Source organism: Doryrhamphus excisus, linkage group LG8, assembly GCF_037039965.1.
Source record: "Doryrhamphus excisus strain RoL-2023G ecotype Guam linkage group LG8, RoL_Dexc_Guam_v1.1, whole genome shotgun sequence".
Classification (NCBI taxonomy): Eukaryota; Metazoa; Chordata; class Actinopteri; order Syngnathiformes; family Syngnathidae; genus Doryrhamphus; species Doryrhamphus excisus.
Window position 1 is genome coordinate 7984480 of NC_136364.1, and position 576716 is coordinate 8561195.

The 576716-nt window shown below is 43.3% G+C and overlaps 27 protein-coding genes, 3 long non-coding RNA genes and 1 other non-coding gene across 66 annotated transcripts; 17 read left to right on the forward strand and 14 right to left on the reverse strand.

The window, feature by feature from the left end:
- The first annotated feature begins 20375 nt into the window (after positions 1–20375).
- LOC131134448 (protocadherin-16-like) lies at positions 20376–119224 on the forward strand. The gene is made up of 21 exons (XM_058079740.2): positions 20376–20565; positions 28512–30322; positions 97504–97692; positions 98218–98449; positions 98556–98792; positions 99017–100045; positions 100502–100689; positions 100775–100871; positions 102750–102907; positions 104065–104911; positions 109340–109579; positions 111007–111132; positions 111544–111753; positions 112048–112914; positions 113065–113178; positions 113252–113463; positions 113790–113941; positions 114053–114183; positions 114750–115036; positions 115263–115404; positions 115543–119224. The coding sequence occupies exons 2-21, from the start codon at positions 28532–28534 to the stop codon at positions 118137–118139; spliced, it is 9846 nt and encodes a 3281-aa protein (XP_057935723.2). The 5' UTR covers positions 20376–20565; positions 28512–28531; the 3' UTR covers positions 118140–119224.
- Positions 119225–143923: 24699 nt separating this feature from the next.
- LOC131134553 (arfaptin-2-like) lies at positions 143924–149574 on the forward strand. 4 transcript variants are annotated; one of them, XM_058079961.2, is made up of 10 exons: positions 143924–144201; positions 144280–144388; positions 144806–144914; positions 145131–145193; positions 145529–145615; positions 145742–145845; positions 145923–146144; positions 146222–146379; positions 146572–146746; positions 148115–149574. In XM_058079961.2, the coding sequence occupies exons 2-10, from the start codon at positions 144290–144292 to the stop codon at positions 148268–148270; spliced, it is 1173 nt and encodes a 390-aa protein (XP_057935944.2). In that variant the 5' UTR covers positions 143924–144201; positions 144280–144289; the 3' UTR covers positions 148271–149574. The 4 variants fall into 4 exon arrangements, with proteins under 4 accessions (XP_057935944.2, XP_078648696.1, XP_057935945.2 ...); XM_078792570.1 differs by lacking the exon at positions 145529–145615; XM_058079962.2 differs by lacking the exon at positions 145131–145193.
- Positions 149575–150877: 1303 nt separating this feature from the next.
- LOC131134588 (uncharacterized) lies at positions 150878–161668 on the forward strand. The gene is made up of 12 exons (XM_058080039.2): positions 150878–150963; positions 152947–153323; positions 154442–154503; positions 154794–154896; positions 156974–157059; positions 157176–157276; positions 157352–157422; positions 157503–157610; positions 157691–157761; positions 158699–158816; positions 158897–159061; positions 159133–161668. Exons 2-12 carry the CDS (start codon positions 152997–152999, stop codon positions 160228–160230), a joined length of 2310 nt encoding a protein of 769 aa, XP_057936022.2. The 5' UTR covers positions 150878–150963; positions 152947–152996; the 3' UTR covers positions 160231–161668.
- Positions 161669–163794: 2126 nt separating this feature from the next.
- Positions 163795–179873, forward strand: LOC131134313 (tripartite motif-containing protein 3-like). Of its 2 annotated transcripts, XM_058079441.2 has the most exons (13): positions 163807–164178; positions 171788–171950; positions 173356–173596; positions 173666–173817; positions 173888–174068; positions 174171–174900; positions 175964–176067; positions 176144–176311; positions 177502–177670; positions 177765–177824; positions 177935–178005; positions 178076–178216; positions 179394–179873. In XM_058079441.2, exons 2-13 carry the CDS (start codon positions 171805–171807, stop codon positions 179544–179546), a joined length of 2316 nt encoding a protein of 771 aa, XP_057935424.2. In that variant the 5' UTR covers positions 163807–164178; positions 171788–171804; the 3' UTR covers positions 179547–179873. The 2 variants fall into 2 exon arrangements, with proteins under 2 accessions (XP_078648834.1, XP_057935424.2); XM_078792708.1 differs by having other exon boundaries at positions 163795–164178; positions 173356–173817.
- A 1029-nt stretch (positions 179874–180902) lies between these two features.
- LOC131134315 (uncharacterized) lies at positions 180903–186956 on the reverse strand. Its single transcript, XM_078792709.1, has 5 exons — positions 186426–186956; positions 183650–183908; positions 183409–183442; positions 183164–183335; positions 180903–182908 (listed from the first exon to the last, which is right to left on the reverse strand). Exons 1-5 carry the CDS (start codon positions 186469–186471, stop codon positions 182550–182552), a joined length of 870 nt encoding a protein of 289 aa, XP_078648835.1. The 5' UTR covers positions 186472–186956; the 3' UTR covers positions 180903–182549.
- Positions 186957–188920: 1964 nt separating this feature from the next.
- Positions 188921–214688, forward strand: axl (AXL receptor tyrosine kinase). The gene is made up of 19 exons (XM_078792710.1): positions 188921–189321; positions 193379–193589; positions 193793–193893; positions 193968–194150; positions 197819–197899; positions 197975–198090; positions 201510–201687; positions 206052–206194; positions 206260–206404; positions 208420–208606; positions 208681–208772; positions 209872–209967; positions 210186–210263; positions 210331–210423; positions 210522–210643; positions 210938–211047; positions 212103–212262; positions 212342–212478; positions 212939–214688. The coding sequence occupies exons 1-19, from the start codon at positions 189222–189224 to the stop codon at positions 213393–213395; spliced, it is 2790 nt and encodes a 929-aa protein (XP_078648836.1). The 5' UTR covers positions 188921–189221; the 3' UTR covers positions 213396–214688.
- Positions 191258–211749, reverse strand: LOC144899643 (uncharacterized). 2 transcript variants are annotated; one of them, XR_013627954.1, is made up of 4 exons: positions 211524–211749; positions 206232–206398; positions 195584–195660; positions 191258–191614 (listed from the first exon to the last, which is right to left on the reverse strand). It is a non-coding gene; the product is annotated as an uncharacterized LOC144899643 (long non-coding RNA). The 2 variants fall into 2 exon arrangements; XR_013627955.1 differs by lacking the exon at positions 211524–211749 and having other exon boundaries at positions 206232–206531.
- On the reverse strand, positions 213787–218738 carry LOC131134314 (galectin-4-like). The gene is made up of 13 exons (XM_078792976.1): positions 218712–218738; positions 218599–218664; positions 218392–218480; positions 217363–217567; positions 217181–217294; positions 216515–216577; positions 216410–216439; positions 216138–216224; positions 216024–216050; positions 215910–215939; positions 215264–215352; positions 214972–215137; positions 213787–214885 (listed from the first exon to the last, which is right to left on the reverse strand). Exons 1-13 carry the CDS (start codon positions 218736–218738, stop codon positions 214739–214741), a joined length of 1140 nt encoding a protein of 379 aa, XP_078649102.1. The 3' UTR covers positions 213787–214738.
- Positions 218739–220037: 1299 nt separating this feature from the next.
- On the reverse strand, positions 220038–286042 carry ryr1b (ryanodine receptor 1b (skeletal)). 10 transcript variants are annotated; one of them, XM_058079402.2, is made up of 109 exons: positions 285724–286042; positions 284623–284696; positions 275954–276076; positions 275781–275882; positions 275608–275628; positions 273237–273311; positions 273095–273173; positions 272901–273013; positions 272729–272828; positions 272556–272652; positions 272282–272356; positions 271494–271650; positions 271258–271422; positions 271064–271185; positions 270758–270944; positions 270536–270671; positions 270368–270463; positions 268923–269041; positions 268736–268869; positions 268425–268666; positions 268154–268346; positions 267875–268091; positions 267695–267799; positions 267372–267475; positions 266900–266983; positions 266668–266827; positions 266449–266596; positions 266163–266368; positions 264483–264657; positions 264174–264382; positions 263756–264102; positions 263549–263684; positions 263321–263481; positions 263042–263204; positions 262889–262975; positions 261349–261575; positions 260741–261185; positions 260095–260634; positions 259813–260013; positions 258994–259105; positions 258775–258918; positions 258417–258690; positions 258220–258337; positions 258021–258153; positions 257781–257875; positions 257149–257284; positions 256895–257078; positions 256717–256828; positions 256519–256639; positions 254672–254841; positions 254241–254461; positions 254087–254177; positions 253888–254028; positions 253646–253809; positions 253236–253314; positions 253059–253148; positions 252820–252960; positions 252652–252729; positions 252499–252574; positions 252294–252417; positions 252110–252225; positions 250651–250718; positions 249986–250107; positions 249690–249739; positions 247936–247996; positions 247721–247847; positions 247540–247648; positions 247376–247457; positions 247084–247214; positions 246698–247018; positions 245931–246171; positions 245582–245669; positions 245393–245485; positions 243395–243565; positions 243257–243316; positions 241848–241982; positions 241655–241767; positions 241493–241589; positions 241315–241421; positions 241189–241240; positions 241057–241119; positions 237521–237620; positions 237354–237433; positions 237164–237240; positions 235874–235947; positions 234161–234178; positions 232314–232394; positions 232156–232244; positions 231956–232084; positions 231771–231875; positions 229899–229928; positions 227863–227892; positions 227703–227784; positions 226330–227639; positions 226165–226250; positions 225923–226097; positions 225766–225852; positions 225407–225661; positions 225184–225314; positions 224612–224654; positions 224373–224506; positions 224251–224311; positions 224030–224176; positions 222856–222990; positions 222629–222785; positions 221577–221641; positions 221399–221499; positions 221270–221321; positions 220038–221187 (listed from the first exon to the last, which is right to left on the reverse strand). In XM_058079402.2, the coding sequence occupies exons 2-109, from the start codon at positions 284668–284670 to the stop codon at positions 221092–221094; spliced, it is 15240 nt and encodes a 5079-aa protein (XP_057935385.2). In that variant the 5' UTR covers positions 284671–284696; positions 285724–286042; the 3' UTR covers positions 220038–221091. The 10 variants fall into 10 exon arrangements, with proteins under 10 accessions (XP_057935385.2, XP_057935384.2, XP_078648839.1 ...); XM_058079401.2 differs by having other exon boundaries at positions 241039–241119; XM_078792713.1 differs by lacking the exon at positions 275608–275628 and having other exon boundaries at positions 241039–241119.
- A 2072-nt stretch (positions 286043–288114) lies between these two features.
- Positions 288115–301183, forward strand: rasgrp4 (RAS guanyl releasing protein 4). Of its 3 annotated transcripts, XR_013627956.1 has the most exons (18): positions 288117–288393; positions 292736–292911; positions 293953–294064; positions 294213–294275; positions 294355–294480; positions 295364–295505; positions 295579–295752; positions 295826–295942; positions 296099–296374; positions 296437–296517; positions 298098–298202; positions 298305–298414; positions 298489–298639; positions 298713–298749; positions 299592–299723; positions 299801–299979; positions 300611–301016; positions 301088–301183. XR_013627956.1 is itself a non-coding variant. In XM_078792719.1 (17 exons), the coding sequence occupies exons 1-17, from the start codon at positions 288377–288379 to the stop codon at positions 300725–300727; spliced, it is 2112 nt and encodes a 703-aa protein (XP_078648845.1). In that variant the 5' UTR covers positions 288115–288376; the 3' UTR covers positions 300728–301183. The 3 variants fall into 3 exon arrangements, 2 of the variants coding, with proteins under 2 accessions (XP_078648845.1, XP_078648844.1); XM_078792719.1 differs by having other exon boundaries at positions 288115–288393; positions 299801–299980; positions 300615–301183; XM_078792718.1 differs by having other exon boundaries at positions 300611–301183.
- A 45-nt stretch (positions 301184–301228) lies between these two features.
- On the reverse strand, positions 301229–312688 carry hnrnpul1 (heterogeneous nuclear ribonucleoprotein U-like 1). Its single transcript, XM_058079986.2, has 16 exons — positions 312609–312688; positions 311821–312145; positions 311110–311364; positions 310816–311026; positions 309653–309726; positions 309428–309567; positions 309069–309168; positions 308873–308985; positions 308445–308708; positions 307388–307510; positions 307197–307325; positions 303721–303889; positions 302878–303129; positions 302265–302413; positions 301925–302173; positions 301229–301845 (listed from the first exon to the last, which is right to left on the reverse strand). The coding sequence occupies exons 2-16, from the start codon at positions 312107–312109 to the stop codon at positions 301729–301731; spliced, it is 2634 nt and encodes an 877-aa protein (XP_057935969.2). The 5' UTR covers positions 312110–312145; positions 312609–312688; the 3' UTR covers positions 301229–301728.
- On the reverse strand, positions 309808–309946 carry LOC131135147 (small nucleolar RNA SNORA50). Its single transcript, XR_009131536.2, has one exon. It is a non-coding gene; the product is annotated as a small nucleolar RNA SNORA50 (small nucleolar RNA).
- Positions 312689–312967: 279 nt separating the features above from the next.
- Positions 312968–314831, reverse strand: opa3 (outer mitochondrial membrane lipid metabolism regulator OPA3). The gene is made up of 2 exons (XM_058080215.2): positions 314616–314831; positions 312968–313764 (listed from the first exon to the last, which is right to left on the reverse strand). The coding sequence occupies exons 1-2, from the start codon at positions 314755–314757 to the stop codon at positions 313436–313438; spliced, it is 471 nt and encodes a 156-aa protein (XP_057936198.2). The 5' UTR covers positions 314758–314831; the 3' UTR covers positions 312968–313435.
- A 356-nt stretch (positions 314832–315187) lies between these two features.
- ppp1r13l (protein phosphatase 1, regulatory subunit 13 like) lies at positions 315188–335006 on the forward strand. 2 transcript variants are annotated; one of them, XM_058080210.2, is made up of 13 exons: positions 315188–315321; positions 326294–326356; positions 326434–326540; positions 327886–328417; positions 329848–329940; positions 330012–330100; positions 330353–330707; positions 330788–331224; positions 331298–331453; positions 331608–331741; positions 331868–332034; positions 332185–332378; positions 333962–335006. In XM_058080210.2, the coding sequence occupies exons 2-13, from the start codon at positions 326320–326322 to the stop codon at positions 333995–333997; spliced, it is 2337 nt and encodes a 778-aa protein (XP_057936193.2). In that variant the 5' UTR covers positions 315188–315321; positions 326294–326319; the 3' UTR covers positions 333998–335006. The 2 variants fall into 2 exon arrangements, with proteins under 2 accessions (XP_057936193.2, XP_057936197.2); XM_058080214.2 differs by having other exon boundaries at positions 331316–331453.
- A 10073-nt stretch (positions 335007–345079) lies between these two features.
- On the forward strand, positions 345080–362501 carry tmem91 (transmembrane protein 91). 2 transcript variants are annotated; one of them, XM_058080070.2, is made up of 5 exons: positions 345080–345370; positions 353069–353202; positions 353467–354714; positions 359176–359322; positions 361263–362501. In XM_058080070.2, exons 3-5 carry the CDS (start codon positions 354289–354291, stop codon positions 361416–361418), a joined length of 729 nt encoding a protein of 242 aa, XP_057936053.1. In that variant the 5' UTR covers positions 345080–345370; positions 353069–353202; positions 353467–354288; the 3' UTR covers positions 361419–362501. The 2 variants fall into 2 exon arrangements, with proteins under 2 accessions (XP_057936053.1, XP_057936052.1); XM_058080069.2 differs by having other exon boundaries at positions 353154–353202.
- A 2443-nt stretch (positions 362502–364944) lies between these two features.
- Positions 364945–367600, reverse strand: exosc5 (exosome component 5). The gene is made up of 7 exons (XM_058080071.2): positions 367451–367600; positions 366890–367080; positions 366242–366355; positions 365582–365703; positions 365365–365505; positions 365188–365277; positions 364945–365108 (listed from the first exon to the last, which is right to left on the reverse strand). Exons 2-7 carry the CDS (start codon positions 366984–366986, stop codon positions 365010–365012), a joined length of 663 nt encoding a protein of 220 aa, XP_057936054.2. The 5' UTR covers positions 366987–367080; positions 367451–367600; the 3' UTR covers positions 364945–365009.
- A 453-nt stretch (positions 367601–368053) lies between these two features.
- Positions 368054–372338, forward strand: bckdha (branched chain keto acid dehydrogenase E1 subunit alpha). Of its 3 annotated transcripts, none has more exons than XM_058080068.2 (8): positions 368054–368327; positions 369186–369362; positions 369433–369519; positions 369588–369696; positions 369764–369925; positions 369996–370202; positions 370268–370409; positions 370861–372338. In XM_058080068.2, the coding sequence occupies exons 1-8, from the start codon at positions 368232–368234 to the stop codon at positions 371201–371203; spliced, it is 1323 nt and encodes a 440-aa protein (XP_057936051.2). In that variant the 5' UTR covers positions 368054–368231; the 3' UTR covers positions 371204–372338. The 3 variants fall into 3 exon arrangements, with proteins under 3 accessions (XP_057936051.2, XP_078648847.1, XP_057936050.2); XM_078792721.1 differs by lacking the exon at positions 368054–368327 and adding an exon at positions 368855–369086; XM_058080067.2 differs by lacking the exon at positions 368054–368327 and adding an exon at positions 369013–369086 and having other exon boundaries at positions 369167–369362.
- Positions 372339–373623: 1285 nt separating this feature from the next.
- Positions 373624–375095, reverse strand: b3gnt2l (UDP-GlcNAc:betaGal beta-1,3-N-acetylglucosaminyltransferase 2, like). The gene has a single exon (XM_078792571.1). It carries the CDS (start codon positions 375035–375037, stop codon positions 373775–373777), a length of 1263 nt encoding a protein of 420 aa, XP_078648697.1. The 5' UTR covers positions 375038–375095; the 3' UTR covers positions 373624–373774.
- Positions 375096–377769: 2674 nt separating this feature from the next.
- Positions 377770–385351, reverse strand: napab (N-ethylmaleimide-sensitive factor attachment protein, alpha b). The gene is made up of 11 exons (XM_058079241.2): positions 385093–385351; positions 384469–384548; positions 384267–384383; positions 384139–384185; positions 383974–384051; positions 383772–383827; positions 383605–383689; positions 383048–383152; positions 382906–382974; positions 380723–380773; positions 377770–378495 (listed from the first exon to the last, which is right to left on the reverse strand). The coding sequence occupies exons 1-11, from the start codon at positions 385188–385190 to the stop codon at positions 378394–378396; spliced, it is 888 nt and encodes a 295-aa protein (XP_057935224.2). The 5' UTR covers positions 385191–385351; the 3' UTR covers positions 377770–378393.
- Positions 385352–386690: 1339 nt separating this feature from the next.
- On the forward strand, positions 386691–399737 carry bicra (BRD4 interacting chromatin remodeling complex associated protein). 6 transcript variants are annotated; one of them, XM_058079229.2, is made up of 15 exons: positions 386691–386809; positions 389150–389195; positions 389274–389319; positions 390086–390151; positions 390537–392627; positions 392799–392978; positions 394737–395342; positions 395434–395626; positions 395700–395797; positions 395883–396017; positions 396091–396137; positions 396215–396363; positions 396445–396539; positions 396617–396722; positions 397167–399737. In XM_058079229.2, the coding sequence occupies exons 2-15, from the start codon at positions 389155–389157 to the stop codon at positions 398846–398848; spliced, it is 5535 nt and encodes a 1844-aa protein (XP_057935212.2). In that variant the 5' UTR covers positions 386691–386809; positions 389150–389154; the 3' UTR covers positions 398849–399737. The 6 variants fall into 6 exon arrangements, with proteins under 6 accessions (XP_057935212.2, XP_078648850.1, XP_057935214.2 ...); XM_078792724.1 differs by having other exon boundaries at positions 392799–392969; XM_078792723.1 differs by lacking the exon at positions 386691–386809 and adding an exon at positions 386820–387277.
- Positions 399738–401048: 1311 nt separating this feature from the next.
- On the forward strand, positions 401049–408085 carry ehd2b (EH-domain containing 2b). 3 transcript variants are annotated; one of them, XM_058079235.2, is made up of 7 exons: positions 401049–401195; positions 401816–402111; positions 402187–402363; positions 402851–402966; positions 404152–404564; positions 404697–404861; positions 406797–408085. In XM_058079235.2, the coding sequence occupies exons 2-7, from the start codon at positions 401891–401893 to the stop codon at positions 407343–407345; spliced, it is 1641 nt and encodes a 546-aa protein (XP_057935218.1). In that variant the 5' UTR covers positions 401049–401195; positions 401816–401890; the 3' UTR covers positions 407346–408085. The 3 variants fall into 3 exon arrangements, with proteins under 3 accessions (XP_057935218.1, XP_057935217.1, XP_057935219.1); XM_058079234.2 differs by having other exon boundaries at positions 401058–401272; XM_058079236.2 differs by having other exon boundaries at positions 401061–401272; positions 402851–402948.
- Positions 408086–411521: 3436 nt separating this feature from the next.
- Positions 411522–413993, reverse strand: nup88 (nucleoporin 88). The gene has a single exon (XM_058079232.2). It carries the CDS (start codon positions 413767–413769, stop codon positions 411625–411627), a length of 2145 nt encoding a protein of 714 aa, XP_057935215.2. The 5' UTR covers positions 413770–413993; the 3' UTR covers positions 411522–411624.
- psmd8 (proteasome 26S subunit, non-ATPase 8) lies at positions 413815–416065 on the forward strand. Its single transcript, XM_058079239.2, has 7 exons — positions 413815–413981; positions 414508–414580; positions 414646–414748; positions 414829–414994; positions 415117–415217; positions 415378–415489; positions 415635–416065. The coding sequence occupies exons 1-7, from the start codon at positions 413877–413879 to the stop codon at positions 415770–415772; spliced, it is 798 nt and encodes a 265-aa protein (XP_057935222.1). The 5' UTR covers positions 413815–413876; the 3' UTR covers positions 415773–416065.
- A 1611-nt stretch (positions 416066–417676) lies between these two features.
- spred3 (sprouty related EVH1 domain containing 3) lies at positions 417677–426349 on the forward strand. 2 transcript variants are annotated; one of them, XM_078792728.1, is made up of 7 exons: positions 417677–417998; positions 418923–419088; positions 419240–419408; positions 419477–419538; positions 421756–421908; positions 422267–422653; positions 422745–426349. In XM_078792728.1, the coding sequence occupies exons 1-7, from the start codon at positions 417988–417990 to the stop codon at positions 423411–423413; spliced, it is 1617 nt and encodes a 538-aa protein (XP_078648854.1). In that variant the 5' UTR covers positions 417677–417987; the 3' UTR covers positions 423414–426349. The 2 variants fall into 2 exon arrangements, with proteins under 2 accessions (XP_078648854.1, XP_057936338.2); XM_058080355.2 differs by having other exon boundaries at positions 422267–426349.
- On the reverse strand, positions 425975–435322 carry dhx34 (DEAH (Asp-Glu-Ala-His) box polypeptide 34). Its single transcript, XM_058080354.2, has 16 exons — positions 434389–435322; positions 433704–434015; positions 433352–433606; positions 433179–433281; positions 431791–432008; positions 431544–431718; positions 431259–431452; positions 430847–430948; positions 430497–430775; positions 430249–430422; positions 430076–430181; positions 429495–429601; positions 429167–429415; positions 428909–429100; positions 428281–428419; positions 425975–426602 (listed from the first exon to the last, which is right to left on the reverse strand). Exons 1-16 carry the CDS (start codon positions 435070–435072, stop codon positions 426454–426456), a joined length of 3438 nt encoding a protein of 1145 aa, XP_057936337.2. The 5' UTR covers positions 435073–435322; the 3' UTR covers positions 425975–426453.
- Positions 435323–436154: 832 nt separating this feature from the next.
- Positions 436155–449696, reverse strand: st14a (ST14 transmembrane serine protease matriptase a). The gene is made up of 19 exons (XM_058079116.2): positions 449303–449696; positions 444954–445113; positions 443825–443955; positions 443671–443741; positions 443424–443590; positions 443310–443345; positions 441719–441953; positions 441298–441440; positions 441106–441209; positions 440345–440457; positions 440122–440258; positions 439936–440040; positions 438961–439068; positions 438771–438887; positions 438551–438676; positions 438294–438477; positions 437174–437445; positions 436962–437098; positions 436155–436864 (listed from the first exon to the last, which is right to left on the reverse strand). The coding sequence occupies exons 1-19, from the start codon at positions 449342–449344 to the stop codon at positions 436706–436708; spliced, it is 2547 nt and encodes an 848-aa protein (XP_057935099.2). The 5' UTR covers positions 449345–449696; the 3' UTR covers positions 436155–436705.
- A 1301-nt stretch (positions 449697–450997) lies between these two features.
- Positions 450998–504462, reverse strand: aplp2 (amyloid beta (A4) precursor-like protein 2). Of its 4 annotated transcripts, XM_058079117.2 has the most exons (18): positions 504142–504462; positions 477213–477386; positions 474048–474177; positions 468302–468414; positions 467060–467295; positions 466746–466939; positions 465866–466033; positions 465430–465563; positions 465236–465310; positions 463901–464059; positions 463648–463776; positions 460910–461009; positions 458679–458852; positions 457079–457114; positions 456629–456711; positions 454907–454984; positions 452906–453061; positions 450998–452262 (listed from the first exon to the last, which is right to left on the reverse strand). In XM_058079117.2, the coding sequence occupies exons 1-18, from the start codon at positions 504211–504213 to the stop codon at positions 452161–452163; spliced, it is 2313 nt and encodes a 770-aa protein (XP_057935100.2). In that variant the 5' UTR covers positions 504214–504462; the 3' UTR covers positions 450998–452160. The 4 variants fall into 4 exon arrangements, with proteins under 4 accessions (XP_057935100.2, XP_057935102.2, XP_057935101.2 ...); XM_058079119.2 differs by lacking the exon at positions 454907–454984; XM_058079118.2 differs by lacking the exon at positions 457079–457114 and having other exon boundaries at positions 504142–504461.
- A 2966-nt stretch (positions 504463–507428) lies between these two features.
- prdm10 (PR domain containing 10) lies at positions 507429–519792 on the forward strand. Of its 5 annotated transcripts, none has more exons than XM_058080664.2 (23): positions 507429–507585; positions 508860–508978; positions 509095–509265; positions 510395–510454; positions 510529–510633; positions 510800–510959; positions 511039–511280; positions 512111–512311; positions 512386–512458; positions 513317–513434; positions 513517–513637; positions 513702–513953; positions 514136–514480; positions 515048–515203; positions 515276–515455; positions 515520–515630; positions 515724–515924; positions 517352–517495; positions 517582–517752; positions 517835–517972; positions 518045–518264; positions 518343–518440; positions 519567–519792. In XM_058080664.2, exons 2-23 carry the CDS (start codon positions 508907–508909, stop codon positions 519750–519752), a joined length of 3525 nt encoding a protein of 1174 aa, XP_057936647.2. In that variant the 5' UTR covers positions 507429–507585; positions 508860–508906; the 3' UTR covers positions 519753–519792. The 5 variants fall into 5 exon arrangements, with proteins under 5 accessions (XP_057936647.2, XP_057936648.2, XP_057936652.2 ...); XM_058080665.2 differs by having other exon boundaries at positions 507433–507585; positions 508857–508978; XM_058080669.2 differs by lacking the exon at positions 507429–507585 and adding an exon at positions 507863–508278 and having other exon boundaries at positions 508857–508978.
- A 56-nt stretch (positions 519793–519848) lies between these two features.
- Positions 519849–526778, forward strand: LOC131134943 (uncharacterized). Its single transcript, XM_078792977.1, has 9 exons — positions 519849–519884; positions 520544–520680; positions 521959–522270; positions 522344–522473; positions 523539–523645; positions 523716–523896; positions 524696–524779; positions 524876–524980; positions 525051–526778. Exons 1-9 carry the CDS (start codon positions 519849–519851, stop codon positions 525345–525347), a joined length of 1389 nt encoding a protein of 462 aa, XP_078649103.1. The 3' UTR covers positions 525348–526778.
- Positions 526779–526975: 197 nt separating this feature from the next.
- Positions 526976–528054, forward strand: LOC144894441 (uncharacterized). The gene is made up of 4 exons (XR_013627930.1): positions 526976–527025; positions 527100–527172; positions 527383–527484; positions 527769–528054. It is a non-coding gene; the product is annotated as an uncharacterized LOC144894441 (long non-coding RNA).
- Positions 528055–538617: 10563 nt separating this feature from the next.
- On the forward strand, positions 538618–563809 carry LOC131134938 (uncharacterized). The gene is made up of 5 exons (XR_013627908.1): positions 538618–538830; positions 539009–539159; positions 539265–539311; positions 549158–549326; positions 563411–563809. It is a non-coding gene; the product is annotated as an uncharacterized LOC131134938 (long non-coding RNA).
- The last annotated feature ends 12907 nt before the right edge of the window (positions 563810–576716 follow it).

A 576716-nucleotide genomic window follows, 5' to 3' on the forward strand; every position in this document is an offset into this window, starting at 1 on the left:
TGAACGAGTTACAGCCCACAGCTGTGCATGCTATAAAAACACATCTGCCTGCGGTGCAGAAGCCGAGTCAAAAACTATTTTAAGGCCACATTCAGGGTGAAAGCTAGGCAAAGCAAATTTATTCATAGGGCACATTTCATTACGACTAAACCCAATACATTACACATAGAGGCAAAGAGAAGCATTGGCTTAAATATAAATACCTATGCAGGATTCAAACAAAAAAGCAAGTGATTCCTCCGAGATAAATCACACTAAAGTGTGCAAATGTTTATATATTGCAATATGATGAATTACTATCTCCCTCGTAAGGTTGAACTCATTAAAAGTTGGAGCGAGAACTGCCCAACCCCGCCGATGTTATGAAGGTTTTAGGCTCAGACACAAATGATGAGGCTGTATTGCCTGCAGACTCACTTGAATGAAATGAAACTTTCTCAAATTGAAGGCTTAAACTTTTTTCTGATGGCGTCCTGTCAGGGTGATGCAACTGTGGGCAAGTTTATGTCCAGGAAGCTGTGCCACTGCAACTTGCTTTTGGAATATTGCTATGATGCCAATAAATTATGCTACGTGGAATCCACAATTAGGTATAAGTCAAGGAGAGTGATAACTGGAATATTCATTGACCAGTCTTTTTGGGACAGTTAAAACATTAATAACATTTATATATCACTTGCTATTAATGATTCATGAGCTACCGCAGGGTTTCTTCTGAAAGAAAACGAGTCACTAGAGATATGAGACACCCGAGGCGATTTGAATCAGGTGATACGCATGTGGAGGACTTGTTTTGGAGACAGGAGACCTCCGGCCTCGAGCAGCCTTGAAGTCAGCATGACATTCAGGTGTATCTTATGTATGTCGGTGCATAATTATATCTAATATTAGTAACAAATCAAAACAAAAGTGCAATAAGAAACAGCTTCTGGTGTCAAAATAAACAGAATCAAACCTTGAAAGTCCTCAGCACTCATTGTCACAAAGACAATAGATGAGGGAGAGATTCATTTTTGAAGTGGAGCAATTTCATCGTTTATGTGACCCAAAATACCAGTGTTACATAAGACATAAGACATAAGACATAAGAAAATAAAAGCCATGGTGCTCAGTATCAACAACTTTGAGTGTAAAGGGTGTAAAAGGAGCAAATGAAGATACACAATGCTGCACTGACGCCTCTAATGTGAATTTAGCTTATGAAATCTGACAAATTCAGGGTCACACCCATGTCCCGTGTTTATTCTTGGCATTCATCGTGTTTGTATAATTTTGCTAGTCAATAAACTGAGGTGAAATTGTTTTATTTTTATGTTTTTATGTTTTATGTCAAAGTTGGAATGAAGCGCAGCTGCGATACCCACCGGCATGCATGGTATCACGGTTTGCGTGCCGTCCATGTCTTCATGCAGGCTTTTCCTGCTGTTTATATACCTATTTAACGCTCTGGCTTCCTGCCTCCCAAAATATCATCCCTCTGTAATATAATGGCGGGTGTGCACAGACCGTCCCAGTTGGGAAAGAGGCGGTGTAGTAGCCCCGATCGACCTGCTGGACCTATAAATAAAACCCCACGGTGAAATGGGAAAACAGGCTCATAGAAATAATAGGCTTTTTCACGTGTATCAGGAAGCTGGCATGTATTTTTAAAAATATATACTTTAGAAAAAAAGCTTTTTCAGTTGGTGACCCCTGGTGGAAAGCATATGGCTGCAGAGGGTGCTGCTAGACCAGGATGTAGGCACTCCCAGGGGGTAAATATCCAAAATGGCAGCAGGAATCTTCTCTGGTGCATCCTCACACATGGTTTGCAAGTTTCTATTCTATTTTGGGCAACAGTAACAAGGTTCTGCTGTATATCAAACTGATGTGTTTAGTGCTTCTATCACAATGTGAGTGGCCCAGCTCGGTCTGGCTGAAGATGCGAGGTGGCTTCCTGAGAGCCATGTGTCGGCCACAGCGCACCACAGGCTCCTCTGTGAGGTCGCCCCGCTTCCGTCGAGCCTAGCTGAGCCTCCCGGGCCCTCGGCACGCACGCGGCGCGGCGCGGCCTGACGCCGGGCGAGCGATCAAACGTCACCCCCACGCCTTCCCAACAGCCAGACGCCGGGGCCTATCAGCAACATCTGGGAGTGGTTGGCTGCAGCTGCGGCTGTGCGGCCACACCCCTTCCACAGTCGGGACTGCGGCCAGATGTGAAGCACATCTCACGTAAAGTGCAGATGTTTCTGCGCCTTCAGAGGAGGCCCTCGCCGCAAGGAGGCGTTCTGACGGCCGATCAAGTTTCTGAGTTGCGCCCAGAATGGGGTTTTCGGGGGGGACTTGAATGCGTCGCTGGCTTGCGGCTTGTCACTATTCAGAGAGATGATTGGAAACACTTCCAGGAAACGTGCAGAAATGTCCTTTTTCTCCACAAGGGACGACTCTCAACCACTGTGACCCAACTCCAACTTGGAATAGTGTTTACACAATTCCTCCAGCAGCAACACAAGTGCAACACATCACAACTCCACCGTGATGGTTGACTTCCAAGTTCCAAATGAATTTAAAACTTTTATTAAGTGTTTTTTAATAACATGCAGCTGTAGTTGACCGTCTCTGCGTGCGCTGTAAAAAGTCACTATTGGTGTGAAATGTCCACTATGCAGCTAGACTATCCCACAAACTTGCGGAAGCCCTTTCCAATGAGTCAGAAGAGCAAGCAGTAAGTAACAGTTTATCAGTGTCCTAACTGTTTTTATTTTGTGTAAGTCATGGAGCAAAAGCGCTTGTCTGTGTAGCATTATAGAGTGTGCATACAAGGAGTGGGGTTGCTAATAGCCTTTTCCTACCACAGTTAGTGGCTCTACCCGAGTTTTTGTACACACTGGCAGTCCCGGAAAACATATTACACATTACCGATGCTGTACATAACCTAACACTAAAATGCTAACGCTACCTTGGACGCCGTGAAGTAACCTCTTTCCTTGAGAAACTTTGGACTGTCCTGTCTCTACTTCTGGATCGGATTCGGGATCCAACACATATGGTTGTATGTTAAAAGTGGACATTTTAAAAAGATAAATTGCAGATAAAGTTGGTGGCACAAACCGGAAGTCTTTATACGTATGCACTCAGCAGTGGCCGAAATCACAGTTTATTATCAGCAACAGTTAGCGGCACAAACCGGAAGTGTTTCTATGCGCTCAGCAGTGTGACCAACCACAGATGAGTGGGCGAGCCTGGAGGCGGGCCGTGGGTGGATTACATTAAAGCAGACCATTTACGCTGGAACCATAAAATCCAAAGAAACACAGCCGAATAGGTGCAGATTCTGGAAGCACCAGAAAGTTTTCTGTGCTCGTTATCATGTGTAGCTGCTCTATAGGAGTCCACAACTCAATACAATAATTTGCATAAAAGGTCAATCCAAAGTGCTGACCCCAAAAGTGTAGCGGTCCTCCCAGAATTCATTTGGTAGCATCACGTGAAGGCTTTGTTGTGTTTCTGCCAGAATCCTCAGCAATGCCACTCCACAGCATGACATAGCGGAGTGTTGCTCTGGAATGGCGTACCCAAAACTCCCATTCATTGTTTTGACTTTCAGTGCTGAGTTTGGAGGGAAAATAACCTTGGGTCCTAAAAAAGTGAAGAATTAAAAAGAAGTAGAAAAGTTAGGTAAACTTATGTATGATTTCTACCGTCGGTCAAAAGTCTGTTCTCCTCCTTCTTCGCCATCAAGCTCACTTTCAAAGGTCAAAGGTTATTTTTCATGAATATAAATTTTTTCATGTATTATTTTGTAATTGTTTTTAACATTTGTGTATATGTAAATGATTATGTTGTCATGAAAGAACATATTTTTTTCCAGTGGTAACAGTATTTCCACTTTATATGACTGTTACAAATTACGACATTTATACGGTAAATCTTGTCTCATAATATGAAAATTCCAAGATACAAAATAATTTTTTTTTAATTTTTCATGTTGTTTTTTATAAAAAAAATGATTTTTGAAAATAATTTAAATAATTTAAAAATATTATAAAATTTTTTTTTTTTTTTAAATATTTATTTTTTAAATGAACTGTATTTGTTTTTTTTTAGACAAAACTGAACAAGGGAAAGGAGTTAGTGAATGAATTAGTAGTCAAAGCTGTCATCTTTATGTGCTTTTTCCGTGTTTGTGAACATCAGACAAATGTCCAGGCTGGCACCTCCAGTACAGAGTGGAGGGACCACGTCTGCTGGATTTGATGTCCATTCCAGACCAGAGATTCCTCCCTGGCAGTTCCCCCCATGGTGGCCGTGACAACCTGTTATTTTTTTCTCTCCGTTGCGGCGCTAAAACAACATCTCTGGCAAATGGCCTCGCCGAGCTCGTGCGACATTGGAAGAGCCGTTTTACGGCCTTGCTGTGACCCCCCCCCCCTCGCCTCCTCCTTCTCCTGGATCATGAATGAGATGGTCTCGGTCTGTGTATCAAAGCCAGGCCTTCTGTTTTTATTGGCTTTCGCTTTCACTTCCTCTACTGTCTCGGCGGGAGGAGTGAACGGAGGTCTTGTGCGCTTTTTTGTTCTTTAGAGCGTTCCTTCTTGCGTCTTCTGAAAACAAAACCTGTGAGGTTGTTCTGACCTGTGGAAAGATGGCACATAGAGTTCTCATTCAGTTCTTCTCTTTTGGTTCTTATTGCTGACTATCTGGTGTTGGGAGTTGAGGCGTGAGGAGGAGAACAGGAGGTCAGTGAAGGCATCGACGAGAAGGGAAACAGGCGAGTTAGGGAGGCTTCAGGCGGGGAGAGTGTAATGCATTATTAAAGCTGTCTTTTCAATTTATGGACTCAAATTATTTCACTTTGAATTATTGGCGGCATGGAGGTCGAGTGGTTAGCGCGCAGACCTCACAGCTAGGAGACCAGGGTTCAATTCCACCCTCGGCCATCTCTGTGTGGAGTTTGCATGTTCTCCCCGTGCATGCGTGGGTTTTCTCCGGGTACTCCGGTTTCCTCCCACATTCCAAAAACATGCTAGGTTAATTGGCGACTCCAAATTGTCCATAGGTATGAATGTGAGTATGAATGGTTGTTTGTCTATATGTGCCCTGTGATTGGCTGGCGACCAGTCCAGGGTGTACCCCGCCTCTCGCCCGAAGACAGCTGGGATAGGCTCCAACACCCCCCGCGACCCTCGTGAGGAAAAAGCGGTAGAAAATGAATGAATGAATGAATTAATTAATTATTGGCAAAAATTCTCAATTTTCATGTATTGTATGGTTTTCTTCCTGTCACTCACTTTCTTATTTCATAAATGGGCCAGTGGGGTAAAAATGGCCCCCATGCCCGCATTTTTGTACGTACATTTTTGAAGCAGAAGCATTTAGTGTGGGTGTAGACTGTTACCGGGTCAAAGAGTCTGAGCCGAGAAAGATGCTGTTAGATCTCATCATTGTCTCACTTCCATGTTCTGTTCTCTTTCAGCTGACCTCACACTCCCAAGCTTTGATCACAGCCGAGCTTTATCTGGGCCGTCAGCCGGACCGTGAGGTACCGTGAGCGATTGTTGAAGGAGGCTCCGATGAGTCACGGAGCGAGACGACTCGGCCCTCGCGCCTTCCAGCGGCAAAGTGTAGAAGCAGGATGTGGTTTGTCACGACATAATTCATCCGGCTATTAGCATCACGTATATTTATGTGTCATTTCTCATGTGGCTATTTTTACTTGAGGCCTTGATGATAGTGTTTGTGCAAAGCCAAGCACATATGGCTTCCTCAGCATCCAATTATGACATGCTTCTGTCGGGCCCGCCCTCCTCCCTTCCTGGGGAGTGGCACGCATTTGTGCAGCCTTGCTCAGGACAAACATGAAGTTTGCATGTGATGTTGCACGCGTGCAGGCCCGCCCCTGGCCAACGTAAAACATATTGCTCCTCCTACCAACTGAAGATGTATTTACAATGGTGTACAGCAGATAGATAGATAGATAGATAGATAGATAGATAAATAGATAGATAGATAGACTTCCTTTATTGTCATTGTACAATAACACAGCAGTGAAATTGCCAACGAAATGTCATTGCCTGGCTCCCGTATAATAATAATAATAATAATAATAATAATAATAATAATGTAGAGAAGACTTCCTTTATTGTCATTGTACAACAACACAGCAGTGAAATTGCCAACAAAATGTCATTGCCTGGCTCCCATATAATAATAATAATAATAATAATAATAATAATAATAATAATAATAATAATAATAATAATAATAATAATAATAATAATAATAATGTAGAGAAGACTTCCTTTATTGTCATTGTACAACAACACAGCAGTGAAATTGCCAATGAAATGTCATTGCCTGGCTCCCGTATAATAATAATAAATAATAATAATAAATAGCAATAATAATAATAATAATAATAATAATAATAATAATAATAATAATAATAATAATAATAATAATAATGTAGAGAATAAATAGATGACATCAAATATGAACAACAATGTACAGCGTAAACAGTAAATTGCACATATAATTTAAAAAGAAGAGAGAGATTCTCAAGTGTCCCAAAATGCAATACATCTTAAAAGTTCCGCAAAGAGTTCCCAAAAATTCCACGAAAACAGCAAATCCGCCGGAAGTGAACCGCGAGGGAACGCTGCACAGTAAAAGTGAGCGTTATTAAGTTGATAAAGGCTGGAACGTGGATCCATCCTTTGCGTTGGACGTGATTAGTTTGCGTACATGTGTTAGCAATGAAGCGAGCGTCGAATAAAGCATCTATCCTGCCTTTACAGCTGCTGCACAGCTCTGCAGCTCATATCGCTCCTCAGGCCATGAGTGAATATCTCTCATGGCTTCTTATGCTGCCAGTTCCTGCTGTGTGTTTTTGGAGTCCCACGAGACAGACGGGGGACAGACAGACATGATGGCGGTAATAATTCAGCCGTGGTGATTTAAAAAAATATCAGCATCAGTCGAAGTCTGGAGGATGAATGAAGAGTGTTTTGTTGGATGGCCACTGCAAGATAACAAGCCTCGCCGCAGCTTCCACATCCTTCACAAGATATATAAATATTTTAATTACGAGCTACAAGCTACTTATAAAAATCTCCTCATATATCTCCACTTTTTTACTGTTTTGATGTGTGGTTCATGTCGGCATTCAAAGGTTGTTTTTTTGTATGTGCGCATCTCTCCCATAAGGAAGCGTTTAACATCCCTCACAATGCAGCCCTGCTTCTTGTTATGTAAACATTTGCCTGGACGGATCATGTGACCCTAACAGCCAAATATGGAACCGTCAAAACAATGCAACGACCACAACATTGTGCATTTTCTTTTAAAGAGCCCACATTATAGTGTCAGCAATTTGGAAGAAATATGAGGTGGCACAATAGTATATTGGATTGAATAGTAGGGCAAGCCCCACGGGGAGCAGTGTGTGTGTAGCTTTAACGCTACTGACTCAGTGTGTGTCTCTTGTGTAACTCTGCACATGTTCAACGTACTAGACGCCATATATCACATGTGCGACACAACACCAGCATAGCGCTAACATGATATAACATCATGCTAGGTTAGCCTGTTCCCATGTCTGCAGCTGACTGACGGGTAGTTGGCAGAGCTCCAGGCTGCATTTTAAGATGTGTAGCGAAGCCTGCTTTTTTTGGAAAAGTCAGCACGTAGTGTAATATCCACTTCCGAGTGGGACAGAAACAAGCTCCAAGTTAACCGCATTGCTTGTTTGTTTTGAAAACAAAATGGTACACTTTGTGTACGAAGACGAGAAGCTCAGTGGATAATTCTAGCTAGCTGCTAGCCAGCTAGCTGCTAGCCAGCTAGCTGCAGGAACACCGACAGGTTTGATCTTCTCCCACATGTGCCGATCACACTTCCACCTTTCTTACCCCTTCCTTATAATTTTTTTTTCATAAATTTACAACTTTATTCTGGTAATATTGTGAGTTTTTTTCTCGTACATTTACAACTTTATCCTCATGATTTTACAAATGTATTCTTGTTATATAATGATTATTTTACTCGTAAATTTACAACTTTGTTCTCGGAAAATATGACTTTATTAATCTAAATTTATGACATTATGTTTTTTGTCATAAATTTATGACTTCACTCACACAAAATTTCATTTTTTTGGGGAATAAATTTACGACTTTATTCTCATAATTTTTTTGTATATTTATTACTTTTTTGTATTTTTGATTTCACTCATAAATTTATGACTCTATTGTTACAAATTTAAAACATTATTCTCTTAATACACATAGCCTACAAAGCCCTCCACAATCTGACCCCCCCATATCTCACAGACCTGCTCCATCCACACAATCCCCCACGTCTCCTTCGCTCCTCAGACTCCATCCTCCTGACACTCCCCTGTAAGACCAAGCTCCGAACCTGGGGTGACAGAGCCTTCTCTATCGCTGCCCCCACCCTCTGGAACTCTTTGCCCCATTCACTCCGTGCTTGCCCTGACCTTCCCACGTTCAAAAAACAACTAAAAACCCACCTCTTTAAATCTGTTTTTAATGTCTAACTTTTTATACCTGACTGCTGTGCCCCGCCCCGCTTTTATTCATGTATTAACTGTGTATAAACGAATGAATGTTGTATTTTAACGTATCTTTTACTCTGTTTACTTGCTTTTATTCAACTCAATTTACAAAAGTGTATTTTGAAAAGCGCTATACAAATAAAATGTATAATAATAATAATAATTGTTATTATTGTTGTTATTAATAACAATAATAATAATTATTATATTATATTATTGTTATTATTATTAATAATAATAATTATGTTATATTATATAATAATAATAATAATAATTATTATTATACATTTTATTTGTATAGCGCTTTTCAAAATACACTTTACAGAAAAATTTAGTTGAATAAAAGCAAGTAAACAGAGTAAAAGATACGTTAAAATACAACAACAACATAATAATAATAATAATAATACAATTATTATTACTATTATTATTACTATAATAATAATAATAATAAATATAATAATAATAATTATTATTATTAATAATAATATATTATTATTATTATATAATAATTATATATTATATAATACTATGCCATTTTCCTTGTAAATATACTGCTTTATTCTCATAAATTAACAACTTTAATCTCATAATATCATTTTCTCTTAACATTCCGATTTTATTTTTGTAAATGTATAACTTTGTTCTCACAATCCCTGATTCTAACTTTGTTCTCAATGTGGCTGTAATACTCGGTAGCAGTGGCCGATATGTTTTGAAGCAATGGTGCAACTATATCCAAAACCAGCATTGTCTCCAGTCTCCTGGACACTTGGACGTAGCCCTTAATTCTTTCTCCATCTGGGCCTCGTTTAGGAAGATGATGGAGTTTGATATTTCGTTTGTCTATGTGTGGCTTATGATTGACTGACGCCATAAATAACGGCATACAGTTTGCCGTGGATGGAAGGGTGTGGGTCGTGTATGTTTCCTGTGGAATCGAGAGAAAACGCTTCACATCTGCCAAAGAAAATCTTCACAGCAAGTCAGTCATGGCAGAGAAAATGAGTTTCCACGGTTATATATTATTTCAGTTTATCCTGCCACTCCATCTGCTTGATACCATGAGCGAGCTACACCCCCCCAACTTCATCCACCCCCACCCCCGCCAAGCTGCCTGTGATGTGCTGACATGCAGATGTGGGAGGACGGCGGAATTCAACCCTCAGGTCGCACTGGACTGGACGCTGTGAGTCAAGTCTTCATTGGCTGGACGTTCTCAAGTGACGCCATTGTTGTGAAAGTGTGCAGAGTAATGGGATTAAAGGCCGCTTTCTCCTGCAGCTTTGTGCTTCCTCACAGAAACATTTGCTTGAACAATTTAATTGTTGCGCCTGGACATTCCAGAGCGTCGCTCTCAATGCCACACATTCCTCCCTTTGGGCCGCATAATGCATTCCTGGGGAGCAAAAGTGATCTCCATCAGAATTAGTCTGTCTTTTTTACAATGTGTGAGGAATTCCATCCTGCGGGAGAGCAACATGTTGGGACGGCGTGATTGATTGTGTATTAATTAGAGGTCATTCAGTGTGGACAGCCTGGGAGATTGTGTGTTTGCTGAGGTGAAGTGTCATTGTTGCTGCTCCAAGACACATTCCTTATGGCGCTTGAATTTTCATTCATTCATTCATTCATTTTCTACCGCTTTTTCCTCACGAGGGTTGCAGGGGGTGCTGGAGCCTATCCCAGCTGTCTTCGGGCGAGAGGCGGGGTACACCCTGGACTGGTCGCCAGCCAATCACAGGGCACATATAGACAAACAACCATTCACACTCACATTCATACCTATGGACAATTTGGAGTGGCCAATTAACCTAGCATGTTTTTGGAATGTGGGAGGAAACCGGAGTACCTGGAGAAAACCCACACATGCACTTGGAATTGAACCCTGGTCTCCTAGCTGTGAGGTCTGCGTGCTAACCACTAGACCGCCGTGCCGCCCGCGCTTGAATTTTTCACAATAAAATTGCTTGGTTGATAGGCAGAGGATTCGTTTTTAGTGACAACTTATAGCTATGTCAAAAGAGCTGCTCGTTTAGACGGCTGGTCATGATTTAGGTTCAAGTTGGACTAAATACTTTTTGACTAATCTAATTACCAACTCTCTACCTACATAAACAATACTTACTGTCAATGACTACTGACTGACTTTACCCCAAATCTAGCAAATTAGTATGATCCTACAGTACTGACCTTTCTCTCATCCTATTACCTTCCAAACTACCAGCAGGTTGACTTTACCTTGTACTTACCAACCTGTCTACCGCCTACAACTGTCCAAGTTTCTTAGCTGCCTATGGACAAAAAAACCTAGCCCCCCTTCAGTAACTTACAGACTAACCAATGTACCGAACAGCCTTCCGATCGACTACGAACTTAATATACTAACTGCCTGGCTAAAAACCAAATAATAGTCTGCTTGCAGACTTATTGATGGTTATCTAACCAACATATTAGATAACCTGCTCATCTACAGTAATTACCTACTGACCGACCGTGGCATGATCACGGTCCGACCAACCCATAAGTGTGCAATTCACTGACCAATGGACAACGAACCAACTAGCCAGCCTGTACTACTACAATGGACTTGTACTACTCACCTGCCAATGGACTTGTACTACTCACCTGCCAATGGACTTGTACTACTCACCTGCCAATGGACTTGTACTACTCACCTGCCAATGGACTTGTACTACTCATCTGCCAATGGACTTGTACTACTCACCTGCCAATGGACTTGTACTACTCACCTGCCAATGGACTTGTACTACTCACCTGCCAATGGACTTGTACTACTCACCTGCCAATGGACTTGTACTACTCACCTGCCAATGGACTTGTACTACTCACCTGCCAATGGACTTGTACTACTCACCTGCCAATGGACTTGTACTACTCACCTGCCAATGGACTTGTACTACTCACCTGCCAATGGACTTGTACTACTCACCTGCCAATGGATTTGTACTACTCACCTGCCAATGGACTTGTACTACTCATCTGCCAATGGACTTGTACTACTCACCCGCCAATGGACTTGTACTACTCACCCGCCAATGGACTTGTACTACTCATCTGCCAATGGACTTGTACTACTCACCTGCCAATGGACTTGTACTACTCACCTGCCAATGGACTTGTACTACTCACCTGCCAATGGACTTGTACTACTCACCTGCCAATGGACTTGTACTACTCACCTGCCAATGGACTTGTACTACTCACCTGCCAATGGACTTGTACTACTCACCTGCCAATGGACCTACATTGCAAATTATCGACAATACCTACTTGACTCAACTGCACGGCCGTCGAGTGGTTAGCACGCAGACCTCACAGCTAGGAGACCAGGGTTCAATTCCACCCTCAGCCACCTCTGTGTGGAGTTTGCATGTTCTCCCCGAGTACTCCGGTTTCCTCCCTCATTCCAAAAACATGCTAGGTTAACTCCAAATTGTCCATAGGTATGAATGTGAGTGTGAATGGTTGTTTGTCTATATGTGCCCTGTGATTGGCTGGCGACCAGTCCAGGGTGTACCCCGCCTCTCGCCCGAAGACAGCTGGGATAGGCTCCAGCACCCCCCGCGACCCTTGTGAGAATAAGCGGTAGAAAATGAATGAATGAATGACCTTCTTGACTCATTAACTAGATACTGAGTGACCTTACCCTCTAGCTACTTAACTTCCCAGCGACTGACCTTGCCCACTGTCCAGCTAACCAAAGCCCATCATGGCACAATATTTTATCAACATCTTTCTCTTTGAGATAGCTTGATCACAGGAAATTCATGTGGGAAGTTATTAGCCATAACATCACTATCATAGAGCAATCAAAGTCGATGTCAAGTTGATTTATGGCAGCAAAGGACATGATTGACTCCTTTTTTTATAAGTTGCTGTCAGACCCCAAAACAGCACGATTTAAACAATGTAGGATTTATGCCTGGGAGTGACAGCGCATCACTTGAAGTCATCTGCCTGGTATGAACTCGCCCTCTGTGTTCGCCCACGAAACACCAGCCCAGCACTTCAAAAGACTCAGTCGAATGAGTGATTTATAGCGGCGATTTCTGGTGTCGGGAAGCAGTAGTGACATGAAACAGGAATGTATAAAAGAGATGCTAAATCATGATTGACCTCCAGTCCGGCTCTCACAGCCAAAACAAGAACCACCTGTTGCCTGGTGATCCGAGGCGGAAACACGTAAACAGTGAGGGTTTATGGAAGTAAGCAACATGCCACCTGTGTAAGATGGACTCCTGTCCGCAGCCTTTAAACCACACCTTAACCTTCCCCGACGCTGAAGCGGATCGTGTTTCTTCAGGAAATGCCGCACAAGTGCCTCTGGTTAGTGTTTGGCCTCACTTAAAGTCTACATTAGACCCCCGCTGGAACACCCCCCACACCCTCGCACTCTATTGTGGTTTGGCCATCAAATATTTTACGCCCGTCCACCTGGAAAGGCGAGCTAATGAGGGACATAAAATTAAGACTTCCAAGCAAAGTTATGATAGTATCTCACGCAGAGCCGGATTATGCAGTTTTACTAATCTTCAGTGTAAAGACAGCTGGACGTAGTTTCACTTCCAAGAGAAAGAAACGGAAATTGGATCCATTTGTTGGGTAAAAATCAACAGCAACATACAATCAAAAGTAATGTTTACTTTATTGATTTATTAACCCTTAAGGCTAAAAGATCCTTCAAATTCACTCACACATTTGACTAATGACAGAAATTGTCAACGTCAATCTGGAATATATGCATGGCGGAACCTTGGTTAGCATCATTAATCCATTGCAGGAGGTCCGACTCTAACCGAAACGTACTGTAGCCAAAGACAGTTTCCCATAATAAATAAATAGAATTCAGTCGTTCCAAAAATGCATTTTAAACTACAAAAGAGTGTTTTGTGTTTCATTTTTCAAATTTGTGGCATAACTGTGTTAGTATAGCAAAGAACTACAGAGTCAACCGCTAATGACATCATATGACTTACACTTGGGGCCGCACAGTGGACAACAGTAGCAAGTGGTTAGCAAGGCACACAGTCAGGAGATTTGGAAAACCTAGGACCGATTCTGTCCGGAGCTTATACCAACTAACTTCAGGGGAGAGGCGGGGTACACCCTGGACTGGTTGCCAGCCAATCACAGGGCACATATAGACAAACAACCATTCACACTCACATTCATACCTATGGACAATTTGGAGTCGCCAATTAACCTAGCATGTTTTTGGAATGCTAACCAACTTGCTAATCCCTCGGGAAATGAAATACCACTAAAAGTTAAAAGTAAAAAACTATTTTGTGCTTGAAATTGTCTTAAATGGGACCTATAGGGGACCTACACATGATAACCCGCACAAAAAGCTTTCTAGATCTTCCAGAATCTACACCTCTTTCTGTAGTATTTCAATGGATTTCCTGCTTCCGACACAAACGCTTTAGGCACGCCTACTCCGCTGCGATTAGTCACACTCCCAAGCGCTCCCGAGGACTTCCATATATGTAGGTCTATGTTTACTGAGTGCAGGCAGTCTGCAGCTCATTTAAGGAAGTTCGGATCGCATTGGCAGTAGAACACGGTGTAAGAACAAAACGATATAAAACCAAGCGTGCAGACCATCCAAAACCTCTTATGGGCTCACTTCCAAATGCACAAACCTCGTGATCTGACATCTTTGGCAGGGTTTAGCACCAGAGTACAACACAGTAACAACAGTCCCCTTTCACACCAACACAGTGCCCCCTGGTTGAAGTGCACATCTTAATATAAAGGGTGGAATTAGTGGTAAGATAATTGAGCCACTTTTGCTTGTGAGGACCAAACATGTCATTTTTTGTGCTAATTTGTTAGAATTTTAAAATCTGTCCTCTATGGTCATTCAAAGGCAGAATGACTTGAGATAAAAATGCAAAGGTGGCAACATGTCCCCATTATGAAAAGCCTCACGTTCTGCTTGCTAGAGTGTAAATATTAGATATGCCAGTGAAGTAATTGTGAATTGCGGTGATTGATAGTACATTATTATTGTTTGGATGGGTGCATATTTGCAGTCTGAACACGTTTATGGCATTAGCGAGAAGAGGGCTTTAAACTCACATTATTACTTTGGAACTACTTTTTTAATGACGCTAATTTGCAAAAATGTCAGCATTGGCGTGGAAAGCGTGGCTGTGGAATGACAGCAGACAGACGTGAGAAGATGAAGAGTGATTACCGTCTGCAGGATATTTCGCCATCCATCTCCCTGTCTGGTAGCGATGCTAATGACAGTTTTTTAATTTCCCCAAATCAGGATAGGATATTTGCAATAAAAGTGACATCTTGATAAGTTGTGGAGAACGAAAACACAAACAGCCCAGCTACTCGGAATCTTTGTCAGCTAATTCTGTTCAATCATGGGCACTATCTTTCAGTCAGCTGAAATGAACAAAAACAACAACGTGATGATGATTTGTTCGTGCAGCCCCCATGTGCTGACTGCTCCACTCTGCATGTCTTCTTCTTCTCTCCTTCTTCTTCTCCTTCTCATCCAAGGCGCAACATGTGAGATCCGGTCACTACATGGCTAACTAGCTATTTGGCTAATTAGTAGAGATTATGTTTTGATAGACGTTTACTTAGTCAATTGATGTTACGTTTTGATCACCATGTCCTACTTGGATCATACTGTAATTAGATGCTATGGTAATCCCTCGTTTATCTCGGTTAATTGGTTCCAAACCTAGACAACCTGTTTACAACCTTCTCATGGTATTAGAGCCCTCCACAGATGAAATAACACCCCTATAGTAGGGATGTGTGATATATTGATATCAAAAATAAGCATATAGTTCCTACGGATACAGACTGGATTTGATGTGGAGGTGTCATGTTTCAAGATGGCGCCGGCCGAGTGCAAGCTAGTTAGCTAGCAGCGCTGTATTTTCTGCTGTGTTTTTAGTGTTTAATAGTGCTTTATTTATTACTTTCTGATAGTTTTGTGTCATACAGACCCCTTAGGCAAGTGTGCAGCCTTTGATGTTCATTTTGTTACAATGTAGCTTGCCTCTTGCTGCATTGTTTACGCTCGAGAGCAGCTGTTAGCTTTGAGCACCGCTTTGCTATGCCAAGCGACTGGAGTTCACTGCAACGATACGGAGAAGGAGAGGCTGCATCGCGGGAGCGACTAGCAAAAAAGACAGTATAAAGGTTGCTGTAGAGACGGTATCAACCGTCAATGTTTAGCTAACAGCACTAATCCGGCTGCAGGGAGACTACTACTACTGCTACTACAGTGAAGAAAATAAGTATTTGAACACCCTGCTATTTTGCTATTTCTCCCACTTAGAAATCATGGAGGGGTCTGAAATTTTCATCGTAGGTGCATGTCCACTGTGAGAGAGATAAACTAAAAAGAAAAATCCAGAAATCACAATGCATGATTTTTTAAGAATTTATTTGTGTGATACAGCTGCAAATAAGTATTTGAACACCTGAGAAAATGAATGTTAATATTTGGTACAGTAGCCTTTGTTTGCTATTACAGAGGTCAAACGTTTCCTGTAGTTTTTCACCAGGTTTGCACACACTGCAGGAGGGATCTTGGCCCACTCCTCCACACAGATCTTCTCTAGATCAGTCAGGTTTCTGGGCTGTCGCTGAGAAACACGGAGTTTGAGCTCCCTCCAAAGATTTTCGATTGGGTTCAGGTCTGGAGACTGGCTGGGCCATGCTAGAACCTTGATATGCTTCTTACGGAGCCACTCCTTGGTTTTCCTGGCTGTGTGCTTCGGGTCGTTGTCGTGTTGGAAGACCCAGCCACGACCCATCTTCAATGCTCTGACAGAGGGAAGGAGGTTGTTCCCCAAAATCTCACAATACACGGCCCCAGTCATCCTCTCTTTAATGCAGTGCACTCGTCCTGTCCCATGTGCAGAAAAACACCCCCAAAGCATGATGCTACCACCCCCATGCTTCACAGTAGGGATGGTGTTCTTCGGATTGTACTCTTCATTCTTCTTCCTCCAAACACGCTTATTGGAATTATGACCAAAAAGTTCTATTTTGGTCTCATCTGACCATAAAACTTTCTCCCATGACTCCTCTGTATCATCCAAATGGTCATATGCAAACTTAAGACGGGCCTTGACATGTGCTGGTTTAAGCAGGGGAACCTTTCGTGCCATGCATGATTTCACATCATGACGTCTTAGTGTATTACCTACAGTAACCTTGGAAACGGTGGTCCCAGCTCTTTTCAGGTCATTGACCAAGTCCTGTCGTGTAGTTCTGGGCTGATTCCTCACCTTTCTTAGAATCATTGAGACCCCACGAGGTGATATCTTGCATGGGGCTCCACTCCGATTGAGATTGACCGTCATGTTTAGCTTCTTCCATTTTCTAATGATAGCTCCAACAGTGGACCTTTTTTCACCAAGCTGCTTGGTAATTGCTCCGTAGCCCTTTCCAGCCTTGTGGAGGTGTACAATTTTGTCTCTGGTGTCTTTGGACAGCTCTTTGGTCTTCGCCATGTTACAAGTTAAAGTCTTACTGATTGTATGGGGTGGACAGGTGTCTTTATGCAGCTAACGACCTCAAACAGGTGCATCTGATTCAGGATGATACATGGAGTGCAGGTGGACTTCTAATGGGCAGACTAACAGGTCTTTCAGGGTCAGAATTCTAGATGATACACAGGTGTTCAAATACTTATTTGCAGCTGTATCACACAAATAAATTGTTAAAAAATCATGCATTGTGATTTCTGGATTTTTCTTTTTAGTTTATCTCTCTCACAGTGGACATGCACCTACGATGAAAATTTCAGACCCCTCCATGATTTCTAAGTGGGAGAAATAGCAAAATAGCAGGGTGTTCAAATACTTATTTTCTTCACTGTACTATTACTGTGAGTGCAGCATGATTACCATTTTTATTTCAGCAGCTATTTTTCTGCAAGGTGATGTACATTATAATAAAACTGATGTCTACATTCACTTTGTGGAAAATATATGGGGATATATACTGTATAATGATATTCAGTCTAAATACATCTGAATATTAGTTTTGGTCCATATCGCCCAGCCCTACCCTATAGCCACCTATAGACTCCTATTACCCTATATACAGTAGTAGACATAATAACAGAAAATAAGACTCACACATGTTAGCATTGGGAGAGTTTTTTTTAACTTTCTGTTCTGTCTCGTACTTCCTGTGGTGGCTATTGTGTCATCAATCAATGTAACATTACTGACACCTAATGACCAGTGTAAAATACTACATCTTTGAATGAGTCTTCTGTATGCTTTATTTTTGTATTTGACTTAATTTTTATGCTTGAAAATCCAAAAAATACATAAAAACTGCATAAATATGCATATTTTTGACTAATATTCAACCATAAAATGTGACAATTTGTGCATTTTTTCAACCTACCAAGGTGCCAATGTTTAGTTCTGCGTACAGTGCAGTAATTTTAGGACTGAATCCTACTTAATCAAGAGAAGTGGCATGAAAGCGTAGGAAATGGTGTACCTTTGTGAAGAGAGTGTGTGAGTGTGTGTGTGTGTGTTTGAGTGTGTGTTGTCACAGTAATCACGACTGGCTGTCAGCACCGGAACACATTGGTGACTTCACACAGCGAGTCCTGAAAAAGAGAACTGGGTCAGATAAGAAAAAAACTGGTTTAGTTGAGTTTAAAGCAAAACTTTGAAGCAAAACTTATTTCCCGTAAAGTTTGAAATTCCAAAAGCAGCAATTCTGTGAGTGATTTGGATGCAAAGTGACGCCTCTGTCCTGATAAAACCTTTGTGAACGTGATGGGGGAGCGCTGCAGTCACGCTCCTGGGAGCTGACACAGGCAGAGGAAAACCTTGTCTCTTTGTGGAGGATGATACCACCTCGGGAGCAACATACTGTGTGTGTGTGTGTGTGTGTGTGTGTGTGTAATAGTTACTTTTGCATCATTTGTTGCGTTGCATGAAGGTGACTGCAAGGTTGAGCATCACAGCCAAACTCTAAATACATCATTTACTGCTTGGATGAACACATCAAGAAGACTTTATCATGTTTTTTTTGGCAGAAATGAAGAAATAAGAAGCATTCAAGAAGGTCATGAAAAGTCAGCCATCTCAGCCGTTGACTACCGTGGTGGCACAGCGGTTGCTTGGAGCGTGTGCCCGAATACAGTGCACCTTACTGGACCACAATAAAGTCCAAATATTAAAAAAACCCAGCATGTCATAACTGTAAATAGATAATGTCATAACATGAGGGAAAATGAATGAAATATTAAAGAAAAACAAATAAAGATGCAATTTTTGGAAATTATGTTGTGGAAAAGGTTCGAATGTCATAGAAATAAAGTCCAAATATTATGGTAATAAAGTCACAATAATGACAAGAGCATTTCTAAGAAGAAACTTGAAATAGTTTTTTAAAAATCTGCAATTTTACAACAATATGTTCTAAATATTGAGACAGAAATTACAAAAAACAGGCAATTTTAAGAGGATGAACCTGTAATATTATGAGGAAATACAATGTCTTAGTAGTTCACTTTTTCTGTATTTATTTAAAACAGAGAATATAACATTTTTATGTTTGTGCAAGATTATGTACATTTTAATAAAACTGATGTCTAAACTCCCTTTGTGGAAAAGATATGGGGATGTATACTATATAACGATATTCAGCTTCAATATATTGGGATATCCAAGAAGAAACTTGAAATAGTTTTTAAAAAATCAGCAATTTTACAACAATAAGTTCTAAATATTAAGACAGAAATGACAAAAAAAAAGGCAATTTTGAGAGAATGAACTTGTAATATTATAATGAAATACAATGTTTTTGTAGCAGAGTTGAAATATTCAAGAAAAAAATATGTCAAATCAATTTGGCAAATCAGGTTGGGGGAAAATGGCAATATTATGGGAATAAAGTCATAATATTACCAAAAGAAATTTAATTCCGAATGAAAGTAGAAATAGTAGGAAAACAAACAGCAAAAATGTGAAGCAAAAGAGCATCATACTAAATAATATATTTTTAAATAAATTAAATAATATATTTTTTCTGATTTAAATGCCAAATCTCACGGCACGGTGGTCTAGTGGTTAGCGCGCAGACCTCACAGGTAGGAGACCAGGGTTCAATTCCACCCTCGGCCATCTCTGTGTGGAGTTTGCATGTTCTCCCCGTGCATGCGTGGGTTTTCTCCGGGTACTCCGGTTTCCTCCCACATTCCAAAAACATGCTAGGTTAATTGGCGACTCCAAATTGTCCATAGGTATGAATGTGAGTGTGAATGGTTGTTTGTCTATATGTGCCCTGTGATTGGCTGGCCACCAGTCCAGGCCTCTCGCCCGAAGACAGCACCCCCCTCGATCCTCGTGAGGAAAAAGCGGTAGAAAATGAATGAATGAATAAATGCCAAATCTGACATGCAGTTTTTACTTGAAATATATAAATATGAATATAAAATATATACGTGTTGCTTTACAAAATATCAATGTTGCGTCCTTTCATTGTTCACTACGTGGCCCCCATCTTAGGGAAAAGGTTTGGACACCTTTGGAACCTGGTCTGGTCATTGTCTATACAGTTACACTTTGCAAAGCAAGGTGGCAGCAGAGTGCAGCCCTGCCAGAAGGAGGAGGAGGAGGAAGGAGGAGGAAGAGAAGGAGGCTGCACTCCGTCACATGTTGAATATATTACATTTTTTGGAAGGGGGGGTAAGTCCTCAGCTTGGCCGGACTCGCTTTGCTTGCAGTCAGCGTGCAGCCGAGCAGCAGCAACAGCAGCAACGCGGTGGATGCACAACACCTCTTGAGGAACTTCTCCCGAGTTTGCAACCCCATCGAGAAAGAAAGTTGACAGCCTCCCTGAGCGGGAGATTGTGTCTCAGCGAGTCCTCCTGCCGAGGATCCATGAAGATGGATGCAACTTTCACTTTGCAAGTCACCGGGAAGCACTGAGAGGACTTTAGTTTCCGGACCTGAGCGAAACCCATGAATGTAAGTCACTTTCTTATCCATCGGTGCACTGCTGAGGGGTGTTCCTAATATTATGGTGACCTTAATTGTCTCCATGTGGTGGAGGTTCCTCCTGAGGAGACGCTCACTAGAGCTCATAGTGGAAAAAAAACTATTCTCCTTGTGTATATTTTTCAACCCGGTGTCTTTATGTGTAACACACAGCAAATGATGACAGACACAAAGTGTGTCATCACACTCCCAAGATGCTTCACTGTCCTTACTGTAAATAAATCAGCAATCCTAGCTGGGCTCCATCATCACACACAAAAAACACTTCTTTCTACACAGCACCTGCTAAGCTTTTATTTGCCCGTTTTTCATGTCATGGAAGCTTTTAAGCTGTCATATGTTCATACGGATAAGGAGTGTCAAGGAGTTCCGCTCCCTGACGCATCCCAGTTGTGTTGAGAACAATTCCTGTCTTCTGGAAGTCACACCAGACCAACAAAATCTCGGTTGTGGAGTGGGCCAGTGGGCCAGCGTGTCATGTTTGTGACATGATGGATTATTTTCAGTCTTTCTGATCATTCATTCATTCATCTGGTCGCCAGCCAACCACAGGGCACATACAGACAAACAACCATTCACACTCACATTCATACCTATGGACAATTTGGAGTCGCCAGTTAACCTAGCATGTTTTTGGAATGTGGGAGGAAACCGGAGTACCCGGAGAAAACCCACGCATGCACGGGGAGAACATGCAAACTCCACACAGAGATGGCCGAGGGTGGGATTGAACCCTGGTCTCCTAGCTGTGAGGTCTGCGCGCTAACCACTCGTTCGCCGTGCAGCCGTCTTTCTGATCATTTCTTTCAGAAAAAAGGTCAGCCGTGGTTCCGGGACCTCCCATAAAGACGTTTCTGTCAAGCACAACATCATTTTTTAGGAGTCTCTTAGTGTTTGATGGTAGATTATTGATTATTTTTAATGTATTTTGAAAATAGTTTTACACAATAGGGGATTTGCATCTCATTTATTTATATGCAAAAATTGCTTAAATGTGCATATTGTTTACTCATTATAGACCAAATTCAACCATGAAAAATATGTAAAATTTGCTTAAATGTGCATATTCTTTTACTACTAATAGGCCAAATTCGACCATTTAAAATAATATGTAAAATGTCTTTAACTGTGTCTATTTTTGACTAATAATAGGCTGTATTCAATCATAAAAAATACATAAAATTTGTTTAAATCTACATATTATTGACTAATAATAGGCTGTATTCAACAATGAAAAAATATGCAAAAAATTGCTTAAATTTGCATATTTTTCAATAATAATAAGCCAAATTCAACCATGAAAAATATGTAAAATGTGCTTAAATTTGCACATTTCTGACTAATAATAGGCTGTATTGAGCCATGAAAAATACACAAAAACATTTTAAATGTGCATATTTATAAGTAATAAAAGGCCATATCAACCATAAGAAAACATTAAATTTGCATATATTTTGACTGATAATAGACTGTATTCATTCATTCATTTTCTACCGCTTATCCTCACAAGGGTTGCGGGGGTGCTGGAGCCTATACCAGCTGTCTTCGGGTGAGAGGTGGGGTACACCCTGGACTGGTCGCCAGCCAATCACAGGGCACATATAGACAAACAACCATTCACACTCACATTTATACCTATGGACAATTTGGAGTCGCCAATTAACCTAGCATGTTTTTGGAATGTGGGAGGAAACCGGAGTACCCGGAGAAAACCCACACATGCACAGGGAGAACATGCAAACTCCACACAGAGATGGACGAGGGTGGAATTGAACCCTGGTCTCCTAGCTATGAGGCCTGTGCGCTAACCACTCGCCCAGCCCAGACTGTATTCAACCATGAAAAAATCTTGCTTAAATGTTGCTTAAATGTGCAGATTTTTGACTAATAATAACACAATATTCAACCATAAAAAGTACACCAAATTTGTTTTTACAGGCATATGTTTTAACGGGTCTTATCCAATCAAAAAAAATAGTCACAATATTTTGACTTAACAATAGGTGATATTCAACTATAAAGAATGTGCTTAAATATGCGTATGCTTTGGCTAATAAATAAAAATACCATATGAACAGCACGAGTGTGACAGCACGTCTCCCAGCATTTGATTGACGTCTCTGGAGAGCGTCCCCCCCCCCCCCCGCCCCAAAAAAAGCCACTTTTGTGTTTCTGCTCCAAGTCAAAAACAACTTATCTGATCAAAAGCAAAGGAAAATAAATCTGTGCATGTTCTTCCTAAGGTCTCACAAATTTGCCGTCATTATCTCATGGCCTCAGGGGCCTAACAGTGCCGGTTAGAGGAAAGATTGTGGGCAAAGTGTAGAAGAATAACGATCCAAGGATTATGTCAGGAAGCCTCAGTGCCTTGCGAGGCGCTCCATCAATCAGGATGAACCAAAGCATCTTCTTTGGACGCCAGCCACTTTGAAATGGTCACCCTGAAACACGGTCCTCCGGACCCAGGAGGCCTGATGTCCGGGGAGTTTGTTTTAATCCAAATATCACATATCGGTTGTGTAAACAGCTCAGCTATTGTTTTCTCATCTTCTTGGTGCTTCATGCATTAGTCATGAGCTAAACATCTCATGAAGATAGCGCCAATTAAAGCAGAAACACAGCGTTGGCACACCGACGCCATGCTGGGCCAGACGGCAGCTGCTACGTTAGATGGAGTTAACCCCACGTTCGCCGTGGTCCTCTCAGCGCCTGGTGTCCGGTTTCAAATGAGAGCGCACGCTGTGACGGGACGGTAAGAAACACAACGGGATTTGTGCATATATTAAGTACAAACACACACCTGCTGTGCTAAAATTATGATAGCGGAGCGCAGGGAGGGTTTCTCAACTGGTGGAATCCCATTTTTCCCCATGGAATACCAACAAAATTAATATTACTTTAAAAACATACATCCACCCGTGTTTTTCAGTTACATAGAAAATCACCATGTGGCAGCAAGACACCAAACGGACGCCACCTTCTTGTTTTGCCATGAGTTATTTCTCTGACTTAAAAATAAGTCATGTTTTTGCATGTTTTGTCATGCTACTAAATGGCATAGATGTTTCCTCATTGTATGAAAATGATTGGAGTTTAATTACAACATTTTTGTCTGGTGAAAATACAACTTTTCCTCTTGATATTTTGCCTTTATTCTCATAAAATGACAGTGTTGTTTACATTAGTGCTGTTTCCCCCCCCCCAATGGTTTTCTTCTTGTGATTATGACTTTATTCCTGTGAATATTTTGACTTTTTTTCTCATAACATTCAAACTTTCTCCACAAGTAATTTTAGTTTTGTTTTTTTAAATAATATTCAGACTTAAAAAAAAATCTATACAAAAAAGCTTCATCTCCCGGGCTGCACGGGGGGTGAGTGGTTAGCATGCAGGCCCCACAGCTAGAAGACCCGAGTTGGATTCCACCCTCGGTCATCTCTGTGTGGAGTTTGCATGTTCTCGCCGTGCATGCGTGGGTTTTCTCCGGGTACTCCGGTTTCCTCCCACATTCCAAAAACATGCTAGGTTAATTGGCGACTCCAAATTGTCCATAGGTATGAATGTGAGTGTGAATGGTTGTTTGTCTATATGGTACGGTGAAAGAGTGAAATATATTTTGGTACGTATGCTGACATGCGGCGATGATGGCAGTGAAATCCACCATGTTTCACACCGCATGGAAATCCTGGGGCAGGCTCGGGTAGCTGGGTTGTGAGGATTTAGAAAGCAGTGAGACAAGGATGCAAAGTCAACATGAGATTGAACGCCACAAAGGGATTGACTCACTCACAGTCAATACTGCACAAGCTGGAGTGCCAAAGCTTGTTATCTTCTTTTTTCCAATGCTGATGGTGGACTGACCTGTAAACATTCACGCAAACGCTAATGGCAGCCTGTGTGAGTCCATGGCTGGGTAACACATTCAGCACACAGATTCCTCCCAAGCTTCGTACACAAAGCTAAGAACCGTCTTTGTGCAATTACCCGAGCATGTCTGCTGGATCCATTAGGCTGCTTGGCGCTGCAGAGGTCCTAAAAGCTGCTTTATTTCACTAGTGGCATTCTGACAAAGACGCTGGTCCTGGAAACGTAGCCTTTGTGCTTTACAGAAAGGTTTGTCAAAAAAAAAAAAATGCCCAGGTTTGACGAATATAAATCAATACCGGAGACTTGAAATTTCAAGTGCTGTCAAAGGTTTCAAGCACCGGCTGTGCTGAGGCTTTAGCCAAGCGTTGTTTTTTGTCGGGTTGAATGATCTGAGTCACGAGTGACTGTTGCAGCCGAGCTAAAACTTAACTCTAGGTCACTTAGGGGATACGTGTGTAAAACTCAAGGCCCAGGGGCCACAGTCTGCCCACTGTATCATTTTATGTGGCCTACAAAAGCCTGAAAATAATGCACGTCAAAAATACTCTAAAATACATATTATTTTGTATAATATCTGTACATTTATGTATTATTATTATTTTAAATTAATATAGTGATATTTTGGGCGGCGCGGCGGACTAGTGGTTAGCGCGCAGACCTCACAGCTAGGAGACCAGGGTTCAATTCCACCCTCAGCCATCTCTGTGTGGAGTTTGCATGTTCTCCCCGTGCATGCGTGGGTTTTCTCCGGGTACTCCGGTTTCCTCCCACATTCCAAAAACATGCTAGGTTAATTGGCCACTCCAAATTGTCCATAGATATGAATGTGAGTGTGAATGGTTGTTTGTCTATATGTGCCCTGTGATTGGCTGGCCACCAGTCCAGGGTGTACCCCGCCTCTGGCCTGACGACAGCTGGGATAGGCTCCAGGACCCCCCGCGACCCTCGTGAGGAAAAAGCGGTAGAAAATGAATGAATGAATAGTGATATTTTGTATTACAATATTTTATATTTTTAATATTGTAAAAATTGTTTATATATATATTTTTTACTTATATATAAATATATCCATATTATATTTAGTAATTTTTTTTATTAAAAATATATATTATATTACTTTATCAAATTGATAAAACTAGTATTATTTATTAGTAACTGTTATTTTTAAAATTAACCTATACATTAGATGTATACTCAAATCTGTACTTGGCACCTTGCCTTTTTCAATGTAAGTTTTGCTGGTAAAACAAATAACAATCAAATGTGTCATAATATTATGAGGCAATTAACCACACCCATGCTCGACTATATTGGGTAGTAGTGAGTGTAGAGTGTGAAGGTGTTACTATAGGGGTGTTATTTAATGTATTGAGAGCTTTAATAAGGTTAATAATGTTTTATATACTCTATGTAAATATGCCATCTATAAATAAGGAATCCTCTTAGCGGAAATTCACCGGAACCAATGAACTGCATGCAAACCAGGGATTGCTGTAAATATCAAATATGCAGTAATACGTATGTTTGTGTATCGTGTGGAGTAGACCTCAAAAGGTCTTCAAACACGGAATCCTTTCACCTCCGTTGAGATTTCTAGATTATCTTTATTAATAGGCCACCAGTGCTGTCACCCCTGGAGCCTAATAATCTGTTCCAGGGTCAAACTGCTGCTGTCTTGGATCTTTTATTAGCTGTATGTATCATAAATAGCATGTCATACAAGCGTAAAGATAAGTGAACCGCTGTTAGATGTGCTTCGGGTATCTCGGCTTTCCAGTCTTAGATGTTAAAGTTCAAACACGTTAATGTAAAAAATGTTGTTCTTCTCAGCAGCCTTTGGTGAGGCTGCTCCTTCTTTAGTGTCAGACAAAAGCCAAAGAAAAAGCAGATCAGAGGAGAGGATCCATTGTGGTGGCACCTCTGTGTGACTTTAAAGGCACGGAACATTTTGGTTTTGCCTCCATTGTGTCAAAACAAGTAAATCTTTTATTTGCTGACATTAAAGTTAGCATCTTTTGTTCTGAAGGCTCTGAAGTTAGCGCTGGAAGGTCCTGCGGACGTCTGGCCAGCTTCCAGCAGACGCTAATTGCAATGGTGCAAAGCCAGAAGACATTAGCTCGCTAGACTGCACGGAGCCCTTCAACTCGCCTGTCATCCGTCACCGCCGAGGATGCGACACGTTGTGCAGCCACACTGTGTCTTAGTGTGTGGGGGGGTTCAAGGGGATGTGTCGCGTTGTTGGATGTGTCAGTGACACCACTAGGTGGAGCCGTGAAGAGCTGGAGCCAGGAAGTGGGCGATGGATCACATTCAACCCACAAAGTGAGGATATTTGTTAAACCAGGAGCAGGGAGACCTTTGGACAAATTAGGGCCCAAAGCAAAAATGTATTTGAAGTCCACCCCCCACATGAAAAAATCACATAGGGCCCCCCCGGGTTGCTGTGGTCACCACATCGTTAGGACCTCACTGACCCATTGAGAGCTATTTTTATATTATTTTACTTGAAACGGAGTACAGTAATCCCTCGTTTATTGAGGTGAATTGCTTCCAGATCCGACTCTGATGAGTCTAATATTGTCATAGTTGGAGTATAAAAAACCTTTTTATGAACTGCTAAATACAATTTTTAAGATTATTATAGCCCCCAGACATGAAATAATACCCATATAGTCACCTTTGCACTCCTACTATCCAGTATCGTAAACATAATAAAAAAAGACATATAAGACATAACCAGGACATAGTACAGACTCACACATATTAGCATCCTTGTCCTTCCTTTTTTACTTTTGGTTTCTGTACGGTACTTCCTGCTGTGGCTATTGTATCATCAATGTAACATTACTGACACCTAGGGACCAGTGTACAATACTACATTTCACCACAACGTCTTTCAATGTGTTTTCTGAATGCCTTATACTTTTGTTTGACTTAGTAGCCGAAATAAACATTTTTATGCTCAAAAATGTTTTATTTAAGCAAATAGAAATATGTATATTTTTGACTAATAATAATTCAGTCATTCATTCATTTTCTACCGCTTTTCCTTACGAGGGTCGCGGGGGTGCTGGAGCCTATCCCAGCCGTCTTCGGGCGAAAGGCGGGGTACACCCTGGACTGGTTACTAATAATAATTCAACCATGAAATGCAGATGATTTGTTAATATATTAAAAAAAAACATGAGAGTGAAGCTGCGAAATTCAAAGCACAAAGCGCACAGGAAACAAATCATAATCATAATCAAATCATAATCATAAGCAGCATACATAATTTTAAGTGGAAAATGACAAATGAACAGAATTTTAAAAAAGAAACCTGCCCTGGTGTGGGATCTAATCCACACAATTTCCCTTCAAAGGCAGCAGCTGTACCATTACACTACCTGTGTAACGGTACAGCTGCTGTGTTGTTAATCATTGCAGCCCCTACTGTGATTTGGTCATGGTCATGCTCGTCTTTGCTTCACTGTGTCAATTTTCTTCCTTTTTGCATCTCTAGTAGCTATGTGGGCCTTTTGCATACCTACTATGTCAATATTAATGACATTTCTATAAATACTTCAACACAAGGATATCTTCCATTAAAACTACTCATATTTGCATATAGGAACTGTGTGTTAGCACACACACATGCACACACGTTCCATGCCATCATGCATCTATCCTAACAGACTAAAAGGGACTCCATTGCTATGGTGAACAGCAAAAATGAGACTTTCTTTTTCATTAGATGGGGTGGTGGCAGCCAAGGAGATGGGAGGTTGTGTGTTACGGCATGTGGTTTTGATGTAAAGAAGGAAGGCTGAGGGTGATGCAGGGGGAACAAGGTGTTGACTTATTAGGTGAAGTAAGAAGTGTAGGAAAAATGTTATGTGTGGGTCTGTGGTCGGGACTTGTGCCGATTCAGCATATGGGAAAGTCCTTTTGTACTGTTTATTATTTTTCTCAAAGTAGCTCACTCATACTACACTGTATTTCAAGGCAGAACTAGTACTTATCATATATATTGTTGATGTTGCTCAGCTTGTCCTCGTGTGTGTCTGCAGGTTTTAGACAAGGAGCAACAATGAAAACAGCCGCCAAGGGTTTTTTGGGGAAGTCTGCAATGGATCCTTTGCGCTGTGACAACTGGTGGATGAGGAAGATGGTGCTCATTTTCTACGTGGTCCTGGAGCTTGTAGCGGTGGTCCAAGGGACCTTGGATCTGCAGCTAGACGAGGAGCAGCCTGCGGGAACCATCATCGGTGACATAAGCGCAGGGCTGCCCCCTGGCATCACAGCATCGCTCTACTTCATCTCCGACCACGAGGGAACCGGAGTGAGCACCGATTTGGACATTGACGAGAGCACGGGGATCATTAAGACCGCCAGAGTACTGGACAGAGAACTGAGGGATAGGTACAACTTCATTGCAGTCACCATGACAGGCGTGACGGTGGAAGTGACCATCAAGGTGAACGACATCAACGATCACGGTCCAATGTTTCCAAAAAGACGCGCTGCTTTCAGAATTCCCGAGCAGACAGCCATTGGTACCCGGTTTCCTCTAGACCCGGCTGTCGATTCAGATGGAGGTCACTTCACCACACAAGGCTACCTCATTAAAGATGGAAACATCGGTCAGGCGTTCACCTTGGAGACCAAAAGAGGAAGCAATGAAGTTCTTTATCTGGATTTGGTGGTCAATGCCGTTCTGGACAGAGAGAAAAGATCCACCTATACGCTGTCCCTGGAAGCCTTCGATGGTGGTTCTCCTCAAAGAACTGATCAAATGATCTTAGATGTTACAGTCCAGGATATAAACGACAACGCTCCTGTATTCAACCAGAGCCGCTATCATGCCATCATATCAGAGAACCTTCAACCAGGAAATAACATCCTTCAGGTGTTTGCCACTGATGCCGACGAAGGAGACAACGGCATGGTGATGTATGAGATCAACCGAAGACAAAGTGACCCTGACCGATATTTTGTCATTGAACCCCACACTGGCGTCATCACCCTAAATAAACCGTTGGATTTTGAGATGCGACGAGTACATGAGCTGGTGGTCCAAGCCCAAGATAACGCGACGCACCCGGAGGTGACCAACGCCTTTGTCACCATCCACGTCAGAGACTATAACGACAACCAACCCACCATGACCATCATCTTTCTCAGCGAGGATGGATCTCCTCAGATATCAGAGGGCGCACAGCCAGGGCAGTACGTGGCCCGGATCTCCGTCACAGACCCAGACTACGGCGAGTACGCCAATGTCAACGTGTCCCTAGAAGGTGGAGATGGAAAATTCGGTCTGACAACCAAGGACAATATCATCTATTTGGTCTGTGTGGACCAGATTCTTGATCGGGAGGAGAGAGACGTATATGAGCTGAGGGTGATGGCAACAGACTCGGGTACGCCTCCCCTGCGGGCCGAATCCTCATTCACCATTCAAGTGACAGACGTCAATGACAACCCCCCGCTGTTCGACCAGCAGGTGTACCGTCAGGTCATTCCAGAAGTGGTGTTTCCGGGGAGTTTTGTGCTCCAGGTGACAGCCAGGGACAAAGACCAGGGCCCCAATGGGGACATTAGCTACAGCATCCTTCGGGATAAAAGTGCTTTCGCCGACTGGTTCAGCATAGACACAATCACGGGGATTATCACCACTTTGTCCCAGCTGGATTACGAAAGGAACCCCAACCCCAGCATAACCGTGTTGGCCTCCGATGGAGGGAAACCACCGCTGTCGTCCACCGCGGTGGTTCACATCGTACTGCAGGATATTAACGACAACGAACCTGTTTTTGACGCCAACTTCTACAATGTCTCTATCAACGAGGACACAGCGCCGGGCACGTGCATCTTGGAGGTAAGGCATTTCTTTAAAGATCGGAAACTTTCCCTGAGCCTTGTTACCGCTGCATGATTTGGCTCGGTTGGGTCTGCTAAGGTACGGAATATGAAATATCTCTCTCAACCTGAGATACCCAAACCTTACTGTACATACTTACAATGTTGGCTCTTGCTGTCATTGTGAGGCGGAATTCACCAAGTGTTGGATTGTTGGCCCACCAATAGGGAATGTTAGCCAATATGAGACCATCGTGAAACCGGTCAGTAGGATTACTACTGCAACAACGTAACATCAGTAGCTTCAAAAATGTACACATTCTGGACAGAGAAGACAGGCTTGAAAGAGGAGTGAAGGAAGCATCTCTGAACACGGGGGGGGCACACTTTCTCCCACATACAATGCTGTCCTTTTATCCTTTCCGAAAATATTCAGTCATTTAGCCTTCAACAAATAAATAAGTCACAGCCGCCTTGGTTTCAGCTGGCCCATGACCACCATTACATCTGAATGGAATTTACGAGGGTGATACCACCTGAACGACCATCTTTGGCAGGCCTTTGCATTCGAATGATGTCCTCTGACACTACAAAAGGGCCAAACCATTCCTTTAGAGCAGGGGTCTCAAACTCGCGGAGATGCTAGTTTGAGGCCCCCACCTTGATACCAAAGTTTAATGTTGAAATGAAAGCTTAAAGCTGTGTGCACACCGGACACAATTAATAGGATTTTGCCCCGCCCATACTGTTACCCTACCCTGTTACCCCGCCATATTTTTCTTTGGATTAGCAATGAAGCTAAAGGCTTATGACGCTGGGCACAAATAAATGCAGGAAATGATTTGGAATAAAAGGGAAAATACACGTCAAGATAAAGCATCTCATCAAACATGTTGTTAAAGTTACGACGCTGCTCCCAGATGGAACTGAGTACGATGCTAACTTGCTAATTGGGTAAAATGATTAAGTTTCATTAATGTTCATGTTAAAGGTTAAAATAACCGTTAATACTGTACATTTGAATCTGAAAAAAATAATTTCTCTACCAACTGTATGTGGTTTCTTATTTGATGTTTTATATTATTTTACTTATTTATTACTGATTGATTTATTGTCTTTATTCTTAATTTGTCTATTTATTTATTTTTATCTTATTTTGTGTATAGAAAAATAAAAATTAAGATATTTGAGAACAGTGGAATGTTTTATCAGATATTTTGGTGTGGAAAACCGGAACCAAAGTACTGAAAAAGTGTAGGGTATAGCAGAAGCAGAAGCATTGAAGATTGTTTTTTTTTATTGATTTTTTTCCCAGTTTTTAATAAATGCGTTTTTTTTTTTTTTTGAAAACCTGATGCGGCCCGGCTTCACCCAGAACCTAGCTCCGGTGGCCCCCAGGTAAATTGAGTTTGAGACCCCTGCTTTAGAGGATAAATAGATCGGAATGAACTGATGAAGCCTGCTTGGACGAGAGGTGAAATGACAACATGAACAGTCCAATACCCTTAGAATACCATGACTTCTCTCACGGCGGTTTAAACCAGACTCAGGTTCCCTATTGGCGGATGAACAATGAATGCGTGGATCAGTCAAGGGATTGTTTGTAAGAACCAGAATGACACCTAAATATGACGTTTTTCTAACAGTAACAGTGACAGTCATTAACAGTTTTTGTCATTAATTGTTGGGGGATTGAAATGAAACAGAAAAGGGCAATCGGACTACTTTGATACCCAGGCAAAATGTTAGCAGATACTTTGTCCAAAAACCGTATGTTATGAAAACTGGGGCATACAAAACCTTGACTGCACTGTACAAAATGGAAACTCATCTGGAGTACCAGATGCAGTCTAAAGTTCTTGATGAATCCACAAAAACCTCAAAAGGGTTCTTTCTAAAGTCCGAGCATGACCCAAAGTAAGAAGTGTCACTTCACTCTCAAAAGGCGCCCTAATTAGGCCCGGTTGAGCGTGAGAAAAAAATGTCCCAAGTTGACACAACGAACTGAGATTCCGGCACATTATAGACCGGTCGGGACTTGAGATTGGTTTTGTTCAAGTGCACGGTTTTCAACCAGTGGGCATGTTTTTTTTTTTTTTCTTTCCCTACAAAATGGGATCCTGCACGGATCAAAGACTTGGACAGCGAGCGCAGTCCAGACGGAGGGCTGAGCAGACGGGCTCTTGGCTGAGGGTTTGGCCTTGGGAGAGGGAGGGCTAGCAGGGAGAGACGAGGGCCTCACCGCGACTCCTGGCTCCGATGCAGAAATAGAAGCTCCGAGGGCTTCTTGTGTGAGGTCCCCCTAATTATAAATCATAGGAACCACCAAGATGAGGGAGATGGGAACAAACTGACATTGATTATAGAAATTGGAGAGCGAAGCAAGGAATAGTTAAAAATGTGTGTTTTGGAGGGAACCCAGCGTGGGATGGAGCTCATGCTGATGAAAATATCTATAAAGCCACATGTAGTTATCTTTCCTCTGCATTTCCTTCAAAGTATCACCGCCTTCCTCTCAGCCGTGCTCTCCAAGTATGTGTCCAAGTATGAGGAGGGTTTCTCTGGACTCTGCCGGGTTCTGCCAGGACGCTGCTTGGCGGCCCGTATGAGAACAGCCTGCTTTGACTCAGGGGTCCTGTTGGAAAGCCAAACTTCTTAGCGAGACATTAAAATGGCCTCTTTTGTCATCTCCGAATGTTGAGAAACATTAATGCGGCGTTTTTGATGAAGCGTTTGAAGAGGTTTGTTGTTTTTCTGGCCTCCGCAGGTCCCCGGCGCCGCGGCTAACGATTATTCTCCGCTTGTGTCATCGTGCCGCTCTCATCAGTTAACAGCAAATTGATCATGTTGTTGTTTTGGCAGGAAAGATGACTAAAAATAAGGCATGAAGCCTGTTAATCGGTTGAATAATTCAATCTGAAAGCAAGGAAAATAGGTCATAGTCAAAACGGGAAATCAAATATGACGTGAAAAACGAGATTTCAAAACCGCGAGATGCATCCACCAGCCATTACTAATTTTAATCTCCGTTATGAGTTCCTATGCTGTGTCCAATGCAGCTCTTTTTGGGATAGGCTGAGGCCAAAAAAAAAATCAGATAAGAGCAATATGGCTGCCACTTCTTGTACGTCAAGTGGACTTCAAGCATTGTGGCAAGTCTTTTCTTCAACACCAGCCATCTTTTCAACAATAAAACGGAGACAAATTCCAATAAAAACCCAAAGGCAGATGCCATTACATGGTGTAATTGTGCGTGAAACTCTTGACAATCTCGATGAAGAATACAAGATGTTGAGCGCAAATAACGAGCCACGCTGCGTGCCAATCTTTTGCAAAGATTGACTGTTGGAGTATTTTGCCATGACTGTCCTTGCAGAGCATCGGTCGTTGCGTTGCTTGCATGGGGGAGTCATCGAAACTTCACTCCACTGCAGCGTTGTCCCGGAGGAAAAGTATGAGGGGGTCGCTAGGCGTTTGAAGGGGAAATGAGTCCTGACAAACTCTGGCATGAGTGACAGAGTTGACACAAGCAAAGGGGGGGCGACCTGAATCCTTATCTGATTTCACCTCCTTTCTCCTTAACCGGGTGCGATTTTTGCCCATATCTGATTCATTCACCCCCCCTCCGTCTCCTCATGTGCATGGTAGAATGGTCCGTTTGTCACAGCGGCAGCCCCCCCCTTCCCCCTCCATAAGCAATACGAGACATCCGCTGATTGCCGCGAGGCCTGTGCAAGCGTCTTCAAGTTGTAATCCATCTGTGAGGGGAGAGCTTCCTGTGTGAACGAGCTCTTGGCGACGTCTGGCAACACATCGGGGATGTTAGCGAAACTATTGCGCCTTGACCGGCGTTTCCTGCGTGCTGCTTCCATCATTAACCGACCACGGCATAATACTTTACTACTTTTTTTTCCATAAAAGTGTGACTCTGAAAGACCACAGGGAGGAATGAGTCATTAATGAATGTGCAGGGAATGATTGACAGACGTCTTTGAGGCGAGAATCCACTTAACATTTCTTTTATGTCGCAGCGCTGCTAGGTGTACTTTTGTTAAGGGTGACCTTTTCTAGTGTGAATGCTGGGGGGGCGTAACGGTACATGCATTCCTAATTGGTTTTTGGTCACAGCTAGTGATGGTGTCAAGGAAAAACTGGCGCTCAAACTCTATCATCATAACATTATTGACATAAACGACAAATATATTTTTATCATTATCCTTTAACACTAACTGCGAGCTCTCTGCGTTTTTTTTAACTCATGAAAGCTGTTTACACAAAAGCTAAGCAGTTGTATTTTTTTCCCGGACTGTACCCCAAATGAACCCTGAACTGAAAATTATGGTATGTATAAATAATAAAAATAAATCTTATTAAAAAAATTATAAAATATATAAATAAATAAATAATGCAATAAGTAAAGGACATATAAAAAAAATATATAAATGAATAAATAAATAAATAAATAATGCAATAAATAAAGGAGAAATAAAAAATAAAAAATATATAAATAAATAAATAAATAATGCAATAAATAAAGGACAAATAAAATAATAAATAATCAAAAATCAATAAAATAATGTGTGTATTAAATAAAATAATTAACACGTGAAAAAAAATAAACCCAGTTAAATATTCATTCATTCATTTTCTACTGCTTTTTCCTCACAAGGGTTGCGGGGTTGCTGGAGCCTATCCCAGCTGTCTTTGGGCGAGAGGCGGGGTACACCCTGGACTGGTGGCCAGCCAATCACAGGGCACATTCATTCATTCATTCATTCATTTTCTACCGCTTTTTCCTCACAAAGGTCGCGGGGGTGCTGGAGCCTATCCCAGCTGTCTTTGGGCGAGAGGCGGGGTACACCCTGGACTGGTGGCCAGCCAATCACAGGGCACATATAGACAAACAACCATTCACACTCACATTCATACCTATGGACAATTTGGAGTCGCCAATTAACCTAGCATGTTTTTGGAATGTGGTAGGAAACCGGAGTACCCGAAGAAAACCCACGCATGCACGGGGAGAACATGCTGTGAGGTCTGCGCGCTAATCACTTGCCGCCGTGCCGCCCGAGTTAAATAAATAAATATTATTGTAATCATTTTTGTAATTATTCTAATTTGGGAATAATTACTGGAGATTTGGTCATTTCTAATGTGTTTAATGCATCTATCCTTCACTATGGGGCGTACCATTACACCCCCTTTAGGGCCGGAATTATTATTATCAACTACGCTGTGGGCCTCCATTGCTTCCAGATGTAGTAACATGAAAACATAAATGTAAAGGATGGGGATTGAACATAGTGAACTGGAGTCATTGCATCCAATACAATTCAAATCTGATCCACAAGTTGTTCATGGCTGTCTAGTTATAGCAGATTTAATAATAATAATAATGGATGGGATTTATATGGTACATTTCAAGATACTGAAAGAGCTTCACCGTGACTGCTATTCACGTCGCAGTCACACATTAGTGGTAATCTACATTTGTAGCTACTGGTGTCCTTGGCTGAAGGAAACATAGCCTGAAGCGTGGTTCCAACTGCCGACCTTCTGGTTTCTGGATGACCTGTTCCGCCATCAGCTGACCAAAGCAAAACAAAACAAAAAGCATTTTGCATGAAAAAGTGATGTCAGTGTGTTCATAATTTGGTGGAAGATCAATCACAGCTTTGGTGGCCGCATCGCTCCCTCCTCCTTCCTGTGCTGTTCGGAAGCTCATGAATTCACTGATGGATGCCTCAACGCAATAAAATGTGCTCAGCAGCCTCCAGCGAGGCAACTTTGACCCAAACACCCCACACTCCATCCAGATGTGCATCAGGCCCGACGCTCGCCTCAGTGCCCCGAAGAGGAAATATTACATTTGCATCACATCCAGTTCCCAGCACTTTTACCATCCCCAGCATGGAGAGCGGCCCCGCAGCGGCGCTGGCTAGTTAACCAAAGGGAGAAAGAAACAAATGCAGAGTCAGCTCGCCTCCAGCGAGACGGATCTCTCAGGAATGTCAGCCGAGCTGGCAGCGAAACAGAAACCTTGTCCGTTTCGCTGCAAGACAAAACGTCTGTTGGGAATTGATTACATGCTTTCTGTACCAAAATACCAATTCTTGACTTGACTGGAGGTTTAACTTATCACCAAAATGCACCCAAAAATCCTTTGCACACTCTGGAAGACCTTTTCTCCTGGAAAAGGCAGCCAAGCCCATCCGTGGAAGGAAATGTTTTAAGAATGTGACTGAGCATCCAGATTTCCCTTTCAGGCACTAAATTATTGCATTTTGCATATTTATCGCGGCGGTTTGGTAGAAAGTGAAAATAAGCACAAAGGTCGTCCGCTGGGGGCAACTGAAACTTTTTCACTTTCAGCTTTTCCTTGTCAGAGGTCACCACAACAAGTCAATCGCATGAATGCCTTAGTTTTTTTTTTTTTTTTTTACACCGGGTGCCCTTCCTGGTGTGGCCCTGCGAATGTAACCCATGCCCCCTGTTATGAAGACAAAAGGGCGTAGCGTTACACCACCGGGGATCGAGCAGCAGCTGAAACATTGATGAGAAATGTTCTGCGGAGGAACAAGACCAAGGATGGATTTCTTATGCAAATCCCACGTGCATCTGCAAGGCAGCCAGGGTTTTTAAATTGTGGATTCATTCCAGAGAGAATGTACATGAAGATGTACTGAAGCAATGCTGGCGTTCCTCGGCTCTCTTTGGAAAGTAGAGCAAGTGAGATTAAACGGCGGGATGAATCATTACACTTGTTGGCTACTCGGTGCGGTAGCCAACTACATATTTGCTTAAAAAGTATTAGCGCTGCCAAAAATAACTTTATTTCATTAATTAAGCCACACTTCTATTGATGGTTGAAGGAGACAAGTGTAGCGTCCCCACTGATGATTTATGAAGCTACTGGATTGAGACTCAGCACCTACAAATCCGAGGCCATGGATGATCTGGACATTCAGTGGATTTCACCCTATGAGTTAGGAGCGAGGTCGGACCATCACGGTGAAGAAAGAGGTGAGCCGGAAGGCAAAGCTCTCAATTTACGTTCCTAACCGCACCGATGGTCATGAGCTTTGGAGATGGATTTACCCAAAGACATATTGTGAGGATTACGGTCATCCCGGAAGGCCTCGGAGTAGAGCTGCTGCTCCTTCACATGGAGAGGAGCCAGTTGAGGTGGCTCAGGCATCCGTACTAGAAATGGCTTCATCTAGGCCAGGGGTCTCAAACACGCGGCCCGCGGGCCAAGTGTGGCCCGCAGGACACTAGTTTGAGGCCCCCGTCTTGATATGAATGTTTAATGTTAGTGCAGCCCGTGCAAGTTTGATATGGATGCTGTATGGTATCATGTACCCAGAAAAAATTATTACGTTTGATTAATGTTCATGTTAAAGGTTAAATAATAGTTATCCTCCCTATCCGTGTGGAAGTGGTAAGTTTTTGGCTATTTAAGTTTAAAGGAAATAACTTGAAGGCTACCGTTTAGGTCGCTAGCTCTCTAGTTTGCGAGTTAGCATGTGTCTCAAGACCCTGCAGTTGCGCAATATGTTGTAAATAAAAATATAAATGTGACTATAGTCGTGTTTTGTCATGTCTACAGGGCTCTAATAATGCTTTGTTCATTTTAATCTGAAAAAAATAATTTGTCTACCCACCAACTATATGTGGTTTCTTACGTTTTTATTATTTGCCGTTTTATTATTATTATTATATTTATTTATTTATTACTGATTGATTGATTTTCTTTATTCTTGATTTGTTTATTTATTTTTCATCTTATTTTGTGTAGAAAAATAAAAAGTAAGATATTTGAGAACAGTGGAATGTTTTATCAGAGCTTTTCTTGTAGAAAATCGGAACCAAAGCGAGTTTTTTAAAAAATTTTGTTTTTAATAAATTTGTTCTTTTTGTTTTTTTTGGAAAACCTGATACGGCCCAGTCTCACCCAGACCCGAGCTCCAGTGGCCCCCAAGTAAATTGAGTTTGAGACCCCTGATCTAGGCCCTGATCTCTGGGCTGCATTTGATTTGTTTACCGAGTAGACACGTGTGGGATCTGGGCACGCCTCTTGGTACCAAATTGAATCTGATTAGTAGCGTTACATCCCTAATGCTTGGAGTTCATTTGGCTCATCAATGACTTGTCAAGGGTCCGGGCAGGCAGTCATGGAGCCACGCTGGCAGTGCAGCGGCGTTTTAACGATGTCAAGTTGTTTCCTGCCCACATCTGGTGAGGAAGGAAGATGGGCTTAAAGAGATCTTATTAATATAGCCTGACCGCCACAGCGTCGGCTGCAGGTGAGGCAGAACTCTCAGCGGAACTCCTGAGTGTCTGCGAGGGAAAGCAAACATGGGAGCTCCTCCAGAGAGAGAGAGAGAGAGTCGACCTCCGGCAGCTGCGACCACGCTCCGAGTCAACAGCTGGATTCAGCTGTCACTCCCTCTCGCTCGGGTGGGATCTCCATCACTTTCCTTCTTGTTTGTGTCTTTGCGCCTTCTTCTCCAGACTTCTTATCTCCGTCGGCTTCCTTTCCCACACGGTCGAGTCTGGGCCGCGATGCCGTCACACCTACTCGTTTCCTCCCTGGCTTCCCTCTGGAGCGGTGACACAAGGACCAGAGCAGGTGAACGCATCACATCTGCGCTCGACCCCCCTCTCTTTGAGGGATGTGAGCACATACTGCCTGGTGGGTCCCGCTCAGAACTGGCCCAGGCGACAAAGAAAGGGGTGTAATTGTTGACTGCAGGCGTGTTCTCATCCATAGACCCGTGAGGAGCACTTTGCTTGACCTTTGTGAATAGAGTCCATTATTGACTTTGCGTTCCTCGTCCGTCAGGACAGCTGAATGAGGCGGAGAGGCTCACTGGGACGAGGGTTGCCAGGCCTTCTGTTCTCACAGCCCCTCCATGCTTTGGCAGTGGCTGGACAAGCTGGGCATCAGGAAGCATCATCTGCTGGTAGTAGCCATTCGGTTCCTGAGCAAATGCGGGCTAAATCATCCATACAAGTCCCAGCTGTCCGTCAGGGGCCACCAGACTGGTGAACAGACGCTGACTGACAGCTTGCCAGGTACAAAGAATCAGTAACCGGGGAAACTTGATCCCACCCCCGAAAGAGCTGCAGGGCATCGCAGTACTTTGTGTTTTGCATTAATTACAAAAGAGCTCCTTCCAAGAAAAGCATGCACTACATACACCCGGGCCCAAAATATCTCCACCGCTGCAATTATCTCCATATCCACATCGCGACTGTTTACAAAGAATGCAACGCTCATGTTTGCCAGCGACCTCAGGCCTTCGTTTTTGTACCCGACAGCCTCGCTGCTGCGTCGCTGGCTGCCAGTGGAATTGTTAGCGAGGCGGAGGAAAGAGCGTTCAGTCGCAGGCCGTGTGGTCACACGATGCTATTTCCACTGCTAATGTGATCCATTTGGGCTGATTAAAGCTGGGAAGGTGGCCAAAGGATGAGCCATCATATTAGAAAAAGGATCGAATTTGATCTGATTTAATGGAAAGCAGCTGTTTTGCGTGCTGGAGACCTCCACCAAGGCTGAACATTACTCTTTTTGACCAACACCTTTGTAGATATCATATATCTTATACAGCGCCCCCTACGGGTTGTGCTCAAATGCTTTGTAAGACGTGATACAAGATACATGTAGCCTTACCATCATTAGACAAATGTTCAATAACTTATGCACAATTACCGTAAGTCGCACTTTTTTTCATAGGTTGGTTGTTCCTGCGACTTATACTCCAGATTGACTTTCATTCATTCATATTCATTCATTCATTCATTTTCTACCGCTTTTTCCTCACGAGGGTCGCGGGGGTGCTGGAGCCTATCCCAGCTGTCTTTGGGCGAGAGGCGGTGTACACCCTGGACTGGTGGCCAGCCAATCACAGGGCACATATAGACAAACAACCATTCACACTCACATTCATACCTATGGACAATTTGGAGTCACCAATTAACCTAGCATGTTTTTGGAATGTGGGAGGAAACCGGAGTACCCGGAGAAAACCCACGCATGCACGGGGAGAACATGCAAACCGAGGGTGGAATTGAACCCTGGTCTCCTAGCTGTGAGGCCTGCGCGCTAACCACTGGAAAATGCGGTATTTATTCATCAATTAGTTCTCTGCAAAGCCATTTTGCTTGATGGCGGCCATGTTTTTCAGACAATCTTGCTCAAACTTTACACATGTGTGCTTGGCAGTCCGCTAAAGGTGTGTACTAAATTTTGTGATAATTGGGCTCAACTCGCTAAAGTTACGGGGGCTGTTTTGTAATAAGTCAATCGGACTTATTACAGGGTGAAACTTTAATAACAGCGCCAACATGTGGTCTATTTGTCAGGAAAATAATAACATAGGAGTGCATGTTTAGGGGCTGCACGGCGGTCGAGTGGTTAGCGCGCAGACCTCACAGCTAGGAGACCAGGGTTCAATTCCACCCTCGGCCATCTCTGTGTGGAGTTTGCATGTTCTCCCTGTGCATGCGTGGGTTTTCTCCGGGTACTCCGGTTTCCTCCCACATTCCAAAAACATGCTAGGTTAATTGGTGACTCCAAATTGTCCATAGGTATGAATGTGAGTGTGAATGGTTGTTTGTCTATATGTGCCCTGTGATTGGCTGGCCACCAGTCCAGGGTGTACCCCGCCTCTCGCCCAAAGACAGCTTGAATAGGCTCCAGCACCCCCCCTTGTGACCCTCGTGAGGAAAAGCGGTGGAAAATGAATGAATGAATGAATGATATTATGACATATTTATGACTTTTTCTTGTAATATTCCAATTTATTATTATTATTGTAAAATTACTGCAGATTTTTTTCATTTTTTCTGTTTTTTGTCATTTTTCTAGTAATTTTTATAATTTTATACTATTCACCCTTTGTTTGCTGTGCTTCAAGAGTCAAAGGGTTAGCTTACACAAACAAATACAACCACGAGAAACCATGATTTCACATTATTCTTAATGACTGTGTATACATTTTGTCTTTGAGAATAATACAAAGGAAAATGTTGTGGACCAAAATCCTGTCTCTGCACCATGAGATTGTTTCCTTTGTGGCCCAAGCCCCGCCTTCCACTATGACTTTGTGGAAAACTGTGTTGATTTCTGTAATTCTACTCATAAATATACCAATAAAAACATTAGAAGATCTTGCAGTCCAACTTTGTGCATCTCTGGCGGAGGTAATTAGCAGTCTTGCTGATGCTTCCAAGGTGGACGGCTTAAGTCTTGTGATCCACAGGCGAGGAGGCCATGACACAAACCACTTGGAGACGGATGGTTTGTGGTGAAGAGATGCTCTACTTTTACATTTTGGTTGGCCGAGTTTGGTTTCAGACAACGAGGCACCCTGGCCTTCTCCAGTCAGATGGGATTCTCCACGGTGGTCCGCTCTCACACTCTTGTTGGCGTGTTTGGAGGTCATTATGATAACCCCCCTTTTTGCCTTGGTGAGAATCCAAGGTTGTCCATCTTGTCATAAGACAACATGGCCTCTTGTTTGGCTAATGACCGCAGGGTTGTGTACTCCATCAATGGTAGCTAATTAGCCGGAGAGTTTATGTTTAGAGCGGTGCTTCTTTTAACCAGCCTGTTAGAAGAACACATTTAGCTTGGCGCTGTAAGCAACCCAGAGGCAGCACGCTGTAATTAGGCCGAGCTTCCATGAAGGCGAGCAACACCCAAGATGTGCTATCAGAGCAGATGTGTGTGTCGTAGCGCTCATGGGCACGGGTTTGGGGTTGGAACACGTTCCAATCAGTGCTCTGGATGCCTCCCGGATTTCCTCGCCATGCCAGCGATGGCAGCGGAAACATTTCCTGAGCAGATGATGCCAAACTGAGGAGATCATTGCACATCGTTGCTCTGCAGGCACATCAGCATCAGATGGCTGTTTCTGCAACTTGGAAAAGAACATTCAAAGTACTGGCCCGATATTTCTCAGGATTTCGATACTATTTCTCCATTTTTTAACACATCTGCAGTCTTTGTTGTTGTTTTGTTTTTGTTTCCTGCACACACCAGAACTTTAACTGGGTTTGTAGCTGTTGGCCCAGTAACAGTCCATGCAACATTGCGTCAGCCCGATACCTCTTCCTCCTTGTAATTCTCACTAAGGTCAATGATTTGGCACCCTCACGAGCGGAACGACTTGAGTACTCTCATGTGCTCGTGGTGCAGAGAGACAAAACAATCTCACACGGTAAGACTCCCCACTTTCCACCGACGTGAACTCTGTTTGCAGATCATTTGGTCTGATGCCCGACGGGGAAGAGAATCATCAACCGTTGCCTGTTTGCACGATGAACACCATGTTGCATTGTTGCCCTGATTAGCTGAGATGTAAAGGTGGAATGGAATGGTGATTAATGTGCCATTTTGCCTCTGGAAGTGCAGGAATAGCACTGTTGCAAATCAGGGTACTACAGGGTTCATTCCATTGGGAAGATTGGGAACCATTACGAAATCAATGGTTAAGCAATGTCTCCCTGCATGAAGAGCCACTTGTAACCTGTCAAGTCAAGTCAAAATCCTTGCTATGAGGCCATTTTTGCCACTCAGAACCTTGAAAAATACACTAACCATAGAACTCAGCATCTTTGCATCAAATCATACTGTAATAATTCTGTGTAAACTTTTGACTGATTTTATACGTCAGATGCATTGGGTTTAAAAATCACAACAAGAAGGCAGCTCCATTTTGTCCTGATGCAAGTGGACTGCAACACATATAGTAATACATACGTTCCACTTGAATCATCTTATATGGTTTGGAACTAGATAAGGTTTTGACTGTTTTTGACTCTTTTCCATAAGTATATTTCAGAATAACAAATTTTAGAGCCGTAATTCCAATACCATGAAACTGTGGGTGTGATTTGCCCAAGGTTATGATCATACCATCAGAATCTCATACCACCCCATGTAGTTTAGTATAAATCAAAACAAAAGGCGTGCTTTTGTATAGCGTAGGTAACAGTGACAGTTGGAATGAGATCAGCATTTATGTGAATTTACTCCTCAACATCACACTTAAAATACTTTGAAAAAACTTTTGATATAAAGTTCATTAAAGAATGACAGATGAGTGTGGACTTTGTGTTTGAAATGATTGAGTGTGGCTTCCTGTTCTTGGCTGCAAAATGGTATCATGACAGCTGAGTGCAGCGTCATCAGCGTCCTTGTACAATCACACCAATCCTGATTGGGCCGTTTCATCATAGCGAGTATAACAAAACCTTTGATTAAAAATAAATATGCTATTTAGGCGAAGCGGAGGAGTTGTACGTGTGGAAAAGTCTCCTGGGTGTGTGGTCTCCATAGCAAATGGATGGAGAACTGAGGAGCGGGTGTCATGATGGCCTTTTAATGTTTACCATGCCGCTCGCTGTCGTATATGTGGAAGCTTCCAGTATGGAATCCCCTAATTACCACCTCCTTAAAATAAAGAACATCCAAAACATGCCAAGCTTGACGGTGTTAAAATAAGAAAATGAGGAACGCGCTGTCTTGTTGATGCATGTATCATCACCGCTAAACCTACATTTTTTATTCATGGCCGCCACCCGCGTTCCCCTTGCTCTTTCTGCTGGCATATTAATGCGCTCCTCATTTTGTCCTTGATGCAAAAGAGAGTGGAATTAGTTTAGCTTCCTTTTCAATGGAAGGCTTTCTTTTTTTGGGGGGGGGGGGGGGTCTCACCCTCCCGCAGCTCAGCCAATGACTTGGAAACAGGCTGCTTTAGTGTGAAGTCACCCCGTGGCCTGCCGCTTCCGCTCTTTAGTCGTCAGGCTAACACACGTACGGCGACAAGGGAGTGGGGGGCATCCATCCATCAGCTCATCACGTGGTCACGTGAATCCACAATCTGGATCAGATCCAGATTAAATTTTGTTCCACTTTACGACTTCTTACCCTATATACACATGCTAAATGTGGTTCTAATGGAACTTTAGGGTTTTGCAGCTCAATTGACCTGGATTGGATCTGGATTCAATTTGGGTCTTGTTTTGAAACAGCTTCTTAGCCAGTGCAAATTTGAAATTAGATTCGAATGTTGTGGTCATTTTCTTATGATATGTGGATATGTGGACTTTTACCCAAATTGAACTGGATCACATCCAGATTCAATTTGTTTTTTTACATAACAGCTTCACAGCCAATTTATTGATTTTAATCAAATAAAGTGGTTTGATCTTTGGTGTATTGCTATTTGCCCAACCTTAACTTGATCAGATCTGGATTAAATTTAGTTTTGTTCCATAACAGTATGAGCAGTGCTGATTTGATTCTAATTAAATGTTGTGATAATTTTCTCAGGACATTTTCTCAGGGATTTTTACCCAAATTGAACGGGTTCAGATCCAGATTCAATTTGGTTCACTACATGACAGCTTCTCAGCCAATTTGAGCAGAGCAACTTTTAATCAAATAAAATGATTTGTTCATGTTATGTTATATGGATTTTTACCCAATGGTAACTAGATCAGATCAGGATTAAATTTGGTTTTCTTCCAAAAAGTATGAGCAGTCCAAATGTAACTTTAATTCAATAAAATGTTTTGTTAATTTTCTTAGGATATCTGGATTTTACCCAAATTGAACTGGATAACATCCAGATGCAATTTGGTTCATGACATAACAGCTTCTCACCCAATTTGAGCAGTGCATATTAGATTTTAATTTTTGATTTGTTTTTCTTATTTTATCTTTGATAATTTTGTGATTGTATATGGATTTTTACCCAACCTTAACTGGATCAGATCTGGATTCAATTTGGTTTTTATTACATTTTATCACAGTGTCCGAGCAAGTTTGATCATTGCAAATGTGATGATAAATAAGGATAAATAAGATGTTTTGATAACTTTGTTATGTTATGTTATGTTGATTTTTACGCAAATTCAACTGGATCAGCTCTGGATTCAGTTCGGATTCAGAAATAGCAATTGGCATTCAAACTGAATATATACTTTTCATCATTTTGACAATTATTTTATGGTATGTACAGTTGATTCTTACCAAAATTAAACTGGTTCTGATCTGAATTAAATTTGGTTTGACATAACACTTGTGTACACAGAATTCCAATGTGGAATGTGGTTCCATTGTAAAGGAAGGTTTAAAATCAATTAGTTGTGGTGCATGGATTTTCATCCACATGAAACTGGATCGGATCTTGATTAAAAGTTAAAAGGAAATGACGGCTTTTAAAATGCACACTGCAGAGTTATTCCATGTAAAGGTAGCAACAACATCTTGGCTGAAGTTCCAACCTGTGAACAGGAAGTTGTACAGCGCGGCAAGGAGGTAAGAAAAAGCCACTCAGAGTCTTTTTGAGAGGCTAATTAAGAGCAGGCGGCAATGGCGCTGATGAAGTAATGAGTAATGAAAGAAATGAGAGCGAGTGAGAAAGGCAGCAGATGCTGAGAGTGAAAAGGAGGCGATGGGTTTCATGCGGTGTGCGTGCAAAAGTGGCGTGCGGACGAGGCTGAAGTGGTGGCTTGTTGCCACGGTGACGGTGGGAAACACGGGAGGGAGGAGAGTCACTTCAAGTGGAAACCCCATCGCTTTTTTGCAGGCTAATCATCAGCCCTAAAGGCTGTTTTTTTCCCCTTTTGGTCGTGGTTGATAATATTTACATAGCATCGTCAACACATTTCCATGCTAGCACGTAGCATCACTTATTTATTTAGCTTGGCGGATGAACACTTTCGAATCGTGGGACTATATTGTGTATCAGGTGGTTTCCACGGTGACGAAACACACATGTGCTCGGCCTCAGTGTCGGACCACAAAGGGGGGGTTGGGGACAGCACATGTCCAAATGAAGCCAGACTAGGATTAGATTCAATCCGCTATCATACCAGAAAACACTTCCCTGTAGAAACAGTGCTGTCCCACAGCAACATCCCCTCCGTTCAAACACATACTCCTGATCAGACAGCAGCAAAAAGAAACACAAATCCCTTCTTTTTGACACAAACAAGACTGTGAGTGCTTGTAGATGGGGTGGGGTGGGGGGGGGGGGCAGGAGTGTCTCTAAAAGTGTCCAATGAGACCAGAATTCCAAAATACATTCTTTAATAAATCATACTCTTTTGTGGTTCAATACTATTTTTTAAGAATGCATCTACAAATATGCAACTTTTATGTATATTTGTCAATAAATCAAGCATTTCCAAAAAATGTGAAAAAATGAAAAATATATACGGAAGACGCTTAATACTAATAATAATATTTTTAATAATATACTGGGCACTAGGTGTCAGTAATGTTACATTGATGAGGCCATAACCACTGCACGAAGTACTGTACAGACATATATATTTAAAATATTTGGAATTTCTCCTTGTGGGACTAATAAAGGCATACCTTATCTTACTTTAACTTAAACTTAACTTAAAGGAACAACAACAAACTCTCCCAATGCTAACATGGCTTATTTTATGTCTACTAAATTGGGTCGTATGAGTTTAAATGTGACTATAGGGGTGTTGTCATGTCTCGAGGGCTCTAAAAATGTTAAGCGTATTTAGAAGGTTGTAAACAGGTTTTGCATGCTCTAATATGTCTTGTTTTCTTTTTTCATGGCTACTATATTGTGTTATAGGAGTGTAAAGGTGGTCATAGGGGTGTTATTTCATGCCGAGAGGCTCTAAAAATGTTTTTTTAAAAAGCATATTTAGAAGGTAGTAAAACAGGTTTTCTATGTTGTGATATGTCTTATTTTCTATTATAATGGCTTCTACGTATATGGGGTTAGAGGTTATTATAGGGGTGTTATTTCATGCCTAGAGGGCTCTAAAAATGTTTTAAAAAAGTGTATATAGAAGGTGGTAAAGAGTTTGTTTCATTTAAATGTTTCATTTATAAATAAGGAATCCTACTTTGCGGAAATTCACTTGTCACAGTCGGGTCTGGAGCTGATTTGAAAAACAGAATTTTGAGTGGTCTGAATACAGTAAATATGGTGTGTGAAGAAGCGGAGTTACATGACAGTGTGTTGATGAGCAAGTGTTGGTAGCAGCAAATGTATTTGTGGCAGTCCAAATGTATCATCGCATACAGTATAAATCAAAAACAGTATATAGTAAGGAGTAAGGAGTAAACAAATTAGAGCAACTTTAGGATATTTTTTTGTATATTTATGATAACAAATTTGGCCCAACGATTGGATGGTGATTAGTTCAGGTTGTACCCCGCCTTTCGGCCAAAGGCAGCTGGGATAGGCTCTGGCATACCCCCGTGATGGATGACAGATTTGAATTTCTCAGGGTTTAATTATGTTTTTTTTTTTTTAAGGTAATCTGGGGAAAAAAGCTATTTTATGCTACTTGACAAGTATACCCATAATGAAACAGCATGGTGTTCCCTCAAGGCACTGAGCCTTCATGATTAATGAAAAGTCAAAGGAGCATTCAGATTGTTCAGATATTTGTCTCAACATGATGAAATCCTAGTAATACATTCTGTGAACCAAAGCACCTGCACATGTCAAAGTCCAGAACCACGCAATGCACTTCCCTCCAGACACTTTGTTGGAGTGGAAAAAGTGGGATGAAAGACTTGTGTGGGGATTAAGGAGGCTTGTAAATAGAATGAAAAATAGGATTTTGCCAGAGAACGGGAAAGATCAAATGTTCTGGCCTTGTGCATGCCAGCGTGATCACTTTCCACAGCGGAAAGTTTGGAGCAAGATGCAGGACTTTCCTGCAGGAGCCGTCTGCATCCGCTGCGGGCCAAAACACACAAAAGTGCAACAAATGTTTTCTTGACGACGCCTCGATAAAGACAGATTGATACGTCGAGACGAGCCAAGAGTTTGCATGACTTAATGGAGTTATTTTAGTTCGTGTGTCGTGCTGGGGTTGACCCGCAGGAAAAGACGTGGACCTTGATAGTCCACAGTGCACAGGGAGTTCACGGCGCTCACGCTGAAATTGTCTCCGCGCCGCCAAATGTAGCAAAGGTGTGGGGGGGGGGAGCCAATGAAGCGTAAGATAAGGAGGCATCCCCTGCAGCGTATAAACGCCTCCTTGGAGGATCCGCCACTTTCACGCTTCATGTTGCTTGCTGGAAGACTGATGACAGCCATCACATTGCATTTCATTAGAAGTACACAACAAGTAATTATTATTAGGCTAGAAAGGCTCTATTGTACTCTATGTTGTCTCATTTTGTAGTATTTTTCACCAATTGTAAATAAGGCTGAGCGCTACCACTATAATGTATTAGAAGCATGGTAGAGACAGTTTAAAAGTGCTTTTAGTAAGCTCTACTGGTAAACACAGCATTTTGTGTGTGTAGCTTTAATGCTAATGAGTAGAGGTGTCCAAGACCCACAAAAAATATGTTGCAATACTCTTCTGCACTGCATGCGTATGCTAGTGACCCCGCCTCCACCCACATAGACAAAGAGACTGTATGACGGACCAAAGGGCTCACTTCATTCATACCATTGTTCTATGGACAACAAACAAGCCAGGGTGCCAATAGCAATGCAATACAATACACTCATACAATACAATACACTCATATGTGACTTTATTCATCTGTATACACCAGTCAATATTTGCACTATGACCCTAAAATTAATATATCTGCAATATGTCTGCTCCTGCATATGCTCCTGTGCAATACTATGTGTATATTTTGGATATCTTGTATATATCTTGTATATATCTTGCTAAATTGTATTTTTACTCTACTTTTATATACTTCTTTTTTTTTAACTTGACTACTGCACTGAAAGGAGAAGCTCTCCAATCTCGTTGTACATCTTGTATCATGACAATAAAGGCCATTCCATTCCATTCCAATGCACAGAGTGAACTCTCGTCTCCTGCAAGGAAAACAGACACGTGAGTGAAGTTGGCTCATTTGTTTGTGCTGTTTTGTGCATGTAAAATGTTTGTACTGCTTTTGTTTTTGAGTTATTACAGTTTATAACATAGGTCAACCAAAGGTCAGCCAGCCCCCCCAACATGCTCCGAATTGAACCAAAGTGGTGTCGTTTTTTGTGCTCATTTTGTGCTGTTTTGTGCAGGTAAAATGAATGTTTGTGCTGCTTTCATTTTTGAGTTATTAACGATTTAAGTTTTGCACAAAACGAGCACAAAAAATTACACTACTTTGGTTCAATTCAGAACATGTTGGGGGGGTGAGTGCCCTTTGGTTGACCTATGTAATAAGCAGTAATAACAGTGTAATAACTCTGTAAGAACTCAACTCAATAATAATAATAGCGCAAACAAACGCAGCAAAAAAAATGAAAAAATACCCGCACAAAACGAGCACAAAAAAATGACACTACTTTGGTTCAATTCAGAACATGTTGGGGGGGTGAGTGACCTTTGGTTGACCTATGTAATAAGCAGTAATAATAGTGTAATAACTCTGTAATAATTCAACTCAATAATAATAATAGCTCAAACAAACGCAGCCAAAAAAATAATTTTACCCGCCCAAAACAAGCAAAAAAAATGACACCACTTTGGTTCAATGTTGGGGGGGCTGGTTATGTAATAGGCCAAAACTTAAATTGTTAATAACTCAAAAACGAAAGCAGCACAAATGTAGCACAAACAAATTAGATTCTTTTGACGGGAATTTTGAGTGAGGTGGGGGGCCAACTTCACTCACATGAGTTAGAGGCAGCAAATTTATGAATATTGTAGGATTAATAAATTAATTTACTATCATCCCAATTTTTTGTGAGATTTTGTGACACCCCCACTAATGAGCTGAGTGTCTCAAAGAAACTCTATCGTATACTTGATTGACATTAACATACAGTAGCGATGTGTGCTGCAGTGCTAACATTACACTTTCCATCAGTCCACTCGCTGATGGAAAATCAAACTCCCATGCTGACTGAGGTGAGTGTGGCTGGAGAATGCACTTTAAGATGTGTAGCAAAGCCTATGTTCTTTTTTGTTTGTTTTTTTACAAACCTGTCTTTCATAAAGTTGTGGATGAAGTTAGCTTAGATTGATGACATATTCCCATTATAATGTAGAAATACAAAAATTTAAGATGTGTAGCAAAGCCTGTCTTTTTTCGAAGCTGTCCGAATGGAAGGCTTTGATTTTGTAGGTATTCATATGATATCGTTCCAATCAAGAGATCTCAAATCTTCCTGTGAAAAAGTCCTAGTGGATACAGTCTCCAGAATAAAAGTATGAAAATAAAAGACTTACCGCCGCATCCAAGACTCACAATGCTCGTCAGTCCTGCCTCAGTCAGTCACTTTTGTTTTTCTAAGCTCTCGTGCCAGCGGGGGGAGAACTCCTGCGGGATTCTTGACTGTCCGCATCCTGGTCTGGTTTGGGCTCGTCTGAAGGGGAAATGAAGAATGATCTCCTCGGGGTCATGGGTCATGGTTATGGTAACAAGCAGGGGGAACTACGTACTTCCAAAATAGGGTCCCGGTGGACGCGTTGAGTAGCGGCGACAACTGCTGTGAAAGATCAGGTCGTAAAGGAAGTAGGTCAGGAGAACTTTCTCAATGAAGGACTTTTACTTTGTTATGCTTCCTATTGTTGCTTGTTTGGAGGTTATGGGGGTGATGAAAGAAACGGGAAAAAATGAACCTCATAAATGAAGATGAAATTGGAATAAATGATATCAGACTCCTTTTTCCATAGAAACAATATTATATACTGTATTTCTTAACCTGGTTCATATGAGCACACGAGCATCTTGTTTTGACTAAAACCAAAGCAATTTTTTTCATACATGAAATAACGTAAATGTAATCATCCCTCGATTTCAGACCCAACGGCGATAAACGAATGTTAAAGAATGTAATATTTTTGTAATTAAAGCATAGAACGCCTGTTTAGCGTTCTATTGAGGCATCCGCTAACCAGCAAGCTAGCCTGAAATTGATATCTTCTAAACTTAAGAAGCGAAAAAAGATCCCACTTCCACACTGAATGGGAGGAGAACTTTTTTCACTGGGTGGTATGGGACATGCCATGGCTGACTCAACACAGGCATAGTTACTGTAATGTCATGTAAGCTAATATCTCCATGTTTTGTGTCAATACTGCCGCCTAGTGACCAGAATACTACAACTTTCTTTGGCCCCATGGTGTTTTGTTTTTCGGGTTAAAAAAAACCTCAATCATACATAACCTGGGGCGTTGTTTGAGTTCTTTGCTCGGTCTGATCAGTATTCTGCATTGTGCAAGCATACCCAGCATCATTGACATTTTTCACTGAGGATGTAATATGGTGAAAAAAAGAAATAAAGACTTTTATGGCGGGAAACCACCACAGTGAAAGCGCTTTTTACAGATGTAGTATCAAGATGTTTATTTAGTGTGAACTGGCGGTGTTGGCACAATCTCTTCTTGTGCGATGCAGCTGTAAAGGTCATTGTTGCTAATAACCCTTATTAAAGCCACCCATTGCCATTCATGCTCACAGGGGGCCAGGGGCCGGGTGGAGACCCCCCCCCATCCAGAGGCCCCGCTCCAACAGTTTAGGAGATTAACTCTGATGACATCACATTGGGATCTGACTGTCAGGACAGTGGAGGTTAGGTTCCAATCCCTGCTCTTCAGATGTGGCATAAGAGAAAGATGGGAGGAAAGGGGGGTGGGGGGCACCAAAAAGCACATCGTGCTATACGCCGCCCTGTCTTTGTTTTCTTGTTTCTCTTTATTGGTAAAACACATAAAAAACAAACAGACCATCCCGTCTTAGTCGGAATTCGATTCAGACTTATTTTTGTAAAAACAGGACTCACCATGATTGGCTTCTTTTTACGCTTGCATGGAAGTAAAGAATGTTAAAAAGTGACTTCAAACATGGCCTTTGCTTGATCATGTTTGAGCCTGAAACAGATTAATTCCATTTTTCATGGCCAAAAATCCAACAACAACAAATTGGAGCTTAAGGAGCCTCCCTAGCATGGCTAGCATTAGCGGCATGACTAGCATGACCATTGGCGTTCCACTGCACCTTTTTTATTTGACCCTTGACCTCTGCCACCTCAATACTATACAGCTAAATAAATAAGGATCCTGCTATGATAAATGTCCATAAAACTAGCTAAGAATAGCTACTACTAGCGTGATGAAAAAGATACTATGTACGTATGTTAAATGGTTCGATCTTGGACTGGTTGTACTATTCTAATGAACTTAAGTAATATATGTCTAGTTAATAAATAGTTAATAGTGATATTGTGTTGAAAAAACACAATATATGTTAAACGGGTTTGCTATCTCAATCTTGGACTGAATGTACTACTTGAGTAAACGGGTAAATGGGTGATAAATGTCCATAAATCTTGGATAAAAACTACGATAAAAACTACTAAACACTACTAGCTAGTATTGTGTTGAAAAAGATACCCCGTGTGTTAAATGGGCTTGACCCTTGATCTATCAGAAAACTGTTGTACAGTCGGCATTCATTAGTAGGCATTCCTTCGGCATATGCAGTAGCAGTTGTAGTATTTATTATTTGTGTTCATATGTATATATGCGCATAAATTGATCTTGGATTGTTGGTGTGTGTTGCTTATATGTCCTCGTCGGAGGACTAATAAAGGCTCATTCTACTCTACTGTATTGTATTCTATCAACTGTTCCCAAATGTTATGTATTTCCGTATAAGTCATATGTACACTAGCAGTCAAAAGTTTGAAACACTTTCTCATGCAATTCAATAAATGTCTCTAAACGTTTGAACGGGAGCGTAAGTGTGCAGGAAGTATAAAAAAACAAATGACAGCCTTTCCTGCTTCTAGAACGCAGAGAACGCTCCTAATTGCAACGTTATTTAAGCTCTCCAGAAGCTCCAGTGCCTCAGTGGCCTTGTTCCCATAAAGCCCGGTGCTCATGTGGTCTCTTTAGAAGAGAGCGGTCTAGACCCCCTTCACGGGGCCATCCCGCTGGATTTTAAAAAAAAAGGAAAAAAATTCTTTATGGGTCGTCGGTGCGTGCGTAGAATGGCTTATGGCCCGCAACATGGCGCCTCAGGAAGTGTTGATGCGGGCTGCTTTCTGATGCTAAAGACCCCCCCCCCCAGCTGACACGGCGACGTGGCCACATTGTACGTGGATTGGCTCAACATGTTGGATTAGCGCCGCCAAACACTCGTGGCTTCCCTCAACGCTCCGCCGTGGACGACAAAAGCCGTGCCATTGCTCTCATGGCTTCTTTTCTTCACGTTCTTCTTGGCTCCGAGGAAGGAAGTTTGCAAGCTGCATGATAATTGCGCTTCTCATTGGCGGGCTGGGCATGCGGATAATTCCATGCGCATTTTGAAGAATTGCATTAGAGGTGAAGTTGTAAAAGAGAAAGGTTTTTAAAGGGAAATGCTTGATTTGCTTACTTTTTGCCTGGTTTTGAACTGTGTCGAGGGAAAACCTTCTGTTGGCTGCACAAAACATGAGAAACAAGACGAGTTCTTTGAGAATAATGAGAAGTACATTTGAATAAAACTCGCATGCAAGGAGACAAAAGGAGACAACCTGAACAGAAGATGTCTAACTCTGCATGCTAAATGATACAATACATCGAAACAGATATGCTAAGGGAGGGGTGAACTCCTCCTCCTGTGAGGCACAGAGACCACGAAGGTCAGACTCGCATGCCTAGACACTGGAGGCAAAGTGAATCAGGTGATGAGTATTTGGAGGATTTGTTTGGAGTCTCAAGCCTCGAGCAGATAATCATTACTGTGTACTAATATTTGCTAAATAAGTATTGAACCAGTCATGATGTGCTATATATATCACTATATTGACACTTACTATGGTACCCATTATGTCACTGTATGGTCATATCACCTCGTACTCACCTCGTAAAAATTGAAAAATTAATAAAATAAAGAAAAAAAAACTTTAATTATATTAGGAAAGCAGGAAGTGAACAAATGTAACAGTTACTGATTGTAAAAGTACCAGATGGAGGGGTAGGATTTAATAAGCTTTGCTACTCCTTTGGACATATGGAACTGTGAACTGATTATGTGATGCATTCAATTGTAATCTGATGCATGTTCAAATGAAATAAAACCATTACCATTACCATTACCATATTAGTCAACTCCACCAGAATAACGAATAACACACAACACTTAAATGCAATAACAAACCAGATTTTACTGACAAAACAGCTTTGTCTCAATTAAGACAAGATAGAATAGGACACAATATGAATCAAATAAAATGGTGAAGCTGCTATCTGGTCAAATTCTAGCATACAAGTTAAAGTACCATTCAGAAGGAATGTGTTCCAGGATCAGACTGTGGTACAAACCTCCATCACAGGGCAGCATATGGATTCATCCTGAGGCTGTACAACTTGCTGTTTGACCAGACTGCTAATAATTACATTGATACCTCCAGATAAGAGATTAATTCTTTCCGGAGGGGCTTTTTTATCTCAGAGTTTTCATATTATGAGACAAGATTTACCCTTTAAATGCCGTAATTCCTTCCTGCCCATCAGTTATATCAAGTATAATTACTGTTACCACTGGAAAGAAATATGTTCTTTAATGACAGCATAATCTTTTTGTGTAAACAAATGTTAAAAACAGTGATAAAAATGAATATGAAAAATAAAAATAACCATTCAAGGTGAGCTTAATGGCAGAGGAGGAAGACAGAAATCATACATAAGCTTACCTTTTCTACTTAAAAAAAATATATTGTCACTTTTTTAGGACCCATGGTTGTTTTCCCTCCAAATTCACAGCATAAAAACTCAAGACAATGAATGAGAGTTTTGGGTACGCTATTCCAGAGCTTGCTGAGGATTCTGGGAAATAACGGAGCTAGCCAATGGGAGGGCACAACAAACACAACAAAGCCTTTACATCAGGGGTCTCAAACTCGATTTACCTGGGGGCCACTGGAGCTAGGGTCTGGGTGAGACTGGGCCACATCAGGTTTTCCAAAAAAAAACAAAAAAAAACGCATTTATTAAAAACAGAAAAATGAATAAACTTTGCTTTGGTTCCGATTTTCTACAATAAAAGCTCTGATAAAACATTTCACTGTTCTCAAATATCTTACTTTTTATTTTTCTACACAAAATAAGATGAAAAATAAATAAACAAATCAAGAATAAAGAAAATCAATCAATCAGTAATAAATAAATAAATATAATAATAATAATAAAACGGCAAATAATAAAAATGTAAGAAACCACATATAGTTGGTGGGTAGACAAATTATTTTTCATTCATTCATTCATTTTCTACCGCTTTTCCTCACGAGGGTCGCGGGGGTGCTGGAGCCTATCCCAGCTGTCTTCGGCGAGAGGCGGGGTACACCCTGGACTGGTCGCCAGCCAATCACAGGGCACATATAGACAAACAACCATTCACACTCACATTCATACCTATGGACAATTTGGAGTCGCCAATTAACCTAGCATGTTTTTGGAATGTGGGAGGAAACCGGAGTACCCGGAGAAAACCCACGCATGCACGGGGAGAACATGCAAACTCCACACAGAGATGGCCGAGGGTGGAATTGAACCCTGGTCTCCTAGCTGTGAGGTCTACGCGCTAACCACTAGACCACCGTGCCACCAGCCTTCAAGTTATTTCCAATTAATTCCATTAACAGTTATTTAACCTTTAACGTGAACATTAATCAAACGTAATAATCTTTTCTAGGTACATGATACCATACAGCATCCATATCAAACTTGCCCGGGCCGCACTAACATTAAACTTTCATATGAAGGCGGCGGCCTCAAATTATTGTCCTGCGGGCCACATTTGGCCCGCGGGCCGCGTGTTTGAGACCCCTGCTTTACATAATGCTACCAAATGAATTCTGGGAAGACCGCTGCACCTTCGGGGCAGCATTTCGTTTTTTGTTTTCATATTTTGAATGTTTTTCAGGAAAATTCTCAATTTTTCATATAATAAGGTTTCCGTAAGTCGAGGTTACTGCTAAAAATGGATTGTAAATTTGACCAAATCCAGGAAGTGCTTGTGTCGCACCTCCATTAAAATATATCAATGCTCTATATGTTTGCTTTCGTGCGTGATAAATGAGGAACTAATGCAAGGTCGTGGATTTGACACAATATGGGCATGTTTTTGTGCACATTGCTTGAATAAAAAAGGGCATATAAAATAAAAACCAAAAGTAGTTCAATAATGCATGTAGGAAAAGATGCGAGACGTTGTTATTGCTGCTGAAAAGCTTTGCTGCACTCCCAGTATGCTCCGTGCGTATGTCCAAACCAGAAGCAGGGTATATTTTCTTCCGTCTTTACTTTTAGGCTCCGCAGAAAAGCATGAAAGGAAGCGTGCTTGGATGCAAACCAGCGCATGTTGGTGTTTCTTTCTCATTTTCCTCTGTCATGGATGTGGCTGAAATACATCCCATCATCATGGTGGAGGAAGAAGAAGGCCGAGGAGGATGAGGGGGTGGGGCGGTGGAGGTCTGAATGGGGAAAGGGAAAAAAAAGGAACAAAAATAGGCTCATGATGGAGCCGGTGTCTCCACAAGGCAGCCCACTAACCTCAGAGGCGCCACACTCCCGGGCTTATCCAGCCCAGTGAAAAGGAGGGGCCGCGCCACAGACCTCGATGGTTGCCAAGCCCACTCGCTTTCCTTCTGTCTGGTTCGTGGGAGGGCCCGGCCGTGTAACAAAGTCCTGCACTGCTCTCTGATTGACAGGGCAGTCGAAAACACACAAACTCCCCCCCGGTCTCTGTGCAGGAGCGGCGACACTCACGCCGCCAGGTGCCAAAACAGGCCGTCAGGGTTCTATCTGGGAATGTTTTGTTAGTTTAGCAAGTTTGCTACCGTCACAGAAGCCTGATGCTCGGCCTGATCGAGCAACGTGATGATTTCAAACGTGGAAACGTGACACTTGCAAAGGTGCTTTGTGGAAATGTGTTGATGTGATCGCCAAGTGTGATCATCAAGTACTAACGTGATGATCGGAACTCTAACATGATGATTTTAGACGGTGGTTAACATTTTGATCGGTGATCAGGAAGATCTGGGTTCGAATCTACACTACGGTGTCTCTGTGTGGAGTTTGCATGTTCTCCCCATGCATTCTCCGAGGACTCCGGTTTCCTCCCACATTCCAAAAATTGGTGACTCTAAATTGTCCATTGTCTATACATATGTGCCCTGCGATTGGCTGGTGAATACCCACGCAACCCTAGTGAGGATAAGCGGCATAGAAAATGGATTCGAAACATGATGATTTTAAACTTGATGATTTTAGAAGTGATCATGATTTTAAACATTCCTTCATTCATTCATTTTCTACCGCTAATCCTCACAAGGGGGTGCTGGAGCCTATCTCAGCTGTCTTCAGGCGAGGGGCGGGTACTGGTGGCCAGCCAATCACAGGGCACTTATAGACAAACAACCATTCACACTCACATTCATACCTATGGACAATTTGGAGTCTCCAATTAACCTAGCATGTTTTTGGAATGTGGGAGGAAACCGGAGTACCCGGCGAAAACCCACGCATGCATGGGGAGAACATGCAAACTCCACACAGAGATGGCAGACAGTGGAATTGAACTAGGGTCTCCTAGCTGTGAGGCCTGTGCGCTAACCACTCATCCGCCGTGCAGCCTGATTTTAAACATAATTGCAAATGTGATGATTTTAAATGCCATGATTGCAAACGGAACAATTTGACGCGTGATAACTGTAGAAACGACATTAAGTGACATTTTGTTTGAACGTCGTATCCGTCGGGAAACACTCATAACGAGCCTCAGCGTTTAAATCCGATTGGCCATCAGCATAAAAGGGGTCAGTGTGAAAAGATACAAACCTTATTTCTAAATGAAGAATATTGCATTCATCACTGATATGTCAACTCCTGCACTTTATCCTCCATCTTTACCTCCACAGGCTATTTCTTCTCTTGAGCCTTTCTTCCTGCTTCTTTGGACTGTGTTGCTATGGGAGAAATAATCAACGATCATGCAGTTGAAATGGTTTTTAAATTGCGTTTAAAATAACAGCGACAGTTGCAGCGCTGCATTCAATAACGCGGTCCATCTAGCAATTGCCGTGCCCCTGAAAATGAAAGAGCAGCTCTAACTGGTTCTCACTAGTGTGTCTGTTTATTATCTGTTTACTAATGCTAGGTGTGAGTGTGCGAAGAAGGACTTTCTATGAGCAGATAAGCGACTGAATCTAAAGATGGAATAATAATATTTAACTGCTGTGAGAAATGACATATGTAATAAATGACTAATTAAAGTGCAGAAAGTCTTAGGGGTGGACCCTCCTCGTGTGTAACCACGTCTGATTTATCAGGAAGCGGAGTGTGTTTGGCGGCTCTTTGCACGCTCATTCATCTGGAGAATATTGCGGAGAGAAAAATATTTTCATAACCGTCTGAAATTGTACATTTTAGCCGGATTAAGGGAAGCGCGCACATATTTCTGGTCCCCTCCGCCGAGTTAAAACAACATCTGGCTGACGTTAGTTGTGTCCTGTGTAATTATTTTCATTTGTCACTTTACAGTCCGAGCGTGTAGCGCTCGTAAAAACGTGTTTTCTTCGCAGGGAGCGTTTCATGTTTACACAAAAGGCCAAAGCCTCTGAGACAAACTGTGTGGAGTCCAATGCAGGTGAAGGCAGCACATATTTTGTCACGGAAGGAACATGAAAATGTCCTCAAAAGCCTGATGATTTATGAGATCTGTATATTAAAAGTTAGCTGTGCCAAAACAATCCAGTCTGTTGCAATATAGATACGGTGTCTTACAAGAGGAGATTAAGTAGGGCAGATTTTTTACTTCGTATATTCCTCACAAATTTTAGCACCCGACAAGCAAATCCAAGCCTCAGAATTATACGGGGAAAAAAAATTTGGCTACTGGTCATGTGACAAAATGCCACAAAACTTATGGACTGTGGCTATTATATGGTTGAGTCGAATCATCACTACATTTGGTACCCAGCTTTTGGGGACTACGACAAGCACAGGAGGATACCCCCCATACCCCAAGACTTAAGTTAATATTGGTGCCTCGCCAGACCATAACTTCAATGTTTTTCAACCAATCTTGCTAAAATTTTACACACAGTTGTCTGACAGTCCCTTAAAGGTTTGTACCAAATTTTATAGTGATCAGGCAAAACACGGCGAATACGCAATAACTTAAAAAAAAAAATTAAGGTGCCCAGAAAATACTTTTTGCTTGATGGCGGCCATGTTTTTCAACCAATCTTGCTCAAATTTTACACACAGTTGTTTGACAGTCTGCTAAAGGTGTGTACCAAATTTCATGATGATCAGTCAAAACACGACCAATACCCAATAACTTACAAACAATTAAGGTGTCCCTGAAAATATTTTTTGCTTAGTGGCGGCTATGTTTTTCAACCAAGCTTGTTAAAAGTTTACACACAGTTGTTTGACAGTCCGCTAAAGGGGTGTACCAAATTTTGTAGTGTTCAGGCAAAACACGACCAATACCCAATAACCTACGAACAATTAAGGTGCCCAGAAAATACTTTTTGCTTGATGGCGGCCATGTTTTTCAACCGATCTTGCTAAAATTTTACGCACAGTTGTTTGATAGTTCGCTAAAGGCTTGTACCAAATTTTATGGTGATGAGGCAAAACACGACAAATACCCAATAACTTAAAAAAAAATTAAGGTGTCCCTGAAAATGTTTTTTACTTAATGGCGGCCATGTTTTTCAACCAATCTTGCTAAAATATTACACACAGTTGTTTGACAGTCCACTAAAGGTTTGTACTAAATTTCATGATGATCAGGCAAAACACGACCAATACCCAATAACCTACAAACAATTAAGGTGTCCCTGAAAATATTTTTTGCTTAATGGCGGCCATGTTTTACAACCAATCTTGCAAAAATTTTACACACAGTTGTTTGACACTCCCTTAATGATTTGTACCAAATTTTATGGTGATAAGGCAAAACACGACGAATACCGAATAACTTAAAAACAATTAAGGTGGCAAGAAAATACTTTTTGCTTCATGGCGGCCATTTTTTTCAACCAATTTTGCTAAAATTTTACACACACGTGTCTGACAGTCTCCTAAAGATGTGTACCAAATTTTATGGTGATCAGGCAAAACACGACCAATACCCAATAACCTACCAACAATTAAGGTGTCCCAGAAAATATTTTTTGCTTAATGGCCGCCATGTTTTTCAACCAATCTTGCTAAAATTTTACACGCAGTTGTGTGACAGTCCCCTTAAGGTGTGTACCAAATTTTATGATGATCAGGCAAAACATGACAAATACCCAATAACCTACGAGCAATTAAGGTGTCCCAGAAAATACTTTTTGCTTAGTGGCGGCCATGTTTTTCAACCAATCTTGCTAAAATTTTACACACAGTTGTTTGACACTCCCCTAAAGGTGTGTGCCAAATTTAATGATGATTTGCTGTAAGACCCTGAAGTTACAGTGGGGGTTCTTGTACAGCATATTAAACTGTGTGTGCTAATCAGACTTATTATGGGGTTTAATAAGAGCGCCTTCATGTGGTGTATTGGTCATAACAATAACAGCACAGGAAACACAGTAGGGGTTCATATTTTGGACACCTTTTCACTCTTTTGTGTGCATCGCTTCAGGAGTACAAGAGTTTTCTGTACATTTCCCTCAAATCTCCTGTTATCCAACACTGCTCTGTTATTCCCCGCCATGTAACACTACTGTTCTTTATTCCATCTGATCCTCGCTAAAGCGTCTTTAGTTTTTTTTTTATTTTTATTCCCAAGTTTGCACCCTGAGACCTTTTCATCTGGTAGCAATCTCCTGTGAGCCGTCTCAGCCGCCACAAGACCAATCCATCAGCCGCTGTCATGTGCCTCACTGCGTCGTGAAAACTTGCAATGTTCTCGTCCAATGCGAGAAATGACTCCGCGTAAACTTAATTTGTGCTTAATTGCTTTTTCGGAAGCAAAGGAGCAGAAGCGCTTGTATTTGGAGACCGGGCGCTGGAGAGGACGCTCAAAACAGCAAGTCGTGGTTGAAATGTGCTGATTGCGTTCATACGCAGCAGGTTGGATGGAATTAATTTCCCTTTTCATGTTGCATGTTTGGAGCTAATGTGGAAAACCAGCACCAGATCGCATCCCTTCCAACGCAAACAAGGAAGCCGGGAAGCAAGGTGGCGTGTGTGGACTAAGTGGACCACATGTGTCCCGTCAAGAAATCACTTTTACCCACGCAGGCTAACTGCTTCCATGCTGCTCGCGGACCAGTGACAGCCATGAAGGTCAATGAAGGACAGAGCGGCCTTCATCCCCCCCCCCACATAAGACAAATCATATCCGCTCCACTTTGAAGAGTAAAACCTGGGATCAAATGTAATATTAACAGAGAAAAAACTGTCCTCAGGAGCACGCAGCATCCGCACTCTCGCCTCCAGCGCTCGGTCCACGCGTTCCCGTGCCAAGGTCGACGGAGGGATTACGAGACGCAGGATGTCTGCCCTGGCAGGAAATGAGAGGTGTCCATGTAAAGCCGCTTTAAATGAAGCCGACCAGAAAAAAGAGTGAATGATGCACCCTGACCTATAATGAGTTGCACATAGAAAGGCGGTGTATAGAGACAGCATACGGAAACCGCAGATGCTGGCAAGACAGCGGTGAGCATGACTGAATGTCCCCTGTGGACGGTTACAGGGTCCAAATGTCTTCTCGACAATGGTAGGAAAGTTTGACCGGGCGGAAAGGAGGTCAGAATCTGCTCGATTGCTCACAATGATATTTTTCACATTTAACACCAATAATGAAATAAATACGTCCGTATATTCATGCATTGGGAGGGCGCCGCTGAGGCCACACGCTCAACAATGAAAGGATACAACTTTGACACTTTGATTGATATATATATAATGTATATAATTATATTGTCTTCCTATTTTTGTTGTTCCTTGATTGATGCTTGTTAATTGAGTTGATGTTTGTTAATTTTCTAAATATTTAAACTCTCTTCTTGAATACTTTTTTTCTGGAAAACTATGACTTTATTCCTATAATAAAAAATTCGAGTGTTGGCCAATATCAGTTTTTGGCAAAAAGGCCAATATCCCCTAAAAATCCCCATCCCTAAAAATAATGTTGTTGTTTTTTTTCATAATATGATGATGTCATTCAGGTTTTCCCATTAGATTCCAACTTTTTTTGTCTTAATATTTACAATTTATTCTTTTAAGATTTGTGTTTTGGTTTCAGTTAAACTATATTTTTAAGAATAAATTGTAATTTTTTGAAAATTAGGTTGGGGAAACAAATCTAATGTTACATTATATTCAGAATAAAATCAAAAAATTATGGGAAAAATGTATAAGTAGAATGTTTAGATACTTTTTTAATATTTAAAAAAATCTATTTTGTGAGAATAAAGTCAAAATTTTCAGATAATATAAAACAAAGAAAGACTGGTGATTTTACAAGAATAGTAAAAATAATGTCTTTTTTGGCATAGATTTGAAATATTATTGAACCAATGTTATTTTTAAACGTTGCAATATTTGGAGATTTAGAGTGTATTAAAAAAGTTGTAATTTTGGAAAATGAGGGGGTGAAAAAATATATAATATTACGGGAATAAAGTCAAAATATTACAAAAAATTAAATTTACAAAGGTAAGTTAAGAATTTGAAAATGTGGAAAATTTAAAAAAAGGTGACCAAAGAGCTAACTTGTTAGCCTATCTGCATGTGTTGCTTTATAATATATCAAAGTTGCATCCTTTCATTTGTCACTGTGGAAAAATTGTGGCCACCCCTGCTCTTGGGAAAAACACTACTAAATCTAAATCATGTATGAAACGTGACTTTTGCATCGTAGAGGAGCTTCCAAAAGTGTAGAGAAGATAAGTAAGTGATGTCAGCGAGGGCGAGCGAGTACAGGTGCTTTGTCCTGCGTTACCATCCTCAGGCCTCCAGCGTGTTCCTGGTGCATCCTGCAGATAAGGACAATAAACCTCGCTGCAGCTTGCTGTTGATTATAAGGAAAGTGATGCTGATAGGCTGGCGCTGTGCGCTTTCATGCCTTCCAAAGATAGCGGAAGTCCTTGTGGGGCATGAATAAGACAGCCAGAGGTTGTCATTTTTCCTTTTTTTTGTGATTCCATGACAGACGTGTATAGTCGCCCCGCAAACCGGATTGATAAAAAATGGCGTTTGGGCTCAGGGGTTCCACTGTCCGGTGAAAAGAGGTAGTGAAAGAAGGCAATGTGGACAAACTCCCCGAGGCTCGGGCCACTGGCACCATAGTCCAATCTTGGAAAAATATTGTTCTGCAGTCTCGCCAGAAGTCGGCACGCTGCTGGACTAACTCAACGTGCAAAAAAAAAACCCAATCACCAAAATGCACAAAAACTCCCAAAGACCGGACTTGCCTGCCTTGGGGACCCTGCAGGATCCCTCAGGAGGTGATAGGGTTCTGCAGACCTTCCCTTCTCGCTTACATCCCTGAGGACTCCGCCGCCGCTTCCGTTTCACCAACAGGCTAAACAAGGGCCGCTGCATGGGGCGCAGGAAGTGGTGGAGCCGAGGAAAATTACACTTTTTTAACTCATAACTTTATATGATATTATTCAACCAGAATAAAGTCCAAACATGAAGACAAAAGGTTGTATGTTTATATAGAGTGGACCTTCTTAGCATATCTACTCGCTGGCGGGACGTTGTTTGGAGCATCTGTTGGATGTACAGTACAGGATGTTGCAGGATGCCAGGATTGGGTTGAATTACGAAGCTTTTCTCACTGCAAGGCAAACAAGAAATGGTCACATGCATGGAAATATATTCCCCTCCGAGCTGTTCATACACCTTCTTCTTCTTCTTCTTCTTCTTCTAATCAAATCCTCAGTGCCTACGAGCCCCGTCTCAAGGGTGTGTACAGATAGAAGGGGGCTCGTGTGATGTGCAATCAGTGTGTGCAGACATAACAGCGCATACTTGGAGGGAAAGATCAGAAGCAGCTGCTCACAGTTCATCCTGTTAAAAAACGCTCCAAGTCACGCTTCAGGCAGACCCTCCCCCGTGTGGACGCCCACCACTCCAACAACCACAGATGTGGTCAAAAATGGTTTTAAAGGCTTCGCTACACATCTTTTTTTTCAAGTCATGTGTCCGAAAAGAATCAGGAGGACGCACTTATGCACTTACACGCTTTTACAAAAGTAGACATCATGCTGAAGACTTCCAATTTTCTGGTTTCATTCAAAAATATATTATTTAATAAAGCATAGCTGTGGCCTCACAGCTAGGAGACCCGAGTTCAATTCCACCCTCGGCCATCTCCGGGTACCGGGTACTCCGGTTTCCTCCCACATTCCAAAAACATGCTAGGTTAATTGGCGACTCCAAATTGTCCATAGGTATGTGAGTGTGAATGGTTGTTTGTCTATATGTGCCCTGTGATTGGCTGGCCACCAGTCCGGTGTGTACCTCGCCTCTCACCCAAAGACAGCTGGGATAGGCTCCAACACCCCCGTGAGTAGAAAACGAACAAATGAATGAAAAGGCCTGAGAATGTGTCTTCTGAAAGCCTTAGCCATTCAAAGAGGGTATGTAGTATTCTACACCGGTCACTAGGTGTCAGTAATGTTACATTGATGAGACAATAGTAGTACAGTACAGAACAGGAAGTATAAAAATAGCAGCAACTAGGAGCCCTCCTGATGCTAACATGTATGAGTCTGGATTGTGTCTTATTTATGTTTGATTTTATCTTGTTATGTCTACTATATTGGGTAATGTGAGTGACTATGGGGGTGTTATTTCTTGTCTGGAGAGCTCTAATAATGTTAACGCGTTCAATCCCAGCTTTTTTCAAAAGGTAGCGGCCATTTTAGACCATTTTGACTGACATTTCATGGCACACAGAATATTATGTTGGCTATGTAAACATGCAACAAATGTTTCTATCATTTGTTCTTCACTAATCAGCATTAGAACATAGGTAAGTTTCAGGAAAATACCAGTTCCCGACTACAAAAGGGAAAAAAAAAGATACATTTGAAGCAGAACTTTCACTTTGACAGAAAAATGTTGTGCTTTTGTGACTATCGAAACAACCATACCAACATAAACAACACAAAAAGTGTGTTTTTTTTTTACATCAAAATAAGCATTTATTTCCAAATAAACACCATCAACCTTCTCCTGATGGAGCAATGCATCACCAGAAGCGAATTAGCAGGCCTAATTTGTCGCTGACAAAGGACGGGGACGTCCCACATTCCTGGCCGAGGCGCTGGTGACTCCACAGCGAGCCAACGCCAAGAATGCCACTCCGTGAATGACAACTTGTTTGGTTCGGAGGTGAAGGTCCGCTCATTCCCACGTTACCCATGCGGGGCGGCCCGCTGGCTTCCTTCCGCCGCCCAGTGGCCGACGTTTCGGGTTTTTTTTTTTTCTCAGCTGACTTTGGTGTCGGTGGGAGGATATCCGTGCGTCGTCGCCAGCCGCTCGTCATCTGTCGAGCGCGTTAATCTGTAGACGACAGTTGTGAAAATACGTCAGGCCTTTTGAGGCCTCTGCCGTAATCCTGCAGTTGTTCCTCCTGATTGAAAACAAATCCATCCCTCATCACCGTCGCTCATAGAAGAATCATCCAAGCACTGGAAGTTGATCTTTTTTGGAGCTTGGGGACAGGGGTGAGGGGGTCGGCCTGAGTCAAAGGAAACGAAAGCTTTGCTTCCCTTGAAAGTGGCGTCCAGGAATCTTAATGTTTCTCCATATGGATACGAGAGGAAAACCAACAGTGACACCGAAAGTCTTCTTCCTCTGCTGCTCCTTGCGCTTTCATCTCGCTGCGATCTGCTTCCTGCATTAGTCCGAGGAGGCCTGTGGCTTTCTGCTCTCCAGGGGGAAATGCAAAGCGAGAAGGGAGAGAACGGTCCACAGAGGGACTGAATAGAACCTGGAAAACGGTCAGCATGTGGCGCTTGAATGTGGATTTTATTTGCTAATAGCAGAGTCTACTGTTGGAATCAGTGGGAAGAACGTTCTAATGGGAAGTCTGGGTCCCAATATCAGTGATTGTTGCACGTGCCTTTGTGCTTCATGAACGTACGTCTCTTTAAAGGAAACCAAAGGGTTTTCAAACAGGATCAGTGAAACCTGAGGAGCGCTCACCGACACTTTGACAAATGTCCGAGTTTTTTTTCCTCTTGTAGTCGATCAAAGTCCTGGAAGGACAGCACGGACAATGAATCCACCTGACGGGATGCCAGATTAGCAGCAAGCAGGAAGTAGGGAGCGAAGGGGCTCCGAGCTCCCTTGCATTCTCACTTGTCTTGATTTACTATTTTAATTATCAATTCAACTCCGGTTTCCTCCCACATTCCAAAAACATGCTAGGTTAATTGGCGACTACAAATTGTCCATAGGTATGAATGTGAGTGTGAATGGTTGTTTGTCTATATGTGCCCTGTGATTGGCTGGCCACCAGTCCAGGGTGTACCCGCCTCTCGCCCGAAGACAGCTGGGATAGGCTCCAGCACCCTCCGCGACCCTCGTGAGGAAAAAGCGGTAGAAAATGAATGAATGAATTATCAGTTCATCGCTAACCAGACACAAACGTTCCTAGTCTAAAACACCTAAACCCAAAACCGGGTAAAAACAGTCATAAAATCATTCAAATAAAATAAATCAATTATGTTTTTGATGTTTTTTTTAATTTTTGTCCACAGCCAAAGAAGAAGGTTGTGCATGAAGAGAAGACAAACTATTTTTAGAGCGATGTAGAAAGATATAAAAAGAGAAATGCATTGCATGTGTCGGTGCTCTTGGCCGCTTGGTGTGTTTTTGTTTCCTGACTTCAGTGGGGTCACGGTATTTTTGATTTGCTGGCTTTTCACTTATCTGGCTGGTCGTTTCCTCTTGCCGGGTGGCGGTGTCGGGCGGCGGGTGCACCGAGGTCATGCGGAGGCTCGGCCGGGAACTGTGAGAAAAGCCGGCCGAGTGATTGGATTAGTCGTCGAGCACGGCGTTGCCTAATGAATGAAAACAAGGCGGCAGCGCCGAGGGAAGCCATTGTCCGCACGGTGACCAAATCCTTAACAAGATTGTGCAGCAGGCCTCAGATCAGCAGAAGCTTTTGCGTTGACTTTTGGCTCATCTTCACCTTCATACTGTGTCTGATCCGTAGCGCCATCATTCGTGTTCACCTTCAGCGCCTCCAATGAGCATCTACGCTCCACTCGATGGCCATGGAGGCCTTCCTTCTTCTCCCTGGCCGTCAAATATCCGTGGAGGACGCGGGTTGACGACCCCGCCAGGGCTTGTGAGAAGATATGAGAAGATTACGTTGCATTCCTTGTCCCTGAACCCCTCACTCTGGAAACAATTAGCAGGAATGACCTCAAATCAAAGACGTCTTGCTATTATCTGAGCAGGATCGCCAGCTAAGATGTTGGAATAACAGCCTGGGCTTTTTTTCCTTTTCGGCGGAATATCCAACCCTCGAGACCCCGGAAAACTGAAGATAAAGTCGTAAATTTAAGAGTTTATTCTCGAAATGTCCAATATATTATTTCAGTACTGTCCAATAAATAAAAGAATAATCTTTATGCTTTTGCGAAGCATGCAAAGGGTTAAAAACACAGTTTGCTTGAGTTTTGCACTTAAAAATGGAAGCAGATGAGCCGCAACATGTGGCAAAGACATAAACATCTTGCCCCCCCCGCCCCTCACTGTGAATTGAAAATAAGTCACAATAAAGGAAGAGGAGTCTTTAATTTGCCTTTGATTGGATTTGCATGGAAGTTGGTTTCCCTCCTGTGGGCGTGTGTGATAATCCCGCCCTCGTGTGAGTGGGGGCTCTGTTGTGGGGTGGGAGTACTTTTATGAGGACATCTGGTCAGAAGGTGTCAGGCCTGCCGCTGTGGAATAGGTTTGCGTATGTTTGTCATCAAGCGCGTGTTGTGTGGAGTCAGCCTTCGCGTCTCTAATCGCTCGCTTTCACGCTCCTTTTCTTCATTCATCCCCTTAAAAGCTTTCACATGCGACACCGATGCTTTCAATTCTACCCGGCGACAGGGTGTGAGAACGTCTTGTTACTCAAAAATCAAAGATGTCGTTTCATGAAAGTAAATGAGTCGCATTTTGTACAAAAGCATCAGGCACGGCCTCAAACGTTATCTCATTCAAGTTTTAACATTTTATTAAAGTTTTTATTAATTTCATCAAATTTAATGTCATTTTAATATTCAAAAATCCATTGCATTTCCTGTATATCTTACATATGATGTATTAAATATAAAAATATATTCATTTTTTAATGAATGAATATTAAGAAACCTAATCATAGTATCATTTAAATTATTTTAAAACTAGCATTGTGTACAAAAACATAAAAAACATCACGTAATTGATTAAATTTCAATGTTACATGTTAAAAATAATATCAATAAAAATAAAATAATTGAATTTAATTTATGGAGCATTTTGTATTCAAAAATATTGCATTGAATTTCCTGCATAACATATTATCTATGACAAGAAAAAAAAATCAGAAAAATAATAATTAAATATTGTATAAAAAATAGTGCATTACATTTGCTGGATAAGTCGCATATCTATTTCTAGAAAATATGTTCCTTTTAAATGAATTAATATTATTAAGGAAAATAATTCAATTTAATTTGAATATCAAGAAAAATACTTAAATTAAATTAAATTCACGGAGCATTTTGTATTTAAAAATGCACTCAATTTACTGGATAACTCACATATTTGTGCTCCCTTTTAAAAAAAGAAGAATATTAAAAAATAAATTGCATTTTGTATAAAAAGTAATGCATTAAATGTTCTGAATAAGTGACATATCTATTTCTAGAAAATATTTACCTTTTTTAAGGAATTAATATTATTAAGGAAAATAATTCAATTTAATTTGAATATCAAGAAAAATATTTAAATTAAATTTCGGGAGCATTTTGTATTTAAAAATGCACTCAATTTACTGGATAACTCACATATTTTGTGCTCCCTTAAAAAAAAAGAACATTAAAAAAATTGCATTTTGTATAAAAAGTAATGCATTAAATTTGCTGAATAAGTGACATATCTATTTTTAGAAAATATTTTCCTTTTTTAAGGAATTAATATTATTAAGAAAAATTGTAATTCAATAAAAATAATTAAATTATTATTTTTCTTAATACAAAATAATGAGTTAAAAATAGAAATTTTGTAGGATTTTGTGCATAAAAATGCATACATTTGCTGGATAACGCTATTAAAATCTATTTGCTTGGATAAGAGGTTCTTCCTTTTGTAAACCAAGTGAATGAAGATGAAGAAACTCTGACTGTGTCAGTGCAGAAGCTTGCGAGGAGTGACGCCAATGTTTTGCTATGACTGTGGGTGGAGCTCACGCTGCCGCTGGCGTGGTGCAAAGTAGTCCAGTTTGAGTGTCAATTGTTAACAGAAAAATTGAAAAAAACCCAACCAGCAGACTTTCACTGACATAATCACATTTGAATAAACTTTGTCGCTTCTCAGCCGAGTCAACATTGAACAGGCAAACATCACGTGTTAAATAGCTTCACACATCCTGCAAATGATATGCAGCGGTGTTGTGCGTACAAACACGCCAGGTGGGTGTTCGCTTCCATTATTTGTCATTTGGGGGCGGTTTAGTGACTTTTTAAAGGTGTTTAGCACACAACAAGCGTGAGTCACAGCTCAGTTTGAAGGAGGTTAGCATCGTCGTGTTTTCACAGCCGCTCCGTGACATCATCACATTTCAAAGCACCTCGTAAACATAAAGGCCGTACCGACCGAGCCTCCCTGGGAAGAAACCCCCACTCCGTCGAGCCTTGACGTATACATTTTTGGGGGTAAAAAGTCGACATTTCTGTCTCAGACGTGGGTGAAATGCTGAGTGAAGTAAATGTGCTAATACGTTATGTACTGGCTGACTTTCTAGCATCTGCCCGTTCTTTAAAAAACGTCAAGGCCACACATGCTGTGTGCAATACAAAAAAAAAAAAAAAAAAAAAGGTTTTGATCCCCGAAGCGAATGTTTGGCAAAGAAAGAAGTGTATCCTTGGATAATTGCTTAATGGGGCTGAAAGGAAAAGTCATCTCATTTTGCGGCACGGAAGACTGCAGCAGCCAAAAGGCATCAACATATATCTCAATACGTCCCATCATATTCCGCTACATGCTTCGCCGATCATCCACTGGAATTTTTTTTTATTATTACAAATGCTGCTTGGAATGGAAACAAATCAAAAGTCATGTTCACATCAATGTGGAGACAAATTCATCACTGACTTAGCCTGCCTGTGGACTGTGGACCAAAATCATTAAACATAGACTGTGGACCAAAATCATTAAACATATAGTATGTACTTTGTGTATATATATATATATTTGCTGGACTCTTTGATTAGCATTCCCGTAGGAATTTTTGTCATGTGACCAAAGACTACATACTAAAGAACAAGGCTGGACAGCTTTCCTGCCAAACTACCGGATGTTCATTCATTCATTCATTTTCTACCGCTTATCCTCACAAGGGTCGTGAAAATGCTGGAGCCTATCCCAGCTGTCTTTGGGCGAGAGGCGGGGTACTCACAGGGCACATATAGACAAACAACCATTCACACTCACATTCATACCTATGGACAATTTGGAGTCGCCAATTAACCTAGCATGTTTTTGGAATGTGGGAGGAAACCGGAGTACCTGGTACCCGGAGATGGCTGAGGGTGGAATTGAACTCGGGTCGCCTAGCTGTGAGGCCACACCTATGCTTTATTCATTCATTCATTCATTTTCTACCGCTTTTTCCTCACGAGGGTCGCGAGGGTGCTGGAGCCTATCTCAGCTGTCTTCGGGTGAGAGGCGGGGTACACCCTGGACTGGTGGCCAACCAATCACAGGGCACATATAGACAAACAACCATTCACACTCACATTCATACCTATGGACAATTTGGAGTCGCCAATTAACCTAGCATGGTTTTGGAATGTGGGAGGAAACCGGAGTATCGGAGATGGCGAAGGGTGGAATTGAACTCGGCTCGCCTAGCTGTGAGGCCACAGCTAAACCTGAAACTTAAATATCCCAAAGCAAAATGTTGTCTACTGGCTGAATAGGTATCTTATTTTGATATTGTAATATTTTTACCAGCTTAGATTTCTTAGAATATTTGTACTTTAGTCTCATACAATAATGATTTTTGGTGGCATTTCTTCTGCATTGCTGTGAATCGCCAGTGTAGTTTTCATGTTTGAAAAAAAAATTGTCGTCATCATTACTTGTGAACATGTACATACAATATATTAAAGAATATTTCTATGTACTATTTTGAGGTGTTGTCTTCTTTAGATGTTTTTATGGTGTCTGATGCAGATTTTGGAGCAAAGGGATGATGCCGTCATGCTTCATTATTTATTGATCACAGGTTGAATCCTTTGCTCGCACAATTTAGTGTCAGCATTGCAAAAAAATGTAAATATGCTGCTTAGGAGGCTTCCCCTGCATAGAGAAATGTAGATAGAGATCAAGGATTGAAGTTGTGGGTGTTCTGCAGCGTGTGAGGTTTTCTTTTTTGGGTGAAATCTACGAAGCAGTGCGATGTCCTCGCACGTGGTGTCGTACGTTTACCTGAAATGATGATGCATCTCTCTGGAGAGTGTATGATAGCCTGTAGCACGTATGCGCCGCCACAAGAAAGCGTCATGTGACATGTGAATGGTGAACCCATCAAATGAGCTTAAGTCACCGTGCTGCACGTTGAGCCATCCCATGACCGGCCAATAATCCACAGTCTTGCGTTCCCATTGGCTTCTTTTCTTCCTTTCTTGGATTACAATATGTTTTCTTTGTGCCATTTTTCGACTTTGCTATTAACGCCGCAAAAAGCAAGCCTGGGGTTTCTTCACGAAAAGCCGTAGCTAATCCCTCATTAGCCCACATTCAGGCCCTTTTTTGCAAAATGTTTGCTAGCTTTGTATGCGGTCCCATGGCGGATTAGCGGGCAGGATCGGGGTTCGCTTCGTATTCAGCTGTTTCTGCAGAAACGTCCTCCTTTAGCGGCGGATTGGGGCAACCTTTGTTGGCTGCTGGGAGCGTCGGCCTAGCCGTGGTGAAGGAAAACATGGTGGACTTGTTGCTGAATTAGCGCTGGGAACCACCTGATACCTTATCCGCATCACTTCCTTTATAGTTTTCCCTTTTCGTAGGCCTTGTCCATGTGTAGTAGGGTATTTGTAAAAGCGTATAATTTCCCCTCTGCTAATAACATCAACAACAATAGTGAGGGTTGTGACAAAAACAGGCAAGCAAAAAGCGCTTAATCAATAGCTAGGCAGTTCAGAGGGCATCCATGTTGTTTCTGATGTAACAACATACTTTTTCGCAGGAAGTGACATTTGGAAATATAAAAGTCGGGTTATTTTACTACAAATCTACAGTCCCTGACAAAAGTCTTGTCGCTTATCCTAGTTGTAGGAACAACAAATAATAACTTGACTTGTAGTTGCTCAATTGGAATCAGAAATGACTTATATGAAAGGCAAAGCCCTCTAGATTATGCTTTTTATATCAAAATAAAGTTTTGTACCATTCATTGAGTTTTATCATTTAATTAGGACATAAAGGTCAGATTTTGCTTGGACAAAAGTCTTGTCGCATACAAAAAATTGTAGAAATAATACATATACTTAATTTTGAATACACAAATATGCTACAATAACATCAGAACATAAAGTCATTGTACCTTGGAAAAAAGAATTAATATTGTGTATGGCTTCCATGAGCTTGGAGGACTGCATCCATACGTCTTGGCAATGACTCAAATAACTTATTGATGAAGTCATCTGGAATGGCCAAGAAAGCAGTCTTGCAGGACTCCCAGAGTTCATCAGGATTTTTCGGCTTCATCTTCCAAGCCTCCTCCTTCATCTTACCCCAGACATGCTCAATAATGTTCATGTCTGGCGACTGGGCTGGCCAATCCTGGAGCACCTTGACCTTCTTGGCTTTCAGGAACTTGGATGTGGAGGCTGAAGTATGAGAAGGAGCGCCATCCTGCTGCAGAATTTGCCCTTTCTTGTGGTTTGGAATGTAATGGGCAGCAAGAATTTCTTGATATTTCAGGCTGTTGATGTTGCCATCCACTCTGCAGATCGGTCGCACACCCCCATACTGGATGTATCCACAAACCATGATTTTTCCTCCACCAAACTTGACTGTTTTCTGGGTGAATCTTGGGTCCATGCAGGTTCCAGCAGGTCTTCTGCAGTATAACCCGCATGGACCCAAGATTCACCCAGAAAACAGTCAAGTTTGGTGGAGGAAAAATCATCGTATTCTTCATGCTATGATAGGAAATACATGACAAATTTACCAGACACATTAAGTGACTTGACACAACGATACCAGCCTGAATTTGACTCGGTATCGAATCGGAAACCAAATCAGTGGTATCGCACATCACCATTATCAGGCCACCTTGTCATTTCATTTTTTTCAGTTCGATCATCGATCCTGCTGCAATCGTCACAACTTATTTCTACATTTCAACATTGCATTTTTACACTTCAAATTCCGACGTTTTTACTCAGCTAAAAACGAACGAATGCTGCCCCCTTTATGTTTTCCATGACTGTAAGATTCCTTGGTCGTCTTCCAATAGGATGGTTGCTGGTTCGATCCTGGAACATGCTGCAATCAGTCACCTTAATTATACATTTCAACATTCAGTTGCGATTTTACTTTGCCGCATTTGAGATTCAGACTAAACCAAGTAAATGGTGCCCCCTACTGGTGAAAAAGTCAGTCTTTTCATGGCCTTCCAACAGGATGGTTGCTGATTCAATCCTTAGTCCTTCCTTGTTTAATTGCGTAACCGATTAGATTTCTCAATTTTTACATTCCAACATTTGTTTTTTGTCCGTTAACTATTCCCACATTTCTCAATTGCTCCTCATCATTCCAACATCATTATCATCATTATACTATCACGTTTTTTCTAAATATTTCTACAATTTTCTGTAATTTCAATATTGGATGAGTTTAATGATGTCCCCTTTTGGCTCAGGTGGTAGAGTGGCGGTCTCCTCACCTGATAGTTGATGGTTCAATCCTTAGACTGCAACACATTCCTAGATGATGATGTTGATTCTACATTTCATGTCATTTGTTATAATGTTCAATATCAACTTCTTGGTATGACAGCTGTTCATGTTCAAGTGGTAATTCAAACATTCCCTGTAGCGATAATAAAGCTTTCGGAGGCAGTTTGACCCCGGAACGGATGAATTGTCCGTCATTCCCAACGGGATGGGTTGTTAGTTTTTTAGCTTTTCAGTAAAACTCATTTTCTCTGCTCATGCATCAAAGGTAAAATAAATATCAGTTGTGAAGCGCAGTGAAAGGGTTAATGACCTCCTTCTTGTCACGTCAAAGCAGGAAAAACATGACTTCCATCTTCTTTGCGTCTCCCGTGGCTGTTTATTGCCACTGCCGTGTTTGTTTAGTTCCTCTTTCAGCACCTTAGAAGAAGGCTTAACGCTCTCTGGGACGACTCGACCCACGAAAGCGTTGACCCCCGGGCAGCCTGGCAGTGCTGGAACTTGGCTGTCTTCCCAGTAAAAGCCGTGGTGCGTCGTTCCTGGCGGCTTATCCTCCCTCGGTGAGCACTGTCATCCAACACGCCAGGACCTGCTTTGATGGGGGTCAAGGTCTACAGTCTGGTGACCCCTCTCTTGTATCTCGCTCACGCTTGAAGGTCCAAATGAGATGAGGCAGCGTGGAGCGTGACGTCCACGGACTGGCTTGTGTCAGCGTACACGAGCACAAAGCAGCCATTTTTCAGCTAACAGGTGCCTGAGAGAACGCGTTGGAATAAAGACCATATGAGGCTAAAAGGCAGGCGGGTCAGAACGCGGCTGATTATCAGAGGAATGTTTTCAAGCTGCAAAAACAGCCAACTTATCAACGAGAGCCCAGAGACATGACCGTTTCCCAGTGCTCGCAAACACATGCTGGACGTCTGCTTGCCTTATCCAAGTAAAAACCTCAAAATTAGCAAAACAGGAGCAATTGTAACGTTGAACACAAACCTTGAAAGGAAAAGTGTACTTTCTTTGACCTGTTATTGGTACAAACATACTGAAATACAAGTGAGATGTAGTTTTCTGGAAATATTAGCTTACATGACACTACCTTAACACTGCATGAAGTCAGCCATGGCATGTCCCACAAAGTTCTCCTCCCATTCCATGTGGAAGTGGTCAGGTTGAAATCCCCTCGCCCCCTTATTTAGATAGTTGGAGCATAGAGAACCTGTTTACAACCTTCTACATACTTTTTTTTTACATTATAAGAGCTCTCTAGACATAAAATAACACCCCTATAGTCACCTTTACACTCCTATTACCCAATTTGGTAGACATAATAAGACAAAATAAGACATTTTTTATTCCCTGTTCTATACTATACTTCGTATTGTCTTATTGTTTCATCGATGTAACAACATCTAGTGACCAATATACAATACTACATACAGTATCATCTTTGAATGCATCTTCTGAATGCCTTATGTTTGTTTTTCACTTAATTTAGCCATTTGTATGCTTGAAAATGCTTCATTTAGGAAAAAAATACAAGTTTTTTTTATGAATGATAAGCTGTATTTAACTGTAAAATAGCATGATTTGATGATAGCTCCCACGCTTTTTTCTAACACCGAGTTCTACAAGGTTCCTTATATGGGCTACAGATTGTCTGCAGATCGTTTGGGCGGGAGGCAGGAAATCCACTAAAAAACTGGAAGCTGGAAGAGGTGCAGAGTCTGGAAGATCTAGAATGTAATCTAGATGTAGAATCTATCGTGTGTCGCTGCTCTATATGACCGAAAAGTATGAGTATAACCTTGAACATGAGATTTACTGTGTTGTGCTGCTGCTCGGACCCAATGTACTAATAAAAATATAATTTCTTAAAAAATATTTTTGAGGAAAATGGGATTATGGTAAAACTTGTACTTTGTATCACCCTTTCCCCAACGACTGAACCTCGAGTCCTTTAGCATCTTGCTTTTCTTGCACAGGAAGAGCAATGGCGACCTTTCACCCTTTGTGTGTCTGTCCTTTCTACGTACCCCACCACACAGTAAATCTGCCCTCTAGACCCACACTCTGATTTATTTACGCCTTTGTCGCCACGTCCCGAGTCATAGCTCTCAGGGGGGGGCGGTGCCATCACTTGAGACGTTAGAGCAGGACGGCGATAATAGAGTGGTTTGTTTGGGTGTCGTGTTGTTGTTTAAAAGATTAATACCTGATGGTTCCTTGTTTGTTCTGCAGCACAATAAGGCCAACCAATCAAAGGACCCGGGGCCACCTCTAAAGCTGAACACCGTGCTGGTTCACATCTGGAAACAGTGGCGTGTTCATAGTGAGACGTGAAAACAATAATTAAAAAATAATCAGTCATTTGCACAAAACAAGTAAAAGCATTAAAAGCTTTGCTTCTCAAATAATGGGGCACCCCCCCCCGCCCCCCAGGTGTTGGTGGGGGGCCGTGAGTGAGCTTTTGTACTGTTTGTCCAGATAAATCAATGACTATGATAAGCTTCTTCATAGTATTTGAGTCCATGGACATGCTAGCGTCACTTTAATTTATTTCCTTGGGGATTTCAGACTTGACGTGAAACCAAGATGGCGGCTGGAAGGAAATGTCAGAGGGCACTTGGACGTTTGGCTGACCTTTGACTTGGGGCCTAACGTGTTGGATTTGGATGTGATTAGCTTGAGCTTCTTTGGGTTTAAATCTCATAGCAAGTATGCTTGAGGCTCCTAAAAACGCTCAATTAGTCGTAAGGGTTGCCCACACTTGGGGTCAGGACCCAAAACGGGTCAGGGGTCAGTTTTTACTGGGTCACAGATGGCCCCGGATTGGACGACACCGGTCAAAAATGTGGTCTAAGATCTTCTTTCCCCTCAGTGAAGCAGCACTAGCAAGTTATGAAGGATGTTGGACACGTTTTGTACACTTCTCACTTTCTTGGTGTGTTTGAATCCCACAATATCCAAAATCTACTGGTCTTGATGGAACAGCAAGGATGTACGGCGTCGTGCAGGGGTGTCCAAAGAGGATTGCTCTTGGATGGCCATGAAAAGAAAAAGTCCAGCTGTGTTTCTTTCTGTCTTCCTGTAAGAAGCCTTTAAGGTTTTTTAGACTCCTTATCTGGTGCCGCGTTGTAGTAGAATGGCGAGTGGGGCCGCTGGGAAGGCCGGCAGTTGATGAAGGAAGCGATGGTAAAGTGGGTGTGGCTTGTGAAGGTCATCAGGAGTGCGAGCGTGGGTGTGTGTCCGAAGCAATAACGGACCGCCATTAAAATGATATTCACTGTCATCTTTGGCATAATAACAATCAGACTTCTCAGCTGATATTTGATAGGATCATCACGCCCACCCTGCAGTCAGCATGAGGTCATCCTTTTTGGGAGCACATTGGCCAGCGAGACTTCTGGGCGGAGCTAATAAAACCAGCGCCAAGAGACAACACACTGAATGAAGCGTGCTGCACCTCGTACCTGCTCTACGTAAGAATGCATTCCACCATCGAACAGCAATGTCTTTAAATAATAATAATAATAATAATTATTATTATTATTTTATTTTATATATATTTTATTGTTTTATTTTAAGATGTTATTTATAATAATAATAATAATAATAATAATAATAATAATAATATAATATTATTATATTACAACAATAAAAATTATTATTAACAATAATTAATAATAATAATGATAATAATTATTATTATAATAATTATATATAATATATAATTATTATTATTATTAGTTATTATTAATTATTATTAATTATTGTTAATTATTGTTAATGATAATAATTATTACTGTTGTAATATTATAATAATATTACATTATTATTATTATTATAAATAACATCTTAAAATAAAATAATAAAATATATATAATAAAAACAGAAATCAAATAACAATTAACATTAAAATACATTAATTCATGTATTTTCTACCGCTTATCCTCACAAGAGTGGCAAGGGTGCTGGAGCCTATTCCAGCTGTCTTCGGGTGAGAGGCGGGGCGCACCCTGGACAGGTCGCCAGCCAATCACAGAGCACATATAGACAAACAACCATTCACACTCACATTCATCACAGGGCTAACCACTTGGCCGCGGAGAGTGGTTAGCATGCAGACCACACAGTTTGAAGACCCGAGTTAAATTCCACCCTCGGCTATAAGTATAAGTCTTACACTTACACTATGCAGTATATCCATTTAAGAAATAAAACACTCCATTATATATAATAATAATAATTCAACCAATTGCTCCTTCATTACTTAGTCAAATGTTTTATTATTTCTTGTGAATTTATTAGTCCTCTTTAAAGAAGCAAAAATATGTTTTATCCGATTACTCGATTAATCGACAAAAATTTCAGTAAAATTCTCGATTAGTAAAATATTGGATAGCCTAATCATTTCTGTGTTGTATTTGTTATTTGTTGTATTTGTAATAATAATAATGTCAGCCCATCATTTTTTATGTCGGTTGTTGTCGGCTTGGATATTGTCAATAAAAAATATATTTTTAAGAATATATTTAATATAAGTATTTACAATAAATGAACATTACACGCCATATGCTTTGATGCTGTGTCATGATTATGACGGCATTGATTGTGCAACTTGAAGGTTCCTCTTCCAATGTTGGTCAAATGGTCCTCGGCTGAAGAGCTCCCAGTGTCAAGCACCTCCAAGGTTGTTATCACTGAGCATCTTTCCACTGAATGCCGCCAGAAAGACCGTGATGTATGTGAGCAATAAACAACCCTTTACGAGCTCATTTCACGCAATCACCCAAGCGCACGTGGCGGCGTGCACGAGTGCTGATGCAAACATCTTGTCCCCAAACTTCCTACGTTTAGATCTGACTCCTCCCATGTCATGTCCATGAGCAGCAGTCGCCTTCCGTCTCGTGGACGTAGCAGCTGATTGTTTGAAATGAATCACAGCGAGAGGGGACGGCCAGACGTGTATACAAGATAAAATATCACTACACGATCACCTAAATATTTAAGCTCAGGATAAATAAATACCCCAGAAAGGAAATGAAACCCCCTTTTGTGGTTTTTTATTTAGCTTGTGGGGGGGTTGAGAAGAAGCTCCCAGTAAATGAATCACACGGAGGGAAATATTTCGTAGGAATCTGCTGGTAAAAGAAGAGGAAGTGTGTTGAGTAATTGTGGCATGAATGTAGCGGGAATGCTGCATAGGTGCACAAGTTGGGTCTGCTGATCTCAAGTCTGTTGTTCCAGTCTTCTTCCAACTTCCACTGGAGTCTCCGGCCTTTTCATGAAAGCCAAGGAGGAGCACTAACTAACCATCGGTCAAGTGTCGAGTCCTGGAGTGATGTGTGACACCACGGATTGGGTTTCCCATCCGGTACAGAGTAACATCCAAGCTGGTATCGGTGATACCGATCCGATACCATATCATAGCGTGAAGAATACATCAGCACATCAAGACATTTAATGCCTATATGAAATAAAATTAATTTATTAACGCAAAAATACATTAAATGAATTTATTTACATTAAAAAAATATAAAAATGTATCTATATAATTAATTGAATACATGTTATTATTAATTTTAAACCCTGCTATCATAGGATAAAGAATACAAGACATTTAATTGATTTATTCATGGTAAAATATATTTGAATCAATCAATAAATTAATTTTTTAAAATAATTTGCATAAATTAACAATTTAATATTTAATTAAATACATTTAATTATTTATTCAAACCCTGATATCAGAGCACAAATAATACAAGATATTTAATATTTAATTATTATATTATTATAATAATTATTATTATATTATATTATAGTATTATTATATTATATTATATTATTATATTATTATTATAGTATTATATTTTAATATTTAATGTATTAATTAAAAAACAAAATGCATTTAAATGAATGAATTCACAATTAATTTACAATAGATTAACATACATCAATGATTTAGTACTTAATAGAAGAAATGTAATTTATTTTAAACCCTTATATCATACCAGCATAAAAAATACAAAAATTAAATGAATTTCTTATTGAAAAATAAAATGAAATTAATTCATTTAAAATAAAATAATTCATATACATAAATTTATAATGTAAAAAATGTATTGTTTTATTTTAAACCTTGATATCATAGCATAAGAAATACAAGACATTTAGTTAATATATTAATGAAAAAATAAAATTCATTTAAATTATACATTTAAATAAAAAAACATGACATAAATGAAGAATAGTATCATTCATGAAGACAAGTAATTAATTCATGAATAAAAAACTAACAATATGTGATTCGCCTAGCTTGTTAGCGGAGCACAGAGGTCCACCGTTCTTGTTTTGGTTTGGATTCCAGATCTGTTTTGAAACGTTTGCCTTTCCAGGCTCCAGAATGCTATTGTGGTGCAAACAAACGTCTTCGACGCATCCATTTCGTGGAGAAAGATTGTGGTGTAATTAGCCTGTTAGCTTTGTGTTAAACAGACCTACACAGGAAGTAAGAAGCTGCCGTGCTTTAGCGTTCTTCATTTATTTGCCAGTGTTTATCAGCGGGTGACAGGCTGTGTTTATGCGTACGCTTCCAGTAGGCCTTGATGACCCCCGATGGCTCCGCCCTCCAGCGCACCCCTTCACCTCGTTCGCCTACCGGGAGACGAGCGAGCTAAAACTAAATCCGGTCGTCTTTGACTGCGTTCTTTCCCGCCGACGGTAAAGCACGGAGCTCAGTCAGTGTGGGTTCCTGGTTTAGACTGTGAGCAGGCGCCGACAGGGCTTAGATTTCCTCCAGGTTACATCATGGCGGGAACGTCTGTCAACTTCATCGTTAAATGGAGCAGCGGTAGCCGGGAGCGGGGACGTTTGAATGTGAGGGGAAAACTAAAGCACTTGGAGGACATGAAATACTCGGAACATATCTGATGATGTAGTTTGGAAATCTGAAAGACGGCAACAATCTGCTGCCACTAATAAGCTAGCAAGTAATAAGCTAGCTAATACACAATCTGTATCTGGGTTGCTCTCATTTATACATTTTTAATAGTGTTTTGCCTTTTGCCAGGGCTTATTTTAGTAAGCCCTGCTGTGAACTAGCTAAAATGCTAATGCTAATCCACTTTTGACATATTCACAGTAACTCTGCCTTATTTCACATACAACATAATGTTACTGGGTCGGATAGGAGGACGCAAACACCAGCATAGCTATGTGATGCTAAAGTGCTAACATTACATTTTAATAACATGCTAAGTGACGGACAGATGTTTGTCAGAGCTTCAGGCTTTAGATTGAAGGAAACCTATTATGCTCATGTTTGGTGCTTTGTGTTGAGTTGTGGACTCCTATAGAGCAGCTACACACAATAACACACAGAAAACATCCTACATATTTTTTATGTATGTTTCCATGGATTTCCTACTTCTGACCCAAACTACACCCCCAACCCCCATCTAGGCACGCCCACTCTATTGTGATTGGTCACATTCCCATGCGCTCACGAGGACTTCCAGATACCTAGGTCCGTGTTTACTGAGTAAAGGCAATCTACAGGCCATATAAGGAAGTCTGGATCACATTGATGTTAGTAAAAGCTCTTGAACTGACACTTTGGCGTACTTTAACACCAAATTTACAACATTCTAACAACATTTACAGGTCAGAAAAGTGGAAAAAGCACAATAGGTCTCCTTTAAGATGTGTAGCGAAAGCCTTACACAGCTTTTCCTCCATCAATTGGTTGGTGTAGTTTATTCAGTACTCATGAGTATTTATGAAGTATTCATAATTGAAGCATTACACTAGAGTGGAACCTTGTTGTAAAAAAATTCTTTCACTTTTGCTGTTTTATTATTTAGTTTTCCTGTTAAAATGCCGCAAATGGCCCCCGGGGCACTTTGGAGAGCCCTACTATACATCATGCAATATTGAATCATAAAAACAAATCCTGGCCAGGTTTTTATATAGTGAGCCTTCATTGAGCCTTTATTTCAAGATGTGTAGCGAAGCCTGGGGTTGTACAAAGGTGTGGACGTACACACGTGATAGAGTTTGACTCTATGGACACACACCACTGTTAGAACCTCATTAAAATTTCACCGTTGCGTCATGGGGACCTTTTCAGTAACATTTTACTCTTCTTAACACTCATTACAACATAAAACGCTTTTTCATGTATTCTTCCAGAAACTGTTGGTTCAATTCCCAAATGTTCCCTAGTCTGCATGCTGACTTCCCTCTGACAAATGCATGTTTATGATGCAATTTCAGGCATAGTTTCTAGACATTAGTTTGAGCGTAAGACATTCTCATGCTGGGCTGGCTGCAAATATAGATTCTCTTTGGAGTTTATTTGTGGGGAAACTTCCCACGAGATGGACCAGTGTGGTCCGCAGCTATTCATAACGCAATCCTGCTTCCCAGACTGTCTATTTTCATTTTTGTTTTGCAACAATCTACAATGAAATGACAATTTCAGCGAGGCAATAAACATAAAACGTCTCCTTCTGGCCTCCCGTTTAAATCTTTTCTCAATTGCTGCTGTCAAAAGCATGAAGGAGGCTGAGAGTTTGTTTCAGTCGGGCTGCGGCTGTAAATTAAGCGTTGAAGAGCTTCAGAGGAGTGCAGTTCTTGCCACACCGCAGATTTGGCCCCGTGTGCCGTGCTTGCAAAGGCGACTAAAAGCATCCCAGTCTCGCTTCGCAGCGATGTGTGCACATGTGTTGCGTCCTGCAGCTGGCATCGGAGAAGAACACAGACATGGGGTAGGAAAGGAGATGGAACAGAGATGGAAAAAAGATGCGTTTAATCGGGCTTGTCCAAAGTGCGGCCCGGGAGCCGTTAATTTATTAGCCGGAAGCACATTCTAAAAATGTTTAATTCTACAGTAAATTTACCAGAATCAAGTCAAAATATGGCTGCACGGTTAAAGAGTGGTATGAATGTGAGTGTGAATGGTTGTTTGTCTGTATGTGCCCTGTGATTGGCTGGCCACCAGTCCAGGGTGTACCCCGCCTGGGATAGGCTCCAGCACCCCCGCGAGCCTGGATGGAAGTCAAAATATGCCATAATAAGTCAAGAATGGTGAAAACAAAAACAAATAAAGTTGTAATTTTTGGAAAACAATGGGTGCCGAAAAAGTTATGTTATGAGAATAAAGTTGAACTATTATGCCAATAAATTCATAATCACCAGAATAAAGTTCACAGGAAGAAAGTTGAAATAATTAGAAATTAACAGCACCAATGAAAAATACTTGTAAAAGAGAAAAAAATATATTCACAATAATAATAAAGAGTAAACTCATACTATCATGAGGAAAATAAATATCATTTTAGTAAGTGGTAATATTGTGGGAATTTTTTTCAAAATTAGCTTGGGGGAAAAGTTATATTATGGGAATAAATACAAATCATTTTCAGAATAAAGTTGAAATACTTGGAAAATTAACAGCATAAATTAAAAAAAACTAAAAATTGTGAATAGTGAAAAAAGATGCAATATTACAAGAATGAACTAGTTATGTTATGGGGAAAAATAATGTAATTTTAGTAACAGTTTAAATATTAACAAAAAAATTGGTTATATTATGGGGATAAAGTTGTGCTATTACAAGAAGTACATTTACCAAGATCATTAATGAAAGGTGAAATATTTGGAAAATTGAATAAAAACAATAGCACAAATGGGAAAAAATTAGCAAAGACAAAAATTGCTACTTATAATTGGCTTTTTTTCACCTATATCACGACGTTGAGCTGCAGTTTTATCTGAAATGTATAACTTCTTGGCAAAAAATCAAAGTGGCCAAGTTGCATCCTTTCATTTTTCGCAATGAGGCCCACGCTGGAATAAGTTAGGACCCCCCCCTGCTTTAAATGAAAAGCTGCAGTGTGTTTCTCATTGTCACTAATTGTGCGCTGCTGTGCGTAGACCACGGCCTGGTGGGATTAAAACGTACTCTGTGACTGTTTCATGATGCAAATGAATGCCAGTGCAGTGCAGGGCATTTCATCCCCCTGTGTGGACTACAGGTATCCATGAAAGGAGTGGTGTTTGTAGCCAGTGACGTGTGCCAAAAGGCATCACATGACCACACACGGAGATAGTGATGAATATTCCTCATCAAGACCACATACTAAGTGCAAAGGCACCCCACCCCCCTCACCCCGCATGCCGGGAAGAGTTTGTGCTTGGAAAGCCAGAACGGGAACACTTTGTTTGTCTTCATTAAACAGAAAAAAAGTTAATTGTCATTTAAACCCAAAAGTCACCCTTCTCGAGTGGAACCTTGGTTAGGGTTGTGAATCCGTTCCAGTAGTTCTCACTCAAACTGAAATGTACTCTAACTTAATCAATTTCTTTTTCCCCATAAGAAGTAATGCAAATCCCATGAATCCATTCCAGAGAGCCAAAAATGTTAACACAAAACATGTTTTTATAGTTTGACAGGGATAGTTTTACATGCATAAAGCAATTTAAAATGCATATAAATGGGATGAACTAACTTTTAAGCTTATTTTTACCTCATTGAAGACGTGATTGTTGCCAAAGACACAGTGTGGCAGCGAGACCAACACAGATGGCACCTTCCTGTTTTGCCATGAGTTATTTCTTCAATTGTTTCTCACCTCAAGTCTCTGCCTTTCTTTGGATCATGGCTGCAAAGGAAGCCAAAATGGAGCCAAAGAAAGTTGCAAATGGCAGCATTTTAATAAAGAAGCTGAGAAACACAACTGAATTCAAGAAATAACTCATAGCAAAACACCAAGGTGGCGCCACATCATGTCATTCGTTGTTTATATACATTTCGAAATGTTTTGTGCATGTAAAACTGTGTTCATTAGCCAAGAATTACAGTCAACTGCTAATGACATCATCGACAGGTAACAAAGGGGACTTCCACTTCCTGTTTCTATGTATTAGCAAGCCAATAGAGGTTAACAAAGTTCCATCCATCCATTTTCTATGCTGCTTATCCTCACTAGGGTTGCTTGCGGTATGCTGGAGCCTATCCCAGCTGACTTCGGGCACCAATAAAGTTATTTTGTGATAAAAATACATGAGGAACACCGATTTACAACAAGACGGGTACCATATCGTACCCTAAGTGAAAAATGTACGCAAACCAAGGCGTACGCTAACCGGGGTTCCATTGTATAATGAAAGTAGAAAACTAAACAGAGTAATCTTACTAACATCAAGCAAAAGATTTCAAAAACATCCTGAGTTGGTTTGTTTGTAGTCCTGACAAAAAGGTTGCAAAGTTGTCTCCTGCTGCCAAGTCTGGCTTTGTCTTTTCAATCGGCATGCAAACCACATAAGGACACTTTGGGGCTTTAGTTGAAAGGCCGGGGCGTCCAGTGCAGGCGTGACCTCACGGCGCTTCATCCATGACATGTCCCTCATCGCTGTCATATCCAACGTGATGTTTTTGACATTACTCACCAATGAAGACATGTGGTTTTACACTTTCTACCAGCAACTGGACATCCATCAAAAAAAAAAAAAAGCTCCTTTTAAATCCGTGTGACAAGATTTGTCAATCAAAATGACTTCTTCAGTGCTGAAAAAAACTCCAACGGGCAATTTTTTTTCTTTGTTTTACTTTCCATTGGCCCAAACAGCAATCAGCGTGTGTAAGAAAATAACTTCTTCCATTTGACCTTTGCAAAAATAAACAGGCAAATGTCTTGTGCAGGTTTACTATGCGAGCTGTCCTCCGTGCGTCCAGGTGGTCGATGGGTTAATTCTTCTCTGTGAGGCTTTAGTGTTGTTTATTTTCCTACGCAGCGTAAATCTTCCCTGAGAATTGTCAGCCATGTTCCATTCAGTTTATCAAAGGTGGTAAATGAGCACTGAAGCCCACTTGATTAATTAGAAAAAATATATATTATTAGTAACCCTTCCTTGAAATAATTCATCAACTTTGCTTAAATATGTTAGATATTGTTTGTACATTGTTACATGTTTAAAAGCCAACAGTAAATGAGATTTATAGTTGATGGCACCAGCCATGACTGGCGAGCTCTCGCTGTTCTGTCTCATTCCACAACGCGATGCCATGGGAGTACGATCACTCAGGTAAACTAACATAGCGGCGTACGAGACAGAGGCCGTTTACCGTCTTTGTAGCCAAGATCTCAACCATCTTTCAATAGAAAAAAAGGGATAGACCTGAAACAGAACATGGACTTAAGTCTTGGGCCTTAAGACATGGAGATTGGTCACTTTTAAAACACAGAGTGATATGCGTATATTATCACATAGTACAGTATTAACTGGCCCTGTACCCTAGAAACCGCCCATGAATGATACGGGAAAAGGCTGAAATGATACTGTGTCAAAGCCCAGGGCAGTGATACTGATAAAATATAGAGTTTAACCATGGCTGGCGCTACCGATATAACTGTCAGTATTGCAAATTTAGCGTTCGCCTTCAAAAATGGAACAATGTAGAAGATAATTCCAAAGATTATATAAGATATTGAAACAAAGTTAATGAATCATGTCAGGGACCCTTTAAACCTTCCCATCCATGTTCTTTTCCCATAGAAAAATTTGGCTGGTCCGATGGCTCAAATTATCCACTGGAATCCTCATCAGGCTGCACATCAGATAAAAGCTGGAGCTTTGAAAACATGTCAAACATATTTTACTTCCCGATAGCATACACTGAATATTGTCCGAGAGTTACTTCATTTGAGTGTGCAATTTACAGAGTAGGCACTTCGTCATAATTATTGGAACATGTCTGGGCCTGATTAGCCTGTACAGATTATTTAATGGCTAAAATATCGTATTACACGCTGCCTGCACACTCTTCAATGTACTGTAGTTTTCCAGGCCCATCCTTGCTGTTTTCTGCCCCTTTTTTTTTCTCTTCCTTGTTGCACAATATCTCTTCTCTCCGCTCGTTGTGCCTTTTCAGAAACTCTACTCTTAAATGGTTTGATGCCTAATCGCTTCCAGATGGAAGGTCCAGATGAAAGACAGACGCTTCGGTTTGACAAGAAAGTCTAATGAAAGTTAAAAAAAAAAGAAAAAAAGTCCATGTACTGCTGAAAATTGTGTCAAAAAGCAGAGTAAACTGCAGAATGATTGAACTGTGACGTTTAGGGACATCTTTTTTTCTTTGACAACTCAGCAGTTTCAATGCGGACCACATGGAGAACTAATGACGTAGTGTTTGTTTATTTAAGGAATCTGGTTTTATTGATGATAAAGAGCTTGAATGTTGAAAACCTCCACTGTGATGTTGCCTCACAAATGTACCCATCAACATTCGGAGACAACGGGAATGTATTTGTCTTTGAAGGCCCATATTAATCAGTCTCAAGACAGTTATTGATTAGTCGGCTCCAGAAATGTCATAAGCGGATGGAATCTCACTATTTTCACCGCTAACAAGTGTGAATGTTGACATTCCAGTGCAGTCTCTGTCAGGGTATTGATCGATTGCAACTGAATTGCTCAGGTTGTCTGTTTCCCCCCCCCCCCCCCCTCTCATCCGACGGGACAGTGCAAGATTCAAGTGTTTATTTCTGCATCCTGCATCCTGCATCCTGCATCCTGCATCATTCCCCTCAGACCAGACCTGACTCGTCTTTGAACATGAACTGATCAAGCCTGCTCGGATGCGAGGCGAAACGTCTTCTGAGACAACCTGAACAGTCCAGTTGTGATTGATTCAACGCCCTGAGAATGTAATGACCCGGATGAATGAGGGTATTCGGACATGCTGCAAGCTGTGGACCACCTACTATGCATCTGATTAATACTCCAACCATCCACTATCCGAACTTTAATGCTTTACAAACTAACATTTAGATAAAGACCAAAACAGAAACAAAAATATCCCATGTCAGGGGTTAATGTGTTCATAGATCCAAAAGGATATGGTACACATGCCAAGAGATGAATCCAAACAACACGATGGCTTCTCAAGGCTCTACATTAATATCAAAAATGACTTGCCCATGGGGAATCCTTAAGGTGAGAACTACTTGCCTGAGCTTGCCCCATGTAAAATGAAAAGACTGCCATAATGATATCATCTCATTTTGTGGCGTCACATGAGAATCTCAAATAAAGATGAAATGATTATCATTTCTTGTGGTTTTCCTACATAGATCATGACGTTGCATGGAAATCTGGATTGTCAAGAGACTTCTAGGCACTTTGCCTTGATAAATAAAAGTACATTCAAAATGAATAAACATTGTGCTTATTAAATAATAAATGACAACACAAGTTATTGGGTAATGTGATTCACTCACCTGTGCCATCATTTGATTAAAATACTTGTTTAGGGGGCACTGTTTCATCAGTTTTTGGTGTTTTCCTTCAGAAGTTATTGAAGAATTAGACCATGTTGGCAAGGACGCCATGATAGATGTTTTCGTAGTCAAACGATCGCTGATTGGTTGATCGCGAACAAGAACGGGTGTGGGTAAAGCGCGGACCACGGTCTAAATAAACGATTCTGATTGATCCATTTCAAGATTTGCAAGGATTGGTTTGCAAATTACCACCGGAATTACAAAGTCCGTGTTTTACCAACACCCAACAAGAACCACTTTTAAAAAAACTCTTGGCAGTATGGCATGCCAAAGTGCACTTGCCCGACGGGAATATCACTGATTGGGTTTACTTGCCCCAATTTTGTTTTAACTTGCCCCGGGCCATCGGTACATCGTTATTGTCGAGCCCTGCTTCTGGAGAAAATTGAATCAGTTGGATGATTGTTTTGCATTAAGTATGGCAGTGTGACGAGGCTGCATGGCGATGGAGTGGTTAGCACGCAGGCCTCACAGCTAGGAGACGCCAGTTCGATTCCACCCTCGGATATCTCTGTGTGGAGTTTGCATGTTCTCCCCGTGTATGCGTGGGTTTTTTTCTGGGTACTCGGCTTCCTTCCAAAAACATGCTAGGTTAATTGGCCACTCTAAATTGACCATAGGTATGAATGTGAGTGTGAATGGTTGTTTGTCTATATGTGCCCTGTGATTGGCTGGCGACCACTCCAGGGTGTACCCTGGCCTGAAGACAGCTGGGATAGGCTCCAGCACCTCCCGCGACCCTCGTGAGGATAAGCGGTAGACATTCATGTGTACGTTTCCAGAAATACATATGTACTTGTATGTTAGCGCATACTACAAATCAAATGGAATATCCGACTACTGCGCTGTAGTAGTATTCACCTAAGAAGTGCTCTTCTGGCCTTCCTGCATCACATGTGCGGGACAGCAACACATAACCATGGCAAAGCATTCGCCCCGTTATGTACAGTTGGCGCTCAGTCTGGATGAGACGATCTGGCAAGAGTCTCATGATCGTATATTTGCGAAGAGGATTGATGAAGACGCTTAGTGACCTTGGCGTTTTTATGCCGCTTCTCCGGGACAATCCCGCAGACGAGCTTTAATGGACATCTGGACAAAGACAAATCTGCAGTTGATTGTTCCTATGAAGTCAGGCAAGGACACCGAAGGGAGGAGATTCTGACACGGCTGTTTTTGTTCTGCAATTATCGAGAAAGCGTGACTTTCTCCAACGTCTGTTGCTGAAGCGCGTACAAAAGAGGTTATGCAAATGGATAATTGGGAGCTGATGTAAAAAAAAAAAAAGTTCATTCAAAGGATTTCAAAAGCTGCGTTCCTTTTGGAAGAGAATTAATTTGTGACCCACACGCCAAAGAGCTCGGGCCAAACCATCCATTTCGCCCGCAGGCAGTTTGGGTTTGAACATGGTGCCGTTAGTCTTTGGGTCCAATCAGTCATCCAGCACTTTGGTCTGCAGAAGTGAAGCCATAAACAAGAGCTACGGTATGGGCCTCTTTGACGTGATGTTTGCAACAGTTATTAACGACTCCCAGATGATAGCTAATAGTGTTTCATGTTCTTTATTCAGTGCTGGCCCGTGATAGTACATCTCAAACATCCGACATGTAGCATAGCATTGCAGTGGACTATCATAGCGCTGAATCCCATCTTGGTTATTTGAGGTGCTGGCGGACACGTGACCTACTCTAGTGCTTAGTGTGAGGGTGTGTGCCCACCAGGAGGTCTTTACCCTCCTCAGAAGTGATGCCAGGACATCATCACCGCCACCGGCAACAGCAGGCTTTTACACCAGCTGTGCAAATTTCAGTGCTGGCCGCATTCCTGCAATCCCACCCACTCGACCCCCACACTTCCCTCTTTTACCTTTACTGGCTTTTAATGATCAGCATGTCCCGCATCGGCCTATCATCTGCCGCCTTGTAATTGCTTGCGTGGGAGTTTAGCCATTAAAAGGTCTTTGAAACTGTTGTTGGAATTGTATTTGATGATGATGACTTGTAGTTTCCAGCCTATCATACCAGGAAATTACCACATACTACAGTATTAATTGGCCCTGTACCCTAGAAACTGCCCATGAATGATACGGGAAAAGGCCGAAATGATACTGTGTCAAAGCCCAGGGCAGTGATACTGATAAAATATAGAGTTTAACCATGTCCAGTATTAGCCCCCGCGCTGCTCTGGTATCGTGCCTGTGAAGCAACCAATCAGAACAGCGCACGATCGTGAACACACAGCGTTTGTTTTGCTGCCATCTGTGCTCTGTCAACATGTCAGCGGTTAAATAGTAAATAGTATAGTAAATATTAGTATAATAGTAAATATTAAATAGTATGTGATAATAAGCTCATGATTAAATAGTATGTGATAATAAGATCATGTGATAACCTATAAGTATCCACTCAAGGAGAAAGGGTATGTGGTCGAAACCAGACTGTAAACACACTGATGGTGGCCATATTGGGTTGTAAGTGACATACCTTAAGCCCCTATCTCACCAACGCCTGATGGAGTTTATTGATCAATTAATACTTGGCAGTACTGTGGTAATACTGAGCCGTACTGCAAACTTGAAAGAACACTTCTGAAGTTGCAGTTATGTGCTGACTGTAACCACTGGAACTTTGGTTTGGTTGAACCACCACCAGATGAGCAATCCGGCGCGGATAACATCCGTGGGCAAGATACGGAACCCCCAGTTGCGTCATCAGTACGTGCTAACGAACATCCCAGCTCAAACCTTGAATAAGTCAAAAGTCCACTTGCCATTTATAAAAGCCAACATGGGAAGTCCTACTTTTCTGACATGAGTGTATCAGTAAAACCTCATACCTTTTTAAATGTGAAGCACATTTTGGGTCAGGTATGCGCTGCGTTCAGGTAGCCAAGCAAGATAAAAGCAAACGCTCGTAAATTTTGACCCTCAGGGATTTAGAGGTTCAGTATTTCTCTGGCCCAGCTCGTTTTTGTTTTCTCTTCATTCTCATCTGCGCTGGGTTGAGCCATGACTGCTCAGAAGATCCCGCTTAATCACGCTCAGCCGTGAGTCGATTGGCGTGACGTTGATGGGCCGTGACGTCTCTCTCGTCGATGTTTGCAGCTTTCAGACATTGATTGCATGTTTTAAGGTGCACTGAAAGGGCATTTGCATGCGGAAGTGAGGTGATGGATGCATGCGATAATTTCCCAGTGGGCAAACATTTACATACGTGCTCCATCATTTGCGGCCTATTTGGATTGGCAGCGCCGCCGTTCTGATTGGCCGGCCTTCGCGGCGGAACGGCGGGAGACAAATCTGTTTGACTGGGGGAGCGTGATTAAAAACCTCCTCACTGACCCCTTATGGGCCTCTGTGGGCTTTTTTTTCCACGTCGCTCATTTACTCACTGTCGTTACTTCCACACGGTGAGGCTGGTGGAAGAACAGTAGCCTGGGAAAATACGACAACGTCACCAGCAGGTGGTCATATTGGACTGCAGCACGTCCTCAAGCCTCGCCGCTCCATCAATGCTCAGATTTGATTGAGTGTTTATTAGTTAAGGAAGCATATTTGATAAGTGTGAGGAGAACCTTTCTAGTCCATCGGTGAAGAAAAATGAAGGTAATAACGAGCTTCCTAGACTTTCTCTCCGACCGCAAACCGAGACCAGCCAGTAGGCCAGGAGTTTCTTTTTCTTTTCTTTTCTTTTTTTAGAGCATCAGGCTCCCTGATCAGTTTCAGCATATTGAAGATAAATATACAGAGGCATGTGAATCTGCTTCTCCTTAGCGGACACAACCGTCAGACGGTCTCCTTCGCAAGGCTCCTGGAATCTGATGGGAGAACCGCAAAGTGTCCCAGTTATGGTTGGATTCTCCCAGCTTGTTTTACTGAAAGGGCTCCAGCAAACACTGCTGATAAGACGGCCATCATGCCTCACTCACCAACGCGAGTGTGGGGAGAAAACCTCAAGCTGCTGCTGCCGCTGTGGTTGATGAGCCCAGATTATGTTTGCAGTCTTTTCAATCCAAATAGAGGGTTGTGAATGACTTACATGATAAAGATGAGACGGTGCGAAAAGACTAGGATGACCGTGACCGAGTGACTTGTGTTTTTTAAAAACAAAATACTAAATTAATTTATTATTTACAGTATAATTTTTTATACACGTAACATTTAAGTTGAATATTTTATTACATTTCATAAAAAAAATATTTATTAATTAAAAATAATAATTTAATACATAGACCAGGGTTCAATTCCACCCTCGGCCATCTTCTGTGTGGAGTTTGCATGTTCTCCCCGTGCATGCGTGGGTTTTCTCCAGGTACTCCGGTTTCACATTCCAAAAACATGCTAGGTTAATTGGCGACTCCAAATTGTCCATAGGTATGAATGTGAGTGTGAATGGTTGTTTGTCTATATGTGCCCTGTGATTGGCTGGCGACCAGTCCAGGGTGTACCCCGCCTCTCGCCCGAAGACAGCTGGGATAGGCTCCAGCACCCCCCGCAACCCTCATGAGGAAAAGCAGTAGAAAATCAATCAATGGATGATTTTAATACATAACTTTTTTCCTGTTTCTCTATTTTTTTTAATGTGTTTTTTTCTGGTCAACCTGCTGTGAACTTGTGTGCGCCTATGTGTGATGTGTGTGATATCATCTAGCGGCTGTAGAATTGCAGAGTGTTAGCATGGTTCGCAGTGTGGAGTGAGCCAGTGACTGGCATGAGTTGTGGCTGACAGCAGCTCCTGTGTGATTATTCACTGTGCTATTACAGTCGTATTCTACTACTTATTATTGATGACATAATGGCCACCAGGTATCCTGTCAATACAAAAGTGTGAGTCTATGTAATGTTGTATTTATGTTTAAGACGTCTTATTTTCTTATTGTCTTATTATATATCTGCTACTGCTGTATATCAGGTACAGTATCAGGTGTAAAAGTGACTATAGGAGTGTTATTTCATGCCTAGAGGGGTCTAATAATGCTAAAAACACATTTATTAGGTCTTAAACTCCATTTATGAATATGGACTCCTACTTTGCAGAAATTCACTTTTCATGGTCGGGTCTAGAACCAGTTCTGACTATAGTCGGCATTGTCAATTTAGCCATATTGTATTGTACTGTGCTGTGGCCAGCTTACTGTTCCATTTTCACTTCTACGGTCATTATCACATATTCAACACAAAAAAACCAAAGAAAAAACAAAATAACAAGTGTTAAGCCCTATCGATGATCACGTTAGCTGGAGTCTTATAGGCTTTACTGAAGTTTTGCGAGATATACACTTGGGTTGCATCTAACAAGTCATTTCTTGGTCGATTAATCCAAAGCATGTTGCGTCCATGAATCAGTTCAGTTAGTGCTTTGGTCCAATAATGTCAAAGCTGATGTGTGTGATCTGATTTCGGAGAATGTTTACATTTTTACATCAAAAAAGGACTAATTGAATCCCAATAAATTGTTGCAGCTCTAATAGACACAGGTTGGTCCAACTTTGAATTGTGTAACTTAAAGGGTTCCACTGGTAGTAAACATGCAAGAAAGGAAGCAAATCTTTGCGGCAGACGTTTGAGGTGAAAGATCTTGTCGTGACATCGTAGCTCCACTGCAGCGTTTTTCATTTTCCCCTCCTCAGACTTTTACGACGCTTGTTTTCAAGCCAACGGCCGTGTTTTATTGGGCTCTCCTCGTCCCCTTGGCTTAGCGGTTTGTGGCTTGGCTAATTTTCCCGTCTTGAGTTTTTCATTTGCATACAGCCTCATGTCATCTTGTATGGGAAACCTTGCAGGAAGATGACACCGATGCGCCGCTGTTAACCTACACAGGGGGGGCCCGGTCGGGATGATAGCCTTGGGCGGTCCAGGCTAGAAGTGGTTAGGACTTGATGCAAATGTGTGGTTTGCTATCTGAGTGTTCCTTCCCAACAATGAGACGTACGCAAAACACATGGAACATATTGTGCTTGCGCATCCAAGCCGCGTATCCAAACATCCTCACCGTATTACTTTGCAGTAGTGAAACTTTTCAAACCGGCCCAGTGGAGTGTTGAAGGGAAGCATAAAAGTTGGACACGGCTGCGGCAACCACCCCTCCAACTTTTCCTTTTATTTCCCTCACTACTTTTTTCCATTTCATACCATAAATATGAAACTTGTATGGGTTTTTTATGTGCTCCATGTGGGTGAACCTTGGACAACCAAAAGAAATCTGCTCAAATATCACACAGTTTGCTGTGAATGGGTTCGTCGTAAGAAAGGAGATATTTCCACTCTGGATGAAGCCGCATTTCATAATTTCTAGTAGTTCTTCACACCGCAACCTTCCTTTAACCCCCCGCGCTGCTAATACTTGTCAAACAACTGCAGAGAAAACAAGCTCGCAACACTGTGGGCTCATTATTTGAGTCAAAGTGATAAAATATTACCGTGCAAGCCCAGCCTGAGCGCGTTTAAAGATGGAGTAGCTGCCTCCTATTGCTCTCGCTTTCCCCTTTCCTTGTGTGGTTTATTATTCTTCATCGCTGCCTGCCTCACTCCCACACACCACTCGCCCTCTGTTTGGAGTTACAATCATCCACGCCTCCCATCTGCTCCGGCATGAGAGTGGAGCCTGAATGACGGCACCCCCCCCTTCACCTCCAGCATTCATCGCCTCAAAATGAATGATTCAACAATTTCATCCTCACACATAGCATCTTTTAAGGAAGAGAGTCGGGTTGGGATGATGAACTTGCTTTTTCTTGGCGGCGCTCCTGGTGGTGACTCAGGTGTGGTGGTGCGGCCCCGGGGCCATTTATTGTCCCTCTGGATATTGTAAAAATAAAATGAATTGATTATTAATAAGGCTGCACGGCGGTCGAGTGGTTAGCACGCAGGCCTCACAGCTAGGAAACCCTAGTTAAATTCCTCCTCGGCCATCTCTGTGTGGAGTTTGCATGTTCTCCCCGTGCATGCGTGGGTTTTCTCCGGATACTCTGGTTTCCTCCCACATTCCAAAAACATGCTAGGTTAATTGGCGACTCCAAATTGTCCATAGGTATGAATGTGAGTGTGAATGGTTGTTTGTCTATATGTGCCCTGTGATTGGCTGGCCACCAGTCCAGGGTGTACCCCGCCTCTCGCCCGAAGACAGCTGGGATAGGCTCCAGCACCCCCTCGACCCTTGTGAGAATAAGCGGCATAGAAAATGAATGAATGAATGATTATTAATGGAGGCACACTTCTAAATTTACCGGTGGATCTACTTTGGGTAGTGACCGAAAGGACAAAATGGTGGGTACAAGTGGCCCAAATTAGTTTTTCTCCGTAGGGTGGCTGGGCTCTGCCGTAGAGAGAGGGCAAGACGCTGTGTCTCTGAGTAGTGTTGCTGTTCCTTCACATTGAGAGGAGCCAGATGAGGTAGCTCAGGGGATGTCCTTCTGGTAGGAGGCCTCAGGGAAGACCCAGGACACATTGGAGAGACTATGTCTCTCAGCTGGCCTGGGAGGAGCTGGACAAAGCAGCCAGAGAAAGGGAATCCTGGGATTCTCGTCTTCGGCTGACGTCTTAGCCTGGCAACCTGACCTCAATTAAGATGGAAGGATGATTATTAATGAGATATATTATTACATGTTTGAAAGTGGCCCCCTGGTGCCCTTCAATTTTCTTGTAAAAAGCTTGCACACCCCTGACCGTACGTTTACATTTAAGCTCCGGCGTTTAATGATTTAAACTCAGTCAAAGAGCAAAGTGTACAACACGTTTTGGATAGTTAGAGGATTACTTTTTTGAACTCTAAAACTTAACATTACCAAAATATTGGTAATTTTCTCCAGGGAGATTATGGACAGAAAACCAATAACAATGACAGTACGATCAGACCGTGGAGAAAGGCAAGATATAAATGACAATAGAAATGCCGACTAAGAAATAATTGCGGCTGGAGGCTTTCTGATGGTCTCACCAATCGAACATCTGGCTGTTTAATGTAAAAATATATGTAATAAGTGTTCCTGAGACTGCATTTGGTATCCAGAAAACCCCCACCAACGCTAAACAATCCTTATATAAATCAACACTGATCGTACCTTCATTGATACCCACAACATGTGTGCTAAAATTTCAAGAGTAGACTTTTGTTGAAATTGTGTGAGGATATTTTGCATAGTCAAGCACCCAAACAAATTATGATGATGAAAACACAGTAAAAGGGAGGAATAATAAACTTGTTAGATTGAGTCTTACTGTAAGAGAACTGTTGCTGGTCTGTAGAGGACTGGTCTTTTTGCCCCGCTGTGTCATGGGAGATCCTGTCGGCAGTAAACGACTTGCGTGGCTGACGATTCGTCAGCTAGGTTTTTTTACGACGCCAGCGCTTCCAGCCCTCTGTAGATGGCGTGCTCTTATTAAAACCACACCACAAGCGAGGGGGACATTACAGGGTATAATGCGCCACACTGAAGCGAACTGTGTGGTATACCGCCGTTCCGCAGTCGCCGCCGTCACTGTCCTTTGTAGACAGACGCCAGTCCTGAAGCAGGCAGTTTCCCATGCTGGCATCCTTCCCGGATCCTGGAGAAGTCATCCTCCTTCATTCCCTGAGAGCCCACATCCTGCCAGAGGGCCTGCTTGGCTCAGATAAATAAAACAGAATCCAAAGATGCTTTCAAACAGCACCTGCTATCTTGCTCTTGTTGGACTGTAATATATCCTGCGCTTGACTTCTGACTTTGGGATTGTCATTATTCAGTCAGCCGTGCTTTCTTCTTCATAGGTGATGGCAACAGATGCAGATGGCGGCTCCTTCGGCTCCATCACTTACTCCCTGGGCTCGGGCCCTAACAGCGCCATTGCCTCTCAGTTCACCATCGACAAGGAGACCGGTGTCATCTGCACTCGGGCGGCGCTGGATCGGGATCTCGGCCAGAACAGCTATGACTTCACGGTTACTGCAGTGGACGGGGTGAGCCCTGGTTTTATGAAAACAATACTTTACACTAATGTGTCCCATAAAGCCAGCAACACCCAGTGTAAGCTGTGCGGGCTGCAGAGCATAGACTTTGTTGAAATATTCCTATGAAAATACAAGCTGAGAAATGAAAGAAAATGATGGCCATGTTAAAACGATTAGATGGGGGGAAAAAAAATGCCTCAGCTGTCAAGCAGTAATATTTTATTGGGTTGAACGGCTGCCTCCTTTGTTTTTGCCACCTGGTCCAAATGAAATGGCTGCATTGTATTCGACACAAATGAAAAGCCTATGAAACAGACTGCAGAAAGACCTCTCGCCCTGGGCAGGCCTCTCCTGGGGGAGGCTATCAATCTGACCTGTTGGGACTATTCTCAGAGGTCACTCTATGCATTGAATTTTATTTCTGCTTTTCCCCTACGCCATCAATACGCTCTACTTGCAACACATATGAGTGTTTGGTGATTTATCCGATGTGACGGTATAAAATAACAAGGGATCTTTTTGTTTCTCGGACAGGGCGGACTGAGCACCCTAGCCTACGTAAAGGTAGACCTGGTGGATATTAACGATAACAGACCCGCCTTTTACCCGCTGACCTATGCTGTCAGTTTGAGCTCGCAAAGCGCTCCTGGTACTTCTGTGGTCCGAGTGATGGCCTATGACTCGGACTCGGGGGAAAATGGCAAGATTACATACAAAACTGTATCTGGAGGCTCGTCTCCTTACTTCACCCTCAACAAAGACACAGGTTGGTGCATTTGTTTTGTTTTATACCTGTGTAGCTTTGTGTATAATACCATGGCTAACGGCTAATAAATACGATGAATCCATTCAGTGTACTCTTGTTTTTGCAGGTGTGATCTCTCTTTCTCGGCCCGTCCACGGCAAGGCCAACACAGTCATACCGATGGTGATTTCAGCTCAGGACGGCGGAGGTCTGGTTGCCCTTGCTAATGCCAAGGTCAACATCAGTGTGGTGGCAGGCTTGGTGGCGCCACCCGTGTTTGAACAAGCACAGTACTACTTCTCCGTTTCTGAGGATGTCTTGCAGGGGACCGTCGTTGGGACCGTTCAGGCCAAAAGTAAGACAGGTACGGACCAGAAGCGGCACCTGTCAACCAGTCTTACCTCCATCAACACATCAATCAGAAATTCCATTTCACAGCTGTGTTTATACTTTCATATTCCAAGCTTTTATAATCCACCCTTTAAATTGAAAAACGGCCTCTTAGGCGTATGCTTAAGTGCTTCCACTGCAGCCTCCTGGGTGATGCTAACTTGCCTCTGGTTTGTGTCTGGTTTTCCCGCCTGCCAGGCACCTCAAGAGATATTGCCTACACCATCAGCTCCGGGGACCCCACAGGATACTTCACAGTGGACCCTGACACCGGGACCCTGCGCTCCAGTCTTTCATTAGATCATGAAGTCCAGTCGTCTCTTGATTTAGAAGTGCAGGTCCGCACTGGTAACCCTCCGGCCTTTGGTCAGACCTGCGTACACATCACCATTGAGGACGTTAACGACAACCCGCCTGTGTTTCTTCCCTCCTCCTCTGAGTCCCTGCTGCTTCCAGAGCAAACTGAAATGGGAACTGTCGTGTATCGCGTCCAAGCTGAGGACAGAGACTCTGGAGCTAATGGCCAGCTGTCTTTTGACCTGTCCTCTCCGACTGGGGTCCAGAGGACCTTTAGCATAGAACGCAGCAGTGGGGAGATACGACTGGTGGGGCTCCTTAACTATGAGAGTATTCCCCGCTATGATCTCCAAGTGATTGCCAAAGATAACGGAGTGCCTCAGCTTAGTGCGACATTCATGTTGGTGGTCCACGTCCAAGCTGAGAATGACCAGGGACCCATGTTTGATACCCTCAGCTACCGTGTGGAACTTAAAGAAGGCACTCCGATAAACACACGCTTCCTGCGTGTTCGCGCCTTGAACAGAGAAACGTCTGGTTCAAGTTACTTCAGCCCTCTTGCTTATCACATTCGCCCGGATGGCGACGCTGCTGGTTTTGGCATCGCCGCAGACAGCGGTTGGCTCTTTGTGAAGAGCGCTCTGGATCGAGAAGTCAAGGACATGTATCTCCTAACCGTGCTGGCCACTGCTGGTCAAGGACAGTTGAAAAAGACCGGCAGCGCCACCGTGCGGATATCTGTGACAGATGAGAACGACAACTCCCCTCGACTCACGCAGACGAGGGTCTTCATGGCGGTGAAAGAAAACCTGCCGGCAGGCACGGGCTTCGGTCATGTGCTGGCGACTGATCGAGACAGCGGCCCCAACGGACGCCTTGGATACCGCCTGTTGCACCCCGACCGCAACTTCCATATAAACACACACACAGGTGAGTCGTGAATGGGATGTACCGAGTGTAAGCAGCTTACTTTTTCACTTTGTACGTAACGTCACATTGCCCCACAGAATATTTCAAATTTGCATTATTCATAATTTAAATCTATTAAATTTAAAATGGCATCTTCCTTACCACATACCCCTGCGACCCTAATGATGATAAGCGGCATAACCACCATTACCACCATAAATAATTCAGACGGTGGCGACAGCAGCGCTCAGCATCCTGTTGTGCTCTAATTGGCCTGCTGAGCCTGTTAGTCTGTGCGAGGCGACGTGCACTCTGATTTGTGATCACGTTCTGGCAGCCTCGCGAGTCTCCACAGCATCTGGCAAGCTTGCAACATGCATGCAGATGTGCTCGTACGTCTTAATACTCGTGTGTCATCCGTTATCGCCTGTATCGCTACGTACAATCGCCCCCAGTGAGGCCTTTTCTCTGCTTCAGGTGAGATGAGCACAAGGGCCACTCTGGACCGGGAGCAGCAGTCCAGTTACCAGCTGGCGGTGGTCGTTCAAGATGGAGGTTCACCCGCTCGCAGCGCCACCGGGACCGTCTTCATTAGTGTCCTGGATGACAACGACAACGCTCCAGTATTTATCCACAGCCAGCCTGGGAAAAAGATGATACTTCAGGTGATCCGACAAGACCAGATACAGAAAAGGACATATGGTGATATTTATTTATATTATTGATTATATTTATTTGTCTAATCAACAGGTGTCAGAGGGTCAGTCCTCTGGGGTTCTTCTGGGTACGATACAAGCCAAAGACCCCGATGAAGGCGAGAATGGCACCGTATTCTACTCTTTGTCAGGTACAATATCAAATCCTGAGTTAGGCATCTCTGACCATGATACCATTTGTCAGCAAACAACATGCAACTAAACTCCCTGTTTCTTAGCTCATTCAAAAACTGAATTTATAAGACTTTTTCAATCACACGTCTTCTCATTTCCTTCTTCTAGTTACAGTATTATCACTAAGAAGCTAGCTAACAGGTAGCAGTTGACTTAATGTAGCTAAAATTAGCTACATTTAATGTAGCTAAAATTAGCTACATTTAATGTAGCTAAAATTAGCTACATTTAGGACATTAAGTTTCCTTGTCCTCGAAAATGATCAATTTAAACAAATATATTTCATTCAAATTACCTTCTGCTGTAAATCGCATTGGTCTTCGTCTGTGTCTGGGTTTTATACCGAGCTAGCAAGGAGGATTCGCTTATTGGCTCGGTTAAATGCTAACAGTAAATGCTTGACAAAAACGTCCTTCCCTTTGAGGTTTCAGTGGTGGGAGAGCTCAAACTTACTGCTTTGGTATCTCAGACACTTGACCAAGAGCTACTCTTGTTTTCTGTACTTTGACTTAAGCCTGGGGTGTCCAAAGTGCGGCCCACAACTAAACCAAAACAGACAGCAAAAATCAGCAGTAATTTTATATAATAAAAATAATTAAATAAAAATAACTAAATATTAAGAGACAAAAAAGTCACCACCTAATTAGAAGAAATTCATTTTTATGAGAATACTGTAATATGAGGAAAAATAAAGTCAGTTTAGTAGCATCAAGTTGAAATATTATAAAGATGTTTTAAAACATTGTATTATGAGAAACAGAACAAAATGGAGAGTTGGTATTGTTGAAGAAAATGTACAAGAAGAAAGTGGAAATGGCTGGAAAATTTTAAAAAGCATCAGAAATGGGAAAAACAGCAGCAATTTTATAAGAATTAAGTCTACAGTAAATATTAAGAGAAAAAAGCGGTATGCTAACAAGAAAAAAATTGCAATTCTATGAGAATATTAGAAGATTATTTCAGAAGAAAGTGGAAAATGAAAAAAAAAACACACTTCTTTCAAAAATGGGGAAAAAATGGGCAAATTACTCTTAATAGCCGGCTTGTTGACCTATATCACAATGCTGTGATGCAGTTATTTCTTATATATAAAACTTCTTACTTCTTATTTGTACATGTTTTGCTTTCTATAATATAAAAAGTGGCAAAGTTGCATCCCTTCATTGTTCAATATGTGACCCTCGGTGGAAAATGTTTGGACACGCCTGCCGTAGGTTCTCTTAGTAAGCCCTAATTTGAAGGACAATCATCTATTTAAGAAGCAGAATTGAAATAATGTGAAATGTACATTTCCATAGGCAGCATGGCGGATGCGTGGTTAACGCACAAGCCCCACGGCTAGGAGACCCGAGTTCAATTCCACCCTCAGCCATCTCTGTGTGGAGTTTGCATGTTCTCCCCATGCATGTGTGGGTTTTCTCCGGGTACTCCGACATTCCAAAAACACATTCCAAAAACATGCTAGGTTAATTGGCGACTCCAAATTGTCCATGGGTATGAATGTGAGTGTGAATGGTTGTTTGTCTATATGTGCCCTGTGATTGGCTGCCGACCAGTCTAGGGTGTACCCTGACTCTCGCCTGAAGATAGGGATAGGCTCCAGCACACCTGCGACCCTTGTGAGGATAAGCGGTAGAAAATGAATGAATGAATGAATGTACATTTCCATGAAAAACCATGAAAATGGTTTTGATCCCTCCCCCTTACTATTTTATGAGGATATTTTTAATAGAGTTGCCTTAGTTGTGACCAGAAAAAGGTGGAATAGGATTGTATCGCTTTGAACCCTATCCTGATCCAACTGTATATCAATTTTTGGACCACGTGTCTTGTAGGTCCGAGGGCCGAGCGCTTCTTTCTGAACCCCAACACCGGCGACCTGCACTCATCTTCCCCTCTCATCCACTCGGAGCGTTCCGAGTATGCGTTGACGGTGATGGCCACAGACAGAGGACTGCCTCCTCGCAGCGCCTCCTGCCCCCTCACCATCCAGGTCAGTCTTCATCTGGAGCCCAGCCAGGCCAAACACACACTCAGCGCTCACCTACTGTATTTAGACACGGGGGCTGAGACGGGTCCACGACCGATGTCTGTGGGCCCCTCAGACGTATCAGCCTCACCCTGACAAGCCTCCCTCCCGTTCTCTTCCCCTGTGACGTTTCAAAAGACGTGAAATGGAAAAGTGGGTCTGAATCAAACACTCCCAGCTGGCGTGGTGATGAGTGCCAGCTGTGGAGCGCTCTGATCGAGGCTGGACGGCGCGACTTCAACACTTTTTCAAAACAGTAGCCCCCTTTTTGCAATGAGTGGCAGGACAAAATACTATTTAGCGTATTCTTTCATTTCTAACACAGAGCAGAAAGCTCACACCGTGACAGGAGTGTGTCGCTTCCAGGAAAATTGACTTTACCATAAACAAATTTATAACTCAGATTTTCCTAAATGAAAAAAAAATCGACTGAAAGACATAATTATTCAATAAGTGAATTAAACAATGCACTGTTGTCCTAACCCGCCGAGTTGATTTTATGTCCTTTAATCATCTTTTCAGGGTTATTTTCTCAGCTCGTCATCTACTCACAGTCTTCTTTTTCCGTCTAATGTGGAAGCAATTTATAACTTGTCATGTCAGATATCACGAAGTCTTATGACTGCAAGGCAATGCCTACTAGATTACTGTTCATTTTTTTCCATTCATTAGAATTACGCTAAACGCTCCAATTAATGGCACTGCTTAATGAAGTGCAAGCCCTTTGCATGGTCTACAACAACACTGGCATTAGCTGCTGCAGGTTTTTTATTTATTCACCCCACAAGAGGATAGTACACAAGTAATAATGCAACTGATTTTGTCGTGTCATGATGAATTTTACTGTCTTTTTTTCCCCCGCCAGTGGCATCAGGTTCCAAACCCGATCAAACAGATCACATCAAACAGGCTTCATGTGATGTAGTCAAGTCTGTAAAAAGTTCTTGTAACTGCGTTTACTTTCCCAAAGAACACAAATCTGAGACGAAATGTGTTTCTACTTGTGCCAAAAAGCCAGGACATATTTTGTAAAAAAAAAAAAGGCCGCCACCAGGGGCTGTCGGAGGAACATGAAATTCATGCTGATGCTCCTCAAATAAACATCCTGTCTTTCATTGCAGGTCCTCAGCATGAACAAGTCGTCTTCAAAGACCAGCTCACATTCTGTAGCGTTCAACTCTGTGGAAGAGACCAAGCCGGGTTCAGTCATTGGTTCTGTCCGCCTCCATGATGGAGAGAACCCAGCAGGGGGCGAGGTGACCTACATGGTGGTGGGGGGTACTGACAGGGACGGCACCTTTGTTGTGGATCGCCTGACGGGAGATGTCTACTTGGCCCGACCTCTCGACTATGAGCAAGACGCTCACTACACGCTCAAGATCGAGGTGGATGACCTCTCTCAGACCCCGCCCATTAGCACCCTTGTCAACCTTGACATTAACGTAAAGGATAGCAATGACCACGCCCCCCAGTTCCCAGAGGACCCCGTTACTATCGTCGTCTCTGAGAGCGTCCCACCAGGCACGTCTGTCTATACGTTCCAGGCCATAGACAAGGACGGCAGCGGGCCCAATAGTGACCTGAGGTACTCCATCCTCCAACAGTGGCCCGATGTTCCCGGCCTACTCACCCTTGACTCTTCCACTGGGGTCCTAACTCTAAACCAAGAGCTGGACCACGAGGTCAACCCCAGCTTGATCCTTGTTGTAAAAGCGACTGACTCCGCCCTGGACGCCAGAGAGAGGCTGTGGAGTTCCGTCACGGCGAGGATTTACGTGACAGACGTGAATGACAATGAGCCGGCGTTCAGCTCGCCGACGGCGGTGAGCGTGATGGAGGACCAGCCCATCGGCTTTGTGGCGCTTTACGTCATGGCCAGAGACGCGGACCGAGGGGAGAACGGCAGGGTGACCTATAGGATCCAGTCCGGGAACTCTGGCGGAACCTTCAATCTCAACCCAAATACTGGTAAGTCCGCTTGAGGTCAGCTTGGGATGTTGGGTAAACAGGCCTCGTGAGCCCCATCACCCAAAAGTGGTGACGTCACACCACTACTAACCTGAGTTTCTCTTCCATCTCTTCCTGGTTGCTTTGCCACCACGGCTGACTTGGAACTGTTTGAAAAGTTGAAGCAGAATTCTGACATTTGTGGTAATTTTTTCCTAAAAAGTCAATCATAAAATTATGTTCTTGTTATCCATAATGCATGGTTAAAATTCATTAATTCATTTTCTACCGCTTATCCTCACGAGGGTTGCGCCTATCCCAGCTGTCTTCGGACGAGAGGCGGGGTACACCCCGGACTGGTGGCAAGCCAATCACAGGGCACATAAAGACAAACAACCATTCACACTCACATTCATGCCTATGGACAATTTGGAGTCGCCAATTAACCTAGCATGTTTTTGGAATGTGGGAGGAAACCGGAGTACCCGGAGAAAACCCACGCATGCACGGGGAGAACATGAAAACTCCATACAGAGATGGCCGAGGGTGGACTTGATCTCAGGTCTCCTGCGTGCTAACCACTCGGGCGCTGTGCAGCCCGCATAATTAAAATAATCATTATTATTAATATGATGGGATGACGATACAGTAAAATATGGTTTCTAATAGTTACCATAACTGTGATGGGGTGCACGGTGATAACAGGTTTGATGTCCCTGGTGTAGTGTAACCTGGCTAGCAAGCCCAGCCCGCGAGCGTCCGTTAGCATCTTGTGATGACGTTTTCAGGGCATCGAATGGATCGCAACATGCCCCAACAAGAACAGTGTCAGTCTTTTCAGGCGCAAAACGACAGTCGTTAAGATACAACGGAGTGGGGCCTCTGCAGCCAATGAGAGAGGCAAAACATGGACTACGTGGACCATGTGATGCTAATAGCTAATTGCTTGTTTTCTGACATGTTAATGTCACGCTGGCTTGCTATGATTATCTGCATGTCTAAAGCAAGTCCTCCGCATACTTATTCAAATAGCCTTATGTGTCTTGGCATGCGAGTCTGCCCTTCACAGGAGCATATCTTTCCTGTATTAATTAACATTTTGGGTTGTATTGATTTGTTTTGTTGAATTGTGCCTCTTATTATTTTTAAAGAATTATAAGAGCAGTTTTTTTTCTTGACATGAATGCGAAAGTGAGGTCTATGTTTAGAAAACCATTGAAATTGGTCACAACTCCAGGAATTTTTGCTGACTTGTTCACTGTTGTGATCACTCTTATCCACGGAAGACAGTAGCGCCCCCCAGAGGACTCTAGAGGTGGGTGTGTTTGTTATAGGTCTGCGCTTTTAAAAGACTGTAAACATTCTGGATCCATGTCAACTAAGTGTAAACACAGTTTGATCCTGAATTCAAGCGTTTCGCTGTATCTTTACGTTCAATAAGTAGGATCATCCATCTCATGCTGGCTTTTTTCATTTCCACCACCTGCCGGGAATTCCATTCCACATCTGTTCACCTGTTCATGTCATTTCACGGCCGCTTTTGAAGAATTTGCAGCACCTGTAAAATTTTTCTGCGCGTTGTATATCTGCTCGCCCTGGAACACCAAAATACCGCCCACCCCCAACCAACTGTAAACACACAAGTTCTTGTATGAAGTTCTGAAGATCACTCTTGTTTCACCTTTTATGACTTATTTGACTCAGTTGGAGGGCAGACAGACTTAAGAGGCCTGACAAATAGTAAACACACACATGAACACACACACACACACGTGCACATCAGCCGTGAAAGAGCAAGGAGCCTCCTTCTCAGGCTTCTGGGAACCATTAGACGAGGGGATCAGTTACGTGTGTTTATGTGCGCGTCGTGGTGTCTCGTGTGTTTGTGAGCTCGCGTGAGACTGTGTCACTTTAGTCCAAACGCTGACCTCGGGCAATTTGGTCCCGTGGGTTTTTGTTGTGGCGTTTGAGACGCGTGTCTTTTCCTTGTTGGGATGGAAACATTCAGGACGAAAAAAAAAGGTAAATCCTTGCAGAACCCGCTTTGTTCCCATTTGGAGGGGACACAGAGAAGTGTTTCACGTTTACCACCATGCTAAATGTTAGCATAGTAATATGCGGAGTCAAATGATGAACGTATAGAGTGAAGAACCCAAGCAACGCTCTGGTTTAAACATACGTTTTTTACTTGGTTAGTGTGTTTTGTCTCGATTTGCGTACATTTTCTGGTTAGTGTACAATATGGCCCGCGGTTTTGTCGTGTTATTAATACACTGTATGTGTTCCTAATGTATTTTTTTAATCACAAAACGTCCTTGTTAGCATCCTATTAGCTCACCAATACATGAGAACAGGAAGCAAAAGTCATTAACAGTTGACTCTGTAACTTTTTGCAAGCAAATTTCTGAAAGATTTTAACAGGAAACACGTTTTGATAGTTTTACTACACTAATAAAATTGGAAAAATAAATGCATATAAAAAAGAATGAAAGGGATAACTTTTCCCTTCACAGAAGACACAAAGTGGCAACATGATCGCCACTTTCCTGTTTTGCTATGAGTGATGTCTTGAATTGCAAGTTTCTTTGGTTCCGTTTGTGTTATTTTGCAGCCATAATAACAAGAAAATCAGGGACTCGGGGTGAGGAGCGCTAGAGAATTCAAGAAATAACTCATGGCAAAACAGGTGGGTGGTGTGTGTGTTGATCTTGCTGTCAAGTTGTGTCTTTGGCAACAATCAGGTCTTCTGTGAAGGTAAAAGTCACTTTAAATCTTCACTTATCCCTTTCATTCACCATTCATGTGCAGGGTTCTATGATTGTAAAGCTATGAAAATGTGTTTTGTGTTTATTTATGGCTTTCTGTAACAGATTGACTGGATTTGACAGTATTTTTTATGGGGAAAAATAGATTAGGTCGGACCTTTTGGAACGGATTAATGACACCAACCAAGGTTACGCTCTATAGCAGGGGTCTCAAACTCAATTTACTTGGGTGCCACTGGCGCTAGGGTCTTGGGCGAGACTGGTTTTCCAAAAAAAAAAAAAAAACGCATTTATTAAAAACAGAAAAATGAATAAACTTTGCTTTGGTTTCGATTTTCTACAATAAAAGCTCTGATAAAACATTCCACTGTTCTCAAATATCTAAAAAAAAATTTTCTGCACAAAATAAGATGAAAAATAAATAAACAAATCAAGAATAAAGAAAATCGATCAGTAATAAATAAATATAATAATAATAATAAAACGGCAAATAATAAAAACTTAAGAAACCACATATAGTAGTTCAGATTAAAATTAACAAAGCATTATTAGAGCCCTGTAGACATGACAAAACACGACTATAGTCACATTTACACTTTTTTTATTTACAACATATTGCGCAACTACAGGGTCTTGAGACACATGCTAACTCGCAAACTAGAGAGCTAGCGACCTAAACAGTAGCCTTCAAGTTATTTCCTTTAAACTTAAATAGCCAAAAACTTACCACTTCCACACGGATAGGGAAGTTAACTATTAACAGTTATTTAAACTGAACATTAATCTAACGTAATAATTTTTTCTGGGTACATGATACCATACAGCATCCATATCAAACTTGCGCATCCATATCAAACTAACTAACATTAAACTAGTGTCCTGCGGGCCACATTTGGCCCGTGGGCCTCGTGTTTGAGACCCAGCTCTATAGTATATATTGTATGTGTACTGTATGTATGCCTGAGAGCATTGTCGGCTAATCCTGTGAAGTCCAAGTGTTGGTGCCACAAACCATACATAGGCTTAAGACACTAAATAAACTTTTTCCCGTGTTCCTTGCACACATGTTACTAGCGACCAGGGTTACGGCGGCTCACGCAGGAGTCGGAGCCAGTGAAAGAAAAATACAAGCCGGTAACTCGGACCAGATTAAAAGCTTGAGGGCAAACTATCTGAGAAAGATACGAGCACGCACAGAAAAAATACTCCCAAACAACCCGGCGTCGGCTGTCTCTTTCTTTCATCTTGCAATTTGAAGGCATGAAATTGCAAGGGAATTGATGCGAGCGCCATAGCCTCTCAAGACAGGACGATGAAAAAAGGAAGGCTTGAGAGCACGGCAGGCTGGTTTGTTGCGTGTCTGGAGTGTGTGTTTATCGCCGTGCTCTCCTGTGGAAAATCTTGTAAATTGTGGCCAGGCAGTTAGAGCAGCGTTGGTGGTGTTAGAAGCTTTCAGGTAGGCTGTGAGTGTGTGTGTGTGTGTGTGTGTGTGTGTGAGTGTTCGATTTGGCCCTCACACGCCAACATTTCACACTTCTTTCCTGATCACAGGACTGGTGCAGAGTGGCACCTTTTATTGCCTCTGATGACTTCAGCATGTTTCCTAGTTGTCCCGTGCAACTGCCCCTGTGAGACCGTCTATAAACCCCCACAGGAAATCACCCCTGAGCCATCTTCTGTGCAGGTTCCCTGTCCATCTTCAAACCCCTGGACCGGGAGGAGCAGGAAGTCTTCAACCTGACCATCGTGGCCGAGGACCACGGGACCCCCCAGCGATCATCCAGTCAGCTGCTGTGTGTCTTCGTGGTGGATGTCAATGACGAGGCTCCCTGGTTTGAGGAGAGCCACTATGAAGCCCAGATTGCAGAGAACCAGCCTGGAGGGGCGATGGTGTTGACGGTGTCGGCGTTAGACCTGGACCAAGGTGAAACTTATGTGTTCTTTGCGGTCTTTGTTATTCTCGTAAAAAATTGTGCTTTTTTCTTCAAATATTTTTACTTAATCTCAAAAAATTACAGCTTTTAAAATATTTCTGCAGTTTTTTTTATTTTCCGACTATTTATTTTTCATGTAATCATGACTTTTTCGATAATATTTTGAATTTGACTTGACATTTTTGTCTTAATATTTTGACTATTCATTTTAATCGACTTTTTGGAGAGGTCTAGTACATGTTGATGAAGCGACACGTCATCAGAGTACTTCTCAGAGGAGGTGACACAGCATGTCATGCCCTGTCGTGACTATTCCAGTAGTTTTTATGGCCTTTCAAGATGCTTACAAGTAGTATTTTTGAATTCAGGGCCAAAAAACTGAAGGACAGACTTTTTTTTTCTGCTACGTCTTGTGAAGCAGGGAACTGCACGCTCGACGACCCATCCGCTCATCGTTTTCCTGTGAATTATTGCATGATGACAACTAAGTTAGATGTTAAAACCATGTTGTTTGCACAATTGTAGACTACCACTCCAACGTGCATTCTTCTCTTGCGCTTCGTTTTTTTTTTTCTTCTAAAATGAGGGGCGCATTTCCGCGCGGTGGGACTCAGAAGCAAATAAAAGAAAAGTATTGTAAACTTTCAATCCAAAAGCAATTAGTGAAGTAAACAAGCAAGCTTGCCAGATTCCATTGTGTTAGCACGCAATGTGGCGCCCAAACACCTGGGGAAGTGCTGCTGCAGAGTGCTGACACAGCAACAAACAAATAAAACACACCAGAGAAAAACTATGGATGCCCCTTTCCACCACTGAAAGAAAAAAATATATACGTCATAATTTAGACTTTTTATCTCAGTGTTCTGATTTTTTGATCTAATAATTTTGACTTTTCATCTCATAAATTTGACTTTTTCTCTCATAATTGTGACTTTTTGATCTCTTAATTTAGACTTTTCATCACATAACTATGACTTTTTATCTCGTAATTTTGACCTTTTATATGACAATTTAGATTAGATTTTTTATTTAATAATTTCTACTTTTTATGTCAAAATTTTGACTTTGTGTCTCATAATTATGGCTTTTTATGTCAGAATTTTGACTTGTTATTTCAATATTTTGACTTATCTCATAATTTTGACTTTTTGTCCCATTATTATGACTTTTAATCTAATAATTTCAATTTTTCAATCTAATAATTTCAATTTTTCATCTCATAAATATGACTTTTAACTCATAATTTTGACTTTTTTATCTCATAATTATGATTTACCATTGGGATATTTTTTTTCTTGCCATGTTGGAAACAGACTTTCATAAAAAATAGTACAACACACTAGAGAAATATTTTTTCTATAGTCATTTTTAATCAAAGCAAACCGTGTGTGTGTGTCTGTGTGTGTTTGTCCATAAGGAACCAATGGCCAGGTGACATACGGCGGCGTCTCAGTGGAGGGTTTTACTATCAACCCTGTGACAGGCGTGATAACCACCACTCATCCACTGGACAGGGAGCTGAGAGAGTACTACACTGTGACAGGTACAATCTTGTAATGATCTGACAATATTACATTAAACATTAAATGAAAATTTGCAAAACGTCTATCAGATTTCTCAATGAATGACCTTGCATGTTGATTATGCTTCATTATGTCATTGTACAAGATGAAGCACATTATATACAAACATGCAATATATTGCACAGGGAATTGAAGGTGGTGATCAAAGGCAGAGCAATCACACTCAACCAGACAGAACAAAAACACTTTGGGCCCATTAGATTGTGGTGGGCTCATTACTCTTCCAATTCGCTCAATGTGACATTTGGACTTGCAACCATGTGTTTACCTTTTCTCTCCTTACCTATTGCCTGACCGCTGCTGTCAATCACACAACACTTTGCCTCCATACTTACCCGTTTCATGAGTTTTCTTTCATGTCACATCCTCAGTTTATGCAAAAGATGGAGGCCTTCCCCCGAATTATGCCAAAGCCACAGTGAGGATTCGAGTGCTGGATGAGAATGACAACGCCCCCGTCTTTGCACGCCTCTACTACAGCATCGAGGTCCCCGAGAATGTTGAGTCGTTGCTTCTTTTCACGCTGCGAGCCACAGACCAGGATGCGGGAGACAGTGGAAAGATGAACTACAGAATTATTGGTGAGGATGGGAAGCAATCTCTTGTCATGAACATAACAATGAATAGATGCGCCATAGCCACACAGATCCAACGACCATCGAGAACAAAATATGCAGGTTGTTCAGTTCAGGACTGTTTTCCCAGTCCAAACACTTATTGCTTGCAAAATATTGTCCATTTTCTACAAGAAATACAAGGAAAGCTGTGATATACAAAGCAGCTGTCTTGTCCTATAGGGATTTATGTTTTTGGCATTTCAGCTATCAGCATTGACACACTCAATTTAGGCTGTGCTGACTTTGCGTTCTTTGTAGCTGGAGACGCTGGAGGGGATTTCCACTTGGACAGACACTCTGGTGCGCTGTCCACCTCCGGGCCCCTGGATCGGGAGAAAAGAGCCAGATACACACTCAAGGTCACAGCTCAGGATCAGGGACACCCGTTCCTCAGCAGTACCGCCACCGTGGAGGTGACAGTGATGGACATGAACGATCATAGCCCCCAGTTCACCAGCAGCAGCTACACCGCGGACGTGTCCGAAGATGTCCCGATCGGTTCGTTGGTCCTGGATGTGAAAGCCACTGATCTGGACGAGGGCTCCAACAGCCAGGTCATGTACTTCCTGCGTCATGGATCCAAGAGTATGTTCATCATCGACCAGAACACGGGCCGCATCATCACAGCGGCACACCTCGATAGAGAGAGAAGCGCTTCTTACACCTTTGAAGTGTGCGCCACCGACTCCTCGCCTTCCAACCCTCGCAACGCCACCGCTCAGGTCACGGTCCACATACAGGATGTCAACGACAACGCTCCCTTCTTCATTCAGGACCCGCTTATTTTGAACATCTCTGCGAGCAGCATGTCAAGCCAGCGAGTGCTTGCCACCATGAGGGCGGAGGACAAGGACTTTGGGGCCAACGGCTCCGTCTTTTATCGCTTTGCCAACTCTGTGAGAGGATTCACCATCAACTCTCTGACAGGAGACATCCAAGCCACAGAAAAGCTGCAGACGATGACGCAAACCCAGAGAACTTTGATAGTACAGGCCATGGACCAGGGAAATCCGTCTCAATCCTCCTTGGGGGTGGTTATTATTTATATCAAGGAACAGACCTACAGGGGGATTCGCTTCTCTCGCACAGCACGAGACGTCAGTCTGCAGGAGAATGCTGCAAAAGGTAGGCAAGATTCTAGAAATGTCGACTTTATGGCATCTACCCGTTCACGGCCAACACTGGTTCAACTCCAGCCCTGAACTAAATCTGCACCAGCAGCAAAGTTTACTGCAGTAGAAAAGGGGTCAGCAGTGGTTGTATTTTATATTGCAGGCACAGTAGTCACACAGACCCAAGCCCAGTACCCAGATGGGTCTCAAACCGGTGTCAGCTACAGTCTCTTCAGCGGAAACAGGATGGAATCTTTTGGAATAAACACTGTTACCGGTAAGTGGAGAGGTGGCAGCGTCCCCTCAGAAAAGCTTCCCAAATTTACTGTTATATTGTTTTTTTTCCCCAGGTGAAATATGGGTCCAGAAATCTGAAGGGCTGGACTACGAGGAGACCCCCAAACTCCGCCTTGTGGTGAAGGCCGAGACGGCATCCTCCAGCTCCTACATGGCAGTTAACTTGATTCTGCAAGATGTCAATGACAATTTGCCGCGCTTCCAACTCCAAAACTACGTCGCCTACATTCGAGAGGCACAGGGTCACGATTTTCCCATTATCCAGGTGCGGTAGCCCGTTACACCCACCCCCCCGCCCACCACCACCTCAGTTTGTTGTGGTTGGCCATTGTTTAAGTGTGAAATCGTGGAGTAGTATAGAAACACTATCCAGTCTTCAGCAGCCTGGATAGTCTCAGTGCCGTGCAGTAATGAATGGCTGTATTCTCAGTGTTCCTGCTAAGTGTATACAATCAGTTATGCCATGGAAGCAGCTCCATTTTTATTTCATTTAGACTCCATTGGCAATATTTCTCACTAGATCGTGTTACGCTGAAACAGCTCTTGCACATGCACTGTAGTCTCATATCTCTACATCCAATCTCTGTGCAGGTTGCAGCAGACGACCTGGACCAGGGTCAAAACGGTCAGGTGACTTACTCCATTAGGTCGTCATCCATGAGTGGTTTGTTCAAGATAGACCCGCTGACTGGCAGCATCAGCACCGCAGCCATCATGGACCGAGAGATCTGGACGCAAACAAAGTGAGGAGTTGTGTTTTTCCCTTTCTTGATCTTGCGTTCAAATAGTCTGCCAAGAGCTTAAAAGTGCAGATGGTTCAAAGTACTCCCTGTACTGTGCCATTGCGTTGCCAGGCTCGTCGTCACTGCAACAGACCGTGGAACCCCACGACTGGCTGGCTCTGCCACCCTCACTGTAATCATCATCGACCTCAATGACAACAGTCCCATGATTCCTCTTCCTCGGGAGATACGCGTGCCGGAGGGTAAGTGGACAAAGGGATTTAGTCCACATGTTGATATATTTACTTTGACCCCAGGTGATTGGTAATGTAGTGGTTCACGTAGCTGACTTTCAGTGAGGCAGTGCAGGCTTAATTCCCAGTCAATGCCTCATTCACAGTTACAAACAGTATGTTTGTCTGGCGAGCAGTACAGCGTATAGCCCGCCTCACGCTCTCAGGCAGCTGATGAGGTTCCAGCTCCTCCCGCAACCCGACCCAGGATAAGTGGTGAAGAAAATGAATGGATGGAAATTCAGCCCTGGAACAGAAAGCTACATGTCCCTTAAGGCTTGCTGACCAAGGTCCAAAGGCTAATAAGCGGGAATGACGAGTACTAGCATCGTGGCAGAGCTGGAAACGTACACTTTGAAGGCTTTCACAGATGTAATTATCCCCTGGCAGAAGGGTTCTGGTTAGCATTATGAAAAAGTAGTCACAGTGAGATGTCACCACACTGTATATGAAATAAGCTTGTAGAAAATACATTACAGCCTCGTCAGAATACACCAACATTACCTAAAACGCACTCCTTTTGTCTTCACAATCAGACACTCTGATTGGCACGGTTATCAGTCAGGTGACAGGAAATGATGTGGATTCCGGGCCAGCCCTCTCCTACACGCTACACCTGGATAGCGACAGCAAGGGCATGTTTGGAATCCACTGTTATGGAGGAGGCGTGTCTCTGACCGGAGCGCTGGACTACGAGGAGAGGACGTGGTACACCCTCACCATCCGATCATCGGACTCTGAGCACCAAAGCGAGGCCAATCTGACGGTGTTGGTGGAGGACGTGAATGACAACACTCCCGCCTTCACTCAGGACTTGTATCAGGTATGACTTCAACACAGATAGTTGTTTCATGGAAAATTGCATGGTTTTTGTAGTTTTGCCACACCGCACCGGCTAGCGACTTCCCGACTAGCTTCACCATACATTCGCCTACAGCTCGTCACAATGCCTCAGGTCACTAGTGAAGAGAGCTACATATTGGAGCTGCTGCTGTTGTTTTTGAGTATGAAACTATTTATGAATAAATGTGCCATGTGCCATCCCGCAGGTATCAGTATCGGAACACATCCCAGCAGGAAGTGCTCTCATCACAGTAACCGCCACCGACTCTGACTCTGGAGAGAATGGAAAGATCATCTACAGAGTCATGTCATCAACCAGGGGGGTCTTCACCATCGACCCAAGCAATGGTAATGCTGTGTTTCATTTGAACCATTTTCTCAGGCAAAGCCCCGTGAATTACATCTTTTTTCCCAAAATGTTATTTTGCTGTTGCTTTCTGCACGCTAAATTTATCCAATGTTTTATTCTGTTTCGTTTCCTCATAGGCACGCTATTCATCAACCAAAAAACAGAGTTTGATTTTGAGAATCCCTCCATCCTTGTGGTTGTGGAGGCTCGAGACCAGGGCACTCCATCACTCTCCTCCGTCGCTACCATCCAAGTTCAAGTGTCCGATACAAATGACAACACCCCCACCTTCCACCAGTCAGAGTACAGAGCTTATGTGTCTGAAGACCAACTTCCCGGCTCCACAGTTCTAGCCTTAGAGGCAGTGGACGGAGACCTGTCGCGGGACAACTGTGGTTTTGATTTTGCCATCGCCAGTGGGAACTTGGGTAATGCCTTCCAGATTGAGAGCAGCGTGCGCTTCTTGGAAGGAAAAGGTTTCCAGACAGTTGGAAGTCTGATACTGGTGGAGGAGCTGGATTTTGAAGCCGTGTCGAGTTATAACCTGACGGTCGTGGTATCAGATCGTGGGATCCCCCAGCGTAGCTCCAGCGTGCCTGTCCTAATCAGCGTTACCGACGTCAACGACAACCCTCCAGCTTTCAGCAGGGGCGAGTACAGCGTGGTACTGAGCGAGAGTGCCACTGCAGGGACAGAAGTACTGCATCTATCCGCCACAGATCCGGACTCTGCTCCCAATGCGGAAGTTCAGTACTCAATAAGCTCAGGAGACAAGACCAGCCTTTTCCAAGTGGACCAGTGGACTGGGGCGCTGAAGTTAAAGCGACATCTGGGCACCGAAAGACAGTTGTCCCATGTGATTGTTGTTCAAGCTACAGACGGCTTGGGACACTACACCTTTGCCCCTGTCAGCATCGATGTGAAGGATGTCAATGACCACTGGCCCTTTTTTCCACTCAACCAAGTAACAGCTAGCATCAGGGAAAACCAACCCAAGAATGCCTTAGTCACCATGTTGCACGCCATTGACCATGATAGAGGGGTTTATGGAAAGTTGAAATATTACATTGTAAAAGACTCTAAAGACGGAACTGAGGCCTTCTTCATTAACCAAACATCTGGAGAAGTACGCACCCGCTCTACCTTTGACTTTGAAAAGGTGAACGCCTTCGAGTTTATGGCTGTAGCCATGGATGCTGGCAACTATTCTGCTACAGTCACGGTGCAGGTTTATGTCACAGGGGAGGATGAGTATGATCCGGTTTTTACCTCCCCCGAGGTCTCACTCAACGTGCCCGAGGGTGCAAAGAAAGGTCAAGTCATCGGCAAAGTACACGCCAGAGATGAAGACGGAGGCCTGGATGGCATTGTGCTCTACTCACTGGCTGACACTTCACCTTATTTTGAGGTCAACAAATCAACTGGTGCCATATTTTTGAAGATGGACAGCTATAGCAGACACGTGAGCCGCTCTAAACGAGAAGTCCGCCTCATGACACTGGACGTGACCGCACACAGCCCTCTCCAGACGTCACGCACGGCGGCGGTCAAAGTGACCATTGACGTGACCCACACATCGTTTGGCCTGGCCACAGACATGAACATGCTGCTTGTAAGTGTCATCGCAGTTTCACTCGGAACAATAGTCATACTCAGTATAATCGCCGTGGCGCTTTTTTTTGTCAAACTGAGGCGCCAAAGGAAGGAGCACAAAAGACACGGGCGAAGCAAAGTGTCAGGCACCATGCTGCACAAGTTTGAGGAGACAAAACTAGCAGCAAGTGAAATCATTTACCATCAGGCCCTCCCCGGGTATGCAGCTGATCAGAGCAGCGGTAGCAGTAGCGGGGGTCCGTACACTCGGGGAGGATCCTTGGACCCCTCCCACTCAAGCGGCCGTGGCTCAGCAGAGGCTGAGGCGGCAGAGGACGACGAGATCAGGATGATAAATGAATACCCTCGCGTGTCCAGTATCTCTTCCTCCATGCAGGAACGGATCTCAGCCCGAGGTCCGGACTCTGGAATCCAGCAGGATGCTGATCAGTTGTCGGACGTGTCTTGTGAGCCTTCCGTTGATTGGTTCAAAGGGAAGAAAATGGGAACCCTGAATGGTACTTTGCTAGCTGGGCAGGTTCCAGTCTACAGAGATGAGGGGGGAGGCTATGTAGGCATGGGGCGGGGGCTCAGCATCTCTCACCATAAGGACTACTCTTTCCCCGAGGATGGAAAGCCGGCAGTAGATGGCTCCTTGACTGCCATCGTGGCCAGTGATGAGGAGCTGAGGGGCAGCTACAACTGGGACTATCTGCTGAACTGGTGCCCCCAGTTCCAACCCCTAGCCAGTGTCTTTACGGAGATAGCACGTTTAAAAGACGAAACCGCACCCCCTCACCCTCGGAGGTCCTTCCACCACAAAAACAAACCGGAGTCAAGAATTGACCCCCCTCCGCTTATAACATGCGTAGCCCACCCCGGGGCAAAAACTGTCCCACCCAAGCCTGCTGTGGGGAGGACATACCCTCACCTGTCTTCTTTCCGGAGATCTCCCCTCAGCAGTGATGGATCCATCTGCTCTGTGGCTATGTCGCCAAGTTTCTCCCCCTCGCTGTCGCCACTGGCGGCGCGTTCCCCGGCCGTCACGCCCTTCAGCGTTTCACAGGGCCCCTCGGCGTCTATCATCAGCGCCACAGAACACCATCTTGAGCACAGTGACCAAGCAGAGTTGAGGATCTAAACTGTAGAAACAGATCCCAGCCCTGGGATTTCTGCTTTACGACCACAGTGTTGGGTCAGTTCCGTTCTTTTAGCGATCCGGCTAGGTTCTTCATGAAAACAATTTGAACTGGCTGACTTAAAGGCCGTATGGACTTTGTTTTTTATTACGAACAAAACACTTTGTGCTCCTGTTGATCAGTGTTGATTTGCACATTCAAACGAGGATTCATACATGATGTCAATATTTTGTAGAAAAGCATTGTCTATATTTTTATACTTCTAGATCTGGCAGATCTGGTAGATCTGGCGTTCAAGTCTCAAAGGGTTGTTAAAGCTCTTGTTCCTATATTTGTATATTTGTAGCTTTTACTGTACCCTCGTTTGTACTGTAAGATGGATTTATCGCTCAAATGAACACTTGGATGAATGGGGATTCTTGTCCCAAATCATTGTAAATATATTAAGGACGCAGCGTCTTAGTCTTAATGGAGCGGGATCAGGTTTTCGCCGGATACGCTTGGAAAGGTAATTATGAATGTGAAGCACTCCAAAGTGTTCCTTTCAATGTGTGAGAGGAAAACGCCCACCGATCTTGTCAGGTGCTTTAATTTATCACAACCGGCCTTAACGCTTCTCATTTTCCATGACTGCAGCACGACTGACTTCATGAAAGGGATTACGAAAACACCATTTAAGCTCCAACAGTGCTGCTCCAACTTTGATTGTGTGTAGATGATGATATCAAAGTCAAATGTTATTTGATGGAGTGGGTGGAAAATAAATTACAGTATGAATGTTCCAACACCAGCAGAGAATGTTTTATGCGTCGTGTTTCGCTAGAATTCACCACACAGATGCCTAGAAGCCATTTCATGATTAAGTATCAATTGTATGAAGTAAAATAAAAACCTTCACTCTTGACATTATTTTTTTGTGTTTTATTTATTTTGTTGGCAGACCTCAGAAGCTCAGAGGCTTTGTAAATTATTGTGTTAAGAATACTGTAAGCAAGATATGTATATGAACACTCACTAATTGATAGACTGAAGGCTTTTTGTATACTTTCACATTTCTAGGCTTGTCCGCAGCAATGTTTGAGCTAAGTGCCTGATTAAAGATCTTTGGTTAAAACGGTGTGTCCTCTGTTTTTTTTCTGCTTTTATCACATATAGATATACAGTGGGAACCTGCACGGTCTGCAAAATTTGTAGATTTTTGGTTAATTTTATTAATAAGCCTTTTTTCCACAGTCAACATATGTCATTCATCATAAGTTGGTAATAATTTAGAAATGATATCAGCTATATTGTCCAGGTCACCAACCCACCTGTCGATCTAGCATTCAATCCTTCCCTTACTCATGAACAAGATCCCAAAGTAACCCTTAACCGAACTCTGCATTGATCCGTTGTGGCAAAGAGGGAGCAGAGCTCTCAATTCGTTTGCACATACAGATGCTAATTACAACAGTCACTTTTGCCACAAGAACGTCCGCAAGTAAAGCCATGTGCAGAGGGGTCGCGATGTGTGTGTGTGTGTGTCATTTTTACGGGAGTATCAATTGCTATAATGTGCAACTACTAAGAGCAGGAATCTTGTAAATGTATTGAGGGTTGAAGACTTGCAGTTTAAAATGATAACACTACCAGTATGTATTAAAGCAGGGGCCTCAAACTCAATTTACCTGGGGGCCACTGGAGCTAGGGCTGGGCCGCATCAGGTTTTCAAAAAAATTATTAAAAATTGAAAAAAACTTTTTTTTTGTTTCCGGTTTTTACTGTTCTCAAATATCTTAATTTTATCTTAAATATCTTAAAATAAAAAAAATATTTCTGGGTTCATGATACCATACAGCATCCATATAAAACTAACATTAAACTTTCATGTCAAGGCGGGGGCCTCAAACTAGCGTCCTGTGGGCTGCATTTGGCCCATGGGCCGCCAGTTTGAGACCCCTGTTTTAAAGCATAGGCAGCTGTCCAACAAGGCAAGAAGGCAGAGGTTGTTTTTCAAGAGAGCATCGTACCTAGCACTAAAGTTTTTTCTAATACATTGGCAGGGTATTTCCTATCTGACGACTCTACAAAGTGGGCCAGTGTTTGTTTGGGGCTTTTTTGCAGAGCTGCCATATGAACCCTTTTGTCAGCTATTGCGCACACCAAGTTGATTTGTTTTTGTCGTCTCCGCACTGGAAATAAGGGTGGAGCTGCGTGAACGGGACAATCCGTTGATGATATGCTTGGCGGCGGTGTCACGGTAATGAGCCCAATGCGGTTCCCAAAAAGCGGAGCACCTAATGTCAGGGGTCACTATTTACACAACAGATGATATGAGTAAGAGGGCGGGCCAAGCCATTACTCAAAGCTCAAATTAAAGGCTCGGTATAAACCAAATGAGATCTGTCATTTTGCCGTCAACACAAAGTGCATACACAGGAGGAAGCTGATCCCTTAACATGCAAGCTTTTTTTTCCCTGCTTTGTGACTGGATTGAGTTGTCACCGCTGTCGTGATTAGAATACGTAAACACCCTTTCCAGTGATTAATGGGATAAGTAAGATTCTGTAACTTATTGTCCAGACATAAACTGAATGAAGCTGCCAAGTAGAAGATAAGTCAAAACATCATAATCATTTAAGCTAACACACATACATTTAGCTACAGTGGTACCATGGTTAGCATCTTTCAACATACTAAATCAGATTGTAACTCCATTGATTTTTCCCATAATTAATAATGTAAATCCATTTAATCAGTTCCAGAAAGCCAAAAGCGTTAACACAAAACACATTTTTATAGTTTTAGAATGATAGTTTCACATGCATTAAACAATAACAAATAAGCTAGGTTATTTTTACCTTCATTGAAGACACATTCTTGATGGGAGAGATCCCAAAGACACAATGGGGCAGCGAGACACCACACGGACACCATCTTCCTGGTTTGCCGTCACTTAGTTCTTCAATTCCACTGTTTGTCACCTCAGTAATCCAAAATGGAGCCACAGAAAGTCTCAAGTGCCAACATTTTGATAAAGAAGAGGAAAACGTACTATTGAATTGAATAAAAAGAATAATGAAAATGTATAATGTAATTGAAATATTGAAATACGTTGAAATATTAAGGAAAACAGATGTTTTTTAAAGTGGTAATATTAGGAGAAACACACAGAACAAAATTAAGCTGCAGTTTTGGGAATATCAGGTTGGGGAAAAAGTTACAGTATTACTGGAATAAGGTCAAAATATATGAGTAAATTCATCATATTACAAGAAGAAAATTTACCAAGAAAGTTGAAAAAAGTTGAAATGTACATTTTTAATGGAAAAAAGGCTGTAGTTTTAGGAATTTTGAAGTCAAAATAGAAAGAGAGTCAACAAGAAACAAATGCAATTTTACAAGAATAATATGAGGCAAGCTACTGTCATTTTAATAGATTGAATTTGAAATATTAAATAAAACAGACATTTTTTATGTCGTACTATTTTTTAAGTCGTACTATTAAGAGAAACAAACAAAACAAAATAAAGTTTGCAATATTAAATTGAAGAAAAATTTGCAATACTACGAGAATAAGGTGAAAATATGTGTATTTACTTTTCAAAATTAATGTAATGTAATATTATTAGAAGAACATTTACAAGTAGAAATAGTTATAGAACAAACAGCCATTTTTACTTGTAATATTATGAGGGGAAAAATAATGCCATTTTATTAGAATAAACTTTAAATGTGGGTTTTTTTAAGTCAGATTTTTATGAGAAAAAAACTAAATTTGTAATTTTTGGAAATTGAAGTTACGGAAAGTTATAATGTGGGAACATCATAATGCTATGAGAACAAATTTACAAAGATTATTTAAGAAGATAGTTTAAATATTTGAAAAGTTAAAAAAACAGCAACAATAGGAAAAAAAGAGCAAAGCGTGCAATTCTTATGAAAAAATTGTCTTTTTCACTTCATATCACCAAGCTAAGATGCGTTTTCTTATTGAAATACAGTATATACTATAACTTCTTGGCATATCTACATCCTTGCTCGCATGCTTCAATAAATTATTTTTGTTGCTAAACTTGGCTTTGAACAACTAATAAATTATCAAAGCAATAATGTGGCGTACCTCAAGGGTCTAGCCTGGACCCTCTGCTTTTCTTTTCTTCATGTTTTGCACATTTACTGAATACTGTTCCATCTTACTGTATAGCGTGATGCGTAAATAAATGTGTGCCCGCCTTTTGTCTTTGCTGAACTTCTATGAACTATACTATGTGATAATACTTCAACTGAAGTATTATGGCAGGGTGTACTTAAAGGGTCTGCCCTTGATCTTCTGCTTTTGTTGCATTTCTTCCGTGATGATGTTTGAATGAAAAGCCCCTCCCTATTTGCTTGGAGTGAACATGCAGCCTGTAGCGCGGCCACCTGTCATTAAAGAGGTAGCCTAAAGCGTTTACCCTCATCATCCACATTTTCCACAAAGCATTGGTGCTCCTCAGAAGTCGAGGTCTTTTGCAGCCTTGAAGACATAATGACTAAAACGACTGGGGGACATAATGGTTTTAACATGGCTGCTCAGCGCGGGAGCTCTGTGCCATCGCTGTCTCTCTGAAGCTTGAAACGTAGGCACAGAGCTGAGCTGGTGTCGGTGAGATGATATAATATGGCGGATCAATCAGAGGAAATTATAATGTATGTTAGGAATGTCGATCTTTGAGCTGCTTTATCTGAAGGAGCTTATGGAAAGGATGGGATTCTTCTCCCAAGAAGCCAAGGCTACCGTCCAGCGAATTTGAGGCCAAAGCAGTCGAGCGATCCTTTTCATGCTTGGATTACCCATAAAGCCTTGGTAGCTACAGTTTGCACGGAAGTGTCTCCTGCGACTCCAGGGATGCTCCGTGCTCAGCTTCCTACAAACCCTTGTCCAAACATTCCCTCCCCACAGTCGCTGCTGACCTCCCTTGCCTCTTGGAAGTCATTTTTTTCCTTCGCCAGGTTTTTTGCAGGACTAGCAGGAAAGGGGGGAGAGGTTTCAAAACCCGTTGGCATGCAAACCCAACGTCTATTTTTGGAGTGCATTCGTTTTTTTTTCTTTGAAAACAAAAAAGCCACAGGGAGAAATAGGCAATAATGGAGCGAAGGGGGTCTGTTTCTCATTTGGCCCGGCCTGCCAGCGTCAGGGGGAACCACAGCGGTGCGGGGAAAAGAGGAGGGCGGCAGATGAGGGAGTTAGAAGTATTTTTCCTGCAAAACCACAGCCAAATCTTTTGGGCCCCCATCTTTAAGCGTTGTCTCCAAGCAACCGAGCCAGCATGGATCCCTTTACTGTCTCTGTTGTTGTTTGTCGCTCGCCTTTTTTTGACTTTGTTCCTAAATCTGCCATGACTAAATGCACTTTTCTTTAATTTGTTGCCTGTCGTAAATTCAATTCTGACACGGCATTGTTTGGAAGACTGGCCGGATTCCACACTGCCGCCATGGTTGTCACTATAACTGTGTGTAGTGAGTCAACCCTTACGGAAAAAATATATATTGCAGTATATTGGCAAATATAATGCTATGTGTTAGGAAATATATTTCCATATATGGGATCTTATGTTTATATTTTTCAATATATTGCAATATATGCATAGATCATATATGTGTATATATTGATACATATACAAAATATCTTGCGATCAAGACCAAAAAAGGACTATATTTTTACATATATAAAATTGCATATAATTTGGGATATATAAACTCTTATATTATATATTTGGATTTAATATATTTCAATATATTGAAAGCGGAAATCATTTGTATATTCTGCAATATATTGCCATATATTACATGAATATATAATATATTGTATAATATATGTACAAAAATATATTATTCCATGTATTTATAATATATAATGTATTGGAAAATATAATGGAAAAATAATATATTATAATATAATACAATATATTTAAAGTAATATATTGATAAATATATTTTCTTTTCGTAAGGGAACATATACTATCCGACAAGAATTCAGCAATGTTTGTACATTATATAGCTGCCAGATATGTTATTATGCCAGTTTGGCTAAATGACGCCGCAAGTTTAATGTTTAATATTTAATGAGTCACACCACTGTGATGTTCCATGGATGAGGAAGAGTTTCCCACCACTAATTCTGTGATCGAAAATCTCTGGTAAAGACCAAAGAAACCCGCTGTTCCATCCACTGATATTTGTCCAAAAACCCTTTTTCATATTTCTGAACATGCGGGAAGCGTGGCAGTATGTCATGTAACGTCAGTGAAGACAATCCGAGCGTGCTATTATGCCTCATTGTTATCTACTGAAACGTCTCAATTGCTAAATCATAATAGTTGGAGGATGGATATATGGATCTAAAATACATTTGCAGCACACACTCCCAAACCAACAGTGTCCATTGCCAGTGGAAACCCCGTTATTAACATGAAGTATTATCAGGATCAGCCTTTCATTTTCAAGAGGAAAATGTCTCCCCGGCCACATAAAATCCTGCTCTGAAGTCGTTCAAAAGTACTTTTTTTTATCTTCATGCACTGTTGTCAAGCTAAACTTTGTTTTGAACAACTGATGTAGTATCTGAGCAATGGCGTGTGAAAAGTCTTTTGTGGTGAACCTCAAGTGTCCCTCCTCGATCTTCTGCTTTTTTTTTGCTTGATGTTTTACACATTTACCAAATGATATGTTGTCTTTCTAATATGATATGTAGACAATGGTGAGATGGTTTTACCGCACAGATTCACAAGCATTGATTTTTATTGTAGCACAGATTTTATTGTGAAGTCCATGAAGAATTGCCTGGTAAATCAACGCTGTGACAAATCAAAAACTGCTGTGCTTTAGTGCATTTAAAAAGGGATTAACAGGGTCACGATTAAGGTTAGTATTTTGGAAACTAACTAACTCGACTTTTATGGCATTAAAATAATTAATCATCACATGGTTTGTCTGGTATCAGGCCCAGTATCATGCCCCCACGTGCCAGTATCAGCCCGAGACCGGGGGCATGATACCTGGCCTGATACCAGACAAACCATGTGATAGCCTATAAGTACGTACTATAAGTAATGACCTTGGAAAATATGAATGTCCTTATTGAATCTAATGGTTTAATGGTTAGATTCATCTTGAACATGCACAACAATCAATATATTGATAAATATATTTTCTTTTCATAAGGGGTTGTAGACATCTCCCTCATGGCGGCACACTTATGTAAGAGTAGGGGTCCTAACCCAACCCAAGGTTAAAAGTAGAAGTTCTAACCAACCAAACCCAATCCCAAGTCTACTGCTTTTGAATTTCCTGAAATGTAAGATGCTGATGTACTCTATGATGACTGCATAAGGGTTTTAATGATGACTAAAGAACGTGTGTGGCTCACTTGCTCTCAGTGAGGAGTGTCACGACTGCTGATTTTCAATCAGGACTTCCACATTCTCCGAGGTGTGTGGTCATTAGTGAGAATTCTTCAGCCAAAGAACGTACATGTCATTATCGCTTGTATTCAGGAGACATCAAAAGGAAAGTACTGTTTCTTAGCACGTAGACGCGTAATTGTGATGTCAACATTTCTTACTGAGTGGGAAATCAAGGAGTCGGAGAGTACGAGATGTGTAGTTCACTGATAGAGTAGTGTGTGTTTTTTATATGAGTACCTTTCTCCCTGATGTTGAGTCCCCTCACCACTGAATTTACATGAAGTTCAAGTGAGTTTGTGTGTTGTTATGCGATACACTGCAAACCCCTGAAGAGATGACTGCAGAATGCTGATTCAATAATTACATTTGTTGGCTTGGCCTAATCAGATCTACTTCTCTGCTTGTGTTACCTTTCAATTTCTGCTTTAAACAATTTTTGTATCATCTTACCAAAGCACAGACTGAATGTCGCTCATTTTGGGAGCTTTTTTGTCTGCACTTAAATCCCATGCAGTCAGCTTCTGTGCTTCAATAATGTGCAATCGCTAAAGCAGTGGTTTCCAAAATGTGGCTCGGGGGCCATTTGTGGCCATTGCATTTTCTGCTAACAAAATGTCAACAGCTCGCTTTAGAACCTTACGAGGCAGGACTACAACATAGCAACCGCCAACCAGAATAGTACAGCATTATGTTCTTAGGTAATTGTTGTGCATCCTATTGAAATGCAAGGGATATTTAGTATTGTGGTCTCCAGGCGGCTGTAAAGACACAAAACATTGAGACTAGGGGTGCTTCAACCGATCAGTATCATCCTATATTGTGGTCGGACCTGGAAACAATGAACCGTTATGAACGAGGGACTATGAACTGTATTCTTCAGCCGCCAATAACAGAAAGAAAGCTAAGACCGGAAACATCTAATTGGTGCAAAAACATCTATCGTTTATATCGTTTATATCGTCTATAGAGCAGTGTTTTTCAACCTTTTTTGAGCCACGACAGTTTTTTTTACATTGGAAAAATCTTGTGGCACACCACTAACCAAAAATGTTACAAAATGTCTCGCGGGCCGCGAGTTTGAGACCCCTGGGTTAAAGGAATATTCCATCCCTGTTCAATTCTTTCCGTTTGAGCAAATAAACCAAATGCAATTGGAATATTTGGGTCCATGTATACTATTGACATAATGGCTATTGATATAATATTTGCAAATGATGATTAATAAATGTTAATTATAAAAAGTGATATTGGATAATTCCTCACGGCACACCTGACGGTTTCTCAAGGTACACTAGTGTGCCGCGGCACAGTGGTTGAAAATCACTGCTATAGAGCATGCCTCCAAGACAACAGCCAAATGGGTGAGAGGCATGCCCTCTCATGTCCGCCCAACTACGTAGTGACAAATCTAGTCAAGAGTCTCCCCTTTGGGACATGAAAGCACATATCGCTCCCATCTAAAAATCTGTTTTGTGTGAGACATTTTTTTTGAATGCCAAAAAGAAGCAACAGAAGGACGTTTATTTGTAGTTTGAAACATATTTGCTTTGCTTTTCATGTTTTTCACTCAACTTTTTGCAAATGCCCAATTATGCAAATTTGACGATCACATCATTCCCCCCAAGCAAATAGATTGCAGTCCTGTGAGACACACTGATGAATGTTTTTTGCCATAACAGAACGTTGTATTACATAAACTCCCCCGGCCGAGCATAGAGGCTTCTTTTAGCTTGCTTTGCACAAGATCATCTTACATAAGAAAATAACATATACCGTTATTGCATCTGAAAGCTTGAGTGCAGGAAGACCATTGTGGCACATAAATCCCAAATCTACCCAAGAATAAACGTGTTGGGCCAACTCCACTTCTGCAGCAGGGCTTAAAGAAGAGGAAGGCCAAAGGAAAATACTTGAGCCTCAAGCGCCATATGCTTTCATTTTCACCTCTGATGAAGTTTTTTCACTTCCAAAATATTGAGACTTATTCTGTCATTAAGAGCGGTCGTCGATGATGCGGAATTTGCAGCAACCCACTCGGCATCTCGTCAAAATTTACGACTCATAATTGCTTACCTTTTTATCGCTTATAGGAAACGATTAAGGTCGGAGCTTTGTACAGCGGCAAGAATGCTATTGATGTCTTCGGAGGGGCCGACATTAAAATCAGCTTTGTGTTAGTAATCACCCACATGAGGACTGGGGAGTTAAAGCCACACATGAAAGGCTGTTCTTATGCTTCTATAGTCCGCAAGCATTTTGATTTGTGTGGCAATAAACCACCAAAGTGGCCCACATCAAGACGAGGAAAGTTGACTCACTTTTTAAAATACATGACTTTAATTCACCTGTGACTCAAATGTTGCTTGTTATGTTTACTTGGATGCATTTCAATTTCATTAAACGTACGCAAACTGAGGCAAAAGAGAAAATACACTTAACTGGAAAACCAAGCTTCCTCTATGTCTCAGAAGAATTTTTAGCAAGCACAACCAGTGTTGGGCATGTTACTATAAAAACGAGTTAAAATCAGTTATAGTTACTAGTTACTCCAAAAATGTAAGTGAGTTACTAACTGAGTTACTCCACTACAAAAGTAACTAGTTACCAGTAAAAGTAACTATTGCATTACTCGCAAATGGGCCTGGTCTTCAGGCGAGAGGCGAAGTACACCCTGGACTCGTGGCCAGCCAATCACAGGGCACATATAGACAAACAACCATTCACACTCACATTCATACCTATGGACAATTTGGAGTCGCCAATTAACCTAGCATGTTTTTGGAATGAGGGAGGAAACCGAAGTACCCGGAGAAAACCCACGCATGCACGGGGAGAACATGCAAACTCCACACAGTGATGGCCGAGGGTGGAATTGAACTCGGGTCTCCTAGCTGTGAGGCATGCATGCTAACCACTTGTCCACTGTGCAGCCCTACTCAAAAACATTCATTCATTCATTTTCTACCGCTTATCCTCATGAGGGTCGTGGGGGGTGCTGGAGCCTATCCCAGCTGTTTTCGGACGAGAGGCGGGATAGACCCTGGACTGGTGGCCAGCCAATCACAGGGCACATATAGACAAACAACCATTCACACTCACATTCATACCTATGGACAATTTGGAGTCGCCAATTCACCTAGCATGTTTTTGGGATGTGGGAGGAAACCGGAGTACCCGGAGAAAACCCACGCATGCACGGGGAGAACATACAAACTCTACAGTGGAATTGAACTCTGGTCTCCTAGCTGTGAGTTCTGCGTGCTAACCACTCGACCGCCATAACATATTCATACTTAATACAATTAACTATTGTTGCCACCGACTAACATACCTCTTCCTCAGCAGTCCAAATGGTGACTGAAGAGGAGCGCACCAGAAAGGCCGGAAGTGACAGCACCACGATGCTGTCAAAGTTCACACAACAAAAAGAAGTGCAAATAAAATGACTGACGATAAGAAAATACATACAGCGACAAATACATTCATAAAATGAATTATTGGTGAAATTAAATTAACTAAATTAACACATCGGTTACACAAGGCACAGCCATCTTGGTTTCAATCAGCATCTGAATGGGATGCTAACGACCATCATTGGTCATTGGCAAGCAAAGACCTCACTCCATTGTCTGTCCATCATTTGACAACACCAAACCATTTTTGTCTCCTTATTTAGAAAGGATAAACTGGATCTTGCACCAAGTTCTCGGTCTAGAGCTCTCCTATAGTCTGATTAGTGTTTGTCTCACCTAGTCTTGGAGCATGAACTCATGAAGCCTCCTCAGAAGAGACAACCTCAACAGTCCAGTCCAGGATGCAATGACCTGGATGAATGACAATATTCACAAGCCAAACATTTCCCCGATTGTTTCTGCCTGGATCTGCGCCAAACAGAGCAATCGCACTTTTCATCACATGATTTGAGCACCCTGTTCACATACTGGGAAAAGGGAGAGACTCGAGTCACTTTATGGAATCGTTGACCTGGCCAACCAGATTTCCAGCCAGCAGTGATGGACTTTAACTGCTGTCATCAAGGCCTCTCGATAATGATGATGATGATGATGATGGCGCTCTTACATGGATTGACTTCCCAACTCCGCCCAACCACTCCCCCTACTCTACTAACATACAGCAGACGCACACTTGACCATGAAATCCAAGTCGAGGCCTGCACGGGGTTTATTGCTGCTGCTTCTGTCGTGACGCCACAACCAAGGGCGGCAAGCAAACAATGTGCAAACATAAAATGCTCGACTGCGTCTCATTTCCTGAGCCGCACGTCTGAGTCTGCTTGAGCAGTTGGATTTGTTCACAAAATCACCTGCTGCGCGTTGGAATCCCTGCAAAGCAAGTTCATAGTATTTAATGATGGGAAAGTTCTTTAATGACTCAACTTTTTATGAGTCACTCTCTTAAGTGAATCGGCTACTCAATTCAGTGAAACACCAGTCTTCATCGAGCATCTGTGAGTCAGTGAAACTAGAGTCTGGAGTCAAATACTCGTGAGTTAGTGAAACTGTAGTCTTCATTAAGTACCCGTGACTCAGTGAAACTACAGTCTTTGTCAAATACCCATGACTTTGAGTCAGTAAAACTCGAGTCTTCATTGACTATGTGTGAATCAGTGAAAGTCCAGTTTTTGCCAAGTACCTGAATCAATGGCCTTCTTCAGTCTTTGTCAAAGGGAAACTCGAGTCTTAGGCACAGGCCTGCCTGTGAGTCAGTGAAGCTCAAGTCTTCTTCATGTACCCGTGAGTTTGGGGGGGCTCTGGTCTTCATGGAGAATCTGTGAGTCAGTGAGACTCCAATCTTTGTCAGATACCCGTGAGTCAGTGACACCCGTGTACTGGTCGCGTACCCGTGAGTCATTGAAACTCGAGTAATCATCATGTACCCGTGAGTCAGTAAAACTCAGGTTTGCATTGCGTAATATGTGAATTTGTTTTTCACTGTTTTTATTAGGGCCGGCATGGCAGTCGAGTGGTTAGCACGCAGACCTCACAGCTAGGAGACCAGGGTTCAAATTCCACCCTCGGCCATCTCTGTGTGGAGTTTGCATGTTCTCCCTGTGCATGCGTGGGTTTTCTCCGGGTACTCCAGTTTCCTCCCACATTCCAAAAACATGCTAGGTTAATTGGCGACTCCAAATTGTCCATAGGTATGAATGTGAGTGTGAATGGTTGTTTGTCTATATGTGCCCTGTGATTGGCTGGCCACCAGTCCAGGGTGTACCCCGCCTCTCGCCCGAACACAGCTGGGATAGGCTCCAGCACCCCCGCGACCCTCGTGAGGATAAGCAGTAGAAAATGAATGAATGAATGAATGTTTTTATTAGTAGGAGTCCATCCATCTACCAATTTTCTATGCCACTTATCCTCACTAGGGTCTGGAGTCTATCCCGGCTGTTTCAAGCGAGAGGCGGGGTACACCCTGGACTGGTGGCAGCCAATCACAGGGCACATATATAGACAAACAACCATTCACACTCACATTCATACCTATTTTTGTAGTTGTATTATGATCTTTTGCTGTTTTTGTTGTTTTTGGAATAAAATATGACTATAAATGGCCCCTAGCTGTACTTTGGACACCCCCTGCATTGTAGGCGCAAGACAAGTTATGGTGTAATAGCTTAAAAAATTCTTTTTCATGGCTAGAATTCCTGAATTTTACCACACAATCCTGACTAAACTGTCCTAGACTTCCTTCCAATAGTGGCCTTCACTCTCATACATGCTGTGCCACACTTGAATAAAGAGATACCTTACCTCAAATAGATGCCTCGGCGGCGGGGTCATGTCTTTACAACACACATCGCCTGAAGAGCATCCTGTGCACAGTATTTGTAAATCTGATGTTTGCGGTGTTTGCAGTGAACGATTCTGGATAAAAGCTACCAAATCTTTAAAAACTGTAAAAAAAAAAACAAAACAATTTTTATAGACACGCATGTATGCTAAATGTCAACACTTAATGACATTTGCTCACTCTTTGAAATCCCTGGTCCACACGCCCAGCGTGACCTGCTGGATTGAATGTTATAGTAGCATACGTGGGAGGTCTGCTACCAGCATACGAAGGATAAGATGGGTTTTATCCACCTGACGTCGATTTGGCAGGACTAGAAAGGAGACTTACACACTGCTAGCACTTCAACCGTGACCCAGATGCTGCAGGAATTACTACATCAAAGCCGGATCACTATAAATAATAGTTTGAATGTATAAATCGTGTTTTGTTGATGAAATATTTAAGATTGGAGGGCAGGTTTAGGGGTCATGAATGTGCTAATGAGTGCACAATACGGGATATTGTCTTTTTCAGTTTGAAATGAATCGCTCATTGCATTGATTTGTTATTGTTTTCCTGTGTTTCTGGGCTGGATGCTTGGACATGGGTGTGGTGGCCATGGCGATGCGTTGCATTGTTGACTACCACAAACAGTGACATCCCTTAGCGTGCAGAATGGGAGTCACTGCAACAGAAGGTCATGGTTAGGGTTGTTTCAAACATGCTTAACACAGTCACGTTAAGGAACATGGCATGTTTACACTTGCACCATCCAAAATGTCCTCAAAGGAGAAGGAAGGAGACTTTTCCCCTTTTCCACTTCCTGTGTTTAAATGGCAAAAAGGAGAAAGAAAAGAAAAAGAATCATGAATGTGTAACAATGGATAGAAAGATTACGCAGGGATGAAAGAATCAATTGTTCCAAAAAGTACATCAATGAGAATTACATGCAATAGAAAGGAGAAACTGAACTAGTGATAACTAAATGAATACAAAATAAATAGAATACAAATATACAAATAAAAATAGATCAATAGAAACTTAAATACATGAAAATCATATTATTAAAGATCAATAAATAAATAAATAAATAAGAATAAAATAAATTAAAATATATAAATAAATAATAAATAAAAGACACTAAAATGCATCAAAATAAATAAAAGTCTTAAACACATTTTAATAAATAAATAAATAAGAGCTAAATTGGTAAATAAATGAGACATAAATAGAATACAAATACATAAATATATAAAGTAAATACATTATAATAAATTCAAGTATTAAAGATAAAGTAATAAATAAACAGAATACAACTACATAAGCTAATACAGTATAGTTTGAGAAAAAAATGGAATTATTATTAATAAAATTATTAAAATGGCAGCATATTGAACAATGATAAATGAATGAAATGTAGAGTATTCATTCATTCATTCATTCATTTTCTACCGTTGATCCTCACGAGGGTCGAGGTGGTGCTAGAGCCTATCCCAGCTGTTTTCAGGTGAGAGACGAGGTACACCCTGGACTGGTGGCCAGCCAATCACAGGGCACATATAGACAAACAACCATTCACACTCACATTCATACCTATGGACAATTTGGAGTCGCCAATTAACCTAGCATGTTTTTGGAATGTGGGAGGAAACTGGAGTACCCGCAGAAAACCCACGCATGCATGGGGAGAACATACAAACGCCACAGGGTGCAATTGAACTCAGGTCTCCGAGCTGTGAGGCCTGTGTGCTAACCACTTGTTCACCGTGCAGCCCCATGAAGAGTATTTCTTTGAATAAATAATATTATTTATTCAGCTCTGCTCCCTCCTACTCCTTTTAGTGCAGGGGTCTCAAACACGCGGCCCGCGGGCCAAATGTGGCTCGCAGGACATGAGTTTGAGGCAGCCACCTTGATATGAAAGTATAATATTAGTGCGGCCTGCACAAGTTTGATATGGATGCTGTATGGTATCATGTACCCAGAAAAAATTATTAAGTTTGATTAATGTTCATGTTAAAGGTTAAATAACTGTTAATAGTTATCCTCCCTATCCGTGTGGAAGTGGTCTCAAACACGCGGCCCACGGGCCACTAGTTTGAGGCTCCCGCCTTGATATGAAAGTTTAATGTTAGTGCGGCCCTCGCAATTTTGATATGGATGCTGTATGGTATCATGTACCCAGAAAAAATTATTACGTTCATGTTAAAGGTTAAATAACTGTTAATAGTTATCCTCCCTATCCGTGTGGAAGTGGTAAGTTTTTGGCTATTTAAGTTTAAAGGAAATAACTTGAAGGCTACCGTTTAGGTCGCTAGCTCTCTAGTTTGCGAGTTAGCATGTGTCTCAAGACCCTGCAGTTGCGCAATATGTTGTAAATAAAAAGAGTATAAATGTGACTATAGTCGTGTTTTGTCATGTCTACAGGGCTCTAATAATGCTTTGTTCATTTTAATCTGAAAAAAAATGTTTGTCTACCCACCAACTATATGTGGTTTCTTAAGTTTTTATTATTTGCCATTTTATCCAATCCAATCCAATCCACTTTATTTATATAGCACATTTTATTACAGTTTTTTATTATTATTATTATATTTATTTATTACTGATTGGTTGCTTTTCTTTATTCTTGATTTGTTTATTTATTTTTCATCTTATTTTGTGCAGAAAAATAAAAATTAAGATAGCTCCAGTGGCCCCCAGGTAAATTGAGTTTGAGACCCCTGTTTTAGTGCAAGTGTCCAAACATGTGATGTACTCCGTTTCACCTTCCTGTCATGGTATTCCTCCTTTAAAAAGCAACAAAGACATTTATATTCATTCCGACTTATCAGGACCGACTGGAGCAGCACGCTGCTGGATTAAGATTGTGGAAGAAGCTTCATGTCATCTTCTCAAGCCACCGAGTGTGCTTAAATGGAAAAGTATCTCAATCCCGATGCAAAACAGTCTGACATCAACTCCTCCATGCTTGCGGCTGTCGAGTGAGCCGAGTTGGAGCAGAAGCTTGTGAAGTTGTTTGAGGCCCAGAGTGATCGTCTCTCGCGTTTCTGTCTGTGATGAGAGCTTTCATTTGCAAGTCTGCTTCCACACATCAAAGTGCCGCTGTTCTCCGAGTAGGAGTTGAGTCAGGATTCGCTCTCTCTCCAAAAACTTCTCCTCTTAAGCCCGAGTGGTCACGCTGCAGATATTTGGACATGTACGTGTTCTAATATGATAATTAGCTTTATCTTTGCTTGAAGTACACTTGGATCGCTATACCGTGTATGCATGTATAAGGTAAATGTATGTACATTTATTTGCTGACCACCATTTATTTGTGTCCTGTGGGCCAAATGTGGCAGAAATTTTGTGCAGAAAAATAAAAATTAAGATATTTGAGAACAGTGGCATGTTTTATCAGAGCTTTTATTGTAGAAAATCGGAACCAAAGCACTGAAAAAGTTTGTATATTTTTCTGTTTTTAATAAATGCGTTTTGGGGTTTTTTTTGGAAAACCTGATGCGGCCCAGCCTTGCCCAGACCCTAGCTCCAGTGGCCCCCAGGTAAATTGAGTTTGAGATCCCTGACCTACGGGATACATTGTGGTCGTCTACCTCCGTGCACGTCTAGTCAAGCAAAACGCCCCAAGCCGAGCTTAACACCGCTCCTCCCGTGGGAGCTCTTTGAGGGGAACAAGAGGTGTATTCATGCTGAGTAATGAACACATAATGAAGCTACTGCAGTCAGACAGCTACTAGTACTACTCCTGTTGCTACTAGGCTAGTAGCAGATATACCGCTACTTTCAAAGCCCTCCCTCACTCAAATGTGTCAGCCTTCGGTTTCAGAGCCCCAATTTTGAACAGATTTATGCAAGACTTTTAAGGCGGGGGGTACTGTACAGTACCTTGTAAACCCCCCTCCCCCGAAAAAACGTGTGGACGCCTGAGCTGGAGCCACATCTGTACTTGTATTTTATTATTGTACTTCATTATTGTACCTTTAATGAGGGACGGAGTTGTTAGCGTGTGGAGGCAGGTTGGTGATGCTGTGAGGTGACGGTGGCAGGAAGGGGAAGAATGAAGCTAAAGCACATCTCCTGGGGGCAGGGGCAGTGCCCCATGATGGTGGACAGAACAACAAAAGTTGTTACTGTGTTTTGAATACTTGAGCATACATGAAAACACTTCCCTTTAGATAATATAAAGGCTTAGATCATGTGTTTTTTAACTGTGTCTCAATGTTTATAAGCTTTATATTGTTTGCTTAGCATCGACAAGGAAGATTGCTGAAAACCCAGAATGATGTGTGTACAGAGCATACAGTTGATTATTGCTCCCTCACGTCCCTCTCATTATTTCAGAAATCTATTAATTCATAAATGATCACTTTTTCATGGTAAACTATGGTCTATTATTAGTCAAAAATACTGAGATACAAGTGATATGTAGTGTTCTGGTCACTAGAGGGCAGCAATGAGCAAAAACATTGAGACATTAGCTTACATCACATGACCTGAATGCTGCATGAAGTCAGCATTGATAGAATGAAAGCAGGTTTTCCTCCCTTTCTGTGTGGAAGTGGTAGGTTTTTGGCTTCTTTAGTTTACGCCAAATAAGTTTGAGGCTAACTAGTTAGTAGCTTGCTAGCACAAGATTTTGAAGAATAATAAGAGGTGGCTATATGGGTGTTATTGGCTACAGGGTTCTAATAATGTTAAAGAGGACGTATTATGCTCATTTTGGGCTCTTTGTACTGAGTAAGCCTCACAGAAAGCTTTTTAGATCTTCCAGAATCTGCACTTATTCTAGCTGTATTTCCTTGGATTTCCAAAATGGTCTGGTTTAATTTATTCCACCCATAGCCATGGCCATTTCACTCTGCTTGGTCCCACGTAATGATGTCCAACTCACTGTGACATCACAGTGAGTCTGTGTTCAAAAAAACTTTGAAAGGCAGCGTTCAGGTTCTCCCTTACAAACCTCATTAGCTGAAACTTTGCCCGCAAAATGTTTGATTCAGCTGAACCCCCTTAAGTTACTGTGGTTGTGGAGCTCGCATTCAGCTGAACGTATGAATGTGTGTGCTCATGTTTTCCCAGGGCCGCATATTCCAAACAATCGATCCGCAAACAGATTGCAAAAGGCTGAAGAGATGATGAACATAGATATTTGTCACGTGTCTGCAACGCAGCTCTAAAGCACCACCCCATCAATGAGCAAATATGATCGACAGTGAAAAAGGGAGGTGTTTTGTTTGCGTGTTTGAAGCTCTGACCAGGAATCACACGTTCCTTGGAAGAACTTCTGCAAAGTCCTGGGAGTCAGACTCCGCCGGTTATTTGAAGTGAAAATAATTTGCATTCCTTTGTGTACATTCATGGTCTTTTTTTTTTTCTTCCTGGCAGAAAATGGAGGCATAATGAAGATGTCGGATGATGGAAAAAACATCAGCACGAAGGATTCCATGTGAAGACTTCCAGGACTTTGGTACCAGCTCAATTTCACACAAAAATAAAATGAGGGAGGCCCTCGTTCTCTTGCATTGTTGATTGATGACATGTCTCCTTCTGTCTGATGCATTCAATGCGGCTTGTTTTTTATACTTTCCAGTCATACCACATATCTTGGAAGTGTGTAGCACCTGAAAACCATCTTTCCAACCTTGGTGTGCATCTTGCAAGCAAGCGCTGTTGGTACGTTTACAAATACTAGTACATAAGATCCATCAGTGTGTGACAACAGTGTCCTTTAAAAGTATATTTTCTATGCTTTTTGTGAAATTTAAAAATAAAGTACATTTTCAACCCTATAGACACCTTTTTAGTTTAGAATCTTCAAGATATGTCACGCATTATGTCAAGAAAGCTCTCTAAAAGTATATTTTACATGCTTTTTGTGGAATCTAAGCTGGTAAAAATAGCAGAATATAAAAATAAAGTACATTTTCAACCCTACAGACACCTTTTTGGTTTGGAATCTTTAAGATATGTCACGCATTATGTCAAGAAAGCTCTATAAAAGTATATTTTACATGCTTTTTGTGAAATATATGCTGGTAAAAATAGCAGAATATAAAAATAAACTACATTTTCAACCCTACAAACACCTTTTTGGTTTGGAATCGTTAGGATATGTCACGCATTATGTCAAGAAAGCTCTATAAAAGTATATTTTACATGCTTTTTGTGAAATCTAAGCTGGTAAAAATGGCAGAATATAAAAATAACCTACATTTTCAACCTTGCAGATGACATTTTTATTTGGACTATTTTAGTTATATCCAGCAATATGTAATGAAAGCACTTTAAAAGTAGCAGAATATAAAAATAAACTACATTTTCAACCCTACAAACACCTTTTTGGTTTGGAATCATTGGAATATGTCCCGCATTATGTCAAGAAAGCTCTATAAAAGTATATTTTACATTCTTTTAGTAAAATCTAAGGTGGTAAAAATAGTAAAATGTAATAATAAATTACATTTTCAACCCCACAGACGACAGTTTGGTTTGGAATAATTGAGTTAGGTCATGCAATATGTCACAAAAGCTCTTTCAAAGTATATTTTGTAAGCTTTTTGTGAAGCCCAAGATGGCAAAAATAGCAAAATGTGAAAGTAAGCTACATATTCAACCTCACACATGGTATTTTTGTTTAGACTATTTCTGTTATGTCCAGCAATATGTCATGAAAGCTCTTTAAAAGTACCGTATATTTTGCAAGCCTTTAGAGAAATGCAAGTTGGAAAAATAACCTGCCTATTTAAGCCATTATGACAATCAATATGTCAAGAAAGGTCTTTAAAAGTATATTTTACATGCTTTAAATAGAATCTCGGAACTTCAAAACAAACTATGTATTCAACCCAGAAGACGATTTTTAGGTTTGGAATATGTGTGTCACTAAAGCTCTTTAAAAGCATATTTTACCAGATTTTTTTTCATAAAATCTAAGCTGGTAAAAATAGCTGAATATAAAATAATATATAAGATACTTTATGTATTTAATCCAGAAGCACAATTTGGTTTTGGCATATTTGAGTTACAGTAGGTCATATAATGTCATGATGGTTGTCTTGCTTGACCACATTAAGTGCTGCCAGTTGGTATCTTTTTCTCCAAGGACATAGTTGTGATGGTTCCTCCCAGCCCTTCCTCATCTTTTTGGGGATGTTGAAAGTACTTGGAGCTTGCCCATTTATGGATCTTTTGTGCATTGGCTTGTCTCTTTTAGTTCTTTCTCCTAGTACTTTTTGTTTATTGGCTTTTTGTATGTTATACTTGAGCCACTGTCTGAAGCGTGCTTTTTTTGTTCGATAAATCTCGCCTTACTGCTCAGGCTCTGCTAAGGGCTCCAAGATTGGACAGTACTGATTCACAACACACTCACCATTGCCAGCCTATATTGCATGCAGCGTGCTTTTTGATGGACATTTTGATATTGAGGTCCTTCAGGGGGTCTCACTGGTGATTGGGAATAAGAATCAAGGCAAGGCCAGCCACTGAGCTTTTTCATCTACAGTTGGACTTACATTACATTTCCACCGTTGCTCTCAAATTCCATTCAAGTTGTTGCAAATGATTCATAATTACCTCTTCCTGACCACAGATCCTGTTACAATTCCCAGTCGTCTCAGGAGCAGGAATACCAAGCTGGAACTGCCCGGTGAGGTTGTGCCCTTCAGGTAAGGAAAGAATCAACATGTGACTTGATACTATTAAATATCAATGCTTAACAAGTCTGTGGTTCCAATCCTCGAGGCTAGGCTCTAAAAGCATGTACAGTATAGGCATTCTAGTATAGATCTATTGTCAACACAGCCACAGGAAATGGCAACACAAGTGGGTAGCAAAATAACTGTGTCCAGTCTACAGTCAAGCATGGAGGTGGTAGAGTGCACGAGTGCTGACACTAGCTGTGCCAGTATGGTGGTGGTAGCTGGCATGAGTGCTACCGGGAACTGCAGTTCTTCTTGATGAAACATGAATTCCAGTTCAAGATAATTGTGTCTTGCCTACAGTCAAGCATGGCGGGCGGTTGTAGCATGCACAAGCCGTTCAAACATGAATTCCAAAACAATTCCAAGTGAGTTGCAAGATAACTATGTCTCCTATACATTCAAGTATGGCGGTCCTAGCATGCATGAGTGCTGCAGGGAGCTGCGATATACGCATATGCATACATATATGCATTCCAACAAGTGGGTTGCAAGAGAATTGTGTTTTGCCTACAGTGAAGCATGGAGGTGGCCGCGTGCATGAGTGCAGCCGGTAGCTGCCATTCAAACATGAATTCCAACACAAGTGGGTTGCAAGAGAATTGTGTTTTGCCTACAGTCCAGCATGGAGGTGGTCGCATATATGAGTGCAACTGGTAGCTGCGGTTCAAACATGAATTCCAATACAAGTGAGTTTCAAGATAACTAAGTCTTGCATACATTTAAGTATAGCGGTGATAGTGTGCATGAGTGCTGCCAGGAGCTGTGTTCATCGAGTGGAAATATACATTTCAGAGATGCAAGATAATTGTGTCTTTCCTACAGTCAAGCATGGTGGTGATAGTGTGCACGAGTGCTGCCAGGAGCTGTGGTTCATTGAGGGGAAACGTGAATTTCAACACAAATGACATGCAGGATAATTGTGCATTGCCTACAGTCAATCATGGTGGCTGTTGTGCGCATGAGTGCTGCCAGGAGTAGATGGACTATTCTTGCCTACTGTCAAGCATGGAGGTGGTCACATATATGAGTGCAACTGGTAGCTGTGGTTCAAACATGAATTCCAACACAAGTGAGTTTCAAGATAACTAAGTCTTGCATACATTTAAGTATAGCGGTGATAGTGTGCATGAGTGCTGCCAGGAGATGTGTTCATCAAGTAGAAATCTGAATTTCAACATAAGTCAGATGCAAGATAATTGTGTCTTGCCTACATGGTGGTGATAGCGTACATGAGTGCTTCCAGGAGCTGCGGTGCATCGAGAGAAAACATGAATTCCAACACAAATGAGTTGCACTATAATCATGTCTTGCCTACGGTCAAGTATGGTGGTTGTAGTGCCCCGGTCTGGGGCTGCATGAGGGCTGCAGTTCATTGAGGAAAATATTGACACTTTGTCCACAATTTGGACATGTATGGACATTTATACTGCTATGCAAGCTGTACACAGACTACTCTAAAGAGCTGTTATAGCATTGTCCCTTGACAATTCACTGTCATAAAAATAGTTTCTGAAAGATACGGGGTCTATTTTTTAATGTGTGTACACAACAGCACTTTTGTACCCCGTCTAAAAATGCTGCAGACGACATATTTACTAAATAATTGTCAAGTGTTGCTGGCTTCCTCTTTCAAGTGGAAAGATGTTGTATATTCTCTCAGTTGTTTAGAACTCTTTTGCTGTAAATAATAGAAATCCTCCTGGCAGCTGAAGAGGACATAAAAAAATACAGCACTCACAGTTTGATGTGTTGTTTTACAAAACTGTATCAACAAGCCGCTCCTAAATCTTTACACTTGTGAATCATGTAGTTGAGTAAAGTGAGACTGATCAGGGAATGTTCTTCCATATTCCATAATTGGCTTTCATTAGGATGTACAAACCAACATTGAGATAAACAACAAGACATAACGCAGTGAATGCACTCTGTTGCAAAAATGTTATTATTTACAGTATCTCCACTCTGGAGCCAAGAGTGGGGGTGGGGGCACTTGCAGGTGAGTCCCTGGTGGTCTCATGGATCCACATTGGAGGAACATCTCTCTGTTTTTACCAGCCACTAGGGGCTGGATTTGAAATGTGACAGAAGTGTGGACCGTAGAGCCCATGAGGCAATACAGTCATTTGGTTATCCCTTATGGAAAAAAATATATTGCAGTATATTGGCAAATATAATGCAATGTATTAGGAAATATATTTCCATATATGAGATCTTATGTTTATATTTTCCAATATAGTGCAATATATGCATAGATCATATATGTGTATATATTGATACATATACAAAATATCTGGCGATCAAGACCAAAAAAGGACTATATTTGTATATATATAAAATTGCATATAATTTGGGATATATAAACTCATATATTGTATGTTTGGATTTAATATATTTCAATATATTGAAAGTGGCAATCATTTGTATATTCTGCAATATATTGCCATATATTACATGAATATATAATATATTGTATAATATATGTACAAAAATATATTATTCCATGTATTTATAATATATAATGTATTGGAAAATATAATGGAAAAATAATATATTATAATATAATACAATATATTTAAAGTAATACAGTATATTGATAAATATATTTTCTTTTCGTAAGGGATGGCGGTTAATTGGTTCCAAACACAACCATAATAAGTGAATTGGATTTGTTACCTATCAATGGAATATTTTCATAGATCATAGAAGACCTATGATGACCTTTTTACCATGATTAGAGCGCTCTAGACATGAAATAACACCCCTATAGTCACCTTTACACTCATGTTACACAGTATAGTCGACATCAAAAGAGACATACTGTATATTGTTCTTTCCAGTGCTGATAACCGACTGCGGAAAAAAACCATTTCCCATGTCTAAAAGTCAAGCTTGTGCTTGAGCAGCCTGTTTGTAGGCTGTGAATAATGTGGAGGTCAAAGGTATGGGGTGGGGGGGGGCGGCTGAAGGATGTGGAGGCAGCCCCTCTGCCAGAACGGAAAGTCAAAACATACCCTTTCAATTATTCACGAGTTCCAAAGTGGAACTAAAGCAACCGGCCAGCCGTTGGGATGTTTAGCTTAGAGTTAGCCTCAACATTATTTGCCTTTTTCATTTATGGCTTTTCGTGCTTTCCTGTCCACTCTGTGACTTAAAGGACATATAAATGTCTTCTGATCCACTCCACAGCGGCCCAGTGTCTTTTAAACCTGACGTCAAAAACACAATTATTCTAAATCAATCCTTTTTTCATGTTTTAGCGACACCCTGGAGGGTTTGAGGTGCCATCATAAGGCAGAGTGATCCTTGAGGCAGGAATAATCAGCCTTTCATTGGAGATGTTCCGTTCGTTCCCGACACCAACGTCTGACGTCTCACCTCGGGGTGGTCGCTGCATGAGGTGGGCTCGCTCCAAAGCAAAAGAACATTGGATTTTGTGTTATTTTTTTATGCTGACAGCAGTAACAAGAAACAGTGTACAGTCAACTGGAAAAATACAACTGTGGGCGACGGCAATGAACTGTGACCTCCCAGTACTGACACAATTCTACATTTGAATTTTTGGTCAAACGATTCCTTTTTTTTATTTCTAGAAAACACATCTAATTCACCATAAGTAGGAAATCATTTATAAATACGTGATAGGGGGTCCACAATGCAGCTCAGGGTCCATTTATGGCTTACAACTGTTTCTTATTGGCCTGCATTATAAAAGCGTAATTTAACAAGAAAAAAAAGCAACAATCAGCTTTACTTTTCCAAAAATTTCAGCCTAGTTTTTTGTGTGCTACTTCATTGCGGAGCATCTGATGTATCATACGATATTATAATTCCGTCATATCAGCCCGTTAATTATTGTCCGCCTCAACAAATAATATACAGTATATACAAAAGTAGATATAATAGTATATATATATTATATAAGAACTGTATTTTATTACATTTTGCATTGCACGCAAAATGAAATATATCTTTAGTTTGAGCGTTTGAGTCAAAGCAGTAAGGAAAAGAGTTTTTCCCTATGATCAACCATGCATTGAGACGTTTGGGAAACATGTCACTTGTCTTTATGACCTCCAGTACGTCCACAATGACTTCTACAGTACATTTGGAAGCCATGCACTCTTATCCACTATCCCTGATTGTAACAAATGAGGCAAATTACTCAGCCTATCTCTGTGGGACAACTGCAATCAGCAAAAATGGCACTAATAATAATAATAACCAGAAATGGCTAATTCCCCTAGAAATTGCCTGTGGGGGAGGTTTAGATATTCCATTATGAGGCAGAACTCCACAGAAAGGAAATAAATGGGGGCTCTAATGTGTGTTTATTACATTACGTTGCATTGTATCCTCGCAATCTCACCATATGGTGAAAATGTGCCCTCTAGCGGATGTAAGCGGCATTGGCATAGCTTTGATTGGGCACAGAGTTGGTGCTATGATCTTCCAGGCTTGCCATGACACTAATCTATCAATCAAACACTTGTGTGTAGTGTATATGTTGGATTTACATTATTTTAAATTACATTAGACTCCATAAAACGTATTATTATAACTGTCATGATAATTACTCTTGATATTTCTATAATGAATTGGGAGTGACCTCCTCAGGCAAAAGGCGGTATTGCAGTTAACGGATCAAGCTACGTCGGCACTGCACGACGTGGACAACTCCATGGGGGAGGAGGAGTTTCTCACAAAATAAAAGCACAGTCGCTCCGTATACCCTCCCACGTTTTCAGTTATGCATCAAAATTAATAAAATCGTTATTAAAGATATTAGCGTGACAATTTGATTGTCTTTACAAATGCCTTAATGGCAGATTCGAGCAGCTTTAAAATGCTACAACTTTTATTGCGAAGGCAGCGTAAAGCCGCTGCTGGGCTGGATGGATGGAGGCAGGGATTTTCTGCATGAGTTAAATGCAAGCAGGCAGACCATGTAAAAATAACAGCTACGGCTGTAACAATGCATTGTTTTAATTAGGAAAATAATCTTTTTTGATGCGATTACGTTGCTTTTTTAATTCCAGTTGCCTGCTTCTTTGTCTTAGAAGAAGCTGAGCAAGCTAGCTTGCTTGCTGTCACTTAGCCAGAAGCCACATCAGCTGCAGTTAGCATTAGCGGTTAGCATCCAGGTAAGTCAACTGAGCTCTTTGAAAGCCACGCTATCTTTGTTTGGCATATGTGGTGGACTTAAATGATGATCTTTTCAGACATTTCATCATGGCAGAGGGCATTATGAGCAAAGCTGCTACCATGGAGATTCCCATCAACAGCAATGGAGACACTGGGACACAACCAGAGGATGACAGCCTGGAGCAGGTTATTTACTCCACCAGTTTTGTTGATGATGATATTGCTACATCATGCTATATAACTACAGCGTACTGGGTACTATGGAGCGGTCAGGGGTGTCACAATACTGGAATTGTGTTTTAATATTGCCATAATTAATCCTTAATGGTGGAATTCAGCATTAAAAAGTGTTTATAGTCAGCTGTACTGGGAATTTGTGAGCTGTGTTTCTATCCGACAGTGTCTGCAGGAATAAATAAATGACATTACACTGACATTTTAACCCCATCATCAAGCTAGATGACCCTATTTGCTGGAGAAAAATGAAATGATGAAGCTTACAGCTTCAACATATGTAGCTGGCTGCATTCTAAGATGTGTAGTGAGGCCTCTAGAATTGTTGTTTTGTTTGACTTGGAACATGTTCTGTTGTGTATGGATCAGGATTTGCAGCAGGTGATGGTGTCTGGCCCCAACCTGAATGAAACCAGCATCGTCTCAGGGGGGTATGGCGGACCAGCAGGCGGCATTATTCCAACCAGCAGCATTAAAGGTACTGTTAGCATCTGGTGAATATACTGCTGCACCACAACATCAGAGAACCATGACATGAATTAGCCTTCAATCAATGCAAGAGACCAAAAGCAAATGGAGACTTTATGATATTTTCTACATGTATTTGCTTTACTGTCACCATACAACCACTGACATGTATCCTGCTGGTGTATATTACCTACACTATATCATATTACATATCATCATCTCATAGGGCCTGCAATTCGTTTCAACCCTGAGTATTTGGACAGAAGACGTGGCCCTGCGCCTGCACCAGGTGCCCGTGCATTCTGAAGATGTTTGTCAAGTTAACCCTTCAGTTTTTGGGCCTTTAAAAAAAAAAAAACATGGTTTCAGTCCCTCTTGGATTCAGGACTTGTATGCAGCCTTGCTTGCATGCCTCCAACTCACAATTCTAGCAGAAAAGAAAGAAAGATGCGCTAACCAATAAGAGCTCTTCAACCTGTTATGTGCATCCTCTCATTAACTCCAATGATATTTTTTTCTGGATTGCATGGCAAACATGCATGCTGGAGTGTTACTAATTCATTACAACCACGCTGCTTTCACCCATGTCTTGCTCTTCATCGTCATCACCATTGCCCATTTCAGACATCCGCATGAAATCCAGGGGCGCTAACATGCCCACCAGCCAGTCAGCAGGCAGTCCATTGGCTCAGCAGAGCCAGCAGCAATCAGGTAGTATACCTATCACCAAGCTCATCATCGCCCGCCATGTCCACCCCTCATCTCATGACTGTCTCAGCATTGGAAACGTATCGGTTTTATATCAGCGCCTGTTTTTTTTATGGGTTTTTTTTAAAGGCGGGCCAAACCACAACCCCTGCAGTGCAACTGAAGAAGTGTCCCGAGGTGTGGCAGTGGAGAAACTGGACAGTGTGAAGAAATGGGGCATAAACACGTATAAGGTCATTTTACCCTCTGCTACTCTGTAGCTGTTACTGCTCGGAGTAGATATTTCAATCATCTATTTCAATTCCTCCAGTGTACCAAGCAGATGTTCTCGGAGCGTTTCGGACGAGGCTCGCGGACGGTGGACCTGGAACTGGAGGCTCAGATTGACGTGTTACGAGACACCAAAAGCAAGTACGAGAACATCCTGAGGCTGGCCACTGCGCTCACCAGTCACTTCCAGAGCATGGTCCAGACCCAGCAGGCTCTTGGCGACACCTTCACCGACCTCAGCCAGAAGTCTCCAGAGCTGCAGGTAGCTGCTGCAGCACCTGCACTGCTGCAACCGCTTGTGATTTTCTTTAAAGCTGATTATTTGATTCCTTTATTCAGGATGAATTTGGGTACAATGCAGAAACCCAAAAACTTTTGTGTAAGAACGGCGAATCCTTGCTGGGCGCCATCAACTTTTTTGTGTCCAGTGTGGACACCCTGGTCAACAAAACCATGGAGGACACGCTGATGACCATCAAGCACTATGAAAATGCAAGGTAACTGGTAGAATCATGGGTATTTAAAAATAAGGGAAATTATCCTGTAAATCAGGGAAAAAATAAACAAGGCGAAACTAATTAAATGAGATCGCATCAGGGATCGAATGAGGAGAAAACGGGAGGCTTTACAAGATTGAGTATATTTACGTTTACCCTGAGTCACCCTGAGAGCCTCATTTTTATGTTCAGATTGGAGTTTGACGCCTACCGGTCCGATTTGGAAGAGCTGAGTTTGGGTCCGAGGGACAGCGGCGCCGTGGTGCGCATGGAGATGGCCCAGCACGACTACCAAGTCCATAGGGACAAATATGAGCGGCTGCGGAGCGACGTCACCATCAAGCTGAAATTCTTGGAGGAAAACAAGGTTTGTGTTTGCTCTACTCATCTTGAAAAACATTAGCAGTCTATCCCCTCTTAAAAGCAGTAGGTTTGAGTTGTACTCTACACATAGCAAGACCTTTTGGGATTTTACCTGGGTTTGTGCCTTGCCCCCTGGTAACTGACATTATTCTTCTTCAGCTGTCTATTTTAAGCCAGAACTCTGTTGCCTTTTTGAATACTTCATTGAAAAAGTTGTAGATAATCTAGCAAAATGTTTCCGGATGTTTGGGAGATTTCCTTTTTACTTCCTGCGGTGGTTATTGTCTCATCAATGTTAAATTACTGATGCCTAGTGAACATTGTAGAATATTACATATCATCACAATGTCTTTGAATGCGTCTCCTGAAGCCTTATAGTTTAGGCTAATAATGACATAAAATGTCATGATTTATGAAAAATGCATGATTGTTGGCTAAAACTAGGCCATATTAAATCACAGAATAGCAATGATTTATTAATTCATATATTTTTTAAACCATAAAGGGTCGAGGGATTGGGTCACTTTGATATTTAGTAAAGATATGCTAAGAAAAAAACTGCATCTCAGCCGTCTATGCTCTTTTTTTCACGCATTTTTTGCTGGTGATTTTTACAAAATATTTCAACTTTATTAAATATTATCAATATTTAAATATTGTGACTATATTCCCATAAAATTGTGCAATGTTCTTAATGTCATTTTCCAAACATGTCAACTTTGTTTTGTTTGTTTCTCATAATATTTTTACATTTTTTAAATCACTTCTTTAATATTTCAACCCCATGCAACTAAACAACAATTTTATTCTCATAATACGAGGTTATTCTCATAAAACTGCAACTTTTTTTGTTTGTTAGAATTTTGTTAGCCCTAATATTATGACTTTATTCTCACGGAACCTATTTTTTTTCCATTTCTGCTGTTGTTGTTTTTTTTTCCAACTATTTAAACTTTTAAACTTTTTTTTTCTCATAGTTATGACTTTATTTCTATAATATTATGACTCCATTTTTGTAATATTAAAACTTTTTTGCCAGATCATTTTTCCAAAAATGGTACATTTTGTTTTGCAGAATATTACAACTTTAAAACATGTCTTTCTTCAATATATCAACTGTTAATAATGTGATGTTATCATTGTTAACATCATTCGTCCCACTTCTTCTTGTTAGGTTCCTATGTTTTTCTCTTAATAATTTATTTTTGTACAATTACTGCTGATTTTTCCATTTTTGCTGCTTTGCTTCATTTTGAAATGATATATTTTGAATATTCTTCAACATCCTTGGAGTCCAGCTGATGATGTTACACTTTATTTGACTCTTTATGCTGTGTTGTTGCAATGACGTGTCCCCATGATGACCTCGCAGGTGAAGGTGATGCACAAGCAGCTGCTCCTCTTCCACAACGCCATCTCGGCCTACTTCGCCGGCAACCAGCAGCAGCTGGAACAAACTCTGGTCCAGTTCAACGTCAAGTTAAAGCCCCCGGGCTCGGACAAGCCGTCCTGGCTGGAGGAGCAGTGACGCTGCGGACGCTGAGGGAACCTGTTGTAGGATCCACGGAGGACAACTTTTAATTTGATATTATATGGGTACAAGTATTTCTACTTTTTGTTAAGTCACACAGTAAGTATGATTTTGCTAGTGCAGTACATTTCCATGTATGTAACGATATGTACAGTATACTCCTCTATGGTGGCACTTTATTTATCTTGATTTTTGATATTTTTCACATGGGATATGGTTGTTTTTTTGTGGACGACTTTCCTCAATGGTGATGGGGAAATATGACCTGTATATATACTGTATGTATATATATGCTGTATAGTAGATTTCTTGTAGCTAATATACAATCCGTATTTAATTCCAGCTGGGCTTTGCTGAGCTAGATGGACAGGTACAAGCAGGCTACAAATCCATAGAGAGATGAAAGTGGACATTGGTCAGTATTTACTATACTGAATCTAGGATGGAGTACAACTTTAATGTTTTTTAATGAAGTGTGTGTTTTCCCTATTTATCAGTGTGTGTGTGTGTAAGAGGATAGTATTTCCACATCTTTGTGCTGTTGTCACAAATAAAGTCTGCTGGATGTTTTGTTGCATACAAAGCAGGATAAATGTTCAAATTCTGGGCTGATTGAATTTGCCTCCTAGAAGCTCACATAACCGCGTACAATAGTATGACAGTCTGTCCAGGTCGTGGAGGTCCAGGAGGACACAGCTTTAGCAGGGCCGTCATCACGAGGAACTTCCACTTTGTGGTGGAGAATCCGTGGAATGTCTCTCAAGCCTGCACAGAGTGAAGGCGAGTGCTTTGATTTGAAGAATTAGATTCTTTGTTACAAAGGTGCTTTTACAGTGTGGCTTGGAGGCCTTTTCTAAAAAAATTAAAAATTCAAAAGAAATAAGAAAATTGCCAAAAATGTTAGATCAAGAGAAATAGTAATAATGTTTTGTTTACCTTTCACACAAAGCTCAGAAAATGGGATTCATTAACTGTGATAAATGAGGGATTACTGTACAGTCGTTTATCACGGTTAATTGGTTCCAGACCTGACCAGGATAAGTGAATTTCCCTGAAATAGGAGTTAATATTAATAAATTGAATATTTTCATTATTATAGCATAGAAAACCTGTTTATGGCTTTCTATACATGAACACTCCTTTGTCACATTGTGCAGGCTACATTATCTCTGCAGTGACATAATATACAGCCATGCCTCGCATAACTAGCTGGTGAGCTAGGGCTTTCCAATGTTCTAATTGTGAATGTACTTATTGGAAACTGAAAGTGGTTCAAATGGAGTGGGGAAGAAGAACAAAGGAAAGCAAAAACTTACCACTTCCACATGGAATAAGAGAAGAAATTTTTCACTCTGTCTCAGCCGTGGCATGCTTGCCGAGGCCATTGCATGTGCGTCTCAGCCGTGGCATGTTGGCTGGGCTGTGATGTCTCAGTAACCAGCCTCATGCAATGTGAAAGGTCATGTAATCTAATGTTATGTCTCGTAACATGACTGATTCCGAGTGACCGAAATATGTACTGTATAACAACAGCAACATACACTAATAGGCCACAGTCAACCACAAAACAGCATCATTTATTTTTTTTTTTTTTAATGCAATGTAGTGAGGGAGTGATATTGAAACCACAACTCAGCCGTAGATCAGTTTCACTTTTGCATCTCCAAGCTAGTATGGTGCATTCAAGGACACAAGCATGTTAAAATGGTGGGCTTGGTCCACATTTGGTGTACATTTGACTTGTAGTGTCATGTGTATGTATAAATGAGGTTCTTTTTCCTGTGGGGAAAAATAAGGGAAAATAATTTTTTTTTATTTGAATTTGAGGGCCCGTCAGTGGTGAATCACAAATATGCAAGGGTCCACTGTGCTGTAAATATATACATTTATATTAGTGCATATTTGGCATTCTCGCTTGGTCATTTTTACTCTTATACATTTGAATGTAAACAGATCATGCTGTTATACAAATCCTTTTTTTACAGTATTTGAACGACTGAACCACACCGTTACCTGAATATGTATCACAATTGAAAGTGGGCAGCATGTATTTTTCCATGTGATTCCTAACAAAAGTGCAGCTTTAGCTTTTTCCTTGCAATCCTGCCGCGAATGACTGTCAGCTAAGATGATATATGAGATGTTTGCATCTCATAAATGAGTATGAAATTCTGGCATGTGGAGTCATTTGCATTGAAATAAGTTGAAGGCAAAGTGTCCTCCAGAGGAAAAAGCAGAGACACTCAATAATGGATGGTGTTATCTCCCTTTAAAGGCTTATTTATTCATTAGCTTCTTCACCAACTTTCTTCACAGCTAATGATTAAAAGTCTGTTTATGTGCTAAAAGCTCCTTTTGAAACAAATCAATGCTTGCTTCTCTCTATCTTCCAGCCCAGCTGATCACGTTGCTTGAGTCCATAAATCCAGCCGAGCGCACACAGTCCACTGAGGCTGCTCAGAAATAAAAGTGCTGCCTGCCAGCAGGTTGAGGAGCTCCGGGATTGATCCCAGAGGTGCTCCTGCTGGAAGTTTGAGCAGGCAGCAGTTGCTGCCGGCCTTCCTGGCATGGGCGTGTCCTTCTCCCTTCTTTCTCCCTTGCAACACGGTTCATGTTTCAGCACGACAGGAGCAAGTCTGGAGTGAGAAGGGGACCAAATACTTTGAGTGGTGCAGCAGACCGGCAGGAAGGTGAGTTGCTGTTTGACTTCTTGGTTGAACCTGATGATAAAACTTTATTAGAAATTCGGTAGGTTAGGGAAGTTGTTTACATGACAGTATGTTTTCTGATTGATTTATGTCACCCCATATTATGACATGTAGCAGTTATGAAGGGTTTATATCTTGCATGAAAAATAGTAAGCCCGCATATTCCTGTATGTTTTGTTCGCTCTTTTTTTTTTCTCTAACTTACAAATAAAGTGTATCAGTGCCAAACACATTACTTCACAAAAACCTGATTTAAAGTCCATTGGATATGTTAGCGTTTTAACAGGACACAGTAGAAGCTCCAATTGGTTTGCATCCAAAAAGTAACATTTTCCTACAGGAAAACATGATCCCAAATGTTAAGTCACATCCTGATTCAATTAACTGTCATCAAAGTATAAAACAGAAGGTATAATAAAGTTATAAGGAAATAAAATGACTCACCTTTAATGACGCTTGACACCAGTGCAGCAAACACGCAAGGACACAGCATGACTTGACTTCACACGTCGTATTTCACACTTTTTAGCAGTTTATAAAAGTGTAAAAATGGGATAACCGTAGCCGAGTCCCTTCATGTTTCATACTTTTTAACATTTTTAAGAGTTATAAAAGTGCCTAAATATGTGAAGCGTAGTCTGGCAGCCGAATGTCTTCACATTTCACACTGTTTAGCGTCATAAAAGTGCCTAAATATATTAACCGTGGCCTGGGAGACGAGTCAACTTCACATTTCATGCTTTTTACAATTTCTAACGGTCTAGTGTAAAAATAGGTTATCTGTAGCCCTGATGGTGAGTCTTTCCACACTGTAAACTTTACGTGTTTGGCTTTTTTTGACATATTAAACTGTCATACAAGTGTAAAAATAAGTTAACCTTAGTCTGGGAGAGGAGTCAACTTCACATGTCTTTCTTTTTAGCATTTTAACAGTCTTAGAAGCGTCTAGATGAGTTAAATGTAGCCTGGGAGGTGTCAAACTCGGAATTTTACACTCAGAGGGAAAAATAAGCCACCTGTAGCCTGGGAGGCGAGTCTCTTCACCTTGCAAACTTAACGTTTTTTGCATTTTAGCATTTGAAGCGGTTATCCAAGGCCTACGAGGTGTCTGACTTTACATTTCACACTTTTTAATATTTTCAACAGTCATTCAAGTGTAAAAATAAGCTAACAATAGCCTGGGAGGTGAGTCTCTTTGTACTGATAGCTTCACAGTTTTTCAACATTTTAGACGATCTTGCAAGGCAGCCGCATAAGCAAACTTCACATTGTCATTTTTAACAGTTATAAAAGTGTCTATTCACAAATCACGCTTGTTAACATTTTAAACTGCCTCACAAGTGTAAAAGTAAGTTAACCATGGTCTGGGAGGCACGCAAACTTCACATTTCATGCTTTTTAACAGTGCTAACAATCTTAAAAGTGTAAAAATAAGTTAGCCATAGCCTGGGAAATGAGGCAGACTTCACATTTTGTGCTTTTTGACAACATCAGCAGTCATACAGTCATCTGTAGGTAAGCCTCCTGTCACCTTCACTTCAAGTCTTTTCACTTCCCTTGCTTTTTAACATTTTACAAGCGTAAAAATAAGTTAACCATGGCCTGCAAGGTGAACAAACTTCATAATTTAATCTTTTTTAACAGGTGTACAGGTGTAGAAAGAAGCCTCCTGTGCTGTCCTCATGACAAAGACAAAGGTTGTTTCACCTACTTTAAGGCTGTTTCATGTTATTATAAAGTGGCAGTAGAAGGGGTGGGAGGGTGCCAACGTATACTTTTTGGTAATGATTTACGTAATGTGACCTCCGTCAGTCAGTGGTGTTTCCCACATGACAAAGTGTGTATGTTTCTAAATGTTGGACTGTTGATGTCGCCCCTTCCTTTCATGTGTGCGTCACCGTAGCTGCCGTTAGGACACTCCTGCTCCTACTCTTGCTAAATCATCATCATGCTGCTATTTCTTAGCTGAGTCCATGCTGGCCACCCAACACTGCTGATCAACTTCTGGCACAAAGATGCAACCGGGCGGCCCCCCTCCACCGCCACCTCCTCCACCACCTTTACTGCCACCTCCCCCGCCGCCGCCCCCTGCCGCCTTGGGGTTGAGGGGGCTGCGTCGGCGCTCCAGGATGCGCAACTTTAACTGGGAGACCATCCCAAAGGACACCGTGATGGGAAAGCACAACATCTGGACGGCGGATCAGGCGGACGGCGATTACAAGCTGGACACGGATCACATAGAGGAGCTGTTCAGCCACAAGCAGGCCCAGCAGCACCTCAACACCCTCGGCTGCCACAGCGTCAGGGGCACCCCAGCAGCTGCTGCCCCGGGGGGAGAGCTGGTGAGTGCAAGAAGAATGGGGAGCTTCTTTCATCTGTTGTCTTTTTAAAGGGACTGGATGCCAACCACACTTTTTATGGAGTTTCATTTGTAATTCTGAAAAATACAGAATCATCCGTTCTTTTCAATTAGTGAATTAGTGTTGGTAAAGTATCCTAGCTGGTGGTTCAAAAAATTTAATTTGCAGCAATTTGCAAGCAGGCGCTGAGTCATTTGGTACTGTGGTTCTCAACTTGCAACCTATTTTTATTGAAATCTTTATTGAAATGTCTTTTTTCGCACTTTTATATAAGTCATTTGTATTTATATATTTTTTACACTTCAAGTTATTTTTATTTTATTTTATTTTCATATTATGGTTTTATTTTATTTAGTTTTTTTACATTTAGTTTTACATTTTCATTTAGTTTTTGTGTTTTTTACACTTTTATTCAACTCATTTGAAATGTTTACATACTTTTTTTTTACACTTTCACAAGTCATTTGTACTTTTTTAATTGGCCTATGATCAGTGGAAACATTAACAGACTTAATCACATGTCCAAAGTGCATTTGATAGGAATTCATGAATGATTTTTTGTCAAGGAAGAGACCACAAGATGAAATATGTGCAATGTACCTATACCAAGGAGGTAGATGACTACAATTTTGCTGAATTTTACTTTAAAGTATATATTTTTATACGTCCCGACTGATTTAGAAAGGTGATATAAAACGGGTAATATGCAGACGGTGGCCTTGAACCAATATTAAATACAGCCCACAGCAGCTTTTTTCTTCTCACTTGGATTAATCCAGCGCACGTCCCCCAGATGTTCTTGGGCTGTAAAATGCACTGCCTAGTAGAATAAAGGTAAACACCGTGTTACGCAATGTGTCAGGAATGTAATCTCTTCTCTTGTTTGCTCAGGGAAGGTATATACGATAGCAGTCGTATGACGCCGTTCTTTCATGAGATCATGTGTGAAGTATGAATTTTCTGTGTTAGTTCATCTCTGATGTGCTGCTTTACATACATGCCTCACAAATTCAGGTTTTCAACTTTTGTGGCCTCCTTATGTTTTTGTGCACCACAAATTTTTAACCTTCCCTAAAATTCTTAACCTGTCCCTTCCTCAGGTCACCATCCTGGGCTCCAAGAGGAGCATGAACATTGGCATTTTCCTCAAGCAGTTTAAGCGGTGAGTGGTTGGTCATAATTTCATTGAATCTTTGCGCAACAGCACAGCGTAACACAACAACGCCGCTGCGTCGCAATCACATGTCCCGGCAAGTCTCGACTATGTGGAACTTCACGCGGAGACATGAGAAATGTGTTGCTGAAGGCACCCTACACAGTATAAAATAATACAAGACATTTGGGCAGCTCAAAAGCTGAAGGGCATTTTATTTTACCATCAATGGAGACCATATCGTTGCTCCAAGCAGCAAACCCCACCTAACTGTGCTGTGATGCTCCATCCTTCCGCAGGCCTGTGGCAGACCTGATAGAAGACATCAGAGCAGGAAGTGGACTTGCTTTTGGTTGTGGAAAACTGCAGGAGCTATGTAAACTGTTACCAGATGAAGGAGAGGTAACTGTCGCATCTTTTCATTTTCAAATGGTGTCAATTTGACAGCATTTTGAGGTTTGGTGTCACCTGCTGAACCCTTAATGATGATACCGATTTGAATGGGTTATGATTCACTTATTATGCTCATTTTCAGCCCTTTGTATTGAGTTGTGGACTCCTATAGAGCAGCTACACACAATAAACCGCACAGAAAGCCTTCTAGATATTCCAGAATCTGCACTTATTCCAGCTGTATTTCCAAACTCTCTGTTTTAAGTTATTCCAACCACGCCCCCGCCTCTGGGCACGCCCACTTCACTGTGATTGGTCACACAGCTCGCAGCTTGTACCCGATAATGGCCATATAAGGAAGTCACTGGCTGGATGAAGCCATGACTTCTCACAGGCTTTACTGTGACATCACAATGAACCGGTGTTAGAAAAAACTCTCTGAAACCGAGCGTATATATACAGAGCCATCCCAAACTTCTTCCAGGGCTCACTTAGAAATGCGCAAACCTCATTATCTGAAACTTTGGCATTTTTAACACCAGTATACAACATTCTAACTACATGTATAGGCCCCCGTTAGTTAACACTTTATAAAGGCTTAATAAACTGCTATGACTCGGTAAGACTGCAAGATTGACCTAATTCTGTGTTCTTTAACCATTTTGTGAGGATACCCCTATGAAGGCTTTATGAATGCAATCACCAGTATAATAGTGAATATTACTTGAAAAAATTATAATTAGTTATCCAGTAATCTTTTGTTTTTGTGGTCAATTGACTGCAGACCTGATATTTGAATTTCCACAAAGTACTATTCCTTATTAATAAATAATATATTTTTGTTGTTAGAACATAGAAAACCTGTTTACAACCTACTAAATATGTTTTTTAACATTATTAGAGCCCTCTAGGCATGAAATAACACCCCTATAGTCACCTTTACATTGCTATTACCCAATATAGCAGACATAATAAGTGACAGTGAAACTCTTGCTTGTGTGTTGCTGCTGAGTGGACAAAGTGAGATTCGGGGGTTTACAGTTGACTTTTAGCTTTGCATGGGTTACGGCCACAGCTGTAGACTATGTTGGGGATTACTGTACCTCAAACCTGCAATAGAAGTCTGTTCTTCAGATCAAGACAGGTGCTTGTGTGTCTCACTCAGCAACATTACTGACACCTAGTGACCAGTGTAGAATACTACATATTATCACGACATCTTTGAATGAGTCTTTTGAATGCCTTATGTAATGTTTAATTTAAAAATGCATAGAATATGCTTAATTGTGCATTTCTTTTGACTAATAATAGGCCGTATTCATGCACAAAACAGCATGATTTATTAATTCACATATTTTTGAAAAACAATGATAGAGTGAAGCTGCTAAATTAGAAACGCAAAGTGACTGTACTTACTGGTTGTGTTCCCCCAAATGTAATTAGATCAGCAACAGCATTACTCTGTCCTCAGTGTGATTAGTTACCAGGGAAGTACACTTTGCTTTTTTGGAAAAACCTTGAAATATGCAAAAGAATACAGATTTAGCTTTGTAGCATCTTAGAGACATTTCATGAGATTAAGACTTACAATTCTGTTCCAAAACGCTAGGGGGAGTGTTTTTGCAATTACATTTAAAATGGTAATTTAAAATGGATTATCTGTTACTGGAAAACATCCATCCATCCATTTTCTATGCTGCTTATCTTCACGAGTGTCACAGGCATGCTGGAGCCTATCCCAGCTGTCTTTGGGCGAAAGGGGGGGGGCTGGTCACCAGCCAATCACAGGGCAGATATCACTGGAAAACAATAACCGTAATTTATGATGGTATTATTCTCAACACTGGTTATTGCTAAGTTAGTTCTATTTTATTTTTAGTTTATAAATTAAATAAAGTGCCTATAGAACTGGAAAATATAAGACACTTTATGAATGTGTTATTAGTCATTAGTAATTACTATGAATTAAAGTAATTACTAATTAGTAGTAATTAGTTGGCACTTAATATAGGACAATAAATACATGAAGAACCGCAAGTGAGATGTGCGGGGTCCGAGCATCTGATTTGAAGGTGTTTGCTTGCAGGTGAAACAGTTGCTGAAATTTGAGGGCGACCAATCAGCCCTCCCGGATGCAGACCTGTTCATGCTGATGCTGGTCCAGATCCCCAGGTGAGCTGGCAGCATCTCAACATCCTTAAGTTCTGCTGACTGTGATTTTCCAATGAGTATAACCCTGTGTGTGTGTGTGTGTGTGTGTGTGTGTGTGTGTGTGTGTGTGTTTGCAGTTATGAGGAGCGTCTCAGCAGCTTGGTCCTGAAAGAAGAGTTTTTCCCCTTCATGGCTGAAATGAGAGGATTCATTGATACTTTGAAAGCTGCTGGGAATGGTACTATACTTAATACTTGAGCATTTATTTTGTTTCCTAATGCTTTCAGCAAACTCAGCATGTTTGTTCTGTTAGAGCTTTTGGATTCTGACAGTCTCCACTCTGTCATTCGGCTGGTTCTAAAGACGGGGAATTACATGAATGCCGTGAGTGTGTCTGTTGTCGTGAATGCATGATTGACAGCCCATCAAGGTCATGTGTCTGAGCTGTCTTGTTTGATTGACAGGGAGGCTATGCCGGCAGCGCTGTGGGCTTCCGAATGGCATCGCTGCTGAAGTTAGTGGACACCAAAGCAAACAAACCAGGAATGAACCTCATGCACTACGTTGTGATGGTGAGTGGACGAGGTTGCTTTCATTTTCTGCTGGATCTTTTTTTCTTCCTAACATATATCATTTGTTTTTTTTCCTCCAGCAAGCTCAGAACGTTGACACGGGCTTACTGACCTTTCCTGACCAACTCCAACACATTAAAGCTGCTGCAAGGTAAACACTTGCTGTGTGGGCTGGTCCATCACGTCCTCGCTGACGTCTAGAGATGTTCATTGTTAGCTGATGCAAGCTATTCGTCATTTGTCATCATTTTAATCGTTCATTCATTCATTTTCTACCGCTTTTCCTCACAAGAGTCGCAGGGGTGCTGGAGCCTATCCCAGCTGTTTTCAGGGCGAGAGGCGGGGTACACCCTGGACTGGTCGCCAGCCAATCACAGGGCACATATAGACAAACAACCATTCACACTCACATTCATACCTATGGACAATTTGGAGTCACCAATTAACCTAGCATGTTTTTGGAATGTGGGAGGAAACCGGAGTACCCGGAAAAAACCCACGCATGCACGGGGACAACATGCAAACTCCACACAGAGATGGCCGAGGGTGGAATTGAACCCTGGTCTCCTAGCTGTGATGTCTGCGCGCTAACCACTCGTTCACTGTACAGCACCAGGTCTAATGGTTTTAGTGTAAATTAATACCTCTAGTCAATTAACTTAACTAATTAGCGCTGGGTCAAAAAACATATGATATATATGGTTTATATACCTGAACCTATATATATATATATATACATACATACATACTATATACCTATACACACACACACACATACATATATATATGGCGAAAGCCATATTTGAAATATTATGATGTGTTGATATATATATATATATATATATATATATATATATATGTCGGAGCAGGTGGCCGTATATATATATATATATATATATATACATCATAATATTTCAAATATGGCTTTCGCCATATATATATGTATGTGTGTGTGTGTGTGTATAGGTATATAGTATGTATGTATGTATACTCTCTTTCTCTATGTATGTATATGTGTGTGTGTGTGTGTGTATATATATATACATACACACCCCCTTTACATATAACGTTTATTTCCTTTTTTCCAGAATAAATAAAAGTGACATTGAAGCAGAGTTTGACAGACAAGTGAAAAAAGTGAAAGCTGCCAAAGCAAATACTTTAAAGCAGGAAGACCTCAAGGCCCAGATGGAGGACTTCCTCAAGGTGAGAAAGACCTGTGGGTAATAATTCATTGATGTGCCAGAAGAGACGTTATTAGGCTCACAGTTTTTTTTTCCGATCAGGATGCCGAGGCCTGCTTGGCAGAGGTGGAGGGTGATCTTCAGGAGCTTCAGTCGAGCAGCGACTCTGTGGCCCAGTACTTCTGCGAGGACCCCAACAAGTTTAGACTGGAGGAATGTTGCTCCATTTTTGACTCCTTCTGCGAGAAATTCCTGCGAGCCATGCAGGTCAGCTTCTGCTGTGTTTTGCTTTGATGAAAATGTCACTTGGACTGTGAACTTGTGACTCTCTCTTGCAGGAGAACAAGGCCCGAGAGGTGATGGAGGTGAAGCGGCGGCACAGAAACAGGCTGCAGAGCGCCGCCAAGCGTAGGTCCACGGCCACCTGCTCCGACAGGGACAAGGAAATGGAAGGGATTGCCTTAGAGTCCATCCTGCAGAACTTTCTGACCAACAGAACCTCCAGGAGACGATCGGGACGGCCTTCGTCCACTTACGGCTGCCCGGTCGGTGGAAGCCCTCAAACGGGGAGCCTGTCGGAGATGACTTCCCAGGAAAACCTGCCCACGCTGAAAAGAACAGAATCTTTAAAGGTGAAGAAAGAGTGGAATTCAGCAGGCGAACTCACAGGAAGGTTCCACAAAGACGCTCAGGAGACAGATGTTGGGTCTGAGAAGGAACAAGGAGAGGAGATACCTTCTGGAGCAGCATCCTGTAGGACTAGCACCATTTCTTCCTCTGCTCGCCCCCTCTCCGCCGCCACTGACAGCGACGAGGAGGATCTCCAGGACAACAATGAGGAAGAGGCCCAAAAACTACGTGAAGCATCTCGGAAGGTTTTGCTCTATCAGAGCAGCCGAGGCAGCGTCTCCTCTGCTGAGTTTAACTCGGAAAACCTCAAATCTCCCCAGCCTGCCACCACCGCACCTCGCCAGCGCACGTTTGACATGGGAACAGACAGATACCCCGGGGACCCCACTAATGAGGAACTGGTCCACTTCTTGCTCAACTCTCCACCTTCTTCTAAGCGGAACATCGGCCGCCGACACACACTTCCTGTCAAAGTCCAAAACAGCGAGGAGCAAGAGGAGGACGAGGTGTGGGATTCAACCTCTTCAGCTAGAGACGAGGAGAAGACGTCGGCTGGAGGCGAGCTAGTGTTTGACTTTACGGAGACGCTACCTCAACAATCTGCTAACATTCCTCTCAGCCCGGACAAGGAAAACGTCCAAGAGGGGAAACCAGTGGAGCAAAATGGTGCAAACATTCCAGCCACGACTTCATGGAACAAATCGGAATCATTCGGACTCTTTTCTGGCTTCTTCAAGCGGCTTGGTGATTTTGGTCGACTGCAGGGAGGCAAGGAAAGCCAGAAAGGTCTCGGCACTGACGTGTAGGAACCGCAGGGAGGTGGCAGACGTTCTGTCTATAAATATCTTGATTCCATCATGATTGGGCGCACCACACAGTCTGGCTTCCGGTGGAGGAAGTTTTTCCTTGCCTCCGTCACACATTGCTTGCTGTTGGGTCCGGCTGGTTCTCTTGGACGTAGGCGGAGTGTGGTTCTAGACCTGCTCCAAGTGTGAATCGCCTTCTCACGGGAATTTCAGACCTGCCAACATGTATGCATTTTTCTTACACGGCACAAATTTTCCTTTGAATATGTTTCGCTGCTCTCAGGTAGACATTTTTTTCCCATCATCAGTTTCCTTGTTCCGTCTCCAAAAAAAACATTGCATCTGCGGCGATACTGACCATTAAGGGTGTGATTGGTCGGTTTCTTCTCCGATTTCAAATTGGTTGTAGCACATCGGTTAGTTCCAGTTGCAATAACATTCCCCTTCTTGTTTGCTAGCAGCTAACAACATTGACACCATGGCACCGGGTGTCCAAATAGTGGCCCCATTTGCAGCACTTGGCCCATGGCCAGCCAGAAAATGGACCAACAGACAAAATAATAATATTAATAATAAATAATTTTATTTAGAAGCGCTTTCAAGGCAAAATCTTGTGTCTTTTCTCTCACGGTTTTTTAAATATATATTAATAAAGCTGTTTTGTGGCAGAATACGGCCTACTATTAGTCCAAAGAATACCATCTAACTGGTCACTAGGTGGCAGCATTGCTACTGTAATATTGGGTGAGACACACAAGCACCAGACTTTTTTTTTTAACACAGGTAACACTCTGCCACTTCCAATGTCACTTCCTGCCCCCCACCCCACCCCGGAACACATTTACAGCAACACACACAAGCACATGTCTTATTTTCTCTACTCTCTACTTATTTTCTCTACTTTCTCTATGTCTACTATATGGCGCAATATTAGTGTAAAGTTGACTATAGGGGTGTTATTTCATGTCTAGAGAACTCTTAATAAAGTTAAAAAACATATTTATAAGGTTGTACGTAGGTCTTCTTTGCTCCAACTACAAAAATATTTATTTATAAATTCCGCAAAATGGCAGGTCTGGCATTGGTGTAAAAATACAAAACATTTTGTCGGAACTCTGAATTATGTAAGTTTCAGTGCAGAAAATGCCAGTTTGCAAGTGTAGCCACTAGATGGCAGCAATCATAAGGAAAGGTGTGTTGGGGGACTCATCAATCATATGCATCATTTTTAATATTCATGCATTATGTGACTACTTCTTCTGCTCGCAGCAAGTGTTGGACCCAAGTAAACATTCGATATGATAAAATAGGGCTTTATTTTTATACTTGCCAACATTGCTATTTATTGCTGCTCTTTTATTGTCCTCGCTGCTGTCAAAGAATGACATCAGATTGTGGATGCATTCAGTCTTACTCAATCCAGCCTTTGTCATTTAGAGGGGGGGCATGGGGGGGAGGTGCTTAAATGGGTCAGTGTTACAAAGGCAGCCTGTGTGTGACAAAGTGAAGCGTGCTGAGAGCATTTTGGTATTGCTGGCCCGCCAGCGAAGCACCTGGTGGTGCCATAGGATGCAAAGTACTGCCATTGGAGCTTTTAATGGCACGCCATCATTTGGAAATGTTCCATTTATACTGCAGGAGAACTTCACGAACTCTCTTTAAATGTCCTTCAATGTAATAAAATGATCATGTTTTATGCTGTAACTCAGAGGTGCCCAAAGTGCAACTTGGGGGCCATTTTCAGCCCACATTCTAAAAATATAGTTTCACAAGAAAAAGCAAAAATAGAAAAATAATTTTTAAAAATGTTAGAAAAATGTTGTAATATAATTAGCAAAAGTCATAATTTTACAAGAATAGTGTTGTCATATAATAATAAACAATGAACAAGTTGTAATTTTTGGAAAACTATAGCTTGTGGGAAAGTTTACGAGAATAAAGTTGTAATTCTAAGAAGAAAATGTAAGCAATTGAACTTGTTACAGGCTATAATAAACTCGGAATATTATAAGGAAAGACTCATTTTAGTAGTATAGAGTTGAAATATTAAAGAAAAAATACATATATTTTTTTTTAAATCAGACTTCATTCATTCATTTTCTACTGCTTATCCTCACCAGGGTCACGGGCCGTGCTGGAGCCTATCCCAGCTGTCTTCGGGCGAGAGGCGGGGTACACCCTGGACTGGTGGCCAGCCAATCCCAGGGCACATATAGACAAACAACCATTCACACTCACATTCATACCTATGGACAATTTGGAGTCGCCAATTAACCTAGCATGTTTTTGGAATGTGGGAGGAAACCGGAGTACCCGGACATGCACGGGGAGAACAGGCAAACTCCAAACAGAGATGGCTGATGGTATAGAATTGAACTCGGGTCTCCTAGCTGTGAGGCCTGCGCGCTAACCACTTGTCCACGTGCAGCTTAAATCAGAATTATGAGAAATTAAGTTGTAATTTTTAGAAAAGCAAAATGTACAAACATTATTTAAGAAGAAAATTGAACTATTTGGGGGAGAAGAAGACAGAAAAATGGGATGAAAAAAAGAGCGGTGAGTGTGCAGCCTCGTGGTTAGGATGTTGGCCACAGAGTCCGAAGACTTGGAAGGTCTGGGTTTGAATCTCCACTGTGTGGAGTGTGCATGTTCTCCCCGTACATGTTCCAAAACCAAACATTGAGGTAACTGGCCGCTTTAAATTGTCCATAGGTATAAATGTGAGTGTGAATGGTTGTTTGTCTATATGTGCCCTGTGATTGGCTGGCCACCAGTCCAGGGTGTACCCCTGCTCTCGCCCAAAGTCAGCTGGGATAGGCTCCAGCATACCCCTTGGTGGGAAAAAGCGGTGTAGGGATGGATGGATATGAACAATAGGCTTTTTCACCTACAGGAAATGCCAAAGCTGAGTTGAAATATACATAAGTTGTTACTTAGCATATCTACTCTGTCGCTTTAGAAAATATCAAAAGTTTGGACACCCCTAAATCACATTTAATGTCAATCGTCTCAGGGTCAGTAGCTAACAATCCATATTTCTGAATAAATGTCATGTTTCTACTGTATCCTGTGTTGTGTTGCATTGTCATCTTTATTGTGACGTTTGGTGTTGCTACGGCAGTGTTTAATGTTGTTAAACGTCACCTTGTCTTCCTCACCTTTCATGTGTTTTGTCAGAGATGCTCCAGACTGCGGCAGCCATATTGACGGAGGCAGTCTCCATGGTAACGCCACGTTGCAGAATGGCAACCTGTGTGTGTGCGCGTGTGTCTCCACCCGCCCCTCACCCAAAGGCCCCTCCCCCCAAGGAGCACCCAGCTGTCTCCCTTCCCCACAGGACACATCACAATAAAAGTGCTTTCTGTGGTTGATTTGAATACTTTCTGAGCTTTTACTTTCTCTTTCAGGCTCTGTTGACGTCCGGAATACGCCCAAGTTGAATAATTTATCAAGACGCTGATTGGACAGCAGGTTTGTACTGTAATGCAAATGTTGCAGCACAGGATGATGACACGTTGGGATGATTGTGTCTTTCATTTGCCACATAATCCATGTGGGCTAAGACGGAATAAACCGCATCCTTTGTCCTTTTAAGGGTGACTGGGTGGAATCCTAAGTATGATAACCCGCCCCCATTTTCTTGCTTTTTTTTTGCATCACTCTCTCTCAGTCTGCCCCCTCCCCCTCCATATGTCATTGGGTTATGTAGCTCCGCCCACCAAGCTCTGGACCAATACTGCCAAAGCTGCACGGAGACCACTCCCGTAGTCTCCTCCTCCTTCCTCTGCTTTCCCTTCAGCCTCTTCCTCACCGTCCCCCTCCTTTCCTTCTCCTCCCAGACGGACCGTGCCCTTTCCTTTCTGTGGACTCGGAGAGGACTCGTACCATGGTCAGCTTCCTCCTGGGCCTGCCATGCTGACACCTCCGCTCCATTCCTCTATTCCTGCTGTGAGTACAATCTAATGGGAGGCCACTTCTTTTCTTTTTTTTTTTGCTGCAGTTGTGGTTTGCTCCTCAAATCTGTACAATAACGAGGCGGGATGGTCTTCTTTGTTGGTTTCCTGGTAGAAGATGATGTTGTTTTACGGGTGAAAAGGTCAAATGTCACACTTGGGTGTGTGTTCCGATGTAATCAGCACACAAACACGCCTCCGTTTGAGTCCATCCTGTTGGAGCAGGTGTGCATCGTTGCTGCAGTCTCCTCAGGTTCTTGCTCTTTTCCATTCAATTGAATTAGAAGAGGGGACAACGCCACATGTGAGTCAGCTGGTCTGTGTGTGTGATTGCACTGCAGCAACAGCCAATCATCAATCAACCCTGCCCACAGGCCCTCCAGGATGGTGGGCAGATGATATCCTTATTGATTATTAGCAGGTCTTTGTGTAGGAACAAGCCCGCAGGCCATACTGATGCTCGCAGGCGTCATTGGTGGCGGTGCGCAGGGTCGCTGTGAGGTTGCAGACGGCGGAGGTCTCTCTCCGCCCAAGGAGAAGATGATGATCAGCATCATCATCATCAGCAGGGGTTTGTCCAAGTCCATCCTCCAGCACTCCCTGAGGAGAGCGGTGAGGGATGGACAAGGTGGAGGTGGCGTGATGTGGTCGCTGAGCAGACGTGTTTGATTGATTGTATGGATTGATGGGAGCGTTCGGTGGCGGCTTGATGAATGGATGAGTTCTCTATCGTTCTGCATCATGTGGGGTCTAGAGTAGAGGTGTCCAACCTAAGGCCCTGGGGTCCAGATTTGGCTCCTCATCTTGTTGTTTTATGTGACCTGCAAAAACCTGAAAATAATGCACTTCAAAATGACACTTATTTATTATATATGATTTTTTAAAGAATATTTTTTGTATATTATACTTTTGTTTATGCATAAATAGATTTTTATTTTATTTGTATTTTTTTTTAATATTTATATGCTTTTAATTTTATTATTTTTGTTACTTTGTTCTTAAGTAAAAACTAATTATTAAAAAAAATAATATTGGGGAAGAAAAACATGTAATATTTCTTGCTGAATGTATTTGACCTGTCAATTCTGACAAAAAAAAAATTTTTGTCGTCATTTAAATGTATGATACAGTAGTTGCGCTTGGTACCGTGACTTCTTTGAGTGTGTGTTTGTTAGTAAAACAAGTACAATGTGTCATAATATCATCAGCTATTTTTAGAACTGGTTATTGCACTGGTATGTTACACGAAGAGCTATTTCTCATAGACGCACAGTGGACGAGTGGTTAGCATGTAGGCCACACAATCAGGAGATGGGAAAGACCTGGGTCTCCGCTCTGGAGTTGCATGTTCCGATTTCCACATTCCAAAAACATGCATGGCGACTCCAAATTGTCCATAGGTATGAATGTGAGTGTGAATGGTTGTTTTGTCTATATGTGCCCTGTGATTGGCTGGCCACCAGTCCAGGGTGTACCCCACCTCTCGCCCGAAGACAGCTGGGATAGGCTCTTGTAAAAACGTGCACCTCTGCAAGCACCAAGGAAGTATTTAATAACTGAACAACAGTTCAGTTTGATTGAAATGGATTTGCTTCTTCTCACATACTGTATACACCTACGGGCCATAAGATTAGGTACGCCTGTAAAGGGCCCAGCGGTCTAATGCCAGCGTATCTTCCCGGTGTGTGTTGTTGCAGAGCATGTTGTGCCTCCTGCGGCTTGGCCACCGTGCCGCATTGTGACCCAGTTCAGAGGTCGAATCCGCTGACTGCTTACTTGCGAATCTGTCTCTCTACGTGCATTGTCGGCGACATGAAGTCGCTTTGCTCCGTTGGTTTGTGATGTAACTTGTCCTCCATCCTGACCTTGAGGACACTCACGCTGTCCTACGGTGGAGAATGCTGCAGGATTGAATTATGCACAAACACTTTTAGGTTTTGGGTTGTAGTTTTTCCATCCAAGGCCAGACATTGTAAATAAAAGTGTAGTACAGTAATCCCTCATTTATCACAGTTTATTGGCTCCAGGCTGGACCGTGATAAGTGAAAAGTTCTTATTTATGAATGAAATATTTCGGTATTTAGAGCATAGAAAGCCTGTCTACAATCTTCCAAATACGCATTTTAACATTATTAGAGCCCTCCAGGCATGAAATAACACCCCCATAGTCACTTTTACACTCCTATTACCCAAAATAGTAGACATAATAACAAAGTTGTTTCTTGTTGTTCCGGACAATAGTACTTCCTGCAGTAGCTATTGTATCATCAGTGTAACATCACTGACACCTAGTGACCATAATAGAATACTACATATCATCGCAACCTTTTTGAATGAGTCTTCTGAATGCCTTACATTTGATTTGACTTCATAAACAAGATTGTATAGTATTTGTATGGCAAACGCTCGTAGACACTAGGAGGCATGTTGGCATGGCGTCTAGGGACTGCTGTGATATGCTGTGATGCCTGAACCGTGATCATTCTCGTCGTTGATACGGTTTGAGCTGAGGTTTTTGCTCATTGAACAGATGGAGCGTGTACATCGTGATGCAGCCAAGAGTAATATTTCTTTTAAAGATGTGATTCTGTCACGTTTCTGTCAGCGTTGCTAGTGTTTGTTGCTTCTTGATGGAACTTTTACCGCATAAGATGAAAAGAATAGAATCTTGTGTCTGATTCCAGCAGCCTCTTCAAAGAGGAATGTGGAATATTCATAGCTGCACGGTGACATGAGCTGGCAGAACAACAGCCTGGCGGTCACGTTGTTTGAATGACAGCATGAGTGTTGGGGGCGGGCCTTATGAAAAATGTTGCAAGTGATCCCAAATCAAGTCAAAACAGGGCGACGCTTTTGACTTGACAATCTTTCTGCTTTCTTGCTGATCATTTTTATATTTTATATCAATACAACAATGTCACAGTAATCTTGAGCTGAATATGACCAATTATTTGTCAAAAATAAATGCATATCTAAGCAAATTTTCCCTAAATCAATGGAGTAAAATACAAGATGTACTCAAAGATATGTAGTACTCTACACTGCTCACTGGGGGTCAGTAATGTTGGGTGTGACACACAAGCGCCAGTCTTTTACTGCAGGTTTGACTGATCTCACAACAGGTACAATAATCCCTTACGTGGGCTTCTGTTGGGGCCGTAAGCCACGCCCAGCTAAAAGTCAACTCTGAACCCTTCATCGCAACTTCCTGTCTCTTATTATGTCTATTTTGGGAGCTTAAATGTGATTATAGGGGTGTTGTTTCATGTCTAGAGGGCTCTAATAATGTTATAAACAGTATTTATGAGGTTGTAAACAGATCTTCTATGTTGTACCTAATACAAATATTCCCTTCATACTACATAAGATTAAGCGGTAGAAAATGAATGAATGAATGAATGAATGACTTATTATTATGTTTTTGTCTATATATGCCCTGTGATTGGCTGGAGACCAGCCCAGGGTGTACCCCGCCTCTCGCCCGAGGACAGCTGGGATGGGCTCCAGCACCCCCCGCTACCCTCGTGAGGATAAGCGGTAGAAAATGAATGAATGAATGAAAATGATATTTTTTCAGAAGAAAAAAATGGTTGTGGGCCACCAATAGCCCCCGGGCCGCACTAAAGACACCCCCTGTTCTATTCAGTATAACGTAGCGCGCTTAAGGTCTTAGACAAACGTGTAGTAGACGTAGTGTAAGAAGATTAGTAAGCAGATTAGCTCATCAAAGCCGTCCTATTAGGTGATGAATGCTGATGGACGGAGGAGACGGCGGGTAGTCGTCTGTCACGCCTTAAGTAACGTCCTGCAATGCTGGCGGGTCATTGGGTCAACGGGAGGTGCACAAGAGGTGACCGCTGTGATGGTGTCATGCGGGTCTAGCGAGGGCCAGATGGCAGACGGGAGGACGCGAGGTGAGAGTGGCGGTAAGCTGAGCTCATGTGTCGGATTTGTGAGCATGCACAGACGATAATAATAATGAAGAATGTTGGATATGATTTGATTTCCTGGTTGAATCACGCCTTTCCTATGACCAGGTGATCCAATCACTGGCCACTTCATTAGGCACGCCTGCATGTATGTAAATAAGGATGTTCACGTACCAATTTTAGGTAGCAGAAAGTTTGCTTTACGCTTGTGTCAAGGCGCTTCTGTACGCTACACCTTACAAACTCTCTTGCGTAACAAAAAAGCTAACAAAGCGATTTGTTTGTGGCCCCCCGCCGTGAATACTTTTGGACCGCCACAACTTAATTTGGCAGCTCCTGTTGGCCCTCGCTCATAAACGCTTGTCATCCCCAATCCATACAGTCGATGGCATCTTAACACACCTCATACACACCTGCTCTACCAGAGAATAAGAAGACGTAGCAAGAAGGATTGTGGCAAAATATAGCAACATTTTGGTTTTTTTGGTAAATTCTGGAGATTCATGACATGAGTATTGTATTGGGTGCTTCTGTGACAAACTCCCTCCATGTAAAAGCACTCACAGATGGCTCTGTCATGCTTTGTGATGTAAAGAAAATAAACACAAAACACACACAAAAACTGTGTCTTGTAGCACAATACTATGGATTTCACCTGGCGATGCAACTAACTACTATGTACCATCATTACTGGTGTATAAAACAAATCAGTGTTTAGTCTCACCCTCTAAATTTAGAGAGGAAAACATATTTGTGCTTATATAAACCACATCAGGCTATACGCCGGAAATGTCCATGTCATGAAATGGCATATTGTGGTGCAGGAGGTCATTATTTGATATAACAGTGTGATTCATTGTGCCATCTTACTAAGAACGCCAAACTCATCACACAGCAACTTAACACTCAAAGGGTAGCTAGGAAATATAAAAGTACTAATACAAGTAAAAAAAAAAAACACAATTGCAGCACCCCAGCACGCACCAATGAAATGCTTTGTTTGGACAAAATGCATTGCGGGAAAATGTTTTTTTTTCATTATTTTAGTTTTATGCTCTTATTGATACTTGTATATTTTCTAGCTACCTTTTGATTGTGATGTATTTAGCATTCTTAGTACAATGTCCAAATGTTATATTGAGTAATGACCGCCTGCAACTTCCAGTGGGTTGGGTGACACCTGTTTGACGCCCCTGCACGACCTGAAGCCCCATTGGTCCATTGAAGGATCATGATGCAGCAAAAAAATAAATCGATCAATATTGGCTTTAATGCAACTTATCTTAGCAGGTTTTCTTTATTTTTCTTAAGCTGCATCACACTTTGCTGAAGTAACCAGTGTGGTGTGTACGGTGAAGACGTTAGAGGGACGCATGGATATTCAAAGTAGACTGCGTTTCCAAGGAGGTTTTCAAGGAAGCTCGTCTTTGCTTCGCTCAAGTGGGAGGATCTGAGACAGGATGGCTGTTGAGGAAAGGCACAGGCTAAAGAGGAAGGTGGGTTGGATGGGGGTGGGGGGGGGGGTAGTGTTGCAAGCCAGTCGAGGGAGGAGGGGCTTTGAGGGCTTTGGCTCGTCTTGTTGCTGACGTCACTGCTCGGCTGCTGTAAAGCACAGCGAAAGGACAGTGTTGTTGTTGTTGGTGGGTAGTGGGTAGTGGGGCGGGGGGGTGTTTTGTTCAGTGGGCCAACAATAGATGCTGAAAAGCAAGCAGGAGGACTGAGCCTGTGAGCCTGTGAGCCTGAGATGTGGGCTGATGATGCACGTTTATGTAAGCACAATAAAGCATGTTGAGCTGCAGGAATGCTTTTGTTGGCGCTCGCTGATTTTGCAATGACACACAGCTGCTTGCTCGCGTGTGACCGGCCCCCACCGCACCCCCTTCACCAGACTACCGGGCAGCCCCCCACCCCTCTAACATACAGACAGGTGGCGCTGCCTGAAGTCAGCCAGCTGGACATGAAGGAGGAGGAACTAACAGGACAGAAAACCATGCATACATTGACAACCTTAATACAAACGGGTGTTCACACCCCTTTAACATGAAATGTTGATAAACTATCTGAACAAAACATCTCAGCTTTAATTGGTGTCCTGTATAATACTAATATATAATTTAAAAAAAATAACAAATCTTGGGACACTCTTGTACGAGATGGCAACCCCTCAGTGACGTTTTTCCCCTCCATCGACCCCAGCAGTATCCAAAGTGCGGCCCACAGTCCATTTTTAGGGACCCCCAACACATTGATTGTACTCAAGTTTCATATAATTTCTACAAACGGAAAACGTAAAAAGTTAAAAAATGATATAAAATATGAGTAACTAACGTTGACACAAAGCTGTGCAGTCAGCCCTCATTTATCACGCTTCATTGATTACAGACCCGACCATATGAATGCATTTCCACAATGTTGGATTCCCTATTCATAAATAGAATATTAGCGCATATAAAGCATATAAAACCACCTTCTAATTACAAATTTTTAACATTAGAGCCCTCCAGACATGAAATAAGTCCCCTATAGTCACCTTTACACTCATATTAGCCAATATAGTAGACATCATAAGAGGAAATAAGACATAGATAAGACACGTGTTTGTGTGTGTTGCTGTAAATGTTTTCCTGTGCTCGGGGAGCCGAGTGTCGGGGCGGACAGGAAGTGACATTGGGCGTTCAGGGTTGAGTTTTGTCTTGGCAGGGGTTACAGTTGCAACAGTGGCCCGTGTAAGATCATTCAAAACTGCAATAAAAGCCTGTTGTTCTGGCGATCAAGTCTGGTGCTTGTGTGTCTCATGCAACATTACAGACAAACGAGTGACCAGTGTACAATACCACATAGTATCATCACAGTGTTGTTGAGTGTGGCTTTACTAAAAATAGCCTACCTTCTACTACAAAACAGCAGGATAGAATGAAGCGGAACATTTTGAAGTTTACAAGATTTTTAAAAATGTATTTTAATTTATTTTAAACATTTTCAGCGCCACAAATAGATGTGGTGCTCCATGTTGACCCTCTCTCAAACACATTCTAACTGAGAATGTAGCTTGTGGTTCCAGCATCATTACTCTGCTCATACGCACCTGATGTGTCACAGAGTAAGAAGACGTAGCAGGAAGGATTGGTTTCGCCAATTTGCGAGTATTCAGACCTCTCTGGGTGCTGCTTTTTAGAGAGAAAAAGTGACAGGTTTTTCTGAGCTTATGGGACACAATGTAGCGCAAACACACGTCCCTCCGTGACTTCCCTCCTCTCTCACTTCCTTGAAGAAAGATGAAATGCATGAATTCATGGCTATTTTAAGCCGTGTAATCCTTTTGTTGCCGTGTAGCGTGCACAACATGGCAGATGTGCAGCGTGCCATCCACACGCTGAGATAATCTCGGCTTGACCTGCTGAAATACTCGTGTTCAACCCTCGGGCCGTTACAGGCCGATACTCATGGAAGTATCAGAAAAAGTAAACATGGAGGGAGAACTATCTCTGGGTGTAATTTGTTCCCATTGACAGTTTTAATAGAAGAAACATTCATATCCAGCAGATACTTGAGGTTTATAAGGCTTCCATGACTCATTTCCTCCGTGTGCTCTTACACTGGAAGTCAGCACGGCGACGCCCTCCCTGCTTCTTGTTTCTTCCAGCCTTTCCTTGACCTGCATTCTCTCCTATGCAGGTTCTCCATTGGTTCCGATGTCTGTCTCCATGGCCAAGCGCGAGAGCGGCAGCACCAGCCCAGTGGTGAGGCAGATAGACAAGCAGTTCCTGGTCTGCAGTATCTGCCTGGACCGCTACCACAACCCCAAAGTGCTTCCCTGCCTGCACACCTTCTGTGAGAGGTAGGCACCACCTGAAAGAAGGACAACTAGCCACCTGGGTCTTATTTCCACAACCAGACGACAAGAATAAGCAGCGGTTAATGGTAATAATGGGATTAAACAAACAAATCGACAATATATACTAATATAGCTAATATTATGATTTAACAATGATTTGACAACAATAAAACATATCTAATATAATCGGATGAAATAAATACATCAATAGTCATTACAAATTCAACATACATAATTATGGGATTATGTAATTTAAAAGAAATCAACAAAATATTCAAAAATTTTATAAAATTAATTTAATATTTAATAAATATATAAATATAAATAAAAAATAAATTACATATAAAATATAAATTACATATAAATTAAGTATGAATATTTCATGATTTAATAAATACATACAACAATATTGACAAAAATAAAACAGACATATTGAGTCAAAAGTAACACAGCTGATAAGTTACAGCTAATAGTAGGATTTAATAAATAAATACAATTTTGACTAAACATGAAACATAGATAATAGCATTAAATAAATCCGATATAGACTAACAATAAACCAAAGCTAACAATAGGATTATTCATTCTGGGTGCTGGAGCCTATCCCAGCTGTCTTCAGGGTGAGAGGCGGGGTACACCCTGGACTGGTGGCCAGCCAATCACAAGGCACATCTAGACAAACAACCATTCACACTCACATTCATACCTATGGACAATTTGGAGTCGCCAATTAACCTAGCATGTTTTTGGAATGTGGGAGGAAACCGGAGTACCCGGAGAAAACCCACGCATGCACGGGGAGAACATGGAAACTCCACACAGAGATGGCCGAGGGTGGAATTGAACTCGGGTCTCCTGGCTGTGAGGCCTGCTCGCTAACCACTCGATCACCGTGCAGCCACAATAGGATTAAATATCCCAAAAAAGACTGTTTCTAATAATTACAATAGGATTAAATAACGTCTATAGACTAAAAAAACAGTCAATAATAGGATGAAATAAATACTGTACAAACCAACACTAAGTCCATAGTATCATCAGGTGTTTAACATACTGTAACATATTGTTAAAGTCCAATAAAAAGTGTCCTGCATGAGGACATGACAAAGGATTACACATCAGAAATATCCAATGTAACAAGATGATGTGAGACATCTTCACACATTGACTCCACCAATAGTCGGAAATTAAAAGAAAATCTTTACAAAGATCCTCTATATGGCAGGAGTTCTTTGCTGTTTTTAGGTGCTGCAAAAATGTTTCTGGTTCCCAAGTTTTGAAGGGAATTCCAGTCGATTGTCCCTGATGTAGTGGTTAGCATAGCTGGCGAGGCTTTCCTACTCAAAAACTGCTTAAAATGGAAGGTGATTGATTGACATCCTTTTCACCTCCAGCCTTTTCCTTCCAGATGTCTCCAAAACTACATCCCGCCCCAGTCCCTCACGCTCTCCTGTCCAGTGTGCCGACAGACGTCTATTTTGCCGGAGAAGGGCGTGGCTGCCCTGCAGAACAACTTCTTCATCACCAACCTGATGGAGGTCCTGCAGCGGGACCCCGAGTGCAGCCGACCCGAGGCCTGCAACGTCCTGGAGTCGGCCAGCGCCGCCACAGCGTGCCAGCCTCTGTCCTGTCCCAACCACGAGGGCAAGGTGAGTGGACGGCACTCTCCTCGCTCAGTCACCTTTTATCCACGGCTCCGCTGCCCCCCCCCCCTGCAGGTGATGGAGTTCTACTGCGAGTCATGTGAGACGGCCATGTGTCTGGAGTGCACGGAAGGCGAGCACAGGGAACATGTGACGGTTCCTCTGAGGGACGTTTTAGAACAACACAAATCTGCGCTGAAGAACCAGCTGGACGCCGTGCGCAACAGGTTGGCGGCCATCTTTTGAGGTTCTTCTTCCAAGGAGGCTGGCGTGAAACTGTGTCTTGGGTCTCTGCAGACTCCCACAGCTGACGGCCGCCATCGAACTCGTCAATCAGATCTCCAAACAGCTCATGGACAGGAAGAACGGCGCCGTGACGGAGATAAATGCTACCTTTGATGAGCTGGAAAAGGCGTTACATCACCGCAAGAATGCTCTCATCACCGAGGTGGAGAACATCTGCAGCACCAAGCAGAAGGTCAGTGGTCGCTGTCATTCCCATCTAGTGCCTGATCAGTCTGGTTGAGATGATCCCAAGCAAGACATTCCATAGATGAGTCTAACGTACAAGCCTTTCCAGGTCCTCCAAGGCCAGCTGACGTCACTACTCCAGGGCAAGGAGAACATCCAAAGCAGCTGTGACTTCACCGAGCAGGCCCTGAGCCACGGCAGCGCCACTGAGGTCCTCCTGGTCCAGAAGCAGATGGGGGAACGGGTCAGCGCCCTGGCACGCTACACCTTCCCCGAGTACCCCCACGAAAACGGACACCTGGAGTGCCAAGTGGAGACAGACGGCCTGCGCCGCTCCATCCAGAACCTCGGGGTCCTGATCACTACGGGCGCCGTGGGGCACACCAGCGTAGCGACCGGCGAGGGCCTGCGTCACGCGCTGGTGGGCCAGCACACCGGTGTCACTGTCACCACCAAGGACAAAGACGGAGAGCTGGTGAAGACCGGTAATGCCGCGCTGAGGGCCGAGATCGTCTCGGCGGAGGGGGCGCGCGCCGAGGCCGAGGTGGTGGACAACAAGAACGGGACCTACGAGGTGGGCTACACGGTGCGCTGCGAGGGGGAGTTCACCTTCTCCCTGCTGCTGTACGAGCAGCATGTCAGGGGGAGTCCCTTCCGTCTGAGAGCCGTCAAGCCGTCGGACGTCCTGCAGTCGCCCGACGACGTGAAGAGACGCGTTAAGTCCCCCAGCGGGGGAGGAGGACACGTACGCCAGAAGGCCGTACGCAGACCCTCCAGTATGTACAGCACCACCAAGAAGAAGGAAAATCCCATCGAGGACGAGCTGATCTACAGAGTGGGTGAGGGAATAACTCTCCTTCATCCACCGTTACTGGTCCTCCATCCTTCCATTGCTAACTCATTTTTATTGAAAGCTGTACTGGTTCACCAGTTGGTGCTCCCATACTGTAGAACCATGTATGCTAACGTCATTTACCTTCAATTCACTTCCTCATATTTGCATTCAAATATGGGAATTCCATCCATGCATTTTCAATGCCACACTAGATACATTCATTCATTCATTTTCTACCATTATCCTCACGAGGGTTGCAGGGGTGCTGGAGCCTATCCCAGCTGTCTTCAGGGCGAGAGGCGGGGTACACCCTGGACTGGTTGCCAGCCAATCACAGGGCACATATAGACAAACAACCATTCACACTCACATTCATACCTATGGACAATTTGGAGTCGCCAATTAACCTAGCATGTTTCTGGAATGTGGGAGGAAACCGGAGTACCCGGAGAAAACCCACGCATGCACAGGGAGAACATGCAAACTCCACACAGAGATGGCCGAGGGTGGAATTGTAATTATAATAATTATTAATTAATTGTCAATAATATTTGCACTAAAATGTATCTAGTATGCAAATATTATTCAAAATGTAAATTTTAAATCACTAATATTTGCACTAAAATGTATCTAGTATGCAAATATTATTTAATATTAATTATTTAAAATATGTATTTAATTTCATAATGCGGGTTTTCTCCAGGTACTCGTACTCATCCAACAACGTGCATATTATTACATTACATTACAGACTCTATATTGTCCATTGGTGTGAATGGGTGTTTGTATATCCAGTATATACAGTATGTCTGTATACGAGATTATATGCTATATATCTGTATGTGTTCTGTGATGGACTGGTGACCAGTCCAGGGTGTACCCCACATCACTCAAAGTCAGTTGATATAGGCTCCAGCTCACCTTTGACCCTAATGAGGACAGATTATATAGAAATGTCCTGACCTTATCGTAATGTCTGTGCTGCAAAATGGTGAATTATTATCTCACTTTGGCACTTTGGAATCCATCCCTGACTAGATGAATGTAATGTGGTTTTTACTTGGCAGGAACGAGAGGACGAGACAAAGGAGAGTTCACCAACCTTCAAGGCATCTCCACCTCCAGCAACGCTCGCATCGTGGTTGCCGACAGCAACAACCAGTGCATCCAGGTCCGTCTTAGCATCACGCTAATGCTAACAACGTAGCCGGTCCTTGACAAGATGCTCTTCTCCTCCTCCTCCTCAGGTCTTCTCCAACGACGGGCAGTTCAAGCTGAGGTTTGGGGTCAGAGGTCGTTCCCCGGGTCAGCTGCAGCGCCCCACCGGCGTCACGGTGGACATGAATGGCGACATCATCGTGGCCGACTACGACAACAGATGGATTAGCATCTTCTCCTCCGATGGGAAGTTCAAGGTAACGCCCTCTCACGCCAATCTTGGCCTCAATGAGGAGAAAAAGACAAGTTGGGATGTTGCAGTTACATAATCTGAGGAAAAAAAAGTCCTAATCTAATCAGGATACTATTATAACATACTGTATGAGGGAAAAGTCATTAGCTAAGTCATATGAGAGATAAGTCATAAAAAAAGTTGTAACATGAGAAGAAAGTCTAAAATACAGGAAAAAAATTCTAAGATGACAAAAAAACGTCTAAGATATGAGAAAAAGGTCATGAGTAATAAGTACTAAATCATTATATGAGGAAAAAGGTCGGAATGTAACCAAAATAAAAGTGCTGATTTAAAAAAGTCGGCATAATTGGAATGTAATCAGGATGAAAGTCACATGAGAAAAAAAGTTGTAATCTGAGAAAAAGTCCAACGTATGAGAAATAAGTGGTGATGTTATATGACATGTCATATAAGAAAAGAACAGTAATATGAGAAAAAGGTTGTAATGTAATCAGGTTGAAAATGACAAAAAAAATCATGATATGAGAAATTTGTAATATGAGAAAAAAGTCATGATATGAGAAAAAAGTCATGATATGAGAAAGGTTGTAATATAAGAAAAAAGTTCTAATATGAGAAATAAGTCATAATGAAATTGGGAGGAAAGTCATGAGAAAAAAAATCTATGAGAAAATAGCTGCAATATGAGAAAAAGCGGTAGTTTGAGTAATAAGTTGTCAAATGAGAAAATGGTCGTAATGTAATCAAAATAAAAGTCATGTTAAAAAAGTCATAATATTACTGGTAAGTTCTAATGTAATCAAGAAGAAAATCGGATGAGGAAATAGTAGTAATATGAGAAATAAGTCATAATGTAATCAGGATGAAAGTCACATGAGAAAAAAGTAGTATGAGAAATAAGTTGGAATGAAATTTGGAGGAAAGTCATATGACAAAAATCAGTTGTAACATGAGAGAATATGAGAAAATAATTGTAATATGAGGAAAAGTTTTATAATATAATATAATATAATATAATATAATATAATATAATATAATATAATATAATATAATATAATATAATATAATATAATATAATATAATATAATATAATATAATATAATTTTCCAACTGGGTTTTCTGTTTGCAGTCTTGTTTATAAATGTTTCTGCCAACCGTCCGCTGACTTCCTGTTCCTGTCGGCCCTGTCAGAATAAGATCGGGGCGGGTCGCTTGATGGGTCCCAAGGGCGTGGCCGTGGACAAGAACGGACACATCATCACGGTGGACAACAAGGCCTGCTGCGTCTTCATCTTCCAGTCCAACGGCAAGCTGGTCACCAAGTTTGGAGCCAGGGGGACGTCAGACAGACATTTTGCAGGTCATCATCATCATTATATTATAATTGTTATTGTTATTATGAATATGGATCTACATGGACCACATTAGAAAGCCGCATTTTTGTTTCCTTGCAGAAAAAAGCGGAGCAAATGTTGCAGTGGAACAAAAGATGAGTAAATCAGGCCCCGTCTTCAGTAAGTCCGTCCGCCGATGTGCACTTCCTGTCATCTCGGCTTGTCTCCTTCAGTCCAAAAATAGCAATTGCAGCTTCCTGTTGTGATTCTTTCTCTTTTGGTTCCTTCAGGTCCTCACTTTGTGGCCGTCAACAACAAGAATGAAATAGTCGTCACAGACTTCCACAATCATTCTGTCAAGGTACGATGCCTTCACTGCCTTCACTGTCTTCACCTTGTGCTATGTTTGTCATCGTCATCTTCGTGCACAGGTGTACAACGCAGACGGCGAGTTCCTCTTTAAGTTTGGCTCTCACGGAGAAGGCAACGGCCAATTCAACGCCCCGACGGGAGTGGCTGTGGACGCCAACGGGAACATCATCGTGGCCGACTGGGGCAACAGTCGCATACAGGCAAGCGCTGCACAAACACCTACATACTACATACATATATGTCTGTGTGTGTGTGTGTCTGTGTGTGTGTGTGTATTCATTCATGTTGTAATCAAAAAGTTTTAATATGAGAAAAAGATTGGAATATAATCAAGACTAAAGTCATATTAGAAAAAAAACCATGATGAATAAATCAACTTTTTTCTCATATGTGAAACTTTTCTCATATGAGAAAAAAGTTGTAATATGAGAAAAATGTTGTAATGAGATGAAAGTCACATGACAAAAATTATGTCATGTGACAAAAAAGTTATTTCATTCATTCATTCATTTTCTACCGCTTATCCTCACAAGGGTCATGAGAACTAAATCTTGTAATTAGGATGAAAGTCATATGAGAAAGTTGTAATATGAGAGAAAAAATTTTGTAATCCAGATGAAAGTCTTGAGAAAAAAAATAACGTCAGAAAAACTCTCACATGAGGAAAAAAGTTGTAATATGAGAAAAAAGTCAGACATGATTATTAAAAAAAAGTTGTGAGAAAAAAAGTTGTAATCAGGATGAAAGTCCAAACCTATGAGAATGGATGGAACATATGAAAAGTCTCTCATGTGAGAAAAACGTAATCAAGATAAGTAATATGAGAAAACTATCATAACATGATAAATGAGTCATAACTAGGATGAGAGCCATAACTTGAAATATGAGAAAAAAGTAACATACTGTATGAATAAAAAAGTTGAAATATGAGCGAAAAGTAGTAATCAGAATGAAAGTATGAGAAAAAAAAAGTCCTCTTATGAGGATGGAACATGAAAAAAGTCCCCAAATGAGAAATAAGTCGTAATTAGGGTGAAAGTCATATCGAGAAAAAATGTAAATATAAGAAATGAGGACATGAAAACACATGAGGGAAAAAAGTGGTCATGTGATCAGAATGAGGGAAAAAGTAGGACAGTGACTCTGCATATCATATCATCATATATATCATATAGTATCATATCATATACCATGTCATGAAAAGTAAAGACTATTTTGACCGTTTATTCCCTTGTTTCCATACTTGTAACATGCTTAGGAATGTTAACATGTTACTTAATGCTTTCACGATGGACAGAGTCTAACAAGCATCGTAACGTTGAAAAGGTGTTTGAATCCCGCCCACTGACGCAACGTGTCATCTCGTCTGTCAAGCAGGTGTTTGACAGCTCGGGCTCCTTCCTGTCTTACATCAACACGTCAGCGGACCCCCTGTACGGCCCCCAGGGCCTGGCCCTCACCTCTGACGGTCACGTGGCGGTGGCCGACTCCGGCAACCACTGCTTCAAGGTGTACCGCTACCTGCAGTAAGCTCCGGCAGGCAGGAAGTAGTCCATCGGCGAGGTGCAATAACCTTCCTCTCACACACGCTGGTGACCGAGCCTTGTGAAGAACACGGACTGGAGCCTCCCTGGCAGACTGTGGACGGACGGGGTGGAGGTTTAAGGAGTCTTTCATGAGCCATAATGCATGCAACTTTCATTCAGTCTCAGTGAATAGCAAACATCAGCGTGCGTCATTGCTTGCTTTCCGCCACCGACTCTTAGGACCACGCTGACAATTCGAACAAATACTACTTTTGGCTGCTAAGATTACATATGGATTTTCATAAGTCATTATTTTCTCACATCTTGTCTAAAAATGACAAATTTTCTTTCAAATTTTCTATTTCCATCAATTACAATTCTAATCTTGTGATAATATGACTTCATTCACTTAAAAGAGTATGATTTTTCCCACATAGGATTATTACCTTTTTTTGTGATTTTTTTTTCCTATGTAGATGATTTCCTTTTTGCCACATATGACATTTATTGACAAATTACATTTATTTTTCTTTTCTGGTAATTATGACAATATCATAATTTTTCAGAATTTTTTGCCTCAAACTATTCAATTTGGTTTTTTTTGTAATTAGGTTGTTTTGTTTGCCATAAATTATGCTTATTATTTTGTGATATTGCAACATTATTATTGGAAAATAATAGAAAGATTTTTTTGGCCTTGTAATATCATACCTTTTTTTATCATAAAATCTAATTCATTTTTTATTTTCTGAAGATTTTTTTGGTAATGTTGGGTTTTTTCCCCCCTGAATATTTTTTTTTATAAATTCTGGGTTTAGTAATATTGCAACATAATTATTTAAAAATTCAGATTTTTTTGCCATGTAATATTTCACCTTTTTCTCCCCTCATAAAATTTTTTTCTTCTACAAAAAACCAATGTATTTTTGTAAAAAGAAGAATTTGACTGTTTTTTCCCCCAGCGTGGTCCTAAAGTCCTTGCCAGCTTCTGCCACAGCTACTTTCTGCTTCCAGTATAATAAACTACACTTCACTTCTCCAGCAATTGAGCAAGCATAGAAAGGTCCTCAGCATCCGTGCATTGATTTGTTGTATGTAGTGTACATACATGAATGTATATTGTGTATATGAGATCACGGCGTGTTTGTGCTAAGAGAGAAAGAGAGAGAGAGAGAGAGACGGAGAGCAGCACTGAAGGTTTCCAAGATGTGAACGGCAGCTCTTTTAATTCCAAGTGTGCTTTTCCAAAACATACCTGGCACATGCTTGACATTAGGAATATTTATTGCCAATAAAGCAGCACAATGATTTTCTGTCAATAACTTTCTTTTATAAGATTGAAGAACAATACGTACGTACATGGAGGAAAGCTAATTTATTTGATTTTATACACTAGCTCTGCTTTTACACTATTTTTTAAAAATAGATGTGCTTTGTTTTGAAGCATTACAATTTCACTTTCAAGGGTGGCATCTCCTTTTTTAAATTTAGGATAAGGGGGCATGGTCATCCATGTCATCTTTGGGCAAGATACTGAACCCCCAGTTGCTCCTGATGCTGCGTCATCAGTAAGTAAATGTGCCAATAGTGTCAAAGCACTCCGCGTGCCTTGGAGGTGGAAAGGTGCTATACAAGTGAAAGTGTGTGGGGGGGTAGGATTAGGATGAAGGACCCTAACCCTAAGATTAGGGTTAAGAAGACTAACCCTACCATAACCCCAACCCTATTAAGAAGCCGACACATGCTGTTATTACATTCTAGGTAAAACATCTACCAAAAAGTTAATAATTCAAATGCGACTCACATTATCCCTTGTATGTCATCTGACATTATTCAATGTATTTATTTATTGAATGGACACTTAATACTTTATTTGACCTATGTTAATGGACATTGGGCAAGTTATTAAATTTATCTTATTAGTCGCATTTTAATTATTTTATATTTATTCATTTTTGGCACAAAAAACACATTTCCTTATGTAAACAAAATATACATCATGGCCAGAGTAAAACAGATGAAAATTTTTTGTTTTTTTTGTGCTTGTTATAAATACACATCTCAGAACTAGAGAATGGGAGTACATGTATACTGGGGAAATAGGCATGACAGCAGTCTGTTATCTGGCAGGCGTTTCTATTGGAGGCCGTCGAGCATTGTCCTTTTGCTCCCCCTGGTGGTCATTGTATGTAATAACAAGTACAGCATTTTGGTGATCCTCCACTTTTGACACCAAGTGAGACGCTGATGTGCCTCTGCATCTTTGTTTGTTTTGGAATAAAACCACGATATGGAAGGCTTTTTTGTGCACTATGGCAACATCGCTTTCTTTTGAATTAATATGCACTGGTAATAAAAGCACATGGTTACCTGAACTGTACTCATGCTTTATTTGTATTGCATTTTTTTGCATTTCAAAATCAAAAGTTTTTGACATCAAATTCAGTCTTTAAATTAACTCTGTTATTTTTATGATAGTATGGTTATGTTTACATTGTGTTTGTGTGTTTTAACCCTATATATAAATCAAAATCAAAGTTTTTCACATCAAATTCAGTCTTTAAATTAACTCTGTTATTTTTATGATAATATGGTTATGTTTACATTGTATTTGTGTGTTTTAAACCTATATATAAATATATATATATGCATAGTATAATATACTGTATGCTTGTGCAATTGCTGTCCAGAAAACTATGGACGTCATTACGCTTATAAACCACTAGATGGCGCAAGGTACACTATTATCCCAAAACCGGAAGTAGACCAGTGAAGGTTTCGTTCTCATCATTATTATAATTAAGGATGAATCTAAGAGTAGTAGTAAATATTTCGGCATTATCGCCACTAGATAGAATAAATAATCAATATGATGAATGATTTACCTGAGGAGCGATGGCACATAGCCAGGAAGAACACCGTATGTTAGTATCGATGAGGACACAGGTGCTAAAAATTAGCAATCACTTCTTAAAGGGAAAGCAACACCACAGACAAGCACGTCCTTTTAAAATGCGAACCCTCCACAGTCAAACGCGTCAAAGTCCGAGTCGGCCTCAAAGTCGAAGCTGTTGAAGTGCGTGTCGGCGTCCACGTCCTGGCCGCAGGCGTGAAAGTTCCCCCCCGCCGACATCTCAGCGAAGCCCCCCGGGCCTCGGGCCACGTCGGGCGCTCTGCCGGCCAGCGGTGACGGCGGCGAGCAGGAGCTGAGGTAGCCCAGGGCGGAGGAGGCGGCCGCCCCGCCCATCAGCAGGCACACCGCCCTCACGGCCCGGGCGTCGCTGCTGTTGCCGTGGCGAAGACAGTCCGACACGCGGTGGGGAGGCGCCACGGAGAAGCTGCGCTGAGGCCGTCGTGGTCCGCCGGCTAAACGATAAGAAATTGGGGGAACATTTTTATGAAACAGGAAACCTGTTTACAACTTTCTAAATACATTTGTAACATTAGAGCCCTCTAAAAAAAAAAAAATAACACCCCTACAGTCGCCTTCATACCCAAGTCACAAAATCAGTCAGAATGATGTCAGAATGAAAGGTTGTTTATTCCTGGATATTTGAAGTGCATTCAAAGTGGCATCAGGAGACCTCAAAAACCCTAAACGCAACATCACAGATAGCTGACCTTGACTGTGACCTCTATCTCGGAACGAGCCGCCCCGGGATGGTGGGGTGCTCTCGCCGGCCCTGGGTGACCCGGAGTCTTTGTCGCTGGAGGAGTCGGGCAGGGGGTCCCTGTCAGTGATGCATCGGGAGACGCTGCGCTGCCTCTGCAGGCTCGGAGGCGACATGACGCCCTGGGAAAAAAGCGTGCAGGACCAACCCAAAGTCATGCTAGCTGAAATACCAAAAGACTTGAACACAACTTACCTCTCTCACTTTCCTGATCAACTTCAGCCACAGACTGAAAAAGAAAAGTGAGAGGTCATTCTATTTGGGAAGATCTATGCTCATATGGGTTTTATATTTAATACAGATTCAATTGTGGCTATTATTGTCTGACTTGTTTGGCATCCAAACATAGTGGGGCAGTTATGATTGAGCAACAGAAATCCTGCCTAGCAACAAGTCAGGTGTGACTACATCATGGAGATCGGTTAGCGTCACCCACGTGCAGTCGTCGGGGTTGTCGGCGAGCAGCAGCAGGAACTTGCTCTGCTGCAGGATGAGGGCGAAGCAGCAGTCTCTGCGGCCCCCCGCGGGCAGCCGGGGCAGATCCAGGATCTCTCGGCCCTCCACGATCAACTCGCAGTGGCTCAACAGCTCCACCACCTGGTCGGGCGGCGACTCGGCATCGCGGCACACCAGCAGGCTTCCCTCCATGCTGAGCACCACGTACTTGTCCTTCCACTGCTTGAACACGAAGCCCCCTGCGGCGGGAACAGCAACGCACGATGACGGACGCAGCTTTTACTGGTCCATGAGGACATCTTTTTTCATGTTGACATGTATTTAGGTTTGTTTTTAGTTTGGGGTATTATAAAGTAGCATTGTCCGCTTCCAGGACGGGACACACGTGATGGCGTCAGACTGCAAGTGTCCCAGACAGCCGTCCATCCTGTAATAGCCGTGCTGATGGAGATCTGCTCTATTTCTCTATATGGAGGATTAAATGTCCACCGGATTTGATAAAGAGAGCGGAGGGATGTGGTGTAAGGTGTTATTTTGTACACACAGGACGTAATAGTCCTGTATACTTAAAATACTTTAGGTCTGAATATGGCACCCTGAGTAAGAATGCTTGTGTATTTCATGCTACATCTTCATCTTGGACCATTGTATGCCACTATGGAGAAGACCCCTTTTCTCTTCCCAGTGTGCCAACAAGGTACATACAGTTGACCCCCTGGAACCCATACCTGGAAACATCTGCATTTAGAACTCAGAGAACTTCTTTGGGAAAATCCTGGTCTTCCCACTTGAATTCCCAGCAGCCCCACCACCCCTTGGTGGAAAAACCCGACTGCCTACTGCGGTGCAAGCGTGTTATTTTACTGCCCGGCTTTCATTTCAAAGCCAAATGATCTACCCCTTAGAGCAGGGGGGTCCAAACTTTCACCAGCGAGAGCCACTAGGATGCAACTTTATAGATATTCTGTAAAGCAACACATCTCATACATCTTCACTCTTTGCTCTTTTTTTTCCAATTTTTGCTTCTTTTTTTAATTTTCCAAAGATTTCCACTTTCATCTTAAATAACTTTTGGGAATGTTCTACTAATAGTCAGATTATGACCCAGTGGTTAGCATGTTGGCCACACAGATCAGGAAGACCTGGGTTCTATTCTCCGCTTGGGCATTTCTGTGCATGCATGGGTTTTCTCCGGGTACTCCGGTTTCCTCCCACATTCCAAAAACATGCTAGGTTAATTGCCCTGTGATTGTGATTGTGATTTTGTATTTATTCATGTACAATTTACTATTGATTTTTTCCAATTTTGCTGTATTATTATTTTTTTCTTTAGTTTTCTTGTTAAATCTTGTTAAGCCCTGGGCTTCCATTCGGGCGGTGCAGGATGGTGACGGGAACTTTTGTTTTTGGCTCCCAAATGACTCCTCAGACGTGCTTAAATTGATTTATTACCAAAGTACACGTAAAGTACATTTCTAAAGTACAAATGTCAATCTATAGAATGTTGATTAGCTGTATGTGCTCAATATGTGTGTAACCCCTTTTTTCCTGCCCCTGTTGCTTGGTGTGGACACAGCATTTTTACCAACCGTGGTGCTTTAAAAGAAAAAGAGATGCTTCCTTGAATTGAAGAGTCATTTCTAAGACTTGTTAAATTTGTGATGGACACGTCACAAGCACAAGAAAAGGGTTTTTTTTCATGAAAATGAAAATAGAGGAAACTATGAGTATGGCTATTATGGCTATTTCCTTATTATTCACTTCCTGTAGGTGAGCCAATATTTCTGCCCACTGTAGCAGCTATAGATTGGTTTCCATAAGCTGCCCTCATCCTCTGTGACAGGATTAAAGAATCATTAACATCACACTTTCACTGACACATTTTGTCCTTGTGGCAACAACACAAAACAATCAACACAGAGAATCCAGTAGTAAATATAAATAGCCCATGTAGTAATAAGTAGCCCATACTTCAAAAAAGTACTTTCAGGCCAAGTATATTAATACAGTAGTGGTAAGTCCAAGTACTATTACAAGGTTATTTGAAGGTTGACTAAATGGGTCATAGTAGAATTGTCTTCCAGGTCTACTGCGTCAGTACCCGAACAAAACAACAGCTTAGTGTGAAGTTAGCCTATTTTCCTGGGACGTTTGTTTATTATAAAGGGCGTTCTTGGCTTGTGTGCCAGTATCGGCTACACTGCTATCACTCCCGTAGCGCTGACAATGCACAATGTAAACATCAAGTGAGTAAGCTGCAAGTAAACTAAAGGTTGTGTTGTATTTATGCTACGTTAACAGACGCCTATTTAGCTTGTTGTACTCCATTTTACTGCTATTACTGTGATTTGCCTTTCAAGATAAAATATCTGTTCTTGGTCTGTGATCTTATAAAAAGACATTTTCTTCCAAAAATGTAACTAATATGTTTTTTCTTTGTTTTTTGGCTGTGCGACATATACTCCCCTGGAGTGACTTATAGTTGGCAAAATACTGTATCATAAATGATGACTGAAATTGACAAACTTTTTACTGTTTTTCACCATCTTTATGAAATTGCTGGCACTGGGAATTTCCTTTGGCCCCATGGCGGGTTATGTAGTAGACAGACTAGATAGTTATAGGCAAATTTGGACTATATCAATTCATAATTGTATCTTTACAATATGCAGAGGGCTAATAAACTGTTCTACTGACCCCAACCAGACATGTCCTAATCCTACCATCATTGTCTGAAGTTGTGTGAGCAGGCCTACCGTACTTCCGGAGGTAGCCTCGATGAACGCCGCCGGCTGAGTTCATGGCTGCAGTGGTGCCAAGTACATACGCTCCAATGAAGGCCAGGACATCTGATGCTGAAAAATAGGATAAAAAAAGCCAGAGCGGGAGAGAGGGAGAGCGTAATCCTTGCTATTTAGGCCTTTAACTCCTCGTGCTCCGAGAGGGAGTGGAGTGTGAGCATGTGAGCCATAGTTTGGACCACCTCCCACCCCCCCGGCAGATTAAAACACCAGGATTATTGTGGCTGCAGTGCCGTGGATGGGAGCCCCACCGGCTTGTTAATCCCACAGCCCCCACGATGGAGGCTGCTTGTCCGCGCAACATGTCCACATGGGATTAAAAGTGGATCCGCACTTGCTTTGTATGGTTAGGAGGACATTATGTAACATAGATATACAGTATATAGAATAAACCACATAGAAACTTCATGAAGTATGTGATCTAATCACACAATGGTGCCTCTATAAAAATAAAAATAAATACAATGTCTTTATTATTGTCTTAGTATTTTTGCAGTGGTGCACTGGGAGCTCTTTCTAATATTTTGGGGCCGACAGCAACGTCCTAACGCTCCACATAGAGGAATCATCCTAAACCAAAAACACACACAAACACCAAACAAGTAAGAAGTCTTATTTATTAATGGAATATGTTGGTAGTTAGATCAATACAAAATCTGTTTACAACCTTTTAACTATGATTTACCATTATCAGAACCCTCTAGATATGACATAACACCCCTATAGTCACCTTTACACTCCTATTACCACATATGCTAGACATAATGTGACAAAATAGGTCATATTAGGCATAGAAAACTTTTTAACATTATTAGAGCCCTCTAAACATGAAATAACATCCCCATACTCACATTTACACCCCTATTACAAAATATGGTAGCCATAATTAGAGAAAATAGGTCATATTAGGCATGGGAAACATATTTGTGGTCTTCTAAATAAGTTTTTTAAACATTATTAGAGCCCTCTAAATGTAAAATAACACCCCTATACTCTATCTTAACAGTCCTATACCACAAATGGTAGACATAATGAGACAAAATAGGTCATATTAGGCATAAAAACCATATTTGTAGCATCTAAATATTTTTTTCTAACTCTATTAGAGCCCTCTAAACATGAAATAACACCCCTATAGTCACCTTTACACCCCTATTACCAAATATGGTACACATAATGACACAAAATAGATTATATTAGGCATGGGAAATATATTTATTGCCCTCTAAATAAGTTAATAATTTAACATTATTAGAGACCTCTAAACATAAAACAACACCCCTATACTCATTTTAACAGTCCTATTACCACAAATGGTAGACATAATGAGACAATATATGCCATATTAGGCATGGGAAACATATTTATGGCCTTCTAATTAAGTTTTTAATATTATTAGAGCCTTCTAAACATCAAATAACACCCCTGTAGTCACCTTTACACTCCTATTGCCATATGTAGTAGACATAAGACAAAATAGATCATTTTAGGTATATTAAATATGGTTACGACCTACTAAATACAGGTTTAACATTATTAGAGCCCTCTAGACGTCAAATAACAAAATCTAGTAGACATAATAAGAGATAATAGACATAATATTGAGTCACACACGTTAGCATTGGGAGAGTTCCTTGTTGTTTTCCGTTTCATCAATGCAACATTACTGACACCTAGTGACCAGTGTGGAATACTACAATAAGCATTCGGCCCTATTCATCCAGGAAACAGTGATGATGTATTGATTAAGCTGCCAAAGTATTGATTTATTTACCACTGTAAATGAAAATATATATTTGAAATATATTTTAAAGCACACAACAAAGAACACGAATATTTGTGTAAATAAACATATTGAATTGTAAAATGATGTGGTATCAACGTTTGGATCAATGGCCACAGATGGTGAGAGGTGTGCTGCAATTATACATCTCACCAGCAGAGAGCGCCAAAGAGTGACACTGCGTATGCAGTGACTTGTGACCGCTGCTCGGTCACGTGACACAGAGGACCCAGTGCCGTGCCCGCATCTTTTAAAAAAAGAAGTTTATCGGTGGAGTAGAAGTTGGAAACAAGCTTGTTTGGGTTGTTTGAGGTCTGCCTGCTGAAACTATTAATCCACTTTATCCTCACTTCCAAATCCTGGCAAAGCTTCCTGCACGAACACACACACATACACACACTTTCCCAAAAGTCTTTCTGGAGAGCACCCCCTCCTCCGAGGGTGCCATTGAGAGGACGTACAATGGGGGTCTTTTAAAGGACATTCTTAAAGGGGACACAGGAACATGTCTTTCAAATGTGTCATAGAATAATCCAAATATGATGTGTCGACTCCGTAAGAAAGAAACAAACGAAGGTCAGACGTCAATCAAAGCATATTTCGTCATCAAGGTGATGTATGAATCAAATCATATAAAAATGACATAAACGTCAAAAAGTTGCAATTAAAGCAAAACAAACAAGGTGCCCGACGAGCGGCAGACCACATCCTCTTAGAAGAAGCTGACTTGTGGAATTTGAATCCTGTTTGAAGGAGGAGAGAAGGAGGAGAAAAGAAGGAGGAGGAAGGAGAGGGAGTGGAGGAATTTTCGCACACTGTGACGGAACACCGAAGTAGAAACTCCTCCACTAGAGGCAAACTTTTTCTTTGCACCGCAGAAGAAACCTGGTTTCCTATCGGGACTTTATTTGTGGTGGACTTTTGGACTTTTAAGAGAACTTTTCTCCTCTCAATCGCGACAAGATGAGATGATGGACTCCGGTGATGTTTCCGAGAAGTCCGCTTTCACGGTCCTCTTCTTGTTCTTGTTCATGTTCGGTCCGGCAAAGGTGGCCAGCATTGATCGAGGTAAGATGAAGTTCTTCAAGAGCTAAGTGGGGTCCATTAACGTGTTAGAAGACTTTGAAGGTGACGATGAGGAGGTCAGGCAGGTAAACATCTGGGCTGCTAGTTGATAGTGATTTATTTCAACACACACGTCACTAAGATGGAATGGTTGGATTGTTTACATGTGTAAGCTTTGGTACGACGTGCCAAAGAACACAGGAGTTTCTTTAAGGGGAAATCTGAGAAGAGTAATAGTTCTTACAAAGCAGTAATACGCATGGAGAACACTAGAGGGCAGCTTTTAAAAAAACAGCAATGACAGGTTCCCTGGACCCTAAAAAGATCTCCGAGTGGACTATCTTATGCTAAAAACACTATCTTCTTCTAAACAACACCACCGACGGCGGAGTACGGTGCTGTTTTGCCTTCCGACGTTATCGTCATGTTCGTTTTGAAGTCTTACTGCCACCTACTGGCCTGGAATGCGTGTTACAGCCACAGCCATACAGGAAGTGGTGGCTTTTGTTGGTCTAAACGACAAGAACGTGGGGAAACAGGTCTCAGGAAGAGACAATACAAAGGTTGTGAAAAAAGGAGGCAGTGTATTAGGTAGTATAAGGGTTAATTACTCTCCAAGTAAAACAAAATGGTGACTGAGCTTTTTTGTGTACAGTCATACTGCCTCCCCCTGGCCTGGCATGCATATTACAGCTTGGTCCCGCTCAACTGCTACCTGCCATACAGGAAGTGTTTTATAGTAATGCTAAGCCTGTCACGATAATCAATACATTGATTAACCAAAGGTAGATTAATTCATTAATGGACAAGTGCATCTATGCTATGTGTTTCATTTGCTGGTTTATCCATCGCACACAGGCTGAATGACAGTAGTTACTTGTATTGATACAGGCAACGTCTGTGTCAAGCTAATGCCGCTCACAGGTACAATATACTTGAGTACCATCTAGTGGTTCAAATGCGAATTACACCTCTCACAACAATAATGAAAGAATGGTCTAAAAAATGTTTCCGATATTATTTGTTATTGTTATCGTGACAGGACTAAGTCATACACATGGAGAACACTAGGGTGGTCACCTTTTACAATAGTTTTTTAACTGTTTAAATGACAATGTGGAATATTCCACATCTGAAAAAAGTCACAGGGCTAACATTTTGCTAAAAAAAATTTAGAATGTGAAAAGCAGAGGATGCATATAATGTGTGTACGCATGCTAGCCTGTGTACGAGGCATGCTAGCCTGTGTATGAGGCATGCTAGCATGTGTACGAGGCATGCTAGCATGTGTACGAGGCATGCTAGCATGTGTACGAGGCATGCTAGCCTGTGTATGAGGCATGCTAGCATGTGTACGAGGCATGCTAGCATGTGTACGAGGCATGTTAGCAGGCATGTTAGCATGTGTACGAGGCATGCTATCCTGTGTATGAAGCACGTTAGCCTGTGCACGAGGTATGTTAGCCTGTGTACGGAGCCTTTGTTTCATACTGTCACTGCCTCCTGCTGGCCTGGCATGTGTATGGCCAAGGTCATGTTTGACATATTGCTAAGTTATATGAAAGTATATCTCATTTGTTGACTTCCAGGTTGGCAGTTTTTTAACAGATGACACATACATTTTTGATGATTTTTTTACTACACATTACTTAATAAGCGAAAACAAATTTCTTTAGACTTTTTTTGGTCCCGTGTATCCAATCAACCTTCAGTGGAGATCTGTATGAAGGTGCTAAAAATGTAAATATACATTAAGTAATTTTTTTTATGTTCTTTAACTAATTAATACGTTTGAATATAATTTTACATTTTTTTGTTTCCATTATGTATTACTTTAGAATACATTGTTAATTTAATGTTTAATAAAAGTTGGATAATTTTCCACACATTTTTTTAGTGAATGTAATTTTTCATATTTAAAAAATATTTTTTTACTACACTACTCGACTAGACGTTGGGGAGTTAAAGGGGGATTTCACCTGCTCACTCACGGCCAGGATGAGGCAAATATGACTTTATTGTAAGATATAATAACATATTTCCACCATGTCTCAGCTCCTGTTAGTCTGGGCAGGGTCGGAGGGGCTCAGACTTGAAGGGTCTGGTTTGTGAGTCAGAGACTGGAACATGATGGATGGCGGGAGGGAGCTGTGATGAATCCAAATAATGGCGGGGGACGGGGGCGCGGATCCAGTGAATTAGGAGCAGGGGGGAGGGGGGTGCACGTTGGGATGCTCGCTGTGTGCCACTTTCACTGACTGGGAGCGTGGAAGCGCTTGCTCAACATCTCGTGGCCCTGGAGGGAGTTTGGGGGACAAAAAGGGAGGAGATGAGCATTTCAAGGCAAACGCACGCCAGCCTGGTCTTTTCAGAAGATTATTGTCATGTCAGTACCTTTTTACAACACACGTGCACATCCATGACATACATGCAACCTACAGTTGGTGTGTGGAGAGACAGACAGGCATCCCGTATGGCTTCATGTGTCCTTCATCTTTGGAAATCTTTAGTTATTTTATTCTTTAAGTGAAGTTATTCCTGCCATGCTTGGACTTTTTTATGTCTTTAGTGAGTCTGGCATCTGGAAATGACAAACAAGAGCGTGGGACACACGCCACAGGATGTTCAGATATTCACCCAAAATACTTGGCAATTTCCATAGTTTATAAATAGCTTGGAAATTATATGAATGGAAAATATTTGCAAAAAAGTATTTGTTTTTTATAATAGTTTTGTAATGATTTTTTTACATGTAAAATTTGTCATTTTTCATATTTTTAAAAAATACTTTGGAAATAAATGTATGAATGGACATTATCATTTTTATAATTTTTAAATAATCTGTAAATTGGTATTTACATGGAAAATATTTTTAATATTTGACATGATCATATTCATGGAAATTATTTTACATTTTAATTGTTTTTAAATAGTTTGGAAATTGTTATATTTGGATTTTTTTTTAATATTTTTAAATTAATAATCAATGGAAAATATTTTTAATTGTTCATAGTTTTTAAATAGTAGTATATTAATGGAAAATGTGTCCTTTTTAGTGTTTTTTACAGTATTATATTTATGAAAAAACTTGTCATAGTTTTGAAATACTTACACTTAAATACTTGAGTAGTTGTATTTATGGAAAATATTTGTTATGGTTATATTTATGGTGGTGAGAAATAGTTTATGAATGACAAATTGACTGGGATGTTAACTTCGTGTTTGTTGCGTTACGTGTCCTGGCGTGCATTTGAGATATACTCTGCACGGGTCAAAGGTGAAAGGTGGTCCGTGAAGCAGACGAGGGAGGCGGGGGGACAAGCTTGAGAAAGTCTGCAAAGACGTGAGTCATGTGACAAATGAGTTCCCCTCCTGGGAGCGAGCGGCCGTGTACGTTGGAGTTTCTCTGCAGGATGACCACTGGGAGAGAAAAGAGAAGGGGGCGGAGCCTGGGGCAACTGGGGCGAGAACTTTTTGCTTTATGGGGCGGAAAGATCTTCTCAACACTGACTGCATCATTTGTCCAGAAAGCATTTTTGTGTGGACAGCAAAAGTCAGCAACCTCGAAAGTTTAGACTTTTGTCTTTCACTTTTAGGAAAGGAAGCCAGGAAGTCAGACATGACTGCGTATTATATCACATTTTTAATTCAATTGTAGATGTTTTTTTACTGTACATTATTTTTTGCTGAATAAGTGAAAATGTTTTTCTTTAGAAACATTTTCTTGTCCCATGTATTGCATTAACGTCTAGTGAGATCTGTATAAAGGCGATCAAAATTACTTTAATTAATTAAAAATATTTACTATTTTTAATACATTTAGAATATCATTGTAATTGTTTTCATTATGTATTTGAAAATAAATTAATTCCAAATTTTTTATGCACATTTTTATAAAAATTTTTTTTACTATACTTTTTTTTTTTTTAGTCCCATGTATCCCCTTCACCTTTGGTGCAGATCTGTATATAGGTGCATTTGTTACCATTGCAAAATGGTTGACATATTTATGAGTTTATTCCCCAAACTGACTCTTCCTTGTTCCATTTCCCCATGAAAGACTTGGAGTTCACGGAGAGTCCTGCGGCGGTGGTCTCGTCTCTGGGCCGCCCCGTGAGGCTGCAGTGCAGGCTCAGGGTGGGATACGGCGAGGAGGAGGAGCGTCCCGACGTGGAGTGGCTGAAGGACGGCTTGCCGCTTCACGGCGCCGAGACGGACCAGCTGGAGGTGCCAAACGGCCGCCAGCACTGGGTGGTGGTGAGCATGCTCAGGTAGGCAGCGAGGGAAGGACTGTGTCGTGTCAGCTCGCGAGGGAAATGAGCCAAAGCGTCGTCTCCTGTGGTTTGGCTGCTTTGTCTTTCTAATCCCACAATGAATCTTGATGGGATTGGAAGGCAATGAGAATGTGGTCGCTCTTCCTCGTTTTCCTGTCTCTTCTTTTGGGAAAAATCCAATCTGATCCTTCTCTCCATAGGATTGACAAGGTCCAACTTGCGGACATGGGAAGTTATCAGTGTACGGTCCAGGTAGAAGGCCAGCAGATCTTGTCTAAGGAGGGAAGCATCCTGCTTGAGGGTGAGTCCAAACTCTTCCCCAAAGGGGTACCATGGACCCAGTATCAAGTCTGACCGGACTGCTTCTCCCTTTAGGTCTTCCTCACTTCTCCACTGAGCCTCAGCACATGTCTGTGGTGGCCAACGAGTCACTGAGCCTGCGCTGCGTGGCCCATGGCCCACCAGAACCCGTACGAGTCATCTGGTTGCAAGACGGGGCTCCTCTGAACACCCTGGATGACCCGGTGGCCATGTCGCCCTCCGTGCTCAACCTCACAGGTACTAGTCTAACCAGAAACCCGTAGTACACCTCGGCTTCACTGGTACCACCTGCAAATGTGGCCTCCGTGGTACCAACCTCACAGGTACTAGTCTTAAAAGAACCACCTTGTAAACCTAGTCTCAATTGGTACTTCCCAATACTCAACCACACAAGTGCCAGGCTTTACCAGTACCACAAAATTCTGTCTTACTAGTACCAGTCTTACCATTACTACAGTACTCCCTCACAAGTAACAATGGTACAGCCTGAAAATGTAACCTCAGTGGTACGAACCTCACCGGTGCCAATGTTACTAATTCCTTCTCTGCTTTACTGGTACCAGCGCAGTTTTACCAGTACCAACTGGGTACCAACGTGACCCAATTCCAATCTGACAGATCCCGCTTGGTGCTAAGTCTTGATGATACCAACCTCACTTGTATCATAATTATCGGTACTAAGGATCGACCGATACATCGGCCGGCTGATATATCGGGTCGATATTTACTTGAATCGGTATGGCCGACACGCGCGTAGGTTCGCCGGGCAGCTTTGTGTTGTTGGAAGACCCTGCAACACACGCAGTCGCGGTACCCTTCCCACACCGCAACAGTGGTGAATCACAACACAGGTACGTTTTCAACTTTTAATTAGCTTCTAATTAGAAATAGGAAACATGAACGCCAAGTGCATGCAATATACGTCCTTGAAAATATAGTTTAGTTTGTGGGTCTCTAAACCAGGAATGCTGGTACCGGGAATACTCCAGTAGCACCAACTACACTCATACCAATTTTTATTATTACTGGTACCAGTTACCAGGACGACCCTTTCACTGGACAACATCTCTGGTACCAACCTGACCAGAACTAATCCTACAGATCCCTCGCAATGCTAATCCTTGGTGGTACAAACCTCACTGGTCCCAGACTTACCAGTACCACCCTCTAACTGACAATCCCTTCCCTGTTACCATCTGAAAAAGTAACCCCAGTGGTATCAACGTTACTGGTGGCAACCTGACCAGTATCGATCTTACAGATCCCATTCATGCTAAGCTTCAGTGGTACATACCGCACGGATACCAATACTACCAGTACTACCTAATTTATAATATTACTGGCACCAGTCTTATACCAGGACCACACTCTCAATGACCAAGATCACAGGTACCAAACTTACTTAGAACTTTGAACAAGTTACTTTTAGAATATCTAAGCCCCTGCTGTAGTGTATGCACCAAACACCAGCAGTGGACGGGCCTTGTGGCGTGTGTGTGAAGGAACACAAATACATGTGCTGAGGAGATAAAAGATGAGGTGGTCCGGCTGGCAGAGTGAGTCACACACGGGAGTGTGTGTGTGTGTTTGAGTGTGTGTGCTGGCGGCAGGATCTGCTTTGACTCATCCTAGCGGTTTGGCTGGTGATGACCAGGAACAGGAACACTCACCTTTGTGGAATGGACAGCTGCACCGGCAGTACGCCACTCCAAAACTAACATGGCATCTTCCGCCGGTAGAAAGATAACTATGAAAGACAAGAAAGCAAAACGTGGATATGAGTATATTATGAAGTCATATTCATATCAATAGCCACTTCTTTTGGCTCCTATTGGATTGTGCACAACACTCCCTGTTGACCTACACTTTCTCTGAGTCAAAGTCCTGCAAGGAGATGATAAAAGTAGTTTTATGGTTCTGGACTTTAGGCTGGTGTCACTTCCTCGCTGATTATGTGTAGTCATTTTGTGTAGAAACAGAAAATCATGAAACAGTCCACATGCTGTGGAGGAAGCTCTTTTTAAAAAGCAGATGTTGTTCACGTGCGCCTGTGTTGTTTTGGTCGGCTGGCGTGGAAGCAGTGAGACGTGAGGGCGAGTGGCGCAATCGCCACACTCACACACACACCCTACTTGAGCATCACCCAACAAATGTTACTTTTTTTCCACACTCCTCACAGAGGAGGCTTGTTGAATCCAGCACAAAATGACAGTGTCAGTGTGTGTGTGTGTGTGTGTGTGTGTGAACTAGTGGCAACACTGCAAGGTCACATGGTGTCAGTGTGTGTGGAATGTTTCAAGTGTGTGAGCACGCTGACACTTGTTAAATGTCAGGATGTGACACACTGTTGGTGGACTTCTGGAAAGACTGTGGAGCATTGATACACCACTATGTCTTTTTTTTTTTTTTACGCTGGCTGATTTTTATCGGTTTTATGCAATCAACTTGTTTTTGAACTTAACTGATGTTTACACATGATGTTCACGCAGCATGACATTTTTTAATGGGTCTGCCCATGTTGCTAAATGCTGGCCCAGCGTCTGAGCTAGTTGGTGGCTTTTGGGGCTTTGCCTTTGAAACTATTTTTAATCCTGGGCAGTACAACAATGAAAACAAACTGCTAATGGTGCTAATAGCAAGCATGCTAGCAACCTGCATGGATACATTGTGATACCTTAGCATCTTTTCCTTCACTAGACAGTGGCATAAAGCGCTAAATGATAATGTATAGGTACTACATTTTAATTTGGGGAGAATCCCAACAAAATGTAAATGCTAACAATGCTAATAGCCAGTATGCTAGCAACCTGCATGGATACATTGTGATACCATAAGAACATCTTTTCCTATGTACATATAAAGTCCTAGCTGACACCTATTTTAATTTGGGGATAATCCCTTCAAAATGTAAATTATAACAATGCTAATAGCTAGCATGCTAACAGCAACCTGTGTGGATACGTTGTGATATAATAACATCTTTTCCTATGTACATATAAAGTCCTAGCTGTCACCTATTTTAATTTGGGGAGAATCCCTAAAAAATGGAAATGCTAACAATGCTAATAGCCAGTATGCTAGCAACATGCATGGATACATTGTGATACCTTAAGAACATCTTTTCCTATGTACATATAAAGTCCTAGCTGCCACGTATTTTAATTTGGGGATAATCCCTTCAAAATGTAAATGATAACAATGCTACTAGCTAGCATGCTAACAACAACCTGCATGGATACACTGTGATACCATAAGAAGATATTTTCCTATGTACACATAAAGTCCTAGCTGCCACCTATTTTAATTTGGGGAGAATCCCTAAAAAATGTAAATGCTAACAATGCTAATAGCCAGTATGCTAGCAACCTGCATGGATACATTGTGATACCATAAGAACATCTTTTCCTATGTACATATAAAGTCCTAGCTGCTACCTATTTAAATTTGGGGAGAATCCCTAAAAAATGGAAATGCTAACAATGCTAATAGCTAGCATGCTAGCAACCTGCATGGATACATTGTGATACCATAAGAACATCTTTTCATCTTTTTATGTACACATAAAGCCATAGCCGCCACTTTAATTTGGGGAGAATCCCTGCAAAATATAAATGCTAACAATGCTAATAGCGAGCATGCTAACAGCATGTGTGGATACATTGTGAAGAAAATAAAACAGTCACAGAATTACAGTGTGAAGGCTGGCGGGTTGTGTTTCATAAAAGTTTAGAGCTCAGCTTGCTGACTCACATGAACACCCTCATTACCACACTGCTGATTCAGCCGCCACATCGCCATGGTAACCACCAGCATCACCTTTATGTCACTTCAGAAACTGCAGCTCATGGTAGGGCTTTCATTTGTTTGTTTTTCCTAAAAATAGCTTTGCACTTTTTCCTACTCAGGCTTGAACCGAACCAGCACTTTCTCCTGCGAGGCCCAGAACAACAAGGGCGTGGCCGCCTCTGGATCTGGCACCATCACGGGTAGGAGGCCATCGTATCTATTTGGATCGCTTCAAATTAAATGTTTGTTTTTCTTAAAACTGTTTGTTGTTTCAGTGCTGCCGGCTCCGCCTCACCACCTGAGGGCCTCCAATGTCATGCCGACCAGCCTCTGCTTGTCGTGGCAACCCGGCTTTGGAGGCGACTACCAGATCGTGCGCTGCTCTGTGCAGGTGAGACGACATGTTGAAACCAGAAAACCAGAACGAGCGCCCCTTCCCGGCTTTGTTCCCCTGGAGCAGCGGGATTGGGTTTCGCTCTGGGAAAGCGGCCTCCCCCAACTCATCTCGATGCAGCCGCCCTCCCTTCCCCTCTCGCCGTGGGCCGCTTGGTGGCCATTACGGCGATTGGCGCCACCCCTAAACGTCTGCTTCTAATAAAGCTGCTCCTCATACCTCTCACCCAAACCCCCCTTCTCCCGCCTCCCTCCCTTGCTGGGACAGGGAATAAAGGCGAGGGGCCCGGCCCGGCCAAACGGGGCAAAAGTGGGAATGTAATGTTTCAGAGTGAAAGATATGAGTCAGAAGAAAAGAACAATCTTTTAAGACTTCCTAAAAACAGGAACTGGCCTCAGCTATTCATGTCTGAGCCACGGCAGGGGAATGTGGAGTGACTCAGTCACGACTGAGTCGCTCAAATTCTATTAAAACATGCAGGTTTGCAGCCTGGACTTGACTCATGAGGTCAGGAATGACACACACACACAGCTTAGCTAACTCACACTAACCTGAATGCAGCTGTCAAAGGTCAAACACCTGCTCACACACACAATTATGACTTGCATCCCTCAAAGCTCAAAAGCCACAGCGGGAAGTGCAGCTGAATGGTTAGCATTAGCGGCACAGTGGAACGTCCCAAGTGGACCGTTACGGAGCACCCGCAGAGATTCTGCAGAGGCAGCAGTCAGGATGTTTGGACTCGTGTTGGTTTTGTTCCCAGCCTCTTTGGTTTCTTAATGATCCCCTATTATGGAAAAGTGACTTACCGTTGTAAGTATGTATATATCTTATATAGGGTGAACCCAGGGTGCAAAGACAAGGTGGCAGGTTGGTTCGATAAACCACAGACAAAAGGCAAAGGAGTATAATAACTAACAAGGCTACAGTGTACAGATAAGGCCATGCGAGGTGGAAACAGGAACGTGCAAGAAAAGAATGAATGAAAGCAGGAAACAGGAAAACAGCTAAAAAATAACTTCGCCAAACACGCAGGTAACCATCCTCCGAGTTAGACTATCAAACCCACAACTAGCAGACACTCCAGCTGAACTAAATACAGCGGTACCTCGGTTTTGGTCATGAATTTATTCCTAATTGTCTGACCAATCTTAACAAAAAATACATTCAATAGAGAATGATTACAATTTTACAACAATGTGAAAATATTCTAAATGAGGAATGGATGGAACTTACAGTGCATCCGGAAAGTATTCACAGCGCTTCACTTTTTCTACATTTTGTCATGTTACAGCCTCATTCCAAATTGTATTAAATTAATCTCTTACCTCAAAATTCTACACAAAATACTCCATTATGACAATGTGAAAAGGTTTTTTTTTACTTTTTTTGAATTTATTAAAAATAGAAAACAAAAAAATCACATTTACATAAGTATTCACAGCCTTTGCCATGAAGCTCAAAATTGAGCTCAGGTGCATCTTTTTTCCACTGATCATCCTTGAGATCTTTCTACAGCTTAATTGGAGTCCACCTGCAGTAAATTCAGTTGATTGGACATGATTTGGAAATATAATAACTGTCTATATAAGGTCCCACAGTTGACTGTGCATGTCAGAGCACAAACACCAAGCATGAAGTCAAAAGAACTGTCTGTAGACCTGCGAGACAGGATTGTCTTGAGGCACAAATCTGGGGAAGGATACAGAAACATTTCTGCTGCTTTGAAGGTCCCAATGAGCACAGTGGCCTCCATTATTCGTAAATGGAAGACGTTTGGAACCACCAGGACTCTTCCTAGAGCTGGCCGGCCTTCTAAACTGAGCGATCGGGGAAGAAGGGCCTTAGTCAGGGAGGTGACCAAGGCCCCGATGGTCACTCTGTCAGAGCTCCAGCGTTCCTCTGTGGAGAGAGGAGAGCCTTCCAGAAGGACAACCATCTCTGCAGCAATCCACCAATCAGGCCTGTATGGTAGAGTGGCCAGACGAAAGCCATCAGACCAGAGAATTTGGTTTCTCATGGTCTGAGAGTCATTCAGGTGCTTTTTGGCAAATTCCAGACGGGCTGCCATGTTCCTTTTACTAAGGAGTGGCTTTCATCTGGCCACTCTACCATACAGGCCTGATTGGTGGATTGCTGCAGAGATGGTTGTCCTTCTGGAAGGCTCTCCTCTCTCCACAGAGGAACGCTGGAGCTCTGACAGAGTGACCATCGGGGCCTTGGTCACCTCCCTGACTAAGGCCCTTCTTCCCCGATCGCTCAGTTTAGAAGGCCGGCCAGCTCTAGGAAGAGTCCTGGTGGTTCCAAACGTCTTCCATTTACGAATAATGGAGGCCACTGTGCTCATTGGGACCTTCAAAGCAGCAGAAATGTTTCTGTATCCTTCCCCAGATTTGTGCCTCAAGACAATCCTGTCTCGCAGGTCTACAGACAGTTCTTTTGACTTCATGCTTGGTGTTTGTGCTCTGACATGCACAGTCAACTGTGGGACCTTATATAGACAGTTATTATATTTCCAAATCATGTCCAATCAACTGAATTTACTGCAGGTGGACTCCAATTAAGCTGTAGAAAGATCTCAAGGATGATCAGTGGAAAAAAGATGCACCTGAGCTCAATTTTGAGCTTCATGGCAAAGGCTGTGAATACTTATGTAAATGTGATTTTTTTGTTTTCTATTTTTAATAAATTCAAAAAAAGTCAAAAAAAAAACTTTTTCACATTGTCATAATGGAGTATTTTGTGTAGAATTTTGAGGTAAGAGATTAATTTAATACAGTTTGGAATGAGGCTGTAACATGACAAAATGTAGAAAAAGTGAAGCGCTGTGAATACTTTCCGGATGCACTGTAACCCAGGGTTCACAGTACAGGGCAAAAGGAGCACTATTGTACTTACTAAGGCAATGTTTTAAATGAAAACTGAATCATACAAAAACCAAGGTTTGATTCTAAAACCCAAATTACAAATCAAAGGCAGGTGTGCTCCCTATATATAACCAGTGTAAAGGTGATGCATTCAATCGATACAGAAAAGAGACGTATCTAAATAAAAACAGAAAAAGACGCGACCAAAACTCCAAACTGTCATGTCACTTCCTGTTTACAAGAACCAAAAAGTGTATATCTCCCTCATTTATTCGCTTCCCTTTTCAGAGAAGAGTTTAAAGTTGCATCATGAAGGAAAATCCTCCTTCCACAAGGACATGATACCCCCTGCCCCCGTACACCCACCACTTACAAGCAGGCTTTGCTACACATCTTAAAAATAAAGCCGACTTTGATGACTTTCATCAGTGACTATGCTAACCTAGCATGGTGTTTTACTGTGAGTGTAATGCTAGCACTTTGGCATCACCTTGCTATGCTGTTCTAGTTGTAGTATACCTGTATATGTCATACAATTTTTTTTCTTAGGCCTCGTCAGGAGATGAAGATCGGATCATACACAACCAAAATGTCAACGTCCCGCCGGCTGAACTCCTCCTGGAGGATTTGGAGCCACACAGCCACTACGCCTTCAGGGTGGCGTGTCACAGCAGCCAGGGGCCGTCCGACTGGTCGCCCTGGGTGGACGTGCACACAGCAGAAGGAGGTAAGCCCAAACCGTGTCTTCTCGCCACATCAACCAGGAGTCAAGTTAGTGGGAGTCGTAACGTTCCCGACACGCTACCCAACATGCACTGCTGCTTCGGAGGAGTTGTGTCCATGATTGAAAAGAGGAAGTGTCTCTCCTAACAGAGCAGTCACGGAGGTGTTTGATGGACTGGACATCAGTCAACTTTCACTTCTTCATTCAGTAAAGAAAAAAAGCCACTTGTCTTCCTCTGCACGGGAAGAGAAGACCAAGTGTTGTCATTTCTCAGGAAGGTCACAAAGAGGCAAGATGGGAGGTTATCTTGTTACACGGCCGCCATATTTGAACGATTTGAAAGACTCCCCAAAGACCTTCATGCTCTATGTCAAACGTCTAAAATGCTGCTGCATGTGGTTCTCATCGGGAAGCTACGCTACATAAACATCAATTCAAGCAGAGGAACACGTGTCCACTAAAAACGACAAGAAGAACACATGGATGCGTTCCTTCCTCTGCAGCTCCAAGACTTTCTAGAAGAGCTCTGTCCATCTGTGAAGCCATCACTGATGTTGGACCTGACAGACAAGGGAAGCTTACAATAGTCCATAAGGTCTTGCTAAGACAATAAAGGGACCACTAAGGACTCTAGTCCAAACTCTGTAGGTTGGAGGAATACAGTAGTCCATAATGTCCTGCTAAGACAACAAAAGGACCACTAAGGACTCTAGTCCAAACTCTGTAGGTTGGAGGAATACAATAGTCCATAATGTCCTGCTAAGACAACAAAAGGACCACTAAGGACTCTAGTCCAACCTCTGTAGGTTGGAGGAATATAATAGTCCAAAAAGTCTTGCTAAGACAATAAAGGGACCACTAAGGACTCCAGTCCAAACTCTGTAGGTTGGAGGAATACAATAGTCCATAATGTCTTGCTAGGACAACAAAGGACCACTAAGGACTCTAGTCCAAACTCTGTAGGTTGGAAGCATACAATAGTCCATAAGGTCTTGCGAAGACTATAAAGGGACCACTAAGGACTCTAGTCCAACCTGTCTTTAGGTTGGAGGAATACAATAGTCCATAAGGTCTTGCTAGGACAACAAAGGGACCACTAAGGACTCTAGAAGTATAAATAGTCCAAAAGAGTCCAAAAGTCTTGCTAGTTCATGTCCATGTGCCCCATGTGTTTGTAATAGAACAACAATGTACTTCAAAGTGTCATCCAGACACAGTTCCAAAATGGTGTCCTCTTCCTCCTTCTCCTATTTGGGTCTAACCACTTGTTGAGTTGACTTGCGGTGGTCCGATGCCACCAAAAGCACCGCTGAAGAATTTCCAAAACAACAATCTCTGTCTTTCTGCCTTCGTGTTGCATTTCCCTCCTTTTTGACCTCACGCCACCTCTCATGTAGCAAGGCAGTGTGGGAAAACACCACCAAGAGAAAAGCAAGTGGAGGGAAGAGGGGGTGGTGGGGGTGGTACTATGATCCCAATAGAGGAGCCCCCACCCCAAGGAGCAGAGAATAGGACGGAGGGAGGAGGGGGCATCCAGTGGGAGTGGAAGCAGCCATCTTAATCCTCGTCCAATATTAGTTTGTCTTCTTTATCTACACGCTAACAGGATTACACTCCTCTGCATCCTAAAAAAACCCTGCCGCTTTTCACTACATCGGCCAACAAACACGCAGCCATGTCCAAATACGGACGCAGTATTTGTTTTTGTGGTTGCAGCATTTTTACTTTGTGTGTTTTTGGTTTTAGATTTTTTTTGGCCAGCGTATTTGACACACGTCTGAGCAAAGATGATCGACATCGTCCGGGGCAAATTTGGGTTTTCAAGAGAAATTCTTTTCAAATATTATGTCCTCCCCGGACTCTTTCAGGACACACGACAACACCTTTAAGACGGGGGTGTCCAAAATGCAGCCCACACCTTGTTTTGTATTGCCATATAGCTCATTTTAAACAAAAAAACAGAAAAAAATACAGCAAAGGGCGCAGTAAGGTAAAGAGAAAAAGCTGTAATGTTGATACTCATAGCTAATGAATAAACAATTGTCTTTAAATGCATATAACAGTTTTATACTTTTTTAGAAATACATAAAAACATCAGGAAGAATTAGAAAAACAAAGCAAAAGGTGCAATGTAAAGAGAAAAGGCAGAATTATTGATTCTCCTAACCAATTCTAATACATGAATACTTTTTTGTCTGTAAATATACTGTTAATATTTACCCTTCAAACAGAATGTAAAACATACAAGGATGGATGGAAGGTGTCACGTCCTAACACAACAGGTTGACTTGGTTGCCATGGTTACCTCCTGGCACGCCATCAAGTTACATCAATGTTGTGATGACAAGTATGTTGCAGTCACCGTGGGAGCGCTTGGTTTATTTTTGGGAGCCTCCCAGCATTGTGAGGCCGCTTTTGACCTCAGCACGACCTTTTTCCATGCGTTTGCGGACAAATAAAACACACACACACACAAGAGAGTCGTCTCCAGTGTGTTGAACAGTAGTCAGTTTGCGCAACTGGACAGTGTGTGTTGTTGTTGTGCGATGACAAACAGATGAGCACATATGCGCTGGAAACAATTCCACCAGTACTGACGGGAAAAAACTTCACACACATTTCCATCTTGTAACGTTCAACAAAGAACATCTTTGTTCTCTTCAACGTCCCTCACATAAAGACAGCGGCTCCTCACCACAGCCAGAGGAAAAGAGAAGAAAACTGGAGAGGAGGAGGAGTAGGAAGGGAGGGAGGGAAGGAGGGAGGGGCCGGCTGAAGGTGGAGAAGTCCTTGACTCGTTTTGGCTGACGAGAGGCGAGTGCATGTGGAAACAATCAAGCGGCAAACACTTCCTGATAACATCACGCTTATGACCTGGACCACGTTTCCCAGACTGCCTCAGTCTCACACACACACACACACACACACAATTTGTCGCGGCTTATCCAGCTCAGAACTTTGTGGCCATAAAGAAAGACTCTTAGGAAGCAGCTCAGAACTCTTCCCAGTCCAAACACACAAATAATAGAACTTAACATGAGGGCGGGTTGGCATTGTAAGACTACTACCTCAGCCAAACAGGGCCTTTTATACCATAAATAGTTTCTTTGATAGTATGATTTCTTATATATATACATTTATATACAATACTACATTTGTCAAGGTGAAACGGGAAGAAAACATCCAAATCTGGAGACAATCCACCGTACTTCCCCCAAAAGCAAAGAAAACCTCCACTTAAGCTACAAGGGCAATCACTTTAGACAAGGAAAAACCTGCATGAGTTTGAAAAAAACACCAACTGAACATTTAACAGTGGAGGCAAGGAAAAACTCAAGTGAAATAAACTGAAACTCACATGAGCCAACACTTTGGTGACAGAGGCGAGAAAAAACACCCAGCTAGTTACCTAAATGAGCAAGCACTTTGGTGACAGAGGCAAGGAAAAACTCACATTAGCTGAACCCAACAAATTTGGCTGTGGAGGTAAGAAAAAACTCAAGTTAAACAAACTGAATTACACATGAGCAAGCACTTTGGCAACAGAGGCAAGGAAAAGCGCCCATATTGTTACCCAACTTTGCAAGCACTCTGATGAAAGAGACAAGGAAAAACTCACACTAGCAAAAAAAAACCCAGCAACTGAACCCCGTATGAGCCAACACTTTGGTGGTGAAGGCAAGGAAAAACTCCAGTTAAACAAACTGAAACACACATGAGCCAACACTTTGGTGACAGAGGCAAGAAAAAACACCCAGCTAGTTACCAAAATGAGCAAACACAGTGATGACAGAGGCAAGGAAAACAATTAAACCCCATTTGAACCACCACTTCTGAACCCCATATGAGCCAGCACTTTGAAAGTGGAGGCAAGGAAAAAAGGTTAAACTGAACCCCATGTGAGCCAGTGCTTTGGTGATAGACGCAAGGGGAAATGCAAATTACACAGACATGCAAACCTTTTGGTGACAGAGGAAAGGAAAAATGTCAATTGAGTAAAAAAAACAGAACCCCACATGAGCAAGGACTTTGGTGAGAGAGACCAGGAAAAAAAATAAATTTGTTAAAAAACCCAACTAAATCCCACACGAGCTAGCACTTTGGTGACAAAGACAAGGAAAAACTCCCTTTAAAGTCAACTGGCATTGGGGTTAAGTGGGGAAGTTCACCACATCCAGAAGGCGCTCTGCGTGTTTGGCTTCATAATGTGCAGCACTGCCACCTACAGGACAGGAGGGCTGCCTACCTGGGCGTCATAAAACCAGGGGACATGGACATGTAGGATGGGTTTTGCCTTGGCAGAGGTCTGCTTGGTAATGGCAGCCACACACAGGCTCGTAATCAACGTGACATTGTGTGTTTTTCAGTGCCTGATAATCCACCAGACAACGTAACGGTGGTACTGAACGGGACCAAGGTCCACTTGGTCTGGGAGAAACCTGCAGGGAAGCTGAATGGTGACCTTCAGGGCTACCTGGTGGTCTACAGCACGCCCACCATGCAGGAACCGGTAGGATGCAGACACCATCGACGTGGTTGACTCTCACCTGCTGACTGGTCCTCTTCTGCTGACAGGTTGTCATGGATGCCGGCCTGGACACACAGCTGTCAATCAACCTGTCTGTCCCGCTCAGCAACATCACCTATCAGGTGTGTGCGTACACAGACACGGGGGAAGGACCCTGGACTCCGCTGCAGACTGTGACGTTCATATCTGCTGGTGAGGAACAAATACATTTCAGCAACCTTTTTATTGAAGTAAATAAAATATGCAGTTTTTATATGCATTTTATATTCACTATATGCAATATTCATATGCAAAATATACATTGTTGTCACATTTAAGTAATCACTTGGGTAATTAAAAAATATATATACATTTTACATTTAAAATTCATTTTGGCTTGCTAATATTTCATTTAATTAAAACATGTAAGTATAATATCACAATATATGTTTATAAAAAAATAGAAACTATCAAGTACCAGGAAAAGACAATATAAGGAAAAAAAAATTATATTATGTTATGAAATACACAAAATACAATCATAACATATTTCACTATATTACCTTAGGTAGAGTTTTAAAAAACAATAGAATAAGTAAATGTATTTAATAGAAATAATAAATCGGTGTAATATATTTTTTATTTATTATTTTTTATTTAAATTACATCATAATTATATATTTTTGCTTAAAATATATACACAAATGACACAATCATGAAATCATTCATTAAAATACACATAATTCATATCATACTATCCTAACATGTATCCTAACATGTATCCATATCCTAACACTATCCTAACATGTAACATATGTAATATACAGTATAACATCATATATGTGACATATATTTATTTATATTATCATAGTATTTCCAAATATAGTATATTTAATAGCGAATATTTCTTAAAACATGTTTCATTATAATATACCAATGTAAACGATTTTTGTATGATTATTTTTTCTGCTTATTGGTGGTTTTACAGCCACTTTTGCTGTGTTATTAGTGATATATTATATTTTGCTGTAATATTAGTGAATATAATCTCCATGTACACTAAGTAAAATGTACTTTTGACCAATGCTGAATCAGCACTTTACCTAAAATAAAGCCGTCGCAGTCCTACAACATGTTTACGTCATCATCTTTTGTACGAGCTAGCCAAATAGATGAGACATGTACAAATAAATCTTCAAGGTTGGAACTCAGTAAGCCATTGTTTGCTTTTTTGTTGTTGTATTTTTCAGAGTTTCGAGGTGAGCCCCACACAGGGTGACTGCCTTCTTTCTCCTCCTTCCTGTGTGTCTCCGAGAGAAAAGGGAAGAGACAGAAGAAGGGTTGTGAATGAGGACATCATAAATATTTATAGCTTGGCGCTGCATCTCTGTTTGCTTAGTCTCACGGAGCCACGCAGACGATACAAAAGCAGCACAATGACAGATAAAGACGCTTTAGTTGGCAAAAGACGAGACACTGGGAAAAATATTTCGGAGATACTTGCGTTACGGACAAAAAGGCAGAGTTGACCATGGGATTTTAAAATCATGGAAAGCAGAGCATTAACATAGATTCTACACCCAAAACATACAATGACATTATTCAAATATACATATATGACCAACAGAAGTATGTATGACCCAGACCATCACACTACCACCACCATATTTCAACTCAAACCACAGGCTATTTTTCCAAAGGTCTTGGGGATCGTCAAGATCTTTTCTGTCAAAATTGAGACTAGCCTTAATGTTCTTTTTGTTCAGCAGTGGTTTTGGTCATGGAACTCTGCCATGCAGGCCATTTTTTGCCCAGTGTCTTTCTTATGGTGGAGTCATGAACACTGACATTAACTGAGGCAAGCGAGGCCTGCATGTCTTTGGGTGTTGTTGTGGGGTCTTTTGTGACCTCTCTGATGAGGCATGGCTACGCTCTTGGGGTCACTTTGGTTGGGAAGGTTCACCACTGTTCTGTGTTTTCACCATTTTGTGGATAACGGCTCTCACTGTGGTTTGCTAGAGTCCCAAAGCTTAGACATGAGATCTTGGGGCGGGGCAATCCCTTTTTCAAGCAGGGCCATGCAGTTTATTTTGTCCCTTTATAATAATTTAAAAAATGTTTTTTAAACTGCATTTTTACATTTGTTTGATAATCTGAAACACACATGTGTGTGACAAACATGACAAAAAAAACAGGAAGGGGGAAAACACAATTTCATATCCCTGTAGTCATAAAAACTACATTTGTGACAACACCATTGAGTTTTGAGTATTTTATTCCCGCAGGCCTGTCATCGCCACCGGCTTTCTCCTGGCACTGGTGGTACGTGGTGATGGCCGCCACCGGCGCCGTGGCCCTGGCCGTACTCATGATTGTGTACGTGGCTAAGCTGCGGCAGAAGCAGACACGCTTCGGGTGAGTGGAGTCCCGAGGGCGCGGGGACGCCTGTGAGATGTCAGCTTTTGATACAATATGTGGTGTGTTTGCAGCGATGCTTTTGAGCCCATGATGGAGAGCGGAGAGCTGGTGGTGCGATACCGAGCGCGCCGCTCTTACAGCCGCAGGTCCACTGAGGCTACACGTGAGTTGATTCCGCTAACACGCTACTTAACTGTACCTTCAAAATGGCATCTCACAAAGGATAGCACTCTAAATTGACACACTAGCACCCCCCAACATGTTTAAAATAATAATCCAGTTTCACCGATCGCCACAAAACCTGGTAAGGTTAGTGCCTGGTAAGGCACTGTCATCTGGGAGGAACTCCAGTAGAACCTCAGCTCCTTCGCATTGAGAGGAGCCATGAGGTGGCTCGGGCATCTGGTCAGGATGCCTTCCGGTCACCTCGCTAAGGAGGTGTTAGGGCACATCCGACCAGGAAAACCCAGAACAAGGTAGGAGAGACTATGTCTCCCAACTGGCCTTGGAACACCTCAGGATCAGCTGGGTGGGGCTAGATGATGTCGCCGAGGAGAGGGAAGTCTGAGATTCCCTGCCCCCATGACCTTATCTCGGATAAGCAGACTAAGATGGATGTATGGCTAAGCCACACCAAAATTCCAAAAAGGCATCTGTACAAGGTCAGACTTTGATCGAGCTTGGTGCGTATGATGACAATGATACCCTGACTCGCTTACACGACAAACTACAAACTGCTGGGAAGCAAATGGATGCGTGAACTCAAACCTTTGATGGCTTTATCAAGTGTGATGCCATCAAGGTCCATGCGCCTTTCTTGAGTCTCAGTGATTCCAGACAGCGATTCCCAACTGTAAACACACAAACACACACGTATGGCTCTCAGTGTTTGGGAAAACCTCCTGTGCAAGTCCCAGCTTGCTAGAAAGCAGAAGAATTCCGGGCTGAGGAGGAATGCAGGGAACCAAAGACGGGACACATTTAAGGATTTATGTTAAAGTAGAAGAGTTGTCAGCATCTAATTTAGTGTCTGCCCTCGCTGAGCACTAATAGCAGGTCACGCTAGCACTTGCCTACTGCTGCACACAGCGAGCACATTCCGCTTCCAGCGAAGATTGATAGCACATCTGCCGTCTGGAATGTTGGCGAGTTGTCGGTCGCACACGCAGGGGCCCCCCCAGGGAGAACAGGAAGTCCACATGTTGTGTGTAAAGGGAATGTAAAGTGTCACTGCATTGATTTCTGTTGCATTCGCTGTGCAGTGAACAATCTGGGCATCAGCGATGAGCTGAAGCAGAAGCTGCAGGACGTGATGGTGGACAGACACAAGCTGACGCTGGGAAAGACGCTGGGAGAAGGTAAATGAGTTAAGGCGAACGACACAGGGACACGGTAGACTTCCAAGGGCTGAAGCCAGACTGGCATAGCATAACATTGATATAACTTGGCAATATAATAAATAGTATAAATCAAAACAACATGTAGCAGGCAGCTTTATGATTACCAATATTGAAAATATTCTTGCACTGTATGATATTCCGCCAACTAGCGGTGACTGTGTGCTTGTCTCCCGCAGGAGAGTTTGGCTCGGTGATGGAAGGTCTGCTGACCCAAGAAGACTCTGTTCTCCGAGTGGCCGTCAAGACCATGAAGAGTGAGTAAGTCGGTCCTGACTTGGTTTGAATCCCAAATCAAAAACGTGCCTTCTCTCCTCCTTCCAGTCGCCATCTGCACGCGCACAGAGATGGAGGACTTCCTGCGCGAGGCCATCTGCATGAAGGACTTTGACCACTCCAATGTCATGAGGCTTCTGGGTGAGACACTGAAGATGCAACACCAGATGCTTCACCAGAGATCAAAATGGAGATTTATGTTTATCAAGTTTGTTTAGTAATGCAAGGTGTTTCCTCAGGTGTGTGTCTGCAGACTGTGGAGAGCGAAGGCTACCCCTCCCCCGTGGTCATCCTGCCCTACATGAAGCACGGCGACCTGCACAGCTACCTTCTCTACTCGCGGCTGGGAGACTGTCCCGTGGTGAGTGGCGAAGTGTTCCACATGTGTCCACACCCGACACTCTGTCCGTCATGGAGCTCTTCTTCATGAGTCATGCCTTAAGTGTTTCTGTTGGAGCGTCGAGGCGCAGTGAGTAGGAGGCGCGGCCAAAGAGGGGTTCATCATCCATGCAAGATTCCAAGAAAATGGCCAAATATTTTTGCACATTGCGCAAACTTTCAAGGGAGGACTCTCCTCCCATTGAACCTTCACCGACTTACACTGCCGCCCTCTGCTGGACACGGGAGGAATGAAATCTCATGTTTTTTTCCGCAGTACCTCCCCGCTCAGATGTTGGTGAAGTTCATGACGGACATCGCCCGCGGGATGGAGTACCTCAGCAGCAAGAACTTCATCCACAGGGATCTGGCCGCACGCAACTGCATGTACGCTACCTCCACTTCCTGTTTCCATGTGTGTCATGTTTGTATGCAATACCCTGCGCCCTTATTAGCGTAGTTTTGGGGTTTGTGTCTAAACTACATTGTGATCGTATTATATATTTATTACAAAATGTGTCTGCTAACCGTCTGTTAGCATGCTCTCAAAATGGAGACCGGTGACTCTGTATCTGCTACTACTAGCTAACATTAATTTATTTATCCCTTTCATACGTCATTTTATATAATCCCTCGTCTGCTGCCATTAATTTGATATCAGTGCGAAAACGCTCCTTTATAAATGTAATGTTTTCATACAATATGTAGATAATATAAAAACCCTGTTTACGACCTTCTAAATTGTTTTTAAAGCATTATTAGAGCCAGCTAGATATGAAATAACACCCCGTAGTCACGTTTACATTCGTATTACCCAGTATAGTAGACACAATCGGAGAAAATAAAACAGTAGGACTGTTTACCTTGGAGGGGAGCAGAATCAATGGCGGACAGGAAGTGATATGGTCCCATAGTCACCTTTACATTCGACACAATCACAGAAAGTAAGACATGTAGGACTGTTTACCTTGGAGGGGAGCAGAATCAATGGCGGACAGGAAGTGATATGGTCCCATAGTCACCTTTACATTCGACACAATCACAGAAAGTAAGACATGTAGGACTGTTTACCTTGGAGGGGAGCAGAATCAATGGCGGACAGAAAGTGACATGTATTGTTGTGACGTTCATGAACGAACCGGTTCTTTTGAACGGCTCATTAACATGAACGATGGGAACCGAGTTGCAGCTGGGAACCGTTATCCCCCCCAGTTGCAAATAGCATCACGCCACGTTGTGCACGGTGCCTTCACGTTAGTGCGGCAGTAAAAAAAACACATAGGGAGCATTGTTTGGACACTGGATTTGGTGGAACACTACACTACACAATATTACAGTACAGTACATTAAACTACAGTGCAGTACACTACACTGGATACCCCAGAAATAACCCCGCTCGTAAATAGTGATAAAATGCTGATGTGGTGTGATGTGTATTCCAGGCTGAACGAGAACATGAACGTGTGCGTGGCCGACTTCGGCCTCTCCAAGAAGATCTACAACGGCGACTACTACCGGCAGGGGCGGATCTCCAAGATGCCCGTCAAGTGGATCGCCATCGAAAGCTTGGCGGACAGAGTCTACACCACCAAGAGCGACGTGGTCCGTTTAGCTCTCTGCAGCACGTGCGGCCATCTTCTCACGCGACTTTCAAACACCCGTCTTCTTCTTTCTGACTTAGTGGTCGTTTGGCGTCACCATGTGGGAGATCGCCACCAGGGGTCAGACGCCGTATCCCGGCGTGGAAAACAGCGAGATCTACGATTATCTGCGTCAGGGGAATCGTCTCAAGCAGCCTCCAGACTGTCTGGATAGCATGTGAGTTTATTTCATGTTTTATGCTTCAAGAGTAGGAAATTATTAATTAAATTAATTTTCTACCGCTTATCCTCACGAGGGTCGCGGGGTGCTGGAGCCTATCCCGGCTGTGTTCGGGCGAGAGGTGGGGCCAGCCAATCGCAGGGCACATATAGACAAACAACCATTCACACTCACATTCATACCTATGGACAATTTGGAGTCGCCAATTAACCTAGCATGTTTTTTGAATTTTTTGGGAGTTTTTCTCCCCCGGGGAGAACATGCAAATTCCGCACAGTGATGCCCGAGGGTGGAATCGAACTCAGGTGTCATAGCTTTGTGGCCTGTGTGTTAACCACTCGAACACCGTGCAGCTTGGAAATAAAAATGTCAATTAAAATCAAGCTGCAGCCATCATGACCCTCATGACCCTGGAAGTGATCAGTGACGCATTAAAGTAAAGATGTCTTCTCCTCAGATACGCTCTGATGTTCACCTGCTGGCTGCTGAGTCCAAAAGATCGCCCGTCCTTTGAGTCACTGTGTTGCGAGCTGGAAAAGACCCTCGAGGACCTGCCGGACCCCCAGGACCCGGAAGAGATCCTGTACGTGAACATGGACGAATCCTCTATGGAGCTGGGTGCCGTAGGCGGCTGCGACCCCACAGGGGGGTCCGCCCCTCTGTGCCTGAAGGGCTTGGAGGTGACCACGGCGGAGGTGCACCGCCCCAACCGCTATGTCCTGTGTCCCCAGCACGAAAGCAGCCGAGCCCTCGGAGACTCCCTGGAGAGTCTGGACATGCCCGTGTCGTCCTCCGCAGCCACGCTGCCCCTGCACCCATCCCGACATTCCACCCCCAACCTTACCCCCGCGCCCACGCCCACCACCGAGCTTCTGGAGCAGCGGGAGGAGACCCGGAAGGTTCCTTGGCAGTAATGAAGTGGAAAGCCTCTTATATTTTTGTGGGAAAAGAGGCTATAAGACTGCATGAAATCTTTTTTTGCACACACACACACATTCCATGTCTTTTTTTCTCCTAAAAGTGTTGTCACATGACTGTTAAAAGTTCAGCACCTTCTGGAGGCGGCGTCGTTGTTTGACACCATCACTGATGATGAACATTCCTGCCGTTTAGCTAAAAGGACAAAACAGGAAAACTCTGTCGCCGGGTCTCATGGCTGTCTCCGCTGACGGTACCAAACAGTCCAGACGGTCCAAATACTCCCAAGAAGCACAGTGACTTTTATTTTCTACGCTGATTTTTCTACCTTACCAACTTTTGCACTAGTGTATTTTTCACGTCAAGGTTTTGTGTCTATGTGTATGCTTTGTTTTTTTCCCCACTTTTCCATGTGATGAGCGCTTTTTGCTCTCAACACTCGTCTGTTACAAAACAGCAGCAGCTGGCATCTTAAAGGCACTTATTTTATACTCGGTACTGTATATATTTTATACTTGGTACTGTATATATGGGCCACCTTTTCTTATTGGATTGATGGAATTAGGACAAAAAGTGTTTAAAGAAGGTACGCCGTGAATTGTAAAGTGGTACAGTAATCCCTCAGCACTTTGCGCTCATGCTGTTTTGTAGTGTAATATGTTTTTTAAAAAATGCATATTTAAGCTAATTTTATGTATTTTCTTTGTTGTAAGTGAAGCATAAAAATGACTAAATGAAGTCAAATACAAATATAAGGCATTCAGAAGGCGCATTCAAAGACGTTGTGATATGTAGTATTCTACACTGGTCACTAGGTGTCAGTAATGTTACTGTATTAAGTAAAACACACAAGAACCAGATTGGCTTTTAATGCAAGTTTGAAATATTTCTCAACAGGCACAATAATCCCGAACGCTAATCCACACCAAGATAAAACTCAATGAATTTATGTCACTTATATACTATACAATACTGGGTAGTAGGAGTGTGTAGGTGACTATAGGGGTGCTATTTCATGTTGATGCTCTAACGATGAGAATATTATTAAATTCACTTATTGCAGCCGTGTCTGGAACCAGTTACGATAATTGAGGGATTACTGTACTTTGCATACTTAGCTAGCCGTCCATGTTGAATGTAGATGCTGTGATGAACGTGCCTTCAGAGCTCATACAATGCCCCCCCCCCCGTCCATGTGCTGACTGAACAAACCACCTTTATTGTGTCACTTTTATGGTTTTATAAAGTTATCTCCTGCATTTTGTACAAAAAATGGTGTTTCCATGGAGACTGTGTGTGTGTGTGTGTGTCGAGGTGTGATGCATGCAAACCGGTCGCTTCAAAAGTGGATGTAAGAGATCTGCACGTCGCCGTCCACCTCCAGCATGTCGATTTCATTAACGGCCTGCACGCGGTGCGTGAAATCGAACAGCGGCTGCCCGTTGACAAAGACCTTGAAGCGGTCGCTCCCGCAGCGGATGGACATCTGGAGAGAGGACAGGCAGGAAGGAAAGAATGCATGACGACCGTAGGTAAGCCGGGGACGGCGGTGGGGAAAAAGCCAGCACTCACGTCAAAGTACTGTCCCTCCTTGAAGGGGCTGACGCTGAGCTGGCGCTCCTCTTGGCCCCAGCGGCCGCCGATCATGCTGTTCCTCACCACCACACCGTCCCTCACGCGGGGGTTCATGTGGAAGGCGATGTCGCGGGAGCGGCTGGCCACAAAGTTGATGCTGATCCTGGAAAGGATGTGAACAGAAATGAGTCCTTAATAAGTTACTGAATCAATTTTGGGGGAAGATTCTTTTCTGGTAGCAAGATCCAAAAACCCATGAAGAGGGAGAAGTCACCAAAAGCTCAAAAACCTGTTAGCTTGGTAGGGCACCATGCCTCTGATGATGATGGTCCTCTTGGAGAACATTCCTCCTGGGATCATGCTGGAGTAAGGGATGGGCTGCAAGATAACAGCGTCACAACTTTTCATTTTCAGATAGTCCCTGACATAATTCATCAACTTTGCTTAGACATGCTAAATATTGTTTGTAATTTTGTTGTACATTGTTGAATTTTTAAAAGCGGTAAATTTAAAAAATGACATTTATAGTTGATGGCACTGGCTATAATGAGTGAGATTGTGTATCGGCAGAATAGCATCCTTAAGCCAAATGTAAAGGTGTTCCTTCATGAGCACTGCAAAGATACGAAGCCAAGGTGGGCATCCATGCACTTGCTTTGCCCATTTTTTTTGTCTTAAACCTTCCTCTTTTAGAAAAGAAAAACTTGTATGAACATCCAGCAGCAACACAACATTTTGGCATGACTACTATTTTAATGAAAGCTGAGAGGTGTTAACCCGATGACGGCACTTCCGGAAATGAGACTGAATAGATAGTCCACATGTTTTTGTCTAGTGATGTCGAATAAAAATGAGAATCATATATGTATCGATTTTTCAACAATTTCGGCTGCCGGTTAGAAAGCCAATACTGAGCATCTTTTGTCCATACTTACAGGGTTATAGACAGGCTGTCCTCCCATACTCTGCAATAAAAACACAAAGAGACATGAAGCATGAGCAAAGAGGACATGGTGAGACGTGAGTGATCGGTACTTTTGTCTTCTTACCGGCAGGTTTGATCCCGGGAATCCTCCCTGACAGAAACAAAAACCCCAAAAAAGACTTTGTGTGTAAAGTAGTGTCATTTACATGACATGCTTAATGTTAAGGAAGTTGCTTACCCCCATGCCACCTCCCATTCCTCCTCCCATGCCACCTCCCATGCCTCCTCCCATGCCTCCTCCCATGCTTCCTGGATATGCCCCATGCTGCAAAGGAAATGACGCATGACCAATGAAGACTTTGTCACTGATTTAACTGAGTGAATTTTATTGAAGCCTTACCCCTCCACAGTCTGTCGGGTATCCTCCATGCTGCATGTGGGAAAAGACGTTAAGACATCTTCCAGCTGTGTTGAAGTGAAAGACAAAGATGGCAAACAAAGGTAACGTACCCCCGAGCCTCCTCCTGGGTAGCATCCCTGCTGGGAAGGGAACATGCCTCACAATTTTGGCAGAATACTGTATGAATGGTTTGATGCTGGAAATGATCTACTTACGCCCATGCCTCCGCCCATGCCTCCGCCCATGCCTCCGCCCATGCCTCCGCCCATGCCTCCGCCCTAAAAAAAAGTTAGGTTTATGGGCCGCTTCAACTGCCCAACAAAAACCTGAATAACCCTTTCCCAGAAAGCGGCCCCGTTCATTGAAAAACGGCCTTCCTGTTCCTGCCAACTCTCCCTGTCCTTTCTCTGTGGCATGGCACACAGGAGCTGTCTGCCCCTTGTTGACGAGGGACATTCTGCCTAGCAACAAATGTGTCACATGGCCAGGGACAAGAATCCAAACATTCTATTTCAGTAGTGTCCAAACATTTTCCACCTCTTGCTGAGGAATCAAAGGATGTGGCACATATTTTAAAATGAATTATTATTAATATGAATTCAATAATTCTCTATATTTTGACTACTATGTCGTTAATTATATATTAATATCAATGTGTTAATTGTACTGGTTTTTATATGTAAATACAGAATTGGTTGTTTTGCTCTTTTTTCCTATTTTTGCAGAGATTTTTTATTTTTTATTTTAATTCCACCATGTTCCACAAGCCAATAATAAACGAGCCCCCAGGCCACAGTTTGGACACTCCTGTTTTATTTGGTTTTAGTTGTTTTTTGAGTGAATTTTCCCTCCAGCAAAGTGTAAAGCTAAAATGGTCTCACCCCGATGACGTTGATGGTCTGTACGGAAACGTCTCCTCCAATCTGCAAGCCACACACTCTGGCCAAAGGTAGACGGTGGTTGAAGGTGTGGAAGTCTTTCCCGTTGACCTTACACTACAAGACAACAACGAGCAAAGTGACGCGGCGTGCTACTGAACAACGGGGCTGTTGCGCCGACAGACCTGGTAGCCCTGCGAGGAGCACACGATGACCATTTCAAAGGCCTTGCCCTTGCTGAAGGGCATGTGGTGGACTTTCTCCTCCGGATCCCAGGCCGCATTCTGGCGAGTGTTGAAGACCACCCTGTCCCTGCCGTCGAAACGGGGGTTGAAGTGGAGGGCGATGTCGCTGGAATCAGACTGTCCGCACAGCAGGTTGATGAAGAACCTGAGGGGGAGCGTGCATGTCAGCAAATATGGAGGTGTGTCTCGGGTTGAAGGAGATGGACTTTGAGAAGGGAGGGATGCATGATGAAAGATTTTTTTTTTCCAATGAAAGCTGCTGCACCCAGCGTGAGCACACAATGGCTTGCATTCCTTGTGGAATCTGATGGAAACATGGAATGTGTCATGTCTTTGGGTTGAAGACATTAATAATTCATATGTTTCATAAATTAGTTAAAATGAAAGTAATAAATAGCTAAAAGTTCTAATTAATATTGTTAAAAAGGCTAAGGTTAAAAAGTTTAGAGAGTGAGACATCTTTTTGGGGCCACTAGAGAGTGAGTGCTCTTCGGTATAGACAAGCTTTGTCGTTTTCTCTGGGTGAAAAGCAGGCTGGCCTCACGGCAGAAATGAAACGGGAAAACCTCATAAACACGCTGAAAGTTGCTCTAAACGCTTGTTTCTTGGGAAATTATCATCTTTGTAAGTATATTGGTGTATAAAGCACTTACATAGACGCATTTTCTATTTCAAAAGTTGTACTTGTTTTGTCAAGTTTGCTAACTTCATGCTACTGCTAGTTTGTATTTACAGTTGGTGTACGTGTGTTAGCTAACTGTTAGCTGATATGTGTTTAGCCTGCAACATGCACAGTATTGGAATTTTATTTTATTTTTTCTGTATGTTTCAGTTATTTTTCCATTTATTTTTTTTTACAAGGAAGCTTCATAAAGCAAGAAAAGCAAGTTTTCTTCATTGGTTCGCTGTCTGTCTAGCAGCATAGACACACGTGTTGTGAGGACATCACAGGATGCTTGCCGGGTTCACCTGGTGATGTGGTCAGGAACAGATCCCTGGATGTAGATGGACGCTCCCTCCCTCAGACCCCCATAAATGGGTCCCAAATAGGGGATGGTCTGCACAGGGTTCAGGAACGAACACAAATGCTCAGCAGGGTGCAATGTGATTAATACAAGAGCATTAGAAACGAATAGAAATAAAAACAAGAACGCCAAAAGTCAGAGCGGTACTCACAGGGCCGTAGACAGGCTGGTAACCAGGTGGAGCGACAAAGGTCATGGCGGTGGTCGGTGAGGCGCACTAGCAGGCGGGACCAGGAGGTTCTGCAGGACCTTTTATACGTGCACCCAGGGTGAGGTACTGAGCACCGCCATATTTACTTTAGAGGCAAATTAACCTTTAACCTCATAAAGAGGAGTGGCAGGATACAATGTTCTCATTCCAACCCCACCATGAAGCCTATTTTAGTGGTGGAAAGAACGATCTAGTCCACCCAAGACAAACAGAAACATAAAGACGCTTATCATCCGAGCGAGTATGCGGACTTGTGGGCGTTTCCCACCATTTTGATTTAGATAAAGATCGGCAGGAACAAAGACGCGTGGAGCATATGTAGCGCACTGCCACACGTTCACGTTCAAACACCCCATCAGTGTCGCCCACAGGAGTGGCTGTGGTGGGGTTGGGTGGCGGAATGATGTCATCATCTCATTTGCATAACTGACCATGATGCAGCTGTAATCAAACAACAAATGCACCATCTTCTATCACAGCTTCTTTTTGTTGTTAATGTAAATGTGAAATATGCGGAATATGAGGAACTCCCTGTTGATGCAGACTTCCCGACATTGGATTCAATAGTGTTTCTCATCGTCTTTAGCAAATTTCTTTGGCCCTGTGGTGGGTTATTTAGCAGCCTTACAGGACAAACACGCTAGTTGAAGTTGGATTTCTTATTAGTGAATGGAATACTTTTGTAGTTGGAAAACCTGTTTACCTTCTTAAATACCATTTTAAAATTATTAGAGCCCTCTCGACATGAAATAGCACCCCTATAGTCACCTGTACACCCCTATTACACAATATTCATTCATTCATTTTCTACCACTTGTCCTCACGAGGGTCGTGGGCGTGCTGGAACCTATCCCAGCTGTCTTTGGGCGAGAGGCAGGGTACACCCTGGAATGGTCATTACCCAATATAGTAGACAAAATAAGATGTAAATAAGACATAAAAAACACCCACATGTTAACACTGGAAGAGTTTCTTGTTCCTTCCGGTTTCTGCACAGTACTTCCTGTTGTGGATATTGTCTGACCAACATTATGTATCATCACTATTTCTTTGAATGCATCTTATTCATGCCTTACATATGTATTTTACTTTGATTTAGACATTTTTATTTATGACTAATAAAGGCTGTAGTCAACCACACAAGAGTGGTGATTTAGTCATTGATATATTTTGAAAAACCTTGATCACAGAAGACATCTCACCCTTTTTAGATTCTCTCCATTTTAGTCTGATTGCTCGCAAAGTTGCCAACACTCACCCTTCCTACTACATCTTCTTCTTCTCCGGTCGCATTATAATGTGTTTATGTAGCTCCAAATCTATTTGCAGCAGGCTACACATCCACATCCTATACTGATTTGAGTGTTTTTACACTAGTTTGTGTGAGGTGGAGGCAGAGACAACAGCCTGCCAACAAACATGCAAAATGAGTACACATGAGCCCCGCCTACTTGATTGAACCTGTTTATTGTGAATGAAAACAGAGTTCAGTCAGTCCGCTCGAAGGCCGCTTAAGAATGCTCTGCGGCGTCTTCACACCTGAGAGTAAACACACACTCAAACTGATCTTCCTTGACACCGTCACGGTGAAGAAAGCAAACAGATGCTGGTCTATCAAAAGGACCACGAACACCCACCCCCGACCCACCCAAAAAAACAACAAAAAAAAAAACAAGCGACAGTAAGTGGGGCAACACGGGACATGTTGACATCCTCCAAAGAAAAATAAATAGATGTATCTTTATGTAAAATATGTCTTCTCATCAAAAGGCCCTCGCACTTATTTGGGAGGTAAGTCAACTACATTCGCTTCTTCTCCGAGTCAGCCTGTGAGCCAGAAGGCCACAAACAGTCGTCTGCGTATAAACAATAAATAAATAAAGCTGGCAATGGTAAGACTTGAGAGTGCAAAGTGTCTGTACAGCTGACTCACGCTGCAGCCAATCACACGCTTTGATGATACTCTGCTCTTATTAGCACGGCAAGTCCAGCCCTACGCCTCCCCCCCAACTATCAAGAAAACAGCTGAGGGGGCTTCTGAGGCGGTCCTGCCAGGGCCGCACATCCTACAACAGTTAATAAAGCATATTCCAAAGCAGTGACTTTGCTATAGGCACTAAAACACAGCGTCCACACGCTCACCTTCAGGCTCTTAAGAAGATGATGCGTTTAGGGACAACATTGAGTGATGAATGAAGGAGGCGACCGTTGCGTCTCGAAGCAGCTGATATGCAAGGCAATCTATGGACATGACCGTTAAAAAAGGCCGCTGGCGTCTTTACCGTGATGCTAACATTTGATGGAAGGTGTGTGCTGCAGGTGTACTGTAGTGCAGTCAACGTGTGCATAGCATGACATTATTGAGTTACTGATATCTTTCCTCCCTTATGAAGTTCCTTCTTCCTTCTTCCTCCTCATCGACACAAGGCAACTTTATCCCAGCTGATCCTCATACTGCTTCCGGAAGCAGTCTCCGGCCGGGAAGAAGTCCCAGCAGCGTTCCTGGTACATCTTCCACACATATGACTCCTGAGAGACAAAAAACGGGGTAAAAAAACAAAAAAACAAATTCCCATCGGAAATGACTTTTGACATGGTGATGTGAGCCGACCTGTCCCGTGTGCTCCGTTTCATCCTTGTTGATTAGATACATCAAGAAGAACCTGCAAGGCGAACATGAGGGTAAAGGCATATTGTATGTCCAAGTATTTTGGTGGAAAAGATAAAAAGCGACACTGACATATAGTTGGCCAGGTTATGCTCCTCTAAAGTGTGCGTCTCAAAGCCGTGCGGCGTCGTGTCAAAGTAGTCGCTCCCGATCCCGCAGATGAAGCACTTTGTCTGCAGGACGAGACAACAGGAAGTTGCTAAACGTAAGCATGGGGGAGACGCGAGCGAAGCAAGACTGGTTATCTCACCTCCATGTCCTCCCTGACCTGCTCCTGCTGGTCTCTCAGCTCTCCAAAGGCGTCGATGATCAAACCTTCAAGAGGAGCAGAGTGCTTCATGCAACATGCAAGCTCCTCCAAACAATGTTCACACATTCTGGTGGCACAGTAATTAGAATAAAATATTATATGCAGTAATCCCTCATTTATCCTCTATTATATGTATGATTCCTTCTTTATGAATACAATATTTTATAGTCATGGCATAGAAAACCTGTTTTTTTAACATTATTAGATGCCTCTAGACATGAAATAACACCCATATAATCACATTTACATTCATATTAGGCAAAATAGTAGATATATTCAGAGAAAATAAACATTTTATGGCAGTTTACCCTGTGGGGGAGCACAATGGGTGGCAGACTGATGTTGGGTGTTAAAGTTTGTTGTGGGCTATGGCTGAAATATATACATAAATATATCTTATAATCATATGTATTTTTGCATTTTTGCATAAGCATAAAAATGGCCAAATGAAGTAAAATACACATATAAGGCATTCAAAGACTATATGTAGTATTTTACACTGGTGAAATTGACAAGACAATAGCCACTACAAGTACTGTAGTGTTATGTTTTATTATGTTAGGTAATATGAGTGTAAAGGTGACTATAGGGATGCTATTTCATGTCTAGAGGGCTCTAATAATGTTAAAACACATATTTAGAAGGTTGTTAAGAGGTTTTCTACAACAGAATATTCAATTTATAACTATCATGGTCGGGTCTAGACCCGATTACCCGCAATAAACAAGAGATTACTATAGTGGGGATAGTTTGGAAAAGTCAACCTTGAAAATAAAGAAAGTCCACGTAAGGAACATATTCAAATCCTTAAAATCAAAAAAAGTTTGGACATCCCTGAAATGGGCTTTAATGTTAAAAAGACAATATTTTTAAGAAGTTATCGTGCCTATCTGGAGTCTAAATGATGTGTTTGAATACTTTTCACAAGTTGGACAGCATCCTGAACTAAGGCCGACGTGCACCAACGATGCTTCTGAGTGGCGCCTTCATACCTTGGATAATGGCCAGCAGGATGACGATGACAAAGAAGAAGAAGGTGATGTCAAAGACCACTCGGTAGAGCTCGTACTCATCTCCCGCCGGGTCCTCGATCTCGTCTCCTATGCCGCCGCCGGCTCGCACGCCGACGTACATGTGGAACAGGTAACACTGCGGAGGAGGGGGGGAAGGATCATTCCTTGCCGTCTAAAGCCTCGTCTACCGCCGCCCTGCCACTTACCGTCATCATGTCGTCACACTTCATGTCGGGCTCGTCCTCATCCTCGCTCTTGTTGTAGAACTTGCGGAAGAAGTTGAAGGCCACCACGGTGTAGAGGTACACCACCACGGCCAGCAGGCCCACCGTCATCATCAGCTGGGAGGAACACAAGCAAGGACAGGGTTTCGTATACGTTCATTTAATTGTGGCAGCGCACCACAAACACATTTGGACCACCACCGATACAGTATACTTGGCACTAGCTTTTTAAAAATGTTTTAGATTTGCAGCTACCTCACAAACACAATATATGGTACTGCACATATTAGATCTGGGGTGTACAAAGTGCAGCCTGGGGGCCGTTTGCATTTTTAGTGGCCCACGACACATTCTAAAAATAGCATTTAACAATAAATCTAAAAAAAAAAAAAAAAGCAAACGTCAGTTTGCAAAAAAACTTGGAATGTACCAAGAATTCAGTCAAAGTATTATGGAAATGAAGTCATAATTCTGAGAAGAATATTTACAAGAAATAGTTAGTAGTTGAAATAATAATTAATTTAAATGATAAAAAATACAAAAAAGCAGCACAAAAGGAAAATCATGAAGAAAAAAGTATTAGGACTACAGACAAAAAAGTCGCAATTTTCAAGAATAAACTTCTAATATTATAAGGAAAAATAATTAGTAGCATGAAGTAGCATGATATATTGAAAAAAATTATTAATTCATGTTATTTTTAAGTCATAATATTATGACAAACAAGTTTTTTAATGTATTTCTGTTAAATTAGGCTGAAAAAATATGGCAATAAAGTCATAATTATGAGAAGAAATGTTACAAAATCGTTAAATAATTTTGTTTTTAAAACTGCAGAAATTGAAAAAACACATATTATGATAATAAAGTCAATATTAACAGAAGTGCAATATATATGATATTATGATGAAAAATAAGATATTAGTAATAGAGTTAAAATATGTAATGTTGTATTTTGTACATGATCTCTAAAATCCCAGTAAGTCAATATCTTTATGTTCTATTATTAAAAAAGCTTTAATGAACATCTCAAACCTTTTTGCGATATGGACGATTATGCAAATGAGGGAATAACATCAAGCAATCCAGCCCCGTAAAGAGATTGCAGTCCTGCGGTTCATCCTTGATGATGCACAATGACGGTGAGCATACGCACCTGCTTGCCGTTGTGTGTGACAGAGGACAGGATGGTGCGCAGGGTTTTGACGCCCATGGCGATGTCCAGGAGGTGAGCGGCGAAGAAGAAGTTGTTGTAGTGTCCGAGCAGAGACATGAGCATGTACCATACCAGATACAGGAAGGTCTATACAAGGAACACAAAACATCAAGTTAACTTCCTCTTTGCTGAAATGACCACCAAAAGCGTCTTTAACTCACATTGTCCGTGAACACAACACCAAACTTCCAGATCTGGTACTTGATGTCGATGGATGTTATCCTGCAGAATGGAGACATGTTTGCTGTGCGATGTTTGAAAGTAAAGAACATGCACAACATACCAGCTGAACACAGAGTTGTCGGGTTCGGGCTTCTTATCGTGCGTCATGGCGCTGACATCCAGAGAGGCCAAGTCCATGCCCAGCAGCTCCGCGATCCTCTCTCTGCCGTAGATGTCACCATATTTATCCAACACCTACACACACACACACACACACACACACACACACACACAGATGGTTCTCCGGACGAAAAGCCAAATTTGCTGACCCGTGCTGTTCTTCGGAGGTGAAGATCTCACCTTTCTTTTCACAAACTTGTCCCAGTAGTTGTTAGGGAAGGTTCTGCAGTGAGAAATAAACAATCAATCTTCTTCTCGAAACAACGTTTATCACTCTATCACGACTAGAATACATTCATTCATAAATTGCTGTTTTGTGGTTGAATACAAGCTATTATTAGCCCCAAAAATATGAGAGTAGGTTCTGTCCAAATGTATGATTTTGGCCCCTGATTTATGACCCCATATATGTCATACATTTTCTCTGATTAATCTACCATATTGGGAAATAGGAGTGTAAAGGTCATGTCTAGAGGGCTTTAATAATGTTCAAAACCGTCTGGAACCGCTGTGGAATCCACTTTTCGCAATGATGATGATTTTTTAAAACTTTTTATTTGATTTTATTAAATCTCATAAATCTCGACTATAATAACAAAAAAGCTTTCGTAGATTCAAAAATCTTTCTTCTGGTGGCTAACAATCTAAGTAATATCAACTATGTCATACCTTGATAAGACGTGAATATAGCAATACTATTTGAGTTACTACTACTAAGTTGGAATGGCCGCCACTTTAGTATGTGATCTTACGGCGTGTTGAGCACCAGTCTGTCCCACTGGCCCTTGATGTCGTCATCTTCAGGCTGCTCCGTCACGTAGACGCCATCAAACTCCAGCTTTCTGGCCAGCTCCTTCTCCCTCTTGAAGATCACCAGAGGAACCTGCGAGTGAGGGGGGAGGACACAACTTGCATGACGCCCACGAGAAGACAAAGAGGAGAAATATTTTAGCAGGGCAAAAACGACAATGTCACCTTAAGGCAGTTGTAGCCGATGATGCAGAGGAAGGAGATGATGGTGTGGACGATGCTGAGGAACGCCAACGCCGGCTCCATGTATCCCGTGCTCTCCTCCAGGAAGTAGTACATGGGCCCTTCGTCTTCATCATCCTCACCACCATCTTCAAAGCCTGATCCTTCCTCATCCGCACCAGAGCCTTCAAATAATCCCGAAGCCTCAAACAGAGCAGAACCTTCCAAGTCCTCCTCTCCTGGTGGACTGTCAGACACCTAAAGACAAGAGGAGACGCTGACTTCCTGTTGGAAAAGGGTGCTCAACGGCATTTCAGCCGCACCACACAGGGACGAAAAAGTTGCAAAATAAAAAATAAAACCTTATAGAAGAGCAGGATGAAGTTGAGGGCAAAGGCGATGAAGAGGGCCAAAAAGCGCAGGTTGTAGAAGTTTCGGGAGAGGTAGTTCTAGAAGGAGATGAAGTCACTGGGTTAGTTGTTTAGGTCCAGTAGATGAAAGTCAATCGCTGATGCTCACCATGAACTTCACCCTCTGAACCTCCAGCTCGTTCCAAAGCTCGAAGCCTTCCTCCACGGGTTTCTTATCCTTCTTTGTCTTCGTTGTCACCGTCTGCTCCTCGATTTCTTCAGGTTCTTCTTCCCTGACTTCTGGCTCAGGCTCCACCTTCTCGGTCTTCTCTCCATTCTCGGTGCTTGGAACGAGACAAGGTTAACGCTTTTCTGAACATGTTGATTATCCGCGCAATTTTTAGTGCTCACTCTGCCTTCTCTGTCTCTGGAACTGCCTCTTCTTCAGCAGGTTCCACATGTTCTTCATCTTCTTGTCCTCCGACTGTAGCAGCCAGCTGTTGCAATCAATGCAGATAAGGAACCATCTCGTGAATAAAGTCCATCTGACAGCTTTCTACTGAACCGAGTGCTTACCAACTTCCTCTTCAGCAGGGGCGTGCCCTCTGGAGTGGGAGGTTCTTCTGGCGTGGTCTCCCCAAAGTCTCCAAGTCCTCCAGGAGCGTTGAAACCAGGCAGGCGTCCGCCTTCTCTCTCCTCGCCGTCCTCCTCTTCTTCCTCACCTCCTCCCACATCCAAGAGGTCCGCTGCTCCGTCGGTGTCTTGGACTTCCCTCGCTCCCGGCTCAGGCGGCAGGTCCCCGTGAACTTCATCCTGCGTGGGGTCGGGCATGCTGGCGAGAATCTCTGTCACCGTCATCTTCTTGGCGCCTTCCACCAAGCCTCCGCCAAAGAGCACCTTCCAAATGAGCGTGAAGAAGCCCTTGCAGATGTTGTAGACAAAGATCAAGATGCCCATGAGGACGGTGTAGATGAAGGTGGCCAGGCCGATCACCATCTCCTTCACTGTCATCTTCCGAAGCTTGCGGTAGCGCCGCCGCAGGTTCCGGAAGGTGAACATGTTGAAGAAGTTGACCACACTGGCCAGAAAGTCCGCAAAGGCCGAGGTGGACTCTGGAGCTTCTGCTTCTCCGTTGCCTTCCTCTCCTTCTCCAGAGTCTCCTTCCTTGCCTGCCTCCTCCTCCTCTTCGTCATCATCCTCCTCCTCTGCGCCGTCTCCCTCAGGCTCCGAGATGGAGGCGGCGATGTTCATTTCAAAGATGGTGTCCTCGCAGAAGTTGACAAAGAGCTCCATTTTCTCGCTCTCCCCGCCCTCGTTGACCACGTCAAAGATGAACTGCCGCTTGGACTCTCGCACCTGCGGCATCTCCCACTGGTTGCGGTTGGCCTCGCTGATCTCGAAGTAGATACGCTCGATCTTGCGGCTGGCGCCCATGATCTCGATGCGGCCCAGGAAGGGGCGGAAGTAGTTGAGCACACTCTCGGCCTGCTCCAGGAAGTTCTGCAGGCGCGTGTCATGGGGGACGTGCTCCGACAGGTTGGTCAGGAGGACGGCGATGTTGAAGCCGATATCTTTGGCCGGCTCCTGGAATCGATCGGCAAACTCCTCAAAGTTGATCATCTCGTTCTCGTCGGCCTCCGAGCAGGAGAGGAGGAACTGGATTTCTGAGGGGGAGTACTGCTTCTGGCTGTCCATGGCCTTGGAGAAGTCCTTCTTGGAGATGAGCCCGCGTGGATCCGTCACATAGTCGCGGAAGGCGTCAGAAGCCACAATGTCCTTCAGTTTTAGGAACATGTCGAAGAACTTGAGGATCATCTCCACATTGCTGGAGGACTCCACCAGCATGTCAACCATCTGTTTAGCTATGGTGCCGTTCACTACGTTGCCTGCAGGAATGCAAACCTAGCTTTAGGTCACACCACGGCGAGGAGACGCTGACTCTCACTGACCTTCAAGCAGAGACAAGAGCATCACCACCATGTCCTTCTGCAGATCCAACAGTTCCTTCAACAGCCCAATTTGACTGGAGTCCTGCAGAGAAGCCCAAACAAATTGTAGAGAAAATATCCCTCTGAGAAAGGAGTTGCTGAGAACTTTGAGAGACGCTACCTCACAGGGTGTTCTACTCCAAAAATGATCCTGGGGTTTGCATTTGTTTTGAGAAGAATACACTTTTAACACGGCAAAGAGCACACATGAAAGCCAGACAGACACTGGGAACTAAACTGCCAGCGTCGCCTTAATCCTGACTACAGCCTGGGAGCGAGGGAGACATATACACGGGGAAAGCACAAACTCAACTTCCTGAAGAACTGCACCACAACCATAAAAACACTATATGGACAAAACTACTGGGACACGTAGCCATTCCACGTACACTAAGTGGAAATGTACACAAATATCAGGTTGGAAGGAAGCTGGCTTGTGCAAAATTCCGAATTGAATAGAGAATTCCAATTCACATTCCAATTCGATGAACAGGAAGTATTAAAATTCCAAATGAAGAAGTACAATTTAAATTATATGTCCAGAATCATGTTTTACGGTATATTTCATACATGTTTTTCAATTGACGGCCAAAACGTACGGCAACATTTACCTCAGTTAGCATACACTTTACCTTGGTTAGCGTACAATATGCTGTGTTATTAATACACTGCATTTTTTTAAATGACTGAACATCCTTGTTAGCAGCCTATTAGCTTGCTAACTCATGGAAACAAGAAGTGAAAGTCAGCTCCATCGCCCGTCTGTGACATCATCAGCGGTTGACGCTGTAGCTCTTTGCTACCTAACACAGTTACAAGCCCCCAAAATGTTTACACAAAACACCCAGTTATAGTCCCACATGCATAAAACAACATACATGAAAGGAATAAATGAACATTTAAGGTTACTTTTACCCCCTGAAGAGGTGATTATTGCAAAAGACACAATGTGGCAGTGAGCTCAACATGGACAGCACTTTGGTGTTTTGCCATGAGTTCTTGAATTTCTTGAATTAAGTAGAGCCTCTCACCTTCTTTATCCAAATGCTGGCACTTGTAACTTTTTCTGGCTCCATTTTGAGCTTATTTTTAGCCGTAAAAAAAAAAAGAAGCAGTGATCTGAGGTGAGAAACGCTATTGAATTCAAGAAATAACTCATGGCAAGACAGGAAGGCGGTGTCTGTGTCTGAATGAGATGAGAGCCCACTCTCTCCGTTCATTCCACATATAGAACCAGCGTGCAGACAGATACAGAGTGAACCCTCTTGTCCTCTGGCCACACGCATGTTCCTTTAGCCAGAAGGTCAGAATTATGGACCTGGATTTTTATATATTTTTTTTATATTTATTTTATTATTATTTTTATTATATTTTATAAATAATTTTACTATTTGGTACTTCCTGTACTTCCAATTCAACATCCAGTGGGGTGGAGCCAATTTAATTTAAATCCTAATTCTTCAAATTAATTCAACTGCAATTCCAAATTCAGAATTTTGCACAAGCCTGTTTGGAAGGCCTTTCAAGGAAGATTTTTACGTGTTGCAAAATCACATTTATCGACCTCGCTTTGTGCACTGGGAACAAAAAAAAAATCGTCCCACAAAGTTGGAGGTATTCAATTGTCCAAAATGTCTTCCTAAGATTGGGAAGTAAGATTGATGGACAAACTCTGGTTGACTGATTCATTGGTTGAGAGCTGTGTCCCAGTAGTGAAGTGGATTGTGGGTAGATCTCCAGGAAAAGAGTTTGCATGACGGCCATGCATCCATTTTAGCTTTGACTTTACTGTGGATCCTATTCAAAAGCCAGGAAGAGAAATGAGGTTAATATTCACATTGTGAGGGGTTGTTCAAATAAATAAACAAAAGCAAAATGAATGAAGGAAGGTTCCATCACAGCCTTGTGGGACTGTTACATTCATTCTGGAGATGTGTTTTTTTTTTTTAAATCAAAGAACTATGAAAAAGCTTTATTTTGTCATCACCATAAAGAATGTATTGTCCTTGTAAGCGTCTGCGTGGTTTCACTGCATTTACTTCAAGAAAATGTTCTAAAAAGGGAAAGTGTGAGAGAAACGTGATGGATGCAGCTGGTAAAACGTGGCGTTGGCGTGGAATGAACGAAGCGTGTTTTAAACGGGGCAAAGAGTCTTACGCCGTTTGGTTGTCCAGGATCTGGATGCATCTAGCGGGGTTGCACATTGAAGATAAAAATGTTACCTGTCAATCTTCTCTGCTTACGTCTTTACATCAACTTCAGGTGGAATGTTCATTTAGAGCAGGGGTGTCCAAAGTGCGGCCTGGGTGCCATCTGATTTGTTTGGACGTTTTTTTTTTCCATAGTATTATGAGAAACAAACAAAACAGCAAGTAAAGTAGTAATTTTTGGAAAATTAGGTTGCGGAAAAAGTTTTAATGTCACAAGAGTAATGTCAAAATATGATAGGAATAAATTATAAGGAGAAAATTTAAAAAACAACAGCAGAAATGGTAAAAAAAATTATAAAATGGCTTACAAAAAATGGCTTACAGTCCACCTGGAATTATTTGTTTTATTTTATCTATTAAAATGCCATACAATCTGCTATATGTGCATTCAGGGGCACTTTAAACATCAGACCTCTAGCTAGCTATCTATCAAATCTTGAAATGAAAATGAAATAAAACCATTACCATTACATATTTGTTGACTTTGTCTGGCACCATGGGTGAGGTAGTTGTTTAGATCGCTGCATGTGAAAAGCGACTTCAGCTATCAAAGGCTATCAAATGCTATTTAGTAAAAGCGAATACAATTATGCAACAAAAAAAAACAATAAAGGTTGAGTGGTAAGCTGCTAAAAAAGTTTTCATATTATGGGAATACATTCAAAATATTATGAGAAGAAAACATCCCAAGATTATTGACGAAGAAAGTTGAAAGGTTTACAGAAAAATTGCATCAAAGGTACCTTTTTAACCTTTTTCACAAAGCTGCAATGTTATATATATATATCTACATGTGTTGCTTTGCATTTAATATCAAAACGGCCATTGCATCCTTTCTGTTTTCACTATGTGGCCCTCTGGAAAAGGTTTGGACACCCCTGGTTTAGTGGCTTTACTGCTCTTATGTCCAGTCAACAACATTTCAGCAAAACAAACACACCAAAGCAGCATCTGTAAATGTAACATTAGCTGGTTGTTAGAAGAGTTACACACACACACACACACACACACACACACACGCACGCACACACACGTGAAAGCACAAGCACACAAGCACTGGTCAGTAGAACACCAGGAAAGATATCAGCTGTATGGAGTGGATGCTAGGCAATCACAGAAGGTCAAGAAGGAGAACATATTCCATCAGTTTATGATTGTACACATTGTTGTCAGCCATCTTTGCCAGGATATCAATAACATCTAAAATGCACTATACAAAAGGTGAACCATGAATTTCCGCAGAGTATAATTCCTTAATTATAAATGGAATATTTTGGTATTTAGAACGTAGAAAAACCTGTTCTTTGCCATATTTAGCTAAATACCATTTTTTAACATTAGTAGAGCCCTATAGATATGAAACAACACCCCTATGGTCACTTTTACTCTCCTATGACCCAAAATAGTGGACATAATAAGAAAAGATAAACCATCTCAGATGTAAATAATATGGACAGCGTACTTCCTGAGGTGACTTAAGCCCTAAAGGTTGACCTGTGTGGGAACAGAATAGACATAGAATGTCCTTGCAAAGAGGCTGAAACAATCCAGCAAAGACAAAAAGGGTAAAAAAAAACTAGTAATGAAAGTTAATAAAACCATGTAATAATAATAATAATAATTAAAATATATACATACTTTACTCTGTAGGGACCATAAGAGAAACAGTTGACAAAATTAGTCATCTCGTCATTCATTGTGATTGTGTACATTTTTATGACTGCAGTTTTTTTTACACATTGACGTGTTACTATTTACATGATCAGCAGGAGTGTCCCTGAACGTAGCACCATCGCAGAAGAGGCAAAATTAGCCCTACCTGAGCAAGTTTCATCATCATGTGAGCGAAGACGTGCAGGAAGCCCACCACGGCGTCCCACAACCTGCTGTGGGCCAGAGACTGCTGGTTCCCCGTGCACGGACCCTGGCAGACACAAAAGTGGGCCGGGTTTGAGCGTTGAGATTTTTTCCCAGAGCTGATACGACCCCATACAGGTGTTCTACCTGGATGTACTCTGTCAGGCTGTTGAAGACCTGCTTGGCCACTGTCATGGCTTTGGAGAAATTCCTCTTGCCGGGCTCATCGATGATGTCCTTCCCCGAGTAGTACCAGTAGAAGTCACTGATGGACTCCTGCACGACCACGACAACTTCAACCTCGATGTTGTGATCTTGTATTGCAGAAAAATTTCCATGAAGCTCACCTGGAGTCTCAGAAGGTAGTCCACGGTGCAGATGATGACATTGATGGTGGTGGTGCTGCCGGTCTGAGTCCTCAGGTAGTTCTGGAAGTCTAAAAAGGCGACATGATGTGCACATGTTAGAATTTGCAGACACTCTGCTTACTCTGATTGTCGCTCACCGTTGTTGTGGCCCTCGCACAGCAGTTGCAGGAAGCGGAAGAGGTCACACGTGAATTCATCGTCCGCCATCACCTTCTCATCTAATTGGATAGATGTCAATTATTCCGCAAGTCCGGTTTGTATAGGGATTCAATGCAGACAAAAGGGATTACTGTGTTATGATTTCTCATTTTAAGCACTTTTGAAGCAAAACGAATAAAATCTGAGAGAAAAGAATGCATTCCGCCTTACATGCAGCATACCCCACAAAGAACACAGCTCAACTGTGAAATACAGTAATCCCTTGCCACTTCACGCTTTGAAATTAGTGTCTTCACTCAATCAATTTGAAAAGTACATTTTTACATGTTTTACGTTTGAATGTGGCCAATAACTACTCAAACGATTTGCATATTTAACAAAGAAAGCAAATAATTTTGCATGAATTAAACATTTTCCAGCATAAAAATAGCTGAATTAGCTAAAATACAAATATAAGGCATTCAGAAGACACATTTAAATGATTCTGTCTACTATATTGGCTAATCGGAGTGTAAAGGTGACTATCGGGTTATTATTTAGTATCTACAGGACTCTAATGTTAAAATGTACACAGGTTTTCCATGTATAAATCAACTTATATTTATAAATAAAGAATCCTATGGCACGGAACTTCACTTATCACGGAAGCGACTAACCACGATAAACGAGGGATTACTGTACTCATGTTGACACCATGATGGCACGCTATCATGCAGATCAGATCTACTCAACTCTAAGTGAAAAGCATCTCTAATGTCATCAATGTGGCGCACATTGGGCTGTTCACATTCAGTATGTTACACGTCACTTATTACATGTCATTCATTGCAGAGGCACAGACATGCACTATTTTACACACAAAACACTGTCACGCTACACTACATACTGGCAACTATGAACTATGAACGAATGATAAATGAGCATCACAAACAACAAATATTTGCAATGACGGCCTGGAATGGAACCATTCCAAACAAAAAAAAATATCCTCTTCCACACCAGGTGGCGCTATAACATCTAAACAGTGAGGCCCATTATAAGCTTGAAGAAGGTACTTTTCCAAAAAAGGCCCAACAGCGACAATGCTGAGTCAACAAAAGGGGGACTGGTTATGTGTGCTACTTTCAAATACAGTTACAACCCACTCCGATAAATAATAATATTGTACAATAACAAAACAGGACTAGCTACGTGCACGCTGGAAGTCTCTAAAAGTACATACATTTTACTCTTTTAGTCATTTTTTTTTCACTGCACTTTATTTCACCACTGATGTCGACCGATCACATTTTTATGCTGATACCGGGTTGATAATTATCAGCACCGGTAATTATGGTACATCCCTAGATATTAAATTTATTACTGTTGCATGTAATTATTGTATTTAATATTTGTATTTTACATGGTCTTCATGCGCTCCATGTGCACAGTGTGAGTGACTTAGATGGTGGACCGCCGATACCATGCTCGCATATAAAGTTAAAACAAATGTAAAGTTGACTACTTTGCGAATCAAAAGTCTGTTTAGTGACCAGAAATACCTGAAGAAAACACACAACTTCCTGTTTTTTATTGTATTGTAAAACTGTGCGTGTTCTTGTAGCCAAGGTCTGAGTTGCAGTAGATCTGCGGATCAAACACAAACAGCCAGAGATGATGGCGATGATGGCGATGGGGGCGATGAGGGTGATGAGGGGGATGAGAGCGCACCAGCAGCAGTGCTAGAGCACGTTTAATCAGTTTAGTTCTATGGGGGCCCTTGAGCGAGGGATGGAAAGCAGATTAATCTCACGGCAAGGTGAGTGTACCAGCTACGTTCATTTACCGCGTTCAAGCTTCTTATCTGACAGCGGCAACGTGACGGACGTGAGGTTGAAAGAGACGAGGGAAGAGGAGGAGGAGGAGGAGAGAGAAGACAAGAGATGCGGTGAGTCCACAAACCTCAGTGCTGTCAGTGGATGAAGAAGACTTGAATGCATCAAATCATGGACACGACAACAAGGTCCCGTGACAACATACACACACCCAGTCATACAGATGCACACAACAATACACAACACAACACACACTGGACCTGGACATTGTAGCTTGATGATGTCCCTGACATCAACGTTGCTTAAACATGTTATATATTCTTTATATTTATGTTCTACATTGTTCAATAGTTGAAAGCAAACTGTAAATGTGTAAAAATGATATTTGTAGGTAATGGCTACAGCCATGACGAGCTCGCTCTTGTTGTTCAGTCTCATTTCCAAAAAGTGATGCCATTAGAGTACTAGCATTCAGGTAAAGGAACATAGCGCTGTACGAGATAGAGGACGTTCACAGTGATTACAGCCAAGATTTCAGTCATCTGTCAGTAGTTTTCGAGAAAAAAAAGAAACATTTGGAGAACATTTTGACTTAAGACATGGAGATGGAGATTGAACACACAAAGGTAAGTGTAAATTACTAAAGTGTAAGTTCCTTCAATTGTTGATTTCTATATGTGGTTTATTAGTTTTTATTATATGCTGTTTTATTATTATTTTATTTATGTATTTCTGATTGATTTCTTTTTTTTATTTTTTCATCTTATTTTGTGTAGTAAATAAAAATGAAGATATTTGAGAAAAGTGGAATGTTTTATCAGAGCTTTTCTTGTGGAAAACCGGAACCAAAGCACTGAAAAAGTATAGGAGCAAAAGCATTGAAGACAGTTATTTATTTATTTTTTTCTGTTTTTAATGAATATGTTTTTGTTGTTTTTTTTTTAAACCTGATGCGGCCCAGCCTCACCCAGGCCTTATCTCCAGTGGCCCCCGGGTAAATTGAGTTTGAGACCCCTGTCTTAGAGCATAAAGGGGTCTTGAAAGGGGTCATATTTTGTCACCGCCGTTGATCCCGCCCCCAACAGTAAACATATATCTGTGAAAAGATGTATATCTAAGCTTTACAGCCTTGTCGCTATCATGGAATAGTGTATAGAAGACATGGCTTACTCTGTTCTGTGGCAATTTGGATGTCATTTTTCTTGTGTTTTTTTTCTTGTGTACTGGCAGAATAGCGTCCTTTTTCAAAATGCGTTTATAGCGCACTTTCAAGCCAAAGGCTTCTTGTCATCAGTGATATGATCACTGCAAAGAACAGAACTGGAGGTGGATGTCCATCCGTCTACTACCATTGTTGCCTTAAACCTTCCTCTTTTGGAAAAAAAACTTACATTATCACTGGGATATAGTAAACATCCAGCAGCAACACAACATTTTGCATTTTGGTATTTCAATATATTTTAAACTATTTTAATCTACTGAACCAAGTCCACCATCTACCTTGAGAGGCATTTGTTTACTCTGCTTTAGCTGAGAGGTGTCTGTCACCTTGATGTAGTCACGGAGATTGAACATAGCAACCTCGCTCGTCATGGGGATTTTCCTGCTTGTATATTATTACAAACAATCTATAACACATTGAAGCAAGGTTGATGAATCATGTCAGGGACACGACTATACGTATGTACTAATGACGTGTGTGTGTGTGTGTGTAAAGTACTCACTGGTTCCCTCTTCTGAGACCATTCCAAGTCCTTCTGCCTTGTTTTGTCTCTCGAAAGCATTTAGGTCCAAAACACTGTCACAAATCACACACTGTTAATTGATCGCATTTAAAGGGAGGTTATGCTGCTCATGTTAGCGGCTTGGTGGGTAAGTAGTAAGTTTGTTCTAACTAAATAGGCCATAAATCAAGTTGTGTACAGGGTAAATCGGCATTCTTGTCCATTATGCTGCTCTCTCATACTCTGTTGCGATTAGTCCACTCCCGCCGCTGCTCAGAACTGTATAGAGACACACACCAACCCTCAAAGAGTAATATGCTATTGGTCATCAGCAACGGTACATTTTTTTCTTGGATATACAGTAATCCCTCATTTATTGTGCTATCCAAACCCAACCGTTGTAAGTTAATCTCTACAAAGTAGGATTCTTTATTTATAAATGGAATATATTGTTAATTAGAGCATTAAAAAAAACTTTTACAACCCTCTATGTACGTTTTTTTTAACATTATTAGAGTTTCACCAACTCACATTAACCTCTTTTCTTGAGAAACTTTGGACTGTCCCGTTTCTATGTCCGGATCGGATTCAGGATCCAACACATATGGCTGTATGTTAAAAGTGGACTTTAAGTAGATTTTAAAAAGATAAATTGCCATTTAGTATCAACTCCTATAAAGTTGATTTCTGCAGCTATCGCACAACACCGGAAGTCCTCCTAAGCACTTGGGAGCATGACCAACCACAGCGGGGGACAGGTCGTGGGTGGAATAAATTAAATCAGACAGTTTTCTTGGGAAGCACAGATTCTGGAAGATCTAGAAAGCTCTCTGTGCTGATTATTGTGTGTAGCTGCTCTATAGGAGTCCACAACTCAATACAAAGGGCTGAAAAATTAGCATAATAGGTCCCCTATAACATATTTTGGACAAACCGTAACAGAGTGAATGAGTGAAATTCAAAGGGTGACAGCAGGAGAATTCAGGCATGGAATTGTGCTTTGTTGGTCTTTAACTTTAACTACAAATCTTTCCATCACTGTCGTACCCTGGTTTACTGTACCCTCAATTTCTTGGGTGGATGAAGAATGGCCTTATGATATATACCAGCCTCATAATATGGCACTTCATGTTGAACAGGAGTACAACATTCTACATATTACATATTACAAGTCTGAAATGAAGGATATGGTCCCTTTAAAAGGTCATGTGAATCACTGCCTGTGTTTTGTTCCTAACTTTTGGATAATGCAGTGGAAAAGTAACCCAACAGCAACACTTTGTTAGAGACCTGCAGGTTTGCATCAGAGCTTGAACGCTGAGGAAGAATCCCACATCCTTTTTGTCCTTCAGGTAGTCCAGCATTCTCTGCATGCAGACAAAAACACATCAGAAATGAATGAGCAGCCGGTGATAGTGTGAGGATGTTGTGAATGCTGGGAGACGGTGTGTATGGGGGGTTGCATGTCTGACTTACTGACCTGCTGCACATCACAGTTGCCTCCATTGAGGATGGAGATTCCCAGTTTCAGTGTGGAAGAAACCATGGCTCCAGGCTCACCTGGCACAAACACAAAGCTAACTTTCAGAAACAAAAAATTTAAAAAGAAAAAAAACCTGTGTGGCATCAGTAGTCCAGAGGAGTTACCTTTGCAGGCGCTGATCATCTGCAGGACCATCTCCGCAGCGCCGCGGTTGTGCAGCCGGGACTGTTGGTACAACAGCCTCTGCTTCTCCATCTCCTTTTCCTGGGGAGCAGAGCAGGAGGGAGGCGGCTGTAACCGTGCCAACACAGAGTGCACTGCCCCCCCACACTCGCTCTCACGCACACGCACACATTCGCATCTACTGGAAACAGTGTGCATTAGATTTGGGGAAAGTTATCCCAGGCGCTTGATAACTTCCACAAGCTGCAAACGTGATGCCAGCCAACATTTGGGTCCAAAGCGAGACACTCACTCACACACACGCATTACACTGTGCTGCATGCAACTTCTGCTTGTATAGCGTTATAACTGCTTGTTAAAGAGGACACTGTGCACTGTGTAATCATGGTGCCTGTGCAGCAACAAACACACAACAAGGCACACAACAATTGGCAAGCTTGGCTTTCCGTCCCCTTTACTCTTTTGCTCAAGAATCCCTGACATTTGTTTCTTTAGGCTTTTTCCTGATTACGGAGTATTGTTTGTAATTATGTTCTACATTGTTTGATTTTTCAATGTGAATGGTAAATTCACAAAAACTACATTTATAGTTGATGGCCCCACCCACGATGAGCTAGCTTGCAGCTCTGTCCCATCATCGGGGTGACACCTCTCAAAAACAAACACTTCTTGATATAGATCGACTTGGTTCATTATATTTTTCTTATCACAATAGTTGTCAGGCCAAAAGATTGTGTTGCTGCTGGATGTTCACAAAATCTAAGTCATACTGTAAGTTGGTTTTCTTTTCCAAAATATGAAGGTTTAAAACAACAATGAACAAAGCAGGTTCAGACACCCACCTCAAGTTCTGTTCTTTGCAGTAATCATTTCACACTTTTACATGAAGCATGAAAGTACGGCTTGAAAGTACGCATAAACGCAGTTTGAAAAAGGTTTCTATACCGCAGTACACAAGCAAAAAAACATCAAAACAAGGAAGAATGACCATTACATCAAAATGTTCTATTGTTTCCCCCTCCTGGAAATCTATTGACACACTGCTCAATGTTTGCTGTAATCATTGGAAACATCCTCTGTATCGTACACCGCCATGTTTGTTTTGCTAAGTGATAGTACTTGGATGATGTCACCTCCAGAAATGAGACTGAACAGCGAGAGCAAGTTTGTCATGGCACCATGAACTATAAATTCTTTCGCTTTCAGAAATGTAACAATGTAGGCCATAAATAGAAAACATATATACCATATTTGGGCAAAATTGGATCATGTCAGGGACCCTTTAAGGCCAAAAACAACAGTATACAGTCACAAATGCACTACACTAGTGTTAAAAACTTAGTGAAAAATATTTCACTAAGCAGCACTATTATTGTAACGCAGCTGCTATACACATGTGGTGGAAAGTGTTGGTACCTTTACGCCAAAGACTGAACACACTGCTCCAGATTTGTCTCCCATAATAACATGAGAGTCACAAACCAAATGAGTCACTCGCTCAGCCCACAGGTTTGATTGACTCACTAACGCTCGACCAAGACTCCTGTTTCGCCATCTCATGGGTTGCAAAACTCGAGTTTGAAATGCACACAAGTCGAATTTCACTGAATCATAATTTGACAAAGCCCGAGTTTCACTGACTCTCATTGATTCTCTGATGCTTGATGAAAACTGGAGTTCCACTGACTCCCTGCGGATCGACAAAGACTCCAGTTTCACCGACTCACAGGTGCAAATTGTTGTGTAGTGACTCCAGTGAGCTGCACGGTGGTCGAGTGGTTAGCGCGCAGACCTCACAGCTAGGAGACCAGGATTCAATTCCACCCTCGGCCATCTCTGTGTGGAGTTTGCATGTTCTCCCTGTGCATGTGTGGGTTTTCTCCGGGTATTCCGGTTTCTTCCCACATTCCAAAAACATGCTAGGTTAATTGGCGACTACAAATCGTCCATGTGTATGAATGGCGACCAGTCCAGGGTGTACCCCACCTCTCGCCCAAAGACAGCTGGGATAGGCTCCTGCACCCCCATGACCCTCGTGAGGATAAGCAGTAGAAAATGACTGAATGAATGAATGACTCCATGAATGGAGTACCCGATTCACTTGTGCATGACTCAATGGAACTGAAGATGAACCCGATTCACTGTGAAACAAGCACCTGTGTCACTCCAGTAAGTCTCTCCTAAGAACTCGAGTCGGTAAAAGGAATCAAGTTTACCATCACTAGTCTCCTAGGAGTTTTGCAGCTTGTCCATGTGCATTTTTTTTGTCGTTTTAGAGGACTTTCAGCGGGCATTGTGTGTTTGCTTTCTTTCACAGAGGGTACCAACAATTTGATCCACATGTGTATGTATGCTACACTGTGTGGCACTACTACTACTACATTACTAGACTTTTACACCACATGATTCAATGACCCATCCGCTGCACATCATGCCCGATCCCCAACCCACACACAAAAAACAGTATCAAACCCACCCCTACAACCTTAACCCCCTCCCTGCCTCATAACCTGACTGCATGTAAAATATGAGCTTTTCCTTTCTTATGACACCTGAAAAGATGCATACCATGGGAGATGATATGTGTGTGTCACGGTGCATGTGTGTGTATGGGAGGGGCGTGCACGTGCTGCTGACTGTGCAGGCTTTTACTGGCCTAAGAATGGAGAGGTAGACCTGCAAAGGATGTCCGGGTTAGTGCGGAAAGGGGGCTCTAATGAGGAGGTGAGAAGTCGGGGGCGTGGTGAGTCGGGAAGGGGTCACAAATAGAGCATGTCCCGGAGGCCACAGACAACCAGAGATACTCACTGGACACAACATTAGGTACACCGGCACTGCATCACACTGAGTGGAGTTTCTAACCAAAATGGTAGAAACAGCTCTCGGTATGAAGTGGTGCAAAAACAAAGGACACTAAGAAACATACTGTTAAAATGTTCATTGTCATCTTTGTAAGTGCATACTGTAGTTCTTCTGTTGGATCTCATTCGATTGTGTATGTAATATTATGCCCAGTGGTTGTCTGCAAAACACTTGATCATGTGACCCTCCGGTACAACACTACAAAACACCAACTATTGAAAAAAATGTGTTCTAAAAGTTTTCAAGCTTGTGACAATTCAGTGATTATCCGATGCCTGGATCGTGTCATGAAGGAGGTCACATGATCATTTGCCTGCCATGATGCCGTTGGCCTCGGTAGTTTGTTTTCATTTTCTGGAGACGTCTCTCTGCACTCCTCATGCAACTTAGACAGGGAATCAAATGGGGTCTGCGATGTCCAGCAAAGGCATGCACAGCCCAGTCCATCGCAGTACGTGGTGTGAGTGAAACCACAGGAAGATGACAAAAAAAAACAAAAAAAAACGAGAATGTTGGTGGTGGCCGTTGTTTGTGGAGAAGGGGGGGGATGTGCGAGTGTGTTGATGCCGTGTGGTCACTTTTGGGGAGCTGCTTCTCCGCTGACTCCCCTGTCTCCCCTCCCCTGGTCCCCCCATACCATCTCTGTCTGCCGCACCTCAAAGGATGGCTCCTCCCCCTCCTCTTCCCCCTCTTCGTCATCCTCACCCATATGGCAACTCTGAGGAGAAACCACAGCAAAAGTGTAAGGAAATAAGGAGTTGTTGAACATGTGACGCTATTATCTCACCTTTGCCATGATGTCAGCATATGACATGTACAGGTGGTCTACGTCAAGTTTTCTGTGGCGAGACACAAAAAGAGTCGATCAGTCCCCGTGAGGAGGCGGCTGGCGAGAGAACTGGGGCGCTCCTACATTTTCTCCGTGAGAGCGGTTCGGCTGAAATGAAGAATGAGCTGATGAAGGGGGTCGGGCTTGGTATCCGTCTCTTCTTCCTCTTCTTCTTCTTCCTCCATGGCTTTCTATTGGTTCCAAATCAAAATCTCAGTAAACGCAGAAGAAGTGCGGACTCAGTTGTGCCAAAGGGACTCACAGATAAGTCATCAATCATCTTGTCCTCAAACGAGTAGCCTTCCGTCTCCAACCAGTTGCGCTTGTACGCGTCCAGGAACATGTTGGTGGCTCTGTGCCTGTGAGAGCATGTGAAAGCTTCAAGATGACATCATCACGCATTAGTGTGCTAAGGAAAAATTACGTGGGGATGTTGTAGAGGGGCGTCATCCGGAAACAGGCCACCACGGCCCTGCGGCGCTGCTTGGACAGCAGCTTGTGCCACACCATTTTCTTGGACTTGAAGGGATGCTCCGTCTACAGCAAGAGAGGACATCCACTGAGAAATCGAAAAAGTCTTCCAACAAAGTCTGCTGATTTTTTGATCTTTTACTCACCACCTCAATGTGGTACAGGACAGCAGACACCTCTTGTACCCGTTTCACCACCTTCTCTGGGTCCTCAGCGTCTTCAGCCTTCCCAGACATCTCCTTGTAGAGAGACATCTGCCAGCGCATCGCCGGGTCCTCTACCTACATGTCACACATGGACATGAGATACTCTTCACACGTAAATATAGCATCTTTCCTCAAATAGGGACCTCTGCTGTGATTGACATCATTTCTTAATTGTTGGTTGCATCGTCTACTTGAATAATTCCTTAGATTGAAGGATGTCACTCTGACATCATCACTACAGCACACACCCTATGCAGGGCAAATGTGGCATCTGTAAAGCTGAAAGGCTGTACAGCTTGTTTGAGCACATATAGACAAACAACCATTCACACTCACATTCATACCTATGGACAATTTGGAGTGGCCAATTAACCTAGCATGTTTTTGGAATGTGGGAGGAAACCGGAGTACCCGGAGAAAACCCACGCATGCACGGGGAGAACATGGAAACTCCACACAGAGATGGTCGAGGGTGCAATTGAACCCTGGTCTCCTAGCTGTGAGGTCTACGCGCTAACCACTCGACCACCTTGATTGCGTTCATTTCATTTATATTTAAAATATTAAATTATTATTATATTTTATCAAAATATTTGTATTTTAACCTTATATATTATAAATGGCAAGTTACGTTGATATAGTTTGATATGTATTTGACATATGCTGCATTGTGATTGAGTGGTTTGCATGCAGGCCTCACAGCTCCGAGACGCAAGTTCAATTCCACCCTGAGCCAACTCTGTATGGTGTTTGCATGTGCATGCGTGGGTTTTCTCCGGGTACTCCGGTTTCCTCCCACATTCCAAAAACATGCTAGGTTAATTGGCGACTCTAAATTGTCCATAGGTATAAATGTGAGTGTGAATGGTTGTTTGTCTATATGTGCCCTGTGATTGGCTGGCCACCAGTCCAGGGTGTACCCCGTCTCTCGCCCGAAGACAGCTGGGATGAATGAATACATTTCACATTTTTGTAAATTGTGGTTGCAGCCGAATAATGTTTATTTTGTTTTGTTTTGTTAATTGATACTTTTGTTTTTTTCCCCAAAAAAATTATGTTAAATGTTGAACTGTCCAATTGCAATTATTTTTGTATCATTTTCTGCATGTAAACCTATAGTTGTTGTCTATAGAATGGGTTTTGTGTTAACATTTTTGGGTGTTTGAAATTAATAAATAAGATTATTTTCTATGGGAATATTTGCTTTGGTTAAAGTCCGTTTTGGTTTGAGTCAACCAAGGCCCCACTGTATAAGTTCCCACTTACACTAAAACTGGGCTTAAAATGCAGTCATGAGAACGTAACTAATACGTAGGCCGAAGAACTGTATGCACAAATTGTGGACTTACTTTGCCTTGCAGGTGAAGATTGTTGTGCAAAAACTCCCTCACTTCTTCATCTGTGTCTTTCTGCAAGTAAGAAGCGAGGAGTTTTAAACTTTTCTGTCTGTGAATCGGCAACACAGTGGCCGGCTGCCGTCACAGTACCAGCGAGTATCTGATCTTTGCAAGGTTGATGAGCTCCTGGTCGGCAGGGGAGCACATATTGAGGCCGATGGGAAGCATCTTCTTCAGCGCAGCCACAATGAGGGAGGTCTGCACGGAGTAGCGATCCCCCCGTCGCTTCTTCTTGGTACGCTCCTGCTCTGAGCCTCCGGACTAAAGCGGGAAAGAAGTGTTTACACTGAGCCGTAGAAAATGTACTTTTTAGAGAATGCTTGTGACGTTTTAATGTTAAGCAGTCAAACAGGAAGTGGTTATTATGGGATGGTCAGATTTACATCCTGCAAAGTGACAGCATGCTCAAAAGAAGTGGAAGAGGTTGATCAGAGCAACAACAGCCTCCTGATGGGCTGCACACACAATGAAGCCCGCTTGTTAGTAACAATGTCACACACAACAACAACAACAACAACATCTGGCTTTGGCTCCGTGACCATGGACCGTGCGCTCCTGTACCCACCAGAGCTCATTACTGTCTGTTGCCTGGTCTCATGGTGCCACCCGATCCAGGGGCCACCCGATCACCAGGTAACAGCAGGCCACCACAGTAATGATGCTCATCTGGTGTCTTGTCTTGCAGCCACCATGAAACAAACAGTGATTATGAGGATGTAGACCAGTTAGTACGTGTGATGCAGGCTACCTGCAGCTGACGCTAGCTTTGAATCCCCCTGATAGTCCAGCTGGCTGTGCTACTGATGGAACAACCAAATGGCAACAGCAGAGGATGTGGCTTTTTGGTGAGAACAGAAGGTGAACACAAAGCCAATGTGAACAAAAAAGGAAGGACGAGTCCGCCAACGCTGAATGACACCCAACGTCAGAACCTACCCCCACGCCTCCCAACCCAGCCTATCTACACACAAACTGTTTATTAATCAAACAAAGTAGGATGATGGCGCTCGGCTGCAGGAGGGCACGTCTCCAAACTGCGGCGCCGCTCCTCAGCCGAGCGCCATGACACCTGTCAGGACACTACAATCTACAGCAAAGAGCTTTCATCAAGCCACTGCAGACCCCTAAAGCGTCCTCTCGCACACAGTAGGCCACACACACAAAACATCCTGAACAAAGCCTCTTTCTTTCACACTAAGGTCTAACGTCACATACTGTGGATGTAGAAAATGAACAAAGTCCTTAGGACCACAATGAATTATTTAAAACCTTTTATATGTGATTTATAACCTGTACAATTCTGTAGACTTTTACTACCGATCTTTTTCTGTATGAGCATACAAGCATGACAAGCATGAAGAGCTTCAATTCTGTTAGGTTGTGCTTTTCAACAGGATTTTGTTGCTTTGTCTTGTGTTTTATGCTGTATTTTTAAAGAGTTTGTGCAGGTTTTAAAGTCACATTATTGACTGAGAAGATTTTAAAATATTCATCATGGTCAGAAAAAGGCACATGAACTTTCTACATCCACCATAGCTACTGTACAACAACTATACATAGCCACTCTTCAGTGTGTGTGTGTGTGTGAGTGTGTGTGTGTGTGTATATGTAGGTGGAAGGGGTCTGTGTGTAACGGTTGCGGCGGCCCGCGGTGAAAGCTTGATGAAATGCCTCGCCAAACCCAGGGTGCCATGCGGTCAGCACAGCACTCGTGCACAAACACAGTCTAACCTCTCCGTCTCCGGCCTAGCGGCCCGCCGTCCGGCCCCGATCCAGGACACAAGGAGAAAGCACAGTTAGCGACACGCCACCTGTCCCGTCCCGACACCACAACCTGTCTCTTTAAAAGGCTGCTGGGAGTGTTGTTGTCTTAGTTGTGTGGAAGCTTACTGGTGGATGTCATGCTTACAGTTCTCATGAGTTACCTGACCAGCTTATCCACAGTAACAACCAGGAAAAGAAGGGAACAGCTGATATTAGACGGTTTTATATGTGCAAAGGTTAGTAAGTTATGGACTATCACAGATGAGTTCCACATGTGGGGTAAGTGTCTGCAGGGGGTGGGGACGTCTGCACGTCTGCCCTCACCTTGCTCATCTTGCTCTTACTGTCAGCGGTGAGGAAGGACATGTTGTTGATCTCGTTCATCACCACAAAGTTCTGCTCCTCCCGCTTGAAATTCTGTGGTGATCGAAACATGACGTGATGATATCTTGTAGGGTAAAAAAAAAAAAAAAACAACAGAGACAGAGAGGAGAGCGGAGGAGTAAAGCTCACGTGAGATTTGGACCAGAAGATGAAGACCTCCCCCACCATCCTGAAGAGCTCCTCCGCATCAGGATCCGGACACGTTAGCCATCTCGCCCTGGAGACAAACAACGGTGACATAGGAGATGAATCATTTACCTGGAAGAACAACATTGAACATTCCGGACAAGGGCCTCAAAGGCGCGGCATGTGAAGAAAAATACCGTACCGTAGCTCAAATACACGCCAGCTTCCAGTGGTGTCAAGTTTGTCTTTAAAAACATGATTCCAGACTGCACACGCGATGCATCCTAGCCAGCCTCTACCTCCAGTTAAGTTGAGTTTGAGACCTCTGATTTAAGATGACACCATGTCCTACCTGTTATTGTCCACGTAGCGAATGAGCAAGGGGTAGAGGGCGTAGAGGTCACGGCACAGCACAGCAAATTCGTCTCGGATGGTTCCATTTTCGCTGTCCACCTCCGTCTTGCCTTCCATACGCAGCTGGTCCTCCTCGGCCACCACCTTGCCCGAGCGCTTCTTCAGCTTTTCCATGGTGGGAATGAAGTGGGACTTGAGCATCTCCGGCTTGGCCCTGCTGACGATGGGCTGGGCGAACACTGTGGAGACGAAAACATCCGCTAGAAGAATGTTCTTTCCAAAACATTTACAAAAAATCCTTGGTTCCATTCCCAAGTTGGCGATATTTGAATGCAAGTCGGAATTTATACCTAAATGAACACATGAAGGAAATACAAAATGCAGTCATAAAAACATGAAATACAAGATTTGGAGGGTGCGACATATTGGGAAGAGGACGTCTCAATAATGAGACCACTACAGCTTAGTTATTAGTGTCCCTTTTATAGGAGCACATCACATGTTCAAGGATACCATCTTTATCTTTCAAAACGGTCGTGTTGTTTGAGCGACTTGAACCAGACATGCAACCAATGTTGATCAATGTTTGATTTCACTTTTCACTTTTCTTTGACACACTGCAGTCAGGAGAGTCTACCTCACGATTATAAGACACAGTGAAGGGGAAAAAGTTACTAGAAAAAGTGACAATGTCTTATGTGCTTATGTATGTAAGCACAAATCACCACAATAAATGGCCCATATAAATGTAATGGTGTCACCGACCTGCCAACCTCTTCATCCAGGATGCCTCATCAATACCCAGGTTGTTGACCACAATCTTCATGATGCTTCCTAGCAGCTGGTTGAGATGCTCGGAGGTAACGGAGGTGCAGATCTGGCCCTCCAGCTCTGGGAAGTTCTCCAGTCCCCTCTCCCACCAGCGTGGCAGGTAATTACAGAGCATGGGCAAGGTGATCTCAATCACATGAGGCATTTCGGTATAGCGGGCCCCGGACTCGGCCAGATCGTGGATCTCCTTCATTAGGATCTCCAGCTCTGGGATGTCGGGGCAAAGCTCCTCCACTTGGCTGGGAAGACCCAGAACTGAAGCGAACAAAACAAAAGTTTGAGTTTTTGTAAAGTGTTCTGTTGGCAGTGGGTGGACTCACTGGTTCTTTCTCGAGGAGTTTTGGTGGTGTAAACGGAAAAGGCATTGAACTCATTCAGCACCGGCTCCAGGAAGGCGACGGGCATGGCGGCTGCTAAGTGGGCCAAACACTCGCCGAGAGCTGGCCGCTGCCTGCACATGGATATACCAAAATCATGCGTCAAGGGATAAATCTCTACTGGCTTCAAAAACAGACCGGTTCTTTGAGAATAATGAGTACAAATATAAGACGTTTTTCTAACACAATCTCTTATAATTTAAGTGAAAACACACTGACAGATTTCTCCACTCACTTTTCAACATGCGGCGTCTTGACGGTGCCCAAAGAGTAGATGCTGCACATGATACGATAACAGGATATTTGCAAGTCGTCCACTGAGGACACACAAGGCAGAGGTATAGTGTTATTTTAGCTGGCGCCAACTTTTGCTGGTGTGGAAATGCTTTCGTCACTCACTCATGACGTCATCTCCAAACTGGTGCTGAGCAATGTGGTCAAACAGTGAGGTGAGGACCGGCAGCAGGGCGGTGGTGGTGTAGTTGATGTTCTGGGCTACACCTTTCACCTACAGCAACACCAGGGTTCACTTTACACGTGCTAAAAACAGCACGTGCTAAAAACGGGCTCATTCCCAAACCTGGTTGCGGCTGGACACTTTGCCCAGCTTGAGATTCTCCACCATCTTCTCGATGTCGTCAGCGGCGCTCTCAAAGAACTGGCGCAGGCCGGCCTTGACGATCTCAGGCCCTGACTTCATGACAGTCCTGGGAAGGCGACACCAGAATGAAGTCACTTAAAAATAAGTGCAGGCCAAGGATGCTGACGATGCAAGGAGGCAAGACTGTGCCGCACCTGGCATCCAGCGAGCGGGACAGAATGTGCAGGCAGTTGACCACTGCGCTGGCGTCCGATCCTGAAGCAGCAGGAGGGGGGGGGGGGGGGGTTACAAAGCGCAATCCCTAAAACACTAGTACTAAAACATTTCTGTATCAGCTTCTACTACAATGTGGACTACTACTACTACTACTACAACAATCTCTCTCACTGGACCCCTCCAAATAACTTTTAAACCTGTTGCTATTCTTAAATTATTGTACATATTGAACTATTCCAGTGGTTTCTGAAGGGAGAGAGTCTGTGTTAACGATAATCATACGGACCACATCACAGAAGCTCCTTGATACAAAGCAGAGTGGGTTCTACAAAGCAAAGTGGGGGTTTGTAAACAGAGCAGCTCAAGCGGCCCTTGTAGCGGAGAGGGTCAGAGACAATGAATGTTCTTCAGAAAAGTCATATTTTATACCTGAGGCGTGTTATTTTTACTGTTTTGATTTTGTGTCGCTTATTTGCTGTGTTTGTGTGGAGGAGGTCATCTGGGAAGTAAACAACAGACATCCACATACTGTTGACATGTTATAGTTCATATTTCAAATCCCACATCCTTTATTCATTTACATTGTGAGTGTCTTCAGTAAAAAGCTGACCTTTTTAGCATGCAGTAAAGCAAACAACCTCCCAAGCACATACAGCAATACTTTTACACCGAAAATAACACAAATCCTTTACCGAATCATAACAAAGTAGGATTCCTTCTTTATAAATGGAATATTTTTATAGTTACGGCATGTTCAGGATCTTGTAAATATGCTTTAAAGCCATATATAGATGAATAACACCCCAATCGTCACCTTTCTTTTCGTATTATTAATATAATTGATATAATCAAAGAAATGAACCTTTTAAGACAGATGACATGTTAGGGTGGCAGAATCTGAATTGGACAGGAAGTGATGTTGTGGCTTGTTGTGGGCTTTGGCCTCAACAGTAACCTTTGTTATTATTATTGGTCCTGCTGTGTTATAATTTAAACCTGCAATAAAAAAACAGTTGTGGTGCTTGTCTCAACAAACAATGACTGACACCTAGTGGTTAATGTAGAATACTTCATTTATGGCTGTCTAAATGGCTAATACAGTATTTCTATTTGCGTACATTTAGCTATTTTTGTGCTTGGAAATGCTTAATTTGGGCAAGACAACTGTACTGTTTTACTAATAATAGGCTGTAGTCAACCACAATACATTTATTAATGAATAATTTTTTTTAAAAACGCGATGAAGCGAGAAAAAGACCGCGACGCAGGGAAGGATGACTGTAATATTTACATATATGACCCGGGCCCTGCTGCAAGATGCTTGACTTGACCCTGATCTACATATGTAAATACAATGCCATTTTATTAATGAGCTTAATGACCTTTGGCTCATCCTACATTTTTAATCAAATTTAAGCTGTCCTTGAACGTCACCCTCTGACAAAGAACATGTGATCTGATCACCGACACCCACATGTCACATGACAGCGATGGAGAGAAGCGCACGTCTCACGTAAGCCAGGCTGAAAAAGCATTGCAGGTTCACCCATTCCAGCTCAAAGCACGCTCAGCTTGTTAGCGGCAAAAGACAACTCTGCAAACATGGACGCCTAAGGAGCGTCGGATGCGTGAGGAAAGCGAGAGAGAGGAATGAGAGCACGAGAGGGTGACCGGCATCAGAACAGAAAGAGGAAGTGAGGACAGACACACTATCAGCATGCAGATTGCTTACCAAAAAGAGAAACTCTGTGTCTCACCAAAGCAGCCAACTTACAGAAGATACTGACACAGGAGAAAATAAGGAGGACAGGAAGAGGATGATGAGGACAACCAGGGAAGGTAAGATGTTGGAGGAAAGCTAACATTAGGAGGGGCGTGAAAGTGGGAGAGGACAGATACCATCACACACAATTGTTTTTTTTTTTACTGAAGGTAAAGGGAATGCTAATGACTTCATGTCAAATAACCTCACTTCCTGCTACAGTTTGAGCTTTGAAGAATTTTATCGCAAGATTGCTCTGAACGCACCTTGCTATCATTTCCTTCTCTTTGTTGGAGGAATGTCCTCCACTACCCAGGACTTTGGCAGGAGTGGAGAGGAAGTAGAGACAGTGGTTCTTGAAGTACTGATTTACCAGTGGCAAGAGAATCTGGGGGAAAAAAAACAGGTTAAAACATCCTGCACTTACTAGTAACATAACAATACGCATAGCTATTGGCTGTCCTACAAGTGATTGGCTAATTTGCATATCATTTGCATATGATGCAGTAACAGACGCTATAGGAAAAAAGCACAACTTCATAGGAGAGTGTTTAAAACACCTCAATTACCTTTAGAACTACACATAAACTTAGTTTGTTCATTTACAATTGGCCATCAAAATAAAATATTTGTAATATTTTACCCCATCCAGCGGCTGTCAAAGTCTACACAGCGTAATAATTACATCCGGTCTTCACCTTTTATCTTTAGCATTTAGGACTAATTGTTTTCATTCACACAGCTAAGTGAGTGCGTCTGAATGAGGCTTGATTAAGAAATATTCTTCCTACTCCTTTTCGGACATTCATACCTATTGTGAAGCTGTACTCATGAGATGTATTTCAGTGTCAACTCAAACATGCTCAAACAATAACAACTACTCGAGTGACGTCCACACGTAGCAACACTTGTGGAATATGAAGTTCCCCACCTTGGCAAAGAATTTAATCTCCTGCTCGTGTGGCGATTTCTCCACTCGACCGCTGCTGACCACCGCCTCTGTTAAGAGACGCAACATGAGCAAAGATTCAAGATTTAACGGATCCCTGACATGATTCATCACCTTTCTTAAATGTTATATCTTGTTTGTAATTATGTTCTACATTGTTCAATTTTTGAAAGCAAATGGTAAATTTGTAAAAAATGACAGTTAGTAGTTCAGTCTTATTTCTGGAAGTGATGTCATGGGAGTACTATCACTCAGGTCAACAAACAGCGCTGTACGAGACAGAGAATGTTTAGAGATTATTATTATAGCTATAGGTATAGCTATATAGATATTAAGATTTGAGCCATGGGTCCACAGTTTGAGGGGAAAAGAAGGGAGAAACATTTGAAGATGAAATAGAGAACTTTTAGAACATAAAGATGAAGATTGGTCACCTTGAAAACACAGAATGGTAAGTGGAGTTGCTTATGCTTTAATGATCGTTTTTAATGGGCTTCTGAATGAGTATATAAGGTTTTTATAGCCTGCTGTATTTTGGATTTTGTCACCATATGGATGGTTATATAACATTTATAATGTTTTACAGCACTGTGAAGAATATGCCAAGTGGTCTACATTGTGGTCATCTATGATCATGTAGTTCCAAGTACTGCTCGGCAATTGCAGACATTAAAAGGACTTGCCTATGGACTACCAGATATTATTTCTCTCATATTGAAAACATGATTTGAAAAACACAAAAATAATAAATAAAAATAAAATTTAAAAATTGGCTTTGAAAAACATTGTCTTATATTCTGGTTACATTATGTAAACAAGACATGACTTGCTCTGTTCTGTGGCAACTTTGATGTCGGTCTTCTCGTCCTTTTTCATTCTGTACCGGCGGAATAGCACCCTTTTTCAAAGTGAGTTGATTCTGTACTTTCAAGCTAAATGCTTCATGTGAAGGTATTCCGTCATCATGAACATCCAGCAGCAACACAACGTTTTGACATGATTACTATTTTGATGAAAAGTATACTGAACCAGATCAGTCCAGGGTGTACCCCGCCTCTCGCCCGAAGACAGCTGGGATAGGTTCCAGCACCCCCGCGACCCTCGTGAGGAAAAAGCGGTAGAAAATGAATGAATGAATGAGTATACTGAACCACGTGGACGATCTAACTCAAGAAGCATTTCTTTACACTGCTTTAGCTCAGACGTGTCACCCTGATGACGCCATTTCCAGAAATTAAACTGGACTGTGAGAGCTAGCTTGGGGCCATCAACTAAAAACAGCATTTTTTTCAAATTTACCATTCGCTTTCAAAAACTGGACTATGCAGAACATAATTATAAACAATATATAAACATATTAAACCAAAGTTGATGAATGATGTCAGGAACCCTTTGACCTTCAAGCAACACATGCTGGGAAGTGTGTGTCTCTCCAACACACCAAGATGAGCAATGAACTCCTGGGCGATGTCCATCCATTTAAGGAGCTTCTGGAGGAAGCCGTAGGCAAAACGCTTCTCAATGGAGGAGATGTCTTGTTCCATGTCCTTCATGCCTCTGAGGACGGCGAGATGAAGTGTGATGTGGCGTCACTTGGACTGAAAAGGTGGAAGAAAACGTCTGACCTTGTCACAGCGTATCCGTTGAGCTGGAGGAACTTGAGGAGGTCCTGAGCTTTTTCTCTGTCTCTGGCCTTCTCCTTAGCGGTCAACGTGTCGTAAGGTACCAGCAAAGGATGGGTGCCACCGCCTGAAAGGAGACGTTACGGATTTAAAAAGGCCCCTAGCGACGAGCAACTCATTATATCATAGACAGACTATTCTTTCCCACCTTTGGACTGAAGCTCCAACTTCTTCTTCCGGCCCCAGGTATTGTGGTAGTTCTCGGCCAGCTGCTCGGCCATGGACTGCACAGAGCGGAGAAGCAGAAGAAGCTGGTGAAGCTCTGCAGAAAGCCATGTATGATGAGATGAAGGATGCAAACCTGCAGCTCTCTAGACAAAGCCATTGCCGTGATATCTATAGGCTGAGGGCTGTAGCCATGGCTGGGATCATACGTGGCCTGGAGACAGAGAGGATAGTCATCATCATCATCATCATCATCATCATCATCATCATCCTGGAGAAAGACTGATTAAAAATACCAGATTACCTGTGCGGTTTGGGAGATCTTTCGTGTGGCGGCCTTCTTCTCCACCTCTGTCTCGCCATCCCGGGCTTTCTCCAAGGTCCACTCCCACGCCAGCATGGCTTTGATGGACTCTTTAATTGGCCAGCGGTAGATCTCCTTGTCCTGAGAAGCACAGCCAAAAGAACATACAACAGTCAACACATACATCTAAAGCCTCCTGGAGGTTAGTTCACAGAGCTGATGCAGAATCAGGCTCTTACCTTCTCAGAGAAGGTTTTGTACGGCCGCAGCATCGGGTGAGTCTTGCCGTTTTCATCTAACACCTCTCCGTAGGTCCAGTTGTTCTGAATCTGTGCATAAATCCATAAGAGCGAGGCCATGAGTGTGGAAAACCAGAGGTGACGTGCAAAAGATGGTTGAAGGTTGACACGACTGACCTTCTCAAATGCCCATTTGTCATGCGTGTGCTCTGCATACTTGTTGATGAAGACATCCAACCTCTCCGGGATGATGGTGCTGTCAGGAAATAGGCTTAGGTTATCATTAGGGATGTCCGATACTGGCATAAAAATAAGATCAAATCATATCAGTATCGTTTTTTCAGACAATTATGATATCGGCATGCAAGTGAGCCTAATTTACACTTTGTATTACTCTTTTAGAGTTTCAAACTCGGATATTTGTGCCACGTTGAAATGTTAAGCTTTCCAAATTGCAGCTTTATTTTTATGGATTCTTATTTGTGAAGTTATCAAGACTGACCTGTTTTACTTGTTAACAGTAACAATGAACCTTGTGGCTCAGGTTTGCTGTTGCATATTTACAGCCTTTCCTGCTATAAGCTCACTTTGTGGTCTCCACCGGTTTAGGATCAAAGTTGCCCTCAGCATCCACTGACGCCTTCTTCTCAGTGTGAGAGGAGTAGCTAGCATCCACGTAGTCCGGCGGGATGGCTCCGGCTATGGCACACAGGCATGGCATGGCGATCTTGAAGAGCTCTGCATCAAATTTCTGGCGTTTTGGAAGTCAACAGAGGAGCAGGGTTAGCAATGGTGTACAGGCGGGAGGTAAAGAGAGTTTTGCGACCACCTTGTGAGCCAAAGACTCAAAGATTCCCCAGAAGAGTTTGCGAGAGAGATGGAGCTCCTCCTCTGACGTCACCCCAAAGTTGGCCCACCCATTTGGCAAGCAGTAGTACTTCCAGCAGCGCTCGTAGTGGTTGGTCAAAAGCTAAAGAACAATCATTGACTTTCTGCGAACTAACACCGAACAGAAATGCGAGGCAAACCTTGAGCGGCATCTTTGCATATTCGTTGAGGATGGGCACGTCAAACACCAGCCTTCTGAGCAGGTGCTGAAGCATAGAAGGTCGAAGATACCTGCGAAGAGAGTGTCGTGAGAAAGAGTCACTGACTTCACTTTTTCCATCCAAGAAGACTGACTTGCAGAGCGACATAAGGCACTCCTCGATGACGTCCCTCTGGGCCTTGGTGAGGGCTCGGCCGCGGGACAGGCGGTAGATGGTGTGGAGCATGGAGTCGATCATGATGGCACGGTGGTCGGTGCCGGCGAATAAGGGGGCGCACTTGGTGAGCAGGGGCAGGACAGCCGAGCAGAGGTAGCGATTCAGCGCCAGCGCCATTTCAGTCGTGCTGAACGACACCTGCAACCACAGAGGTATCACTGACTTTATTCCCAGGGACTGACTCCATCACAACTGGAATGTTCAGGTCGTCCTAGAAGACGTTTCGCCTCTCATACCAGCAGGCTTTTATTAAAATAATATTATGATCATATACAAGTATCATTGGGATCCAATATCAATGAACAGGCTTGGACTCCTTTAATCCAACCCAGCCTTTCCTCAACTCACAGTGTCCAGAGAAGCTGCGGCTCTCATGTCGGGCAGGAAGCCGACCTCCAGCACATGAAGCAAGAAGTCCTGGTTTTCGATGCCGTACACTCTATCCAGGAAGAGCACCATGGAGGCTTTGTGGTCGGGAACAAAGCTGGCAGACATCTTGGGCTCAACAATCTGTCCGTCTGTGGCGTGGAGAGGACATGTCAAACAATGCATATCCACATACAGTGAAGAAAATAAGTATTTGAACACCCTGCTATTTTGCTATTTCTCCCACTTAGAAATCATGGAGGGGTCTGAAATTTTCATCGTAGGTGCATGTCCACTGTGAGAGAGATAAACTAAAAAGAAAAATCCAGAAATCACAATGCATGATTTTTTAACAATTTATTTGTGTGATACAGCTGCAAATAAGTATTTGAACACCTGAGAAAATGAATGTTAATATTTGGTACAGTAGCCTTTGTTTGCTATTACAGAGGTCAAACGTTTCCTGTAGTTTTTCACCAGGTTTGCACACACTGCAGGAGGGATCTTGGCCCACTCCTCCACACAGATCTTCTCTAGATCAGTCAGGTTTCTGGGCTGTCGCTGAGAAACACGGAGTTTGAGCTCCCTCCAAAGATTTTCGATTGGGTTCAGGTCTGGAGACTGGCTGGGCCATGCTAGAACCTTGATATGCTTCTTACGGAGCCACTCCTTGGTTTTCCTGGCTGTGTGCTTCGGGTCGTTGTCGTGTTGGAAGACCCAGCCACGACCCATCTTCAATGCTCTGACAGAGGGAAGGAGGTTGTTCCCCAAAATCTCACAATACACGGCCCCAGTCATCCTCTCTTTAATGCAGTGCACTCGTCCTGTCCCATGTGCAGAAAAACACCCCCAAAGCATGATGCTACCACCCCCATGCTTCACAGTAGGGATGGTGTTCTTCGGATTGTACTCTTCATTCTTCTTCCTCCAAACACGCTTATTGGAATTATGACCAAAAAGTTCTATTTTGGTCTCATCTGACCATAAAACTTTCTCCCATGACTCCTCTGTATCATCCAAATGGTCATATGCAAACTTAAGACGGGCCTTGACATGTGCTGGTTTAAGCAGGGGAACCTTTCGTGCCATGCATGATTTCACATCATGACGTCTTAGTGTATTACCTACAGTAACCTTGGAAACGGTGGTCCCAGCTCTTTTCAGGTCATTGACCAAGTCCTGTCGTGTAGTTCTGGGCTGATTCCTCACCTTTCTTAGAATCATTGAGACCCCACGAGGTGATATCTTGCATGGGGCTCCACTCCGATTGAGATTGACCGTCATGTTTAGCTTCTTCCATTTTCTAATGATAGCTCCAACAGTGGACCTTTTTTCACCAAGCTGCTTGGTAATTGCTCCGTAGCCCTTTCCAGCCTTGTGGAGGTGTACAATTTTGTCTCTGGTGTCTTTGGACAGCTCTTTGGTCTTCGCCATGTTACAAGTTAAAGTCTTACTGATTGTATGGGGTGGACAGGTGTCTTTATGCAGCTAACGACCTCAAACAGGTGCATCTGATTCAGGATGATACATGGAGTGCAGGTGGACTTCTAATGGGCAGACTAACAGGTCTTTCAGGGTCAGAATTCTAGATGATACACAGGTGTTCAAATACTTATTTGCAGCTGTATCACACAAATAAATTGTTAAAAAATCATGCATTGTGATTTCTGGATTTTTCTTTTTAGTTTATCTCTCTCACAGTGGACATGCACCTACGATGAAAATTTCAGACCCCTCCATGATTTCTAAGTGGGAGAAATAGCAAAATAGCAGGGTGTTCAAATACTTATTTTCTTCACTGTACTTAGCCACAATTAGCCGAGACTCACCTTTGCCATGAGCAGGAATCTGCACAGGCAGGCTGATGACTCCCACCAGATCCTCAATGGGCACCAGAGACCTCAGGATGGCTCGGATTCTCAGAGCTTCACCCTTTCCTGCTTGGATCAGCTAGTGGGCGTGAAGGTTTACAGGTGAAATTGTGCACCTGAAGGCCAGAAAGCACACACAGCATCAGAGACACTCACATGCATCTCAGGTGCACAGCGGCCCAGCAGGTCAATGAGGGCCGAGTAGAAGGACATGATGGCGTTTCCCAAATGCACTCGGTTCTCCTCCTGCTGTTCCTCACCACCAAACCTGATAAAAGAGAAATTGTGTGAGATAAAGTTGGAGAGACTGAACTGGTTTGAACATGAAACCCACATGAAGCGTCTGTCTTTTTTGACAGTGGGTCCGTCCCTGGCTGGGTCCTCTGAGATCTTAATGGCTTCCTCCATGGCGGCCAGCAGGCCGTTCCCACCCTCTCCCCGAAGCGCCGGGCCGAAACACTCAGGTCGGCGGATGAGAAGACGCACCACGACGTTGGCGTTCTCCTCCACGCTCTCTCCTGTGGGGTCAGACAACAAGTCAGTGACTATTGGACAAGAGCACCAAGTGTACCATACTGTCTATGTTACCGTTCACAAAGACAGCAAAGCGGAGGAAATCCAAATATCTCTCCCCTCCGCAGGGGTTCCAGCCAATGTCAGGGTAGCCCTTAGACAGTAGCATGGGACACATCTGCAGCCCACACCCGGCCAGGTATGTCACCACCTACGTCGACATCCAAATACGAGACATTGTGGTAGATTAGAAAAGGGACGGCTTTCTCTTTGTGTTTATGCAGTGGATCCCCGCACATTTACAGATTTTACTTGTGGGGAAACCGTCATTTATGTGCTCAGAATCTTCATATCCAGCATTTATTGGTAGAAAACCCATCTCATTTGCCCCCACACACACCACAACCACTAAGCAGGTATTGAAATAGACGCTTATACACAAATATGCATGTAAAACAATACTATTTTGTACTACATTAAAGCATACTGTGAAAAAAAATAGTATAAAATAGTATTGTTTTGCATGTATAATCGTGCAATTTCAAAACCAACATAGTCTGTATGGTGCAGTTATATTGTGTTCACATGTCTTACTTGTTGTGTTATTTTTGGTTGCACAATTTGGTTTGATGACCACCTGTTTGGTTAACCCTAACCCTGCAGGGGATCTACTGTATTGTCCTTTTTTTTTTTATCTGTTCTCAAACCATTTCAAGATCCTGCTCCTGCAGCGCCAAGGCCAGCTCATTGTTGTCAATGCAGGACGCCGCCGCCACATCCAGAGGGGTGGAACCACGCATACCTGAAAAAAGAAGACGAGAAGCATAGTTATTTTTTATTCAAGACACAATCGATATGCACACCACAACAATACTGAAATGAATAATAATGCTTGCCAAGACTGTAATTATTAGTTTCGCTTCAGAAGCCCTTGTCTCCCCACTGACCTAACCCGATGCCGCTGTTCTGCAGCAGGTAGCTCAGATGGTCGAACATGGAGCGCTGGTTCTGCCGGCTGATCCGACAGAAGTAACACAGGAAGCGGCAGCAGTTGGTCACCATTTGCGGGAATCGGATCTCCTGTGGAGAAAATGTGCTTTTTGTTAATGTAGGGACTGATACTAAAATTGAAACATTTTTTTGTACCTTGGAATCTCCTCCTCCGCCCAGCACATTGACCATCACCTCCATGACGGTCTCATGCATTCCAAGAGCTCTCATCAAATTGGGGTGTTGGTAGAAAACCTTGTTGTTCATGATATTCCTAAAAAAAAAGACATAATTCGGCTCAAGCGCGTGATGGATTTCACTTCCAGTGGTCACAAATGTGCACACATCCTGACCCGATGCTCTGGATCATGAGGCGCTCCTCCTCGGGACCCATCTGGACAATGAGCAGTGAGCGGATCTGCCCCAGACACTCCAGCAGGTCCATGGTGTCCTGATAAGACACGGCATTGATGGCGTAGGCTTTGGGCAGCGCTCGGATCAGCTCGCCGAGTCCGTCGTACTGCCTGTGGAGCAGGCTGAACATCAGGCGAACCAGCTCCGGGTTCTGGATGAACGACTCCTGGGCCCAATGGATCATGGTGTGGGAGATGAGCTCCTGAAGGGTGCCTTAGTGAAAGGGACACAAAGTCGTTTTTTTATCAAGTCATGTGATTCACATTAGCTGAACTGGCATATCGTGTGTCATCTTACTAGGTTTTGGCTCCTCCTCTGCCTCAGGCCTCTCCTCCTCATTCTTCTTACGCAAGCTCTTAATTTTATCCACCAGACTGAGGAGTCTTCCTCTCAGTGAGGTGTCCACCTCCTCTTCCTCAGCCTCTTCCTCTACATGTATGCCTTTGGGTCATTTCAGGAGGGATTTAGAACAAGACAGGAGTAACTCTGAGGTCAGATCTTTCAAGATGTCCTCACCACAATGAAGCAGGAGATCGTTGTGAAACTCTGCTAGGGTATCACGCACATCCTCGGGCACGGGACAATCCTCATCCTCTGGGCTGTGTTTAAAGTTGGTGAGTAAAAGAACCTTAAAAGGAGAGATAAGGCAGCATGGAGGAGGGAATTTCAGCAAAACAAAGCTCACAGTGGCAAAGTGGATCTCCACTTATTTGCAATTCAGCATTCACATCCGCACAATTTTTTTTTAATTTTTGCAATTCATTCATTCATTCATTTTCTACCAAGGGTTCATTTTTCCTCACGGAGCCTATCCCAGCTGTCTTTGGGCGAGAGGCGGGGTACACCCTGGACTGGTGGCCAGCCAATCACAGGGCACATATAGACAAACAACCATTCACACTCACATTCATACCTATGGACAATTTGGAGTCGCCAATTAACCTTGCATGTTTTTGGAATGTGGGAGGAAACCGGAGTACCCGAAGAAAACCCACGCATGCATGGGGAGAAACTCCACACAGAGATGGCCGAGGGTGGAATTGAACCCTGGTCTCCTAGCTGTGAGGTCTGCGCGCCAACCACTAGACTATTTTTAGAAATAGCCCAGAAAAAACATCTCATTTCCGCTAAGTCGGTACATAAAAGCCTACAATGTCCAGCACACGTGTACAATGTTACGCCCTCTGTGTGAAAATGTTCCATTTTTATTGGAATTCCAACAAGCAAGCAGCGTGGATTATGTAGACGCGCTTCCTCAGCTTGAAGGATGAGGAGGGTTGGCTTTAGAGAGGTCAAAGTTATGCTGCATGTATGGAAATAAAAAGCGGCTTCTACCTGGTCCTGTGGCGGGGAGCGGAACTCTCGAGTTTTGCGTGCGGTCTCAGCCGCCGACATGGTGAAGGCTCTCATCAGCTGGTTGTAACGAATGCGCTGGTTGTCCTGAATGTTGTGGACAAAATTGTCTGAGTAGGCGACGATGCCTTCCACGCGGTGTCGTAGCTCGCAGTCGCAGAAGTACTGCAGGAGTGTACACATCTGGGACGGAGCAGAGTTTGGAATAAATAATTAGAGAAACGAGGATGAATCACGGTGAATGAGGTTTGTCACCAGACTAACCTGAAGTTTGACGGATTCTGGTAATTTCATCTGGAGTAATCCCTCTTCAAGACCCTCTTCGTCCTCTTTGACCTCAGCCTCCACCATCTCGGTTTCCTTCTCTTCTTCTGCCTTCTCTCCATCCACCTTGCCACCTTTGGCCTCTCCCTCCTCCTTGTCCTCCTCTTGTCCCTCCTCCTTCTGCTCAGTTTCTTCATCGTCTTCATGCTCTCCTTTCATCAGGTCTTTCAGCTCCTCCTCCTCCTCCTCACCCATACCCTCATCCTCCAGTTCATCTGCCTCCTCCTTCACCTCGGCGCTTTGGGCTTCCGACGTTTCTCCTTCGTCTTCTTCTTTTCCACTGAACACGTTGGGGTCGATCATCTTCAGGATATGTTTGGTGTCTTCATCGTTGAAGATGCCCATAATGAGCAGCGTGCTGATCAGCTTCAGGATTGGGACAAAGTGGAACTCCACGCTGCCTCCCACTGGGTCGCGCATGGCCTGGCTACCGTCCAGCACAGCCTCTGTTAACATGCTGATGGCCCGCGTCTTCAGTTCCTGCCGGGAGGAAGTCAAGACAAAAATCAAATTGTATTTTATTTGAATTCAAATAAAGTAGGCAGCTAATGCTTATGCCTGGGAAGAAACTAAAGCGGTATCTCACCTGCAGAGGGAAGATGGGGCTGAGTGTGTACAGGTCAGGATCCATTCCCACAAAGTTGATGGATGAGAAATGCAGCTTCGGTCGTAAGCAGGTGGTGAGACCGACACCGGGGAGGGAATGGGCCTTCTTAGCGTCAGGATAGAGCTTGATGCTGAGCGTGTCCTCCGTCATGGGCACGATGAACTCCTTGTTGGTGCCCAGGCGCGCCCGTTTGGCCGACTCCAGGTGGATGCTGATGAGAAGGTCATAATAGCCGCTTCGGAGCGGTCCGGGCAAGTAGGTGTTCTCGATGGCGTAGAAGAGCTGGGATTCGTCCACGTGGCTGCACAGAGCGTGAGCCACCCGGTTGTTGCCCAGGGCGCACACGGCGCAGTAGAGCATGAGCGTGTGGTAGTGGAACTTCATCAGATCCTGACGCTCAGACAGTTCCAGGATATCAATGCACCTGAACACAGATATGCACGTCAACTAAGGATTGAGACGTCTTACATTTTGAGACACACTTCAGCAGCATATGAATCAACCAGAAGATGGACCGAGGTCCTTAATTCTTCTTCGCAGGACATTTTGGACAGTTAAGGAAGGTCTGCTTGCTGTTTTCATCCCACCTGTTCTCCTCCGGGATGTGCAGCGCCATCATAATGAGCGGCTCGGTGCACTCCACCATCCAGCCCAGCTTCTCACTCACTTTGCCCACCTCAGGGTTGAGGAAGTGATTGGGCATGCGACTCCAGATGACTGGGGTCAGCATCTGGACGTCCAGTCTGGGGGGGCACTGGGGCACCGGGTTCTTGCGCTCGCTGCGGAACATGGCTGCCGAGATGGGCATGATATTCTGCGGACAGAGCGGAGAAGGTTAAGGGCGGCCCTATTCAACTGGCGGTCCATGACTTGGGGTCAAAACTTCGCAAGCAAAGCGCTCTGTCAGATAGAGAGAATCTTTGAAAAGGGGTTTTGCAGTACGTTCTGTTTAGAAAGTAATTTTTCCCAGTAGAAGGGTAGTGCGCTCCTGTCAGACCATTGATCCCTGTTTTTGCAGTGATTTATTAAAAAACAACAACAAAACAGCAGAGATCTCATCATAGAGAGGATCTTTGACTCGCGTTTTTGCAGAAGATTCTAAAACAGCAGGGCGTTTCTGTCATATAGAGGATCCTTTACAAGCATGGGGGGTTTTCTCTTGTAGGTCCTCAAAACAGCAGAATGCTCCTGTCATATAGAGGATCTTTGACTTGCGTTTTTACAGTAGGTCCTTGAAAACAGCAGGGCGCTCCTGTCAAACAGAAGCTCTTTAACTCATGATTTTTGCAGTCGGTCAAAGGTTAAAAAAATAAAAAATAAAAATTGAGGATCTTTGACTTATGCATTTTGCAGTTGGTCTTTGAAAGCAGCAGGCCACTCCTGTTTTATAAAGAATCTTTGACGCAGCTTTTTTTGCAGTGAATTTTTAAAAACAGCAGAATGCTCCTATCATATAGAGGATCTTTGACTTGCGTTTTTACCGTAGGTCCTTGAAAACAGTAGGGCGCTCCTGTCAAATAGAGGATCTTTAACTCATGATTTTTGCGGTAGGTCAAAGGTTAAAAAAAAAAATTGAGGATCTTTGACTCATGCACTTTGCAGTTGGTCTTTGAAAGCAGCAGGCCGCTCCTGTTTTATAAAGAATCTTTGACACAGTTTTTTTGCAGTGAATCTTTAAAAACAGCAGAATGCTCCCGTCATACAGAGGATCTTTGACTTGTGTTTTTGCAGAAGGTCTAAACAACAGGGCACTCCTGTCTTATGGACGATCTTTGACTAATGTGTTTTTGGTGGGGTTCAGTAGGTCGTCAAGAACAACAATGTGCCTCTGTCATAGAGGATCTTTGACTATTGTTTCTGCAGTAACATCAGAGCTCCTGTCATATGGAGGATATTTTTACCACCATCAACACTGTGTGTCTGTTTCAAATGATGATTTTCCAACTTTCCATACAAATATATTGTATTTTCTGTTTGCTAAAGTAAAAGTGTAAAGTGAATAAACCCCTGTCCTTAGTTTTCTGAAAATGTGGCCCCGCGACCAATTTATTTGGATAATCCTGCTTTAGGCTCTGACGAGGAAGAAATGAGCAGTGAAAAAGAGGGGAGTAAGCTTCAGCATCCAACCTTGAGTTTTCCCAGCTCCAGCTGCACCATGTTCTGACTGCAAGGCTGGATGAAGACAGCGGGGAACAGCTTGGTGTTGGGTTCCACCTGAGACAAAATACACACGGTTTTTACTTAGCGATCATGACTTAAACATCGAAGACATCGCCTTACTTGGTAGAAGGTGTTAATTTCCTTGCCATTGGCCGTGAAGGTCATGAGACCCGTTGCCAGATCGACAAGGCAACCGACTACCATGTCTTCCTGGCTGAAGCGGGTCTGCTGGGTGCTGACGAGGTCCCCTCCCCAAACCATGTAACAGTTACTGTGCTTCATACTGTGGAAAAACATAATTTCACGTGAGATGATAGAAGCTCTAGAGCGTTACCAAGGCGATGCATTTTGTTAGCGTCCTGTCGGCAAATACAGCAGTGACGTGTCAGATGAACAAACCTGTCGTGTATGTTGCCTTTATCATCTCCAACAGTGACGGTAACACTCCGCACTTTGCTGAGGTCAAAGTTGGGATCAAACTGGTGGTAGTCAGGGGTCACCCAACCGACCCAAACACCGGAAGGCTCCTGCCCGGCAAAGATCCTCACAGAATAGTAATACTAGATGGGAAATGACATGAAACGTAAGAACAACATCTCCAAACATGACCGTGTGGCAGCATCTCACTGTAGTGGTGTTCATGATGATCTCAGGGTCATCTCGGTCATCAGGGACCACATCTTCCACCAAGCGAGGCACAGTGGGAGGGGCGGGAGGAGGGGCGAGAGGTGTCATGGCTGCCTTCTTGGCCTTGAAAAAAAATCTGTGACACAGAAGACATTTTTCAGATGTACTTTCTTTACGACGATTCAGGACGACACCACTGAAGCGCACCCTCGTTTCTTTCCTTTCTCGGAAATTGTGTCCTTCTCATTTTCCACAGAGACCTCCTTCGGCACAGACGGCTCCTTCTTGTCCTCCTCCTGCTCCTTGCGGCTGGCAGACTTCTTTAGCACCTCAAACTCAGAATCCGGCTCCACCACCACCACTTCGTCCTCGGGTATGGTGAGCGCACGGGTGAGCAGCGTGGTGCCCGCTGGGATCTTGAAGGTCTCATGAAACTGCACAGGCATGCTGAGCCTGAGGAACATCATGTCTGTGTTGGCGTTCTGCGACCCAAAGGTCTTGTGGGTCAGCTTGAGACAGGGGGCGCTGTCCACTGTCCCATCCACGCGAGACACCTTCAGGACAGATAACAAAATAGACGAGTGGCTTATATTTTTTATGATTGTTATCGTTAGAAGGCGGTTACCTCCAGGTGGTTGTGATCGGTAGGGACGGGCCCAAACTGAGGCAAACTTTTACTGAACCACATGGTGATGTCTCGCTTCATGTTGATGGCGAAGGGTTCGAATCCCTCCTGAAGACCACATATTGCAAAGAAGCGCAGGCTGCTGACATTCTGACCGAGATTAATCCTTCCAACCTGGGACAGGCCCAGTGCACACACCGGGATAAAACCTGATCAGGAAAGAAAGGATTCCAAAGTTGAAAGAGGTCCGTACACGGGCACACTGCATCAAACCAAACAAACCGTTCCAATAGCGTACAACATCCTCACCTTCCCCAATTTCAATGTCTTTAAAAGCCATCTCCGAGCCAGAGTCGCTGATCAGCATTTCGCCGTTGAGGGTGAACATGATGTTCATCTCCGTCAGGTCAATCATGCAACCGACGACGTCACCCGACTGCCACTGGCGACCGAAGGGCTCGTTGCCAATGTGCCACCTTTGTGCCTGAAGATGATCAGATGTCTTCTTTAGTGCAGTTGGAGTTCAATGAAATCCATTCCACTATAAAACACGCCCATTTTGGGTGTCCTATAACCTCCAAAACAAACACATTTGTTGTATATCTGTGTTCTGATCTATGAGTTCATATCGGTATGTGTAATTAAGATATACTGGATGTTATCACATACTACAGTATTAATTGGCCCTGTACCCTAGAAACCGCCCATGAATGATACGGGAAAAGGCCGAAATGATACTGTGTCAAAGCCCAGGGCAGTGATACTGATAAAATATAGAGTTTAACCATGTCCAGTATCAGCCCCCGTAGCTGTCCACTCAGAGCGCGCTGCTCTGGTATCGTGCCCGTGAAACAACCAATCAGAGAACAGCACACGAGTACTTAGTGCCTAGTGCTTCTCCGGTCACCAAAAAATCCAAACTTGATTAATGGAACTTTAATTGTCAGACATTGATAAGATAAGACTGTTGATAAAATATTATTGTTGAAATATTTTCGCAATTGTTGTGTTTACACTGTTTAGATATAATACATGTAATAAACTGAACATTTTCTGGAAACAAAATGGTCTTTTGATTAAATAGTACGTGATAATAAGCTCATGATTAAATAGTATGTGATAATAAGATCATCACATACTGACACTTGGGGGCATGATACCTGGCCTGATACCAGACAAACCATGTGATAACCTATAAGTATCAGTATATAGGATATTGATAAGTTGTCATTTAATAATGCATATGCAAATCATCTACAATATACAGCAATTCCAAAATTTTGGGTGTCCCATTAACCCATCCATCCATTTTCTACCACTTGACCTAATTAGGGGCATGCTGGACCCTATCCCAGCGGTCTTTGGGTGAGAGACGGGGTACACCCAGGACTGGTCGGCGTTCGATTAACCCTCAAACAAATCAGTTAATATCAGCATGTGTAATAAAGTGCTGGATGGTATCTGTATATATATATATATATACAGTAATTCCCACATTTTGGGGGTCTTACCCCAAAACAAAAAAAATGTTGCTGGCATTATTTCCCAGTTTGGCCTAGAGTTAAAAAAACAAATAAAGGCCTTACCTGACATTATCTGAATATCGGTGATTCTACAAGAATGAGGCTTTTGGCAGACATCACATTTAAAAAAATTAACAAAACATGTTGTGAAAGAAAAACTGTGAAACAAAGTCAGGTGACGTTGACGTGTTTACAGAAAGATTCATTCTACAATATAATTTCCCCATTTTGGGGTTCCAATAACCCCCAAAACAACTAAAAATATTTTATCCCTGTTTTCTGATATATCAGTTGTTATCAGCATATCTGCATAGTAGTAGTGAAGTATCTATTGTATCAGAGTAGAGGATATTGGTAAGAAAGTTGTCATTTAATACGAACATGTAAATAATGTGTATTCTGCTTTTAGTCACATATCATCTGCTCATGTACAGATTGCTAGAAGAATCACAGAAGGCGGACTGACCTTATTGCCGTTAAAGACATAAGCAAGTTCATCCGCTCCCAGTTCTGTATCCGATCGGACGCTCGGACGAGCCCAGCCAACTCTCATTTCCCCCGTGGTGACGGCCTCAAACTCAAAGTACCACTTCCCTTGCGTGATAGCGTACGACTTCTCGGCCCTGAAGATTCGAACCTTGTCCCCGCGGATGTTCTCCAGGCCGTGGCCAGCTGTAGGACGCCGGAGCAGGTGAAGTAAGTGAAGTCTAGCAGATGTTGGGTTTAAGGTGTGTTTCTCTAGGAGGACTCACTGCTCTCCTGATCCGGAGGCTCGATGTTGTAGCCGTAGCCGATGAGGGTGCGGACCGCGTTGTTCACACTGTCGCGGTTGGTTTTCTTGGTTCTCTCGTCCAGCAGGTTGTAGGGTACCAGACGAGGGTTTCGCTTATTAAGGATGTCCTAAGAAGGGTATGGATTTACAAACATGCAATATAGAGTATGTGGATTTCTGAATAAAGTAAACACGTTACCTGCACGATGCTGTAAGTCCATCCCTGCCGTACGCGGTCCCTTGCCCAGACGTTATGCCCATTCTCTGCCAGTTTCTCCACCAGCTGGTTCTGGTTGGGTGTCAGTTTGACATGGCTGAGGTCGAGTGGTGCAGGCTTGTATCCGTTGGTCATCACATAGCTGTGGAAGGGACCAATCTGTTTTAACCATACATCAAGTACTTGTTACAGTCAAACGTATGAGTGGACGTACGTCTTTGGCAGCTTGATCCTCTTAAGATTCTCCTCCGCCTTCTCGTCACCCATTCCCACATGGCAGCCCAGCGCCAGGAGAGTCCTGTCACATGATGATGAGGTGACAAGGAGTAACTGATCTGGTCTTCTCTTGCAATTTTGCCCCTTTGCTCTATTTTTTTTACAATTTTTTGTACCAAAGGCCAATAAAAAACAAGCTATGGACCGCAAACAGCCCCCGGGTTGCACTTTGGACACCCCCGGTCCTGGTGAAAATGACTGAAAGTTATTGATGGCTTCCTTGAAACTGCTTTTGCGTGCTCGTGTGTGTGTATTCGACCGACAGATGTATCTTATTCAATTGAAGTTCTATGCAGTTCAATTCATAACTGTGAAAAATAAATATTTTGGTGGTGGTGTTGTATTTTATGGTTGACAAAACGTAATCTTCAGCCATCTGCAAACAATCCCTTTAAGAAAGAGAAACTGACTTGAGAGTCTCTCCAGACATCTGCAGGTTGTAGTTCCTCTCAGGCTCGGGGAGACTTTGGAAGTCCACCAAACACGGATGAAGCTTCTTGTTGTCATCTCTGAACTGTGAAGCAAAAATAATAATATTTATATTTATTAATATAAATATTAATATTTTTATTTATATTTATATAATAATATGTGTTTAAAAAGTCACGCATCTATCACAATATTCCACTTTTTCAGGTTCTGACCACTGCCTCGAATTCAACCAAGAGGGGCACTGAGGAGTTTTAAGGACAGCTAGATAAACATGGATGTTGCTGCCTAACTCCATACTCACAGTCCCATAAGTCCAGCCCTGCTCAATGCGGGTGATGGCCCAGAGTTCGTGAATGTTCTCCGCCAGCTTCTCTCGAATTCTCTCAAGGTGCGGAGGCAACACAATCTACAACAGGGGTGCACAAAAGAAACACATGATGACTTTGGCTGTCCTTGTGGGAGTGGGTGGGAGGGGGTTTACCTGGACTGTGTCCACCGGGCAGGGTGTGAAGGAAGTGTGGGTGAGCGACAGGGTGGGCCCAAGCAGGTTCCGCACGCCGCTGAAGTCATGCTTGTACTCCTTGATGGGCTCGATGCGCATCCTCTCCCTCGGCAGCAGCGCCTCGTAGCACGGGGCGTAGCCGGGCGGGGGCATGAATTTGAAGTCTCCATGACGACCGCCCAAGAGGAAACGAGCTCTGGAGAGACAGGAGGGTGGAATCTTAAATTATTGACGATAGTTAGCCGACATTGTTCTTACTTGACTCCAGCTGAGAAGCTGATGACTGGGAAGAAGAGGCCGTCCACGTTGAAGTTCTCAAACATGCCCTGAACCGGGTGTCCGTTTATGCGGAAGGAGATACTGGGCACGCTCAGATCCAAACAACAACTGACCACATCGTCAGCGGCTAGAGTGTGAGCGCTGGGCGAGGCCACCTGGCGAGGGACGGTGCCTGAAGGACAGCGCACGGCATGGTCTGAGGGCACAGGCGGGAAAGATCCTAAACACGGAGCTGAGGGAATCGCCTTACCTGACCATAAGTGGAGACCGTCAAAGCCGTAGGAGTAGAGGTCATCTCCCACGCCGTTACCCCCCCAGCCCTCCCCGCCTCCAGGGTAGGGGCTGTAGCCTTCTGTCATGGCCCAGCCCACACGCAGGTGAGACGCCTGCGCCGTCACATAGGGCTCCACGTAGTCCACCATCATCTCATAGTACCACTTCTTGTACTGCGTGGACCCCTCGCATGTGCCCAGAAAGATATTTGGCCGAACACTGAGCACACAGGACACATCATCATCATCACCGTCATCACCACATCTTCACCATCAGCTCTTCCAGTACCTGGTCACGTAGTTCACAATGTTGGTCTGCAGCAGCAGGTCGCGACCCGGCAGCAGGTTTTCAGTGATAAGGTTCTGATTGGACCTCACAGCGACACCGTTGCACACACACAGAGACCGAAGGACATCTAGAACCTAGAGACAGCACTTCTGTAAATCAAGCAGGAAAATGAGAGACTCAAACACACCTTGTGGTTCCTTCCATGCTTGTCCAGAAGAGAGATTATGGACTTGATGTGGTTCTCCTGGATGATGTTCAGAACCTCAGGACTTTCAATGAGCACACAGTAGAGCACCTCCAGGATACCTACACGTTTAAAGAAAATACACGGAAGTCACAGTAAGGCACTTCTAAGTGGTTTGGGTCAGAAACCAAATGACTATAAAACCAATCACTAACCAGATGAAGACATTTCAGTAAAAAAATGCATGTGAATTCTGAAATGCTGAAGCTGAACTGAAGTGAAAGAATGCTGAAATATCCTAGAAGGGTGATGTAATCATTCACCCACTGAGGATCGAACCAGCAACCATCAGCTTGTCACAAGAACATCACGTGACTACTCTGAGGAAAACTGTAAGTGGGCACTCGAAACTGTCATGTATGAAAAAACTAACTAACTTTGGTCTGTGGAAAGTTGGGAGTTCTCCCCGTGCTTGCGTGGGTTTTCTCCAGGTACTCCGGTTTCCTCCCACATTCCAAAAACATGCAAATGCATCCAAATTGTCCATAGGTATGAATGTGAGTGTGAATGGTTGTTTGTCTATATGTGCCCTGTGATTGGCTGGGATAAGCACCAGCACCCCCGCGACCCTCGTGAGGATAAGCGGTAGAAAATGAATGAATGAACTTAGGACGACAATGCCACTGTAAATGAAAATGTAAATGTAAATGAATAAAGAAATAATAGTAATAAATAGGATTAAATGAATAACAAACCAGAAACCCTAATAAAATACACAATATCAATATGAACTTGAAAAAGTGCCAAGTAATCCTCTTTCGGTTGCAAGGGTATGCTGGAGCCTATCCCTGCTGACTTTGGGCAGGAGGCGGAGCACAGCCTGGGCTGGTCGCCGGCCAATGGCAAAGTAATAGGAATATAAAAGTTGTGCAAACAACAAATTAGGCTCAATAAAAAATGTGCAGTCACCATCCCTCCAAAATTTTCTTTTCGGCACCACTTCGGTCTTTAATTATACTAATGTTTGATTTTATACATTCATTTATTTTCTACCGCTTTTCTCACGAGGGTCGCGGGGGTACTGGAGCCTATCCCAGCTGTCTTCGGGCGAGAGGCGGGGTACACCCTGGACTGGTGGCCAGCCAATCACAGGGCACATATAGACAAACAACCATTCACACTCACATTCATACCTATGGACAATTTGGAGTCACCAATTAACCTAGCATGTTTTTGGAATGTGGGAGGAAACCGGAGTACCCGGAGAAAAGCCACGCATGCACGGGGAGAACATGCAAACTCCACACAGAGATGGCCGAGGGTGGAATGGAACGATTTTATACATTATTATATAAATTGACTTAAACGTCATCTGAGCATTTTCTGATCAGATCATGTGCCCCTTATTCCAAGCCCTGTGGGAGCCTCTTGGAGGGCCCACGCCTTACCTGACGAGGCCTCCAGACGGTCCAGTTTGCTGACCAACCAGTCCAGATTGTCGCAGAACAAGGCGCAGTTGGAACGGTTGCCCCTGATGAGAGAAGCTTTGCAAGACAGGGAGACAAAGTCAAAGTGACTTTTTTCAGTATCATACTAAATGCTTGTGATTCCAGTACCCAGTAGCTCGTAAAGAAGGTTGACAATCTCCTTCCAGGACTCGGCAGCTTCCTCCCCTGCACACTCAGAGAAGTGCGCGGCTGTGTTGTACACGTTGAGCCGGTCGATGCACTCCAGCACAATGGTGATCATTCCCTGGTGCAGAAACACAGCCACACACGGAATATGACTAAGAAGCCTCGGCTACATGTTGCACGTGATGTTACGGTGACTGCACGTGCCTCCTCTTGAAAGAGATTTTGCCGATTACGCAGGGACCGGAGCTTGGTCTGCTTCTCCTCGTGCTCCAGCTCCTCCTCGGGGGGACGAAAGTAGAAGATGAGATCCTGCAGGGAGAGGATGACTCCCTCCAGAGGGAGTGACACAGCTCCTGGAGATTTGTTCTTCCCGCTCAGAGAGTCCAAGCCCCTGAGAGAATGCAAATCAATTCACAGCCGACCTGAGGTGAACCTGCAGAGCTTGTAGCTATTTATCATTGACTGCTATCAATACTAACATCTTTAATAAATGCATGTAAGAAGACTTACTTGATGAACTGCCTGAAGAGACCCATGGTGCTGTAAATCATACGAGCAGCTTGAGACTCTTCAGTCTGGGATCGAGACACAGTGAGGGCGTCGTCCATATGGCCTTCTTGGTGCAGCATGACCTGCAAGCACGAACAAAATCAGGGAAAGAGCTGATTCCCTCTCGTTGATGATCATGACCATTATAAGCTCACCTTCCTCTTCATCATTCCCAGGCGAGCAGCTTTGGCATCCAGCGCGGCGTACGTGAGCCACAGGCCAGTGGAGACATGCTGCACAAAGCACATGGACTCTCCATACTTTATCTCCGGGATGCCCATCCCCTCAACGTCTCGCTTCTGGGCCACGTCCACCTTCTCCTGCTCGTGCAAAAGCACGCGGTTCAGACAAAGCGATACCATCGCACGGTCACGACGAAGCTAAATCTGACCTTTGAAGCGCGGAAACAGAAAGCAGACAGTTTGGTGTTGGCCCTGTCCGAGTCCACCACCAGCAGGCCCTTCTCTTCATCCTGACACAGGTACCGGCCTGTGGTGATGTGGCGGATGCGGAAAGACTGCCCCCACTTCAAGTGGCTGCCGCTCCAACTGCAGAAAAACATTGGTCATGTGCTGTCTCGGTTATCATGTTGTCAAACAGTGCACCTAACAAAATAGACCCTTTGTTATTCCGAAGAATCGACACAAACAAGGCATCCACGCGTGGATAGTTGTGACACTATAGACAGATTCAGACTAGAGAACATTTATTTTAGTATGTGTGTGTTTTATTTCTTCATGTACAAACAACTCAATTTGTCTTCTTTCTTCCTCCTATAAAACACTCAAGTTCAAATGCACCGTGCATTTCTGAGTGTACAGCTACAAAATAACACTATAAAACCAGCTAGTGTCCCAAAGGTCCTTCCATTCCCTCCCCTTCTCCCTCCACTCATCAACACATTTAACCATTTCATTCCTCATTTATACATATTTTGCATTGTTTTCTGCATTTAAAACTGGAAGGATTTTCTATAAAATGTGTTTTGTGTTCATATTTTTGGGTTTGGAATGGATTCATTGTATTGCATTATGTTCTATGGAAAACATTTTTTTCCATCAGACCTTTTGTAGCAGACTCATGACAAAAGCTGAGGTTCCACTGCACTAATAATAATATATTATGCACTAAATCCACAGGGACAAATTAGCACTAAGATGTGCTTGACGATAAAATCACCTGATCCTTAAAGGCTCCAGCCTCCACAGGGAACGAGCCTGGCTGCACACAGCACCACCTTCGTAGTGAGCCATCCTGAACACCAATACAGGGACATAGACATGGAGAAGGGAAATGATTGTGAACAGAAAATACAGTTCAATAGCCTAATGGCAGCCTGCAGAAGAGCTTGGCAGCATGTCATTGTCCTTGTTTGCATTAGCCGTCCTTAGCAATTACAAAGATGTCGTTTTTTGCTGAGTCTTGTCTACAAGCACCCATGCACCCCTCTCACCTGCGCTTCTCCTCTCCTTCCTCTGGTGTGGCGATGGCCAGACATTCGTCCATGTGGCCGTGAAACAGCCGGAGAACGTGACCCCCCGTCAAAAACCCTGAAAGGAGGAACACGGGACACCATGAAGTTGCACGTGTCAATCGTCAATGTACCTTGGCGAAGCGCGTTTGTACCTTCAGCTAGTTCACATCCTGAGCTAATGGGGTTCATGTTCCACAGAGTCTGCATGAAGGAGGCGTCCACCATCAGGTCTCCACTGGCGTAGGACAGGTGCTGAGGACCAAGAGTGTGGACAACGGGTCAGGTAAACATGCAGCGACGTCAGAGGAATTCAAAGAGTCTCACCAGGTATCTCTCTGACGATACACTGACCAGGATGAGGTCATCGCCCACCCTGACCTTTTCACCTTCTGACCTTTGCTTGGAGGCTGGATGAATGGTCCACCAGCATGCCTCACCTGGAAGGACAAGAGTGCTGAGTCAGGGCATCTTTTACGTGATACCAGAAGGCACAAAGTCTTAAGCGTAGAGAAGTTCACCGGTAGAGTCTTCCTGTAGCCCCACGTCGAAGGCCAGCTTGTCCGTGAGCGAGCGAGACGTAGTCAAGCAGCTCAGGTACTGACGAGACAGCCCAGATTTACAATGTTTATATCAAAGCATATTCAACCATATTCATCTTACCATGCCGGAGTGGTTGTGTCTCAGTAGGATGGCGTGGCCGTACAGTAAGGTGCGGTGGCCGCCACCTTGGGAGGACTGGTGGAAGTACATACAATATTCCACAGATCAGCATCATCATAAAGAAACAACATACAGCTTCCACATAGCCCTTTGTATGGGCAGTGCAAGCCTCACTGTAAGGCAGTAGGACCATGTGACTTCTCCCAGCCAATCAGCAAAGAGAGGTATGATAAGAATGAGTAATGGAAAATACAGTCACCGAAAAAAAATATTAGACCGCTCTTGTTTTTTCACTTTATTTGTTCACTTACAAGCATAGGTACATTTGTTTGGACAGATATAATGACGATTACATAAATAATCCATAAGAGTTTAAGATGAAATTAAGAGATGATATATAGCAACTTCCATGGTTTTCTTAAGTTTTCCAAAATCACTAATATTCTTACATGAATAACTATAACATTGTACACCCAAAAAATGTAACTCTTATGAGCTACTTTTGTTGTCATCGTTATATTTGTCCAAATTTAGTTGTACCAGGCATTAAAATGAACAAGAAAATGAAGAAATAAAGTGGTCTAATATTTTTTTGCACGACTGTACAATGAAAGACAGCACTACATATGCCGGTACTCTCAGGCCATTAAATCCATCACAACAGGACTGTTCATGGAGGCTTAGAAGACATTTCACCTCTCATTCCAGCAGACTTCTCAAAGACATAGGACTACATAGGACAGCTCTAGTTGGTCTACATCTTTATCTGTTCAAGCTCAGGTTAGGACAGCAAAAGTCTATCTAGTCTCTGAGCTCTCTCGCCCAAGCAGGCTTCATTAGTTCACATTCAAGGACTAAATAGAACAGTTCTATTCTGTCTAGTATTTTCTATCTAGTCTTTGAGCTCTGTCTTCCGAGCAGGCCTCATCAGTTTATGGTCAAAGACTAGATAGGACAGCTTTAGTCTATCAAGTCTATTCTATAGTATTCTATAGTCTTTGAGCTCTCTCATCCAAGATGGCTTCATCTGTTCATGCTCAGGGAATATCATCACATGCTCAAAGACTAGATAGACTAGAGCTGTCCTATCTCTCTTATCCAAGCTGGCTTCATCACTTCATGCTCAAAGACTAGATAGGACATCTCTCATCTACCTAGATCGTGAGTATTTCATGCTCAAAGACTAGACAAGGCAGCTCGCTAGTCTTGCTAGTCTTTGAGAATAAAGTTATGAAGCCTGCTCAAATGATAAAGCTCAAAGACTAGATAGACAAGAGATGTCCTATCTAGTCTTTGAGCATGAACGTATGAAGCCTGCTCGAGTGATAAAGCTCAAAAACCAAACAGCTGTCCTATCTAGTCTTTGAGCATGAACGTATAAAGCCTGCTCGAGTGATAAAGCTGAAAGACCAGATAGAGAAGCCTGCTGGGCTGATGAGAAGCATGTCTTCTAAGACAGCCTGAACAGTTCTGTTACGATAGATTCAATGCCCTGAGAGTACAATGACATGGATGAATGACAATATTGCCTGGCACCATACTGGTATATTATTATTATTATTAATAATAATAATCATAACTTGGTAAAAGTAAACTATAAAAATAAATCCTGTAACGCAAATATATCTGGACTACAGGAGTGATCACGAACAAACAATGCACTGTAAAAAAAAACAATTTGGCCCCACCACCTGGGTGTCAACAATAGACCTTAATGCAGGGTTAAGTAGTCATGATCCACTGGGATCACACAAGGCAAGAGGTATGCAGTGCTAGCGCTACACTGTTAGCTCCGCTGTGCATTAGCGCTGCATTAGGACAGGTGGTGGTGCTTGTCTTTCTAAGTGTGTGTGTGTGTGTGTGTGTGGCCAGAGCTTGTGGGGGTGTTTAGTTGCCCCTCTACCTCTGACAGAGGTGGGTGGGACACCCCACTGGGCCGCATGCCATGCTATTCTCATCCTCCGGCTCGCCTTGCTAATGCTCGTCTGAGACGCCTGACATGGAGCTAATGGTGCAAAAAGGGGGCTGACATGGCAAAAAGATCAATTTGTTTTCATGTTAAATCACAATTGGTAGGAAGGGTATCGCACAATAGCCAGACGTGGTTGTGAGGAGACAAAGGATGTACAAAACAATGCTAACATCTGGACATGAGGCAGGATGAGGTGCTGATGGTATTTCTGGAAGAACCAACACCAGTACCTGACTGTAATGAAATGAAGTGCATAAATGAGGTCTACGACATATCTAAGACACATCTAAGACACAGGACAGTAGGACAACTGTAAGATTGGTCCATCAGTCACACTGGAGACAGATGTGTGATACAAAAAGTGTAAAGAGACAGTTACGTATATGCTCACGGACATACCCATTTGTCCAAATCGACTGCCTGTTTGAGGAGGAAGGGAGGGGTCCAGATATCATAAGGAAACCAATGTAAAATACATGCAAATAACACGTCTATGGTGCTAATGCCAAACATCCAAAAAACACAGAGAAATCCTTTTCCATTCGCTCCATTCCACGTTTTCAATACGCTACCTCGGTCATCTCCACCGTGTTGGCCAGCATCTCCTGCAGAGCACGCACTGACAAGGACTGCTCCAGAATGAAGTTGCATATCGCCAAGTCTGGAGGCACGTTCTGCAAAAAAAGAAGATGGAGGAAGTAAGAACGGCCAGAGGTGCATCAAGGTGGATACCCAGTGGTTGTACCTGAGCATTGGACGTGGTCTCCAGGAAGCAGAGGCGGTTACCGAAGCCCTCGCAGGACAGACAAAGTTTAATCTGCTGCTCCTTCAGGATGGAGGCGGTGCACTGCAGAACCACCTGGTCATCCTACATGCATGAATAAACACGTATTTAGGGAAAACACACTTCTTAATTCGTACAAAACTTTGGATTTCAAATTAATTTTTGACATCTTTGTTTTGCTTTTTCTTTTGTAACGTTTTTTTTAACAGTTAAAAAAGGTAACATAGACACTTTAAGTGTTTTATGGCATGGGGTGTCGAAGGTGTGGCCCAATTTAAGCACGCTCAAGCATAAAAATGGCTAAATTAAACAAAATACAAATATAAGACATTCGCAAGACGCTATGTTGTATTCTCCACTGGTCACTAGGTGTCAGTAATGTTACTGTAACCCAGGGTGAAACACACAAGCACCAGACCAGATTAGCAGAAGAAGACACAATAATCCTTAAAACAGGCTATGGTTCTGGCAAAGTAAATTCAACTCTTGGACCCATGAAGCCACCTCCTGTTCGCCCCCCACTCACTTCCTCTAGGAGTGTATAGTTTTACCTACAGGGGTGCCTCATGTCTAGAAGCCTTAATGTTAAAAAACGTATTCAGAAGGTCGTAAACAGGTTTTCTATGCTTTGACTACAAAAATGTGATTTCTAAATAAGAAAATTTGTGGAAATTCACCAATCATTGTCGGCTCTGGAAGTAATTACACACACTAAAGTAGAAACTACGGTACTGAATTTTGGATTTGTGGTAGATGGCGTCATGTTCTTACTGGTCATATGAAGAGTAATGTTTTGGGGGAGATAAAAGTGAGTACAAAATATGAAAAGCAAAGCATATTTAGAAGTCGCTTCTTTTCAGAGTGATTTATGTTTATGTCATAGTGAGGGCTGGGCAATATATCAATATTCTTTTATATCAATATTTCTGTTCTGATATCAAAAACAAGCATATCCGTTCATATAGATATGGACTGGATTTGTTCCAAGAGGGCGGCGCCCAAATGCAAGTCGGTTACAACAGCTCTGTGTCTCCTGTAGAGTGTGTAGTGTTTAATAGTGCTTTATTAATTACTTTCTAATTGTTTCTGCCATACCAACCCCTTAAGCAAGTGTGTAGCTATGGATGTTCATCTCATTACTTTAGAGGTAGCCGCTTGCGCCATTTTGACACTCGGGAGCAGCTGTTAGCGGCTGTTAGCATCCTTTCGCTATGTCGAATGATTGGATATCCCAGCAGAAATATGGAGGTGAAGAAGCTGCATAGCGGGAGTGAACAGCGAAAAAGACAGTTTTCAAAGACGGCATCAACCATGTTTAACCTTCTGTCGCCATGGGGAACATGAGATGGAAGCGCTAACGGCGCTAACCTTGCTGCCATGAGTGCACCACTATAGCACTGAAGATTGAAAAGCATATTTAACTTTTTCTATATTTATTTTAAAAAGATAATGTACTTTTTTATTTCAATGACTATTTTTCTCTAATATTGTTTACATTTTACTAAAACTTGGCACACATATTTGGCTTTGGTCCATATCACCCAAACCAGAAATACGTGTCTTCATGTTTCCAAAACGCTCACTTTCTTGACAATGATTATGTGGAGAGGTCTAAATACAACATTGGTCCCTCCTGCAGCATCTTCTTATTCTTGGGTAGGCCAGCTGCATATGAGGCGTGAAGAAGTGGAATGATGATGTATACTGCCACCTACTGTTCGGTGTTGTAAGCTACAAGGTATAGACACAGACAGTCCCATTAGAATGTGTTTTTCTTTCTTTGTGTGTAAAGCACAGTGCGTGCACTTCCCTAGCAAAGCGCTAACTTACAGTAATTTCCTGCCCGCATGGCTTGGTGCAAAAGACAGCAATAAACACCGCCTCCCCTGTCAACCCTCCCAACTGACACTTGGCATTCTCAGCTGTTCGCTGCCCTCAGCCGTTATACAAGCAAGAAGATCCACCACTTAACCTGACTCATTGCCGCTCTCGCTCACTTCTGGTCACATTTGTGACTTTTGCCTCTGCTCTCGTCTAGCGGCTTGAGGATATTTCGGTCTTAGAGTGTTTGACCCGCTCCCGCTCGCTCCCCCGTGAGTGCTGTGCATCGGAGAGTTTTGGGTACAGCGGCGCCACTTTAAAGCGAGGTCGAGGACATGTAGCACGTTTGTGACGCACAGCGGGAAAAATGAAAAGTGACTCAAATCAGTGACCTTGCAACAAAAGATGTGCCTCTCATGTACCCACGGGCCTCCGGAGTGTTTCGTTTTCCAAATAGTGTTACCTCACAACCACCATGTGAATGGTTGGGTGTCTCCATCCGTCCGTCCTGTGATTGACAGGTGATCTGGCTCAGGCATGGTTATTCAGCAGGGGAATCCACCCCGGGAATGATATCAAACCCCCAAAAAAACTTGGAGCGACTCACATTTTTTCATTTTGAGCACCTATGACTGGCATTTTTTACAGGAGAGTGATCTTGTCATATAGAGGATCTTTGACTAGCATAGCCATGGCTTCTCTTTTATCTCATGCCATTTTATCTTATTGACATTACAACCGCCCCTCATCACGTCACACTTTTTTTTATTTTATCACTTTATTCATCACGGGTTCAAAAAAAATGTATAAATAAATCCCGTTGTTTTTTAGTTGACTACAGCCTATTATTAGCAAATTGTATGTATGTCTGTCCTAAATGAAGCATTTTCAGCATAGAAATGGTACAGCTAGGAGACCCGAGTTCAATTCTACCCTCGGCCATCTCTGTGTGGTGTTTGAGTGTTCTCCCCGTATGTTCTCCCGGTACTCCGGTTTCCTCCCACTTTCCAAAAACATGCTAGGTTAATTGGCGACTCCAAATTGTCCGTAGATATGAATGCGAGCGTGAATGGTTGTTTGTCTATATGTGCCCTGTGATTGGCTGGCGACCAGTCCAGGGTGTACCCCGCCTCTCGCCTGAAGACAGCTGGGATAGGCTCCAGTACCCCCGCGACCCTCGTGAATGAATGAATGAATGTCTACTATGTTGGGTAATAGAAGTGTACAGGTGACTATAGGGGTGCTATTTCGTGTCTGGAGAGCTCTGACAAGGTTAACAACTGTATTTGGCTTGTTGTAGTCAGGTTGTCTAGATAAGATAAGATATGGCTTTATTCGTCCCTCAGTGGGGAAATTTGCAAAGGTCTGCAACTGATAACCACAATAAACTGTTGATACAAAGTAAGAATAATAGTGAAAGGAATCAATTGAGTTGAATAGACCTGGTCTAGGGTGTACCACAGGGTTAAACCCCCAGTGACCCTCAACACGATAAGTAGTATAGAAAGAACAGTGACAGATGACACATGACCACATACACCTCATCAAGCCTGAATGCACACAATGTGGTCCAGGAGTGAAGTCGTGGTCAGGTCCCGATGGTTTCCCTGCTAAGACTAATAATAGCAGCTTGGCAAGCGCATCTGCATCCGCACAGCTTCGACCTTCCAGCGGTCAGAATGTTTCGGTTTGGTCCAGGTGGACCGCGTGGAAAGCTGGCCCGGAGGCCGCGCAAACTCTGTAGCTTAACTCACCGCTTTATTAATAGAAGCCGCCTTCCGCATTTGAAGGTTGACACTCAGCGGCGGGGCAAACACGCGCCCTGATTATTTGATAATCTGGCCACGTTTAATGGAGCCGAGAAGGTTCCGGGCGAAGGTTCGGATGTGCAGGTTATCGCCTGGCTGACCTACTGGGCTTGCACCAGCAACACATGGTGGATGCGTCCATCATCTGGACCATGGGGGAGACCTCATGTGATGGACTAAATGCATGTAAAGGTATCTAATGGTGTGTGTGCAGACAGACGGAAGTCAACGCCACACACAGGAAGTGATGCCAAATAGTAAATACACACTATGTGGACCTCACCTTTACCACCTTCCCTCTGATGCTTCTTTTTGTGATTTTTTTTTAATGTCACATTAAGACGGAGGCGTGTCTACGAGTGCTTTGAGATGGGGGCGGGGCCCGCACCAGGCACCCGCTGCACGTTGAGAAGAGCAATGCATGCTTTACATGTTTAAGTCTTTGTTTCATTGTGTGGGAAACATTTACACATCTAAAATTCTAGCTCCTCCCACATTTCTCAACTGATTCAAACCAATCCAACGTCAGAATGTTCCGCTCATACAAGACACGTTGGCTATCTAACAGGACCTTTCAGAAAATGTCCCACATTGTCCATAATTCCAAATGTTCTGTGACATTTTTTCCATTGAAAATAAATGGGGCTGCACGGCGGTCAAGTGGTTAGCGCGCAGACCTCACAGCTAGAAGACTAGGGTTCAATTCCACCCTCGGCCATCTCTGTGTGTAGTGTGCATGTTCTCCCCCTTTGCATGTGTGGGTTTTCTCCGGGTACTCCGGTTTCCTCCCACATTCCAAAAACATGCTAGGTTAATTGGCGACTCCAAATTGTCCATAGGTATGAATGTGAGTGTGAATGGTTGTTTGTCTATATGTGCCCTGTGATTGGCTGGCCACCAGTCCAGGGTGTACCCCGCCTCTCACCCGAAGACAGCTGGGATAGGCTCCAGCAACCCCCACGACCCTTGTGAGGATAAGCGATAAAAAAATGAATGAATGAAAATAAATGGGCAATTTATTTAGTGCCCCCCGATTGTAATTCTGCGTATTGTAAGGGGGACAGCTCTTTCAAGACATGTAGGCGACCTATCAAAATTCCTACATTTTTGGTGACATTTTTCCAATGAAAATGAAAAGAACAATTTCAATGTCGCCTCCCATTGGAAGAAATTGATTTTACATTAACTATTACATGAAACATTATTCTACGCACAACAGCATGGCTCAGGTCGTTGAGTGGTCAACTCCAAACCTCATGGTTGCTGGTTCAATCTTCGGCCGAATTCTATGACCTTTTGGCATTCATTTGACATTCTACGAGTGGTTGGTGGTTGGTTCTCAACCTGATGGTCACTGGTTCGATTCTCAATTCTGATGTAATTGCTTCAATATCGAGCCTGCATTTTTACTTTTCAACATTTCAAATTCCGATGTGTTTAGTTAGCTCTTTCAAAACATACCTATCAGGTCTTTTCTAAAAATTCCTACATTTTCCATAATTCTACAATGAGAGGATATTACCATGTCACCCCCTATTGGTGGAAATAAATGTTACATTTAACATTACATTCTGCTTATTCCGCGCACAATGGCATGGCTCAGGTTGTAGAATGAGGCTTGATTTCCAACCTGATGGTTGCCGGTTCAATCCTTGGTTATTGAATAGATTTCAACACATTTCAACGACATTCCAACACTCAGGTTTGGCATTTCAGCAGTCACAATTTCTACTGAAAAGGCTTCATCTGGTTGATCGTGTTTTTCGTCAAGCACTGAGATTTGACACTTTTAGGTGCGATGAGATGGCAAAGTGAGTCCTATACATATATTTATCTGATGCAGCCACAGCATAATAAATCAAACTGCCATGTTGTTTAACTTGAACACACACTGCTATATCTTTGCCACTCATTTCAATCCCAGGAGACATCTCACCAAAAGTCAACAAAAAACTATCCAACTCAACTGACTAGATTGACTGAAAAGAAGTATCTGGAGGGGTCTGGGTACTCACTAAAAATAGCCACAGTGTCACTAAGTTGGCAACACTGATCCCTCCTGCTACATCTTCTTGCTCTCTGGCAGACCAAGTGTGTTAACAAGCAGTGTAACATAGACAGTCCCATTATAATGTGTTTATGAGCACGATCCGCACTGGTGGAGATCTGCACCACATCATACTGGCTTTGACTAAATCCACAATGGAACTCAAACAATGTCAAATGTTTCTTTCTCAAAACAAGTCCTCCACCATGCATGCCATGTTCTGCCTCTTTGCTCCATCAGCTCTTCCGCTCTGTTATGGACCTCCCAGCCCCTCTGCTCTGCTCCCACTCCTATTTTGGGTGGCTGCACCTGTCGCTATCACGTTCCCTCCTTCTGCTGACCAGCAGATACTTGGGCTCTTGCTCCAGGAGAGCCGGCAGCAGGACAACCAAACTTGTTTTGAAAAATGGGCCAAAAGCTAATCAATCAGCACTCACAATGGAAACGTATACAGCTGCAGATTGTAGTTATTCATGTTTGCCTAAGAACATCATTTTCTCATGATACGTTCCTGCTGTTCTCACATTCATCCCATCAAAGAAATAAGTAAACAACTTGTGACTGATTACAATCACTTGCTGGAGCTGGTTTTGATCGCACGTCGCTTTAGCGGCTTGCCACCCTGGTGGCAGACAAGAGACAAGCACCTGTTTATTGTGCAAACTCCCAACACAGACACAACAGGTGCAGTGTGTATGCGTGTCTTTAGATGTGTTCATCTCCTGGGCTCAACACGTCTAAAGCCCGGCTTTGCCCGTGCGATCCTCGGGATGGGGCCAGCTTGGACATCTTGGTGAAGCTAAACCCCAAAATGACTTTGAGGGGATGTTACAACGAGAAGAACCGTGGCTAAAGCGAGCATCTGAGTGTTAAATCGTCTCACGAGGGGAGGAGAGGCGGGTTTGATGGGGAAGATTAGCAAAAGTATTTCTTGCTCATTTTGGATCACGACATAGCCAGACAGCCATGGCGCAAACACATTATCATGTCATTGTAGACTGCAAAAAGCAACACTGGAGACACAATCTAATGACACATTTTTAAAACACAATTAAACAAAGAAACAAACAAAAACAACAACATAAGTGTAAAAAATAGACGTACACTGCAAACAACCACAAGCTAATGAAGAGGCAGCCATGCTTTAATATCAGACATGACACCAATTCAATGTACTTTTATTGTAGGATGGGGAGTCACTGTCCAAACAATACAACCATGAGGTGCGCACGTGCTACAACAATGAATAAAAAGTCCACTTGCTACACTCACACACACACACACACACATCCCAAAGGATGCTAGCAAGTAGGACAGTGGCTGCTCTGGCTTCTCCCCCCCTGAGTGCACACTTATACTGACACACTATAAAAGGAAGCTGCAATTATAGACTGAAACTCAAATACAGCATGTAAGTGTCGTTCCTGTCTGTGTGATGCACACGCTGGGCAAGACAGAGACGGTGCTGTTGTATGAAATCTGGCTTATTTGATGACAGAGTCAGCGGGAAATATTCATTTCTTTGTGCCTTTAGTCATTCAAGGTGCATTTGGAGGCAAATGGAACTCCACCGCATATTAAATAAAGATATTTATTTGGCTAAATAACTGGTGGTCCCTCAAAGTGACTTATGGGAACTGTCTGGACTGTGGCTGTCATCACATGGAGACAAGCGGCACACACTCCATTCTCCATCTTCCTGCCAATGCAAACATTTCCATCCAAGCGGCGCAGTCACGTTTAGCCCTGTGTGTCTGACCCCCGCTCTATCATTGAAGCACACCACCCTTTAATAATTCACATAAAGCCACGCTTCTACTTTCATCCTGAAACAGTCTCGTGGAACGCATCAGACCACCGACTGCAACTGTAGTGACTGACCGGTGACGTTACACCACAAAAAAGTATAAACGTAAGCTACAGTACAATCTACTTGTGTCCTGGACGCCATGTAGGGGTGCACTGATGTGATGAAGATAATGTACATCCAAACATCTAGTAGAGGGGTATCCAAACTTGTAGAGAGTCAGTTGGCATTTTTGGAAAATCACGTTGGGGAAAAAGTTATATTATTACGGGAATAAAGTCATGATATTACAGGATGAAAATTCAGAAGTTTAACTATTTAGAACATTTTTGAAAAACAGCAAAATGGGCAGGAAAAAAAGAGCGTATTTCATACTAATGATACAGTTTTCCACCTACTATATGTCCAAGGTGTGGACACCCCTGATCTACTATTTACTGCATATTGCAATAACGTTGCCAAGTTGGCCACACCGATCCCTCTTGTTCCATCTTCTTATTCTCCAGGTGCAGACCAGGTGTGGTGTAAGGAGTGTAAGTGAGGGCGCTGATAGATGAGTGGTTTAGTAGCAACATCTGGAAACATCTCAGGGAAACACTTCCCTGTGCTTGCCATATCTTCCTATCCTCAGCTGTGGAAAGCACCCACCCGGTCAGCAGTTTCAGGTCTTTTTTTTTGGGAGGGGTGGGGTGGAGTGTGGAGTGGACCCGTCCACTCTGTCATGCTGTCTCAGAGCAGCAGCTGTCTACTGCAGGCGCTTGCTAGCGGCTAGCTCCGACTCCTCAAGCCATCTGAGGCTCTACTTTCCTCAGATAAAAATAGATAATGATGCAAACAGATGCACTGTCTGTCTGTCTGTGCACGTACATGCACGTACAGGAGCAGAATGTGAGCATGTCACTAGAAATTGACAGCTTCACAAGACAGGGCACTAATCAGGTGCCAAGTTTAAAGAGAGCAAGCATCAGGCAGGTCACCAACACCAAAATAAATCCACATTTGGGGCACCAGCGAGCTCAGCTGCTGATTGAACTGCTGATGAACCTGCCATGAAGTTGATGGTGAACACCTAAACATCAGAGAACTTATCCTGACCTGGTCCAAAAAACAACACAAAAACAAAATAAGTCAAGTAAGCAGGACTCACCGTTCGCAGGAACTGGATCTCCTCCTCTCCCTCACCGCCTTCCGCCATCCTTCACCGAGGGTTATTGGCAGCACCTCCAGAAGGAAGACAAGATCCTTTAGTTTTCTCTTTCGCTTTCTTTTATCTCCTCCCTTCTCGAGTGTGTGTGGGTGTGCTGGAGGACAGCACCCGTCCTGTGGACTCTCACAGTGTTGTGCGAGAGAGTGATTCCCCCCACCCCCTCCCACGAAGACTACCTTCCACTCTCAGCGTGCATCCTCCAGATCGGAGGGGAGGGACGTCGGGCGTGTGAGGGGAGGGGCAGAGCCCAGCCTGGCCCGGCCCGGCCCTCCTCCCACCTTGGCCGTGCCGCCATGTTTCTAAGAAGAAGGGGGGGCAAATCTTCCCTCCATGGGGGCAAGGCTATAAAAATGAGTGGGAGGGTTCCACTAAATAGATAAAGTATTCCACTTTGACTTTCATATTTTCATAGCATAGAAAACTACTAGAGCCCTTTAGACATGAAATAACACCCCTATAGTCACTGTTACACATTATACGTATTACCCATTATAACTGGAGAAAATAAGACATACAAAAGCCATAATATCGACTCACATGGGAGAGTCCCTTGTTCTGTACATCATCAATGTAACATTACATTTAGCCAATTTCTTGACTTGAAAGTTCTTCATTTAGGTCAATATATGTGACATTTGTTTAAATATGCTTATGTTTAACTAATAATAGGCCATATTCAGTGTTGTTTCATATATTTTTGCCTCACAATCAGGAGATCTGAGTATGAATTGCTGCGTGGGCTCAGCTGGGATAGGCTCCAGCTCCCCCATGACCCATAATGAGGACAAGCGCTATGGATGTTTACATTGCAAATGCTAAGACATTGTACAGTTAACACAGGCAGGATGGTGACAGTTTGACCCTGGAACAGACTATTTATATTAAGATTATTTCCTGAATTCCAATAAGGTGGGTGCTATAAAACCTTTGGTCTTCATGAAGAGGAAGGTGCACTGTATGGGTGTCATTGAGAAAGACTACCATGAAGATGCATCGTATAACATAACATAAGCTTGGAATAGCACACACACACATCCTTACCTGCTCAGTATCCATCTGGCATCCGTCATCCTGTCCTCCATCTGCCTGTGGCTGCAGCAGGAAGGCGTTTAGGGGACGCGGCTCTCCGGGAAACAACTCGCATCAGCCGGTATATACAGAGGACGCTTAGGAGGTAGCACGCCAATGAAGAGAAGCCGTCGTGATTTCTGGGAAGTGAAGTCCCGCTGCCACTTGGTCCTCCCCAAGACCATGACGTGGCATCCGCTTCTTTTGCAGTTGCATTGTGAAGCCGCAGTGCGGCGACAATATGCTAACATTTGGAGTAGTCGTGAAGCAACAAGCACCTTGCAAGTGGATATTGACATACAGACATTAGCCATACAGTCATTTTAAGCTAACGCCGACCGCTGCCCAGCTGAGACTGTTAGCTTACAAACGTCTACAGGCTTGTCACGTGATGAAAATAGAACGTCTGAATCCTACAAATGACGCGGAGCAGGTCTCTTTAAAACTCGTTTCTTAACATCGAAAGATTATAGTAACATTCGTGAGATAACTTTTTTTCGCCAGCTAAAGACCGTAGTTTGCTAGCTTTCCGCTTCACTTCCGGCCTATACAGGAAATGCAAGATTAAAAATCCCAAAGCAAGGACTAATAACAATACAGTATTTAAAACCAAACTCACAATGACGATGCATTACAGGTTTAATTTTACATCGATTAAAAATTGTAATCATATCATGTTCATATTTTTTTCAATACACTCACTGGATTTACCAGCAGTGTTGATTACATCTCTTCCTGTTGCTTAAGATGACTGTAAATTTGCTACATTACATCGCTTACATAGCCCTTTGGCGGCAGTGCAATGCATGCATCCGTCATTGCACACTCGAGCACTCGGACTTTGCATGTATGGCCTGTAGGACGCCTCGCTCTGCTCTGCATCTTTGCCTGCTTCTCAATGCCATATCGTCCTCTGTGCCAGCCAGTCAGCTTCCTGCAGCAAAAGAGGCCACCTCTGCACACCCGAGGCGCATTCATGTCCCCCCTGTATGGTTGCCTCTTCCTCCCGGTGTGCTGTTCAAACAAGGATGCCATTGAGACCCCCCCGTCCAGCTGCACGGCCACATTCACAAGTGCAAACACTATGTGCCCTGTGTGATCGCTTGCCACCCTCACACGACAAGGAAGACGATATCAGGATCATCGACTGGATGTGGAAGATCTTGGATGCATGAGTAGAGATCTCCACCAAAAGTGAAAACACAACCAGTAGTGGTGTGGATGTGTGGTATCTTTCTCACAGGCTGCTTCCTGGTTCCTGGAGGATGAGGTCACAGACAATGGCGGGTCGGAGCCAGGCCGCAAATTTGCCGGCTGTCGTATCAAAAGCGCACCAGAGGCGGGACGCTGTGTGAAAGGGGCGGAAAGCTAACCTCTCCGTCCCCTGTTGTGTTTAAGCAGGACTTAACCACACCAGTGAGCATCTGACGAAACATAACAGCGACTTCCCCAACTGTAAAATTCAATTTAATGGAGGACAGGACAAATACCGGATAAGTCATCTACAATTATTAATACAGTAATCTCTCGTTTATGGTGGTTATATTGGTTCCAGACCTGACTGCAAAGTAGGATTCCTTATTTATAAATTGATTATTTTTGTAGTTTGAGCATACACAGCCTGCTTATGACCTTCTATATACACTATTTAAAATGATTAGAGCCCTCTAGGCATGACATAGCACCCCTAAAGTCACCTTTACACACATATTACCTAATATAGTAAACATAATAAGAGGAAATACGACTTATGTTCATGTGTGTTGCTGTAAATGTGTTTCGGTGCTTTAGCAGCAGAGTGGGCGCAGTGGACAGGAAGTGATGCCGGGGGTTCAAAGTTGAGTTTTAACTTTGCCGCAACAGCTCGGGATTTCCACGTTTGTTGTGAGATCATTCAAACCTGCAATAACTGCCGATCAGATCTGGTGCTTGTGTGTCTCACCCAACGTTACAGTAACATTAGTGACCAGTACATATCATGGGAACAGCTTTGAATGTGTTCCCACATTTGTATTTGAATTTAGGTGAAAGAAATTCCATAAGACTGCATTAAAGTCTGTCTCTACTGTTCTGCATCTCGGCTCTGTCATGATTGTGGGGGGTGCACCTTTACCCAAATCCCCACCAAAAGTGAACATGTTCTCTGCAATAGTTCATCGGTCCGACTGTCATTGTTAAAAGAGCTGGCTCTTGCTAAGGTTTAGGACAAGAAGTGCTGCTTCCTGGGGCGCTACGATGATTGTTGCCTCCTCCTTCCTATGCAGCCGCTGTTGACTATTCTCTCCGTGGCCTCACCCCTCCCCCTTGAGCATGCACGCACACGCTCAGAAACTGATGCAAGTTCCCCTATCTGTCAGAGCCAGTCCCTCCATTTAAGATGCTGACTTGTTTATGTAGTAGGGACCAGTGATTCCGCCGTCCTCTTCCTCCAAGGCAGGTGTATGAATTGTGGGGCGCAGGCAGGACGTGGGAGCGCTGTGGCTGGACGGTAGGTGAGCACTACAGGGGCCAGACAGGAGAAGGAGGAGGAGGAGGAGGAGCGGGGGTCAAGCATGGAGCTGTATTGACGCCCGGGCTCAGATGCCCATGCGGACGCCCGAGGAGGAGGAGGCGTGCGGCCGCCGAGATGAACAGGAGCAAGAGGTAATGAAAAACGAAGAAGAGAGAGTGCACTAGTGCAAGTGTGTGTGTGTGTGGAGGACAGATGTGTCACCTTTCAGGTCATAGGTCACATGCAGTGCTTTGTGTACACGCAAGAAAAGAAGCTGTTGCTTAGCATCAGTGGTTTGTCTTGTGGTGGGAAAGTCATGTTTGTATCGTAGGAAAAGGTTACACACACACACACACACACACACGGTCACAGCTAATTTATCTGACCTGCATATCAACATGTCACAATATGTGTACACACACGCAGGTTCAACATTCAACACAGGCTCACCTTTACAATGCTAGCTTAAGTGTCTTTTTTTTTAGATTGAAAAGAAATAATATATCAATTTATTTTACTATTGTATTTATGCATTTTAGGCCCTTTTGACCTGCTGACCTGTTGCGATCAGATGGTGGGGATGATGCGGCGTTCAGGTGGTCAAATGAAGCAGACACCTCATACTGTATATTAATGTATGCATGAGGGGGCATGGAAAAGGAGCGATTTCTGCCAAAAGTATTTCATACATCGAGCTGAAGCATTTTGGAAAAGTGAGTCAAGTTGGAAAAAAGCTGAGTCGGGATGTCTGGGGTTACAGGTCAGGTTGTATCGCACTTCTATACAATACAATACAATTCTATATTCAGACTCATGCTTTCATTTATTTATGCATTTATTATATAGTATTATATTGTCTTAGAATAAATATATGTTGTAATAATAATATAATAATATATAATATAACAAAAATATTTTAACATTTATTTGTATTTATTAATTATTTTTTATCATTGACTTTTTAAATACATTTTAAAAATGTCATGTGCATTGTCAAAATCATCAACATTTTCTGCAGGCTATTATTTTACTCTTGTGTATTTAAAAAAGACTAAATTAATATGAGTCGATTATGAAATAATTATGTATCTACAGTATATTTCATTGATTTATTATTATGAGTGCCTTGTGATTGGCTGGCGACCAGTCCAGGGTGTACCCTGCCGCTCTCCCGAAGACAGCTGGGATAGGCTCCGGCATACCCGCGACCTTAATGAGGATGCACTGTATTTAAAAAATGAATTAATGAATATTATTATGAATTGATTATATTAAATAATTATATAAAATGTTATTATAATAGATCAAAACAACATTAAAATTCCAGGTAAGCCAGTTGGGAAACAAGATGAAGATGAAGATGACAGTAAGGTGTACAAGTACAATTTCAAAAATGCCATCATCGTCTAATTTGCATAAAAGGCTATGTGGCGCGTGCCTGTCATTTTAATGAATGGACTAAAAAGCAAGAAAACATGAAAAGCAAAACAAACACTTCGAGAAATACAAATCAACTTCCTTCTGTCGCTTCTTTTGCTACGTCTTCTTTTTCTCCAGCGGACCAATTGCTTATGAGGCAGAGTTATAATGCCATCTACATTGGAACATGGAACTGTCCGATGCACATACTACGAACAGTCCCGTTATAATGTGTTTATATAAAGGAATGCATTGGAATCACTGCAATGAATAATAGAAGGGAGAAAATGAGTAGTCGGCACTTTACTGTCCATATTTTCATCTCATCTTGTTGTCTCGGGTTGTGAGAGCAAACGGGTGAAAGGCTGAGAAGAGTGGCCTTCATGCATGTTGTCAGGGGAGCGCACGGGTTGGGGGGGGGGGCAAAGAGAGCAGCACACAATCTAGGCCTTCAACGAGGGCTTCAATTAATCAATTAAGGGAAGAAAGGCAGGAATTTGCATATCCCGTGGAAGCAGGAGAGGAGGGGTCGGTGGTGGGCAGCGGGGGTCCTGACTTTAGATGGGAACAAGAGGGGGGTTTCCAAAGGGGAAAGAAAAGGGGGAAGCAGCTTTGTGACTCCAATAGAGTGAGGATGAAGAAAGAGGAAAGACGTCTTGACGAGGAAAAGGCGAATGAGCTCCTACAGCAGAAAGTGCGGCGTGCTTATGATTCACAAGTTCATTGACCAGCTTTGTGCACACGCTAACAACACAAATAGTCTACTTGTTGTGTTTCTACAGCATCAGACACAGCAGAGTGGCGGCGGTGCTGGTGGTGGTGAGGGGGGCTTTCCCAAACCGACGTCAATAAGATTTTTTATTGTACAAAAAAAATGAATTTATCTTGCTCACATTCATTCTGAGTCACAAAGAAGACACAAGTCAGAAGAAAAGGTCACATCACTTTCTTAAATCAATGCAAGCAATTATCATATCAATATGCGTTTAAACATTCAGAAGTACTCGTCAAGTGTAATTCAATGACATTAATGAACCAAATAATAAGGAACAGACACGCACATTTTATGCACTGCTGCATGCTGGGTCTCCTAGCTGTGAGCCCTGCATGCTAACCACACATCCGCCGTGCAGCCATAAAATTACAACTTTGCATATTCCAAACATATTTTTATTTCATCTTTAAACATACTGATAAAAATACGTCTTTTTTTTCTTGTAATGAGACATTATTCTTGTAAAAAATTATACGTTTTTCGTCATTAGATTACAACTTTTTTTGCTGAGTATTTTGACTTTATTCTTTCCAAAATAGCTAATGATTTTTCTATTTTTGCTGTTCCTCGTGAAATTGTATGTCTACAATGTGCCAAGGGCCAATAATAAACAGCCGTGGGCCGCAAGTGACACCCGGGCCACACTTTGGAAACCCCTGCTCGAGTTTCTTTAATAATACATCCTTTGAATCCACTCACACATTTAACGCTGGCGATGCTTCACATACAAATATTAAATATTCATACTTCCCCCATCCTTAAACGAGTCAGTCTTTTTAAACAACATCAGGTTGGAAGTAAACATATGAAATATGAATCATATTTTCTTATGGTTTTTTTCACAAAACAGGAACAGCATGCATGCATGCTTTGAATGGGAAAAAGCAGCACCATCTGCTGGGCAAATATTCACTTAAAGCCAGGAGTCATGATTGAAACATTGTCATCAATAAAGCCGGAGTGAACCTTCATTGACCCTCGGCAGACATCAATTAGATCCAAGTATGATCCAAGTATAAATTGAATATTTTTGTAATTAGAGCATAGAAAACCTGTTTACCGGCTTATCAATATGTTTTTATTTAACTAGTTTTTATTTTTTTTAACTTTATTAGAGTCCTCTAGACATGGAATAACACCCCTATAGTCACCTTTACACTTCTATTACTCAATATAGTGAACATAATAAGAGAAAATACGACAGTAAGAGGCTATACAGTTGTCGAGTGGTTAGCGCAAAGACCTCACAGCTAGGAGACCCGAGTTCAATCCCACCCTCGGCCATCTCTGTGTGGAGTTTGCATGTTCTCCCCGTGCATGCGTGGGTTTTCTCCGGGTACTCCGGTTTCCTCCCACATTCCAAGAACATGCTAGGTTAATTGGCGACTCCAAATTGTCCATAGGTATGAATGTGAGTGTGAATGGTTGTTTGTCTATATGTGCCCTGTGATTGGCTGGCCACCAGTCCAGGGTGTACCCGCCCGAAGACAGCTGGGATAGGCTCCAGCACCCCCGCAACCCTCGTGAGGATAAGCGGTAGAAAATGAATGAATGAATGACAGATAAGACTAGTATAGAGTCCTACATATTATCACAATGTCTTGGAATGCATCTTCTGGATGCCTTTGGGTATATTTCTATTTGCCTTTTGTTGCTTAAATATGCATGTTTGACAATGAATAGAGGTTAGTGCTAGTGTGTTAGTGTTCAACCATGAAACAGCAATGATTTAGGAATGAAAATATGTTGAACTTGTCACTTTTTGTGTACCTGTGACATGTGAGGCTAAATTAAGATAAGACAGCAAAGTTACTCATCATTAACATCAGCAGCACACTGGGAAGTTGTGTTAGTTCAATGCTTGTGTAAGTGTGTCAGACACACACACACACACAGGTTAAGAGAAGGGGATGTAGGTCTGGCCATTCAGGGAACTTGTCGTCACTTCTCTGAACTGTCCGAGTTTCCTGGTAATGTCACAATATTAGCGGCAGCGTTGTAGCGTTGCACACACAAGTACACACTGTTTCTACACACGATGCGGGACACAATTTCAAACACAGCAGCCACACAGATACACACATGGGCAGGCATCTATTAGACACGAGATTGGGCACGATTGCGCAAGCACAGGAGCTTCGGTAATATGTAGTAGTAGGAGTAGGAGTAGAAGGGACTGGTGTGCCTAATAAAGTGGTGGAAAATTCCACTTGGGGCACTGCCCCACAATCTTTCAAAGCATTGCAGGACGTACTTAGTGACACGCTGACCTCACCACATTCTGCTCTGCCTTCTCGCAGGAAGCCCAACTGTGAGAGACCCAACGTGCTGCAGGGCAGGAAGCAGGTCCAGCGGAGGAGGAACACATGTCCCAGTTCTCAGGACATCACCCGGGCCCTGCAGGGCCCCCCTTCTGCGCCCAGCGCCAGTGCGGCCAGCCTAGATGAGCTCATACTACGCTGCCTCAACTGCTTCGGTCAGTTTGCACGCATGGATCATAACCTGCTTATGTAAATGAAGGGGGGGGTCACAACAATGGAGCTTTTTTTGTGCTGGGCTGCAGAAAGCAAACATCTAACATCTTGCTGCACGTCTTTATCTCTGCCCCAAAATCACCTCACACTTTTGGCTTTCACAAACTTGATCAAAGTCTGTGTGATGTGGAGCCACTCGCAACTCAGCAAGCTTTTGGGTTTTCCCCGCCAATCATGCAAAAATGACATTTCTGATTATTTACATGTGAAACTCACATTCAAGCACAGTAGCTGTGGATGCAACCAACCATTGTTTCCTTAGTCGCTTCATCTGACCCTAATGAGGATAAAAGGTGGAAAATGAATGAATGTAAATTTAGTGCAAATTTTTACAGTTTTTTGTTAAATGATCATTTTAGAATGTGCCGTGGGCCAATAAAAACTGTTTGCAAATGGCCCCCGGGCTACCCCTAACCAATATGTAGCAAACACAAAGAGTTAGTGGTTTGGTCCGGAACATTTTAGACAAAAAAATGTGTCTGGTCACATGTCAGTCAAAGCTGATGTATGTGAACATCTTGTTTTGCCTAAAACACAAAATAATGCATGTTTTTAATGTTTTTTTTCCATATGATTTTGGCCCATTTTAGAGCAACAAGTGACACAATTGTGTAGTGTAGTGGAGGCGCCGTGAGGGGGAGGAAAGTGACGACGGTTACAAAAACTCGTGACTGACACGGGCCAGAGAAAATAGTACATTTTTTGTGGTGGGGCCAAAAGTCGTGATGTTTCCATTAACCATGAATCAGCACTGCCGCCATATATATACTGCATATTTATAGAATTTATAGAATTGTGTATTATGCACTAATTTCACCTTTCCAACACAAAATCCTTCATCCCCACCTCCATCCAAATCAAAACCCAGTACAAACAGGTCATCCTTGGTCCACTTTTACAACCCAAAACCTCCTTGGTGGAGGGATTGTTGAGCCTCAGCATAGCAATGCTCTAAGTGTTGTGCTTCTATGTTGCACCAGCAGATTCTGAGGGGAAGCTATGCAGCCCCCGAGGCTCCCAGACGGTCCACATGACCCTGATGATGCACAGCTGGGTGGTCCCGTCCCAGACGTTCGCCCAGAAGCTCCTGGCCTTATATCCTGCTCCCGGTGATCCATCCCGATGATGGCGCTGTGTAGTCAGTACAGCAGAGCTCTAGCTGGCGTGATTCCACTCTCGGGACAGGCCGTGTAATGATGACCCACATGTTCACACTGTCTTCCGCTCCTTGACTGTCTCTCACGTACAAGGACTGCCCCCCCGACAAGCGAGGACTGAGGCGGGGTCAAGTCTGCCATCTGGTCAGGTGAGTCTGTGAGACGGAACCGGTTCTACCGGTGAGCTTGTGCTTACTAAACACGCTCTCTGTCGCGCACGCTCACCAGGACCTGGATCGGCCAGTTTCCTGCCGTGTTTGAGGCCGACCCCCTTCTGGAGCAGACCATGGGGGACCTGTGGGCGCTGGTCCGCTCGGACGGGGAGGAGACGCAGCTCATCGAGACCTCCTGCTTGTGAGCGTTTTCCCGACTTGGGCTATGCATGGCAACAAATCAAGAAGCTTCTACTTTCAATCTCAGCTTGTGTCTTTCCGGGAGGCGTTCCGTTTACGTTTGGGTCTTCTCTCCTGCTCATTGTTTAACAAGCATGTTAGGCCCCCGAATCTCATCTTATTGTCTTTCACGTGTACATTTCGTCGTCTAGGAATCGTGCGTCAAATTCTTTAGATTGTCTTTGAAATACTTTCATTAACTTTGTGAACTAAGTTGCTTAAAAATATGACGTTAGATAAGTTAGACTAATTAGTTTTTAGTTTGGTTTACTAATAGTCTTCAATGTTTACAAAAGGTATGTTGGAGTCACTGAAGACTCGTTGGTGATGTTGGCAAATCTAAGACATTTTACCATACAGTCTTCACTGTGTTACAAAAACACGTAAAACACATCAATAAACGTTAGCTCCTATCGATAGGCTCTGTGAAGTTCTGGGCAAATGATCAAAATATGACAAAATACTGCAAATACTACATATGAAACACATGAATGTACCTGTTACTGTATGGTCACTGATTGGATATAAAACCACAAAACGCTGTTGGAGGTTTTTAGAGTCTTTATAGCCAAATGCTCATGCTAATTGTTTTTCGAGAGAGAGAACGCATACCAAAGGGAAAGGATCGTGGACGATGGGTTAACTTCCCAACAAAGTTCCCGATGCACTGAATTATTTGATAATAACGGAAACACGTGCGTTAGGTTCATACGTTGGGAGGTATGTTGGCATCGTAGAAGAGTAGGACTTTTGTTTCATTCTGTAAGGAAAACGGGTTAGCCGGGTTCATTGGAGACCACATGTTGGGTCCGTTGGTGTTGATAACAGCGTTGTTTCATTTCCAGAAGTCCTCACGTGAGCGTGTCACAGGCTCCATCACCCTCAGTGAAAAAGAGAAAGGTATCTCTCATCTTCGACCACATGGAGGCGGATGAGATGGCCCAACATCTCAGCTATTTGGAGTTCAAGAACTTCTGCAACGTTTCGGTGAGCTCAGCATTTATCGTTGAAGCGTTTGTTCCGTTAACGACGTCCCTCCGTTCTCCGACTGGTTGCTCAGTTCCTGGACTACCGCAGCTACGTGGTGCGAGGCTCGGTGAGGGACAACCCGGCGCTGGAGCGCTCGGTGATGATGTGCAACGGCGTGTCCCAGTGGGTCCAGTTGATGATCCTCAGCAGGCACACGGCCCAGCAGAGGGCGCAGGTCTTCACCAAGTTCATCCATGTGGCTCAGGTACACCGAGGAACCCGACCTGCTTGACTTCCTTCTTTACTGGCTTTTTCACTTGCTGTTGTTTGCCGCTCAGAGGCTTCGAGCTCTCCAGAACTTCAACACGCTGATGGCCGTCACTGGAGGCCTGTGCCACAGCTCCATCTCCCGCCTCAAAGACACGTACAACCTGCTGCCTCCTGACGTCACCAAGGTATTCTTTAGGCTTTGGTTCTCTCTGCCGAGGTCTACCTGAGCTACCCAGCTACAACCACCACCTTAGCCATGTCCTTCATCGACGACTGTCACATGATCCACAACCATGCATGATATTATAACACATGCTGTTGGTCCTCCATGGTCCTGCCAGGTCCTGAGTGAGATGACAGATCTGCTGTCGTCATGCAGCAACTACAGCAACTACCGCCGCCTCTACAGCGAGTGCAGTGGCTTCAAGGTTCCCATCCTGGGCGTGCACCTCAAGGACCTGATCTCCCTCAACGAGGCCCTGCCCGACTACACGGACAAGGACAAGATCAACCTGAGCAAGCTGCAGCACATCTACAGCAACATCAATGAGCTTCTGGCTCTGCACAGCTGCACGCCGCCCTTCGAGGCCAATAAGGACCTCCTTCACCTGCTGACGGTAGGACGCCGACCGACGATGCTGCCAGGAGCCTGCTTCAATGATGTTTCTGATTGCTTCAGCTCTCTCTGGATCTCTACTACACCGAGGACGAGATCTATGAACTCTCTTACGCCAAGGAACCCAAGAACCCCAAGATACAGGTCAGCAACGCTCACGCCCAAAACAATCTAGCATCATCACATACTACGCTATTAGGTCCTTAAAAGGAGAGCACTTCTTTCGTTCAGCAAATCCTTAAAAACAGCTGAGAGCTCCTGTCAAATACAGGATCTTTGAGAAGCATTTCTGCAGTAGGTTTTTAAAAACAGCAACTGGTCCTGTCTTGTTTTTCACAAGCGTTGCTGCAGTAGCTTCCAAAAATAGCAGTGTCCCCCTGTCATGCAAAGGATCTTTGGTGTGTATTTTTTTATAGTAGGTCCTTAAAAACAGCAGAGTGCCTTTTCACTATGGAAGATCTTTGATGCGTCTTTTTTCCAGGAGTTTCTAAAAACAAACAAACAAACAAAAACAGCCAAGTACTCCTATCATAAGATCACTTGACAACTGTTTTTCAACAGATCCTTAAAAACACTGCAGTGCTCCTGTCATTTAGAGGATCTTTGACAAGCATCACAGCAAAGATCACTGACTGGCATTTCTGCCATAGGTCCTTAAAAACAGCACAGTGCTCCTGTCATATGAAGGATCTTTGACAAGTGTTTCTTCTGTAGATTCAACAAAAAAACAGCAGAAGACTTCAATCATATAAAGGATCTTTGAGAAGTGTTTTCTGCAGTAGATTCCTAAAAACAAAAACAAAATAGGAGGATAAGCGGTAGAAAATGAATGACTGAATAAATACAACCTGTATGTTCAGAAATGCTATGTTAAAAAAGTTTAAAAAGTACTTGGGAATATCTTGAAGAAACTTCAACAAATTTCATAGGAGGGCTAATAATTTTGTCCTCAACTGTATTTGTTGCAGTAGCTCCTTAAAAACATCAGAGTGCCCCTTTCCTATGGAAGATCTTGGGCAAGTATTTTTTTTAAGGAGATTCAACAAAGAAACAGCAAAGTACTCCAATCATATACATAAAAGATCTTTGAGAAGTGCTTTTGCAGTAGATTCCTCCAAACAGCAGAGCGCTCCTACCATGTAGAGGATCATTTGCTAGCATACTAGGTGGAGTAGATTCCATAAAAGTGAACAGCACACAAATGCTGGCTACAATGAGTAAAATCTAAGGTTGAAACCGAAATAGAAAATGTATACAATAATGTATGAGAACTGGGACTTTATTTCGTGAAACACAACAAGCAGCACAGAAACGAATGATCTCATTCAGTGTACACAAACGTGAAATAGTGATATTTATATTAGTGTATCTACAGTACCTGGAAAGTGTTGGTTTTGATTTTGCTGGTGAGCTAGTTAAGATACAAGAAGGAAGCGATAAAAGATTATGGTGCAGATCAAGATTGATTGATTGATTGATTGGCGTGACGTTGAAAAGCAATGCAGGTTAGTCCTGTATGAACATATTTTTCTATGAGTTCCACTCTTGGCAAACAACAAGCACATACATGTTTGTGTTACAAGCGTGGGCGTGACCTATTCGCAAGAAAAGCCATCAACAACCGTCACACAGCCACATCAAAGTGCCGCACCTTTGTGGTCGGGGTGTGTATGTGTTTGTGTGTACAATATGTATATTTATTTGGTTGTGTGTCGTCGCTGCAGCCCGTCACTCCAATTAAGCCGCCGGTGGTGGCAGAATGGGGGTCAGGGGTCACGCCCCGCCTGGACCCCAACACCATATCTAAACACGTCAAACAGACGGTAGACGTGAGTATGATTCCCCCCTCCACCCAAGTTTCACTTCCTCATTAACCGGTAAGACAAAGCAGAACTGGTCCTTTACTCTGTTTGCTCTGTCGCCCCCTTTAGTCCATCATGAAGAACTACGACCACAAGCAGGATGGCTACATCTCACTGGAGGACTTTGAGAAAATAGCCGCCAATTTCCCCTTCTACTTCTGCACGCAGGAAACTGACAGGTGAAGACGCCACAAAGTCACATGCTTTTTAATAAGCCTTACTTTAAAATGCATGTGACACCTGTGACGCCCAGGCAGGGTCAAATCAGCCGCGAGGAGATCACGTCCTACTTCATGAGGGGGATGTCGGTGTGCGCCAAGCTGGGCTACAGCTTCAACGACCCTCACAACTTCCACGAGACCACCTACAAGAGACCCACCTTCTGCGACACCTGCGGGGGCTTTGTGAGTACCCAAGTCTCAGGCTCATAATCACCTGTCGGTCACGTGACGTGTTGTGTTGTGTTGTGTCTTGCAGCTGTGGGGTGTCATCAAACAAGGCTACCACTGCAAAGGTAAGAAGATATCACCTACTATCTTAATCTTGACAAATGAAGGAAATACTGTGATAGACGAAAAATAGAATCGGTATGTCCTTTGAGCTCATCTACAGTGGGACAGCTGACAGGGAACTTTCTTAATAGAAATTAAATGGGAAAATGTCTGTCTCATTACTGCCTCTCACAGGTAAGTCCAAGTACTACGTCAAAGTCTGCTAGTGGAATGCACGAAAATACTTTTACTGTCAATTTTGTTGTCATGTTTGTCTTGTTTCAGCTTACAGTTTCAGTGTAAAAGCGGCTAGCTATCAAGTGGCTACATAGTAGACATACATACATGTATTAACACTAATGGCTAACAGTGTTAGCTTAACAGAAATAAATAGTTATTACAGTAGTAATAATATAGAGATACTTTGCTCACCTGTACCTGTAGATCAGTCACTATGTGTTTACTACATACAAGTTGTTGCCATATTCACATTCATTCAACTTGTTGCACTTTCATCGGAACATGGAGTTAGCCCCACTTCCGCCGTGACGCCGTCGCGCGAGATTTGGTCCGTGATTTGCACACTCTTGACGAGATTTGGCCGCTGAAAACACAGAAGTGATTTGAGACCCCAAAACAATCACAACGTATGAAATTATTGGCCACAAATTGCTGTTTGCATGTCAGATTATATCACAGTTAATTTACACCACAGTTACACAAATTGTAGACAATTTTGTAATATTTTCCCGCGTAACGTTTTCCCTCCGTTTATTGAAGAACAGCATTGTGCTTGTCAAACACGTGAATGTGAGTGAAGATGCTGCTGAGTGTGGTCTTATGACCTCTTTCCTCGCCTTGTCAGGCTGCGGGATGAATTGCCACAAACATTGCAGGCATCAGGTGGGAATGGAGTGTGTGAAGAAACACAAAAACAACAGTGGGTCCTGCCCGTGCACACCCGCCCCGGACTCTCGCACCAAGGGGACCGCGTGGAGTAAGTCTACCCTATCATTACTCCATCTGTCCATCCATATACAACCACCCGGAACTTATGTCTTGTGTCCATATCAGGCACAGAGGATGAGGCCTTCGTCTTCTCACAGGGCAATGATGTGGAACACAACAAGGGCGCCCCCATCAGGAAGACTACAGACTCCACCCCATTGGACCGCTCCACTCAGACGGACCCTGGAGTGTGGACCCCTGAGAAGAAGGCACCCAGGATTTACAACCACAGTTTTCCTGGACAGGTTGAAACAACATTTACTTGACTTATTTTGATTATTTGAAAATTTATTTTCATCTTTAAAACTACCAGCAATCGTGATAGTGTTTTTGTCTTCGGTTGATTTTTTGCCGGGCGGTCTAGTGGTTAGCACGCAGACCTCACAGCCACGAGACCAGGGTTCTGATTCCACCCTCGGCCATCTCTGTGTGGAGTTTGCATGTTCTCTCCGCGCATGCGTGGATTTTCTCCGGGTACTCCGGTTTCCTCCCACATTCCAAAAACATGCTAGGTTAATTGGCGACTCCAAATTGTCCATAGGCATGAATGTGAGTGTGAATGGTTGTTTGTCTATATGTGCCCTGTGATTGGCTGGCGACCAGTCCAGGGTGTACCCCGCCCCTCGCCCAAAGACAGCTGGAATGGGCTCCAGCACCCCCGCGACCCTCGTGAGGAAAAAGCGGTAGAAAATGAATGAATGAATGATTTTTTGCCCACTGTGTATCAACAAGTCATCTTCAAGTGCAACTCTAATTTGCCATACTAATTTCTCATCCATTAACCTTTACAAATTGACTGAATTGTTGAAATAAAAGAGATTGACAGTACATATTACATAATAATAATCTACAAATTTTTTGTTTTTATTCACAAAGTGCTCCAACACGCTGCCTGCTCAGAGGAGTCGAGGCTGCTCCATGCCCGTCTCCTTCCTGCAGGAGAAGCTGGAGGAGCTGCAGCTCTCCAAGGAGAAGAGCCGGGAACCGGACTGATCCAACCCACGCCCCTCCTTCATCAACCTGCCCCACTGCACCCCCCCCAAAAAAGACAAAACTTCCCAAACCTTCATTGTTTGTGACCCAGCACAGTTCAACGATGGACTGTTTTAAATATTTCCATTACTCATGTAGTTTCTGGTGCTAAGTATCTTGGGAACGTCCTGTGACCAGTTTCCTGATCCAGAAGGAGCCCATGGAGGGAAATGAACACTAAGGCAAAGTTGGCATTGACATAACCTTGGCAGCTAAGTTCAGTCCACAAAGCCTGCTGGAAGAAGTCAAGGTTTGTTGTTGGCGTTCTTTGATAGCAACTCCAATCAGTTTGTCTTTTCAAACTTTGCTTTTTGATTTCAGAGCCGATTCAGCACCAAGCACCTCACAACTGGCTGGTGATCACTTTGACTTGCATTATTGTGTTAAAGCACAAAATAAAAATGACATTTAAAATCCTTCAAGTGTGTGAAAAGGTGAAGAAAAAAAAGCCAACAGGTTCCGTCCAGGTGTATACAACGGCTTTTATTGTACAAAGACAAGAAACAGCTTGGATCATAATTAGTTTAACCACACTGGTACAAAAGAAATATGTCTCTTTTAACTACAGCAAGCACAAAGGGATTAAAAAAAAAAGCATAATACATCTACTGAAAAAGTGGCATGAGCGCTTAAATACAACGGCATGAACACTTTTAAAATGTTGCAGGAGTAAATCATCCGGAAGCAAAACAAAGAAGGTGTAATGAAAGCAAAAAGCATGCTTTTGTTCATGTTGACGTATTTCTAGTGTTGACTTTTCATACACTGAAGCTCTCCTCTCATTCAGACACAAACCAAGCATCGTTGGGTTAGCTTCTCCATAGCTAACATCTACCACCGCACTGCCACCGCCTTATATTAGACTGATTGGGGGGGAGGGTAAAGAAGAAAGACACATGAACTGGTGAGGAATTAAGCCCTCGGCATTAGAACGCGACTGGTATGGTGTAAAGGGGGCGGGGCTACTGGGAGCCAGAGGTGGAGCCTTGGCTGCCCTGGCCAGGGTAGCCGCCGTACTGGCTGTAATACTGGTTCCACTGGTTCTGGTTCTGGTAGTACTGCTGCCACTGCTGAGCGTACTGAAGAAGAGACGTTAAGATGTTGAAGCAAAGCCAGGCGTGGAATGAATTTGCCCTGAAGGTGCGAAGGGGGCGTTACCTGCTGGTACTGCTGGTTATAGCTCTGCTGCGTCTGCTGCTGCTGTTGTTGTTGCTGCTGCTGAGCGGGGGGCTGATGCTGAGGCGGGGGCTGCTGGTGGTTGTACGTCTGTGCGCTGGCGGCCGGCTGGCTGTAGCTCTGGCTGTAGCCCGGGTACTGGCTGTAGTTGCCGTAGTAACTCTGGTTGTAGCTGCTCTGGTTGTAGCCTCCTTGGTTGTACCCTCCCTGGTTGTAGTTGTGGCTGTAGCCCTGCAGGGAGGTGGGGTGGGGGTGTAAAGTATGGGTGTGTGAGTCCACTGGGACTTGTCTTTGGCTGCCACAAGTGCAGATGAGGACTCACTTGGTTGTATCCGCCCTTGTTGTAAGGAGCCGCTCTGTTGTAGCTGGGTCCAGACGACTGGCTGCGGTATCCAGAGCGGGAGTCGGAGCCGCCGTCACGGTTGTAGTTGTTGCCCCAGCGGTTCTGATTGTAGTTTCCACGATTGTAGCCTGCCACCACGAGATGCGTCAATCCAACTGATAAAGAGCCTCCATGACAATTTAACAATGTTCTAACATGTGTCCTTAGAGCCTGTTCACGTGCGCCAAAAGTCCATCACCTGCTTTTGGAGCTCATTGATCCCCATGGACAAGACACCGCCTTTGACTCACTCCTAGCTAGACGAGTCCACCCGGTGTATACGCCCACCACTTTGTATGAAAAGCAGGCTTTGCTACGTATCTTAAAATAACAGTGTGATAACTTGCATGACGTCCATATAAAAATGTGAGTGTAATGTTAGCCCTTTAGCGTCACATAGCTATGCTAGTGTTGCTAACATAAGTGCAGAGTTAGTGTATACTGCATAAAAATTGATCAAGAGCACAAGAGCAAAAAAAGGCTTCACTACACATCTGAAAATGCATGCTGGAGCTCTGCCAAATGTGAGGGTAATGTTCGAGTGCTGACTCACCTCTGTACCCTCCCCCGTCGCCGCTGCGGTTCTGGTATCCGCCACGGGGTGAGTCGCGGTTGTCGTAGCGCTGGAAGCTGCCGCGGCCACGGTAGCCACCCTGCCTATTTTCGAAACGTTTGTCGGGGGGCGGGCCGGCCTTCCGCCCCTCCTCGTTGTACTGCTTCAGCAACTTCTCGGCATCATCGCGCTGCAGCTCGCCGAAGGACACGTCCTCCAGGAAGTCGCACACCTCCGGGAGAGTGAAGTTGGCTTGGTGGAGCCAGGGACGAAAATGGACGGACGGACAGAGAGGAAAGGGGAGAGGGGTTTGGGAGAGGGGGGAGTAGTGAGGCCCAGAGCAGCCACACCACCAGAGGACAAAAAAAGATGACCGTTAGTGTCACACAGAGGAGGAACAACTTAAGAGCAGAAAGATGAAGCAGTTACAAGAACAAACGCTTCCTCCATGGAGGCAACATTTGTGTAAGCAGACACAGGAGGGGGCAGGGATGGGGAGGGGTGGAGAGTTTTTGAAAAAGAGACTAAGATAGGGCACTGCAAACCAAGGATGGCAAAAATAAAATTAGCATTAGGATGATAGCAGCACGCCGCCTCAGTTTGCAGTGCATGAGGGTAAATTACACAAAGAATCACATGGACTGCTTCAAAATAAAAGTCCTGGGCTGATAACTGGCCAATGGCGGGCAGGGAGAGGATGGGGTGGGGTCATCTTCCAAGTTTGATTTTTTTTTTTTTTTTTTTTAAATAGAGACAACACATAGAAAAAGATCCAAAATAAAAGATAACAACAAAGAAAAAGTAGATCTGGTGTTGAGTTGCTTGAGTCCACAGCGTTCCTACCTTTCATTTCTAACACAGCATGATCGGGCACATCCTTCCCCTGCTCATTGGTTTGCTTTAATGTTCGCTCTTTTAAATCCTCGTCCGTGGGACAAATTACAATAGCCTTGCGTTGAAAACCTTCAAAAGGACGCATTTTTCGTCTCCTGGCTGATCCATAAACATTTGTCTAGCAATGGTGACAAGAAAGAGGTAGAAGCTTGTTTGTTATTGTTTACTTGCAAAGGCGTTCCACTGGAAGGGAAGCTGGAACCCTGTAATCAAGTGACAGAGGTTTTTGGGGGTTTGATGGCAGACTACGCGTTAGCTGCTAATAGGCCTCGTCACTCGCACACTCACCTTGGCGTCAGCGGGACGGCTGCTGCGCGACCACTGTGGGCTGGCTAACAGAAGGGGGCAGGGGACCCAAAGCTAACAACTGATTGCTGCCAAGCAACGTTAGCGAGAAAGCAGTACCCGTTGGCTACTATGGGGTCAAAGGTGAAAACATGCAAATGTCTTTGCCATGACAAGCATGAAATTAAAGCTAGCAGCGGTGTGGTGCCTCAGGAAGTCGCAATCTTAGCCAAGGTGGCGCAAGGTAACAGATATTCTTATACATACACACACACACACTTTTTTCCTCCATTTGTTTTCTAGAAAAAATACTATTTCCTTTTTATTTTGGCACACTTTTTTGTATTTTCTATTTTGTCTTAATTGTTTTAAACCAATATAAACACTTTTAGACCCTTTTTTTTTAAAAAATGAATAAACTTCATTTTGTCATTAAAAAATGGATAACATTTTTATAATTTCATTTTGTTCACGCCATATTTTTGTTTTATTTTTGTGTATTTTGCAAAACACGTAAAAACTATTTTTAAACAAAAGTGTTTTTATTGTAAGCTAAATATCCATTTCTCCTTTTTTGTATTGAGTTTAGCAAAGTAAATACTTTGTTATTTTGTCTTTGATTTTTTTTGTTTGTTTAAAAAACAAAAAACTGTTCCTTCCGTGTCCCCGTTTATTTTTTTTGATTCATATATTTTTTCAAGTAAAATAAAATAAAGACTTCTTTCTTTACAATGTTTGTCAATTATTTTTTCCTAAATAAACACTTTCAATATAGCGCATTCATTAAGACGGAAAAGGCTTCAAAGCAAACAAGCGTTCGCAACCATGTTAACGTTACACGTAAGAGTAGACATGGCTTTAGCTCCAGGCTTGGCCAACGTTGCCCAAACACAGGCGCCATCTGCATGTGACAAGGAACCAATTTCAAATGACAATGTTTTCAAGGAAAATGACGCGCGTGTTAAGTGCTGGGTGTATTCTTACGCATGCAACGCTTCTACATTTACTGCACGGAGGCGTGCTGTCAACACGACAAATGATAAGACTCGGCAGGGCAAGCAGATTACACCACTTATCACTCATCTCAGGATCAATGACGTCATTTAAGAGTATTAACGTGTGTGGTTACAAATCATATAGCGAGCATGCTCTGAGACTAGCGAGGCAAACAGGCGACTGACGCGGCGTTCTTTGTGTCTGGCAGGACCACACAGCAGTGTTTCTCATAGGACTGTGATCTACCTGTGGTGCTTTTTGATTTGATATGTCATTTTGGGTAGCTGCCTGTGGCTTAGAACGCGTACGGGCGATTAACAAAACCTCCCTGCTGCTTCCTGGGCTCCATGCAAGTGTGCGCTGTTTTTAAATAAAATTAATTTTACGTTAATCGCAGTTAATTTGTTCCAGAGCAGACCACAAGTTGGGTGAACTTCTACAAAGTAGTATCCAATATTAATACATGGATTATTTTCAGAGTTATGGCATAGTAAAAACTGTTGACTGTTGCAATTATGGTTTTTAATATTATTAAGGCCAACTGGACACAGAAAAAAACACCTCTATAGTGATCTTTACACTTCTCTTAGCCAATATATCAGAGAATATAAGACATAAATAAAATAACAGACTCACATGTTAGCAATTCCTCGTTTCTGGACAGCGTACTTCTCAACCAGTTTTACACTCATATTACCTAATATAGTAGACATAAGAGTAAAATAAAACTATTGTTCCTGCGTTTCAGTGTATGTGGTCCCTAGCACACGGCGGTGGCAGCTAGACAGATTTTGTGGTTGTAGCGTGTTGTGGCCGCAAAAGATATGCTTATTATTGTTGTGTCTGTTTACACTCGACGACAAAACAGTGATCATTTATGAGTTCTTTTGGTGAAAACGTGACAGCATGAGGACGCAATGTTCAAACCTTGCTGTAGCAAGGGGCAACTGTACACCTCATATATGACCATAATGACAAACGGCTGCTTTGCAGTGTGCGACCGAGTCAGCTGCGGTGTGTTAAGAAGTACGATGTCACCTACTGCACAGAGTTGGGATGACAAGCTACACAGACCGCCCCGTTTCCAATGGGCTAGTGAGCGAGGACAAATCCGTCTGTGGCGGTCCTGATATATTCATGGCGGGTCAGCACAAATAGATGAATGTATTGGTAAGACTGAAAAACGCACTGCTTGGATAAACTTGGAATTTTGTACCAGCTGACACTGGGCAATGAGATCCTTTGTGCTTTCCACTTCAACGAGTCCTGGCCATTTACTACAAACGCAAAAACAGACCAATTATGCTAAAATAGCAACTGACCCAAATAGTGATCACATAGCACGAAACCTTTTTTCGCCCCCAAATAAGTTAGTGGCAGCAATGGAGTGCAAGTCATATTAGGTTGACAAATGGATTTAACAGTCAAGTCAGTAAGCTAGTTTGTATTCAGTATACACCTAGTTATTAAAATCATAAAGCTGGGCCCCCCATTCCCCCCACTCGACACTTACCTTAACTTACCTGCTTTTCAAAGAGAGCTCTGGTCCCAACTGACACGACAACAGATACAACTCACCTGTGCATACTCACGTCTCCATGGCAACGCCCCCGCCAAGACTCACCTACCTTTTCGCCGCTCCCCAATAGAGCTGAAAATCTAAAGCACCGTTAGTCGCTACTTACCTTGGGGGGGTCAATTCATTAAAACACACACTCAAAAGTTCCAAGTATCTCACTTGTTTAAAAAAAGCAATAGCTTTTAAAGAAAAAAAGCTCTCTCTTAGAAATTAGCAACAGAAGGTGTTTTCTTACTCACCAGAGTCAGAGCTTACTTGTTTCTCAACATCTTTACAAAGTCATGGCCTACTTGTACATTGTCGCAGTTCACAAGACAAACAGTACTGCATTATGACAAGAGATAGCAAGTGCGAGTATATCGAGGGATGACAACATGGATTAAAATGTTCTGTCACTTTCATCATTTTCCTTTACAATACAAGACAAAAGCAAAGTGACAAGAACAAGAGGGTGATCAATGCTTCTTCTACTACTAATACACACCTGAAAGATAAATAGATAGTCCATTAGAGAGAGTGATCATTGACTGACGGTGCTGAGTGTGTGAGGACGGCGCCACGCTACCTGGTCCAGGATGTAGTTGCGTCTCTTGCGCGCGGCGATCTCGATCAGCCGGTTCAGACACTGAGTGGCCTGTTGGATCAGGACATCCCAGCGGCCCGCGTAGTTCCTCTGGCGCCGCAGTCCCATCAGCTGCGCCGACAAGCTCTTGTGAACCAACCGGGACAACATGCGTTTCTGTTTTGCACACCCACCTTCATCTTGTCCATGATGGCGTTGGTGCCCAGGATGTTGTACTTCTTCTCGGGGTTGGCCTCTGAGTGCTTCACAGCCCAGGTGGTCTTTCCACAGGCGGGCAGGCCCACCATCACCAGAATCTAAAACACCAAGACAACTGCTGGATTCTTAGCTTCTATTTAGTGCCTCAAATGGCGCCCGCTTGTCTAATATACACTGCGCCCAAGGTGGGGGGCCACTTGGAAACTATGTTTCAGATTTTTATTTATTTAAACAGACATATGCTAAGCAATTAAATACAGTAATCCCTTGTTTATCACATTTAATTGGTTCCAGTATTTCAGCAAAGCAAGATTCCTGATTTATACTCTGAGTGAATTGGTAGTTAGAGCCTGTTTAGAACCTTCTGCAGTATGTACCATTATTAGAGCCATCTTCACATAATGTAACACCCCTATAGTCACCTTTACGCTCCCGTTACCCAATATACTAGGGATAATTAGAGAAAATAGGACATACAAGATGTCAGGAGTTGAGTTGAATTTTAGCTTTAGATCATTCAAACCTACAATAAAAGCCCGTTGTTGGGTCGGTCAACATTACAGTAATTTTACTGACACCTAGTGACTAGAGGAGGATACTACATATTGTCACATGTTTTGAAAGAATCTTCTGAATGCCGAATGTTACTATGTTACTTCATTTAGCCATTTTTACACATAAAAATGCGTCATTTAGGAAAAAAATGGGACTGGAAACATTACATAACCTTAACAGATATATACACATTCATCATGACAAGACACAAAAATCATCAGAAGACTACACAGGTAGTCAGTCATTTTGGTTTTAAAAAAATAATTATTTGGGAGGCGGCTACAGTTTAAATTCATTGCATCTGCAGAATGTGCGAGTAAAAAAAAGTTGGTGGGTGTAAATAGCCCCCAGATAGAACTATGGAGAGACCTGACTAGAACAATAAATCAGTGCCCAAGGAATTATGAAAAAAAGTGAAGAGAAACAACAAAATGAAACAGGTTGTGGAGAAGGCTGTGTCACTTTGCACCACTGTACCTCGCATTCGGCTTTGCTGGCAGGTCCCTTGGTGCCTCTGACCTTGTCCTCCAAGGCCATGCTGTGGATGTAGGTGAAACCCTCGGGTGGGGGGAAGTAAGGCTGCTTCTGTCCGAAGTTGAACTCCACTGCGCAGTTCTTTACCAGCACGTGAGGGAAGAGTGCACGGCCAGCCAGATCCTCCTTGGACGCCTGGAAGGCCACACCCAGCGGCACCCCGTTCTTGGAGAAACCCATCTCCACTTCATCGCCTTGGTCAAAGTCCTGTCGTTATTACAGTAGGCTTTAGCTTTTAGAAGAAGCTTCACATTTGCACAATGACCCAAACTCTGCATGATTTAAGCGTATTTCATTTGCTATGTATCTCTCTATGCAGACTAATCCTGGTGTCCACCTCCTATCTATTTAAAAGTACCGCTATTACTTACGATGTAACAACCGATGACATCGTTTTCACCAAATCTCTCCCCAAAATCGGCAAATTTACAGTCAGATGATTTTTTTCCTGTTCCTCCGTATCCGTAAGAAAAGGGTTCCTCTCCTATAACAAGAACATAAGAAGAACGTTTCGAGTACTGATGCCACAGAAAGGTTTTTTTTTTGGTTTTGTTTAATTTCTCTCACCAAGCTGTGTGCTGCTGTGGTTGATGGACCATCCGATACGGACCACGTGGGGATCCGGTTCAGAACTGGGCAGATGCTTCACAGGAATTTCCTCATTGATCTGAAGGAGAATTGTTTGGTAACATTTTACAGTAAGGTACACAAAATTACAGTAGAATGTATGAACAAACCTACCTAACCACCACTCATTAGTTCCTCAGGGACTACTCTAAATATAAGTGCCTTAGTTCCTAACTAACTAATAACGACTCTATTGATAGATACTTTATTAATCTCCAAGAGAAATTCATTGTATGTACCTAATGCATTAGTTTTTCAGTAACGACTCTATTTTGTGTATTTTATTGTCATTACATTACCTTCATCTCATAGCACACACGGCCACTGGTGACCCCATGGGTGGCTCGAGCCCCCGCCCACAGGTAAGCAAAGCCTTCGATGGTCAGTGGATAGCCGCTGTAGCGGTCCCGGGACACTTTGAAGTGCAGGTCGCAGTTATCTGAAAGCAGGGCCAAAAGTTTTTATAAGTAACGTGTCGTCTCCCTGCACGTAAAAACGTTTATGGGGCTCGTCGTCACACTCACAAGTATCAATAGTGACAAGGGTGTCATCAATGTTCTCTTCCTCATCTTCTGCAGGCGGCTGTGGCGTGCGAGATCTAAATGGCAGAGAATGACATTAGTGGTAGGTACGCCAGACCAATACTATTAGCGTTTTATTAAAAACTGGCGTTGAGCGAGGCTGTGGCCTGCTTTTAAAAGAGCGGCCTGGGGGAGTGCCAGGCCGCTCCAGTTATGAACAAGCCTACTTTTGCTTTAGCACTGTAGCTTGGCCCGGGAAGTCACGAGTCAGACCAGACGGGTTCAAAGACAGTGCCAAAGGAAGTGCATCCTCCTCAAAAGTTACACTTTAGTCAGAGATGTGACACAGTATGTAGAACAGGGGTCTCAAACTCAAGGCCGCGCTTTGATATGAAATTTGAATGTTGGGGCGGCCCGCGCAAGTTTGATATGGACGCTATATGGTATCATGTACCCAGAAATGACAGCTTAAGGCTGTGTGCACACCGGACACAATTTACACGATTTTCCCCCCGCCTGTTTTGCTTTTTCTCTCATCATCCATGACTGATATCACCACCGTTGCTGCGCTGTACTGCTCTGAAAGTCCAAAGCTCTGCTGTCATTTCTGGGTACATGACACCCTCTGGAGGCACACAGAGCTCGGCTGGTTCCAACGCTTCCTACCAGAGCTCCGTCTGGTTGAAGCGGCTTCCAGCGGTACTTCAGGCTCAGCTTGAGGACCTGCTAACCCGGGTTAGCGCCAGGATTTCCAGGCAGGAAACCAACTACAGGCGCTTTATTTCAGCTGCCAAGTGCCCTTCCACCTGTCTCTGGTGAGTATAGCGGTGTTTGTTGGGTCCAAATCAATAAATTAATAAGGTCAATGCGCTGTCTGATCCATCAACAACGACAACATTGTATTAGCAGTGACGCTACAGACTTATGATGCTGGGTACAAATAAATGTAGGAAATTATTTTGGATAAAACTGTAAATAAAAAAATCAGTTTTTAATAAATGCATTTTTTTTTTACTTGATGCGGCCAAGCCACACCCAGACCCTAGCGCTAGTGGCCCCCGAGGTAAATTGAGTTTGAGACCCCTGGTGTAAAATAGCACAATCAAGAGAGTGAGCCACAATGGTATGAGATGCGTTGATGGCATAAATGGGTACTTCCGTCATACCTTTTCTCCTCACGGTGCTCGTAGTAGCCGTAGCCCCTGCTCTCCTCGTACGATCTCTTTCGGCCGTAGTGTCCTCTGTCAGATTCCACCTTCACTTGCTCGGAATGACCGCCGCCATCACGTCCACGTTGCGGTTCTGCCCCGCGGGCCTCCCGCCTGCCGTCTCCGGCAGCCTCCGGGGTGTCTTCTTTTATGATCTCCTCTTTAATTTCTGAAGCCGAAGAGAATAGCAGTGAGCTTTGGCGGGAAAATTAATCATCTCACAGCAAGGAGTGGCCACAATTTAACTGTCACCTTGTTTGATGTCTTCGCTCGGCTCTGGTTCGAGTTTGAGGGCATCCTCAGAGATGACGTCCGGTTTAAGAAGGTCGACGTTGGCGGTAAAGTCGGGTGCGCTGTGGCCAGAGTCGGGCGCCAGCTGACTCTCATAAGGCTCGACGTCTGGCTCCTGTTCCGCCTCCTCTTCCTCGTAGTAACCACCCGAATCTCTGCCCCCATCTTCCTCTTGGAGCACAGCGCCTTCGTCTTCGCCATAGTCCTCTGCCGCCTCTGCAAATGTGCACAGGCAAAAAAAACATACCCATAAATCATTTGATGATGCATTTTCATTTTAGCACAAAAATCAGGAAAAGACTACAATGTTTTTTAAGTTAAAAGGGTTTTTCCTGAGTAAAATACATATTTATACTAGGATTTATCACTACTTTGTCACTGTGAATTTGCAATAAGCACTAGTTCAGTGCAGGCCTCATTCTTGTTGAGAGATGGTGAGTTTGTGAGGTAAGTGATGTGCAGTGGCCGACTTCTGCATTTTTTTAAATTTATTTGTAGTAACGATTAACATTACACATGCACCATGATCAGATGCAGAAGATTATGATTACATTGGATCATTTCTGTATTTGTACAGGTCCCTGTCGGCCACCGCAGTGATAAGTTTGAGAAACGCGCACCTGGTCAAAGGTAGTTGAGAGTAGCGTGAAAAGTTGCAAGTGCAATGTTTACCTTGTTGTTCTTCTGCTTCGTCGCCGTCATCATCCAAGACTTCATCCCCTCCATCGTCTCCTCCATCCTCCACGCCGTCGCCAGTGAAATCGTCAGCGTACTCGGCGCCCTCGTCCCCCTCGTCCCCTTGATCGCCTTGCTCCGAGGATTCTGCCAGGGCTTCCTCCTCCTCCATCGCCGCCTTGAGCCGCTCCACAAGCTCCGCCTTCAGGCCTTTAGTGTCCAGGCCCCGGCGCTGGAGCTCATCCTTCAGCTCGTTCACTTTCAGTTTCTTGACGTCAAAACTCATGGCGCTTTTGGTGTGCGAGCGTCTCTGTGCAATTTGCTGTGGAAATTAAATGGAAAGAACGGGAAAAAGTTTTGGCGATTTTAAGCTACAGTTGCGAAGACGCTTAACTCGGGGCGCCCACCGCGCAGCTGTAGCGCGAAGCTAAAATTTAGCGCTTTAGCTAACATTTTCTCCGAGCCAAACACGCATTAATAACAGAGTAATAACTCACCACTGGTATACATGTAATGACTATGTGACAAAATGGAGTAGTGAAATGTAAATGCCATTACAGGAGTAGTTTCGATACGCTAACTTGCCTAGCTTAGCCTTGTTCGAGGTTAGCTAGCTACGGTAAGGACATTGCAAGAGCTAGAGGTGTAAGCTTTACGACTTCAAAAGCCGAATTAGCAAACATGCATCGGTTTGGATGGGAGTCGTGGAGTTTTTGCACAATTTTCGTTCAGCGATAATAAAGTTGTGTTGCAAATAGTGTGAATAATTAAAAGTTGAGGCCTACCTCTTCTCTCCAGCGACTCTCGCGGGCAAAGACGGAAAGAGCGACTACTGCCCTCTAGCGCCAGCGACCTTCACACCGGAAGCCACAAAACCGGACATGAGATCATTCATTTTTACAGTGTTTCTTTTCAGATGGACCTAAGGCATTGGACACAATAATTTCTCTTTAATATGCCGCATTTGAGAATTTAAGGGAAGAATATTATTAAAACATCGCCGTAAAAAACACGGGACGCTTGAAGACGGGAAGTGACAGATTGTGCGCCTCATGAACTGTGGGTAATGTAGTCTTACAACCGGTTTTAGTGTACATTACTAATTGAAATTGTTTTGAGTAACCCTCTTTGGCTCAAATAATGAAAATATGTATTCAAAAATATTGTATTGTCTTTATTTTTTATCTTGCAGAATTATTTAACAACCATTTTTTTCTTTTATTACATCAAACAGCAAATGGTTTTCACAGTGACTTTGACTGAAATTCTGAGAGATTGGATAATATTCAAAGCAATCACAAATGAAACATCTCTCGAGTGATTAAAGGCCCACAAATGTCACTGTTATCATATAAATTAACCTTTGAAAGATTGACACAGTCCATTTTGTAATGAGCATGCAATATCAATCACACAAATACACTATGAATATCATAGCAATATCATAGAACAAGCTGCTCCAAATGTGAGCTAATTACTTGCAGCACACTGATGTTTCATCCAGCCTTTGGGAGAGTGGTCAGTGTGTGAAGTATTTGCCATCAGCCAGGCAATCACATGTTGTGTGTCCCTTCATTTACCTCTTTTACAAAAGTACAGCACCTGAAACAAATCACTTTTTGGTGGGTGCAGGAAAGGAGAGCAGTTGCCTGTTGACTTCTCTGAGCTGAGCGCTTAGCGTCTCTGTGGTGAAGGTGAGCTCTGCTATTTGAGTCTGTAGACCTGTGAGGGTCTCGGTGAGCTCCTCCTCTTTACGGCGCGAGTTAGCAGACTGCCTGCTGTACTCCAGCACCATGCATCCGCCGCCGATGAGGAAGACCACAGTCTCCCCCAGCAGCTCGGCGCCCAGCTCTGCCGCCGCCTCCTCATTCAGCGGCTTAATGGTGGAACCCCGAAACCCCATGATACGCATCTTTGTTCTCATCTCAATCCAGTGGTAAACTGTAACAAAGATGTACAAGTCATGCAGTCATCATGTTAACACACTGTAAATACACTCACTGGTAGTCATTATTACATTTTAAGAAATGAATAGCGTAGAAGCTGGAGGAACTTAATTTTTTAGTCATTTGATGGATGATATCTATGGTGGCTGATCGGGCAAACATCAGCAATTCCTCTTCCTGGGAAACGTCCATTGTGTTACTTAAAAATGCAAGTTACACGTCTCTCAAGCAGTTGTTTTGGGAGGTTTTTGGGGCATTTTCAGGACTTTTCTTGTGGATTCGTTTTTTTTTATCTATGAGCATTTATGCGATTAAAGTATTTTTAATATGCAAGGATTGGATCACTTGTTTGTTGTCACTGTGTTTTAACAGTTTGCCGTGTGCTGTCCGTCCATCCATCCACAGGAGTTATCTGTTAGCGAACGCCCACGTTTTATTTCAGTTGATGCCTGTATTTAGCAGTCGTAAAGTATTTATTGTAATAAAGATACGTTATGATTACTTCCGTGCACATGTTAAAACAGATCATTTTAATCAGCTTAAAAAGATCGCTACAATGCAAACAGGGTATGTACCAATATTGTTTTAATTACTATTAATGCCATTGTGGAGTTTTTAAGTTATCCTAAGAGGCTAACATTAGCAAAAAGATGGATTGCTAAGTCCCACCCACTGCAACATTGTCCTATTACTGTTGGACCGTCAAGTTAACTCACGGCGCCTATTGGATAACAGGTTTACCAAAGTGCAATCTCATTGGTCCTTGGAGAATGTAGCATACATTATATCCGGGTGTTTGACACTGGAAGCTAGCGGTCACTAGACGCCCTTAACGCGGCTACTCACGTTGTGCCGGCGGCAGACAGATGTAACTTCTAAAAAAGTCACTCCTCCGGGCTCCTGCTTTTATCCGGTTGGCTATGGGCTTGCTCATTTGCTTCACTCCGAGGTAGAGGAGCTTCGCGATTGGGAAGGCACCGACAACCATCTTGGCGGAAGTGCTTCACATCTAGGGGCGGGGCGTGTTAAAAAAAAATCACATGGTTACCTTGGCGACCAATCACACGTTCCCTGGGGCATTAAGTGTCGTATTGTGATGACAAAATAATAATGAGCAAGGACTACATTCATTATGATGTTATATTAAACGTACACACTATTTATACATTACATAAACACACACACACAGTTGCTTTGTCACTTCATTACTAAGACACAAAGTTGCATTTTGTAATATACTAAACAGGCTCTATATAAATTATTAATGTGCAAACGCATAACAAGATTGTGAAGTAATAATGGCATAGTAAATAAAACGAAATGAACGAGCAGCATGCGGCCAGCTGTGGCTCAAACACCTGGCTCAGGTTACTGGAGGCGGACGAGAGAGGGGCGGACCCGCGAGCTCCGGATGACTCAATGCCTGGAGGAGGCACACGCCGACTAACTGCAGTCTACTTCAGGAAGACCAGAAGGAAAGTGCTCCAGGACCAGGACACGGAACTTTTTTTCTCTTGGCTTTCTAAGCGAGAAGATTTCCCCCTTCTTTGAGGTACGACACTACTCATTTGCTTTGTGTGCATAAGAAAAGAGTCGGTTCGTCGTCCTGGTAACTGTGTTAAGAATCCCTTTTGGGTTTCTGCTTCAGTTTCCCAACGTGGGGGATTCTAGAAGGCGATGGGGGTGTGTTGGGCATTGTTCTCAAACTAATCCAAATCAGATGTTACTATTCCTGTCTGGGTTGCCTCACTGTCTGCAACCACAGGAGAAGTGCCTCGACTAGTTACTGAGCTTTGCAGACACAGCAAAAGGCATTTAACCACAGTGGAAGTATAATTTCATCATCATTACATGTGTCTTGTGGTGAGAAGGACAGAAGGGATCGACATAGGGTTGCTTGAGGATGCTATAGCCTTTTAAGTCGAGGGACACAGACTTTGGCTTTTGTTGAAGTACCGAACGTGTACTGAGCACATCAGGACTTGTTTGGGGAGTGGGAGCTGACAGGGATTGACACGTATCCGCGATGTGCCAAAGCCTTCTCACCTCTGCGTGCAAATCAAACCTGCTTGTAGAATGTGAAAGTGGCGCGTGTCCAAGTCGCACGCGCTGTGCTGCAACTTGTTGCTCACGACAACACAAGCCGACACTTCTATCCGGGACTTTTTCACTTGACAAAATGCAGATGAAGCCAGCCATCTTCCATCCTACCAAGGTTCGTGGCTATCCCAGCTGATGGAGGTCGAGAGGCAGGGCACATATAGACAACAACCATTCAACCATTCCCACTCACATTCATACTATTGGACTATTTACTTTAGAGCAGGGGTCACAAACACGTGGCCCGCAGGACACAAGTTTGAGGCCTCCGCCTTGATATGAAAGTTTAACGTTAGTGCGGCCCGCGCAAGTTTGATATGGATGTTGTACGGTATCATGTACCCAGAAAAAATTATTACGTTTGATTAATGTTCATGTTAAAGGTTAAATAACTGTTAATAGTTATCCTCCCTATCCGTGTGGAAGTGGTAAGTTTTTGGCTATTTAAGTTTAAAGGAAATAACTTGAAGGCTACCGTTTAGGTCGCTAGCTCTCTAGTTTGCGAGTTAGCATGTGTCTCAAGACCCTGCAGTTGCGCAATATGTAGATAAAAAGAGTATAAATATGACTATAGTCGTGTTTTGTCATGTCTACAGGGCTCTAATAATGCTTTGTTCATTTTAATCTGAAAAAAATAATTTGTCTACCCACCAACTATATGTGGTTTCTTAAGTTTTAATTATTATTATTAGATTTATTTATTTATTACTGATTGATTGATTTTCTTTATTCTTGATTTGTTTATTTCTCATCTTATTTTGTGTAGAAAAATAAAAAGTAAGATATTTGAGAACAGTGGAATGTTTTATCAGAGCTTTTCTTGTAGAAAATTGGAACCAAAGCGAAGTTTTTTAAATATTTTTGTTTTTAATAAATGCGTTGGGTTTTTTTTTTTTGAAAACCTGATGCGGCCCAGTCTCTCCCAGACCCGAGCTCCAGTGGCCCCCAAATAAATTGAGTTTGAGACCCCTGCTTTAGAGTCTCCAGTTAACCTAACATGCATGTTTTGGGATGTGCCAGGACAAAACCCTCGCACGCACTGGGGGAGAAAATGCCACCTCCACACAGAGATGCCAAATCAGAAATTCCAAGTAGGATCCTCCAGATTTCCTGACTTTGTGGCCAACATGCAAACTACTAGCCCACCGTGCGGCCCAAAGCTAAATCATTCGGGTTAAAGGAAACAGGTTCTGGATGCCACAGCCAAGCTTGGATGTCATGTTCCCCGTAGGAAATGACGGAAATGTTGCGGGGTCAAACCATAAAAGCTCTGTTCTGAGCCTGTGATGTATGTCCAGTTTTAGTGTAAGTCTGAACTTAACTCCTAAGTCATTCACTCATACACAGAAGAAGTGAAGGACATATGAAATACACAAGTAAAAAGATTAAATACACGAATTAAACTCATAAAAAGAATAAAAACTAATGGAATAAAATAAACAGAGCGTTTTGGAACTCCAAGAAATCCAGCTGGAATAGGTGCAGATACTGGAAGATCCCCCCTGAGTGCATTGATTCACACAACATTGAAAGAAACGCTACACCTAGCTTTGACTAGTTCTTGCTAGTCACTAGCCAGTGTGGAGTGGCGAGGTGTTACTACACCGGTAAAGAAGTTTGAGTGGCCAATGTTGGTGAGCATGTCTTCTGTCTCTGAACCTCTCACGATGTTCACTTTAACTTCCACGCTGATTTAGGCTTTCCTTTTCTTTGGCGCACTTCATGTTCTGTGCGTGGTTCTGTGCACCAGGCAACTGCCAGCCCACGTAACACACACGTGTTAATAATAGTGATTTGACAAAGTTCTTCTGCCATTAGCTCTACTGACATGTACGTGTACAGTAAGCCCTCATTTGTCGCAGTTAATTGGTTTCAGACCTGACAAGTATATGGTCTTTAACATTATTTGAGCTCTCTAGACATGAACTAACACCCCTGTAGTCACCATGACACCCCTGTTATGCAATATAGTAGACATAATAAGAAAAAATAAGACAAATAAGGAATAATAGTGACTCACACGTTAGCATTGGGAGAATTCCTTGTAGTTTTTCTTTTTGTCTCATCAATGTAACAATACTGACACCTAGTGACCAGTGTAGAATACTACATATCATCGCAACACCTTTGAATGTATTTTCTGAATGCCCAGTCATTTTTATGCTCGAAAATGCTTAATTTAGGCGAAAAGTATGTAATATTAGCTTGAGTAATAGGTTGTATTCAACCATGAAACAGCAGTAGTTTATTCATGAATATCTATTTTTGAAAATCTGTGACACTGCTAAATTTGTATGGTGAAGTGGCGAGTGGATTATTACGGATTATGTGGTTTTATTAGCAATTGTGGAAATAATTGACATTTTATTGTTGTTCTAAGCCACCGCTAGTAATATATACTAGACGATGGTGTTGTTGTTGTATACTTTGGTTGGAAAACAATGTCATCTTGAGCCGGTGATTCAGCAGCATTAATTTATGGGAGCGCTTTCTCCACACCGATACAAGTGCAAAAACAAGTTACGCACAAACCACTGACAAAGTTGGAGGCATACTTTTCCAGACAAATTTGGCCTGATCCTGAATAGTACCACCTTAGGGGCGTTCCGCTTGACGGTGATGATGTGTGGTTTGACGATGTAAAGTGTTTGGTTAGAAAGCTTTTTTACTGCGGTGTAAAATACACTCTTGGGAAAGTAAAAACCTGCAGTGGCAAACGAAGAACACATGTCTGTCCAAAGCCTTCAGGTTCTGATGTTGAGCCAGCGGGCCGGTCGGCTGCTACTGGACTTTTGTCACCTGATTTCCTCGCTTCCACTTGAAGAAACACACACGTCTCACTGGAGTTGGCTGCAAAGAGGAACATAAATGAAGAGAGACAAGCTGCAAATCTCAGTAATGCTCCCGCAGGCTTTGTTCTCTCCGTACGCCGAGCTGAGAGTGGCTAGAAATGTCGAGCGTGTTGCTCAGGAGCTGAGAGATTCCTCAGTCGCACGCCGGTTCCAGAAGAAGCAGAACCAGCGGCATGAAAAGAAGGTGGGACAATGCCCTCCTGTGTTTGTGCACATGAATAGAATGTGTGCACTGGTGCACGCACACACCAATGTTGTGTGTTCTATGAGGTAACGTGGAGCACCTCGCTGTTCACTGGAGGGGGGGGGGGTTATTGTGAGGAGCTTGGGCGTAGCTGAGGAGTCTGGAACAAAGGTGAGTCATTCCTTGTTGAGTAGGTGACATGTCAGGATGGAGCTCGGTGATGTGGACGTCTGAGAATGAAGAATCAGGATTGACTTCTTTTTCTTTGGAATTGTATGCTTGCGTTACGACGGCGTATTAGGGACATATTGAACAAAAACCCGGAGATTTTGAGAATAAAGGAATTTTACAACTAAATTTGCCACTTTTCAAAAATGAGCATTTAGATTAGCATGTGTAGCAAGCCCTTCTCACTTCCACTTACTTGTCCCGCCCCCTCCACATGCTCAAGACCGAGGGTCACCTAAGTGAGACAGCTATGACAAGGGGGGATTTATGTGACCTTTGGCCTTGGGCCAAGGTAATATTACAACTTTTTGTTCTCGTAAATTCATGACTTTTTATTTCTCATAAATTTATGAATTTACAACTTTATTCTCGAAATCTCAAAATGTGTTGGCCCTAATACTCCGTATATGGTGAGGATCTTGATAAAAGTGTAAATATGATTTTTTTACAGTACACTTGAAGCAGCTGTATATAAATATACAATAAATTAAACCTATCAAATACTAAAAATACAATTAAAATAGAATTAAAAAAACGGGCAACACGGCGGTCGAGTGGTTAGTGCACAGGCCTCACCGCTAGGAGACCCGAGTTCAATTCCACACTCAGCCATCTCTGTGTGGAGTTTGCATGTTCTCCCCGTGCATGCGTGGGTTTTCTCCGGGTACTCCGGTTTCCTCCCACATTCCAAAAACATGCTAGGTTAATTGGAGACTCCAAATTGTCCATCGGTATGAATGTGAGTGTGAATGGTTGTTTGTCTATATGTGCCCTGTGATTGGCTGGCGACCAGTCCAGGGTGTACCCCGCCTCTCGCCCAAAGACAGCTGGGATGGGTTCCAGCACCCCCGCTAATATGAATGAATAAAAAAAAACACTGTAAAAATGTCCCAAGAACCAGATTTGGCCGCCGAAGACCAGGTCGCCCAGGTGCCCGCCGTCAACTGAATAAAGTTTAAATATTAAATGTACTTTAAAAAAAGCATCTTATCCTCTGTATTATGATATAAAGTCCAAATATGACAATAAATACCTACAGAAAGAAAATTGAAATAGTTGTAAAAATACCCCACCCATTGGAGACAGTAAGTGAAGGAAGTTGCGAGGATGTGCGGGGGCCCGCTCAACGCTACTTGTTGCTTTAATTGAAATGTAGTGGTATTTGCGGCCGCCCTGACACCAGTTGAGGTTATATCAAATGAAACATGAAACTGTAGAGAGGAAGGAAAAGGTCTCACTGATGATCTCACTGAAACAGGAAATCAAAGTAGTGAGAGTAGCAGGAGGTGACTGCTTGTTATCTTGTTGTCTTGCTAGGACACTCCCTCCTACTGTATTCTGCTAGACTCATCATTATTGCCTTCAACCCTTCACCCCTCCCTCCTGTGTCGTAGTGCTCTCGGGTTACAGCAAATGAAAGTGTTTGCTTGCAACATATTCTTCCGGGGAAGAGAAAAATGAATGTTTTTATCTTGTGAGAAAGCAAGCCAGAGATGAAGGACGAGACAGCTGCCACATGTAATATTTCTGTGTCCTACATTTGGGCGGGATACTCCTCTAGAGGATGAAGCAACAGGAAACTGTATCAGTGATTGACCATTCTTTCAAAAACGTCACGTTCCACATGGCATTTTGGACTTTTGCATTTGGCTTTTCTCATTCAGTCATATGAGAAATGAATCGGTATTAAGTTTGACCAAGCGACCCACTTTCATGAATAAAACAGCAACGGGCCCGGATGGGAGCTTTGTGGGACGCCACGGCAGCCACTAAGGTTGTCATATTTGTAGAAGGATAGCTTCTAATGGAGCTGGCAACCATGGAGTGACCAGCTAAAGGAAGGCAAAGAGATAATAGCAAAGATTGCATGAAAAAAATCTTGACGTTGGAAGTATGAGCTAAAGTACTGCAAATGATTTTGTTGTTTGAGAGAGATTGACCTTTTCCTGGTATGTCATCTACGTGAATATTTAACAAAAAAATATATAACAGTAAAACATGTAAAAATTTGTCAAAATATTAGGGAAAACATTTTAGCAGTATAATGTTAAAATAAAAAAATAATTTTTTTTAAGTAAAATTTTTTATTAGTTTGCGGAAAAAGTTAAATGTGAATAAAGTCATCGTATTATGAGAAGAAATGTAATTTGAAATAATTGGAATATTAAAAAAACAACAGCAGAAATGCTGTTTCTGTATTATTCCAATACAACTACTGCACTTTTCCAACAATAAAGTCAAAACATTATAAGGAAAATAATGTCAATAGCATAGAGTTGAAATATTAAAGAAAAATATGTTTTGTTTTGTAATATTATGAGAAATCCAAAACAAAATAAAGTTTTACTTTTTTGAAAATTTGGTTGAGAAAAAGTTCTAATATTGTGGGAATAAAGCCAAATATTGCAGGCATGAAAAAAAAGAAATGGGGAAAAAAACTGCTGCGATTTTATGAGAAAAAAGAAAAATGTTGTATTCTAACATGAAAAAGTTACCATTTTAGGAGAATAGACCAAAATATTAAAGAAAAACAAACAAACCAAAATGAAGTTGTAATGTTTGGAAAATATGTCACTAATTAGTCAAAATTTACCAAAAATATTTAGAGTTTATTATTTTTTAAGGCAAAAAAGAGTGAAAAGGAGCAAAGAGTGACGTTGATACTAATTCCAAGCTTTTTCAGCTAAATAGACAAAGATGAGATATATATTTTAGCATATAGCATATCTTTACAAAATATCAAAGAAATGTTGCATTTTTCACTATGTGGTCCTCGCAGGAAAAACTACACATTTTTTGTGACTTGCCCAACAATCCACAGATTGAGTCACATTTCATTCCAGTAAGTCAAAATGTCAAAGAACAAACTAAAAAAAAAAAACAAAAAGTCATCACAGATGAGAGCAAACAGAAGCTCAACAAGGCTTCCAGTAAGCATGGGTGGGGGTGGGTTGGGGTGGGGGTCAGTTCATCTCTGACCAGGAAGTGGAGCGATTGGCCTTAACGTCCATCCTGACTGCCGCAATTCAAGAGCGTAATCTGCTTTCTGTGAGCTGCTCTTGACAAGCACACAAGTCAAGCATGTGAAGTTGAATTCCTGACAGGGAGGAGCACTGAGGAATGCCACACGCACACACACACACATACATGCACACGCACAACAGGACAAGCGGTGCTTATCGATGGCCTTATATAACCTGTTCCTTCCTTTGGGTCTGGCTAATGTTCAACAGGAGCTGCGTCCACCAATGCCTGTGACGGTTGTCAGTCATCGCTCCAGCTTGTTTGGCCGACGGGAAAATATTTTCATCAACGAGATGTGTCATTAGTAGCAATTACCAAAATAAAGGTCACTTCATGAAGTTAACTTTAGTGCAGATGACGTTGGCTGGTTTCTTTGCAACGTGATGAAGAAAGGAGGAACATCACATGCTAATAAGAAATCATTTCTTTTTGCTAACTGTGCCGCACTTTTAACATTCCTAAAGGGGAACTACTGTATTATGCTCATTTCCACCCTCTGTATTGAAGTGTGGACTCCTATAGAGTAGCTACACACAATAACCAGCACAGAAAGCTTCCTAAATCTTCCAGAATTTGCACCTATTCCAGCTGGATTACCCAAACGGTCTGTTTTAATTTATTCCACCCACTCCGCTGTGATTAGTCACACTCCCAAGTGCTCCAGACTAATTATGGACTACTGCTAAAACTCAATGTTGTGGGTTTTCCTTCATTATCAACTCCAAAGTTGGTAATAAAGGAATGAACCTTTTGCAGAGCTACTTAAACGTGGTTAGGAGCGACTGGAATGTAGGCACCACTGATGCCATGGAGCTCAGGAGAACCAAGACGTGAGGGTGCTGCATCCACCTCGCTTGCCCGAGGGGGAGTACTCATTGTCGGGCACACTTTGTCAAAGCACAGCTGGTGCCATGAAGCTCAGAAGTCGGACGTGAGGGCGACATGTTTCAAAATGCAGACAATCTTGGCACAACATCGGTAGCGGAAATGTGGTCATTACACGTGTTTTGTGGGATTAGCCGTGTTCCAGACACTGGTGAGCTGGTAATTTGCAAACATGCACATAAGACGTTGCGCACTCTATAATGCTACACAGACAACCGCTTATTTACACAAAATAAACACGGGGCTAACACAGTGAAACAACAAGAGTGTAGCAGAGCAGGGAGGGAGGAGGGCAGGCGTACCCTGGTACGCCCATATAAGGAAGTTTGGATCCTTGTGACGAAACCGAGCGTTCAGAACCATCCCAAACTTCTTTCAGGGCTCACTTCCAAATGGGGAAACCTCATTATCTGAAACTTTGGCATGGTTTAACACAGGAATACAACATTCTAACTACATTTGTATGTCAGAAAAGTGGAAAAGGCATCATTGGTACCCTTTAACAAGAAATATGGGGCCAATAAGTGAGGCTCACTTTAACATTCTTAACAGCCATGCAAGTGTAAAAAGAAGTGAAGCCTTGTGAGTAATTGGACAGTTTTAATGAAATACACTATAGCTCCCCGTTTTTTGTGGGGTTAACCAGTGAGTTATAGAGACGCCCATAAAAATGTCAATTTTAAAAACTCTCTTGCTAGCTTGACGTTGACATCCTATCTCGGCTTTTCAAGAAAATAATGAATACCCGATCACTGTTTTGTGGTGGGAAAAAAAACTTCATTTCATGTGGAAGTGGTACATTTTTGCCTTCTTCACCCTTCTTCCCGACTCCCTTTGAAACACTTTATGTTAGCTCTTGGGTCCCTAAACAAAGAATAATAGGAACACAAAAGTGACTATAGGGGTGTTATTTAATTTCTACAGGGTTTTAATAATTTTAAAACCTGTATTTAGAAAGTCGTAAACAGGTTTTCTATGCTCTAATTATGAAAATGTTACATTTATTAATATTGAATCCTACTCAGGAAATTCACTGACTGCGGTCGGGTCTGGAAGCAATTAACTGGGATAATTATGTACTGTATGTACAGGTTCTAGTTATACTGTTTATAAGTTTCACTTTTGCTTGTCACGGCAACCGTGGTGTGTTCAAAGATCATCAACCAAAGTGCAAAATCTCAATGCTTGACAAAAAAACATATTCAGTGAAGTGTACAGACAAAAATTGTGGCCTTTTCTATCTGTATTATCACATATTTATTTCTCAATTATTACTAACTTATGGTGAATGAGACGTGTTTTTTTTTTTACCACGGAAAGAAAAACACGGCCCTAATTTGCAGGACTGTGAACGTTGAATCTCCAATATGCTGGTTTCATTTGTTGATTCTTTCATTCACTCCAGTAGTGATGTACGTTGCTAGGAGGCACGTATGCAGACAGGTTTCAGGGCCAAGTACACGGCAGAGATATTCACAAACGTTCACTTGGCTAATACTCACAGAAAAGTCTATTTGTCATGTGATCCCATTACTAGCGCTTCAGCTCGTCGGCTCTAAGCCAAGTATACTCCAGTCTGTATAATCAGCCCGCTAAAAGTACTGCAAACCCAACTTATTTGGAGTTGAAAATGAGTATGAAGGAGACCACATGTCCACATCTGCGTCCTAAGTCAACATCAACATGGTCAACATGGACGCTGGCCATGTTGGTGAGCGCAGCCAGCGGGTTAGAAAGGCAAACATGTAAGAGACTAAGTGTGTTTTAATAACACGGCCGCGTCACAGCAGCCCAGTGATGGCCTTGCGAGGAAGCGGAGCCCATTGCATTGTGGGCGTTGTTGCTTGGTTTTTGGAAGACAGGAAGTGCCACAGCCTTTGTGTGCGTCATCTAACGGAAGCATTGCTACTTGCACGTGACGGAGGCCAGGGGGAAACCGAATGTTTTCCAGCCAGGGCCACATAGTGAAAAAGGAAAGGATGCAACTGCTACAATATATAGTTCAAGAAAAAAACTGTCTCAGCTTATTACTATCAAATTCATTCTTTGCTCTGTTTTTCCCCCATTTTTGCTGTCTTTTTTTTATATTTCAACTTTCATTTCATTTCAAGATAATTTTTCTTCTCATAATATGATGATTTTATTCCCATAATATTTTGACTTTATTCCCTAACATAATTTTCCACAGTCTGATTCAGTGCTGCGCACCCACGCCTTCATCCCTCCAAGGTGTGGAGTGTTTATTATGAATTTTTCATTTTAATATTTTAACTTTGTGCATCTAATATAACCTTATTTTCCAAATACTTGACTGACTTCTTCTACACTGACTTCTTAAATAATCCTTATAAACCTTGTGTTTATAATATTAAGATATGACTTTATTCCCAAACCTAATTTGTCGACAATATAACTCTGTTTTGTTTCTCATATAACTTAAAAAAATGTCTTTAATATTTAAACTCCATGTTACTAAAATGACATAATTTTGCCTGAAATTATTAGGAATACAACTTTTTCCCGTCATATTTTGAACTTATTTTTGTAAAATCATAGCTGTTTTTTTCATCTTTTGTTGTTTTAAAAAAAAATGTAAACTATTTCAACTGTCTACATTTTCTTCTCTTAATTTAAACATCATTACCATAATATCTTGACTTTATTCTCATGACTGACTTTCCAAAAATTACAACTTTCTTATTTCGTTCTTCATAATATTGTGTCTTTTTTCTGTAATATATTTAAACTGTTTGCTTCTATACTTCATTATATTATGATATTATTCTTGTAAAAGTGCGACTTTCTTTCTCTTAGTATTTTTTTAGTAGTTTTGATTTTAGATGATATTTTTAGAACATTAAAAAACAGTCGCGGGCCGCAAGTAACCACAGGCTGCAAATTGCACACCACTGCTTACGGATTTGAGTGACTTACGAAGCAACGTATTGTTGTCTCTGTAGCTTCCTGGTAGGTCTGAAAACACACACCTAGGTGGAACATTAGCACCACCACATATCTGATAAAGCTGCGAGGAATTTTAACTGTCAAAGTCGAGCTCGGAACACCTGCTATCACAAAAGCATGAGTCAGCAAACTGGAAAGACGGCCGCGTCTGGAAAAGGGGCCCCGCCGAGGCCCCCCGACGCTCACTAATGAGTCACTACAGACTTTGTGTTGGTCATGCCTGCTGTCACTGTTTGATGACATTTGGTGTCCGAATCTTCTTCAAATAGTATTGTTTTGTTTTGCAGGAGCTGAGCACCGCCGCCTCCCAGCCATGGCTTCTCAGGCCAGCTACGGTCGCAACATGCTGTGTAAGCGCTGCCTGAGATCTCCACCTCGAGCTCAGCCGCTTCCTCCCTCTGCTAACTGTCTGTGCCGTCTTCTCCAGTCCAGACCATCGACAACGACCTGAACGCATCGCTTGCTACCGCAGACGAGTTGTCCAAAGAGTTCAGCTCCCTGCTGCAGGAGGCCTCGAGCACCAGAAACACACAAGTATGCACACATCCTTTTTTGGATTCATCACAGGAAGTCCACATAAAGACGCAAAGAAACATCACCACTGCGGACAAGACATATCACACCAAACATACATCCACCGACACCAGGGGGTCCAAAGTGCGGCCTGGGGGCCAATTGTTCCCCATGGCTGTTTTCTGGTTGGCCTGTGGTGCATTCTAAAGATATAACATAACAAGAAAACTAAAAAAAACAAAACAGCTTAAATGGAAAAATTATCAGTAATCAAAATATTACAAGAAAAAAGTTATAAATTAACAAGAAAAAGTCATCATTCGAGTGTCAGAGTTGAAATATTAAAGAGAAATGCTTTATTTAAAAAAGACAAACAAAATAAAGTTGTCTTTTTTATTAGTTTGAGACAAGAGTGAAAATATTATGGGTTGTAAAGTGCAAATACAAAGTGAAAATATGGAAAAAAGTTATAGTATTACAAGATGAGAGTTGAAATAGAAACATTTTATTAGAATAAACATGCTATTTTCTGAAAAAAAATAGCAATAAAGTAGCATAGAATTGGAATATTTTTAAAAATATATTATCATACATCAAAATATTGTCATTATAAATTAAAATTATTATTTTTCCTCTTTTTTATTACAAGTAGAAAATTTGCAGGATTTATTTTCTATGAAGAAATATATATATCCATTCATTCATTTTCTACCGCTTTTTCCTCACGAGGGTCGCGGGGGTGCTGGAGCCTATCCCAGCTGTCTTTGCGCGAGAGGCGGGGTACACTTTGGACTGGTCGCCAGCCAATCACAGAGCACATGCAGACAAACAACCATTCACACTCACATTCATACCTATGGACAATTTGGAGTCACCAATTAACCTAGCATGTTTTTGGAATGTGGGAGGAAACCGGAGTACCCGGAGAAAACCCACGCATGCACGGGGAGAACATGCAAACTCCACACAGAGATGGGCGAAGGTGGAATTGAACCCTGCCATGCCGCCTGAAATATATATAATATTTCAATAATTCAAAAAGAGATGGCATATAGCGATGCTTTACTAAATATCAAAGAGGCAACGTTGCATCCTTTCATTCTTCATCATGTGGCCCCCGCTGGACAAAGTTTGGACACCCCTGATCTACACTGTATGGACAAATGTTTTGGGACGCAGCTGTAATCAGTGAATGAACCAGTCAAAGGTTGGGTTTGACTACCTCCTGTTGGTCGTTGCCCATAAACACATTACTTTACACTACCTGTCGCTAGAATCGGACCCATGTCCCAATACTTTTGTCCACATAGCAGACACTGACCCAGAGTCAGCCTAGAAGAGCTTATCCATGTATTTGTGTGTGCAGATCCCCCCACAACCCACCGTGACGGTGTCTAGCCCGTCCAACACGTTGAGGGGGTCCAGCAGTTGGAGCAACGGCGCCCCCACCTCCGTGCCTTACTCCGCCACCACAGCAACCCTCCACCCAATGGACTCAATCATCTCCATCAGCAAAAGCGCCCCGACCTCCCCGGCACCCTCCATCAGCCCGCTCTCCTCCCCGAAGATCAGCAGGGCGCACTCGCCCCTCCCCCGGGGCGGCCCCGACAGCTACTCATACCGCCAGATGAGCCCCAAGCAGTCGCCCGGAAGCCCGAGGCGGAGCTCACCATCACGCTACGACAGGAGCCCCCGCGGCTCGCTGAGTTACGGCGAGAGGAGCCCCTCCCCGAGCCCAACTGCCGCCTCCCACCTCCCATCACCCGTTCACCTGAACCCCTACGACAGCGGGCAGATGGGTCACAGGTCGCCCCGGCCCGACAGAGGCCCTTCCCCTTTGTTGTTACAGCAACCACAGGCAGACACGCTTCAGAGACATTTTCTTTTCAGGCAGCCTGGTGAGTACTCTCTTTCTGGGGCGGGTCAACAGGATGTTTGCGTCCAGTGGATCCCGTTCAAAGACTGAATTATCCTACAGTGAAGTCGTGGCATCTTGATCTTGTAGCTCTTTGCCGGGGGCTAAGCGGGTGACTTGTAATTGTCTACCAAACGCTAGGGGGCAGTGTTTTCCTGACAGGTAGCAACCGCAACTCTGTCTGACTAGCTATTTAGCTTCCTGTGTAGTCATGGCTTGACTTGGAACTAAGTGATGTGGAACTTTACTCACTTTTCTTGTACAGGGTGGTCCGAAATCGCTCGTATTCCTCATTGTTCGACATTGTTTCTGTAGTTTGTTTGGGTGATAAAAGGTGGACTGCCAAAATGGCATGTTATTGGAGGGCAGCGGGGTGTGCGGGGTGGGTGCACTCAGGGGGTAGAGGGGTCGGGGCCAGGTGGGTTGACTGGCGGGGGTTGGTGGTGTGCTTCAGCAATGTCCTGGGGTTTTGCTGGGGTGTCCGATGTTCCCATTCTTCTTTTGTTGTTTTGTCTTATGTAAGATTCTGTGATTATATGTGTGAACTGGTAACTGCTATGGCGTGGAGAAGGGGTAGGATTTAATAAGCTTTTCTTCTTCCTGCTCCTTTTCAGACATGTGTAGTAATGAGGTGTTGTGTGTGTGCATGTATGTGTATATATATGTATGTATATATATATATATATATGTGTGTGTGTGTGTATGTATATGTGTGTATGTATATATATATATAAATAGATATTGTAGGTGTATACGTATGTGAGAAAGAATAATGTAACATAGTATGCATGTCTGAAATAAATTAAGAAAAGAAAGAAAAAAAACAAAGAAAAACTAGGCGATAAAAGGGGGAGAGCAAACAGAAGAACAAGAGGGGGGGAAGAAATCAAATAATTCCAAACTATGCAAGGCGCATGGGGGAGTACAATGTGGGACTGGCAAAAAAAACTTGGCTACATAAGCACAAATAAGCACACTTTACAACACAAGAACTCAAAGACTTGCACTAAGGGAGGGGTAAAGGGGGTGGAGGTAGTTCCAGCTCAGGCCAGCGGGCATATTTCAACCCCACCCAATAATAGGCCGTTTTGTTCGATGATTTTAATCTTCCTGAAAGCAATCAATGCAATGTGACGACATGACAGCAAGGGTTCGGGTTGCTTAAGAGGGTGGAGTCACGACCAGATTCAAGAGACATTCCTTGGTTGTTTGGATGCTGTGGAAAACTAATTTTGCTCATAAAAGTGAGAGAGAGAGAGAGAGAAAGAGAGCAGTCAAACGGGTTTGCAACAAAGACAGCAAGAAGACACACTTTTCAAAGCGGGCCAACCCACCCAAAAATTTGATGTGCGCACATTAAATGCTACACCCATCGTAATAGTTTTTTTTTTCCTGTTTTATAACCTCCTCTAGATGAGGGCACGCAGAGGCAAAAGAGTCCTGGCAAGTGGAATGAGACGGATCTGGACATGTCCTACGACAGCAAGCCTCACCACACCTATGACAGTTAGTCCTCCATTTTAACTGCAGGACAACAAAACGAGCGAGGAGTCTCACCGCGACCGCTTGTGTTGCAGAAAACGAGTGGATAAGATCGTCAGTGCCGAACAGCAACTGGAAAGAGTCCAACCTGGATGGCCCTCCTCCGGCCCCCAGCCCCAAAAAGGTATGACACCCCTTGTTTCGACGGTGATGGTTCTTTCATCTGCTATTCATGTCTTTGTCTAAGGGTTATGGTCATATTAGCCAAACCACAAAGGAAAAATCAGGCTGATACTGTGTGGGTGTGGGATTGCAGTCTGTGTTGCAATGGTAACTGAATCTGGGAGTGTTTGACGGTGAAGCAGTCAACGATTGTTCGGTTTTGACATAAAAGAGAGCCGCAGTTACCACAAGATTTTCTTTGTTTCCTTTCCAGAGTCATCGCTCTCAACCTCCCCAGTTCTCCTACGGTTCCCTGTCCCGGAATACCCGAGTGTCCGTACCTCCCGACGTCGCATCCCCAACCCAGCTTCATCCATACCCTCAGCCCATTATCTCCCGCATTTCCATCCCGCCTGTTTCCACCCAGTCCCGTCAACGCAGGCCCATCCCGCTCTCTGTCATCATGCGTCTCCAGAACCCTCACTGGGGCGGCATGTCTTACCGTTCCCCCGGAGACTCCCGGGAGGTACCCTTCCAGCCTGTGGTGTCCAGGAACTTCTCCAACCAGCCGGGAATCCAGACCCCGTCGCAGCCCCCTGAGCTGAGACAACCGGCGGTTTACAGCGATGGTAAAACAACCAAGCAAACTATAAGGCTAAAAATAGCTGAGCATTCCTTTTCTAATGTCTTTTGTAATCCATCTTGGCAGCCTTGAATCCGGGTGATATCGATGCAGAACTGTCCCGACTGGACTTAGTTCATCACATGCCAATGATCAATGAGGGCGAGCAGAGCATGCAGGCCCCACCCCGGCCCCTCAGCCCCACCAGGCTTCAGCCTATGGTGGCTCCAGAGGCCCAGAGCCAGGAGATCCCCGATCTGGAGGAGGTGCTCCGTCTCCGGGCAGAGATCCCCCGACCCCTGAAGCGGCGGGGCTCTGTGGACCAGTTGCGGCCCCTGAAGAAGGCCTCCCACTACGAGCCCAACCAGTACAAGAACCTCATCAACAAGCTATTCCAGCGCAAGGGCCGCCGACACAAGGGCGAGCAGGGGAGTGAGACCAGCAGCTCGTCGGAGGGGGAAGACAACAGCGCCGCTCTTCCTCCACCAGCTCCCCCCCAGACCTCCTCCACCGAGGACAACAGAGTGAGAAAAAACTCCTTTTCAATCTTTTATGTCTTTGTTTCCATCAGCACATCAGCCGCATTTTCTCTCAAAGTCCTTCCTTCTGTTTCAGAACTATCATTCCATCCTGCGCCGGTCCAACCGGGACCGCAAAAGTTCTGGGAGACGAGCTCGCCTGAGCCCGCTGGTCCTAGCGCTGGATGGGGCACTCATGGGCGAGCTGGAGACGGTGCAGCGGGCCATACAGGAGGTGAGCCTGATAGTACTGTTGCTATTGCTAATGATGCTCTTCCAGTCTTATGGATGGACCTTGCTCTGTGAATACAATTGTCATGGACGACTGATCGATGGATTGATCTATGAACCAGGAAGTTGCCTGATAAGTCCGCCGTCTGTATTCCTAGATGCAAGACCCGAGCCAGCCTAACGACGAGGGCATCACCGCCCTTCACAATGCGATCTGCGGGGGCCATTACAACGTGGTGGACTTTCTGGTTCGTATCGGGGCCAACATCAGCTCACCAGACAGCCATGGATGGTAACGCGTCTGCTTTTTGTCTGCACTTTATCACTCCAAGTAAACCGTACTAATAGTTAGCATGGACTGCAGTAAGTAGCCTCCTAAATCCCTCCTAAATCTGTGTCATGATGGCTCTTTTGGAAGGACTCCACTACATTGCGCCGCATCGTGCAATGACCGACACTTGTGCGAGTTCCTGGTGAGGAACGGCGCAGCGGTCATGGCCATGACGGAGAGCGATGGTGCCACCGCCGCCCAGAAGTGCGACCCTTATGCCATTGGCTTTGAAGAGTGCGAGACTTTCCTTAGAGGTGAAAGTCTTCAAAAATTAGTCCAATAAAAGTCCTTACCTCATATCCAATATACTCATATATTCAGGTAGTATTTAATAAAAAAAATATATCAAACATTTTAATTAAAATGTAAAAATATTCATGTTGTATTCAATGTTGTGGTGTCAGGTGTGGAGGAGGTCATGGGCATCGAGAACAGCGGCGTGCTGTACGCTCTCTGGAGCTACCCGGCTCAGGCGTCTGATGAGCTGAGCTTCCGAGAGGGAGACATGGTCACCATCCTGCAGAAGCACAACGCCTCCGACTGGTGGTGGGCCTCGCTGTGCGGCCGCGAGGGCTTTGTGCCCAGCAACTACTTTGGGGTAGGATGCTGCTCAATGCCATACAGTACATGCTATAATTGACATAAAATGCAAAGAAGATGATATTGTTAATTGGAAGTTGATGCTGATTGTAAGCAACAAAACGATCACAAGGCTAACACACATGACTTTCACAGCCACACCTGAGCGGCTATGCTTTAAAGCGCATGCAGAGCTAGGTGACTCACACCTCAAATGCGGATACTGCCAAAAACAAACTTTAGGAGGTTGCCTATAGCCACAGCTGTTTAAGGAGACCTATTATGCTTTGATTATTATAATTCTCGTGGTAAAAGATGCAACGTTTAAGATAATGAGGATTGTGCATTTGGAAGTGAGCACTGAAAGAAGTTTGGGATGGCTCTGAGTTTTCCGACTCAATAGCCACGTTTACATGGACCCAAATATTCCAATTCCATTCAGGTTATTTGCTCAAACGGAAATAATCTAGCCTTTGTATACACCTCATTCTGAAAGAAAAGTGCCAATCTGAATGACTATATAATCGGATTCACAGGGGTGGAATATTCCTTTCCCCAATCCGATTGAGGTATCTTGTACTCGCTCAATCATAAAGTTGTCAGGGTGCGTTCTTTCAGCACATGCGCAGCTGTGACGTAACACGCAGACATCTCTCAGGTTTTGAAAATGGCGGCGAGCAGTCATCACTGGACTACAGCGGAAAAGTTCGTTTTTGATACAAACTTTAAAAGAACTGAACGTTCAAGTTGCTGCTTTAAAAAAAAGCATAGCAACTGTCTCAACAACTGTGGTAATCACACTCTTGTCCGCCATCTTTGATGAATCACGTGATGTTGTTTTACTGTGCATGCCCCACTGACTATTTCGTTTGATTAGACAGGAGATTGGAATATTCCTTTCCATGTATACACTGTTTTCTGGTACGTCATTCGGAAAGATTCCATTCAAAAAGAGGAAAATCTCATGTAAACGTGGCCACTGTGACCGGACTTCCTTATATGGGCGCGCCTGGGTACAAGCTGTACAGGCTGTTAGCTGTACAAGCTGAATGGGACCAATCAGAACGGAGTATGCGTGCCCGGAGGCGGGCCATTGGCAGAATAAATGAAAACAGACCGTTTTGGAAAACCAAGGAAATACAGCTGGAATAGGCGCAGATTCTGGAAGATCTAGAAAGCTTTCTGTGGGGGTTTATGGTGTGTGGCTGCTCCATAGGAGTCCACAGCTCAATAAAGCCAGTGTTTCTTGGCTGGTGCAATTAGACAGCCCTTTTGTAGACCACGCATCAGACGACTATAGGAGATGTCAATTGAACAGCTTTTACCAAATGTCGAAATGCCAAAAATGGTCGTCAATGTAGAAACGGAGGATGTGTACAAGTTCAATAGACACAAGCAGTCTAACACAGTCACATGACTTCCATACAGCACATCCGTAACTCGACAAGCACTTGAAATGCACATGTGTTATCGCCATCTATTGGCCTGGCATGCATACTACACTATTTATTTGTTTTGGCTACATTGCTGTTTAGGAAAAAAACGGTTAATTGATTCTTTATGAGAAAATACTAATTATATTATTCTGCTTGATTTTCCCAGCTTTTCCCAAAGGTGCGGCCCAAGTCTCTGTCGTAAATGTGGACCACCCGCTTGAGCCAAGATGCTGATGTGTTATAAAAGTGTGTTGGAATTGTGTGTGTGTGTGTGTGTGTGTGAGAGATGTTTGAAGGACAGGTTTCAGTATTGTTTATTGAGTTACTTTGCTGTGGGTTGTTTTTACAACTGTTCGAGTCTGCACAGTGCGGACCTTCCTGTCATATGTTTGCCAAAAGGAAGTTGGCATTGGGTCTAAGCACAGTGCTCAGACTGGAGTCCGTGCTTTTAGGAACACAATCAAACTTCGGTTTTCCAGCGCCCTAGTTTTTGTATAATTGTTTTTTTTTTTTGTCAAAATTTTCTCCTGGTAACAAAACTGTTTGCCGTGCCCAAACAAAGTACCCTACACGACCGCTAAATAACCCGCCATGGGGCTAAATAAAGTTGCAGTGCCAGTAATTTGATATAAAAGGTGAGAAATATGATCGAATTGAAGAAAGAACTCTAAGTATAAAGACGGAAAGCCGGCCACACCTCCTCCCCCTCCACTCCTCGCCATCTTCGCTGACAAGTCATCAACATAGATAAAAATTATTTGTTCATCATGCATCATTTGATGTACATTATTTCTTATGGCAATGATTGACTCGTTTTTCAGACATATTGGTTTAGTGACTTTTTGGATCTGAGGTTCCACTGTGTTTTGAAGCGCTTTTTTTTTTTATTTCTATTTTCTTATTTCATCAACCTTCCCTGTACTGTGTGAATCTACTAATGTCAGTTTATGTTAAAATGTTTAGTTTGCACCCACAGAGGCCAAAAAAGAATGTGTGTTCTGTGACTTTGATATGTATTTTTGTTGTGTGTATTTCCACTGCTTAGTTGGAGATGGTTGTATAATAATAATAATAATAATAATAACAATATACACTTATTCACACTAGGTAAACGTCATTCTCTGCAATGGTTAATTTAATGTGCAATGTCCATCCATGGCCACTAGGCGGTGTCATGTCATCAAGTATTAAAATGTCTGCTTCTGAATGCTTCAACCTTTGTGTTATTCTTCTTATAGAGTACTTTATTTAAAAGAAACCTTCTCTATATATGACACCATTAAGGTGATATACAGTAGAGGGTCAGAAGGAACCACAAAGAGAAAGAGTATCACAAGTATCATGTAGACGATGCGGTCCACTCCTCCATAATTTAGACAATGTTTACACGTGTGCTTGTCTAGTAGGAGCTGTCTCCTTCCAGAACCACCAGTGGTCATGTTTTCATGGATTTTTTTTTTCTAATTTTCTTTGGAAAAAAATGCTAAATAACATGCAGAATCCCTCGTTTATAAGCGTTAATTGGTTCACTCACTCAACTGTGTTAAATTAATTCCCACAATGTAGGGTAGAAAACCTGTTTGACTTTTTAAATATGTTTTTAAAACATTATTAGAGCCTCTTAGACGTGAAATAACACCCCTATAGTCAATTTACACTGCTATTATTCATTGTTTACACCACATTGCAACACTGACGCTGCGGGAACTTGAGCTAGCTTAGCTAGCTAATGAGCTAGATGGAATTTTGTGACATGAAGTTGTATGATTTCCATGATGAGAAATGATGGTAATGCCAGTTAGTTGGTGGGCCATTGAAGTAAAGAGTTTGGTCAATATGCGTTCAAAAAAGTAATAGTCACGGCTAGCAATGTTATGTCAGGTAATGGCTCAATATTTGCCATTACTGCCCCCTAGTGACCATAATATTGCATATTACTTATATTTCAATATGTTTTGACTAATAATAGACCACAATCTAACCCTAGCAGAGATCATTCATTCATTCATTTTCATTCACTTTCTGGAAAACCACAATATAGCGAAGGTGTGAACTGCCGCATAACGAGGGACAGCTGTACATAGAAATAATCTGTTCCAGGGTCAAGCTGTGGCCACCATAAAAGCTTTATTAAGTGTACCAGCCATGTTTTAAATCACATTTTAAAACAGTAATCCCTCATTTATCACAGTTATTGGCTCCACCGTGATAATTTCCGCAAAGTAGAAGTTTTGTAGTTGTAAAGCCTTCTAAATGCACTTTTAAACACGGTTAGAGCCCTCTAGACATTAGATAACATCACTATAGTCACCTCCACAATTCTACTACCCAATGTAGTCGACATGAGAGAATTAGAAATAAGACTTGTCCTTGTGTGTGTTGCTGTAAATGTGTTCAGGTGCTAGCGGAGCTGAGTGAAGAGCGGACAGGAAGTGACGTTTTAGCTGGGCGTGGGACAATTGTAGTAGAGATAATTGTGCCTACCATCAAGCCTGGCACTTGTGTGTCTCACCCAATATTAAATAACATTAGTGACACCTAGTGAATGAATGCCTTATACAGCATTTGACTTGATTTTGCCATTTTATGCTTGAAAATACAAGTTGTTGAAATGTGTATATTTTTTATTTAACAACCGTATTTAACCAGGAAACACATAGGAGGAGGCGACATAGCGAGAGATGACAGTACAGGTTGGCGGCGTGGTTGCATTTGTGTTGCTATGGTAACTTCTACGTCAGGTTTGCATCCATATGCACGTGCTATACATTCTCTCTGTTCCATGCTGTGCAGGCCTGCACCCCAGATTCACGGGCATGAGGCCCAAAAGCACAAATACCATGTAAACTGGAGTTAGGTTAGCACATAATGTAATATGTAAATAATAATGTAAATGTATGAAAGTGCTTTCATTTTAATGTACAGGACCCTCACTGGGAAGACCGTGGCCACCATGTCTTCAAGTGTCTACAGTTTGATCCAAATGGAGTGAAGCGTCCCAGTTTTATCCCACACAAGGGGGCGGGGCTAATACGTCCATCACAGCAATGCTCTGAATAATAGAGGAGTGCTTGTCCTGCCTCCATCCCATAGTTAATCACAGCTTGCCTGGCTGCTCATCACTTGAATAAATCATTGAGGCCTTCAGGGTGACAGGTCCATCAGCGCCGGATATAAGCCAACGGCGAGACACTTCCACCTCATCTCCTTAAGAGTCTCCTCTCTCCTTCTGAGCGCCCTTCACTTCCTCATCGGTGGCTTCTCCTCCACTTTGGACCATTCTCCGCCCCCCCCAGGAGGAAGCTTCCGAGGGAGGCGGGTGTTGACGTCACGGCGATGTGTGGGGAATGCAAAAAGGGAAACAAAAGGTGGCGCAGGATGTGCTGAGAAAAAGTCATTTCCTGCATTCATTCCCACTTTGAGACGCGTTCGAGCAGCAGACGCTTCACGCCGCCACACGCAGGAAATGGCAGGTTGTGCTTCCTCTGGCAGGCAGGAAGAAGACGCACTGACTTTTGTGTGTGCTTTGTGCTGTAGATGATGAGCGATTCTCAGGCTTTAAGGAGGCAGGGTGCAATCAGCCGTGAGTGAAAATGTCCTCAGGCAGAATTGGATTCACATACACACGAAACCGCTCGCTCCTCCAAGGACTCCCATCTCCTTAAAAAGGTACGGTACGAGGAAACTTCACATGATGTTAATGCCACATCAGAATAGTGCTAATGTTGGCGGACCACCCTGGACACCTCTTTTGTCTAGACCAGGGGTCTCAAACACACGGCATTTGGCCCGCAGGACACTAGTTTGTGGCCTTGATATGAAAGTTTAATGTTAGTGCGGCCCGCGCAAGTTTGATATGGATGCTGTATGGTATCATGTACCCAGAAAAAATTATTACGTTTGATTAATGTTCATGTTAAAGGTTAAATAACTGTTAATAGTTATCCTCCCTATCCGTGTGGAAGTGGTAAGTTTTTGGCTATTTAAGTTTAAAGGAAATAACTTGAAGGCTACCGTTTAGGTCGCTAGCTCTCAAGTTTGCGAGTTAGCATGTGTCTCAAGACCCTGTAGTTGCGCAATATGTAGATAAAAAGAGTATAAATGTGACTATAGTCGTGTTTTGTCATGTCTACAGGGCTCTAATAATGCTTTGTTCATTTTAATCTGAAAAAAATCATTTGTCTACCCACCAACTATATGTGGTTTCTTAAGTTTTTATTATTTGCCGTTTTATTATTATTATTATATTTATTTATTACTGATTGATTTTCTTTATTCTTGATTTGTTTATTTATTTTAATCTCATTTTGTGCAGAAAAATAAAAAGTAAGATATTTGAGAACAGTGGAATGTTTTATCAGAGCTTTTATTGTAGAAAATCGGAACCAAAGCACTGAAAAAGTTTGGATATTTTTCTGTTTGTAATAAATGCGTTTCTTTTTTTGGGGGGGGGGGGGGGCTGATGCGACCCAGCCTTGCCCAGACCCTAGCTCCAGTGGCCCCCAGGTAAATTGAGTTTGAGACCCCTGGTCTAGACAGCAGTAGCAGCAGTTTTGACTCATTCAATACCAAAAACGTTCTTATACGTTTTATAATCCCTAACGCACAATCCTAACAACATATTCACCTAACACATTCACAGCACTTTTAAAACCTATAATGTTAGAATGTTGTATTATCCTGTTCGAATCGATGGCAAACTTTCAGTTTCAGTTTCATTTGGAAGTGAGCCCTGAAAGAAGTTTGGCATGGTTCTGAACGCTCCGTTTCAGAGAGTTTTTTCAAACGACAGCTCCCTGTGACATCACACTGAGCCAGACTCCCTTATATGGGCGTATCAGGATACACCCACACACTGTTGGAACAATCACAGTGAGTAAGAGTGCCAGGAGGCATGCCGTGGGTGAAATAAATGACTGTTTTATAGACATATAGACATACAAACAACCATTCACACTCATATTCATACCTATGGACAATTTAAAGTCGCCAATTTACAAATTAATGCTATATTATTTCTATTAATATTCTATTATCTGTTGCCAAGATTGATGCATTGTTCATTGAGAAATAGAGTTGCCATGCCAACCAAATGGTAAATAAATGGAATCTAAGCTTCCTTGGTGATTTCCTTGTTATGAAAGCTTGTGGGAGTGGTTTTGGTATTTTTGGAGTAATCGTTGCTGAAAACAAAGAAAAAGCTCCCTGGCAGAGGTAACAACCGTCTGCTATTTGGATGCTATTGTATTACAACAACTGTTTTGCACAACAAAAGTTTGTTTGAGAGACAGAAAGGATAACATCCTGGCAGCCATCACTGATTGGAAGTTCCTTGTTTGTTTCCTTCAAGAGAACACCCCCACCCCCTCCGCCCCCCCAACCAATGTGTCCTTGGTAGCGTTCCCTCTTCCCTTCAGGGTGTTCTCAGCCTCTTTGATTTCCTTACAGACGAAGCAGCAGCTCTTCTTAATCTGGCTCCATTAACCACCGCAGCCCCCCACCGGGAGGATATTAATCACTTTAATTGCCCCAAAGCCTGAAACCGCCCCCCCCACCCCCTACCGCCCTTCCTACTTCCATCACCATCTCATCCTCCGTGTGGTGGTGTTGTTGTCTCTGCCTGGACTTTCCATCCACACTCAACACTTTTAATCCCCTTAAAGCACCACTTAGGCTTTGATTGCATTATTTGCCGCTGCTTCATTGCTGCCATCACAACCCAGCCTCCGTGTGTGTGTGTGTGTGTGTGTGTGTGTGCATGCTGTGGTATTTTCTGGCTGTCTGATTGGATTAGTGGCCATCCCAGCATTTCTTCCAAAATGTCCATAACGAGTTCGTGGTAGGGTTAACGACTTAAAGGCCGGACAAAGAGCAAAAGTGAAACCCTCCCAAGGGCAGCAAAGCATGCAGGGAGATGGAACAATACAATGTACCGTAACTGAATGCGGCCACCTCAGCAGAATAGCACGCAGCGTTGCATTTTCCCCACATTTTGGCTTTGTGGCTCCTTGCAGAGATGGATGTGGCGCTACGGGACACTGTGGCTGTATGGTACAGTGCATATAGAACTATAAAGTATAGGTATATAACTGCAAGCACAGTCCGAGAAAGCAAGAACTGCAAAAAAGGGACACACCCCCAAAAAACACCTGTTCTTTACACACTAAGCCAGGGGTGTCCAAAGTGACACACACGGGCCATTTTCAGCCCGTTGCTTTTTTTTTTTATATTGGCCCGTGGCACATTTTTTCGTTTAACAACAAAACAGCAAAAAATTGCAAAAGTCTTGTTTTCCTCTGCAGTTTTTAGTATTAAACATGCACAGACACATGCGCTAGGCGTTGCATGCGAGCATGCTAACATTAGCATAGTAACATTTTTAGCCATTTTCATTCATTTTTCATTCATTCATCATCATGCTTGGTTTATGACACTAACATGCTAACATACTGCTAACATGCTAACATCAGCATAGTAGCATTGTAGCCGGTTTTGTCAGTAGAAAACGATATAAATACTTTGTGCTATCATGTCAGGTGTTAGCAAGTTAGCGATCACATGCTATTTGAACACACTTAGCATGTTAGCATTTTTTGCAAAAATGAAAAACAATAAGTATAATAATACTTAATAATACGACGCCTGGCGTTGGGGAGAAGGCTCTGCAGCATCCGCTGTAGAACAACCAGGTTTAGAGACGGCTACTTCCTCCTGGCCATCAGACTGCTGAATGCCAAATAAGCCCCTCTACATGCCCACACGCACACGTACAACTTTAAATTATTATTATTTATTCAAAATTATTTGCGCAATTTACTGTTTACACTGTACATTGTTATTCATATTTGATGTCATCTATTTATTCTCCACATTATTATTATTATTATACGGGAGCCAGGCAACCACATTTCGTTGGCAATTTCACTGCTGTGTTATTGTGCAATGACAATAAAGGAAGTCTATCTATCTAATACTTAAATAATAATAAATACAAATAAATAATAGACTAAAACCTGCAGTCTTTCACTCCTTCCTCTGCAGTCAAGCAAAGCTAGCGTGTCAACATAAACACGTGTTCATCACTGAATCGAATTGTGTGTGTGTGCATGTGTGTGTGTGCATGTGTGTATGTGTGTGGGCTTGGAGCAATCACAAATGATTGTGAGTGTAACGCTCTCCATTTTTAATGTCCTCAGCATTCCCTCTCCTTATGTAACATGAATAATTCACAGCTCCGGAGGCAGAGAGCGTTTATTTGTCAGCGAGCACTATGAGCACAAAGGCTGAGGTTGCTTCACTCACCCAGCACAACAACCTTCACGTATCGCATCTTATCTTGTTTCCTATGTACGCAAATGTTTCTTCTGGTGGATAACAATGTAAGAAATAAACACATGAGTGTAGAGTCCGGGTTGATACTTTTATCACTGAACACGACGTCGCTGTCTGCACATTTGAATGCTGTGTAACGTTATTTATTCAATGTTCCTAAATAAAAATAAACATCTTTATATTTGGAATAAAAAATGGGTTCCACCCTTTTTCTAAGGAATTTACTTTGAAGGAAATTACATTTAGGAAATCACATGCTCAGAAATTTAAATTTAAAAAAGAAAAAAAGAGTTCCATTGGTTTTTTTCATTTATTTTAATTGAAGACTAGTGATAATAAAAACAAAAACATGCTCATATTTAAAATAAAAATAGGTCCACTGTATTTTGTATTATTTATTTATTTCTCTGAAAAAAAAAAATACAAACACCGCAATTTCAATAAAAAAATAATAAAAAATATGATACGTACTGTTTTATTGTTTATTTATTTTATTAATTTAATATTATGTTTAGAAAAATTAAATAACAAAAATAAACTGCATTACCTTTTAATAAAATAAAACATTTCTAATTTATTAATTTAATTAAATAATAATATAAATAAATAAATTACATTTAGAAAAATTATATGAAAATAAACTGCTTTAACATTTAATTAATACAATAAAAAAACATTTAATATGTTGCCACTGTTTTTCTTATTTATCCGTTCATTTACATATCTTAATTTAAGAAAATGTAATAAAAAATCAAATGCTTTACATTTTCAATGAAAATTTTTTTTTCAACTGCTGTGTTATTTTATTAATTTAAATAAAAAATCAACTGCTTCACCTTTTAATTAATAAAAATAAATATGGCCCCACTGTTTTTCTTATCTATGCAGTTACATATCTTAATTTAAGAAAAAAAAAAGTTTTACAACTAAAATAAAAATGGGTAACACTGTTTTATTCATTTAATTTTAAATGTAGAAAATTAAATATAAAAATAAACTGCTTTGCCTTTCAAATAAATAAAAGAAAAAAATAACATTTGGCTCCACTGATTTTATTATCTATATTTATATATTTACTATATATATTTATTATTAATTTATTTAACAAAAAAAGTTAAATGTGCTTCACAATAATAAATGAATAATTATTCACCTTTTTTTACAATATGCCAAAGGCCAATAAAAAATTAGCTGTGGGCTGAAAATGGCCGCCGGGCTGCACAGTGGACACCCCTGCTTTACACCTTCCCAAAATATGGCGAGTCACCCCGGGCTGTTTCTCAGGAACAAGAAAAAGCAGGTTGGACAGGAGTGTGGTTGCAATGTGAGCGTATCTAATGGGACGCCGCAGATTGAAAACAATGTTTTGGAGCTCTGCAGGAGAATTGGATTAGCCGTGTTTTCTCTAATGAGCTGCTTACCACCTCAGGCTGTCTCTCTCTCTCTCACACACACACACAAACACACACACACACACACACACTCCCCAACTCATATGGTTTGCTGAGGTGGGTTTTCAAGATGTTGCTGCCCCAGCGCTCCTGAGGGAAGCTTTCTATGAGCGCTTGCTGAAAGGGTTTTTTTGTTTGCTACATTGAACGTGCGGCCTCGTCAGGTGCACTTTAGCGTCCCTGCAAGGTGGTCCAGCACGTCGCCCTCAATCCCACTTTAGCGCCTTATTACCTTATCGGCTTGTGGCAGAGGAGTGGAGGGTCAGCGGGTAAGAATCTTAGTCTCACCTCTTGACCCGTCATGTCTTTTGGAGGTGTGAGGATGAATTAGTACCTATTAGTGTCGGTTTACTTCTACTTTTAAGTGGCTGGAAATGACATGTGCAGCACCCCCTATGGGCCGTGGTCAAAACTGGTGGTCACACTCCTCGGCCTTCTTGGAGAGGAGCGTGTGCCGAGTAATTGAAGCTGGGATTCAGGAGGGACAGTGTTGTTTTCCCTCCTGGTGGAGGAACTGTGGACCAGTCCAACCAGTCTAAATGTGTTTTGGGGACTTGGAGACAGATTCCTGTAGGGGGTACTCCGGTAGTTTGGAGTATCAGACTGTCTGATCTGGGCAGTTCACTCCCAGTGTGACCGGGGCCGGATCTTGGTCCACATTGCCAGCAGCAAGTCACCGTCAGGACTGCCCTTTGGCACAGAGTCTGTTCATAACGTTTATGGACAGATAATTCTATGTGCAGCATTGGTGTTAAGGGACCAGTCCAGGGTGTACCCTGCTTCTCGCCCAAAAACAGCTGGGATAGGCTCCAGCACCCCCGCGACCCTCGTGAGGAAAAAGCGGTAGAAAATGAATGAATGAATGGTGTTGAGGGGATCCGGTTTGGTGGCTGCAGGATCAGGTCCTCCTGCCTTCATCAGACCGTGATCTTCAGCTGCACTAGATCGGTTTGCAGTTGAGTGTGAAGCGGACAGAATTAGAATCAACACCTCAAAGTCCGAGTCCGCGGTCCCTCCCAGACAAAGGTGCAGTGCCATCTTCGCATTGGGGATGAGATCCTGTCCCAAGTAGAGGAGATTAGCACCTTGGGGTCTTCTTCCCAAGTGAGGGAAGGATGGATTCTGCATCAGTCCGTGATGGTAAAGCTCTCAATTTACGACTCAATCTACGTTCCTATGACCTACAGCCATGACCTTGGTGGAGTGACCAAAGATCGCAGGTTTCTCATAGGGTGGCTAGGAGATCGGTTGAGAAGCTCTGCCATTCAAGAAGAACCTACAAGAGAGCCGCTGCTGCGCACTCAGAGGACGAGTGGGCATCTGATCAAGCTGCCTCCCGGACAGGAGACTGCCAGAAGGCCTCGGGGAAGACTCAAGACACGTTGGAGAGACTATGTCTCTCAACTGGCCTGAGATCGCCTGGGGTTGAATCAGGAGAAGCTGGACGAAGCAGCCAGGTTAAGGTAAGTCTGTCCCTGCGTCCCAACTCTAGATAAGCAGAGTTGCTCCTTTTTTGGCGCCAAGGCTGTTTAGCGGATTGAGGTGTCAAGCTAAGTGAACATGGTTGTGTTTGTTAGTCAGTGAGGCTATGAATGGCCTTCTTCTTGTGGGAAAACGAAAGGAAAAGACAGGAAGTTGCTGTACCAGGGAGCGAGAGAGACACAAAGATGGAGTGTGAGCAGTGGCGGGGGCCGAGCAAAGAGAGCCGAGTGACGCCGGAGGATTGGTGTATTGATCCCTGCGTGGCCATGATGGACTCTGGAGCTGAAGACAAATACGCTTTCAGGCAGGCGGCTTTGCAACCGGCGCACAAACATCCCAACAATAACACATAAAATGCTTAAAGCGTGATGAGGGAGCTGTGTGTGTGGGGGGGGGGGTTCTGCGCCTCATGAAATAGTCAACATAAGCCTGCAGCATTGATTGGCGGTGCTGCAGAGCTTGAGCCAACATGGAGGACACCACCACCACGCTGATGCTTCTTCGCTGTCGCTTTGTGAGTCAGGAGGCCCAAAGTGGGTCACGGGGTGAGGTGGGCACACATGGAGATGACGTAGAGTGGAGTCATCCTCACACACACACACACACACACGCTGCATAACATCACCCTGCCTCCCCCATCTTTTGTTCTCCCACCTCTTCATGCTGATTGCTCTCTCTTTGCAGAGCAGATTTGCACCTTTTTGGATGCAGCAGCGGTGCAGCTTCAATCCAAAGAGATCCACTGGGATCCCAGTCAACACACACACACATTTATATGTGCACACTAACCTTAAAGCTCTGAATCTCTGGTCTTAACCCCAATCCTAATTCCAACCCAAAATCAAGCCTTGACCTCACTAATCCTCTTAAACAAGTAAGAAAAGGCAAAATGTCCTCACTTAGCATGCTTGTTTCTGTCCCCAGCAGTAATTGAAACACAACACACACACACACACACACACACACACAAGCAGGGGCTGCCTGTGTAAAGAGGCGGGCTTTAGGACCCGGTGGTGATGTAGCTGCAAAGCGGAGGAGAGGGCTGCAGTGTCTTGAAGGAAGCTGAGAGAAGCTGAGAGGGTCACAGAGAAGTTTGCATGCGTGGAGAGACGCTCCGAGGAAGAAGACGAGGATGGGAGAGGACACGGCGCGTGGGGGGGGGAGAGGCTGCCAGGTGCGTTGACAGCAACAACATCCTCTCGTGTGCTGGTGCATGCATACAGTAGCTGTGTGCGCTCACGGATGCAAAACAAGGAGCACGGGATTGTCTTCACAGAGGACTCGCTGTGAGGACACAGTCCAGCCCGAAGGTGAGATAAACACGATGTGGAGATTTAGGAAGGGAAGTGAGGTTTATGCAGGATTTGCATGGTTCTGATCTACATGGTGCTTTTCTAGGTACTCTAAGACCCTGATCAGTAGGTTTTTAAAAATAACTTGGGAGGTGGAGACGGGAGAAAGGTGAATAGGAAAGTGAAAACTAAATAAAAATACAATAGAAAAAATAGGAATAGGACTTATTTGGGGCATGGTGTTTCCAACAATGGCCGCATACTAAAAAATCAAAGGATGCGGGGGTGCCATACTGCATAAAACAACTTATATATTTATGTATATATATATTTGAAGATGTAACGTTTTTTTATTAGCAACCTTTCAGCTTCTTCGCTTTACATTTTCCCTTTTTTCACACTTTGTCGTAGGCAATGTGTCGTGGGCCTATAAAAAACATGCTGTGGTCCACAATCGGCCCTCAGGTTGCACTTTCAACACCCCTTGCTTTAGGGCCTGCGGATTGTTTTTGTATTGGCCCGCAGCCCAGTCTGAGAATGTAAATAACCAATAAAAACATCAAAATGCATCATGTAAGCAGAAAAGTTGAAAACAGTAATAATAATAATGATAATAATAATCATACCCACATGTTGGTTTTGCCTGTTTAAATGATTCTAAATAGCGAAACGGCCACGGGATTCTGTGATTTTCACCACGCAGCCCCGGCTTGTGAAATGTTGTGTTCAATGACACTGAAACCGTAAGGGAGGGGTCGTGAGTTTGTTGTTTTTGTTTACATCGACCTCATTTGAACGTTGTGGACGAGGCGTCAGGAGGGGAGTGTGTTTGTGTAACGGTGGTGTTGATACCATAAAATGATGAGCTGGCAAACGCAGCGCTGAGAGCTCGTTATCATAATAATTAGAAAAGCATTGAGGACACGCTGCGAAACACACACACACACACACACACACACTGGTGCCTTTAAAAAGCATCAGGCGTGTCATCAGCAGGCTGCTCTTGATAGATTGCGATGCTCCTGTACAGTGGAAGCAAACATGACACGTTAAATGTCAAGCTTGTTCCAAACACCACTTCATCAATTATGACTAATTGCTGTCATGTGATTTCATCAATGTCGTTTCACTCACTTCCTAATGTGCATGAGTAGTAGCGATTCATGGCTGCCATGAATGCAGAATGTCAACCGACAGCCTCAAAATGACACCAGTCCAGGCCTTGTATGCTCAGTCCAGATCTACCGCAGACCATATTTTGCAGAGCATTCCTGTCCTATAGAGGATCTTTTGCAGAAGATTCCTAAAATAGGAGCGTGTTCCTCTGTTCTGGCATTTTTCTCTGACTGGCATTTTTGAAGAAGGTCCTTAAAAAAAGCAGGCCTCCTGTCATCAAAAGTTATTTGCATTTTTTGCGCACATTCATCAAAACAGCAGAGCACTCCTGTCATATAGAAGATCTTTTGCAGTTGATCCCTAAAACAGCAAAGTTCGCCTGACATTAAGACCTTTGATTCGAGTTGCCGCAGTAAATTCTTAAAAACAGCAAAGCACCTCTGTCATAAAGATCTTTTTTGGTGTTTTTGCAGTATATTCCTAAAAACAGCAGAGCGCTCATGTCATAAAGACATTTAATTTGCATTTTTGCTATAGACTCCTAAAAACAGCAAAGCACTCAATAAGATCTTTCATTGGCGCTTTAGCGGTAGATTCCCAAAAACAGCAGAGCACTTCTGTCATAAACATCTTTGATTAGTGTTTCTATGGTAGATTCCTAACAACAGCAGAACACTCATGTCATAAAGATCTTTTGTTAGTGTTTTTGCAGTAGATTCCTAAAAACAGCAAATCACTTCTGTTATGAAGATCTTTGATTAGTGTTTCTGTGGTAGATTCCTAAAAACAGCAGAGCACTCCTGTCATAAACATCTTTGATTAGTGTTTCTGCGGTAGATTCCTAAAAACAGCAGAGCACTTCTGTCAATAAGATCTTTCATTGGCGCTTTTGCGGTAGATTCCCAAAAACAGCAGAGCACTTCTGTCAAACATCTTTGATTAGTGTTTCTACGGTAGATTCCTAACAACAGCAGAGCACTCACGTCATAAAGATCTTTCGTTAGTGTTTTTGCAGTAGATTCCTAAAAACAGCAAAGCACTTCTGTTATGAAGATCTTTGATTAGTGTTTCTGCGGTAGATTCCTAAAAACAGCAGAGCACTTCTGTCATAAACATCTTTGATTAGTGATTCTACGGTTATATTCCTAAAAACAACAGAGTACTTCTGTCATAAACATCTTTACTTAGTGTTTCTGCGGTAGATTCCCAAAAACAGCAGAGCACCACTTGTAGTTTAGAGGAATTTTGACTTGTGTTTTTGAAGAAGGTCCATAAAAACAACAAAGTGCTTCAGTCTTGTGGATATTGAGCAATAAAACCTTAATAAAAGCTTAACGGCAGAGCACTCGTGTCATATAGAAGATCTTTGACCAACATTTTTGCAACAGATTGAAGAAAAAAACAAAACAGTGGCATCTTCCTGTTACCTAGAGGATCTTTGACTACTGTTTTTGCAGCGCGTCCTAACAGCAGAGGTGCTCCGGCCATATTTAAGATTCGACTAGCTTTCGTGTGATTTCAGGGGTTTTAAAAATGCGTCACATGGACAAGGATAGAGTCGGCTAGCGCTGGCGTAGGAAAGCGACACCAGCATGAGCGGTCACCTCCAAGTCGTCCATAAGCTCTGCAGATGATTGCAAAGTGGGTTGGAAACAGCTGCAGGAGGCAGCGAGACACAATTGAGTCATGCACACAAACGCACACTATTGTGCAGCACACAGCCTGCCAGCATGTGTGTGTGTGTGTGTGTGTCATCATGATGCACATCACAGAACACTGTGTCCAACATAAGACACACCTCACTGCACACTGGAGAGTGTGTGTGTTTGAGGTTTTCCTGGTGTTGTGAGGACCCGGTGAGAGCGTGGGGACTCCTGAGGACATGATTGTCCTTTACCCTGCAGCCGTGTTGTGTTGTTAAATGTCAAATGCGTATCCAAAAGATGCTGCCCTTGTCAGGTACATGTCTGTGAAGGGTATTGCAGTAAATTTCATCTGCAGCAGCACTCCTACGCTGCTGAAGGGAGGAGCGCATACATGCACATGCCAAATAAAGTGTGTGTGTTTTATGACAGGTTTTCCTGGCACCGCGTGGACTTGGTCCCAGTGTGGGCACCCCCGGGGACACCCCACCCCTTTAAAATATTACCTTGACGCCTTCTCGTAGTGTTAGGGGAAGGTTAAAGGTTAGATGTAAGGAGCGCATACATGGATACAAACATATGAATGTAAACAAAGCTTATTATTGATGATTTATATGTGACTGTGCTAGCGGGTCAGTGATCACAGAGTAATTCTGCGGAACGCTGTCATCCCTGCATGCTAATGCGATGTTAGCGCATCCTTTCTGGAAGGCGGGAACCATCCCTTGCAGTTCTTATCGAGCCCGGCAGACGAGAACAAGCAAAATGGCAAATTAGCCTGCGCTTGGTTTATCCTGCAGCCAGTGCTCCGTGCGTTTCCATAGGAACAGGAGGTTACTTTGGGCACGGCGTAACGTTTTTTTTTTTTTTTTCCTTTTTACTCATCCCGCCTCATCCTCATCACAGATGAGGACGCGGGCCGAGAGAAAGAGAGATAGAGAAGCTTGGAGATGAAATCAATAGGGCCATTTAAGTGCCACTTTCCCTGCGGCGTGTCTCCAAGGCTGCTGGGCTCTTATTGGCCGGACATCAATGTGTTTTCATCAGTAGCCTCTCACTGCTCCAATTTCCTGCAGCCACACTGCATTTCTTCCCTTTGAGTGACTTCACTGGCTGTGCATTTGTGTAGCAGCACCACTCTTACAGCAATTACCTACAGCACTGTTCTTCGTGTGTGTGTGTGTGTGTGTGTGTGTGTTAGTTTGCAGAGTGGCTGAAAATCAGACAAAGTCAGCAGCAGCAACAGCAGTTTGGACTTTAGCTTCCTTTTCCTGTTGTACCTCAACTTTCCCTACTTGTACTCTACTGTGATGCATATGGTCTTATGTAATTATGTTATGTTATTATGTTATTGGCATCACTGTTTACTTTCAAAGGCAGAACATAGTAATTCCTTGCCACTTTGCATGTTTTTTTTTTAAATATATGAATAAATCATGCTGTTTTGCTGTTGTATGCGTCCTATTGTTAGTCTAAAATATGCATATTTAAGCACATTTTAGCTAAATGAGGATTTTCAGACATAAAAATGGCTAAATTAAGTCACATACAAATATAAGGCATTCAGAAGACTATAGGTTCTAATTTTGTGATGCAGCGCAAGGTGGCGCAGGGTGGCGCACCCAACGCAGTAGTCATTTTGTCCAGCTCACCAACTCGATAGACAGCCCCTCTAAATAAATGGCTTTTCCCCCAAAATCAACATTTCAGAAGTGAAAAAAATCGCCCGTTTCCATGGTTCTGCTTCTTCACACGCCAGATCCCAGAGCACCGGAACACATTTACAGCAACACAACATTTGTTATTATGTCTACTGTATTAGGTAAAAGGAGTGTAAAAGTAACTATAGGGGTGTTATTTCATGTCTAGAGGGCTCTAATAACATATTACAACAGTTTTATTTTTTAATACTCCACTTATGAATAAGGAATTCTACTTCACTCATTGTTGGATAACCAAGGGATTAAAAACACTTTTGGCCTTCGATTTGCTGATATTTGGAAATACTTTCTCCAAATGGAAATAAGAAGTACTGGAAATTATTTGCTCAATGGGGGACGAACTTGGGCTGTGGTTAGACCAAATGTTGTGTCATTCATTCACTTATTTTCTATGCCGCTTATCCTCATTAACAGTTTTCATTCAGCTTTTTAGGTGTAATTTTACCGTAATGCAAAGTATAAACAGGCAGTGGAGATTCGAGTTCTGGCGCTATTTTGGCGTAACATCGCTGATGTCCTTTGCAAAGCGTATACACTGCATTTCCCGTGCAACATTTGTTTGTGGCAGAAATCCAAAATAAAAACCCTGCGCACAAACAAACACGCAAAATTGCGTCCCTATCTAGATGCCACAAGGCATGCTGGGTAACTGCCGGTAGTCTTTTCCAACACACTGCACAGTATTTGCCGGGGCTTTTCTGGTCTCCCATAGTGTCCAAACAGCATTGCTTTGTCTTGAGTAAGCATAAGCATAGCCAATTATGCAAATTGAACAAAAAAACTCATATAAAAAGTGCATACAATTATTTGTGTTAAACTCCATTGTACCAATTTTTGGTTGGTTCCATTGCACATACAGTATGCTACGGTACGTGTGTGTTTACTGGTTTGCTATCCATAATGCTAAAGCTGCATTGTCCCCACGGAATCGATGAATAAAGCAATCCATAGAGGTGAGTCAGACGGGAGGAGCTGAGTGGATGCGTGATGGAGGAGGTGGGGTGCTGGTGTGGGGGCCGGGGTGGCTGGATACTCTTGTTACACGGTGTTGGTGATTTGTGGCAGCGTCCTTGTCACCTCCCTTGTAGGCGCTGCGCTCTTTTATTATAAGCGCCGCAGAACGTGAAGAGGAGGGAGGCTGACAGAAGTCTTTTCATAGAGGTGCTGGCAGGAGGGGGTGGGGTGTAATAACCTGAGTGCATCGCTCCTGGAATGAAGCTGCAGTGCTCTGGGGATGTGTGTGTGTGTGTGTGTTGACATGGGCACGTCAGCCATTGCACATCTTGTTCAATATGAGCCCTCCATGATGGGGTAGCAGCAACGAGGCGCAGTGAAGTACAACAATCAGTAGCATCGCTTTCTATAGCTGGAATGAAAAAGTCCACAAAGGTGGTGTATTGATTCTTTTCTGTGTTTACAAGAAGCCTGCAGCAACTTCTATTCCTAAGCAACAAGCCTACACTTGAAACATTGTGATGAAAATGTACTATGTTTGATGAGAACACCATATATTTTAGTAGTACACAACGATACCATGTAGCTTTCAATCTGCTGTGGTATTCTGCCTATGTCATGCATTCTCCATGTATCCTTCCGCTATCATTATGTAGCTGCCTGGTATCCACTGTGTATCCATGGTATAGCCATCGGGTATCACCATGTATCAATCAATCCAAGTCTACCAATCATGTATCGTTCACATATCAACATATATCGGTCAATCCTGTGTCGGTATCTACCAGGTATCTTCATACATCCATCAGGTATCATCACATATCCATCAAGTGGCATCCTGTATCTATCATTTATCCTCAGGTATCTATTAGGTATCCTTGTAGAGTCAATCAATCATATCATCATGTATCGAGTGGGTATCATTGTGTATTCATCAATCAAGAATCATGTATCGAGAAATCCTGTATCAGTAATCTATCAATTACGTACATCATCATGTATCCATCATACAGCATCATGTAGCTATCATATATCATCATGTATCCATCAGGCGTCATCGTGTATCTCTCATACATCACCATGTATCTGTCATGTATCAATCAGGTATCATCATGTATCTGTCATATAGCATCATATCTGTCATCTATCAGCATGTACCCAACAGGTATCATCATATATCCCTTAAGAATCATCATGTACCTGTCATATACCATCATGTATCCATCAGATATCATCATGTATCTGTCATATATAATCATGTATCCGTCAGGTATCATCATATATCTGTCACATAGTATCATGTATCCATCAGGTATCATGTATCGATCATATATCATCGTGTATCCATCAGGTATCATCATATATCTGTCACATAGTATCATTATCCATCAGGTACCATGTATCGATCATATACGTATCATCGTGTATCCATCAGGTATCATCATGTAACTGTCATATAGCATCATATCTGTCATATATCACCATGTATCCATCAGGTATCATCATGTATCTGTCACATAGTATCATGTATCCATCATATATCATTGTGTATCCATCAGGTATCATCATGTATCTGTTACATAGTATCATGTATCCATCAGGTATCATGTATCTATCATATATCATCGTGTATCCATCAGGTATCATCATGTATCTGTCATATAGCATCATATCTGTCATATATCATCATGTATCCATCAGGTATCACCATGTATCTGTCACATAGTATAATGTATCCATCATATATCATTGTGTATCCATCAAGTATCATCATGTATCTGTCACATAGTATCATGTATCCATCAGGTATCATGTATCTATCATATATCATCGTGTATCCATCAGGTATCATCATGTATCCATCATATATCATTGTGTATCCATCAGGTATCATCATGTATCTGTAGTATCATGTAGTATCAGGTAGTATCATGTATCCATCATATATCATTGTGTATCCATCAGGTATCATCATGCATCTGTCATATAGCATCATATCTGTCATATATCAGCATGTACCCAGCAGTTATCATCATGTATCCCTCAAGAATCATCATGTATCCATCATATAGCATCATGTGCCTGTCATATACCATCATGTATCCATCAGATATCATCATGTATCCATCAGGTATCATGTATCAATCATATATCATCGCGTATCCACCAGGTATCATCATATATACCTCATCATATATCATCAGGAATCAATCATATAGCATCATTATCCTGTATTCATCCATCATCAAGTGTGCCTCAGGTATCAATCTTGTATCTTCCAGGTATGATCAAGTATCTACCAGTCCTGTATCAAGTATCAAACCATGATGTGCAGTTCTACTGTAACGTCTTCTGGTGTCTCTGCAGAGCACGTCCTGATGTCTGAGGCCTTCCAGAAGGAGTCAATCAGAACCCAGTAAGTGTATTGATCCAAAAGCTAACTTTGTAAACGTCACCCAGAGGTCCACGTTTAAAAAGTAGAACACATCTGCTCTCCAATTCAATTTGAAAGTTCTTCTCTGGGCTTTGGAGGACGTGTACGTTTCACAGCAGAAGCAGCAGCAGCAGCGCCTCAGTCTTTTCAGAAAGATAAAATAGCGCAGCACTCATTGATCACCAGTGGAGGACAATTGTTCCTGCATGACGAGAGAGTTGACGCTTGTCTTTCTTCTCTTTCCAGACTTCCTCTTCTTCCTCCTCGAGGATAAAGAGCCTCGCTCTGCTCGTTTGTCCTGAATTCAGGCTTGTGAAGTTGGACATTAAAAATACATGTCCCACAGGAGCTCAGGCCAGCAGCAAAGCCGGCGTACCATAAATCAACACGCCGCCTCTTTGATTTCTTCATCATGGCACGCTGCGGCTGCTGCGGTGGCGGCGGCGGCAGACGCGGGCGCGGCCCGGCGCTGGCGGGCCGGCTGACCTGCCGAGGCGCACCGTAGGATTTATTTGTGGAGCCTCATTGCTTTTACAGATTAACTGCCCTCCAATATGCCCCCAATCCGCCCATCCAGCCGCTAGTTTGACTGCTGCCGCATAAGCAAGCGTCAGTGCAGTCATCCGGAACATTTGGGACGCATTTAAATCATAGCAGCATATTTTACCTTGTCCTTCCTCAACTGTCTCAACTTTCTTCCTCATCCTCGACACCGGGCATTTATTCTCTTTCCACAAGACGTACTTTAAGACGTACTTCTTCGAGCAGGGCGTATTCACGGGCCTGCTGAGGAGGTCCATCATTTAGACTTTATTATATTCATGAAGTCATCCTGGTGTGACGCCAACAGTCGATGACATCGTGTGGAATCTTTGAGAGGATTGCTGTTGTCCTCCGGAGCAACGCGTTTAGTAAGAGAGAAATCAAAGAATTGGATTAAAGATGGATTATCAGTGAAAGACTAGCAGCCAGCAAAGCATCTGCCTGAGCGTAATCCCATTGTGGAGCCGCTGGGCCACTCCGATTCTGCAGATTACATTTGGGCGTGGATGCCGCTCAAAGACAGCGATGGAGAACCGCGATGAGCTGGAGCACCCTCTTCTGGGAGAAAACCCCCATCCCAGCCGGGTGACGGCGCCCGGGGCGGCCCCTGGAGGCGTCTTCAAGGGGATCCTGGTCAAGTGCGAAGAGGACAGGGCCTACCCTCCTCTAGCGTGGAGGGGCTACTGTGGACATCCCCCAGATGTTGTTCAGCAGCAGCCCCAGCAGCTTCTGGACCCCTGTTCTTTGCCTCACACGCTGGAGTCCTTCTACCCGGCCGCCCCCATCTGGGGTCACGCGGACTCCCTGCTCAGCAAGGACTACCTGGAGACCACGTTTGTGGACATCGGGCCCGGGTCCACGCTGGAGAGGAAGCTGCTGGCCGAGGCGCACGACTTCCACAGCGCATCCTACAGCTTGGATGACGAGGACGATCTGCTACCCGATTCCGACGTAAGACAAAGCTTTTTTTTTGGGGGGGGGGGGGGGGGGGGGGGTTATTTTGTGATGCCACCATGACCGCAAAGGAGTTAAAGTGTGATGATAACCATAGAGCAGGAAACTGTAAACTGTAAGTAAAATATTTTCACATTTCTCCACAGATACTAACATCAAAATGTTCAGATCATTCAGGGCATGCAACCCATGAAAAATTCCCATATTTTGTTATGTACTTCCACATTTCCCGTGACAAAAATCCCATAAAAAAAACTAATGGACCATTTTTTAGAAGCTCCACATTTCTCGTATTTGTCAACCGATTGAAAGTATTCCAACATCAGAATGTTCAGCTCATTCAAGAAACGGTTTTCCGCATCGCACAAATTTCCATTTTAACCAAAATTCCACATTCTCCATAACACAAACTAAAGGATCTTGACAATTCTCAAAGCTTCCGCATTCCACAACCAAATTCTAACTGTTCCAACATCAAAATGTTCAGCTCCGTCTGGACAAGAAACCTGTATATGGACATGTCACCCCCCTCCTCAGAATTCCCTAATTTTCCATACTTCCTATTTTTTCGCAACAACATTCCCATTGAAAATGGAACAGATAAAGTTCCATATTTCTGGTGGCCAGCCAATCACAGGGCACATATAGACAAACAACCATTCACACTCACATTCATACCTATGGACAATTTGGAATCGCCAATTAACCTAGCATGTTTTTGGAATGTGGGAGGAAACCAGAGTACCGGAGTCAACCAAGCCGTTCCCAACATTAAAATGTTCAGCTCATTCGGGAAATGGGGCCTATCTAGGGAGACATTCCACAAAAATTCCGACATTTTCCATGATAACATTCCCATCAAAAATGAATGGACAAAGTTCAACAATAGGAGTGTTATGGTGACTATAGGGGTGTTATTTCATGTCTAGAGGGCTTTAAAAACATATTTAGAAGGTTATAACCAGGTTCTCCATGCTCTGACTACACAACCATTGGATTTATAAATAAGAAGTCCTACTTCATGGAAATTCACTTATCACGGTCATGTCTGGAAGTGGTTAACAGTGATAAAGGAGGGATAATTGTAAACTGAAGTGTCGATATATGATGATATGCTTATCCAGGCCATGTTTTTTGTTAACGTTTGACCAGGACGTTGTGGGGTTGAACTTCTTCAGCTGTCATATTTCCTACGTTCCATCTGCCACTAAAACACAGACCAGTTCTACTCGTGTAAGGGGTTCATTAAAAAAGTAATTATTCCTCAGTTTAATGATGAAAGCAGGCTGTACTAAAGAGCAAACAATATTTAATCGGCCAGTTTAAATGTTTGACACGTCGGCTGCTGCTGCTGCTGCTGCTGCTGCTGCTGGGAGGATGCTTACATTAAAAAGGCACAAGCCTCTCCCTCATATTGTGAGGACAGACTTAAAAATAGACGTAAGCAAAGTATTTTGGGGACAGCGGCAAACGAAACCTGTCAAAAAGTCAGACTGCATGAAGCTGGGTGCAGGTAAGAAAGCCGCAGAAGCGATGCGGGATGACAGCTCTGTCACGTGACGTTTGAGGAACCGCACAAATAAGCCCCCGAAATAGGACGAGAAATCAAAAATCAGGAGCCCGTATGAGTCTGTTTTACATTTCTTTTCATGAGCAGAAACACTTAGCATATAGCTGACGTCAAACAGTTGCTCCTCAAGGACAAACAAAGATGTTTATTTTTTAAACTAAAGCTCATTCGCAATTCTGGCGGCGGTGCAGTCATGCAAAAGTTCAGGCTTGTGGGAAGAGAACCTTGCGGTGACCTTAAAAGGCAACACGGCATCTTCTTCTCCTTCAGCACACTTCACTAAGCAAACATTTATTTCGGGACCCAGCGCCTCCAAGATGGCGGGTCACTGACACCGGAGAGGCGGGAGAAAGCACGAGCGCAGCGCCGCAAATTCTGCGTTTACAGGAATGTATCAGAATGTACCCAATATATGGAGCTAATGTCAGGCCAGGGGAGGACGCGTGCATGCCGGAGGTGCAGACGCATGTTTTGCATACGCTGTCATGGCGAGGGAGGGCGTGAGGGGGTTGGTGTGTTGGGGGGGTGCGATGTGTGCACCAAGTCAGATAGAATAAGCGGTGCTTTGGCAAAGAAGCGTGAGTCATGAGCGGCCTGTCAGAACTCGTCCGTGCAGGCTAACCTCATTCAGTCACATGACCTCAGTGGCACCAGCAAAGTTTCACCGCTGCGAGACATGAAGGCCGAGCACGCGCTTCGCTTTACGCTTTCGGGCCTCTTTTGGAGCGGAAATAACTCGTATAGGTCAGATGCCTGGCAGAAACTCCACTACTGAAACGGCGTTTTCTTGATGTTGATGATGTTCATGTGTTCTTTGTGCAGACCTCCGCCAAGGTCATACAAGCCTAAACATGTCAAATACATAATTCACCCGCTCATGTTTTTACAGAAAATGCCTTAAAACAGCAACAATGTCCCGTCATATGCAGTACATGGGATCTTTGACTAGGGTTTTTGCAGTAGATTCCTAAAAACAGTAGTATAAACAAAGCCTTCCATTTCTACATCTTCTATTTATCTGGTAAAACATCTTGGTCTACATGAAGCTTAGTAAAATACATCTTTATTTCTACAGAGCTGAGTCTTAAAACCAGCAGAATGCTCCTGTCACAGAGAGGATCTGTGACTTGTGATTTTGCAATACACTCCTAAAAGCAGCATAGCATTCTGGTCATATAGAGGATCTTTGACTAGCATTTTTGCAGCCAATTACCAAAAACAGCACAACTCTGGTCATATAAAGGATCTTTGACTTTTTTGCAGCCAATTACCAAAAACAGCACAACTCTCTGGTCATATAGAAGATCTTTGAATAACATTTTTGCAAACAGTTACCAAAAACAACACAGCGCTCTGGTCATATAGAGAATCTTTGACTAGCATTTTTGCAGCCAATTACCAAAAACAGCACAGGGCGCTGGTCATATAGAGGATCTTTGACTAGTATTTTTGCAGCCAATTACCAAAAACAGCACAGCGCTGTGATCATATAGAGGATCTTTGACTAGCATTTTTGCAGCCAATTACCAAAAACAGCACAGCGCTCTGGTCATATAGAGGATCTTTGACTAGTATTTTTGCAGCCAGTTACCAAAAACAGCACAGCACTCTGGTCATATAGAGAATCTTTGACTAGCATTTTTGCAGCCAATTACCAAAAACAGCACAGCGCTGTGATCATATAGAGGATCTTTGACGAGCATTTTTGCAGCCAATTACCAAAAACAGCACAGCGCTCTGGTCATATAGAGGATCTTTGACTAGCATTTTTGCAGCCAGTTACCAAAAACAGCACAGCACTCTGGTCATATAGAGAATCTTTGACTAGCATTTTTGCAGCCAATTACCAAAAACAGCACAGCGCTCAGGTCATATAGAGGATCTTTGACTAGCATTTTTGCAGCCAATTACCAAAAACAGCACAGTGCTCTGGTCATATAGAGAATCTTTGACTAGCATTTTTGCAGCCAATCACCAAAAACAGCACAGCGCTCTGGTGATATAGAGGATCTTTGACTAGCATTTTTGCAGGCATTTACCAAAAACAGTACAACGCTCGGGTCATATAGAGGATCTCTGACAAGCATTTTTGCAGCCATTTACCAAAAACAGCACAACTCTTTGGGGTCATATAGAGGATCTTTGACTAGCATTTTTGCAGCCAATTACCAAAAGCAGCACAGCACTCTGGTCATATAGAGGATCTTTGACTAGCATTTTTGCAGACAATTACCAAAAACAGCACAGCAATCTGGTCACATAGAGAATCTTTGACTAGCATTTTTGCAGCCAATCACCAAAAACAGCACAACTCTCTGGTCATATAGAAGATCTTTGACTAACATTTTTGCAAACAGTTACCAAAAACAACACAGCGCTCTGGTCATATAGAGAATCTTTGACTAGCATTTTTGCAGCCAATTACCAAAAACAGCACAGCACTCTGGTCATATAGAGGATCTTTGACCAATTTTTTTACAGGGTTTTTCTAAACACAGCAGATATATAAGAACTATGTACAGTAAGGCCAGTTTTTGCATTGGGTTCCCAAAAACAGCACTATTGTAACTGTATATACAAGCTGTTTCTGCTGTTGTGGTAAATTCTGAAAACCAGCAAAAAGCTTCTGTCATAGAGGACGTTTGACTAGTTGTTTTGCAATACGCTCCTAAAAACAGCACTCGGAAAATGTTTGCTTTGTGTTTTTGCAGCAGGCCCTTAAACTGCTCTTGTTTTCAGTAGATTCCTAAAAACAGCAGAATGCATATATAGGATCTTGGTATGTAGCAAGTGTCCTATAAAGGGTTAAAGTGTGCAAATGCAGAACGATGAAGCCAACCTGACCAGTTCATGTCTGATCTCCCGCCTGCGTCCTCCTTGACCCTCAGGACTCGTCCATTGAAGACTTTAGCGATAGCGACAGCGACAGCAACTTCCCTCTGATGATCCCTCAGGACTACCTGGGCCTCGCTTTCTTCTCCATGCTCTGCTGCTTCTGGCCCCTGGGCATCGCCGCCTTCTACCTCTCGCAGAAGGTACACACACACACACACACAGAGAGAGAGTGAGCTGACAAGATGCAAGCTGGCACTGTGGTTGGCAGCAGTGGACTAACAGCAGCTTCACTGTTTTAAGTGTAACACAAGTGCTGGGATTACTTAGATTTGTAGGATTAAGTTAACCACACACACTTCCCAGCACCTTTCATGATGTAAAACTGATGTGAAAAAAGAACTAAAACAAGTGTTTTTTTTTTGTACAATACATGTGGTTTGGTGTATAAAGGTGGTTCATGACTTCATGATGCAGGGCGGAAGTAATGGGATTGGATGGAAAAGTAGCAGCAACGCTAACGCAAGCATGTCATGGGCAGAGCATGTAGTGCAAAAACTTGTATAATTTTGGCTAAAAGCAACCATTTTGTCCAATTCCGAGATTTATTCCTAAACCAACTGGTCTCGGAGATTTGGTCCAAATGGCTACCAAATGTGCGCATACTAGACTATACTATTTTCATTCATTCATTCATTCATTCATTCATTTTCTATCGCTTTTCCTCACGGGGGTCGCGGGGGTGCTGGAGCCTATCCCAGCTGTCTTTGGGCGAGAGGCGGGGTACACCCTGGACTGGTGGCCAGCCAATCACAGGGCACATATAGACAAACAACCATTCACACTCACATTCATACATATGGACAATTTGGACAGGAAAAAAGTAGCAATTTTATTAGAATAAACATGCTATTTTCTGAAAAAAAATAGCAATAAAGTAGCATAGTTTTGGAATATTTAAAAAAAATCATTATTAAATATCAAAATATTGTTATTATAAACTAAAATGATTTTTTTTCTCTTTTTTATTACAAGTAGAAAATTTGCAGGATTTATTTTCTATGAAGAAATATATATATTCATTCATTCATTCATTTTCTACTGCTTTTTCCTCACAAGGGTCGCGGGGGTGCTGGAGCCTATCCTAGCTGACTTTGGACTGGTGGCCAGCCAATCACAGGGCACATATAGACAAACAACCATTCACACTCACATTCATACCTATGGACAATTTGTAGTCGCCAATTAACCTAGCATGTTTTTGGAATGTGGGAGGAAACCGGAGTACCCGGAGAAAACCCACGCATGCACTGGGAGAACATGCAAACTCCACAGAGATGGACGAGGGTGGAATTGAACCCTAGTCTCCTAGCTGTGAGGTCTGCGCGCTAACCACTTGCTCACCGTGCCGCCCTACTATTTTCATACTATTTCTAATTCATCCACAGAAGTCAGTTTCACTTGTCAAGCCTGACTAGACCCACAAAAGTCTCAAAAACCCAGGCGTGGAATCAAACAGGATATTTCGGGTGGCTTTGTCCATTTCCAGGGCTTCTTTAAACACCATCTAGTCACAGAAATTTGGTCCAATTGTTTCCAAATTTGAATCGTGCATACCCAACACATACGGGAAGCTACTTTGTGAGTTTGTGTAAAAGTACTAGTGAGGGCAGCCCTGAAAAGATTCACTGGCACCCCCTGCTGGCATAAATGTATACAGTATGTTTATATATACTATTCAAATTGGTAGGAAATCAGGACGGCATTGACTGCTGTCATCCAGGAGTCCCCTCTTTATCCCTGGACCCTCCCCAGCGGTTCCATGAACCCAAACTCATTAACGCTCCTGCAAAGCAACCTGGCAGTCCTGTGCAATGGATGTCCTTCGTTAAGGTTTAATTAGAGTCATGAGAAGAAGCCCCAAGGTGATGGATTCCCAATACTGCCCGGCGGAGACACAAGGGGGTGGTCAAATACAAAGACTGGTGAGTAAGAAAGTGATGAAATAGCCATAAACGCTGGGTTGGCGCTCACTCACAAAGAAGCTTGAAAAGCTCAAATGTTAGGTCATGTCGATGCCACGATTCTGCTGTGTCATCACTTTAGTCGCCTGTTCATGCGCCAAATATCCCGTGTCTTCCAGACCAACAAGGCTTCCGCCGAGGGCGACTTCCAGGGGGCAAACGCGGCATCTCGCCAGGCTCTGTGGCTCTCCGTCCTCTCCATCGTGTTTGGGATCATCACCTACATCTGCGCCATCGCCGCCCTCATTTCCTACCTGTCCGCCAAGCCGCCATAAATGCCCTCCCACCCCAACATCGGGCGCACAAAAAAGTGGACCTTGTGCACGCTAATTGTAATAATAAGAATAATAAGATTAATGATCACATTTTAGTGCAGCCATTCTTCTTCTGAGGTTGTCTTCTACCTTCAACTCTAAGCGGATGTGCTTGATTTACCCACCTGCAGCGCCCCCTGACACTAGTGTGCGTGTGTTGCCACGTTAGCTTGACCAAATTTAGAAGAAACACTGTAGATATCATTATCACCATGAACAAGTGCGCAGTTAGCAGCGTTAGCAACTTCAAAAAGGACATGGGGCAGAGGAAAGAACCCTGGTGGATCTCAGTCTGCTTTGGAATCCTCTTTCTTTTTATCGTGCTGACATCCCGTAGGTCCCATAAGACGATGTTTTCTGAATAATTGCATTTCTAGAATCTAGAAACTAGAATCTGCTGATTGTTTTAGCATCCACTAGATCACGGGTGTCCAAACTGCAGCCCAGGGCCATTTGTGGCCCTTTTGCGGCACATTTGAAAAATATAATTTAATAAGAAAACATAATCATACCACAACAGCAAAAAATAAAATATAATAAAACTATAATAAAATGTAAAATACAAGACTGAAGACAAAATATAATATAAAATAAAAATATAATAAAAAAGTTGCAGTCTAATGAGAAAAAGTATTAATTTTACGAGCATAGTACAACGAAAAATAACCTCATATTAGCAGCATAAAGACAGGTTATTTTTTTATGTTAATATTACGAAAAACATACCAAACAACAAAGCTGTAATTTGGGGGAAATTAGCTTGGAATTCATTCAAAATAGAATGTCAATAAAGTCATACAATAATAAATTTGAAATAGTTTGAGGGTTGAGGGGGCAGCAGAAATGGGGAAAAAACAGATGTTACAAGAAAGATAGGTGCAATTTTACAAGAATTGTAATAGGTTGTAATATGAAAAAATAAATAATTGAAAAATGGGATTGGGGTAAAAAACCTCAAATATAATAATAGGAATAAAGTCATAATATTATGAGAAAAAAATTATTAATCATTTAAGAAGAAAGCTGAAATATTTGGAAATTTTATTTTAAAAAACAGCAAAAGTAGGAATAAACCAGCAAACACTGAATTTGATGCCAATAATCTTTTCCATCTACTATATCACAAAGCCGATTTGTATTTTTTTCTTGAATTATAAATAACTTCTTAGTACGGAGCCCCAGAGGAGACATGAAGAAAGAAAATTTTGTGTGTGTGTGTGAGTTTGTATTAGTACTACGTATTAGTCATTTTCTTGTATTGTAGTATCATGTTTCATCATGTGACGCTGGAAAACTAGTGGACACCCCTGCACTAGATGATATCTTGTGTAGAAATATCTCACGTGTAGAAATGATGTAAGTAACCCCTTACAAGCCACCTTTTTGCTTCTTTGTTGCTGTCGCTTTCCTGTGTGAACAGCACCGACAGGGAACGGGGGCAACATGCCACAACATTCAGGTCCCGTGGGCGGGATCAGAGCCGTGACAGAGGCCGGGCGATGCTTGTGTGAAAGTGTATCCTGCGCTGCCAGGAAGTCAACCGCTTTTCCCGCCGACCAATACTTGATGGAATACTTTGTTGCTGTGTAAAAAGTGAGCCGTGACGGAAACGTCCTGGTTTTTGTTGAAAAAGCACTGGCGGGTAAATGCCGTTATGGCTCTGATGTGCCGACAGCGCAGACTCTGTGTGAAAGGGGCTGGTATCTTGAATGCACGGTTTTTGCTGTGTTGAGGTGCTGCCTTCTAGGAAACTGAAAAGTCGGAAAATTCCAACCTTGATGGGAAAGCACAATAGTGGAAGGATGTTACGACATGGCTGCACAAAAAGAAGATCGTCGGCCATGTTTTTTGCTTATGTCTGACTTAAGCCAAGGCCGTGTTTCCCATGTAATCCCTCGTCCGGTACAGAAACCAGAAGTAAAAAAGGAACAACAGGAAACTCTCCCAATACTTGTGCTTCTCAAATAGTGGAGCGGGTCCTCCGGGGCTGGGTTGTAGGAGAGTACATGACCGAAAAGAATTGAGAAGCACTACCCAATGCTAACATGTGTTATATGATGTCTTATTTTCTCTTATTATGTCTACTCTATAGGTTAATAGGAGTGTAAAAGTGACTATAGGGGTGTTATTTCATGTCTCCGGGGCTCTAGTATTGTATCTGACATATTTAGAAGATCAGAAGCAGGTTTTCTATGCTCCAACTATGACAATATTCAATTTATACATAAAGAATCATATTTTGTGGAAATTCACTGATCATTGTCAGGTCTGGAGCCAATTAACCACGATAAATGAGGGATGACTGTAAAAGTTCAACTATAACAAAATAGCTTAGCTTTGCGTTAAATAAACGACAAAGCAATGTAGTGTCATCTTTAATCATGAATAATTTGTGATTAAACCTCAAAAACGTAGCCATGGTAAACTGTGAGTGGGATATTTCCGACTTCCCAGCCGTCCTGAATGCAGCGCGTGAGTTAGTATCTCATGTACACACGTTTCTATGTTGTCGTGCACATGAGTTAATATCTCAGGTTTTATTGTCTGGTGCAACAATGTACGATACAAGCGAGCGTCTTGTATAGATATTTCACTTGCACACAAGAGGCTAACTTTTGTGCTCCGGTTCAAACGTAGACTGGATCTTGTGAGGAGGTGAGAGCAAAGAGACATGGACGCTATCAAGTGCCAAGGGTGGAAAAGCGTATGAGGGGAATCCGGAGTGGACGGCGTGCCATGAGTGACTCTTTTCTATGTAGATGTAGTTTTTATATGATAGAGTGCACATCGTAACAACTAAAGACACACAAAGATGACCTGTGATACCTCCTCAGCTTCCACCGTCCTCCGACAATCCTCCAGCCGTCTCCAGCTCCGCCGGGACTGCTCACTTCCTGTCACATGACACCTGGACATTGGCGGAATGGCTGATGGGACTCTTGCAAATAAATGACAGGAAGGAAATATCAGTCGGTCTTAATAATAATAAACACGCACTTGTTTGACTTGACTTGTTTGACGCATGCACAGGGAGAACATGCAAACTCCACACAGAGATGGCCGAGGGTGGAATTGAACCCGGATCTCCTAGCTGTGAGGTCTGCGTGCTAACCACTAGACCACTGTGCCGCCGTAAATCAATAAGATAAAATACAAAATTCTTTTTTCATGAATAAAATTTTAATAAAAGAAAATGCTAAAATAATACGGCCAATTTCACAAACACTGATCAATTATTGTCTCATGTATGGCACGATGCAATATAAAAAATAAAGTGGTGTTGTACCTCTACTTGAGGAATTACGGTAGATTGTTTGTGGGTTTAAACGTGAGGAGACTACTGCTTACTGGCAACGAGAATTTGTCAGGCTCAGCCTCAAACGGTCCACCACAAAACACACACACACACACACAAAAACCCCACACACGCACACACACTTGCAGCAAAGTGACCCGTGAGTGAACTGCAAGCCGAGCAGGCCCAAAGTGGTTGGTGAATATTTTATTAGAAAAATTATTCTTTGTGAGCACTAGGAAGGGGGAAAAAAAAGATCAGAAGACACTTTTGGAGTAGCGCCGCTTGACCGAGTCTCTGTAGAAGTGGAAGATCTTCTCTGACGCCGCCTGACTGACGGCGATGCACTGCTGCAGCTGCGTGCCACAGGACACACACACACACGTCAAAACTGCAGAGTAAATATCATTATGAGTGTGTGTGTGTGACACAAACCTCGTGCACCGAAAACGATCCTTTGGTGGAGGTCATCACCACGCGGCGTTCTTTGCTGTCAATGGCGAAGGTCAACAGAGCGCGACTCTCCTAATGAAGGAACATGGAACCATCAAGGCCCACTTACTTTCTTTGTGTCTTGTGTAGTGAAAACAAAGCACACAGGCTGTAACTTACGACTTCCTGAGCGGCGGTCGGGTCTGTGATGATCTTCCCGTCCGAGTGGATGGCACATGTCACGCCACAGAACAAGCAACTCATAGGCAAGCCGGCGTCCATCATAGCCATGCAGGCGGCATTCAGGAAACCGGACAGGAGCTGCAGTGCAGCTCAGGAATCAAAACACACTTGGACAGGCTACGGTAGCTAAAGCTGCTTTGTAAGTGGAGGATACGGAGCCGTCGTTGTGGAGCACCTGCAGGACCAGCGTGAGGGACGAGCGAGGGTGAAGGGACAGGAGCAGAGACGCCTCGCAGGTTTCTCTCACACACTGCTCCTGGGCTCGCTCCTTCACACCTGGAAACAGGGGAGTGAGGGCTGATTTAAACTGGGATGCTTCTTACTGTCGCCACCTGGTGTTGATGCCTTGAAAGGCAGCTTTTTAGCTTTAAAAAAGGTGGATATAAAAGTGGATCCTTGCCTATTCAACTAAAAAATCCAAAATAAAATTTTCCTTGAGAACCCACCCATTCCTACTTCTTCGCTCCAAAAATTGGCATTTTTTTCACTGCAAACACATCACACTAATATAGCATTTCTCATTCACATACATAACAACAGAAGTATAAGGAACAAGTGTAAAATGGCAGCACCCTGGGTGGCTAAAGCAGTGCTAGCCTGCATCATCTCGGACTGCAAGCCGGGGCGACCCAGGAGGAAATAGAGGTCGCTGTGCCAAAGAAGCAGTTGTCATGGTAGCCTGGCTTCCAGGTGAGAGGCGTATTAGAGGGCTCAGGGTGTGTCAAAAATGGGCATTTCTAAAGGTGCATCCATTGTATGCATTTTTTATCATAACCACCGTGATTACATACAAAACACACAACATTTGACTTACTTGGAAGGCCAACTTTAGGTTGTATTATGACTTCCAGTGTTGCCCGATCATAAATCTCCTTACTGACTTTGACTTCAGCTGGTCCATACACTGCAGCCAGTACACTCATGTCTCCTTCACACAGAACACACACAAAAGACAGCATTATTAGGTAAATACACTAGTACTGTAATGTATTGGTGACACAAAATGGTTATGATATTGTTTTGGTCCGAACATAATTATTGTTGATGGAGTTATTTCTCTTTTAGTCAAATAACTGTGCACCTTCTGACATTCCCTTGTGGTTTTAACATGAAAATACTGAAAACAACTCTCAGTATGACTAAGTGCAGTTGTGCCCTCTCAAGCACGACCCGGAATCACGCTATTCATTCAATATTTACCAACGCTAGTACATCACATAAAAGAACGGTAGCTCTGTCACTCGCCCTGCAGCTAATATTTGAACACATTAAGACCCAACATACTGGCTCAACATATGTAAACGTCGCATGGTATTGAGAACAGTGAACTTTAGTCAACATCAATTATCTTTCAGCTTAGCCCGGCTAATAAGCGATAACGCTAATAATAAGCGATAACGCTAACAATAAGCTAACAGTGATAAAACTGCTGAGTGCGAGTAAAACTCCTAGAAGTTATTACCTTGAATGAAGGACGCTGAGCCATCAGGACGGGAGAGTAAACTTTGCTCACAGCCAAATTCTCTGAGAGAAACCGTGGGAGAACAACACTCCACCATCGTGCCGAGATATTTGTCGGTCACGGGAAAGTGATGTCATACTTGTTTATCGCTTGCTTGGCGCACGCTCATGACGTCACAGAACGGCTCCCGACTGTTGTGCGACGTTCACGTCCATTCGGTAGAAAGCAGAGAATCAGAATCAGCTTTGTTGACCAAGTGCTTATACAAACAATGACTACACAAAACAAATAAAAATAAATAAATACTAAAAAAGAGATGAAAATAGATACAGATTCTTTATAACATTGTTTGTTTGTAAGAAGAAACAAATGTATACAGACTGTTTGTAACATTGTGCCATCTTAATTTGGTATACACTGTTACGTCACGCATATAGAGAGTGTAGTTGCAGTTGTAGTTGTAGTTGTAAAGTGTATTGAATTCCATGATATGTTAAGGCGAAACAACGCAGAAAAAAGACGTCTGAGCAAACGCTGTGATTTATACCAGGGGTACTTCACCTTTTTGACGTCCTATTTACAGAGCCGTACTTGATGAAGTCAGGATTGTATTTATGTAAAAATGTAGTCTTTTAGGGGGGGCTGGCACCACTTTTGTCTTCATTTTTTCGTTTAAAAAACTTCTCCATTGCTAGTTGTAGTCGAATGTCTTATTCTGATCTTCTGTGCGCTTGTTAAACAACTGACTGACACATTACCGCCACCATCTGGTTGGAAGCTGAACTGTACGTGAGCGTCTCATACAGTAGCATAGCGACTAGCTGGCTCGCTCTCTGGCGTCTTCAGTTGATAACCTACTACGCAGTCCCACGGCCATCGCTGTCCACTTGTGCAAAATTCTTTTGTTTTTGTGGTCCTATAGGTGGCGCCTGAGGGCCAAGTTTGGGCCGCGGCCCTTTTGTTAAGAATCACTGATTTATACAACGAACATACCGGAAGTTGACAATTCTGTGTCTTATAAATCATAGCAATGCACAATGATATGAATGGCTATCTTTTAAAGGAAAATAATATCGAAAAAATACAAAATATTACATTTGCAAATATGATTTTATTAAAATGATGTGATTAAAATTAAGCCAATGTGTTTTATTTTTAAGGTTTCTTTGACTTCCGTTGTCGTACACGTCTCTAAGATCTGGTTTGAAGTGTTTGACTTTTCTGATTGCGAGGTGAAAAGTGCTAACCCTCGTCCTGGTCGGGTTTCAAAAATTTTAATCACTAGCGCGGAACGCCTTTGACAAGCGAGCGGACGACAAAACAGCGTGGGGACGGTGGCAGCATGAACAAAATGTATCGGCTGTGTTTCCACGCTGCGCGACAAGCGGCGGGACTTAAAGCGTCGAGGCTGCTTCAACACAGAACCTTTAGAGTCAACGTAAGTACGACTACATTTTGTGTTTATTATTTGTAGCGTTGCTTTGCTTGTACCGTCGAAGGTCGTGTTAGCGTGGAGATCCGCGAATGCTGTGATGCGGGGCGAGAATGACAGATTCACAACATCGAAACATTTCATTATTGAATATATTACTATTCCATTAAGTCATTATGTAATCAAGGTCGAGATTAAGATGCAGAAATGTGTTTTTTCATTGACACTTGACAAATCGCGTTGCTTGACGTATTCAGTCTCTCGCGATGCTTCGTGGTCCGGCTGGTTTAGCGACAACCTTGCACAAGTCAATCGCGTTGTAAACAACACGTTTGGTTGACATTGGAGCAAAACAGACACGTTTAACATTTCAGGAGAGAATACACATTTGATAGTTTGATAGTGAGATGTACATTTTTTTGTTTTTGCTTTGTTCTGTTTTGGGAGCTAGGTGGCTAGCTTTAGCATGCGAGCTTATGATTGGTGGGATGAAGGGGGCGTCGAGTTAGAGTCCAAATAACGCAGCTTGACAGACAACTGAATGCAGGGCAATGTGGCGCCAAAGCACTTTTAAACGCACTTTATTAGTCGGAAAATATAATAATATAATGTGTACGCTCACTAGCCACAACATTAGGTACACAACACTTTATATTGTGTGGAACTGACAATCAGACTAATGGAGTCTATCTCCTATTATCCTAACATGCATATTTTGGGGTTGTGGGAGGAAGCCAGAGTACCCGGACCGCACAAACTCCACAGGTGTTTGATAGCAGATCCCCTGTTAAAAAACCACAGCCACAAAGAGAGAAATACCTGTGTGACGTTGTCTGTCATGTCAATTGTCCTTCATTCCTTCAGGCCGTACAAAGACAGCAGCCTTTCGACTCGACACTGGAGAAGCCTCAGTTTCCCGGAGCCTCTGCAGAGTTTGTGGATCATCTGGAGTTCATCGAGCCCAACGTCATCTCAGGCATCCCCGTGTACCGTGTGATGGACCGCCAGGGCAACATCATCAACCCTTCACAGGACCCTCAGGTATAACCCGCCTCCTAAAAGACTTTGAAGTTACATCAAGATGAAATAAAGATGTTTCGCCCCTTCACAGCTCTCCAAAGAAACGGTCCTCAACTTTTACCAGAAGATGACGATGCTGAACACCATGGACCGTATTCTGTACGAGTCTCAGAGACAGGTACGTCCCGCTCGTCACATCCTGTGACATTGTTGGAGAGGCGGTTGGTCATTTGTGGTTACCGGCAGGGGAGGATTTCCTTTTACATGACAAACTACGGCGAGGAGGGGACGCACATTGGGAGCGCTGCGGCTCTCGACCCCAACGACATGGTCTTTGGTCAATACAGAGAAGCTGGTCGGTCTTAACGTCACGTCAACATGCAGCAGGATGGTTGGAAAAAAAATGTTTTGCACCCCCGCAGGCGTGCTGATGTATCGCGGCTTCCCCCTGGACTCCTTCATGGCCCAGTGCTACGCCAACGCAGACGACCTGGGCAAAGGTCGGCAGATGCCCGTCCACTACGGCTCGCGGGACCTCAACTTTGTCACCATCTCGTCTCCGCTGGCTACGCAGATCCCGCAAGGTGAGCTCGGCGGCTCGTAATGCACAACGCTGATGCACGACCCCTCCCGTCTGATTTCCTTTTCCCCCAGCGGTGGGAGCGGCGTACGCCTTCAAGAGAGAGAACATCAACCGAGCAGTGATTTGCTACTTCGGCGAGGGGGCCGCCAGTGAAGGCGACGCCCACGCCGGCTTCAACTTCTCGGCCACGCTCGAGTGCCCGATCATATTCTTCTGCCGCAACAACGGCTACGCCATCTCCACCCCCACCAACGAGCAGTACAGAGGAGACGGCATCGGTAGGAAACATCCACACTTTGCCTTTCTTTCTTCTCACCTGTGTTCCATCCATCTTTCTATCCAGCCGCTCGTGGGCCGGGCTACGGCATGTTGTCCATCCGCGTGGACGGCAACGACGTCTTCGCCGTGTACAACGCCACTAAGGAAGCTCGGCGCAGAGCAGTGGCGGAGAACCAGCCCTTCCTCATTGAGGCAATGACGTACAGGTGAGACTTGGCTGTGCAGGAGACAACATTTCAGTCCAGAGTAGCGTTTTTAATCACAATACTGTAAATAAACTTGGATATACCTTAGAGTAGTCAATGTACAGCTTGTGTAGCAGTATAGATTTACCGTCTACACACAACCATTATTATCTGAAAAACGAGCAAGGCTACCCGAGTGCTGCTGCCACTAGGGGAGCCATGGTTCAATGAGGGGAAAGGTGAATTCTATCATTCATATTGTGCATGCGCACGATCGCCACCCTTTTTCTTGAGTTTCAGTATCATGCATTGTCAAGCACACTTTGTTCCATGATCTTGGTCTTAGGTGAGAATATTGTGTCAAGCATGTCAGGGCTGCACGAGTGCTGCCGGCACAAAAGAAATGCTTGCTTTTGTCAGCTCCTGTGCGTTCATACTTGCAATAAGAGTGTGATGGGCATCCCTCCCGCAGGATCGGTCACCACAGCACGAGTGACGACAGCTCGGCATATCGCTCGGTGGACGAGGTCAACTACTGGGACAAGCAGGATCACCCCATCTCGCGGCTCCGGCACTACATGACGGCACGCGGCTGGTGGAGCGAGGACGACGAGCGGAGCTGGCGCAAGCAGTCGCGCAAGACGGTCATGGAGGTCTTCGAGCGGGCCGAGAAGCGCCTCAAACCCAACCCGGAGCTGCTCTTCACCGACGTGTACGAGGAGATTCCGCCCGCACTGAGCAAGCAGCGGGAGGAGCTCTTCAGGCACGTGCAGCAGTACAAGGAGCACTATCCGCTGGACCTCTACGATAAATAGAACGCGTTACATCCAAGCCCGTTTGGTGCCTTAACACTTCCTGTCAGGTCACACTAATGTAAACGCTGACTTCACATGTAAACTCTTTTGTGGTGTTGTGGGTTTTCTTTGTCTGTTCTGGTTCAAGTAGGTCGTGGTGGACACGCTCACCTTGTAGGAGGGCGTTACGTCGCTCATCCATGTGCAGTGGAGCCTCCGTTTTCGTCATCAATCTGTTCCAAACGGTCCCGATGAAAACCGTTACACATTTTCCCCATAATCTATATAGTTGGAGTTTACATGTTAAAAACAAAAATACATAGGTGAGGAATAAAATTACCTTTTATGGAAGACTTGTTGACCTGTGATGAGGCTGCTGACGCGGTTTCATGCTAGTTCGTTACAAACTTAACGTAAAAGAGTAGACTGTTAGAGCTGTATACTTTCTCACTTCAACTTCAATGTAAACTTCAGCAACAAGTACAATTGTCACACATACTGTGGCCTAACTCATCTTCTGTTATGTGTCTCCCTTAAACCATTCCCCCTAGGAACTAGGAGCCTTTACATTGCAATCCTATTGTAGCACACTACAAAAGCTACGCCTTCTTTTGTATCTGCAACTCTTTCGTGAAGATATTTTGACAAAAAAAAGCACAGATTCATCTCACGCTGAGAAATACGCAGCGTGCTTGAACGCCTCAGCAGCCATCTGTTCACTATGCTTATTAGTGCTGTTGTGGTCATTTTCGGTGAAAACCGAGGTTCCACTCTTGCTCCTTTCATGCTCTGTGTTTTGTGGACAATAAATAGGATCGAGTTGCATCCCTGTGTGTGTGTGTGTGTGTGTGTGTGAACGACACCCTTTGAAAGCATATTTTAGAAGCTTTTTGTGAAATCTAAGCTGATAAAAACAAAAGATAACCTACGTATTCATCCCAGTAAATGGCATTTTGTTTTGTAATAATTAAATCACATAATGACACAAAAGCTCTTTAAAAGTGTATTTTAGAAGCTTTTTGTTTAAATCTGCGATGACAAAAAGACAAACAGTTTTGTTTTGTAATATTTTAGTTATGTCACAAAATGTGTCATAAAAACGCTTTTAATATTTGGTGGTAAACGTAGGCATATACAAATAAATTTGTATTTTTTATTCGGCAGTTGGCATTATTTGAGTTCTCTCAAGACAAACGTATAACGCCAAAAGTATATTTTACGAGCCTTTGGTGGTGGTGACCATAAGAATATTAAAAGTAAGTATTCAACCCAGTAGAGATTTTTTGTTTTGGAATATTTAATACACTATGTCAATAAAGGTAATTAAAAGTATACTTCACAAGCTCTTTGTGAAATCTTAGCTTGTGAAAATAGTGGCATATAAAAATAACCTACATAGTCCACCCAGCAGATGGCATTTTGTTTTTGTAATATTTGAATTACATCAACAAATATGTCAAACTCTTTTAAAAAATATATTTTACAATATTTTTTGTGAAATTTAAGATGGTTAAAGAAATAAGAATATAAAAAAATATACATATTCATCCCCGCAGATGGTATTTTGGTTTGGCATGTTTGAGTTACATCAGCAAATATATTTCAAAAAAGTATATTTAAGAAGCTTTTTGGGACATCTAAGATGGTAAATATAAGAAAATAAAACAGCTTAAGAAGTCAACCCAGCAGACAACACTTTTGGAATATTTAAAAGATGTCACACTAAGCTGGAAAAATTATTAAATCAATTAATAATAATAATGAATTATTCAATTAATAATTACTTGTTAATTTAATTAACAATTGCTTATTAATTTAATTCATAACAATTACTTGTTAAATTAATTATTATTATATTAAATAAAATATTAAATTACTATTATTACTAAAATATTAATTATTCAAATCAACATTTGGGTGTGAAATATTTGAGTTACATGACATAACGTCACAAAAACATTTTAAAGCATGTTTTAGATGCTTTTTATCAAATGTAATATGGTAAAAAATAGAAGGACTTTAGGCCTCTTTCCTTTTTAATTCACATAGCATTCTTAGATTTTGGGAAACCTGTACAGCACCTTGACAGCTTTCTATTTCAAAAAGGGGACCGCCTCAATTCATGAACTAAAACTGCTGGTGTTAACGCAAAAAATGGACTTCCATGCGTGTTTGTCCACGTGTTGGCTAGCAGGCTGCTTCCGGGGTCACGGAAGACGGGTTGGTGAACAGCGATGAAACAATCTGCCTCAAACTGTGCCCTTAGTGCCTTTCCTCTGCAAAGTTTCATGGAAATCTGATTTTTGCATGATCCTGCAAGCTAACCAGAAAAGATCAACATAAAACTCTTCCAAAAGAATAGATGAAAAAAATAGTTGTGCTTTGATGCTTCTTGCAGAGACAGCAGTTTGTCACTAAATCCAGAAATAATAGTTTAGAAATAGTTTCTTCAGGGTGTAATCCAATATTGAAGGGATTTGGAGTAAATTCAGCTGTGTCGTTGTGGCGTGATCCTTGCTCACAGAAAACAGTATCCTGTCGGTGGTCATGTGACAAGAGTGCGGCCGATGCTGCAGATTCAAGTACCCCGACTCAACAAGTCAACAGCGGACTCTGCATGCCCCTCCAGATCTTCTTCACCTGCTGCGGGGAGCGCCGGTGGACCAGGATCAGACTTCTGTAGGCGCACATGTTGTCTCGATCCTTCTTGCGGATGTCGAAGGTGTGAAAGCCGCCGTGGTCCTCGGGGGAAACCTGCAGAGCGCTGAAGCACATCCCGATGTAGACGTCGTCGATGGGGAAGAAGGGGATTGCGTTGCAGGCGGAGTAGAGAGGCCGCAGTAACGCTCCAGAGACCAGGAAGCCACCGCCGCCCACATAGATGGGGTAGCGTCCGTCGTAGTAGGTCAGAGGGATGAAGTATTTGCTTTTGGGGTCCCTTAGGGGGCTGGCTGTCTTGATAACTTGGCCCATGTACAAACGAGCGGCCTTGGAACCGTCCAGAGAGTCCAGGTAGCTCAGCAAGGCCTGCGTGTTGACGATGACGTCGTCGTCCCCGCTGAAGACGAATGACACCCGAGGACACCTCACCAGCGTCCACTGGAGGAAGGCGTTCATCTTCAGCGTGAGGTTGAAGAGAGACTCGTGGAAGTCGGCCTGCAGGATGTCCCTGTAATGCCCGGCTTCGAAGGCCAGCAGCGAGCCCAAGTCGGGGTCATCCGTGGAGGGGCCGCCCAGGAGGAACACCGTGCGTACGCTCAAGCGCCCCTTGTGAAGCTGCTCCCGCCCCCACGTGTCCCGTACCGCCTGCCTCTGCTCGAAGTTAGCCGGCTTGGATTTGATGGCAAAGAGCAGGAAGGTGGCGTTGGACCCCTTCGCCTCCTCGCACTTGGCGGGCTGGTCAATGAGGAGCGGGGGCGAGCGACACTTCATCCCCTGCAAAAAGTTGCGGAAGTGGAGCGGGTAGGAAGCCACATCGGGCACGTTGGTCTCCAGCAGCTCCTGATTGGTCTCCCTGCAGCTTTGCCACGGCGCCTCATGGCCGAGAGGCTCCAGACGCCTGAGACCCGAGTGCAGCAGGCGGTTCCAGTAGGCGCCGTTCTCTGGGACGGAGCTCCTGAAGCTTGCAGAGATGGACACATTGAGGACGGCGGGAAGACGGGAGGCGGAGGTGGCCCACTTAATGCTTGAGGACTTGGTGACATTTGCAGGCTGTGTGCCGCCCTGCTTGAGGGGGCCTTGTGGTCGAGACTTGTGTGTGTCGACCAGCACCTCCTTATGGAAGCAGGAGTAGAGGAAGATGAGGAACAAGGTGGACAGGAGAAGCATGGCTTTGAACATCTGAACGGGTCTCATGAGGGAGTCAGAAGTGGACCATCTTTTAGGAGCTAACTGCGACCAGAAGAGGAAGAGGAAGTGCCTGGCGGGAAAACAAGACTATTCATCATCACTCTTTTCTTGTTGACGATGCCCTAATATTCATTTAGAAGCGCAATTTGACATAGTTTTTGCCTATGAGGGATTCAAAGATGGTGTGAATACTACAGTAGTAGTAGTACTATAGTATTACACACTGGTCGCTATGGTTTGATACTTTTTCGATACAAAAAATGAATGAGCGTCCCTTTTTTAATTGGAATTTTATTCAAATTGCCAACATTTTTAGCATGCTATGAATGCGGTAGGGCGGCACGGCGGTCTTTTGGTTAGCACACAGACCTCACAGCTAGGAGACCAGAGTTCAATTCCACCCTCAGCCATCTCTGTGTGGAGTTTGCATGTTCTCCCCGTGCATGCGTGGGTTTTCTCCGGGTACTCCGGTTTCCTCCCACATTCCAAAAACATGCTAGGTTAATTGGTGACTCCAAATTGTCCATAGGTATGAATGTGAGTGTGAATGGTTGTTTGTCTATATGTGCCCTGTGATTGGCTGGCGACCAGTCCAGGCCTCTCGCCCGAAGACAGCTGGGATATGCTCCAGCACCCCCCGCGACCCTCTGAGGATAAGCGGTAGAAAATGAATGAATGAATGAATGCGGTAGGCGGAGCTAAGAGGCTCAGTGCTCTGTACAACCTAAGTCAGGAGTAATTGATTGCAGATAGCAGCGTCAGAAGTTGATGAAATAAATGTAAAACTCAGTATTGATTGATACAGGGGTCTCGATTCGATACAAATACATGTATTGTTGCACTCCTCGTTGCTAGGTGTCAGTAGAGTTACAGTGATGAGACAATAGCCAAAGCAGGAAGCGCTGTATAGACTTTGTCTGATTATGCCTACACAAAAATAAATGTTTAGCCTCAACAAAAAAAAAACAACGCAACAATTTCCATTAGTCTTTCTTAGTTATGACAACTTAATTTGAAATTGCTTTGAACCAACAAACAATATTGCATTGCACAAATTAGCTTTTCCTCTTAACTCAAAGCTCATTTTAAGTAACGCTTACTGAATAATTGTTGTCATAGGGACAAGTTTTTAAGTTCGTAACTCAAAGAAATATGTTAAGTCAACTGACTTAATCATTTTATTCAAAGTAGTTTAATTTGTTGTCTACTTAATTATAATAACAATGCACACAGCTTTTTAAGTACCAGTAACTTTGAACATAACTTAAAAAATAAAGTTAGCAACTTAGAAAGTTTATCTAAATCAATTACATTTTTTACATTGCATATATGTATTAAATCAAGTGGTGTCAAGAGATACTCTGAATTACTTTTTAGAGTGTACTCTATTAGGTAATAGGCATGTCAAGGTGACTATAGGGGTGTTGTTCCATGTCTAGAGGGCTCTAATAATGTTAAAAGTGTATTTAGAAGGTTGTAAACACGTTTTCTGTGCTATATTCCATTTATGAATAAGAAAATTCACTTATCACAGCCATTTTTGGGATGGATCAACATGATCACAAGTCATATTTATTGCATTATATACCTTATTTTTACTTATATCTACTATGTTGGAGTGTAAAGGTGATTATAGGGGTGTTATTTCATGTCGAGAGGTCTATTTTTTACTGAATATATATTAATCATTTGATTCAAATAAATACTAACAAATATATATTTTTAAATAATGTATACAAATAGTAACAGTAATAGTAGGTGTCTTTTTCATTAGCATTATTTCCAGGCTTCTGTGGTCCACATGAAACCATATAAGAGGCCCAATCTGGCCCCCAAGCCTTGAGTTTGACACTAGTGCTGCAGAAAACGTGGAACGCAGAAAAGTTCACGCCCCTCCCCATTTGCTCCAAATTAATTATTATTATTATTGTTATTTTGCTCCAAATTAAATCAAAACAGTCCCAATGACTGACTTCGTTCAATGACTTTTCCACCGGTAGAGGGCGCCAAATAAATTGCCCATTCATTTTCAAAGAGTACATTCTCACAGAAAACATGAAATGCCAGTTAAACAGGGAAATTTGTGCAAAGTCCTATCCTGGATAGCCAGCCTGTCCTAAATGAGTTGAACTTTAGTTTGTAGGGGTAGAGAAATGACTCAGTGGATGAAAACGATGTTATTGCTAACACGTCAACTGTGTTGGGAGCTATACCCAAAAGCCAGGGGCGCCAACTGCGGTCCCAGCCCAGCCCCCGAGGGCAGACAAACATCTATAAGTGGCGTTATGCAAAGAGGGCCCGTGTAAATTTCGACGTTTCTGTCAGTTTTTACTGCTCTATTTGTTCGTTTCACAACAGGATTGCCGGGAATCGAGAAGGATCAAAATAGTAACATGGGTTCAAAAGCAGAAGAGTGTGCGGATGAGCACGGAGCTCCCGGTTACGAGTCTCCAAGGGTGCGCACACTCCGCTTTAATTAAACACACAGCAGTCGTGCCCAATTAACAGGGGACTTGGCGATTAGGAGGCAACAAGCAGAAAGCAGCTGTCTTTCGAAGCCAAGAGCGTCTAAATTTGCTGCATATGAGACGTGAAAATGCAAGAAATAAGTGAAAAATCAACTTACAGGAGGTTCAGCAGGTGACGCTGGTCCGGTTGCTGCTGTTTGGGAGGGGGAGCATGGAAGGTCGTCACGTGACAGGGTACCTGGTAAGAAGTAAGCCACGCCCACGACGCCCCACCTTCTCGCCATGAGCGTTTATTCCAAATGACATCATCCACAATGAAGGGTTCCTTATTAGCACAGTGTTGGAGATCAATAAAGCTTTTTTCCAAGAGGAATATTATTCATAATGTATTGCATCCTGTGCAGGACTCCTTTTTTGTAATATGACAAAAGCCTGCTTGGTTAAGACAAAAGGACACAAATGAGGCACACACACACAGACACACACAAAGACAACTTGGAAAGAAAATAAATGGAGAAGCGCTACTTTATGGCTCTCATGCAAATATGTGGCATAAAAGCAAAGAAAAGGCCTTTTTGCAAATGTGAGGGATTTAGCGTCCTGAGGAGCTCAGCAGCTGAGACGAAGTCCTGTTGGATTATTAAGACGATGGCAGTAACCATTCGTCATTTCTGTCTTTTGTCTCTCGTCCGTTTTCTAAGAAGAGGATGAGGATGCAGAGCGGGACGACTGACGACGTGATTTCAGGATAGCGTTCACACCAGGAGAGTCAGATACTGCAGACCGTGTGAACGGGAGCAAATAAGGGCTAAGTAATAATTCAAGTTCAGAAAGATGGGAGCGAGAGACTGGAGGCAACAAAAGAAGAAAAAAAAAACACGATGTGGAGGGAAATCAGCGCAGGTCGCTCTCATCCTCCTGTATGGTCTTCTTGATGCGCAGGAGCATGGTGGTCAGCCACTGGTCCAGTCGTGAGATGGTGTCGTACTCCTTCACCTGAGGGACACGCACACCTTTAGTCTACGAGGGCTGGGGCGTCCACGGGTGCACAGGTTTGCCAAATGGATACAAACATCAAAGACCTCATTTTTGCTTCAATGAAGCATTTCAGCATTCAGAAGATACGTTAAGAAAGACGTTGTGATGATATGTAGTATTGTACACTGGTCACTAGGTGTCAGTAATGAGAAACACAAGCACCAGCTTGGCCAGCTTTTTTGCAGGTTTGAATGATCTTGCAACCAGTAAAATAATCCTTAACACAGGCTACTGTTGCAGCTGTAACCTACGCCAAGCTAAAAACTCAACTTCCTGTCCGCCCCCCACTCTGTTCCCCTGGCACCGGAACACATTTACAGAAACACACAAGTCTTATTTTTTCTTATTATGTCTAATATAGTGGTTAGTGCGCAGGCCACACAACTAGGAGACCCAAGTTCAATTCCACACTTGGCCATCTCTGTGTGGAGGTTGCATGTTCTCCCCGCGTGTGTGTGGGTTTCCTCCCACATGTCCATAGGTATGAATGTGAGTGTGAATGGTTGTATGTCTATATGTGCTCTGTGAGTGGCTGGCGACCAGTCCAGGGTGTACCCCGCCTGTCGCCTGAAGACAGCTGGGATAGGCTCCAGCACGCCCTCGACCCTCGTGTGGATACGCAGTAGAAAATGAATATCTAATACATTGAGTAATAGGAGTGTAAACTGGCTATAGGGGTGTTATTTCATGTCCACGGGGCTCTAATGTTAAATAAAACAGGTTTTCTATGGGTTACTATGAAAATATTCCATTCATAAATAAGAAATTCTACTTTGTGGAAATTAACTTATCACAATCGGGTCTGTAACCAATTAGCCGTGCTCAATGAGTGATTACTGTATTCCCAAGACGGCTCCTAGCTTGTGAGTTATAAATCTAGTGAGCTAAACAGCCTCAAATTCATTTCTTCTAAACTTCAGAAGTCACACATTACCACTTCCACATGGTATTCGAGAAGAACTTTTTTCATTCGATCATGTCAAACATGAGGCTGACCTCATGACTGGATGCAGCGTTAAGGTAATGTCATGTAAGCTAATGTGTCAATCCATCCATCTATCTTCTACCTCTTATCAGAGGTTGGGTCGTGGGGGCAACAGCCTAAGCAGGGAAGCCCCAGACTTCCCTCTCCCCAGCCACTTCGTCCAGCTCCTGAGGCATTCCCAGGCCAGTTGGGAGACATAGTCCCTTCAATGTGTCCTGGGTCTTCCACAAGGCCTCCTACCGGTCGGATATGCCTTGAACAGGAGGCATCCTGACCAGATAGATGCTCAAACCACCTAACGTGGTTCCTCTCAGTTTGGCGGAGTTGCGGTTATGCTGTCTCTCTCAGCTGACTTCTCAACTTATCTGTACCGGAGAGCCCAGCCACCCCACGATGAAAACTCCTTTTGGCTGCTCATGACCGTAGGTGAGGATGGGAACGTAGATTGCCTGGTAAATTGAGAGCTTTTCCTGATGTAGAGTCTGCATCACTGCAGACTCCGCACCAATTGGCCTGTCAATCTCACGTTCCATCCTTCCCTCACTCGTGTACAACACCCAGACTCCACTTGGGGCAAGATGTCATCCACGACCCGGAGATGGCACTCCACTCTTTTCCGGGCAAGAGCCATAGAGCATCGGACTGCTGATTCTTATCCCGGCCGCTACACACTCGGCGGCAAACCGATCCAGTGAGAGTTGAAGCTCACGACTGGATGAAGCCAGCGGGACCACATCATGTGGAAAAAGCAGAGACCCAATCCTGCATCCACCAAATCGGAACCCCTCAAGACCCTAGCTGTGTCTAGAAATTCTGTCCATAAAAATAATATACAGAATCGGTGACAAAGGGCAGCCCTGGTGGAGTTAATATTTTGTGTCATTACTGCCACCTTGTGACCAGAATACGACATATCACTTGTATTCTTACATGTTTTGACTAATAGACTATAGAAATTACATAGCGAGGGAGCAATAATCAAATTGTGGTGTTGCAAAGTGCGACTGTATGAGTATAAGAGAAGTGAAAAATATCCATTTCACACACTAGTATTCATGCGATATTGCTACGACTCGGGTGTGTGTAATATTGATATTTGGGTCCATCCGCCCACCTCCACTAAAAAGCCAACTTGCGGGCCATAAATGGCCCCCGGGCTGGAGTTTGGACACCCCGCTTCTCTAGAAGACGTGCACTCACCGAGTCAGTGTAGGCATCCACGTTCTGCTCTTCATATGCGTCTAGAAGTTTCTGGCGGAATAGAAACAGCAAAGAAATATGAGATCCTGCAACAGGGTCTTGTCAGAACTGATCTGACATTTGTCCACCTGTGCCTTTCACACAAACCAAGTGACTGCATAAATAAATATAAAATAATAAAAATGACCAATAAAAGTGTCACAAAATGTAAAAAATAAAAATGACTTGAGTAAGAATGTAAAAAATAATAAAAATGGCTTCAATAAATGCGGAAAAAGTAACCCAAAAAAAAAAACAAATTAAAAAGTAGGGCTGCAACAATTATTCGAATAATTCAAGTACATTGATTACAAGAGAGGGTGACAAGGACGTAAAAGTTAAGGATGACCAGACAGAGCAAGGGACAGTACAGGAAAATGTAAACGTGGATGTACAGTGCATCCAGAAAGTATTCACAGCGCTTCACTTTTTCTACATTTTGTCATGTTACAGCCTCATTCCAAACTGAATTAAATTAATCTCTTACCTCAAAATTCTACACAAAATACACTATTATGACAATGTGAAAAAAGTTTTTTTGACATGTTTTGAATTTATTAAAAATAGAAAACAAAAAAATCACATTTACATAAGTATTCACAGCCTTTGCTTAATACTTTGTTGATCCACCTTTGGCAGCAATTACAGCCTCAAGTCTTTTTGAATATGATCCCACAAGTTTAGCACACCTATCTTTAGGCAGTTTTGCCCATTCTTCTTTGCAATAAGTCTCAAGCTCCATCAGGTTGGATGGGAGACGTCTGTGCACAGCCATTTTCAGATCTCTCCAGAGATGTTCGATCGGATTCAAGTCTGGACTCTGGCTGGGCCACTCCAGGACATTCACGGAGTGGTTCTGAAGCCAATCTTTTGAGATCTTGGCTGTGTGCTAATGTCTACTGTCTATATGGTCAAGGTACATGACCAGTCTACTGAGGTCAAGAGCGCTCTGGAGCAGGTTTTCATCCAGAATATCTCTATATATTGCTGCATTCATTTTCCTTCTATCTTGACTAGTCTGCCAGTTCCTGCTGCTGAAAAACATCCCCACAGCATGATGCTGCCACCACCATGCTTCACTGTAGGGATGGTATTGGCCTGGTGATGAGCAGTGCCTGGTTTCCTCCAAACATGGCGCCTGGCATTCACACCAAAGAGTTCAATCTTTGTCTCATCAGACCAGAGAATTTTGTTTCTCATGGTCTGAGAGTCATTCAGGTGCTTTTTGGCAAATTCCAGACGGGCTGCCATGTTCCTTTTACTAAGGAGCGGCTTTCGTCTGGCCACTCTACCATACAGGCCTGATTGGTGGATTGCTGCAGAGATGGTTGTCCTTCTGGAAGGCTCTCCTCTCTCCACAGAGGAACGCTGGAGCTCTGACAGAGTGACCATCGGGGCCTTGGTCACCTCCCTGACTAAGGCCCTTCTTCCCCGATCGCTCAGTTTAGAAGGCCGGCCAGCTCTAGGAAGAGTCCTGGTGGTTCCAAACGTCTTCCATTTACGAATAATGGAGGCCACTGTGCTCATTGGGACCTTCAAAGCAGCAGAAATGTTTCTGTATCCTCCCCCAGATTTGTGCCTCAAGACAATCCTGTCTCGCAGGTCTACAGACAGTTCTTTTGAATTCATGCTTGGTGTTTGTGCTCTGACATGCACAGTCAACTGTGGGACCTTATATAGACAGTTATTATATTTCCAAATCATGTCCAAGGATGATCAGTGGAAAAAAGATGCACCTGAGCTCAATTTTGAGCTTCATGGCAAAGGCTGTGAATACTTATGTAAATGTGATTTTTTTGTTTTCTATTTTTTATAAATTCAAAACATGTCAAAAAAACCTTTTTTCACATTGTCATAATGGAGTATTTTGTGTAGAATTTTGAGGTAAGAGATTAATTTAATTCAGTTTGGAATGAGACTGTAACATGACAAAATGTAGAAAAAGTGAAGCGCTGTGAATACTTTCCGGATGCACTGTACTTTAGAGGGGTCAGTGTACCGCTGACACCGTCTTGCCGCTCTGGGGCTGCATGAGTGCTGCTGGCAGCAGGGGAGACGCAGTTCATTGTAAGTCCCTGTGCGTTTTGATTGCTGTTGCGGTATAGGGAAACTTCCGGCCACCTCCAAAAACAGACAGAACCTACCTTCAACAGTTTGCACTCTCGAGAGTCTGAAAAAGCCGGGAACATTTCTTCGTACTTCTCCACAGCCAGCTAGGTGGTGAGAGAATTCATTCATATTATCATAAGCATCACTGAAGCTGATATATGCGCTGCTGGGACTCACTTTGGCGTTCAGCATGTCCACACAGAAGTGGCACAGAGCCGCCTTGAAGAAGTGATCCTTGGCGCTGTACTTCAGCAGCGTGCTGTCCATCGCATGAGTGCCCACCTTCAAAAACACAACACTGGCGTTAGAGTGGAACGTCGTACCATTTGGAGTTGCAGCAGATCTCTCTGAAAAAAAAACATTGCATGCCTCCCAAAGTTGCAGAAAACCTCAAACCTTAAGTAAAACACCCCAAACCAAGAATTCGATTGAACAAGTGGGTGTTCAGAGTAAAACGTGGGATGAGACGAAGAATTAGTTCCGGACCCGACCCGTGATCAGTGAATTCATTCATTCTCTACCACTTATCCTCACCAGGGACGTGGGCATGCTGGAGCCTATCCCAGCTGTCTTCGGGCGAGAGGCGGGGTACACCCTGGGCTGGTGGCCAGCCAATCACAGGGCACATATAGACAAACAACCATTCACACTCACATTCATACCTATGGACAAGCCTTTACGATGGCCACAGTTTGACCCTGGAACAAATTGCTTCCTCTCTATTCAAACCCGACCTGCTCGTAGATCTCGATGGCTTTGGGGTACTGCTCCAGCTGAGCAGCGTAGGTGGCCACCTTCAGAAGGCACTTGTTGGCTGAACTGAAAAGTCAAGCAGTTCCGAGATCAGGAATGAAGAGATGAAATGCTATGAAATAGGATGAGGTTTTCATGAACTACTCACCTGGTGGATTCTTCACCTTTGTAATAATCTGCTGCTTGTTCATAGTGAGCGATGGCCTGCCAGGTGAAGACATTTTCATGCTTTAAACAGGTTATTTATTATGCTAAAGTGACCTATGAGCAGTTCCCTGATTTATAAGACACAAAGTCTCACATGGGACATTTCATATAATCGGTGAATCAATGTGGAGGTAGCAGCTCACCTTCTCGATGTCCACCATCTCTGTCTCGTAGATCTCAGCGATGGTGATGTGATGTTTGGCTGCAATGGTGAAGCGGCCCTGTGGTCAGGCACAGCCAAAAAAAAAAAAAGACAAGCTCAATACAATTTGGAAATAAAATCTGACAAATAATAAAAAGAAACTCACCATATCTGTGTATATCTCAATAGCTCGATTCAGACAGTTTATGGCCTCTGTGGAAACAAACCATTCGGTACAGATTGTTGGTTCCAAGCATAACAATAAACATATAGTTAAATGTACACATCTCCGACCTTGTGGATCTGCTTTCTTGAAGGCATTCCCTGCATCGATGAAGTTCATCGCTGCGTCGTGTTTGCTCTGCATCTGCAGGTGGAGGCGGGCCGCCTGGGAGAAGGCGTTTCCTGCGGCTGCAATCAGGATGTTTCGTATTAAAAGAGTCAAAGAGCATCTCCAAACCTTGTGCAACCTTCTCTACAAAAACAAACATCTCACCACACCAGTTCTTGGCCATCTTGAACATGTTAGCGGCTCGTACGTACATGTCGCAGGCCTCTTCCTGCTTAGAGGAACCCCTGTGGTCAACATAAGGTAACAAATATTTTTTTTTTATGACGGGACTTATGCACAAACAAGATATTACTGGAAAAAGTACTATTGAAGTGCTTTGCAGGACTATTTTTGCAGTGCATACGATTTAGTTGAACAGTGTAATAACACAGGTGAGGTTCACTTGTATTGTAAACAACCTTCCACCAGTAGATGGCGCAATGTAAGGTACAGTGCATAGTGTAAAGCATGTATTACATCTTTCAACTGTCCTTTACAGGGTACAACAGAGCTGCCTGTTAAAACGCAAGAAGCCTGACAGCAGGCAAGGCCACCATGTTGTTTATGTTACTGCTACGTTTATGCTTCAATGCATTTTTTATTCTCTTTTCGACTACATTGACAATGTTACACGTAACTCTCCGCACACATCGAAACTCTGTCAGTGCGAGTGATTATTCGTGTTTTTATTCCGTCTTCCGTCAGTTGAGGTTGTCAAGTCTGGCTAGCTACCTTCCGTCTAGTTGGCCCTCAGCTAGCATGACAGCTAGCATACAATGCGACACTCACCCGAAAAGAGCTCCGAAAAACGACTGAGAGGATTTTAACTTCTTTTCCGCCTCGGCCATCAGTGCCGTGGCTTCCTTCTCCTTGCCGCTGTTGTCCATCTCGGTGTCGAGTGTGTGATTTGGGAGGGGAGGGATAAAAGGCGAAAGTCAACAAAAACTTGGTGAGCAGTTGAAGCAGCGAGAAGCAGCAGCGGTTGATTTGTCACCAGTCAGCAGCACAGCAGCTCCCCTGTCACGTGACATCGGTACGCCGGAACCACTGCCTGGTGCGTTCACGGGCTGTTTGGAAACTCTGATGCCAACAAACTTGTCACTTGGACATTTTTCAACACCAATAACTATAAATACAACTACATAATACAATGCAACTGTATAATCAAAATAATACAGGCATTATTATTATTATTATTTTATTACATCACATTGTTTGGGCACAATGTTTCTGTGTCCTATAAATTATTCCCTGAGTTTGTACAATAATATAACAATATATTAATAAACAATATATTTATATGAGTTCATATATGACTTCTCTACTGGCCTACAGCACTAGCAGAAGCACTGACCTACGTTTACAACTTAGAATCTAGTATTTGTTACAATAAATTGTATTGATTTACTCCTGACAGTATACGATCTTCATTTAATAGTAAGTGTCACTGCTTCCAGTACGTGTGTTGTCCAATCAGATTTTAGCTTTTATGTGTTGCCAAAGCAACACCAAATGGCGTGTACTGTAATCCCTTGTTTGTTGCAGGATTCTTTATTTATAAATTGAATATTTCCATAGTTAAGGCATAAAAAACCTGCCTACAACCTTCTAAATACAGTTTTAACATTATTAGAGCCCCCTAGACATGTAATAACACCCCTATAGTTGCCTCTACACTTTTATTACCCAATATTTTAGACATAATCAGACAAAATAAGATATATTAAACATAAATCAGACTTGGTTTGTGTGTGTTGCAATACATGTGTTCCAAAGAAGGGACATCTGAGGTTCAGAGCTGAGTGAATTACGGTTGCAATGGTAGACAGTGTTATTATTGTGATGATTATTGTGCCTGTTGTGACATATGTCAAACCTGCAATAAAATGCTGTTGTTCAGGAAATCGAGTCTGGGGTTTGTGTGTCTCACCAACCACTACAGCAATATTACTGACACAGAGTGACCAGTGTAGAATACTACAACTAACATACTGTACATATACTGTAGATATTTGTATTTTAGTCCATTTAGGTTTTTTTTTTATTTTGTCATCCATTCCCTTTAATCGTCTCCTTTATCCTGTCCTTCTCGTCTTCATATTCTGTACAACTGTTGATAAAATGTCATATTATTTCTCACCCCTTTATTTCTAGCAAACTACTGTATTAACAATAAATAATTAGCAATGTAGCATGCAATGTTCTGAAGCATTTGTTTTGTTGTGTTTGTGTATTTTGTTACCACTGTACAGTATGCATGTATTGCCATTTTGTAAGCAAGAAATTTGTGTAGGTTTTCTTTTCGAAATAAATGTATAACTTGTATCAGCATAATTATATCCTGGGGAAAATGAATTCTTTCCGAAAGCGCGAGTGAAAGGATTACAGATTTCCATCAGGCATTGCAGAAGTCACCTAAGCTTCCTGCCTGTAGTTGGGTCCTGTGCAGCAGCCCGTGCGAGGCTGTCCTGGAGACCCCGCGCTGCCTGCACCTCTATCGTCTCGGGTGAGTTTGTTACAATGTAGCAATTTGTCTATTAATGCCAATAACTGCAACTAAGCTGCATTATTCCACCACTGCACCGGCATCGCCGAGTGCACAGCGAGCGCCGTCGAAGCGCAACGCCGCCGAACGGGCTCGTTTTGCCAGCGAATTCCCAAGCATACCCCCCTCATCCAAGAGTATTCCAACATTAACTCATATTTTGCTCGCAAGGGGACATAGATGGCTCGCTGCGCATTTTGTCTCCTCCGCTTGCACGCCAGCAGCGAGACCAGCCAGGGCTGAATACGGCGTGGCGGGGCAGCAGGGCTCTTAAAAACGCCTCTCATGGCGGTTTGTTTTGAATGTCAAAGGCTCAAGCTAGCGATACGTCTGCATATTGTTGATAGCATAACAGGCTAGCCAGGCTAACTAGCTTGACTAGCCGAAATCGAGCCCAGATGTAGCACAGCCATGGCGTTACAGCTGAAGGTTGGTGGTTTTGTTCATCGTATCGCCGCCTTTAGTCGCTCTTGTGATTGTTATTTGAAGCGGAACATACCGGATAGTGTTGTTTGGTAGGTGTAGCTGTTTGGGGGAAACGCTAGCTAGCAAGTAGCTATTAGCGTCTCCATTCATATCCTGCGCAGTGGCGCTGCTAATGGCTACGATCTGCTGCCTTTGTAGAGCGGCGAGTGTTCAAACGTTGTCGCCCGCCGCCACTGTGTCTTGTGTGGACGTCTGAAGGTGTTTATTTATGTGTGCTCATTGCCACAGACGTCCCTAAGGTGGCACGGAGAGACCGCAGTTAAAACCTCCCCCAGGTTGCGTGAAAACCGCGCGTTTTCAGTTTGTTGTCTTTCACCTTCCACTGCTTGGACGCCGTGCTGCAAACTCTTCCTTCATGGAGCTTCACATAGGATAAACACACCCCGTTGAAGATGCTTATTTTAGTGCTACTATGGTAAAAGCTTATGTCAAGAGTAAAGTAGTTTTTTAACGTACACTTATGTTATTACTCTGACTTTCTGACAGCATTAAGGGCTGCACAAAAACTCAAGAGAATGCCAATCTCAATCTGATTTCTCATTTATGGTCATTTTAAAAGGTTTTACTGCTCATTTTACTCAAGGACTTGACTTGTCAACAGTTAGTCCTCACTCTCCACACCTGTCTGCCAACGAGCCAGAGCGAGTTGGCTCCGCTGCCCTGGTTATAATTGCTGACAGCATTCATCAGCAATTAATTGGCTTTTTGTTTGACTCGACTTTATCATGTGCATGAACATTCAGTCAAGTGAGCTCGCGTGCATTTTTTTTTTTACTTGGCGGATTTTCAGTCTTTGTTAATTTCTATGAAGGAAGTCAATGGTTTTTCTGGGATCGTCCATGAACAGCGGCAGATATTTAAAGCAGAATAAAGCTATGCAAAGTCTAATAATAATAACATTAGTAATGTCAGTTTACAAAGAAAACCTTTAGAACATAAGCACGGGGCGCTGACCATGACGTTTATGTAACAAACACGCCAATGTGCTGAAATCGCTACACGGAGTGAACCCTAAAAAACACACATGCACACGGCAATATATTGAGGCCAGAAAAATTAACAAAGTTATTTTCATTTATCCATCCATCCACTTTATATGACGCTTATTCTCACTAAGGTCGCGAGGATACACCCTGGACTGGTCGCCAATCAATCGCACGGCACATATAAACAAAAATCATTCAGATTCATGCCTATGGACGAGTTTTAGTCACCAATTAACCTAGCATGTTTTTGGAATGTGGGAGGAAACCGGAGTACACGGAGAAAACCCACACATGCACAGGGAGAACATGCAAACTCCACACAGAGATGACCGAGGGTGGAATTGAACCCTGGTCTCCTAGCTGTGAGGTCTGCGCGCTAACCAGTCATCCGCCGTGCTGCCCCACGAGGAGAACATGCAAACCCAAATATTTCAGATCTGACTGTGTGGCCAACATACTAACCATTTGTGCACCGTGCAGCTACTTTCACTGATTGTGTGATCAATTAATTAATAAATGTATCATCCCAAACAAACGTAAGACATATATTTCCGAAACGATAAATCTTGGCACGTTTTAATCTCTCAAGATCTTGTGACAGCGCTATATTGATTATGCAGATTAGATGATGAAATCATCTACAGGAACCTGCAACCCACCACCACATATAGATGTCACTCCTGTGGGAAAACTGTATTATGACTTGATTCATGTCATTTTATTTCTTTCTTCCCGTCAATGAAAAAGTGCCGTAAACAAATAACAGGCTAATAAGCCATCGATGGGATGGAGCGGGACTCATCTTTGTCATTGTTGTCATCTTTGCCAGTTGTCATGGATGATGAAGACGGCAGGTGCCTTCTAGATGTGATTTGGTAAGTCACGGTTGGCAGTTTTGGATGCAACTATAACTTGGGTATAACTCACAGTTTGTTCATTTCCTCCACCTGCAGTGACCCAGAAGCTCTCAATGACTTTCTTCATGGATCTGAGACCCATGTGAGTACGACAACGAAGCAGGCTTTTGGTAGACTTGGAAATCAAACAGGCGGAACTTTACTTTTTGCATTTCCTATGGTGTCACCTCCTGTGAGGCCTTCTCAGGGATTGTTGCAGTCTTGTGCCCTTTTTCACCACATGGTAGCTACTTGGCTTCACACAACAACCCTGGTAAATAAACACATGGTGTCATTGGCTTACCCCGCTGCTACGTCTTACCTCTGAAGGCACCAAGGTCTCAACTTGGCTGCCCTCAGTCTCCTCTTGGATGAAATGCAGCTCCTTAATGCAAACATGGGAGAGAATGTGTGTGTGAGCCAAGCAGGTACCATGCAGTGTAAAAGGGACAGTAAATGGAGCATTTATTCCAACTCTGGGTAAGTTAGCTCAGGCCGGGCTATACTTTGATGCAGCCTGCAGCATCCTCTCTTTGCTTACTCTTTTGTCACTGTTTGCTTTTTGAATGCACTATTTATGGTTTCCTGTCCTTTCCTTTGTTTGTATTTGGGGCTTACTCACCAAATGAGACACTAACGCCTCCCGAGTCTTGCAAATCCCATTGTTTTGCCTCTCTTTCCCTAATCTTTTGGCTGGTTCCTTACGATCTTGGTTCTCTTTTCTATGTTCTGTCCTTTTCCTCTGCCCCCTTGGCCCCTACCTCCCCCCTCCTCCGATGTTCTGTTTCCCTGTCCCGATGGCTTTTGCCTGCTGGTTTTGGGGTCCTCGGGGGTTCTGTCTGTCCTGTCCTGGGTGGGTGTGTCTGTAGTTGGACACTGACGACCTTTTGGATGGTTCGGGTGACCCCTCCAGCTCGTTCTTCTCTACCACCGGGGTGAGTAAAATCCCCCAATGCCCTTCCCCCCCTGTTTTCTATCTGTCTGTGGAGCATGCATGTCCAGAGACCTGCCCCCTGCCCCCTGCTCCCCCTTCCACTAACACGCCTACAAGCTTTGATTTTTGCTGTGATGTTTATGGAGTTTTCACGTGTGTACAGTATTAAGATTTGCGTCTGAGTATGCCAGCAAGGTGATGATCCAGCAATTATGACGACTTTAGATTAGAACATGTTAAAAGTGGACATACTTGGACATCTGAGCGTGAAAGCTAAGGATGCCATTTATCAAAATATTTTCCCCCTGCCCTATATACTTTTCTTTCTTTTTTTTTTTTTTTAAAAAAACTCCTGTCTTCTGATATCTTATCACTTTCCCCTCCAGGGACATGTTCCAGAAGTCCAGCCGACGGTCCAGCTCTCGGCCACCGAGGCGGCAGGCCTGCCCAGAGTCAGTGTTGACCTGGACTTCCTGGAGGATGACGACATCCTGGGAGGATCGCCTGATGGGGAAGGCGGCAGCAACGGCATCGGGGCGAACCACGAGCCGTGCGACATCCTCCAGCAGAGCTTGGCCGAGGCCAACATCACAGAGCAGAGCTTACAAGAAGCCGAGGCCGAGCTGGATCTGGGCTCCTTTGGAATCCCAGGCCTCACACAAGTGGTCCAGACGCTGCCCGACACCGGCCTCTCGGGAGCCGGTGGCACCGCCGTCGGCGTAGGCATTGGCGTCGGGGGAGCGGCGACGATCTTTCCCGGGTCGGCCCCAAATGCCACCACAACGCCCCCAAACGCCACGGCTGACATGCTGGGGTCTGTACTGGCTCAGCAAGGCCTCCAGCTCCAACCACAGGTCATGAACAAGGCCATCAGCGTTCAGCCCTTTATGCAGCCGGTGGGCCTCGGAAATGTGACACTTCAACCAATTTCGAGTCTTCAAACGCTTCCCAACGGGAGCCAGTCTGGACATTTGGGGATCGGACAGATTCAGGTTGTGGGTCAGCCCACAGTCATGACTATCAATCAGTCTGGGCAGCCCATCTTGGCCAAAGCCATGGGCGGTTACCAGCTGCATCAGTCTGGGCCAGAGGTATCGGGGGCTACTACTCAGACGGGGATCGGGGCTTCAGGCGGTGGACTTCTCATCCAAAGCAACAAAACCTCTTTGGGATCTCCAGCTTTAAATGGACCGGCTGCAGTCGTTAGCAGTACAAACAGTAGCGCCACCATGAGCGCTCCTGCTGGACTTGTGGGCTTTGGAGGGACCCCCCTGAGTTCAGGAATTGCAGCCCAATCTCAATCCCAAGGCCAGATAATGCAGAACGTGATTATCCAGCGCACACCAACACCCATTCAGCCTAAACCCCCTCAGGGGGGAGCCATCCAGCCCAAACTCTTCAAGCCGCAGCAGCAACCACAACAGCAGCAGCAGCAGCAGCAGACACAGCCGGCACCCCAAAACCTGCAAAACGATGCCACCAAGGCTCTCGGGCTGCAGCAAATTCCAGTTTCTGCAGCTCAGAATGTAACTTTCCTGACTGGGAAGCCAGGCTCAAACGTTGTACTCAGCACTCAAACGACACAAGCCCCTCAGTTTCAGCAGACCCTGTTCAAGCAGCAAGCCGGGCAACCATCCGGCAAACCCCTCAGTGTCCACTTGTTAAACCAATCAGGCAGCATCGTTATTCCCTCTCAGACGGTTCTACAAGGTCAGAACCACCAGTTCCTTCTGCCACAGTTGCAGGCAGGTGGGCAGATCCTGACCCAACACCCCGGGGGACACATCATCACAAGTCAGGGTCCTGGTGGGCAGCTCATTGCAAACCAGATTTTAACTGCGAATCAGAACATCAATCTGGGTCAAGTGTTGACGTCCCAGGGTCATCCCGGGGCCGCCCACATCTTGTCTGGACCCATTCAGCTCCAGCCTGGCCAAATGGGCACGCCCACCCTCTTTCAGATGCCCGTGTCATTGGCTCAGACAGGCCAGACCCACACCGTCTCAGGACACGCCCCGACAGTCATACAGGGAATGCCTATTCAGAACTCCTTGACTATGCTGGGCCAGGTGGAGGGCTTGAGCCCTGCAGTCAGCCTTCAGCCGGCCTTGCAACCCCAACCGGGCGGAGTCCCCAGCAGCAGCAGCAGTAGCAGCACCGGAGCAGCCACCATGGCGGCAACCATGGTTCAGGGGCAGCCCGGGGAGTGTGTGACGGTGCTGGGTAGCGCCACAGACCAGGCTGCTCAGCCCACCCAGCAGCATGTGGCGCAATCCTCCATCCTCGCCATGCAGCCAGCTCCCTGTGTGGTCACCACGGTTGCTTCCTCCACTCCGTCCATGTCCACGTCTTCGTCTGTGACAGCAGTCGGGCTGGTCCCCCCGCAGGCTCAACACAGTCCAGGGAGGCTTCTGTTCACCAACCAGGGCTCCAGCATGATCCTGAGCCAGGAGTCCCTGCAGATGTTCTTGCAGCAGGTCAGTGTTGTCGTCTTCGAGCGCTCTTCTAAAATGTGCTGCGTTAACATTGTGGCAGAGTGGTACACCCTGCTTTGACCTCTCTGGCTCACCATTCTACTCCCCCCTTTTCATCCAACCCCCTTCCTTCTCTCCTCCCTCACCCTGAAACGGTAAACATGCTCCTATTAGCCGAGGGAGCAGCACCACCAAACGGAGAACCATTCCGCCCCCACCGTGGGGGTCCCGGCATCTGTAATCGTCAACAGCACCGACGTCACAACTGCAGCCCCCGCTGTCCGTGACAGCCTATTAAGTGACTCGTTGGTGGGTCAGAGCCCCTCCCCTGGCCACTCCCACTCGGTAAAGCAGGTAGAAACGCCCTCTACGTTAAGCCCCACCCACTTGCTGCCGCTGCTCCTGTCGCCACTACAACCTTAGTGGAGTTCCCTTTCCCCTTAGTTGTGGTACTATTGTGTATTTTGTAGCGTGTGCTTCCATGTCGCTGCTGTGCAAAGAAAGACTAACCGGCTTGCAGCTTCTGTGTGTTTCTAACAATGCTTTGGTGCGTGTGAGAGCATGATTGGAATCAATTCATCTGTCAAGTGATTTTAGTTTTACAACAATTGGATGCTTTAAAAAACAAATCACAATAGTCCAATTTGGCCAACTCATTTTTCATTATGGTCAATGTCTAATTCCCAAGCTGCACTAAAGCAAGTCAAGTGTCCCCCCGCAACCCGGAGTCAGACCCCTGAACGATACCCAAACCACAAGTTGTCAGAGCTTCCCGACCTCCACCTTGATCACCTTGAAGGCACAATCATTGGGCTTTTCCACTTGTTTGCTCTTGTAGTTCTGTTCATTCACTTTGTGTGTGTAGACTGTGTTTGTGTTCATCTTGTTTTTCGTATTTGACACCATTTTTACGCAATGACTGTTTCTGTAAATGTTCTGTAACAGACTATGTTCACCGACCACAACATTAGCTTCACCTGTACAACAACGTGATGCCATCCGATACAGAATTGTTCCTTTACTAAGGTGATGATGTTCATTTTAAGGGCTGCACGACTTTGCAAAAAATGCAAATCACAATTTTCTTGCTTACAATTGAGATGGTGATTCTCTGGCAGAAGAGTTGACTTAGTCATGTTGGCATTGGGAGAGTTCCTTGTTTTTCCCAGTTTTTGTACGGAACTCCAGTGGCATTTGTCTCATCAGTGCAACATTACTGACACCTAGTGACCAGTGTAGAAGACTACGTATCATCACGTCTTTGAGTGTGTATTCTGAATGCCATATATTTGTATTTACTGAATTTAGCTGTTTTTATGCTTGAACATGCTTCATTTTGGCAAAAACACATAGAATAATCTTGAATATTAATATATCACATAATTCAAATGATTATTTTTACCAATTTTATCTACACTGTCATTTATCTCTCCTTTTTTTATTCCACGTTTGCACTAAAGGAGCTGCTCTCAATCTCATTGTACATGTGTACAGTGACAAAGGCATTCTATTCTATTCTATTGAATATTAATAAAAAAAATAGCCAGTACTCAACCACAACACAGCAGTGAATTATTAATTAGTATATTTTTGGAAAACCGTGATACAGGGAAGCACAAAGTGGCAAGGCATTATTGTACAGTGGATCAAACAAAGTCTCACTCACTGTAAGAACTGAAAAATAAACAGCACAACACGTAACAGGGTAGCGATTACACAACAACAAACATGTAACTTTAGCTGTTATTTACTTAGTGCCCACAAGGCATGCTTGGTATTCAGTGAGTTCATGTTGCGTTGTGAAATGCAGTTTAAAACATGAGATCACGTCACAAATGGTGCAAAACAAAAAGCTGTGTTTTACACACAGTTTTGTGTCATGGCTAATCATGCAAACGAGACGATGGCAGCCCTGTTTAGTTTTGTGTTGTGTCATTGGATCTCATTTGTGTGCAGATGTACTTAATGTTGTGGACAGTGAGTGTAATTTAGAACTTTAGAAGAGATAGTCATGTGGCCCATCACCCCCAGTCTGTAGGCCTCTGCCCCATGTCTTCATGTCATCACCGGATCCAAACTACCTTGTTTTAATGCCGTTTTCCACACCCTCAGGTACCCTCCGCTGGGCACCAGCAGCCCCTGAAGATCCAGAGCATGTCCCCCACGCCGGTCCTGACCGGCCACACGGCGGCGCCCCCAGTGTCCGACAGCCCCCAACCCTCCCAGTCCCCGCTGACCCTGAGCCAGCAGATCCAGTCGCCGCACCATCAGCAGTCGCGTCCTCCCTCGCAGCCTCAGCCGCCATCACAAACGTCGTCCCGCTCGTGCACGCCGTCCTCTCACCCGCCGCTCTTCATCGTCCACAACCAAGTGGCCGAGTCTCCGCAACCCCAGGTGGCTCCGGGCCAGCCCCAGCCGGCTCAGATCCAAGTGCAGCTCCTGCCTCAGCCGCGTCCCGCCTCCCAGCCTGCGCCCTACCAGCCGCCCGAGCAGCCCCCCATGTCGCAGTCACCCAAGCCCCCGCCCGCTCCGCACCAATTTGCCGCACCTCCCGTCAGCACTTTGGCCTCCGCCGTGTTAAAAGCCCAGCTTCCCGTCCACAGCCTGACGGCGGATCAGCAGCAGCACCTGCAGCTGTTGGGGTCGCAGATCCAGACGCTGTCGGCCATCAGCCAGCCGTCCCTGCAGCAGAAGCAGCTGCTGGAGAAGCTTCACCAGGTACCTGCACCACATGTTAACTTGAAGGAGGGCAAAAGAACTGTCGCACACCTCCCAGCCTGAGTGCCGTGTCATCCTGATGTGCTTCCAGATCCAGCAGAGCATCCTCCTGCAGGTCAAGCAGCCCGTTCAGGTCCTGCCTCCACCCAACAGTCAATTTGGTGGCCAGCAAGACGTGCCTGTGGACAAAACGGCCATCGCCTCATCGGCCGGCACCGCCACATCTGCTCAGCTGGCCCCGACGCTGCAGCCCGCGTCAGTGCTCATCACGAGTCCTGCTACAGGTGAGCCTCGGCGGCGCCCTCGCCACGCATTCGCCGCCTTTGAGCCCTCGCTCATGCTTTGTCTTGTGTGTAGCCTCAAGTGACTTACAGGTAGTCTCAGGAGTCCAGGGACCAGCTGGAGCCAAGGTGAATCAGACTGTCGCTCCTGTGAGCCTTACTCAGCCTGCACAGGTGGGCTGTCTTTTTATGTGGAATCCCGATAGCACGATTTCTTTTTCTTTTTTTTGCTAATCTCCCTTCCTTGCGTCATGCTCAGATTCAGCCAAAGCCCGGCGTGATCAGCTCAGTGGGAGGGGTGACTCTGGGTAAAGGTGGCATGCAGATACACGTGTTAGGCGCCAGCGTCACCCAAATGCCTGCTCCACAGCCCCTGGCACCACTGCAACCTCAGGTAACAGTCTAGACAGGAAGTAGTTGTCCAATGGCAGCATGGCTTGACATCCTGTCTGACCTCCTCTCTGCAGACATCAGTGAATATGCCTTTCAGCGCGGAGCCGAGCAAAGAAGCCAGGTGTGTAGCCACGCATCCTCAGGTTGCCTTCGCGTTGCATTTAGGTGCGTAACGCTTCTCTCGCCGCCTCCCTGCAGGATGTTGGAGCAGCTGAGGAAGCAGCAAGGCTCGGTGCTTCACCCCAACTACAGCGCTCCTTTCTACTCCTTTGAGGACACGCTGCACAGATTGCTGCCTTACCATCTCTACCAGGGAACTGCCAACTCCTCTCAAGACTACCAGAGAGGTACTTTCAACAATATTGTCTGCCCCCCCCAGCCCATCCCTTAACCCTCACTATAATTGTCAACAACTCTACCGTGCACAGTGGATGACGAATTTGAGAGCGTCTCCTGCCAGTTGCTGAAGAGGACGCAAGCCATGCTGGATAAATATCGCCACCTGCTCTTCACCGAGTCAAAGGTGAGTCCCCCAAACCCTGCCCTCCTGTCGTCTGGTGATGTGCTGAACTGACGACGCTTGTGCTTTGGGCCCCGCAGCAGAGACTCGGACCCTCGGCGGAGATGGTGATGATCGACCGCATGTTCATCCAGGAGGAAAAGCTCGCCATCAGCCAGGACAGGATTCTGGCCAAAGAAAGACCAGGTATGGTTCCATCTTCAAGGGGTGCGTTCACGAAAAAGGTGCTTTAGTGCTGTCTGGTGACTTCGATTTATGTCATCAAAGGATGCATGAAGTCGTGCGGTTCTGGGTTCCGTGGACCACAAACGCATACAAGTGTAAGGGATCAAACTGGGATCGAACTGCCGATCACACATCCCCACTGATTGAGAGTTAAGCTGAGCAGCGCTAGCCAATGAGCTAAAAGCCTGAGTTGTCAATTTATAATCCAGTGCAGCTCCTAAGGTGTCAGGGAGCGAGGTTTACACAACGTCCAGTCGCACAGTCACACCAACTTGGCATCCGTTACCCTAGCCGAGCAAACAGACTCGGTTTGTTTTAACCGGACCGAAGAGGAGTGTGTGAACGCACCCCAAAGTTGACGATGTGTTTGGATGTGGAGACTAACGAATCATCATGTGTTTGCAGAGGAGTTTGTGGCAAACGCACGCCTGTTGGAGAGTTTAGCTTCTTCCCAACAAAAGTCACCTAAGCCTGAGCCTGCCTCTGCCATGGCCCCGCCTCCAGCTGCTGTGGCCCCGCCGCTGGCCCCCGCTCCACCCCCAGAACCTGCGCCTCCCGCTCCTTCCATTCCTTTGCACGTCACCCCAAAACTTCCACCTCCAACCCCCAGCCCAGCACCAGTCCCCACACCTGTCACCATCGCTGCTGCCCCCCCTCCAAGCGCCTCCTTCCCCCCAACAAAACTGGTGATAAAGCAAGGTGGGGGTGGCGCCTCTGTGTCGTGGTCGAGCAGCTGCCCTGCTCCACCAGCGGTGAGCAAGCCAGAGTCCGACCCTGTCACTCAGACCTCCTCCTACACTCGCCCTCCTGCAGCAGCAGCAGCGGCATCATCATCATCATCGTTGTTCTCCTCTTCCTCCTCCAAGTCCCAAATTGCCGACGACGATGATGCGCTGCCGCAGAGGACCAGCAAGCCGCCCATCAAGACCTATGAGGCGCGGAGGAGGATCGGCTTGAAGCTGAAGATCAAGCAAGATCAGACTGGTTTCAGCAAGGTGGTCCACAACACAGCCTTAGACCCCGTGCATACCCCGCAGTCCGCATCTCAGCCAGAAACCCCCAAATCCCACCCATTATCCACGCCGCCCCCCAGCGTCATCAGAGCCCAGTCGCCGGTTTTCTCCACTGCCACCTCGTCAGTCGCCACGGCGACCTCACAGTCCAACCCGCCGCAGAGAGCCCCGCCCGCCACACCTTCCACACAAATGAATGGCACTTTGGATCACCATGAAGTGGGCGGAGTCAAACACAACCCTGCCTCCACCACGGCACCCTCACAGACCACCTGCCGCCTCCCCCTAAGAAAAACCTACCGGGAAAACGTAAGTCCCAGAGTCAGGCCAGGCGTCCCAGGTGGCGGGGACGACACAGTGTCCTACCCCACGCCCTCGCTGTCCCCCGCCTCACACGAGCGTTCCCCCACAGAGCGGACAGTCATAGCCAGCATGAAGGTGGAGAAAAGAGGCCGGGACGGGGGCTCGGGCCAGGTGGGGGGGACGGTGCGGGGCTTGGATGGCGTGGATGAGGTTTTCAACCGCGGTCTCAAGGGCTCGCATCACCACCTCCCGCATCACATGGATAGGGAGGGGGTGAAAGGCAGGGGGGATGAACGCTCGGAGCAGGACGTTGACTTCGCCAAGTACAAGAGGACAAGCGGCAAACACAAACAGCGGCAAGCTGGGACCTTCCGAATGGACCAGCATGCGCCCGGGCCCCCTTCCCCCGAGTTCACGCGGGACTCGTTGCTCCCCGCCAAGCGCTGCAAGTCAGACTCCCCTGACATGGACAACACCAGCTTCTCCAGCGGCAGCCCCCCCGACGATTCCCTCAACAAGCACCTGCAGTGCGCCATCGACAGCATCCTCAACCTGCAGCAGGAGCCCGCGCTGCGCGGCCACCACCACAAGGGCGGCAACAGCCGGACGCACCAAAACCCGCGTTCGGGGGGACCCCAGGGTCTACCCCACCGGCCCTCGGGCCCCCCACCATCCTCCACCGCTTCTTCGTCATCCTCGCTGGCCCAGCACCCTCAGGTCGGCGGCCGCGGTCACAATGGCAGCCTGGTGCCGCAGACTCAGAGCAGATAACAGCCCCCCCCCCAGCCCCAAACTGGACTGACGGGGGAGATGGGGCGCCCAAGAGACACGCTAGGTGCAGGGGGGGGGGAGGTTGGTTGGCACTGTGAACTGTTACTCTGCCAAGATGTGATGTGTGTCCGTGGAATTGAGCAGTCATGTTTGGTTGTCTTGTCCAGCCGGCTCGTGTCTTTTTCTTCACCTTCTGTCATGTGACCTCCTCCTTTGACCACATTCCACCAGTGAGGAGCCTGTCTCACATTTAAACGTTGTTTCAAACAGCCACAAAGCAGTCAGTTGTTGTCGCACAAGCTTGGGATTGTGTTCAAAGGCCGACACTGCAGAGCACAAGCGTGGAAAACTAAAAGTGCAAAAGCCTCCATAATCACATGAAAACTCCTCCCTCAACCGTCTTTTTAACAACTAGTCAAACACAAGCTGCCATGATTGCTTTGGGTCAGCAGGGGGCAGCCCAGCCTCATCACTACATGACCCCCGTGTGTTTTCTTTGTATTATTTAAGCTTGGCGGACAAGTCCAACACAGCACACGCATGGAAACGGAGAAGTAAAAGAGAAAAAGGAACAATAATAATGTACAAAAAGACCGCAAGAGAATTTGAAGTATAGTATTACAGATTAATTTTGTATTGTATTTATTGTGTATATGGATACTTTTTAAAACAAAACAAATGTACATTTAGTAAAACTGTAAATTAAACCTTGCTTCTTTTATGAATCCCCGCTGACCTCATTTCTTCACCGCTTCAAGTGTAAAAAGAAGTGAACCGCTGACAATGGTAGCAATTAGAAATGATTGACAAGATTCAGGGTCAAACATAAGGCCATTCCACACAAGCGTAAAAAGAAGTGAACCATTGCTAACGGATCATAAAAACACTTCCTTACCCTAACATCCCGGCTGCTGTCTTTCCATTGAAGTACAAAAAGTATTTAATCAATGGTAATAGCCTCTTTCTATGCTGTTTAAAAGGAAGTGAGTCACAACCGTGGTTGCCCTTAAAGTGTAAAAAGAAGGTAAGCAATGTTGATATCCTAACCTAAAACCACTCGTGCCAAACGCGTTTAAATCTCCACCAATCTACCACTGTTACCAGTAAAGTGGCAACATGCATCTTGTCAATTGTCAATTGCCATGAAAGTGCAAAAAGAAGTCAACCAGTGTTCATTTGCCGACCTATCAGGACCCCATTATAACCATGAAAAAAGAAGTGAAGCATTAATTAGTAAAAAGATGTTAAGCAATGTTAATATTATGATCCAAATCAGTAATTCATAACTTTGTCAATAAAGTGCAAAAAGAAGTTACACAATTATAACATTCTCATCTAAAAACACTCATTTGGCATTAAAGTGCCAAAGGAAGTCAAGTAATGTCCATATCCTGACCTAAAAACCCGCATTCATAACCTTGCTAATGGCTAGCTGTTGAACTGTGAAAAGAACAATCCCACTGGTCAAGCGTCAAAACAATACATACTGTATCACTTTATAGTTACCATTTAAGTGTAACAAGAAGTCAAGCAATGTTCATATTCCGACCCAAACCCCCTCATTCTTTGAGGAAAATTGCACTTTTTGTGTTTTGCCCATCATCCACAATCCTTACATTCTAAAGATATAAAAATAGAGGCAGTTAATTAATGCACATAATGGGACACATCTATTGCGCCTAGGAAGCCTGCTACTGGAACGCCTCCAAAATACCCCAACAAGGTTTGATGGTTTTCTATCCAGGTTACGTAGCACGTAGCACATGTTAGCATGTAGTGATGATAAAAAAAGATGCACTTTTCCTTTAACCTTGCTAACTGCTGTTTAAGTGTGAAAAGACGCAAGCCGCTGCTAATGATAGTGTGAAAACAAAACACACATCTGTGTATATAACTGTAAAAACAAGTCAACCAATGTTCATAAAAACATTTATTAATAACCTGAATTTGCCATTCAAGTGTAAAAAGAAGCGACGGCTGTACATATTGTGTGACTTTAAAAAGTACACGCAGTGAAGGTCAACAGGAAGTTGTCATGTGAGGCCCGCATGTAAAATGTGTGACAAAGTAATTCGTTGGACATGCGTATTTTATTATTATTTTATGCTGCTGGTCGTGGCCCCGCCCCCCCACCACTGGCTGCCTGGAGTGTTTTGTGCTGCCCACAGCGTTGCCAGGCATCCCTGCAGGAGGAGGTCCGTGAAAGGAGGAGGAGGAGAGTGGTCTTTGCAGCGAGCAGAGACGTGAACCACATCAGCTTCAGAGGAAGAAGGAACGACCCCCGCCCCCCAACTTGCCCCCCCCACCCCACACTCATCTGACCGAGGGCTCCCATAGGCTGACGCAGGTACACTCGTACAAGTAACAGCAGCTCCTTCTTCTCATCTTGTGTAAAGATTTTCCGAGAGGCCGACGTCTGCTGTGGTAAAATCTCTTCTACTTCTTTTCACTTTTTAGCGTCTGCTAGTTTTGCTAATGTAAAGTGTTGCATTTGTGTACAGTAGGAAAATATGGCGCACCCAGCTACTCTTAAAACTTCGATGGTTTTTTCATGGGCGTTTAGTTTCACCATTTTGACGCTCCCCACACGGGTCTTGTGACATTTCTCCCCTCCCGCCCCCCCCCCCCCCTGCTGAAAATGATGAGAAAATGGAAGCTTAGCTGTTTTTTTGTGTGAACTTGAAGTCTTTTGGTCCGCTTTTCCTGCCGTGAACAATGCAGTCAGAGGTTGTTCCACTGAGGGGATGAAAGGAATGTCTTACTCACTTCACACTCCCGTCCCAAACTGCTGCCCCGCTCGCACGCAGGGTTTGGTTTGAGAATTTTCCAGCAGCTTTTTCCAGGCATGCACTGACAACGCTAGGCAGCCTCCTGGAGGGCTCAGGAACTTCCCTCCAGATTCCACATCTGCAGCTGCCTGCAGGAGTGAGTGATTGTCTTCTGACCTTCTCGTGTCCACCTTTTCAGCGCTAGGAGGCTTGAAAGGACGACAGAGTAAAAACAGGAAGCAGGAGAAGCAGGAAAGGCATCTTCAGCACCGACATGTCACGCTGGGGGCGAAAGAACGTGAAGAAGGCGCCGGAGGTCATCCGCACCGTCACCGAAGGCCTCAAGTCGCTGTACCGCAAGAAGCTGCTCCCCCTGGAGCAGTACTACGGCTTCCACGACTTCCACTCGCTCAGCCTGGAGGACGCCGACTTTGACAACAAGCCCATGGTGCTGGTGGTGGGACAGTACTCCACCGGGAAGACCACCTTCATCAAGTGAGTCCCGCCCACGCCCGACGCCACACGGGTCGCTTACCGGTGCGGAATGTAAGTCCTGTGTGTGACTGACAGGTACCTCCTGGAGCAGGAGATCCCGGGAAGCAGGGTGGGACCCGAGCCCACCACCGACTGCTTCACCGCCATCATGCACGGCGAGGTGGAGAGCGTCATCCCCGGGAACGCCCTCATCGTGGACCCCAACAAGCCCTTCCGTAAGCTCAACCCTTTCGGAAACACCTTCCTCAACAGGTGAGTTTTTTGTGGAATTTGGACTCTGGGTGCCAAATGTTGGCCTTATTTGGGGAAGAGTGGAGGGTGGTATCAGGGGGGTCAAGGCAACAACTCACAATGGACGTCCTGTGCACGACACCAGCATGTTTTTCCACTGATGTCAATACGGCACGCGTTAGCTAGCTAGCTCCCACAAGGCGCGGTCCAAGAAAACCCCGATGCTGGGACTCCCTCGCTCCCTCGGCAGGAGTGTTTGTCTTTGACTTCCTGCCCAGGGAAGCGTTGGGCTCGTTAAGTTGGCGGTCCACAGGAAGAGGTCTTGTTGTTGGAAGGCACACATCATTAGCCGCCGTATTGTTTGATTCTGGCACCGGTCGTCATTTTCCTTCAGGAAGCGTAGAGCAATGAGAGCCGGGACACAATGGGCCGCCTCTGCTGGGGCGGGGTCCGCGTTTCCATTCCAGTCGAAGTTGATTAGCATCCATGTTTGTGTTTGCTGGGGCAGGTTCCAGTGTGCCCAGATGTCCAATCAGGTGCTGGAGAGCATCAGCATCATTGACACCCCCGGGATCCTGTCGGGGGCCAAGCAGAGAGTCAGCAGAGGTGAGAAGGGCTACAAAGGTGAGGAGAGGGCAACGCCCCCAAACCCCCCGCCCCGTCCCTGCGTGTGCTGACGCCCTGTTAGCTAACACGGCTGCTAACTCACCACAGCAACGTCTCCGCCAGAAGCAAAGTGTTGCAAAACCATTCCAAAAGTCATCCTCACTCCAAGTAACATTATTACACACCACTCTACCACATTACTACACCATATATTACTCTACCACATTACTACTCTATACATTACTCTTACCATATATCACTCTACCACATTACTACTCTATACATTACTCTTACCACACATTACTCTACCACATTACCACAAGTTACTCTACGACATTATTCTACCACACTTTACTACTCAACAACTAACAAATCATCTAATCATCAACAAAATGTCTTTGGAAATATATACAATAACTATGTATTTATTATTGTTAGAATAATATTTCCTAATTTAATAATTATTAAAGCTTCTAATGGAATAATATGATAATGTAATAAATATAAAAAAGATAACATTTTTAAAAATTCTTTTTAAAAATGTTTCAATAACATTTGCTAATTTTATTTTTTTTAGATTCAATTCTTAACTTTTAAGAATTTTATTAGTATTTATTGCTCTTTTTAACTAAATAATTTGCTATATTTGAAAAAAACGTATTCAACAAAATGTATATATTATTAAATAATACAGATATAAAAAATACATATATATATATATAATTATAAAATATTTAATAATGTAAAACATTTTGAATATTATTTCAATAATATTTGGTAAACATCTTAAATTCTCAATATTTCTGCTTATTGTCATAATAGTAGTATTACTTGGGTGGCATTTATTGCTCATATTTCTACTTTGTGTTTTGGCAATTATTTACTATAGCTGTAAAACCTTACATAAACAATTATTAAAACATTTATATAAATATAATACAAAAATATATCATGTTAATGAATCAAAAATTTTTAAAGCATATTTTATTTGTCTGTATTTACTTCTGCTAAAACCATGACACAATATAATAATGTCATAATAATTAATTATACTATAATATTAATAAAAATTCATATTAGGAATATTAGTAGTAGTAGTAGTAGTGTCAACATCTAAGTTGTCCCTCTCCTCTCCTCTCTCGACTCAAGCCGTCCTTGTCTTTCTGTGAAAATGTTTGACCCCTGACCTCTGCCCCCTGCCAGGCTACGACTTCCCAGCCGTGTTGCGTTGGTTCGCGGAGCGAGTGGATCGCATCATCTTGCTCTTTGACGCCCACAAGCTGGAGATCTCCGACGAGTTCTCCGAGGCCATCGGGGCACTGAAGGGCAACGAGGACAAGCTGCGGGTGGTCCTCAACAAGGCTGACATGGTGGGCACCCAGCAGCTCATGAGAGTCTACGGCGCCCTCATGTGGTCCCTGGGCAAAGTGTTCGGCACCCCGGAGGTCCTTAGAGTCTACATCGGGTCCTTCTGGTCTGAGCCGCTCATGGTGTCCGACAATCGCAAGCTGTTCGAGCTGGAGGAGGAGGATCTGTTCGCTGATATCCAGAACCTTCCAAGAAACGCGGCTCTGCGCAAGCTCAACGACCTGGTGAAGAGAGCGCGCCTGGTCCGGGTGGGTGTTTGTTTTCGGAGCTTACTCCAAGTATGTGGGAGGAATACGTGGGAGGAACGCCGGGATAAGGAGACTTCTCTGAACCCTAACTGATGATGAATAGCTTCACCCAGGAATTCTCTGTGTCTTCAGGTGCACGCTCACATCATCAGCTACCTGAAGCAGGAGATGCCCTCTGTCTTCAGGAAGGACAACAAGAAGAAGAACCTCATCTACCAGCTGCCCGTCATCTTCTCCAAGATACAACTGCAGCACAACATCTCCGCTGGTGACTTCCCTGACTGTGCCAAGATGCAGGTAGGACAAGTGGATGCACACGGACAAAAGGTGGATGGATGGATGAATAAACGGAAGGGCAGAAAGATGATGGATGCATACATACAGTGTTAGATGGATGGATGGATTGGACAGGAAAATGTAAGGATGGATAGAAGCATGAATGGATCGACGGATAAATGAATGAATGAGGAAGAGATAGATATGTATAGATAGATAGATGGATGGATGGATGGCTGGATGAACAAACAAACCCAAATGGATGGTGAATTGGACAGATTGACACATGGATGGATAATTGGAGGGATGAATGGATGGACATCTGCACTGATAGAGCGATGGACAGCCGGATGGATAAATAGAGATGGATGGATGATAGTTGGATGGAGTAACGGATGGATAAATGGTTTTGGATAGATGAATGGATGGTCAGCGAGACTGATAGACGGATAGTTGGATGGCCTGATGGACGGATGGTTGGATGGCTTGATGGACGGATAGTTGGATGGCCTAATGGACAGATGGTTGGATGGCCTGATGGACAGATAGTTGGATGGCCTGATGGATGGATAGTTCGATGGACAGATAGTTGGATGGCCTGATGGACGGATGGTTGGATGGCCAGATGGATGGATGGTTGGATGGACGAATAGTTGGATGGCCTGATGGACGGATAGTTGGATGGCCTGATAGTTGGATGGACAGATAGTTGGATGGCCTGATGGACGGATAGTTGGATGGCCTGATGGATGGATAGTTGGATGGACAGATGGATGGATAGTTGGATGGCCTGATGGACGGATAGTGGGATGGCCTGATGGACGGATGGTTGGATGGCCTGATGGACGGATAGTTGGATGGCCAGATGGACGGATGGTTGGATGGATGAATAGTTGGATGGACAGATAGTTGGATGGCCTGATGGACAGATAGTTGGATGGCCTGATGGACGGATAGTTGGATGGACAGATAGTTGGATGGCCTGATGGACGGATAGTTGGATGGCCTGATGGATGGGTAGTTGGATGGCCTGATGGACGGGTAGTTGGATGGCTTGATGGACGGATAGTTGGATGGCTTGATGGACGGATAGTTGGATGGCCTGATGGACAGATGGTTGGATGGCCTGATGGACAGATAGTTGGATGGCCTGATGGATGGATAGTTGGATGGACAGATAGTTGGATGGCCTGATGGACGGAGGGTTGGATGGCCAGATGGATGGATGGTTGGATGGACGAATAGTTGGATGGCCTGATGGACGGATAGTTGGATGGCCTGATGGACGGATAGTTGGATGGCCAGATGGATGGATGGTTGGATGGACGAATAGTTGGATGGCCTGATGGACGGATAGTTGGATGGCCTGATAGTTGGATGGACAGATAGTTGGATGGCCTGATGGATGGATAGTTGGATGGACAGATAGTTGGATGGCCTGATGGACGGATAGTTGGATGGCCTGATGGACGGATGGTTGGATGGCCTGATGGACGGATGGTTGGATGGCCTGATGGACGGATAGTTGGATGGCCTGATGGACGGATAGTTGGATGGCCTGATGGACGGATAGTTGGATGGCCAGATGGACGGATGGTTGGATGGACGAATAGTTGGATGGCCTGATGGATGGATAGTTGGATGGACAGATAGTTGGATGGCCTGATGGACGGATAGTTGGATGGACAGATAGTTGGATGGCCTGATGAACAGATAGTTGGATGGCCTGATGGATGGATAGTTAGATGGCCTGATGGACGGGTAGTTGGATGGCCTGATGGACGGGTAGTTGGATGGCCTGATGGACGGATAGTTGGATGGCCAGACAGACAGAGAGATGATAGATACATGTTAGATTGTCTGATGGATGAACAGGATGTATAGTCATTCAGTCCGTACATAAAAGACATAGAAACATCCTACATGTCAGTGATTGTGGTGGATGTCCTTCTTCAGGAACAACTGATGGTACACGACTTCACCAAGTTCAAAACCCTCAAGCCCAACCTGATGGCGGCCCTGGACGAGCTGCTGTCAGTGGATATCGCCAAGCTGATGCCCCTCCTGCGCCAGGAGGAGCTGGAGGCGGGCGAACAGCCCGGCGTGCAGGGCGGGGCTTTCCTGGGCACGCGAGCCGGCCCCTTTGGCGAAGGTGACCCCTTCGGCGAGGAGGAGGGAGAGTGCGCCGAGGAGGAGGAGATGTGGGTGGTGACCAAGGACAAGCCCAAGTACGACGAGATCTTCTACAACCTGGCCCCCAATGAGGGCAAGCTGAGCGGCACCAAGGCCAAGAACTGGATGGTCAGCTCCCGCCTACCCAACTCCGTGCTGGGTCGCATCTGGAAGCTTTCGGATGTGGACCGAGACGGCATGCTGGATGAGGAGGAGTTCGCCTTGGCCAGCCACCTGATCGAGGTCAAACTGGAGGGCCACGGCCTGCCCCCTGAGTTGCCCAGTCGCCTCGTCCCGCCCTCCAAACGCAGGCAGGCAGGCTCGGACGCGTGAACCGGCGTCCTCTCACACTTCTGTTTGTATGTTTGCTCCTGGCTCTCCTCCATGCACCACATAGTTTGAGGAGGCCCTCTGCTGCAGTCGTGAGGTTAGCACGGTGGAGCGTCCTGGACCAAAGTGTTGCGTCAAACATCCCTTCTCACTTTTGGCGCCCTCATGTTGTTTTTCCACATGACTCACTGGACTCTGCGTTAGGTACACAAGATAACGACATCCAATGCATTCCATCCCAACATGGCCGACAGCGCTAAGCTAGTACGAATGAATCGACACAGTCCTGACAACCGCAGCTTGTGTTAAACGGCAAATAGTTTCCCCTAATGCATCATTTGTTTGATGACCACTTCCTGTTTGGTGCATGACATCAAAGAATGGAAAAAGTGTACCACAAATGACAAAATAGTGACTCAAATGGAGGAAAGTGAAAAATCTGGACTGGTGTACCTAATGAAGTGTCCAGTGAGTGTATATATTCCTTGTGTTTGCCGAGCAGGTCCAAAAGTGTATTTATCATAACAAAGCTGTATGTATTAAAGCCATACTTGTTAGCGTTATTAGCATAGCCCTTGAGTGCTGCTTCACGCCTTACACTTGATTTTATTTCCACGTCTGCTTGTCTTCCTACGATTGTAACAAAGCCTCCGCAGAGAGCAGACGACTACTACTACTGTGCACAGCGCCACCGCCTGTCCTCACGCCCGCTTTTACAGCAATAAAGTGACCTGTAGACTGTGTCTGGTCTGACCTTTCACCTCTCTCTCGCGTGAACACTGCTCATGTGTTCCTCTGCCAAGCTCGGACAAACACTGACTCAGTCACGGTGGAACGGGCCGAGTCCACGCAGAAGCTTTTTCCACCGTCAGGCACACAAAGTCAAGTCTGTGTGTACACTACCAGGTCGTGAGCGTGTTTGCGTTACTTTTTCCAGCTATTCCTGAAGTGGACGGCGTGGCCACCTCCTCCTTGTTCCACCACTCAGTGGAAAGAGAAGCAAATGAGCAACAGCAGTAATCTGCTGGCTGCTGCCTGCTGCCGCTGCAGTGACTCACATGTGAAGAATGTGGAGGGCTGGCCTGCAGGGTTATTAATATCTCCTTTCCAAGCCTCTGTTAAGTTTCCTTCACAGCATCCACATTTTTTTTTCCTTTTTGGCACCGCCCCTCCTTTGAGATTGTACACAGCATGGCTTTTAACACATTCTCAGTTATTTCAGCTTGAGCATACACTGAAACATGTGACCAACACCGGGGGAACCCCAACACCCACTCCCCTGCAGGCTCAACAAAAGCGGGGTCGCCCTAAATGAGTGGGTGTCCACACAGGGAATTCCTCTCTGACATGCAGGAAAAGTGTGGTGAGTGACCTCTGGCGGGCTAGACTGGATCAGACGAAGCATTAGGTACACCATCCAATACAATGTTGTTATTTGGACCTCTACATAAGGCTTGGACTGTCCGCTGCAGCGCCCCCTAATGGTCAATAAAAACAAATTGAGAAAATGATCAGAACGAAAGTTATCACAATGTATTAAAATACATATTTGGAATGGAGTTGTCTTATTCAACATTTTTCACTTGTTTGATAATTTTAATCGAAATGTTTTTTTACATAAAATTGTATTAGTTTGTCTTGAATAAAAAGCAATACTAATTATTTGTTCATTCCCAAAGGTATGATGTATAATTTACATTATGACATGAACACAATTTGTTTTTATTTAAAAAAAAATATATATATATATATATTTTAAAAAATAAATATACACACACACACACACACAAAACCAAAAAGCTATTAAGAGTAATCACCAAGGATAATATTTTGCCAAAAGAGTAATCACCAAGGATAATATTTTGCCAAGGTTTGGTCTGCTGCACCGCCCCCAAGTGGCCATTGAACAACGATGCAGATGTAGAAAGGCTTGTTTGGAGGAAAAACCATAAGTCCACAATGTAGAACATGATATAAAAATACTTTTATTACAGCATGTCCATTGTAGAGAACATCAATTTGACTGTAAAAACAACAAAAATACTACAACATTGAAATCAAAACACCTTCACTGGCCCACAAAAAATGAACATGTGCTATTAGCCGACCTCATGCCAATTACACTTAACATTCATGAATGGGCCGTTTTCTTCTTAAGCATAAATGATGCATAAACAAGAGGATATCTACTATAGATAAAGGAAAAATCAAATAATCAATATTTGCCTTAAAGTTTCCAGGCATGTTGTCCCACCCAAACACGAGAAAACCTGGATCTCAGAAAGGGACAGTGGGGTCACCGGCAAACACTAAAACCCTTCAGCTCTCATTCACTCTCTCTTGTTTCATCTTGTGGTCGGGAGTGGATGGCTCTTCCCTGCATCATTACAGTAGTACGAATTTTCTTGCAGGACTATTAGGTCAGAGTGAATACATTTCAGCAAGGGAACAGATATGGGAACTGTGTCAATGCTGTGACAAAAGTAGGGTGTACTACTTGTGCATGTTTCTCGAGGGGTCTGAATAATGGAGGTGGCAACACTGCTTCCTCCTGTTCTGTCTCCATATTCTCTGGCAGGACATGTGTGTGATAATGTGTTTATGAGCAAGGGTGAACAGGTAGCACCAAATATATTTCTGTTTTTTATACCACCATAAATACTCACTCTGGGGAAGTGCTGTACATACCTGAAGAGTGCTTCTCTAGTCGGAGAATGATGAACTGGACAAGCTGGCCTGCATGGATAACAATACATTTTTAAGCAAAGCTAAAAAAAATATGCTTTATTATTTTTTTCAGTACACAATTTTGATACTTCCAGGGTAAACGCAGTAAATGTTACACGTGCTAGTATATAAGTATATAACAATAGAAATACACTCTGCACCTGTACGTATATCACACAAAACGTACCATTAATGTTAGCGTAGCTACATATGTTAGCTACAGACAGGTTTAAACAGCTACGTCATGCTAGCTTCGAAGGAAAAACAAAAGGTTTCAACTTACGGCAGCCTGGCGGACATTTTGGCAGGGCTCCAGTCTTTATTTTAAGATGTGTAGAAAAGCGTGCTTAGAATTGCCCAAGGTTAACGAAGCTGTCTTCGGTGAATTGGTGGGCGTACGCATGCAAAACTTTACGAGGCTTTTCCGGCACGTTGTAGCCGAAAATGAAGACCAGCCACTTGGATTTCAGAAATTAACTTTTAGGTTGCTTGACACAGCCGAGAACGCACCACCATCGCCGTCTCGGGCTGTTATGTCCCTACGGCTGTTTACAAAGTGCATGCGGAAGTAAATATTGAGTGGAAACTCTACGGCAACTCCGGTGGGACAATCGCTCCACTGGCGGAAGTGACGTCAGACGAATGCTCCATTCGTTTACAGTGGTCCTATTCTACAACTTAGTAGTATTCCAGCCTGTTTTTGTATAATGTAAATTAGCCACCTAGTTATAAATAGAAACCGACGTCAAGGGTAATTCAGGGTAAATTCATGCATGAAAATCACCTGATAAGCTTTTTTCCTCGTTTTACGCTTTGGTGTTTAAATAAGACAATATACCCAAGTAACCACTACAGCAATACACATATATCGACAAATTGCAATGTAAGAAATACAAGTAACAGCATCGACTTAGAAAGACTGGGCAGCAGAGTTGGCGGCCACATTTGAGCCACGTATAGTCCAATTAGTACTGCGTAAGTGTTTTGTCGCCAAATACCTACCGTAAATGTCGTACGTGCGTGAGCAAACTTTAGGGCTCTGAATAGCTGTCCGGTGCGAGGCAACAAGTGGAAATGAGGCTCCTACCTGCGACTTTTAACGCCGGCCCAGTGGGCGTAGAAGACCTAAGGCTTGGTGCGGTAATGCTAATGTTTAGCGACATTGCTGCTCTTTGGGCGCCAATAAAGGTTATTTGTGCATTGTCAACCGGCCACCTGTTAATTTACTGCTGACATGTTTCCAAGATGGCTGTCACAATGTACGCATGCGCAATACTATGGCTAGTTGGAGCATCTGTTTCCGGGACGAAACTCGAAGTAGCGCGAAGTGTGCGAGACGATTTTTCTCACGTTTCTTCATCATAACAGAATCTAGGGAAATATGTTACTGTTTGAATATAATTAAAATCCACTTTTATATATGTAATTAAAACATCAATCAGAGGACCACTACAGATGAAAATGGAATCTTATTTTTTACTACATTTTTAATTGAAGATGCAAACCAAAATAGTTTTCGTGTTTCTGACAGGAAGTATAAAGTAAGTATAAAGGTTCATTTCTGACTCAAGTACAAATCTGAGCTTCTCATGGCAATGAGGCAAGACATCTCCTTGACCATCTTCATCATGGACACAATCTGCTGTCCCTGCTCACGCAGGACGTCCTGGACCACCTTCTTCTGCTGAGCGCTGAGCGAGATGGTCGCCCTGGCAGCAGGCACATCCTTGTCCACCTGCGTCTTCTGGTACTCCATCTTCATCTTTACCTGCTTGATGCAGATGTCCAGGTGCTTGAGCTGGTCGCCCATGGCCTGTAGCTCCTTCCTCATGTCCTTCTCGCTGTTGGACAGGACGGGCAAGCTGCTCTGCGTGCTGCCCAGGACCTTCTTCACACGCTCCATGGTGGCCTCCTGGCGGTACTTGGCGTCCTCGTACTTGTCCGCCAGCCTCTCGGCTGCCTCCCGCAGGTTCTTCCTCTCCTGGCGGTACAGCGCCATCTCCTCCAGCTGCTTGTTCTTCTGGTCTCGCAGCAACTTAACGCGCTTCTGCAGCTCATCGCGGGCAATGTCCTGCTTCATGACATACTCCTCGTGGAACACCTGCGTGGCCCGGCTCAGCAGCTGCAGGCACTCCTGAGGTGAGGGCGATGCCTCCTTGTCTCCGGCCTTAAGCAGGAGGGGATTGGTGGAGCTCCGGGTTAGGATGTTGCGGATGTGCTGCTCGAAGGAGTTCCCTGCCACCCCCCGCAGCGGTGAGCTGGATGAGCGCGGTCCGGACTGTGTGCACAGCAGGGGAGGCGAGGGCGGGCGTATGGCGCTGAGCAGGGGCAGAAGGATGCACTCATAGGTGTTGGTGATGCAGATCATTGTAGCCCCCAGGGTGAAGTCCGACAAGATCAAGAAGCCTTGAATGGGAGCAGACTGGCTGGAGGGGAGGGGCCGCGTGCACACGATGTGCTCCACGATGCAACGCCTCTCCGCCGCCAACTCCGGCAGACTGTCCTTGTCCTCATCGCCAGCGTGGAGAAACATCTGCAGCTTGCTCACCCAGATGAGGCCCACGCTGTGCACCCCCGCCTCATGGGTGCAGTGGTAGCGCTGCTTACACAGGGGGTCCCGATGCAGTCGGATGGGGCAGGTGAAGTCCAACTCCTGGGGCTCGTCATCCTCCCCCGTGGCCACCTTGAGGGTGAGCTCCAGCTCTACGCATTCGAAAACATAGAGGGCCGGCATGGTGCCCCTGCCCGGTGCCCACTTTGGCGTCTCGTCCTCCTCCTCCAGCACAACGCAGTGATACAGTGTGCCTGTCTCTGTGGCGATGACGAGGATGCTGGGCACGCAGGGGAGGCAGAGGATGGCGCAAGCGTCGTAGCCGTAGTTGTCCTCTGCTGCAGGGTACATGGGTAGAGGGCCCATGCGTTTGCTCACGCTCACGCCATTCATCTGGCTCGTGTAGCACAGGTAAGTCTCCCCATTCTCATACAGGATGTACAGAGGGTGGTAGGACCTTTCTTTGGCGATAGAGACTGGGCCAAAGTCAAAGCCCACCGCTATTTCACCAAGGGATGCTGCGTAGGAGCGAGTAGGGGCACGCACACTGCAGTCGTCATCACATTGGGACACAGGCACCACTTTGACAGGGGACTGGGGGGACGTTAAGTTGTAAAAGCGAATGGTGTTGTCTGATGTGAGCAGGACCAGCAGCGGCTCCTCGGTCTCGCTCGGGTACCATGCCGCCTGCCGCAGACTCACAGACGGCGAGCTGGTGAAAAAGCGCTCGGCCACGGGAGTGGTCTTGCAGTTGATGCGGCTGCATCCGCCCTCGAACTCTGACCTCTTGCCCCACCGCTGAGGGAGCTCCAGCACCGAAACGCCTCGCTGGCCCACCAGGGCGACGTGGTTCTGAAGTGGACTCAGCAGCAGCTGGCACACTGGGAAGCGGGGCGGGTTGATACACAGGAACGTCTGGTAACCGCCGCTGTGATCCTCTGTTGTGTTTAACTGTCGCAAGCTAGTCGTGTAAAACACGCGGTCCACGTCGTCCCACACGAAAAAGTCCCCGCCTAAACTAAAAGCTAGGTTTTTAGCGACCACTTTTTCCTTTTCTTTAGGTTCCGAATCTAGCTTTTCTCTTATTTTCTTGAAGATTTCATGATTTGGTAAGCCACTCAGCCAGCGGTCTGTTCCAAATGCCGCCATCTCGACCCGTCTCCAAGAGGAAACACTTCCTGGTTACTCTGCCGTTTTACGACAGACGTTTGCCGTATTACGGTGACCGGTGTCGTGTTGTAATTTGCAGAATCACCATGGCGTTGCGGGAGACGGCGGGGCTCTACGAGACACTGAAAGCCGAGTGGAACAAAAAGAACCCTAATCTGAACAAATGCGGCGAACTCCTAAGTAAACTTAAGGTAGACTCGCACGTCTTAAATGTTGCTTCCGTCTTTGTGAGTCCAACTAGTAACGCCTGCTTTTTAACCGCTGCAAACTGGCTAATTCTGTTAGCTAGCGGAGCTAAGCGTGCTAACGTTAGCTAGCGACGGCAACGCTGTCGGTGTGCTGTTTTTCCATTTGAACGTGAATATTGTCATGTCTCAAGACTGACCGTCAAAATGTTCAAAATGTCAGAAATTTGTATTTTATAGTCTGTGCGAGAGTTAGCATGTAAATGACCACAACCAACACAGCTAACGTCTGCTAAAGGGCTGTTTACATGAGTACTTGTCACCCAAAACATTATTCAAAATTTTTATGTTCAATTGTTTTTTTGAGAATCTTTAGTATTTTCTCAGTTTCATTTAATATGTTCATTCATGAATGGATTTGTCTCCCTTAGTTTTTATACTTTAGTGGTAAAACTGTAGCTACTGTATCAGTGTGTGTCAGATAGTTTGGATTAGACTTCTATTAAGTTAATATTGTCATTTCTTGTCACAGGTATCGTTACTGGAGCTCAACTTTCTGCCAACGAGTGGCTCTGCGTTCACAAAGCAGCAGCTTATATTAGCTCGTGAGTACTTTAAAAAAATATCAGTATCATACAGTTGCATTGTTACATGTTGGGGTTTTTTTTAGGTGATGTCCTTGAAATCGGAGCCTTGTGGAGTATCCTCAAAAAGGACATCCCCTCCTTTGAGAGATACATGGCCCAGCTGAAGTGCTACTACTTTGACTACAAGTAATGTTTGACGATTAAGCTTTTGAGTTTACCTTCAAGAGCTGTGTGTATATGTCCCAATCCATGTCGCCTTTTTCCAGGGATGAGCTGCCGGAAGCAGCCTACATGCACCAGATCCTGGGTCTCAACCTCCTGTTCCTGCTATCACAGAATCGCGTGTCTGAGTTTCACACGGAGCTGGAACGACTGAGCGCACGCGACATTCAGACCAATGTGTACATCAGGCATCCGGTGTCCTTAGAGCAGGTAAAGCACATCATTGTACACTTCCTGGTCCAAAAGAACGTCACGCATTTGCACATTCCCAGAGCTTTTGCAATGTCTCAACATTCACTTCTTCTGCTCCTTCCTGCCGATGACTTCTTCAGTATTTAATGGAGGGAAGCTACAACAAAGTGTTCCTCGCCAAAGGCAACATCCCGGCTGAGAGCTACACCTTTTTTATCGACATCCTGCTAGACACTATACGGTAAGGACGCCGAAAATACCTTGATGTGGAAGCCTTGACGTGTGCTAACAGCATTAGCATTACTCTAGTGACATGAACGAAAGAACTCGTATGTTCAAATGTAATATGTCCAATTACCTGGTTGACAAAGGTCCAGCGATGACGCTTTTCTGACTTGCAGGGACGAGATCGCAGGCTGCATAGAGAAAGCCTACGAGCAGATCCAGTTCACAGAGGCCACACGCGTGCTTTTCTTCACCTCCCCTAAAAAGATGACAGACTACGCGAAGAAGGTATGTTGACTTAGGTTTTTGCCAGTGGAGAACAGTCAGTTCCAGTATGCAACGTGTACGGTGACGCTGGAGTCATGGGCATTAACTGTGTAAATTCCTTCTTACATATTCTTCTTCTCTTGACACCCATCATTGACGCCTGCAGCGGGGGTGGAGTTTGAACGCAGACAGCTGCTACTCCTTCAGCAGTCAGCAGCAGCGCACGGAGGAGGTCAACATCCCCTCCACGGAGCTCGCCCAGCAGGTCATCGAGTATGCACGACAGCTGGAAATGATCGTGTAACACACACAGTTTCCCATTCTGCTCATTGTTACCATTTTCTTAAACCCAGAAAAGACTTTTTGTGACCCACATGTCATTGCGTTCAGTCCACTTGGTGGTTCTGACTGAAGTCCACAGTGCAAAACCTTTTTGAGCACAACACCACTAACACACGCATCAAACGTTGTTGCCCCTTCTTGGTATCCTGGCAACCGACAAGAGCCAAACTTTGCGTTTCTCCCCAATACCCTTCCATTCCTGTATGCTTTGTTAGCCACGGTGTAAATTGGAAAAAATAAACTTTTGATGACATTTTGTGTTCGTATTGATTCCTTTGCTCTGTCTTTAAACCCAACCCGTGAGTTTTATGGAAAAATCAAATACATAGTAACATGCACATATCTACTTAAATGGCACCTGTTATGCTTTTTCCACTTTTGACCTATAAATGAAGTTAGAATGACCCCCCCCCCCAAGCTTTGCTTCTGTTTACATTGTTAGCATTGGCTCACAGGAAGTGTTTCTTACAGTGTAAGGGAAACTTACATTTGTTTACCATTCCTAATGACGGTTGGAGTTCCTGATTCCCTACCAGAAAAATAAAAAGATTTTACTGCATCAACGGCATTTCACACTGGACTGTTTCATGAACATGGGCCAGTATGAAGCTAGACTAGCCCACAAACTGTTGCTGAAGCCTTACGCCTTTCCAATGTTACTTAGTCGTGTGGAAGAGCCAGAAGGGCAAGCAGTAAGTAACAGTTTATCAGTGTCCTAACTGTTTATTATGTGTAAGTCGTGGAGCAAAAGTGCTTGTCTGTGTAGCATTATAGAGTGTGCATACAGGGAACAGGGTTGCTATAGCCATTTCCCACAACAATTAGTGGCTCTACCCTATTTTTTTTTTTAAACACTGGTAGTCCCGCAAAAAAAACCTGTAATGACCACATTAGCCGTTACCCACGCTGTAGAAAACCTAATGCTAAAGTTACTTGCCATTGAGAGATGTCTTGAAGTAACCTCTTTCCTTGAGAAACCTCGGACCACCCAGTCTTTACTTCCGGATCTGAATTGGGATCAACACATGGTTGTATGTTAAAAGCCCACATTTTCATTCATTAATTCATTCATTTTCTACCACATATCCTCACGAGGGTCATGGGTGTGCTGGAGCCTATCCCAGTTGTCTTCGAGCGAGAGACAGGGTACACCCTGGACTAGTCGCCAGCCAATCGTATTTTAAAAGGATATATCCTTTTAACATTATAGGAGTTGATAAACAGCAATTTATAAATTGCTGTTTATCAACTCCTATAATGTTGGGGTGGACAGCTAGCAGACAACACCGGAGGTCCTTCTAAGTACTTGGAAGTGTGACCAACCACTGTGGAGTGGGCATGCCAGGAGGCGGGCTGTGGGTGGAATAAATTAAAACAGACGGTTTTTGCGGGCACCACGAAATCCAAGGAAATACAGCTGGAAAAGGTGCAGATTCTGGAAGATCTAGAAAGCTTTCTGTGCTGGTTATGAATACAAAGTGAATACAAAGGACCCAAAAAATGTGCATAACAGGTCCCCTTTAAATATGGGAATGTAAAGTAAGGATGAAAAAGCCACCTTGTAGCAACTCCAGCATGAAGGTCCATTTTTCTGCACTTAAGGGGAGGGGGGGGGTGCTTGCTGGTTGCTCTCCGTGGTGCTGAAAGCTACCTCGTGCTTTTTTTGACAGCAGCAGTCACATGCTCAAGAGGAAGGCGGGAAAAAGCCTTAAAACGATGCAGGGATATTTCCGTTGCATACAACGCACACTACATTCCCATCACATGGCCGCGCCGCGTGTACGAGCCTGTCAATGATTAGCGCAGGTAGAGAGAGGATGCGATGCGAGCGAGGACGGTGACGACGGCGGGAGGGGAGGGGGCGGGGGGAGGGATGGAGGGAGGGAGGATGCTGCCAGCGGAAAATGGCTGCTGCAACCTCGAGCCTGTCCTGATCCACCGAGACGACACCGAGGTGGGCTGAGCCAGGCCGAGCCGGGCCGGGCCGGGTCGGGCGAGGGGGGGACTGAGACGAAGACGACGAGGAGGAGGAGGAGGAGGAGAGAGCGGGGCGAGAGGAGCGCGGATGCGGGGAGAATGTGAGCCACATCGGCGTGCGTTTGCTGACAGGAGGCTGACAAGAGAGCGAGGTGAGCCCGGGGTGGGCTCCTGCTGCAAGCGGCGGGCGACGGCCAGCCATGGAGGGCGAGTAAGTCCTGACATTTTATTCTCCTCCCCGTCACCATCATCACTAACATGCACGCCAGCAGTGATGGACGCTGACCAGCCAGTGGTGCACCATCACCATCATCATCAACGTTAAAGCCTCCTAACACGTGACTGCTCCATTAATAACATTAAACGTCACGAAAGCGCAGCAGCGGCGGCGGCAGATGAGCTACGTGAACCGCAATCTGCTGTGGCAAATGCATGTATGTGTTCAAAAAAAGACAAAATATGGCGAGTTAGGAGGAGGGGAGGGGGGAGGAAGTGGGGGGCAGCATCGCGCCATTCAAGACGAGGCGTCGTGATTTTTATCAACGTGTCTCAGGCTTTCATTATGATTTTTTTAAAGGCAAACTTTATGAATGAAATGTGATTTTTTTTCCTCCCTCTTCAGCCCTCCTCCTTCCTTTTCTCCCTCATAGGACCCCCCTCCCCCCCATCAACCCACCCTCCCTGCTTCATCCTCACCCACTCACGCGTCTTCATCCCATTGCGTTATTATATTTGTCGTTGGAACCAAAGTGTGCTCATGTGAGGCCAGTCGAACCCCGCCTGGTTCCATCCCATTCATAAAAAACAACATATATGTCTGCTGGTGTTAATGGGGCGGGATGGAGAGAGAGAGAAGGCGGGAGGGAGGGAGGGGGGGGAACGTCGTCTGGTGGAATTATCGCGATGTTTGAGTGTGCACATTGGCCAAAACGTGCACGCGAACGGACGGGCGCGTTCATTGATGTGTGGGAACGGCTCATTCTTCCTCCTCCTCCTCTTCTGTTTAATCTCTTCTCTTTTTTTCCCCCTTACACCAAGCGAGGATGTTTTTTTTTCTTCTTCCACGCACGTTGATCCACCCCCTCACGCACGCTAACGTGGTTCTCCTTTTCCTTCATCTTCCTTCCCGCGCCAGCGTGCGTGTTCGCGCGGTGGTGATGACACGTGACGACTCCAGCGGCGGTTGGGTGCCACTCGGGGGTGGCGGCCTCAGTCACGTGGTCATATGCAAGGGGCGGAGCAACAACGGCCGGGGGCGGAGAGAGCACATCATACGCGGGGAGCGGCTGCGAGACCGGGCGGTGAGTGGAAGAAAATGTCTGGGTGGTTTTACTTACTTGGGGGTGGCTGGCAGGGATGGGCGGGTGGGGGGGGGGGGGGGGGGGGTCACGATAGCACCGCTACTTGTCAACTCACTCCCGGTGCGGCACGGGGGTCTCGTTGTGTCTCCAGCCGGTACTGGAGTGCGCCGTCCAGAGGGGGCTGGTCTACAACAAGGTCAACCCCATCTTTCATCACTGGCGAGTGGACGAACGCAAGTTTGGCCTCACCTTCCAGAGTCCCGCTGATGCCATCTCCTTTGAGAAGGGTCTGCAGGCCATCCTGGACAAGCTGGACCGAGGTGCGCAGGAAAATCTCTTGTGGAGAACAAGTAGGACGGCCTAAACGTTCCCCTCTGATGTCTTTCAGGCTCCGACTCGCCCTCGTCGTCCACGCCGGAGGAGGCAGACACTGAAGATGACGGCCAAGCTGTGAGTGCACCTGTTTGTGATTCAACCTAGTGGTCAGTTTCTGTCCCAGTCTCAGTTTCTGTCCCGGTCTCTTAGCCTCGAGGGAAACTGTACCACTTCCAGGTCCTAAAAGATACAACTATGTTCCCAAAGTGGAAAAGTCAAGTGTACAAAAGGTAACAGCCAAGCAACACGGTTTTGGATCTTGAAACGGGAGTGTGTCAGGAGTCTCTCCCTGTGGGCAGGCCGGGGTTCCCACAACTCCAATATAACCATTGGTAAAAAAAGACACCAAGATGTTTCCAAACTGTAAAAATATCAAGGGTATAAAAGTCATAGTCATAGTCCAGCATAATGGATGGGGTATACAAGTAGAACATTCAAAGCTAGCAACCCAGGGACCAGGTCTTGGACCTAAAATGAAACTAACTGACCCTTAAAGTGGATCTATATATACTTTCCCCACTTTTCTGACTTATAAATGTAGTTAGAATGTTGTTTCTCGTGTTAAACAACGCCAAACTTTCAGATAATGAGGTTTGTGAATTTGGAAGTGAGCCCTGAAAGAAGTTTGGGATGGCTCAAAAAGCTCGGTTTCAAAAGGCGTGGTAAAACTGCCCCTTTGTGATGTCACAGAGCGACAGAGTTCCTTATATATAATCTCTCTGCCTTTCCCCCAAGTGCTGCTCTGCTGTTTACTTGCTGGCAATGCCTCGAAAGGGAAAGCCACATTTGTTTACAATTCCTAAAGATTCCACCATCAGGAACAAGTGGTTGGAGTTCCTGATTCCCTACCAGAAAAAGAAATGCATTTTAATCTGTCAATGGACTTTGAGACTGGACTGTTTTGTGAACATGGGCCAGTATCCAGCTGGACTAGCCCATAAACGCCTTTCCAACATTACTTGGTCGTGTAGAAAAGTCAGAAGAGCAAGTAACAGTTTATCCATGTCCTAACTGTGTTTATTTTGTGTAAGTCACGGAGCAAAAGCGCTTGTCTGTGTAGCATTATAGCATACAGGAAGCTGGGTTGCTAATAGCCTTTTCCCACCACAATTAGTGGCTCTAACCTGACTTACACACTGGTAGTCCCACAAAACACATTTCACGTTACTGATGCTGTAGAAAACCTAACACTAAAATGCTAAAGCTACTTACCATTGAGAGATGGCTTGAAGTAACTTCTTTTCTTGAGAAACTTTGGACTGTCCAGTTTCTACTTCCGGGTCAGATTCAGGATCCAACACATATACAGTATGGCTGTGTGTTAAAAGCAGACATTTAAAAAAGATAAGTCAACGTTTATTATCAACTCTTATAAAGTTAGCGGCACAAACCGGAACTCTTTCTATGCACTCGGGAGCGTGACCAACCACAGAAGAGTGGCTGGTGCCTGGGTGTAATACATTCAAACAGACCGTTTTCACAGGAACCACAAAATCCAAAGAAATATAGCTGAATAGGTGCAGATTCTGGAAGAACTTTTTGTGCTGGTTATTGTGTGTAGCTGCTCTATAGGAGTCCACAACTCAATGCAAAGGGCCGAAAAATTAGCAGAATATGTCCTCTTTCAGTTAATCGGTGGCTAAATACTAGACTCTAAGATAACTGTTCCCATGTCCAAAAAGACACTGGTATGTTCCCTCATTTCACCCCTAAAGGTACAACAAGAATCAATGCCTTTCCTGGTACAACTACATTATGTAGCATCGCAAGTAAAAACGTTGACCTTTTCGAGGTACAACACGTTCACAAAAACAGTCAAATGTCAAGGGTGTTTAAGTAAAACATTCAAAAGAAATCAACTCAGGGACAAGGTTTAAGACCTTGTACAATTGAAAAGAGGACTACTAGGAGTCAAGTCTTTGTTAATGTACCGCAGAGGGCTAAATATTGGACTCCAGTGGTACCGTTTTGACTTGTTTCATGGCTAAAAAACCAATGGGTATGTTCAAAACCGTAAAAACCCATAAAAAGGAACAAGCAGCAATAAGTCAGTTCATATCCTGGTATAACTACACTTGAGTATTCCATGTACAAAAGGCAGCAACCCGGAGACAGGGTTTTGGATCTTGTACTAGGACACAGTAGGAGTCTATCCCTACCAAACACAGGGCCGTGGCACCAACAAGGAACAGACATGTTCCCAAACTGTCATATGGTACGGTACAACAAGCCATTGAATGCCTGAGATTGTGGATTGTCGAATCATGGTTAATGATCTGCGGCCTCTGCCAGTCCCATACAGGAAGTGAGTCGTCATCCAACAGCAGGAAGGAGATGCTCCCCAAACCCATCACCATAGTGACTAGCGAGTCATCCGCCACCTGCTTCGTGCGGACTGAGGAGTTCAGTTTTGGATCCGGCGGAACCACGCAGACGCCTGCTCAGGTGCGATAATGTTTGAGTGGTCAAAGTCGGGTTTGGAATGGTTGGCTGGTGCCCCAACAAAGGGGGCTATTAAGGGGTATTGTTTAAATGGCGACTTTCGCTGCATTCGCCGCTTTTGACAATAGAAGTACAAGGAAATCTTGCCCCGTACTGAAATGAGCATGGTGGGAACCAATTTAAGGGTCGGGATCTGTCTTGTATGAGTCCTTCCCACGTTAAAGTCTTTAGTCCGCTTGTGCAGGAAGTCAAATTAAGATGAAAGTGACCTCTGCTTGGATGAAATTTGAGATGTGAAATAAAAGTCGGCCTCAGCGAGACATGCCGTTCCTGACTCTGTAACTCTACACCGTCTCTGCAGATCCACACCAGGCCGGGACAGCACCAGCTCTCGCAAATGACCACCCCGGCAAATGTTTTGAACACCCCAGCGCCACCACCCCCACCACCTGCTCCTCCATCCCCTCCAGCGGGCCCCCCGACCTCGTCGCCTCTGTCCCCCCTCTCGCCCACCATCTCCTTGTTGGAAGAGGGGGATCTACGCAGCGTAGATCCCTGCAAGGACCTGTGGGGGTCCAGAGGGTATGAGGACTATCGGAGAGCCGGAGCCACCAGGACTATGGTCGGTGGGCTGACCGGGGGCGTGGTGGTGGGCGGTGGGGTAAGTCACCAGGACAAGTCAGAGCTGTGCGTGGTCCGCTTTGAGAAGGAGCTGTCCAGTGTGGGGACGGCCGGCTGCGACGTCACTGTAAGTTTGGACAGCAAGGCCGCCCAGCGTCTGTCCTCATCCTCGCCCACCTGCATGTCCATCCCCAATGCTGTGTCCGGCGTGTCCTCAGGGGCCGGCTCCCCCCAGGAGACCGGCAAAGGCTCCCCGTCGCCCTGCTGCATACACACTTCCCTGGCAACGCCTCGATCGCGGACTCGTAAAAGGGGAGGAGGGTCCGGAGTGGACCCAGGGGCCATCTCCCCCGATGACGACAGCCCATGTCCTCAGGCGTCGTCATCGTGCTCGTCCCGCTGTGTGTACTGCCGCTCTGTGTTCAGCGCCTCGGAAAACGGGCGGGGTCGCTGCAGGGATGCCCCGGACCCGGCCCTGCACTGCCTGCGCCAGTGGACCTGTGTGTGGTGTGCAGAGAGCCTGCTCTACCACTGCATGTCGGACTCTGAGGGGGAGTTCTGGGAGCCGTGCTCGTGTGATGACTCCATGGGGGGCAACCCGCACCCCCTCTGCTGTGCCCGCTGGTTGGCCCTCGTGGCCCTGTCGCTCTTTGTGCCCTGCATGTGCTGCTACCTGCCTCTGCGCGCCTGCCTGCGCTGCGGTGAGAGGTGTGGCTGCTGCGGGGGGAAGCACAAGGCGGTCCGATGAGACCAGGCTCGGGCCGGGAGGGCTCTCTCAGAGAGGGGCGGAGCCTGGAAGACCCTCCGAAGCCCTCACAGCCTTCCAACTGCATTCCGCTCTTTCTCTTCTCAACCCGGGGCCTTCTGGACTTGTCCACGCCCGTTGAAGAGGCTCCAGGACCAGGTTCTGTGGCACCGCATGGAGCCTTTATTGTGGATTCCCCGCTAATGTAGAGTTAGCGAGCAGAGACTTAATGCAAAGAACGAGGGTGGGTAACCATGATGTGTTTGAAATGTCCGTTTAGAAAGAAAAAGACAAAAAAAGAGATTGTTGAGGTGATTGGTCTATTTTACTACATGTCAGACACACGCTACCACACACTCACTGGAGGGGAAAACGTTAACTGTTTAGTGTTAGCCTGCGTCATCCGTGGTCAGATGAGCAGACATCACCCTTTACCTCCAAACTTTACCTCACGCGCCGCCCCGCCACACGTCCGCTAGCTAAAGGAGGGACGAGAGAGAGCGGCCTCGGAGACTACGTCTCCACCAAACGCAAAGGGACAATTATCAGTAAGGGAAGTTGCAATGACAACCACTAGACTTGACGTGATGGTGCTTTGTAACCGTAGGTTCAAGGAATGGAGAATTAACAACTTCACATCCTTTCATCACCCACCCCGTCCCCCCATCACAACCCCCAAAGAAAAACAAATCCGACTAACTAATCTGTGGAGGAAAAAGTGCAATGAACAATGTATTTAAAGAGTATTTTTGTATGTCAACGTGAGGCTCATCTAAGGTGATGACTAAGTGAATGCTGTTGTCTTACTGGGAGCAGGAGCAAGGGGACGCAACATTAGGTACGCCTGCCCAATCTAACGTCATCTGAAACAAAAGTGAGCATTATCATGTTCCATACAGCTGTAGCTACACATTGTGCAGGCGTACCCGACAAAGCAGCTGGTAAATAGGGGCGGCGGCAGCGGCGGCGTGCTCATGGGGAAACGTGAACTAGAAAGCGAAAGAGACTTGAAGCTGCTGCTTTAAATTTCAAAACCGCCACCCTTCACATTTTGCTGAGTCGTAACATTCCTGGCTATTCTCGCGTGATGATTTTCTGTTTTTTGTGTTGGAATCGGAATCCTTCAACAGCCCCGTCTTAAGTATAGCTTAATAACAAAATTCAAGACTTTTCGCCGGCTCCTTCCCAAAATACAACAGAGACATGACCTGTCAAAAGTTTGGAGACATTTTTCGACGCTTTTCAATGAGAAAGTGTCTCCAATGGTTTGACTGGTAGTGTATATTTACTGTAGGGTTCAGATCAGTTAATATCTGCGCTAGCGTCTTTAACAACACAACATCATAGCGTAATATATAATAAGAAGACCAAGCAGGATCAGTGTTGCCAAGCTAACAACTTTGTTGCAATACGGTAATCCCTAGTTTATCACGGGCAATTGGTTCCAGATCCACCTGCAAATTTTCATGAATATTAATAAACAGAATATTTCCACAGTTAGAGCATAGAAAACATGTTTATGGCGTTCTAAATACAGGTTTTAACATTATTAGAGCCCTGTAGTCATGAAATAACACCCTTATAGTCACTTTTCACTAATTATTATTTTTTTACATCACATTGTGCAGGCTACAGGATCACTGCATGGACAAAACTAACTAGTTATCCTCTCCAATTGACTTATTCTAAAGTCTTTCAAATGTTGTTGGGGAAGAAGGACCACTTCCACACAGAATGAGAGGAGAAACCTTGTTTTCAGCTTGATAACAGCCATGGCTCAGTAGCCAGTCTCCATGCAGTGTGAACAGTACTGTCATCTAACCTCATGTCTAAGATTACTGATGCTTAGTGACAATACTACATATAACTTGTCTTTCAATATTTTTGACTAATAATAGGCCATAGTCCCCCACAAAACAGCCATAATAATAATGATATTATTATTATAATGAGGGAGATGTTCCAACCGTGATATAACAAGGGATGACTGTATTTAGCGAGTAATCCAACCCCTATAGATTTTTTGTAGTCGTGAGTGCTCCTGCGGCCCCCGTCCCATCTAAAAGCACTCACAGGCAGCTCCGTCTTGTTTGTAACATTGACAAAAAATTAAGAAATGTGTATAACCTTTCATGCAAATTTGCATATGTATCCCCACGACTGCCACAAATAGATTGCAGCCCTGTAGGGAAACACAGGATTATATGATAAAAATGTAATCCCCCGCCCCGTACTTTAAAAATGGTGTTTTTTTGTACAACCAATTACATTCTGACATGCAAGTTGCAAGATAACGTCTAGCTCCACCCTCCGCAAGAGAGTTCTCTCGCCAAATTGTGAGCCGCCGTGGCATTGGATGGAATCCTAACATGAATGAACCGGAAATGTTAAAGATGGACATGTGAAGGAAGTTATGATTCAAGTCCGTTTTCCTCTTAGTATCGTGTCCAATTAGGCCACGCCCCCCCCCAACACTACCACGAGCAGCCTTTATCACGAGGTTGTTCCAGGAATCGAAAACTGCCATTCCCCATCCTCGCGCTCCTAACACACACACACATGTGCGCACACACACACACACACACACACACACGCTGACTTGAAGATGCAGATGGACCAAAGCAGTAAAGCCATCGTGCACACGTTTGTTACTTCCTTCCTTCCTTCCTTGCGCTCCACTGATGGTGTTCCAGGCCCCCCCCCACCCTTCCCCCATTCTTCTTACATCTTAATAAATGTGCCTTTTTATTTGAGTAATCAATCCCTTTTTGATTTTCAAGTAACTCTGTATTCACTACTTTTTCATTTCTGCCAATGTGCATATTTTCAAATGTACGTATTTATTATTATGATTATGAGTTTCAAAGTAATTAATGAGATATGACCTGTTTATTTATTTATAAAGATATTTATTCTGATGATCTTTATTTTGGTGTTATTTTGGTTAGTTTTTTTTCCCTTGAGGCAGGTTTTTAAATCTTCCGTGCTGTCTTACTTCTGACTTTGTGCCAATGTGCTGCTTTGAGGTGTTACATATCGTGGGTTTGTAACATTATTAAACCCTCTCTCTATATTTTATACACTGCTGTCATTTTTACGCTTATGGGAGGAGGGAACTGTCAGGATATATGACAAAAATAATGCTTTATTACGAGACTGGTAATCAGAATAATAAGAGTGGTTTACTTAGCAGAGTACATGTGCTGCCTTTTGTGCTTGAGGATCTCCGTGGACGTGAGGATCAGGTCTTCGTTGCAGACGTCGCAGTGGTAAACTCTGCTTAGGCTGGAATGGGAGGACGACGACGAGACTGGCTGTCCGCCATCTTCCCCTAAAAATACCAACCAAAACAATCAAGTCAAAATATGAGGTAAAAAGTCTTCCATCCTTGCATCCCATCTTCTTCCGCTTATCAGAGGTTGGGTCGTGGGAACAGCAGCCTAAGTGGGGGAGCCCAGACTTCCCTCTCCCTGGCTGCTTCGTCTAGCCCAGGGGTCGGCAACCTTTACTATGAAAAGAGCCATTTTACCCAATGCCCACTGAAGAAAAATAGCCTGGAGCCGCAAAACATATAGTATGTTTAAAACAACATTGGAGGGAATTTGGGGGTATCAAAGTAGTTCAGATAAGAAAAGACGAGTTGGAGTACTCTTGCTAGTTTTGGAGATAAACTTACATAAATGTATGTGTAAACTACTGTAAACGTAAAAACAAGTTCCCATGCCGCTGTTTTTAAATTATCTCGAATTTATTTTTTAGATTTGTAGGTAAGTATTACTTGTTTTTCTTCATGTACTGAACTGGATAGCAGTCAGAACTCACTCAGGATGCATTCATGGTCTCAGACAAAGTTGGATTTTTTAAAACTCATTACAAAAGACGTGCATTTTCCCCACTCGGGTGTTAAAAATATTCAAGCATCGCAAAGGGAGACACAATAAAGAGTCTGAAGAGCCACATGCGGCTCTGGAGCCGCAGGTTGCTGACCCCTGGTCTAGCCCTTCCTGGCAGTTCCCGGGGCGTTCCCAGGCCAGTTGAGAGACATAGTCTCTCCAACATGTCCTGGGTCTTCCCTGTGACCTCCCTTCATTCAGACATGCCCTGAACACCTCCCCAAGGAGGCAACTGAGAGGCATCTTGACCAGATGCCCAAGCCACATCATCTGGCTCCTCACAATGCAGAGGAGCAGCGATTCTACTCGAAGCTTCACCCAGATGACAGTGCTTCTCACCGTATCACTAAGGGAGAGCCCAGCCACCCTAAAGAGAAAACTCATTTCGGCCTCTTGTACCGGGGATCTGGTCCTTTCGGTCACCCCCAAAGCTCATGGCCATGGCTAAGGGTGAATGTGGGAACGTAGATCGGCAGGTAAATTGAGAGCCAACTTGTGAACAAGATGCCAAGGTACGAGAAGAAAGAAGGAAGATATTTTATTATATTTTAAGGAAAAATGATGGCATTTTACTCCGGTTTCCTCCCACATTCCAAAAACATGCTAGGTTAATGGGCGACTCCAAATTGTCCATAGGTATGAATGTGAGTGTGAATGGTTGTTTGTCTATATGTGCCCTGTGATTGGCTGGCGACCAGTCCAGGGTGTACCCCGCCTCTCGCCCGAAGACACCTGGGATAGGCTGCAGCACCCCCGCAACCCTCGTGAGGAAAAGCGGTAGAAAATGAATGAATGAATGAATGATGACATTTTTGTACGACGGAGTTGATTATTATTATAGCTGGCTTTTTTGTGCAAAATTAGGTTGGGGGAAAGTTTATAATATCAGAATAAAGTCAAAATAATAAAAAAATAATAATAATAATTAACTCATTATTATCAACTTAAAATATTTGGATCAATATTCATACTTTGAAAATGCAACTACAAAAATGGGGGAAAAGAGCCAAGACAAAATTTTTCACTATGTTAGAAAGTTAGGACACCCTTGACGTAAGATAAAGCATGTGTGCTGACGCCGAGAGAAGACATCAGAAAAAAATAGAGGCTCCCCACCTTCGTCCTGCTGTTCTCCTGCCGGCCTGCAGGTGGTCTCATGCTGCATGCGCTCCAGAGGGGTCAGTGGCATGTGGAGGTCACAGTGAGGACAGTTCCAGAAGGTCTGCAGGCACTCGCTGTACAGGTCCCTGGAGTCCTGGAAACGCCAGCATCACACTTGATTGACTTTTTATACTCCCTTTACTGATAACGCTGGAACCAGATAGAAATAATCTGTTCTGGGGTCAAACTGTGGCCAAACGTTTTCCAAGATGCTGTTTCTCATACATTTGTTTACCACCAGAGATACATTTGGCGCTTGGTCATAAACACATTCTAACGGGAACATTAACACTGTGAAAGCAGTCTGTCGTTCCAACTCCATACAATAGAGGGCATCACAACTAGCTTCATGACACACCGCACACTCTGGTCTGCCAGAGAATAATAAGATGTAGCAGGAGAGATCGGTGTTGCCAACTTAGCGAGTATTCAAACCCCCCTATGTTGTCTTATTGGACAAAACACAACAAGCTTTGGCTAAAAATGGCCCCCAGCCCACGCTTTGGACACCCATGCTCCACCATTTTCACATTTTCTGCTGAAACTTGAGGAGGGGCGTTACATGTGTGATCAGTCCACTCACGGCTAAACAGTTGTAGGTGAAGAAGCTGGTGACGCGCAGGCCTCCCTTCACTGGGTCAGGTTTGGCTTCAGTACCCGGAAACAGCGGGTTGACGGCCGCCGTTGTGCCAAGACATGCATCCGACTCGGCCTGAGGTCCGACGTACAGGTTCTGGGTCTGGAGGGCGGAGAGCCTCTGCAGGCTGTAGCTGATCTGAAGATGACAAACATAAAAAGCTCGGCATCTTTTAAACAGGAAGCATCCAGTCTGCGTTGATACCTCGTTGTAGAGCAGGAAGCGGACCAGACGCTCGCCCAGCTTGCCCGTGGCTTTGTGGGACACGCCGGTGGGGCTCTCCCCGAGCTGGGCCAGCAGGAGGCGCTCCCATTCAGCCCTGAGGTTGAGAGCGTTGGAGAGCACTTTGAGAGCCTCCTCCGGCTCCTTCAGCTGCAGCTCCAGCCAGCCGTCCACCACCAGCCGGGAGCAGTCAGCGTTGGTGTCCACCGTGTTGGCCACCAGCAGCAGAGCCTGGAGGGGGGGGGGGGCGTCGGACGTCACAACACGCTCGACTTCCTCTTTGCTGTCCTCCTGACATGATGGGACTCACCTGCAGCGCAGGAACACGCACGCAGTTGGAGAGGTAGGGCCTGTTGGTCTCCAGCAAGGTGACGAAGGCCAACAGCTGATGTTTGCTGCTGTCTCGTCTGTCTGGTCCTGCATGCGCCACAATGATGAGACACTTTGTAGTACATCATATTGCATACCAGGACTATCCAATGTGCAGCCCGTGGCTCTTTTTTTATTGGCCCATTGCACATTCTAAATATATCACTTAAGAAAAAAACTAAAAACAACAGCAAAAATGGAAAAATAAAAAAATAAAAATAATAAGAGGAAAAAATAATGAGTTAAAGTCGTAATTTATGATAATGATATTGAACAAAATTGCAATCATTTTGGTAGCATAAAGTAGACGTTTTTTAAAGCCATTAAATTATGAAAAACAAACAAAACAACTCATGAAGTTGTCATTCTTGCAAAAATACATTGCAGGAAAAGTTGTGATGTTATAAGAATAAAGTCAAAATATTATGGGTAAGGATGTCCGATAATTATCAGTACAGATAATCAGTCAACATTGGTATCAGATTGTTTCTGTACATGTGTTGTTTTTGACATGTTCCTTACCCACGTCCCGGACGTCATCCTGAGGCACATGTAACACCTCAGGGTCGCTGGCAAACACGCTGGTGGGATGGATGACGATTCCATGCTTATTCTTGGTATGGAAAACCTGCGTGTAGATGCAAGATGACGTCATTGCTTGGACAGTTCATGGAATGGAGGCCGAGCGTGGGAACCTGCTCGGTGTCCTTGCGGGTGGCGTTGTGCTCGTCGGGCAGAGCCAGCTGCGGGTAGAGCCCCCGACACAGCAGCAGCTTGAGGAGCGCTTGTTGGCGGGACGACAGGTCCTGACTGGCACTGACTGCATCACGAAGCTCCGACACGTTGTGACGCAGCTTGAATTTCACTTCCTGTGGCGGGGAGCACAGGAAAAATGTGGAATCTTTTCCGCTCACAGGCGAGGTTATATGAAAACCTGTCTCACCTGGATGTCTACGTTGGTGCCAGACTCCTCTTTGGTCTTCTTCCTGCTTCTCCGTCTCCCCGTCTCCTCCATGTCGGATCCAGAGGAAAACTCTCCTTCCTGGCCCTCTTCCATCCGAAGGACTTTCCGCTTGGTGCCCTCTTGCTGCTCGTGGTCCCTCTTCATCTGATGAAGCTTCCGCCTCTCGGTCAGACGCTCACGACGCTGCTGGCGGTCGCCGCCCTCCGAGGCGCCGCTATCATCGTCGCCTTCCAGCAGGCCGTGGCTCCTCAGCAGCTCCTGGTCGACACAAAGGTACAGTATGAAACACGGTGGCCAATCAGCATACTTTAAGTTCATCAGAGGCTTGCCTTGAATTGTCGGCGCAGGTTGACCATCTCGTATAGACGCTGCTCCTCCAGGCCTCGCCTCCGGCACCACTTCCTAGAACCGCCGCCTCGCTCACCCTTCACCTGTTTAAACGCAGGTCGCTTCAGTAGGTACGCCTGAGTAGAACTGAGTAGTTTGTTGTGGAACCAAAACCATGTGGCAAAAAGTTCCAGACAAACAATCTCTCCGTGTTTTCCCATCAATTACGGTACATTCCCAACAATTTCACTTCATTTTTGTGGAAAGCTTCCAATTTTGGAAAATTGCCATATTTTTCAAACCCCAATGGCAACATATTGAGATGTTATTACCTCAAAACTGACATGATGACGTGATTTTGTTCCTAATTAGATAATGCAGGTGTTTTTATATGTTATATTAGTTTCTGGATACCTCCACCCAGGCGTTGAAGGTGTTGAGCAGCGTGAAGGGGTCTCCCTGGTTGCAGTGAAGGGGCTGGCGAGCGGTGGTGCAGTCAGGGTTGTGCTGGGAGCTGCGGAGGAATGGCGACTGGACGCTGAGGGCGGCGGCCACCGTCAACACGGGTTCCACCAGGTTGAACAAGGAGCCCAGCACAAGCATCTTCCCTGAGGGACACGCAAACACACACAGTCGAGTCTCCATCACGTGTGTCCAGGATATTGATCACACCCTAAACTTGACATTCCGGAAGAATACCGATGACGACGTCGACCGGCAGCTGAGCCAGCAGAGTACCGATAGAGGTCAGCTCGCAGCGGTGGTCCAGTGCCCCCTGCTCCTTGAGGTAAGTAATTGCGGTCTGAATGCTGGCAGCGGGAGGAGGATCGATGAAGATGAAAGAAAGTGGATCTCCGAGTCCCATGCTCTTCATCTGCGGGAGCAAAGCGTGTCGGCGGACTCAGGTAAAAAGTGCAACCACAGCACTGCTGTACTCTACACACACCTGCAGGACCAGCGAGTCCAGTGCCACCCGGTGGATCTCGGGGACGGGGTAGGAAGCAAAGGCATCATAGTCGGACTCGGCGTAGAGACGGTAGCACACACCGGGACCCGTGCGGCCGGCTCGACCTTTCCTTTGCTCTGAGCTGGCTCGGCTGATCCAGAACTCCTGCAGGCGCTGCATCTTGGCCTTGGGGTCAAAACTCATCTCCTTCACCTTGCCTGGGAAAAACACAATACACCACATTTTCATTATTAAAAGTCAAGTATTTTTAACTAATTTAATGAAAGTAAAAACTATAATAATAAATCCTGCATATCTATGAACTGGATTTGGTATATTTGATAATTACTGATAATATAATGATACGACAAGTATGATATCATATAATAATAATAATTATTATTACTATTGCTGCAGCAACTCCAAATTGTCCATAGGTATGAATGCGAGTGTGAATGGTTGTTTGTCTATATGTGCCCTGTGATTGGCTGGCCACCAGTCCAGGGTGTACCCCGCCTCTCGCCCGAAGACAGCTGGGATAGGCTCCAGCACCCCCATGACCCTCGTGAGGATAAGCGGTAGAAAATGAATGAATGAATGAATGAATATGGTGAAAACAGCACGTTTATCATTAAGACTGTTGTTTGGCAATTTATTCTGAACAATACTCAAAAACAGCAGATTTTTATATACGTAGGTTACATTTCAATAGTAATACAATTCAAATTTATAATCAATAAAAAGTAAATATATAAAAAAATAATAAAGTAAATACAAATAAGAAATTGTATACTCTATAATAAAAAATATATAAAATAAATAAAAAATAAAACTATGCATTTTTTACATTTATATTACTGTATATTGACATTTTATAATATTTAAATATTCAAATTTTTAATATTCAAACAGCTCACCTATAACTTTTACTATACAGGCAATTTTATGATGAAATGAACGCAATTTATTTATGCATTCATTCATTTTCTATGCCGCTTTTCCTCACAAGGGTCGCGGGGGGTGCTGGAGCCTATCCCAGCTGTCTTCGGGCGAGAGGCAGGGTACCCCCTGGACTGGTGGCCAGCCAATCACAGGGCACATGAACATGCAAACTCTACACAGAGATGCCAAGCAGAAAATCGAACAGAGAATCGAACCCAAGTCTTCCCAATCTCTAGACTGTGTGGCGTACGTGCAAACCTCTTGTCCACCGTGCAGCCCGCAATTTATTTATAATATTTAGTATTCAATACCGATAAGAATACACTCAATGCTTTTAAAAAAATACAATGACTACTACTTGTAACACTGAGCAATGAAACCTAAATATCCCAAAACAAATCCCATGTGAATGAGTCTAAAAATGTACTAGTGTGTATTTTTCTTACCCGAGTCGACAACAAAGCGTACTCCATCGATGGTGACTGATGTCTCAGCGATGTTGGTAGAGATGATACACTTCCTGACACCGGGTGGCGCTATGTCGAACACCTATCCATGATGTCAGGACACACGTTTAAGGGCGCTCCACCATCATGTTTCAAAGCTGCACGAGTGCTACCTTGTCCTGCTGAGCCAGGGAAAGTGTGCTGTGCAGCGGCAGCACGATCCAGCGCTGTGTGTGAGTGGCGTAAACTTGACACGCCTCCTGGATGGTGCCGATCTCGGCCACACCGCTGAGAAAAACGAGTAGGTCGCCGCGCTCCTCCAGCGGGTAGCGCTGATCGATGCCCTGCAGGATGCGCAGGTAAGGCCGAGGGTCCATCTTCTCCGAGCGGGACGGCTGCTCCTCCTGGGGGATGGGCTGATAAATCACCTGAGAGGGTCATTTGAAAAGACGAGTCATTATAGATGCACAGGTATAGAGGATGACACCATTTGAGCCCCCTCCCCCATTCCTCCGGTGTGCCCACCTGTATGGGGAAGAGCCTTCCTGGCACCTGCAACACAGGAGCGCCGCCAAAATAGTCGGAGAAGAGGTTGATGTTGATGGTGGCCGACATGAGGATGAGGCGCAAGTCGGAGCGCTCGGCCAGCAGGGTGCGCAGGACGCCCAACAGGAAGTCACAGTGGAGGTGTCGCTCGTGCACCTCGTCCACAATCAGCACCTGGTACTGCTCCAGCGTCTTCTCCTGCTGGATCTGCCTGAGGAGCAGGCCCTCGGTCAGGAAGATCAGCTTGGTGGCGGTGGTCCGCGTGGTCTCAAAGCGGATCTGGTAGCCCACCTGGCAGAACATTGACTCATGTTTAGACTGGAAATGCAATGATTGAAGAATAAAATGAAGAAATGTTATGAATATATATAATATTATAATAATAGAATAATAATAATAATAATAGTAATAATAGTAATAGTAATAATAATAGAATATATAATAGTATAGTAGTAATAGTAATAGTAATAGTATAATAATATAATAGAATATATATATGCAGTATATAATCATAAAGGTATAGTGTGACAAGTTTTGCTTTTTTCATTAGAAAAGTGTAATGCTAACCATAGAACAGGAAGCCCATAAGTAATAAGACAAATAAAAAGTTGAACGATGACTATTACAAGTAAAAAAAAAAAGGACTTGGTGGTCCGGGACAAACCTTTGAGCCATACTGGTTGAGACTTTCATAGCTGACCCTCTTGGCCAGGGAAATGCAGGCAATACGCCGGGGCTGGGTGCAGGCTATGTTTGTGAATCCGGCAGAGAGGAGATACTGGGGTACCTGAGTGGACTTCCCGCATCCTGTGTCCCCAGCCACCACCACCACCGGGTGCCGCCTCACCATCTCCACTATGCGGTCTCGGTACTGGTAGATGGGTAGGTTCTTCTGCTCCCGGCGCAGCTTGGCCAGCTTGCTGAAGCTCTGCCTCTGGCTGAAGTCCAGGAAATGGAGGAGGGCCAGCCGGAAGTCTGAGATCTGCTGACGACCTGGACCTGATGGGTCTCGCTTGTGGTTTGGATGAGATCTTCCAAGTCTCTCCTCGATGTCTCTGGTGCACACGGACACGTTGATACGGTAGCGTGCGTCATACTCCTTAGGGAGGTCCAAAGACCCAGACTGGACTCTACCTCTGCTGTTTTCAGGGCTGGGACCGGGTCCACACATGTCTCTCTTTAACTTAAACCTCTGGAAGCGGTCAAAAAAGGCCCAGAAGTCTTTATGTTCTGGACTGCCAGCTTGGATGTAGTCGTTCGGGCGGAAGAAGATGTCATCCAGTTGTGCTCGGCAGTGGGGACTGTCCCAGTCCCAAGACCGACGATAGATCCTCCCATTTACATCCATGGTCCTGGTTTCTTTCCACCGAAAGATACCTTAAACGTGTCGACTGCCTTCACTTCAAATCCTTAAACAGCCACATAATAACAACAACGTTCACCTTCATTTTAAAGACGGTCGACATGAGCAAAAACGTCCAGGAGGTTGAATAAATATTATATTTTATCTGAATTAAATATATGTGAAGCAACAATGACGGTTGTAATGCACAGAAGTTGTTTTAACGTGCACGGGAACCATTTACAGTAGGACGAGCTTCCGGTCCGTTCCTTAATACGTCCAACAGACAGAGGTGTCGGAGAAGGGTTCCGAGATAAACCGACATAAACGTGACGTACAGGGAGCACGTCATGTTGATAATTTTTGTAATAAAATGTCGAAAATGCATTGCATAAATCCAACTATATTACATATAAATATATTATATATTTATAAAAACTCAAACAGTATGTTAGGAAAGTCGAGTAGTTAGCATGCTGGCCACACAGTCAGGAGATGGGGAAAACTTGGGTAGGTCCGATTCTCAGCTTGGGCATGTCTGTGTGGAGTTTGCATGTTCTCCCCGTGCATGCGGAATGTGGGATTCCTCCCACATTCCAAAAACATGCTAGGTTCATTGGCAACTCCAAATTGTCCATATGAATGTGAGTGTGAGTAGTTGTTTGACTATATGTGCCCTGTGATTGGCTGGCCACCAGTCCAGGGTGTACACGGCCTCTCGCCCAAAGTTAGCTGGGATTGGCTCCAACATACCCCCGTGACCCCTTGTGAGGATAAGCGGCATACAAAATATGTTAGGAATATGTTAGGAAATACAAATACTGCAACATCAGTAACGTGTAAGAAATACAGTACAATTAATGTGTAGGAAATATAAATATTGGCAATATGTGAGGAAAATGTAATAATGGCAGGTGTGAAAAAGTAATAATGTTAGCAATGTATTAGGAAAAACAAAGAAATGGCATTGGTAAGGTCTATAAAAGACCTATAAAAGAAAGAGAATTGGCAATAAAAAAAAATCAAGACACATAGCAATATATGCAACACAAAACTTATATTACAAATAGTTTATTTAAAACATCTGCTAAAAAAATCATTAATGGCGACTTGAAACAGAAAAAAATGGACATATTGCAGTACTATATGTGTTGAGTTCAAAACATTAAAAAACCCTCCTCAACGCCTCGAGTCAGAATAAAATCGACATATATATATATACACGACTATTGAGTTCAGTATTGTTCAGTATTTAAAAGCAAACGATGCATTCAGAGACCTCAGTTGACCGAAGAGTCACAGTTAAAGGTGTATGGCGCCATAGGAGGTAGGGTGGATTGAGCTTAAAGGTTGCTTTTTTTTACTATAGGAGAGGTGACATGGAAAAGAACATCGACAGTCCACTTCAAATCTGTTGTGTGTGTTCTTGAGCCAAAGATGCTAAAAAAAAAAGAAATCAGCAAAACATACAGAAAATAAAACATATTTACAATTCATCAAGCCGACTAGAATAAAATCACAGTGGAGACATTGCTGCTTCCTGTGAAGGATTCAGCGTATGTGGAGGCTGGAGAGTCCACCATCCTCACTGCGGTCCCTGTCTTAGTCCATGTCCCACGGCCGGGGGAGGCCCTTTGTTCTACACTCCCGTATTCTGTTTGATCCATCCGCGGAATTTTGTGACCGTCGTGTAGATGCCCGGTTTGTTCCTGCGGGCACAGCCGTCGCCCCAGCTGACCACGCCGCCAAGGAACATGCGGTTACCTGAGGGAATGGAGAGCGGTCCGCCGGAGTCCCCCTGACCGAGACAAATGCAGCCTTAAGCTTAAGTCAGTCCACATGGACATACTTCCTAAGGAAGAATAACTGAGGAAGCAGACAGGAAGTGATGTTACCTGACAGGCATCGACTCCTCCGCTCAGCACGCCAGCACACATCATCCTGCTGGTGAGCTGCCCCCCCATCAGACCGTCACACACACTGTAGTTGATGATGCGGACCTGCGCTTTCTGCAGCACTGTGGCGGCAAAGCCTGAAGGACACACGGGAAGATGTTGAAGACGCAAACGTCAAGCGCTGTAATGCTCCACTCTCATCCGAGACTCACCCCCCTCCCGAGTGGCGCCCCACCCCGTGATCCAAACGGTGCTCCCGACCGGAAAGTCGTGTTGTGCGGACGGCAAGCAGATGGGCTGAATGTGGCCGCTGTATTCAAGTGGGCTGTCCAGCTCCATCAGGGCGATGTCGTTGTCAAAGGTGAAGTCGTTGTAGTTTGGGTGTGGGATCACCCTCTTGATGTTCCTCTTCACCACTGTGTTCCCCATGTTGCGCTGCTGGTGGAGGCCCATGTACGCCTCCCATGTGCCGGGCTGGGAAAACCTGGGAAGGGTTTTTAAAAATAATAGTCAGCTGACATGGATGGTGCAACAGGAAGGGGGTGGAGCTATGCAAGAAGGGGGGGCTTTCAGTGACAACACTGGGAGGGAGTAGCTAAGCAGAGAGGGCGGAGCAAGAGGGCAAAGATGGGACAGGCAGCACTAAAATGAAGGAGAACCTAAGAGGTTCATACTCAGCGTAAGGCTGCTCAGCAGTAAGTCAAGGTGGAACTAAAAGGATGGTGCTTGGAGAAGGTGGGGCTAAGAAGGGTTAGCGCTCAGCCCTATGGTTAAGGGCTGGGAAGATGTCGATGGAGCAACACACAGCAATGCTAACCCTCGTCAATGAGGGGGTGGGGCTATGAAATAGGGTGGAGCTATTCATCAAGGTTGGTGCTAAGCAGTGAGGACGGAGCTAGGAAGTAAGGGTGGAGTTAATATGATGCTAGAGCTCCAAGGATGGTGTTTGGAGAAGGTGGGGCTAAAAAGTGAGGGTGGGTGTGGTCAACAAGGTGTGGGTGGCACAAAGAAATGTGGGTGGGGCAACAGAGCAATGTTAATGACAGGCAATGAGGAAGGCGCTAAGCCGTAAGGGGAGGGGATAAGAAATAGGGCGGAGCTCTTTTCATCAAGGTTTGTGCTAAGCAGTGAGGGCGGAGCTAGGAGGTAAGAGTTTAAGTATTGCTTGGAGAAGGTGGGGCTAAAGAAATATGGGTGGGGCTACACATAAGCAATCAGGCCTGCAAGGTGCTTACAGAAGGTTGAGGTCAGGCAATGAGGATGGTGATTGGCTACAAGTGGCCATGTGGTGACGCAGTGAGGGTGGAGTTAAGCTTTGCAGGGGAACGGTACCTTGTCTTGCCGTCATCTTGCACACAGTGAGCGGCAGTAACCAGCCAACGACTACTGATGAGGGACGCTCCGCACACGTGGCCGTAGCTCTTCACGTGGAGGCTGACCTGCCATGGGAACTCGCCGGGCTCTGCGTCCTGACCGCCAACGATGCGCGTCGCTTTAAATTTGCTCCTCCCGCAGTCTGAAAAGGCCAACACGGTCAGGGAGGTCAAACCGAGCCCACAAGGAGGTGCAGGCTTTTTAAGTCGACTCACCGCAGTTCTCCTCGTCAGAGCCGTCCTCGCAGTCTTGGGTGCCGTCGCATTCCGGGTTGACCTTGCTAATGCATTTGTTGTTCTTGCATTTGTATGTCAAGTCAGTGCACCTCACGGTGGAGGGACCTGCAGGGGGAGCAAAGAAGGGAGGGGTGTTCACCTCTTAGCTAAATGAGCAAGCTAAATATTCAGAAAGTCAGCTCAAAAACGTCTCCTTCACCTCGCGCGCAGTCGAGCTCGTCGGATCCATCGCCGCAGTCGTCCCGTCCGTCACAACGACACTTCTCTGAGACGCATTTGCTGTTCTTACAGGTGAGCTGGCCGGAAGAACAGGGACCTGTCAGACAGGAAGCAAACAATTTAGAGACCCTTTTGTTTTAAAAGCTACTGTGCTGGCAAAAAGGTCCTACCGCAGTTCTGCTCATCCGTGCCGTCGCCGCAATCGTCGACACCGTCACACTTCCAGAACATGGGCTTGCACAGGCCGTTCTTGCAGCTGATGTGGTCTGAGCTGCATTCTGGAGGGGGCAAGACGGCATTAGCTCATGGCACCACTGCAAGGGTGGCCAAAGTGCAGCCTAGGGGCAGTTTGTGGCTTGTGGTTGTTTTTTCATTGGCCCTCCGCATGTTAATTAAACCAAAAAAAATCCCCACAACAACAAAAATGGAAAAATCTGCAGTAGTTTTGTCAAAATATTAAGGGAAATAAATTTGTAATCTATTGGAAAAAAAGTCATCATTTTACGAGAATAGTGTTGTAATATTATGAAGAAAAATAAGCAAGAAGGTGAAATATTAAAAACTTTTTAAAAATTTGGTAATTATGACAAACGAAACAACAAATAAAGTTGTCATTTTGGAAAATTAGGTTGTGGAAAAACGTATAATGTTATGAGAATAAAGTCAAAATTTATGGGAATGAAGTCATAATTCCCAAAAAAGTACAATATGAAGGTCATTTAGCCTTACCTGTAACATTTTAGGTGCACGTTAGCGTTACTAGCATTTTAAGCTATTTTCATGTGTAGACACATAAACACCTAGCATTGTCATGTTCAGCGTTGACAACATTTGCACATTAGCATTGCTATGTGTTAGCATGTTAATGTTAGCATTTCTAGCATGCTAACATTAACAATGTAATATGTAGATAAAATAAATGTAGGAGTACTATTTATGTTATTAATTACAATGTGGGGGAACTATGGTGCTTAGCAGAGGTCTGCTTTTCTAATTCACTATGTGGCTCTTGCTGGGAAAGTTTCAGCTCGTATGCTGGAACGGAGTTGAGAGCTTTTGGCTTGTTAGCTCAGTGAGGAACCGTGGACGTGGTTTCAAGCCCTGGTAGGACCAGGTGTGTTAGAAAAGCAGCAAAGACTTCTTACTGCAGGTCAGTTCGTCACTCATGTCGCCGCAGTCGTTCCAGCCGTCACAATTGAGCTCCGACTTCACACAGCGCTGGTTCCTGCACTGGAACTGCTTGGGACAGGCTGCCAGTGACACGGTCATGCGGTCAGTTGAAGGAAAGGATTAGAAATGACCAGAAATCAAACGCTGATGCTCCTGCTTACGGTCTGCGATGTCCACGGCCTCGAACACGGCAGTGAAGCCTCGGTCCACGTAGGAACCATCAGAGAAAAACACAACATTCATTTTGTTGCCACTGCTGGTCTGTGTGACCGAACCGTCCAGCTGTTCGCCGCAAAACCTGAAAGACAAGAATACAGGACTGTGTGAGGCATCGGCTCAAATGGAGCGTCTTTGTCTGGGTTGAAGCTGTTCCTGGGGACTCACTTCTTCCCATTGAGCTCCACGTAGTCTTTGCGGCACGGCTTGCTGCCGTCCTGGCCCGGTTCAGACAGGAGGAACTTTATGAAGGTGACTTTCACAGACTTCCCGGGGGCAACCTTTGACATGGACACACAGAAGTATTTGGACACGTGATCACCGCACCAGCTGGAAGTGAAAACTGAAGCAAGGGTGGAGTTGTCCGACAACGGCTGTGGGAAGACTTTCTGTAAGATTTTAGAGTCTGTCCATTTGTCAGAGATCAGTGATGAAGTTAACTTCTTTTTCCACTTGTCTAATGGTTAAGAGTGTGGGTTACTGCCGCAACAGTAGCCACTGTTAGGGATTATTTTGCCTGCCGTGAGATCATTCAAACCTGCAATTATATCTGGTGCTTGTGTGTCTCTCACCCGACCTGACAACCAGTGACCAGTGTAGAATCGTACATGTTTCAATGTGTCTTGTATTTGTATTTTACTTCATTCAGACATTTTCATGCTTGAACATGCTTCATTTGGGACAAAAATAGGTAAGATTTGCTTACATGTGAAAGACAGGCGTGTCCAAAGTGCGGCCTGGGTGTCAATTTCAGCCCACAGCACAATTTTTATTGACCCATGGCATGTTGTAAAAATAAAACCAATTGATTTCTTATGAGCTATGTTATTAGCTATGACGCTAATGTACCATATAGTGCCAGATAGTTTAGCATATATTGATTGGAAACATTGGACACCCTGGTGCAGGGCTTTTTCCCGTCATGTCACCTGTATGGACCACTGGCATGAGGTCCGAGGCGGGTAGTAGTTTGGGAAGTTGGGGGAACTGAAGGTGCCTTTGTCGCCCGTCAGCTGGCCGCCGCACGTCGTGCCTGCATGGTGTGGAAAGACAAAGTCAGCCACGCGTTGTCTTCGCCTGGCGTGGAGCTCCGGGCATGCCGAGCGCGGCGTCCTTCATACCTGCGCTGCCGCGCCGCACCTGCGACACCTGCGCCCTGAAACCCGGGTAGTTCTTCCAGTCGTTGGTTGCCATAGTGACCAGCATGACGTTGCTAGAAGACAGGAAGGTGAGGGGCTCGCTGGGCGAGTAGTAGCCGCACATCCTGTGGATAGAGCGTTGTGACGTTAGTCGGGTGTCTGATCCTGGGTTCTAGCTTTTTGTCAGCCAACTAGGAAAGCAACTTATGCTTGGATAAGCCTTGGTGGAAGTGTAACGTGCGGCAAAGTAAGCAACACTGCAGGCAGTCAAAAGTTTGGAGACGCTTTGTCATATTATGGTATGACAAAGAGTTTCCCAACTTTTTGACCAATTGCATACAAGCATGCCTCCTGCAGGGGGCGCCACAAACCGTGCAACCCTTCCTGAAGCCCCATGACTCACTCTTGCAGGACGCTGGCCTCGATGGCCACCAGGGAGTTGTAGATCTTGACAAAGTCGTTGCCGCAGTTCTCCTCCAGGTTCAAAGTGTCAAAGTCCAGCTTGATGACGTAGTTGGGGTCGGCCCGCAGCTGCCACTGGATGAAGGTGTTGGGCGGGTAGGGATTGTCGGGGAAGCCGGGAGACCTGATCTGACCGATGTGGTTGCTCCTGGTGTGCTCGGAGAACCTGAAGAACCCTGAGAAGAGACAGGAGACATGCCGGATTTACATGTCCTTGCATTTTCTCAATGTACGCATTCAAGTTGAATCCAGATTTATCTCGTTGACAGTGCATTTTTTTTATCTACTTTTTTTTTAAACTAGTCCACTAAATCGGTGCCTCAGAAAATAAATTGTATAAATTAACTGAAAAATATGTTTATTAAGCAAGTGTCCTGCAGTGATTTCATTGCATATTTAACAAATACAATTGAACATTTTAACTCAAAAATAGCATGTTGCACAACCTTGATTCCAAAAAAGAATGAATGATGTAAATTCTTCAGAACTTTAATATATTTTTGTACAATAAAGTAAATATATAATTATAATATTATTTTTATTTAATAAATATGGTTTATATATAAATACTATTAGATATAATATGTCCAGTATATATTGTATAATTAATATGATATACAATATTTACATTTGAATTGACATATGTTATTTTTATTTCTTTATTTAAAAAAAGATGCTGGGCAACATAAAACCATATTTACAAAATCATTAACAGATTTTCTATGCTCTAATTACAAAAATATTGCATTAATTAACATTGAATTCTACATCTTATACATATACCCTATAGTATATGTAAAACATCCCAAACAAGGTTTCTAGGTTTAATATGTCTTATTTTCTTCTTATTATACCTATTATGTAGGGTAATATGAGTGCAAAAGTCACTATAGGGCTGTTATTTCTGAGGGCTCTAATAAGGTTAACATATTTAGAAGGTCATAAACATGGTTTCTACGTCTAATATGTCTTATCTGCTCTTATTATGTCAACTATATTGGGTGATATGAGTGTAAAGGTGACTATAGGGGTGTTATTTCTGAGGGCTCTAATAAGGTTAACATATTTAGAAGGTCATAAACATGGTTTCTACGTCTAATATGTCTTATCTGCTCTTATTATGTCAACTATATTGGGTGATATGAGTGTAAAGGTGACTATAGGGGTGTTATTTCATGCCTAGAGGGCTCTAATGTTAAAAATTGCATTTACTAGGTTGTAAACAGGTTTTCCATGCTCTAACTGAATAACAAATATTCCATTTATGGAAATTGACTAATCATTTTTCAAATCTGTATTTTTTGTTGAATCACCGTGAAGTGCCTCGTGTCAACATGCCATTACTGTAAATGCCATGTGTTTATGATTCATGAATTTGCTAATTATATGCTAAAAACAGAGCCAATACACATTTTGATTAGTCTCAATATGTGTACTATCAGATTTAGAGTTGGGGGAAAAAGCGGAACAATGAAATGACCCCTAATAATTGAATATAATATAATTTAAAAGTGAGCAGACAGAGGACTTACTGCTGAATTCCGTGGAGAACAATCTGGAATCAAGTTCTAGAGGATGGAAACACAGACAGTTGACGAGCAAGTTTTCAATGGAAGGATGGAACTGAGAGGTGCTGGGAATCTAACCCGAGGACACCACGTCTTCTACGAGCAGGGAGTTCCCAGGTCTGTAGATGTTGCGCTGCTCCTTGTCCACCAGTTTGTCCATGGAGGACATGGCACTGTCCACCGCGGCCTCCTGGCCTTTGGGAACGCTGAACTCTGAGATGTAGTAGGCGATGACGCTGCCCTCACTGATAGGAAAAACATCGAAAGATACACGACTCAAACATTATCCAGCCAGGCCAGCCACTGAATGTTCAATCATGTGTACCTGAAAGCCTGAACTGAAGATCCAACATAATATTTAGACAACTGAGGACTTCTGCTGTAGACAGTTTTCAGCTAGAATACACACACATGATGGAGGTGAGAGTGAAGCGGGTGTCAAAAGCTGATGATGTGGTCCATAGCGCTCCATGCGGTACCTGCGACTTGACCTGCTTGGCCAGTGCCTTGAACTCGGAGCTGTTGGCGTTCTCGTAGGCGTCCTCAAAGACCTGGTTGGTGATGCGCATGGAGCCGCTGTACATCTTCTTGACACGCACATCTTTACGGACTGAAACAAAAGAATGAGGGTACACTGATGCGGTCGGCAGTGGCAATAACAATGCCCATCTGAAAAAAGGTCACACTGTGCATGCCAGGCCTGTAGTTGGCACTGTCGCACAACTCCAAACGTTTGGAAGTCAGGTAATAACGGTAAATCCACAGCTTCTCCGCTCCAGCTTGTTTATTTGCTGCTTTTTCTCCATTCTGACGCATGAAGACAGAAGCCACGCGAAAGCCCTAAGGATGACTTTGGTGCAGACTGACGCCACTTTCAAGTCTCCTTCCGAAGGCGGCGACTGCGGCTTTTCCGTCGCTTCGTCAAAAAGCAGCTCGGAGAAGACAGCTGAGGGAGTGAGGAGCTCCAAACTTTCCCTGTGATGTATATTTTTATTTCTGTCTCTGCGCCTTCGTTGCGATCTTGTTAGCATGCAATGTTTCCATATACTGCACATGCAATATTGTATTAAAACTCAACAAAACCCCAAGTTGGACTGCATTAGTTGTAGTTGTACATGGATGCTGGTGCATAAGTACTTCAGCTGATATGTACACTCTTGCAATTCATTGAGTGTATCACAGCGCCTTGCTAAGACTAAGGGAGGAGCTGTTCTGTTTCCAAAACAAAAAAAAAGTATCTCCAATCGTGTCTTTGTCTACAGGCTCTGACAACGCTTTCACGCAACCTTGCACCTTTTTTCCTCATGATAAAGTCAGCCCACTGTAACCACAGTATGCCTCTGTTAGCATAATACGGCATGTTTTTATTTCACACAAAGTACCAAGCTGATTTTCATTAAACTTTCAGGAGGGGTGTAGGTAGTATATGTTGATTACTTTCAATCCACATAAAGTTGTAGTTTATAATAATCTATATCTATGTATAAAATAGTATTAAAACCCTGGCATAATAAATAATATTATACAACCTATAGTAATACTAACACCCGCCCCCTCAAAAAAAGAAAGAAACATGAGCAGCAACATACTAACAAAAAAGATACTTACAGTGGAAATGCCAGACCAGCAGGCCAGTCATCAACGCCACCACGGCGGCGAAGATCAGCACTCCGATCACTGCGCCGACCTTGCTGGGACCCTTCTTCTTCTCGAGTTTCTTGTTGTCGGACGCCGGCAGGAACTGAACAGTGGTGTCCCAGTCTTTGTTCTGGAGGACGCATGAGGGACAGACGGTCAGCATGATGAAGTGCTTGCTAGGACAGTCCTGTGGATGCCACACCCTTGTGCCAAGGTACCCACTGTAGTGGGACAATCCAAGAGGGGTGAAGCTAGACAAGTATGTAAGTAAGTCCAGACATACTAACTCATAATAATAATAATAATAATTTTGATTGATAATCTGATTATACAATGTGTTTAATAACAATGTGAGGCAAATGATGAGGTTTAGAAATAGGTTTTTTCAGGGCTTTGTCAAGGGCAGGTGGTTTACCAAAGGTGTTGGAACACGACTCCCAATCTACTGCGCTGTAACATGCACGCAGACAGTTGGACATTCTGGTTTACAGAAATTTGGGCCATGTAAAGTAACTCCTCCTTTATCGCAGTTGATTGGTTACACATCAGACCGTGATAAGTACAACTCTGTGGCTCCTCCTGAGTAATAATAATTTTTCATTTCATTGTCACAATGTGCCACCCTCGGACATCTCTGTGTGGAGTTTGCATGTTCTCTACGTGCATGCGTGGGTTTTCTCCGGGTACTCCAGTTTCCTCCCACATTCCAAAAACATGCTAGGTTAATTGGCGACTCCAAATTGTCCATAGGTATGAATGTGACTGCGAATGGTTGTTTGTCTATATGTGCCCTGTGATTGGCTGGCCACCAGTCCAGTGTGTACCCCGCCTCTCGCAGGAAGACGAAGAAGAATGAATGAATGTTACAATGTGGAGTAGGCTAATTAAAAACAAGTAGCAGGCTCCAAAATGGCCGCCAGGCTGCACACGAGATATGACAATGTGTATTCAGAGGTGCGTCCCCAGATGACAACATTGCAATGATGACCAACATTTTGACTTGAAAGAAGCGGCGACTTTCCAGGTCGGGTGCGGTAATCCGTGGAAGCTTCGTGTTGCTTGCGTATTCGAGGAATGTCTTTGTCCCTTATGACCTATACAAGCCTCCAAACCTGCTCAGCCCCCTTGCTAGCAAACACTGTAAATATACGCTTCTTACACAGCACACGCACGTCTTGGTGGCAGCCACACGGAACAGCATCCTTGCACGTTGATGCAATTATAGAAAGGAGCACGTCTATCTGTGGTTGGCTAGGAGGAGAAGGAGGGGGGAGGACAAGGGGGGGAGGGGTTTCACCATGTAAAATCCTGTCAAACCTGCTGGGAAAAAGCCGGTGGCGCGTGACAACACAACAACACTCAAGTGTGAGACTACCTGCTGAAAACACAAGCTGTGCATTTCACTTATAGGCGCTCTGGAACGCAGCGCAGCATGTAACTGACACCAGTGGCGCCACCTACAGGTGCATTCCAAAATTGGTGTTGTTTTGACGAAATGCTCTTTAAGCCCATTGAGCTGTGTGAGCCCATCATAGCGCCACTATGTGGTGGATTTGTCAGGGAATCGATAGCACGGGCAAGGCGGTAGCGGCACAAGCTTCCACAAAGTTTTACCCTTTTGTGTGCTGCGCTTCAGGAGTAGAAGAGTTACAACATGAGGGTGGCCTCATTGTTCCATCACATGACTGACCGTAAATTCCAACTTTTTGTCTTTGTGTGGAAACAAAGTTACAACTCCAGCAGGCATGAACTCCACTTTTATTAAGTTCGTCACTGTTGGTGATGAGCCAAACCTCACATTCACTGCCGGGAGGGTAACTTTTAATGGAGCAGATTGAAATGAAAGAGAATGGACTTCGATTTAAAACATGTCATAACATGCCATTATTATCTCTGTACTATTAATTATTGGTATTTTACATTAGATGTCGCACACGCATCACATTAATATTAGTAGTGGCATACAATGTTTTGACTTGGCACGACACTCCTTCATAAACACCTTATAATGGGACCGTAAGCTTGCTGCTCCAACACCGGACAGTAGAGGGCATGGGATCGCTGCTTCTTAGCACAGCTCATACACACCCGTCACCAACATAACCGCAAATCTGTTTCTTCGACTAAAGTGGAAGAACATATTGCTCTGCTCAACGAGCAGCAGGCCCTGCTGTGCATTTCGAAACATTTGTTTTCTTTTCACATCTTTGTTCCTCTCACAGCATCCATACATTCATTCATTTATTAATTTTCTACCGCTGGAGCCTATCCCAGCTGTCTTCAGGCGAGAGGCGGGGTACACCCTGGACTGGTCGCCAGCCAATCACAGGGCACGTATAGACAAACAACCATTCACACTCACATTCATACCTATGGACAATTTGGAGTCGCCAATTAACCTAGCATGTTTTTGGAATGTGGGAGGAAACCGGAGTAGCCTGGAGAAAACCCACGAATGCACGGGGAGAACATGCAAACTCCACACAGAGATGGCCGAGGGTGGAATTGAACTTGGGTCTCCCAGTGTGAGGCCTGTGTGCTAAACACTCGTCTGCCGTGCAGCCAACATCCATACACATTATGCTAATTATGCAAATGATATGATGGCGGCATCGACCCGATTACAGGTACAGAGGTGTTGTAAAGTGTTAGCCCCCTTCCTGATTTCTTATTTGTCAAATGTTTCATATCATGAAACAAATGGAAATATGAGACACAACTGAACACAAAATGAAGTTTATCAATGAAAGTTTTTATAAAAGGGCGAAAAAAATCCAAAGTTACATGGCCCTGTGTAAAAAAAAAAAGTGATTGCCACCAAAGGTGAATAGCGGGGTGGGCCACGCTTAGCAGCAACAACTGGAATCAAGCATTTGTGATAACTTGCCATGGAGGAATTTAGCAGAATTGTTGTCATTCAGCCACATAGGTGGCTTTTGAAGGTCATGCCACAGCATTTCAATAGGATTCAGGTCTGGACTTTGACCAGGCCACTCCAAAGTCTTCATTTTGTTTGGTGGACTCGCTGGTGTGTTTTGGATCATTGTCCTGCTGCAGAACCCAAGTTGGTTCCAGCTCAAGGTCACCAAGAGATTCTCCTTCAGCAGAACTCATGCTTCCATTTTCCTACCAGGTCCTGAAGCAGCAAAACAGCCCCAGACCATCAAACCACCACCACCATATTTTACTGTTGCTATGATGTTCTTTTTCTGAAATGCGGTGTTGCTTTTATGCCAGATGTAATGGGACACACAACCTCCCAAAACTGTTGTCTGGTCAGACCAGAGAGTATTTTCTCAAAGGTCTTGAGGATCAACAAAATCGCAATATTAATTCACACTAACGCGATCAATATTTAAAAGTTACTTAATGAGCTGATTACCAACAAACACTGACAGTTTTTACTCACAGACTTAATGCTGTTTGTGTTAGCACAATTGTCGACACTTTCTACCCATGCTCCCCGTCGGTCAGGACAAGTTGGCACCGCTGCCCTGGCCAACAAAGCACACTGCTGGTCGGCTAATAGACGTTTCTTCCTATGTGGATTCATGTAAATATTGTGTGGGTGAGCAGGTGTGCCACCTTTTCAGTCTTTCTATTCATTCCTATTAAAAACCCACTGGAACCTTGGAACAGCAGAAAGACCCTTGGAGGTTTCTTTTTTTGTTCGCAGGACTTGAACATATCACAGCCATTCCAACAATTATTTTTAGTGTTTCTAGTTTTTAATGTCGCCGTGGTAGGATGCTAGCAAATAGCAGTGAAAGGATGCCAACAAGTCCCGACAGGGCGGACAACCAGGAGGAATTCAGGCTGGAACCACCAGGACCCTCACTGGGAGAAGAAAGGCTTTCCTCACAACATTCACACTTTGATTCATTGCAATTAAACATAGTATTTCTTCCCAAACTGAATCCTGGTGGACGGTTTTGGGATATGCCAACAGTTTGGAATGTTACCATGGAAACAGAGATTTACTGATTTTCCACATGAGTGACAGCACTTGGGAGGGTCATGTTGTGCTAGCTTGAAGCTAATATTACCAGTGAGGCCACAGAGAAACACCTTATACTCTTTTTTTTCGTAAATATGTTCAGTAATATTCATCGTCAGTGTGCAAGACGCGCAGTAATTGCAGGTTAAACCTTTTTTCTCCAAGTTAACAAGTTTCCAGTCTAATATCGTGTCCCTGAAGGCCACACTGCTGCTTCGCTTGATGCTATTCGTGACGTCACACTAGGTGAGTTCAATGTCAGCTTTCGTTTAAAGGCACTAAAAACAACAAACACGAACGATCACAGGATGATCCAACTTACCTGGGTTGGTGTGTACCTCAGGCCGCTGTCCATGTAGTCCATCAAGGAGGGGTCAAAGTGGAACGAGTGCGGAAATGAAGACACCTGAGCTTCACTTCACCGCTTTTCGCCTCCAATAACAGACTTTCCAATCTCCGAGGTGTACCAAAAGGGGTCCACCTAACAAAAATGAAAGCTGCAAAAACCTTACAAAACCTTCTTGGAAGTATTTTTCCCCACCTCAGCAGGTTAAGTTCCACTGTCTATGTGTCGACTGGCTTCCAGGAAGGGAAACGCAAGAACAGAAGAAAAACGTCCTTCCGGAAACTTCAGGTATCTGTGGCCTCGACCACGCCTCCGCCTCGCGCAGCAGTTAGCACTTCCTGTTTACCTGCCGCCGCCAGACGAAACAGCATTTGTAATAGCTTTTTTTTTTTTTAAGTAATTTAGTCCTCCCAAATACATATAAATGAGTACACTTCAATGTGTTGGAATGCATTTGTAAAAAAAACAAAACAAAACCCAAGACACACACAGCGGACTACTTTTCCATGCGGATGACTGCATTTCCTGATATTTTAATCGATTAAGTCGACAATTGACGTGATTGTACTGTTTTTGTTATGGATCAAGTATTGGTTCGGTTGAGGCTGATCTATTTTCAGTATCGGTTATGAGATTTGATCCGAGTTTAGGCATGATTCACCTGTGCTGACTCACCTCCACCTCCACCCCCACCGTGACACGCCAGGTTTCAGTTTGGTCACACAGGAAATCCCGAATGTTTGCGGGAGGACTATTATTATTTTCCACATTTTCCAGTCTCATGTTTTCACATAAAAACCTCCAAGCCGTTTGTATAGCATGTGGCAACGAGTTTGTTGAATGTATTTATATATTGTTTATCATTGAACCAGCTATCTAACAAGACCATATGTTTTTATTTTTGGGGATAGTTTAAAGTTAAGAAATAAAATGCCAGATATTGATGAAACAACGCATATTATGTAATATTATTGAGCAGAACCCCACATCACAAAAACATGCATGTTAAGTGTTAATGGTTAGGTAAAAAAAAAAAACTGGCACGAGTTTGTCAGATCATCACCATATTAGGTAGACACGTCTGCCACAACTGGGCGCACAAAATAGTCTCAAGAACTCATGTTCGTAAACAAACAGGAAGGCCGCCGTTTTGGTTTGGACTGACCAGTTTGGGCCAAAACCAGGGGCCATATCCTGACTAACTCTTGGACTAAAGGAGGCCAAATCACTAGACAGATGTATTGTCTTAGCCTAGGACGTAGAATGTAGGCGGGGCGGAATTTTGATGGTTGTCAAAAATGTCATGGTTAAAAACTGGACTCCACAAGGTCAGCTTGATCCTAATTGGCGTGTGTGTGAGGAAGACACACCATTTTTGAGTTGAATGAACTAAATAAGAGTAAATAAGTTGCATTATTACTCCGGTTTCCTCCCACAGTCCAAAAACATGCTAGGTTAATTGGTGACTCCAAATTGTCCATAGGTATGAATGTGAGTGTGAATGGTTGTTTGTCTATATGTCCAGGGTGTACCCCGCCTCTCGCCCGAAGACAGCTGGGATAGGCTCCAGCACCCCCTGCGACCCTCGTGAGGAAAAGTGGTAGAAAATGAATGAATGAATGAAGTTGCATTTTTGGAATCATCCATCTGTGAAAAGACGACACGTCCAAGTGGAATTGGTGAGTTTATTGACGTGTATCTTCCTCCATAACCACAAGTCTGCTAAACTTTCATCTTTGATGACTAATATCGGCGTATATTAGTCGTGTATGTATATGTGTGTGTGTTTCTTGTATCTGTCACACAGCAGAGCAGGCCACCAGACTGAGAAGCAGTTTGGGTACACCGTGAGACAGTTGACATGTACACAGCTATCGGAAGAAAGCAATAGAAAAGCAAGGTAAAAATAGATATAGAGCACGTCATTTTATAATCAGAACAAAGCACACCAGCACAGACGGTCCTCCGAAGGTCGAGGAAAGAAAAGCCATGATTGTAACATCGACTATACAAAGACTAGAGAGACAAAAGACCACTTTAGGATTCTTCTTTTCTGCACAGGCCTCCAGCTCATCCAGACCTCATTAGTTCTCCTCCTAAGGTGTGGACTTGGCACACATCTTAAAAAGTATCCAGAAAAGCTGCTGGGGTGAGACGTCGCTCCTAATGCTAAGTGTAGTATATGCTAAGTGTATATGCTAAGTGTATATTCGGGCGCCAAAAAGGCCGAAATCTGCTTCACAGTTTTTTGAGCGGAGGGGAATTCCAGCTTACATTCAATTTTGCAAGGAAGTTTGAGGATACCGCCCTTATAGGGCGTGTGAGTCAAGCTGGGGGCCTGTGCACACCCTCCTCTCCGTCGACTGCAAATATATCTCTATATAATAGTATATATAATATGTATAATCTCTTTTCATCCTTGTTAGTTGTGTCACTATACAGTATAATTGGTACAAAGAACTTTCATATACAAGCAACCTATCACAGAGGAAAAAACACCAATTTTGTTTTTTGGAGGAAAAAAAAAAACTCATTAAAAAACGTGAAAAAATAAAAACGAGCTGATTGACTTCTAAAAAAAAAAATGAAGAAAGCTTTTTGGGTGTAAAATAAATGTCATACATCTCCATCCGACAGAGTCCAAAGTCAAATCAAAAGCTCTATGGTACAAGAGAATAGCAGTAGTAGCGCTATGCAACAAATGGGATGTATGCAAATGAGTTGAACAACAGCATCGTTATTATTGGTCAGTAGTATGGTCACAGCCGCCAACCCCCATACCCCCACACCCCCACCTCCCTTCATCATACCCGCCCCACAAACCCCCTTCCGGCTCAGATCTGCATCTGCTCCAGGTATTTGTAGGTGGGGTTCTCGTAGCCGTGGTTCTGCATTTTGCTGAGGTGGCGCTCCTCTGGGGTCAGCATGGGGTCAACCTGGGACACGTGACACAATTTATACATGTAGATTTATTAATGAACATGTACATTATGTATTACTACAGTACTCCCTCATCACTTTGTGCTTCCAATTCCGTGGTTTCACTTTTTTTTCTCCAAAAATATATTCATTAAAAAATCAAGCTGTTTCGTGGTTGAATATGCCGACTAGTAGTATCAAATTTTTGTCTTTTTTGGCCTAAATTGAGCATTTAAGCATAAAAATGTCTAAATGAAGTAAAATAAAAATAAAATATTCAAAAGTTGCATTCAAAGACAGATGATTTGTAATATTCTACACTGGTGAATAGCCATCATATGTCTTATTTTATCTTATGTCTACTATGCTGGGCAGTGTGAGTATAAAAGGTCACTATAGGGGTGCAATTCTATATATAGAGGGCTCTAATAATGTTCAAATATATTTAAATGGTTGTAAGCAGGTTTTCTACATTGTTTGCAATCCATTTTTAAGTAAAATAGAAGATGTATTCAAAGATGTAGTACGGTACGCTGGTCACTGGTCTTCGGCAGTGGGTAATGTGAATGACTATAGGGGTGTTATTTCACCTGTAGAGGTCTCTGATAAAAGTGTATTTATAAAGTCGTAACCAGGTGTTCTATGCAGGTAGGAGCGTACCTCCACAATGCCGTGGCTGATGGTGCCATACTGCCTCTTCCTCAGCAGCACCAGGCTGATGACGATGACGGTCGCTATGGCCACCGCAATCACCAGCAGGCCAATCAGAACGCTGCTCCCGAAGCTGAAGTCCTCGCCCAGAGGCCTGTAGGTCTCCTGCTGGGCGCAAACATACGCACATGGCGAAGGGACGCCACGTTAAACACTACAGTAAACCCGGAGGACATTTTTAGGCTTCATTTTTTTTGTGTGTGGGTGTGTCTTTTCAGCCATTCTAGAATGACCATTTATCCTTTTGGATGTTTATACACTACATATCCGTCGTCACAGTTTAGCTGGTTCTTACTAGAAGCCGCTCAACTTCTTTTTACACTTGTATTACAGTTCAGACGTGTTGGAAGTGCCTCTTTCCATTTCCCTTAAAGCTACGCACGCATCCATCGTATTTAGTGTGTTTTATTGTACTTGTCAACTTCTTTTTACACTCCACTTATGAGGGTGAAAAGGAGGTCTCTCTTTCCATTTTCCCTCATATGCTACTTTCCAAAGCTAAGAGGTTTTTTTATTGTGTTTTTTTGTTGTTGTTAACACAGTTAACGTCTTTTTATACGCTTTCACATATAACTGCTCCAAATGTTAACTGAAATGTATCTTATGTTTTTTGGCTGCTATCTATTGCCTTTAATTTTAATTAAACTGTATTTTATTTTATGAAATTTCATTTAGTTATCTGCAAAAACCATTGCCTTTAAATGAAAGTATATTACATTTTAATTTATTTAATTCAATTCAATTTTATTTTGTTTATTTTTTTATTTTTATTTTAATTAAACTTGATTTTATTTTATTAAATTTGATGTGGTTGTCTGCAAAAAACACTGCATTTAATTTACGCTCAATTCAATTTTATTGTATTTAATTATATCTGATTTTGGTCATGTGCAAAAATGTTTGCTTTTAATTAAACATAACTTATTCAAAATTAAATTACATTGTAGTTTCTGAAATTGTATTTAGGTTAACTGCAAAACCGCTGCCTTTAATTTAACTTCAAATTAAATTGTATTGTATTTGATTTAGGTTTTCTAATGGCCATAGTTTAGAAATAAATGTGATAATTGAAATGACCTGATTGATCTTTGACCTTTAATGACATAAGCATGATCATGTCAATGAGACTTCACATGAGTGTGTGTGTGTGAGTTTGTGAGGGTGCATGTTCGTTCTGTGCAAAAACTACAAAAGTCACGTGGCACTTGGGTCGGTCATGTGATCCGGCACGTATGACGCTCATGTGGTCATACGTGCGTTGCGTCCATGGCATGAACCGATTCACATGACACACACATGCACACATGCACAACAGGGTGAGATTTGTAGGTTTTGCTTCTACATGTTCTACTTCTGCGGCAGTGGAACCTCTAACGTCAAACGCCCCCATTAGTAGAGCAAAAAGGTGTCGTTTGAGGGTTCAGTACTCCACTTTTTGCTTTTTCTTTTGAACGATACCAGTGACAAGTGGTAGGAAAAATGATGACGATAACCACAGAACAGGATATACAATCTATAACCATGCAATCTGAAGTCAATATGTGAAGTCAATATGTATCAATGTGACCCCCCAACCCCCACTCCCCGGCACACAAAAGGTGTAGCACATGATTGGGATGTTTCTTAAAGTCTTTTTCCTTCCCTTTGCTTGCCGCATCAGTCATCAAAGATGAGTCAACCTTTTCTTATACTGTGGCTCGCTTCTTTTTACACTTGTATGACAGTCAAGCGAGTGTACGCTCAACAAAACTTTAATGATTGCCCCAGTTTGACCCCCGAAACGGATTATTTCTATTTCCATAGGGGGGTCCTGGAGCAGACTGGGGTTAACTAACACCTTAGAGGTTCCACTGTGTACCCTCGTTAAAAGTCACACTGGTTAGGCCAGCCCGCTCTGAGAGCTGACCGTAGTTGCTCACAGAGGCCAGCGGAGGGCGCCGCCATACTCACCAGCTCATCATCATGCATTATGCGGACTCGCTCTGCACTGTAAACAACTTCTTTTACATCCAGAGACTCATCAATCACCTGTCAACACAGACAGGGCAGCCCGGGTTACTGTGTGTGTGTGTGTGTATAAGACAGGTGGAGAGCGTGTGCTTTCAATTGGAGGGATTATTAGTGTGTGGGTGATGATTCTGTCTTGTGCAAGCTGTGTGTGTGTGTGTATGTGTGTGTGTAAACATCAACAGCACTCCCGGGCACACACACACGTTTCACAGCCGAGTGCACAAACCTGCGGGGAAAGCGATGCGAGTCGAAGTGCAGAGAGACAGAAGAGCCACGGATGTTGACGTGCGCACCAATATTGCCACAAAAACACACACACACATGTGCATGCCAAGACACAGAATAAAAAAAAAAGGCAACAGCTTTGAGCGGCTTGTTAGCATGCAACACACACACATAACACACACACACATGAACACACTGCAGCACATGTCGGAAAGTTGCATGCAATGGCGGACTAACAAAGCCTGCAGTTGATCTCAAAACAATTTGATGTGACTTGGCTGTAACCATGGCAACAACATAGCTGCTGGAATGTGCGTGTGTGTGTGTGTGTGACGAGACAATGGGGTACCACTTTGTTATAAGCACACTTTGTTTTAAGAAGTTTTGATGAATGGTAGTAAGACCCCCTCGTGGAAAAGTCCCAATAGCCAGCCCCCACTCCAATCTATTGCTTTGCTCATCAACGCAAGAGTCACTCATTCAATTCAACATGCTGAAACAATTGGTAACAATTATTCCAGTATATTAATACATATATTTTTTACTTAAGTATGTTTCTCACTACAATTCTGTGTAGAATAAAAAACAATGCCATAAACTACATTTGTCTAATTTAAAAAAAATATTGTGTCCATTATTTGTTTTATTTGCCATATAATATAAATATTACATTTATAATACTACTATAATATCTAATTTATTGTTTTATTTTTGTAACTTAAATTCTTTTATAATTACACTGCACGTATAATACATTTAGTAAACATTTTTTCATGATATTTAATTGCAACATTTTCATTTGAGCAATTTTTGTACATAAAATAAAATAAGATATAATATTAATTATATTTAATTGTGTCATTCTTATTTGAATAATTTGTATTTGTGTTTTCTTGTAATTTAAATATATTTGAATTATATATTATAATATAGTATTATATTGTATACACATAAGGGTATAAATAAGGGTATACTGGCATTTTTAAAAACATTTTTTTTATTTTTGCATCTTAGAAGAATCATGATAATTATCCTGGACATGAAACAAGGATACACCAGTTTAATGTTAATTTATTTTTATGACTTAAACAAATCATGATAAATATCTTTTACATATAATCATGATATACAAGTTTAATTAAAATGTTTTCATGATATTTAATTGTCCGACTAATCCGACTTCATTTTCATTGTAATAGTTAAAAACAAATAGCAGTAGTTTATGACATAATTATGAGTTTATTGATTGATTTGAATGAGAAAAATTTACCAATACCCCCATCATTGATATAATTTATTTATGATATCTCTGACATGTCATCAATGGCAGAAGAGTAAGCTCGCCAAAGAACAGGCTTATAGTAAAGTGGTAGCAAAGGTCATTGTAGCGTCCGTACGGGCAGAAAGACAGCACAAGGTGGGCGAGGAAGTTCTTACCACGCTGGGACCCATCTTGGGTTTGCTGTTGATGATTCTCTCCTCAGCGCCGATCAGACCGTCCAGCCCGGACATGGCGGAGCCTGCGAGAAGTAGGCGGAGGAGTCAGTGGAGAAATGAAACACCGATGGGAGACGGCGACGGCAGCGATGGTGGACGGCATCACGCGCGCGCACGCCCCCCCCCGCCTCGTCTCCATGGTGGATGAGAATAAAAGCTTTGTTGTGCGCGGCACAGAATGAGGACTGTGGACTTTTACACTAAACACACAAAACACGTCTTCCCATGTGACACCCGACTCATCCTGCCAGGGATGAATACATCACCACCGGGAATGAAAGGGTGGGGGTGTGTGTGTGTGGTAGGACAGCTTGGAAGGAAAGAATGAAGGTGAGGAGACGAGGAAGGACACTTGAAGGACACAAGAAGGAGGAGGGGCAGAAGACCAACCTTTCTTGAAGGCTCGTGGAGGACCAGAAAGATCGCCTTGTCGTTACAAACGAGCCACGTAAAAAAAACAACAACAAAAAAGAACAAAGAAGAAGAGAAAAGTTGAGTGAGAGGAGAAAAGACAGTATTTACAACTGAATAAGGGGGGAAAACAAACCAAAAAGAGTATAAAAGGAGTATGAGGGACACACTGAATACACACACAATATCCAAAGTATTATGATTACTATGAAATTCAATTCAATTTACAAACTAGAAAGTTTTAAGAAACTTATTCCAGACTTCATTTTTCATAAGCCGTGCCTCTCGGTACCGGCCATGTTTTATACCAAAAGGCAGATTAGATTGTCATCTTTCATCTACGTTCTTTAGTAATCAGGAGTAAACATAAGTAAGTCTCAGCAAAATATCATAAACAACACAAACAATGGTTGTTTTACATGAAAATATCCATCTGTTTACAAATATTACACTGAACTTTTTACAATTTCCACATTTGGAATTGAACTGTGTCGCGTGCACACATTTGCCTTCAATGCGTAACCTCATTCATGCTACAAGTTGAAATGCCTTTCACTTCCTGGTTGCTGCTGCTGAGTAGTACTGTATTTCTATTGGTGAGATGCATGCTAATGTTTTTATAAAATATGGTGGTATATGTTCTGGGGCCTAAAATCGCACCAAACATGCTCTCTTCTGTTGTGCAGTTGCATCATCACCTCTTTGTGCCTCTCACAATATAAAAATATCAAAATACATCTTTGGTAGCAAATGACTAGCGTTACCATGGCAACTCCTATGCTAACAATAGAATTTTTTTCTGTATGTAAGTTTATGACTTTACTTTTAATTACATTAAAACTTTATTCTGGTAACATCAGGAGTTTTTCTTTTCTTTATTCTCATAACATGACGTCTTAAAAGACGGCTTAAAAGCGTGTGTCGAGTATTCCGCAAAACTCCAGGCGAGGTGTGTTTGGGAGCATGGTTTGATGACGTAAGCGATGACGTTGGAACCTTCCTGAAGCACTGTACCATGTGGCTGATTCAGGAAGTGCTTTGCTGGGTTGGCGTGTGAACCGTGTGTGATTGCGAAACGCAATGGAGTCCGCCCCCACATCTTGTGTTTGGTTTGGTTGGTATTTGGTTAGTTATTTGCGAGTGTTTCATCACAAGAACTAAAGGTGCTTGCCTGTTTCTAATACTGTGTTACTATATACTGAGTATACTCTAATCACTGTGGTCCATCTGTGGTTTGTAAGCGGAAACTGGAGTGTAGTACATTTCATTGACCTCTTGATGGCGCCATAGAGCAAATGAGTCCTAATGAGGTGTGCATACATGTGTCTTAACCTCACCATCACGACTGAACATTCCAACTTTATTCTGGTAACTTTAGCTTCCAATTTCATTCTCCTAACTTTCCTACTTTTATTATCTTTTATTTAGCTGGCTGCGTCATCTTCCATTATTTTCCTGTCAAGTTATTTCAGAGTCCCGCTGAGAACCAGAACCTAAACTCTTGGCACCCTGAGATGATTCTACCACTTTCCAGACACCCGGCACACAGTGGGGAGTCTTTAGATGTGTAACTGCTTACCTTCTGGTTCTGGATGGGACCCAAGGGACGTGACCTTGATGGGCCGGTAAGGCTTCACCTCGGGCACGGGCACCTCCACGCTCTCCTCTGAGGACACGGTGACGTCGGGCTGGGACTCGGAAATGGACGACAGGAACTGGTCCATGTCGGCTTTCTGCTCCTGGAGCAACTCATCTGCGAGGAGGGGAGCAGATGAGACACTTAAAAAAAACATCCAACTAATACTGTCAACTAATTAGTGCTAGCAAAATGTTGACAAAGGCGGGAGTTGCGCTGTCATGGCTGGTAAGTAGCAATTAGTGTTGTTTTTCTGGGGGAGTCTCCCAGCAGGAAGCAGCAGCTCAAATGTGACCCACTTCTGTCACCAAGCTCGTTACGCTTTCATCTCATCTCTGACACACGCCGGGCGCCGCTCATGGAGGTGGAGACGCTCACGCTGGTAGAACACTCCACCAAACCCCCACTCAACTTTGGCCTTAGTCTGCTCTACATCAATAAAGTTATGCTTTGATTCATAGTAATAATCCCTGAAAGGATGAGAATCAAAATCAAAACACTCAAAATCAATAGTGTTCTTACTTTCATACAGGATAATATTGCATATATAATATAAAGTGCAATAAAAGAGCACCAGAATGGAATCATTGCCTCCTAACCTAACCTTTGAGCCCACCTACCTCACAAATCTGGAATCAATATCCTTAAGATCATTAGGGTTCTTACTTTATTACAGGATAATTATAATCCAAGTATTTGATTCTAAAGACCCTCAGAATGCAACCAAAACCTCATAAACTAATCCTAACTCAGAAATCTTTGATCAATATCCTTAAAATCAATAGTGTTCTTATTTTAATAGAGGGTAATATTCATACACAGTATGAAGATTGACTCAAAAGAGCATCAGTATGCAACCAATGCCCCCTAAACTAATCCTACCTCACAAATCTTGGATCAATATCCCTCAAATCAATAGGGTTCTTACTTTAATACAGCATCATTTCCATACAAAGTACGAAGATTGGTTCAAAAGAACATCAGAATGCAACCAATGCCTCCAAACCTGAACCTTGAGCCCAGCTACATCACAAATCTTGGATTAGTATCGTTAAAATCAATGGTGTTGTTACGTTAAAAGGATAATCCTGTAATAAAGTATGAAGATTGGCTCAAAAGACCATCAGAATGCAATCGATGCCTCCTAATCTAATCCTACCTCACAAATCTTGGATCAATATCCCTAAAATCAACAGGGTTCTTAATTTAATACAGGATAATATTCATAAAAAGTATGAAGATTGGTTCATTGGAGCAACATAATGCAACCAACGCCTCCTAAACTAATCTTTGAGCCCAGCTGCATCCCACATCTTGGCTCGACAATCTTAAAATCAATGTTTCTTACTTTAATACAGGATAATCTTCCAGTAAAGTATGAAGATTGGCTCAAAAGAGCACAGAATGCAAGCACTGCCTCCTAATGTAACTCTACCTCACAAATCTTGGATCAATATCCCTAAAATCAATAGGGTTCTCACTTTAATACAGGATAATATTCATAAAAAGTATGAAGATTGATTCATTGGAGCAACATAATGCAACCAACGCCTCCTAAACTAATCTTTGAGCCCAGCTGCATCACAAATCTTTGATCGACATTGTTAAAATCAATGTTTTTTATTTTAATACAGGATAAACTTTCAGTAAAGTATGAAGATTGGCTCAAAAGAGCACAGAATGCAAGCACTGCCTAACTGCATCTAACCCTACCTCACAAATCTTGGATCAATATCCCTAAAATCAATAGGGTTCTTACTTTAATACAGGATAATATCCACACAGAGTATGAAGATTGGTTCAAAAGAGCATCATAAAGCAACCAATGCCTGCTATCTTAAACCTTTGATCCCAGCTGCCTCATAAATGCTAGTAATATTCCTACTGGGTATGAAAATTGGCTCGGAAGAACACCATAGCGCAATCAAGGCCGCCTAACCTAACCTTTGACCTCAGCAAGCTCAAGAATCTTGGATCAATATACTCAAAATCAATTTGATTCTTGCTTTTAAACAGCGAAGATCGGTTGTGATGTTCACCGCCTCAGTTAGCTTACATTCTTGCATCATCAAACATCAGCGACTGGACAGCATTAAAAGCAACAGGGTCCTCGCTTAGTAGGGTCTCCCCTTTGGTGTTTGTCAGAAAACCACCAAAGGGGGCACAGCACTCACCAATTTCATCCTGAATCTCATCGGCCACATAAGGGACTTTGTAGAGCAGAGACAGGCTCTGGTTCATCCTCTCTTCGATCACACGCAGGTGGGTCATCACCTGACAAGGAAACATGAAAACACATCACGTAAGACACGCACCAGGTTGTCGTGACTCCTTCTTGGCGCCAACCCGCGCTAACACACAGCGACATGAAACACAACGCCGCGTCTAATACTGAAATATGCTCAACATCTGAAGACGCTCCACAGCATCCTCGGCCCACCAGGCCTTATCATCATCACACACACACACACACACACACACACTGTTCTACACTCATTTGAATGTGTTTGTCAAAGGGAGGAATCCAGCACCACGAATAGGAGGCTACAGTGCACCTTTCCGCCTACAGGGGGCGTGCTCACACCTCCTCTTCCTGTTTATGTGTGCACACCGGCCAGTATATTAGGCACACCTGCATTCTCTCATGCTCGGGTATCAAAAGTGCAGCCCCAGGATCATTCTGAAAGTGTCATTTTATAAGAAAACTATAAACTGTTTGTGATCTAACAAGATTTTTTTTAAAAACCGAATACAGTTATAAAATTATGAGGAATAATGACAAAGTTGAAATATTAAAGAAAAAAGAAAAATTATATTATTATGAGATCCAAAACAAAATAAAGGGTTGGGTGAAAGTTATAATATTATGGGAATAAAGTCAAACAGAATTTGTACAAGAAAAAAGTTGAAATACTTGAAAAATAACTAATTATACAAAAATGTAGTCAAAACATTAAGACAAAAAGTCATACTCTGATGAGAGAAAAAGCTGCAATTTTACAAGAATGAACTCGTAATATTACCAGGAAAAATAAAGTCATTTTAAAAGAAACACAGGACAAAACAGAATAAAACAGAATAAAGTTGTAATTTTTGGAATATTAGGCTGGGGAGTAAGTTAATAATACAGGAATTTTGGAATAAAAACATAATATTACGAGTAGAAAATGCACCAAGATTTAAGAAAAATATGGAAAAAATACAATATAAATACAGCAAAAATGGAGAAAAAGAGCCAAGAGTGAAGTTGATATAGATGATAAGATTTTTTGCCTACGATGAGACATGAGTCTTTATAAAAATGATAACACAGAGACACTGCATCATGCAAAGAAAGAAGAAGAAAGAAGAAGAAAGAAGAGAAAAAAGAAGAAGAAACATATCCTGTAGTCGCTCGTTTAGCAACAGGAGTCAAATGATTAAAAACAGCTCTCTGTGGTGGTGGTGGGTTCTTGCTTGCCTGCATCTGTGAGAACGGGAGCTATGCTACGCCGGTCCGTATACAACACTTAACACCAATGTGCAGCGAGAGAGAGTTGTGCAGACAGATAATGGAATTTTGGATGAAAGCCGATGGCACAGCCACCGCACAAGTAAACACAACAGACACTAGGTAGTCGTGCACACACACACACACACACACAGTAGCACTGTTATACAAGACCTGCAAGTCTAAGCCTGAGCCTCCTCCACCCTCAGCCAGACACACCCCCTCATTTCTCCTCGTACACTTTTAGCAGACATCACTACGGCTCCTCTGGATGAGCACCAATACTTTATGAGGACCTTCCGGAAGCTTCCAAGTGTCAACTTAGAGGACTGCAGATTGTAGAACACGAGAACTGTTTGTTTGGAAGTTGCACAATGACGCCAGACTGAAGAGTGAGTCAGAAGCTAGGAGGTAACTGGGACTTTTCCACAACTTCCTGCGTGACTCTACTTGAACCCCTGCTCTGAATCATGTCCATAGTCATGCTGGAATCAAATAGTATTAGGAGACAAGATGGTGGATCCAAAGTCTCTCGACAGAGGGCCACATACTGATAAATACAAGGATGCAAAAGTCAACTTTCATATTTGTGTATATTTATATATTTGTGCACACACATGCAGAAGGTTCCGTACGCATTGTAGTGACATTTTAACACGCGCAAGTATGAAAATTATAAGTAGTTCATGGTGTTACATTTGTAAATAAATTGTTGTTGAGATGGAAAACCACCCCTTTTTGTGTTGTTAATGTTGGAATAGTTTAGTTGTTTGGACATTGATATATACTTTTTAGATATATACTTTTGTGTTATTATTAGTATTAACATTCCACCTTTTTGTCTTTACTCAATCAATAAAAAGTGATTAAATGGCCCTTGGGCCGCACTTTGGACACCCCTGCTGTAGGTGTTTTGTTATCAAGTTTCGGTAATGTTACATTGCTGACACAAGAACCACCGCAGGACATATGGTATATATAAAAACAGGAAATCACTCGATACCAACACGTATGCGTCTATTTTATGGCTTATTTAAGTCTAAATGATATTATTGTGGCTACTGTATTGAGTAATAGTATGCATTTAGAAGGTCATAAACAGGTTTTCTATGTTTAATAAGTCTTATTTCCTTTCATTATGTCTACTATATTGGGTAATAGGATGTAACAGTGACTATAGGGGTGTTATTTCATGTCTTGAGGGCTCTAATGATGTTAAAAATCGTATTTAAAAAGATCCTAAACAGCTTTTCTAAGCTCTTGTATGTCTTAATTTCTTTTACGTCTACTAAATTGGGTAATAGGAATGTAACAGTGACTATAGGGGTGTTATCTCATGTCTAGAGGGCTCTAATAATGTTGATAAATAATAATGCTCTAATAAACTGTATTCAGCCTGAGTGGTTTAGTTCACTCACTGACCTGCGACTTCATCTGAGCAGCCTTCTCGGGGTCCACGGCCAGGACGTGCTGGTAGTGGCGGATGGTGTGCTGGCGGTCCTTGTTCTCGGCACGCACGTAGCGTCTCAGAGCCTGCAGGATGCGGTGAGGCTGCAGAAGAGGAAACATCTGTGAGCATTATTTAACATCAGCCATTTAACTGACTGAAAGACTCCAATTTGTGACAAGCCTGTGTGGTGCAGTGTAGGAGTGCAGGCGTGAGATGTTGACTGACCCTGGGGGGGTCCGCCTGCAGGGCCGCCAGGTAGTTCTCCAAGGCGAGGCGGCGCCGGTCGTTCAGCATGGCCTCCACCCGGGCCAGGTGGGTCTCCACCAGCTGCTGCTTCTCACTGGCTGCCTCCTCCTCCAGGGACTCCACCATGGCCTGGAAGTGCTGCAAAGGAAGCACACGTCCCACATATGAAAGTAGTCCCAAAAACAGCAATCGTTATTGTTATTGTTATTCTAGCCACCATCAGATAACATATGTTATATGTTGGTCTACAAAATATCAAGGTGTCCCTTTCAGTCACAGCAGGGGTCTCAAACATGCGGCCTGTGGGCCAAATGTGGCCCGCAGGACACTAGTTTGAGGCCCCCGCCTTGATATGAAAGTTTAATGTTAGTGCGGCGCGCGCAGGTTTGATATGGATGCTGTATGGTATCATGTACCCAGAAAAAATTATTACGTTTGATTAATGTTCATGTTAAAGGTTAAATAACTGTTAATAGTTATCCTCCCTATCCGTGTGGAAGTGGTAAGTTTTTGGCTATTTAAGTTTAAAGGAAATAACTTGAAGGCTACCGTTTAGGTCGCTAGCTCTCTAGTTTGCGAGTTACCATGTGTCTCAAGACCCTGCAGTTGCGCAATATGTTGTAAATAAAAAAAAGTATAAATGTGACTATAGTGGTGTTTTGTCATGTCTACAGGGCTCTAATAATGCTTTGTTCATTTTAATCAGAAAAAATAATGTGTCTACCCACCAACTATGTGGTTTATTAAGTTTTTATTATTTGCCGTTTTATTATTATTATTATTATATTTATTTATTACTGATGGATTGATTTTCTTTATTCTTGATTTGTTTATTTATTTTTCATCTTATTTTGTGCAGAAAAATAAAAATTAAGATATTTGAGAACAGTGGAATGTTTTATCGGAGCTTTTCTTGTAGAAAATCGAAACCAAAGCAAAGTTTATTCATTTTTCTGTTTTTAATAAAAAAAAATAGTTTTTTGGAAAACCTGATGCGGCCCAGTCCCGCCCAGACCCTAGCTCCAGTGGCCCCCAAGTAAATTGAGTTTGAGAACCCTGATTTACAGTATATGGCCTTCCTCCTTGAAGTGTCCACTAAAGATGCTGTAACCATGGCATCCCTATGCTTTTCACAACCACTAGGGGGCGTAGTTACATGAAATCTCTCAATACTTTTTTGGCTAAATACATTTCTAGCCAATTAACATCACATCAAACCCTTGGATTTCTTTTATGATGTTAAAAAAGAGGCATTGAGATGGTTGTATAAGCAGCCATGTCGGACCCAACCACAGGAGGGCGCTGTAGACGCACCTGAACCAAAGTCTGCCTCTCAGCCTTGGGGAGGTTCTTGGCCTGGCGGTCGGCCTCTTCCCATTCCTTCCTCACCTGCCGCGATGGGAGAGGGAGAACAGTGATTGATAATGTGTACATAATATTAATAATGATAATAATCTTCGGTCCTGTGTCTGGTTTTAGTGCAAGTGGGAACTTTTACAAGCGCTCACCCTCTCCATGCGGTTGCGGTGTCTGATCTCCAGCTGCTCCTTGGCCCTCTGGAAGCGACTGTGCTCCTTGTCGTCGGCTGGCGTCTCAAAGTAGATGTCCACGTCGTCGGTGGGCTGAGGAGTGGGGGGTGTGGCTGCAATGGGGAAACAAGTAAAAATGAAGGCAGGGCAAGAGAGGAAGAAATGTGAAGAAGCGAGCGAGAACGTAATGAACGTAAGAGGAGCTGACAGTCTTTCCTTTAGCATTCTTTTCATCCTCCCGCTGGCCTTTAGCTGACAGCTCGCATCGCCGACGCTAACAGAAGAAAATCGCCCCCGTTTGACGGCCGGGTCGTGATCAGACTTCCTGTCACGCAAAAGCAGCCCCCACCGCCTCCCTCACACCGATGCTACTTCTGGCTAGTCAAGAAATAAACAGAGAGAGCGTCGCACTTACTGAGGCGCTTGCACACGGCCATGCAGTACTCCTCCGAGTCAAAGTTGTTGCGGTTGCCGGCGCAGCCTCCGTAGATGAAGCGTACGCACTTCCTCTGGCTCAGGTCAAAGTGCCAGCGAGGCATGGAGGCCCTGCAGGGGCCCGTCTCCGCCTCCAGGGTGCACACGGCTGCGGGCGGAAGCAACAGGTACATCGTTACATAAGGTTGGCACTTGGTACAATGTGGTGAAAAAGCAGAGTCATAATTCAATTGGGGCGGCACAGCGGTCTAGTGGTTAGCGCGCAGACCTCACAGCTAGGAGACCAGGGTTCAATTCCACTCTCGGCCTTCTCTGTGTGGAGTTTGCATGTTCTCCCTGTGCATGCGTGGGTTTTCTCCGAGTACTCCAGTTTCCTCCCACATTCCAAAAACATGCTAGGTTAATTGGCGACTCCAAATTGTCCATAGGTATGAATGTGAGTGTGAATGGTTGTTTGTCTATATGTGCCCTGTGATTGGCTGGCCACCAGTCCAGGGTGTACCCCGCCTCTCGCCCGAAGACAGCTGGGATAGGCTCTTGTGGCGACCCTTGTGAGGAAAAAGCGGTAGAACATGAATGAATGAATGAATGAATAATTCAATTGCTGACTCATAGTCTGTACACATGTGGCTTAGTAGCCGCTTCCTCTGCCGACTCTCCCTGTCCTTCCCTGTGTTCTTGTGGCTGCTTTGCTAACTAAATGTGGCAGCTTTATCACACGTGATTGAATTTGTTTTTCTTGAAAACTTTTGAACCCTTCGTCTCTCTAAGAGGTCGGATAAAAGGACAAGTGGTGCTAAGTGCCACGAGGGTTTCTATCTCAAAGGTTAATCGGAAGCGAGGATGTCATCTTCTCAGACCTTTCACTTCATGGAGGGTCTTGTCCTCCTCTTCACTGTCTGACATTCTGCTGCTCTCTTGCTTGTCGTCATCGTCCTTATCTGCCTCCTCATCCTCATAGACATAATGGTATTCCTCCTCGTCCTCTGCGTCTTCATCTTCATCATCCAGCGGCTCCTCCTTCCGCGTGGGCTGCTCGTCAGCTGGAGCCTCGCTGACGAGGAGAAAGGGGGGTTGGGTGAGGGGGTGATGGAATGATAAGAGAGAAGAGGAGTCATTCATCAAAGCAGGAAGAACAGCTGGCGGAAGTAACCCCCACGTTTCCTCTGCTCACCTTTCCTTCAGCTCATCTTCATCATCCAGGTCTGCCTCATCGATCTCCTCGTCCTCTATCTCCTCCTCTTCCTCCTCGTCGTCTTCCTCCTCCTCCTGGGCAGGGGGCGAGGGAGTGTCGGGCTGGCCTGAACGGGAGGGTGGGCAGCAGACATACTCGGTGCCCTGGAACTTGTCGGTGCCGCATGGGAGCAGCATGCCGTAGCTGTGCAGCACCGTGGAGCTCTTGGAGCACGCCTTGCATAGTATTATGAGGAAGAATAATGTCATGTTAGTAGTATAAAGTTGAAACATGAAAGGAAAAAAAATCTGATTTTTTTAGAAGTCATAATATCATGAGAAACAACACGAAAAGTCGTAATTTTGGAAAAATTAGGATGGGGAAAGTCCAAATATTATGGGAATAAATTTAAAAAATTCAGAAAGACAAACGTATAAAGACTATTTGATAAAAACACTTAAAAAAAGAAACCCAGCAAAAATAAGAAAAAAACAACACAAAAAGTCGTCATTTTTTGAAAATTAGGCCTGGGAAAAAGTCCAAATATTATGGGAATAAATTCCGAGAAGAAAATGTAAATTTAATAAGCGCACACACACAAAACTGATAGTAAAAATAGGCTTTTTCACCTTATCACAAAGCTAAGATTTATCTTTTTCTTCAAATATATATTGCTTATTAGTATATGTATAGAAAATATCCCAATGTTCCTTGCATTTTTTCATTTTTCACTATGTGGCCCTCATTGGAAAATCGTTTGGACACTCCTGCCTCAAAGAATGCTTTTTTTGCGTGTCATGTCACTGCCGAGGGGTAACCGGTAACGATGGCAAGAAAGAAAATAATAACCATAGAACAGGAAGGAAGCAGGGCGACTAACTAATAAAATAAATCTCTGCGAATTCCAATACCCACCAAGATATGGAATATGGAATTCGATCTGGGGGAAAAAAAGGCCTCTAAAGTTGCACGAAATTAGAAAACCTCAGCTCAGTAGAGCCCCCTGCTGGTACTTTTCTTATTTAGGAGGAAGCCATCTCTGCATGGGGAAAAAAGTAAAGTATGAGACTGCAGATGTTGGTGGAGAGTGTGATGCAGGAGCTTCTAGAATGACTGCAGTGCCCCCCCCCCCTTCCTCCTCCCTGCTTCAAACTGGGATTAGCAGCATTACATCCATGCTAATCCCTTAAGAAGGTGAGTTTCTTCTTTTTTTTTTGCACTCCGTCACTGCAAGCATCTTACCTCTTTGGCCACGCTGTGCCACTGCTGGTGGCTCATACACATGTCCATGCGCTCCTTGTGGAAGAACTGGCACTTCTCCGGAACCAGCAGCACGTCACTCACGAACTCGCCCACTGCAACGTCAAAATAGAGGCGGCGTTAAAGCGACGTCGCAGATTCTGTGACACCATCACCTGCTGTCAATGTGAATGTTGGGTCGGAGTGGTGAGAAAATGCTGTGATTCACAAGAGCCGTGAGAGAATGGTACAAATGGAAGTTATGATACATCGCTGAACCAATCTATATTTTTATTTATAGACGCTGCTCCCGCGAAGAAATATACAATATTGTATAAATATGCTGTATGTTCACACTAATAGAATCAAATGGTCTTAACCTGGGAGCCACATTTTCCAATCACTGTTTATATATATATTTATTTATTTTACACTTTGTAGTCATTTGTATCATTTTTTAAACCTTTAACACCCTTTTTATTTATGTGCATTATTTTTGTTTTACACATTTACCATTTTAATTTTATTATACTTTTATTTAAGTTTTACATTTTTTCCCAATTTGAATTACTTTTTACACTTTTTGTAATTTGAGTCTTTATATTTTGAGTCTTTGTTTGTATTACTTATACCTCTTTTTTTGTAATTTTTATTAGTTTTCTTTTTACACTTTTTAAAAATTTAAGCCAGTTTTATTAAATTTTTTTAGACATTTAAATAATTAATAATTAATTTATAAAACCATCCATCCATCTTCTGTGCCGCGTATCCTCACTAGGGTCGCAGAGGTATGCTGGAGCCTATCCCAGCTGACCTCATACGAGAATTAAATAAAGCAGTGTAAGGTAAATAGATTTTCAGACATGTGTGCCATCTCTTATTTTGACTGAAATTTAGGCACTGTTAATACATACAAATATACATAATCCTAACCTATAATTAGTCTTTTTTTTAATAAAAAATATGGTAAAATTGGCATTTCAGACATAGTGAGACATGGTGATTAATCATGATTAATTCATTTGAAAACCGGGATTTATCTGATTAAAGGGTTTTATCATTTGACAGCCCGAGTCTTTATTTATGCCTATCTTTGTTGTTTTTTTTTAAATTTTGTACACTTTTTCGATGAAAGTCAAACCATTCAATTTTCTACTGCTTATCCTCACGAGGGTCGTGGCGGGTATGCTGGAGCCTATCCCAGCTGTCTTTGGTGAGAGGCGGGGTACACCCTGGACTGTTGGCCAGCCAATCACAGGGCACATGTGGACAAACAACCATTCACACTCACATTCATATCTACGGACAATTGGAAACCAAGCTAATGTATTAGTTTGCTAGTTTAGCGGATGAAGGTATTTTGTCAATGAAATGAGGAAGAACATAGTAACTGCATACATAGAAATAATGCACAAATTAAATATCAAAGCAAATCAGATATTTGACGTCTATCTGTGTAAGGTACATACTGTACACCAAAGAGGAAATGAAATATTTGACTTGACAATAGGTGTAATCAGTTGTATTACATATTTCCATTGTCCCTGAACACAGCTCACATGCAAGCTGTTTTTTTACTTTAAATATACACCTCTTTTTAGCATAACAGCTCCCGAATGCTTTGCTTGTTTCCAGAATGTGACCCTCGGAGGTAGAGTGGCACTTTGAGGACACGAGGAAAGGGTCTGCAGGAATTTGTGGAGCTCTCCTATAACAGCTCGTTTGGAGCGTCACGGTTCGCTCTTCCTGTGCCGGGTGGAAAGCAGTGTTTTGGAAAATGAGAGGGTTTAGAATGGAAGGAGGAGGAGGAGAGAGAGAGCTGCAAATAGCAGCGAACTCTGCAGCTGCTTCTCATCTCCGCCCAGGAGGTGCACACCCTCCTCCTACCATCACAGATGACCTTCACCCACCATCACATATGACCTCAGAAACAATAAAGGGCAGACACTCAAGCCTATTGGAATCGGGAGATGAGCATGTGGAGGAGTTGTGTGTGAGGTGACTTTTATATCTTTTGTGTGAAATGTTCTCTTTAGAAGGAATGTCAGCGCCAGAGCTCCGTGGAGAGAAAGAAATGGGATTCCTCAAACGTGCAGCAGTTGGAGGGAATTAAATCACGGCAAAAAGCGACGGTCTGTCAACGACGCCACATGACAACCCGCAAACTCTTCTCTCTCTCTCTCGGCAGGCGTGAAGATGTTTCGAAAAAGAAAATAATCCAGCGCTGACTCTCACACACACGCACCCGTGCTGCCGTGGAAGATTAGTGCTGGTGCTGATGACAAACATGGCGGCTTTGAGGCTCGGAGATGTTCCACAGTGTGTGCATTATTCACAAGACGCCATTAGCTTGACTCAAATGCTACATATCCTTTTTGGGGGTGGGTGGGGCTTAGTTGTATCATTATAATACATTGACTCAAACCTCACATTTCAGTGGAAGCGTATGCTGTTTCCACATCTGCTTCTATGGTTATCGTCACACTTATTTTATGATATTCTTTAGCTTTTTTGGTTAGTGTGTCACCCAAAAATCAATCCAAAGTAGTTGAAGCCATGATACCAACAAGTGCCACATCTCAGCTCATATCTCATCCTTGGTTAGAGTTTGTTTTGGTTTGAGTCAGACCTTCTGGAATGGATTAATTATGTTAACCAAGACTTCTTATTCTCTCTCTTTCGGCTTTTACCTATGGCGTCGTCACAGCAAATCAATATCCTCCATTCAACCCTGTCTTCTACATCTGTCTCTCTCACACCAACTACCCTCATGTCCTCCTTCCCTACATCCATAAACCTCCTCTTTGGTCTTCCTCTACACCTCCTACCTGGCAACTCTAAACACAGAATCGTTCTACCAATATATTCACTATCTCTCTTCTGGACATGTCCCATCCATTTCAGTCGGTCCTCTCTGACCTTATCTCCAAGACCTCTAACATGTAATGTCCATCTGATGTACTCGTTCCTGATCCTATCCATCCTGGTCACTCCCGATGAGAACCTCAGCATCCTCATCTCTGCTACCTCCAGTTCTGCTTCCAGTCTTTCCCTCAGTGGCACTGTCTCTAGACCAAACGACATGGCTGGTCTCACCACAGTTTTGTTAACCACGTTAACCAAGACACCGCTGTAATATGTGAATAAAGTCATAACATTAGGGGGGAAATGTGCAAAAAATATATTTTAAAAAAGGTGAAATATTTTGAAAAATAAAAACAGCAAAAATGTGCTTTCAAACATAAATACAATTTAAATTTAAACATACATTTTTGTTAAACTCATGTTGTGATTTTTAAAATGATTTCACAGTATTTTTTTTTATTTCCTGGGCATTTACGGTTGCATTCAAATTATTCCATTCCAATAATAGTATTATTGCTAAATTTAATATATAATAAATAATTTTTTTGGCATTATGGAGGGTTTTACTGTCAAAATTAAATAAATAGAATTAAAATATGACTTAAATTGAATAAAAATATATAAAAAAATGTATTGCAAATACAATTTATATATATTTTTTACTTTTTAAAAATAATTTTATACATGTTTTAATTATTTGACAATATTTATATTTATTTAATGGGCTTTTACAGTTACACTTAAAATGACTCAACTTTAATAACAGTGGCATTGTTATTTAACATATAAAAATATTTTTCTTAGTATTACAGAGGGCTTTTTTTGTTGAAATTAAACAAATATAAAGACAACCGTAGCAGCAAAAAAGGGGGAAATAAAGCAAAGTAGGCTTTTTCCATCTATGAAATACATACCTCTTAGAATATTTACAAAATATCTACATGGGAAAGTTGCATATCCTTTCATTTTTCACAATGCGTCCCTCGCTGGAAAATGTTTGGACACCCCTGCACCAAACATATAATGTCACTTTTGCTCATGAGCATTTTAGTTTTTCATGTTGATATTGCCAGTAAGCGTGTAAAAGAAATACTGTGAATGAATGATCAGTAATGGATATTGAGAAAGGCTTTTCCGACTCCTTTTCAGACACGGTGAATCATGCAAATGTTAGCATGTAAATTATTAACAAGAAGTAAGTCTGAAACAAAACAAGTGCCTCACGTTGCCAAGTAAGTCAGTCTGAGCTCCTCTGGATCTGGCGGAGAATAAAATTGCGTCTAAAATGTTCTTCATGGGTATTCTCAGCCTCACCATCCAGTGGGGGGGGTGTGTTTACCGTGCGAGCAATCTCCCAAAGCTTCCCCTCCTCCTCCTGTGCCAAAAATGCTCTTGAATTGTCGCCCATTTCACAGTCCAGCGCAAACGCTAATGGCTTTTTCAATCCCGGACAGCCGCACGACTCAATCAGCAAAAAAGGCTTTTGGACCGAGGAAGCGGTAAAGTTGGGTGGGGGTTGATGTTGATATTTTTTAGCCATTGTGTTTGCCAGCTGCAGTGTGTTGTCTTCGTCCAAGGCAAACACAGCAATGAGCTCATAAAGCACACAATGAGCAACATTCAGTGCGAGTACGCTGCCACACCATAAGGACATAAGTATTGGGACACATCAATCAATCCATCAGAGGTTGGTCTCGTTTGGATTTACTGGATAGATATGGTGCCTTTCAGGGGGCCCAAAGGATGCTGAACCATATTTCACTTCATTCCATGCACGTGTACAGTATGCATGTATGTAGTATGTATCTAGGGGCTCTTCTATAAAACCCAACAAACCCGACAATTGAAGTCTGAATGAATTAAAATGTAAAAGATAGACACAAAATGACATTCATTTATGAAATATCATCTTAATATTAACCATTTATAACACCCCAAAATTATATTAGATATTTTTTAAATTAAAGACCTTTTTACTTATTTAACAGCATTTTTATTTATCTAATGGACATTTACATTTGCACTAAAATTATTTGACTTCAATAATACTATTATTGTTATTCATTCATATTTTTCTTAGCATTATGAAAGGTTTTTCTGTCAAAATTTAACTACTATATGGACTAAACAAAAATATTGTGAAATGTAATCTTAACATGCATTCAATGAATAGATTTGTTACCTTTTAAAATCATTTATTTGTTTTAAAACATGAATTAAATTTAGAAAAAATATATCACATTCCCAACAATTCAATTGTGAACAATGAAATTTAAATAGTCATTTATTACACATGAAATATGTATATTTTATAACTTTTAAAAATAATTTAGTCATTATTTGACAGTATTTTATGTAATTAATGCATTTACAATTGCACTTAAAATGATTCACCTTTAATAATTGTATTATTGTTATTTAATATACAATAAATATTACAGAGGGTTTTGAATAATTGTATGATGCTTTGGTGCATTTTGGAGTCTTAGGTGACTTTTGTACAAGTTTTCCCGGAAGAGTGGAAGCTGTTGGAGCTCCAACAAGTCCATAATTTCCCCTCCCTGTCGGTGTCCCGATAGCTAGTATGCACAGCGCGAGGGTGCAAGCCAATAAAGCAGACCTCCAGCTCGCTGACCCGGCATGTCTGTGTGGGTTTATGGCTTCTGTCTGAGCAGGGAAATGAGATTGTGCTTTATTGCTTAACAAGCCTCCCCAGCAATGCCAGCAGCCGCCTGGATTCATGCGGCGTGACACCGTCAGTCTGCAGCTCAGGGCCGGCTTTAAGTCACCTGAATCAAAGTGCAAGATTGCCGCCTGGGGCCACGCGACTCACACACACACACGGCCTCAGACTTTGAAACAAAAGCACATCCCGGGCACTTACCGAGGCATTTGTACGGTACCACGATGTGGGCATGGCCCTTGCACACCTTCTTCTCCTTCTTGCACCAGTTCTCGATGCGCAGCGGCTGGTTGGCCTCCACCACGTTGGTGATCTGCAGCTCGGGATACATCTGCGTGACAAGTATTCAAATAAGAGGAGGATGGTGGCAGGGGAGAAGGTGTCACAAGTGGAACGTCAGTGACTAGGTTTACATGCGCTAAAAACAAAATCTAGCTCCCCAAATAGTTTCTCCATTTTTCACACGTCTGTGTGAAATATTTCTCATTCCATTGAACGCCTCCCAAACATGAGGAGGCATGGTTTGGCTCCAGTGTGGAGGACTTTCTGAACATGCAACAAGCTAATCGCTAACCCCTACTGGTTAGGTGACAACCTTATAATATTTTCATGTGCCTTTAAATGAATGAGATTTGCTGCTCCCTGTTGGCCCCAGCTCATGAACATTATAATGTAGCTTGTCATTCCAACTCCATACAGCAGATGGCACCCTAACGGCCATATTTAGCCAGTATTCAGACTCCTCTACATTCAGTTTTTTGCCAAAAAACACAAATACAGCTACTTTTTTTGTCATATTTGGCCCTTTGGTAAACTAATATGGGCGCACAAGTCTCTCACATAAATGATTGACATCACCACTAATTTTAGTGATGATCTGTGAAACTGGTGGCAGGGGACGCTACTGAGTTCTGGTGTTCAGGGCCCCTAAAATATCAAATTTCTGTCTTTAATTTCTTATTTTCCCTTGTTATGTTTGCTGTATGGGGTAATAGGAGTGTGAATGTGACTATAGGGGTGTTATTTCATGTCTACAGGACTCTAATAATGTTAAAAACTGTATTTAGGTGGTAAACAGGTTTTGTATGTCTTATTGTCTTCCATTATGTCTACTATGCTGGCTAATAGGAGTGTGAATGTGACTATAGGGGTGTTATTTCATGTCTACAGGGCTCTAATAATGTTAAAAACTGTATTTAGGCGGTAAGCAGGTTTTGTATGTCTTATTGTCTCCTATTATGTCTCCTATGTTGGGTAATAGGAGTGTGAATGTGACTATAGGGGTGTTATTTCATGTCTAGAGGGCTCTAATAATGTTAAAAACTGTATAAGGTCGTAAACTGGCTTTGTATGTGTTATTTTCTTCCATTATGTCTACTATATTAGGTAATGAGAGTTTACATGTGACTATAGGGGCTTTATTTCATGCTAAAAACTGTATGTAGGTCGTAAACAGGTTTTGCAAGTCTTATATTCTTCTATTATGTCTACTAAGTTGGGTAATAGGAGTGGAACGTTAACTATAGGGGTGTTATTTCGTGTCTAAAGGGCTCTAATGGTGTTAAAAAAACATATTTATAAGGTTGTAACCATAAACCTACAAAAATATTCCGGAAATTGACTTATCATGGAATATATTAACCGCAATAAACGAGGGATTACTGTATGTATGGAGCGGGTTAATAGATTGTGATGGAAAGTCAAACACGGTCTAATTAAGGTGCTTAGATGGTGTTTTTAAAAGCTGGTTTCATCCAAATTTTGTTGAGTTTAGTGCATGTAGTTTAAATCCCAGCCTTCTCCTCGTCTCCGGATGCCATCTGCTGCACGAAGACAAGAACGGCTGCTTTAGATGCTCTCTCCCCAAAATGTCATTCAAACGCGCAGCTTGAAAGCGATTCATTTCTCTCGCACAGCTGCATAATCAAAGCCGACAGTGGAACCGACAGGGTGAGGGTAAGTCGCGAGGGTGTCCGCGTCGCCAGCACGGCCACAAAGAGTCAAGGATGGTGAAGGGAAATGTTAAGAAAAAGCTCTCAATGACAAATCACAGTCAAAAGAAAGCATTACTGCCTCACATTCACCTTCATTATAAAAATATACATGTCACTTTCATCCATTTATATGAGAAAGCCAAATATATTCTGGATCATAATGAGTCAAACTACTACTTTCCGAGTGCACTTGTATGATAAAATGCAAGTTGTATGTGAGTTGTAAAAGGTGAGGCTAGCGACTAGTTAGCATAGCCTAGCATGAAGCCTGAGTAATGGTGTCAAATCTTAACTTTGGGGGGTTTTCTCTGTTTTTCATAAGATTACCTTTGCTTTGTCAATGTATGTTTGTTTTTAATAACAGTACTTGGGGGTTATGCTAGGCTTCTGCTATGCTAGTTAGCGTGTGCAGATCACATGACTCTACCATTTGGGGGCCATTAATTCATTCATTTTCTACCGCTTATCCTCACGAGGGTCGCGGGGGTGCTGGAGCCTATCCCAAAAATGAAAAAAAGAAGAGATTTAACTAGAATAAAAAAATAGAGGAGTAGATAAAATACTTGGAAAATAAAGTAATAGTATTAATGTTTAGTTGTAATATAAAAACAAGAAAGAAAGAAAGTTGTAATTTTAAAATAAAGGTTGGTAAAAGTTTTAATACTCCCATAATAAAGTCAAAATATAATATTAAAATAAAGACATAATATTGTGAGTAAAATGAATGACAAAAAAAAGTTTAAATATTTGTAAAAAAAAAAAAAAAAGAGCAGTACATTTCCTAGAATAAAAGACAAAATCTTTGGAGAATGGAGTCATAATATTAATTGGAAAAGTTGAAATATTAGAATAAAACTGACATTTAACAGTGCTAATATTATGAGAAATAAAAATCAAGTTTGGGTCAAAGTTATAATAGTATTATTATGATAAAGTCATTAAAAACATTGTAAGAATAAGGACATAATATTCAAAAGGGAAAAAAGGTACAAGAAGAAAGTTGAAAAACAAGCCAAAAACATAAGCTAAGGAGGAAAAGTGAATTCCGACTAAAAATAATAATAAACGTGGGTCTACACGAGTTGGTTAAGAAACTGTACAAGTGTATGTGGCCCTCAATAAAATGATAATATACTTTTTAGAGAAATAGCTCTGCGTTGAGCGTCTGCTGTGAATGTATTTACGTGTTTTGGGGGCAGAAAATCATTTTACATTTTAGCAACCGGCATGGATCCCCCAATAAATAAAATATAGAATAATTGAAATGTGTTAATATGAATAAGTGAACGTGGAGGCAAGAATGGCCACCAGAACGGCACTGAACTAGTGCATTTCTGGCATGGAGACAAGGTGCTTTCAAACAGGGACCCACCTCCTGGCAGTACTGCAGCACACCCTCTTTGGTTCCCACGCAGCTCTTGGTCCCGGATGGGTCAGGCTCCCAGCGGCCGGTCTGGATGTTGACGTGCATGTTGAGCTTGCCGCAGAACATGGCCACCTGTGGCTCGGCCACAGCAAAACCGGTGCCCGCGTTGGCCGCCAGCGCCTAATGGAGGAGGAAACAGATGGAGAGGATGTGGGTGGATGACCTTCACGTGGTGGAGACACTGTTTGGGTTCTTGTAAGTTCTAGCATGTGAGGTTAAATGACCTGATTGGGAATGTTCTGTCAGGTTGATGGTTAAACGAGCAGCTTTGGGATTGGATTGATGCATCGGGTTTGGTCACGCATCAGCAACTTTCTTCTTCCAAAGTTAGTCATTAATACCACTCATTTACTCGCTGGTATTTTACTGAATTAAAAAGCAGCTATGACAAGTAAATGTAGAGTTAAGAGGATTTTAGCCATGCCTGGATCAGGCAGAAAATAGCACATTAACATCACACATAGACAATAAAATGCCATTAACTGGGCCTTGAGGTGTCAGAAATGCCAGCATTTCTCGTACATTCATTATTTCTGGCAGACAACCACAAATAAGACCCCTCCAGGCAAAAAACAAAACAAAACAATGGGGGACAGTTGTAGACACAATTTCAGATCCTGTCGGACAGTTCACATACAGTGTAATGTAGTTTCCATGAGGACACAGTGACGCAGATGCTTATTGGTCTGATTTGAGCCACACCGTTCCGCATCTTTTCACCTCCCGGTGTTTTCACAACAGGGGAAACGTGTCGTCTTCCCCTGTGAGCAGCTTCCTGCCTGCGGATATCTGACCTTTTCAACTCGAGAGCGGAGGAAAACACCCACCAAGGTCCAACTCACTGCTGCATACATAATAACATTTTATTCTCAGTCTAAAATGCATTGCGAGGGCCATGTGGAGCCCGCCACTCTACTTTTATTGGCCCCCAGCACATTCTAAAATCATAATTTAATAAAAACATTGCAAAATAACCATATAGCAAAAATGGAAACATCAGCAATAATTTTACAAGGAGAAAGTCAAAATATTAAGAAAAATGAATTCTCAATCAAAAATCACTCTAACTCACTCTAAATCATATCTAACTTATTGTGTGTAACAACTATAAAAGCAGGCTGCACGACAGTCGAGTGGTTAATGCGCAGACCTCACAGCCAGGAGACCCGAGTTCAATCCCACCCATGGCCATCTCTATGTGGAGTTTGCATGTTCATGCGGGACTCCGGTTTCCTCCCACATTCCAAAAACATGCTAGGTTAATTGGCGACTCCAAATTGTCCATAGGTATGAATGTGAGTGTGAATGGTTGTTTGTCGAAATGTGCCCTGTGATTGGCTGGCCAGGGTGTACCCCCCCTCTCGCCCAAAGACAGCTGGGATAGGCTCCAGCACCCCCGCGACCCTCATGAGGATAAGCGGAAAATGAATGAACTAAAAGCAATCGTCACTGCAAAAAAGATCAGTGCAGATAATCCATAAAGTTGCCTGTAGAGAATAAATACTAAAATTTGCTGATATAGTTCATTTTCAAACAGCTAAAATAATGCATAACGTTAACAATAACTTATTAACTAAAAATGTCATCCAATACTTCTCTACAAGATGAAAAATATGATCTCAAGGAAGAACTAAACTTGAAACACTTATATGCTCGGACAACGTTAAAAAGCCACAGCATCTGAGTATGTGGAATCAAAGAGATTGAATATGGGACTCAAACAATGCACAAGGATGAGCCAATTCAAGAAACAATACTAGCTGTTGATGATGAAGAGTCTTGAACGAGTCATGTTGTGTTTCTTTGTTATTAAATATCACTATTTTCATGGTTAAATCTATGATCATTTTTGTTACGGTCGTAAAGAAATCAACATTATGTCACTTTAATGGGAAAACCAAATTTGTTGGAAATGTTGGGGAAAAAAAGCAAAATTGAAAATGAACAGCTGTCATTTTACAAGCATAAAGTCAAAATATGAAGAGAAGAGAATACCTTGAAATATGATGAGGACAATTAATTTTTTTTTAATTAAAGAAAAATTATACGAGGACAAACTTGTTCCATTCATCCATTTGCTATACGGCTTATACTCACTAGGGTTGCAGGGATATGCTGGAGCCTATCCCAGCTGTCTTCGGGCAGAGAGGCGGGGTACACCCTGGACTGGTGGCCAGCCAATCACAGGGCACATATAGACAAACAACCAACTAAGAGAAACCCAGATCTTCCTGATATCCTGACTGTGTGACCAACATGTGGCAACTTTTAACATTATGAGTAAAAATAATAACACTAACATGTAATTTTAACAATATAAAGTTGTAATATTAAAGAAAAGAAAATATTATATCAGTCGTAATAGTATGACAAACAAAACAAATTAGATATTACATACAAGATATTATGAAACAGAAATGACCAAAGATTCATTCATTCATTCATTTTCTACTGCTTTTTCCTCACAAGGGTCGCGGGGGTACTGGAGCCTATACCAGCTGTCTTCAGGCGAGAGGCAGGGTACACCCTGGACTGGTCGCCAGCCAATCACAGGGCACATATAGACAAACACATTCACACTCACATTCATACCTATGGACAATTTGGAGTGGCCAATTAACCTAGCATGTTTTTGGAATGTGGGAGGAAACCCGGAGAAACATGCAAACTCCACACAGAGATGGCCAAGGGTGGAATTGAACCCTGGTCTCCTAGCTGTGAGGTCTGCGCACTAACCACTCGACCATCGTGCCCCTGACCAAAGATTATGTCATTGAATAAGAAAACTCAATATGTGGGATAAACAACATACAAATGGGAAAAAAGAGCAAAAACTGAAGTTGCTACTAATAAGAAAAAAACTTGAAATTTTTCAGTATTTGGCCCTTGGTGGAAAAAGTTTGGACGCCCCCATGTAACCAATTAATATACTTCCTGCACTGCCATACAAGCTGTACACTGACTACTCTAAAGCATATCCAGCTTTACTTGACATATCGGAAAGACCATTGCCTGAACTGAACTGTACGGTTTGGTGGAAAAGTGCTGCTCAAGGCATCTTCTAGTGTGTGTGTGTGCCCCGCCCGGGTAGGAGAGCTCCAACAAAACAAATGCTGCGTAATCAGCGACTGGCTGGAGCGCGTGATGATCTGCTGCAGAGCTGGACGCAGCTTAGCGTACACACACACACACACACACACACAACTTGACACCACACACTAGCAAGCACTACGCACAATAACCAGCATGCACACACCCACATTGACTCATGTTCAAAGGCAAACACACACTCCATGTCTCCTCCTCCACGCACTTGTTCGCACTCCTCATTCCTTTGAGTGTCACATGGAACCCAGAAGGAGGAAGAGGAAGAGGAGGAGGAGAGACAGCGTGACCACAATGACAACTGGAACGATGTCGGGTCAGCAGGATGAAAATCAACAAAAACAGCCCAGCAGGAAGCTTTCAGGTGTAATAAACTACACGGAAAAAAATACATTTGTAAATAAGTACATTGAATATGATGTAAATGTGTATCAATTTTGGAAGTATGGGACATTATTTTAATGTAAAAAATAATACAAATCCCATAGTTTTTGCATTTTGCATGCATATGTTGTCTGTTGTGAAAGCCGACTTGTCCCACTTTGTTTGACGGTCCTTGAACACATTATTGTGCAGTAGGTCTGTTATATAAAAGTTCTTGAACTAGGGTTTTTGCTATAGGTTGTGGATAACATATACATACATACACACACATATATATATATATATATATGTATACATACATATATATACATACATACATACATATATATATACATACATACATACATATATATACACATACATACATACAGTTAAGTCTCGTTATATCGATATCGGTTAAAACGAATTACTACTTATTACGATACTATTTTCATTTCCCGGCAAATTTCTAGTCTTTTATGATATATATACATATATACACATATATATATATAAAATTTTTGACATCATAGAAATGACGTTTGTTTACATCATAAACAGCCAAGCGCTCTTGTCATACAGAGGATCTTTGACTGGTGTTTCTTTTTTACAGTAAGTTCATTGAAGCGGCAAAGTACTGCTGTCATCCAGAGGATCTTTGATTAGCGTTTTTATGTTAAGTTCTTTATAATAGCAGAGCTCTCCTGTCATATAGAGGATCTTTGACGAGTGTATTGGTGAGGTAAAAATGAGATGGTGTGCCAGATCCTTGCACTAACATGATACGTATATAAAAGCATTGTGGTCCACCACCGTGAGAGAGCAGTTTTATTTTGACCGTCTGACAGGAACAACGTGGGTTCTCGGGTCTTATCACCGATGATGACTTTTCGATCCAGAACTTTCTCCTGACAAGACACGGGTCACTTGCGACACTGCCACCTGGGTCGGATCCAAAGATTAGAAGCTAATCCAATCACCCTGAGTGTGTGTCAGAGCCTGGACACACACCGTGAGGCACTTTGGGAAGCAAAACCAAACACCCGAGCATCCTGGATGGAAGTCAACAGGAAGAAGAGCAAGCCACAAACTATCACTTACATTCTGCCCTGCGTGTGAACTTTCCGGGGCGGCCGCGTACGGCCAGCACCTCATCTAATTTTGGCATAGACCTCCAAGCCGTCTCATTATAAAAAGCGCATCGGTTTAGGACTTTTCCCAGAATGCTTAGGGGCCATGTGACTGCGGAAAAATGCCTGGCATGGTTAATCCGCCTAATCTTCCCCTGTGGTGACTTGACACTTAAGCGGGATAGACACACACACACACATAAATGAAATATACCTGGGAATAAATGTTCTCCTGCTGTGTGTATTAAAATGCAGTGCTGTAATTTGTGCATTTATTGCTGCAGCCGGATGATTACAACTCTTTTTTAATACCCAATTTGCTGTGTTAATTTTCAGTTTTGTTTCAAGGAGTCATAAAACGGTGGAGAAAATAAAGCAGACATAAAACACTTGTGCAATGAATTTATCTGTGTTAGCTTGCTATTCTGTTTATTATACCTCAATAACACATAAATAAAATGTAAATTATGGCAATGAATGATGCATTTTTGTAGGTTTGGATCTGGAGTTACTGGAATCACCTATTTTAACAATGCCAATGCATGGTTGTTAATGACCACAATGTACTCCACTAGGCATCCTCCTGATTCTTTATGACAGAAGGGCGGCCTAACTGATGCTAACCCTCAGGTGTTGTGCATCACGCCGGGCGACTGATGTCTGGGATGTACCTAATGCCCTCAAAGCCTGCTGGGATATGAGAGGAATAAACAAGCTGCTGTCAGGAGTGATCAACGTCGCTGACGAGTGCTCACGTTTTGGCTTAGCGAGCTTAAGGTGACGTCTGACACGGGACGCCAGCTTAGGATGACCTTTTAAGGTGGTTGTTGTTTTTGCAGAAGGAGAAATCTGTTGATTTTGCCTCTTAGCAACACACGCCTGAGATAAAGTGCGAACATTACACTCGCATTTTAATAGCAACATTATGCTAGCCTGTTCGCTGAAGAAAAGCAACATGATCAAAGTTTCAGCTCCCACGGATGGTTGGCAGAGAGCCACGTGCCATTTTGGACGTGTAGCGAAGCCTCATGTACATCACTGCACACAGTCTTGTTACATAGGCCTGCTTCTGAGTAGCGCCAAGTCTCTTAAAAGACATCAGACAAAACCACAATGTACGCCACAAGTATTCAGTTGAGAACAAAAATGTTGCTAACTTGTAAATCAGTCAGAACCTCGAATGTTGGGACGCAAACGTCAAATACGTTGAAATTCAAACATTTTTGTAAAGATACGGCAATAAAGTCACATCATTGCTTCAAATTCTTGCCACAAATGAATAACACTGGCAACACAAGCATACAGTAGCTACGTGGTGCTAAAGTGCTAGCATTACATTTTACCAGCGGCAGCATACAAGTTAGCCGATCACCGAAGAATCACAACATGATCAAACTGAGACTTCAGAACAGGCCGCTGTGTGTGTGTGTGTGTGTGTGTGTGTGTGTGTGTGTGTAGCTTTAATACTAATGAGATGAGACGTAGTGCAGAGATAGTGACATGCATGTGTGCAGAGTGTGTATCTCCCACAAGTGCTATCATGTACTTCACACTGTAACGCTGCACTTGCCCAACATAATAGACGCCACATATCACATACAACAACGTAACACAAAAGTGGGACAGGAACATTAGCAACAGGGGGTATAGCTAGCTTAGTGATGCTAAAATGCCAACATTACACTCACATTTTAACATCATGCTGGCATAGCCTATTCTATGGCCTTAGAGGGCCAGCCTTAAAGGGCCAGCCAGAGCTAGCCTTAGAGGGCCAGCCTTAGAGGGCCAGCCTTAGAGGGCCAGCCTTAGAGGGCCAGCCTTAGAGGGCCAGCCTAAAAGGGCCAGCCTAAAAGGGCCAGCCTTAATGGGCCAGCCTTAATGGGCCAGCCTTAATGGGCCAGCCTTAATGGGCCAGCCTTAAAGGGCCCTCTATGGCTATTCCCTGAAGAAACACAAAATGGCAGGGTGCAAAGGTCAAACAGTGGTCATCAAGTCATGCTGGCCAAACTGCAATGGAGTTCATTTCCAAATGTTAATAACCCAACTGTCTCAGCGCTACAGCTAACTTGTCTTTATGGACAGAAAATCACAATGTTTTTCATTACCGGTTGGATTCTGCAGCACTTGCAAACAAGCTAGCTAAACACACACACACGCACTCATGATTCACGACCCCAGTGAAGTCGTGGGAAGGCTGAGGCCTGAGACACGGACGCTACACAAACATCACATCCACAACAAGAGGAAGGACGCTATTCAGGGACAGACACACACACACACACAGATAGGACAGCCCGTCCCCCTCTGCAAAGGGCGGACAGTAAAAACAGAGTCATAAAAGAACAAAAAAAAGGTGTCATGCTCTGAATCCGAAGGGCAAAACGACGCTGGAATGCAAATAAGCTTCTCTGTCCGAGTGAAACACTCTTTTGTCCTCGCTGGACGCAAGCTCACAAAGGGAGGGAGGAGACTTTTGCAACACAATTTGGACATTCCTGACCACCAGTGTGCATTTTTCCATATCTTTTAGTTTGCTCTCGTAGCGACGAGAGAGGGTGAAAATACAGTATAAAGTTCTATAAACTAAATTATTATATGTTTGTCATTATTGTTATCATAATATTTGACACGGGCAGTGTTAAACCACTCTTCTATTAGATGGAGTGTCCAAAGTGCGGCCCGGGCCCCATTTGAGGAAAGCAGGGTGTTTTTACAGAGGCACAATCTGAAAAGATATTGGAACCTTGGTTGGCGTTATTAATTTGTTCGAGAAGGTCCAACTCTAACCGAAATGGACCCAATCCATTTTCCCATAAGAAATCATCTTAACAACAATCAAACAATCCGCTCAAGAACACCAAAAATGTTAACACAAAACATCTTTTTATAGTTTTCACATGCAGTAATCAATTCAAAATGTACATAAATACAGTGGTAGAGCATCACCGCTCAACAAGAAGAGCAGTTTCAGTGGCAGATTACTATCACGGCCCTGCTCCACGGAAAGACTGAGGAGATCATTCCTCCCAGACAAAAGAGGGGCAGCAACAAAAACACAGGACTGGACTTATTAACTTATTATGTATTAAAAAAGAGAAAAGTTTGGACACTTAACTCTCATTTAAGACATTTTTAGCCTGTATACTGAAACCTGGGATGCACGCAGGCCTCACAGCTAGGAGGCCCGAGTTCAATTCCACCCTCGGTCATCTCCGTGTGGCGTTTGCATGTTCTCCCCGTGCATGCGTGGGTTTTCTCCAGGGACTGCGGTTTCCTCCCACATTCCAAAAACATGCTAAATTAATTGGCAACTCCAAATTGTCCACAGGTGTGAATGTGAATGGTTGTTTGTCTATATGTGCCCTGTGATTGGCTAGTGACCAGTCCAGGGTGTACCCCGCCTCTCACCCAAAGACAGCTGGGATAGGCTCCAGCACCACCGTGACCCTAAGCGGTACAAAATGAATGAATGAATGAATGAATGAATAATAAATAATGAAACCTTTCCTTGAGCCTCAGCGCTGACTAAGCAAGAAAATCAAAAAAGGGTCTTGCTGATTCAAGGCGTGTCTCTCAAGGTGTAGACATAATAAAATGATGTCATCATATTTGCACAAAGTTAGCGTTCTATCGCTGTCAGACAGGATGGAACAGGAGCAGAATGTTACGGTCACGGTCACGGGACAAGCAGGTGTCAAGCAGCAGCGCGCCGCTGGAGAATTTTTGTGTTTCTTTCCACTCAGTGTTGATTCGACACGCTTGTGCTAACACACTAGCCAGCTAGGGACAAAGACTTGCGTGACGCAAGTGTGTCCTATATTTGCTTTTCATGTCTCAAGTTAGATGCTGAATCTGGAGGGAGAAGGACTGAACCAGTACATGTCTCATCAACAGACTTTTCCCTATTTTATACTTCCTGTTTCCTGTCCTCCCATTGGATTAGCATGCAAGGTTCAGAACTCCGCTGAGGTCTCAGCATCTTTCACCTGAACACCCAATGACTAAAATAAATTATTCTTAATGTTATCTAGGAGCTAAATACGAGAACCCAACGCTAAATGCTAAAGCTACGAACCATTGAGATACATCTTGAAGTAACCTCTTTTCTTGAAACACTTTGGACTGTACAGTCTCTGATTCGGGCTGTATGTTTAAAAGCGGACATTTTAAAAAGAAAAATCACAGTTTATCAACTCCTATAAAGTTGGCGGCACAAACGGGAAGTCTTTATATGCACTCAGTAGTGTGACCAACCACAGTAGAGTAGGCATGCCTGGAGGCGGGACATGGGTGGAATACATTAAAACAGACCGTTTTCGCTGGAAACACAAAATCCAAATAATACAGCTGAATAGGTGCAGATTCTGGAAGCACCAGAACATTTTCTATGTGTAGTCTACAAGTCAATACAAATGGTTGAAAAATGTGCATAATAGGTAAAAATTGCATTTTTTTAAAATATATAACCATATAGCAAAATTAAGTAAAATATATAAATGCATCTGAAATGCATTTTTATATTATTTATATTATACATTCTGGGCACACACACCAACATAGAAAAGAAAACTCAATAAATATTGAGAATAAATGTGTATAGATGACTTTTGTTTACTGTTTTTGCAACAGAAATGAAATGGTAGCGTCCTGTCGCCCTTCTTCTAACATCTTCACGTCATTTTCCATGAACCAAGAAGTAATTTTATTTTCATGAGCTGGATTTATTTTCTTTGGTAGAATCCTGAGCAACAGTCCAACTGTTCCCCTTGCCCCTGAATGAGTAATGGGGAGGGCCTGTCGTCTTACGTCTTCCCCTGTGAAACAGAAAGTGGTGTGCTAGCTCACACATCAATTGGAAAAACCACAAAGTGACTTTTCCGAACTTGAGCGTCATTCTGGTCAAAACCGTTTGTGACCCACCTTGAAACAAAGACAAAGCATACAGACGTTTAGAATTAGACAGCGACTGGCTGATGTGGAGAAGAGATGAGACGCCGCTTGGTGTGACAGGGCGAGATAACACGGCTGTGCTTTCTCTTTCTGTCTTAGTGTACAGCAAACAGACCTGAATGATGAGGTGCTCAAATGGCTCGTTGGCATGGAAACGCTCCACAAAGGCATCCCAGCTATTCACAAAGACTGTAGTCAGTGCAGAGGGAGGCGCCCGGGGTGGGGAAAGTGGGGGAGGCAGACCACCGTCACGAAAGATGCAAAATGTCTCATGTCAAATACCGCTGGGGTCGTACAATTTGGAATTCAGCCGAACTTTTCAAAAAGCTATGCTTCAAAGTCAAATGTTAGCTACACTAGCATGGATGTGCTAGCACTACACTCCCATTTTAACAGCAAACATCATGCTAGCTTAGCCTATTCGCTGAAGAAAAATGCTTAAACTTATAACTTATAGCTGGCAGAGCTCCATTTTGAGATGTGTAGCGAAGACTCAAGTACAGCTGAGGTTGTACCACTTGGAATTCTGCAACCCGAAAATTTTCAAACACATATACCACAAAGTCAAATGTTAGCTGAAGTGCTAACATTACACTCCCATTTTAACAGCTAGGTTAGCACATTCGCTCACACTCTGTCTCTGAAACAACACAATCAATTATACCGCTGAGGTCGTACACAATTTACAATTTACAAACTAAAGGATTTGCCCCAAAGTTAAGTGTTAGCAATACTCGCATGGCGATGTGAGTTAAAGTGCTAACAATACACTTCTATTTTAACAACAAAACTTTTTTTATTTGTAGTTTTGTATACAAATACCACTGCCGTTGTACAGTTTGGAATCCAGCCAAAATGTATGGAAAGATAAAGATAAAGGGTAAAGATAAAGGGTTTGAAATGATAATTTCAAACCCCTATGACAGATGAAGTCAAATGTTGGCAACACTTGCACGGCTATGCCAGCTAACATGCTAACATTACACTCCCAGCAAACATCATGTGAGGTTAGCCTATTCACTGAAGAAAAATGACCAAAGTTACAGCTCCCAAGTTTGTAACTGAGAGATAGCTAGCTAGTTTAAGACGTGTAGCAAAGCCTATTTTATAAAATGGTGGGCGTACACACTGGGTCACTTCTTTTAACAAGATGGATATGAATGATTTAAATGTGCTAAAGCAAGGCCCAGGGTTTGCATTGGAGTAATGCTCTCTAGCTTTTCATTTTTGACCCGCCCAGGATTGCATCAACATAATTATTGTCCATATTTTAGGATGCTACCAACAGCAAATTGTTTCAGTGTTTTTCCGTGGCAAAGTACGCTGCCCGGGGAGGACTGTTAATTGGAGCAAAGCGCTCTCCTTGGTTCCTTCCGCTGGAGAGACAGAGAGAAATCGCGTCTGGACTATTTATAAGTTGTTCCACTCATTGGGCCGACGGGGTCTCGTCTTCCAGCCGACGGAGCATTAACACACACACCGGGATTTACTTCTAGCCTTTCACCAAATATTCGTCTTGTAAATTTCCGTCTTAAAAGCTCCTATGGGATAGGTGAGACAAGAGAGGCAGAAAATTCCAGTGTGTTTAAGGTGGAATGCTGCCAGGACTTCCATTAAAAGTGGCTGTGCTTATCCTGGTGATTTCTGCGTAAGACAATGTGCTGAAATGTGAAATCTAATGATGAGTTTACTCACGTACCGCCTAAAAGCTTTAGCGGCAAGACGTCAGGTGGCAGCAGGTGGCGCTACCAGTCTTTGGGCTGCTAACCTCATAAGAACCACACATGGGTTACCGAGGCCAACACCATATATTCATCATGTGCTTCCAAAAGGGGACCAAAAGACAACTACTACTACTACTACTACTACTATGACTGTGCTTTGTTGCCACCTTGTCAACGTACTCTTCAGATGAAGGTTAAGAGATCGCAATATGTCACAATATTGTGGATCCAAGCAACAACCGCACATCCTGGGAATGGATTATCACCCACAGACTATGGCTGGGCTGAAAGCAACAGCCTTCTCATACCTATATGGTTCCAAGGATTCGCAACACCAGATGCTCTCTTTGATGAAGAATGCACCGACAGAGACAGCGATGAAACTATCATCGTTGGAGAGGAGGCTGATCCTGACGTCGCCGAGGGTGAAGAACCGATTGATTCAGATGAGGCATGGAGTGAAGATTCTGATTTGGAGGACGATGAAGGCTTCAAATAATTATAATCATGTAGAAATTCACAAGCTCATGACTGTAACAGTATTATTAGCCCCATTGATCTTGACATGGTTAATATTTTGCAAGTGTTCATATTTTGTAAGGTGGAATGGCTAGCCTAGCTGATCTGGGTCATCCAAGGGCAAGGCCATTTACATTGCATTACATTGCATCTGGCAGGGGTACCCCACCATACGAAATGTCTGGCAATGGTCATTTGGGATAAGCATTAACATGGTTAACATTTTGCAGGTGGTTTTATGTCGTTAGGTGAATAGCTGATCTGGGTCATCCAAGGGTGGGGCCTATACAATGCATCTGGCAGGGGTACCCCACCATATGAAATGTCTGGCAATGGTTATTTGGGATAGAAATCATCATAGATAACATTCTGCAAGTGGTTTTATGTTGTTAGCCCACAAGCTAATCTAGGTCACCTCCGAGGGTGTGGCCCTTTCAAAGTGTCTGGCGCGGCCATCCCACCACAAAAATTATCTGGCGTTAGTGATTTTTGAAAGAGTTTGCAGTACTGAACAATTTAGCATCGGTTTCAATTTGTTAGTCACAAAGCTGATCTAGCTCAAACTTTTCTTGTCCTATTTTGGTATCTGCCGGGGGTAGGCCACCACCAGAAATGTCTGTCTTTGCTTATTTATCACACAATACAACACGCTGATTGAATTTCAATATGTTTCATTTTGTTAGAAGGTGGAGCTAATCTGGCTTGAATTTTCAGTGCCTTTTCACGGCCCTCATGACCACACCCACCAGAGCAAGATCGGCAGATGTCCATTTCTCTAGACAGTGACCCTTGAGTATGCTGTGCACATGGGAATTTGTTAGCTTTCCGGCTACCCTGACCCCTGTGGGCTCCTGCTCTACTAGTCTCTAAATTGATTAGCCTCAATTTCGCAAGTAACCACTTCTCGACAATAACGATGTACCGATGGCCCGGGGCAAGTTAAAACAAAATTGGGGCAAGTAAATCCAATCAGTGATATTCCCGTCGGGCAAGCGCACTTTGGCATGCCATACTGCCAAGAGTTTTTATAAAAGCCGTTCTTGTTGGGTGTTGGTAAAACACGGACTGCGTAATTCCGGTGGTAATTTGCAAACCTTTCTCACCTTTGCTTCACAAATTATTGTTTGACCATTGAGCATTTTTTTCTGGATTAAAAACACTTGTTTTCATTGTGGTGCACAACTTATAAAAGGCAAAGTGCCTAGAAGTCTCTTGACAATCCAGATCCACTTCTAGTCTTTCTATGAAGCAATTTCTAGAAACTCTAGCGACCATTCCTGTCTGGTCTTTGAAAAAGCTTTAGTGACCATTTATGGTCTTTTAAAAAACTCTAGCAACTATTCTAGCAACCATTTCTGGTCTTTTAGGAAAATGTAGCATCCATGTTCTACCCGATTTAGGAAACCAGCGACAAATCCAGCATCTGTTTCTCTTTTATTAGAAAAAGCTAATGACAATCCTAATAATGACGTTTTCTGTGATGCCATCTAAACATACCCAGTGATTCTGTAAGGCGCCAAATCAATTGGACAGACGTTAAGTTGAGGTTTTGCGGAGTGGACCGCTATTTAAGCCAGTAGGTGGAAAGCTGAACAATGAGGGTGCGATGCCGAGATAAAGACCTAATTAGAGCGAGGTTCGTTGCTAAGATACGCAGGCGTATGATTGCATAAATGATGCACATCAACAACAAGAAGTTCCTGCAAAAGGAAGATAATTGCTCCTCATGAACCAGGGAGCATTAAGATGATTTCATGCAGACTTTGCAAGACCGACCTCTCCTCATCTGGGGCAGCTTTCTGCCTCGACCACTTGCCCATGACAGGCCAACAGGGCTTAACTAGGGTCCACGTGGTCTGCAGCGGATTACATTCCTGACGTCCACACGTCAGATATTTATGCAAAAATAGACCACCTTCCCTGCCGAGTCGCATGGTCCTTCAGCCCAAACGAGGCAGCAATTACTCCACCTCTTTTAGTTATCGAGAAGCTGCCGTCTTTAGTAACTCGCTCAAATCCCCAAATGGACGAGGCTTTGTCTCGTTTACCTCGCCGTCCCCTGCAGCGTGCCCGCCGCGGGGATCCGACAGCTCATAAGCCTCCCGCTGTAACGCACGCATTAGGCTGATTAAATTAGCCGCAGCCTCCCGGTGCAAGGTGGAAGGTCCATTAAGTGGGGAGGGGGCGATGAAGTCAGTGAAGGATGTGGCGATGTGCACGGACGATTAGATGAGGTGATAGCAGGGTCTCGCTGGGAAGTGGGGCAGGGGAGAAGGAGGCGGCTTTAAGGCTTAGCTGACTGTGTGATGGCGCTCCGTTTGTTTTAGACGCCTGGCTGTGTTTTGTTTCCTGTGGACGCCTCCACCCACCTCCACCCCCATGCCCTCCCTCCGTTCTGCACCCTCAGCAGTTTAAAAAGAGGAGGATTAGCCGCCGGAGTGGGCCTCGCTCTCATCGGCCCGGGAAGCACAGCCCGGCTAATCTCTGGTGCTCAGAAGGAGGGATTTAGGAGGGATGACCTGCGCTGGCTTCACTTTCTCCTGCCCTCTACGCAGGAGGGAAGTGCATCCTTCCTGCCTTCTGCCGTCACCAAAGCTGTCAATAAGCACACAAAGCCAGCGTGAGGACGCCATAACGAGGCTGCCAGCACCGACGTCCCCCCCACAACCCCTGCGCTAATGAGCATGTAATTGCCAAGTAAGCAAAAGTGGCAGTGAAGTGAGGCGGTGATAAAAGAGGACGAATGACAGTGGACAATGACACAAAATCCACGTGAGAGACAGTGGAGTGGCCTCAAGGACAAGGTGGAAAACACTACAGTGCAATTTCACCCCGGAGGTTGTATCATTCGGAAGCCGACCAAATATCGAGGAGGAAACTTTGTCCAGAACATCGTCATGACAAGGACTCACCTGTGCACGCTTTAAGACAAAGGGATGGGCCCACAGGTCGCTAGTCTATCTAGCGGGGTTTGATTAGTTGCTAAATGTAGCAACAAAGTCGCGAAACTGGCAACCCCGATCCCTCCTGTTCTGTCTTCATATTCCCTGGCAGATGGCAGAGCAGGTGCCTTTTGTTTATGAGCCGGGGTGAATAGGTAGAGCCAAAGCTATTTGTGGCTGGCTGCTACAAATAACTAAAGTCACTGAAGTATTGTTTGTGGTTAGCTTCTTTTTACACTTTTATTGCAGTTGAAAATATTCAAATGTGAGTTAAAACGATGCTGCACACTGGACATGTTTAGCTGCAAAAATGACATTGATTATCACATTTATCAACAAGTATTGTATTATTTCATTAAACGTTGCTTGCATTTAAAAATGTAAATATTTCTGATTTCAGCCTCGCAGATGTGAATTACCTGAGTCATGTGTGAAAGCAGACCTATTATCCTAAGATATTCACACACATCAACTTTGACTTTGGAATACCGTTGTGATGGACATTTTTGCCTCTTTTCTGATATGTTGTGGACCAAACCATTAACTCTTAGTGTTTGCTCCATTCATATTGATTTGGTCCCTAGGGGACAAGTGTCAAAGTCAAGGCCCAGTGGCCAGAGTTGGCCCACCATATAATTTGCATGGTCCGTGGAAGCATGGAAATATTGCTTGTCAAAAAAACTAAAAATATTTGTATATTATATTTACATTTTTGTAATTCATTAAAATTTTGTGGGTGGCATGGTGACCAAGTGGTTAGCGTGCAGGCCACACAGCTAGGAAACCCAAGTCCAATTCCACCCTCGGCCAAATTTAGGTATAAATCCTTTAAAAATAATAAAATAAATAAAAATCTTTAAAAACCAATTTAAATATACTGTATATATAAAATAAGTCAGTATAAAATATATAATAAAAAAGGACAACCAGTCTTTTTACTAAATTTATTTTTTGTTTTCCATATTTATGAATGAATAATTAATACCATAAACATTAGGTATTTTATATATTTATTTATTTAATTAAAAATATTAATCCTCAGTTGCAGCCTTGGTTTAATCCAGAATCTGAACAAAGTAAGTGGGCATGCAAGTCGAAAGTGAAGAAAATGTGAAACTTAGAAACTAGAAGAGCTTATAGTCCTTTCTTTATGCACTGGGAGCAGAAAAGTAGTTTTCAATTAAGTTCACAGACAAATAAGGGCACGGGTCCATATATCCAATAATGTCCACATGCTGTCACATTCAGACCTAACAAAGCAGCTGTGTGTCACGAGGCGCCGCCATGAAAATCCCAATCACATCCATCAGACGCATGAAGGAGGCGGGCGTGACGGCCCCATGAAGGGGAAAATGATGAATGTGACGTAGATGTCCTCGTCTGTCATGCAGCGGGTCTGCGGGGGAGCCAGGAAGTCATTCTATCACACTAGCCAGACACGCCGAGGCTAATCAGTCATGTCCGACAACTCCTTGGTGGCCGGCCCACGCTGGTCTGTTGACCTTGTCTTTGATCACGTGACCGCTGGCCGCGCCTCTTCCCGCACGGGAATCCCCTCGAACATGACATCGACACATGGAGGTTCGACGAGTACGCCTGCATGTCTGGCGATAAATCGTCTCGCGGGACGTTAAAGGGGTATTATACATTTTTGTAATTTATCCATCATTCACAATCTTTATGTGGAACCTGAAGACACATTTTTTTGCCCTTTCCTGTGCATTCTGGCACGAGAAAAAAAGTTAATATGAGCCAGCTAACAACAGACGTCATGGGAAATACCTAGTTGGACGCTAAAAAACTCAAAAAAAAAACAGCAATAGTGTTCCATTTACATAAGTGACTTGTATATTAACCAAGCTACAGTGATATTATTATTGTAGCCGCTAACATCAAATACTATTATCATCATCAGTGTACGTGTTGATCATGGATATCAAACCATCAGAGGGCTTTATAGTCAAAATAGGTGTGTCCCAATGACAGCATTGTCAGCTAGCTCATATTAACTTGTTTTCTCGTGTTATAATGTACGGAAAAGAGAAAAAATATGTGTTCATGTTTCACATAAGGACTGGGAACGATGGGCAAAATTCCCCCAAAAGTGCAGTTCCCCTTTAAAGCAGGATGAGATGAATGCTGATGGGATGAGGGCGGCCTTGGTGGGGTGGGGGCGGGGTCCCGGACGCTCCAAGGGCGCTATAATTAGCCGCAGAAGATCAAATGATTCTTAATGGGATCGTCTGAAAGAGGCAGACTATTTCGGATTTTGCGCCGGGAGCTAAATTCATATCTCATCAAAGTAATGGAGTTCTCTTCCATGCTTGATTGGGTTTTATCTCATATCAAAAAACAGAGTTTTGGCATTACAAGGGGAAAAAATGTGCAATCTCGGGAAACTACTGTGCATCATGGTCATATGAAGCAGGTCGCCAAAAAAGGAGGTGTTGCTGAGATGAGAGTGAATTTCCTTGTAAATAATTAATAAGCTGAAAACCGAGTCATGTATCAAGAATAGGCAGAATGCTGCTGCTCTGTGATCGCATGTTTTATCCTCCTGTTATATACCTGCGTTCTAGTCAGATTACATCATCATCACACTTGGCTATGTACTCTACCTCCGTTTTAAGGTCACGGTTGCCTTCAATTGAGTACAGTAAGGGAAAAAATTGCTTCGCTATAGACGTCATCAGCCCACGATCTTGTCCCTTTGGTCACTACCCAAAGCTCATATTTGAGGGTAGGAACGTAGAACAACCATTAAAATGAGATCTTTGCTTTTCAGCTCAGGACCAATGGACCAATGACGAGTCACTGAGAGCTGAAGACCACGACCCGATGAAGCCAGCAGGACCACATCATCTGCAAACAGCAGCCACCAAACCGAATCCCCTCAACGCCCTGGGTGCACCTGGACATTCCGTCCATAAAAGTTATGAAAAGAAAGCGTGGTGGAGTCCAACAGTGTAGTTTTTGACTTAAAAACAAAAATGACAAAAAGAGGCAACATCTGCAGTTCTAAACATATTTGTTTTGCTTTTCATGTTCTTTACACACTTTTTTCATCTCACCCACAGCGTCTGTTATGCAAATGCATCATGGCCAATTATGCAAATTGGCCGTGGCGTCGTTACGTTTGACTCCCACTCGGCAAAGGCTAGGCTGTACTGTATTTGTATATGGAGTAGGTAAATGTGTTTTCGTGTGGTAATGAATACATGTACTGTTCCACCCATGCTATATTGCAACTGCACTATGCTATGAAATTGAGTATAAAAACCTGGATTCTAGTGACTGATGAGCACCACAAGTGGTCTAAAATGATGAGGATGTGGTCCAGGGTCACCATGGTAACAACAGCGATGCCACCATCCTCATTAGAAAGCAGTGAAGCATCAGCTTGTAGACGATAAAGCTAAAACTGTTTGCAGTTTATTGGCTTTAAGCACATTTGCATACATGTCATGTTGTGCCAGTTAGGGATGATGAAGGAGACGCCGGCGTGCCTTTTCCCTTTTTATTCCTGGCTTTTTCAGCAGGCATCCCCGGCAACGTGAAAAAGGGAGGTGTGGGGTCTTTTCAGGATGGAGACAATGCGTTCTCTCTGCAACGTGTGCCAGATTAAACACACAAATCTGACGCTTTTGTTTCCTGCTGTGCGGCCCCACAAGGAGAATAGGAGATGCCAACATCTCTCTTGGAATTGATCGCACAAGGGGGTTGGGGGGGGGGGGGGGGGGTGAGAAGACGTGAAGCTTTAACATGCATCTCGTCTTCCGCCTGTGTCCCACGAGAGCCACCGTTTGCCCTTGGCCACCTTCTCCTTGACAAAGTGCCGCGTCGGACACTCTCTCTGGGGATATACACTTACACCTCTCCTATTCCACTTCTGGAAAGACACAGCAGTCCTCCTCCTGGTGGACATCCGGATCAAACTACTCGAGGGCAGCAACGGACATATAAAGAGAGGCCAAATAAACATTCTATGGAGGATTCACACCGCGTTACACGATTGCTTGTCAGTCATTCAAGCAGGATAAAAAGGTGACTCCACCCCCTTTCTTTTTCACGGCTGGGCATGCACGCAAAGCTACAAGAAGCGCTTGATCTGTTCTTTTTTTAAAATTTTATGAACTGGTGGTTGAGCTCATTTAACAGAAAAAACAACAAGACGTCATCTTTGCCTGTCACATGACAGCGCTGTCGCTGGCTGGCAGGGAGGTGGGTGGCTGACCAGGAACCTTTGACCCGAGCTACATGCGCACAGCTCGTTCTGGATATAAATAGCCCCGCCCACGCAGCCACAGACGGAAGAGTCGCATTCACTTTGAGCAGAAGTTCATTAAGGGCATCATATTATGTAGTCTCATGGACGAGACTCTTATACTTGTATTCCTCTTCTCCTCTATTCCTGTTTCCTATCCTATTTCCTGTCTCGCCACCTTCTCTTCCAGTTCCCTTTATTCCTGCTTCCTGCTGATACATTCCTTGTTTCTGCCATTATCCTTCTCCTCCTGCTTCCTTCTTGTTCCCGCCACCTCTTCTTCAACAGTATTCCCCCTTCATCCTCCACACTTCCAGATACTGCTGCCTCCTTTTCCCCATCTATTCCAACTCCATCCATTTGTTTTCCTGTTTCTTGCGATCACCCTTTATCCCTTCATATTCCTGATTCGTCTAATTCCGGCTTCTTCCTCTTAAAGTTATATCTAATTTAATCTACATATGGATTTTTTTTATTCCTAATTCCTGCTCATACATTCTTTTCTCTTCCACTATTTGTTCCAGAACCACCTTTTTATCCTCCTTCCATCCTATTTGCCATTGTACTCTATGTCTGCTTCAAGCTTACGTTATTCTTGCTTCTTCCTCTAACTTGATTGCCTCTTCTTACATTCCTGCTTCCTTTATTCCCCTTTCCTCCTTGTACATTCCTTCTTTCCAAAATTCCTCCTTCTCCCATAGCTTCCAACATATTCCACTTTTTATCCTCTCATATTGATATATGACCCGATTCCCCCTTTTTACTACAAATTCCTCTATTTCTCTTTCAACCTCTCATAATCCTGCCTCGTCCTTGTCTGTTCCTTCCAAAGTTATTCCTGTTTCCACTGGCTTTATTCCCTTTTGTTGTGACCTATTGTTGTGACCTATCCACTGCGATCCCTGGTTCTCTCCACTTAGTCACTGTTATTCCTGCAACTCCTCTATTCACCCTTAATCCTCACATATACTGTGTATTTCCCATCAATTCCTGCATCCGCTGCTTATCCTGCTATTTCCTTATCCCTGTTTCATTCTCTCTTTTCTGACTGTATCTTCTGTCTCATATTCCCCCTCTCGTCTGTTTTCTCCTCAATTATATTCCCACCATCTCCTGTCCTCCAAGTCCTGCTTCTACTCATATTCATGCCATCTCTATTCCTACTTCCTTCTCTTCCTGTCCCCTCATTCCGTCATGCTCCTCTGTTATTCCTACTTCTTTTACAGTCCTCGCCACCGCCTCCTCTATCCCTCCTCCGTCCTCATATTCCTGCCTACTCTCTTCATATTCCCGCCAACTCCTCCAGCTCTCTTTCCGTGTCCTCATGAAAGCATCAAAGCAGTTCAAGCAGCCTTCATGTTAGGACAGAAAGAGCTAATCAGAGTCGTCAGCCTGCAGGGGGACTGCTGCCGTATGGACAGACAGGGACTGTTTGGGGACAGATGGACCTCAGGCAGACTTACAAGTGCTCCATCACTCACAGACAAGCCCACTGGATGTTTTATTAATGCAATAAAAGCACACACACACACAAACGGAGAGAGAGAGCGAGAGAGAGAGAGAGAAAGAGAGGGAAGGGTGACTGGGTTTAAATCGCCTGCGTTGCCTCGCGTTCCCAAAGCAGCAAATGCATGAAATAATAAAGTCAGGAGAGTCGGTCCTCTTGCAGCGGCACGATGGGGGATGTTTTTGTCTAGCAGGCCGCTCTATGGCAGGAAGAGAAGCGCTGGCAGCACAATACGACCACAAAGCTCTGCATTCCTGCACGCTCGGACACACAAAGGCTGCGGTGGCGCAGCTGTTGCCAGGCGGCACAGGTGTGCTGGGCGGCCATGTTGTCCTACATAGCACCCAAAAGGCTGTGCGCCTGCACAAATATGAACCTGCTCGTACCTGGCGGGGATAAATCTAAGATGAGCATCTGAGGAACCTCGTCTTCTCCTGACGCAATAAGACTGGATCATTAACACGCACCCACAGCCTGGCAGACAAAGGTGGGCATGGTGAGAACAAGGCCCGCCTGATGAGCCCTCTTGTGCTTAAATCCGCGAGATGAGCTTTACGAGCGTGACTGGCGGCGGAATCGCTCCAGGAAGATGCAAGGAGGAGGAGGAAGGAAGGGAGCGAGGAGGTGAGGCTAGGCAAGAACACGAGGAGGAAGCTTTGAGGATGCAAGCCCCCACATTTCAGCAAGCATTCTTATTACAGTGTTTCCTGTAAAGGCATAAAACTATATACAGCAAAGTTGGATATACTTTAAAGTAGTCAGTGTATAGCTTGAATAGCAGTATAGACTTAATGTCAACATGCAAGTATTATTGTGTAAATCTGGCAGCACAAACAAGTAAAAAAAAGATACTAGTCTTGCCCACTGTCAAGCATGGTAGCAGTAGCGCCACGGTGTGGTGCTACATGCTACATAAGTGCTGCATGCACTGGGGAGCTGCGATTCGCTGAGGGAAAACACGGCACCACATACAAGATAATTGTGTCTTGTTTGCATGCTGGTGGTCGGAACAGTCGGAAGCTGAGCTGCACGAGTGCTGCTGGCACTGTGGGAGCTGTGGTTCTGTAAAGCCATAAAACTATATACGGCAAAGTTGGATATACTTTAAAGTAGTCAGTGTATAACTTGAATAGCAGTATAGACTTACTGTCAACATGCAAGTATAATTGTGTAAATATGGCAGCACAAACAAGTAAAAAAAAAAGATAATAGTCTTGCCCACTGTCAAGCATGGTAGCGGTAGCGCCACGGTCTGGTGCTACATGCTACATGAGTGCTGCATGCACTGGGGAGCTGCGGTTCGCTGAGGGAAAACACGGCAGCACATACAAAATAATTGTGTCTTGTCGGGAGCTCAGCTGCACGAGTGCTGCTGGCACTGGGGGAGCTGTGGTTCTGTCATGTTGTAAAGGTAAGCATCACCCGCCCCCCCCCTCTTGGAAGCACATAGCACATCATGCATTTATTGGATATTAAAGTAGCCGTGCATCAAATTTCCTGGACCTCTGCGACTTTTCGGAAGAGGATTCAGTAGGAACCAGTGCAGCTCTGCTCAATTCCACACCAAAGATGGTGTAAAAAATGCATCTGGTAGCCAAGTCAAGCTGGTGGAAAGGTGGCTTATGTGCGTTTGTTGCCACTAAGAGGATTGGCATGCCGGCCCGACAATTTCAAACAAGCTTTTACCTGCTAAGCCACAAGTGAAGGGCAGCGGGGGCGGCGGATGATTGACACTACACATGGAGACGAGAGAGCCCGACACCCACGATGATACACTGGGATATCATTAGCAATGCAAGTGGCACTCTGGAGGAGAGGGGGGTTGGAGGGGTCGATTGTTCGCCATCATCCTCCACCTCCCACAATTGTATGGTAATGAAAGCTTGAGTCCTTCCCAAAACAAAACACTCAGCCGTGCTAATTTGCACGTAAACACTAGCTATCTGCTCTTATCCAGTACGTGCACGGTCAAGTAAAAAATGTCAAGGCTATGTCTACTTTTATTATCAACTTTTATCACAAAGCAAACACGGTTAACATTTTTATCAGCTGTAAGAAAACCTGTTCACGACCTTTATAAAGGATTCTTCAGCATTGCAAGATAGGACCATATGCGGCATTTGTGCATATAACATAAAAACATTTTCAGAGCAGTTGGGAAATTTAGCCTTCTAGGTACATTGCATGCTAGGTGGTCGTAGCATGTTAGCTTTGCTAATGTTATCATACTAGCATTTTTTTGCTATTTTCATGAGTAGATCCATACTGTATATAAAAACATTCATCCACCCATCCATTCAAACATGTATGTATATAAAACTGTAACTGTTACCATGTAAACATGTTACCAACATTGACATGTTAGCTTTGCTATTGTCCCAATATTAGCATAGTAGCATTTTTAGCCATTTTCATAGGTAGACACTGTTATACTAGGTGTTACCATGCTAGCATTAGCATGTTGGCATTGCTAACATGCTAACATACTAGCATACTAGCATTTGTGATTTACATAAATATAAACTTAAACAGACACCACTATCATGCTAGGTGTTACCATGCTAATATTAGCATACCAACATAATTATACTACCGTTTTTAACAATTTCTGAGGTAGGGACTTATAGAAACACCTGGCGCTATTATGCTAGGTGTTAGCATGCTTATGTTAGCATTCTTTTAAGTCATTCAAACTCTTCCATGATATGTTTTCTTGGTCAATGAATGTAAATATTTAGATTAAATAAATATAGGACTAATATTTATGGTGTAAATCAAAATATGGGTGGAGGTCTGCGCTCTCCGAGAGCTTTTCTAGGTACTTATTCATTTCAAGATTATTTAAGGACATAAAACACCCAACCTTGACTGTCATAGCAGCTTGCATTGTCATATCCTCTGAGTCAAAGGTTGATATTTTAGACGGCATGGGGTGATGTAATCCTCTGCCGACAACCTGCTTAGCGCTGCAGATCTACTGTACAATTTTGTTGCATAACGTGTTGGTGCGTATGTCGTGATCTCACGTCCTGCAGTCCAACCAGAATAAAATGTACAGAAAACTACATGAACTGCAAAGCAAATGCCGATAAACCTGCGATGGCGCTCGCACACCAGGTCGTGCGCATCAGTACAAAGAACAAGCCCATTAAAGCGAGTATCCGTCACATAGATGACGCCGTCGAAAAGTGAGGCGCCGCAGCTGAGGCAACAAAAAGCGGGCGTCCTCGCAGGTATCTGACACAACAAAGGCGTTTGCACAGCTGAAGGCGGCCATCCGAGCGCGAGAGCGCTGGGAATAGAGCACGTCCGACACGGGAACGGCCAGCCTCTCTGGAGGCTCATAAATCAAAAGGTCAAGGTCGGCCATGGCGGCGTCTACCAGACAACCTGTTGTTGACTTTTAACTTGAAAGGCAACACACAACTTCATGAAGTCAAGTGTTGACGTGATATTAGATTCAAATGTCAACAGGAAATCCCTCAGAATATGATTTACACTATGCAATCAAACAACACATACATCAATTAAAACTGCTTTATTGTATTGTCTATACCCTGATTTGTTTGTATTTATTGTTTTTGGGGTAGGGATTGACAGCCATACTTATTATACGAGTAGGGCTGTCAATCCATTAAACTATTTAATCACAATTAATCACAAGTTGTTTCATGTTAATCACAGGTTTTGTCAACTATGGTAGTTATTAACTTTCCTATAGTCTTATTATTTCAAAGTTACAGCCCCCCCAACACAATATACGCCAACAACATATTCATACTTTTTTTTTTTTAACTGAAAGCTTGTTACAGTACAGTATGTATTGTATCTTTTCACAAAAGGCTGTTTTTCCTCCCTTTTTTGTTGGGAACTGATATTTTCCTGAAAATTACCTACCATGTTCTACTGGTGAATACTAAAGAATGGAAAAAGGTAGAAACTAGGGCTGGGCGATACATCAATATTTAAAAAAAGATTGATATTCCTGTTAAGCACGATATGAAAAACAAGCATATCGTTCATACCAATATCGACTGGATTTGATACGAGGTCTCTTATTTCAAGATGGCGCTGCCCAAGTGCAAACTAGTTAAGGCAGCTCCGTGTCTTCTGCTGTGTTTTTATTGTTTAATAGTGCTTTATTTATCACTTTCTTGTTGTTTTTGTGCCATGCCGACCCCTTAAGCAAGTGTGCAGCTATGGATGTTCATCTTGTTAACATTGTAGTTTGCTCCAATGTTTACACTGGGGAGTAGCTGTTAGCTTTCAGCACCCTTTCGCTATGTGGAGCGATTGTCCATCACCGGGATCGAGATAGCAGGAGTGAACAGCAAAAAAGACTGTATAAAGGTTGCTGGATAAAGACGGTATCAACCTTGTTTACCGTCTGTCATCATGTGGAACCTGAGATGGAAACGCTCACGTGCGCTAACTTGGCTGCAGAGAGACTAGTGTGAGTGCAGCATGATTGCACTGGAGATTGAACAGTATATTTATATTTTTTCTATATTTATTTAAATATATAAGATTTTATTTCAGTGGATATTGTTCTCCAAGAATGTTTACATTTAATATTATATATTTGGCTTTGATCTTTATCTAAACTCACTTTGTGGAAATAAATATAGGGATATATATTGTATATCGATATTCAACCTAAATATGTCGAGGTATGAGTTTTGGTCCATATCCTAGGAGAAAGCAACATTTTTATTTTGGTAGGTTCCATGTTTATGTAGCCATAGAACACAATATTCTGGTTGCTTTGAAAAGTCAGTCAAAATAATCTGAAACAGTTGGTACTGATGGGGTTGAATTCTGAACAAAAGGTGGGATTGAATGAGTTAACCATTCCTCCTTTTCTCTCATCACTGCATCAGCAGTGTGTCATTTGGTGACATTTCAACACAGGAAGTGAAGAAATAATCAGTAATTGCTGAGACATGGAGAAGAGGGATAGGATTAAATAATCTCTGCTTCTTGCTGCTCCTTTTCACCTGACCCATGTCATTCATTCATTCATCGTGTTCTGAAAATGGTGACGGTGTGACATCTGTGCCGATATGTATATGTACAAGCTGCAGGGAGTGCAAATAAATCCCGAACAAAGAAGACAAGCTTGGCTATTGATTACAGAACACAAACACTCAGCATGCCACTGACATCCGCCAGCATTAAAAAAAAAGAATCCTCCATTTAATCCATTTAATGGAGGAGTCGTAGATTTCCTCCATTAATCACCTCCGGGGAGTCCGTCCCGCATTGACTCGCCACGCGGCGGCATCGATTTTGTTTATAGGTCGGCGCTATGTGCCTGGCGGGCGGTCCGGCCTCCCAAATGGCGTAGGAGAGAGGAGCATTCACTGAGGTGTCAGCAGGAGACATCTTGTTAAAATGTTTCGCAGGAGGGGGAGGATGAGGAGGGTAGCTAGGTCAGGAAGGTGTGAAGTGAAGAGGAGGGGTAGGGGTAGGGGGGTGGTTTGTTTGGACAGGAAAAGGTGTCAGGCCGCGTTACCACACGCTATCCCGTCTCATACTGGACTACTCCCCATATAATCTGATGAAACAATTCAAAGCATGCAGCCACAGTCAAAAGCAATAGTGTTCTTGTCGCAACAAAGGACATCAAACTCAAAATGAAAAGGGTTCTTGCTCAGATATAGTACAGATATGGTACAGAAATGCCATCTTACGCCACATAACATCAGTAGTGTTCTTGTCTTGCCAATAATAATCCACGTGAGCGTTATCCCCAAAGTGACCCATCACCATCGTTCACCAGGTACTCTAAAAAAGCAGCAATTATCAAAATCAATAGGTTTCTTGCTTTCAAACAAAACCAGCAGTCTCTTTTTTAAAGTACTGTTGTTAGTGTCAACCTTAAGCTAATTAGGCCCTTCTGAGGGTCAGTGGCGGCCATGTTTGATGTACCACAAAAATCAACTCTCTTGGGACGTCAAATATGGCCACCAAATGGACCAACCTGACCAAAATAAAGTGCTGGGGTGGATTAAACATAGACTCCTCGGTGATAAACATAGACTGTAAACACCCAGCAGGGCTCCATAGCAGGGCTCCATAGTGGGTGGGGTGGGGGTCTGTGTGCCCCCCCATGAGGCCTGACCAAAGCACTCTTCGTCTTTCATTTGATCTCTGCACCCCAGCTATGATGATGGAACCTTCTCGAATCAGGTGGAGAGGGCTTTGGGAGAGGGGTAATTAAATACATATTTCACCATTTCATGTCAACCACATCCAGAGATGTTAACTGTGTGCTGCTAAAGTAGTCATAATGCCCAAAATAACAAACGAGAAGCCGACATACTGCAACGTTCCGTCTTCACGAAGCTTTGCTAACAGTGCTGACATACCTCAATGTAGCCCCCCAGCGCTGGCACCACGGCAGCCAGCAGGACAGCTGAGATCACCGGGAAGGAAACCATCTTCCACAATCGACGCAGGGAAACAACTTAGATCCTTCGCAGCCGAGTGTCGGACACACAAGGGCGCCCCCCTCTCAAAAAATGTCCAGGGAAATCTGTGCCTAACGCCTGCTCTGTCTTCTCTAGCGCTATCGCGTTCGGTGTCACCGGGCCCGCAGACGGTATGTTGGAGTGCACTGAGCCGGAGTCTCTCCTGTGTGGAAATGTGTGCGGATTGTGAGGAAGGCTGCTCTCCCCCAATGGAGCCTCCTCCCTCCTCTGGAGCCGTGCACGGTGGGCTGCTCGCACTGCGCCCCCTAGTGGCAGGCAGGTGACAGCGCCTGCAGGTCAAACACGGGGATATCAAACGGAGCTGCACAACGGTCGGGTGGTTAGCGCGTATGCCACACTGCTAAGAGACAAGGGTTCACGCATCTCTATATTGAGGTTGCATGTTCTCCCCGTGGGATTTCTCTTCCAAATACACATTTTCTAAATGACTGGAATGTTCATTCATTCATTTTCTACCGCTTTTTCCTCAAGAGGGTCGCGGGGGTGCTGGAGCCTATCCCAGCTGTCTGCGGGCGAGAGGTGGGGTACACCCTGGACTGGTCGCCAGCCAATCACAGGGCACATGTAGACAAACAACCATTCACACTCACATTCATACCTATGGACAATTTGGAGTCCCCAATTAACCTAGCATGTTTTTGGAATGTGGGAGGAAACCGGAGTCCCCGGAGAAAACCCACGCATGCAAACTCCACACAGAGATGACCGAGGGTGGAATTGAACCCTGGTCTCCTAGCTGTGAGGTCTATGCGCTAACCACTCGACCGCTGTGCCGCCTATGACTGGAATGTTCTTCTGTCTTAAACAACCTCTATATGTTTGTCAATATTGATGTGACTAAAAGTTCTCCCATCTCTCCTTAAGGTGCGTCAAAGATCCTTTATAAAGACAGGAATGTTTTCTTGCCTGTAAACACAAGATCTTTTACATGACAGGAGTCTTCTTCTGTCCTTACAGTATGACAAAGATCTTCTCCATAACAGGAAGACGCTGGTATTTGTAAGGACCTACTGCAAAAAGCATGTCAAAGATCCTTTATATGACAGGAGTTTTTGGTCGTCCTTCAGGGGTCTCAAACTCAATTTACCTTGGGGCCACTGGAGCTCTGGTCTGGGTGAGGCTGCGCCGTATCAGGTTTTAAAGAAAAATTCATTTATTTAAAAAAAATGCCTTCAATGCATGTGCTTCTGCTATACCCTACACTTTTCCAGTGCTTTGGTTCCGGTTTTCTACAAGAAAAGCTCTGATAAAACATTCCACTGTTCTCAAAGATCTTAATTTTTATTTTTCTACACAAAATAAGATGAAAAAAAATAAATGAACAATTTAAGCTGTAATTTCTGGGTACATGATACCATACAACATCCATATCATACTTGCGCAGGCCACACTAACATTAAACTTTCATATCAAGGCAGGGGTCTCAAACTAGCGCCTGTGGGCCATGAGTTTGAGAAATTGTGTGCCGTACGTCAAATATATTCTAAATGCCAGGAGTGTTCTTCTGTTCTGAAAGTATGTTAAGATCTTCTGAATGATGGGAGTGTTTTTCTGCCTGTAAAAGATCAAAAGATAAGTCAAAGATCATTTATATGACAGGAGTGTTCTTCCATCCCTAAGGTGTGTGAAAAATCCTTTATATGACAGCGGTGTTCTCATGTCTCTAAGGACCTTCAGCAAAAAGCATGTCAAAGATCATCTACATTATGTGACAGGAGTGTTGCACTGTCTGAAGGCCGTTCTGTCGCCCTCCCCCACAAAAAAAGCTCAGCAAAGATTGTCTACATGACAGAAGCACTCATGGTTTCAGGATGGGTGCTCCAGGAATTGCTGCATTTTCACTGGATTAAGAGGAAACAAGTTGATATTTTTACACATCCCTTAATCTTTAAAATTGAATGATATTATCCCCGTTTGTGGCATACTTTTAATACTCTTCAATAGCATGTTGAAAAAGACCGCCATTTAAATGGAATCTTTGCTCCTAGTAGGTTATTAACTTTTAAAATAGCATCCGTGTGAGGATGAGCGGAATTTGCATTGCATTTGGATCCAGAGGTGCCTCATTGAAAACACAGCAGGGAAAAGAAACATGAGACTTTCTACAGTGTGTGGTCTCCTGCCAAAAATGCTATAAAGTAGAAACACTCCCCTGTACTTTACACACGCTGCATCCATTTAGAAATCAAACCAATCAGAGTATTATTGCTTGTCAGTATCAGGAAGTTTTATGTTTTCAATCCATTATATGCTTGTGCTCACAGGTTTTTTTCTTGCGTCGGTCACATTTGCATCTCTGCAGGAGGATGTCTTCTCCTGCCTCTGGCTGTATTGAACATCAAGCTCAAACTGTTGGGGGTTAATTGCTATTGCTGTATCACGGGGGAGTTTGCCATTTAAACCAGATGATTTTTCCCTACAATGTAGACTCATCAGCTAGGACACCTACATGTCAGGGAAATTAATGTTTCTTCTTTACTGCCTGTTTAGATTTTTTTGTTTCTGGCGTTCTCTAGCGGCAGCTAGAAGTAGCCATAATGATAGTCTTTGGGTTTATTTTGAAAGTATCAACCGGAAAACAAAATTTGGTTTTATTTTGAAAGTGTGGTAGTTTACGTGCTTACGACCAAACTTAACCTTTCATCAGTTTGACATTTGAGTATATGAGAAGAGGAGTTGGCTGTTTATGAAATGAAAACCATAATTGTACAGTAATACTCGTTGATCTAGTTTGATATAAATTACTTGAGGCAAAACAAACTGTGTTGGTTATGTATTTTTTCGCCCACCGGAAATGCCATTTGTCCAAATTTGAAAGGAACGGTTTCCCCATTGAAAGCACTTACTTTCATGAACAAGACTAACGTGTTGGGTTTTTTTTTAGAAATGTCCATAACAGGTGGTTGTATGCAAATACTATGACAATAAAAACGTGAATATTGATAAATAATTATACCAAAACAACAACGTCCCCCCAAAAAAACTACGTGATTGGATAACATGAAATAAAACCCAAGATTTTGATTGGACAACGTCCGTGTGTCGTTTTTGATTGGCTACCATTGTGGCGCGTTGATTCAATTGTTTTCATAATGACGAATTAAATGCAAACCACGTCCTTAAAAATGAGACGTTATACTAACATAATTTCATAGTGTCATTTGTGATGGTCCGTAGTTTAAACGTTGACTTTAAACTCCACTTATGGTTACGTTTGTCGCTGGGTAAATGGCCACCAATCAAACGGCAAAACACTACCCGTTGCTGGGCAGATTATGGTAATATATGCAATACAGCCATCGCTGCAGCTACCATTCTGAGGTAAGAACAGCTTGAAGTTTTTCCACAAAATGCCTAAACACCGACGATTTGCTCATGCCAGAAATGTCGCGTTCATCTTAAGGACTCTCCATGATGTTATAAGTTTAACGTTCATCTGCTTTTACGAGCGTCGGCGCCAGCGGAAAAGCTACTTCTCCGGTGTCTCCTAGCATTGGTAGTCCCACCCAAAATGGAGCCCGTCTTCCTTGTTCCCCGCTCGCCTTGAAGGGCTGGACTCAACTAGCGTGGGGGGACGGGTGGGTCGACTGAAATAAGTGAACAGTTTACCGTAGAATACAGCGTTTTGTCAAAAATATCAAAAATGTAGTCGACGACCTAAGAGACGACATGTTATGTTTTGTGGCTATGTCGGCCTTACAGTGTCACTATAAGGCCGGAATGCTAACGTTGTGGCTCACTGAACGCCCGCGTTTCTACTCCGTTCATTTTGGTGGTATGGTCCGGTTGGAACCGACAACCTGCAGGGTTAAAACGGGGGGTAAACTGATTATCGATTAGGCTATTTTGCTTGTTAAATCAAATAATTGTGTGGCGATTCTTCCACCGTAACTCATGTATCCATGCGTGTGTGCATTTGGGCTCAGTTTCCCCGGCGGCCTGGCCGGCAAACGTTAGCCGCCTTGCGAGCGTTTTACCCCCGCTGAGAAGTGGCTAGTGACCGCTCTGTGCAAGGTGGTGCATGCTGCTACTGCTTGCATATGTTGGCAACCTGTTTAGCTCCATAAATACCACGTGGTGTTGACCTAAACGTTTGAAATAAGCCCATCTTTGGTTTTAATGGACTGTATTTAGCAACAAATATCACACATCCATTCTCTTCATTAATACCTGTCCTCATAAGGGTCACTGGTATGCTGGAGCCTATCCCAGCTGACTTTGGGCTTGAGACAGCATACACCCTACCTGGTCACCAGCCAGTGGGGGAGGGGGGTGTGTGCAGGGCAAAGTGGTAACCACTGGTATTTTATTTCTTATATTGTAAATCTCCCAGTTATTTATTTGGAAATGTATTAATAAACACGGGTGGTCCAAAGCTTTCCACCAAGGGGAAAAAAAAACATTCCTCGCCAAAAATGCTCCCTTGTGTGGGGTTTGGTTGGTTTTCAAGCGTGTTTGTGAAGCGGATGAAATTGACTTGACTTTATTCTTGCAGTGGATCTCATTAGGTTGGGTACCTAATGAACTGTCTCGTTTTTAAAGTTAATGCATGTCTGTTGTTGATAGTGAAATTAAATGGCATCCGTGTCCAGCAGGTGTCCCTGAGTGTCTCAAGTGGACGTAGGCTTCACACCGTGTCGCCATGGAAGCCAAGCCAGAGCCCTCTGCCGCGTGGAGTCAGTCTGCCAACACGGAATCCGCCGAGACGACACAGGTGGAAGCATGCAACACAGCTGAATTAACTGCATGCACTCAGCAGAGCTCTTCCATACTATCCCCCGAAATGTGCAAAGCGCCCTCTGGGAACATAAGACTTATCATGTGTTGTAGGTGCATTTTGAAAGTGGCACCGTGGCTCAGATAGTCTACAGCGGAGACAGTGGAGGCCAGGCCGAGAGTGGTCAGCAGCAAGTGGTCTACACGGCAGACGGCAGCTCGTACACCTCAGTGGAGTCTGCTGAGCACACGCTGGTCTACATCCACCCCGCAGATGGCACGCAGGTCAGGATGGGCTCTTATCATCTAATCCAGGGGTGTCCAAACTGGATGCAAGGGCCACTTTGGTATTTTGAAAAGCAACACCTGTAGATAAGCTAAAAAGTGATATATATTTTAAGAAAAAGATGCATCTTGGCTTTGAAAAAGCATATTATTGGTATGAACTTGGGTCTTTTTTCCCCAAATATTTCCACTTCTTGTAAATATTATATATAGATAGACTTTCTTTATTGTCATTGCACAATAACGCAGCAGTGAATTTGCCAACGATTATGACTGTATTCCCATAATATACAGACTTTATTCTTATGCCTTTTAACCATTCTAATTTTTCAAAAAGGACAACTTTAAGTACTACTAATGACATTGTTCTTTATAATAAGACTTTCGGACTTTTTCTTTTTGCAATGTAACTTTTTTGTCTTCATATTTTGACTTTATTCTTCTAAAATTACAACTTTTACAGTGTTTTTAATATTTCTGCTGCTTTTTTTTCTATTTTCAAAATTTTGTCCTAATTATGGTGGTATTCCCATAATATTTATAGTTTTTTTGAGTAATTTCCCAAAAGTAACAACTTTAACTCTATGTTGCATATATACATATGCATTATTTTTCCTCGTAATATTAAGAATGTATTCTTGACTTTTTTTTTCTTGTCAGAATGTGACTTTTTTTCTGTTAATATTTTCTGATAAAATTAGTGTTCCTATTTCTGCTGTTTTTTTCTTACAACTACAACTTTATTCCATAATATATTTTTTTCTAACCTAATTTTTAAAACTTTGTTGTTTTGTTTCTTGTAATATTAAGACTTTTAAACAATAGCATATTTTTTTATAATAATAACTTATGATTGTATTAATAAAACTAATATTTCAACTCTACGCTATTCGTAATATTACAACATTATTCTCATAATCTCTTTTTCTTGTTTTTTTTAAATATTTTGACTTTATTCTTGTAAAATTGCTGTATATATTTTTTAGTTCTTAAGTTATATTTTTAGAATGCGTGGCAGGTCACAAATGCGCCCCCCCCCCCCCCCCACCAAGGCTTTGGACACCCCTGAATCTCTTCACTATTCAGGTAAAACAGAGCGTTCTAAACATCGACATGACTTCCTTCGCAGGCCGTGTTTGCAGACCAGCCTCAAGTGGCGTACATTCAGCAGGACGGCACCACTCAGCAGGTGCGTTTGTCACACGCCATTCATACACCTGCTATTTCATCGCAACCGGAAACCACACTTTTGTTTGGTTACAGGTGGCGGTTTTGCTGCCGAGCGGGCAAAACATGAACGCCGCCAGCCTACACGTACTCAGTAACGTGGCAGAGGCTCCACAGGCTGCACTGGAGCCAGTGTCCCAGGTGAGGGCTCACTTGCTTGGCGCTGAGTTCCTCAGCACGACTCTCTAAGCTTTGAGTGATGAGAGTGAGGTTCCTGTCTCTTTGTAGGACAAATTGCCACATTTGAGTGTCCTTAATAATTGAAATGATGCCACTATTAAGCACTAAGTCTTTGTTTCCAACACAGGAGCACCTGTCCGTATCCAACTCGCTCACCGAGATGGCAGACCCCCCATCCAGCCCACTGGGGGCCATGGACACCACGGATGACACGGATGAAGATGACGAGGAAGACTCTGAGATGGATGACTGGGAGCCTCGTCAGCCGTTCAACCCTCACAACCTCTGTGCGTAACCGTGCTTGAAAAGATGTTGTTTCATAAAAGCCCGCAATTCATGTCTCATTGGTGGTCCGACGTCTCCCAGGGTGCGAGGAGTGTAACAACGCCAACCCCTCTGAGTGTCTGGACCACGGTCCCCTCCACCCCGTCCCCAACAGGCCGGTGATGTCCCGGGCCCGGGCCAGCCTGCCCTTAGTCCTCTACATCGATCGTTTCCTGGGCGGGGTCTTCTGCAAGAGACGTATCCCCAAGCGCACGCAGTTTGGCCCCGTGGAGGGACCCCTGGTTCCTGAGAGCGAGCTGCAGGACAACTACATTCATCTGAAAGTGAGCCACTGATCTGAAAAGTATAGTAGGAGACAGGCTGTAAGTTTGTTGGGGAGCACTGTACTTAGTCTGCACGGGTGTAGAGGGGCGTGGACGCAGGTGGGCGTGTACGCTTACGTAGGCGGAAGCAATAATGGAGCACACTTGCTTGTGCCAAGGAGGAAGGCTAGGAAGTTGTCATTTTCTTATGAAATTTTGGCTACCATGTTTCCTTACATCGATCATTTGACATGCAAAGTATCGGTTTGCCGACAAAACACCACCACACCACAGTATTTGGTTCAGCATCTCCGTACAAGCGCTGGCACGGCGGTCGAGTGGTTAGCGCGCAGACCTCACAGCTAGGATACCAGGGTTCAATTCCACCCTCGGCCATCTCTGTGTGGAGTTTGCATGTTCTCCCCGTGCATGCGTGGGTTTTCTCCGGGTACTCCGGTTTCCTCCCACATTCCAAAATCATGCTAGGTTAATTGGCGACTCCATAGGTATGAATGTGAGTGTGAATGGTTGTTTGTCTATATGTGCCCTGTGATTGGCTGGCGACCAGTCCAGGGTGTACCCCGCCTCTCGCCCGAAGACAGCTGGGATAGGCTCCATGACCCCTGCGACCCTCGTGAGGAAAAAGCGGTAGACAATGAATGAATGAATCTCCGTACAAGCGCGTAATCAGGACGGAGCACCTATTCTAGCCATCTCGGTGGCAGAAGATAAAAGTAGGCTGCGATAATTCTTGCCGTACTTTCCTTTTTGTGTATTATCTGAAGAATTTTACTGAACAACCACACTGAAGGTGAAACACACAAATAGATCTTGGGTTCATGTTGTCTCAGCTTAGCGTGCTGGATGCGGAGAAAGATGGAGAGAAATCCGAGGACACTTGGCTGGACCTTTCCGATGAGGACAGCTGCAACTGGATGATGTTTGTCAGGCCCGCTGAGAACCACCTGGAGCAGAACCTGGTGGCGTATCAGTACGGCGCCGAGATCTTCTACACCTCCATCAAGAACATCGAACCCAAGCAAGAACTGAAGGTCCGCCCTGCCTAATAATCAGTTCGGTGTTGGGAGTGGTGAGGATGGCTTTTGATGATTGTTCCTTTCTGCAGGTTTGGTATGCAGCTTCGTATGCAGAGTTCGTCAACCAGAAGATCCACAGTGTTACAGAAGAAGAGAGGAAAGGTGAGCCGGTCATGGATATAAAGCTGGATAGTCAAGTAGATATTCCTCACTTTTTAGTGAGAATCCACACTTGAAGACATCAAAAAAGCCTGAAAGAAGCATTAATTTTATTATTATTAAAGCTAGCTTGACGTCTGTGTTCACCTCCGATTGCTCACTGTTGCCATTGTTCAGCAGCACCGGAAGCCAACAAGCTAAATGCTAAATTGACAGTTTAGATTTAATCCCTAAATATGCATCATAACCCTTAGTTCAACGCATTTCAAGTATAAAATGTATAACTATGGTGGGTGGAGGCGAGGCCCCTAGCATACACTTGAGGAAAAACATGATCAGTAAAGATTGTGGCCTATATTATCTCGTACAGTAATCCCTCATTTATTGCAGTTATTGGTTCCAACCCAACCGTGATAAGTGAATTTCTGCAAAGTAGGATTTCTTATTTGTAAATGGAATATTTTTGTAGTTAGAGCATAAGAAACATATATTTTTAACATTATTAGAGCCCTCTACAGATGAAATAACACCCCTCTTGTCACCTTTACACTCTTATTACCCAATATTGTAGACATATTAAGAGAAAATAAGACTAGTGCTCGTGTATCTTGACAGGAAGTGATGTCGGGGAGTTGAGTTTTAGCTTGGCATGGGTTATGGCCACAACCGTAGCCCATTTTAGGGATTATTGTGCCTGTTGTGAGATCATTCAACCCTTCAACAAAAGTCTGGTGCTTGTGTATATTACTGACACCTAGTGACCAGTGTAGGATACTACATATCCATCACATCTATCAATATATTGCATCAATGTGTCTTCTAAATGCATTTCATTTGTACTTCACTCTGGACTTCCTTCAGTTCTGCGGGAGCAGGAGAAGAACTGGCCATGTTACGAGTGCAGTCGACGCTTTGTGAGCTCCGAACAACTTCAGCAGCATCTCAACCTGCATGACAACATGATCCACTCTGTTAGCAGGTGCCTTTGACCTTCAAACCCTGTCTTCTACGTCCTTGAGCACACATGAAACATCAGCGCCGCTTCTGTCTGCCCTCTCCAGGTCCCGAGGTCGCGGGCGAGGAAGAGGCAGGAGGCGATTCGGGACAGGAAGGAGACCCGGACGTCCGCCGAAATTCATACGTTTGGATGCTCCAGTAGAAGATGATGCAGACAAGGCGACGGTAAACAGCGTCTGCTTTACCACCTGGAAACTTGTATGAGCTAAAAATGTGTGACTTTTCTCAGGAGATGCTGGAGCTGGTGGAGGCACAGCCGCTGGAGGAGCCTGCGGAGGCAGCTCAAAACGGCGTGGAGGTGATTGTGTCGGAGCCCGACACCGAGGCGGAGAGCCAAATGATGTTGGACTCCGGTGAGCCAGCCCAGCCCTCCGGTGTGGACACGACTGTACCGGTGAAGGAGGACCCTGCACAAAGCCAATCGGACCAATCGGACGCTCAGCTCTCGTCTCAGGACATGCGGCGTGCGAAGAGGATACGGGTGAGATGATGCCTGGTGCCAAAAGATGCTTTTAGTGTTGATTTGCTTTCAATGTTTGTCTCTCTTCCTGAATGCCTCTTTAACAGACGGATGTGCAGGTAGGCAGGACCTTGTGGCCTCCCCTTCCTCCTGCACACTCTTGACGCTCCTCCATAACAAACATTTTGTCTTTGTTTTGTCAGAACGCGGCGTTGCAGCATCATTTAATCCGGAAGAGTTTCCGTCCCTTCAAGTGCAAACACTGCGACAAGGCCTTCCGTGACAAGGACAAGCTGGACCAGCATCTGCGGGTCCACGGCCGCGACACCTTCGTCTTCCCCTGCCACCTGTGCAGCAAGACCTTCATGACCGACACGGCCCTGGACGACCACCTGCTTGTGCACACGGCTAGCCGCGCGTACTCGTGTCTCTTGTGCACCGAGACCTTCGACAGGCTGGACTCGCTCAGAGATCACATTGAGGTGCACGGCGTGGACGGGACCTTCACCTGCCCGTCCTGCAAGAAGACCTTTGCAGACTTCATCCAGGTTGGCACTGAATGTCTCTCACAACTTTACCTTCCCCAGAGCTTGATTTTGCTTTTTTTTGTTTGTGTTCAAAATATCTTAAAGCTCTGAATGGATTTGGATGAAATTTGTTGCAAATGAAATTTGTTGCAAATGGAGGGCGGCACGGTGGGGGAGTGGAGTGGTTAGCGCGCAGACCTCACAGCTAGGAGGACCATGGTTTGATTCCACCCTCGGCCATCTCTGTGTGGAGTGCATATTTACATGTTCTCCCCGTGCATGCGTGGTTTTTCTCCGGGTACTCCGGTTTCCTCCCACATTCCAAAAACATGCTAAGTTAATTGGCGACTCCAAATTGTCCATAGGTATGAATGTGAGTGTGAATGGTTGTTTGTCTATATGTGCCCTGTGATTGGCTGGCGACCGGTCCAGGGTGTACCCCGCCTCTCGCCCGAAGACAGCTGGGATAGGCTCCAGCGACCCTCGTGAGGAAAAAGCGGTAGAAAATGAATGAATGAATGAATGTCGCAAATGGGATATGGTAGAAATGATAACCAAAAAGGACTGTCATTTTGCATCCTCCTCCAGGTGAAGAAGCACATCCGCTGTTTCCATTCAGCAAAGATCTTCCAGTGTCCAAGCTGTGAAAAAGCCTTCTGTCGACCGGACAAGCTGCGGCTACACATGCTGCGCCACTCGGACCGCAGGGACTTCCTCTGCTCAACATGTGGCAAGCAGTTCAAGGTGAGGCCGTGTCGGATGTTTGCTCCTCCGTTTAGGATCGGTATTACATTTCTGTGTTTTTGTGCCGTGCAGAGGAAAGATAAGCTGCGGGAGCACATGCAGCGTATGCACAATCCCGAACGGGAGGCCAAGAAAGCCGAACGCATCCTCCGCTCCAAAAACCTGAAATTGAAGGTCCCCACCACTGACTTTGAGAGCTTTATGTTCAAATGCAGGCTGTGCATGATGGGATTCCGACGCCGGGGAATGCTGGTGAGCTCAGAAAGATTTCATGTGAGAGCCAGCGTTTTACTCCTTCTCGTTCTTGTGGTCGCAGGTCAACCATTTGTCCAAGCGTCACCCTGAGATGCGTGTGGACGACGTCCCCGAGCTGACGCTGCCCATCATCAAGCCCAACAGGGACTACTTCTGCCAATATTGTGACAAGGTAACGTTTACTGTAGATATTCTGGACCCGCATGAAGTGTTGGCTTCAGTCAACAAGAAGAAAACACTGACCTCTTGCTTCTGACCCCTGCAGGTATATAAGAGCGCCAGCAAGAGGAAGTCGCACATACTGAAGAACCACCCGGGCGCAGAGTTGCCGCCCAGCATCCGCAAGCTGCGTCCGGCGGCTCCTGGGGAGCCCGACCCCATGCTGACCACGCACACGCAGCTGGCCGGCACCATCGCCTACGCACCCGTCTGCTGCCCGCACTGCGCCAAACAGTACAGCAGCAAGGTGAGTACGAGGATGCATAGTGATGCCGACGTCCTGTTCAATTCCTCTATTTCTTAATCAATCCTGGCCTCTGCTGGTTTGCCACAAAGTTCAATAAGCCGCCATTGCTTCAACTAATAATAATTAGGGCTGTCAAAAATGGCATGTTAACAAGGCAAACTAAGTTATTCCGTTAATATTTTTGCTGTAATTAATGCTTCCCATCATGTCAAGCCACGCCTCTCTTTTATGGTAGAGTCGTGGTGTCATGTCCCCACACAGTCACACCGACTTCTGTGACGTTCTTTTGTAACACCGTATATAGAGCTCCAACTCACAAACACGCCTATAGTCCTCCTTGGAACGACACTTCCTCATGTCACTCGACCACCACGAGATGCATTCATGGACACTTCGAAAATCACAATAAAATCTTTATTTTGCTTATATGTGTGGTATCAACAAACAGACAAAAAACCCAACACAATAAGCAGATATTCTTATCACTCACAAATTTTGATGCATTTAAGTATGCTTGGAAATCTCCAGAAATATACATCTACACATGTGAATTCATCTTAAACTACTTAGTGTCTTACTGTCTTACTTAGTGTCGCTTCATGGCTGGTTATAACACGGGTAAAAAACATGCTTCGAGCCTCATGTTGGACCTTTGCCCAGACACATTTTAGCTTGAGTTAAATTTTTGTTGTTGATTTGGAGGTGTTAATAGATGCAAGTATATATTAATAATAATAATGGGCTGCACGGCGATCGAGTGGTGAGCGCGCAGACCTCACAGCTAGGAGACCAGGGTTCAATTCCACCCTCGGCCATCTCTGTGTGGAGTTTGCATGCGTGGGTTTTCTCCGGGTACTCCGGTTTCCTCCCACATTCCAAAAACATTGGAGACTCCAAATTGTCCATAGGTATGAATGTGAGTGTGAATGGTTGTTTGTCTATTTGTGCCCTGTGATTGGCTGGCCACCAGTCCAGGGTGTTCCCCGCCTCTCGCCCAAAGACAGCTGGGATAGGCTCCAGCACCCCCACAAACCTCGTGAGGATAAGCGAAAAATGAATGAATAATAATAATGGATTGGATATATAGATAAGCGCTTCACAATTAAGTGAACCCAATTCACACCTACAGCCTCTTGGACCACCCCCAAACATTCTTTCACATTCGTACACCAGCGTGGGCGGCACTGGAGCCGAGGTGGGTGACGTCTCTTGCCCAGAGACACAACAGTGACTGGGTGGATAGACCGAGGATTGAACCGACGACCTGCTCTACCTTCTCAGCCACTGCCCACATATACAATTTCAATGACTTTGATCTTTTTGATCATAAAATACCGTAAAAGTATTTCACACATAGTAGTTGCAAAAGTTGATTAATCATGATTAATTTATTTGAAAACTGACTAATTAGTAATCTTCAATCTCAGACTAAGATGGTGCAGCACATCAGGAAGAAGCACCCAGAGTTCGCTCAGCTCGTCAACACCATCCAGGCTCCTCTGGCGACGGCCGTCATCAGCAGCACTCCCGCCGTCATCAGTGCAGACGGCACGGCCGCCGAAGCAGTGGTGGTAAGATACAATAATGTACATGCAGTACGATATTAAACGTGTGTGTGTGCATGTGATGCCACTTCATGACTGATTTCCATCCCCAGACCACCGACTTGTTGACGCAGGCCATGACGGAGCTCTCGCAGACGCTCACCACAGACTACAGAACGGCGCAGGGAGACTACCAGAGGATCCAGTACATCCCCGTGTCCCAGGCAGGAGGCAGCCTGTCCCAGCCGCAGCACATTCAGCTGCAGGTGGTCCAGGTGGCGCCGGTATGTTCTGCACCTGCTTTAAAATATAAAAATGTGAAGAAAAAAAATCTTTCAATGTGGTGACCATGTGTACGTTTGCCAGGCTTCCTCCCCTCATTCCCAGCAGCCGGGTGTGGATGTTGGCCCGTTGCATGACCCGCATGGCTACAGCCAGCACTCCATCCAGGTCCAGCACATCCAAGTCACAGAGCCCTCCGCATCTGGACCAGGTGTCACCCAGGTAGAGGCAGACTTATACTTTTTTTCTTTAAAATTAAGAATGATTTGTACTTGAGCATCTGTGCTCCTCCAGGTCACCACCCAGCCTTTGAGCCCCAACTCCCAACAGACCAATCAGGATCTGAGCCCTGCCCAGCTGACCCCCGTCACCCTGGCTCAGAGCCACAGCCTCCAGAGCAGCAGCAGTAGCAGCAGCAGCAGCAGCAACGGCAGCAACAGTACCACCCAGCAGCAGCAGCAGGGGGCAGTGCAGCACGCCTACATACCTGGCAACTGGAACTACAGAAGCTACCGTAAGTCCGGCGCACACAGCTAGCTAGCTGTGCTACAGTTTGACACGCAAATAACTTGTCGTGCTCTCTCCACTGCAGCTTCGGAGATCCAAATGATGGCTCTGCCTCACGCGCAGTACGTCATCGCTGAGGCCGCCACACCGGTGAGCGGAGCCAACAGCAACCAGGTGAAAACGGTGAGTTCAGGGTCGTGATGGGGTGACCAGCTCCATTTTACACTGAGGTATGCTAAAATCTACTCAATGTGGGTCAGGATATGCCAAGGAATGAAGTAAATGTAAAGACATTGTTTTCTATTGTCCTTTACTATTATTATTATTATTTATTCATTCATTTTCTACCGCTCATCCTCACGAGGGTTGCGGGGGGGTCCTGGAGCCTTCGGGCGAGAGGCGGGGTACACCCTGGACTGGTGGCCAGCCAATCACAGGGCACATATAGACAAACAACCATTCACACTCACATTCATACCTATGGACAATTTGGAGTCGCTAATTAACCTAGCATGTTTTTGGGAGGAAACCGGAGTACCCGGAGAAAACCCATTCATGCACGGGGAAAACGTGCAAACTCCACACAGAGATGGCCGAGGGTGGAATTGAACCCTGGTCTCCTAGCTGTGAGGTCTGTGCACTAACCACTTGACCGCTGTGCAGCCCATTCTTCTTTTTCTTATTCTTCTTCGTCTTCTTCTTATTATTATTATTATTATTACTCCGACAACTCAAACAGCCTTTTCAAAGATTTTTAGACGGGGGTGCCAGCAAGGACCACATAGTGAAAAATGAAAATGAAAGGATGCAACTTTGCCACTTTGCCATTTTATAAAGTAAAATAGATGCTAAGAAGTGTGTACTATGTATGCAATGGGCCAATAAGAAATGAGTTGCCAGCTGCAAGTGGGCCCCCAGGCTTCACTTTGGACACCCAGTGGACGTCCTGTGTTGTGTGTTACTAAAATGTTCTACACCAGGGGTCTCAAACTCAACTTACTTGTGAGCTTCTGGAGGTGACACTTCAGAACATGAACGGTTTTCCAGAACATCACGTTATCTTGCCCACCCCTTGATACCAGACAGCTGGTAGCGGCGCTGGGAGTGCTTCCGGCTACCAAGAATGCCTTGCGGCACGTTTTGTGGTTATAATTAGTGTTTTCTTGAAAGGCCTAACTAAAGAGCCTCTTCCTTTTTAAGTAAGCTAAAGTACATCTCACGTGGGTCTCAGGGGCCGCGCTAAAATTTGATGTAGGACCCCTAAGGGCTGTGTTCTACACACTCCTAACATCTGATCTCCGCCCTCCAGACGCATTACGTGATCTCTGAAGGTCAGACCGAGCTGGACGCAAAGCCGCCTGGTCCTCCGATCGCGGGTCAGAATCACGGCGAACATCTGGAGCAGCCGAGCAGCCAGCAAGCCACCACGCAGTACATCATCACCACCACCACCAACGGCAGCGGCGCCAGCGAGGTCCACATCACCAAACCATGAACACGCCGACCTTTTTTTTTTTTTAAAAAAAAAAGAAAGACGTTAAAAAAGACAAAGTAAAGAGCAGCACAGTTTTATGTGTTAAGTGTTAGAACGATGTTGTATCACACCAAGCTGCTAGAATCTCAACCAGTGACAAATAGAAGTTACTATCCAAACTGACCTCACGTGGAGGGGCGGAGCCTCATGGACATCTTGCTGAGTCATTATTTTGGACATCTCGCACGTATTTCTGCAGTACTTTTGTTTAGTTTTTTTTGTGCACCATAACTGTGACGGTAAATGAAAACAGCAGTCATGTTTTCTTGCTGCATTTGCTTGACATTTTAGGGTAGATTTTTCCCCTTTTATGTTGTGTCCAAACTACAAGATGTATGTTTTTATAGTAAAATGTATCCAGGTCTATTTTTTTATATGCACTTTTCATTGTTGTGGACATGTTTAAAGGAGACTTCTCTTGTACTAAGGTTAAAATCCCTACAAAAGCTCGTACTATTTTGCATGTTCATACTGTATATATTATATTAATATTAAGAGCATTTAGATAAAGTTTCAACATGCAGTAATATTGTCTTATGTGTAATGTGAGCTCATCACGGCCCCGGCGTTTGCATGTGAGTGATTGAGAGGGGCAGGAAGTGGCCTGCTTGCGTCGTCGTCGGCATCCACCTCGCAGGGGCGGGGCGGGGCCGGTGCACCTTTAAGTAGATAAATAAATCCCAGCGCTCGACCTGTTCAACGAGCTCCACAAGTCGCAGAACTCTCGGCATGTTTCTCTTTTTGTCTCAAAGCGTACCTGCTCGGCTCTCATGCCTCGGTTGATGCTCGGCAGGCCCGAAGGTCACGGGGGCCCGGGTCCCGGTGTGAGAGCCGCTCTGGACCGGGCCCTCCGGCGGCGGTGGGGGGAGGGAGGAGATGCTGCTGAGACGTGAGTTGTCACACACACTCTAACGTGACTGAGTAACTTTCCTCTTCATGAAATGCTTCTTTTATGACTCAACTTCTACCAGCAACCACTTGATGTCATGATGACTTATGAGTTGTTTGTTATATTTTTAGTTTAATCATTAGATAAATTATAGAAACAAATTAAGACCGTTTTGTGTCATAATAATACATTCATTGATTCTTTGATTTTTTTTCTGGCCAGGGTCACATGTGAGCTAGAGCCTATCCCAGCTGATTTTGCACAAGAAGCGGCGTACACACTGGAAGAGTAAGGCAATTACTACTATTAATTATAATTATTATATTTACTGCAATTGAGTGTCAGTGATGAGCATTCATTATAAGCATGTTTACAGAATATGAAAAAAAGTATTGTGTTTTTAGGTGTACAGTTGCAGTATTTAGGCAACTTTTATTTGAATATTATAGCTGCTGCTATGGCAACAACATAGCCTCTTTCATACCAATAAGGATTGTTTACCACGTAAAAACAACAAAGGGCCACATTGATATTTACCTCGGCCAAGAACAACACAGAGGTTATGTTTTTGCCAGAGTTTGTGTTCAAAATAACTTAAAAAGTTCTAAATGGATTTGGATGAAATGTTCAGGAATTGTCCGAAATGGGATATGGAAGAATTGGTCACATTTTGTGGCTGATCCGGATCACTGTTTGGCATTTGTACATATAATAACTAGGACTAATATTTATGTTAGAAATCATAATATAGGGGTAACTATGGCGTTATTGGTGGACGTCTGTACTCTCAGAATGCTTTGTAAAGGGGCAGCATTTGCATACATTTAACCCACAAATCACAGTTAGTCTTTTATACTTTGCTGATATTGTTTTTTTTTCTCGAGGTTTGAGATTTCACACTTTGGGCATGAACACAAAAGTGAAATGTATACAGTAATGTCTTGATTGTTGTGGTGTATTGGTGCCAGACCTCACTGTTCCTGTTTTTGAACATTATTAGAGCCCCTTAGATGTGAAATAACACCCCTATAGTCACCTATACACTCCTGTTAGTCACTATAGTAGACATAATAATGTAGCATTACTGATTATCTAGTGACCAGTGTAGAATACGACATATCACAATAGTAACAAACAGTCACCCTGCCAAATAGTGAGCAAAACATTAAGCTCTCTTGCTTTGCCTGTCTTAGTGATGAATGTTATTCGGTAAATAGTGAGCTCAATTTTTCAACGCACCAGCAGAGTCATCTTTTTTATTCTTGATGTTGTGTGTAGTTCAGACCTTCAGAAGGCACCACCTTCACCTCCCTCACAGAGGAGGAGGAGGCTCCTCCCTTCCTCCTCTTGTAAAAAAGCATGGTGCACCTTCCTCCCAGCGGCGGCGGTGTGGTCAGTGTGCCACCTGGAGGCGGCGCTGTCTCTGGTGGACGTTTGCTGGAGTCTGTCCCTGCTGTGCTCGCTGTGGGCTACCCTGGGGGGCTGCGTCTACTTGCTGATGCGCTACCTGAGGTCTTCATACCCATCGGGGGGCACCGCTCCCAGATTACAAGAGGAGGTCGTCACCAAAAGCGAGGTGTTGTGTGAACGGTGAGGCTGCTTTGCTCTTTAATGTTTTTGTCTCATAGATGTGATTAGACCATGTAGCTAATGTCGTGTCCAGGTCAAGAAGTCCAGACAAACACATAGCCTTGGGCCTCATCCTGGCTGACAGCCTGCTCCTGAGCGTGCTCCAGGAACCCTCGCCGGATCCCAGTGGACCCAATATGTTGGATCTCCTCTCCAGGCTGGAAGTGAGATGAAAAAAAACACTTAACATTCAGAAGAGCCTCAGGCACTACACTACCTGCAGTTTGCACACAAGCGTGGAAAGTCTTTAGAGGTGATCACACACACATGTGCTAGCCTGGAGGCAACACAGGAACATTTTTTATCTTCCATTGTCGTCCTCCTTCGTTCATCCATGGCAGCCAACTCGTTAGCCACACCTTCAAAATTCCGTTTTTTCTTTCTGTGCTTATCATTTCAATGTCAAAACAAGAGCCCTGTTGATGTGGAATGATGCATTCCAACTACACTTACCTCCACCGGAGATCTGGGCAGTGGCAGCTGAGTTCAAAGGTCATAAATCATACGTGCCTTCTTCAATTTAACTAGCAAAAAATAGTTTTTAAAAATTGTAGTCAATATTTATTATTTCAATGATTGTTATTGATTTATTATATATATCTGGCAGAAAATAACATGCAATCCTGCAGATTGAGACGTTTTACTTCATGCAGGAGCAAATGTAACAATAAAAATGGATTTTAGTAGAAGCATGTATGCCATTTAGAACAATGAATATTGATTATTGGCAATCAATTATTATTATGATTATTATATATTATTTTACTGCATAATTCACATTTACTTTTTTCATGTCAGATGACTTCAGTATTTACTTATTTTAATGTAATAACATTTTCCATTAGTTATTCATTCCAAATTTTATTTGTGTTTACGCTTAACCATTTATATATATATATATATATATATATATATATATATTTATTTATTTATTTTTATCTTAATTTTTTTACATATTCTTTTCTTTCTGTACTCCCACTTGATTTTGTATTTTATTTTTATTCTTTTAATATTTGTAGTTTATTATATTATATATTAATTCATATTTTTATTATTTCCACACTTATAATTTTATTTTTAAATCTATTAAAAATGAGCAATTAAAATGATGACTAAACAGTACATAATATTTGAGGGTGCTTTATACTGATGATGCTGTTCCATCATGGCTGACCGTCATTATTGTCATGGCTGACATCATCACTCACCCAAACTCTTCTTCTCTGCAGGCTGTATCAAACACCCTGGACCCTGCAGACCTGGTCTTGGGCATCCCGACCCAAAGTCAAGTACTGACTGACAAAGTGACACTCATCCGCACTTACCTGCAGCAAAGGTAAGCGCCGCCCCCTTCAGTGAAGACTCTTCTTGGCTATTCTTCCAACACATCTTCTTCCCCCGTGTAGGACCACCTCCCTAAGGAGGCTGGTCCAAGTCCAGGCTGATTTTGAGGCTGGTGTGAAGGAGCTGCAGGAAGAGGTGGCGTTCCGCTGGGCCCAGCTGGAGGATCTGCACACAGGGGTCACGCTCACTAAAGAGGGAGGGCAAGACCACAGGGACCTGGCGTCTACCCTCAAGGATGCAGAGGTGAGTTGCGGGGTAGATACCACATATAGGATTGTTGTTGATCGATTTGAACAAATAATTTGTTTTCAGTGTCTGAAATGTTAATAATACTTATTTTGTAGTTGTACTGTATGTTTTACATATTCAAAGTTTGATAAAAACGTGGAGCCAAATCTGCACAATAAAGGTATTATATATTACAATATATATATATTACATATATTAAAAAAATTGATATCACCGATCGCTACCAATACTTTTTAGTTGGACATGTTTCAAGATAGTTTTTTTGCTTTTAACCCGGACGTTACAGGCCTAGCCTGTCCCTTTAAGAAAAATGGCATTGTGGGAAGTCTCTGTGCTGTAGTTCTTTTTTTTGGCACGAGGTGTCTCATTCACGGTGTCTCTATGTTTGGGGCCATTAAAACGTGTTCGCTAACGACAACTGTGCAGCCTCTGTACTACGGTCAGGAAAAATAAAATAAATTGTGATTATAATCAGAATAAAATACACGACAAAGATTTTAGGCAACCAGAAAAAATATTAATTGCCGTGAAATAAAAAATGACGTGCTCCACGCAGATCAACTAGCTTGCTGTTTCAGTTGACATGACAACTGAACATTGTTTGTATTGGTAAAAAAATATATATATATATCGTGCATATCTAGTACATACAACATATTTGAACAACCCAACATGTGTTTGGACGTGACAGTGATGTTATTTGTCATGGAATATGTGTTTTGGACATCTTTGTAGACGTTTCATGGTCTCCTGCTGTTGATGACTAATGTGAATGTTTTATGTATCTGCAAAGACCTTATTTGCAGTCCTGAGCCATCACAGGAGCCAACTTGATGACTGCCAGGAGCTCCTGAAAGACAGCACACATCTCCTCCAGGTAAAACTTTCCTCAGTCCACTGAAGGTCGTCTGCCAGCTGACATGTGCGTCCTCCTATGTTGCCCCCCCCCCCCCCACACCCACCACCCCTCCAGGAGCTGACATGGAGTCACAGTCGTGCTCTGACCTGTCTTGGCAGCAACAGCAGAACCAGTGAGTCGTTGTGGCCAGAAGTGCTTCTCCAGTCCAACATGGAGCAGGTAGGCTCTGTAGACAAAGCCCACAGTGTAGTCCGTGGACTCAGACCCAAGCGTATCTCTTTCCTGGCAGTTTGACAAGGGCCAGGAGAGCTTCCTGTCCCTGGAGCAGCAGACCTCCACCTTCCAGGCGCACCTGGAGGGGCTCGTCGCTGACAGGGCCTCCTCCAGCCCTTCCCTGGACCTCAACAGCGGACGCTCCAGCAATGTTTCCTCTGACCACTGGGAGTCCACCACCACGGCCGACTCGGACAGTGAGGTGGACGCCGACTCAGACACAGACGCTCAACCGTCTCTGTGTGAGAGGTCAGCGTTCAAGGTCACCTCCACTATAGGACACTTAAGGAAATCTTCCCGAAAGAAGAAGTGAATGAATGAACGTTCTTGTATTTTAACTATGTTTTTGTACACAAGGGGGCACCTTGCCACCACTTATGACAACATCATGGAAAGTACTATTATTTATACTTGATTTAAATAAAATTAGAATTTTATATTTGTTTGCTACAATGCAATGCCATGAAGATGAATAGTGCATATAGTACAAGGAAAATAAGTTTCTTCCCTATCCGTCATGCTTCAAAGTCTAGAGGAGAGGGCTGTACGGAGGGGGGTTAGTGAAGGTCAGCGCCGGAAGCGTTTTTGTTATTACAGAAAACGAGGCGGCCCTCTCGACCTCCTCTGCGAAACGTGAATGTCTTTGATCCCAAATTCAATCTGTGGACTTCTGAGGTGGCCAACAAGGAGCTAAAAGGTCGACACAGACGCCGTTTGACTTGTGTTGGACTGATTCATACCTCAGCAGCCGTGCGGAGGTGTCGTGTTGTTGTGTTTCAGCCTCTGGAGGTTTGGGATGAAAGGAAGGTTAGCTTGGCCTGCTAGCATTGGTGGAAGTGGCAGAACCACAAGGAAGGCAATGCTTTGGGTCAGGATTCGTGCGTGGAAAGATGCTCATGTTGATGTTGATTGAAAACTTGGATGGTTTTTATTTTATTTTATTCTATTTAAATGTTTACCCCCCTACCCCCCAAAAAAACACATTGTCTCCAGGCAGGTGTTTCTATATTTTCCTTTTTTTTAATTATGTAAGGTTTGTTTTGGATTCAAAAAGCACATATTTTCTATTTTCAGCAGGTTTTTTTTTTTTTTTACATTTAGCCCCCAAAAGTTTGTGTTTTGTATTGAAAAGCACGTATTTCCAATTTTTCTTGATTACACTTGCATCTCCTATTTATTTCTAAATAATATTTAGCCAAATATCACTATGTTTGCATACAGTATTCAATATTCCGGTTTCTGAAACATTCGCAATAACCCTTTTACATGCCTGAGCTAACAGGGTTAATCCTGTATATATGGTATTATAAACAATAGGGATATCCCCAACAAAACAGTGACGCACGGAGAACGTCATGACGTAATGTGCGTCATTTCTATTTCTTCCTGTATACAAAACCAACACCACTAAGGCGTGTAATGAATAACCCGGGACCGGTCGAACTTGTGTGTAAAGGACATAAACGTGTTTCTGTCTTTTACCACATTAATGAGATGGTTAGTTTCCTCCTCGCTCCAAAAATGTACAGTGCCGACATGTTTTTCCAAATTCAATACTTCCTGTCAAACACACAAGAATCCTTTCGAATGGAACATGCGCAGAACACAAGTCAATGTTCAAAGTCAAAAAGCACCTTTTGTAAAATGGTACTTTGCCATACTTTGGCTTGAAAAGCAAGCATCTCTAAATGTTATTGATGTATTAATTTTCCTATTTTTTAAACAAGGAAACAAAAATATCTGTTATGGCTTGAAATGGAAATCATGTAGGTTTTCTTCAGCTTTGTTATTTTTTTATATTCAGCTTAAAAAGGGTTTGTATTGTAAATGGAAAAGCAAGTATCCCCAAAGTTTCTTCATTTTTGTCTTGTAATTGTAATTGTAGCTGAACATCGAATGCATCCATCCTTCCATCCTTCTTTCCATTCTGTTTGCTGTTGATTAGCACCTGTGCTGCATTCAAGGCCAAAAGGATGCTCGGAAGGAAGCAGGTGGTGACATTCCATGTTTCTTTTTACAAAATGCACCCAACTATTTTCATTCTTACTGTGTTTTCCCCCTGCAGGGCCTGACTGAGATAACACGGGGGCCACGGCGCTTTGCAGCTGCCGCCAACATGAAAAAGGCCACGTGCAGATGTACGCAATTAGCAACATGGTAGACATTTGCAGAGCAAAGGTCCATAAAGTGTCAGATTGTTGTGCTTCATCTGACGTGGCTGCGGGTTTGAAGTTAGCGAACGCCGCTAAATCTTTAGTGAGAGCATTAGACAGGAGGGGGCGGGGCTTGAAGGCTGTCATTAGGGAGACTTCCTGTTGGAGTAAAGATTTTCTCATTGTGTCGCCAAGGTGAGCGGGCTACGATAATCATGGCTGACCTCCGTGGCCTCCTGCTTCCTGTGGGCCTTCAGAAGACCTGTGACCCCTCCTTCCACCCCTCCCACCTTAAAGGTCAGCACAGCAGCGATAAGTAGCTGCCATTTTCTTACATCTTATTTTGAAAATGTAGGCCAATATAGCTTCCACATGTTTGAGTGCAAATATTGCATGATGAATGCTTTTGGCCCAGGGTGTCCTAATCCTTTTGCGGGTGGTGGGGGGGGGGCCGTATTCATGGCACCACCTGTCTTTTATCTTTGGCTAATGTTCTTTGTGTGCTGCCAAACATGTGCACGACTTCATATCTACAAAATCCCTGCAAAGTAACCACTCTTTATTTTGGAAACTGTGTGCAGGCATCTGCTACAAAGATGCCACAGCTCTCTGCTGGACGCAGTCGCCCTAAAAACCACACTGGAGCGCTTCAGTCATGCTAAAGTAGTATTTTATTAAGCATATTTAGCAACTTCATACCAACAAAGTGTAATAATATTACACAAAGTAAAACATAGAATAAAATATAAAACAGATGTGTTTGGATTGGAAAACAATAATACAAATATAACACATGTACAATATAGCAATAAATACATAGAAATGTGATTTATCCCAGGCAACAGTAATTGTAAAATTGTTCATAATGAAAGAGAAGTACATTATATTGATGGATCATATCTGTATATTCATAAAAAAATACAAACGTTACTAATTTAAATTGAAAATTGGTGTTAAGTTTTGGTTTAAAGAAGGAGCTTAATGAATTGATTGTATTGTTATTGTAATATTTTATTATAAATATTTGTATTATTATTGTATATTTTATACACATTTTTATTTTGATAATAGTTTTTTAATTAATTAGGAATGGAATGGAATTTTTTTGTTCTCCCAATTTAAAACCACACTATGTAATAATAATGTACTGGACTGGGCTCCTGACTACTTTCTTAGCATGTAACACCCGTTGGACCAGGCTGGACACGACTTGTTCATTCATTGCTACAGTATCTTTTTAGCTGTAGCTTTTTGCCCTTGGCGTCTTTGCCTTCGTTCAATAACGCGTTAGACAGTCAGTTAGACTCCACACCTGAAGGGGGAGCCCTGGAGTCAAAAACAACAACAACAACATTCATTCATTCATTTTCTACCGGGTTACAGGTGCGGTCTTCGGGCGCGGTACACCCTGGACTGGTCGCCAGCCAATCACAGGGCACATATAGACAAACAACCATTCACACTCCCAGCAGTTTTGTAATCAATGGTGCCCCTTTTTTGCAGCCCAACAACAACAATAGTTCCTTATTACTTCTTTAACGGGCACTGTTGGTTCATACTCATCTACGGCACTCAAGGCCCAACTAACAGACCCTGATATGAATAAATTTTCATTTTTAACAACAGGAAATCAACAAAAGCCCCCCCCCGTCCGGCAACCAGCCCTCTCCCCTCACCGCTAGTTAGCATGCGGCCTAGGCGTCGTGTGAGGCGGCGCTGTGACGAGGGGCTAAACAAACACGGCGGGCGTGCACACAAAGACGCAGACATGTGGCAGCAGAAGCCTCACAATCCGCATCCACACCCACCCTCCACCCCTCACACTCCCACACTAACCATCGATCGGGGGGGGGGGGTGTCTGGGAAGGAAAGGGGGGAGCAAATTCGGATTCCTATTCAGGGAATGTCAGCAGTGCACAAAGAAGGCCGCATGACACTGGCACTAAAGCACACTTAATGGACTTCTTTCTCACTCCGACGACATGACAGGGGGCGTGTGCAGGGTGGGGGCCGTGGTGTGCTGAATCCACCCAAGGAGACTGACGCACTAATTAGATAGAAAAAGCTCTTGAAGGAGAAAGTGTCTCTAAACTTTTGATTGATAGCATATCACAACATAAAAAAGTTTAATATGGAAAGAAAAAAAAACAAAGGGCAACATTGATTACAAAACTGCACACGTGAATCTTAAAGAATCTTTTGTCTGGTCATGTGATCCACCACCTGTTGCTAGGCAGACCTATTTGCGGAAAGGACAGGGAGAGCTGGCAGGAACATTGATACACATTGATTTTTAGTCGAATGGATCCTGTGCGGCTGCACAGCGGAAAAAGTGGATAGCGCGCAGGCCACACAGCTATGAGACTCGAGTTCAATTCCACTCTCTGCCATCTTTGTGTGGAGTTTGCATGTTCTCCCTGTGCATGCATGGGTTTTCTCCGGGTACTCCGGTTTCCTCCTACATTCCAAAAACATGCTAGGTTAATTGGCGAATCCAAATTGTCCATAGGTATGAATGTGAGTGTGAATGGTTGTTTGTCTATATGTGCCCTGTGATTGGCTGGCCACCAGTCCAGGGTGTACCTCGTGCCGCGACCCTCGTGAGGATAAATAGTAGAAAATGAATGTCCCTGTCGCTTAAATATAGGACAAAAACAAGAGCACCATCTGCTGCGCGAGAGAGTCACAAAGGGAAGCATAAAGTTCGTCAATCATGACACCCTTCAAAGATGAGGGGGGGGGGGGGTGTCAGATGAGTGAAGCGTGAGTGAAGCTCAGATGAGTGAAGATGGCACCGGCGTCACTTGGCAGCCATTCATAAGGCCACCCCCCCAACCCCACCCCACCCCAACTATCGACCTCATTAGCAGATAAAAGCAACCTTCCCATTGGCCCCTGACCCCAGAGGTTGCCACGGAGCCTTCCAGTCCGGGGCTGTGGATGCAGCATGAGTATCTCCTGCAGAGCACAGCACCCCCCCACAACCCCCATCTCAAAGACAAATCCATATCTGTCGCCTTCACGCTGCTCTGAACTTTCCTACTGAGGTTGTTAAGATGATAACATCATTTTTCACACAAGGATTAAATAGTGATGGAAAATCCATGGCAAAAAGTGTCTAAAATTCTCTTAAAATCTCATAAACATCTTAAATACTATTTTCTTAAAATGTATTAGGTTCATTTGTATTAAAGGGGACCTATTATGCAAATTTTTCATCCCTTTGTATTGAGTTGTGGACTCCTATAGTGCAGCTATAAATGATAACCAGCACAGAAAGCTTTCTAGATCTTCCATAATCTGCACCTATTCAGCTGTATTTCCTTGAATTTCGTGGTTCCTGTGAAAACGGTCCGCCTCCGCTGTAGTTGGTCACACTCCCGTGTTTGTGCCGCTAGTATCTTCATATCACTATGTATCTTTTTAAAATGTCATCTTTTAACATACAGTGTGTGTTGGATTCCGAAGTAGAGACTGGACAGTCAGAAGTTTTTAACATTATTAGAGCTTTCTAAACATGAAAAAACACCCCTATGGTCACCTGTACACTCCTACTACTCAATATAGTAGACATAATCAAAGAAAACAAGACATACAAACCCTGTTAACAATCTTTGATATCTGTTTTTTTAAACATTATTAGAGCTTGCTAAACATGAAATAACACCCCTATAGTCACCTTTACACTACCCAAAATATTTGACATAATAAAAGCACAACATACGTATAAGACAAAACCTGTTTTTGACCTTCTAAATACGGGTTTTAACATTATTAGAGTGCTCTAGACATGAAATAACACCCCTATAGTCACCTTTGCACTCTTGTTACCAATACAGTAGACATAATAGAAGAAATGATGTAGGAACACTATAGGACTGCTGTAACACTTTTGGGACTTGTTGCTTTCTTGCTTAGACCATGCTAACTGTTAGCATGTTCGCATTTTTTCTCATTATTTACTAATTTACTCATGTCTAAAGGCAAATACACACATGGTATGATGCAGGGACGTTATAGGACAGCCTTGCCACTTTCGGTCCTTGAGGCTCTCTTGCTAGGTGCTGGCATGATATCTGTTAGCATGTTAGCATTTTAGTTAATTTAGTCATGTCAAAGGGCAAATACACACATGGCATGACGTAGGGACATTATGGAATTGATGATGTTTGATGTTTGGACACTATGGAACTGTCTTGGTACTTTCGGAACTTAGTGCTAGGTGTCAGCATGCTAACAGTTATTTTGGAATGTTGGCTATTTTACTCCTGTTTAAAGGCCTATATACATATATACTACAAGACATGATGTAGGGATGCTTTCTCTGCACTTTTGGTGCTAGCATGCTAACTTTTAGCATGTTAACATTTTAGCTGTATTCCTCACGTCTAAAGCCTAATACAGACATGGCATGATGCAGGGATATTGTAGCACCGCCTTGACGTTTTTGCTATAGACTGCCACCTTGCTAGAAGCTACCGTGCAGTTAGCATGTTAGCTTTTTTGCTCAATTCCTCAAGTAATGTACGCACGGCATTGCTCGGTGGCGTGGCACAGCAGACACCAGGCTCGAGGTTCATAGCACAGGTTGCATGACCATCAAAATTTCCAGGGGAATTTTCCAGTTATTATTATTATTAGTTTTAATAACATTATTCTCTTATTATAAAAATAACGTTACATTATAATAAAGTGTGAGCCCCCCCACTGAGGTTACCAAATAGGTGCATTCTTTGTTTCCCCCGCCTGCCTGCATAAAGTGTGTATTGTGGCAATGCCAAACACCTGACAACATGAAACACATAAAAGTTACATCATCCTGCTTAAGTCATGCATCAGCATGTTGGAGTGTGTGTTCGTGCATGTACTGTGTGTGTGTGTGTGTATATATATATATATATATATCTTCATGGGGGGGTATACAGTGTATGTTGAGAGAGTTTTATAAGCTGTGGCTGACCCCGCTGACTTAATATTAAATAAACAGCCCGACCAAGTGGATGCTCAGCTCCGCCTCCTACCCCGCCCCCTGTCTTTTTCTTGGCAGTGACTTCAGCCAGCAGTGTGGGGCTGTGTTTGTGTACAGGGGCGGGGGCTACAACTGCACTGCATCACACTGAGAGCTGTTTGTAATATTTTGATGACCTGATTTAGCAAACACCAGCGTTTGAAAATATTAGAAACAGCTCTCACTGACTCAGTTTGGGACGCTGCGCTAATTGAAGCCAGCGATTGGGATTGATGCTTGTCCTCATGCTGTCCCTCCCCGAGCGTCCCCCATGCTTACTATCAGACCTCCCACACGACCCACTACTCACCCCCTCCATAAAAGATTTTGCATGCACACTACCGCATAGAATACATGCAGAAAATAACAAAAATGCAAGTAGAAAACACACATAAAAACAATAACAAAAAACATTTATATCCAAATAGTATGCAATTCTAATATAATTTACAATAGTGTAGGCCTTTATAGGCCTATTATTACTACAAATTTGACATTTTAAAGCAAATTTCACAATGTTCTCCAGCATAAAAATGGTTAAATTAATCAGTATATAAAATGTACTGTTAGGCATTCAGAAGACACATCCAAAGATGCTGTATTCTACACCAGTACTAGGTGTCAGTAATGTTACTGCAGGAAGTACTGTACAGTGTAAATAAAGAACAAAATCAAGGATGCTCACATGGGTCTTACTTTTTGCTATTATGCCTACTAATTTGTGCAATAGGCGTGCAAATGTGACTGTAGGGGTGTTATCTCATGTTTAGAGGGCTCTAATAATGTTAAAAAGCATATTTAGTAAGTTTTCTATGCTCTAACTGCCAAACTATTTTTTTTATAAATAAAGAATCCTACTTTGTGGAAATTAACTCACGCTAGCATCCTGTTAGCTTGCTACACATATATAAAGAGGAAGCGAAAGTCAGCTCCGTCGCGCCCTCTATGATGTCATCAGCGGTTGACTCCTTAGTTCTTTGCTATACTGACACGGTTGCACCACTACAGTCTCAAAAACAGATCTAGATTTCGAATCACTGCTCTGTATAAATAATAAATGCATTTAAATTAGATAAATATGTTGCAAATTTAAGTACACAGCGTCTTGGTAAAGGATAGTCATCAAGTCAAAGCAGGATGGAGGTAAATGAGCGTTTCTCTCGCTGCCATCATCTCCCCTCTTCTTCTTCTTCTTGTACTCCACTTCCCCCCGCCGCTCTCCTTGTGTGGTCCGAGTCATTCCCAAACAATCGGCATCAATCCAGGGAGCGAGGGGCCTTCAGTGCAGTGCTGCCAGAGAGCAGAGCACCATTGTGTGACGTGAGCACAGCTCACAAGTTAAGAGAGCGCCATGCCTTTAATGGCGCTTTATTGTCTTCTTCAATCTGCTTGTTTGTTCAGCCTTTGACCTCAGCAGCAGGAAAATCTATCAGATCAGCATTAATGTGCCATCAAAATACACTTAATAAGCGTCAAGATCAACTCCAGAAAACAAGTTTCTACGGGTAACAACCTTTTCTCCAAATATTTCATTTGTGAGCACTTCTTGTCACTAGCTGTTACACTGAAGAGACAATAGCCACCAAAGGAAGTACTGTACAGAACAGGAAGTAAAAAAAAGTAAAAAACAATGATGAACTCTCCCTATGCTAATATGTGTTAGTCTATATTACATATGTCATATTTACTCTCTAATATAATGGGTAATAGGGGTCTAAAGGTGACTATAGGGATGTTATGTCATGTCTAGTATTGTACACTGGTCACTAAGTGTCAGTGATGTACTACTGTAATGTCGGGTGAGACACACAAGCACCAGCCTTCATGGCAGGTTTGAATGCTCTCACAACAGGCACAGTCATCCCTAACACAGGCTACTGTTGCGGCTGTAACCTATGCCAAGCTAAAACTCAACTCTGAACCCCCGACGTCACTTCCTGTCGGCCCCACACTCAGCGTCTTGCACATTCACAGCAACACACACCAGAACAAGACTTACATATATTTTATTTTCTCTTATTATGTCTTACTATATTGTGTAATAGCAGTGTAAAGGCGACTATAGGGGGGTTATTTCATGTCTAGAGGGCTATAATAATGTTAAAAAACATATTTACAAGGTTGTATACAGGTTTTCTATATGCTAACTACAAAAATATTCCCTTTATAAATGTAATGTTGTTGTATTTAAACCTGTTTAAGACCTTATAAAAATACAGATTAGAGCCCTCTAGGCATTACCCAATATAGTAGACATTGGAAGAGAAAATAAGACGCACAAAACCTGTTCACATTTACACTCCTATGATCCAATATAGTAGACGTAATAAAAGAAGAAAAGAGATACAAAAGCTGTATGGACAATATCAAAATGCTTTTCAACATTAGAGCTCTCTAAATATTAAATAACACCCCTATAGTCACCTTTACACTCCTATTACCCAACACATAATAAAAACGCCCCCCCCCAACACACACACACATCCCTGACTAGTGGTCCCTGACTGGGGGGGATTAGCCCGCTTGGTGAGCTACGATGCTGGAATGCGGACATCTTGGCAGCGCTGCGGCTAAATTGCTGCAATCATCCATGACTCCAGTTGGGTCGTTTACCTGCCTCCATCCATCACGTCCATGCGGAGGCAGCAGGCGCATTTAAGCTTTTGTGGACCCGACCCCTGCTGTAAAACGCGCTTCCCCGGGGCGGGGGGGGGGGACCAAGCTGGACCCCGGCCATCCCGGTTCCACGCAGGCTAATCACCAGCCCCCAGCAGCCATTAGCGAGTTTTTTCATACGCCACATCCGCTCCCCAAACACCCCCACACCCCCCGCCCCCACCCTCCAGTCTACAGGGTGAACTTGTAGAGAAGAAGCGGGTCACTTGGTCTGTTACGGCCATTACTGTAATTATACTTGTCATTGTTAATTGTTGTGTGTCGGGGGCTAATGAGGTGGCGCCTGGGTGAGGCTGCAAGGAGGGCGGGAGCCAAGGAGGGAGGAGCAAGGAGGCGCTGGAGTGCAGGATTGAATTGTCAGTGCAGGTTATGATTAGGAGGCGCGGAGGCAGCCATGTGAGAAATGAATTTCATGCCTGTTGATTCCGTAATTTCTCCTGGAATGTCGGGAGAGAGATCAGCGAGGATCTGTGCGCTCGGACGGGAGAAATAATGAGGGAAGATAAACATCGGAGGATAAAGTCAATAATATTTTTGTGTGTTTAAAATTAATATAGGAGTGATTTTAGTCAGGCACTGGATACAAATCCAAATATAGTAGCGTTGGAGGGAGTGGCCGTGGTAGTTATTTTTTGCCTACCTGTTGTTTTGAGGGGGCGGCACGACGGTCGAGTGGTTAGCGCGCAGACCTCACAGCTAGGAGACCAGGGTTCAATTCCACCCTCGGTCATCTCTCTGTGTGGAGTTTGCATGTTCTCCCTGTGCATGCGTGGGTTTTCTCCGGGTACTCCGGTTTCCTCCCACATTCCAAAAACATGCTAGGTTAATTGGCGACTCCAAGGTATGAATGTGAGTGTGAATGGTTGTTTGTCTATATGTGCCCTGTGATTGGCTGGTGATCAGTCCAGGGTGTACCCCGCCTCTCGCCCTGGGATAGGCTCCAGCACCCCCGCGACCCTCGTGAGGAAAACCGATAGAAAATGAATGAATGAATGAATGTTGTTTTGAGGGTAGTGTTGTGTTTACTGACCCTTTGCCCATTTCCACAGTGTGTCAATGAGATGCCCTATAAAGGAAGCTAAGCTCCGCCCACAATGTTTCCCCGAGCTGCTGCGGTCTCGGACGTGGACTCAAGTCTGGCTTTGAGCTCAAATGCTGCTTGCCGCTTATAGCCTCAGCCGCAGCGAGAGTTTATTTATCTCCCGTTAATGAGGCGTGTAATGATGAGTAATATCCTTCCAAGGTGATTTATTGTCATAGTGGGACTGCAGGAAGAGGTTCTGGTCAAATATTCAGACAATTCCAGTGTTGGGGCTCACTTATGTCAAATACATGGCTGGCCAGTGTGCGTATAAGAAGGTGTCGCGGAAAGACAGTTTTGTCTCCCCGCTGGGGGACATTGCATCATGGAAAACCAAACAACATTCCGCCTGCAAAGACCTTGCGTCACGTTTTCAGCAGACGTTTTTTTCCCCCTCCAACCAACTCTGTGAATGACCGCCGCGCCTCCTGTGTGTCTGCACAGGTGTTGCTCACAATGAGGGTGTTTGTGTCCCTCCTGTTGGGTCTCTTCATGATGGACTATTATTGCAGTTTTTCTGGGCGCTGCCGGTCCAAACCCTCCACATCGTGATGTCATCACATTTCCTGTATGCCAACAATCCAGGATTTGATGAACTCAGGCCCTCACAGGTGTTTTGGCTGTGATTACGATGGAGTATTAGGGACACATTGAGGAAAAAAAAAATCTGAAATTTCAACAATAAAGTCGTAGTTTTACAGGAATAAAGTAGTACATTTCTGACGAGGAAGTCGGAATATTACAAGAATAAAGTCATAGATTTGTTGTTAAATTTATGAGAGAAAAGTCAAAAATGTATGAAAAGAGTAACTTGACAAGAGGGTTGCATGGCGAATGAGTGGTTAGCGCGCAGGCCTCACAGCTTAGAGACCTGAGTTCAATCCCACCCTCGGCCATCCCTGTGTGGAGTTTGCATGTTCTCCCCGTGCATGCGTGGGTTTTCTCCGGGTACTCCGGTTTCCTCCCACATTCCAAAAACATGCTAGGTTAATTGGCGACTCCAAATTGTCCAAAGGTATGAATGTGAGTGTGAATGGTTGTGTGCCCTGTGATTGGCTGGCGACTAGTCCATGGTGTACCCCGCCACCCCAAGACAACTGGGATAGGCTCCAGCGGTAGAAAATGAATGAATGAATGACTGAATGAATATTATGACAATACTTATCATTCTTGTAAATTTGCAACATTCCCATAAATTTACGAGGAAAAAAGTCAGAATATTATGACAATAAAGTAAATTTACGACTTAATTTATTTAATTATTAATTTAATTTCATTTATTTTATTAGATTATTATTATTATTTATTTTATTAGATTATTTCAATTAAAAAAAGGAATTAAATTCAGCACTTTTTCTTGTGAATGAATGAAGTTATTCACATAAATTTTAATTTCGAACTTTATCATAAATTGTCATAAATTCACGACTTTATTCTCGATATCTCTGATTTTTTTCCCAATGCGGCCTACTACTCCATGCAGACAAAAGTCCAGCTTTTTCAGTCTGGGACAGAGCGAGACAAAGTCTTCGATGTATTGGGTGTAAATGTTAGGGAGCGTTGACAATATCGTGCTCGTCTGACACGCGGCTTTTCTTGTGTTGAGGATGAAGCATCTTGTTGCGTTCACTGACTGATTTTATTCAGCGCCGTGTTCTTTTCCTGTTCAATGCACCCACTCAATGCTTGAGCCCCTCACATGTGTCACCATAATAGCAAAAAAGAAAAAGCACTTTTTCAACTTTCTCTTCTCTGCGCCAACAAAAGCATCGACACAGAAGGAGACGTGGAGCGAGGGTGAATGCGGGAACGTCCTTCCCGCCCCTCCCCTCGTTGCCGGCGACCTCCGCTGGGCTATTGTCGCCCGGCCGCGACCTCACCGTCTTCCGGCCGAGGCTGAAGCGCTTCCCGAAGGCCGCAAACAGGATTAGCGGCACCCGGGGTCTGCGGTCATTCTCTGTGGATTTGCGGCTGATACTGCAGCACGGCTGGACTATGGTGCTTTAATTACCCCCGCCACCAGGAGGCCTCGGAGCGGCCCTGTGGGCAGTAAGCTGTGAGTGTGGAAAAGCTTCTGTTTTTACATGAGAATAATCCACTGAAGACACCACCTGGGTCAGCTTGGACTAAACACCAACAACCTTTCTGACCCTGGTGGAGCTTTGGCATCATAATAACATATTCCATTTTAAGGAGCATATTTCATTGAATTAGATGAATAGAGTGAGGTCGAGTGGTTAGACCCCACAGCTAGGAGACCAGGGTTCAATTCCACCCTCGGCCATCTCTGTGTGGAGTTTGCATGTTCTCCCCGTGCATGCGTGGGTTTTCTCCGGGTACTCCGGTTTCCTCCCACATTCCAAAAACATGCTAGGTTAATTGGCGACTCCAAATTGTCCATAGGTATGAATGTGAGTGTGAATGGTTGTTTGTCTATATGTGCCCTGTGATTGGCTGGCCACCAGTCCAGGGTGTACCCCGCCTCTCGCCCGAAGACAGCTGGGATAGGCTCCAGCACCCCTGCGACCCTCATGAGGAAAAGCGATAGAAAATGAATGAATGAATGAGTGACTTGTGAAGTTAGCACGTTAATTGCTTATCTTCTGAGTGTTTTTTTGTACATTAATTAACAAGAGCTACACTTATTTTATTGGGTTATTTTTCAGCAACATGATACACTCCATTGTAGCGTTTATTGTGTTGGCCAACTGTCGCCAACTTTATTAACACAACAACAATAACACTGTTTTGGGTTTTTTTGGTCTCCTTTGGAGTCCAGACCCGCCGCACCTGCCAACGTTTGATAATGAAGGAGGGAAAGGTTCTCATTCTGACAGCCAGCACTGACGTCAGCGACGCTGAAGGCCCAGCTGGACGCGTAATTCCCATTTATGCAGACCTTCTGCAACAATAGCTCTCCTAAGTGCTTCCTCGTTACATTTCACGTATTAAACGCAGCCTGGGGCCGAGCCAGGCAACGAGGGCCAGCTTTCAACATCTGGACCCGGCTTCGTGACGCTGTTTGTGAGTCAGTGTGTGTGTGTGTGTGCGTCCAGGGAGGGAGTGCACGGGCACACACAAAGGTAGGCCTGTGTGACGACGTGTGGAAAATTCCCGGTCAGCGCCGTGCCAAGACGCCTGCCCCGGCGTGGCGGGGATCCAGGAGGAACGTGAGAGGATGCAGACCTGATGGGAGGAGCAAATCATGTAAGGGGGCGTGGCCTAGAAAGCCATCTTTGATAAGATGACAGTTAACTGTTTTTGCTGGTCTGTACATAATCATTCATCCCGTTTGTTTTTGTCCTCCCGCAGCTGGCGCCCCGTGTCCAAACGTGCTGCTGCGGTGACCAGGATGGAAGGTGAGTGCGGAAAAGAGGCCGCTCTTGGAAGGTCGGAGGAAAAATAATCCGCCTTCTAGCAAACGGTTCCACTAATAGCGGCTGTCAAACAGTTCACATGTTTCACTGGAAAAAGTCAGGAGAAATACGCCACTCGAGCAAAAGTATTGGGTCACATTCCAACCTACAGGAAGTGGAAAGATGTGGAGTTGCTCTCTTCAAGGCGTTCTTCCATAGCAATTGGCCTTCAATATTGTAAAGAATATCAGAATGATTTAGTGTCCTACGTGGAATTGTGTGGTCTGATATGAAATGGTATAGTATCGCATCCAAACGCATGCATTGCACTGTATCATATCATATCAATGATATCATACATTATTGTATTGCATAGTATCAAATAGAATCATATCACACACTGCATTGAATAGTATAAAAGGGCATTGAATCACATCATATAGAATCCTATGGATTGTGTTAGAATCATATGGTTTGGTATCATGGTGCATCATATTTCACATAATCATGTATCTAATCATAATAATATTGTGTCATAATGTATTGTATTGCATTGAATCATATGTTATTGTTTGATATCTGGTCTTGTATCGTGTATACATGGTGTGGTATCGAACAGAATTCTACCATGGTATCATATGTTGTGGTAGGGTATCGACCTTAAAGACTTTTCCTTAAACCTCCTAAAAGTCTGTGCAAACTTTGGTACTGCCCTCAGGCTGTTCACCTGCTTCTTTGGGGGGGAGGGGGTGAAGCAAGCGTGACCTTAGTTCCAGCAATGATGTCAAAATATCTCAACCCAGCTGCATCCCGTTTAGGACGCTGGCTCTGGGCTCTGCCGTTCTAATGAGCATGAGTCGCTACGACAACAGCTTAGCTTTTACATGCCAAGTTCACATGTGACTGTCATTTATATGCTAACGTTCATTATCAGCATGACGCACTGCAGTTTTCCACAAGCTAAATCATCAAACTTAGCATTTTTCCCCCCCAAATGATAGATAGATACTTGATTGATCCTTTGCAGGAAATTCCTTCGCTGCAGCCTCACACATGCACACACGCGTTCTATGAATAGGAATAATACAAAATAAATAAAATGAACTCCGCCTCCATGGGCACATTATGTGTCTCAAAATATTCAAATTCAAAAAATAAATATTATTCAACTATTCAATTCATATAATAATATTATAGAATTAATAAAATCACAAAATAATACAAATGACATTCAAATAATAATATAAAAATTAGACAATTAAAATAATATAGCTAATAAATAGAATTACAATAGCCTACTAAAGAATACATGGATACTGTCAAAGGGTCCACTGGGGCTACCGAGTGTCCCACCAGGAGCTGAACCCCTTTGCATCTGGTCCTGTTTAGCCCCCCCCGGCCCCTACCCCCCTTTAGAGCGTAACAATCATGCGCTCCAGTCTTCCTGCAGGCCGACAGAGCGGCGCTGAGGCAAAGTGCGACTCCTTTGCTGTGCGGCTGGAGTGTGCGTGAAAAGAGGAAGCACATGCACAAATACATAAATAAACTACACACGCACACACACACACGAACACATACACGGCCATTCCTGCAGCACCTGCACTCACTTAATATTTTGCTTTGAAAAAAAAAAGCCTGTCGTGTTTGTTCACTGAAGGAAACAAGTTTGGTTTTAATTAGAGCGCTGGCCAAGTGCTGAGGTAACTGCTTTTTACATTTCATTTGCTTTTTTGGACCCACATTCTTTAAAAGTGGCCTGAGCATTAAAAAAACCCCCAAAACACTCAACTGGACATGCTGCATATGGACGCAAGACTAATAAGGAGAATCTAGTGCCGCTTTAGCTGTTTGCATCAGAACACGTTAAATTTCTCCCCCCCTCTTCCACCTGTAACACAGCTGTAGCCGAGCACACCCAACCCACCCCACCTTCATTAAAAACACTCCTAATGTCAGACTATGTAACACTAAGAACTCATAGCTGACCTCTACTAATCATTATAGTTTTTATCTACTTCAGCTGTCAACATGTTTTGTATCTGATTGTATAGAATGGTATTGTATCCTAAACCACACAAATGTGTCACAGGCTTTGCTACACCTCAACTAGCTGTCAGTCAGCTACACACATGGGACTACAGACAGCAGTAAGTTTAGCCAAGTTGGTTTTCTTCAGGGAATAGTGGGCTAACCTAGCATAACCTTGATGTTAGCACTTTAGCCCCTTCATTTTATGTTCTTGTATGTGATATATTGTGTCTTATTACATTAGACAAGTACAGAGTTACAGCAGTGTACCTTGTTACCGTAAAACACAGAACCAGTTTGCCACTGCTAGCATCCTAAATGTTAGCACTTTAGTTCATTAATGTTATGTTTTTGTATGAGATATATGGTGTTTATTACGTTAGACAAGCACAGAGTTACAGCAGTGTACCTTGTAAAACACAGAAGCAGTTTGCCACTGCTAGCATCCTAAATGTTAGCACTTTAGCTCCTTAATTTGATGTTTTTGTATGTGATATATGGTGTCAATTATGTTAGACAAGTACAAAGTTACAGCAGTGTACCTTGTAAAACACAGAAGCAGTTTGCCACTGCTAGCATCCTAAATTTTAGCACTTTAGCTCCTTAATGTTATGTTTTTGTATGTGTTACATGGCTTCTTTTTTGTTGGACAAGTACACATTCCATCAGCATACTTCACCACGGGAAAACACAAAAGTATTTTGCCACTGCTAGCATCCTAAATGTTAGCACTTTAGCTCCTTAATTTGATGTTTTTGTATGTGATATATGGTTTCTTATTACGTTAGACAAGTACAGAGTTACAGCAGTGTACCTTGTAAAACACAGAAGCAGTTTGCCACTGCTAGCATTCTAAATGTTAGCACTTTAGCTCTTTATGTTTTTTGTATGTGCTCCATGGCTTCTTTTATGTTGGACAAGTACACAGTTACATCAGCATACCTCACCACGGGAAAACGCAGAAGCATTTTGCCACTGCTAGCATCCTAAATGTTAGCACTTTAGCGCCTTAATGTTACATTGTCGTATGTGATATATGGCATCTATTATGTTAGATAAGTACACAGTTACACGGAAGCATTTTGCCATTGGCAGCACCAGCGTCCTAAAATAACTAAACTGTTAGCAATCACTGTTAGCATACAAACAGGATTCCTCCTCGTCTTTTCAGATCTGTTTTAAATCATTGCATGTTGGTGCTGATCCAGATTTTGTAATGTTTCCCCAATTTTTAAAGGTCCCGTATGATGCAAAAGTGACGTTTTAAAGATGCTGTAACAGCATCATGTGTGCCTAGAGCCTGTTTATGAGAAAACGGGGTGAAAATCCATCATCTCCTTCACTTGTTTGCGAGACTTGTTTGTTCTCAAACGCTCGCTATGGAAGATCCATGAAGGAACCTATGTGGACATAATACCCACCTCTAGCTAGATAACCTGCCCTTTGCATACGTCCACCATTTCCTAAAAAAGGATCTCTACAAAGGAAGCCGTCTGCCTGCTGCAGACGTGGGAGCAGTATCTTTAATCGTGTTGTTTTTCTTCAGCGAATCAGCTAGTCTAGCGAGATGTACATAGTATCACTGGTCACACTGGAGTGTAAAGGTGACTACAGGGGTGTTATTTCTTGTCAGAGGTCTCTATTAATGTTAAAAAACACATTTAGAAGGTCATAGACAGGTTCATTATTCATAATATGTAATGTTTTCTCATATTATATCTATTATATTGTGTAATAGGTGTGTAGAGGTGACTATGGGGGTGTTATTTCTTGTCTACGGGTCTCTATTAATATTAAAAAACACATTTAGAAGGTCATAGACAGGTTTATTATTCAAAATATGTAATATTTTCTCATATTATATCTACTATATTGTGTAATAGGAGTGTTAAGGTGACTATAGGGGTGTTATTTCTTGTCTATGGGTCTCTATTAATGTTAAAAAACACATTTAGAAGGTCATAGACAGGTTAATTATTCATAATATGTAATGTTTTCTCATATTATATCTATTATATTGTGTAATAGGTGTGTAGAGGTGACTATGGGGGTGTTATTTCTTGTCTATGGGTCTCTATTAATATTAAAAAACACATTTAGAAGGTCATAGACAGGTTTATTATTCAAAATATGTAATATTTTCTCATATTATATCTACTATATTGTGTAATAGGAGTGTTAAGGTGACTATAGGGGTGTTATTTCTTGTCTACGGGTCTCTATTAATGTTTAAAAAACACATTTAGAAAGTCATAGACAGGTTTATTATTCAACATATGTAATATCTTCTCATATTATATCTACTATATTGTGTAATAGGAGTGTTAAGGTGACTATGGGGGTGTTATTTAATGTCTAGAGGGCTCTATTAATGTTAAATAAACAAATTTAGAAGGTGATAAACAGGTTTTTGATGCTCTAGAACGCTGAAAATATTGGAATTGTAAATAAAGATAAAGATAAATAAATTCCCTTATCATGGTTGGGTCTAGAATCGATTAACCGCCATAAACGATGTCAGAAGTGGATAAAGGGCACAAAAGCGCTCTTTGGAGCCACGCTTGCTGTCGGAGACAAACAGTTTATTAGCATTAAAGCTACCCCAACAAAACAAAAACAGTGTGTTCAGTTGGGTTTAACTTAAGGTAAGGTCAGGTTGTGATCTAAGGGTCCTTTGATATTTTTAAAGACGAAATAGAGCTGTTTTTGTTGCCTTCAGAGAAGAGAAACCATGTTGCTCATTTAGAGTCCAGGATGTACGCAGACTGGATGCAAAGACAATTGAGTTATGTCCTCAGCCTAGATTGGTTTGGACCTTCAAAGGACGGACGGCCTGAGTGAACTTGAAGATAGAAAAGGACGCCTGATTGCTCCAGGCGACTTCCTGCCCCTCGTATGCTGATGAAAACCAGAGATGGGAGGCGAGGCTGCCGATGTTCCCCGAACGCAACGGGGTCAGAGGTCCTCTGAGCTCCGGGAGCGTAATTGTGCTCAGGTGTACGACCCAAAAAAGAGACGTATGAAAAGATGACAAAGTGGTCTCCCAAGAACATTTGGCTACAATGTCCAAAATGATGTCATTGGAGGCTCCAGCCATCTTTTTTTTCTGAATGATTTACACAAACACCCAGCGTGCAAGTGAAGAAATATGGAGTCAAATGAAGACGTGGCGCTTTCTCAGGACAATGTGACATCATTGTGGTGTCGTGACAGCGGACCACCGTGTCGCAACAGCGTCCAATTTGTTTCTTCACTTTCTCAAGATAAAAACATCTCCGAACAACGCTGCAGGGATGTTCGCAGCAGGTGTTGGCACCACGTTTTAGCCATTTCCCGTCACGTTAAATAGAAGGCACACACGGCCGTCCCGGGACGCGGGGAACTCCAAACATCAGGATGGACGGCTGGGTGGCCTAAGCTTGGGGGGGCCCGCCTCGACAGTGCACAGTACAGTGTTCCGCCAACATGGCCGCCCCGTCTCACCGCTCTTCCTCTTTGCCCCTCCCACACCCGGGACACAGAAGGTGAGCTGGACGCCGGCCCACATAAACTCCAGCTCAGGTTGTAGCGGCGAGGACAGGCGTGTCTTTGTCCAGACAGGAGCTGACTGTGTTTTCACGTGTGTCGTATCTCTGGTTGTTTGGAAGCAGTGCATCATGGGATGAAGTGAGAATTATGAGAAGAAAAATAGTTGAAATTTAGTTTAGTTAAAATTGAGTTTAGTTTAATTTGAAAATAAATAGCCATAACTTTACCAAAAAAAGTAATAAACTTGCAATATTATGAGAAAAATAATTTAAATATTAAATAAAAATATATTTGAAAACATTTGTTAAACAAAGAAAACTTAATAAAGTTTGGGTAATATTAGGTTGGGGAAAAAGTTATAATATTATGATAATAAAGTCGTAACAAAAATACATTTATGAAGATTATTGAGGAGGGAAGTGTGGAAAAAAATGGAAATGAAAGAAAGAAAAAGAAATGGAAAAAAAGGAGCAAAACACATACACAAGTTCATACTACTACTACTAATAATAATAATAATAATCCATTTTATTTATAGAGCGCTTTTCAAAAACTCAAAGACGCGTTGCATAATAAAAGGAAACAAATACAAGTCTACAAATTAGCTAAATAACAGCAGAAAGTAAAAACCAAAAAGAAGATATATCACAAAGCGGGATGCAGTTTTTTTTCTCACAATACAGTATACAGAATATAACGTCTTAGTATACTTCACAAAAATATCCACGTGACATTTGTGACAAGATTTGCGCATGTTATGCTCTTATTGTGCTATGTGAGTGTGTCAAGAATGCCTTCTGTGGCAAGCTACTAGATGGAAAGCTAAAGGCGTAATAATAATAACATGCTAACACTCGTTTCAGAGTCGACGTACCCTGACCACAACAACAATGGCAGTGTCCTTCATGAGAGTGAATCAATATTTATTTGTTATCCTACTTGTTGTCAAGATATGTTATGTTATTAAGATATGAGGATAAAAATGCTCAAAAATAGCAGGAAATAGTGTTTGCCACTAAAATGCATCTCAAGTGCTAGCTGGCTAGCTTGTGGAGGTTGGTAGCCATGTTTTTCTGTTTGACAATATGGTCTCATGTTTTTATAATGTTTTATAATGTTTTATCATGTTGTAAAACTAGCTGCTAGCCTTTGGTGTTCAACGGGAAGTCACGCTAGCGTCATCCAAATGTGGCATCCACTTGACGACACTATATGTGGGTAAATGCTAACTACTAGCCTGCATTCTTTTTTGGGGGGGGTTATTACTGCACAACTGGCATTGGAATTGCTGTAGAGATATAGATATTATGATATATTATATTTTATATGTTTTCCACCTTCTGACCTGGAGTGATACTACAGTTAATTCTCAGTTCCGTTTTCAAGTTCAGGTTTTTTAAGGCAGGCTAATTCTGCCATCAGTTGGCTGTCCTGGAGGTGCACTCCTAATGAAAATAAATCATCAGCTTTATACATACACCCGGAAACATTCCCTCCGCACCAAATAGGTGTTTGGATGCGTTAGGGGTGACCCAAAATAGTCCAGTGCTTTTCCAAGGGGCTCTACGAGGGGAATTCTGTTTATGAGGTGCACTCAAGTAGCGCCTGTCGGGGGCTGATTCAAGGGCAGGGGTCAGGCTTTGCGAGTATATATCAGGTTCTCAGTTTGTTGCTTTTAGCAGCTGTTATTACATTTAAGAGACCGAGCTGCCCCCGATCAGGCCGGGTGGGGGTGGTGGTGGTGGTAGGAGGGTTTACTCTCGTAGGGCCCTGAAAGAAGCCAAAATTGGGACTTTGGGGATGGTACCGTGCACTATGGCACGGCCCAGGCGGGGGTACCGTGTTAAAGCTGCCTCCAGGATGAGTCAGGTGAGGCCGGCTAGGTGGTCCGGCCGTGTTTACCCGCTAACGACTGCGTGCACGGTCTTGTTGCAACATACAAGCGGCCTTCATGAAGCTGCTGCCCGCTAAATATGTATATTCCAAATATTTCTTTCAACTCAGAATGCAGTAGTAACATCAAACGTGTTTAAATATCAAATTATTTCAATGAATGACAAATTAGGTGCTAAATAATTTATTTAAAAAATAGTATAAATGTTTTGTATTAGTTACAAATGAAATACAAAATAATGTAAAACATTTAAAAAATAATAACATAAATAACAACATAAAATAACTTTGATGAATTAAAAATTTTAATCAAATCATTAAAATGTGTTTTCATCAGTTACAAATTTAATTTAAAAAATGTTTATTTTAGATAACATAAAATATATTTTGGAATATTTTATAATTTTAATGAATTACAAATTTAATACATAATTATTCATTTTAAATAATATAAAATATGTTTTAAATATATTTAAATAATTGTAATGAACTACAAGTTCAATGCTAAATAATTTATTTGAGAAATATATATAAAATATATTTTACACTATAAAATAGCTCTAATTTGTTACTAAAGAAACGCTAAATAATTTTTATAAAATAGTAATAGAATGTCTATTTTAAATACACAAAAAATAAATAAAAATAGCACAACATATGTTTTATCATATCAAATCAATTTGATTTAAATATTTTTTGCACGTAATTAATTCCAAATATAAGCAAAAGTATTTATTTTAAAAATCATTATAAAATAAATTATAGAATCAAAACACACATTTTAATTAGTAAATTAAATTAAATTGAATACAACTTAATTCATTTACAAGATATTTATATGAAACATATTTATGATATCAAATAATCCATTTAAATTACATGCAAAATAATGTATTTAAAAGAATAATAGCATAAAATGTGTTTATAATATAAAATAGTTAAATAAACACAAACTAATGACATCATCAATTCATCCAATGGTGCGTCTTGAAGTGGGAATATTTTGAGAATATATATAAGAAAATCATGCAAAAAAAAGAAATGCCTGTTTGATATTTTGTATAATCCATACTGTATTCCTTATTATAATATAATCAATATTAAAAATCATAATAATTATTACAACTTTTATAAATCAATACAGTATGATTTAATTTGAAGAAATAATTCATAATTTATGAAAGAAAAGGTTTCATTCACAGTTTTTGATATGGTGATCAACATGGTATCAGCTCCATGTGGTCTTCTAGCGGTATCACATGTCATAAGCAGAAGCATGTATCGCTCCTCATTTAATCAAAGCGTCTTTTAATGGCGGCCACTAGAGTGGAGAGGGCAGCGCTTTGATCCGGGCCCGTTCTCCATGGCCCCGCTGGCCTCTGGTGGCCCCGCCGGTGTGACCCCCACCCCACGCAGCCCATGGGGACAGGCTTTTAAAGGGAGGTGGCTATCTCAGATGTCTTTAAAGCTTGCAGAGGGTCGCTGACATGACTTTTTGGATAGATGATTTGTGCCTCTGAAGTCCCTGACAACACTGCCCCCCCTACCCCCCCCCCCCCCCCCCCAACAACCCCAAACCCTCCTGTCCCCTCCCTTTCCCTCCCGCTGTAAAGCTCAGCCAACTCCAAATGTCAATGATGTTAGTTTAGCCATTGTACACGGCTGGCCGCGTCTCAATGGCTGACTTGTCCCCGGGCCAGCCCCCCCACAATGGCCTCCTTTCTCCCTGACACTTGTTCTCAGCATTTCCCTCCTCCAAGAAGAGAAGGCTCTCTCTCTCTCTCTCTCTCTCTCTCTCGCCCTCGCTCTCTGTCTCTGAGCTCCAGCAAGGATCCCAGAGCCAAATTGGAAGCGAGAGAGCAGGAAGGTGGAGTGGGGCGGTGGGGCAGGGGGGGCTGTGGGTCGGTGGGGAGGTGGACCGTGACAGAGCAGTAAGCGCTTTTATAGGAAGAACTGTTACAGTCACGACGACCAGCGCTAAATCTGGCTTTCACAGGGCCCGCTAAGCTTGTTAGCGCGCTTAATCGGACAGGGGAAGAGTGTGTCGCCACGCACAGGTCTTTGGAGACTGACAAAATGTGAACCGCCCCCCTAGTCCTGTCCCCACTCTCCATGAAGTTGGGGAATATACTTCCAATACTTCCATTAAACAGACATCATCATACAAAATGATGAAAGTTACAGCCAGATAGCCAGCAAGCACCTTATATTGATTTTAAGATGTGTAGCGAAGCCTGATTTTTTTTTTCTTTTTCAGATTTTTCTCACATTTGTTGTTCGTAAACAAGCTCAAGGGACACACATTAGAACGGTAGAGCGTCTTTGAAATGTCCCTTCTACAGAATAATGACGCAGGTGAATAATGTGTAATATTTACTTGACTTCCTGTGTGTGCTGCAGCGGAAACATCTGGAAGGCACATGGCTCGGGAGACAGATAGACGCATGGGTCAAAGGTCAGCGGGGCCCTTTAAGGAAGATTAAAGGAGAAGAGTGAAGAAGAACAGAGATGAGAAAGCGTCTTTAAAGTGAGAGTCATCACCTTGGCAACAAAGCGAGAGTAGAGGAAGGTGAGTACTATTCATTGTTGCAGTGATACTAATATTGCATCATCTTACTATGTAATATCTGAGCGGCTTTGTTCCATGCTGTGCGCTCACGGTTCTGCTGAGACATGCCGCTGTCTCCCTGCCCTACATTCCCTTCTTTCAGAGCCAGGTCAGAGGTCAGGGACTGTGTGACCCAGCCTGGGGCCGGGTGAAGGACCCCTCACCCCCCCACGCCTGGTTCCCCCGTGCCTCCCCATCTCTTTATTTTGTACACACCTGAGTCCCTTCTTGTGGGTGGGATCGTGTGACAGAGCGTGGAAAGAAAGCCGCCATATCGGCTTTCCACTCGGGGTTGTTCACACGGATCAATACGTCATCGGCGGACGTTTCTATGAGTTCTTTGTGCTGCTGCCCGACGATGCCCACAGAGCAGGCAATGTTCCGATGGACAAAAGTCAGGCAATCATCCAACTTCAATTTGCCATTCGTATCCGCAAACCCATATAAGAGCACAAAATATATCTTTAACTACGATCCCACTCAACGCTTCTATCCAAGCGTCAGCTTTGTAACGATACAGCTCATCCTGCTTGTGTGGGATGGAGATGGGTGATATCACAGTGTGACATCACATGTGGCATTATAGCATGATGTCATACATGAGATCATACTATGATATCATAGCTTGATTCATAGCTAACATCATAGCAAGATATTATAAGTGATATCATAGTTGACATAGCGTGATATCATTGACAACATCATAGGTTACAACACAGCTTGCCTCGTAGGTGACATTATAGCATGATAGCATAGTGTGATATTTTGGGATATCATGCTGTAACATCATTGCTTGATGTTATAGCATGATATCATAGGGTGATATCATAGGTGACGTGATAAAGTGATATAGCATAACATACTGTAGCATGATATCATGGCTTGATATGGGTGATCTCATAGGTGACATCATAGCATGACATCATAGCTGACATGATAAAGTGATATAGCATATCATGGCTTGACAGAAGTGATCTCATAGGTCACATGATAAAGTGATATCAGCTTTAGGTGATCTCATAGGTGACATAGCGTGATATCATTGGCGGCATCATAGGTTACCACATAGCTTGCCTCATAGGTGACATTATAGCATGATATCATAGCACGACATCATAGGTGACATGACATCATAGCATGGCATCATAGCTGACATGATAAAGTGATATCGTAGCATATCATGGCTTGACAGAAGTGATCTCATAGGTCACATGATAAAGTGATATCATAGCATGATATCAGCTTTTAGGTGATCTCATAGGTGACATAGCGTGATATCATTGGCGACATCATAGGTTACCACATAGCTTGCCTCATAGGTGACATTATAGCATGATATCGTGTGATATCATAGGTAACATCATTGCTTGATGTTAGAGCGTGATATCATAGGTGACATGATAAACTGATATAGCATAGCATACTGTAGCACGATATTATAGCTTGATATAGGTGACATGATAAAGAGATATCATGGCATGATATCATAGTGTGTATATGTGTATAGTGTATATGATATCAAAGCTTTAGGTGATCTCATAGGTGACATTGCGTGATATCATTGGTGACATCATAGGTTACAACATAGCTTGACTCATTGGTGTCATTATAAGCATGATAACATATGTGATATCATTGCCTGATATCATTGTGTGACATGATAAAGTGATATAACATAACATGGCATGATATAATAGCTTGATATGGCGTGAGTTATAAGTAACATCATAGCATGATGTAGCGTGATAAAGTTGTGTGATATCATTGGTGACATCATCACTGGACGTTGTAGCATGACATCATAGGTGACATCACCGCATGACATAGTATTTTTGTATAGTATTCAACATTATAGATGTGATGCCACATTCATATTTCTTCAAACGTATGAAAACCCGTCCCTAACTGTCTCTTCTTTGTCTGAGCGGCCATCTTGCATCATGATAGAACAGATCAGCAAGCATCAAAGCATGGCCTGCAGGTCTTTTTTGTGCTTTTTCTTTGGCTTTTTTGCTGTAGCACTTCTTCCAATAGAAGAATCAGCATCAGCTGTTAAGAGAAGAAGAATATGAACAGGAAGTTAGAGTCCACCTTTAGTACTAGCAACACTGCTTCACTTCTTTTTACACTTGCAAGTAAATGCTTGCAGTTATGCTCCAAAGCTATCATCTGGTCTCATTTGTGAGTTCTTTTTTTTCATCCCTTCTGTGTTCACTTCCTGTTTGGAGTCGCCCCCACCTCCAAACACACACACACACAAGTATGAGAGCTGTTATTTTCAGCCTCCGGGGGCTACCTGTCACACTGGCCGCTCCGTTTGCGATCGCCGCAATGACTCCCAAATTCCACGGAGCGCAGGTCCTGACCCCCTCCCCCAAAAGCCACCGCATGCGCCTCCCGCTCTGCCATAAAGCGATGACCCCTGACCCCCACACCTGCGAACTCAGGTCGCAACAGAATGTGCAGCAGCTAGCTAGAGTGGATCTAGCGTATGTAGACATATTTTAGTCATACATCTCAGAGCAACAATAAGCTTTTAGGTATGCGCTTGCTTCCGTAGGATTTGTGTCCGAGTGGAGCGTCTGACTGGAGGTAATATTTCCAGAAGCACCTTTTCTTCCACTGGTGTGCAATCTATCAATAACCTTTTTTTTTTTGCGCTGACTCGACAAAAGTGCTTTTAGTGGAAAAACAAAGTAGGTGACAGTGTAGGAATGATCAAGATAAAATACACTGCTACAACTTGGAGAGATGTATCACTCTGGATTTTATTTATGTTACCAAATTTTTCATTTGATTCTTGATTTATTTTCCTGTTTCAACAACGTCACAAGTATGTTTGACTTGCTCAAAAGCTCTAACACCAGTAAACAAACACCCAAATTCAGTCATTGTTTTATTTGTATCCACTGTTGGACTTCTAAAGTGCCCGCTGCTGGCGCTCGGCCTCGCTCGGTCCACTCCTAATGAGGCAGACATTTTTGTTGGCCCGTGCCAGCGAGGCCCCGTGCCAAGGTGCCACTCTGGATCTGCCGCTGTCCGTCTGGATGCCCCACCTGTCCATCAGCGTTTGTTTGCCTTCCCCCGGGGACGCCGCCTTAACCGCCCGGCCGCTCGCCCTCGGGCCAAAGCACACAAGCCGTCTGCCCTCGCAGACACGGATCATCAAAATGTTATTCCAGACTCAACCTCAGCACAAGTGGAGTCCCCGCAGTTTGGCGCACGCTTGGACACGTCTCCATGACAATAAGAGTAGCAAAGAAAAATGGAAGGAAGGAAGTCATAGCAAGTCTCAAAACTGTAGGGACATATGAGGATTTGGTTCTTCTCCTCTTCTGGGAAGACTTTGGACTCTGTCTGTGGGAACCTTCATCCAGAATGATAGCCCAGAGCGCTAGCCATTGAGCAGAGGACAGAGAGAGCAATGTTCTGATCGGCACAGCGTGCCATCATAGCATGATATCATACCAGGGTATAGGTGATTTCAGCGTGATATCATAGTTGACGGCATTGCATTATATCATAACACGATGATCATGGGTGATGTAGATGACATCTTAGTGTGATATAGCATGATATCACAGGTGATATAGGTGTTGTCATAGTATAATATCATAGCTTGGCATAGATGACATCATAGCATGATATCATAGGTGACATCATAGTTAACATCATAATGTGGTATAATAAGTGATAGCATTGTGTGATATCATACATGATGTAGGTGGCATTAAAGGAGAAGTACATATGTGATGTCATTGCGTGATTTCACAAGTGACACCAGGTGACCTCATTGCATGATATCACAAGTGATATCATAAGTAACATCGATGCGTGATATCAGCATCATATCATAGCACGAGGTAGATTACATCTTAGCGTCATATCTCAGGTGAGATCATTAGTATCCCAGTATCATGGGATGATATGATAACATAGGTGATATCATAGCATGATATCAAGTGATATCATAGGTGACATCAGTGCATCATATCATAGGATGATATCATCGCTTGATGTAGATGACATAGCGTCATATCTCAGGTGATATCATCGGTAACATCATGATGGGATATCATCGGTGACAGCATTTCATGAAATCATAGGATGATATGACAAGATATGATAACATAGGTGATGTCATAGCATGATATCACAAGTGATATCATAGGTGACATCAATGCATCATATCATAGGATGATATCTTAGCTTGATGTAGAAGACATAGCGTCATATCACAGGTGATATCATCGGTAACGTCATAATGTGATATCATAAGTGACAGTATTTTGACAGTATCATTACGTGATATCATTATGATATCACAGTGTGACATCATGGCATGATTTCACAAGGGATATCATACATCATTGCATGATATCATAGCGGGACATCATAAGCGTCCATTGCGTCCAGCACAGTGTGGTTTCTCGCGGCAGCACCTGCAGGCAATCGTCACACTTGCCTTGGTTGGGAGCATATTCTCACACCCCCAAAGACTGTCTCATTCCACAGGCCTCTAACTGGTCACCTCAAGCCCCCCCACCCTCCTCCCAATCAGCTCCCTGCTCGCCTGTGTGTCACACCCGGCTGTAAGTCAGTGATTTTTAAGGTTGCTGAGCGTTGATGCAAAACATGCTGAGGATTGTTTTGAAACATCATGACATGCCTCACAAGGAAGAACAACACGAGCGTCAAAGTCGGCTGTCAGACGAACACGGGTGTGATCGTATTGATTACGTGTGAGCGACAACCTAACGCACAAATCTGTTTTGAGTTTTTGGACTGTTTTTTGTTCCTGGTGGTGAGATGTTGGTTCATTACAAGACGAGCCATGTGGTGTGTTTGGAAGGGGGGGAGGGGGTTGCTGACAACTTTTGAAAAAATCTATATAAAAGCGTTGATTATTAATATAAGGCAGATGAAAAGAGAGGGGTTGGGGTCTTTGGGCGGGAAGCACCATGTGGAGGAAGGTCAGCGGAGACCCCTTTGCAACCTCTCCATCACCCCCCTCGTCACGCCGCACCGTGACTGTATTCCTCCTGTCTTTGTTGGAAAACAGCTTTCAATTTCCTGGGTAGACGTCTTCAAAGGGAGAGGAGGGGGGGGGGAGGCAGTGGGGGTCTCTTGGTTTGAGTGGAATAGCAGAGGAACAGCAGTGACAGCTGGGAGGCAGGAGAACACATCACAGAGTAATGGTTTGTCAGCGCCAACACACACACACACACACACACACACACACTTCCTTTACTTTCCACTTGTGTCCACACTCCATCGAACAACGTACATACATCCAAAAGTTGAATATTATATATAATATTTCTGGCCTCAATCAACCCTTTAAAATACAAATATAAGGTATTCAGAAGACGCATTCAGAGTTGTGATGATATGTAGTTTTCTACACTCGTCACTAGGTGTCACTAATGTCGTGAGACAAAGAAGTACAGCGCACAAACCAGAAGGAACAAGCTGTGTGCGTGGATATTATGTCTTGTTTTCTTTGATTATGTCTACTATGTTGGGTAATAGGAGTGTTAAGGTGACTGTAGGGGTGTTATTTCATCCCTACAGGGCTCTAATAATGTTAAACAAATCTATGAAAATATTCTTTGTGTAAATAAGGAATACTGGAACTCACAGTTGGCTCAGAAGCCAATGAACCGTCAAACGGGACAAAAATTGGTCCTCAGGGTAAATAGTACAAGCATATAGGCAATTGTACTATTCCACACACATTGAACTAGAGGAGAAATGCATAATAATAATAATAATAACATTACCAAATCCTCCCACATTCCAAAAACATGCTATGTTAATTGGTGACTCCAAATTGTCCATAGGTATGAATGTGAGTGTGAATGGTTGTTTGTCTATATGTGCCCTGTGATTGGCTGGCCACCAGTCCAGGGTGTCCCCCTCCTCTCGTCCAAAGACAGCTGGGATGGACTCCAGCATGCCCGCAACCCTTGTGAGGATAAGCGGTAGAAAATGAATGAATGAATGAATAACCAAATCAAGGCTTGGAGGTGGTATGACGTCCATGAAAACGTCATCAAAATGTCATATCTTGAAAAGTGAGCGTTTCTGCGCCTCGTCTCTCAAACGTGGAACAAACAAGTGGTGGATTTGTATCCTTTCTGGTGTTCATAAAGAGTCTGTAGGGACACAATGCCTGAAAAAGTCACTTTTGCATCACAGGGGAGCTTTAATGGTGGCGATGTTCCAACCAAGCTTTCTTAAGCCAGTCAATCAGTGCTGTGACCAAGCGTGCCGCCTGGCATCTTGTCCCCCCCCCCACACACACACTTTTTGGAAGCAAAGTGACATCAGCGACCACAAAGCTCCCGTTTGCACACGAGCGTGGGATAAACACAGCATCTGTTTGGGAACGCTGGCCTCCAAAAGCAAGCAGTCTCGTATTCCCAGAGCGCCCTGGAGGAGGAACATACAGCAGGGAAGCCCGGGATTGGAGGATGGGAAAAATAAGACACTTAGCGGGGTAAAGATTTGGGGAGGGGGGGTTAGAAGAGAGGGGGTCTTTGCTAATCCCTCCACATCTGGCTTCTATTGGGATGCAGAGGCCGCTAAAATAATGTTTTTCACCCTACAAGCCATTCTGTGCTATAAATTACCCAGCAGCCACTGAGTGAAAGCCCTTCATTGGGCCAAGTTTGCTTTCCGTGGCAGACAACTCAACTAAACACCACCCCACACCCCCCCCGCAGTAAAAACGGGCCTTCCTTCCTGTCAGCGCTCCACACTTCCTGTCGTCCATCACGACACTGCGACAACTACACTCCGAAGAAAAATATGAGTTATTGTTGTCTTATTTGTCAGTTAAGCTGAAATTGTCAACAATGCATAAAGTCAGACAATACAATAAGATGATATTGAATGCAGCAGGCGCCACGACTTCTAAAATGGTTTGTCTTGGGTTTTAATGTACGCTTCCAACTCAATCCAGTCCAGGATTCAACCTTCAGTTGTTTTTTTAAATTTTTTTTTTATTTATTTAATGATTTTTCCCTTTAAAAGTTAGTGGAAAAATGAACAAGTTAATTCCATTATTCCATTTTATTTATGATTTTGTCATTATTATTAATAATATAAATTATACAGTATATTTATTTTGTCTGTAAACGGAGCAAAGGAACAATATCAATCTCAATAAATTAAATAACATTTATATTATGAATAACTGTTGCATATAATTAATGTACAGTACCGCTCAAAACTTGCAAATTTCTATGTTTTCCAAAGAAAAACACATTTTCATGCATTTCACAAATATTTTTTTCCATTTCACAAACATTTTTATCTATTTCACAAACAATTAAAATGAATAAGACGATTTTCAAGAATGATCTACATTTTTGCGTAGAGGCCTACTATCAACAACTCTGCATCAATCTCCTAGTATGGCTGCCAATCCAAGTAAATGATTTTATAAGGCTAATAGATGATTAAAAAAGCCATCTAAAAATCTAAACTAAAACTAAAATCTCATACCATGCTGTTAACTACTCCCTTCAGAGAGCAGCACAAACTGGGTCTAACAAGGACAGAAAAACGATGCACAACTGTGCAAGAAGACAAATATCTGCGAGTGTGCAGTTTAAGACAAAGATGCCTCACAGGTCGTCCTCACCTGGCAGCTGCACTAAATAGTAGCCGTCAAACACCAGTGTCAGTATCAACAGTGAAGAGAAAGACAAGAAAAAGAAAAAGAAAAAGCAAAGAAAATCTCAGACTGGCCAAACTTTTGAACGGTAGTGTATGTATAAACAGTACTCCGGTTTCCTCCCACATTCCAAAAACATGCTAGGTTAATTGGTGACTCCAAATTGTCCATAGGTATGAATGTGAGTGTGAATGGTTGTTTGTCTATATGTGCCCTGTGATTGGCTGGCCACCAGTCCAGGGTGTACCCCGCCCCTCGCACAGCTGGGATACGCTCCAGCACCTGCACCTGAGATAAGCGGTAGAAAATGAATGAAAAATGAATGAACATACAAGCATGTTTGAAGTTGCTTCGTTCATGATTTAATGATCTGTGAATGATTCTATCTAATTATAGGAGGATGTTTGAGTTTTTTTTGCTGGATTTTTCTTTGATCATTAGATTAGACCGTGCCTTTTCGACATTTATGTGGATAGTCGTTGAAATCTGAGGTGAAATTCAAGTTGATGTGCAGGGTTAAAGAGAAAAAGGAGATATATTGGGTTGAGTTGTGTAGTTTTGTCCTGCGAGTGACCCCTCACAGCACAAACCATAAACCGTGTCCACATTTTTCCCTCTGAAAAAGCTTCATCTGCTCTTTGGCAGAAGCTCAGCAGTCTATAAGGACTAGGCCTTGAGGGCTGGAAGACCAAAACTATGGAAATTGTCTCCTGGAGCAGGACGTGTACATGCCTGGTGGATATAGACAGTACTGTGTGTTGTCAATGTGCATGTATGCTAATAAAAGTACGTTGAAGAACCAAAAGATACTTTGGCTCCAATCGTTGGGAGACGGAATTACGGGATTTGAAAGTCTGCAGGCCACATTTGATGAATGTGGACAGGCGGCGCACATCTGGCCAAACCGCCATTATTTGTCTCGCACTCCTCTGCGGCGAGGCCAAAACCTGAAGATCCTCACACGAGAAAGACAACGTGCATGAAGACAACTCGGACTTGTAAATAAATAAAACACCTCGCTAATACAAAGCAGCACTCGGTCGCTAATGGGACGCAGACGCATACAAGTCGACGTGTCAGCACATGTGCACATGTCAGGAAGGAAATGATTTTGCCGTGGCATAACAGATGATCACTTTGATTGATTTCTCATGCCAGGGTGCATTTCATGCCCCTCCGTCACGGAGGAAGAAAACGAGGACAAGCAATAGAGTTCACCTGTAGGACCTGTAGGAATGTGGCGCCTCGCGGTTTAGAACACGGCCCACTGCGGTTCTATCTTCCCGCCCCCCCTCCCCCCGGCAGTGAGACGGTCTGCCGGGTCGGGCCTGTCACTGGTGATGAGCAGAGGCTCATCAGCGGTGGGGACCAAGCAGAGTTCAGTGTGCAGAAGTGCATAAAAGGAGCACATGCATGGACGCTGCAGAGACGGCAGGTCTCTTGGAGGGGGTTAGGGCAGGGCCCGGGGGGGGGCGGGTTGGACAGGGGGTGAGGTCACCGCCTCCTCACCACTAACACCAATTAGATAAATCTGAACTGACAGGCCAGAGGATGAAAGAGAGAGGATTGACTAATGCAACAATTCAAGTGGGAATGTTGCACTGAGCCAACCTGATTTGATAGCCATTAGGCACCTGTTGGAGGACAGGGGGGGATTAGAGGTTGGGGGGCGGGGGGTAGACGAGGATCACTAGGTGATCCTGATACCCTGATGCATCTGCTTTGAAACCACAAACCAAGCGGAGCCATGTAGCTCGGTCCTCAGGAGCGTGTGCTCCTTGATGCCATCTCTCCCGACTTCCTGTTTTCCTCTTTGGAAGTCGATTAAGAAGTCCAAATTGAAGTAGAACCTTTGAAATAATAGATATGTCTTCTGTGGGGTTTCTCAATAGTGGACAAGAAATCTTGGACCCAATTATAATGGCCTTTTCCTCAGCCCAAACCCAATTTACATGGTTTTTACGTAATCCTGCACAGAATGGAGACTACTGCCACCTGCTGGCATGGAGGCTTACTTCTTGCTGGCTGCGTTGAGTATGATGTTGACTATAAATTACATTAGTGGCGCCCCAATGGGTTGTGGTCAAATTATTATTAATAATATAAATTATACAATATATTTATTTTGTCTGTAAATGGAGCAAAGGAACAATATCAATCTCATTCATTCATTTTCTACCGCTTTTCCTCACAAGGGTCGCGGGGGGTGCTGGAACCTATCCCAGCTGTCTTCGGGCATGAGGTGGGGTACACCCTGGACTGGTCGCTAGCCAATCACAGGGCACATATAGACAAACAACCATTCACACTCACATTCATACCTATGGACAATTTGGAGTCGCCAATTAACCTAGCATGTTTTTGGAATGTGGGAGGAAACCAGAGTACCCGGAGAAAACCCACACATGCACGGGGAGAACATGCAAACTCCACACAGAGATGGCCGAGGGTGGAACTGGTCTACTAGCTGTGAGGTCTGCACGCTAACCACTAGGCCACCGTGCTGCCCACAATATCAATCTCAATAAATTAAATAACATTTATATTATGAATAACTGTTGCATATAATTAATGTACACTACCGCTCAAAACTTTGGGATCACTTGCAAATTTCTTTGTTTTCCAAAGAAAAACACATTTTCATGTATTTCACAAACATTTTTATCCATTTCACAAACAATTAAAATTAATCAGATGACTTTCAAAGAACGATCTACATTTTTGCGTAGAGGCCTACTATCAACAACTCTGCATCAATCTCCTGGTATGGCTGCCAATCCAAGTTACATTAGTGGCGCCCCCTATGGGTTGTGGTCAAAATGCTTTGTAAGACACGCTGAAATACCTGCATGAAATACAATAACGTTCAAAGTGTTACAATTGTTAAAGAAATGCTCAATGACTTATGGGGCAATTGGTTGTGTGCCTCTGCAAAGTTGTTTTGCTTGATGGGGGTCAAACCAACGAGGTGTTTGTCAGAAAAATAATAGCACAGGAAACACAGTCGGAGTGCAGGTTATGACAAATTTTCACCTTTTTCTGTGCAGCGGTTCCGAAGAAGAAGAGTTGGCTTCCACAAGCAAATACTCATAACTGTATTGCTATTGTGGGTTCTTTGAAGAGAGTCACAGCAGAGGTGGGGGTGTTGGGTATGTGGCGTTGGGGGTGCGGTGGTGGTGGTGGTGGGGGGTGCTCAGTGCTGACATATTTCATCACAGTGTAATTCTAGCCGGTCACGGCCCCCAAGTGTATGATGGGCCGTGTCATCCTCATAGGCCCGGTGTGAATGGGGGCCTTTGCCATATACTTTGCCCCCCTGCCCTCTTCTGTCCTTCTCACCATTACTCCATCCCATAATTACACCCTGGTTGCATTCAAGATCCCATCCTTCCTTTGGCCTGTCTGCCAACTCCTCAGATGTTGAGCCGTGTCATCAGCCCTTTGAGAACTGGGCCTGGCCGAGGATCTGCTGTCTCGACGGGTCTTACCGAGCTGTCTGTTGTAGTCCTGCTGGCCGTGCGTCTGCTTTCACAGAAGAAATAAATCCAACCACGAATCTAACCTGGAAGACAACAGGACTGTCCTTCTTTTGGTTCTGGACTCTCTATCCAGACCCGCGTATTCCCAGGCCAGGGCATTCCCAACGTGCCATGGGTCCTTCCATCTACTGATGCGCCATCCACCTTATCTGGTTCCTCAAAATGCGTAGGAGCAGCGGTTCTTCGCTGAGTTTCTCCTGGTTGACAGTACTTCTTACCTTTCAGCCGTCTCGCCATCTTGTCCCTTTGGTCACTACCAAACTAGAACCTTTTAGTCTGTTTTGTTGTTGTGTTATGGACAGACTAAAGGGTGCTAGTTAGAGTCTGTTTGAACTGATTGTGTTTTGCCAGGTGCCAGAATTTAACAAACAAAAGTCCACACCAATCTGGCGAACAAGGTCTTGAATGAATAAGTTTTGAACCCCAAACCTCAGAAAGATTGCAAAACGGAACCAAGGTAGGTTGGATCTGATATGAACCATCGCTTCATACTGCTTTTGCTTTTCACACAGAATACAGCGATGGCAGTATCTAGACGTAACAGTGCGCCTTTTACACAGTGTCATAGCATCCCCCAGAAAACGTTTTGGACGCCAACCATTGCTTTGACCACAACAGAGTAGGAGAAGTTACTGTCCCGGTATTACGACATCCCCTTTCACATAGGTGCCATCCCTACTCTTCAGGCTGCCTGTAAAAAAGGGCGCTTTTTTTGTCTTTTTTTCTGCCTGTTTTTGCATGTGACTGTCCTGGGAGAACTGACATGGTTAGACGTATTTGGCCCGGCAATTTTCGTCTTTAGAGGTAGTACCAGATGCTCAAAGGAGGTGGGACAGCATCTGTGTGAAAGGGTACTCTGTAAAGAGTTTAACATGTGATGCGTGACGATGCTGCATGTTGACGTTGACATGTGAAGGAATATCCTGCTTTGCAAGGTTCTGTGTAAAATGTGGATCAGTGACAGATGTTGGGATTTTGTTGGCTACAGATACTACCAGAATCTTGGTGGGACGGCTTTGTCCGCCCCATTTCCTTGTATAAACAGATCAGCGACCTAGAAAAAAAGGCTAGAAAAATCCTGGCTGTGTAAAAGGGGCTCAGGTTTCTGATTCTCGGGCGAGAATTCAGCAGAGGCGGGAATATTTACCCGTGAATATTTATTCACTTCTTGCTCGGCATGTATGCCACCCCTCCACAAAGTTTGAAAGAAAAGGGTTGTGTACTTTTTATGTAGTAAACCCGCCAACTGACAAACAAAGCCCTGTTTGCGTTGCATTGGCAGCAAGACAAGAGATGATCCATGAGGTGACCTCGCAAGCCTTCCCAGTCCAGGTGAAGACAGGACACTCCTCATGGGCATGTTGATGTAGAGCTTCCATACGCGGCTTCTGTCATGACCCACTACTATGGCGGGGGTGGGGGGGGCCTCCTCCATGCAGGGGTCTAACATATCAAAGGCAAAGTTTGTGTGGAGGATGGATGCAGAGGAGGGAATGGGGGGGGGGTTGTTTGAAGCTGCACCGATGGGGTGGGGGGTGGTAGTCGGCTTTTGTTCCAACTCCTCCACTAGGACCCTCTGAATAGATCACCGAGCAGGGGGCCCGATTGGTCACGGCCTGGATCGCCCCCCTCTGATTGGATACGGCGGACAAGCAGATGTTGGATGTTCGGCAGGGGTTGGTTTTTGTTGGGGGGGTGACTTTTATGCTGGATCTAAGACTGTAATGCTGGGATGCCCAAACTTCTCTGGGTACAGAGAATTTTCTGTTACTGCAGGGGCAACTTTGATGTGTTTTTATTGGGTATAAAAACACCAATATAGGTGAAAATACACTAAACAATATTAGCTTTTATTTTTCATATTTTTGGTGTGTTTGCTTAGTTTTCAGTGAGGCCTCATCCTTCTGTTTTCGAATGTTCTGACGTGGCTGTGTTTAATGTCATTTTAAAAATACGCCTCAGGCCAATAAAAGGGGGCCGCAAATGGACCCCTTTCCACAGTTTGGACACCCTTGCTGTAACGTCAACGTACCTTTTAGATGATCTAGATTTCCGTATTCATATCTTTTAAGGCATTTATACAGAAAATTCCTCTGCATCAATCCAGATTTTTTCTGTCCACCAATCAGTAGACAGCAACGTGATTAGCTCCGCCCTAAACTAGGATTCATCCCTCCAAGTAGAAAAACCGCAAAAAAGGCTTAAGACCTTTTCCACTGAGGGCCACATAGTGAGTGCAAGTCTGGACCCAAGAAGCATAGGGAGCACGGAATGTTACAATATATAGGTCATCATTGTATTATTATACACAGTGTTAGTAGTTCAACTTTTTCTTCTCACGTTACGTTACATTACTTCTCAGAGTATTTGTCTATCAGTTATATGTAAGTAAGTGTATTTGTAACTTGATTGTGCTGTGTGAGTGGCGGGTGTAATGAGAGCATTACTTTGGGAAGCTGAAATACACTGAGCTATTAGACTCTAACAATAGTATAGCCATTGTTTATTAAACAGCAGCCTACAAATAAACTCAAAGCTAGTGCTAATGCTAACAGTAATGTTCATACTTGCACAATTCAACATGTGTGAAAAGGATTTATTGAGTTTTTAATGCTCAGTCACCTAAAACAAAAAGGATCTATGTTAAGATCCAGCAAAGGCCTGAAGTAATTAGCGAGGAGATTACATGTCAGCTGATTGTGTTTCCTATCCTGGCATCTCCATGTCTATGGCGCTCCATCCAGATAAGAAGCGTTTACACAGGCGACATGTTCCGCTATCAGGACCACAAAGCGTAATGGCGCTACTTTGTGTCTCCACAGACGCTCCCAGAGCAGATATGTTATCTGGAAAATACTGCTAGGGAACGGGCCATTTGGACCGTGGTTCTCCTCCCGGCATGTGCTTTGGAAGCCAGCAGAGACATCTGAGGAAGAAGAGAAGGAGATAAGAAACGCAAACAGCAGGCCAACTGGACCGAGAGCTAAGCAAGCATCAGCCAAAGGTCATATCAGGTTTTCCTTTTTTGGGCTTTATTTTAATGATTTTATTGTTATTTGCGCATATATGCAAAATGTATGCACATCTTAATCTGATGTTTTTACTGCCAACAAACATGAAAGCCCAAGGTTTGTTTTGATCACATTGATTGCTTGATCTGTTTTCTTGTACATAGTTAGATGACTGAAACATTTTTGCATTGAACGGCCATCTAAAATTGGAGTTCCAGCTGCTATTGACGGGCTGTCAATGTGATGACCGTGGCTGAAGTCCAGTGCTAGCATTAGCCATTTAGCATGGAACAACCACAATGATGCACATTAGCACTCAAGATCATCAAATCTTACCTTTATGCATTCCCACATAGTATCAGCATTCAGGAGCAAGTATGAGGTGAAAGAAAAAGGGGGAAACATGCATCCATATACATCCATACAGCCCTCTGGGCATCGGAGAACGTTAGGATGGTGCGTTCAATGATCATCAAAAAAGTAGAACAAATCGCAGCTCAAAAAATAAAAATAAACAAAAACCTGTTTGTGTCAGTACGAGAGGTCTCACTCGCTCTCATTTTGTATTTGCTGAACGTTTATGGGCGAGTTTAAGAGCTAATATGCTAATAATAAACAAAAATATGCTTGCTGATTGTATTGTTTTAAATAATGGCTGAAATTGATGTCGTTTTACATAAAATTTTTTGTAATTATCGAATTGTTGACCACAAATTGAGTTCCCCTACTTATTATAGATTAAAATTTATTTCTATCTGTGATTAAATGTGATTAATTGTGAGGTAACTATGGGCAAAGTGTGATTAATCATGATTAATTGTGAGTTAACTGCGGGTAAAGTGTGCTTAATCATGATTAATTGTGAGGTCACTGCGATCAAAGTGTGATTAATCACAATTAATTGTGAGGTACCTATGGACAAAGCGCGATCAATCACTATCAAATATTTAAATCGATTGACAGCCCTAATAATAACCCAACATACCAACACTCCTCAACAATTCTTTACACTTCTGTCGATTTTTGTCTTTCTGTCATGATGGAAATGTTCCGCATCTCCCGGGAATCACAAAAAATTGCTCCCCTAATGTTGCCGTGAAATGAAAAGTAATGTCTTAAAGTGCAATACAGAAAACAGAAGGCTTGATATTCGATATTTTGATATTTCTTTGATATTAAGCTGTATTAAGCTTTTTAAGCTGTATTTGATTGAAATTACGGAACAATTTAACAACAGTTTAAACTCAAAAGTACATTTCAATTAAATGTAAATGGAGCTCCACCAGCTACACACACATCTAGTTTGCTGTTAAAGATTGCGATGATAAAGACCATAAGAAGATCAACTGTATCGAGCGGTTGGATACAGATACATGTGTTATTGCATCCCGACTGCTAATGCTATTTATTGCTTTCAAAAAGGCGCTGACGTTCCCAAAGAATGTGTTAGGAATCACACTCCATAAAATAGAAAAAGATTCTGTTTGCTAAGTGATTAATAAATGGGCAAACTTGGTCAAACAGGTACATAGTTTACATCGTTGCATAGTTAGCAGGGTAGATAGACAGATGGATAGATGAAAAATAATCAAAAATATGAAATTCCTAGTCGGACTCCAGCTGACATCCTGAGAGATTTATGTCCTGCTGAGTTTTGTTTTGTCCAAGAGACACAAAACAGATGGAAGTCCATCACGTCTGCGCTCGTGAAGACTTTTTATTGAAAAATCTGGTGCCTGCGAGCTGCAGAAGCTTCCAGGCATATGTTGGCAGAATGCCATCGTTAGATGAAGAGCAGCTTGACAGCGCCTTGAAGGATCACAGTAGGCGGGGTCAGTATGCAGTAGGCGTGGTCAGGGCTGCAGTAAGCGTACTCAGGACCATAGTAGACATGTTTAGGATTATGGTAGGTATGTTTAGGACCACAGTAGCTGTGATCAAGACCACAATAGACATGTTCAAGACCCTAAGAGAAATGAGCAGGACCACAATAGACATATTTAGGGTTAGGTGTCTTTAGGACCACAGTAGATGTGGTCAAGACCACAATAGACATGTTCAAGACCATAACAGACATGTTAAAGACCACAATAGACATATTTACGACCAGAATAGGTGTGTTCAGGACATTTAGGATTACGGTAGGTGTGTTCAGGACCACATTAGATGTGTTCAAGACTACAATAGACATGTTTAGGACCAGAATAGTTGTGTTCAAGAGCACGGTAGACTTGTTCAGGACTACAATGGACTTGTTTAGGACCAGAATAGGTGTGTTCAGGTCCACGGTAGATCTGTTGAGGACTACAATAGACATGTTTACACAACAGAATAGTTGTGTTCAAGACCATGATAGACTTGTTCAGGACCACAATAGACATGTTTGGGATTATGGTAGATGTCTTTAGGACCACAGTCAATAGACATGTTTAAGACCATAACAGACATGTTAAGGACCACAATAGAGATGTTTAGGACCAGAATAGGTGTGTTCAGGACCTCAGTAGACATGTTCAGGACCACAAGAGGTGTGTTCAGGACCACAGTAGACATGTTCAAGACCACAATAGACATATTCAGGACCATGATAGGTGTGTTCAGGACCATGGTAGGTGTGTTCAGGACCACAATAGACATGTTCAGGACCATGGTAGGTGTGTTCAGGGCCACAATAGACATGTTCAGGACCATGATAGGTGTGTTCAGGACCACAATAGACATATTAAGAACCACACGATGTGTGTTCAGGACCACATTATACATGTTCAAGACCACAATAGACATATTCAGGACCATGGTAGGTGTTTTCAGGACCACAATAGACATGTTCAGGACCATGATAGATGTGTTCAGGACCATTGTAGGTGTGTTCAGGACCACAGTAGACATGTTCAATACCACAATAGACATGTTGAAGACCACAATAGACATATTCAGGACCATGGTAGGTGTATTCAGGACCATGATAGGTGTGTTCACGACCACAATAGACATATTGAGCATTAGGGGAGGTTTGTTCAAGACCGGAGTGGGTGTGTTTGGATGTACACTGGATGGCAGTGGTGTTGTTCAGTCAGTGTGTTAAAGAAAACATAGCAGGCAAGTTCAGGACCACAGTAAGGATGTTCACAACCAGCCCCAGGCTGCGCTTGCTGTCTCATTTCTCCAGCATTTCCATCTGAACGTCTGCTTGCTCCTGACTTTGCTGACGCCGTGTGATTTAAAGCAGCCGCATGAAGGAATGTCTGACGTACTGGGTCAGAGGGCAACGCTTCTTGCAGAGCAGAGCAGAGTGGAGTGTTTTGTGTCCGAGTGACAGTCGGTGCAATAAACTGGCATCCAGACGTCCATAGAGAGACAACACGTACATCCATAAATACCAATGTTGATGGAACTTTTTTGAAAAAAACAAAACAAAAATTCCTCACATCCACACCAAAGCACATAAAAAGCCATTTCCAGCCTGGCAACAGGCACAGGTGGTGCCATGGCTCCTAAATGTTAAACATTGCCAGCTAATCAGGACGTATATTGCAGCAACTATGTGCTAATATGAACAGTGACATAAAAAGTGACCAATGGCGGCAGTCAGACCGTGCAGGAAGGCGGGAGAATGGAAGAATACATTCCAATTGTAACCTCCCATTGAAATTTTCTCCACTACACAACACTACAATCTTTGTTTCAGCCTTAAATATTCCTCACACACTTTTTAAAACTCATTTGAAGGTCTCATATGAAACATCCGGAGCCAAATAAGCTTTTGCTAACTATGGTGTGTTTCAGGGCCGCAGAACAAAGTAGGAAATCTCAGCACTTGAGGAAAGTGAAGCATAAAGGCATATTCATTCATTCATTTTCTACCGCTTATCCTCACAAGGGTCGCGGGAGTGCTGGAGCCTATCCCAGCTTTCTTTCTGGCGAGAGGCGGGGTACACCCTGGACTGGTGGCCAGCCAATCACAGGGCACATATAGACAAACAACCATTCACACTCACATTCATACCTATGGACAATTTGGAGTCGCCAATTAACCTAGCATGTTTTTGGAATGTGGGAGGAAACCAGAGTACCCGGAGAAAACCCACGCATGCACGGGGAGAACATGCAAACTCCACATAGGGATGGCTGAGGGTTAGAACTCAGGATTGAACTCAGGTCTCCTTAGCTGTGAGGTCTGCTCTAACCACTGTGCAGCATAAATGCATAAACATGTACAAATTGCTGACTTTCTTCTGTACACCGCATTTTACCTGAATTATCACAAGGTCAGTCAAACAATTCACATTTTTAATCAGATTAATCACAGTTTTCAAATTGATTAACCATTAACCATTAAACACCATTTTCAGCTATGAAAAGATAATTGACGAGACATCAATACTGCAGTGCTGCATGGCGGACGAGTGGTTAGCGTGCAGACCTCACAGCTAGGAGACCAGGGTTCAATTCCACCCTCGGCCATCTCTGTGTGGAGTTTGCATATTCTCCCCGTGCATGCGTGGGTTTTCTCCGGGTACTCCGGTTTCCTCCCACATTCCAAAAACATGCTAGGTTAATTGGCGACTCCAAATTGTCCATAGGTATGAATGTGAGTGTGAATGGTTGTTTGTCTATATGTGCCCTGTGATTGGCTGGCCACCAGTCCAGGGTGTACGCCTCTCGTCCCAAGACAGGTGGGATAGCCTCCAGCACCCCCGCAACCCTTGTGAGGAAAAGCAGTAGAAAATGAATGAATGAATGAATCAATACTGCAATACAATACTGTATTGACATCAATACTGCATCCAAGGTGACTTAATAGGAAAACATGAAAGCAAAAAACTTTGGTAAAAGTCAAAGGCCACTGGTTTGTGATACTCGGCCATAAAGACGAGAGAATGGCAGAAAAGTGGACACTTTTTCCCACACAAATGTAGAGACAAGGAGACTTGTCTTTTTGTTGCCGTGGGTGGACGTGGCCTGGGAGTGCCTGGTCTTCCAAAGACATGTGACCTCCACACTGGGCTGTGGACAAGCCAGCCAGCCAAGAACATCTGTGCCTTGTTTCGTTGCTCTTCAATGTTGCACTGGTATGCAACAAACAAAGCACCTTGTTTCCATTCCCCCCCTCTGGTTTCCCCCCTCCCTCCTCGTGGGTTCACAGCCCCGCTCGGACACACATGGCATTAGTGGCAACGCGAAGGTACAGATCTTATATTGGAGCAGCATTCCAGCCGAGCCCCCGCGGGCTGGATGACAGGCTTTCACTTAAAAGAGAGGAGGCATGAAGGGGGGAGACGCCGAGTCTGAAGAGGATATTAGAAAAATACACCGGAGAACGTCGCCTCTGGCCATTTTTTTCACTTTCAGGAACAATTTTGTACCTTCAGATGGGGGGGCAAGATGGTGCGGGGGCAGGGCCGACGGGAGGGGAGGGATCTCTGAATAGTTTAGAAGTGCCGAAGTCGTAATGAAAACCAACTGGCTGGCCGTCACTATCCATCCATCCTGCTCCCGCCTTTGACTGCATCCAGACCAGATCCCGGGAATCTTTCAACCAGGAATGATGATGATGCTTATTAATGGACGTTTCATCGGGTCGATGTCCTGAAAAATGACACTTTTAGGGATTAGTCGTACTGATTTTAGATGTGATTGTGTGTCTACCCCTGCTTAAACCTTGAGGCCCTTGACGTTACACACTTTACCCTTAGGTTCCAAAACGGTCCCTTTTTTAAAAGTGAAACTAATATACTTTTTCACTTTTCATAGTATCAAATATCAATACATCAAAGTCAAGATCTTTGAGAATAATGAAACTATAATAAAACTTATATCAATACAACCTGAACCAATGATTGTAGGGAAAATGATTACTCACATAAAAAAGCATAAACCATAACGGACAGAGACAATGAAGAGCAGATTCACATGCCGAGACACCCAAGGCTATTTGAATCAGGTGATAAGCATGTGGAGGACTTTTGCATTCAATGTTGGTGTCAAGAGGCCTAGAGAATTAATTACAGTAAAGTCTCGTTATATCGATATCGGTTATATCGAAGTACTGCTTATTACGATACTATTTTCATTTCCCGGCAAATTTCTAGTCTTTTATGATATAATTAGTTCCGTTAGTACGATACCCGGTTATTATGATAATCCGGTTACTACGATGCCCTTTTCATCTCCCGCCAGCCAATTTGGTCTGCTTATATCGATACAAAAGCAGCTTAAATCAATCTTTGCTTAAGGATTTCAATACCAAAAAAGAACACGGCGAACGGCTGCTTCCAGTCAACTTTATTTTTCACACTTCCACCACCAGAGCGCAGCACACACACCGATTCCCGCACTTCCTGGTTCACAGGTCATGCTCAACCCGCCCCACATAGCTGGCCAAACACATGCCTGCAACAGAAGAACCAACTGACATGGCATACACACCTATTCCAACGAAGACGCAAGCGTACAAATACATGTATTTAATTGTGTTGTACACAATGTCGAGTGCATTATTGCCCACTTTTAATGCAGTTCGGCGCAGGATCGGATATATTGACAGTCCGGTTATATCGATATTTTTTCTGACTCCCGACAATATCGATATAACGAGACTTTACTGTAATTCTAGCAAGTTAGTGTGACATTAATGTATTTTAGCAAAAACAAATGAATGTTAGTGCATCTTTATAACTAATACTGGGAAAATCAAACACTTGAAGAGCACAGACCTCTGCCAAGCACTCTTTTACCTCCAACATACGTATTGTAATTCATACCAGAATAATAATCATACATTTTTTGGACCAGTCTTTGAAATTTTGTAGAACGTGTTGGACACTTGTCCTGTTTTTTGTCTGACCATTTTTTGCAGTTACGTATATGCACAAATGCCAAAAATGGTCCCATCTTTAAAAAAAAAATGATCCAGATCACCCCCCCAAAATTTTACCAGTCCTTTCATATCCCATTTCTGACACTTACTGACAATTTCATCCAGATCCATTTTGAAAGCAAACAGACACACAGATAAATGCCGGCAAAAACATAAGCTAGATAATAATGGACATAAACCATTCCAAAAAGGCAAAAATTAACCATATTTTCCTGACATTATACATATTAAAATTATTTTTTCATTTTTTATGCCAGTTTTGTCATAAGAACACACTTTTCAGTTGAAAAATAGAAAATTTCCCCCAAATAAAGCCTGTGTTGCCTTTATTTTGAAAGCCTTCTTGAAGGATTTCAAGCTAAAACACAACTCTGAGCTTCCTGTCCGCCATACATTTACTGCATATATTTACGTCTTAAATGTCTTATTTTCTCTTAAATGATCTACTTTATTGGGTAATAGGATTGTAAAGGTGAGTATAGGGTTGTTATTTTATGTCTACAGGGCTCTAATAATGTCAAAAACTATATTTAGAGAGTCGTAAACTTGTTTTCTATGCACTAACTGTATTCCATTTATAAATAAGGAAACCTCCTTAACGGAATTAATTTATCAAAAGCACATTGTCCAATGTACTACAGTAGATGGCATACGTACATCAGTGTAGTGCAGGGGTCGGCAACCTTTACTATGAAAAGAGCCATTTTACCCAATGCCCACTGAAGAAAAATAGCCTGGAGCCGCAAAACATATAGTATGTTTAAAACAACATTGGAGGGAATTTGGGGGTATCAAAGTAGTTCAGATAAGAAAAGACGAGTTGGAGTACTCTTGCTAGTTTTGGAGATAAACTTACATAAATGTATGTGTAAACTACTGTAAACGTAAAAACAAGTTCCCATGCCGCTGTTTTTAAATTATCTCAAATTAATTTTTTAGATTTGTAGGTAAGTATTACTTGTTTTTCTTCATGTACTGAACTGGATAGCAGTCAGAACTCACTCAGGATGCATTCATGGTCTCAGACAAAGTTGGATTTTTTAAAACTCATTACAAAAGACGTGCATTTTCCCCACTCGGGTGTTAAAAATATTCAAGCATCGCAAAGGGAGCCACAATAAAGAGGCTGAAGAGCCACATGCGGCTCTGGAGCCGCAGGTTGCTGACCCCTGGTGTAGTGCAACAGTGTTACATTAAGGGACACCAGCATCGCTACGTGAGCTAAAGTGCTAACCTTACACTCACATTTTAACATCACTGTCAGTTAGACTATTCACTGAGAACAAATCAAATTGATCAAACTTACAGCTGCCTGGCAGATAGTTGGCAGTTTAAGATGTGTAGAGAAGCCTGCCTTTGGAAACAGTTGTTTGGTGGTATTAGGTAAGCATTTTCATATGTCATAATGACAATATATCATCAGATAAATACTTTTAATGGGAGTCAACGGCACCCAGAGTGTTGATTTCTGTGCAAATCTCCTGATCTATGCATCTTGCAATAGAGAGGATAAATTCATCTATGAAATAATACGTTGCCAGGTTTTCCAAAGAAGCGGAATGTTCACCAGCCTTCCCTGAGAGGGTTAAAAAAAGGTCAGTGTATGCCAGGGTGACAGTTAATCTTCACAGGGTTCACCTTCCAAAGCCAACTGACATCCCATAATGATAATAATAATAAAATGTAGAAATGTGCGCTGTCAGGGGAGAGTTATGGCCAACAATTTGCTCCTCCTCTGTTGCAGCGAGTTTTTCTTTCATTCTTGGGCTGTCTGGCTGCAGATTTACTGCAGTTTTATTTTTATTTATTTTTTTACCTGAAGATGAAACGATGGGAACCGTCATATTCCACCGAGGTACAAAGTGCAATGAGGCCTGACTGCAGCTCAGTTTAGCAAGCATCTCAAGGTGTGTTTGTTTTTTTTTTCAACCATTGGCATTGTTATCATGACCTTTAGCAGTGGTTGACGTCTTCCTTGGGAGCTGTGCTATGTGTGTGCGCGCGTGCGTGTGTGCAGGCATTAACAATTCCCTACAATGCATAACTCCTCCATGCTCACTTCCTCCTTCCTGTGATTTTTCCATCTACATGATCATGATTTTCTAGCTTGGAATTGCGCTGAGGTGAAATCCATAAGTGGAGAGTTGCATCATCACCTCTTTTTGGGATTGAGGTTCATAAAAACGTATAACTGCGTCTTTGGTATCGAATGAATTACACACAGAGCAAAAGGACACACCAAAAGAAATACTAAAGCTCACCAAATACTCACCATCTAAACATGGAAAGGGCTAAAAAGGATGCAACAGGGTGCAGAGCTCTATTGAGTTAGCCGTCGTGATGCAGTTATCTAAATCAGTGTTTTTCAACCTTTTTTGAGCCACGGCACGTTTTTTTTTAAATTGCAAAAATCTTGTGGCACACCACTAACCAAAAATGTTACAAAATGTCACCACGACCTCACACGTGCATCAATAAGTCTATCGGAGGAACAAGGTAGGTGTTGCCACACGGACCAATATTACATTGCTCTGCCAGTCTTTACACCACAGGCACTCGACAGTAGCCACGTTTTTACATGACGACTTTTTCCGTTTCCGAATGACCTTTTGGGAAACAATGGTATCCATAGAAAGGAATATTCCAATCTCTTGTCTACATGCACCGTGAAAATCAACCAGAATAGTCAATGGGTCATGTGCGGTAAAACGTAAACATTAACATCACGTAATACCGGCTTCCCCAAGTTTTTCTTTCACTTGTTGGAATAACTCCGTATTGCCAGTTTTTCGTCTGTCCAGTCTTGAAATTTAGTTTGAATCAAAAACAAACTTGCACACTAGCAGTCCAATTCCGATTGCTGGCCTCCATTTTTAAAAGTGAAGAACGTCTGGATCTGCGTGTTACGTCATATCTGAGCATGCGCTGAAAGAACGCACCCGGGATAAATTTAAACAGGAAAAGATCAAATTCAATCTTGCTAATATTTTATAATTAAACTCAGGACATGTTTTATATAGATATATATTTTCTTTTTTAATAAAACTGGACTTGTGAATAAAGTATAGAAGTGTTTAGATTCTGTTACACAGATGGCGATAACACACACACGAAAGCTGCTTTCCAAAAACACCGCGAAGAAGAACGCACCCTGACAACTTTCCGTTTGAGCGGGTACAAGATACCTGGATTGGATTGGGGAAAGGAATATTCCATCCCTGTTCTATTCTTTCCGTTTGAGCAAATATACCAAATGCAATTGGAATATTTGGGTCCATATATTCATGGCTATTGACATAATATTTGCAAATAATGATTAATCAATGTTAACTATAAAAAGTGACATTGGATAATTCCTCACGGCACACCTGACGGTTTCTCACGGTACACTAGTGTGCCGCGGCACAGTGGTTGAAAACCACTGATCTAAGTCATACTATATAGCTACTACGCTATATAGCATAACTACTGGCATGCTGTCGTCGTTGGCAGTAAACCAGGAGATAAACCAGGAAATAAAGGTGAAAACAGCACATCCCATAACTATTGTGATGCTACGCATAACCATGATGCTTTTGGGTGCAGTAGTTGTTATGAGATGGACGTTTCATGTCTTGGTAACAGTTTGACCCTAAAACGGTGCTGCTTTAGTAGTTTCAGAGGTCATCCAAGGTTCCGGAAGGACCGAGCCAAAGCGTGGAGGTTCCTGTTGGAGGATGTTAAAAAGAGGTGATTAGCTACGTAGAATGAATTCTCATGGACACGCAGCGACACAGTTCATCTATTTTAATCTGGTTCATGGATATTAGCAACAGCCTCTCTGGCCGCCGTCCCGCCACCTCTGACCCCATGTGTAATCCGCCTGTGCCGCGGCCTCATTAAGCGCGGCGGGTTCACACCTCTGGCCATGTTGGGCCCAGCTGCGTCCCCGTCGCTACCCGGGCCGGGGCGGGTGTCGGGGAGCGGGGGTTGGGTGGCCGGCGGCTTCACAGGCACCCGCGACGGGCCCCCGCGTCTCTGATCTGGACCCAAGGCGCCGTAAATCAGCTCGAGGAGGCGACGGTCCACCACGCTCGTTAAGGAACATGTGCAGGGGGAGGAAAGCGAGCTGTCAGCCTAATAAGACGAGCCCGTCACCCTCTGCTAATGACGGACAATGAGGAAAAGGCTGGATGGAGTGTTAACTAACGTTTAAGTGCAGCACAGCTCGTTAAAAACCTGACACAGGCTACAATGGCCGCTACAGTGCTTCCTCATAGGAGGAGGAGCTAATTGTTGGCCGTAACTCTCCTCTCCTCTGACCGTGCACCTTTCTCTTTTGATTATTATGGGATGTCAGCCGGCTTTGAAACACGAGCTCTGGAAAGATTAACTGTCCTCCTGACTCAAGTCATCTTCTTTAAACTCCCAGGGGAGTTTCAACATGGCGCAACATGGCCGAGGTCATGGCTGTAGGCAACATCCTGATGTCTTGTTTTCTTTAAAATTAACTCCACGGGATGGCAGCAGCTGCATTTAAAGTGTCCTTACCACGCTGGTAAAACATTGGCTGTTACCTTAATTGACCCCGCCCCCATCCCTCACTGATTGGCTCTCACTTTGACCCCTAAAAACAGTCCAAGAGGTCCATCCTGCACCTGCTCTGTAGCTACGTATGTGAGCTAAAAGTCAACAAAACATCGGAGTCACAAACATTTAGCAATAACCGCACTGCTGCACCCTCATTGCTGCAACTTGTTTGACTTGACTGCTGTGGAGTCGCCGCACAAGCCGGCAAACGCAATCAGCAGCAGATAATCAGCATGGAGCCGCAGGAAAATGTCAACAGTCAAAACGAGTATTCCAGGGATATGTAAGGGAATGTTTTTTTTTCATGAGCGGTTAGAGCGAGGGGGGGGCGGTGTTTTGTCTGAGCAGTCGCATTGCTGACGACACGCCAAGCCGCCGGTGACAGGACACGAGATACTCGTCGGAGGCCGTCTAATCCCTGAGGTGTGATTTCCCCCGGAACAGAACAGGACGAGCGTGGTGGAAATGTGTGGCAGATGTGAAGACACTGATGTCTTCATCATCATCATCATCATCATCTCTCAAGCAACACCCCCCACCCCTTTCCACCTTTTGTGCCACTGAGACGACAACTTATCCCCGTGAACAATCCGCCTGATCCAGCAGGCCTTGCTACGCTTTGGCCACCATAAATCGCCGCTCGGCGCGCTCGGGACAGCTGGAACAGACCGGATAGAGCCGTCTGAGAGGCTCCTGTTTCACACAGAGAATGCTGGACAAAGGAAGAAGAGGATCCATATCTGATGTCTTTGTACGCTCTGGTGCTGAGGGTCCGTGATGAGAGACCCGGGAGTGACGGCGTCTCCTGTTTGGGTTCTTTCCAGGACTGTTAAAGGAGGATAGAATGTGTCTTTCCCAACGTCGCACAACAGGACTTTGCATCACTGAGGATGTATTAGTTATTAGTATTAGTGGTCCCATCTATTGGCTATGGCGCTTGACCTGACTGAGAAGCGGGGTCCACCCTGAACTGGTCCCTGGTGTGTCTAGCATAAAAAGGGTGCTGACAGGGACGGCGATGCAGGCTTACTAGGAGGAAGAAGTCTCAATAATGAGGCCGCTACACTGCCTAGTTCTCACTGTCCATTTCATAGGAGCAGATCCTTTCCACGCGTCTTTAGCCTTCATGTTTGTTGTTGATTTCTCCACTTTCTGAACATTCTACCATGTCTAATTTCACTTCACTTTTCTTTATTTTGATTGGATGCCACCGGAAAAGAGACTAAAATCAAAAAAGTCCGCCATGTTCACCTTGCTAGTTTTTTTTGGTTACAATATTCAAAATAGGAGAGTGTCTATGTGCCATGAAATGTAGTACAGTAAGCCCTCGTCTATCACGGTTAATTGGTTCCAGATCAAACAGTGTTAAATGAATTTCTGTGAAGTAGGACTTCTTATTTAAAAACGTAATATTTTTGTCGTCAAACCTGTTTTGCACCATTTAAATACATTGTTTTAAAATTAGTAGAGCCCTCTAGACATGACATAACACCCCTATAGTCACCTTTACACTCCTACCCAATATAGTAGAGGAAATAAAGCTTAATAAAGCATAATATAATATATCACACGTGTTAGCATTGGGAGAGTTGTTCTCTTTTTACTTCCGGTTTCTGTACAGTAAAATCTTATATTTGTATTTCACTTCATTTTTAATGCTTGGAAATT

Coding starts and splice junctions, on each gene's coding strand:
- LOC131134448 (XM_058079740.2), top strand. CDS start 28,532: ATGAAAACAGCCGCCAAGGGTTTTTTGGGGAAGTCTGCAATGGATCCT. Junction 102,908..104,064: donor CCTGCCCCCTCACCATCCAG/GTCAGTCTTCAT, acceptor CTTTCATTGCAG/GTCCTCAGCATGAACAAGTC. Junction 112,915..113,064: donor GCAGGAGAATGCTGCAAAAG/GTAGGCAAGATT, acceptor TTTATATTGCAG/GCACAGTAGTCACACAGACC.
- LOC131134553 (XM_058079961.2), top strand. CDS start 144,290: ATGGCAGAGGGCATTATGAGCAAAGCTGCTACCATGGAGATTCCCATC. Junction 144,389..144,805: donor AGGATGACAGCCTGGAGCAG/GTTATTTACTCC, acceptor TGTATGGATCAG/GATTTGCAGCAGGTGATGGT. Junction 145,194..145,528: donor TGGCCCTGCGCCTGCACCAG/GTGCCCGTGCAT, acceptor TGCCCATTTCAG/ACATCCGCATGAAATCCAGG.
- LOC131134588 (XM_058080039.2), top strand. CDS start 152,997: ATGCAACCGGGCGGCCCCCCTCCACCGCCACCTCCTCCACCACCTTTA. Junction 154,897..156,973: donor TGTTACCAGATGAAGGAGAG/GTAACTGTCGCA, acceptor GTTTGCTTGCAG/GTGAAACAGTTGCTGAAATT. Junction 157,060..157,175: donor ATGCTGGTCCAGATCCCCAG/GTGAGCTGGCAG, acceptor GTGTGTTTGCAG/TTATGAGGAGCGTCTCAGCA.
- LOC131134313 (XM_078792708.1), top strand. CDS start 171,805: ATGTCTGTCTCCATGGCCAAGCGCGAGAGCGGCAGCACCAGCCCAGTG. Junction 171,951..173,355: donor CTGCACACCTTCTGTGAGAG/GTAGGCACCACC, acceptor TTTTCCTTCCAG/ATGTCTCCAAAACTACATCC. Junction 178,217..179,393: donor GGGGCAACAGTCGCATACAG/GCAAGCGCTGCA, acceptor TCTGTCAAGCAG/GTGTTTGACAGCTCGGGCTC.
- LOC131134315 (XM_078792709.1), bottom strand. CDS start 186,471: ATGAACTCAGCCGGCGGCGTTCATCGAGGCTACCTCCGGAAGTACG. Junction 183,443..183,649: donor GACAACCCCGACGACTGCAC/GTGGGTGACGCT, acceptor TTTCTTTTTCAG/TCTGTGGCTGAAGTTGATCA. Junction 182,909..183,163: donor AGATAGAGGTCACAGTCAAG/GTCAGCTATCTG, acceptor CTTATCGTTTAG/CCGGCGGACCACGACGGCCT.
- axl (XM_078792710.1), top strand. CDS start 189,222: ATGATGGACTCCGGTGATGTTTCCGAGAAGTCCGCTTTCACGGTCCTC. Junction 211,048..212,102: donor CTGGCCGCACGCAACTGCAT/GTACGCTACCTC, acceptor TGTGTATTCCAG/GCTGAACGAGAACATGAACG. Junction 212,479..212,938: donor CCAGACTGTCTGGATAGCAT/GTGAGTTTATTT, acceptor TCTTCTCCTCAG/ATACGCTCTGATGTTCACCT.
- LOC131134314 (XM_078792976.1), bottom strand. CDS start 218,738: ATGGCGGTGCTCAGTACCTCACCCTGG. Junction 215,940..216,023: donor TCCCGGGATCAAACCTGCCG/GTAAGAAGACAA, acceptor TTTTTATTGCAG/AGTATGGGAGGACAGCCTGT. Junction 215,138..215,263: donor GTGCCCTACCAAGCTAACAG/GTTTTTGAGCTT, acceptor CATCCTTTCCAG/GATCAGCATCAACTTTGTGG.
- ryr1b (XM_078792711.1), bottom strand. CDS start 284,670: ATGGCGGAAGGCGGTGAGGGAGAGGAGGAGATCCAGTTCCTGCGAACG. Junction 267,476..267,694: donor AGGGCTGGACTTATGGGACT/GTGAGTATGGAG, acceptor TTTGCTTCACAG/TTCAGAGATGACAACAAGAA. Junction 222,786..222,855: donor AGTGTGACGACATGATGACG/GTAAGTGGCAGG, acceptor CCTCCTCCGCAG/TGTTACCTGTTCCACATGTA.
- rasgrp4 (XM_078792718.1), top strand. Junction 294,276..294,354: donor CAAGTCTGCCATCTGGTCAG/GTGAGTCTGTGA, acceptor CACGCTCACCAG/GACCTGGATCGGCCAGTTTC. Junction 295,753..295,825: donor AGTTCATCCATGTGGCTCAG/GTACACCGAGGA, acceptor TTTGCCGCTCAG/AGGCTTCGAGCTCTCCAGAA.
- hnrnpul1 (XM_058079986.2), bottom strand. CDS start 312,109: ATGAGTTTTGACGTCAAGAAACTGAAAGTGAACGAGCTGAAGGATGAG. Junction 308,986..309,068: donor CCACAGCAGCACACAGCTTG/GTGAGAGAAATT, acceptor TTCTTGTTATAG/GAGAGGAACCCTTTTCTTAC. Junction 308,709..308,872: donor ATGTCATCGGTTGTTACATC/GTAAGTAATAGC, acceptor TAATAACGACAG/GACTTTGACCAAGGCGATGA.
- opa3 (XM_058080215.2), bottom strand. CDS start 314,757: ATGGTTGTCGGTGCCTTCCCAATCGCGAAGCTCCTCTACCTCGGAGTG. Junction 313,765..314,615: donor CTGTCTGCCGCCGGCACAAC/GTGAGTAGCCGC, acceptor TCTTTGTTACAG/TTTACCACTGGATTGAGATG.
- ppp1r13l (XM_058080210.2), top strand. CDS start 326,320: ATGGCTTCTCAGGCCAGCTACGGTCGCAACATGCTGT. Junction 328,418..329,847: donor TTTTCTTTTCAGGCAGCCTG/GTGAGTACTCTC, acceptor AACCTCCTCTAG/ATGAGGGCACGCAGAGGCAA. Junction 332,379..333,961: donor TGCCCAGCAACTACTTTGGG/GTAGGATGCTGC, acceptor TGATTTTCCCAG/CTTTTCCCAAAGGTGCGGCC.
- tmem91 (XM_058080070.2), top strand. CDS start 354,289: ATGGAGAACCGCGATGAGCTGGAGCACCCTCTTCTGGGAGAAAACCCC. Junction 354,715..359,175: donor ATCTGCTACCCGATTCCGAC/GTAAGACAAAGC, acceptor CTTGACCCTCAG/GACTCGTCCATTGAAGACTT. Junction 359,323..361,262: donor CCTTCTACCTCTCGCAGAAG/GTACACACACAC, acceptor CGTGTCTTCCAG/ACCAACAAGGCTTCCGCCGA.
- exosc5 (XM_058080071.2), bottom strand. CDS start 366,986: ATGGTGGAGTGTTGTTCTCCCACGGTTTCTCTCAGAGAATTTGGCTGT. Junction 365,506..365,581: donor TGCTCCACAACGACGGCTCC/GTATCCTCCACT, acceptor GCTGCACTGCAG/CTCCTGTCCGGTTTCCTGAA. Junction 365,109..365,187: donor GATCGTTTTCGGTGCACGAG/GTTTGTGTCACA, acceptor TGTGGCACGCAG/CTGCAGCAGTGCATCGCCGT.
- bckdha (XM_058080068.2), top strand. CDS start 368,232: ATGAACAAAATGTATCGGCTGTGTTTCCACGCTGCGCGACAAGCGGCG. Junction 368,328..369,185: donor ACAGAACCTTTAGAGTCAAC/GTAAGTACGACT, acceptor TCATTCCTTCAG/GCCGTACAAAGACAGCAGCC. Junction 370,410..370,860: donor ATTGAGGCAATGACGTACAG/GTGAGACTTGGC, acceptor TCCCTCCCGCAG/GATCGGTCACCACAGCACGA.
- b3gnt2l (XM_078792571.1), bottom strand. CDS start 375,037: ATGAGACCCGTTCAGATGTTCAAAGCCATGCTTCTCCTGTCCACCTTG.
- napab (XM_058079241.2), bottom strand. CDS start 385,190: ATGGACAACAGCGGCAAGGAGAAGGAAGCCACGGCACTGATGGCCGAG. Junction 384,549..385,092: donor TTTTTCGGAGCTCTTTTCGG/GTGAGTGTCGCA, acceptor TGTTGACCACAG/GGGTTCCTCTAAGCAGGAAG. Junction 384,186..384,266: donor CAAGAAAGCAGATCCACAAG/GTCGGAGATGTG, acceptor TTGTTTCCACAG/AGGCCATAAACTGTCTGAAT.
- bicra (XM_058079229.2), top strand. CDS start 389,155: ATGGATGATGAAGACGGCAGGTGCCTTCTAGATGTGATTTG. Junction 395,627..395,699: donor CATCACGAGTCCTGCTACAG/GTGAGCCTCGGC, acceptor TCTTGTGTGTAG/CCTCAAGTGACTTACAGGTA. Junction 396,018..396,090: donor TGGCACCACTGCAACCTCAG/GTAACAGTCTAG, acceptor TCCTCTCTGCAG/ACATCAGTGAATATGCCTTT.
- ehd2b (XM_058079235.2), top strand. CDS start 401,891: ATGTCACGCTGGGGGCGAAAGAACGTGAAGAAGGCGCCGGAGGTCATC. Junction 402,364..402,850: donor GGAAACACCTTCCTCAACAG/GTGAGTTTTTTG, acceptor TTGCTGGGGCAG/GTTCCAGTGTGCCCAGATGT. Junction 404,862..406,796: donor CTGACTGTGCCAAGATGCAG/GTAGGACAAGTG, acceptor GTCCTTCTTCAG/GAACAACTGATGGTACACGA.
- nup88 (XM_058079232.2), bottom strand. CDS start 413,769: ATGGCGGCATTTGGAACAGACCGCTGGCTGAGTGGCTTACCAAATCAT.
- psmd8 (XM_058079239.2), top strand. CDS start 413,877: ATGGCGTTGCGGGAGACGGCGGGGCTCTACGAGACACTGAAAGCCGAG. Junction 414,581..414,645: donor GCAGCAGCTTATATTAGCTC/GTGAGTACTTTA, acceptor GGTTTTTTTTAG/GTGATGTCCTTGAAATCGGA. Junction 414,749..414,828: donor TGCTACTACTTTGACTACAA/GTAATGTTTGAC, acceptor GCCTTTTTCCAG/GGATGAGCTGCCGGAAGCAG.
- spred3 (XM_078792728.1), top strand. Junction 419,089..419,239: donor AGCGGCTGCGAGACCGGGCG/GTGAGTGGAAGA, acceptor TTGTGTCTCCAG/CCGGTACTGGAGTGCGCCGT. Junction 421,909..422,266: donor CCACGCAGACGCCTGCTCAG/GTGCGATAATGT, acceptor CCGTCTCTGCAG/ATCCACACCAGGCCGGGACA.
- dhx34 (XM_058080354.2), bottom strand. CDS start 435,072: ATGGATGTAAATGGGAGGATCTATCGTCGGTCTTGGGACTGGGACAGT. Junction 432,009..433,178: donor ACGCTTTGTTGTCGACTCGG/GTAAGAAAAATA, acceptor TGTTTTTCCCAG/GCAAGGTGAAGGAGATGAGT. Junction 429,602..430,075: donor GGATGACGTCCGGGACGTGG/GTAAGGAACATG, acceptor TGGCGCATGCAG/GACCAGACAGACGAGACAGC.
- st14a (XM_058079116.2), bottom strand. CDS start 449,344: ATGGACTACATGGACAGCGGCCTGAGGTACACACCAACCCAG. Junction 440,458..441,105: donor CATGCCAGTGGTCCATACAG/GTGACATGACGG, acceptor TCCATGTCAAAG/GTTGCCCCCGGGAAGTCTGT. Junction 438,478..438,550: donor CTCTGACGAGGAGAACTGCG/GTGAGTCGACTT, acceptor TGGCCTTTTCAG/ACTGCGGGAGGAGCAAATTT.
- aplp2 (XM_058079117.2), bottom strand. CDS start 504,213: ATGGTTTCCTTCCCGGTGATCTCAGCTGTCCTGCTGGCTGCCGTGGTG. Junction 465,311..465,429: donor ACCGCAACCGCATGGAGAGG/GTGAGCGCTTGT, acceptor CCATCGCGGCAG/GTGAGGAAGGAATGGGAAGA. Junction 464,060..465,235: donor AGAGGCAGACTTTGGTTCAG/GTGCGTCTACAG, acceptor CTTCCTTTGCAG/CACTTCCAGGCCATGGTGGA.
- prdm10 (XM_058080664.2), top strand. CDS start 508,907: ATGGAAGCCAAGCCAGAGCCCTCTGCCGCGTGGAGTCAGTCTGCCAAC. Junction 509,266..510,394: donor ACCCCGCAGATGGCACGCAG/GTCAGGATGGGC, acceptor CTTCCTTCGCAG/GCCGTGTTTGCAGACCAGCC. Junction 515,204..515,275: donor CATGTGGCAAGCAGTTCAAG/GTGAGGCCGTGT, acceptor TGTGCCGTGCAG/AGGAAAGATAAGCTGCGGGA.
- LOC131134943 (XM_078792977.1), top strand. CDS start 519,849: ATGTTGTATCACACCAAGCTGCTAGAATCTCAACCA. Junction 523,646..523,715: donor CGCACTTACCTGCAGCAAAG/GTAAGCGCCGCC, acceptor TCCCCCGTGTAG/GACCACCTCCCTAAGGAGGC. Junction 523,897..524,695: donor CTACCCTCAAGGATGCAGAG/GTGAGTTGCGGG, acceptor GTATCTGCAAAG/ACCTTATTTGCAGTCCTGAG.